Source organism: Anas platyrhynchos, chromosome 5 (assembly GCF_047663525.1).
Source record: "Anas platyrhynchos isolate ZD024472 breed Pekin duck chromosome 5, IASCAAS_PekinDuck_T2T, whole genome shotgun sequence".
NCBI classification, from domain to species: Eukaryota; Metazoa; Chordata; class Aves; order Anseriformes; family Anatidae; genus Anas; species Anas platyrhynchos.
Window position 1 is genome coordinate 20,567,005 of NC_092591.1, and position 576,716 is coordinate 21,143,720.

At 37.2% G+C, this 576,716-nt stretch overlaps 2 long non-coding RNA genes across 2 annotated transcripts; one reads left to right on the forward strand and one right to left on the reverse strand.

Moving 5' to 3' along the window:
• The first annotated feature begins 136,382 nt into the window (after positions 1-136,382).
• On the forward strand, positions 136,383-145,116 carry LOC140002550 (uncharacterized). The gene is made up of 3 exons (XR_011809362.1): positions 136,383-136,488; positions 142,911-143,025; positions 144,987-145,116. It is a non-coding gene; the product is annotated as an uncharacterized lncRNA (long non-coding RNA).
• Positions 145,117-206,179: 61,063 nt separating this feature from the next.
• Positions 206,180-212,572, reverse strand: LOC106015229 (uncharacterized). The gene is made up of 3 exons (XR_001187117.5): positions 212,404-212,572; positions 211,850-211,906; positions 206,180-207,015 (listed from the first exon to the last, which is right to left on the reverse strand). It is a non-coding gene; the product is annotated as an uncharacterized lncRNA (long non-coding RNA).
• Between the last annotated feature and the right edge of the window lie 364,144 nt (positions 212,573-576,716).

A 576,716-nucleotide genomic window follows, 5' to 3' on the forward strand; every position in this document is an offset into this window, starting at 1 on the left:
AAGTTGTGCTGCTCACAATGTGGTATGCTATTGTTTGCTAATAGAATGCAAGTACTTTAGATTTTATTTTTTTTTTTGAGATGTTATTCCTTTCTTCACAAACTTCTTTTAGCAATTTTTCTCCAATAGCTACTGTTCCTGAATATGCTCTTTAGTTTTTGGAATGTAATTTTCTTGACAAAAATATTGTAAATTTTCAACACAAGAAGGATGTATGCACTTAACATTCAAATAAATTGACTCGTGCTTGCTCAGGAGGACTAGTTTCTGTATTGAGATATCTCTTTTTTCTCTTGTTTTGTGCTTTAAATACTCAGTACAAAGGATCTTTGAAGGTTTCCTTATGGAAGAATAGTTTACCACAAAAATATATGTTTAGATATACATTCATACTTGTGCACATAAGAATAAAAAGCAAAACAGTGGAAGTTTCATGAACAAATTTTGCTTTGAAACTGCAAGTCAAACCATAAATGAACAGATGTTTCAAGATTTACATCTGAAAATCTTGAAAGATAAATGATTTATATATTTTCTTTTTATTACCCTCTTTATGATGGAAACAGAGTGGGGTGAATTGTTCTGAAAGTAATACATTAGGAGATGTTGAAACTTGAGTTCCGTACTTAGTCATTCTGACTTATTTTTTTACAGCTGGGCACACAAAACTTTTCTTTAATATATTTTGCATTATCAAATATTAATATTAGTCCCTTAAGAAGATGTTCAGAAGCAAAATGTACTCTCACAACTTTACAAAGACAGAAACAAAGCTGCATGGTATTGTTAGCTGTTTTTCAAGGAAATCTGCTGAATTAAGGAAATACTAATTGTTAGGGGCAAGAACCGGTTTAGAAGCTATCTCACAAAAGTATGTAGAAGTTCAGACACCTCCAAACTCTTTAGAGCTTAAAAACCTTCACAAGAACAGACTACATTACACATGATGCCAAGCCAGACAGTTATAGTGACAAAAGTTTCCTAGTCCTGTTAGAATAGTTTAATTTATTGGTAGACCAATACAACAAAGACAAAGGCAGTAAGACTTCAGACAGCAAAATTAGCAAACTTCTGCAATTAGTTTGATGAAAAAAAATAAATAATAATAAATAAAAAAATAAATAAATAATATAGCCTGTTTCATTACAGGAGTCCATCTATTTTTGTCTTCCGTTCCTGAACATGAACTTTTTTCTTTCCCTGCATATTTTTCTCCAAGTCATTTCTCCTTATTCTTTTCTTTGCCCTGTGAAACCACAAACTGCTTGAGAAATGAACTTTAGATATTTTCTCCTGGAAAGTTAGAATATGTGTTTGCAATTGTGTTTGCAATTAATTTTTTTTTTAAATCTTTTCCATTTTGTGTTAATATCACAGGTACAGTTCTCATAAATTAATGGAAACAACAATTCATCTTCTCCAAAAGATAAATACACACAATTACCCCAAATATAAGCAAACAAGAAATACATAAGCAACAGGATAATCACTCTTAAAAACCATGCCAGGACATCTGCTTGTAAAAATCCCATTTATTTCTGTTTACAACTTTAAAATCTGTATCAAGCAAATCATGTCAGCTTACTTTGGTGAGGAGTATTTTGTTTATCAACACAGAGAAGTGAGGTTTATTATCTCCTCACTGAACCCACACTGGATTCTGTATTATCAGCAAACCTCAAATTCTGTCACCATCTGAAACCAACCATGTCAATTCTTCATGAGTATTGTTACTAATTCTCAAGTACACTGAGGATTTTTTTCCATTTGTTTCCATATGGAGGTAAAGTTTTAGGAACAGAACAAGTAAAGTGTGACTGTGTTTTTTATAACAATATAGTTATAGAGAAGAGGAGAAGAGGAGGCTCAGGGGCGACCCTATCCCTCTCTTTAAGTACATTAAAGGAGGCTGTAGAGAGGTGGTTGGTCTATTCTCCCACGTGTCTGGTGACAGGACAAGAAGGAATGGGCTAAAGTTGTGCCGGGGTGTTTTAGGTTGGATATTAGGAAGAACTTCTTTGTTAGGCATTGGAATGGGCTGTCCAGGGAAGTGGAGTCACCATCCCTGGAGGTGAACTTAGTAATATGGTTTAGTGGAGGACTTGTTAGTGTTAGGTCAGAGGTTGGACTCGATGATCTTGAGGTCTCTTCCAACCTAGACAATTCTGTGATTCTGTGATAGTGTTTTACAGCTTTTAGTCCACACTGGAGAGGTGGGTCTTTTAGAAGGACTTCGCTATTTTAAAGAAAAATAAGATTAATGAAAGGTCTCAGGAATATAAAACATAGGTGGTCCACAGAGATCTTTGCATAAGTGGATTATGAACCAAGCACCACTTATGAATGCTGTGGGGAAGCTACGAAAAAATGGGACGGAGGCTGGAACAAAGGGTGATGGGTAATGTTAGCTGCGTATCGCATGCATTGGAGCTAGAATTTAATGTGGTAGAGATACAAAATTAGTAAAGAAATCTAATAAGGACAGTGATATGATCTGAACAATCAAAAAGGAAGATGATCTGACAGCAGCATCCCTTCACATTCTGAAGAAAAATGACTACAAGAAGTAGTTGTGAGAATGGATCTAGGGGAAGAAAAAAATGTTCTGGATATTCTGAGGAAGAGTGAACCATAGATATCAATATGGCTTCAGCAAAATGGTCAAAAAAGGGGAAGAAAAAGACTATGTTGAGGACAGAAACAATGACAAGAAAATTGTTATTAATTGCTTATCACATGTTAAAGTGTTTTTAGAATCAGGTTTGATGTGAGAGTTATAAATATGCTTAGATAAAAATGAATAAAAAGCTCTACAAAAGAAAAAGGAATTAAGTGATTCATTTGAACAGACAGCTTCAAGATTATGGGTTATTATTTTCCTCTTAGTGATGAAACAGCATAGCTAGATTCACAGCAATTTCTAATGCTAATTCCTCAGCTAGTCATAACATTTAAGCAAAAAGGCGAAAAAGGAACATTAGTGGACTCAATGTCTTAAAGTGTAAAAGAAAATGGATCCTTTTTCTTCGAGGAAAATCCCTGCAACAGTTTTAAAGAGTCTAAAATTAGACTGCATGCCCTATGTGGCAGAGACTTTTTTTTAATTTTGTACACTTTAAATCAAGGGCTAAAGTACTAAATATATTGACAGTGCTTCATGACTAAAATAATGTTAATAAAGTCATATTTACAATTCAAAATACATTTTCAGCACAGATACAATGACTTGATAGCTCTGTTCATTGTCAGTCTAATTTTGTTACTTTTTTTGGTTAGTGAAAGGATAACTAAGTTATATGATAGTGTACTTAAGTTACAACTCGGAAACAAAGCCAGAGACAATGAAGAAACTGTGCCATAATGGATTAGGTAATGAAGCTGAATACAGATGGCTCAAGGCTCTGTACTGAACATGTTTTATGAAATACATTTTAAACTTCTAAAACTGGTAAGATATATTTATCTTATGATTTTTTTTTTTATAGACATTTTTCTTTCTTGCTTAATATATAGTATAAAATTAAAAGATATTATAAATTAATTTTGTTTCTGTTTTTATTTCATTTCATTTTTGTAGCTCTTAAAACTTCGTGTCTTCTCAACCAGGAATGGAGTTGGCTGAAATTGCCACAGCTGTACAAAATGATAGTAATAGTAATAATAAATCTCACAGTAATAATAGATCTCAATAGATCTCAATAGACAGTAATAACAAATCTCACTCCAAAAGAGAATTTCCTGACTCTGATAAATAATTATGCTAACACTACTCTGGTACTCTGGTGTAGAGGTCAAAAATCTTAAAATTTTTATTATCCAAAATTTAGAGAAAGAATCAATTTGTGTCATTAAAAGTTATTCTTATTTATTTTTCTAAATTAGTTGATATTTTGAAAAAAAGTCATGTTGAATCAATTAATATACTTCATTTAAAAAATAAAAGCAATATGTTTTGACAATTTTTGATTGCTTCCAATTTTTAGAAGTGAAAACACTGTGTAAATCAACCCCTTCCCCAGAAAAGATTTGACTGAAAAGGAGATATATATATATATTACAAATCATGTGAGGAAAAATGCTTTGGGGTTTAATGCACGTCTTAAGCTAAATGCTTTCACTTCTCCTAGATCTCTTTTGTAATTGTAAATTAAGGCAGAAACTTCTTTTATACCAACAAATGTTCTGAGAAAATTTGTCGATTGAGCTATATGTTCACACAGAGTGCTATCATTACTCTCACAAAGACAAGACTGAATAAATTCTAACAAGCATTACACTTTTGCTTTCTGTATCTCTCTTTCCATGAGATAGAGTTCCACTATTTCTGCCACAAGAGCAAGGTATGTGAAAGCACCTTGTTCCAGGTTTGCAAACAAAGGATATTATTCCAATATCACCTAGTCAACATTAAACAATATATCTCTTGGAGGTTAAAAAGTGCCCTTGGTGATATTGGGAAATAATTGAAAAGATGTTCTAGCATTTTTTCATAATTAAAGCAACAGAAGCTCCCAGACTCAACTCTTAAAGAATTCAGAGGAAAAGGGAAAAGAGGTGTTTATTGTTTTTGTTTCTAAGCAAGCAACTCACTGTATGTGTTTATGTGTACATTAAGTATGTGCTTATGTCATCAAATCAGAAAATGTGAACTGTCTTTTTGGTACGAAATCCAAACCAGGAAATTAAAGAGGGAAGAAAAAAACTCCCAGCCTGCAGTCATTTTCACTCAAGTACTGTGCCCTGCCTTTTCTAATCCATCCCAAATCCATGATAAATTACTCCTTGAGTTAGATTTTCATTTTGTTTTGTTTCATTTAATAAAAGCAAAGGTCCCACTTTAACAGGAAAATGAGAGGAATTTTACTTAAGAAAACAGATAATTTGAGTAGCTTCGCAGTTGACAAGACACATATGAAGCTTGAGATACCCCCTCTTGCTAACTAAGAGCCTCTCATTCCATTTTATCATTTATTCATCTCATGATTAAACAAAATCTTTAAGGCATACCTGCTGGGTCTCACCAGTGAAAATCTATTTTAAATCCATAACAATACTACCTCAGACTCACCACTGCAGCTGAAAGTGTAAAGATCTTATTACTGTACTTAAGAATGGACTACTTTTGAGTTTAAAGGAGGTGATCCTTGAATATTAACTGGATTTCTTGTGCCCCTTGTGGGCCTTTTCCCACAGAACTCTACCAAGCTGATCTTTGAAGAGAAAAAATATGCTCTCTTGTTTCTCATAGACAAACTGATGAAATAGGTACTCAGTAAATGAGTACTGAGGTAGACAAAAAACTTCCAGTCACTTTAAGCTTCCAGGCTTAATGTCTTGTGACCAGTAACATTAATACCAGCTGGACTTCAGTCATAAGTGAAGTACCCCAGGGGATGATAATGGGGAAAATACTTTTCAACATCTTTTGTAGTGATCTGGATAATGGGACAGAGTAAACCCTCAACAAATTCACAGGTGATATAAAACTGAAAGAAGTAGCTGATAGACTATACAATTGTTCTGATATTCAAGGGGACCCAGACAGGCCAGAGGAATGTGCTGGCAAGAATCTCATGAAATTTGACAATGGGAAAGGCCAAGGTCCACACCTGGTGAAGAATAACTCCAGCCACCAGTACAGTCTGGAAGCTGACTGATTGAGAAACAGCTTGATAGAGAAAGACTCAGTCTTCCTAATGGACAAGCTGACCATGAGTCAACAATATGCCTTTACAGCAGTAAAGGCTAAGTGCATCCTGGTGTGTTTTAAGAAAAGCATTGACAGCAGTTTAGAAGCATAGAAGTCTAACTTCTGGTTCCAACAAAGAACAACCTTAAAATTAAACCATATGTCTGAGCATCGTCCAAATACTTCTTGAACTCCATCAGGCTTGGTGCCACTATCACTGTCCTGGGAAGCCTGTTCCAGTACCAACCACCCTCTCAGTGAAGAACATTTTCCTAATATACAATGTGAACTTCCTATGACACAGCTTCAAGCTGTATCCCTGTATCCTATTGCTGGTCACCAAGGAGTAAAGATCAGAATTTTTCCCTTCACTCCCTCTTGTGAGGAAGTTGTAGACCGTTTGAGGGAAGTCATAGTTCCTCTCTAATCAGTACTAATGAGCTGTGAATACCTGGAGTTATTTGTCCATTTTAAGACTTCCCAGTACAAGAAAGAGTTGGAGTTAATCCATTAAAGGGTCTTGAAGATGGTTAAGGGATTGAATTATCTCTCTTATGAGGAAAGGCTGGGAGAGCTGGTATTGTTTAGCTGGGAGGAGAGATGACTCATGGTGGATCTTATCAGTACAAATAACTGATGGATGGCATTAAGAAAGACAAGCTCAGACTTTTCAGTGGTGCCCAGAAAAACACCAGAAGACAACAGCCACAGCTTGAAATACACAGAATTCCATTTAGACATGAAAATACTTTTGTTTCAACAGGAGCGTGCTCAAACACTGGAACAGACTACCAAGAGAGGCTATAGTTTCCATCCTTGTAGATAAGCAAAACCCTATTGGATGTGGCCCTGAGCAACCTGATCTAGATGATCCCTCTGAGTAAAGGGTTGGAGTAGGTAATCTCCAGAGCTCCTTTCTGATCTCAAGCAATCTATGCTTGAGATCCTGTGTGTGCATTCTTCATAATGCACACACACACATTCCTTTCTTAGAACAAAATTCCTGTTATGCCTCCACTTGTGCTGGATATTCCTGAGTTTATCTTTAGTGACTGGAACACAAAACAGAGTATCCCCAGTACAGACACAGAGCATACCATGACTTGTAGGAACTGGTAAAGAATAGGAACCATAGACCATAGAAAACACTATGACATTCAGAAAAATAAACAAACAATCAAACTAACAAAAACACATAATAATTAGAATTCAGGGTTTATTGCAATATAGAGGCATCTTTTTAAAATAAATGTCATTGAAGCTCTGAATAATTTGTTTCTGATTTGTTTAGAATAGGAATGTAAGTTTACTTATTTTTATTTTGTTTGGTTCACATTTTTTTAATAAAAAATCCTCAGTGGCATTAAAATTTTCATCCACCACCTCAACCATCTCTGTATATTTCACCACAATTTGAGGATTTGCAATTCTCACATCATTTAGAATTTTGAATTTTATCTCTTATTTTGCAAATGTGCATGCATTTCTTAAAGCTTTCTCTTCATGGAATACTTTGTATCTGCAAAATTTCATCCTTGAAAATATGTTGACAGGAAACTAAATCTCAGATTCTAGGACCATTTAATGAGGTTGCAATCAGAGACAGAACTGCATAGGATCCTCTATTCAGAACAACCTTGGAGTAAAATATTATGTACTAGTAAAGCTGGGACAACAGATCTGAAGGTGGACCTGTGAGTGTGAGTGGGAAGTATACACTGGAGCTGGCTGCACTAAGACTGTCTTTAATAAGAACTATTATTTCCTCAAGTTTATAGTTGTTATATTCATCTGAGTGCACTTAGCACTAACAGCACTCATCTTCCTTTCAGGAAATGTGCATTCAGAAAGGTGTTTGCAATACATGCGTATGCTAATTATAACATGATAAAATAGTTTCTGCAGTCCATGCTTCTTGAGTCACTTAAAGATTTTATTAATCCTTAATGCTGAGACAAATGCAGGAAAATGAACATCAAAGCTTCAGCATTAACCTTATTTAAATATTGGATCTCTGCTCTTAGTTGTGTTGTGCATGATCACGGATCACATAAGCACTCCAAATACCACAGGATCATCCAAACAGCCTAGGAGATTGATGGGAATTGGTAATCACTGTAATATATCCTGGAAACTAAGTCTAAGAGTCAAGTGTAGGCTTTGTTCTATAATGTCTCTAAGTTCAATCCAAAACAGACACAAAAATTGAAAAGCTATAAATCCACGTAAATAACAAATTCTCTAAAATTTCAGAACTCCTTATAGACTCATTTGTGAAATAATTATATAATTATATTATATATATATTTCAGCAAGGTTGAAGTTTAATACTGCAAAATAATAACACCCATTTTATGTTTTAAACTTTTTGCTTCTTAGTTGAATCAGATGCCTCCACGAGAAAAAATAAAAAAATAAAAATAAAAATCAGAGTACCTAATTTGTTTGCTCTTTATTAAGCAATGTTTTAGTTGTTCCCTATGAGAAAAGGATTTATCCTAATTTGAGGAATTACTAATTATGTATTTTCAGTTTCTGTATGTAAATGCAGGAGTCTTAATTCTCTGCTGATACAATGAGATTAGTCTCTCCTAAGTGAAGCACATTTGGAGGGAAATTGTCATTTCAAAATAAGATGCAGATAAATGTTTCTTGTTAAATTTTGTGATTATAATCTCTATTATTTCTTTGCTCCTTTGATATTTTATCTCAAGAGTGAAAGGATAGGTTCACACTTCAGGCCTGTGGCAGAAGGGGATTTTTGGAAGCGTTCAATATCTCTTCTCAGCCATAAAATTATCTAAGGGAAACAATTTCCTTTTAGAGAGAGTGTTTGCTTATTTTCAGATACCCTTTCACCTTTGATCAGCAAGGCACTAATGGACCTTAGAGCATTCCCTGTTCACTGACACTGTTATTTTTGCATTAAGACTCATCTTATGATTGATGAGTTTGACATAACAAGAACAGCCTCTGGCCCAGGGAGAATGTAGTTCTACAGACAGAGCCAGTGGTGGGCACGGCTGATCAAACACTCCCCTGCTGAAATAGAAATGTTGGGAAGGATTTCAGGGTCTTGTTTTTTCAGGAGGATGGATGACATGTGCTTGAGGATTTGGGATTAGGGGAAAAAGGGAAACAGAGCAGCTCTTCTTAAGACTATCAGCAGGATATCTTACTCTATGCTTTGCTTTTCCTCACCTTCTGGCAGCTTATTTGCAGGGCAAAACGTCATCGCCAGAATATCCCCTTCTGATTTGTTAAATCTAATTCTGTTTGAGTGCCTGAAGAAATACTCTGGAAAAAAAAATAATAGTACTTGTTTGGAATAACTAAGACTTACTTATTTCTTATCCAAAGGGGCCTGTCTTAGTTACACTATAGTGGAAAACCATCTCTAACCCATTCACTAAAATTCACTAAGTTGTTCCGCAGATTTTTAGCTAATAGACAATATACTTTGTTTTTGTTGTTGTTTTTCCTATCTAGTTCCAATCATTAATAATTATTGGCTCAGGGGCTCATGCATGCCTTGAAGAAGCTGTGGCAGATGGGAGTCAGAGGAAGAGATACAAGCATCCATCATGTAAAAAGAGGAAGATTGTGTAAGTACAACACAAAGGTAACCAAGATATAAAACAGCACACATGTTCAGAGAGGAGTAACTCTGACACCCGACAAAGAAAGGAAGTAATACCATATCAGGTAGGGTGCTTAAAAAGGGTGAAGACATTTTGGCATCCAAAGAGAATCAAGATGAACTACCAGAAATGGGACCTAATAGACTAATGTGTGCTGTGTTAAATAAAGGTGTTAAGTGAAGAACCGTAACATCCATAACATCATATTATGGCTATGTTTCACAGTCACCATTTGTAGTCTGTAAGTGCCTTGGCTGGAGGAAAACTCTAGTTCAGAAGAATCTAGCAGTCATACTAATGGCTGTAGCTTCTGGTATCAGCTCAGTGACTAGGACCTATCTACATACATGTATGTACCAATGAGCATGTTTTAGGAACAGATTTAAACTCTCCAGAAGTTTACATTGGAGGGAACTAGCAATTGGCTCTTCCTTAACATTAGAAGCATCTGCAAAATTCAAACTCAGACACGTGCAGACTTTCTTCTAGTCTTCCCATATAATACAGCTGTACAAACACAGATTTGTATACAGAAATATTTGTCAGGCTCATCTCAGAGAAAAATGGTTTCAAATTTGCTTTATATCTGAAGGAATCTTTGAGATATTCTTTTATGAAGCTAACCTGCCCTAGCCATAATCTTATTGTCTGATGAGGAGCATCGCTGAAATCTAGTCTGAGGGGAGAGCTACTTTCCTTCAGGAAACAACGTTTATTTTTCTTCTTAGTACTGGACTGGATTGAGTCCAGAGACCTTTGGCTGCGGAAATTCAGCCTCAGTCTTACACACAAAAATTGTTTTGGCTAGCATTTTATTATGATTGATATTTACTTATGCAGCAGAAAAGCCAAAGGCTGAAGCTGGGCTTTCTCCTACTTGGGAGGAAGTATAGAGATATAAACACATTTAATTGTAATCCTACCAAAAACCCAGAGACTTCTTGCATGTGTACAGACGTCTTTCATAAAACATTTCTTTCTAAATCATTTGAACAAATCATGATGTCTTCCTCACTGTCTTTATTGAATCTCCAAAAAATTTATTCGGGTAAGTACGTTAATTTTTAGTGTTTATCAACAAAACCTTGGCTAAATTTTGTTCCTAAAAATACTGCTTTATGTATTATCAGCTTGAAAGAAGACTTCTTATTGATAACAAATATTCAAATATATATGTATATATAATATATATAAAAAGATAAAATATATAATTTATATAGTATATAGTATATAATATGTATTATATAATATTATTATAATATAATAATAATAATATAGATATGTAATATCATATATAATATTATGTATTATATATTATGTATAATATAATATAGTATATATTATATATTATGCATATTATACATATTATATATTATACATATTATATATATAATATATTATATATATTATATATATTATATATATAATAACACATATTTAAAGGTTAAACATTGTACATATTTATAAAAAGCAAGTGTGTATGCTATTTTGCTCTTCCAATCTCACAGTATTATCCATAACCTATTATTCATATCCATATAACCTATTATCCATAACAAACATTCATAACATTGAACTTGATTATATTTTACTTTTTCTTATTTGTACGAGGACAAGGAAGTCTAGAAAAGAAACTAAAATCAATATCTTGTTGCTAAAGAAAAGAAAAAAAAATCAAACTGAAGATAACCTGTAATAGAATCTTTTGTTGATTCAAAATAGAACAAACAGGGAAAGGTGTTTTCAAACCTTATTGCTTAAAAATTAGATTTCACGTTGTTATTTTCTATTTTTAAAAAAATGAAAAATAAATAGCATTTAAATGGTTGTCATTAGCAAAAATCAATTAACAGGAAGAGTTGCTCCATTTTTATTTTATTTTATTTTATTTTATTTTATTTTATTTTATTTTATTTTATTTTATTTTATTTTATTTTATTATTTTTCATATCTAAGATGGTGAATTTGAATAAATGTGGTTTCTGTGTTTATCAGTAGCTGATTTCTCAGTGGGGGTCAAATTATTTTACATAAAACAGAAAACAATCCAAGCAATCAGTAAAGACAATTATGTACTGTTGAACATCCTAACCTTGTGAGGCCAAGTCAAATCACTCACTGATTCTGATTTTGTCTTTATAATTTATTATAAAATGTTTTCTAGGTAAAATAAGCACCAGTCTCATAAAAATATGTAAAAATATTAGTCTCATAAAATATGTAAAAGGATTACCGTCGTTACCATCCAGATATCAAAAGAGGATGTCTTATAATTAGATTTATATAATAAAATAATATAATATATTTTCAATATGACTAAAAATGATTGTTATATAACAGATTATTTGAATATTAGCTAATTAGATTATTATTATTATTATTATTATTATTATTATTATTATTATTATTATTATTATTATTATTATTATTATTATTATTATTATTACTTTACTCCTCATTTGGAAAAGTTTCAGATTAAAAACAAAATGTGACATGCCTAAATAATAGACATTAAAAAGAATTCTTGACCTATAAAAAAGCTCAGTTTCTGATCACATAAAAATGTTGTCTTTGGTGATAAAACTATTCTTTAGAAAATAAAAATAAAAATAAAAAAAGGAGAAAATGTGTTGTTCTATAAATCTCCAGTTACAATCTCTTTTACTTTTTATAACTTTTTCTGTAATTTCTATCTTGACTTTGTAATGAAATTTATTGACTCAAAATATGAAAGTAACAAAGGTGTAGCACCATTTTGTGTATTTAAAAGCAATACAAACTTATGCATAAGTTTCATTTATCATACTTAACAAAAAATAGGTATTAAATTTCCACAGATTTATTTGAAAATGTTTTTGTTTTCCTCAGCAACAAAAATATTACTATACTTTTTGATAACTTTCACTTTGGATTTAAGCACAAAATGTGAACTTAACAATCTCAATTTGTGGAATTTTTAAATCCAAATATGGATTTTAACATAAAGAGGTACAGTAGGTCCTTTGGCTGAGAGAATACCTTAAACATGTGGTGTGGTATGAGGGACAAGTAAATACTTTAATGTGGACTGCTGCTGAGAGGAGGACAAGAAGGTCAATATTTGAAGAAAGAGGAAATCACATGGGGTGAAACAGGTGAATACAAACTCATTTTACTCATGAGCTGGGTAGTACCTACAGAGAAGTCAGTAATCTCCAGATCACATGAGACTTTGTTAAAACTTCCTCTTTTATGTGCTTTTCATCATTCTTCCAAATGGTGATGAACAAAATGTGCCACAGAGGGAAAAAGTAATTACTATGAAGAGTAATCAGCAAAACAGAAGCATAGCTTTTTGGTCAATTCTGTCATTATGTGACAGGCTGATTTTATAACTGATTTTATTTTTAAGCAGATCAAGAAGTACTCTCTCTCCTTCATTTAAGAATCATACCTTAATCACATGATGATCATATCATCAGATTTTAAAAAAGGCAATGGGGTCAAACATAATATGAATTCCATTAGAAAAGTAAATGTGAAATTTTACTCATATAAGAAGGCTGAGAACATTTGTGTTGCTCAGAAAGCCAATAATTTATATTCTATAATGTTATAATGAAAAACAAAAAAGTATTCAGGTACTGATGTCATTCCTACATGTGTTTAGAAGCCATAAAAGTACTGGTTAGAAGAAACCTTCTTTAGTTTTAATTCATTTCCATCCCATATCTCTACTGATAACTTCATTTCCAACACAAGTTGCTCTCTCATTTCCATTAAATATCTATATTATTGTGAATTGCAATCTGCCATTAAGTGCCTCTCCTTGAACTGGAATAATCTATTTTCACTAGATATTAATAATTGTCTGATTTATTGAAGATATTGAAAATAACTTATTATGATCTGCCAAATAATACTCTCAAGAGTATCCAGACAACCTTCAGATTTTGGTCTAATATCTACTTGTATTCTTAAGTCGTGTTTCTAAAAGAGAGCAGCTGATTTATTTATTTATTTATTTTCCAGCAGAAGTCTAGAAAACACTAGCATTAGATTTACCTTGTTCTTTCCTTATATATAAAAAGATCCGAGGAGAAAAAACCTTCTGTGCAAAATAAGCCTGAAGTGAAAGTTTAGACATACGGTAGATATTCACAAAGTGCAACAGCTGCAAATTTATACGAATGACTGTATGGATAAAGAGAAGTAACAGGCTGCCCAATATAGAGTGGAAACTGTTCAAATTCTTTCTGGGTTTTATATGAATCCTTTGAATGTGACCAGGTTACTTTAGGAACATAATTTCCTGCTGCCAAAGAAACTTGATTAAAGAGACAAAACACAAATAAGTAGTGATGTCTTGTGCACCTCCCCTAAAGGAGAGCTCCCAGGAGAAGGGAGCTCAGAATGTATGGAGCAGATGAGTGCATGGAACAGATGAGTCTGACTTTATGCTGGAATTTGCCAAGCACATTGACCACTCTACTGCACTGTTTCATAACGAATCTGTCTAATCTAAATGATGAAATTTCATTCAATTTTCCTAAAAATAAATAAATAAAAAGAACAGCTATTTTCTAACTCTGGAGCTACAAATTCATGCAAGCTAGGAACATTCTTACCATGGGTTGCAGGGCATCTTGAATCTGAAATGCAAAATATAAAATTCAAACTCTGATTCCATTTGTTGCCTGGAATATTCCTGTTATCATTTGAAACTCTACCAAGTGAGATCGAAAAGGAATATAACTTTTTAAACAGAAGAGTTATTGAGTCATTCACCAAAATGGCTCCTTTTTGATTGGAATCAAAACAAAATTAAGAAAAAAAAATCACTTTTCTCTGAGGGAGTTTCTCCTACATAACAACCCCATCACGCTTTATGAACATTAAGATTTACAACACCTTTTTCAAGCTACTAACTCTAATTACCTAATTTTTCATATGATAAATTTAGAAATTAGACAGATTCCAAAACACAAGAATATCAACTGAAGTGTTTCTATTGACAATTTAAGATAGGTAACACCAGAGTAATTTTAAGAGAGAAGAGGGGAAGAATTATCTCAGAGAAATTCAGGCAGAACAGGTTTCTACTGTTTTGTACAGAGAAACTTATTCTTCTAGGTCAATCCTTTCTGCAAGGCTCATGTAGATCTGTCTTCATTAGTTTTTTATGCAAGCTATACAATATATATTATCTAGGAATATTTATGCAAAAATATGGATATACACAATGTATACACAATGTAAATTTGTCAAGCTTATAGCTTACCAAATATATTTAGAATTAAGAATATGCAATTATACATTATCATAATCTTAAATAACCCCAAGACAACATAAACAACCTTACAGCTAAGGTTGTCAAAAAAATAAATAAATAAAAACAAAACAAAACATAAATAGTAAGTAAGTAAGGTAGACTTTTTATTTAGTTTTGTTGGGATTTTGTTTTGTTGATGTTGTTCTTTTTTTTTGTTTGTTTGTTTCATTTTATTTATTTATTGGTTGTTTTAAATACAAAACCAGGCTGAATTCCTTTGGTTAAATATTATATTTTTTGTTTATTTAATGAAAAAAATGCACAATCAGCATTCCTAAATGATTTAACACATTCTCTTGTTTTTTGTTTTTTGTTTTTCTGAATTTTCTCTGGAACGTCCAGGAGAAGGAAGACAACATGGACTAACTCTCAATTTTGGCAACAGCTGATTCTGAATCTGTTGTGGGATAGTTTTTCTCCAGTATTTTTCAGTTAACTATGACAGTAAGGAAACAAAGTTGCAGAGGCTGATTGCTTGACAGACACAGACGAACACTTCACATAAAATGAAAAAAAAAAAAAAGGAAAAAAATAAAGGTGTGGTATACCAGAGGTATACAAAAAGAAGCTGGAGGAGCATAAAATTTGATGACAAATCTAAATTCAATCTTAGAGGAAAGAAATATTACTTAATAGAAAGATAAAGAGAAGGGAGGGGAGGGAGGGAAGGGGAGGTAAATCTATGCATTATTTTTAATCTAAGGTGTAATTGCCAATGAGAGAAAAGAGTAATCATTGTTGGGTTGGGGTGCTTTTTTTGCTGGCTTTGATTTTATGTTCTATGTGTTTATTTGTTTGATTGATTGATGTTAAGAAACTATTAGCACTGTTTGTTAGAACAGGCTTTTTCAAGGATAGAAACCTGAGTCATATGAAAGCAGAAACAGTTGTATAGAATAACCTTAACTTGGAGAAAACAGAGAAAGACAAATTTTGTCAATATACCTGCAAATGCAACACTAATAAAAATGGTGTTGAAGAAAAAAATAAGTTAGTTTGGTTCTCATTTTTCCACCTTATTTAATCATCTGTAGGCATGTCTGAAATGGCAATAGTCTTGTTAAGTAAGCATTGACTTTAATTATTATTTTTTCTCTATTTTTGATAGCATAGTTATCTACAGATGGATTCTTTGTATTTTGCTAAATGTTTGCCATAAGATTTTTTGAGGAAACTGATTGCAAAATTCTTAAGAAAATGCTGATTCACTGAATTTCCCTGACAGTCTTCTGGATGAGGTTTATTGCTTACTGATATTATGAATTTTAAAAGGACACCTTTCAATAAAATGTACAGTATGAAATGTATCATAAGTAAGTATTGGAGTTAAAATTTTATGTTTAAATATTTTCAGATTGCATGTATGCAATATTTGAAGCATACATGATCTTTCTCAATGGGAATTGAAGAAATTCCTATAGGAACTTGTGTAATATTTTTGGGTGGCATTTGATCCAAAGCTATTCTGGAATTACAAAAGATCAGCCTAAGCATGGTACCCAGTTCTGAGGTTTAAAAGTTTGAGGGTTTATATTAAAAATACTGTGTTGGGTTGATCTTTCCATGCCACAGTACTGAGTCTGACTAAACAGTACTTAAAAATGCAGTGAGGTTGAAAGGAATGAAGCAGGCCTAAAACAAAATAGCTACAAATTTCCATTTAGACCCATTGTACTTCATGCCAAGGAAAGTGTAAGCAGAGGACTGAGTGTGTTTGTGAGTGGAGTGTACTTGACATATAACAGGAATCTAGTCTGACTAGCAGAAAGCTTGTTTGCTAAAGTCATTACCGCCTCCTTCTCTTATTCCTATATCCAAGCTTTCTACCATTCTTTCTATTAAACTTGGAACACGTGCTTTAACCCAGCATATTTCTTTCTCTTTCAAATCCCTCTAATTCTGATGTGGTCAATTAGACTGTAAATATTTTAAGGATGAAAAAACAATGTAATATCAAACTCATGGATATGTAAAAATTGTTTATTCATTTTCTCATCTGGTTACTCCAGTAAGTTTTTTTAAATGCTATAATTCAGTACATACAGTATTAACAATACAGCCTCCAACACACTGATTTTATTTCACAGTGAAAAGAACAATGAATTGGAAACAATAAAAAAAAAATTAAAATCTCCAAGTGTCTCTTTTCTGTACTTCCTGTACAAGTTTTAGTACATTAAAGGAGGCTGTAGCAAGGAGGAGGTTGGTCTATTCTCCCATGTGCCTGGTGACAGGATGAGGGGGAACGGGCTAAAGTTGTACCAGGGGAGTTTTAGATTGGAAGAACTTCTTTACTGAGAGCGTTGTGAGGCATTGGAATGGGCTGTCCAGGGAAGTGGTGGAGTCACCATCCCTGGAGGTCTTTAAAAGATGTTTAGATATTGAACTTAGTGATATGGTATAGTGAAGGACTTGTTAGTGATAGGTCAGAGGTTGGACTCGATGATCTTGAGGTCTCTTCCAACCTAGACAATTCTGTGATTCTGTGAAGTTTTGACCATGCTCTTTTATAGAAAAAAAGTAATTTGCCATTTCCTAACATGGATAATTTTTTGGGACTGTTTTTGGTTTGTTTGTTTGCTTGTTTGTTTGTTGTAGTTGTTTCAATTAAAAGCCCATTTTTGTTACAAATATTTTAACAAAAAAAAAAAAAAAAAAAAAAAAAGTTGAAGCTACAGGAAAACATTTCATCATTTTTGATGAAACATCAATTTGTCAAAATTACTCTTCTGACAATACATTAGTAGCAAAGCTTGAAAAGGCCTATTGTCCCACTAACTTCATTTCTCTTACATAATCAGATAATACTTAATTAGGAATTCTATGTAATTTTTGTCTTTGCCTTTACATTTAAATCTGACTCCATAATATATCATACCTATTCAATATGTAGATATGAAGAGCTTCAAAGAAACATTTAATTGCAGCTGAATTTGTGGAAAGAAAACTATACATCAAGTCCAACCAGTGGGGTTTTTACATTGGCCTTTCATCTGTAATGATAGATTTTATTTATTTATTTATTTATTTTTACCTTAGAAAGGCTATACTTTGCAGAAGAATCCCTTTAGATTTAGTAAATCTATTAAGTGCCATACAGTATACTTCCTATTCCTGATTATGGTATGCTTTAGAAGTTGCTCTAATTGGTAGCGAGGTTACTTCAGGCATTGCTGTCAACTTGTACGACTGAGTGAATACCACAGGCAGAAAACAAAAAAGCGGGTAAAGGAAAACTGGGCAGGTGCAATGGAAGCAATGGCAGTAATAGTTATGCACACTTCTGAAGCCATGGAATAATAAAGGGGGGGGGAGGGAAGACATTAGGTTGTTGGTTTTTTTTATTTGTTTTTTGTTTGTTTGTTTGTTTTGAGCAGTAGAAGGAAGTTGGGATCTTTATAATGCAGTATATTCTGCTTGGTATCACTATCTTAACTTTTTTTTTTCCTCCCCCCCTTCTCCTTTTGGTACTGAAAAACAAGAACAACAACAACAAAAAAAAAAACAACAGGACAATGCTTGATATTTTATTGACTAAACTTATAAGCCAAAAGACAGAAATATGGAATTAGCTATGCCATGATACATATACTTATGCATTCTGTTATACTGATGTGTCATTAGAAGAAAAAAATACACCCATGAAACCATGATCTTTGACAGTTTTCTGATAATGATAAAAAGAGCGGGTTTTTTTGTTTGTTTTTTTTTGTTTTTGTTTTGTTTTTAAAGGGCATATATATTTTCTGATAAGAAGAGAGGTTCATAGGAAAAATGATATTATATTTTTGTTGCTGAAACTGTTTTTGGAGGTAGATTGAGTAGAGGATCTAGATACGGCTCCCAGGACAAAGGTCTAGAGAAAAATACCATTTTTTTAATCATATTTACCTTAGGTCATAAACAAGACTGTATATTATGAAGGACATAAATGCAAAAACAAAGTTTTAAGTTGGTATTGACATTTCTAAGGCAATTATTTTGATATTTCCACATAAAATAATTTAGGAGCATGTCAACTTCACTTCCCTTCAGGTTGGGACATTTCAGGTCAATTCCCAGACTATTCCTCAGGAAAACTGACCCAAGAGAGGCTAATAACCGAATTGAGAAAGAGGAACAGTGCTACAAGCGTTCAGTCAAGTCACTGTTTTTAAGTTGCCCTGATGCCAAGTTTTCTTTGATGGAGGAGATTTTCTGTTGATACAAAGGAAAATGATGACTTGGAAGTATTATGAAAGCATTTTCATACAGAGAAGTGGTTCTTCTGTCTTTATCTGGTATTTGGTCATCCAGAAACATACAAAACAATAAATCCATATTGACACTAAAAAATCCATAGTGATCCATATTGACAGAGATGTCTAAGGTTATGTGTGTGGTGCGGAATAGCTGGCCTACAACACCTGATGATGAGTTGTTTGTCACCAGCTCACAGCTCTGCTCTGAAGCCTCAAGCTCGCTCAGCTTTCCAACCTTCCGTTGTGGTCTGGTCACCACTGTTTCTCCAGCTCAACTTAAGGGTGGGGACTTGTCCATGCAAGACTGAGGACAAAGGGCAGCAGAGACAAGTGGCAACTTCAGAACTTTCTCCTGCTTCCTCATCTGTTCAGATGGTTCCTCCTCCTCCTCTATTCCTCCTCCTCCATATTCACTTGCCTGCTTAGGCTTTATCCCAGTAGTCCCCAGATTGAGGGATATGGGGCTAAAGAGGAGCACTGATGGATTCTCCACAGTTCCTGGCACCAAATGGACAGCCACACAAGCAGAATAACCCTGCCTGCACTGTAGTGTACAACTGTGGATACCAGCACTATAGTAAATTCTCACATCGAATGTGTAATCTCTTCTGTAATCCTTTTTTTTTTTTTTTCTATTTTTTGGAAATCTCTCATGAAGCAAGCTCATGGGGTGATGGGGTGTAAAGTGAGAGGTAGTTTAATCTAAACCTAGAAATGTCTGCTTCTTCTGAGAACAGAAACACTGCTAGTACTGCCTTATATCCCATACTACAAGCTAAATTATAACCATTTCTGTTTAAATTGTTTGTGGTTATATGAAGGACAACCTATTCTCTTCTCATTCATTATATCCTTCATTATATACTTGGAGATTTAAAACCACATTACTTTTAAAAAATTACTCTGAAAATCTACATATAAAACCATTATATTTATAACAATACATTCTTATTAACTGTACCTGCATTTTAAATAACAAGGGAAAAGGAATGTATTTATCAAAATACTTGAGACATGGACAAAAAGTTCCTCTCCATGAAAAATTACTGATTCATTCATATTCAGCTTTCCCATTCATCTATTTTTGACATTGAAATCTCCCAGTGGCATTCGGCATAGCACCCCTCACTTTGCAGTGAAATTAAGTATCCACTCAACACTAAATTGCTTGGCTGTTATTCGACTGTGTTCACTCTTAATGCTTTTAAAATCCATTAGCTTTAATGCATCATATCTCAGACTGACAATGTTGTTGTACAGAATGAACAGTTACCATTAAGTCAACTGGAAAACAAAACAAAACGAAAATGTTAGCTGTGAAAATCTGAGAGTTTATAGGAATTGATTAGGAAATGCCTGCTATAAATGCTACGTGCTAAAACACATGAAAATATAGGAGCATCAATACATTTCCTGGGCTCAAATAGTGAAGATTTGTATCAAGGTTTTATGGGTTCCTCAGGATTACTTTTTCTGTTATCAAAGATACTTGAAATAAGAGAATGATATCATGATATCCAGGGTAATTGATTAGCTATTAACATTAGCTGCATATGACATGAGGAGACAATTATATATGTATGATTTATTATAGATATATATATATTGCATAATGTTATACCAACTAAAACGTTACTGGTTGTAGTAGTTCTCTGTATTGAAGCTGATCTCATGCTTGGAAATTTATTCCTCTTGCAAAAGCTCAGCCAACACACTAATCTATTTCATGCAACACAAAGATGTGTAGGTTCTATTAAAAAGCATAACATAATACAGAAGAAACTGCTGAATCATACCTACGGTATTAGTCTCTTTGGGTTGAGAGATGGGCAGCGGTTTTTCTTTTTTTTTAAAAAAAAAAAATTAGGATAAAATAATTACAAAGGTATGTTGTTTTCAAAAAAAAAAAAAAAAACAACCTTTTTTCTGAGAAGCCTTTTGTATTCTACAGAATCATAACGGTGCTACAAAGATAATAATAACAACAACAACAACAAAACTTTATGTACATATTTTAAGGTAATTGGATTTTGAATAAACCTGACTCCAAAATAAAATTGTAGTGCTGTTGTACAGGCTGATTTCATGGACACTTAAACATAGGCCATGCGCCTTCTCTTACCAGATGAGAGCAACAGAAGCCTTGGCTTGGCTGTGTCAAATTCAACAAATGTCATATACTGAATTCTTCTGAATTTTGAAATCATGAAGTTCAAATTTCAACCATGGCACCATTGTCTTAGACTCTTCCGTCTAAATATGTGATATTCTAAGGAAGATTATCATAACTGTGCATGCTAAGAAAAACCTAATTTAAGATTCCCCCTTGAAATTATTATTTTCTTTGTCTGTTGTCTAGTTTACTGTTGCTCTGATACACATAATGCCTTGCATGTTGTAACATTGTTTGTTGGCAAGAATTGTTGAGAATTCAGAATGCCCATTTAAAACAAATTGGCTGTAGACTGTTTTGTAGGTTTTGATCCCAAATTTCTGACTCTTCCAGCAACATACATATAGAATTCTTGATATTATCCCCTGAGAAAAATGGAGTGTTATTAGAAGGAAAGGAAAAGGAAAAGGAAAGGAAAAGGAAAGGAAAAGGAAAGGAAAAGGAAAGGAAAAGGAAAGGAAAAGGAAAGGAAAAGGAAAGGAAAAGGAAAGGAAAAGGAAAGGAAAAGGAAAGGAAAAGGAAAGGAAAAGGAAAGGAAAGATATGTGGTATAGCAAGAAAGTGGGACATGACTGAAGCCTTGATTGTGGGTTGGGCATGTTTATTGAAAAGATGCAGGACCCAAAGATTTTATGTTTCTATGTATGAAATAATACTAATGCTAGTGGCAACAAAAATAATCAAATATATGGTAATTGTAAACACGTCAACCATAAAAATCAATCCATTCTTTTTACACTCTCATTCATCACCTCTGCACATTACAATCCTGTTGCAGCTCTCCATGTGGAAGTGAGGAATTACTTTTTGATTGAGAAGTTTATATGTATAAAAAGTCTTAACATTATTTAGGCAAGATGTTGATAAAACTTAACAGGAACAGAGTGTTAAGCTCCCAAAGATAAATCGAGCAATGGATATTTAGAAGCAAAATTTGCTTTGTAGAGTAGACGACATTTATTTATTTTTTAAAATATGAGCATCAACTTTTTACTTAAAAAAAAAAAAGAAAAAAAAGCATTCATTTTTAATGTGAGTTCCATTCTTAATAAATAAGAAAGATAAAACACTTTAGTTAGCATAGGTCACACTTGCCCATCTCTACTTCTAATAAAATTAATTATAACCTTCCTTGTACATCCTTGTACAGATATCAAAGACAACAGTACGCATCTAAGCTCTAGCTCTTTCTCTTCTCTGTTAAACTGGATTGAGAACTGCTGAGCAAGAAAAAAAAAAAAAATAAGTGCACACTTCACCATTGCTATGATATGCAGATCTCAAGGCAAATTTGGCACTATACTAAATAATTGATTAATGAATATATCTTTATCCTTAGACAACACACAGGAGAGTTTTGAAAGATTTCCAGAAAAAGCTTACCTATAAGGTAAGAAGAATCCAAGTAATATCATCCCAGACTTCAGCTTTCCCTATCAACCAAAAGATATTTGCATTGATGTAAGTGTACTACTAACTAGCTCATTCTTTTAATAACCAGCACAAATCTCCTGCATATACGTTCCCTGTATAGATGAAGCTGCTTTCATAGCATTATTTTGTGATTGATAAGTTTTCCAGAGTCATCTTTTTTACCTTAACTTTCAGTCTTTTCACTGAGCATCTGTTTGCTAAAATGAAGCCTATAATAAACATTTATGCTCCTCTTTATGATGATTGTTGTTTACACCTATGTGGCAGGGCTGTAGGAATATATCGAATATTTATGTAACAAGAAATTGCACCTCCAGCCTATTAAACACTGAGTGGAGCAGCTGGGATTCTCTAAATGCATTCAGGCCACTAGCTGCATCCATTATTTATCTACATTACAAGCTGCATTTGCAAAGGTTGTTTACTCTTCCTCCTCTAACACCTGACAAGAGCTGAATGGGAGCACATCCTTTTTAACCCTCTCAACACTCGCATTCCTTTTGAATTGCTCTCTAGTTTGCATTCTCATTATCATGAAATATCAATTTGGTAAAGTCAAAAGTCACTGCATTTTTTATTTTTATTTTTTTACATGAACAATGATATTATGGAGCCGACTGGCTTAATAATTATCTACATTACTAAAGCACAAGTCTGGGACACTTTTGTTATGTACTGTTCTACCCATTCTATGATGTAGGTCTTGTCCCAAGAGAGCCACAACCTAAGACAGAGGTTAGAAGTATCAAATAAAAGAAGGAAAAGTGAAAAAGATCTGTTGGTTACATGTATTCACTATGAAATGAATCATGACTCCTTTGTCTGGTAGTTGTACGGAAATGACTGAAATTAAAAATGTTGCTTTTATTCCCTTCTTCTATCTGTAAAACTATTCAAACTAGTAACTTTTTTGTTTGTTTGTTTGTTTGTTTGTTTGTTTCCTGCACTTAAATTTAATTCTGTTAAGGTTATTTCCAAAGCTGAGTGAAAACACTGAGTATTGGGGAAAAAAAAAAAAAAAAAGAAGAGGGAAAAGAGTAAATTTTTGCAAGTCCATAAGATCAGTTGTGACATGAACAGTCAAAGCAGTCAAAGTCAGCTGCAGCTGCTTGATTCTGTCATTTTCCAGCTACATTGTTGGTAGCAGAAAATCTGAAAATACAGCTTATGCTTGCTAGGGAGAAATAAGATCAAGAAATCTGATTCCAGACTCTTATTGTTGTAGGGGATCAAGACAACTGTGAAGATTAAAGGCAATAACACTGGAAATCTCTGGTAGAGGACCTAGTTATATGCAAGTATAGCAAATGATAATAACCCATAACACATTTGATACCTCAAGTCAGTGCTTTATACACTTGTTTTTTTTTTTTGTTTGTTTGTTTGTTTTTGTTTTTTTTTGTTTTTTTTCCCCAATGGAACAAATCATTTCTGTTCCTTTCAGAGTAGGATACAATGTTTTATCAGATTGTTCCTCTCATCTTGAATGCTGATATACTCTCTTTTATAGCACTAATGTTAGGCTGTTATGTCTTGTTAGCTTCTACATGTATTTACATAATGCAAGAAAGACCTTACTAGGGTATGTGTATTGGCAATATAGTGAAAACATCCTTGTTCCATTCATTATGTACTTATTTTGTATAAAAAGTCTCATAACTAGAGCAGTTTCCTTTTAATGAGCTAAAAATACCCCTTACAAATATTACGTATAAGCCAGAGTCTCCAAAACTGAAAACTAGAGGTTTAAAAGTTTATGTAGCACTCAGGTGAGCAATGAGGGAGTATATTTATTTATTTATTTTATTTATTTATTTATGGTAAGAGTTAGTCTTTGTTAGCCTAAGACCTGCCATAAGGCTATGGAATTGTCATATCTATTTCAACAATACTTATATTTGGGATATCAGTATAACATTCTGCACTGACACCTTCACTTTTTGTTCCTTGTATCACAAGATGAGTTTCTGGGAAATAACAGCGCAATTGGTCTTTCTTCAAGAGATCCTCAAAAGCTTTACAGCTATTTAACATTTTTAACATTTAACATTTCAAATCCCAGCCACATGCTTCACTATGAAAATTACTTGAAAAGAACTCCACATTGAAAATTACTTTCTGCTATGGATTTAAACTGAAATCCCAATCAAGACAGACTCAGTTCTTCAGGTCATAAAAACAAGGAACATAAAAACAAAAGAAAACGCTGCAAACATAACTATAAAACACCTTTTCAAACTGTCTCTGACAAAGAGATACAACAGCACCCACTTTACACACACAAACACAGGGAGAGAGAGAGGGAAAGAAATAAATAAAACTAAGACAAAAAGTTTGAGAAGTTTGGCCAGGGCTACAGAATGCATCAGTGGCAGAAATAGGACAAGAAAATAGTCTCAGGAACATACCTAATTTTTCTGTTTTAATAATCAACTAATTCTTCCATAAGAAGGCTTCAAATTGTTTCGCACATACTGGACTTGAATAACACTGTCATTGATATTACTTAGCGTTACCCAGAACAGTCATTTCAACTGTTTCTACTAATATATTATTTTCTGCTTTTTGTTTTCCCACTTTTATAAAATCAATAATATATGTGTTTTCACTTTTTTTAATGAACACCGCCAGTTGAAATTTCAAAAAATATTTTTTTTTACGCAAGACACATAGTTTCTACAGTGGGTGGTTTGAAAGTATGTACCCACACTTATGTACAAAAATGTTCCATAATGTGATTAAATATTGTACATTATTATGGCCAGTTAATGAAATTTTATGATTGACTAAAGTAGGATAGTACCAGCTCTTTCTCCTGTGCATAGTTTAAAAAACATCACGAAACAAGAGCAAGAGAAAAATCTGCTCTGCAAATATCTCTTGAACTTTAAACTTGTTATTGGATCAAATTAGATCTTTAATAACATGGGTGATTTCATGAAATTTCCAAACACTTCACCTGAGTATTTTCTCTTTTGATTGTTTTCTTGCATCAAAGAGCCATTTGTAGATTCTAACTGATTACTTCATAGTCATCTGCATACACATAATCAAAAACATCAACAAAAGTCACTTCATTTTATCAGAAACAGTGATTAAAAAAATAATCAAGCACACAAGAAAAAATCTTGACAGTAGTTTGGCCACTGTCAATACTAGAGCTAAGATTTTGCTGTGATAGTCAACCTTCACTGATCAAAGGTTTGAAACTAAATCAAATCTGTTATTGGATATATAACAATTCTTCTCATATCTCAATTTGCATTCATTTTATAACAAACTAGATCTAGGAGGAAGTTTAATGTGTTATCTAGTCTATTTCCTTTCCTCAATTACATGTATGCCATTATTGATATACACACATTTTGATTATAATGTAATGTTTTGAGGAGTCCACAGTATGGTATACTATTCAGATGTGTTTATGCACTGCTTTCTTTCAAAGGTTTGAAATTTTAAATATATATTACAAACAAAGAAAATAATCAGTCATATACTCCATCATTGATGCACAGTAGAATATATTTTGTTTCCATTCAAACTTAATGGAAACTTCACCAGCTCACAGTATTTCCTGACAGAGTCAACGTTACCTTCAAATGTACGTGTGTATGTGTGTGTATATATATATACATGTATATATGGAGACTTTAAAACTAGATTGAGTTATCTTATGTAAGGCAAAAATATTCTATTGCATGAATTTAGGAGAATGAATGTATTTAAGATGTTTATCTCCTACTGTTTTTATATCTACAAATTATATTATTAAAAATTATATTAAATTTAGTCCATTTTTGTTTCATCCTTATAAATCTCCAATGATTCTAGAGACACATTAGCTTAATCATTTCTTTATCAGTTAAGTCCATAACTAGAGGTTTGATGGCCACATTTGCTTTTTACCTAGTTTCTTTCATTTCATGTTACCTAACTACAGCTAAAAATCCCAAAATATTATTTAAAATAATATACCCAATTTTTTCTAGTAAAACTTATTAATGAAATAACTTTGAAGATATGCTGATTCCTCACTTTTAATTTATTTATGGAATTCTAGGAAATGTGCTTTCCTTATTTCACTTCAAGCTTTAACAATGTGTCAGTTCAGGTTAACAAGGTATTGTCTGCATTTAGAATCCAGTATCTATTCTTTATTGTTCTTACTTTTTTTAGTTAGGAAAGTTTGAGCATGTCATTTTTGTGCAAGCTCAGTGCAAAAGCATGTGCCACTTCTCCATGCAGGTTCAAAATCATAGAATCATAGAATATCCTGAGTTGGAAGGGACCCTTAAGGATCATCAAGTCCAACTCTTGACACCGCACAGGTCTACCCAAAAGTTCAGACCATGTGACTAAGATGTTATGCTTTTATTGATTTTGTTAGGTATGTTTAGTTATGCATCATATGTTCTGTGTTTATTCCTTTTAGTCTTGATAGTACAGGAGGAAGAACAGATTTTTACCATAATATAGCATAGGAAACCTTTTTGAAGTGGCACACCAAGTTCTGCATAAACACCATCATATTGGAAAGAAATTTAAAAAAATGCTGTGTTAAATCATTGATTTTTTATTTTTTTTTACATAATGCAAACTGCAGACAAACAAAATACATGTCTTTCCAAAAGGTTCTCTTAAAGGACTTCTTAAAAGTCAGATTTTCTAGCAACATAAAAAAAGAACAAGTAATAACTAGTGGTAGAAACATGGACTACATAAAGTTAATAGAAGAAAACTTCCCAAATTTGATAAAATTGGGACTTTTCCACATGTCCAGCTTTTGAATTTTGTAGGAATTATCTCTCAAAGCTAGCCAACATGTCACAAGATCACACTAATGAGAGAAAATGTGACCCCAAACATTTATATTATGTGTAGTTCATTGCTGTTTACAGAAAATAAATGATCAGGAAGGATTAGTCTTCTCAATTCTAACATCATTCTTCAGATCTCAGGATGACACAACTGCAAAACAAAAACATACAACCAAATGAAAATATTTGGTGCATCTAAGCTTTCTTCTAGGTATACCAACACCAACTTCTGATGTTCAGTACATTGTAGTCTTCTGAGAAATAGTGTGTTGTAAGTGGTAAGCATGCTGAAAAGTTCCAGTAAGGAGGAATTTTTCAACACAGTAATGTTTTTCATTAGAAGTCTGCAATTCCTCAAAATCAAGAAAATTAATAGACAGGTAAGTTTCAAATATATATATATATATACATATATATAATTTATTTTTTACTAGAACAAAGCAGTTAGAGGTCACAATTATTTGGAGAATTAATTTTAAAATGTCAATATCTATTTTACCACATCAAAATGTAATTTCTTGCATTACAAACTTTTCTAGCTTCTTCTCAAAGAAAAAAAATAAAATGAAATGCTTACTTTATATTTAAGAGCAACCAGGTCTCATAATTTTGTCATAAATAGTGCATGTGTACCTAAAACTTGATTTGCTGAAATTATTTTGTTTCATGAGATTCATAGAATTAGCACTTTTAGGCTCTTTTCTACATACTTGAGCTTTAAAGACTGCTTAGGGATGGAATTAAGAATGTCATACGTTCTGTCATATGTCTGGCTTAGACACAGAGGTATATCTGAAGGTATGTGTTTGTGCCAAGCAGAACACAGCTCAATGGTTGCTGAAACCTCTGAATATAGGCTTCATAGCAACTTCAGTCCTGCCCTAAAACCACATAGAGACACCCACACAGTCCATGAATCTCATGAATGTCTATCTTTTTATCCCCTGGCAATAGGACAAAGAGTCTGGGAAATGGAGGGCTCCCCCCTGGTGGACGTGGTAGTGGTTCGGGAGCATCTGAGTGGGTTCAATGCACGCAAATCCATGGGTCCTGATGGGATGCATCCATGTGTGCTATGGGAGCTGGCAGATGTGATCACTGAACCGCTCTCTATCATCTTTGAAAGGTCCTGAAGAACAGGTGAGTTGCCTTAAGACTGGAGGATAGCTAATGTCACTCCGGTCTTCAAGAAGGGCAGGAAGGACAATCCGGGAAACTACAGGCCAGTCAGTCTCACCTCTGTCCCTGGAAAGGTATTGGAGCAGCTTGTTCTGGATGGCATCTCCAAGCAATTGGAAGAGAAGAAGGTTATGAGGAGTAGTCACCGTGGATTCACCAAGGGGAAGTCGTGCTCGACTAACCTCACTGAGCAGTGGATGTCATCTACATAGACTTTAGCAAGGCTTTTGATACTGTCTCCCATGACATCCTACTAGCAAAGCTGAGAAAGCGTGGGATAGGTGAGTGGACGGCAATGTGGGTTGAGAACTGGCTGACTGGCCAAGCTCAGAGGGTGGTGATCGGCGGAGCAGAGTCTGGCTGGAGACCTGTGACTAGCGGTGTTCCCCAGGGGTCAGCAATGGCTGCAAGTTAGAGCACAGGAAGTTCCGTACTGACATGGCGAAAGAACTTCTTCACAGTGAGGGTGACGGAGCACTGGAACAGGCTGCCTAGGGAGGTTGTGGAGTCTCCTTCTCTGGAGATATTCACAGCCTGTCTGGACGCCTACCTGGGCAGCCTGCTCTGAGGAACCTGCTTTGGCAGGGAGGTTGGACCCGATCATCTTTTGAAATCCCTTCCAGCCCCTACAGTTCTGTGATTCTGTGATTCTGTGATCTTTTTATCCTTAACTTCTTTAAGGAGAAATGTTCTTCACTCCCAGATTTTAAAAGTAGGAAAGAAAATACCAGAAAGAAATGTTTTTGGATGTTTTTGGTCATGATTTCACAATGCCTGTTTCAGAGGTCTGACTTAAGAGGTCTGTGTGCAGCCAGAAAGGCTGCACAGTACAGAAATCATTTTTTCTCTCTATGTTTTGATATTGCCCAGAATTCAATTAAAATCAGGATCAAATTAAATCCCATTATACTGAATACAATCAAAACTCTATATCAGTGGAAATTTTATACTATATGAATGAAAAAGTCATTAATTGTGTTTTTCAATGTTGTATATACAGTCTTGCAATCATTTCTGTTGAGATTATTTTTATTCATAAGTTGTCAGGCCAGTAACATTTTAAAATGGAAGGTTTTGTTATTGAAGAATAAATGCCATTCTCTGCTTAAAAAAAAAAAAAAAAAAAAAGCACAGAAAACCAGATCAGACAATGCCTGTTCTGAGAAATGTCATTCTAACACGATTACTTTGATTATCTGTAATCAAAAAAACAGCTTCAATTACCTGTAATCAGAGCTGTTTAAATGTTTGCAATAGAATCTTAAGCTTCACTGGACCTGGGAGCATTCTAGAACTTTTGAAAAATTTGGCATGTCATCTGTGTTAGTGACTTTGGGGACTTGATGATACAAATGATGCAGTAACCTAACTGGCATTATGTAACATATAATGTTACTTCGTTTACATAATTATTCCTGTCATTTTAATTAGTTCTCTGATATATACTTCTCCTAATTTAAAATCAGCTTTTTATCAGTCCCTGGTAAACCTCTTCCTTTTCTGCCTTCGCAGTCACTCTTGATTTTCCCTCCAACACTTCTGTTCTCTTTCACATTTTCTCCGTCTTCTAAATTATGTCTCTGTTCCTCACAGCCAGGGTTCAAATGTGCCTTCTACTTCACATGATCTAATTTCAATTTTCTTCTTGGTTTGTCTCTCATTATTTGTGGCTACTGAAGATGTGATAAAATCCAAAGTTTTTACATGGTAAAAATTTTAAACCAGGGGTCTGGAATTTTCATAATCAGAACAAACTGATTAAATGCTGAAATGCATAAAAATGCTCTAGATAAGCAGGAACTTACCAGATGAGTCTTTCACATACTGTCCATCTATGTAGACAGTAAACTCCTCAAATTAAGGAACAACATGTTTGCATGTGTCTGGAAGACACTGATGTCTTGTGGGAGTTTTATGGAGGAAAGAGTATTAGAAAGGCTCAAAATGAGGAAACTAGTCATGATGGAGTACACGGTTCATATTACATGATGAGAGAACCACTAAACACTTCCACCCTTTTATTGTCACCATCATACTTGTACCCAGTTCCACCTGACAGAATATTCTAGTTGGATATTGTTGGAGATGAAACACAATGCTCAAGTCTGCCAAGCACAAGGAAAGAAACAGGTGAATCTTAGAACACCTCTCTTTTCATGATTATGGTTACAATGAACAAAAAAAAAGCTTTCCTCAGAAAGTAAAATAAATAAATAAATTAGAAAATAAATAAATGCAGAAAGAAGTAGAAAACACTTTTTTTTTTTCCTGAAGGAAGACCAAATAATATCACTAAACGGTGTATCTTCTATATCTTCCTGATACATTTATGTTTTTTTATTTTTGTTTTTGTTTTCAGCTTTCAACATAGATCCACAAGGCACAAGAGCAACTCCTTCAAAAACGTATTTATCAGAAAGTTCTTCACGTAGTTGTACTAAAAATCATCACTTGGAAATCCATAACATTTTTTCACTGTGAAGGATCACACACTCCTCCCATGATCTCAGAAACTCAAATATTTTCAGTGTAGTTCATTCTTATTTTCTTTCTTCTGATCCTCAGTTCAAGCTATCTAAAATTAGTTACGTGCAGGATGATTTCTCAATCAGTCATTAAGAATTCTCATTATTTAAACCATCTCTGAAATTTTATTTAATAAAGACTTAAAGCAATGGTTACAACAGCCACCAGGGTGCTGATTCATTATGTATTTCACATGCAGAGAGAATTTTGTTTAATCACCACAATTTTTCTCTATCAATTCAATTTGTATATGGGCTGGGTGAGTGAGCAGGATGAAAAATTGAATCCAGCTAATGTTATTGATTAGGAAGATCTGACCTCCAAACTACACTTCATTAATTATCCTGGCTTCCACTTTAGAAACCAGAAATTTGGAAGTTTTCATTACATTACTTCATTGAATGAAACACCAATAGCATTTATGAAGTCCATATCATTATAGATTCATTAACTGCATGCAATTTTTAATATGACAGGTACCATGTGATTGGTTTATACATGATGATACAATCTGGGACTAAATAAAGGCCTGGAAGTGTCTAGGTTTTTGGACTATAAAAACTGTACAGTAATCTCTTCAATACTAATCCAAAGAAAGAAGAAAACTTGTCTAGGGCTTTGCTTTTGGACTGAGGTCTTTTCTTCAGGATTTACAAACTGATTTTCAGAATAACCTATCCTACTGATGTCATCTGAGACACAGGAATTTAGAGTACCAACACACTAGCTTCCAGTGGATTTTCTACACTGGATGAATAAGCTAGAAGATGTTTGTTGCAACATTTAAATTAAAAACATTTTATTTATTTTTATGTGAAAAAAGAAGATTGAATGTGTAACTCAAGTACACACAATTGAGAAATCTGAAGGTTAAAAAAAAAGGAACTCAAGTACTGTGATCTTTATATTTTAAATGTGCCTCAATTTTGAAATATATGCATTCCTTGTTAATTTAAGGTGATAAATGCCAACAGTAACAGTACTGGGGTAACAACTCCAGGTTTTCAAATACTGTTTTATTTTCCACTACCTTGAAGTATATTCAGAGTAAACTGCTTCTTTTCAGTAATTTTATTTCTTAGACATTTAAGATATAATTAGCTCTCAGGATGCCTTTTGTTGAAATGTCACATGGTCCCCAAATATGTTCTGGGCTTCTAACACAGACTTATGTGTCCGTTTCTGGTGTATGTTGACTTCACCACTTTAATTACCATTAACAAGAAGTTATATGGGATGATTATGTTATGTTCATCTTTGTTCATCTTTTTCAGAAATGTGCAGTTGTGCTTGCAAACCATGGCTGTGTGGCTTTTTCATTTTTTTTTCTTTTGTGGATTTCAAATGAGAAAGAGATGTATGGCAAACCAAATAGGGGCATTTAAATGTCAGAAACAAACATAAAATATTGAAAGCCTTTAAGGGAGCTGCATGTGATTTTACTGAGAAGAGACAGAAAATAGCCCTTAGGCACAAAACAACCCATGAACGTGTAAAAGGAACCTAAAATCAGTCCCTCTGCTTCTACCTCAAATCTTATTTTTCTATGGTGCACAGTCTCAGTGGATTTCACTGTTTTCTGTCTTAGACTCAAGAAAGCAGTACTGTTATATAGAAAGTTCAAAACCTTTACAACTTTGAGCTTCAAATAACTAACCATGCTTAAATACTAATTAAAAACTCACCATACTAACTCAACTAAGAGTTCATATTTCATACTATCTAAAAACATATCAAGGTCTCTGATCCAAAAATAAGCTGAATGATCTTTTGAGCTACACTTTTATTGAGCATCCTGATTGTAGCATTGACTAAACAGGGATTAGGAGCTATTAGCAGTATCGAGGCAAGAATATAAAGTCAGGAATTTATGGAATAACAACAGATCTTTTCAGTCTTGTGAATATTTTCCAGTCCTAACTGATATACTCATTCACCCATCAGGCCAAGTTATTGGTCTTTTTAAACCTCATTTCTCATAATGAATATAAAATAACAAACAATTTGATTAATAGAATTTTTGAACTCAAATACTATGTTTGCAAAAGGAAAATTTAGTGCTGAGATCATGTGACTTTATCAAGGAAAAAAAAAAAAGCAAACATTTTTTCTTGTTAGCTTTTTCCAACACTGTGCTGTCACACTAATGCAGAGGTTCATAAAGTGTAACATTTACTTCATTTCTAGAGACATTTTGATTCAATAAATTTTTGTTTGTTTGTTTGTTTTTGTTTTTCGTTTTTTGTTTTCCTTAAAACTTGGGCTTAAGTCCAGAATTTTAAAAATTCATTGAAATTTTCATTTTTTCCTTGAATTAACTTCACTGAATCTACAGGTGGGAAAGTGCCACGATATTCCAATGTCAGTTTGCTCAGTAAGAAGCATACTTCCCATTCCTCTTGCTTCTCTCCTCTTGCTTGATAGATAAATGACTTATTCTACTCTCCAACAGACAGTTACCTACATGTACATCAGAGCATCTACAGACAGAGCAGGAGACAGACAGTTCTTCACAGGTGATGTGGCTGGGAACTCAGTTTGGACAGATAGGGAATCACTGGAGCTGTTGATACAGACTTGCTGTGTTGGCAGAGCTCTAGAGGGATAAAGGGAACAGCCAGAAGTATTATATGGAGCACTGACAGATATTTGTGGGGTCTCAAATATAGGAAAAGCAGACTGTAATGTAACTCAAAAGTCAGGTGAATTTGAGCAAAGACAGTTGCTCACTAACATCCTCAATTACTTCCTTCAGAAGCAGAAGGTTAACATGTTTTATAATATAGAGGGGGAAATGTTTTAAACACATCCGTTAAACTCACAAACTTGAGCCTCAGGAGAAGTCAGAGGTTTTTGAAAGCTGAGAGAACATCTTTGTTTTCTTTATTCTTCCTCTGTCAGGAGTCAACAAAAGCTCAGCTAAAAAGAAACAGACAAAATGTCATTCCCTGCATGACTAAGAGAGGTGAGGAGATTTGCACTTTGAATAGCAATGAACTACAGACTCCATTCCTAATTGTAGGTTTCAGCCCCTCCCAAGATAGAGTGTTTTATTCATGAACAACAAAGGAACCAGCACTTTTATGGTGTTTCAGAAGATGGAGAAATCAGTAAAGACAAAAGGGATGTAAGATGTATATATATTTTCTTCCAAAGAACTTTTAAAGTCATACAAATATTTCCCGTTTAGTCTGTCTCCTGATGAATCTGAGATCATGTTACTCCCTATGAACTGACAGCATTGATGATTAAAGCAACAGGACTATTGATAAAAATATTTAACTACAGCAGAATTTGCAGATTCCAAAATTCCAGTCAGACCAGATGCCTAACTAAGTCAACCAAATTTTCAGGGCCAATTTTGAATTGGATGTCTTCAATTTCTCTCAGGTAGTATTTGCTTGTAAATAAATAGCAGTGTCAGATTTTGAATTTGGTCTGCAACAGATTAGCTATGGGTTCTAGGTCCCCTACTGAAAAACAAAGAAAAAGGTCATACCAGGTCAACTATTTCCTTTGATGGATGGATATCTGGGATGCACTTTGGCACACAGTCTAAGACCAACATTCTGCTTCTGCACAGAAATAGCTGTAATAAATTAAATTCATACTATATGCAGCCTCATGGAAATATTTACAGAAGGGACATTGCCTCTCTTATTAAATCCAACAATGATTAAAAACAGTGATTACAAAAAATTATGTTATACTTAAAAAGGCAGTCCGAAAAAATGGTTGGTCTGATCCCTTAGGAACATCCTTGATTCAAAAATGTTATATTAGGTCCCTCTGTGCAATATGTCCATTCAAGACACCTTCATGTCCAGATCTTGAAATTCATCTGTAAAATCAATTACCCAATCAACTCCTGGGAACTGATGGAAGATCTTTCATTCATTAACTTTAATAAACTATAGGGATCTGATAAAACAACTGAGAAATGACTTGTCAGGAGGGGTTTGCAAGACAAACTCATCTTCCTCTTGCCATGTCAATAAAATGGTTATTCTCTTTGATACTTCCACTAAGTAATCTGGGTCATCTCAGTCCGCATCTGCTGTGGTTTAGTCTTCTGTGATTGAATTCATTTTGAGACTAAAGCACATAAATTTATATGTTGGAATGTGAGTTTTTACACCTGTAGTAGGTATCTTGACACATTATTGTCAATCTATACCTACTCATATTCTATAGAGTCTAAACAGCAATTGTAGTGCCCTGAAGATGGCCATTTAGTTACTGGCTATATCATCCTCACCATTACACATATACATCTCCTTTGGATTTCTTGGTTTGGTCCATACTCTGGAGTTCAATGTGAATCCAAACTAACTGACTAACATTACAATGTTAACTAATGTTACAATAGAGTAAGCATCATTGGGTCTCTAAAAGGATAGGGAGAATGAATTCATATGCAAAATAAAACATTTTTAAGAGACATAAATTATCAAATTTGTACAGGCAATACTGTACCAGATTTGCTTGCCTGCATGCAGTCAAACTACTGTCCACATTGAATGTAGGATTGTGTATTCAAGCCTCACAATTACCTTCACAAAGCAAAGTTCCACAGTTTCTTCTGTAGATCTATTTAAAGAGTGTATTCATGCAAGCCTTTAGATTCCTTTATTTTACTTCCATTTTCATCCACATAATACAGCTACTTATAGCTACACTAATTGCATGCTTTATCATTCAAATACTTAAATATGACTTCAAAGTTATTTTTAGGAGTTTATTACAAATGTTTCTTACAGCCACAATGTTTGGTTTCTTGAGGCCAATTTTAAAATGTGTTTCCATAGATTCTGCCTTGTCTTATTTGTAGCTTTTATTGCTTAAGTTATAGGATTGCTTATATTGGGATTTTTATCATAGAATCATAGAATATTCCCAAGTTGGAAGGGACCCACAAGGCTCATCAAATCTAACTCTTGTGTCCCCAAGGAACCACCCAAAAATCAGATTATGTGTCTGAAATCATTGTCCAAACTCTTATTGAATTCAGACAGGCTCGGTGATGTGACCACTTCCCTGGGGAGCCTGTTCCAGTGCCCGACCATCCTCTTGGTGAAGAACCTTTTCCTGATATCCAGCCTGAACCACCTCTGTTGCAGCTTCAAGCCATCTCCTCTGGTCACCAGAGAGAAGAGATCAACATCTGCCACTCTGCTTCTTCTCTTGAAGAAGCTGTAGACTGTGATTAGGTCTCCCCTCAGTCTTCTCTTCTCCAAGCTGAACAAACTAAGTGACCTCAGCTGCTCCTCATATGTCTTGCCCTGTAGACCCTTCACCATGAAAACTTACAGCTTTATAACAAAGATCTAATGGATAAAAAACAGAGCTGAACTGCTTTAATTTCCAAATGTTTTCATTGATTTAATTTCTGCTCCAGTCACTTTTGAGGAAAAAGGGCACAGTAGAACACAGTTATTGCTGCATTCCCACTGCATTGAATGCAGAAGAAAATTGAACTGGAGAAATTTTTTGATAGTTTCTAATTTTCACTTTAGTTTTCAGTCACATAGTTTCAGCATTCCAGTCCCTCTTAGACACCTTATTGAAAGCCCACTGTAGTGAAATGTACCTGGAATTACTTCATCCATTAATGGGTAGTTTTCTTTCTTTCCTAAAGAGACACTGATCCATGTGAACATTTCTAAAGTGACCTCAGACTAGTTTCCAAATTTTGTGGTTATTTTACCTGTCAATGTATTTGGCTATTCAATTTGTGAATGTGACTAACTATAATTACACAATTGTGAGAGTACATTTATATTACTGCAGAATAAGGAACAGTTGGAGGAGAAAACAACTCAAATCATCTCATAAATCATTTTTATATAGTATATTTTTATTTAGAAATACCATTATTGTAAGAACAAGTAAATTTAGACCATATATAGAACTATTTACAACTAATTTGTTTGCCTTGGGGAAGATTTTCTTGAGGAATCTGCTCAGTCATGGTACTTGCAAGTAAGTAAATCTGAGTCTGTAAACACTGCCAAGACATAAGCTCCTGTACAGGCAACTTGAAAAGTTAAAAAGGCCACTTGTTATAAAAGGCCACATAAAAAAAAAAGAAAAAAAAAAAAAAGGCCTTTTTATATATATAAAAAAAAAAAAAAAAAAAGGCCACAAAGTTATAAAGGCCTCTTGCAAAGCTTTGAGTAGTCCCACTGTCTTTTGCCATACACAGCTATCAACACAAAGTCAAGAATCCATACATTTCTAACACTTACTAAACAGAAGTCATCAGAGATATACTGGGAACTGAGCTGGGAGCTGGACACAAGAATTGTAAATGACAGCACTAAAGATTGTGTGTTCAAATTTATTATCAACTTTTCTATAAAAGAGACAAAGTCACTCATTCTTTCACATACTTGAATACAAAATATTTTCCCACTAAACAAATTCCTATAAACTGAATCAATAGAGCCTGATTTTCCATGTATACACTGCAATGTAAATCAGAAATGATCATTTTCATCACTGGATCAAAACTGAGTAAAGCCCAGTTGGGACAGGGCACAGAAATATGAACAAACCAGACTTACATATTTCTGTCCACATCAATCTATTACCTGTGACTGGTAGATCCTGCACTTGGATAACTGAACAGCTAACACATAAGCTGTTGAGCATGTCAGACTACATTTTAGATGATGACAGGCTAGGATGAAGCAGAAACAGCAGAAACCCTAGCGTCAGAAATCTTAAAAATGTCTGGTAAATATCTGGCTCTTTTTAAGATCTCATTTAATCAAATGCTTCTAATAACAAAGATACAAAAGTTCTGTTCTCATTCTTACTCTTTTCATATACCTTTTAACATAAAGTTATTTTTTTTAAAGGCAGCACTCATATCTGCTGTACTTCCTTCCTGACCCCAGAGTTGGGGAGAGGGCATAGGTTTAAACACTGGGGTAATTTAAAACATAAATCTGAGAAACAGGTTTCAGTCATAAACAAAATTGATGTTGCAATAATATATATAGTCCCTGATGTGGGTACCCAGTGCAGAGGTTGGCATGATTAACCTGTTGGCACTATATGTTTTAATAGTGTCCAGGCTCCCTGCCCTGACCCAGCCCATAAAAACTAAAATAATATCTGCTCAAGGCAGATATTACATTATAATATACATTATATAGATATTCCTGGATAGAATCAGTGGGATGTAAATGTCATATGAGATATTAAAACAGATCACATCACATGTTCTTCAGAATAAAACACTGTCAGATGAGCTTCTGACTGAAACCTTTGGTGTTATTGACTTAATGGAAGGGAAAGGCCACTTTCCACTGTACAGGGTAGTCACTTTGGGCTTGGTGGTAGTTCTTATTATGCATTCAAAAAATATCATTCTGTATTGTCCCCATCAGACTTCAGAGCCTTATAGTCTATTATGGTTTCTCTTTGGCTTTAGGATGGTCCTTGTAACTGCATCTATACTTGAAAAAAGACACTTAATCCTCTCCCAAGACAGTAAGGTTGGCTAATAGTATTGTTAAAAATTCCACCTGTCCTGCTGGGACACATGTGAAATGCTGCTGAGAGACTGGCAGTTAGTTTTGCCCATGAAGACTTTCAGTTTTCTATTTCTATAGAGTATTTATTATTTTCTTTAATCTGAAAAATAAATAAATAAATAAATAATCCATTTGAATTTTCCTTGTTTGATATTTTGGGATAGAGTAAGTGGTGCTGGGATATGTGGTTGAGTAAAAATAATAGGGTAAGACAACCCTATTTACCTATTTAGTGAATGAAGGAAAGTCTGTGGATGTTGTTTACTTGTTCTTGGACTTGGGCTTTAAGAAGGCATTTGATTTATCCCACAATCTTCTCCTGAAGAAACTGTCTGCTCAACAGCTTTGACAGAATTTTGACTGAGTTAAAAGAACTGGATGGCTGGGCCCAAAGAGTCATTTTGAATGGAGTTAAAGCTGGTTGGCAACTAGTCAAAAGTGGTATTCCCCAGGTTCTCAGCACTGAAGCCAGTTTTGTTTAATATCTTTATCAGTGGTATTGATGAGGAGATCAAGTGCACTCTCAGTAAGTTTTCAGATGACAACAGTTTGGTTGGGAGTGTTGATCTGCTTGAGGATAAGAAAGTTTTGCAGACAGATCTGGATAGGCTAGATCAATCGGTCATATCCAGCCACATGACATGGCTAAATGCTGGGTCCTGCACTTGGGTCATAACTGCATGCGGCAGTCTAGGCTTGCAGAAGAGTGTCTAGAAAGCTGCCCAGCAGAAAAAGATCTGGGGGTGCTGGTCAACAGCCATCTGAACATGAACAGTGTGCCCAGGTGGTCAAGAAGATCAATGGGATCCTCAGTTGTATCAGAAGTAGTATGGCCAGCAGGACTAGGGAAGTGATTTTGCCTCTGTACTTAGCATGGATGAGTCTACACTTTGAGTACTGTGTTCAGGTTTTGGCCTGTCTCTAAAAAAAAAAGGATGTTGAGTTGCTCAAGTGTATCCACAAAAGATAAACTAAGCTGATGAAGAGTCTGGAAAACAAGACTTATGATGAGGCTGAAGGAACTGAGGCTGTTTAGTCTAGAGAAATGGAGGCTGAGGGGAGACCTCATCACTCTGTACAACTACCTGAAAAGAGGTTGCAGCAAGGAGGGTGTTGATCTGTTTTCTGTGGTGACAAGTGACAGGATTCAAGGCAACAACCTCAAGTTGCATGAGGGGAGGTTTAGATTGGATTTCAGAAAGAATTTCTTCATGAAACAGGTGGTTAGATGCTCAGGGTGTGGTTAACAGCATGCTCAGGGAAGTGGTGGAACTACCATCCCAGGAGGTATTTAAGAGAGGTTCTTAGCATTTAGCAGTGGACTTGTATTGTTAGATAGACAGTTGAACCTGATGATCTTAAAAGTCTTTTCCAGCCTAAATTATTCTGTGATTCAATGTGAGGAAAACGACAGTCAATAGAGAAGGAACAAGACAGGTTTAATATTGTACTATCAAAAAGGAGTGATATTTGGTAATTCTCTGTAAATTAAGACTATACATATGCTCTAGAGGGAACAATGCATGTAAGTTCTCATAAATTATGTTTTCATGTCTGTGTCTTTCATTTCTCCATGAAATAAGTATGGGTAGATATTTATTTCAAATGAGATCTGTAATTTCTGTAGAGTATTGTCATTATATAGATTTAATCAATCATGGCCTTGCAAGTATGCAAAATTTATAAAAACAAGAACAATTACACTTTGTATTTGGTCAGTTATGAGCATCTGCCTCTGAACTTTGTGAACACAAACTCACTGTTTGGTTTAGCAATTTTATTCTAATGAATGCTATATAGGTAATTTAAATGAATTTGAATACTAGTGACTTTTCAGAAGACAAAAACATAACATAAAGCATACCACCTTCAAAGTAAAATTGTTTTACGTTTTGAAAAACATTTGATCTATTTTTAAGATCATCAGCATATACCAAAAAAACTTTTTTAAGGTACACTGAAGACTTCAATGGTAATTTGCCACTGAAACTAAAGATATTCTCTTTCTGTCTGTGTGCATAAGGGTCACAGCATTGTTTTTTATGCCCTAATAAAATTGCAGCTTGAGAAGTTATACAACCCTTAATTTTCCACTATTGTTACAAAGTATATTTTCTGCTACTCTTGTTCTTACTTGCTAAAGACCTTTGCTGTTGACAGAAATTATTCTGAACTGCTTTGAAATCTTTCACAAGCAAATAGATGTAAATACAATATATAATTATTAAACCTGAGAGAATATCTTCTGTACCAACTGGTATAAAATTATTCAGTGTAAAAACAACAACAACAACCAAACAAACATAACATAGTAAGCAGGTAATTTTAAAACCAGTGGTTTCCAAATTAGCTTTTAGGTTAAGTTACATGAATAGAAAACAACTCCCAATATTGTATGTCAGTTGCTGTTTTGCCATGGATTTCTTGACAGTGGCAAAACACACAGCAGACAGATCAAGGGCTGTTGAGTAGTAACTGAAGCAAGACAAATGTATCAGTGAGTGAAATGGGCAAACAGCAGCTAACAATAAATTCAAACTCAATTCTGCAACCATCTGTATCTCATTTAAAGCAGATCAAACTGTTGTCTATGATTTTGACAACAGTAAATTAGAACAGGTTCCCAACTAATAGAATGCCTATTTCGTAAACTAGACATCAAAGACTTCTCTGCTTGCTAAATAAATAAATCCCACTGATTTCAAATCACTTTGTAATAACTCTGTATTTATAAGGATAATTTCTTAGACTGTGTCCCAGTGTGTCCCCAGTTGTATATCCTAATAAGTTTTGCATTATTTAATGAGTTAGTATTTACTCTTTTCTCCTTCAAAATACACCAAAAGAAGTGATAGTGCAAAGGTTCAGAGACAGCCAGACATAAAACACCCATTATTTTTAACATAAATGCAATATGTATGTTACATACATTTTGGACACCATTGGATTATATCTTCTTGGTCTTTTAAATATAATACTTGATAATGATCCTGAATTGCTACTCCTTAAGAGTGCAGTTGGGATTAGTATAATATGATCTGGATCTGGGTAGGCTGGACCGATGGGCTGAAGTCAACTGTATGAAGTTCAACAAGGCCAAGTGCCGGGTCCTGCACGTGGGGCACAATAACCCCAAGCAGAGCTACAGGCTGGGAGATGAGTGGTTGGAAAGCTGCCTGGCAGAGAAGGACCTGGGAGTATTGGTTGATAGTTGGCTGAATATGAGCCAGCAGTGTGCTCAGGTGGCCAAGAAGGCCAACGGTATCCTGGTTTGTATAAGAAGCAGTGAGGCCAGCAGGTCTAGGGAAGTGATTATCCCCCTGTACTCGGCTCTGGTGAGGCCCCACCTCGAGTACTGTGATTAGTTTTGGGCCCCTCGCTACATCAAGGTGCTCAAGCAAGTGCAGAGAAGGGCAACGATGCTGGTGAAGGTTCTGGAGAACAAGTCTTACGAGGAGCAGCTGAGGGAGCTGGGCTTGTTCAGCCTGGAGAAGAGGAGGTTCAGGGTGACCTTATCGCTCTCTATAAGTACATTAAAGGAGGCTGTAGAGAGGTGGGGGTTGGTTTATTCTCCCACATGCCTAGTGACAGAATGATGGGGAATGGGCTTAAGTTGTGCCAGGGGAGTTTTAGGTTGGATGTTAGGAAGAGCTTCTTTACCGAGAGGATTGTTAGGCATTGGAATGGGCTGCCCAGGGAAGTGGTGAAGTCACCATCCCTGGAAGTCTTTAAAAAATGTTTAGATGTAGAGCTTAGTGATATGGTTTAGTGGAGGACTTGTTAGTGTTAGGTCAGAGGTTGGACTCAATGATCTTGAGGTCTCTTCCAACCTAGACAATTCTGTGATTCTGTGATATGATTCACAGAGAAAGCCACGGGGAAGAATGTGAGCTCTGAAATCAGATGAAAGCTTTCTGTGGCACTGTTGTAGGAAGTCCAATATGCTGGACTCATCTCTTCAAGGCAACTTATCTTCTGCTAGTATCCCAAAAGAGCTGTTGCATTATATGCTAGCACTACATATGCATTAAATAGGCAACTTGTTTTCTTTCAGTCAGCCAATCTTTCTACAAGGGCTAAGAGGCACAAGACCAAGGGCTCAGAAGCAGCCCAGGTTCAAGTTTTCTCACTGAAACAGTTTGATTAAGAACAGATGTAGGATGAGGTTCTGGTTCTGCTTATAGAGGTCAGAAACACAACTCTCATCTGAAAGAGCAAAACAGAAAAAGGATGCTGGGAAACCACAGGGCCAAATTAATTTATTGTTATGAACAAAACCAGTTTGGTTTGGTTTTGGTAGGATCTGAATCTGCTCACATAAGGACTTTCTATTTCTAAAAAACAAAGGACAAACATCATCCATTAAAATATCATACATGAAAAGGTTCAAATACTGCAATAGAATGTTAGAAAATGTGAAAAAAACGCTTTTTAACCAGCCCGTGAAAAAATGTAATTTCTTATGAATGTCTATATGTTGATTTGAATCTTACACTTTATAGTTAAGATGCTTTCTGGGGAACTTTACTATCAACTACAAATCATTCTATAGGTTTGTTAAGCTCAGGTCAAGATAAGTCACACTGTGCGCACTGTAATTGCTGTGCAGATGAACACTGTTACCTGTCTTAAGTATGTGTCACTGACCATATCACACCCTAATTCTTCATTGCAACAGTTTGGAGTAAGGTCTGCAAGCTAGACAGCAGAGTGGTTCTCTTTTTCTTTCTCAATAAACCTTCTTTCACTGTAGGATTCTGCTAAAGTGCACATTTTCTTTGGGGAATGGAGAAGAAAATAAAATAAAAGTGTAGAAAAAGAACAGGAAGACTCATTCTGTCAATCTCATGGTCATTCTGATTATGTTCTGTGACTGAAAACTGATCATTGATTTAGATGTTCAGTACAGAAGATTGTGCTGCTGTATGTATGCAAACACATATAAACCAAATTATCCTGCTTTTCTGGGTTCCCTCATCTTCTTCATACAGATGGATATGCTTTCCTGTGATCATTGCTGTGTTTATACACATCCCAAATTATTACTCATATTCTAGCCACCTGTAGGTTTCACCTGTGTGATTTACAGGCTGTTGAAACCTGTAAGAATGACTATAGTTGATGAATCAAAGCAACAACTCTAATCACTTCTGGACTGAGTGTCTGTTACTGTTATGCTCTCATGTGATGAGGGACTGTCAAGAAGTCAGCGATGATTTAGCAAGATAGAATAGAGACATGTAAAGAAAGAAAAATGTTGCAGGAGCTGCCTGCATACAGCTCAAGCTTGGTGACAGACGGTTTTACTGCAAATTATAACAAACTGCTAATGATGAAGGCACATTTTCCACTAGCTGTGAACTGATGTAAGACCATATAGAAGTTATTTTATTCTCTCCCTGTCCCTTCTGAAGGATGGTATTGCAACACATTGGTATGGATATGTAACAGATTCCTTACAGTGAACAGGATGGGAGGACAAGAGAGTTTTAACACAGTTTTCTTTAACCGGAAAGGCTCATACATTTTTCTGTAACAATCTACAGCAACTGAAAAATTGTCCAATGCATACGATGTCATCCTACTGGAAATGGAAACGTATCACAAGATCTCTGCATCTCTCAAGTCATGACTAGCTAGTGAAATATCCTTCACATTGTAGAGGAAAGAAAATACTCTTCTATAATATTCAAAGGACTATATATGTATTTGAAGTGGAGTTTTTTGGATATACAGTTCTGATGTACTTTAGAATAATGATCTACCTGTTTTGACAGGAGACAGCAGTAATTCTATAAGCTTTGGGTTTGATTATAGTCCTTTTAATAAATAAACAAATAAATAAGTAAATAAAGATCACCTTAATTTCAGAAAAATATTTATTTGACTTGCCCTGAAACTTTGTGTCTGAGCTCTGAACCATCAGTTTTCTCAGTGGCAAAAATTATTTTAACAGCCAATAGATCAACAAAGCCGAGTACTTTCGTTTTTGTGAAGAGAAGCTAAACTTTCTGCTAGATGATAATACTGGCCTCCCTTACCCTTATTCATATACTTCAGATATTCATCTCAGGGATGAAGGATCACATTAAGATGCACTATCTCTCATAGTTTTCTAGGCTAGAACTGTGATGTAACTATCAGTTCCAATCACATAAAGCCAATGTTTTGATCAAAGCCAGTATCTCACATCTGTGAGATATTTCAACAGCTCACTAGCAATATTTCAGATTATCTACATTCCGGAAGCTCCAGAATTTCATACTGTAAAACTTAAATACAATGTGAAATTATTCAAGATCAAAGAATAGTGCTCTTATTCTGACTGTATTTTACAAAGCTATCTCTAGTGTTAATCATTTGTAGCAGATTACATTCTGTTTTAGGAGCTACTAAGATAAGAAGCCCATCCCCCTTTCAAGCAGGTGGTGAAATGAAGTAATGAATACAAAATAGACTTTGTAAAGCAGTGAGCACTAGAGGGAAAAAAAAAAAATCTGTGGTACAATAACATTGCTCATTTTAGGATCTCAAAGCATTTTAAGAGCACTGTAATTAAGCTCTCAATCTCTGCACTCCAAAAGACTTTTAATGCCTTTTAAGAAGAGAGAGAAAAAAAGGTGTGAAAATATGTATGTGTGAAAGCAGATGATAAGCCAGTATTTGCTCATTTAATTCACAATGGAAAAAGAAAAAAAAAAAAGTACAGTTTAATTATTATTTTTATTTAAAATTTTCAAAAAGAACATTCTTCCTCCTTCCCACCCTAACTATGGAACAGGAACACACCAAAGCTGTAGAGCTTAGGATCACCCACAGTATGGAAGGTTGATTACATAAGTGTTTCCATCCCTGCAGTTTTCAACATTCGATGTATGGTTCTTATGTTTTCATCCACTGTCATCTCCTGATTCAGTGCTTCTATTTACCTTCCTTGATGTACTTGCACTCTCTTTAGTGTGTGTTGATTACTTTTTTGTTATGATTGTGTGAACCAATCTCAACAGAGAGACGAGGTAAAAAGAGAGAGACAAGATGTGTTGTGTCAATTGAAGAGTAAGAAATTTAACAGGAGACACTCTTTATGCCAGACAAAATGTAATCAGTGAACTAGATGAAAGGAATTTGAGAAATAACAGCACTTCATATGGTTATGAAATTACTTGAAATTAAAACATAAACTGAAATGATTTTGTTGTCCTAAAGAATAGATTATCCTTTCCTCTCCTCTATTATCTCAATGGCCCACTATGAAATCCTCTCATCAGGGAAGATTTTCATGTCAGAATGCTGTATTTCAGTAAATTGATTGGTTCTTTACCAGGGCAGAGAGGTAGCTTCATTTCAAACTGGAAGAGACATTTATAACGAAGAGACTCTGTATTTATACTAAGGAAGAAAGAAATGACAATGTCTATTTTTGTGCTCCACAGGTTCAATGACTGTTAGCAGAGGTCAGGAAGTATTATCTCCCATAAAGCAGCATAAACAGTTCAGCTGAAAATTACCCTGCAGTTTTTCAAGGAAAGTGTGCAAAATCCCTACATTTCTCTGACTCTATGCCTGAAATACTCCAAGTCTCATTTGGCTGTTTCTGGGATTTTAAGGGTATGTCTGTACGTGCATGTGTGTTGACCATTTAAGACGCAATACTCTAGGACAGAAATCATACCTGTGGCACACTGGGCCCTCAGTGGACTCCTCCTACAACTGCAACATAAATAAACATTATTTTGAAATAATAAAGCAACAAGAACATAAAATTATCTTCATTCACTTCAGAAGTCTAAAACTGTCTCAGAAGTATGACTTGTCACTGTCATGTTACTGGCCTTTAGATGCAATACCAATCTTTGTAATCCTAATCAATAAATGGGGGTTCCCAATAGCTTAAAACAAAAATAAAATGCTGGGAACATCATTCTTCCTAGGCAGTACATTAGAACAGTCACTCCTGAGAAAAAATATATATATATATATTTATATGAGAAAATCAGTAAGACACCGTCATATGTTCTATATCTGTCTTATATCTTTTGAAATCATAATATTTTGAGAGAGAAGGTATGTATATATATATTTTCCCCATCTTCATTAACACTGATGCATCTTTTCACTGATCACTGCCCAAAATTAGTTTATTCTGATACCACCAGTGATAGTGGAGCAGCAGCAGCTGTAGCTGTGACTCAGTAGTGACAACAGCCTGGAACCATCTTCCAGATCTGTTGTAATGAATAGGGTCAAGCTCATTGAGCTTCTATTTCAAACTACTTGCACAAGGTTCACACAACACTGCTGGCATATGCCAACAGATCCTGATCACTTTTCTTCACTTGTTCCCTTTTGTAATTAAGTTAGCCATCACCCAACCTGAAACTCTAACCTTTAAGAATCTATCAAGGAGAACTGATACATAAAGGGACATTTAGATTGCATTTGGGCACAAGGACTTATATGTCCTTAAATTTAGAAGAATTCCATTTTTAGTATATGACAAGTACAACTCTTCTCAACAATCACTTATATAAAAATATATTTCATTCATTGCTTAGTATTTTGTATGTTATGTCAATGTTTTCACAGAAAAATCATTTGAGTGAGGTACAATTTTATTAAGTATATTTTATGTTTTACTTATTATGTAAAATAGAGATGCTTGGCAAGGGTCACTTAAAGACTGGGTGGCTTGACCAGCTTCACAACTTAACCCCTGTAAGTCTCAGTGCCTCTGAATGCAGAGAGTTGATGGTTACAGTTTTCTTTGCATTGAAGTTTGCAATTCATTTGCTATGTCAGTACTTCCTCACACTTATCTGAAGTCTGAGAGACAACCAGCAACAATTACTCACCAAGTTCAAGCAAAGGATCAGCTTTGTGAATGCCAGTTTCTCCTCAGAAAATCTATACCTCTAAATCTGTTGAATAAATCCAGAGCCTGTTCCTACTCTTACTCATTTCTCAGTAAGCCACGAGTCACCAGCAAAGTCTATTGGGCTAAAGCAGAAAGAGAAGAGTTGCCTAAACCCTCTGTTCTCATTTTGACAGATTTCACACCAGTGTGTGCAACTAACAAGACCAATGAACTTGCTCCCCATTTTCATGTATATAAGTAAGATTCCCATCTTGCCTTTGGAGTGATGTGTCAAAAGATAACCAAAACAACATATCACCCCTAGCTAACAGATATCCTTGCAGATAGTAAAAATAAAGTTGCTATACTGCTAAGCTATTTTGTCTCTGAGTCTCTTCTTTTCTTTTGTTGGGTTCATTCCTCATTTGTAACCTAGTCATGTGTTCAAAATCCTAGCATTTTCTCTGCAAATATATACAAAAAGTAGCATGTCAGTAATAGAGAAATTCTCATTTGCATGAAGAATGACAACCTTATCAAGCTCTTAAAAGCTCTATCTGATCCATTCAAACACAGTCACTGCATTTGAATTAGCATCCAGGTGCCTGAAGAAAAGAAGTCCTGAAACTGCCAAATCATTTACTGCAGTAAAAATAGGTGAAGAAGAAAACTAAAAACCCAGTTGCTTACTAAATTTAGCTGAGTCTAAATGCAGCTGTGTTGTGGATGAAGGACAGAAGTGTTTAAGAAAATGTGAGAAACTCTTTCACCCCCCCATTGAGAATGCAATTAACATGAGACCTAAAAACACAGATGAATTTAACTTGCTTCTAGTGTGACAGAACCGAAACAAACAGACAAACTAAACAACCAACAATGAAAAGCCCTCTCACTGAATTCAACTTTTTTTTTTTTTTTTGTTAATTTCCATGCTGTATATAATTACACATAGAAACAATAACTAAAATGATGCTGAAAGCTCAAGGTCTAAATGATGTTTCTTAAAAAATGTAACCATGTTCACTGCATACAAAATGTCATTTTAGGAAACAATACTTGCCAGGTCCATCTTCTGCTACATTCTTTTAGGCTCTTAGAACATACTAAGACTCAGAATGGAGAGCAAGTCTTTTCTTAAAGATAAGTAAAAAAAAAAAAAAAAAAAAAAAAAAAAAGCAGAAAAAGCAGTAGCAAATGTACCTCTCTTTCAAATGTACCTCTCTTTTAGCCTATAAAGCAAAACATAGTACTGATATATTACTTAATCAGTATTAACATGTGCATGACTAATTTAATTGTGTAAATTCAATGAAATAAATAATAGAGAACCAAAAGGCATAAAAGAGAAGAGAGAAAACATGCCTATACTCTGTTCCATTTAATTTTAAAATAACCACATAGGAGACACAGATTAAATTATTTAATTAAACATAACATTGAACGTATATATATGTGTGTGTTGAAAGACACAAATGTGCACATATATATGTGTGTATATGTATGCAGAAAGAAGAGAGCAAGAAAGAGAGAAAGAGAGGGAGGAAGCAAGGAAGGGGTGAGTAGTGGGGGGTGAGAGGTTTAAGTATTATTATCATTGGGGTGGCAAACCCAAAGTGTTTGACTGTCAGTCCTAAACCCAGTAACTTCAGCAGTGATGCTCCAGGTGGTCAGGCAGGCTCCTGTTGTGGGAAGATGTCATCCCTACGTTTTTGTTGGAGGTGATGTTGAAGAGCTGTGCCGTGCTGTGCAGCAGCAAGCAGAAACTCTGAGTCACAAACTGGAGATTCACTGAGGTGTCCTTACCCTAACTTCTTATTGAGTTAGACCATACAAAACAGAAAAGGGGAAAAAGATTAATCTGGAATCTGGAAAACAGGACAAAGCAGTGTTTTCCTCTCGTTCAAGTTTTTTGTTTATTTGTTTTTTTCATGTAGGTACAAATATTTCAAACATGCGAGAAAGGGATCTTCCTAGTCTATCAAAAGAAAAGGTGTAAGATAATGATAGTATGTATTATTATTGATACAGAAGACCTGCCATCTCTTGGGGGAATTATCCATAACATTATTTGTGTATGTCATTCAATGAATAAATACCTGAATAGTTGCAGTCTTGTTAGTCATATAATACTGCTTCACAGTCTTCTCCAGAAGTCCTACCACCTTTGCAGGCCATGATATACCCATCTGTCATCTTTTCTAGCCTACATTGCAGTGATTTTCCCTCCTACCTTCATCTTTCTTCTTCACCCTCACACCTCCCCTTCCCCTAAAGCCATTTCCATTTGGCTTTCATGGAAGTCACTCATTTTATCAGCAGCTCCTGTTTAATCAGAGCACTGCTTCCATTTCAACTAGCTGGTTAAATGACTGAGGGCCCATTAACTGAATTATTTCAAGCTCTCACCCCCCTTTCACAAATCTGCCCCTAAAGCAACACAGCAAGTAATAAATTTGAAGTGCCTCTCAGTAAAGCGAGGGATGCAGACTGCACTTTACAACTAGCAATTAGCCATAGGGCTGCAGGTATTTTTCTTTTCTTGCTGCAGCTGAACTTGCTTTTCTACAATTTAAATTAAAAATAAGTAAATAAAGCTTTGTCTAGAGGTCAGTGCCTGGCCCTGCTATCTTGTCTTCGTATTCTATTCCCTGGTTTATATCAGCTTAACATATGATGATACTCAGTAATAATTTCTATTGCCTCCAAGATGGAAAATTCTGGGAAATTATGATCCAACAAAAGCAAATATTTGATAGATTAATTGCCATCTACACTGGAGTTCACACTGCTATGGGAAATACAGAGGGTGCATAGGACAGGGATTTACAAGGTGTAGTTTGAGAACCAAATTACCCTGTAATTTTAATTAATCATAGGATGATCTGTGTTGTGGATATGTGGCATACTGATGGCAGTCAGAACAAATCCTAGAAATGAGTAAAAAAAAATCTTTTTTTTTTTTTTTTAGACGTATCATGGTACATGATAGAGTTAAGCATTATGGTCTCAAACTATAGGATACAAAAAAAATAACAGGGCAGTTTCTGTTTATATTCTGTTTATATCATATTGCATGTTATGAGCAAAATTTAGATGACTTCACTGGCTTCTTTCTCAGCATTCAAATTTGTCACTTTTTTCTCATTCTTCTCCTATTTTACCAGTATTTATTGTATAGTTTTTACTATCCAGTTCACTCTCCATCCTTCTATCAGCTTTTTTTCTTCCCTTTGCCCAACATTCTTTTTCTCTGCTAAGACTATTCAGGTGGGAAGAATTGTTTTATCTCTCCTTCAGCTACATGCTGTTGTACTTTGTTCTTCTCTGTTTCTTTTTCCAGCTCAATTCATATGCTTTGTGATACAGCTTTTATAAGTTTCACACTTACTGTTACTGTTGCTTGCTGCTGATCAACTGTTTATGCCATCAAGTACAGCATGTGCCCTTGGCAGAACATCTGCAGTTACGAGGTAGTTTCTCATCTAAAAGTTTAGGGTGTTAACAGTGATAGAATTGAGCTTAGCCATGTCTATGGACTGTGATTAGGTCTTTTCCCTTGACAGAAAGTCTAAGAAACAGGAAACATGGACCTGTGCAGTACTCTGAAAGGACAGGTGAAGGTTTTTTAGCAAGGTCCACCCATGTGTAGAGCAGGCATAATATGGTAGAGCCTTTTAATTTGGTTGTTGTTGGAGGAAAAGCTGTCCGTATAAATGAGACAGAGGGAAGTCTGAGTGAGCATCATTGTTTGTAGTCTACTGTGAAAGAAAGGCAACTTAAGAATAAGTGGCTGCTATTTCAGAGTGTATTCTCATATTTCTGTGATTTACTTCAAGAAATATTGCTCAAACTACTTTCAATCTCAAAACAAATTTTTGCAAAGGCAATATACAAATGATTCCTTCTACTCACACTGGAAGCTGGTAGTAATGGTCACTTCTATTTATAAATGGGACTGTTATTTATTGATAGCTGGTAATCTTACTGATTTGCCTTACTACAGAGTAGATGATAGAAATCAATAATTGGTGAATGCCTCTTAGCTGAGAGCTGTAGATAACGTATTGTTTTATACAAAAAAAAAAGTCAGAAATGCATAGCAGCTATGCAAAGACAAATCCAAAAGTGATCAGCACCAAAACAGTTTCAGATTTCAGAAAGAACATTCTCCCATTAAAAAATTTCAAGCAGGATTTTAAGATTTTAAGTGTTGATGCAACTGAAAGAGATGCGTACTTCAAAATGTGCCCAGAAATGTTAGGAAGTTTGAGGTGCTGTTGTCCAGTAGCACAAGTGAATTCAAATAGATCAAGGCTGCCATTATGAGTTTCAGTGCATCCAGTAATAGGTCATGCTTATTAGCTGTATATTTGTATACCTAAAATACATGAATTACTGCTTTGGCTAACTAAAATGACTGTGCACAAAGATGAGGTCCTTGCATTTACTTTACAGTAAAGCTCTTGTATATCATGTACTTTTAATTCTGATCATTTGTTTTCAGAACTGAAAAGAGTTATCTGACAGAAGTTGTAACTCTGAAGTAACTTTTCAGAAAAAGCTTTATATTTCTTTGCATTTGCTATGACTTAAAATGCTGCTGAACTAGCTTCCCCATCCTCTGTCCTATCATAGCTTTATTTAAATTGGGGGTATTCTTAAAGAATACCTGCTACATTGGTCACAGCTATTAGTTTCCTCTGGATTTCAACCTTCAAAAATACCAGACAAAGCTAAGCTATTCCAGAGACTTCATCATACATCACAATAGAGACTACATCTTCATATTACAGAGACTTTTTGACAGAGGAATTGTTCTGTGAGAAAAGAAACAAGGGTGGGAGATTGGGGGCTTGCAGAACTACAAAAAAGAGGTAAATTATTATTTTTTAAATTGTGTTTGGCCATCCCTCTGTGGGCACAGGAGTAGCAGCAGGGCACACAAATGCTTTTTTGGGTGTGTCATACCTCTAAGATATGCTAATCAACAGGTCAGCTGATCTGCAACAGACTTTTCAGCTCTTCTCAGTATTTATGATTTATCCTGATGCTGCCTATAGGTTGACAGCAAGTTTTCTTTCATTACTATCTAGATGGAAGTTCTTATTTTCTGATGCTTTCAACCCTGAGAGAGCTCCCACGTGGCTTTAAAGCTTTTATCTCCCTGTCATTAATTGTAATTGATTAGCTTTCTTCTTCTGGCACATTCCTGATCAGTTCCAGCACATCTTTTTTTCCTCGTATGCAAATATATATTTTTTCCCCTTATCTCTGTTAGAAATCACAAGTGGCAGGTGTGGGAGTAAAGAGTTTCCTCGGTTAACTCTTAAGATTTTCTATTAATAATTAAAGCTTCTGGCCTTTTAGAAACCTTCCTTTCTTTTTCTTTTCACCTCTTTTTTTTTTTTCTTTGTCTTTTTCACCAGTCTTCTGCTCCTTAAGATCCCAGAACAGTTCTATTATCTATGCTAGAGCTGGAAAAATGTAGTTCTAGTATTTATCAGACTTCCTTACAGTCTTCTTTTCACTATCTCCCTTTGTTTTCTTCAGTCATAGTGTTTGTGAGTTTGCCCTGTTTCATTGTAAAATTTCCATTCTCTGCCTTAAATTTCACTCTGCTTCAAGGTGCAGGAACACTTTTTAGTCTACCTCCACAGCTTTTAAGCAAACATTAATTTTTTGTTTCTCAACAGTTGTATTTTCTCATCTATTATTAATATTTCATTCTTGTTATTATTATTTTAATAACAATAATAACAATAATAACAACAATAATAATACTTCTATTCATTTCTGGCCTAGACAAAACATTTTATCAGCTCACATTTGTCCTTAGTCCTCTCCCTTTCCTTCTCCCATCTGATACTTCTCTCTCTTAACAGTTACAGAACTAATCAGACTCAAGTAATATTGAGTCACAGAAGACTGGAAGGCCTAAAGTTCAATGTTACCTACACAGACAAGGTTTATATATATTTTTATACATATGTATGTATGTGTGTGTGTGTGTGTGTAAATATATACACTTGGCTACCTCAGCATCAGCAACTGCCTTTCAGGGCAATGGTTTAGTAGTATTCCTGTCACTGAATGCATCATGGTCATGGTTAGACCTGCAGTTTTCCCTTCATTATTAGGAGGACATCTTTGTGTTCTATCACTCAAAATTCCAATTTCTAAATATCATAATAATAGAGAACCTGGTCTCTACTCAAGTTGGAGTAAAAAATTTCTGCTTAGTTAAAATTACTCATTTGACTTCCCAGTGGATAATGCAAATCTCCATACCTTGCTCTGAACAATGGGCTTAACATTTAACCTGTTTAAAACAGCTACTCACTTAGAACAGCCCTAAAAATCTGGAACATTTTATTATTTGCCTTGGTAATGGCTTATTTCAGGCCCAGCAAATGATATATTTCATAGGGAAATGGAGTGTTGCTCACAGTCTGCACACTATAGACCGGTTACATTGTAGTTGTCACTGCTCCAATGAGCATTCTCACAAGTGTTCATCACGTGCAGATAGGACAGCACAGTCTGTCCTTTTGTAAGGCTATAGAGATCTACCTAGTATAATTTCTCAAGATGAGAAGCTCTAGACAGATGTCAGTAATAACAATAATAACACCAATGACAGTTTAGCAGCTCATGCTAGCAATATGCTTAGTAGTGAATGGCAAATGTTACCAGCATTTAAAATAGCAGTGACAAAATCACAGAGGATATTTCCTTGTTCCCTGCTTATTTTCATATTTAATGCCATGCAAGTGGTGCAGAACTGGCTTTGTTAGAAAACTTTAGAGTGTACAAACTGGGTACAAGGAGCTCCTAGACTTGTTGTTTATTTGCTTTGTTCCGTACTTACTCAAGCAAAACACTTTAGCCAAAGAGAGTTTTGCCTTATGACTTCAGTTTGAAATGTCAGGGTCCCAAGTCTAATTATAGCCCCAGCCCACTGTACACCCAAGGTGGCATTCACTCTCTCAGAGCTCTCATTGGGTGTACCTTGCTCTACAGTAAGCTTTTTAACATCCATTGGGCACCTTCTGATTAAGCATCTTGTCTAAGTTAGAATCACAGTTCCTAGATTTTTAACTCCTGAAACCCATGCAAGCAGCGTGAATCTGAGAAAGCCTATTATCATACAGCCCCAAAGCCTAGAACTTCCCCTCTGCTTGGCCAGTTACAGTTTGGAAATACTAATATACCACAATGGATCATGTGCATGGTGAATTTTTCTCATTATGAATGTTAAAAGCAAGTAAGTTTAACTACAATAAAATTATTGCTTTCTTGAGCAATAAAAGCTCAAGATATAGTACAAGCTCAATAAAAGGCAGAAAAGGAGGTCGCTATACATGAACAAAATATTGTGATATGGGGAAAACCCCATCAAAATAAGTCCTTCACTTAGGAGTGCTTCTGATTTATGCCAGATCCTTTATCTCTAACTGTTATGGAAATTAAGGTCTTAATTCCTAATGCCACTCTACATCTATTTGCTCTCATTCAATGTACTTTTTATAGCAAACAGGTTTCCTCAGTCCTTTTCAAAATAGAAGAAGAAAGAGGAACATCCTTTGTGTTCCCCAAAGAATCACACTCCTCCAAAGAATCTTTATTTTTGTTCACACAGCCTTACTTTGTCACCCTGAATAATGTAAGATTTATTTTGCTGTGCCCTGCAGGGTTTTTCTGTCCCCAGAATCCTAAGGCAATGGCAGTGCCGAGCTGGCACAATGTAGCAGAAACGTCATTTTTTAATTATGTGGTTCTAAGGGGAATCTATTATCTACTGCTGAGATGCTGAAATCAGACTATTTATCTCCAAGGCAGCTTTGTCTGCAATCTAGAATATATATCTCTTGTCACTGTAGGAAACATAATGAAAGGATGTTTTTATTTCTGGTGACTTATGTTTATAAATTTATTCTTTTAAGTTTTACAAGTGGATTTCTGGGGGTGGGAAGCAGAGTGGCCGGGTGGAGAAAAGTCAAGTTCTGATGCTTCTCCATGTTCTCTTGATCTTCCTAGAAGATTGCTCAAAGTCACAAGGGACCTTGTCACCCTTCAGTCATGTACATCCTCAGGATCTCATGTGTAAACAGTAACTAGCTTAGGTACTAGTAGTTGTGCTGTGGACTCAAAGCACCAAAATGCCAAGAGCACTGTAAAAGTGAATAACATCTAGAAATTGGCCTGTCAACCCATTTACCTTAGTTAACATAAATACCTCAGTTTGACATTTCAGGCTAGATGTCTACAACAATTTGAAAGAATCTTTAATTCTCATATTCTAGGTATTTTCATTTAAATGTAAACTAATATACCTACAAGCTTATTCACAATGATTCTGAATTATTTCTCCTTTCCCCCTAAGGTGTTGAAGTAAATGAAAGAGGTTAGTCCATGCTCTTTTTTCATCTGAAAAACTAATTACACAATACACTCCATGAAGCAGGATAAGAGCTGCCACCAACTCATATCTACTAACATAAATACATTACAAGTACTTCTAAAACAATCCCACTCAGGTAAATTTACCAAAACCTTGCAGAGGAGGACAGAGAGAAAGAAATGTTGGAATATCACGGTATCACCTGTCAAAATTGTAATAGTTGCATTGCCCTCTAGTGCATACATGAACACATGACACTTTTTTTTTTTTCCTGAAAATTCTTCACTCTATAAATTATGTTAATGTAATTTGATGGTTTTCTGAATTTAATTCTGACAGAAATATTAGAGACAGTTTGTTAGCAATACATGACCAAATTCTTGCTTCTCTCAGTCCCTTCTGGCAAATCCGGGAAACATCAGTTTTTGTTTTGTGTTGATGACAGAACTTCATGTCATGTCTTTTCAAAACAAAATAAATAACATTAGAATAATCCAGTCCCAAAAACATCATTCCTTCAAACCCAGCTGAAGTACATCATGCATAAATCAGAGTGTACTTAAATTCTTTACTGTATGAGGGCAAAGAAAAGTCTTCAGGATTAAGTCATTAATCTTCATATACTTACTTTTAAGTCAGGTACCTCCTGTAGATAGAAAAGATCAGCACAGAAAAAATCAGGGACATGCAGAATAGAGTTCAAGTGGGCATAAAATTTACATACCAAAGTGACAGTTAAATATAAACCATTTTAGAAATAAACATTTGAGAGGCTGTGGATGTAAACAAAGCACTTACTTTTAAACTGCTTACCTGTAAGAGACCCTAAATTTCCAGCCAACCATTTGTAGCTTTATAAATAAAATTAGGGGCATATTGAACATAGTAGAACTAAATTAAGTAGCAGTTTCCTCTGGCATCAGATAAATTAACACGGAGAAAATACTTCCATTAGTTTTAACAAAAGAAAAGACAATCTGTTTCAGTGAAACAAACAAAGAAACAAACAAACAAATCCTACATGTTACAGTAAGCAATACTTTAGAAATACATTTGTACCTCTACCTGCAAAATATGTGGTTATTACCTTTTGTGTGTTAGCTTACAGACAATCTATTTGCATTTGAGAAGTCTGATGGTCTGACATTATCACCTGTTCTCTACAAAGTGCTTCAAAATATAACATTTTTAGAATTTATTATGTTCTATAAGATATCCATATGTATGTATCGATAAGATACCCTTAAGAAAGTGGTTATGGGGTGAAATTACTGCCACTCGCCTTGTCAGAATTTTGTAGATTTTGCTTTCAAAGCCAAAGCTATACAATAAACACTGTCAGATCTGTCATTAGTTTTTCAGGTGAGGGATTGCAGCTAACACTTGGATAAGTAAGACAGCCAGGTTCTTGAGCAGTTATGCTATTCTCTCATGCAACTCTAAAATGAACATGAGTGAATATAGGAGATGTACTTTCATCTGTACAAAAAACACTTGCAGAACACTAAGATCCTGGAAAGATGCAAGATTTGAATAGTAGAGGGAAAGAAAGATGATGATATAACTGTAACTGCATTGTGTAAATGTGAAAGAACCTACGATGTTCATAGTGTTAGAGAAAATACAGCTGCTGAAGGATCTCTTCATGTCAGTTTATGCCTGGTTTGTGTCCAGCATGATATGGAGTTTTTCCACAAGCAAAGGTGAGGAAAAAATGCTATCCCATTTTAATATTCCCAAGCTAAATCCTTGGAGTACTGTGTGAGTCTGTGTAATGCTCATGATCTTAGTTCTATATTTGTACAATAGGCCTTATTAATGACAACTTCTGCACAAATTTTAACAACTGATTTTGTTCATACATTTCCATGTAATTCAGTGATCCAGATGTCCCTGGATTTATCTCCATCTTTCTTATAAAGCCACACCTCCAGTGCAGTAATACCTCACCAGTCTTACCTGTCTTCTGATGCAGTAATTCCTAACTTTGGGAATCTGTTCTGGGCCCTCTGCATCAATAGATATGAAATAATCAGAGCAGGAAGTAGTAACAATTAATTTTTAACTTGATATTTTAAAATTTGGTGTCACACAGATGTTAGTAGGCCATGAAAAATAGCAAAGGTATTGATCAAATTTCCCTTTTATTGCTCTGGAACAACTCTAGCAAGAAGCCAGAATACACACACACACACCAACAATAACAACAACAAAGCCAACTTTGCTGCCTAGCCTATGGCTTTCACTCATAAAATTCTCACACAAATATTTTCATAGCACAAAATTGTCATCAAGCCAATACAGGACAGACAAGGCTATTTCTTTTATGTACACACATATTTATAAAAGCCTTGCCTGTGAACAATATTCTTTGATGTAGTTTCTTCTTGACTGTAATAGAATGACTTCCTCAGATTTACAGACAAGGTGAAGAACTTCTTGTGTTTGAAAATCCCATTATCTTTCTACTTGTAACCTTATGCTCAAAAATAGAGACTCTAATCACACTAGATTGCCAACACTAGATTGCCAATAGTCATGTGCCCCACACTTCTCAGTGTCATTCTTAATTTTGCCTCTCTCATTTCAGAAAAGTGGGTTAGGAATGGAGAGGCACTGTGGTCAGAAAATGGGCGTAATCATAAAGCCACTCCTCCTTGTGTGAGGGAGATGCTTAGTGTCATATCCCATTTATGTGGTTTCATCTCCTGTAATACAACAAGTAGCAGAAAGATTGTCACTGATGCAGGATCTAGCTACTGTTCTCATATTGAGCAGTAATTTTACTTCTCAGTTTGAAAAGGCAGTCAGTACATTGCTCCATCACTGAGGAGAATCCAGTCTTGATCTTTTTTTCCTGGATAATTACAAAACTTCAGTCTTCCAAATTCAGACTATCTACACCTTGTAGATCTCCTAAATTCCTTTAAAGCAGAGAGAGTGAAGTAGAAAAGTATCACTGAAGTAGAAAATCAGCACAAATAGGAAACATGATGAAAAGTTCTCTAAACTGATTAAAGTATAAATTTTCATAGTTTGATACTGTGAAATCAATACACATATTTCTTCAAAGCATCCTTATTTTTTTTGAGGCCTTATGTGATTGATTATGAATGTGTTCACAATTAAGCACTCACAAAATGCTTATGGATTTGTGTTATTCTTTTTGTATACAACGTCTTCCTCTCTTTCTCTCCTCCCTTCTTTCTTTTTTTATGCATTTTTTGCTACTACTCTTCAAAATGTTAAGGTTTCTTTCCCATCCATTCCAAACTGAGACAAACAGATACTTTTGTTTTGTTTTGCTTTCTTTGTTTTGTTTTTCCTTTGAATTAAAAAATCAACAGTATTCAACCAGTCTTAGGGAAACTTTTTTTTTTAATTCAAACTCTCAACTTTAACTTTTACCCAAAGTGGATTTCTGGCTAGCCATTTAAAAAAGATAAATACTTTCTGTGGGTAAGTCAAATCTTCCATATGCCGGAACACTGATTTCCCTCTACTGAATGAATTCTTTCCCTATTCCCAATTCCCTATTTTCTTTGCCTGCTTGATTTCAGCTGGGGTTATTCAAGGACCATAACAGTAACTTAATCTTTAAGTTACTTTCCAACCCAAAGCATTCTATGATAATACAGATCTACAGACTTTATGTGTGAGAAATTTTAAGACCATAACCTTATGATCTGTCATTGTTCTGAAATCACAGAATCATAGAATCGATCAATAAGATTGGAAAAGACCTTCAAGATCATCTTGTCCAACCATCATCCTACTACCAATGTCACCCACTAAGCCAGTGCCCTAAGCACCAGGTCCAATCTTTCCTTTAAATCCTTACATATATAATCCTTACATATAAAATCCTCCTGTGAATGTAAGATGTTGGCATAATAACAATGATAATGAAATTGATAATAGAAGTTGCTTTTGGTATCACTGTGTTTCCCACTGAAATGTTAGTTTTACTCTATGATACATTATTATTATTATTATTCCCTCCTCCCACTCCCTCCCCACCCCCCACCCCCCTGAAATAAACTCTTGGCAAACTCTGATTGCAGCATGCAATGATCATTATGAAGCATGCAATGCTTCTAGGGAAATTTGTTAATCCCATACAGATTTTTTCAATTCTTCCCCACTTTGACAAATTTCACCCTAAATTCTGTCTAATTGTCTCTACTCAGAAATTAGAAGGTAGACATCCCTATGTGCCAATATATAAGAGATATAAGAGAGAATGAAAAGAGTGTTTGCATCACTAAGGCAACATGAACAACTAGAAGTAAGGGGAAAAAAAAAGACACAGAACAAACATGATATACTTTGCCCATGATTCAGTGCTCTGTCTCTTCGTCCCTAAATGCTGATCTGTAGCAAATGTGCAGTCAAGTCAGTAGTAAATGGAACAACACAGAGAAGGAAAATGTAAACTGAAGGTTTTACTGTAGTGATTGATTCTAGGTTTGCTAACCAAAATCAAAAGGGCTTGGTATGAGATTGACCCTAGGCAAGTATTTCATTTTTATCTTGTTGAATAAATACCAATCTTGGAATAGATCAAAGATTCCTGAAATGCTCGGTTGGGCTTATGCAGCAAAACATGTTCCTGGTGAGATCATGCTTAACAAAAGCTAACAGAAAGATTAAAAATGTGAGAAATCTAGATACAGTGTACAACAGGTCATACAATTAAAAAAAACTATATATATATATATATATATGGTACAGGCATTAGATTTTTCTTATATCTTCTAAGTGCTGGTACTTGATTCTAAAACAGTAAGGAGAAAAGGTAACCATAAATGGATTAATATTCTGCAAGAAGGGCTGCTTGCTGTGTTTACAGTCAGAAGTCCTCACAAACATCAGGAGGAGCCATATGGGTTTGTACAAACAAACAAACAAACACCAGTTAGTCCATTTCTGTGAAATTGCTCTTGATTTGCGCTGGAGCAGGAAAGACAGGAAATTGTCACATAGTCTTTGATTACTATATATTTCAATTTTTTATTTTTTATTTTATTTTATTTTTTTCTGTGTCAAACTCCAGTTCCAATATCTCTTAGCCTGGAGAACTCACCTTCTCATGTAAGATATTTCATTTGCCAAAGTCCTGTACACTGCCACTGACAACTAATTATTCCAGTTTTGCAAGGATGATGGCAAAACAAAAGAGTTTGTGGGTCATTCAGAAAAGGATTTAATTGAGTTTGAGATCTTCTTTATTCTATTCTGTCATTCTAAGTACTTGACAATTACACGTTTATTAGTACATAGAGGTATCAGACAGTCCTAAGAGGATGTCCCTGACAGGTCAAGATTTTACAGTGGAACATTGTATAATTTACTAGACCTTAAAAAAGAGCAACAGTTTCTTCTTCTTTTTTTTTTTTTTTTTTCTTTTCTTTTTTTTTTTTTTTAATTATTATTTTTATGAGCTTTTTTCACACATGAGCAAAACATAGAATATTTCATAGATTATATGACAGAGACAGCTGGTCCAAGTTCCTCAGGGTCTCCAGAAAGTTAAAGATTACCTCATGGTTATCATTCACCTCTACAGAAACACAGCTGAAACTGACAGATTAAGAGATGTAGTAGAGAAACCTGAAAACCTCCTACCTGAGATAGCACAAGACAGATCCTGAGAAAATAATAAGAAACTGTGTGCTTCTGTTTGTTTGTTTTTTTTTGTTTGCTTTTTTAATCCTAGCTTTTCCTCTACATCATTTCTGAAACAGCTTACATAATGTGCATTTTGTAAGCACATTAGTACTAAAATTAAACCTAAATGTTTCCTCCACTCAATGGAGAAAAAAGTTTTGCTCCACTGACAAGGAATTTCTATAGAAGTTTGTTTTGCAAATGACTATGCAATGGTGTCTAATATCTTTTTAGTTTCAGCCTTCACTATTTGTATCAACAGGAATCAAAGTCTTAAGTTAACTGATGGTAGCGACAAAAAGTCAGAAATTTAGGTTAAAATGGAGGCAGCATTATTCTAACCTATGACAACTACACTCCTATATTAGATTAGTTGCCTAAAGTTTCATACATAGTGTAATTGCATAATTCCTACCCATAGTACTAACAATAAAAAAAAAAAAAAAAAAAAAAAAGATTTAATATGGTGAAGGAAGAAAGGATGATATGAAGATATTAATCCAGTGCTCTGTCTCTTTGTCCCTAAAGTTATTGTGTGTTAAAGAAAAAGTTCTCAGAAGAAAAAAAAAAAAAAAAAAAAAAAGTTATCCATAATAAGGGTAAATAGGCTTGACACTGGATAAAAAGCTAGCATCTGCTTGCTCAAGTGACATACAATAAATACATTGCCAGGAGATCAGTACATTTGAAACTCACAATCATGGGCAATTTGAGTACAATGTACTGTGCAAATACCACAAAACTGGAGGAAAACTTTGCTAAATTTAGATTTAATTTTACTCACTGTAAGAAACAAACAAATAAAAAACAGTTGTGTAGGTTTTTAGTAGTTCTTTGGGTGTTTGTTGGTGTTTATTTTTTTAACCCATAATATTATGTTATGTTTGTATTAAGAAAGTCGAGACTCTCAGCTCTCAGCTGTATCCCAAACACGTTTGTCCAAGCATTTTATAAAAGTCTCCAAGGGAGGTTACATGACTTCTACATGTTTAAGTGTTTCAAAATTTATACCATCCCTCTCTGATCTCCAAGATTCTTAGCATAAAAAACAAACAAACAAAAATTTATTATTTATTTTTCTCTTTTGCATTCATCCTTTGTAATTCCATATTTTTTTCTGTTTTCTCTGAGTCTTCTATTCTCAGGTCAAATAAGTCCAGATACTGCAATTTCCTGTGTACTGCATGCTTTCTAAACTTCTAGCTCTTCCAGGTTTTGCTCACAATTCTCTCCTCGTTCACAGTATGGTGTCCTGCACCACAACAGAGGACTGAAAAAATTCCAGCAGTGAATCATATATCCTACATGCAATAATAGCTTTTTTGCTTCCCAGATACATTTTCAGTCTACAAGTCTACATTGTCCATTTGTGTTCCTTGTTGCACTGTTCACTTGAGCAGCAATAATCTGTGAGTGACAAATCACTGCTGGATTCCTTCAAACTACAACAAATATGTATCCCTGACAGATATGGGGGTCTAGCTTGGCCACCAACCATCTCAAGGGATCTCTCCAGCATGCAGTATTGATTAGACTAATGATAGATTTTTCATTCTCCATCTGGTCCAGTACTCCAACTGTCACTCGTACTGTTCATCTGCATAGCACACAGATATGAGAATACAAAAATCACAGTCTGACATCCTTTGTTATAGTACTTTTCTCATATAAGGAATCCTTTATAAATTTGATTTACTTTATAAAGTATCAGTTTATCTAATAAAGATAAACTTGCCCAGACCCAGGGGGTTCATTATGACTTGGTTATGACTTGGCCATCTGTAAAGAGATGCCCATACTTTTTTCTTTTTTTTTTTTTTTTTTGTCACTTGGTGAATATAACACAATTTTATAAAGTGGAAATCATGGGCTTATCTCCCTTTCCAAGACATCATTTGAAGAATCTGAGAATTTAGCTCTGCATGTTCCTGCTTAGGAAAGGTATCCCATTCAACTATATGTACTTTACTACATATAGTACATACATTTATAACATTACTGAAATGTTATATCCTTTCTGACAGATGTTTTAAGACTAAAAACCCTTCTCTGGTATTTATATTTTACAGAAGGATGTTAAACATCCCCAAGAATATTCTTAGATAGATCTATTTTCCAATATTATCATCTTGATCAGTACTCCTTCTATATTGTACGAAAAGAACTTAATGTCTGCAGCAAAAATGAGCTATAATTTATCAATATACTCTTTTAGCTGTTTACTTTGCTTATTATAGTCACCACACAGAGAGACCATGTATGTGTGTTTGTTTTTTTTCTCTGTAAACATATTTGAGTTACTTTCGAATACGGGGAAAACCTGTATAAATTCAAGTTTTCAAACTTGACCAGTTATTCTTTTCTTAAGCTCTTAAGCTCTTTTTCTTAAGCTCTTTTTTTTTTTTTTTAATTGAATTTTTATTTTTTGTATTAATGTAACTGCAGACAACTCTACAATTACAAAAAACAACAACAACAACAACAAAAACTGAGAGGGAGTTCACTTAACTGGTAAAACAGTTAACACTGGCCACTGCGAGTAATTAATACTAAGGCTATCAATGCCTGGAATATTAGTTATTTAACAGATTGCAAAGTAGCATATAACGTGTTAAAGAAGTTTCCTTAGCCTATTCATATGTCAGACATTAAAAGGTGTTCAATTTACCAGAGATTTTTCCAATGTTTTCTGCTTAGCTGACCTAGTCTTAATATCTTCATCTATGCACAAACTATGTTTAGTTAGTTTGCTTTTTGCCAAAAATTAAAATAATCAAATGCAGATTTTTGTGTTTTATGTGGCCACATCTTTACCTGAATTGAAAAACATGTGAAACAGGTTTGATATGCATAACTATGAACTTAAAGTTTCTGTGAATTAAGAACAAAAACAATTTCTAAAATTTTCTGCTTATTTGAGTAATGTTGCAGATCTCAGACCAATTTGACTATTCCATGGCACTTTTATTAACCTATGGTGTCACAGTATTGAAGAAAAATAACTAGAAGAAATAAACTTCCTATTGAATTTCAGTATCTTACCTATGGTTTTGGATTTGAAGTTCATATGAAAGAAAATTCAGAACTTTGAGGTGTGAGGGGATGTTTGTTTGTTTGTTTGTTTCAAAATTGATTCAGTCACTGGGAATTCATTGAAAAAATACAGTAAATAATTACATGAAGCTTTTTGTAGTTTCAATGATCCACTCAAAGTTTGGCAACTCGATGTTTTTTACAGAAGTCATCCTGTCCCTGTTCAACCATCACAGCCAGGAACAGGGCAGCCAGAGACACTGAGGCAGCTGCCAGGCACCTCCTTGTGCCAATGCTGGGGCTCAAGGGTGTGCCCAGCTCAGCAAGACCCATGGCCAAGAAGGGCAGGGCAGTGGGGAGCTGGACACCAGCCCTGCCATGGCCACAATGGGGCCTGGGCTTATGGCCCCGGGGGCTGACATGGGGTCTTGGGCCTTGGGTTGCATTTGGAGAGTCCCAGAGGGTCAGGCAGAAGCACTCAGTCCTGGTGGTACCCTCAAGACCCTGGTAACAGGAACACAGTGACAAGGACTGAAAAACAAATCTCACATTTTTTCAAGTTTCCCAGTATTACTGAAGTTTCAACACAGATATAGTCTCACTCAGATACGCCTTAATCTTTTAGAATGAAACTATAAAATAGATATAATTCTACCCCAAAATTTCCTCATTAATCAAATGTGAGGTGTCCTAGCAGCTCCAGAGAGGACAAGATTTTTGATAAGGTCAGAAAATCTTATCACAACACAAAAGCAATTCAGCAGAAAAAATGGTCTGATGGTCCACCATTCTAATTTGCCATCAGGGAAGTCTTGACACCTATTTATTTGATGAAATCTCAAGACAGATTTTCTGCAGTTTTCATTCAATTTAATCCATTACATTCTATTCCAGGCACATTATTTGGTTCAGTATTAAAACTATAATAAAAGTTTCTTTAGGGCACAAGCTTCCTTCTCTGAAGAAAAATAAATAAATAAATAAAAAGAAAATTTACAGAGCCTTGGAGGGGGGTTCATGCAAGGAAAAATCATGAATTGATGTTCTCTTCATAGTGATTTTCACTCACAAGAATAAACAGGTCTTTACATGTTCATGCAAATTTATTCTGAAAAAAAAAATCTATTTTTATTTCTATTCTACTCCTCTAGAGAGGGAAAAACAAAATGGGCTGTAAACAATTGATTAGATGTTTATTACAACCCAATTTTTGGTGCTTTTCAGAATCTTTTATTTTTCCTGTTACCTATCAATTTATGGGCAAATTAAACAGATTGTTCTAGAATCAATGCTATCTTTAAACTTCTAAACACAACAGCAGCAGGAAGTAATTTATGCAGAGTCCCTGAACAACCACAGCAGATAACCAGTTGTTTATCCCTGAGCTCTTGTTCAACCATTGTAATCAGCTATGTCTTAGACTTGCACAGCCACCACCCCAGGGGTGACAATTTTTTCCTGTCAATGGCAGGTTCAGCAGGATGGTCAAAACTGCTCCAGCTAGGCTTACGTGGCACTCCTCAGCCTAGGAGATCACTTCCCATTACCTGAGGCCCAGATCTGTATATCACACCCATGTGTAATGCTGTTTTCCTGGGATAACCTTTGTTGATCTGTGAACAAGGAAAGTGCCTGGGTGGCTTTCTGCTACTTTTCAGAGTTTTTGCCAGTACATAGATTAACCTCCTTAACCCACTGTACTGCTGTCTCTGCAACCAATAGCAAGATAATTTTTAGAGGACTTTTCATAATCATTTTCATATGTCTTTTTCTCCATCGTTTCCAAAAGTCTATCTGAAGTACACCTTTATTCTTTGGCTTTTCTTTCATCTGTTGGCCCTCTTCTGCTGTCAGTCCCAACAGATGCATCTTTAAGTGTCTTTGTCACTTTGTTCTTGATCTTTTTTAAAAGAATTCTTTTCTCTCCAGATGGAGAAGCTTGTGCTCCATACTTGACTTTGGTTTTGTTCTCACAGGCAGTTTTTCCACCACCTGAAATATGTAACTGTAAGTAAACAAGCACAGATGCACTACTGTTTCATGTTTTATTTAGAATCATCTCTTTCTACTTTAAATCTCTGTTCTTGTATATAAAGTCATACATGTAACATAGTAGATATTTCTTTAAACAAAATGGAAAGGGTAATTTTGTTTTTACTTTTAAAGCTGTTTGCCTGGGGTAGACATTTGCTAAAAGCTGAAACTACAAAAACTGGCAGAAATAAATTCTTTGGCTGGGACATGAATAACTGAATAGAGCAGAAGGGGTAAACAAAGACATTAGTTGCAGCAATTCCTTGTACCAGAAGCAAGGGTGAAGTAAAACACCTTGCTACACTTCAATGCACTGGCTACTTATTCCCTGTTGTTGTACCTTTTATTTTACCCTTCAGACTTAGGCTTGATTCAAAGAAGGCTTTTTAGGCTTGAGTCTTTGGATCTCCACTCATATGCTGTGAAAACTCTCTCACACACACACAAAAGTGCTCCAGTTGTATCAGACCCATCACAAAAATTTTCTCAAGCTTCATTTGCATATTTTATAGCAACCTATTAATGCCACAGATTGCTTCATGATGTTTGAGATGTTTCCCTAAGAATTTGATTTCCTTAAATATTTAATTGCAGCTTCTGATAAATATAAATGGTTTATCTGAAATTCATTACCATGTAGTTCTTGGTCAACATATCTTTCACCATTGGGTAATTTGGATTAGCATGCAGATACAGTCACGGTTTCTAGAATTACAGTACTCTTTTTCTTCAATATTCACTTCTACTTAAGATATTTCTGGAAACGTTCCCTACCAGCTTACAGTCTAGCAAATTAATGGAAACAAAATGTAGGAAAAATAAAAAATAAAATATAAAATAAAATAAAATAAAATATAATAAAATAAAATAAAATAAAATAAAATAAAATAAAATAAAATAAAATAAAATAAAATAAAATAAAATAAAATAACAGTACTTAATGTAAACACCTAAGTGGTTATTTTTCAGTAATATTTTGCAGTAATCACTGCCTGTGAAAAAAAGAATCCAAGAAACATGAAATATGAGCAATTATTGTATCCTTAAATATTTATTTTACCCATCTCCATGCTTCAATTAAGAATATGAATTAAAGATGAACATTTTTTGCCTTCTTACTAAATTTTGTACAACAAGTCATATTGGTTCGGTGGTTCATCAGGAGAATATGGGAGGTTCTAAGGTGAATTATGGAGGTATAATTATTAGGATTCACTTTAAATTGGACTGTCTAGCATTTAGAGCAGAAAATTAAATGTTTTATCAGGTTTTGTGTATGTATCAATTGGCACAAATAGTATGGGAATAAAATAAAAGAATTGTTATAATTTCTTTTTTTTGTGTGTGTGTGTGTGTGTGTATGGCCTCAATTACAGAAGGATATAGGATTTTTTTTCCTCTCTTTCCAATTACATCCAACATTCTTATAGGGAGACTTATGAGTTCATCATTCCTGATTAGACTTCTGAAGTAGGAGAAATAAATACCTCAGTTAATAAGAATGTTATAAGAACTTCAGCTAATTTAATTCCAAACAATTTCCTTTATAAGTTGGCTTTTGCTGGTGGTGGAAGTCACTTTTTTGTTGTTGTTGTTTGTTTGTTTGTTTGTTTTTGTATTATTTTGTTTTGTTTTGTTTTGCTATCTTGTCTGATTTGTTTTTATTCATCTACAAAGTTACAACAATGCAGAGTGGTAGTCTATTTTTCACTTTGCTTTGTGTTTTTGTTGTTGTTGTTTGTTTGTTTTTCACTTTGTCTTGTGTGGAAAGATTAGCAGATTTTTTAAAAATTATTTATGTATTTTCCTTTAGAAGATATACAAAGGCCTCCACAAAGTAAAACGAAAATTAAGTAAACTTGCTATAAGGTTTCCACTCACCTGATTCAAAGCTTCTAAATTCAGTTACATGTTAGTTATAAGTTAGCTGATGCTTCTTGACCATCACTTTCTCCAGCAGTTACAGTGTGTACTGCCTGTTAAATGGAGCAATCTGCACCACACGGAGCAAATAGATGATTTCAGCTAAGCTACCAAGCTACCTATAATCAAGGATCACTTATGTGGGTTTCTCCTGGCAGGATAAGACCTGATACAGAAGCGTCTTTGTCTTGCTTTCCCAGTAAGAAAGCCAAAGTATACAGCTTAGAGATGCAAAAGCTTGCTTTATTGTGTACCTCATCTGAATAATTAGGATACCAAGACCCTGTGATGCATCACAGAAAACTCCAGCAGATAAGGAAGAACACAGCCTTGAAAAGACTTGTCCCTTGTAGCTTGATATTCACATTCATAATTTTGAAGGTAATTGCAACATGCTTAGAACAAACACAGGTGTTTCTTTATTGAGAAAGTGAAGAAACTAGCTTATATTATATAATAATATAACAATATATAATTATTTTCACTGTACAATAACAAACACTACCCAAAGTTTAACAGCATAGATCTAAATCAATTTGTAGATTACAAAGTCTGTGGCACAAGGCTGATTTCCTCCAAGTTAACTACTTGAGATATAGAAACGTACATATACAAATATTTATAGACAATCTTGTTGCTATATGAATTGCTTCATAGGCTTGAAGTAGGATTTTTTCCCCTTCAATTAAAATACAGTGTTTTGAGGAAATATGAATTTAGAAAATTATTACCATACTCTCATTTTCTTGTGATTCACAGCTGTGTATAAGGGTGAGATCTTCCCATGAAATTGATCCTAGTGACAAGATAAATTATCCTTGTTTTACTTCTTCCTTCAGTATTGTCATTTCATACTTGAAGAAACATTCTATCAATATGTGCACTTTCTTCTTAACAATACAATCTCATCTTTAAGAAAATTACCTGCAACTTCTTTTCGTATTTGTTCACTAAATATTATTCAAGACTGCAACCAAAATTTATCATTTATTTTTGGGTCATCCCTAAGAGGCAATGATCAGGATGGTTCTCTGTAAAGTTGTGTTTTGTTGTTGTTGTTCTTGTTGTTTTTTGTTTGTTTGTTTGTTTTGTTTTGTTTTATGTCAAAGACTAATGACTTTGACATATTTGATACAAGATTCACCGCCACACCCTAAGTTTCCACCATAAATACTTCTGTATAAACATTAAATACTGTCATTTTAATGAAAGAATTATGAGCATAGGTCAAGAAGCAATTACCAAGACATTGAAATATTGGCTAAGATTACTGTGTTTTTTTAGAAAAGATAAGAAATTAATAAATATATAAAAATTATAAATCTGTCTGTGCATGACCATAAAGTCATACTACACAATGACTATAAAGAATGAAAAATCATACCTATTACCTTCTTATCACAGTTCTTACAAACCCCAGAGATGTTCATAATAGTCCACTTTTTTCTTCAACAGTATTAGGGCCTTATTTCTAAACAACACTTGTTGGTTTTTTTTTTGTTTGTTTTCTTGATAAGAATTAAGAGGTTCTAAGGAGATTGCATCCAAAACCTATATTCAAATTTAGAAATATATTCAGCTGCAGCTTAGTCTTGGAGGGACATGCCTTGGTAGAATTATTTTTACTTGATTGACGTTATCTTTAAGAATCATACCAAAACAAACAAACAAACAAAGACATAAACAAACAAAAAAAACCCTTGTCATTAATTTTTCCTTGAACTGAAAAATAGAAGAGCTTTGGATTTGAACTCCAGAATCTCCAGATTTAGAAAGAGTAGAAATGTATTGCCTTAGTGGCATACTTTGACTAATAGAGCTTTAATAGATTCAAGGCTCTTTATTTAGTATTTTATTTAGCATTTAAGGAAGAAATAGTGCTACAAGTTGCTATATAGGGTACAGAAATGTACAGGCACTAGTCTGATTTCTTATGTCGTCAGATAAACTAAGAGAAATAATTTTACTCAAAAAATTATTTTCTGTCCAGTATCCAACATTATTTTGGCCTCTGAATAGGTATTATTTTCCATAAATAAATAAATAAACAGAAAATACAATCAATAAATTGTGAAATAAAAGAATAATATATAGGTTCACATTTTCCATATAATAAGCAGTTGATGTGGTTTGTCATTTACCCCTTATATTATAATTATATTATATTTCATAGTTTAGTCTGCAGTTTATTTTAAAGAATAATGCACTATGACAAAATTAAATACATTTCAATGTACATTGCAATGTATATGATAAACATTTTGGACATTCTGAAATGTAATTTTCTTTAATAGGTACACAAGGACTTTTACTCAGATCCTTACAGTGCTGTAATTTGCACAACTAGAGATCAGTGAATCACTAACAAATATCTTCTGCCATTCAGAACTGACATAATAGAGTCTAAGAATAAATATGAATTATTCAGAGGATATATCAGATGAATTTATTGAGAAATCTTATAATTTATTTATTTTATATATTTATATATTATATTTAATATTAATAATATTTATTATTATCCTTTGGGTAATTAAGGAAAAAAATAAAACATGAATTAGTGTTTAGAATGCACTTGGAGATTTTACAATTTCACCTCAATATATTCATGAAAACAGATGAACTGTTATAGGAATAAAAATCGTATTAATGATGTATTTCTAACTTGTTCACTTTTTTAAAAAGTAATATCATATTCCTTATGTTATCTACAAGGATTATTAATTAGACTAATTTGTTATTATTTATAAGAGTTTTGAAAACTTATAATTAATTACACTATATAATAGAACATCTTATTTTAATATAGTGCATTCTGATTACTGTATCATTCTAATGGTGATTTGTATTTAATTTGAGCTTTTTAATGGCCATCTACTTTCAACTCTGATAAGCAAGATCCATTTGCACAGACTCCTGTGCTTTTTAATGGGACTTTTGATGTCACACATGACATTGCTATAAACTTATATAAATATGTCATTATTTTATATAGATTAAATAAATATTAAATGAACCTGACCATGGGTCAGAGTTTCAGAACTGACTTATACCTATTCACTTTTTTAAACTAACAAGGATACTTGTACAGTAAGGACCTGCTCCCTTAGAAGTTGTTTAAAATTACAATGTGTACTCACTGAATGTGTTGTGATACAGACAGGCAGCTAAGAAGACATTTATCTGTAATACCGCTACAGTCATAAATGTTTCTAAGAAAAAATTAATTCCATATCCACCTGTCAATAATAATCAGATTTTCCTCTATTTTACTTAATATATATATGTATATATATGTTAAAACATACAATATGGAAAATCAACAGGCTACATATTTGTTCAGTTTATACATTCACACAAAAAGACAAAATGGATTAATTAATGTTTTCTCCATCCATCTTCCTTACTGTCTTCTAGTTTCACAGCCCTGGAGCATTCCAAATCTCAGTCCAGATCTGCAAACATCAGAAAAAAGTGTAGTAAGTGATAGAAGAGGTAGAGCTCTGGCTAAATGCCTTTACTTGCTGAGCTAAAACAGGTGGTATTAAATCTTATAACAAGGAAGAAGCAAAAGGGGAATTTCATGACAGGTATATCTAGATCAGAGTGACACACCAAGTCATGGCCTAGATGATTCTCTTTATCTGCCTGCTGTTATTCCACCTAAAACAAACTAAAACTTATTCTAATATCTGACCAATCTCTCCTACCTCTGACCAGAAAGAAGGGACTAGTGTTCTTCACTCTTGTGAGCGTTACCCACAGAGGACTATGTATCAAGTACCACAGGAACTAACCCTGATGTTGTATTAGAGTATGTTCTGCTTTTGTTGGGTAGCAGATTAAAAATGGCAGACTCAAAGTGTGATACCTAAAAAAGAACTCTTGTTAACCCTAGAACAAAAAATAAAAATAAAGTACCATCTCAGTTTGCCACATGAAAGTCCTTCCTGCTACAGTTTTGGAAGGTGCATTACAAGGTTAATGCAATCAGTATTCCCTCATATGTACCATCAGTGTTTATTTTTAATTTGGGACTGGTGAATAAAGCTTTAATGGGATCTTAATGGCATGTTGGACACACTTCAGTGTCCAGAGATGTGGCATCATATCCAGGAGTGTCATTATCTGGATTAATTATCAATAGTGAGCAGATATCATTAGGGAGATGTGAAATGAGAGAGGTAGTAAATGAAATTTACTGGGCAGAGATGCTGAAAAAATAAATAAATAACAACATCTGAGAAGCCACCAATGGGTACTTCAAAAACAGTTTCAGTTTCATGTTTTACATTACACCTGTCAATTCTTCCACTGCTCAAGAATCTGTCCAGACTGAAAGATTTCCCTTGCCAAATTCCTTCTTCAGAATGTAACGTGTTTTATCTACAGTACTGAGTACCTAATTTGCTTTTTTTAATGTGGATAATGGGTTAATCTGAAGCCTGAAGAACTCTGCAATACCTTTACCATCAAAGATATGCCTCCAATAAATGTCCTTTGCTGATAAGCAGTTTTTAAAGTATGATCATGAGTGATACAATGTATGAGTAGACTTAAAATGTTTAAAGACTAGTTGCAGTGAGATACATTATATGCACCTCAGTGCTTTGCATGTATTTGCAAACCATGCAAATTAAAACCATGCAAGTTAAAACTATTTTTTTTTCTGATCAATATAATAAACATGATTTTAAAGTGCAGAAGAATTTTTGTGTTCAAGACTTTTATATAATCCTAAATTTATCAAAAAATGCTTAAAGAGACTACATTTAAAAATATTTATTTTAATATAGGCAAAGACCTACTGAATGTAGACAAAAGGGGTAAGAGAAGGTACATTATCATTCCCCGTAAGAGGGGGAGATCTATTTTGAGAGAAAAAAAAAAGATCAGGAAGGGGTTAAGATTCATCTAGCTACTTGTCTCCATGTGAGCGTTCAGTTCAAGGCTATAATGAAAATAAAAGTCAAACACTACATTTCTGCACATACGGAGATTTACCAGCAAAGTTAATATAATCTTTAAAATATCTTTAAAAGACAACATTAGGTAAAATAAAACATTGATATCACATTTACACCCTTAAAAATACAGTCTCTGCTCTTAAGGGGTGTTTTTCTGTTCAGAACCTAAGAAATATATTATTTAATTTTAACATCATGTCTCTGCTCATTCTGCTGTCTGTCTAGAAATGTATTAAAGAACTACTTTTAAGACAGATGCTCAAAAGTTTCATTGATGGGTCTCTATAAAGTAGAATACAAATAATTCTCAGAGAGAAAATATCCTTTCCTTCTGTAATGTGTCTCCTACTCCGGAAGAAATGTGATAAATTGCTCTCTAAATGTACTGGAGAAGTTCAGTGCTGCAGATCACAGGAATTATGCCAAAAAAATTAAATGTCTGCCCAACCAGCAATATGCCCCACATTTGAGGAACTTTCCTAAGAACACATCAGTCATCACTTTGCTGCCAGCTTCCCACAACTTTCCAATTGTAGTTTTGTCTCTTTATCTAAAGGATAAAACTAGATAGTCATATGCCAAGGATGAAGCAAAGTTAATTAAATTGTTCTTGCCTCTGTGTAGTAAAGGTGAAGAGATATGCTAGAAAAACAAGAGGTGTTCTTGAGTGAAATAACAAAAAATTATGGTTATACAGCACTCTTCACTTAACAAGCTTAAAATGAAGTAATACCAGGCTAAATTCAAAGCAAAAACTTATTTCCATGTACAGATTAGTTTATCATGACTTATACACCTTTTAGATACTACAAGCTCTCAGATACAAAAATAAAAATTAAAAAAAAAAAAAAAAAAGACGAAAACACAAATACCTCAGAACAGAATAGAAAAGGGCTGGTTTAATCTTGCTATGAGCAGTTCCTATCTTTATAACAATCTGAAACAACATAGCAGATCTGCAGACTCTTAAAATGCTGTGTATTTGACATCTGTTCTTCTCTTTCATTACCAAATCTTTTTAAGAATCTGGCCCATTTACTGTTTAACAAAAGCAAAGAAAAAAAGGACTATAAATAAACTCTGTGACTTATTTCCCCTTTGTTGAGAGATGAAGATAGCTGACCTCCCAAGGATTCTATATAAATGCTGATTTTATCTAGCAGTAGGCCCTTGACCTTGGTGAGACTGACAATTACACCGATCAAATGGGCGAAAACAGCTCACAGATGAAAAGGGATTTCGTCCGTCAGAGATCAATTGGTCATAAAAAATGAGACACCAAAGCCAAAATGAACTATGGTAAGGAAGTTCTGAATTCAAGTGAAAAGGAGGTATAGAGCCAGAAATGAACAATTTGGATTAGTACAGTGAGGAACTCTACCCTTCTGCTTGTCCAGTTATATCTGAGTTCATTATCCTGCTTTTCAGTTTACCCTAGTTATAATTATAAATGAAATGATGTCATCAAGTGAAGATAATATTAACAGTAATTGTATACACCCATGACTGATCTTATTTGGGAATCTAAACCGTTTTTTTTTTTTTTTTACTTATATCATTTGTTTATTTTATTTTGTGGAAACTCTGTGATTCTTTATATCTATATATCTATATTTACATTAACAGTTTTAAGTATTCTTATTCAGTATCTAGTTCCCAGTAAGCTATAAGATAATTATGCATTGTCTGTGCTGTTGATACCTAAGAAATATTTGTAAATTAAAAAATCACCTTGGAAATGTAGAGAAACAATTCTAGATATACTGTAGTGAAGTTTAGCTTCCAATGAATCCCATTTTTATGCAGTTTAGATGTTAGTTATGTTAGCCAGTGTCCAGTAAAATTATTGTCTTCTACCTGCTAATATTGAATTTCCTTTATTTAAAGTGACTGAAGACTGATTGAACAATCAAGTGACAGAAGCAAAATTGATTTGCATTTTAGCCCATCAAGATCATCAAGGCTTTGAGCAACCTGGTCTAGTAGAATGTGTATCTGTCCATGGTGGGAACGGGTGGAATTAGATGATCTTTACGGTCCCTTCCAACCTAAACTGTGCTATGATTCTACAGTTCCTACATCTACAATAAAAGGGTAGGAGACAGTATTGTGGCATGACATGCAGGGTGATTTCAACCTCTCTAAATCCACTCCTTGCTGATTATTGTATTTATCAAACATCTATACTCAGAGTTCAAAGAAGGAGTCACTACACAGTTTTACAAAAAAGCACAGTAAAGACATACATAGTTGGAATGTGATTAGGTTTGTGAGCACACTACGCTTATTGCTCCTTCTGCAGCCTTCTATCAAATGTAATTAGAGATTTAGTTATAGTATGCACTTTTCTGACCAGATCTTCCAGCTGCAGGTAATTCATTTAACAGTACAGAAAGGTCTTTTGTAGGCTACACACTGCAAACAGAAGTTTCAGCAAGCTGCCCACATCCGTGCATGGTTGTTGTGTTAAAATCAGAAAGATTCAGTTACAGACAAACTAGAAAATACTCATCCCCTCATATCTTATTGATATTTTAGTGGCCATAAAAATATCTGTCCTATTTTGTTAAATATCTGTATACACATTCTCTGGTGACAAAGCTCACCATGGTTGCCTGTGTGAGAGAGAATTTGGTGACATAAGCAACAGCTTTTGATGAGTGACAGGAAAAATAAACTAAGGACTTAGGTAAACAGACACAAACATGGTTAAATAAATGCTGAACTCAAAACACAGGTAGTAAAATAAAGGGGAAGAGAAAATTATTGTAATTTCCCATATTTCATTAGGATATTAAAGTCCAATCCAGTAAGAACACACAGGTTGAAAAATACTTTGAAATAGCAGGATAGGGATAAGAATACAACTCTTTTCCAAGCAGTATAATATTTTTCAGCTAATTAACAAAGGGATGTGAAATCATAGTGGAGTAAATATATACATGCACCCACTGGGCAAAGCTTCACTTCTGAAATCTTTGCTTTATCCAGATGTTTGCAGAGACAAGTTAACTGTCCTCTATTTCTCCCACCCACACTCTAAGAATTACAGAGCTGAAGCATGAGTCACTGATAACAATTATAGCTTTTCTGACTTCAGTATCCTTCACTCATAAAGTCCATTGTGTGCATTCTTCATTCCCTAAACTTCAGTATATAAATGACAGATGTCTCCAACCCTGAGAAACATTCTAGTACCCAAGATTCTCTGGAGGTGTTGTAAAATGCACACAAACAACAAAAAATATGGTCCATTCTCACACCAGATATCCCAATTTTTTCTACATAATATCCTTCCACTTTTTTTTTTTTACCAACTCATTTTCAAAGTAAAATTTACATCAAAATGCAGTGTGTTTACATCATTCCTTTTTGATCCAGCAGCAAATGTCTGATTTAGATTAAGTAGAGTTTCAAGAAGAGCAGGTAATTTTCATTATCCATGAACGGTCTGAATCTATCAGTAATTCATGAGTAATGAGCTCACCTGCTCTTTACTGATCCAGAAGGCTACCTGATACAACTCCATCTAATATGGTAATATACATTGAAAAGAGAACTGTACAGAAATCTTCCCAGATTCCTCTCTCTATGGGATTTTGCTTTTTTGATTTATAATAGTCTTATCTAATATGTAATGAGACTGATGTTCATCTGCCTTAGTAAAAGGCTGTTTGAAAGACTATAAACTTAATTCTTTGAAAAGTTATTAGCACCACGATAAGTTTTTGCCATGCTTAGTGCTGTTATTGTTAATGCCACAAGTTTCATTTAAAACTAACAGAACAACATTGTCAGAAATCAATATACATTTGTCTAGTCTTTCCTTTCAAAGTAAATCACACTAGGTCCCAGAATGCTGAGAGAGAGCACTTACATATGTGAGAGCATTTATATACATGTGTGTGTCCCTGATCTTATTCAGTTCATTTACTTGGCAAAGGCTGACAATTTCAAGACCTGGAAGTTGAAGTCTTAAATAGAGAATGAATGCAGTGGGTACCACAGTGATTCAGGCACACCTCTCCAATCAGAGTCTCAGAGACTAACGAGAAGGATTGCTTTGTTAATTTAGATATTCCCTATTGACGTTCCAGAGAATCTCTAAATATTCCTATTAGTCTGTTTAGCTTCTCCCAGTGGAAATGGTGAAAAAGTTTCACCAGCTGAAACTTTTATACAAGCTGTTACATAAGTGTTTTGGTGATAATTTAACGATAAGATATCTTCTTTCTGTGATTCTGTGATTCTTATTTGTCTGCCTTTCTTGACATTTTTATCCTTTCATACTACCCAAAATCCAACAGAAAAGCCTTTTTTTTTTTTAACCACTTTCTGAATACTTCAAAGAAAGAACGATTTTTATTTATTTATTTATTTATTTATTTATTTATTTATTTTATTTCAGGGATGTATTTATTTCTGGAGTTTATTTAAAAAATAAATTTAAAAAAAAAAAAAAAAGATGGAAATAATTTTAATTTTATAGAATGGAACTAAGGTACAGAGACCCTAAGATCCAAACACCCAAAAAGTCTAGATGCTTAATCACTACAGTGGTATCATAGCTATTTGCTATGTTACAGATACTGCACCCAGAAAGGCCCTCATCAGTAATGTAGCTCTTGCATAGAAGAAACCACTAAAGTAAGAGACTGCAGCGGTGGTAATTTTGAAAATTAACTGTGATATGCTCTTCCCTACTGCATTTCTGACTTCCATCACTTTCACATGATTTGATTGCCATAATTTGCAAGAACCTTCTCCGTTACTGCTACTGACATCTGGAATTATGTTCTCTGCCTCAATCACTTCATCCATTTTACAAATTTCTCTATGTAATCTTCTCTCTGTTGCTTTTTCCCCACTCTGTTTCTCTTTTATTTTCTATCTTGTAGTTCTTATTTTATTTCATTCAGTGCCTACACAGCAACTTCTAGCTGCAAAAACATTATCACAAAGCACAAAGAAAGCAAATGTATCTTTCAACTTTTTCTCTGACTTCCACATGCGTGTGCACAAAGCTGCGTTCATTTACCTGTACTTGAAAACAAATCAACATCTGCAGAAAAAGAAACAAAACAACAAAACAAAACAAACAAACAAAAAACACAAGCAAACAAATAATAATAATAATAAACTAAGGAAGTTTCTGTACTCAGATCACAATTCTCACACATATGCTTTCTCACACTATTAAATACCTACATAAGTATCCACAAGTACATATGGACTAAGCAGCCAAAATTGGAAAAAGAAAAAAAAAATCAACCAAAACCAAATAAGAAAACAACAATAATTTGATAATAAAAATAATATTAATATAAAAACTTCTAGAATATTATGATCTACTAGAAAAAAAAGGAGAGGAAGAGAGAGAGAGAAAAAATTGAACTAACTGTATGTCAAATTCTTCGTTAAAGTGCAAGTGCAATTTCAGTTTCATCTAAATCAGTTAAGTCAAAAATATTTAACTGAATGTGAAAAAATTACCTGAAATTTATTCTTTTTCTTTGTCGCTAGTGTGAAATGAGTTGAAATAAGAAGTAAAGGCTGTTTTCAGTCACGCACTGTTTAAAGTGTGTGAGCAGGGGGGTTGGACTGGATGATCTCTGGAGGTCCCTTCCAACCTCAACCATTCTGTGATTCTGTGATTCTGTGATTCTGTAACTGCCTTAGAGGCAGGGACTGTGCCTCAGGAGCACAAGACCCATCATACTAAGTACTGTACTCAGACCTTACTTGTTCCCAAATATATATCATTAATGTATAAAACAAGCAACAACAGAATTAGGCATACAGATGAGTTCAAATTCAAGGTTCATCAGCCTCAACAGTTTCAGTGATAGTGACTATCAAATTTTTGGATACAGCTGTGAGGAGAGTTTGGAGTATTATCATACTGAAACACAGTTTTGGGACTGTCATTTTGTGTCAGTTAGCCCATTTGTTATGACAGGTGATGCCATGGTTAGCAAGCCCATGCCTGTCAGAAAGTGACAAAATACCAGCTTCCGTCAGACAATTTATATAGGTAATGTTTGTCTGTGAAGCTGAAAGAGAGAGCAGATCATGTGTAATGGTTTTCCAAATTGAAAAGGCCAACCAAAAGTTTTAAATTGAAAGGTCATTCCTGGTGGGACACAAAGACTGAGAGAAGGTCAGCCAGTTCTAATTAAAATATCTTCTTGTCTCCAAATTACCTGGGATTTTTGTGCTTCAATCAAATACTCAGAAATTGTTCCTACTTTGTGCAAAAGAAGAAGGACAAGGAATATTTATGTGAAAAATTGTATGAATGCAAACTGTTAGACTACTGCAGATAAAAATCTATGACATATGAACCTAGACATAGATCCAGGCATAAAAAATGATCATATAGCTGAGACAGAGGAGAAATTACATTCTAACCTGTAATAATAACTTAGAAGATTTAGATTTAGATAACTAGATTTTCTGCAGTTTGCTTCTTTCTCTGAATATGTGGCACTAGCTACTGTCAGAGATAAGACAAGCTTGTGCAGCCAGTTCTTTTGTCATAGCTTATACTGAAATATAACAAGTCAGCAGATAGTCTTGAAAATCTTCATCATCTTGCAAATGATAAGTCCCTAGACTTGCATTAATATATGATCGGTGTCACTCCATGAAAGTCAATGGACTTTTTTTTTTTTTTTTTCTGTTTGTTACAGTAATATAGCTCAATTAACTATGTTAATTGACTAACTATGTTAATTGTTAAGTATGTTAATATTAATTGCCTTACAAAACAAAATTACATTCTGGTATATGACTGTGAGCATGAAGACAAATTAACAAATAATTAAGTGTTTAAAAGCTAAGCTATAAGTGACTGATGTATTTCTGGTACCACTCTAAACCTCCTCAACCCTTTTTCTTTCCCCCTCCCAATTTTTCAACAGTGAATTGAGAAGAAAAAAAAATAAATAAGTATCCTCTACAGAGATGAATCAAACATCAGTATTAATACTGTTTTAAAGTGTTTTAAGTAAGTGTTTTAAGCTAAATAAAGGTGGTGGATTTGTTTGTTTGTTTCTTTTAATTTGGGATCCTTCACACAGTGAGGACATATATAAGGAAATTAATTTCTCCTTCCCATTGCTGGTAAGTAATGTTCTGGAAAATGAAGACCACAAGTTCTAGAAGCAATGAGTAAATTCAATTTGAAAAGAACATGAAAAAGAAAAAATAAAACAAACAAAAAAGATACCTAAACTCATGAAAGAAAATTTGAATTGTTTTCATCAGTCAAGAAGACAGCATTTCCCAGCTCCTTAAATAAAAGAATAGTAGAATAAGCTAAAGTTTTGAAATGCCCAAATATTTATAACTTTAGATTGTCTAACCATTATATTACACCAGATACCTGAAACAGCAGGGTAACACCTTCAGCCTTTTTCATCCTATTTTTCTCTACAGATCTCCCACCTATTGGTGAGGAAAAGTCTTCATACTTCTTTTAAAGCCTTCGGAGTAAATAGGTCAGTTGCTCATAATCAGATCATGCGTGTGTCTGAGCCCTGACTCAGAATTAACTCTTGAGGCAGCACATTGTTGCTTGGCTGAAAGTGACTCAACTGAGCTGATGCTGCTAAAAGAAAACCTGGAAAAAAAAAATCACCAGGAAATTGCTATTGGATTGGGGTTTACATAAAGCAGTCTTATAACTACAATGGTAGTTCTTAAGTGGTGTATAGGTGAAAGCCCCCAAGGTCAAGCCACAAATATCTGATAAAATATTGGGTTTTTAAATACAATCTTCACCTGGCAGAAGAAGAAAAAAAAAAAAAGTATTTACAGTATGGCCGTGGGACAGCCACTGGTCCTGATGAAGTGAGAAATAGCCATCAATCAAGATGTCACTTTCTCTGTGTCAGTTGTCTGCTCAGACCTCACTTGCTAGAAATCAAAGGAAGAGAAAAATCATTTTATTGGTACCTCTATTCAAGAAATAATACAAGCCAGTCTCATCCAATATTTGTAGTGTTATTCTCAATCCATGACACCTCCAGACTGACATAATTTATAGTGTTACAGCACTTACTATTGCTATTAATCTGCCCATAATGATAAGTCATGACATAATCAATACACACAAAAATTACATCACTTACTCAGTCTTTTGATATGAACTCTAAAAAAGTTAAATATATCTGCCTTTAGCTTTTGATTCATACCCTTTTCATTTATTATTAAGTTTTGACACAGTTTAAAACATTTTAAAATAGGAGGGACAAACTTTGTGATCTCTGTGATTATATAGATGGTCAGAATAACATGCTCTAGAGAGTTGGTAACAATTTTTATCAACTGCATCAATGAATTGAGATGCAAAGATACATTGGGACAGGCAGCATGGAAGGGGTGGCGGTGTGGCTCTCTATATTAGAGAGTCTTTCGATGTTGTAGAACTCGAGGCTAGGAATGACAAGATCGAGTCCCTTTGGGTTAGGATCGGCAGGGACAACAAGGCTAGTGTCCTGGTCGGGGTCTGCTATAGACCGCCGAACCAGGATGAGGAGACGGATGAGGAGTTCTACAGGCAGCTGACAGAAGTTGCGAAATCGTCGGCGCTTGTACTCGTGGGGGACTTCAACTTCCCAGACATATCCTGGAAGCACAACACAGCCCAGAGGAAGCAGTCTAGGAGGTTTCTGGAGAAAGTGGAAGATAGCTTCCTGACGCAGCTGATTAGTGAACCTACCAGGGGTGGTGCCCTGCTAGACCTTCTCTTCACAAACAGAGAAGGACTGGTGGAGGATGTGATTGTCGGGAACAGTCTTGGGCAGAGTGACCACGAAATGGTGGAGTTCTCTATTCTTGGCGGGGCCAGGAAGGGAACCAGTAAAACCACTGTATTGGACTTTCGGAGGGCTGACTTTAGGCTGCTCAGGACACTGGTTGGTGGAGTCCCATGGGAGGCGGTTCTGAAGGGCAGAGGGGTTCAGGAAGGCTGGGTGCTATTCAAGAGGCAAATCCTAATGGCACAGGAGCAGTCTATCCCCATGTGCCCAAAGATGAGCCACCGGGGAAGACGACCAGCCTGGCTCAACAGAGAATTGTGGCTTGAGCTTAGGAGGAAAAAGAGGGTTTATAATCTTTGGAAAATTGGGCAGGCCACTAGGGAGGACTATAAGGATGTAGCGAGGCTGTGCAGGGACAAAATTAGGAAGGCCAAAGCTCATCTGGAGCTCAAGCTGGCTACTGCCGTTAAAGATAACAAAAAACGCTTTTATAAATACATCAACACAAAAAGGAGGACTAAGGAGAATCTCCATCCTTTACTGGATGCGGGGGGAAACTTAGTTACAAGAGATGAGGAAAAGGCGGAGGTGCTCAATGCCTTCTTTGCCTCAGTCTTTAGTGGTAAAACCGGTTGCTCTCTGGATACCCAGTACCCAGAACTGGTGGAAGGGGACGGGGAGCAGGATGTGGCCCTCACCATCCACGAAGAACTGGTTGGTGACCTGCTACGGCACTTGGATGTGCACAAGTCGATGGGGCCGGATGGGATCCACCCAAGAGTACTGAGAGAACTGGCAGAGGAGCTGGCCAAGCCCCTATCCATCATTTATCAGCAGTCCTGGCTATCGGGGGAGGTCCCAGCTGACTGGCGGCTAGCAAATGTGACGCCCATCTACAAGAAGGGCCGGAGGGCAGACCCGGGGAACTACAGGCCGGTCAGTTTGACCTCAGTACCAGGGAAGCTTATGGAGCAGATCCTCTTGGGAGTCATCATGCGGCACTTGAAGGGCAAGCAGGCGATCAGGCCCAGTCAGCATGGGTTTATGGAAGGCAGATCCTGCTTGACGAACCTGATCTCCTTCTACGACAAAGTGACGCGCTGGGTGGACGAGGGAAAGGCTGTGGATGTGGTCTACCTTGACTTCAGCAAGGCTTTTGACACCGTTTCCCACAGCATTCTCCTCAAGAAACTGGCTGCTCTTGGCTTGGACTGGCGCACGCTTCGTTGGGTTAGAAACTGGCTGGATAGCCGGGCCCAGAGAGTTGTGGTAAATGGAGCCAAGTCCAGTTGGAGGCCAGTCACTAGTGGCGTCCCCCAGGGCTCGGTGCTGGGGCCGGTCCTCTTTAACATCTTCATCAATGATCTGGATGAGGGCATTGAGTGCACCCTCAGTAAGTTTGCAGATGACACCAAGCTAGGTGCGTGTGTCGATCTGCTTGAGGGTAGGAAGGCTCTGCAGGAGGATCTGGATAGGCTGCACCGATGGGCTGAGGTCAACTGTATGAAGTTTAACAAGGCCAAGTGCCGGGTCCTGCACCTGGGGCGCAATAACCCCAAGAAGAGCTACAGGCTGGGAGAGGAATGGCTGGAGAGCTGCCAGGCAGAGAAGGACCTGGGAGTGATGGTGGACAGTCGGCTGAATATGAGCCAGCAGTGTGCTCAGGTGGCCAAGAAGGCCAACGGCATCCTGGCTTGTATCAGAAACACTGTGACCAGCAGGGCTAGGGAGGTGATCGTCCCCCTGTACTCGGCTCTGGTGAGGCCGCACCTCGAGTACTGTGTTCAGTTCTGGGCCCCTCGCTACAAGAAGGACATCGAGGTGCTTGAGCGGGTCCAGAGAAGGGCGACGAAGCTGGTGAGGGGCCTGGAGAGCAAGTCCTATGAGGAGCGGCTGAAGGAGCTGGGCTTGTTCAGCCTAGAGAAAAGGAGGCTCAGGGGTGACCTTATCACTCTGTATAAGTATATTAAAGGAGGCTCTAGCGAGATGGGGGTTGGCCTGTTCTCCCATGTGCCTGGTGACAGGACGAGGGGGAATGGGCTAAAGTTGCGCCAGGGGAGTTTTAGGTTAGATGTTAGGAAGAATTTCTTTACTGAAAAGGTTGTTAGACATTGGAACAGGCTGCCCAGGGAGGTGGTGGAGTCACCATCCCTGGAAGTCTTCAAAAGACGTTTAGATGTAGAGCTTAGGGATATGGTTTAGTGGGGACTGTTAGTGTTAGGTCAGAGGTTGGACTCGATGATCTTGAGGTCTCTTCCAACCTAGAGATTCTGTGATTCTGTGATACCTACCATATATTGCTGAAGCACTAATAATTATTCAAGCAGATTTAGTGAAGTTTAAGGACCATGTAATAGTAGTGCCTGTATATTTTATATGCATCTGTTGTTACACCTCATTAAACAGACTGGTGGATGATTCCTTGCTATTTAATTAATATACAATGAATGTGGTATTAAATTTAACATGTAAATTAAAACTCAGCTTGAGTCACTTAAATTTGAAGCGAGCAGGAAAACTTCCTTGGGCCTGGATGGCTTTCTTTTACTTGGCTCCTTTCTGCTGTTCAACTGATGTTCAGCAGATTCTAGAGAGACAAAGGAGGAAAATTTTATGAAATTTCAGTACAGCAAATTAAAACCAGCCTTACCACTGGCATTAAGTGCTGGGCAGATATATGGCCAAATCCCAAACATCCTAATATTTCAGAGTGATCATGCTCATCATTCAAGCTCATCTCTAATTCAGAAAATATCAACAAGATAAACATATAATCAAATGTGACAGAACTTTGGAAATAAAATATCCAAATGCATCTGTCTTGGTCATTATCAGTTGTTTTCCCAAGTGACTCAAAACTTTAACCACAAGTATATAAATTAGATAAGATTAAAAACAAAAAAAAACAGAGTGGTTTAGAACTGTTCAAAGGGCAAAGAACTGTTCATCACTGAATGTTGAACCCATTATTCTTAACAATATATATTTTTTAATTATAACAAAATCAGAAGTAGTAATATTAAGGGATGCTATCAAAAGTAAATTATTTTAAACAACGTAAGTAAAGTGACATGAATCGTAAGGTCCACTTATGGTTATGGTTAAACATACTGAAAACTAGTGGATTAAATAAGAGAATGAATTACATTTGTTTTTAACTTTAGTTGTATCTATGTAGGTGTTGAACACACCCCAAAACACCTCTACACTAAATATCCTAAACTACATTCATAGGGATTAATTTGTGGAAAGATTGTGCATGAGCTAAGTGCTCTTACTGCATTTTAAAGAAGATTTCATGAGGTTACACAATAAAGTCCTTTAACCTGTATTGCTTATCCTTTTATCTTTGGTATTTTTTCTGTGGAAAAACAGATCTGCCATACACAGCCCCATAAAAAGCTATTGATGACAGTGATGATACAAGGTACTAGTTTTGATCTTAGTAGTATTAACAATCCAGATTAATTTACTAGAATTTAGCAGTGTATCCTATCATTTCTACTTCCTATTCCCAAGTAATAAGAATTTAGTGTTGTCAGAAAAACAACACCACAACTTTATTCAGCTTTAATAATTTTTACTGAATGTAATAATATATATTAACAATAACTGAGGTATCAGAATACAAGTCTTCTATGAAGAGTGTAATTTGGATCCAAATACCCATGCCCTGAGTAGAGTGTATGTTGACAAGGCAAAAACTATTACATATATTTGGGGCAGTTCTGTGATACAAGCTGCAAAAGTTATAGCACTGTTAATCAGAAGTCTTGTGTCCTTGCACACTGAAATGTGATTACATCCTAGAAAGATATCAGGGAAAGGGGAATCAGGAGGTGTCTTTTTCTGTTTGTTTGTTTGTATTTTATTGTGTTGTTTGTTTGTTTGTTCATTTTGTATTGTTTTAATTTTGTAGTAGATATCAGCTTTTCTAAAACCATAAGTTACTAAGCAAACTTGACACATTTGTTTAGAAGGAAACAGCTGCTTTCCGGAGTTAAAATCTAACCATTAAATTCTATTCACTAGAGCTAAATAATACAATTCTAAAATCCATTACAGAGAAGGAAAGGCTTGAAGCTGCAACAGGGAAGGTTCAGACTGGATATCAGGAAAAGTTTCTTCAATGAGAATGTGGCTGGGTACTGGAACAAGATCCACAGGGAAGTGGTCACAGCATCAAGTCTGCCAGAGTTCAAGAAGTATTTGGGTGATGCTCTCAGCCATGTGCTCTGATTTTTTGGGTGGTCCTTTGGGGACCCAGGAGTTTGACTCGGCAACCCTTGTAGGTCCCTCCAACTCAAATATTCTATGACTCTATGACATCTGAACTCGTTTCTCAAGCCAAAACAGTCTTTCAAAAATATTTGTCTAAACTGCTTAATAGAAGCATCCACTTTTACAATGCAGCTTTTTCTTTCTTCTACTTCACTTTGGCTCTGACCTTAGTCATCTTCATTACCTAAATAACTTGCAATTGTATCACATTTTGTTAGAAAAACATTTCCATGAAACAAAACCACCCACAATTCTCTGTTTATGGAGTGTGGTAGCTGATGGTCTGTCTGCAACCCTGAATCTCAAGGTCAAAAGAGAGAGACAGTAGCTTTTTGGTGGAATTAGTATCTTAAAACAACAAAATGGCAATATTATCTAGACAAAATAAAGTTGTTTTTTTTTTCTAATATATGAAAGACAATGATTATCATTGTTTTACATAAGATGAAGTTTAGGCACAGAGGGCTTTATGATGAAAGTCACACAGCAAGTAAGATGTGTGTCCCATAAAATGGGATCAAGATCTATATGTACTGTAAACATTGGATTGCACTGCTTAACCTATTAGACACTTTTCAACTTTCCAATAAGCCCATATGAAACAATTCCAGTAAGCATCTTAATTAAAGTGCTTGGCACCAGAAACACTATCCACCACCAGAAGCAGCATCTGTCCTGTGTCATCACTGGTGGCTGCAGGCAGAGATTCTCTGCCTGGGTTCAGCATGGCCAGACATGAACCATACCCAGCTGGACGCCATGCTAGATGCAGCAATGGATCAAACACTTATGCCTCTGCACATCAGTGGTAAGACAGGCTCCAATTGTCCCCCGTAGGAGATCCATCTGTCACTTCTGCATCAGTAATATTCAGAAAAGTATTGTTTCTCTACTGACATTCTAGTTTACATTTGCTTCTGACAGTAACAGGGTATCATGTTGTTAAACTTATTACCACCATGTATCTAAAATACTGATTAAACTCTTTAGTTTGTTCTATTGCTGATATCAGCTTGCAAAATTTTCTTTCTTCACCTGTCCTTCAGATCATTTGCAGCATTGTATTTCTGGCTTTGCTGACACTCAACTATTCCATGTCTTCCTTTGTCACATGCTGCTTCGTCATTCCTGTACAATATATCTGCTTCATATGGAAATGATTCAAAATAAAAGTAGGAACTACTCAAGAAAAAGTAAAATAAATAAATAAATAAATAAATAAATAAATAAATAATAAATAAATAAATCTGTCAGCCATTCCCTTCCTAGAGGTATTTTCTAAGGTCTAACTCCAACACTGTATTAAGAGACACCAATCTTGAGAGATGACAACTGTCTTCAATTTCTTTGAGCTTTAGTCAGATTTGCTGTCAGAAGAAAATGTTTACTAATTTGTTGAATTAAGTCAACTTTGCACATACATTACCTCATATTTAGTATGATTCAAGAAAACCTGCTTTTACTTATAGAATCCTTTCTACCTCTTTCTAGTTGCTTAATCCAGTTATCCTCCTGAATAACAAAAATGAGAGATTCTCAATGTACTTCTGTACACCTCAAAAGAAAGAGAGGAGGTAAAAAATATTTAATTAATCCATTCAATTGCACATGAAGAATAGTTAACCCAACTGCAACAATTTTCCACCTTCTGGAATACTATGTTTTACCCAATCAATCCATTACTGAAATTGACTAAAATATAATAATAATTCTTAAGGCATCATGGAATATAAAACTGTAACAAGCAGCAGTTCAAGAACAAGGAGACTAGCAATATGTTTCAAAAGTTCTTTTTGGAGCTGTTACCATTACCCAACTTACAGTCAAAATCATCACTCATTGGTTGATTTGTGGCTGCTGTCAGGATACAAAAGATCAGCAGTATCAAATGCTTAGGCATCTCAACACATAAATCAGAAATGGAATACATAAATCAGAACTTTAAATACTTGCCTGCCTGGTGAATTCAGTCCTTAAATAAATAAATAAATAAATAGATTAATTAATTAATTAAAAAAAAAAAAAAGTGAAATCTGGAGGGCCAAAATAAGCATAAGAAAGAATCATCATACACTCATAGCAGTATTGTGTGAGCCAGCCTCAGCCTATCTCTAAACCACATTTATGTCCCCTTTTCCAGTCCCTATTCCCTATATATGTGTGTAGCCTTGCACACAGAACCGCTTCTTTCCCAGTGCTCACAAGTATTAGCAGTCTCTGAAGGGCCACTAGGCTGGTTAAAGGACAGCATGGTTCATCTATACTCCTGACTTTCCTCACATGTCCCAAGTGTGTTTCTGGTGCACACAGGCAAAGGGAATCCCCATTTGCTGTTATACATTATTGTTTTTTCAGATGAGAATTTGGAAAAAAGTCCTATAAGCAATATTCCTAAATCGTATAATGCACATATCTCCTTAGTTATTGCTATTTGTAATACTATTGAAAACTCATTAAAGTCCAGTTATTTTATTAATATTTTAATTTCAGTGTGGCTAGATACTTCTAAAGTAATGAAATAGCATAGCCTATTGGTTTTGAATGATTAATTCTTCTTCTGTCCTGAAGCATAAAAAAAAAAATAAAAATCTTTTTTCACAGAAAAAAAAGAAAAATTATTTCCATTCCCCTTCTCCTTGTAAAACTGTTCTTTTTCCTTCTCCCTCCCCACACCCTCTCCACACAAACTTCCCAATACTTATGTCACCTACTATTAGTTATTTTGCAATGTGCAGATCAAAATCAAACTGTCTCTCAACTTTCATTTTGTGTTAAAACAGAAAATGAAAAATGTAGTGTACAAAAGTTAAAACAAGTGATTGAGATGCTGCTTGTAAAGTTGATGACAAATTATTTTTCAGAATGTAAATGAATTATTTAAATATAAGTATCTAACTGTTTCACTGCTTTTCACTATCAGCAGTCATTAACTGCATCTCAAAGTTAGAACAGAGCAATCAAATCAGATTTTGAACATTTTTGGTATCTTTAACACTCACTTTACACAGTATAAGTGATACCCTCTAGAAGAGTAGAAATCCAAATCTGCATAATACCTCAACGTAAACCATGTAAGTATCTTCCCAGTAGCTCCAGTTAGATTTACTAACTGTCTTTCAACACATTCACCTTATTATTTCTCTTTTACAAAAGATTTCTTTTAGCTATTTTAGTGACTTTTTTTCCTCCTTTCCCCTTTCTCAGACTTTCAACTCAGGGTTTCAAATCCTAGGCCTTGTGTAGTATAGAACTTATTAGTAAAAACATATAGACATTTTTTCTCTGCTTGAACATGCCTGTGCTGTCCCTAAATTAGAATAGCATTCTTAAAAGATGATAGAGACTTAAGGACTTGAAACATCTGAAATTAAGAAAAGCCCTGCAGATTCTGCTTAGTTCCTACCATAACAAGTTCACATTTTGTCAACTTTATATATGAAATAAATGCAACTTTGAAAGCAGTCAGTAGTTTTAGCAGTATTTTACTTTTTTGTTGTTGTAGAGCCTAGTAGATATTACCAAGATCTTGGGCCAGAAAATTAACTCACATGTTTATGCAATTGGGAAAAAATAATAAAATGTTAACCATCTACTCTTAAAGAAATTTATGCAAACTCTTATATCAGGAGTTACATTTTCCATTAAACAAGCAATTTCAAGACAATTATAAAAGTATAATTCCATAAATTAATGGAAATAGAGTAACAAAGAGCTGTATAAATTAATAGTGTCCTGAGCCATAAAGGGAAATTAAAGGTTATAAATCCAGACCAAGTGTGAAACATAATAGTGATTTTTAAAGGTAGTTACATATGGAATGGGACATATGTTTTGACTGATGACATTACCATAAAGTGAATGTTGTGCTTGTCTATTACTGATACCAGAAGCAATATGTATCAGCAAAGGATTGGAAAAATACACAAAACAGATGTGTGAGCACTACTTGTTTCGCTATTGTTATATATAGATACTTATAATCAATCATTGACCTGCTTCTCACAGAGGCTGGAGGAAAAAAAAAAAAAAAAGTTACTTTTATTTCCATGCTTAAATATGTAGCAAAACATTTCATGGTTAGGCTAACCTTTACATTCCAAATTATTTGCTCATATTATCACATATATAATTGTACACCTCATCTGAGGGTTGCAGATACTGTAGACCATTTTGAACATGCATCAGATGAGCTTCCATATTTTGTGTGTGCAGTTCAAAATAAATGAACTTCGATGTTGAGTTGTTCTACTTTTATTGAAGAGCGATATGGCTGGCATCTAGAAGGTAGATACTGACAGAGAGTTAAGAATTAATTGCTCCTTTCTGTGCACTGGTATATCCATTTGCAAAAGCGAGGGATGAGTTTCACCTTTGGAAAGAAATTTAAAAGCTATGGATGAGGAATTGTGCAGAAGTTCAATAAGAAATTAAATAAATAAGAAATAAAAAAAAACATTCAGAATTGCCATTCACTAATGGCGACTTAATCCACAGAATATGTACATATGAGGTACGTGAGGACAGTACATTTACATTCTGCTTTTGGAATGTTGATAAAATAATCGACACAATATGAAAGCCAATTAAAGGACTCTTCAATTAAATTCTCTGGTAAAGAACTGTCAGTTCTGAAAATAAGTGGGGGAATTCTTCAATGAAATGAATAATTGCTTCTTCAAGGTTTTATTCAGCTTAAATTTAAAGGTTCAATATTACTGAAAATCATTGCTACTACTCCAGAAATATAGGATATAATTTTCCAGAGACATGCTATGAGACCATCAATCCATCAATTTCATAAGGACAACTGAATGATGGAACATGATGTTTATTCTCATTCTTATTAGATGATCACCTCTGCTCATGCTGTACCTGCTTACTGGAAGAAAGTATGTGTTTTCTGAGTTCGGCAAATAGAGAGGAATTTCACTGACATTGCTTTAAATTCATACTGTTCAAGGAAATAAAGTCTTTCATTTTCACTATTCTAAAAGTGACTTTTTTAGACAACTGTGTAAACAGACAATATTTTTTTTTTTTTGCTTTTATGTTTGTCAAATTAGAAATTTCAGCTAGCTTGCTAAAGCTCAGAGAGATTTGTACATACAGAGATGTGTTTATAAATGCTTGAATCTTTAAGGCTAGCAGTATTGTGGCATCAGTAATTAAAGAACTGCAAAACTTATGCTTAGCATCGTTAATTTTGTTCCAAAGTTTAACTTTATCTCTGTGATCCCCTTTTGTTTAGTCAAAGGTAAATGACCATTCTTTAAGTGGGAACATTTCAATCAGTGTTCATTAGTTAATGAGAAGAAATCTCTTTTCTTCTGATTTTTCTAAAAAACAGGATGATGAATGCACACTTAAACCTACAAAACACACAGCTTAAGATGCTAGTTAGGAGTAAATGAGTTCATAATTTTCACATTGTTTGGACTGGTTTCTCATGGACATTGTAAGGCTTTCAAGAGCACCCAGACCAATGACAGTCCAGAAATTTCAGCCTTGTTGTAGCTTCAGTGATAAACGTTCTGTAATGATTTCAGTCTGTTTTTTTTCTGTTACGTGTACGAATTGGTCTGTCTCCTAATCATTAAGTAAAATTAAAATGAAATGAAATGAAATGAAATGAATAAATAAATAAATAATGAAATAAAATAAGATGAAATAAGGAAAGGAAAGGAAAGGAAAGGAAAGGAAAGGAAAGGAAAGGAAAGGAAAGGAAAGGAAAGGAAAGGAAAGGAAAGGAAAGGAAAGGAAAGGAAAGGAAAGGAAAGGAAAGGAAAGGAAAGGAAAGGAAAGGAAAGGAAAGGAAAGGAAAGGAAAGGAAAGGAAAGGAAAGGAAGCTTTGTTTAGTAGAGAAGAGCAAGATAATTTCCAGGTGAACGCAAAAGGAGACACATTGCCTAGATTAATGCACAAAGAAGAGGGAGTAAAGATAAAAACAGAGAAAGGCAGCAGATAGCACTCCATCAACCTCACAGGTAGATCCACAGAATGACTACATTCAGGAATGTTGGCAAAGTACACTAGATCTGATAATCACACCTCGTACTGACATTTTTTTTTTTTAATTTTTCCCAAGTTGCTGTTTTATTGTAATAAAAACATTATTTTTTTTGTTTTTTGTTTTTTTAATTTTACACTCATAGCTTACAAGTGGAGAAACACTGCTCACCAAGAACACCTGCAATAAATAATCTAATTAGACTGGGTTCTGCAATGTCTTGAGCCAATATACATTTTCCATTATGTACTCTTAGAAATTAAAACCTGTTTTTTTATGGTCATACAGTGTTGGGAAGAAATTTTACATATGTAAAAGAGCATCAAAAGGTGCAGAACATAACATGCTTGGATCCATAAAATAAGAGCTGATGACTGATAGTCACATTTTTCATTCATAATTACATTTCACATTTTTAACATGTCATTAACAAAAAGAGAAGTCATCCAAGTTATGTCTTTTTCATGTTGTTTCTAGAAAGCAGCTGCAGGAGTAGGTCAATGCAGACCTACAGAATACAGACCTACAGACAATACAGAAGGAACTTCAAACAGACTTTCCATTTCAGGAGAGCAAAGCAGCCACGCCTTAGCAAACTGTGCCTTACAGCAGCAAACCTGTACTGCCAAACGTTTCCACCTTTGGAAATCACAAAAGTAGTGTTTTGATTCTATGCACAACTCAAACAACCATGTGGGCTCAACTACTTGGTGTCTGTTTGAATTGCTAAGGGGGCTGTTCTGAGTTCTCCTTGCCTGAAGCAGGATAGCTGTATCAGTCTACATGTAAATTGAAAAAAGCTAATTAGGAAGAAAACTGTGACTATAGGGAAATGGATCCATTTGGGAAATGGATCTTTGCATCCATTTGGGAAATTGATGCAAAGAAACACACCTTGAAAAATACTGATGTACTAACATAGGCATACTTAAATATCTATAGACTACGAAAGGCTTTGCTATGGAATAGCATATTCCATATTTTCCATTCAGCTTCCCAACTGATTAAGTCTCCTTTAAATGTATCCTGTGCTTTCCAGTTCATTGACACCTTACACTTTTCATTTCCACTGCAGAAGATGTGGATGTTTTTCAGCAAATTGTAACAGGCTTTCTGTCTAAGTCATCCATTGTTTATGTAAAGCCTCTTGGTAATTTAGATCCAACATGTCCAAGCACCATGAAACAATGACTTCAACATTATCTGCTCAGTGACAAATACAAATGTGTTGAGCAATACCTTCACCACTGTGTGGATATTAGAATTTATTTCCCCAGGGAATAAATACTGGTACTGGTATGTATGTAGGAATTAATATCCATTCTTTATAAAAAGTTCCCCTAGATAGTTTTCTCTCTTCTATTTTAACAATTCCCGAGAGCAAATTCCGAACTTTGCTTTTCTTTACAACAATTTTAAATACATCAAAATAGAAATGATTGGGACACTGGGAAATGATTGGAAATTTTTTCTTCATAAAAAAAAAAAAAAAAAAAAAAAAAGATTCTTTGAAAATGAAACATTTTAAAAACAGAAAAATGGTTTAAAAATAATTGGAAAGGGACTTCAGACATGACATAGAATTGTTTTCTCAAACATGATAGGTGACCTAACTTGAAGTCAAATACCATTACCACTACCAACAACCAACATTACCACAAGTTTAGGTGTCTATAAACAGATTTGCATTAGAGAGTGAAATAAAGTTTGGACCAGTGAATGTTTGGTCTCTAAAAGAAGTAAAGTTGTTTCCATTGCACACCTGTCTTCAACATAGACAATGAATACTGCTGGAGAAGTTCCAGACTGAACCTCTTCCTTGGAGCCTGAAAAACAGGAATTTGATTTTTTTTTTTTATTTCTTTGGGTTGTCCTGGGTAATGTTGTACTCAACAATCTTCTTTTGTTACTCTGTAATGCCTATTTGTTTTGTGTTTCTTTGTTTTGGGTTTTCAGACTATATTGTTTTGATTTTAGCTTCTTCCCCACACCTCACCCCCTCCAGCCCTCCCCCCAAAGAAACATTAAAAGCAAGCAAATAAACAAACAAACAAACATTTTTTTTCTGAGGGGAATGAAAATCACCTCCTTTATGTGAAAGGAAGATTTTATTTTCTAGTGATTATTCCAGTGATTAGAACAATATGGAATGGCCTCAAGTTGTGTCAGGGGAGGTTTAGATTGGAAATTAGGAGAAATTTCTTCTCAGAAAGAGTAGTTAGGTATTGGAAATGGAATTCCTATGGAGGTCGTGGTATTCCTGAAGATGTTTAAGGAGAGGCTGGATGTGATACATGTGGGACATGGTTTAGTAGTTAATATTGGTGGTAGGGGTATGGTTGGACCATATGATCTTGCAGTTCTTTTCCAACTTTAGTGATTATATGATTCTTGAGTCTATATCTGAGATGCACCTTTTTGCACTTTTAATACATTCAGTGTCTTTTTAGCTGTCTTGTTTTTGTTTTGTTTTGTTTTTAACAGGAAGCTTAACTAATAAGAATACTCTTTATAAATATTAGTGACAGAGATTAATATGGAACTCTTGTCTTTGTACTAAATTTACTATGTCTAATTCAGACATGTTTAGCCTGCTAAGGGTTAGTCGATTTTCAGAAATGTATGCAGTTTTGCCAGCACCAACCCCAACATTTTCAGGTCAGAATGTGGTTTTGTTTGCTAAATTCCTTTTCATAAAACTTGTCCATACTCAAAAATGCAAATTAATCACCAGAAAGGATTTGATTGAGGGGAAGGGTTATTATATTTCTTGGAAAAACTGTATAAAACAATACCTTATCTGACCTATTAATGTGCCTGTTCCTTATTTTGTGGACACATGATCAAAATGCATTGAGTCCCTAATTTGATACAACCAAGAGTTGAAATTCAAAGGAAAACGCCTAATCTCTTAGGAGTGTTTTTTTTTTTTTTTGGAAATACAAACTCAAACGTTATTACATTTTTTTTTTTTCCCATGGTCCCCTATATACAGATTAGGACAATACCTAATATTGTATTTCTGTTTCTGGATTGTTGGATTCATGTACAAAGGAAATGTATGTTGAGCTTAGCCTAATGACATTTTCAGGTCACATGAGAAGCCCCAGGGTGACCTCCATATCAGGATGATATTTGGCGATGCATCAGACTTCCCTGCATTCTGGTATATCCATGAAGGCAATCTGGGAAGTACCTTAAAGAACAGCCATGGACTGCTTCAGGCAGTACCACGTTTGGACACCAGGTCTGTATGATGCACATTGTGCCTGGCTAGAGATGACTCATCATGACCTGGAATTGTCATCACACCATGCAGACTACAAATATAACTTGTTCCAGAATAAGAGGATAACCTCTTATTAAATGGATATCTCATGGTCACCACCTGAAAAAAAAATATGACTGGGGGGGAAATGGGATGCAGAAAAATGGTAAACCATTGATGCCAACCTAGGACAAGATCACTATGGAACAGTGATTAAAGGCCTATGTGTTTGGTAAAAAAAAAAAAAAAAAAAAAAAAGAAAAAAAAAACCACTATAGTTAACTCAACTGTTAGAAGAGTCCACAGATTTGGCAGATGGCACACAGGCACAAGAGAGCATCTTGATAAGATTACAGCTAAACAACCACCAAGCAACAGAGGAGGCTGGGCTGGAAATTTTTCATAGGATAAAGTAAGGTCACACGCTGATATGGATATAGATGAATGTTGGAAAATGCAGGCAAAATCCTTTGTTGCAAAGTCAAGGAGGTCTGAAAATCATTCTTAAGGTGAGGGCTTGCAACATTTTACCTATTGCTCTACACCTAGTGGTCTCTTCTTTTAAAGACTACTGAACTCATTCACAGGAGGAATATGAAAACAAAATCCATCTTCTGAGAATTTTTTATTTTATTGATAAAGCCTCATTGTCTAACCCTTATTTGGATTAGTGAGACACAAGGCCTGTCCATTGAACTCTGTTTGGAAGCAAATATCTCTCAGTCAAGCCAAGTGAGAGCATGTGATGGAACCTGCTATTCTTTTAGTTTTAATAAACCTTAAATTTTATTTAACCCACTTAAAGTTATTTTACAGCAGTTTCAAATTGGCAATGATTTATTTAAATGCCAGGGTTGCCTTTTTTCTCTGGATATAGCAGTTGTCAGGATCAAAGCCAGCTTTAAAGATTATTTAAATTAAAAAATATGTTGGTTTTTTTTTTTTTTTTTTGGTCTTTCATATGAATGTGTCATACAATGGTTTTACTCAGTTATGACTTTTCATTACTACAGAAGATATCTCAAGCTCTCTAATAATGAATTCAAGGAAAGGGGGAAAGTGTGAGTTTGAGATATCTTACAAAAGACAGGCAAAATAAAGTAAGTTTTTCCTTCAGCCACTATCCCACATTGTAAGTTAGGCTAAATTTAATTTGGGTTACTGACATGGTAATTCACACTGTTACCCATCATGCTTTTCTGCTTTTTATAAAGCATTTCCTTTTGAAATTGACATGACCTATATACATGTATCATTTTGTTCCTGTGGCTAGCATTTGGTTGAAGTAATAGATTCACTGTGAAATTCCTGTAATTATTATTTCATTCTCATCTATCTGATTACAGAAGCACTTTCAGGGCCTTTTTTAAAGTATGTCATTGACTCTATTAGTTTTGATGATATCTCAAGACTGCTTATCTATAATGACTTACAAATTGGCAACTTAAACCATACTTCCTTTATTCCTTGTTATATATCTTCAATGTCCAGTTAACTCCAATAGGTGAAAACAGAGCAGCTAAAGCAGAGACACTTGAAGAAGATAAAAGAACTGGGACAATACTGATTGGTCTAGATGAATGACCTAAAGGAGAAACTCTTATACTGCACATAGATTAGCAATGAAACATAATTTAGAATGAGATCTTTTAGGAAAGGATATAAAAATGTTTCAGGAAAAAAAAAAAAAAAAAAAAAAAAAGAAGAAGAAAAAAAAAACCTCAGATTTTTTATCAGCTAGATGGAGTCTGTTTCCTCATGCTAGGTTTAGTCATCTCTTGTGGAAAAGGTGAAAAGCCTTACTTATGTATATATGAGGGCTGTCCATGAAGGCTTGAGGTACAGTTTTGTGGAATTCATCATCTGAGCTAGCTGTTTAAATTATCTGGGGGAAAAAAAAAAATAATTAAAAATAACAATAAAAAATAAAATAAAATAAAATAAAATAAAATAAAATAAAATAACATAACATAACATAAAATAAAATAAAATACATAAAATAAATAAATAAAATAAAATAAAAATAACTTATTTTTATATTTATTGTTTTATATTATATTTTTATATTTATATTTATTATTTAAAATTAAAATTAAAATTAAAAAATAAAATTAAAATTAAAATAGAGAAAACTTGTCCAGGACAGAAGTTATGCATCTAGTTTACTATGGAATAATTCCTATCCTGAAAGTGCCTTTCATTGTCTATAAAGTGAGTCTAAAAGTTTGTTCAAATGTAGACATATATATTCTGTCAGATAAATTATAAATTTTTCATTTGCTCTTGAAAAGAAAGAACCAAAACTGATTGGTCAAGGAAAGAAGTCTTGACAAGGGCAATATGTTAGAGAAGAACAACTGTGCACATGGAGAAAGAAGCTCATATTAAGATTAGCTCATCAGTAATGTATGTTCTTTTGATAAACATATCAACATGTATACATATCAGCAGGTAGTGAGAATAATGCTACCCCCGCTCCTGAGATATCACTTTAGGCCCAATTCAATTTTGCAATCCAGTTCTTCTGTGAAAAATATTTCTCTATTTGTAGAATTACAACACTGAAGTCAGTCACTTACACCTGTATAACTAAGAAAACAAAATAAAGTCTGGATAGTATATATGCACAAATCTGGCACAAAAAATACATCCCTCAAAAACAATGTAAAGGATTATTGTCTTCATATTGTTCTTGAATTGATAATCAAAACAATTGTTACACGTTTTGAACTGCTTGACTGAAATGCAGTAAGATTTACAAATTAGACTCACTACATTTTGCAGAATGGAAAGATTTGTTTATCTGGTGTTCTCCATTATATTTAATTCCACCAATATGTTGATGTAGAACAGAAAACAAATTTAAATAAAGGGAGTGTAATAAAAGAATGCATGTGATGGAACAGCCCCATGACATACAGACTGGATCCTGACTGGTGAGGTAGAAACTCCATAGAAAAGGGCATAGGGTCCTGGTGCACAACAAGCTCAACATGAGTCATTGACATACTACTGGAGTGATTATGTCTCGTGCACAAGGACTATTTTAGTGGCAAACAGTGAAAGCATGAAACATCTGCATGTTGCAGCATGGGATATTCTAGGTGGACACCAGGAAGGGGAATTTTTGCTATAAGTGTGATCAAACACACTCCAGCCTCTAATGAGTTTCTGGAATCTCAGTTTTTGGAGTAGACTTGCTTGCACAATGCTCTGACAAAACCTCATAGATAGCCTTACATTCATACACAGCCATACATAATTCAACAGGATGTTGAATTAGATGACCTCTTGTATGTTATTTCCACACAGCATTTTTTATAATTCTATAACATCAAATTTGAACCCTAAAAAAATTAGAGATAAAATAATTATATATCTATTAACAATGTGATAACTGCTGCAGAAATAATTAAAATAATTATTATAAAAATGGATCCACTTAGCAAAATACAAAACTGCCTGCTGCAAATTATCAAACCTACTGTACTTAACTGTAAAGACAAATAAATACAAATTTAGAATCAATCATATATTTCTCTTGCCCATATCCTCTCTCCTTTTCCCTCAGTATGTAGCATAATTCAATACAGTTGCTTTTGACAGCAACCTTTAAGGTGGTGATTCTTTAGAGGAATTAACTTTGAGAAAATAATTTCATTCTCCAGATATCTTGGCTTCAGGCATTTGTCATCATTTAGAAAAGTAGTTGAAATGTTACCAGAGGATGGGAACCATAAGATGGTGAATGAATGCTAAATTTGCTCTGAGTCTGTGCTTTTCCCATCATATTGGGAACTGTAGATCTTTTTTTAGTCTCCACAGCTATATTCAACATTTATCCATTAATATAGGAACAACTCAATTAGTGGCTCTGTAGGTATCAGAGCATAGCCCTACTATCCACAATTTAATAGCTACCATACATCATCAAGATCTAATTCCCAGTTTGAGTAGGATGCAAATGGCAGTAGCCCACAGATACATTTTTTAAAAACTTGAAATTTTTGTGGCTTATTACTCTTCCCCAAGCTCACTTGTATTGTGACTGCAATTTTTCCTATATTTCACACCTGGCATCCTGCAGATGAATGCTGCTGACTGTTCTGTGTTTACATTATCTGATTTCTTGATATATTATTAATATGAAAGGGAATTATTTGCCAGCTAGAATTTGTTTGCATTATCACAGATTCATTATCCCAGAAAAGTAATGGTATCAGACTTGGAATGCCCTGTTTTGTGTTCTCAGTAATTTTCCACAGTATTATTTGCTCTTTGGTTCTATGCTCATTTCAGAACAAGTTGCTGGCAACAACTCACTGAAGTTCAGGATCAGTAATGTAACCTCTTGGATCCAGAGGAACTCTCTTATTTTTATTTATTTCTTTATTTATTTAAATTTATTTCAAGGTTAAAAATAGACTATGTGCCATTATGTAGTAGAAATGCAAGAATTTCTATATTTGTTCAAAAGCATAGTCCAACGATTGTAATCCTGATTATCCTGATTATCAATCATAATGATCAGCTCATGTGCAACTGAGTGATTTGGGAACGGGAGAATTAAGTCACACAACCAAACTGACGTCTATTCAATGTATCTTATCCATGTTTGGCCTCGGCAGGGAGGAAAAACAATAGTTTTAAACTTTGACACTGTTTGCTTTTCCAGAAACCTTGTAGAGGGCTAAAATTATTTGAGGATGATGTTGAAACATTAATAAGGAAGTGCAGATGAATTATATAAATTCTAACAGATTCTATAAACCCATTCTGACATTAAAAAAATAAATAATAAGTAATAAAAATATATACAAAATGGGATGGGAAACTTGTTGAGGAAAAAGGAAAGACACCAATAGACTAAATCTTTATGAAAGTCACAGCCCTCAGTACAGCTTCAGCATGCAAGGCAGGACGAGGCAGGACGAGGTGCAGCAAGGTGAGGCAAGGCAAGGCAAGGCAACACAAGGAAAGAAAGGAAAAGCAAGGGTCAGGGCAAGGCAAAGGAAAGAAAAGACAAGGAAAAGCAAGAAAGGCAAGGCAAGGCACCCCCTCAAGATATGTACATAAGGGACACATGCAATATTTCTCCTATTCTATTGCTCTTGACACTAAAAATATTAAGACTTTAACTCAAAAGCTATAGTTAATCTGAGACTTTGAATTTCCAAAAAATATAAATAAATAAATGAATGAACGAATGAACAAAAAGAATCTAATGGATTCTATGATTTTGTGTGTGTTCCCTTCTCATGGTTACAGTAGGAATCAGGAAAAGTCCAAACACAATTACATTTGAAGAATGATTGAACAAACTGAATAAAAAGAGGAAGATTGAAATAAAATACGTGTTTAAAAGTTAGAAGGTTGACATGAAAGCAAATGCATAATATTTCTTTTTCAAAATAGAAAGAAGAAAAAGTATCTGGGAAAATAGGTACTATCCGTTCCCTGGAATCACAGAATCACAGAATTTCTAGGTTGGAAGAGACCTCAAGATCATCAAGTCCACCTCTGACCTAACACTAACAGTCCTCCACTAAACCATATCCCTAAGCTCTACATCTGAACGTCTTTTAAAGACCTCCAGGGATGGTGACTCCACCACTTCCCTGGGCAGCCCATTCCAATGCCTAACAACCCTTTCGGTAAAGAAGTTCTTCCTAACATCCAAACTAAAACTCCCCTGGTGCAACTTTATCCCATTCCCCCTTGTCCTGTCACCAGGCACGTGGGAGAACAGACCAACCCCCATCTCGCTACAGCCTCCTTTAAGGAAGAATCCTGGGATAGTAACAATACAGATAGTTGATACTTGAGCATTAGACGGTTGCCATACAAGCTAAAAATAAAACATTGTTGGAGGCTTTTAATAAAAAATATCTCACTGGAATGGCTTAAATGTGGCTGAAACACTATTACTCTCCAGTCCAGAAATGCGCTTTCAATGTGAGATTTGGAACAGATACAGATTCTGATTTCTCCATCAAATCCCTTTGGCTAGACTATAACAATAAGGTTGGTTTATTTATTTATTTTCTTTCTTTCTTTTCCATTATTTTTTTCCCCTCTTAATTTTTCTTTCTGCTTCTTCACTGAAAACTTTGGTTTGGAGCAGAATCAGAAGTTCTAATAAATCCCAGGAAAGGTAGTTCTCCCTGTACTTACAGGTGACTTTATATAATATCAAACTTGACCAGAGTTGAAAGTATCTGAAAACTTAATAACAATAAAATATTATGTCCATCCTTCTTTTTACTTTCCTGTGTGTGTGTGTGTGTCTGTGTGTCTCAGCAGATTTTAATAAATCCAAGATAAACATATGATTGAACAGCTGAGTTCTTGGTTCTGAAGTTTACCTATCTTCAGTGATAAAGGTAATAGATTTTTATTTCTGTTTTATTCAGGCTGTACTTGGAATTCTTTGAATACCTTACTGATGCTCCAAGCACATTAGGAGGTGGATAGCCAGTGTTCTATAAATAAAAATAATATTAGTATTATTAGTTACAAGATTTTATTTTTTTTTACCACAGGGCTTTTTAAAATCTCCTGCTAATAACCACATCAAGTACAGTTCATTTACTGGCAAATAATATCCTGGAGATAGAAAAAGAAAAAAAAAAAAAAAAGCAGAAATTTGCAAAATACAGGAAGGCTGTTATATAAGACCCACTTGGAAACAAAAGGTAGGATCATGAAAGCCACTTTGTATCTCCACACTACCTGAGCTATTTCAAATCCCACCAATTACACTTCTCAGCAGTGCAACTTCCCAGCTGTGTGACTCCCCAGACTACACCTTTACAAATGCCACCTAAAAGACAAATTACGTCTGTCTACAAGTTACCTTTTGTGCATTTAATGGAGAACCTTTTTCTGCTAGTTTGTTCCTTATCTCTGTTGTTTTCCAAGACCTCAGGAAAACAGCAAGCTGCATTTGTCAAAATTTATTTTAGAGAAGAGTCATCTGCATTATCCCACTGGTATTTTGCCAGCTCTTAGAAAGCCTCATCATGGCTGCAACTTGGACACCAAAGGAAGAATGACTTCTTCAGGGTAACAAGTGTTTCAGATCTTGGCATTATTACATTTTGCTTTGTGTACTCCAATTTATGCTACCACCACATTCTGTGGTTCTCACCTAATGGAACAATTTTTAGGACTCCATCAGTTTCATTCCTGAAAATTCACAACTCCTTGTCCATCTTCTCATGGGAATCTTCACATACAAAGAAATCCGTAAGAAGAATAGACAATGAGAGGAAGCATACTGAAAACTTGTAGCTCTTCCAGACATTTTTAAGGCCTGTGGGAAATGAGCATGAGCAGAAAACAGCTGTAAATATTACTGTGGGAAATTGCTGCTTGATCACTGGAATACATGTATGTGGAACAAATATAACACTTCCACATACTGCTTGACCTGCTGCCTGTGTTCAGTTTGTGTACAACGAGACTTATTGTACTGAACATGCACAGTGAATCCAGTTGTGTGACAGAAGTTGGTGGTATCAGGACATCCCTCAACACAGAAAGAATAGATTATGCTTGAATGTCTAGTTAAGTTGCATGCCATCATCACAGACAATCATTAAAAAATATTAAGTGGATGCTTTGCTATACAAAGTCCCTAATTCTGTGGAAAATATTTACCTGCATATTCTTTTACCATTATCCTTTCCTATTGTGTTGTTGATTCAGAAGTTCACAGACCACCCCATCCGTTCATGACTATATTTCTCAATAGTCTCAATTTCTCAAACCATAAATAATGAATACTAACAAATGCCATTACAAGAGAGAATCTTATGCTACAACGCTATCGACATCTGAAACGCTATTGTACAAATATCAAATTTTATATCTGAAGTAGGGAAGCAAAATTGGGGCTGTATTTCATACAATACTCATCAGCAGAAGGGCTCCAATTCTTTAACTCAGTACAGAATGTGGAATCTTTTTTCTGTACATAATTTTTTGTTCCCTATTGGAACAAGGATCCATATGTTCATATCTCATATTTCAGACTCTAAATTCTACTTCAACATACATTACTCTGATATTTCCAGCTGGTTTGATTAGTAACCTACTAGAAGTTTCCTACTGAAAGAATCAAGTAATTAATGCTGTTGATTGGCACAAAGTAAGTTGCAAATTCTGCAATATTGTTTTCTACACATTGGCATTTCATATGACATAATCATATTTTTCTCCTTTTTATTATTTACTTTAAGTTGTAGCATACACTCTGGAAAATAATTTATAGCCAATTAGATCACAAAATCACATAGTCACAAAATGCTTGCGGTTGGAGGGGATGTCTGGAGGTCATCTTGTCCTAACACCCTACTCAAGCAGGGACACCTAGAGTAGGTTGCCCAGGACCATGTCCAGATGGCTTTTGGATATCTCCAAGGAGAGATACACCACAGCCCCTCTGAGCAATCTTTGCTAGGGCTCAGTCACCATATTTTAATCTAAAATAATTACATTAATTGCTTTGCATGTTTTAAAAATCAGAAATTTTATAAAGAAGCATAAGTAGCAAATTACCTTTATTCTCTAGTGTTAGCCAATATTTTTGTGTGCAGAATTCCCTCTCTGCACAACATTATCCAATTTTCATTCTTAGTGTCCTTGCATTATGTCTAAGGTTTCTGTTCACCAGAAAGGTCTGTGAAATGGTATATTACTGTTAGATGTGCAATGAATATCCGATGCTTGGAAACAGTGTTTTTTAAATACTTAATAAGTATTTAATAGTGCTACCAAATGGGTTCCAAAATACACCTTAAAAGAATTTCTCTGAATGGCATGAGGTATCACAGGACACTTAAAGTACACAAATTAAGGACTGAAGTATATGCATACTTGCAAGACAACAGAAAATACAGCAAATGCAAAGCAAGAAGTCAAACATTAAATCTTAGCCCCATTGAAGTAAACTGCAAATTTGCAATTAATTTTTTGGGGGTACCAGGCTTGTGCTGCAAGCACAGATGGGAAAAAAAGTGATTTCCAGATCCCCAAAGCCATTTGTGTAGGTGATGCCATTTGTGCACAATGCCAACTCATTTTTCCATATTAAAACTAATGATCTATAATTGTTTCTGGAGTAGCAGACCATAATATGTGTTGTAGTGAGCAAATCTGAAAATGTCTGGTTCCAAATTTCTCATATAATGTCCAAATTTCTCATATAATACTTCTCTGGAAACCACGAGGCTAGAAACACAAGTGCTAAAATGTATTTTTTTGTCCTTGTTATGTAAAATGTTTGAGTAGTTTATTTTGTGCTGCAAGGAGTTACTTATGACATGCAGCAGGATTTAAGAGCTCCTCCACTTTCCAGGAGCAAAGTGTGTTCCCTTGATGTGTCCTATTCCCATTCAAAGTAAAACCCCAACATTCATTATGCTTTCCTGATGCAAGATGGAGATCAAGAATGTGGATCAGAAACTATTGCACTTTCTGTCCAGGTTCCAGTCTGAATTCTTGAGAGATATTCTGAAGCTGAAATGTGACCACACAATTCAAATATACACAGAATCTGATATTTTCCTTTGGGACTTTTTTTTTCTTTTAGACATTCTTTTTCCAAGACTGGTGTATTAGAATTATCATAGTATGTCTCAAGAGAATTATCAAAAGGTTGTGGGGAAAAAAAAGAAAACAGAAAAAAAGAGAGAAGCACAATACATCCAATATATGATTATTCCATTTTACAAGAAACATATGTGTACTTTAAGGCCAGGGGTTCTATTCTAGGCAGACAAGTTACTACCTGGTTCAGTTTTCACCAGTACTATCTTATTTGGTATAACAACTGGAAAACCTTCCTTTGAGCTAAGAAATAACAATAATAACACTAATAATAATTGTAATAATATTGGTAGCAGTTCAAATCATATTGGTTTCAATGATACTCTTCTGATCTATTTAAATGAGCTTGACCAGGGACCGTGGGCAGCTTAGAGAGGTAAAATATGTCTATTTTAGCTGCTTTAATTATACTACTTTTATACATGAAATATATATTTACTTTTGTGATTACTTGTTCAAAATACACAAATGTAATTTTCCTATGAGAAAAGGCCCACAGAGCACTAAACTGCTCGAGTACCTTTGTTCTCAGCTTCATAATTGTTCTGAATTCAGGACACAGAAAACAAGCACTCGTTGCATTTTAAGCAATAATTGCTACCAAATAATTTATGGCTTCAAAATACAGATAGCGCAGAGACTACAGATACTTATAACCTAGTAAATTACAGCTAAATCTTATGTGTGCCAAGTATCTTGCATAAGATAAATTGCATAATATCAGACCACTCACATTATAAAGATCAAATGGAAGGAGAAAAGACATAAACTTTGCTTATGTATCAATGTATCCTCAACTCAGCAGCTGCTGATTATTTATCAGGCATGTAAACAGATGCACCTAATCCCATTATGAGAGCTGTTCAGGAAGATAGAAAGAAAGAAAAAGAAAAAAAAAAAAAAAAAAGAAGAAAGAAAAAAAAAAACACTGTCCACAGCAGAGAAAAAGATAAAGGGTATAATTTATAATCTGCTGACTAGTCGCAGCTCCTTTTGACTTCAGTGATTACACAGCACCAGGTAGGCAAGTACATGGGCACGAAATATTATTCTGCCAATTTCCCCACCCATTTTCTATAAAACGTGTATCGATATAGCAACTCAGAACATGGAATGTCACCAATTCCTTTAATTAAAATAAAATACAAAGGCTTTCCCATTGTTTTAGGTCCACATTGTTATAAATGAAGTCTCAACTCAATCTGAATTTAGTAATGTTTATAAAAGGAATATTTATAAAAGGTATAAAAGGCAAGTAAGCAGTGCTGGGTGTTCAGGGAGTCTACGCTCCACCAACACGCACACACGAACATCAAACATTCTAAATATATAGAACATTGCTTTACATACTAAACCCGAGGATGCCTATACATACATACAGTCATGAAAGGTAACAAACAATCCTTTAGGTTATACAATCAGAAAAAGTAACAAACAATCCTTTAAGTTCCATGACTTAACAGTCTCCATTTTCCTGATTACAAACAACAGTCTCCATTTTCCATAATTCCAGGGCTAGTCGTGTGAACAATATGTCTCGCTTTAAGTTGTCAAGCAACTCGGTCTTCGGGCCTTATGTATCCCGTTCTTCCCGGATTGAAGAAAAGCATATCCATCTCCTTTTCAAGGCCAGTAAGGCCTGGGTCAAAAGGCACGTCCACGTCAGCAGGGGGCGTAACAGCAAAAGCCTTCGATGGCTGTAGCAGCTGAGGGGCCCATGGCGTAGCAGTCGGATCAGTAAAGGAGCCCGCAGCTCCCTCACTGTCTGGCAAACCACACGTTTCTGACTGTGGTCCCACAGGGCTCTTTAAGGCCTCAGAGACTGCTCGCCAGGTGCCGAGCAATCCCACTGCAACCTTGTCGTTTTTAGTTGCAGAGTCCCACACCTTGACCTCAATTTGGTCCCATGTTTCAGGATCATAAACTGTCCAATTGTTAAGAAGGAGAATAAGCTGTAAGGTTACCAGGACAGTCTTTATTCCTGAGGACGTATGATAACCCATAATGTGCAACTGCTTACCAGCAAGGGGCAGTTGTGTGCGCGGGTCCACTTAGCTTCTTCGCAGCTCCAGTGCACCTGTTTCCAGCGACTTTCTGTAGGAGCTTCTTTGAGCGGTTTGCTGAGTTTGGCCGAACCCATCTTCATGAGGCAATCAATGTGCCTGTTCCCGTCCTGGTCTCCGTTCTGCTAGCCTGTTCCTTTTCATTCCTTCTTTCTGCTTCTCTATTGATGACATAAAGCTTCATCACATCGCGTTGCCTTTTTTTTTATCTTGAGGGCAGGCTCCCCTCTTATTCCCTTCTTTCCACAGCAGTTCTTTTCAAAACAACTTTTCATCGGTCAAACAGCTTTGCATATAACAACAACAGCAAACACACAGAAACTTCCATGCCTTAATGGCTGGAGAACAAGAAACCAGCTGGAGAACAAGAAACCGGAGACTGCATGGAGCCTCCTGAATCACCCTTCTTTGTTCCCTCTAAACTCTTCTATATTCCTGATGGCCTCATCGTTAAGAGTCTAATGTTATCTCAACCACGGGGCTTTCTTACCCCCATGGCCACGCTACCAAATCTCCCCCTTCTTTATTAATATCAATCATTTTCTCGACAGGAATTACCACTCCATATATAACATCGGCACTGACTCTAACTTCACAAGAATGAAAGAGAAAAGCAAATCTTTCTACCTTGTCAGCTACTGGCTGACCTAGAGAAAGAAAAAACAGAAGTTGTTAAAATTAAACAGTAATGTTTTTTAAAGACATTTCACCGAATATGTAATATTGAGTTATAACCAGACAACAAATGAAAGAGAAGAGCAAACAGTATAAGATATTTGCATGGCCTTAATTTACATGTCCCTTGACAAAACCACAATCTGCAATGATTTATAAGTGCCTTACACCATTCACACTTGAGACAGAAGATTCCCATATTATGTAAGGGGAGTGCAATCCCTCTCAAAATACGAGAGTCTGGGGTACATGACTGAGAACTGAAAATCTTCAGACTAGGCAGCAGCAAAGTCAACTGAGAAGGGAGGATGAGTCTCTCTGGATGTTCACGTAACAGAAAGGAAAGTCAGATTTTAGCCCTAAGCAACTATTGTCAGAGACAGGCTGGGAACTGGTTCTTTTCAAGCCAGGGACCATTTCAGCATCCTCAAAGCTAAAGAAACAGTTGACTGCTCTGTCAAACGTGTTTCTGGTGAAAAAAATCATACTAGCTACCAGGAGGAAAATTAACTATTCTAGCTGAAACCAGGACAGTAATATTGGTGGTTGGGGGACAGTTAGACCAGATGATCTTGGAGGTCTTTTCCAAACTTTATGATTCTATGATTCTATGTATGTATAGAATTACTCTTTGCATTATGTGAAATCAAGCTTACAAAATATTTGAATGAAGAAAAATGGTTGGATTGTGCATTATACAGAATGTTAATTTTAAGGAATTAGTCCTAGCAATGTACAACTAGTAGTCGTGGAAACTTAGTCTATCAGAGGAGAAAGCAAATTGCTTTTCTGTGCCCTGATAATTCATGGTTTCCTTGGACTTTTTAAAGTGTTGCTTGAACTAAGGAAATTTTAATTTGAGGTAATTGTACAGTGCTTCTAGAGATGGTTTATTTTAAGACTTAGCACTGTATAGATGCAAACTGTAAGAAAAGATTCTATGCCACTGAGTAAATATGTTCAGTTCAATGCTAAATGTAGACATTACATCTTTTTCCTCTCAGAAGCAGGACTTAGGTGATATAAAATGTCTGTGTATGGATCTGTATACCATGGCTAAATGTTTCCTCTTCACTGCTAGCCTGTATTGATGTTGCTGACCCCTCACCTACATTCACTTAGAACTTCAATAAGGCAAACCTGCAGCATTTATGAAACTAAATAAACGTAAGTTAAACCTCAAATCTACTTTACAATAATTACTGCTCTTAGCTTTGATGGGAATGTGTTTCTCTGAATGCTGTTTTACCAGGGAATGTGATAAGAAGCTAAATCTCTGTTTTGATTGCTTTACTCTGTCAAGTCCATTCATCATTTTGTTCTTTAATTACTACCCTTATAAATAGTATATTGTGCTCTGGCCAGGAGCCAGGTTGCTTTGCTCAATCAGCAGGTTGCCAGTATGACACTGGTATCTTTCCCTATACAGAGAAGAAGCTACAAAGTTAATTTAACCAATTCCACTTTAACAGTCATACTTTTTATGACTGGATTTACTAGCTACTCAGAGTTTTTTTCTTCTTCTCTGTTGTTTTTGTTTGTTTGTTTGTTTGTTTGTTTGTTTGTTTGTTTGTTTTTTAGCTGTGTCCAGAAAAACAATACAGTATTATGTCCCATCTTCAGGACTATAAGATAGAAATGTATGGAAAGTTTGGGGTAGTAACGTAACTCGGTGTCCAATGTGTTCACACAGTTGCTGTGGATATGGAATAGAAATGGTTTAGATGACCAAGGAATTTCTTGTACAATATAACATTTATATCACCTGAACCACAAGTCTTTCACAGAGTTGCTAGTCATTTTTTCACATTTATTTTGTCCAAGTGTCTAATGTAACTCTCTGCTTATGTCAACAGCTGCTCCAAAATTCAAATCCATAACAGTAAGATAAACTAGGTATTTGTAGTGGAATGGGTGGGAGTTTCTGTCTTCATATTGTTAATATACATATACATATTGTTAATGTACATATACATATATATGTATCCATGCATACAAAAAAAACTTATCTCAGTGAACTCCAAGGAAGCTGCTTTCAACAAATTATGATTAGTTGTAAATCTTGCAGGCCTAACAGTAGGCCTAAGAAATTTAGATCATGTCTTTACAATTCATATCCATCCCACACATTGATGGTCTCTGACAAAGTCTATTGATTTTTTATCAAAATAGTGCCTTAAGCATATAAATGCACAGAACTGTAAAATAATTGATCAACTTACTTCAGAATTACTCAAAGCACAACAGTAAAAAGCATTTAATATGCAAGCCTATTAAAAATTATTCAATGTCTACTTGTATAGCTTTTTTAATAAAAAAATTTGTAAAATAAATTTGAGCAAGATAGTATCTAAACCAGTTCTTGATACAAAATCAAAACAAACAAAATGCTCATGAAATTAGTTCCTGTCAAAGAGACAAATAGATCATTTTTTTTAAAGAATGTGACAGAAGAACAAATGGGAAAGAGAACTTCTGAATTTTTATATAAAGACACATGTATGAGCTTTCCCTGGAGGAAAACGTCATTCAAATTTGCAAAGGTTTCTGACATTACATTTACATGGTTAAAATAAATAAATAAATGAAACTTGCAGAATAAGCAGGTGTGACTGAAGTGTGAACTGAATGGAAACACAGCAACTCAAGTTTCTTTCATATAATTTGTTTGGGATTATTCTACATAACTCCAGACATCTGTAGTGTGGATATCCACATCCCAATTCCATTTCAGATTTCTTTTATATTCAGTGGGTAGAAGCATGCACTTTAAGGCATTCTAGGCACTTTAATAAAAATAACAATAACAATAACAATAATAATAATAATAAATCTCTATAAAGGTAAACAAAACCGCTAAAATCAGACCCCTACACATAAAGGGCAAAACATAAAGGGTATCCACTCTTCCAAAATGACTAGGGCTTTTTAACCTGACAAAGTTTATAATAAACTGTGCTGTCCAGTGATGGTCTAAACTTCCAAATGTCTATGAAATGCTTTCTGCTAATATCTGCAGAGTATTTAATTCTCAGTCACTATCACCACCTACACTCTCAGATTTCCTCCTGAACCTGGACTCAGTCTGCATATGAGACTGTCTCCCAGCTGCAAACTCATGAAATTTCTGTAATTTATATTTCTGGTAGGTTATTATGAGAATGGATATGCCAATGCAAATGACTCTTCAAATCTGCTTACAGTCCTATCTATAAACCAGGTGGGTTCTTCTCAATGCAAGTTAATTTGTTTTGGGAGGAAGAAGGATGGGTGAGTCATGGCAGTGGAATAAGACAGGGTTTTATATGTTTGTAGATTTCTGATTTTATAGTCCATTTCATCAGTCCAAGTTAAAGCAACAGGAGTTAAAGCAACAAAAGTGCTGCTCAAAATTCTATTTAAATGTGGCATCTAAAAAACTATTTTACAATAAAAGGCTGGGTGGCAGAACCAACTAAATCAGTAGGGTCTCTCATGTCTTTCCGATGCCTAATCTCTCATCAGGATGAGAACATCCATACAGGGTTTGGCTCTGCCATTTTAAGGCAGCAAAGTCTTTTCTTTTCTTTTCTTTTCTTTTCTTTTCTTTTCTTTTCTTTTCTTTTCTTTTCTTTTCTTTTCTTTTCTTTTCTTTTCTTTTCTTTTCTTTTCTTTTCTTTTCTTTTCTTTTCTTTTCTTTTCTTTTCTTTTCTTTTCTTTCCTTTCCTTTCCTTTCCTTTCCTTTCCTTTCCTTTCCTTTCCTTTCCTTTCCTTTCCTTTCCTTTCCTTTCCTTTCCTTTCCTTTCCTTTCCTTTCCTTTCCTTTCCTTTCCTTTCCTTTCCTTTCCTTTCCTTTCCTTTCCTTTCCTTTCCTTTCCTTTCCTTTCCTTTCCTTTCCTTTCCTTTCCTTTCCTTTCCTTTCCTTTCCTTTCCTTTCCTTTCCTTTCCTTTCCTTTCCTTTCCTTTCCTTTCCTTTCCTTTCCTTTCCTTTCCTTTCCTTTCCTTTCCTTTCCTTTCCTTTCCTTTCCTTTCCTTTCCTTTTCCTGGGGGAATAATTAGCTACCAAATTAAAGACAGAATATAGAAACCTGAAAGAGACAAAAGGCCAGACTTCACACAAGAATCTTTTACTATAAGCATGGAAACTGAAGTGAAAATGAGTAGCTATAAAAAGTGTATCCCAACTTTTCTAATTTTTGTTTTGGGCAAAAGTTGAGGTACTACAGTGCTTCAAAATAAAAAGGACATAACAAATTGACATTCTGGAGATCAAATTGAATGAAGAGTTTGGTGGGAACTGAAAAAATCTGCACGATGGATGTAATTAGAAGTTAAACTGAAAATGGAGTATCAGTAATGGAACTGGACTTTACACAGATACAAAAAACTCTTACCATTTGTCAGTGATGGAAACTCACACTAATTTCATTAAGGTAGTCATTACAAATAACATCTAACAAATCTTTTGATGGTTGACTTGTACATTCAATTGGTAGATGATTCAAGATAATGTGCAGTAGACAGACCAAACAAAATTAATCAAGGGAGATATTAAGACAAAATAAGTTCAGTTAGAAAGAAGTGCTTCTATAGATTTTATATTAACTATCTTGAAAGTGTACCACAAGGTTGTTACAAATCTTACCATGATCTAATTTCTATTTATGTAGGTTAACAGAATTTAGCTGTAGGACAAATATACTGAAGTAGAAATGAACTTCCTTATATATCTATAATGTGCTCTACAAAACTAAGGTATCTAACCATTAAATAAAGATGTATGTATTTTGAGTGGTCTTCTATATAGAGAATTATTATTTTTATTTGTCATTTTGTTATGAATAAACGAACACACCAAAGCAACATGAGTTTGTTTTACTTAAAAATTTACTCACAATCTCACAATACTTAACGATCTCATTTAACACTACCCTACCATATTTCTTATCATATTTCTGCAGTTTTATCCATCTCTCTTATTTCTTTCTCATAAGAAACAAATGTTCCTTGTAGCTGCAGTAGAGAACCAAACCTGAACAAGAGCAAGAAAGTCATGAGCCTTTCCAAAGAATGTGATCTTGGGAGAATGGACTACTCAGCCAAAATGTCAAGATTATTCTCTGTCTTTCAAAAAAAAAAAATACATAAGTCAATTTGTCCCAACATCTCACAAATTCTGCTCTGCTTCCACAAACATCATGGATTCTTGTTGGAATTCTGTAGCAATGTCAGGTCAGAAATTCAGTGCTCCTGATCCAGTAGTACATCACAGAGAAGTCAGATACACACCTTCACCATCACAAGGGCAGCTTGATCCTGCTCTGCATATTCACTTGCATAAGTTGCTACATTTGTAAAAAAGGAGTCAAAACCAGAGACTTCTAACTACTCTTCTATCTAACCCTCTCCTGGTTTTGGCTGGGATAGAGTTAATTTTCTTCCTAGTAGCTGATACGATGCTGTGTTCTGGATTTAGGATGAGAATAATGTTGATAACACACCAATGTTTTAGTTGTTTCAGAGCAGTTCTTACCCTAAGTCAAGGACTTAGTGACTTTCTTCTGTCTTTACAATTGCCTAGCACCAATATAATATTCTTCCAAATAAATTCCTGCTGGTAAATCTATTTAATGAATTCATCTTTAGTATACAAAAAATAAATAAATAGATAAATAAAAATAAAAATAAGGATTATCAATAATCTCATGCTAAAGTTCTGAGAATTTATCTAAAGAAAAATTATTAACAATGGAAATAAATTCAAAAGAGTTGTTGGATTATTACTCAGCTCTAGCTGAGATATACCCATATACCCAGGATGTGTGGGTTTTCAAAAGCCAAACCCATCAAGCCATGCTTTGCTGCTAATAGTAACAATTACATCACACATCTCCTTTCAAGCATTAGGCTTCTTTAATATACTAAGTAACAGATTTTATTCCAGGGTGAAATACTCAACCTATTAGTATTGCTTTAGATATACAGCTGCAATAGCAAATCAGGCATGAGTTTTATTATGTCTGGTGTATTTTCTGTCACTTCCTGGAGCTGTAGATTTATACCCAATCTTTGTATTCAGGCCCACTTAAAAGTGAAATATTATTTTAAAAACACATTATTCCTGAAATATGCAATTAATATATGAACCAACATACACTGATCTGGCAAGGATAGAAATGTTCTAAAAATCACTCAACAGCTAAAAGTAAATGTTAAATAAAGAGTCTGTCCTTACTGATTATGTCCCTGAGGTGGTTTGCTTTCAAAAATATTTAATACCTTACATATTATCAAAGCACAGAGAAATGCTTTCCTAATTTATAATCTTTGCTATCATTTTAATTAAAATGGTGTTTTTCTTTTCATTTAACTATTCAAACATAGAGTGGGTGCTGCTTGTGCATGGAAAGTGAGACGTTGGGCTAAAATGTAGTTTGATATTTCAGTGTGAACTAACTGATTTGATTAAAAAAAAATCAGAGATAATCAATCAGAGAAAATCGAAGCAGATAATAAAGGATTTGTAAAAAAGGAGAAACTAATCAAAGAATAAGGAATATGGTTTCCTTTTGGATAGACTAGAGTAACCCATGACATATCCTTTATCTTAACTTTTTAAGGTAAGACAATATCTTTTGACGTTTGTGAAGTATTTAAAGATTTTTTTAAAAAAATCAAAAAATAATCATGATTAAAATATAATTTAATCACAGTCTAAAGAATGACTACTGAATCTGGACCAAATTTGCCAAAATTCTGCAGACCTCCCAAAAAAAAAAAAAAAAAAAGATGTAAAACCCTTAAACATAACTAAACTCATGGTTACTTTTAAAATGTTCAGAACATAATAGTTCAATAATTAATTTTGAAATTATATTTGAAAGTTGATTTGTCAGTTTAGTTTAAAAGGACATAATAACTGAAAGTTAAAATAAATAAAACAAATTGTGAAACAAGGTTTGAGAGTTTTGTGAACACTGATGTTTTTACATTCAGCTAAAAAAAAAATGAAAGGGAGGGGAGGAGAGGGGAGGGGAGGAAAGGGGAAGGGAGGGGAGGGGAGGGGAGGGGAGGGGAGGGGAGGGGAGGGGAGGGGAGGTAGGAAAGAAATGTTAATTGGCTTATTGTACTGCTTTCATGAAAGGAATTGTCCCCTTTGATCTTCAGCATAATGAGATTTATTTTGAACATCAAAATAATCTATAAAAACTGAACAGAGAGATGAGCAGCTACTTTTTTTCATGTCCTCTGAGGAGCAGGGTACAAATCAACAATGCAAATGACATAGGATGAAGGGACAGTCTGAAAAAAAATATAAAAGAAACCTCAAAGAATGTAGCTGAACTTTGTATACTGTCACAATGTGCTGAAAGACCTTTCTTACTCTTATTCTCTTACATGGCTAAAAATATGATAGAAATCCACTGACTGCCCTGTGTTAGTTAGTTTGTTTGTTTTGTTTTGTTTTGTTTTGTTTTTTGTTTTGTTTTGTTTTGTTTTGTTTTGTTTTGTTTTGTTTTGGTGTGGCTATATAACAGACAATTTCAACAGATAGACCAAGAACAATACAAGAGACTCTTCCTGTCCTTATACGAAAGAAACCCAATAATAGGAAAGGAACTTCTGGCTCTCTTATAGCCCTGTCCAGCAGATTTCTGTAAGGGCCCAGTACAGTCTGCCCACACAGCTCTCTACACAACAATAGCATGAGTAGGTGCAGAAACCTACACGTTACTATCTTTTACAAAGGCTTACTACCTAAAAGTCTTTAAGTGTGAACCATTTCAGTCTAAAAATGGGTATCAAAGGTCCAAATGCTAACCTGAACTCTATCTCAGCTGCAGTGCCATTTGACTTTCAGGGCAAAATCATGGCATTTATTCCATCTCCCGGTGAAAGACAGTGTGAGAAAGGAATCATTGAAATTATAGGAATCCTAACACTGGAGAGATTTATTTTCTTTGAACACAGAAGAAAACAGTTTGATTATTTTAGATATCAGAATTTGGAGGTATTAAGATATATTTCAAATGTATGACATGGACTTTGGTTTCAAACAAAATAGCATAACTCAGCACCATTTCATCTAACAACTTCTAAAGGAAAGAATGCTTCTTCTTTTAGATTCAGATGTTCAAATTAACACTATTTAAACTAATATATGTGCCCTTCATTAAATTGCTTTTGTATGGAGAAAAGTGTTATGTAGCACAACAGACCTGACAAATTTGCAGAGAAGCTTATCACAAGGGCATGATGTTCACCTAGAAATATCCTGTTTTCTTCCTCTTAAGTATTACTTTTCAGCTGATCCTCTTGCAATTTCTAAAAAGCATCAAGTACCCGACAATTCCCACAGATAGATAATGCTGAATGTGCAGCACTTGTGCAAATCAGGCTATTCATGCGGATCTCCAAATATAAAATGTGACATGGTAGAAGTGTTTGGCTTTGTTCGTGTGTTTTTGTTGTTGTTGTTGTTGTTTTGTTTGTTTGTTTGTTTTGGCGGGGGGGAGGGGGAGGAGGAGGAAGTTATTTGATGTTTTAGTCTCTCTAAAAGTTCATAGTAAAATTTCTTTAAGGTAGAAATAGCCCAAAAGCTGATGACAAAGGTCACTCACAAGATTAACAGAAATATGTCAATTTTGAATAATTTTCTTGGGGGGAGAAGATACATGATAAGTTGCAGACATCATGCAGAAAAAAATCCATGTTAATGTTTTTAAGAAAAGAACTTTCTAACATTCATGGTGGTATGATGCTTTCAGTTTTATTATACCTTTTTAAACATCGATATCAACATTAATTACTTCTACTCTACTAAAATAAAACATTTGTAATTATCTGAAATTTTAAATACTTTTATTTCAAAGGAAACATCAGAGTGTTTGTTTTCTTTTCACTGCATAGGAAGAAGAAAACAAGTAAATTCAAGAAGTTTCCACAGAAAGAGAAAAACTGCTTCCCTTCCAGATTTGTTATGACTATATAAATTTTAAAATCAAAATTAAATAATATACATATGCAAACACAATGTAGAAGACAGAACCCTCTGTTTTGACAGCACTTTGCAAAAATGTATATTTTTTTTTTAATTCAAAGGGCAGAATCTGAGTATTCTTGTTTATCTTTTCATACACAATTTGTCATTAGCTCTCATTAACACACATTCAAAATTTATTAACTCAATAGAAAACTCTGTGTCTAATTAAACACTTTAAATTATTTGTATTGTAGAAATGTCTTTCAGAACTGTGCAATGTGGAAAGGAGGCAGCTCACAGGACTGTCTTACCTTCAACATAATTATACTTTATGTATTTCAGTTCTGGAACACCTTTTCTTGAATGAAATACTAGTGTAACCTTTTTTTTTTTTTTAAATTGGGGACTAAGAACAGCCTTTAGTTGTGCTCACTCTAGTGGAACTACTCAAAAAGACCCATATAAATACCTTAATCAATAAATATCTTAACACCAGCTCCTAAACTTAGTTCATGTCTCAATTGGAATTATAGATGGGTACATCAGAATTCATGTATGGAATTAATTTTGATGTTTATGCTAATGTTCATTAATATGAATGTATTGATCAATTAAAGGACAAATAGAGGTTACTGGTAAAACTGTCACTATAGGCCAACCAACAGGTCTTATACTAATTCTATACCTAGGATTGCTGCCTAGAAAGACTGTTTTCTGTTGTGTATTTTAACCTTTGAATCTGTCAATCTACTATACACTTCACCCACCTTGTGATTCAACAGATTTTATCAGAGAGGAGTTCTAGCTGAAAATATGTATTAAAAATAAGCAAAATTCAAAAAAGATTTTTTTTTATTGTTTCTCATTGGATGTAATGGTAGTTCCATCACCTACATTGTTGTGAGCCTTGGAGGTGTTATATTTGATGCAAGGGTAAAAGAATCTTCTACAAAGACAGCCTGAGGAGTTGGAGTTGTTCAGCATGGAGAAAAGAAGGCTCCAGGGAGACCTTACAGAAGCCTTCCAGTGATTAAAGGGGGTCTACATGAAATCTGGGGCTTCCCATACTATTTTTCGGGGAGTATAGTGATAGGACAAGGGTTAATGGCTTTAAACTAAAAGAGGGTAAGTTTAAATTAGATATTAGGAAGAAATTATTTACTCTGAGCTTGGTGAGGCACTGGAACAGGTTGCCTAGAGAAGCTGTGGATGCCCCATCCCTGGATGTGTTCAAAGCCAGGATCCTCAGTCAGCTGATTGCCTCATCTAGTGGGAGGTGTCCAAGACCATGGCAGGGGGGGTGGAATTAGATGATCTTTAAGGTCTCTTCCAAACCAAACCAGTCTATGATTCCACAAATCTGCAAGAAAAGTTGAGCAAGCCCCCATGTATGTAGAATTTTGCACTTCCCCCAGGTCATGTACTTCTGCTCACCTCACTTGGTGGCAGGTTGAACAGTGCATGTCAGGAACCTGGAGGCACCAATTTACTTTGATGTCCCAGCCATTTCCCCTGCTTCCACCACCACACCTGTCCCATGCCTCCATTTCAGCATGGTTCTGGCCTGAGCTATAACTTGGGACAATACAGGGTCACCATTAGTGCCAAATTAAAATCTGAGGTGAGTAGGTGTAAATTTTTAACCAGTGGATTCGGTTTATTTCGCCTTCAGTTTTCAGTTGCTGTTTTGGCAAATCTGAAAAGCTGAAAAAAGGAAAAGCAATTGATAAGTAAAGGCATGTTGACAGCAAGTGAGGAAAAGCAAATTCTTTACTTATGTGATTAATTGTGCCCTTGCTATTCACTGGGAATTTTGTGAAACGTTCAAAAAAAAATGTTCCCAGGTCATGTTAAATGCTTGCAAAGGATCTAGAGTCATGTAAAATAAGAAGTTTTTTGTATTTTTTTCTCTCATTATTAATACTAAGTACAAAAAGTCACATCATATGTCCCAAGATTTTTTTCCTCATGGAATAAATATTGCATCCCGTTAGAAAAGCATCTCTACTCAGAATGTCAAAATGGACATTTTAGATGTTTTCTAGCTGCCAAGATAAAGATGTCCTCATACGTATGGGCAAATGTCTGGGAATCACATTTGGCAAAGAGATGCTGTAATAGAAATAATTGAGACATTTAAGCTGCCCCAGTGCAAGAAAACCTCTCTGTACATCTCTGCTTCCTGGAACCTTAAACACCAGGGACTTCATTTGCTTAATACCATACTTCTGCCAGTAATGATGTCTAAGAATTACACTGTTAATCTTTCCAATGTCAATTTCACAGAGAGTGGTCATCACCAGTCTATTAAATTTTTCCAGGTAAATTCATTTTGCAGGAAAATCCTGCATTGAGTAGACATTACTGTGAACAGAAACTGCACATAGCTAATAAACTATTCTAGGGCAAGTGCCACAGCATCTCCCCTACAGGTGTGTTGCACTGTCACACAAGCATACATGAGTGAACCAAAGGACCTGAGTGATAACTCTGTTCACAGAATGGCTGTGGTTGAATGGGATCTCTGGAGGTCATCTTGTCCAATCACTTTGCTCAGGCATGTACACCTAGATCCAGTTGCCCATGACCATGTCCAGATGACAGTGTTTTGACAACAGTCAAAATTATCAGGAAAACCACTTACACAAAAACTGGAAATCCTGCAGTGATAGCATACTAGCTGGTATGAAGAAAAACTCTACATTTTTGCAGCAATAAAACAGGCACTTTGCCTTCTGGCTAACTACTGGAGTCCAACAGTACATGAGGTTCCTATATGATATGTGTTTTGCCATCAGCAGTAGAAGTGCTGTCCTGCCTCAGTTAAGACTCAGTGATCTGGGTCTGCAGACCTAATGGTGCAAATCATTTGGGTATACGCCCGATTTCAGATATGTTGAACTTAGCAGAATCTCTCATTCACCTAAAATCCCTTAGGGACAGATGATAACTAAATGGCATTATTGTTATTTTCTTCTTAAATACTAAAGTGACTAGGATTTTTTTTTTAATTTTATTGGGGAGGGGCATGAGCTGTTTGATTGGTTGGTTGGTTATTGTTGGTGGTGGTTTTTTTTAAAGTGTAGATATTCATTTCCAATTTTTTGGCTAGATTCCAACTTGTTTTATTAAAATTTCCCCTGTGATATCCTTGCATATAATACTTCCATTCATTTTTGCACTAAATTGTGGTATACTGCTGTGTCCCACTAAACCACTATTATTTTTCTACCCACGGACAACATATTTCTGGTGCAGGGTGGGATCACAAACACCACAATAGGTTTGCTTTGTCAGATAGAGTTCTTGGTCTATAAGGCTTTCTACGTAAGCGTGTATATGCATCATCAATTGTCATTATAACCCATTTTTAAGCATTCAGTGTTTTTGAAATTTAGTTTGCCCTTTAAAAATACTATAAGCAATTAAATTTATATATGTCTCACATAAATGTGACTGAGAAGATCACCCAGCATAAGTGTGCCAGTTTATTTTCTGTCTTTTATTTCAGTGACATCTTATAACAAAGCTCTCTTTGTCATATGGGAAAACTTTTGAGAAAAAGAAAATGGAAGTGTGTGGAAGAAATTAACTGCCTGTCACTAACCTGGCAACGAACAAGGACCAACTACATAGTTCCAACATGAGCACTTAGCCTGATAATATCTATTTCCTGTCAGTCACATAAATAAACTGAAATTTTCTTGCACTTTTATTTTCACAGATACCTTTTTATTAATGCTACTAACCATTCTTCTGCTTGGGGTGCAGAAGACAGAATGGTGCAGGGAGACATGATAACTCCATCTCACATGAACCAGTTGGCAGCAACCTCAGTCCCAGCTGCTACGGAAAACAGTATAGATGGATAGCTCATGAGGTCATATGAGGTCATGAGGTCATATGTTGCATTTTCTTGATTAAAGTAATGAATGAATGCCCAGATGCAGTCCTTTACTTGGGTATTTTTTAGCTTTGTCTACCCCAAATTATACTGTTTTTTTTGTTTTGTTTTTGTAAGATACAGTTTCTGTCAGTGCTGTTGATTTGGAATGCCTTCCACTTTCCTCACTAGAGGAACTAACATCCGTGAGGATTTCAGCTTTGTCTCCATTTAAATTGAAATAAGTCAGACATGTGGACACTAAGCAAGATGCTTTATTAAACTTTGGAAAACAAATTAAAAAAACTGTATAGGCACACATGTACCTGCATCACTGTCACCATCAAAATAAGTGTTCACTTTAGAATAGAATAAATCTTGTGGTTAAAAATTAATGAGGACAAAGTAAATGACATCTTGTTATCTGTTGTCCTTCTGTTATGTTGAAGCATCTTGTTATTTGAAAACATCCCAGTATCTGTTAACCCTCAGTCAGGCTGAGACTTGAGATAACTTGAGTCAACTGTCTGTTATGTCTTGTTAACTGAGACTTCCTGTTATCTGCCGACCCTCAGTTAGGCCGAAAGCCAACTCAGCATTTTTACAGCTTGGAAAACAACTGATTAAGCAAAAGGTGAAAAGTGCATCACGAGGAAGACCTATGGCCTTCCTCCCAAAGACCACTGCCCACATCCCGAAGACCCTGGCCCACAATTCTTGGAAGGCTTTGTGCAAGCGCAAGGACTGATAAGCTAATTAGCATATGAAGCGAGAGTAGGCCGGGGTAGGTAATGAATATGTATAGGCGCTAATAGAATATTCATTGTTTCGCTGTATAAATATGAGATAGTTTGTCACTTCGAACATGCACGGTAGGCAGAAAGATCCCCCGTGCATCTAGCATTGCAATAAAGAATATACCACTTAAGGAAATTTCGGTTTTGATCTTTAAATCAGTGTAAAAACTTATTGTAAATCATTTAGCAGTTTCATTTAAAGGTATTATGAGAATGCAAATACTGAATTAGTATAGACTCTGATAGGCAAATGAAGTTACTCAGCACCAAAATAAAATAAGCTCATACTTACTGTGTTAGAATCAATGAGAATGTGGCTAGATATCTGAAGTTTCTTCTTCATAGACATTCTTGCTGTGAATCAGCTTTGTTATAAACCACCTTCCCTGTCTGAAAACACTCAGGGCTAGACAGTAAAGTATATAGTTAGTTTCTACTGAGAATTTCCATATTTGCTTGTCATGAGGAAGGAAGTAGCTGAAGCAAGTCACTGCTCTGAGGATGTACAAATGCAACCAGGTTTTCCTACCAGGATCTTTTGTGTTTTGGAGAACATGTGACTTCATCACCATGCTTCAGGGCGCTAGTTACAAGACCTGCATGAAGTGATGATCTTCAATCCTCTACCTAAATAGAGCTTCATTGTCATGCAACAGGAAGAGAAATGCAAATTATCAGCTAATGACACTCTAATTATTTATTTTTATTTAAAACTTACTCCTTTTGTGTGTGTGTGTGTGTGTGTGTTTGTTCAGTTATTTGGTTGTGTTTTTTTAATCTGTAAGAAAACGCAAAAAAATATATATATTTTTTTGAGGTGGCTCAAAAAAATTAGTTGTAGTTGATGAAGACAGTACATAGAGTAATTCTGATTTTGCCTGTACAGACAACTGTACAGACGGCATATATTTTGATGAAGCAAATGTAAGGTAATGTGGAAATTAAGACCGTGAGCCAGGCACACAGGACAGAGAGCTCTATCCTCAGGAGCAATGAGCAAAATATTCTCAAATCTTGGTAGTTAATATTGTGATGAAATAAGATAAGGGTTTCTTTACCCGAAAAGCAGGAAGGCCAAAAATTAAATTAAAGGTAACTGATTACATAACACACATGTAAAATCTGTTGAGTTTTCTCCATTTCTTCAATCCTCCACCAAAAGTATTTTGACTATTTGTCATAGCTTCCCTTCTAGATTATATGAAAATCCTTTATATGTATTATTTCACATAAGAGAGATAGGAACATAAAATAAATAAATAAATAAATAAATAAATAAATAATACATCTTAAAATTAAAGATAACACTAATGATTTTATTTCTGAAAAGACTAAAACTTTAGTCAATAGTTAGGAAATTAATGTTGAAAACAGTGGTTTTTTTCAACCTAATATGCAAATGTAAAAAGATCCAAAAGGTAGAATTTACAGCTCGATAAAAGCAGATACATTAGATATACATGTAGGAAGAAAAAAAATTATTGCACTAAGTATGTTCTATAACTAATCCTGGATATTTCTTTAAAAAGAAAAATAGCTGTAGCTCAACTCCAACTATATTTGTAGCATGTAACAACCTTCTCATTAGGTGCCTAGCTTAAATTTCAAACTGAACAAATTATAATGAGTCTAGTCATCTCCTTTAATATTTGCAATTCTCTAGTATTGGATGGCCCCCTTGGCCCTGAAATGTCTCCAATTCTCCAAGCTATTTATTAAAATTAATATCAAAATTAATATCAACTATCTGGATAAATTCTTAGGAAATGTCTTTCTGTTAATAGCGGTGCAATTATTTTAAACTATCTAATCTCAATTAGATAGTTATTAATCAAGTTATCAATCCTGTGGCCCTGTTTTTGCACTACTTTTGCAAAGAATTCATAATCACTGTCATCGGTAATAAAGATACTGTGTCTCAATTCTGTTTGCATTCAAGATGGACACACACTATTAATTTTCACAATATTGTGGATACTCCACATCTTTCTAATTTTATTCCTGTAGGATATACATGACATTCTCTTATTATTCCCACGACAACTGCTCTATTATAATGAATAGTGATAATTATTATTTTTCAATTATTACAAATACAGTGCTGATACTCAGAAAAAAATATTGAGCATACATATATATATATTTATTATTACGGCAAGATGAAAGATACTTGAAGCATCTCATAGAAAAGGATATGGACAGCATATTGTTAATTCTCATCTGAGTGCATATCTGCTGCAAAATAAGATCAAATAGTTTGGTGCTAATAAAGTTTACTGTCATGCCCCTTTTAAAATTTTTAGGGAGTAAACATAAAAGCATTTGAGCAGAAACCAATGACTCATCTAGTGATTTTCACTTTGAACAGATCAACAATTCAAATCAAATGTCATAATTCCAGCTACAGCAACAGAAAAACTTAAAGCAGAACAGGTCATGAGTTATGCAGCAACAAAAGAACACAGAACTATTCTCTGACAGCACAATTAACATTAAGAAATCATATTTGGGACATAATAAAATACATTCATCTACAATGCATTTATCTCAGTGGAATCAGTTCAATAAACAGGGAATGAATCTGGTTCCAACTACACATCAAAATGCAGTGCATTTAGATTACTGAACAACTTTATTCCATAGAATTTTAATGTAAGTAAACCTAATATGTTCATGAATATATAAAGAAAAACAAACATACAAAATAAAGTATTTTCCATTATGTTACTGCCATTAGCTATGGTGAGATTCAGCCCAAAAGAATTCATTATTAATATTTGGGAATACATTTTTGTGCTGTTAGTTTAATTTGGCTTTGGAGTTCTGTTTTCTGCTTGGTTTTATCCTTGGTTCTGTGCACTTAATCAGCATTCCTCTAGCATTTGGGTAAGATGTTAGAAAGCTGGGAACTCAGATGTGCACTCTGGACACTATTTGTCCCAAGTTCAAGTACATTGTCCTTTCAAAGTACACATTCACAATTAACTCTTTTACTCTGGTAAAAGTTCTGTTACTCTGGTTCTGTACAAATAGAGTACGTACTCTCAGCTGCAGATCACAGAATCACAGAATGAACAAGGTTGGAAGAGACCTCTGAAGATCTTCTAGTCTAACCCCACTGCTGAGCAGGATCACTCAGAGCACATTGTGCAGAATGGTATCCAAACAGGTTCTGACTATCTCCAGAGAAGGAGACACCACAAGTTCTCTGGCCAACCTATTCCAGTGTTTTGTCACCCTCACAGGAAAGTGACCTCTCATATTCAGCTGGAACATTTTAGATGTTTGAAAAATCAATAATATCAAAAATACATGGCAAAGGAACAGTGATAGTTAACATTAATAATAAATTTCAATAAAAGTGGTTTGTGGTTGGTTTTTGTTTTTGTTTTTGTTTCTTGTGTGAATATATGTGATTGTAAAAGTGCACTGGTGTTATTGTGGGCAATGATATACATACCATTACCTGCACATGTACATGCTTAGATTGAGGAAATTACATATATCAAAAAAAGTTATTTGATTCTCACTGTTCAGACCATCTTGTGTAACTTCTTAGCAAGGGGCTGGCACCTGTCAGATCTTTCTCAATTACAGTATTGTTCTCAAGATCAGTATTGCCTTAGAGTCCAGCCTCTAAAAGTGTTCAGCCAACTAACCTTTTACATTTGTTTCTTAGCTGAGATTTATTAGCATGGTTTTCTTTAACATCTTTGGTCCACTCTGTCAAGGAAAATTTTTATTCTTCATTTGTATTTGGGTTTATTGTTTTCAATATTGCATTAAGTTTTAATCAAAGTATTTGGTTACTTCAATCTCCTAGCTCCTAAATATGAAGCAGAAGATAATGAATGGAAGAAGGGGTTGGAGAATTCAACTTCCAAAGTCTGACTCACTGTGAGATCATTATTTCAGGCAGTCAGATTAAAAGCCATCCACTCTTCTACAGAGTACTGGGAAAATTAGCAACGTAACAGGTCACTGAAACATACCTTACATATGTGTCTCCATGAGGTTTATAAGGCTAACTGTAACTCTGGTCTCAGCGGCAGGATTAAGACTATAGTATTTATCAGAAAAATGGCATTTAATTTCCTAAAAGCTGTAATTTCAGAAACACAAATGTCTTTGATTATTAGACACCCTTAGGTTAGGTAAGCAAAGATGTGAAGGATCTAAACTCTGGATTTAAGCAGCTAGGTATATTAATCTTGTTTACTTCTGGTGGAATCAATCCCTGTCTCTCTGTACCTCTTTGAAATTTTTAGAATTTTAATTCCAAGGAATGTTGCAATGGCAACTGCCTGGAAGTCAAAGGTTCTCTCACGTGTTCTTTTTAGTATAGTTAATTGACTAATTGAAGGATAAATACCTTTTGTCATTTGTATTTCCACAAATTTCCCAGTTCCTAAAAATTTTTAGTACTTTCCTTTCCATTCCTATCCCCCAAAAAACCTGAAGCCATTAAACACACACAAACACACACACAAGCCTGCTCTGTTCTCACTGCAATCTTGAATAGATGTGGCTTCTAAAAGATTGTTATTGCAGTTAAAAGGATTACAAATTTCATAAGTTCTGATTATGGACTTGTATTTCTTTTTATTGATCCTTTAGGGGAGACTAATTCAATAACCTAGATGAGGATGTATCCACATTTGTTTGGAAAATTTGTTCAGAGTTATGAAAATGACATTGTGAAATGGCTTGACTGGTTCTTTGCCAACATGCTTCCCACCAGGATGTAAGAAGTAGAATAAGAGAGACTTCAGAATTGTTGCACAAGGACAAAATAGCAGGTAACCATGTTGTATGGTTTTGCCCTTTAAAAGTCTGTCAATATGCTTTTTTTTTTTTTTTTCCTAATATTATCATACATTATAAGGCTAACTTTTCAGGACATTAATTTAAAGGGGATGTCAGCATCAAAGACTATTGAGTCTATAGTTTGTTTTCTCGCAGGTTGTTATATTGAGTTTAATGCAATACAGCATGTGAGAGGATACATTGTCAGAATATGAAAAACTCCTAGAACCAAATAGCTGTGAGTGTGCTCTGTTCAGGTCTGGCTTTTGTTCCTTGCTTTGCCGTTTGAGCTCTGTCTGACCTTTGGCACATCCCTTAATGCTGAGCCACAAATTACATAGCTGTTTAAATCCAAAACCAATATTCTCAAAGCCCTTAGCCATGGCTCACTGTAATGTTGAAATTTCCAAAGGTACCTCAAGATGGCCTCTGGACAGGCCTAGCATCACATCAGTTCTGTCCCAGTTGAGCAGCTACAGCCTATACAACCCCCTTCTCCAAACAAAGATAATACAACTAGCTCCCTTGAAAAGCAATCTGAAGCAATAGCAGGAAAGATCGAGACACTACTCTCTCTCTCCAGCATAAGTTGGTCTGGATGACATGATTTTGGAAAAAGGCAAAAGAGGGTAATGAATCAATTATTTGCATGAGCGATCTAACAATAAATTTACTGCACAAGAAGAAACTAAGCAACTGTCTCCTCTGGCTGTGCCTGCCGACTGTTTCTTACTGGAAAGACTTAGGAACTTGGTAAGGAAATGAAGCTGTCAATCCTATTCACAGAGCACTGGACTGTAAAGTCCACTATAAACTACAATGGACATAGGCCAGTTTCATACTTTCTTCCTCGATTATCTCGCCTATTAAAACAAACAGAAGAACACCCTCTAATTGTGAATTCATGTATGTGGCAAACAAAGTAATTTAAAGCATTCATCTTTCTTAGCAATAATAATTACAGAAACTGGAAGTTTTGTTTCAATTAAATGCACTTATCCTAGAGTATCCATAACTCACAGCCTCATGAGGTAATGCATTTCAGCTGTTCTCATTAATTAGTCCCACCAGGCACAAGTTGCTCTCACTGAGCTCTGCACTGTCTCTACTGCTCAGTGGGAACCTTACACCTTTCTTAGTTGACTGCTGGTTTAGACACATTGAGAATTTAAATCACTAAGATAAAACATTACATCCTTCAGTTCCACCAAACAACCTTAATATGGACTAGCTCTGAAGCCAAATCAAACTTTTGTGTTGTGAGTGGAAGCTTTTCATAAAGCTGTTCAAAAACATTTCTCTCCCTCATCTCTTCTCGCAAAGTATTTGTTTCTAACCATTTTTTTTTTCCTGTTTTGTTAAAGGTAACACAGTAGAGCCAAAAAAAAAAAAAGAAACTAAGTGGTCTAGGGAAGCTTTAGGAAGAACTGGGAAATTTACATGAAAAAGTTAACTGTATAAATACTAGCTGTAACTCAGTACTCATCTTGCTTCTAACTTTCATGTTCTAAAAGTCATTTTTGTGACTCCAAGGTCACAAATCTTTATGGACCCCCAAAATGTCCCATTTTAAAGATCTAATAAGTTCCTTACCTAATTCACATTGAAATCATTTCAGAATCACAGAATGGATGAGGGTGGAAGGGACCTCTGAGGATCATCTAGTCCAACCCTACTGCTGAGCAAGATCTCACAGATCACATTGTGCAGGATAGCATCCAGGCAGGGTTTGAATATCTCCAGAGGAGACTCCACAACCTCTCTGGCCAAACTGTTTCAGTGCTTTGTTACCCTCACAGGAAAGAAATGCCCTCTCATACACAAACAGAATCTCCTGTGCTTCAGTTTGTACCCGTTGCCTCTCATCCTGTCACTGGGCACAACTGAAAAGAGACTGGCTCCATCCTCTCAACACCCTCCCCTCATATATTTATACATGTTGATGAGTTCTCCCCTCAGACTTCTATTTTCCAGGCTAAACAGGCCTGTCCTCATGGTGTTCCAGTCCCCTAATCATCTTAGTAGCCCTCCTCTGGACTCACAGCTGTAGCTCTACATCCCTCTTGCAATGGGGAGCCCAGAACTGGACATAGTACTCCAGGTGAGGCCTCACCAGAGCTGAGCAGAGGGGGAGGATCTCCTGCTGACAACACTCTTCTGAATGTACCCCAGGATACCGCTGCCCTTCCTGGCCACATAGTCACATTGCTGACTCATGGTCAGCCTGCTGTCCACCAGGACTCCCAGGTCCCTCTCTGCAGAGCTGCTCTCCAGCAGGTTAGCCCCGAGCTTGTCCTGGTGCTTGGGGTTATTCCTCACTAGGTTCAGGACCCTGAACTTGCCTTTGTTGAACTTCACAAGGTTCCTCTTGGCCCAATCTTGCAGCCTGTCGAGGTCCCTCTGAATGGCAGCAGGGCTCCCTGAGGTATCAGTTACTCCTCCCAGCTTTGTGTAATCAGCAGACTTGCTGAGGGTGCACTCCGTTGCATTGTCCAGGTCATGATGAATAAGTTGAACAACACTGGACCCAGTACTGATGCCTGGGGGACACCGCTAGCTACAGGCCTCCAATTAGACTGCACCACTGAGCACAGTCCTCTGAGCTCTGCCATCCAGCTAATTATCAATCCACTTCACTGTCCACTCATCTAGGCTGTACTTCCTGAGCTTGTTTATGAGGATGTTATGGGTGGCAGTGTCAAAAGCCTTCCTGAAGTCAAGGTAGACCACATTCACTGTTCTCCCCTTTCATTTAGGCCTTGGAAGTTTTGCCTTTGGATTTCATAAGGGCATGGAACTGATCCCACAGAAGTCTGGGCGTTTTTCTAAGGATGCTTAGCACTCACATAAGGCTGAAGTGCCTTGACAGTTTGTTGGGAATACAGAAGCTTTTCAGGGATGATTCTGTTTTAAACCAGTAGCAATGGTGCTTCTTTTTCTATAAACTAGATTAGAGCTAGCATTTGCACCTGAGAGGGAGATTTATTCCCCTCTTTTTAAATTGAGCAGAGTGGTTCTAAACTTGTAATTCTCACTTCACGTGTATTCACAGATTTTATTTTTTTTTTTTTTTCCAGTGGAGCATTTCCAGAATTACTGAGTACTTTGAATTGGAATTTTAAGATGTAGTAAATTCTCAAGTCATTAAGTTATGCTTATTTTTCCAGATTCCTTTGTAGCTCTTTGCCACAGTAGCAAGCTGAAATGCAAAGCAATTCTGTTTCCTTGAACTTCTGATTTAGCAACCTTCCTATCTACCCCTGCCTTTTTAAGTATATTACATTCCCATTCCATTACTATACATATATATATATATATATTTAGGAACAAAAATATTTTTTCCTTTATCTTTATATTCTTCGTCCAATGTCCTCTTTCAGAGTTTTCTAAGAATTACAGCATTCGATACATACATGTAATATTGTGGGTATACATTTGATAAGAATTAAGATTATAAAGACCAATGCAGAGGAATTTCCTAGATGCTGTCCTGAGACATTTTATCTGCCTACCTAGCTCTGGTGATATTTACAGTGGCACAGCAGCTCAATAATTATATTCTGGGAGAAACATGTTCTATGTCTGCTACAGGAAGGTTTTGGTTTGATTCTAGCTGCTTTTCCTAGCTGTCAGCCAGCTTCTCTGCTTTTTTCCTTGCATGGATGCAGCAAATCCTTACAAATCTGATTAAAAATGAGTTGGTCACAGCTGTCAGACCTTTAAAAAGCCAGATAAGGGTGTACATTTAAAATCCGGTGGCTTAAGTGTAAGTGCACCTAGTGCTTGGACTGAATGAGATAACACGGGTAACACTATGTACAGGTTCCATCTTCTTTCCAGACGTGAATGAGATCTAACTATTTCTCATTGATATGAGACTATATATGTCTGTTGGTATTTCTAATGCTGAGAATCATTCCATTCCTCAAAACTTTATTAGGAGCAATGAAACCTTTACTGTGTCACAAATATTGGTGTGGTGTATCTACAAGATGTATCTTTCACAATATATTTTATTAGCATCATTATATCAAACTGATCAACTGGACAGGATGTATCACCAAAGGCGCGATATTGTATTTACACAGTTAATGGAGTAAAAATGAGCAAAGCATGGAGGTCATAAGCATACAAACAATTGATTTGGCCACTCTTATTAATAAAACTGTACACCACATCCCCACCAAAGCTAATGAAAACCCTAAACATTTGTATCCTTTCTAAAGTATGTTTTAAAATTCCCTAAGCCCTTACACATTTCAAAAATCTTTGCCCCTAAACTAAATAAAAGCAATATATTTTATAGGGTTTTCCACAACAGCCATCAGGAGATTAAAAGATAAAATAATAACAATTAAAAACTACTCTCTCATCTATAATTTGTATTACAATGTTATAGGTATGTATTACAGTAAATTCATAAACTAATAGATACCAGGATGCAAGTCCCTCGATGCATACAAATTATTCCAGTAACTGCTAATTAAAGCTGTTTCCTCTACCCAGAGATAAAAGAACAAAACACTCTCTTGGTTCTGACAGATCTTTGTCTTCTGTAAACCATGAGATATTTATATGCCCAAACAGGTTCAGGCTTCACTAGACAGCTGATCGTAGCACTTCTTAAACATGGTAGGCAAACAGTTTGTTGATGAAACCAGTTAGTTCTGTGATACTGGGCAATTTCAAAATATACATATGATTACTCAGCGCTTTATAACATTTGCAATAAGCAATCAGAGTGATTTATCTATATTTTTAATACCTCTCAACACATTATGAGGTCCCATATAATTTAATTTTTCTGAATGGATCATTTGTAATTTGAATACAACACGTTGTCTTTTTGTTCTTTATAAAAGTAATGCAATCAAACCAAATCACCATCTACAAGGAGTGATATTGATAATAATATTAGGTCTGTGTTTTTCTATTACAATTATTGCATTTAAGCTGAGATCAAGAGGTTAAGTCCCAGTATGTTCCACAGTTATTCACAAATTTTCACTATTGACTGAGCTACAGATCAAGGCAGCAGTTTCTCTCTGGCTAAAAAGAAGAGAGTCCTACTTATTTCCTCATCATTGATTAATCCCAAGTTTAAATTAATGTTCAATAGCTGCATTGTTCCAGTACATCTACATTTTGACCTCTCTGTAAAAATAAACATTTATTTCAATGCCATTATCAATATCACTTACTCGAAGAATCTTCCAGTATTTGGGGAGAAGAACTGTGTCTCTATTTGCTGACAATTTTTTTTTTTTTATCTTTACCAAAGTAGTTTTTGTGCCTCTGTAAGTACAGCTTTTTTATTTATTTAGCAGTTCCCATCAGTACATAAGGAGAAAGAACGGCCACTTCTACATACGAATGAGTAAGAAAAATAATAATGATGTTTGTGTAGTAGTAGAAATGTAAGTATTAATGCATACACAATCCAGAAGAAGGTACAAAATTCTTTAGCATTTCCAAGTCTCAAATAAAATGAAATAGGTGACCTTCAGCATGCTGAATGACATCAACATTTGGAATTAGTATTGCTCTTCAGCAGCTGGACCCATCACTTCTTCCAGGGTTTGATGAAAACAGGTGAAATCTCTCACAGACAGGACTGCAATGCTAATATCTAATGCTGCCAATAAGAGGCTGCCCTTGGCTGAGACTAAGTATGTGCAATGAGTTTAGAAGTTATCTAAAGACTTATAAAAGGATCTAAAGACTAATGTATGATCAGGATTTCAAAAAGTGACTTTAGACACAGAGCTAAAGGTGTCTGAGAAGACAAGGCAGCCAGTATTGTATCATTTATGATGAGAAGAATTTTTTTCTTAATCACAGATTGGACCAGTCTTACAGAAAGTACATCATACAGAGCAGAATGTAATGAAAGCTGTGGCAATGTAAACTAGGCTCCATCCATTTCTAAAATGATTATTCCAGCTAAGAAGAAACCTGTCTCCCTGTCTGTTCAACTAGCCCAATACCGCAAGCACAGGTGGCAGCTGGAACAGAAGCTAGGTAAAATGTAGTGATGAATCTGTTTCCTCCTGAAGCGCTGGACTAAGTTTACCAGCACACTTCGCATCTCTCCCTAATTGCCATTGCTTCCTCCACAAGCTTGGAAGCATTCACCTTGGGTGGTAATGAGAAGAACAGGGTCTGAAAAGCTCTTAGCCCTCCAGTTAGAGCAGGATGATGAAACATATTTCTAAGCTAGCACAAATGCAGGTCCATTACTGTAGGCATGAGTTTTGCTGTGCCTTCTGTCTTGTAGGAACAGGGCAAAAGCAAATAAAAACACCTTCAGAAAACAGTTGGAACAAGTGTTACCTCTGACTTTCTACCTGGATTTCTTTCTAAGGGTTCAGTCATAAAGGTTCGTTATCACCAAGATATTTTCCTTTTGTGAACTTTTTTGTTTTTTTTTGTGAACTTTTTATTTTGTTATAAATGAAGATACAACTCAATCTGAATTTAGTAATATTTATAAAAGGCAAGTAAACAGCGTTGAGTGCACGGGGAGTCTATGCTCTACCAACACACACACACTAACATTGAACTTTCTAAATATACAGAACATTGCTTTTACATCCTAAACCCAAGTACACCTATACATATGTACAATCAGAAAAAGTATTAATTGAAACCTAAACATGGCAAAGTTTTGCAAGTGTTTAACAATCCTTTAAGTCTATTACTATTAATGTCCATGACTGAGGGAGCATAGTTGGAGTTGGTAATACTGGTTGAAGTGCTCCCATATCTTCCATGATATCATGTTGCCTTTTTTTTTCATCTTGAGGACAGGCTCCCGTCTTTTACCTTCGCCCCACAGCGGTCTTTTTCAAAACAACTTTTCATTGATCAAACTACTTTGCCTGGCAACAGCAAACGCCCAGCAACTTCCATGCCTTAAAGGCTGGAGAACAAGCAACCCCAGATGGCATGGCGTCTCCTGAATCACCCTTCTTTGTTCCTTCTAAACTTTTTTACATTCCTGATGGCCTCATGTTAAGAGTCTGATATTAGCACCAGCCATGGGGCTTGTCGACCTCCATGGCCACATTCCCACATCTCCCCGCTTCTTTATTAATATCAACCATCTTCTTGACAAGAATTATTACTCCATATATCACATGAACTATACATGCTTTATAAATCTATTACTCCTGAAACACTACCACAATCTTAGGAGGCAATTGTGATTGTTCCCATACTACAGATGGAAAATGATGCATAGCTACTGTAATTGACTTTGTCCAGGTCAGGAAATGATTTAGTGGCAGACCTCAAAATAGCAAATTCCAAGTCCTCTGTTGTAACCACTAATCTCCATTTCCTCTGTTGTGCTATTGCCTCTGGGAGAAAAGAAGATTTGAGGATGTAGAGAAAGGATACTTATGAATTTTGTAGTCAATACTGATGAAATCATGTAAAATTCGTTACTCACAGTGCTCTATATGGGTTAGAAAACTTGCCGTGCTTCTCTAGCTGTAATCATCATCTGACATTTATTTCTGGCAATATCTTTTGTCACCTTTCTAGTGACAAAGCCTTTATTTCTTATTATTACATTACTTATAATGTGTGTTGCCATCCCATCCAGCATGCTTCTTAATTAATTACAAGTTGTAATATGTTTCTGGCAGCAGAGACAAAAAACTCTCCTGCTACCAGCAGGAGATTAGCAATCTCCTTCATTAGCAATTGTAAAGAATATTCTATTATTATTAATTTTATTTTTATTACTGTTGTTATTATTATTTAACAGCATGCTACACATATCAGCAAGTTTGCGGTGGAAGGACTAATGTTTTCATAGCCTGAGTCATGAAATAAGAGCATTTCAACAGTGGGAGAACATCCCTGTACTATCTATTCAGATACATAGCTGTACAGAGCTCTCTGAGCACTTAACAACTGCATACTCTGTAAAGAGCACTTTATCACATACCAATAGCACCTTTTATTTCCAGGAAGATTCTCTCACACCCAGACACACCCCTCTTTTATATATATTTTATATATATATATAATTTTGTTTGTTTGTTCCATTTGCAATCCACTTATTTGTAGAACCATAGAATCATAGAATTCTTTGCTCTTTGACAAATTCCAATGAAGACATGAGTTTGCACTTTTCTGTATTTTGTAACCTATGGGTGCTGCAAAAGAGGAGGATGGACTTCAAAAGAGCTTCTGGTGGAAAGATCAAGTTGTCTCCTATTGTTACTACACACCATTGTCACTGAGGGCAGAGTTGCAAAGGCTTTCTTTCTTTGTCAGAATAACAATTTGTAGTAGCTACCCACAGAGTCTGTATGCAATTGTAATTCACTCTCAGGGCTGATCACAGCCAATTCTGAACTGAGGACTGTCATCAAAAAAGTCCTGTGGAGAGAATTGCAACCTTGTATGCGTAGTTAGAGGCCACCGGTTATTTCAGTGTCGAAGGTTTCCTAGAGCTCTGCTTCAGCTGCAAAATTCCTTTACACTCCTCTAAAAAGATAGAACAAGGCATATTTGTTTAATATTATGACACTAGATCCTACAAATTTTCATCACAATTAGGCCCCATTTTCATAAATCGCTCTACTGAACCCTAAAGCAACATGGTTTATCAGAAGTAAGCAGCATATTTACAGAGCTGGATACAGACATAACTAGGGTCCTCTGCCTGTACAGTTTGCGTGTTGGACACAACACTTCTGATCTAGAAACTCTGTACACCCACCCACAGCAATAGAGATATTTATATCTACTACAGAAACATATGGAATGCCTATAGAAACATATGGAGTATACAGAAACATAATACAAAATGTTACAATTTAATAAAATAGGTTTGAAAACAATAAAAATTTAATTTATGAAGATGGAAATCATGATGTTTAATAGACACCGAAGATCCTTAAATGGCTATTAATGGGAGCTAGTTTATGATGATGGTGATTATGGTTCCAACAGTTGTGGTTGCAATGATTAGAATCTCTTTTCAAAGTGTGGGATCTGAGATAAAGATCACAAGCAGACACCCAGCAGCAGCAGTAGGAACAGTGTGATAGAAACAGCTGTAAGAGAAACAAAACACTGGATACATGAACTATACTGAATAACCATCTAATCCCAGAGCAACTGTCTTTGGAAAGGATTGTTCATTTGTTTATTTACAAGGTTTTGATTTGATCATCTATCTTCGGTTGATTTCATGGGAATAAGCACGAGAGCAATCCTGTGATAGAGAATACAATTATTTTCAATGCAGAAATCTGTATGCAGCTTATTAAGTTTTACTATATACAAAGCACTTTGGAAAAGATAGTTTGGATTTTTTGCAATAACAGCAAAGTCACGTCCAACCAGTCTCATTATTCCTCTTTGTTGAGGGTAACCCATGCAAAGTAAAGGGTCAGTCTAACACCCATAAGCCCCTTAGTGAGAATCTAGGCATCAGGGTTATCAAAAGACTTCAGGAAAATTCTGCTAGAAATGTTAGATTTTCAAAGCTTACCCACAGAAACTGAATTATCCAGTATTTTAAAGAAGTGAACATGCTCTGCTACTGAAAATAAATAAATAAATAAATAAATAAATGTGTCACTGCTGAAAGAAGTGAGAAGGTAAGAGGGAAAGAAAAGGTAGGACAACTTCTTTTATTAGCACTGGGGGCCCAAAACAACTTAAAGTGTTTATGGACAACCACTATCAAAACTTGTAGAGATGGAAAACCTTTCTTCCTAAAGAGTTCAGCATAATCCAGATCTGGTTGATCACTTTAAGGTGACCTCATATATGCAAGCAGAGCTAAAGGACAATGACCAGAATCTTGGGGTAAGATGGTGGACAAGCACCTCACCAGCTTCTGTGGGAGCACCAGTCACATCATGCAATCTTCAGGAACATCTCCAGTTTGCCAACAGACTGGTCTCAGGTAAGACAACAGTAAGTCTCTCCTCGGTTTCCCCATCAACTGCAAAAAGGGAATGGTAACACCTGCTCACCACATACTGGGTATTTGCTTCTCTTTAGGATTTCATTAATTAGTTAATGGCTACAATGCATACAGGAGATGTTAACGAATATTCACAACAATTCAGAGGTGTAAATTGGTGTTTTCTAATAGAATTTTCTCACTGTGCAACACTTTGCTTACTGAAGTCTATCACCTGATGCTATTACAGCTGATAATTGAGTCAGTCTCACCAGGAGTGCTTGAGTTTTTTGGACAGGCTTCCTTGGGAGTCTTTTCATGCTGATATGTTATTTGGAATGTTGCTGGTGAGGCATTTTTTAATCTTTGTATTTCCTAGGTAGCCCTTAAATCACTCAGCAACGTCTTTTTTCAGCTCAAAGGAGACACTAGCCTAGGCTTCAGATTTTCTGTTTTTAAGTTTTCATAATGCTAGAAACCTAAATCAGGACTATACTTTGTCACATACACAATTTCCTGCTCCTCGGACCTTATGAAATGATTGATGCAATTTATTTTGTTATTAAATTCTTCTGTATTTTGTGATGCATGCATTAGAACATGGCTATTCCCTCTTCTTGCTACAATGCTAACCAAATTGATTATTGAATCATCCTAACTTTCTCTGTTATGCTAGAAGAAAAAACATGTAATTAGTCCTTACAAGTAGCAGCAGAGTCATCAGGGCAAACTGAGTGAGCTCTTTTTAAAATTATACTAGAAAAATTGGCTTGAGTATCTAAAAATTTTGTGCTACAGAAGGTATTTGAACCTCAGTCTGATTGGAGGTTCAGAGGCTTTTTTTATTACTTCATTTTTGTTACTTGTACACTTAGAAAATATCTCCTAAATTAGGAATGCAGAGTTCATGAGTATTTTGAATGTTTATATGGTAAGCCATCAAGTTTTTGCCAAGACTCTATAGATAGAGAATCTCGTTAATGAAGAGAAGTACCTCATAGAATCATTAAGGTTTGGAAAAGGCCTCCAAGATCATCTGGTCCAACTGTCCCCCAACCACCAATATTATCCACTAAACCATGTCCCTAAGCACCACATCAACATTTCCTTAAACACCCCAGGGACAGTGACTCCACCACCTCCCTGGGCAACCCATTCCAATGCCTAACCACTCTTTCTGAGAAGACATTTCTCCCAATTTCCAACATGAACCTTCCCTGGTGCAATTTGAGGGCATTGCCTCTAGTTCTATGACTAGTTTTCTGTGAGAAGAGGCTGTCTGCCAGCTCTCCCCAACTTCATTTCTGAAAGTTGTAAAGAGCAATAAAGTTTCCCCTGAGCTTCCTCTTTTTCAGAGTAAAAGCACAAGTTGAAAAGGGTTTAAAAAACGTAAATTCGTGAAGTCATGTTCTTATAATGCAGACTATTTTGTGCCACTGCAACCTGAAGCTGCTACTGCTCTGATGTGAAAACTCACCTTCTTGTCAGCTGAATTGACACTTTTTTTTTTAAGAGACCTTATTGTAAATCAGAGAGAGGCTGGCTCATAAAAAAAAAAAAAAAAAAAAAAAAAAAAAAAAAAAAACGTAACAAAACCGTTTATATGTTTTCTGTAAGTCAGAGGACTTTTCCACTCTGGTTCATTACATTGCCATTCAGACTGTTGTTTTACTACATGTAGGATGCCCAGAATTAATAGACAACACTGCTGGAGAATACTTTGACATACTGAGGTATGGTCTAAATCTTCTTGGGAATACAGTTTAATAAAACTTGCCTAAGACATTTCACAGTATCTTTACAGGCTCCACAACATGGAACTGATTCTTACTGATTCAAATGTCAGACATTATTCTAATTATTGATCTAGCTTTCCTCTGCATAAAACCATTTATAATAATATCACCAAATATCACAATTTAATGCCATGTTATTAGTGGAATAAATTTCTATCTTATACCCCCAAGATACATTTTTAGTCCTCACTTTTGTGTAGAAATAAGAGTAATAGCAATAGTAATAGCAATAGCAATAGCAATAGTAATAGTAATAGTAATAGTAATACAGCTTGGAATGGAAAAAAGCAGAATGCACTTAGAAAGAGCCCAAATATGTATGCATATGCTATGGTCTGAAGAAGTTGAAATTTGGAGGGATAGGTGTTGTCCATGGTTTATAATAGATATATTCAAAATCTTGGAACATTTCAATGTTTGCAATGTTATGCTAGAGCCATTGAAGCTCATATTGGTTGGCAACAGCTCAGAACTTCACACAAGCTCAAAACATTTCTTTTTAGACTTTCTGCAATTATGCCTTCTGCAGCTCTGCAACACCCAGGGTCAATTCTAACCTTGATTTCACTCTTGTCTTCTCTCCCTATCCTGCCATAAAATATTTCATCCTATTCACAAAATATGTGTTGTTTGTTTTTTTTTTTTCTTTTTTCCTGTCTATATACAATGAATTATATGTGTCTTTCTGGCAGTAAAAATCCCTTTCCTCCAGCCATGTGACTGTGGCCATTAAAAATCATATGTTCCTAAGAAGATAATGTACTTACATTGTTTTAGCATGAAAATATCAATTGTACCTCAGGTACATAATACAATCTGCTCTATAGTTTGAAGCCAAAAGACCTTGTTTTCAGGTATTCAGTGTCCATTACACTGATTACCTTCTGCCTCTTTTGTTGTTTCCGTTGATTGTCCTCATCTGTCTAAATTACAAGTGTGGCTATGAAGTTCCTAGGAAATGCTATCTGGATCCTAGCACAGAATTTATTAACATACACTAAAAGGACTGCTCTGAAAAAATCTGATGATACAGGTATGGATTGAAATAGTATTGCATGAACACCCATCAACATGCTCAGTTTTCTAAACCACTCTAAATTTAGAGTCCCAATGCTTTGATTTAAAGAGTTGTCTGTAACTGGAGATACAAGTTTAACCAAAGGAGCTTTAGTTATTGTGCTGAGTCTGGCTGGGAAGGAGTTAATTATATTCATAGCTCCCTACCCAGCAAGTAGGCTAGGAGTGGGCAAGAACCTGGGAGAGGATATAGCTTGGACAACTGACCCAAAGAGATATTCCATACCAAATAATGTCATGCTCAGCGATAAAAATTGAGGCAGAAAAGCAGGTACGTTGGCAGGTAGCCATTGCTTGGAGACGGACGGGGCATCAGTCTGCTTGTGAGAATTGCTCTTTGGATCACTTTTTTTCTCTCCTCTTTCCTTCACTTATTAAACCATCTTTATCTGAGTTTTGCCTTTACTATTCTCTCCTGTATGTAGAGCTTAGCTGCTTGCCAGAGTCAACCCACCAAAGTTATATTTGAGAGGCCAGGAAAATAACAATAATAAGGAATTAAAGCCCTTTTCAATCTCCACAAAAATATCAAATTACTTTGTCCATATCTGGCATTGTTCATAGATGTCTGTATTATCTCTCTGTAGTGTCCATTGCTAAAATTACATATAACACAGCTCTGAAAACTAATTCTCCAAGACTGTACATCCCACACAATGCAGATAAAGTAAAGCAAATATTCATCTGAAAACAGAGAAAAAATTCCTCATGATATTCTATTAATCCTCCTTGGTTTTTAAACTATTCAGACACAATACTGAAGGTTAAAGGGTGCCATCACCCTTCAACCCTCCAGCTCACTCCATCCTCTTGTTGCCCAGATCCTCATAGGAAGTTTGTGTTCATCTGAGGAACTCTATCATGAATGAGTCTTCCCTGGTGGGCTAAAATCTGTTGCTATATTTTCTTGTCTTCCTTTATTTTACATGCTGTGACTGATCTACTTCAGCAGTATTCAGTTTCACACAGAATGAATAGCTTTTTATCCCTAAGATATTCCTTTTTATCCCTAAGATCTACTCTTTTATGTGGCTTTGGAAATCATTTACAACTCAGACGGGTAGTTTAATATTTCAACTGTCTATTCAGTTGCACCTGTAGGACTCACTGAAGCATCAAATATCTACAGGGAGAATCCAGAAGAGGTGAAGTGAGTCAGCACGAGATAAGCAGGTCCACAACCTTAAAGTCTTCTTTGTCTTCTTTTACAAATATAAATAAATAAATAAATAGATCTTCCTAGCATCACAAGGACTTAAATATATATATATATATATATTTCTTCCACAAATGGGATAATGCATAGTTATTAGTTACAAAAAACAGACTTAACATTCAAACCTCTCTTATCTCACAGACTTCCACACCAGTGTTTGAAGACGAACAGTAAAAGGCTACCCACCATGAACATGTAAATTAAAACAATGCAAGTTTTATTACTTATTTTATTAATTATTTTCATAATATGCTAATTCATTGTTATATAAATTATCTTTCCTAACAGCATATTCCACTGTTTTGTACAGCATAAACAGCCTCAGATTCTGATTTAATGGGAATAATAATAATTATAGATAAGAAAAACTGACAACATGGCCCATACATGCAAGTATGTATAAAGTTGGACTGAACAGTAATTGAGTTCTGACAGTTTGCTTATTTGCAGGCTTGTCTAAAAAAATTCTCAAATTCTGCCTAATAACCACAAGACTTATTTAGACCTGCTGCTCCACCATCAGCACATCACTCTTCCTTGACTTATAGCATCGCCTCACTCAGTATTGCATTCTGACATGCAGGATAAAATACGAAAACAATTATTCACGTGGCTCTCTGTAAATCTTCATATAAGCTAGAAGTTAACAGATAACAGAGCATTAGAGTATTGTGCCCTACGAGAACACAGAATCAGGTTTTACACTTCTGAATTTTATTCCCAAATTCCCTGGGAGTTTTCAGAAGCTTCATTCACCCAATGGAGTAAACAATCCAAAGACCTGAGGCCATATGTCAAGGCTAGACTCACAACAACATATCTACAATTTTCTGCTCCCAGAACTGGGTGGCTGTATCCAAACTGAACAGTAGGAGTAGTAATTGACACACACATCCTATGAAATAAACCTAGTCATTGTCTGTGAGGATAAGAATTTATACAAGCCAAAAATGTGTCATGGAATATGTGTAGGAAGTGATTAGGTCATGTGCACCACTGTGTATCAGGGCTTCAGTCTGATCACTGGCTCTTCTTATTTACTTGTAGGAAGAAGTTCATTATAAAACTTGAGGCAATTTGTGTCCTAAGTCCAAACATTCTGAAGTTAAAGGTACTTGGATACTCAGTACTTACTAGCTAGTGAGGTTCTGTTGTGTAATGTGGACATCAAGGCTTGCAACTAACTGTTGGGAGAACTGTACTCTGATGCTACATTCTCATCAACTCTATGGTGTCTTTGGCTATTATTGCCCTCTTTTCTTACTATTAGTCTTATTATGGGAACTGTTTTCAGAAGAAAAACTGAACTGAGTTTGAGCCAAAAAAAATTTACAACAGTGTAACTACTGATCTGCAGGGAGGTAGATACGAATCAAGCCCAGGAAGTTGGTTTATTGAAACCACACTGGTTGTGGTTATCTAAATCACCTTGCCTGTTATATTAGTGCCATTTTATTTTGCTTATTTATGTGATATTCTTTATCCTTCAAGAATGTTGAACAATTCATTGTTTGTGTGCAACTCACTATTGTATTATAATATTGTTTCCTAAAAAGTAAGTGTGTGACTAATCCATTGAGGATGTTGCAATACTGTGGAATTAGATTGGGTATTAGCACAAGGAAATAGCAAGGACAATTTAATGAAAGTGTCACAGACATAGAATGTCATATGCATGTAGCTATGGTCAAAGCAAAGAAGACATGGGAAAAATACAGCTCCCATAGTTAACCATTGAGATCACTCTGGGGACTAAACAGCCCCCTTCTAGAGGAAGGAGTGACAGGAATCTGAGGTTTTGTTGAATACTTTTGACATTCTTCATGGTATTTTCTGATTTGCTTTTTGAAAGAACTCTGTTGGTTTTTCTGATGCCAAAGGCATGTGATACAGTATAGTTGTTCAGTCTGAGGTTCTCATTCAGTAGTAATTACCTCTTTGTACATAATGTGTGCTCTTCTCTTGGACAAATTTATTCAGAATTTTTTCCCCAGGATTCACTCTCAATAACATATTATTATATATTTAATACACAGACAAGCAGAGTGCCTTTGGTCATTGCAAAGTATCACACTGAATTATATAACCAATTTTTTTTGTTGAGGATTCTCTTATCACTTTCACCATAGCTCTGCACAAATCTGTCGACTTTCTCCTCATGCTTTCTTATTATCTAAGCTTTTATTTCCTTTCTTACTTTCATCCTGAATTGCTGTTATTTTTCTAACTTGTTTATTTTACAAATGTTCCTTGTTCATTTGTTTGAAGAATGTCGACTGGTGATAACTGAGCTAAAGCTGGGGAAGTTACATTGTCAGATGCTTTTGATTCAGCCCAGGACTGAGCAAGAAGGTGCTTCATTTAATGAGAATGACTTCACTCAGAAAAAGACAGAAGAACAGATTGCAACACCAGGAGGGAAAAGAGCTGTCAGTTATAACACAGGAGGTAAATGAAATGTTTCCCTTGTCTACTGGTAAGACAGTCTGCACGTATGGTTCTGGGATGAATAGAGTGTAATTGCAGACATTTGTTCTTCCTATGCCCCTAAACTCATTCTGCTTTTGGAGAGTCTCTTCTGGTGAGATCTTATTCCCTAAAGAGCTTGAACAAGAGGGATGTGCATGTAGTTTACATGCACTACAGCACATGTAGTTTATATGATCCCCATTCACCCTAATGTTGTAAATATACATCTTGGTGTGTATGCGCATGTATTATATATGTACACGTGTTTGTGCATGCATGGATATTGTGGTGGGTTAGCTTTGGAAACTCCTGCCCAGGTACTCACTCACTCTGCCCTCAGTGGGGTGGGGGAGAAGGTAAGGAGAACAGGAGCAAGAAAACTTGTGGGTAGAGATAAAGACAGGGTGATTGTTTATCAGTTACTGTTGTAAGTGACAGACCCAACTTGGGGAAAATGAACTAAATAGACAATTAAACAGAAAAAGACAAATATGAAAACACCTTGCCTTCCTCTTTCCCAGACTCAATTTCACTTGTGTACTGCACAGTAGTTTCTCTTTGCAACCCCATCCTTCTCAAACTTCTTCTTCTCTGGTGCAGGCTCTATATGGTCCCAGTTCTTTCAGGACCTACTCCATCATGGGGTCTTCCACGGGCCACAGTAGATACCTGCTCTGCTGCAGAGCATCTCCTCCTCTTCTGAGGTTGGTGTTTCCTCTGATGTTCACCACTCTTTCTGTTCCCTCCTCTTTCTCTCCCTGTGGCATTTTCTGACCTTTCCTAAACATGTTTTCACAGAAGAGCCACAAGCTTCTCTGATGGGTTCGGCTGTGCCCTGCGGTGGGGCTGTTGGAACCAGCTAAAAATAGCTGGAACTGGCGGTGTCTGGCACAGCGCAGGCCCTGATGTCTTCCTTCCCACAGAGGTGGCCCCTGCACCTCCAGCCCTGTGGCCACCACCTGGACACATAAACCTAATACATATATATATGTGGTTTAAACACAAATATATGTGCATGACTATATCTAACATTTACCCATCCAAATGTTGTACCTCTGTTTCAGCTGCACATATGAACAGTAAAATCACACAGTCAAGCTGCAGGCAGAGCGGCCCACAGAGCACCTATAACACACAAAGGACCAGCATGCTGGGGAAACAAACACACTTTATATGCAAGCAAAGACCTGTTATTCTCACAAACTTCTGAAGGACTCATTCTCCTCAGTTCACAGCTCTGGTAAATGAGGTTACTGCCACCATACCTTAAAATCTATTTATTATCTTATGCACATACTTTTCTTTTAAAAGGTGCTGTGGAGATGAAGAGTATCTTTCATGTATCTTTCTCAGTTAATTCCTTTTTTTTTTTTTCAATTTTTTTTTCAATGCATTTTGATTGTTTGCTATTCCTCAAAGGCCAAAATTCAATATGTAAAAATGCTTTTTAAAAGATGAATCAACTTCTAATGTCAAATTCAATAAGCTCAGCTACCACATTCATATCCCATTACTATAAAAAGAGAAAAGGCAACGATGCCCCAAATTTCTACTATTTTCAGAGATGATCCAAGTTAAAAATTAAGGATAAGTTATTGAAGTGCTTAGAAACTAAATTGATATTCAGAAAATGGACCTCACATAATGATTTTTCCATCCAGTTTATTTATTCTGAACCCAATAGCCATTAATACACTCTAAACTCTGGGAAACTGAAGGCACAAATGTAGAGTTATTTTCCTTATCTTGTTTGCAGGGAACAGCTGAATTTCAAGTCATCAGAAAGTAGCATAATTAGTTATTGTAGAGCTGCTTCTTCCCATTGCTTCTTCCCATAGCCTAAGTACATTGTATATATATATGGCCTGGAGTCAGTGTCTGCTTGCAGGGGACATCTCTGGGAAGCACTGTCTCCATAATGCAAAGAGGTTTCTCTTCAGGTTCTTCATAACTCAGAAGATGGCTCCAACAACCCTGTCCCCATGAGGATTTCAGTGCTGCACAAGCAACCTGCTCTGTTGCTGGCAATGTTCCACCCCAGAGATGACCGGCTGTAATCCTTTACAGGTGAGAAGATCCACCCAGTCTCAATATTACATCCTTTTCAATAAACCAAGGCAAGCAATGAAATAAAAACTTCTGAGTAAACTGGAATGGATTGTTGGTGGAGAAATTGAGAGGAGTTTAGATAAAATGAAGACGGATTAATTTGAGGCTGTCATTCTGTTCTATTTTCAGAATTAATTCATTTAATTTAAGAAGGAGAATGTTTTTTAAACAAAACAAGATCTAATTTTGAAAAAAAAAAATCTACAGTTCTTTTTTTTCTCTGTGTTTCCAAAACAAAATTATTCAGGAAGGATTAAATTCTCTGTGCTTTAGACTTAAAAAGATAGATGTTAAATACTAAGCTTATAAATGTGTTCATTTTGGGACTAAGAGGATTTGTGAATAAAGTAAGTGCTATCTACAATAATAATAATAATAATAATAATAATAATAATAATAATAATAATAATAATAATTTTAAATGTCAAAGGGCAGGATTCATTCAAGTTAGTCTAGAGAAATAGCCACTTTAGACACCTAATTTAGAAGGTGATGGATTATTCTCTAGAGTTCTCTATTTCTTTCTTCAGTGTGTAAAAGCGGAGCCTAGAGTGCAGCCTACTCTTAAACATGTAGCTGTAAGACATATTTGTTAGGACAGGAGGTTTCCAGTCCTCAGGATTTCAATATTTTTTCCCCTTTTTTTCTAGCATACATTGTTTGCAGCATTTAAAGATTACTTTATTCCCCTCAATCCCATTTGTAATATATTCTTTAGTTGAAACATGAGTTCATTTTCTCATCTGATGCAGTGAAGCTGTAAGCATCTGTTAAAGTCAAATATTGTGAATATTTCTACTCAAGGCCAAGAACAACGACACATAAAGCTTATATTTGAAGTTCTTTCTGAATGATGGTTGTAGCATGGATCACATTGAGAAAATAGTCCACACAGTTCATGTTATGTATATTTTATTCAGCTGTTGCTCTCATATTCTTTATTAATTAACTAACTTGTAACTTTTGTACTGTTCTTTCCTGTAATGGATTTAGTGTCCCAAACCAGGATGAAGATTCAGGTTGAGAACAGATCATCTAGGCATGAGTTTTGTAAATAATGTCCTTATAACTTTAAAAATAGGTTTTATTTCACTTTCTCTTTATATAACAATTATTCCTAATTTGAGTGGTCTGAAGTTCTGACTTCATATGAACATGGAAAGTATGAAAAGAATAAAACATAACTATTGTATGCCAAAGCAAGAAAAGTTCAGACTAGCCAGCCAGACTAGCAACACTCCATGCATTTTCTCTGTGAGGAATAGTAGTTTTGTATTCATGTATTCATTTTTTCAGTTCTCCCATTGTTGGAGATTTTTAAATGGGACAGTGTCTACTTTATATTAGAAAGTCAGAGTTGTTTTTGTTCATTTGTTTGTTTGTTTTCTCTAATGTATAACATGATAATTGAACTAATAATGGTTTAGAATGAATCTCCACCAGTCACTTGAGCCTGTCCATTACATATCTTCCTTCATTAATTTTTCAGACTGTTTAAAGAAATAATCAATGTTACAGAACAATGTCCAATCCCTGGGAAATTGCTATTTCCATAACAGTATGTTTGAGTTCAGTGAAAGTCCCACCTCCCCTTTTACTTTTGATTTTAGTGTTTTAGTAACAGATGTCTTGATAGAGGTAAAGAATTATACAGAGGAAGATCAAATGCTGTAGACAATCAATACAATCCCAGTTTGATTGTTTAAAAGAACATAGACTAAGGCTGAATAATTATGCAAATGATAAATCATCTGGGCATGTAATTAAGTCAGAATTACAATGACAGTAAAGTACAGTTAAATTCTTATTGATACATTAAATTGGGACAAATGTTAATATATTTAATTGGCATTTAACAAGATAGCTGAAGCAAGTTAATTAGATATCAATTTACACAATTCATAAATGTCAGCATTTTTAAAACTAAGTCCACATTTAGAATACAGTTCAATCTTGGATATTCCTAAATACAACAGGTGTGACTGGTAGCAGTCACATTAACTATATTAAAGTTATTGTCACTTCTGCTTCTAAGACTTCCCTTGCAGATACTTGTATCATGGTCAGAATGAGATTAGTTAGAATGAAATTGCTTTTCTCCTTCCCTCCAATCCCCTTTCCTGTTCTGTCCTCTCCCTTGTTCCTCTTCCCCTGCCCTGTTCTCTCCTTCAGCTCCTTCCCCTTTACCCTTCTGTTTTCCTCTTCCTCTTTCCTTTCGTTCTCTTTCCACATTAAGTATCAATACTTAATAAATACCAAGTAACTGGTTCCCAAATCTGACACACTAATGTCTACTGGATGATTTTAATGTTAATATCCTTGTGCCCCACCTTCACATTTCTGTAATACAGATAACATTTATCTTGGTGGTTTACAAATGAAAAAGTTACATATTCACAATGATTATGACTTCATCTGGTAATTCTGTTAGCTCATGATGCTAGGATCAACCAGCGAAAATGACCAACCAGAGAAACTGAACCCAGAAAATGTGAGCCTTTAACCAAACACCATACATAAAAAAGTAAGAATTAAAAAATTTATGCATAGCAACTTAAAAGAGTTACTTTAAAAAGTCAGTTGCAAGCAGAAAATGTCAAAATAGTTTGCCAAGTAAGTTTTGTAACACTTCATTTTTAAAAGTTTCTTAACTATAAGGACGCATAAAAAAAATGGCTATGATGATAAGCGAAACTGACTTTTGTTTTTTTCTTTTCCCAGACACTAAGATAAAAGAGAAGGCTGACAAGGTTTTTCAATATGCATTAAATGAAGAATGGTGATGATTCTCTTAGATTTGCTTTGATTAGCGTGTTATATAACCTCTGGAATTACAGTGAGAAAGATAAAGACCCTCAGGCAGGAAGATTGGCAGATGGAATGGGAGACGAGGAACAGAGGAAGGCTGAGATGGGGGACAATTCTCAATCAGTCCCATATTTTTTCTTTTGATTTATTCTCATATGACCTCTTTGTCTTCCAGAGATTTTCAATTCTGGAAATCCTGGCAGGATTTGAGATTTTAGTGAAAAGATAGCTAAAGATTTTAAAATAGTATTGTGAAAATATACAAAGTAATTGTCTGCATGTTTCCAGTAAGAAAGCTCTTTCATTTATTCTGATATCTTTTTATCCGACCAATCAGAGCCTATTTTCATTATGCTTGCCTGGTCTGCTTCCGGGTAATATGTCTGCTTCTGGAAAGGATGTGCTCTACCACCCACAGCACTGTGCTCCTGTTGAGTTTCTAGAATGGGCTCTTGGAGTCATTGTCCTGCTTGGTAAGCAGTTAATGCTGATGAGCATTCAGGAATAGGGGAAAAAACTGATTTACTTTGGGATACAGGTGACTCACCAGAACTCTGAAACAAAGTGCAAACACTGTATCTTTTCCAGTAGGCATATTTCTAGTAGGCTTCCACTGGCTTTTGTACATAGACATCTTTTTGGCAACCTAAAGCCAAATTTACAGGATTTATGAGACTAGTAAGATAAAGCACCATGCATATAAATCATTCAGGACACCATATATAATAAAAAGTATTCATCCCAGTAGTACTTTCAAAAGCAAAGAAAATGAACATTTTACTGAAAGTTTCCTAAAGTTCTTTCAGTTTTCCAAGTGTTTCTAAAATCAGATAAACAAATTTCAACAACAGCATTTACTAACATTATGCCAACTACATTCTAATTTTCTGCTTTTGTTTGTTTTGTTTTAGTCCCTAGTGTCTCAATGGCTATTTCCCCACTTTCCCTTGGAATGTATTCTACACACAGGCAAATTTCAGCTTTAAGAAACTTCACCTGCTACTTGCATATTTTTTCCACTGTTAAGTTACTCAAATGAAAGTGATGGTTCAATTTCTGCTTGGAACATATACTACACTACACCCTTCCTATACTAAACATTTGGAGACTAAAAATGTTACCAAATAAGCATCATCCTTTCCTGCAGCTGTGTTGTAATAACACCGAGCATGTTGATTTCTGTTAATCTTTCTTTAATGGTTCCTTCAGGCTCATAATAATCTTTTATGTTCTTTTGCAAATTTCCTCAGTCTTTCAGTATCATTTACGTATCACAAAAATGACAGAAATTACTATTTGCATTTTAAAAAGTCAAACGAATTCTACTTTCATCTTGAAATCTATACATCTGAACAGAAAGTTTTTTACTTTTTGGATTTAGTCCAAATTAAAGCCAGTGTAATTGAGAACAGAATTGTCCCCTAAAACACAATAGAGATAAACAAGAAGTAAATGTACTATATTTCTGTTATTTTTATGCACGACAGTACCAGTTGCATTTTCTAAGACAAATTTTAAAACAGCAAAGTCACCAAAACTTTGGCATATTTTCTTTCATAAGAAACACCTAAAAATGCCCAGAATAACAAGAATTATTTATGGTTTCTAAATTTCACTAGTAAACATTCAGTGTAGACTAATTTATACCTGATTCAGAAGAGTGGCACATGTTATATATATACATAAACATATGTATTCTTATTTATCTATTTAACATTTCTAATCCATAAACACACTTTAAAGGATTTGTGATTGGTGAAGATACCAATTAGACATTAATCTGCATGAAGAATTGGCCCTACGTTTTTCCACCTGTTCAGGGAGGCATGCTGTGCTGTGACTACGGAACTTGAACAAGTCTAAAGTCTAATGTTTTAGTGAAAGTATGGGAACTTGAATACATAAGTGATTCCATGTAGTCTGACGCATCTTTAGAACACTCAAGAGATCATTTGCCATTGAAAAGTATATGCAACAAAAAGTTGTAATTTGATGCATGGAAAAAAAAAAAAAAAAAAAAAAAAAAAGTATCTGTAGACCAGTATGAATATTTGGCCTTAATTAAAAGCAATACCTCAGAAAATTATCTCTGGAGATTGTTTGTTTTAGCTATATTTTTCCCTGCACTTTGGAAACAATAGGTGCTTTCAATTACACAGTTTTTTGTAAATTCAGAGGACAACAAGAAAAAGAGAAACAAAAGGTAATTACAGAGGACAGTTTGTGAGTGAATTCTGAGCTTGTGTCTCATGAGAGCTAAAATATATTCTGGAACAAACTGTGGGATAATGGAAGTCTTTAAGAATCTTTCTATTTTTACACTGTAGCCGTCGTAGGTTGACCCAGCAATCTAATAACTAAGAGCTTTTAGAAATATACTGATTAGCTGCACAAGAAACAAAACTATTCTGTGGCTTGATCCTGTTTGAATTTGTGGGTGTCTAGTAATATTGCTAACAAGCTGCCTTCCCAAGGTGATTTTTGATTGTCCTGTACATTGACAGAATAGTTAATATAGCAGAAATTGTCCAATAGACTCAGAAGTTATTGGTCCAGAGAAGAATCTGTCAGATGGATACACAGCTTGGAGATAGGAAGAAACATTTCTGTTCCTGACTATGCATAAAAGACAAGAAAATATTTATAAAACAACAATACCTATTTACAGCATTAACTGAAACAAAATATTTCACAAGATCACACTGACTGAGGAGATAGCTCTTTATGATGAGGTGTTTATTTAGTTTTTCTTTTTCCTGTGTGTCAGAGAAATAAAATCTTGGGTGTAAACTTTCAGGCTAGTCAGTGAAGAGAGATCAGAGTCTTGGGAGAATGAGTAACATCTTAGGCAGAGTCATCAGATTCCCTCCGTTCCCTCCAGTACAGGGAGCCAACCAACATACTAAGTTTTTACAGCTAAGTGACTAAAGTGAAGAGGGATGAGGCTGGGCCAGTAGGCATGGAAACCACAAGACTGACAGCTTCTCGAGAGCTTTCTCTGCAAAAGTTCCTGGGTAATTTTCCAGGTTCACAGCCTGTAGGTGAGGCAAAAAGTACTTGTTCCACTTTTCAGAAATACATTTAGTTTTCTTACTAAAGTAAAATGGTTTAAAATGTTGTTCAACTATGTTGAATAATTATTTAATAACATTCAACTTATTCATCAATGACCTGGACAATGAAATGTGGTGCACCCTCAGCAAGCTTGCTGATGACACAAAGCTGGGAGGAGTGGCTGATACCCAAGGGGTCTCAGCTGTCATTCAGAGGGACCACAACAGGCTGCAGGGTTGGGCTTCTTTTGTTGTCAGAAAGAAGCATTCAAAATTATTGGAGTTTCCTGAGACTACTAGCCAAGACTCTGATGTGATAAGGTTATTATAAAAGCTTTCACTAGTACATTCTTCCTCTCAGATAGCAAGCATCTGTACAGAAATATTGAGAAATCTTCCTCTAAACAATTTAACCCTGAGGAGACCTGGAGACCTCTCATTTGTTATTAGGTGACTTATTTGGTGGAGAAACCTTTTTTTTCTCCTCCCTTCTTTCCCCACCCTCCTGAATCCTTAATCCCTTTTATTCAACCTCTGTTTTCAGAAAATTCACTTGTGGGAGGAAGAAAAATGCCCATTAGAACTGCTACTACTGTATGCTTCGAGTCACTTCTAATGTTCTGATTAAATTTATTATTTTTTCTAATTTGGTTCTAGATTTTTATTTACCATTATTCTATTCACATCATATTAGTAAGTTGAATGAATTATCCACTTTCCAACTCTAATTGGAGAGTGGATTAAGAGTTTTGATCTGGTGCCATCAGCATAATTTGAAACCAGGTGGTATTAAACCAATTAGATTTCTTTTAATTGATTTTTGCATTTTATGCAATAAGGGAAATTCATTGATGCTCATTTTTGGGAATGAGGTAACAATGACTTCTGAAACATTGCCAAAATTTTAAATAACTTTACAAAAATTTAAGTCAATATCAATTCTTTAGGAAATTAATGGGACCGATTTTATTGTAAATACCTAACAATTGTTCATCTGGCAGCCCTGAGTTAGTGACTGTTCAAAGAGCATCAGATTAAAGTTCTGAAAGTAATGGAAAAGTTCTGAAATAAATAGAATTTTTAATCCAGCGTTTTATACTGTCCTTGCAAGTAAAACGTTTTTCACCTTACATAGAAGTATGTTACAATGTTTTTATCACATAAGTGTGAAAGAGTTTATATTAGAGCTAGTCTACTCTTTAAATGCAGGCCTAAATACATTTGAATGAGTAACTCTATTTCGGATTGCTAAAAGAAAAATATTTCAGGTTGCTGTCAAAAACTCTTTCTTTCCATTTTTTTCACACTGGAATGAAGAGCTCTTGAAATTAAATGTTTGAATGAACAGTTTATTTCAAGCTGATAAATAATGCTTTAGTTTGAACTTTTTTATTTGTCTTTTGCAAACAAAGATTTTGTTCTCCTTATTAAACTGAGGTGCATTTTACATTAAAACATCATTTTGACATACCAAGTCAAAACTCCTAGTGTTTTTCTGGTTTTCCACCTTTTTTTTTTCTTTTTTTTTTTTTTTTTTTTAAGCTTAAATGCTGTGAGAAATTTAAAATGAAATTGTGATTTGTTTCCGGCAGAAGCATTTTTCACTAAGAAAAGCTTTTGCCTGGAGTTTCCTTCAGCTACAGTCCTGAATAATACATTGTAGGTAGCTTTGTGCATGAGAGCATAGAAACAATTGTATATTTCACAGTTGCTCCTCAGGATACAATCCTTCCAGAGCTCTCTCGAGAAGGAAATCCCACTTTGAGACTTTAGGAAACCTACCACATTCTGATTCATCACTGTGTCCAGCTGCTGCACTAAGGAATGACTGAAACCAAGGCTCTATCTATTCCCTAGTGATTCTTAAACTGTTGTCAACAGCATATATTAGCACGAACAAAATACAACAGAGCGATTCAGCCTCCAATTTTATACTAGATCTTTTATTTTCCATCCTGCACGGCATATTGTTATAAGAACCTGATTCTGCCTAAGTTCTCTCTTATAAGCATTGAAAAGTAGTTGTAAGGCAGAAAGATAACGTCAGGAATTTGAAGCAGAGCCCTTCTTACTGCATTTATTTTAATGCATTCATCTGTGGGGTCTCAAACCCTCCTTCCCACCCAAGCCTGGCCAACTCAAGTAGCATCCATTCCAGTGCTTTAATGAAGCTCTGCCATTATCTTTGAAATTTTGTTTGGGTTTGTTCCATGTGTAATCTGTATCTCATCTTTTTTTTTTTTTTTTTTTTTTTTCAGAGGATGTACACAAGTGAAGGCGTAAATTAGCTTTTTGATTTGCCTCACATTTCAAAAACTCTTCTGCAGCATGATTGTTATTCTAAAGCAAATGTTTACAAAACTATATAAAAAAATCCCATGCAAAGAAAAGAAAAGAAAACAAAAAAAAAAAAACAAAAAAAAAAACAAACACACACATACACAGAAACAGCCCTCCATGCATTGAAAAACACTTCTCAAATACTGTAGGGTTATTTGATTATTCCACTGTATGTCAGTAGAATTTCTTTAGTCAAATGTAACATTGAAATGCTTGCAGAAATAATATTTTTTGATCTATTAGGGTTTAGAAAAGGAAAAAGTTATCATTAATATTTTGAATTCTTCCATTTATCAGTTTTCAGTTCTTAAACATGAAAATGTATAATATTGCTAGATTTCTATTCAGTACCAAGTACCAAACCACCTTATATGTAGGACCTTTTAATTCTAGCACCATACATATTTTTTTCATGTGCCTAAATCTCATTTAGCATCCTCTAGACTGTTCATTAGGTCAGCTTAACCTTAAAACCAAACAGAATCCACATTCTTGGAAGCATTAGGTTTCTATCTCAGACCAGTGTTGAAATATTTTAAAGGCTTTGAGCCCCTACACTCAATATGTAGACTACTCCTCCTGAACAAAAGAGCATGTTTCACGTTCTACTTTATTTAGAAAGGGTGTCATGGAGCTGCATTGAAAGGGTTACTACAGAAAGCTGATGGGTGACACGAAATTCAAGATTTTCCAGCCACATCAAGAATATTGACTTTCTGAAGCTGACTAGATGATGTGAACTACTTCCAACAATTCAATCTACTCCATTCAGAGTACAGTTAGTTTATAAAGGCATGCAATCTGTAGAGGACTCTTTCAGGGTCACTGTGCTACAGCCCTCTTGACACAGCCAAAAGAAAGTCCTGAATAGAGGATGAGAAGTCTGATTACTGATTAGCTTCAGTAGCTTCAATGTTATTTCAATCAATTCCCAGAAGGAAGTTAGCAATCTGCCCAGCATCCAACTAAAGGTTCCTATTAAAGGGCTGTTATATACAGAAAGGTACGTTTTTTTGGTGGTGGTGGTGGGTTTTTTGTTTGTTGGTTAGTTGTGGGTTTTTTATTGTTATTACAATCTGGAGATCTACGTTTAGGATTGTAAAAATCATTTGTTGAATTTATGCCCAAAAAGCACCTTTGTTTCACTTGTAATTATCGTGTCCAAACTTTATACTCAAAATAATTGTCTCAGAGGCAACCCTCCTCCCACAGATCAGGTGATTCTAAATTCATTTAATTAGTGAACATTGGCGATTTCTTTTTAAGATGAAAGATCACTGGAGTATTTTATCTATTTTTATGGTAACACAAAGTATATTAAATTGGACATTTTCATAACAGTCCAGGTGTTCCTCACCATTTCAATACACAAAGAAACAAAACCTTCAAACTGAATATATATATATATTCCTGAAAAAAAAAGAATTACAAAAAGATGGACTAACAATTAGATTGTTAATATAGAACATAAAATATGAAGGAAATATTCTGCAATGCATTTCCTGTTTAACCTTAACGAAAATATTTAATATATCAGTCTTGTTGTTATTCTCCCAGAACAATGAAAAGATGTTATCTTCCTTCCCAGGAGTGTGATGAGGATTAACACACTAATACGTCAATAACTGAGGCACTCAGATGCTGTGCTAATATAAAAAATGTCTTCCATGATTAGAAAGATTTACAACTTCAAAAATATAACAGAACCTACTAAATATGTAAATGAATTCAGTGTGTGCATAGTCAAATGTGTTAATTTGTATGGTTTGTTATTCAGTTTCTCATAGTTACTTTTGGATCAATTTGCACTTTTCAAAAGTAAGAAGTTGACTTCCTAATTATCAGTGATGCAGACCTAGCCTAATGGCATCTGAATAGCTACCACACTGGTGATGACTCTGAAATCACTGTTAGTGTAAACTCTCCAATCGAAACACAGTAAATAATTTTGTCAGTGATGTCTATAGCTACCTTAACAGGTGTAAGGGCTCTGAGCAGCAAAAAGTTTCAATTTATTTTTTGCCAATACAGGAAGTAACTCTGACTTGAAAGCAGGGGAGCAAATTGCATTGAGTTAGAAAGTGCTCTCTTTCCATCACTTCTCTGTTTCAGTTTTTCAATTTTTACTGCTTTTAGCAAGAAAGAAGAATATATGGTCAAACGAGAAAAAAATGAGAGTACACTGCATGGAGAAAAAGGAGTTTAAGGGAAGCTGCAGTATGAATGCCAATGTATACAGATGAGTTACAGTCATAACTGAGTATCATTGGGTATACATTGCATCACTGAGCCTCAGTGTCTTTTCTACACATTAGTCAGATAAAAATGCTGTCCCAGGAGGGATGCCTGGCTGTAGGCTCTGTGGAGTCTTATCCACCTCTAAGCATAGTCAGAAGAGATATTTGAGTGCTTAATGAGTTTTAGTGGTGGGAAAGTGAGTACGATGAGATTTTAAGCACATCCAACACCAGGAAAGAGTTTTTAGTATCTGAATTATACACATAAGTGCCCAGAAGTGCTAGTAACCCATATGTGTATCCTTTCCTCCTGTTCAGGCTGTGCACGTGTTAATTTGCACCCAGGAAATCTATTCTATATAGAATGGACAGAGCTTTCTTGGCAGAAAACTAAGGTACAATTGCAACAATAGTTTTCACTGAGATCTGCACCCTATTGGCAATATAAACGTGACTTTGTCAGTCTAGCTCCAAAAACATTTGTTTCAGTCTTTTCATTTTTCATACAGAAATACTTATTTTTTACTTATAAGACCATAACAAAATTTTGTTCATTATTATCTGCAGTCTGGTTAGATACCAAGAGTAAAAGTACTAAAATGTCCCCAAATTTTTGAGCCCAAATAAAAAAAAATATTTCACTATAAATCATTTACAGTAAGTCTTCCATGTTGTTATGGTCAAGGATGGTAAGAGTATTTCTTAATATCCAAATTTAACAGCTAAATATCAGATAACAGAAAAATGTCCCCTTGACATTTGTCATACTGAGGTCTGTGACAAACCAACATAAAAAGCAGGTATCAAAGCTGTGGGATCTCTTGTAAATGCTGTGGGCATGTGTTTGGAGATAGTTATACATTCCAGAGATTTGTATTATTAATGCTTATTCATCAATAACTGCCAGAAATCTACTTGTTGGGAACATTATGAGCAAGCCAGTATTTGAAAAAAGAAAAGCTATCCTTTGTTAATAGTTCATATGAGTTATTCCACTGGACATAAAGGGTTTAGGAAGGTATTGAAGGTTAATTATAAATTATGCATAAAATTATGTAAAAATGAGTATAAAACTACAATTTAAATTACAATTGAGTAGTATGTTCAAATTGTTGGTTTGAACATCACACTTTTTATTTATTTAGTTACTCTCATTTATGTTCAAATGTAGGTTGTTTTATGAAGAAGGGAAAAATTACAGTGGCTTTGGACTATGTGTTTGGATCAAAAAGAACATCACAGTCAGTAGAGGAACGAAAGCTGCATCTTCTGTATCTTGCTGTTACTGATTACTCTGGCAATTATGCCACTGCCAAATTAAAATGCTCAGACTCTTCATTGTAATTAACACGTGTCTCTGGCATGTGATAAGTGCTTTGAGAGGAAGAACTTTTAAAACTGGGTAGTTTCACACTTAAGAAAGTGAACTATCATTCTGCTGTCTATAATTGAGTGCAGTGTAGCAGAGGAAATAATTCTGCCAGCGCCCCAGAAGATCTCAGTGTTACCTCTCGTTCAAGAGAGCAGCAGGTCAAATCTTTTGTAAAGGCACTCTCATTTATCTGGAGAAGAGCTTTAAAGATCAAGGTCACATTTGTTATCCAATCCTGGCAGCCTTCCAGTTAGCTTTTTCAACTCATCTCCATCCTGAATTACACCACAGCACATTTAGGATCTCCCTTACAGATTCCAACTGATCTCTGCACATATATTTTATAGTCTCACCATACTTTATAAATCTGAGATATCAGGAGATTGCACACCTAGACACTCACAAGGAAATAGAAATACTTAACAAAAATACTACTTGGGGCAAAACCATTTTATATTTCATTGAAGAAGTGGATAGCAATCCGTTATTTAGAACAACAACAACAACAAAGCAATTAGATGCTTTGGGGAAACTGTACTCAAAAACTAAGGTGTGCCTAAATCAGCTTTCAACATCAGTCAACACCAGTTTAGTCAGAAGTGTCACTTTATATAGGGAGAGGTCATCTTTTCAGAAATGTAATGGCATAACTCTCTAAGCAGTTCTATGCTGAAGACAGAAAGGTAATCAGAAAGGTAGTTTGACAGGGACTGAAAAGAAAAAGGTAAGAGAAAGCAAAGAATGAGACTTGCCTGGACTGACATCTGGAAGGAAAGAAGTATACAACTGTGGGAAAAGTAACTGCAGCCTGCTATTTTATTTCTTCCCTGTTTACAGAAACTATTTTATATCTTCTTTGAAAATAAATAGTATGATAACAGATAGATTCCTGCCTCTGTCATCACTTTATCCCCATGAAATAAACACCTTATATCATATTTTCTGTTGTTTAGCTATTACCATCAAAATGGTAAATGACACTAAATAAACCTCATGTCGAGTGTTTATCCATTGTAAATGCTTCATGTTCTAGTTTAATTCATGCAGATGACATTTTCCACACTTTAAATGGAATTTTTAAATATTAGCAATATCAATACAAATATTTCATTAATTAAAATGATCAAATCTTACTGTAAATGAAAGGATATATTGGACACTTCTCCACATTTAACTATTGAAACTTCAGTAATAAGGACAGTTTGTCTACAGTATACATTAAGAAATTATCCCATTTGAAAGAAAGTCAATATATAGATAACCAGATGGCTTTCTTTATCTAACACTTGACAACTATGTATGAACATGTGCAGTTAAGGGATAGCTTATGTGTTCAACAGTGTTTTCATAGTATTCTTATTGAGAAACCATTATGTGTGTCAATATTTTTCTTCAGTGCTAAACATGGAGACATGAGAATTGAGTTGCCTTCATTAATAAATCAATGTCTTTCTCAGTTCCTTTTTCTTTGTCTCTATATGTAGAGAATATATGGTCTAACTAGAAATCATCTACTCTCAATTGGATTTATCATTCTTGGCAATAGTAAAGCTGAGGAAAACACAGTTTTGCAAATTTGCTGAAGTCTAATGAGACAGTAACTTGGTTATTAAGGCCTTCTCATCCATGATATGACTGGAAAGTGATATACATTCTTACTAATTTAGAGAGATAGGACAAGTCATTAGAATAATTTATGGAAATCAAATTGTATACCTATATATATATTTGGTTTAACGCCAGTAATAAGGGAAAAAAAACATGTTTGTTTTTAACAGACACCCTTAGGGTTTTGTTATTTTAAAGTTTCATTTATTAATAACTGTTGAGATTAGTTATGAGGATCCAGAGCTTCATCAGATGTTTAACATGCCCTTCAGATGGTATTCAGTTAAATACAACTAATTGAGAATGTCAAATGTTATTCCTTAGTATAATTTGTTTTTCAGCCATTACAAAAATAATTCGATTAATCTTGCCAGAGAGCAAAGGCACATTCCATTTGATTTAAGTGACAAATTACATACTCTTACATACTGAATATCTGAAGTACATATTCAATGAATAAATGCCAATGCAATATCTTGGTGTATATTCGGAGTTAAAAATTCAGGAATAAAAAAAAAAAAAAAAAAGAAAGCAAAATGAAAAACAAATATGTTGATAGTTCAGACAGCCCAATCTGCTAAATAAAAAATAAAATAAAATAAAATAAAATAAAATAAAATAAAATAAAATAAAATAAAATAAAATAAAATAAAATAAAATAAACAGAGGGGAGGGAGGGGACTACCAGGAGACTATAATATGACTCAATATTACAAGGTTGCTTTAACACAAGTACTTTCATTTAGTGAGATTACACAGTGGGTAATGATGAAAGAGGGACAGATGATTTTACTGGATATTGATTTTACATTTCCTTTAAGTGAGGATATATGTTTTACATATATCAATACTACATTACATGTGCTTTTGGTCATGAACACCTGTATAAAGTGTTCCTTAGGTAAGGATATATTTGCAAGTAATTGTTCATAAAGCCTGATCAGAAGATGCATTACAATGCCATGGAAATACTGATTGTCTACAGATTGTGATGCCTCCCTCTTACAGAGAAAATTACAAAAAAAAATATGATACCTTATTACAGGGGAACAGAATTACTAATTCTGCCACCTACCATGCTAATAAAACCATAATTAATATTTTTATGAATATTTAAGTATTTAAAAGCTAACTGCTATAGCAGACTTGCCTATTTCCATGTGTATTTCTTCATTAAACTTTGACCCCCCAAAAAGCAGTTATAATCATTTTTCTCTCTCTGACATTTGAGTCCTCAAATTAAAGCAATTTACACAAAATCTTTTTTTTCTCTTTTGCCTGTGATGTATACTAAACCTATTCCAAGGGTTTGCTTTCAAGTTTTTGTTTTCCAAGGAACACCTGCCTCACTCAAAGCACAAAAAAAAAAGCTGTTATTCATATTTTGTGTGCAACCTTGTGCAACCTTAAGGTCAATATATAATGTGCTATTTACACCCTGCTCTGGTGAGAGAATTCTTAATCTCTTCGTGTCTTTCTTTGTAGTGCTTCCTAGAAACTTCATAAGTTTTAATTGATCTCCAGCAGCTCTGGTAGGTAGTAAGGCAGTTTGTGTACATTCATACTCTGCACAAAGCCTGGAGTTCTGTCCTGGCCTTTGTCTTAGCCAGTATAATGATTCGTTAACATTACAAGTAAAGAAATATTTATGCTGCATAGTGACAATCTCAGTTTGATGAATTTCTTCTACTTCTCTCTGTTCCCAGATCCTACATCAGCCAAAAAGAGGTCTGAAACCCAAGCTGGGATAATAAAGCTTACAGCTGATAACGAGAGATGAAGAACAGAGGGAAAGAGGAGGAAAAATATCTACTCTTGTCCCCATTCCTGCCCTTCTGCTCCATGTCCCAGGTGGAAACTCAGAAACAGCCTTCATTATCATATCATAATATGGGCTATCATAATATATCAATTTATGTAAAAAGTAATATTGGTTTTAGGATGTGTTTTTGACAGTTCAGCTTTACATCCCTACTTTGACTACTCCTGAAAATTTCATGATGTGCACTACGCAATCCTTGAATAAAAAATGTTTTGATTCATGCAACCTACAGTGACAAGACTGCTGCTTTCAATCTGGGATGCTCTTTGAAATTTCATCTCAGTGTCACCAAAGCAGATGATACCCAGTCTCAGACCATCTCTCTAATGTGCACTGAAGGTATGAGAAGTTCTGGGAAAAGCAAAGGGTTTGTTCTAAGGAAGTGATGATGTAAGCAAAGCTTGGACTTGACAGAGAAGCAATTTAGACATAATCTTTTTTAAAAGGAAAAAAAGGAAAAACAATTGTTTCTGGCATCAGACTGACACTTATAAAATCAGCAGTGTAGTGGAAACCAACAGTTTTAAGAGCCTTGGGAAGAAAAACAACATCTCAAAAGCACTGAGTAAAAGCAGTAGACATTATTTTGCCAGAGGTAATTAAAAGCTTGAATGAGATGCCCTTCTTTAAAGTTGTGGCTTGTAACATTATGAGTATCACACAGTTATAAACTCCGATTCAAAGTTGTCAGTGATAATCCCCAAAGAATACTACAGCCATCAGTCTGGAACCGTTAGTATTCAGGATGATACATAAGGCTGTTGATTTGCCTTAGTTATACATTTGACCTCATTCGTGTATATAAATATCTGAGGGAAGGGTGTCAAGAGGATGGAGCCAGTCTCTTCTCAGTTGTGCCCAGTAACAGGACAAGAGGCAACAGGCACAAACAGAAGCACAGCAAGTTATGGCTGAATATGAGAGGGAATTTCTTTACTGTGAGGGTGACAGAGCACTGGAACAGGTTGCCCAGAGAGGTTGTGAAGTCTCCTTCTCTGGAGATATTCCGTACCCACTTAGATGCAATCCTGCACAATGTGCTCTGCATGATCCTGTTCAGCAGAAGGGCTGGACTAGATGATCTTCAGAGGTCTCTTCCAACCTCGGCCACTCTGTGATTCTGCAATTCTTTGATTCATTCATAGGTCTGGCATCCTCTTAGTCTTTGTTCTGACCTTTCTTGTGTCTTACATCCTAATTACATTCTACTTCCACTGGAAGCCCAGTGAAGTTTTTCTTTCAAAGAAGAACAAACATCAGCAAAATGTAAAATCTTGATTCAATGTTTTGTTTTTCTGCCCACGGAACTGTGTGTTATAGGAAATTACAAACTGGCAGGTTACCCTGTTCAGAGGCACCATCCCCACTCTTGTGTTGGGTCTGTCTGAGCTGGAGTCACCTTTTCCCTGCAGCAGCCCGCACACTGCTGTACTCTGCACTCGTAGCTGGAACAGCACTGATATCACTCCAGTGTTGTGTCTCTTGCTGCATAGTGCTGGCACAGCATCAGGACTCCTTCCAAGCCCCCAAGAGCCAGCAGGCTGGGGGTGGGCAAGTGATGGGGAGGGGACAATGCCGGGGCAGCTGATAACACCTGATGTTACACTCAGCAATAAAAGGGGGGGCTCTCGTGGGGGAGGGGGCTGTTCCTCCTGAACAACCACTACGCGTTTTGAGGCCCTGCTTCCCAGGACGTGGCCGAACACCGCTCGTTGATGGGAAGTAGAGAATAATTTTTTTTCCCTCTCTCTGTGCTTCCACGTGGGCTGATTGTTTCTTTTGTTTCTTTTTTTCCTCCCCATTCCCTTTCTCTTTAATTAAACCTTTCTCATCTCAAACCTCAAGTTCTCTGTGTTGTATTCTCTCCCCCTTCCTCTTTGAGGAGAGGGGGAGTGAGAGAGTGGTTGTGGTGGGGCTCAGCTGCCCACCTGAGTAAAACAGTCCTTTTTGGCACCCAACGTGGGGCTCGAGGGTTGAGATAACAATAGCATTGGTTGAAGTATTTACAACTAACATATCAATAGTCATAATGTTCGGTTTTCTGGTAATACTTTTCTGTGTGGCTATGTTGTATGTAGTCCACTCTCTGTTTTCTTTTTTCCTTTACATCAGATCGGAGAAAGTGTTGAAATCTGTGCTTGTTTTTTTTTTTTTAATTACATTGTGCTGTAACATACTGGCCTTCAGTTTTCTTTGGTATTCAGGCCCAGAATTGTTATCCTCCTGGTCTCATGGACATTATCTTATTGAAAATATTAAGAATTACAGCGCCTTCTTTTTTGCCCCTAGCAGTCAATCAGTGAATAATATCGGGGGTGGTGCCTTCTACTTTTCTCCCTGTGGGCTAATTACAGCAGCCTTTCAGTATCTTGGATACCCTTGGTCAGATATTATCCTCCTATTACTAGGTCTAGTGTTTGTCTTCTTCCCCAAGGTAAAGCAATTTATTAAGAATATTATCCAAGGACCTGTCCCCAGACAAAGTAGTTGTGGGTGGCAAGGTGTGTGGGAGGATTTGGGCAGGTACCTATCATGGTTTTCTCCTTCAACGGTTCTAAATTTCACTCCTGAACAAGTACAAAATCCAAGAAAACTGGTAGAATGTCAATACTAGAGAACTCCACCAGCTTGCTGCACTCTTCTAGGGTCTGGCTTACGCCTATCAAATGTCAATTAACATTGCCCAGCATCCTGGGCAATAAAAAAGGGGGATAGGGAGGTTCCTGAATTTGATGATGAGACAGCACACACTGTGACCACCCCAGAGGACCGATCATCTGTGGTATCAGTCACCCCTACAGCAAAGACAAAACAGTGGAAATGGAGATCAAGTCATTTAGTAAGGGAAGAAGCTCCTCCTACGGATGAGGGAGAAGAGGAAAAGGCAGGCAGCTCTAAAGCAGCGTCATCACGGCAACATCACGGAGAAGAGACTGAAATCATAGATGAATCAGAAACTACTCGGTCTCTATCCTTGAGTGAGCTGCGAGAAATACAAAAAGACTTCAGTCGTCATCCAGGTGAGCACATCCTCACTTGGCTGCTTTGATGCTGGGATAGTGGGCCAATACCCAACAGCTAGAAGGCAATGAAGCCAAGCAGCTGGGATCCCTCTCTAGAGAAAGGCTCATTAATAGAGTAATTGGGAGAGAGGCACAAGTTCTCAGCCTCTGGAGGTGAATCCTAACAGCTGTGAAAGAAAGGTATCCCCACAAAGAAGATATTGTATACCAAGTAAGCAAATGGACCACTATGGATAAGGGCCTCCAGCAGCTGTGGGAATTAGCTGTGCTGGAGATGCTTTGTAGTGATTTAAACAATGCCCAGGCACCTAAAGATCCTGATGAAGTCCAATGCACAGCATCCATGTGGCAGAAGTTTGTACAGGCTGCACCCCCAACACATGCCAGCACACTGGCAGCAATGGATTGGGAGGAGGGGATGGGGCCAACTGTGGACAATGCATCCAACCAGCTTCATAAATATGAAGAAAATCTCTCTGCCCCAGTACAGGACTGCATTTCAGCTGTGGAGAGACTGTTCCAATGGTTAGATGAACACATAGCTTCATCCTCACCTAGACGGGAAAATCTTTCGGCCATCAAGCGCCAGCAGTCTCCAGCTCAAACAAGGGAGAATCCGGGACGCACACTGCGAGTTACCTTGTGCTTTTATTTACATGACCACGGGGAAGGTATGAGGAAGTGGGACAGTGAACCGACCTCAGCCCTAGCTGCTCGGGTACATGATCTACAGAAAGATACAGCAGCAGCAAAGAGGGCCCCTAGGAGGATTGCTTGCAGTTTCTGTTGGGCAGTCCCCCAGAGGCAGTAGAAGGGATAGTATTACTCCTGACCCTGACGAAGAGAGTTCTGCTTCACATTTGGAAGAATTGATTGATACTCTGACCAGGACTAGTGGGGCCCTGCCTCTGGCCAGGTAGAGGAGAGGGACAACTGGATTTACTGGACTGTGTGGATTCGATGGCCTGGCACACCAGAACCGCAAAAATATAAAGCTTTAGTGGACACAGGCACACAGTGTACCCTAATGCCGTCAGGCCACCAAGGGGCAGAACCCATCTCTATCTCTGGAGTGACGGGGGGATCCCAAGAGCTAACTGTATTGGAAGCGGAAGTGAGTCTAACTGGGAATGAGTGGCAAAAGCACCCCATCGTGACTGGCCCAGAGGCTCCACGCATCCTCGGCATAGACTACCTCAAGAAAGGGTACTTCAGGGATCCAAAAGGGTATCGGTGGGCTTTTGGCATAGCTGCCTTGAGCACAGAGAAGATTAAGCAGCTGTCTACCCTGCCTGGTCTCTCACAAGACCTTCCTGCTGTAGGATTGCTGAGGATTGAAGAACAGCAAGTGCCAATTGCGACTACAACTGTGCACCGGCAGCAATATCGCACCAACCAAGACTCCCTGATTCCTATCCATGAGTTACTTCACGATCTGGAGAGCCAAGGAGTGATCAGCAAGACTCATTCACCTTTTAACAGTCCTATATGGCCAGTACGAAAGTCCAATGGTGAGTGGAGGCTAACAGTGGACTATCGGGGCCTGAATGAAGTCACGCCACCACTGAGTGCTGCAGTGCCGGACATGCTAGAACTTCAGTACGAACTAGAGTCAAAGACAGCCAAGTTGTATGCTACAATCGATATTGCTAATGCATTTTTCTCTATCCCTCTAGCAGCAGCATGCAGGCCACAATTTGCTTTCACTTGGAGGGGCATTCAGTATACTTGGAATTGACTGCCCTGGGGTGGAAACACAGCCCTACCATTTGCCATGGACTGATCCAGATGACACTGGAACAGGGGAACGCTCCTGAACACCTGCAGTACATCGATGATATCATCGTATGGGGGTAACACAGCAGAAGAAGTTTTTGAGAAAGGGAAGAAAATAATCCAAATTCTCCTGAAAGCTGGTTTTGCCATTAAACAGAATAAGGTCAAGGGACCTGCACAGGAAATCCAGTTCTTGGGGGTAAGATGGCAGGATGGATGTCACCACATTCCAAAGGATGTGATCAACAAAATAACAGTTATGTCTCCGCCAACTAGCAAAAAAGAAACACAAGCTTTCCTAGGCCTTGTGGGATTTTGGAGAATGCATGTGCCAGGCTATAGTCAGCTTGTGAGTCCTCTATATCGAGAAACTCTTTCGAGTGGGGCCCCGAGCAACAACAGGCCTTTGAACAACTCAAACAAGAAATAGCTCATGCAGTAGCCCTTGGGCCTGTCCGTACCAGACCAGCTGTACAAAACATACTGTACACTGCAGCTGGGGAGCATGGGCTCACCTGGAGCCTCTTTTTCCTTCGCAACCCGACATGCTCAGCATCTGCTGCCCTCTTGTTTCTAGTATAATATGTTTTATGATAAAGCTTGTAGAATGCAGCCAGTTAAATGCTGCTCTTGGAAGCACATGTACAGGTAATCCTGTAGGTAGCAGAAGGTTTTCTTTAAAGATACTGCATGGTCCAATGGGTAGATGAAGAATATGTATAATTCAAATGCAAGGAACAACTTAGGTTAACTATATGATAACCTAAGAGTTAACCCATTACCTTTAAGGGAAATATCTTGGGATCTTCTAAAACCATACACTGGAACATCTTTTTTTCTTCTTAAGCTGTAAAGTCAACTCTGCATAGGCAGAGAAAACATGGAACTATGGAAAGTAAAATGAATCTCTTACATTAAAACAAAATGGAATAAACATAAGGAAATACTTTACCTAGGAACTCTTTTGCTCCTATTTCTGCTGTAATTTGCGATCTCATGCCATATTTAACATGGCTGTCTTTGTGTCAAAAAGACCAGCATCTTTGACAGGTTGGCAAACATTCAAAATTGAATAGAAGTTTTCTACTGGTTTAGCAAGCTCAGACTGTCTTTTCCATCATTAATCATTATAGTATTAAATTATACTTTGGAAATATTGGAGAATATTTAAGATTTCATCTAAGAAGTGTTTACACAGTTTTACTCAGGGACTCTGTCAAATGATCAGAAGCATTAAAAGGTTTCTGTTAGTATGACCTTTTCATATTCACAAACACGGATCCATTTTTTTGTGTAACACATGGCAACTCAGGTCAGCAGAAATGTATTTCACAGGACTTGCCGTCTTAAATGATGTCAGTCAGCACACTCTTTCCAGACAGCTAAAGGAATGGCTGGGCACTAACTTCAATGCAAATCGTCTGTATTATTTTAGTTCTCACCACAGCCTCAGTGAAGGGCAATCAGCAGGGATATAGAAAGCACAGAGTAGACCATCTTCCCCTGAACTGTGAAATTTTGTTTTAATACTTCAGATGCTTCTCCCAGCATTACTGTGATCTTTTAGGTAATCCTGTGAAGTCATAAGTTTGAATTAAACTATTCTTTTTCAGCCAAAGAAGTTTCAGAATGCAAACACTTTGATGCAAGGAAAAGAGTAATTACACCAACAGTGCTATCTCTGGAAGTTAAGAGTTAATTGCACACAGGAAGAATGAAGGGAGGAAATGCCCTCTCCATAAGGCTATCAAAACAATTCACTGTGTGAGTAATTAAAACTTCTGATAGTGCTCCTCTATTAAGACTGGTTCAGTGGAACATGCCAGAAGCACACCAAGGTAGATGGGATCTTTTTCTTCAGAGTTTCATCTGCAGAGCTTGGATAAGGTCACTGACTGCCTCAGTCATTCTTCATCTGTGTTCTAGAACCAGAAAAGTTGTTTAAAGCCTCTACAGAGTGCAAATTTACAGCAAAATCACTAGGATATGACACAGTTTGTTTTAAAAAGGTCAAAAGCAAGCAAACAAAAAGGAGTGACCGGACTACAGTTCCACCAGGAGTGTTATAGATAGCATCTATATTCTTCCAAGAGCTTACAGTCTGTTAAAAAATTTTGAGCATGCCTTGGTACATCAATATTTATTGTGACAAGCCAACAAAGAAGAAAACAGAGCTTAAATCACAGTTCCTCCCATATTTTTTCCTCTATCTGCCATATTTTGATTTTTATTGATTTAATCTCATAGACAGTCATGTAGACTCATTTCTTGAGTTAATCAGCAATTCTGGGAAATAAAGAAAACCATGTTTAGGGGCTGTTGTTTGGTTTTCAGAATTTTGAACAGGTCAGTACGTCAAAAGTAGTTTAATATATTATTGATATACAGGAAAAAAATGTTTATTGCTCAGTCTCATTTTGTGAAAGAAACAATTTGAAAAACATGCAATGAACTCAAAAAAACCTTTTCAGTTCTGAAAAGTGTCTAACAGCAAATATTTCGTGCATGTTTTCAGTTCTATTTTTCTTTACTCTGTATATATCCTCTGAAAAATCTAGCATTTCTTAGACATAGAATATGTCTATAAATAAGTATTGTCTTACAATATATTTGTAAGTCTATGTATCAGCATAGACTTACAATATATCTTAACCTTCTATTTGGCCACCAAACTGTATGTAAACAGGTCATTCTTCTTTCTTACCTGAAAGACTACTGAGTCTTTAAAAACCTTTTGTTAGTTACTGTGTCTAGCTGTGACTCCACACTGACATGATGAAACAAGATCACGTTTAGGGTCAAAATATAAGAACTGCCTTGAAAGAGTGATTTACTATCATGACATCACTTGGTGAGCAGTCAATTACTAGAATACTATTAACAGTTAGGAGATTTCTAGGGATGACTGCACTTGAGTAAGGCTTTGTGGTTACGTACAGGGAAAGATGTATAATTCTTGCCTCTATATTCAGTCTATTACCCCACAGAAACTTGAAGACTAGTTTCCTAAGGACTTAGTCTTCCTGTTTACCAACTGTACCAAACAACATTAAGAAACAATTTGTATTGTATATCTGGTAACATGTGAGAGAAACATGATTTTACTGCAGAAGGAGTTCGAACATTGACCTTATTATACACCAGAAAATTCCATAAAGGGGGAAAATGATCATGAAACGAACTCTGGCCAGCATTTATCCAACAGTTGAGGTATTTACAGCACTTTGTTCTTTTCCCCAGCCCTACATTGTTTTGCTGTTGCCCAATAAAGGCTGAGGTCATGCTGAAGTTTTTGTCTTACTGTAAGCACTAAGCTCTTTCTTCTGTATGGACACCTTTTTATGAGAGGTATAGCACAACAGTCTTCTGGGATTGACAGCCTGTGTCTGACTGAATTGAATAGATTCCAGATTTAACAGAGTAAGACTGAGAGTCACATGTACAAATACATAAATACATTCTTTCCAGGTGGTATCTTAAACTGTTTCCTTAAGAAGGAAGGTACAAGATACTGCAGAGACTGAATGAAGCAACTGAATGCATCAAAATGAACCAAATTAAGATGTGTAGAACAAGATAGATATTAATATAATATTTAGCTCATTGGATAGCTACTGACATCACAAGAAATGTGAAATCTTTTCGTTCTCATCAACATAAATGAAAACACAAACAATGATATATTGATTTCAATGCCTGGTTTAATGGCGTAAGAGAAGAACTACATAAAACTACACAACTAAAATTCAGGAGAAGGGTTGTTCCCCATATCATATAGACTAATAGGAATTTTACTAAGATACAATTATCTAGTTGCATTCACAGGAAGCACAAACTAGCATAGTTCCATGACTTAATGGAGCTGTACCACTTTGCACCTGGATCTGGCTCATGTTTTTAAATAATCTCTATATTTGCAGCACAAGACCCTCATGGAATAGAGTTTGCCTTTACAGCTCATAGCAAGTGAAACGTCATTAGTCCTATCATGTCACCAAGACTGATTACTACCTCAGAATATTCTCTGCACTGCACATGGAGAATTATACATATTCATCTTCTGGCAAATATTTACCAAACCCATACAACACACCTTCATAAACATTTGTCTGCTTCCCATTGCAAAGGTAACCCCTTGCATATGGTAATAGCATCTCTTGAATTAATCCTCCATAAACAAAATGATTTATAATTATGCAAAGCTATAATTATGCCATGCTCCTTGAAAATTTGCACGTGGGTGAAGAGTGGCTCAGGGGGTTCACTAGAGTGGAACCCCCCGTACCACTGTGGTATGCTAATTGGGCTCATGAAAAGTTCAGAGTAATGATTCTGTATGCCAGCATTCATCTGCCAACTAACAATTATGTGTCCCAGCAGGGTGCAAAAACGCTACCAAATGCAGCAAATACACATATACATTCACACACAGGAAAAGGATAAAGATCATGAGGAGGAAACAAAGCAAAGAATGCTAATGAATGAAATAAGAAAACCACTTGATATAGAGTTAAGGAAACAATGACACCAAGGAAAAATGCTGACAGATACCTCAGCTGACTCCAGCAACTGGCTACTAGATAAAGAGACTTTTGTATCCTGTATCACAGGGCCAATTATTTGGTTACAAATAAAAAATGTTTGTCTCTGCGTAATGAAGTTCTTGGGTGGGTAGTGATCTCCAGCCCCCAAATCTCTTGCATGACTGAAGCTTTCATCAAGATGAATCAGACTGCTAAGAGCAGCAGCTTTTTAACCCAAGATGAGATTTGATTTTCTGTAAAGCCATTTTTTATTTAGACTAATTATATGTATTTGGCTTTGAGTGACTTCTTTCACACACGCCTAAATGTAATCTTACCCCAATCTAATTCATTGTATACCAAGATATTTCATAATCTGCATGTCAGCATTTTTTTCCTGTTACTTTCATCACTTTTCCATTGTATTTGCATTACTTCTTAGTTCCCATTGGATCCTATTTCATACCTCATCTTCAAACTATCAAAGCACTTAAGCACAAGCACAAATGTAAGAACAAGAGCTGACCCATTCACTTTCATGGGATTACTCACCAGAAAACAGTTGTGCTGTCTGACTGGATGGATGAGACATTTCAGCACAGAACTTCAATGTGCCTTCAGCTGCTAGGCTAACAGTGTGTGGTTTAAGCTTTATTTACCCCACTTACACAATCTGACCTACCCAAGTAGTTATGATTAGAGCCAAATGGATACAAATGACCAAAATGTGCCATCATCTAAACCTTAGAAAAAATATTTGTTTCAGGAGTTGCTCTTTTATAGTCAATCTCTACTGGCTTGATTGCTTTTTCATTTCTGAGATTATATAAAAGAACACTTATTATTAATGCTTTGAAGGATTTTGCTGAGTGAGGTGCATATTGTCAGAAAGATCTGAGAGTGCTGAAGGCAGTAATGAAGCAGGCAAGGCTCTACTTGATCTGTTCTTTATTTCTCTGTTTATCATCAACATTATTGGCAGGCACCAGCACCAGCAGTACCATGGCCAGAAAGAATCAGGTCCCTTTTACCATCCATCTTTCCTTTATCCACTTTCTTATTTTCGTCCCAAAATCCCAGGTAAAGGAGAACACAACAGTTTCCACCTGTTGTATGTATATAAATATATTTAATATATTTTTTAAATTTATATATAAAAGAGTCAGAACTGGCTCTCAAATTAAATAAACACATACTTCGATTTCATCAGTGAAAGGACTGAAGTGGGTCATTGGCCAAATAATGAAAACAGATTATTACAGTGCAGCTTTGTGATTTGGCCAGGATAGACTTTGCAAAGTATCTTACACAATATATATATATATATATTCCCAATTACTAAGCATTGTGTTGTTGTTTTTTGTTTGGGGATTGTTTTGTCTTTTTTTTTTTTTCAGTCTCATCTGCTATTAATCTGACCGGTTCATCAAGTTGGACTGGTTCCAATGATAGAGACATAGTTGTAGTTCAGCTGTCTCCACACACCCACTGACAGAGAGTAAACTGTCCCATGCATGCCAATGACAAATGACGTTTTAGAATATTCTATTGTATTTAAAAATGTCATTCTACTGTAATTTGAACTCAGGACAGAGTTAACTGAGCTATCCAACACTGGAGACACAAACTAATCTTATTAAATCTAATAAGAAAGCGACTTATCAGGAAGTCTTTTTCACTGAGGACTGCTTTTGGATTACCACATCATCTTGTTTTCTCTGGCTTTCTTTTTTTGCCAAACCACCACAAACTTCATTGCATTGATAAAGTTAATTGCTAAAATGATAAATTTAATACGCATCCCTTTGCTATTCTCTGGATATAGTTCTGCCTAGGGTAAACAGTTGTAAACCAAAAACTAAATTCATCCTGAATATTGATACTTAGCATCTCTATCTTATTTTATAACCTATAAATCAACGGCAAATTTTAATGAAGTCTCAACCACTTTTGTAGGATCATCCATAATTTATGTAGATCCCTAAGCTAGGGGTACTTTCAATATTTGTTGTAGGAGTACCATAAGTACATAGCACTTCTTAAGCTTTATTTCTCCTTTTAGGTGACCCAAATTGCTAAGTACCCATGAAGAGAACCATGGACAAGTTGTTTCCACATGCCTGCAAAAGGTACTACATCAACAAATAGGTGAAGGCATATAGGGTTTTGTTTAACATCTTATTTACTCTGGAAGGTAACCTCTGTTTGCAGTTTTGCTGTCTGTGTGGAAGTCAAATATGATCATAAAGCACCTCAAAATTCAAAATAGATGGGATATAAGATCATCTATTGAAATTAAATCAGCCTATTTGTAGCCAAGATGAGAAAAGCAATTCCTGTGTCTGTATTTCTCTCATGCTAGATACCCCACGGCCTCTCATATTAGTAGTGTCACAGTTTCCCAGGGGTATTGGGCATTTTTGTTTGCTTATTTGTTTTTCCTTTGCAACTACTACTAGGCTTCACATCCTGTTATTTTCCAGACAGTTGGCAATGCTGATCTCCTTTACATCAACCAACATTGCATTGCCTCTGTCCCTGGTTTGCTTGCCACTGGCTTGTCTGAGAAATCTGGAGTGGCAAATTGTTTCTCATCCTTAAAGCCTATTGAGGACCACCTCCTTCTAACATTAGAACCTGAATAATATAAACGTTGTTCTGCTCTTCCCATGCTTTCAGTGTATTATTGTTAGCAGTCAAGGGAAAGCAGACAAGTTGAGAGATACCTAAAAAGCCTGCCCCGAGGAAGTGTAGTCATTTTCTCTTGAAAAAAATCTATTTCATTAACATTGCATTTAATCAGGGTGACATGCTATTAAACAAAGATGGTCCTCAAAAAAACCCCACGTGATTTAAGCTTCAAACACTGCCAAGCTGTTAAAATGTGTGCCCTAAAGCAACAGAAACTATTTATTGCCATATATATTTTTCCCATGTTTATATGCACATGTGTGTGCATATGTGCATACATGTGTGCCGTTTCCAAAAGTCTCACTTATTCTGATACTTTTTTCCTCAGGGCCTCATACTTTAGCTTTCTTCTCAGATGTACTTCAAGACACAAAGCCAGGCAACACAAAAATAAGGGAAACAAGAAGTACCTGTGCTTGCCAGTCACTTTGATTAATGAAGCTCAATATAATTATACAAACCAGGTGGTATATGGGAATCATTTACTACTTCATGGAGCAATTATGTGAAAAAAGAATATTTCTTTGTTCACTGATTTTGTTAGTAGCCTACTCAGAAGAACAAAGACTGGTTAGTTATTACTTGCCAGAGTAGAATAGTCTTGGATTGACTGAATGGAAATCCACAAGTCTCTGCAGCAAACTATAGTTCCTAGGCTGGTATGTCAGAAGAAAGCAGAACTCTGCCTATCCCCAATGAGAGAATTTGTTACCAGCACATGATATTGTATAAACTCACTTTAGGATAGAATAAAACTTGTGGTTAAAAGTTAGCAAGGACAAAGTAAATGACATCTTGTTATCTGTTGTCCTTCTGTTATGTTGAAGCATCTTGTTATTTGAAAACATCCCAGTATCTGTTAATCCTCAGTCAGGCTGAGACTTGAGATAACTTGAGTCAACTGTCTGTTATGTCTTGTTAACTGAGACTTCCTGTTATCTGCCGACCCTCGGTTAAACCGAAAGCCAACTCAGCATTTTTACAGCTTGGAAAACAACTGATTAAGCAAAGGTGAAAAGTGCATTACGAGGAAGACCTACGGCCTTCCTCCCAAAGACCACTGCCCACATCCCGAAGACCCTGGCCCACAATTCTTGGAAGGCTTTGTGCAAGCGCAAGGACTGATAAGCTAATTAGCATATGAAGCAAGAGTGGGCGGGGTTAGGTAATGAATATGTATAGGTGCTAATAGAATAATCATTGTTTCGCTGTATAAATATGAGATAGTTTGTCACTTCGAACATGCATGATAGGTGGAAAGATCCCCCGTGCATCCAGCGCTGCAATAAAGAATATACCACTTAAGGAAATTTGGCTTTGATCTTTAAATCACACACAAAAACCTTCATGTGTGAGAACACATGCAAGAAAGATCTGTCACAGAATAGGAAATATAGAAAACAAAAGTAAGACTACAATCTAAGGAACAAAGATAAAGAACAGAGAGTGGAGAAATTAAATAATGATGAGAACATACTAACCTAATATAGTTCAAAATTAGTAACCTAAAACTTTAACCTTCCCAGTGATTACATCCTACACACAGGGTAGTGCAGAAACTTTATTACCACTTGTTTTTCAGCTACCTCCCTGCTAGAAAAATATACAGGAATAATTCAGCTTTCCGCATTCTCTTTCCGTTCCTCCTCTCTTTTTTGCTATGTATTGCAACAAGCACAAGGTGTATGACATGCATTAGAAACTTCATAATGCCATTCTGAAGTCTTTAGGGTTACTTTAAAAATAATTAAATTGTAGTGAGACTCCCTTTCCCCTCCCCCCCCCCCCACACACACAGAGTACTGATAAGAAAAGGAAAAAAACTTCAGCATTTAAAATTGAATGTTTTCCTCTCTTTACCAATTCATGTATGCACAAACACTGTATATATGACACAGCATATACACAGTGAAGGAGGAACAATATAAAAACAGTATAAGAATACATCTCTTATAATTGGGTACATAAAGAAAATAGCTTACTTTCTACCCACTAATTTTCTTGCCTGAAAGCCTTCTTTCCACAAATGTTCCCTATTTTTTCCTACTAGTCTGATAAATAAACTAATTTCATAAAAATTTGATTTCACATATGTTAGGCCATTCTTCAGAATATGTCAGATCCCATAGAAGATATTTATATATATATATATATATATATATAAAGGAGGATAATGTACAAGAAAAATTCTGCTTTTTGTCATTTCTGTTCAGAAAGCAAGCTCTATGAGATAGGGTCTTCCTCCATCTATGAAACTTCTGAAGTCTAGAAGCACAAGATGGATTTAAGTTCTTACTGCTTATTTAAACATGAAAATCAAATTTTAAGGTGCCATTCACATTTTCAACAATCTGCCTATTGATCACCTTCCTGTGTAAAGTGGAAGTATCAATATAGAAAGAAATCAGTAGAATAGTGCAATATTCATCATTGTCACAAACTGGAGTCATAACAAGAGGTTTAACAAACAGGACAGTGAGTTCCAATAGGATTTGTACTCTGTAGGTTGTACCATAACATGGCCAATAACATTAAGAAGAAAACGTTTTGTGGACAAGTTTACTCTGATGTTCTCAACTGTCATCTTAGGAATGCAGCTATTAAATACCTAACATTGCAAACATGAAAAAGGTAGAAGAGTGATAACTGTCCGTGAAGATATGGCTTCACTATGTATGCTTTGTTTTGCCATGAGCAGGGATGTCACCCACTAGATCAGGTTGCCCATGGCCCCATCCAACCTGACCTTAAACACCTCCAGGGATGGGGCATCCACAACTTCTCTGGGCAACCTGTGCCAGTGCCTCACCACCCTCATAGTAAAGAATTCCCTCCTAACACCTGATCTCCCCTCTTTTAGTTTAAAAGAACTCCCCCTTCTCCCATCACCCATGTCAAAAGTTGCTCTCCAAGTGACTAAATACCCCATGGTTCCTACAAAGCTTTTGGCTATGAATGTCAAATTCTGCCTAGTTATAAATCTGAGATTAGTCATTCCACAACACAAAGAGCTGGTTGTATGAAGAGTGAATCAAAATAAGAGATTCTAAGACTTTCCACTACTTTGTAGCTAGCATTTGCCTTTCAGTGCCTTTCTAAAGATCAACAGTAACTAGCTGTTTCTATTGTAATCTACCATCTAAAACAAATGCTCAAGAGGAGTGATGATGAATCAGTAAGCAATATGAAAGAAACACAGTGTGCTTTTATGAAGAGGCCTGTTCTTTAACAAAGAAACAAGTTGCTATGTTATAGTTATTCAACTTCTTGCCTTTATAAACACTTCTACAAGTTAGATAAAATTGGAGTGAATGAATACAAAGACATAGACATAGAAAAAATGGATATGTCAAAAACCTGTAGGTTCTGTAGCATATTTTGAAAAAAACAGTTATACCAATTCAACAACTTTAAATCCACGTTGAAAAGCTATACAGGAAACTGCTAACATCACTTAGTAACATGCCATACATGTATTCTGTGTATGATTTTATGTATATGAGAATATATGTTCATAAGCATGGGTTTGTTCAGACCAAGGGTACATGTACAATTATTCTTGTTATGATATTAATTTATTTGAATTTGAGGTTTTGATATTTCACTTTAGTTAAGCACTTCATACAGTTAATTAAAATTTGATTTTTTTTTCCTGGCCAGTTTCAGTACCATGCTACACAATCTTCTTAAAGCCTAACCTAGAGTATTTAGTCTATCACCTCATCCATCCCTACACATCACCTGCATAATTGTGCAAACACAGTCTGTCCTGTTCTTAGTATAGATAGTATATCTAGCACTCTGCTTCAGGAAAAAAATTTGCTAATACTTTGAGCCACACTGTATCAGTGTAGTATTAGCTACAGCACAACAGGATCTATGATAAAGCCGCACATTCTCAACAGGCTACTGAATGTCACATTCATTCAAGGACATACTTCAAGGTAGTCCTGCAATATGTGAAAAAAGTAGCAGTGTAGAAAACTGTGGTATTATAAAATACTTTCAACTGAGATAATAGGCTGCCTCCAAATATAACCACAAGGCTGGTAGAGCACCTTTCTCTCCATCAAGAGCACAGCTCCATATTCCCCAAACAGGTTTAACAAAGCAGTGGTGGTAAGGGTAAACAGGTCAATTGATAGTCTAGAAATCACCACACATAAGTAAGGTGACAAGTCAGATCCAAGACTAGTTCAAGAACTTCTATCAAGTCAGACATAGCAAAGATCACTGAGACCAGGTCTACTTACAATAAAAATCAGACAGAGTGGGTGCCCAAACTGGAGTTTACATGAAGCTTGTGGGGTGGGGTCTCACATGAAACTGGTCAGGGCAATTAGATTTTTTTTCAACTTTATACTTTTTCATTGCCAAAGAACAGCAGACACCTAAACAGAATGAGTCCCTCCTAGGCACCGTATGGATACTTAGGTTTGTCCAGGCACTGTTTGATTGTTTTAATACTCTAAAACTAAGTAGCATCCTCTGGCATTTGAAGCCCTGATAAGACAGATTGCCACATGGTGCCGACACAGTCTTCTGCTGTCACAGCAATGTGGAGTGCTGCTTCCTGAAATTCATATTCACCCTCTTCCTCAGATTAGTCATATATTATTTGCTAGCATGCAGCCCCATCTCCCAAAACAGTGAGCTTAATTAAGCCTCATCCTTTCTTTCTTCTTCTGTCTCCAAACTACTACTTCAAGGAGAAGGCACAGTAGCTGCCTATAGATTCAGTTACCAAGGAATGACATTTGGAAGTGGTACAAAATGGTCAGATTTCTTCAATTTTTAATCCAACACATTCGGGCTGCATACGTTTATCTTCAAATTGTCTTCCATTATCAACCTGAAGGTTACTTTTTTAGTTTTGTATTCAAATTTTTCTTGCAGATCTGTCATAACAAGGGAGTGGAAAGATTGCATTATCACATAATCCTTTAAGCATTTATATTGTTTTTAATGCCAAAATGTCTACTTTCATGGATTTATAAAGTAAAATAAACCATACACAGTTTTAAAGCTTTCTCTTACATTTTTCCATTTGAAAATATCCCTTTGTGACATGGTGTTTGTTGTATAAATTTGAAACTTTTCTCCTGAAAGCTGATTAATAAAATGTTAACTCAGATTTGCACCAATGTTTAGCAAGCACTTTTTACCATAGCAAAAAAAAAAATCTTTATTCTGAATATTCACAAGACTTTTTTTTTTTTTAACTGAAACAACGTCGGAGGAAGAAATACTTAACTGTTCAAATATTTTATATTTGTCTATTTTTAATAAATAAAATCCATATTTAGAGATTAATAAAAAAATAAAAATAGTATTTCAGTTAAAAAACACATTAGAAAGTCTCCCACTTATTTCAGTTATTCAGCAAGAAGTGTCAAAGCAAAGAAACACTAAAGTTCTGAAATGCAGGAACACAACATTGTTGAAATAGTTTTATCTTGAAAGACTAACAGACAGTGGATAATGGTCACATGATAAAGCTGACACTGAAATTTAGGTCCTTCTCAGAACAGTATTTTGGCCATAAGAACAGTTTTAGCATGTTAGAACACTGGAGTCATTGAACCTAAAAAGACAGTAGAGTTTAAAATGCTTTAGCGCTGATCAAACTGTTTGGCACTATTTCTTTCAGTCCTAAAATAAGCTTCTAAGATCTCATGATCTGTAAGACTAAGCTGCTGCTTTTCATTAAGATACCCCTTGCAGTCACAACTGGTGGTGCTGTCACTTAGAAGCAAAGAGAGGGAGGGGCAGGTAGATACATAGTTGCTTTAGAAACTTTATGTAGGAGAGGAATAAAAAATCATTGTCTCATTTATAGAAAACATGAATCACCAGCAAAAGAAAGGACAGAATTGGTTATTTTGAAAAGACCATAAAGAAGAAAATTGTTTCTTAACAGTTCAAGACAACTGCTACATCTCCTAGGTTTACTATGGACAAAATCCTAAAGTTCTTGTTAAAGGCAATGGGCCTTTGCTGTCATGACTAAGTAAATCTGACAGCTAACTCACTCTGTGACAGCAGATTTATTACAAGGTTTAAAGAACCTATAGCAATTCCTCCTGTCCCACAGTTAGCACAACTAATGCATCAGATGTTCAGCAGCTGCTGTGTGAAACTAATGACATCCATCATGACAACACATAAGAGTTCATCTTTTCCCTTATTATGCTCACAAAAGATAATACAGATTCAGAGAAGGCAGCGTGCCACATCCTCAGTATAGGTAAAATGCCATATCTCCTCTGAAGTAAATGGAGTTACACTGAATTGCCTTTCTGAGAGCCATAAACTGACTTTGTTTAAAGTCAGATAATGCATTCTCAGGGGCATTTTTTATTTTCTGTGCTCCAGTGCGTTTTGTTGGTCTGGGGATTACAGAATCACAGAAACATCTAGGTTGGAAGAGACCTCCAAGATCACTGAGTCCAACCTCTGACTTAACACTAACAAGTCCTCCACTAACCATATCACTGAATTCTAAATCTAAGCATCTTTTAAAGACCTCCAGAGATGGTGACTTCACCACTTCCCTAGGCAGCCTATTCCAATGCCTATCAACAATTTCAGTAAAGAAGTTCTTCCTAATATCCAACCGAAACCTCCATGGCACAACTTTAGCCCATTCCCCCTTGTCCTGTCACTAGGCACGTGGGAGAATAGACCAACCCCCACCTTGCTACAGCCTCCTTTAAGGTACCTGTAGAGTGCAGTAAGGTCACCCCTGAGACTCCTCTTCTCCAGGCTGAACAATCCCAGCTCCCTCAGCTGCTCCTTGTAAGCCTTGTTCTCCAGACCCCTCATCAGCTTCATTGCCCTTCTCTGGACTCACTTGAGCACCTCAATGTCCTTCTTGTAGCAAGGGGCCCAAAGCTGAACACAGCACTCAAGGACTGTTTCTTTTTGGTTTTCGTTGGTTTATTGTTTTGTTGGTTTTTGGTGGTGGTATCAGGTCATTCACCTCCTTACAATTGTACTGGGGTCTTCAACCTCATTCTGAAATCCGCAAAAATCCATCCAATTGCTCCAGGTTTTGATCAACTTTCACTTGGCAATATACCAAGGAATAACCAAGCAGAAGGAAGCTTATCTATTTCATTGCATCTCCATTGATAAGCTTTCTACAAAGTTGTGACTGCTAAACTAATTTGTCCTTCTGGATCTCCATGTAGTTAGTCATTGTATTAGAGTTGCCACATGACTTTCAGGTTTATAACTTTATAAATTCAAAGTCAAACCCAAGATTCAAGCTTGTTGGTTAACAACAAGCTGTGCCTAAAGCTTTCTAAGCCATATGCTAAGCATTTACATTTTGAAGTGCACTTTGGTCTCACAAAAAAAAAAAAAAAAAAACACATTTTTTCAAGTTGTGTTTTTTTTTCCACATGGTTTTTTATTTGGCTGCATTCCTGTTTCATGGACATTAACACTGCAACTAGATGAATGAGCAGAGATCATATGTAATTTAGTAACATTTTGGAAGGCCATAGCTAGGGTGACTTACTCCAAAGCCATGAATGACCATCTCAGGCAACTAGATTAATCTATGGTCTGATGACAGTGTTCTGATTAACCCCTAAATAACTGCTTAAAACCTATCTCAAGTTAGAAGACAGTGATGTCTTAAGCTATTCAGTATGATGAATGAATCTCTGACCAGTAGACTGTGAACAGGTTTCTCTTGTAAGCCCACCCTAATTAATTACTACCTGTCATCTTTATACCTTCCCTACTCACTTCAGTCAGGTCTAGAAGAACAAAGACTCTGTAAGCAAAGAGTTATAACATAGCATTTGCAGCCTGGAAGCAAGCCTTCCAGATCAAACCATGAAATTCACTGGGAAGACCAGTGCAATAATATTGCATTAAGGATAGGATGTGGGCATATACACCAGGCAGTATAACATTTTAAGAATTCAATTCTTGTTCCCATGGCAGCCATTTCTTAACTTCTCAAAAGTAACACAGTCTTCAGAGCTCCATATCTTGTCAAATTCGGCCCTGTATGAAACTTTTAGAACCAGGCTATAAATATAATACAAGTACACTCAGTATTTCAAGATAATATGCATATCGCAAAGCTGTATAACTCTTTTTAGACCTTTTAAAGTACATTTCTTTTGGCATTTTAAGTTAACTTAAAGATGAAATTTCTTAACTTAAGATGAAATTTATTTCACCTACCAAGTGAAAAACTAATGGAATTACTCACCACCATCCCAAAATTAAGTTAAATGTTTATGCAGCAATCCCTAACCTGAACAAAACCATCCAATGACGACAGTTAAATTCTCCATAATCCCTGAAATGTAAAGCAGTAATCTTAGAAAATGTTTGCATCAGTCACAATTAGACATACAATAATGTTCTCAGTAGTCACATTTGATCCATGCATTTCAAAACAAACTAAAAAATACATTAGGATTCTTATGCTGCAGGTATAGGATAAAGAAAGACAATGTGACACACCAAAGAGCACTAACTGGTTATTTACGACGCAGGAAATAAAAACTTAGGTCATACAGAGAGTAGTCTGAAATGCTCATTTATTGGGCTATATCCTTCCTCTCTCCTCCATGAACATCTGTCAGTGTTAGTTGCAATGAAAGAAGTATGGTTTTCATAAAGTCCCTCCCTGCTTTGCTGCCATTGAGACCAATAATAATCATATTAGAAATCATAGAACTGTTGTGAAAACACATGAAATGAAGGGCACTGGAACAGTCTACTGTCTGTTACTATACAGAAACAGTAATAAAGGTAAGTAAGACAAGACAACTTTTACAGAAAACCCCACAGACTACTCTCAGGTAAAGACAGAATAAACCATGTGAGATCTGTTTGCAGACTGGATGTCTTCTACCAGGGTAAATTAACCCAGCTCCCAGATTTTGGACTGGAATCAGAAAACAAGGAAAGACAGAATGAAAATACTCTAAACAGTAAGTTTATGAAAGGGAATAATCTACCAAAGAAAAAAATTTTGTAGCAATTAGATGGAAAACCTTATGCTTGTGGTTTCTTCAGAACTAGATGCACTTCTTTGTGAACTTATTTTTCATTACATAATATATTACACTGCACAAAGCTGTACTTTTCTACAGTTTTTAAGAGTTGGAATTGATCTGATAATAATGTAAAATGCTCTTCAAATGCATATTTTCTGTTAATACATGAAAGTTTCTGCTATGGGGTTCTGAAGAAAAAACAAACACCTAACTTAGTAACTTGTATAGAGTAACTTGTATTTTTTAAAAAAGCATTTGAAAATATGTAGATCCTGGCATTCTATAATCAGGGTTCTGAAATGAGCTTACAAATAGTAATTTTCATGTGAACTGAATAAAATTTTCACATGAACTGAAGATCCACCTACTCCATTACCTTTAATTAGGAAGAAGAACCTGATCCTAATATTTGCTTCCTAGGCTGAAACACAGATAGTTCTGCCTCTTTCTTAAGTGGCTTTCTTGAATAGCATCTAAATTTAAGAACTTAGAAGAGAAACAGGATAGTCTATAACCCAAAGACAGAAAAGATATCTGACCCTACTGAATTTGAAGCACTAAAACAAACAAGACAGCTTGACCTAGGGCTGAAAATTGCGCTACTTTTTAGATGACATAGAGCTTTAGTCTCCGCCACTGTCCATTAAAGTGAACAAAAAGGAGTCTTTTTAATGTTTGACAGCAGAATGAAAATCCATGGGAAATAAACAAAAGGCTGCAACAAGGAATATCAGTTGTCAAAAACAATCTTTACAGGGCAGATGAATGGGATTTCACTGGAGACAAGATACCATATATTTCAGTGATGTTTAATCTCTTCATCCCTATATTGAGATTTTTATGTTTTCAAAAATAGCAGGATACGTTTTACAGGATATTCAGAACAGTGGACAAATAAAAGCAGTCCTGCCTACAGCAAAGGTTTACTTACAACCACTTAATTTTATCCTTGTCAGAGTTAATAAACAAGCATTCATTTTACTGCTTACAAGAAAACATTAATACATTATGAGATGAGTGTTGGTTTGAAAATTAAATAATTAAAGCAAAACTGCAGCTTTTCTGGAGAAAGGGCTATTACTATGTATCAATCAAATGAATTACACCAATGCACACTTGTTGGCAGTAAAACACACAACTATTTTACTGTTGGGTCATTTCTCACATATTGTTACTGCCTGGCTCCAAGGATCAGATGTCTGACAACACAGAGGAAGGCTGTGAAATAAACAGTTTATTTTGTTAAGGTTCAACATGAAGACGATTTTTTAAATTCTAATTCAGTTAGGTGTGCTTCTTCAGAAGTTTAACTACAATTAAAACCTGAAATGAAATTTAGCTAGTTGATTTACAGACTCACTGTCTGGAAAATGACTTCAGGAATAGAAATGGATTTCTATACCCTGAAAGCTATTTTCCCATTCTCCATCAGGAATCACCTGGAGTGGGTCAGCTCCTCATGTGAAAGACAAAAAAAAAAGAAAAAAGTTGCTGTTCCATTTACTACTCAGAAACTCTCCTGTATAAAACAGAAGAGCTCATATTTCTCAGACATCAGCTTTTTTTTTTTGTGATGAATAATGTTTCTTAGCCTCATCTTTACATATAGTTGGAGAAAAAAATAAAATAAAAACTCTTCAGAAAATTTCTATCTGTATTCAAAACTGTCTTCTGTCTTCAGACTTTTTTTGCTTGGTCTTTTAGACTGTGGCCTATACACAAACAGATTTGCTTGGAACTCACTCAAAAGCCATTCACTTCAAAAGACAGGCCTGATAGCTAACTAGAAGTCAGCTCCAGGCTGAGTGAAAATCCAAACTAAGTTTCTGAAAACTCCATTAAGATTCTAACAGTATAAGTTGCCATTTTTCTGTTTCTGATCAGATTTGACCTGATTATAGGTCAATCAATTCAACTGAGATCAAAGTATCTCAGTTGTGCCTTTAAAAGACTATCAGAAGGTATGTAGGAAGAAAAACCTACTGGTGCATCTCAGGTAGACACACAGACACATAACACTCCTCTCAGAGAGGATTTGAAAGAACCTGCTGCTTGTATGTTATGCAAATGTGATCTCACTGTTTAAATTACCTATGCCAAACTTCAGCCAACAATGAATAAAATCTGGTAATTATATCATGTTGATATACACACTCCAAGAGCAAGTGTTATTTTCAAAGGTTAATTATTTACTTAACCCTTCTCTCTTCATCTTTCATAGTCATACAAACTCAATCTCTGCAAAGACCACACAGTAAGGTTTTCTTTACTTAACTGCTAAAGTTACTCCATCCAAGAATACAAGGTGTTGCATTCCACAAAACAGGTACTATAAGTCTAAAGATGACTGTTGAACTTGCATGAAATATTTAAAATAATGCAGGCAAGAACAGTAGTCCAATCTGTACATAACCTAGATAACCATCATAACCAACATAACATTTTGAAATTAACTTATTTTTTTAAACTATCAATTAGTGCATCCGTGAATGTATATTGAATTTTTCATGCACTTTTCTGACACTGTTCTGAAATAGTATTTGGAAAAGGATGACAGGAAAATTTGGGAAAATTTGCTATTTGGGAATCTAGAATTCAGAATTCATTTAAGGAAGTCAAGTATTAAAACTTTTATTTCCACAAATGAAGGTTTGATATTTACTGATTTTTAATCAAGACTGCACTTTAAAGTCTAATTAATGTTCTTCTGAGAATTCAGTTTCTTAGTGTATATGATGACATATACATGGAAGAAGGCAAACAAAAGAAAATTTGAAAACAAAGAGGGAAGACTTAGGAAGGTTTGAAACATTTCAGACCTATTTCTTTGATATCCAGTGAATGGACATACATGAAATTTTTTTCTCATGGAAGAAACAAACAAGGAAAACGTACGTACCTTGCTCAAGTTTCAGAGAAGAAAAATATACTGTTTTCATTCCCAGAAACTAAGAAAAAACAGCATGAAACCATTCACAATGTTTTTACTTGCACTCCCAGGGGCTTACAAGAGAGAATTTGTCAGTAGTTTCAGGGGAAAGAAATCTTTTTTTCCTTGTTCTTTTGAGACCAGCAGATGGAAAGTCAGCATTTCTTTTCCATTGTCCTGTATCTTTTTCACTCTATTTAGGAAATGTCAAAAGAATAGCAGTTCAGGCCTTTTTCTCCTGGTTCAGCATGGTACCAATGTTTTTTAGTATCATTTTTTTTTTACAATTGCTATTCAAAGCAGAATAAAATTTAAAATTCCTTCACCTTATAAGTATGTTGACAAAACGAGCTCAGACATTCTGAAACTGAGCTACATGCTAGAAATGAAAAGTCAGATCTAGCATTTAGGCACTTGACTTTCACTGAAAGTCAGTAGGAGTTAGTTACCCGAGTGCCATTAGAATGTCTATCCTGAAATCTTAATAGAGAGAAACTATAGCATGTAAACTCTCCACTTTTTCTGATCACACAGATTTTTCTCCCAGGTCTTTAACTTTAAACCTTTGAAGTATTATTGATGTAATATATACATGTGGAAAAAATATGCCACCTTTTATAAATTTCAGGCTGGCTATTGTAATGTTTAATCATTTCTAAGCAAAACAAAAATAAGTGCATTGATATTTTATAAATGCTTCCTGAAGTACTATCCAAACTTCTGGGAAGAATCTCTTCTTCCTTCTGAATAAACTTTTTTCCCCAGTTATGGGCATGAAGGTCAGCAAGTAGTACCCTTAAGAAATTTCATTTGTTTTTCACTTTTTAAGGAGACTAGGCAGAAATTATGAAGAAAATCCATGATAACAAGACCTCACAACTCTCATATGACTAACACAAATTTTGACTCACTGCGATAGGCATCATACTAAAGTTTGTAAACTTCTGAACTTTGCTAAAGCAGATGAAATACATTGCAGAAACAGCGTTATATCTTCTAGAAACCTAATAAACTAAACTGCATTAATTCAACCAGATTTGTTAGAGAAGGAAACTTTCTGATGAGTGAAAAGCCTCCAGAATAAGTGACTCTAACTGTAACTAGTGATCTTTAGATTGTGTAACTGAGTTATATGGCAGAGTAGCTGTATAGGGAAGACCTCAAAGTGTAAACAAAGTGCACACTCCAGGCTAGGATTTAAAAAGCAATCTAGTCCAATACTTGTTCACCAAGACAGATCCTGGGGCCACAGTACTGAATGTGTAGCTGTCTCTGAACTTCAATGATTACGGTAAAAGCATACAAGGACTGTATTAAGAGATTTTTAGCCCAAAGAATTAAAGGAATATGGGGGGGGGGGGGGGAAGCTAGTATGCTGCTGTATTCTTAAAGTATTGCTACCTCTGAATTTGCAAATAAGAAAGCAGCTACCAGAATAATTTACCAATTATTAGATTTTACAGAATGGAATACAATTAATGAAGATCTATTTAACGTATCTTCTGCTCTCATGACCTCTAAAGTTCAAGGAGTCAAACTTCTCTTCTTATAAATAAATTTCTTTAGTTAAATGGAAGGTCAGTCAGTTAATCACATAAACCCTTTAATTTGAGCAATAAGGCTTTAAGAAGCCCTAGTGAAATATTAGATCAAGTTCATGTCTTCAAAAGCAAACCCAAACTTAAGATCCCAGGAATTAGTTTGCCTGGGGATCAAATACTGATGAGTGTAGTCAGAACACTAAAATATTCATACATGTATATTGAACCCGTTGACACCACAAGTGATACTCACTGTTTTAGTAACATGCTTTCCCTTCCATCACCCCTCACAGTAGTTTGCTGACAGATTTGTCTTTTGGGCTTTTAAAATATGACAAGTTGAATGTATTCAGTATACAATTGCTGTTTAAAAATAATCAAAAGCAACTCAGAGAAAGACTCACATTCTTGTTGGAGGAAAGGGGCATTAAAGAGTCACACCATAGAATCATAAGGGTTGGAAAAGACCTCCAAGATCATCTGGTCCAACCATCCCCCCACTACCAATGTCATCCATTAAACCATGTCCCTAAGCACCAAGTCCAATCTTTCTTTAAGCGCCCCCAGGGATGGTGACTCCATCACCTCCATAGGCAACCCATTCTAATGCCTGACTACTCTTTCTGAGATGTCTCAGAATTTCCAACCTAAACCTCTCCTGGCACAACTGAGGACATTCCCTCTTGCCCTATCACTAGTACAAACATAATCAGATAAACACAATCGGACACCACCTGTCCCAGGCCTATGGTTGCAAGCAACCAGGCATTTTCTTTGTTAGAAATCTGACTTTATATCAAAGGATGCTGGTATTTATGACAAGTTTTTTACTTCTGTATATTAACATGTGACTTGATGTGCAATATTTCAGATCTTACCCAGTCTGGACTAAAATTCCTGGAAGTACAATGCTCAAGAACAAGATGAACTAAAGTAGCTAAACAGGGTAGGAAAACATGAAGTATGACATGTAATTACATAAGACGTCTGTGGGATTATAAGGAGGAGCATAAAGAAAACAAAAACTGCTCTGAAAGCCATTTCACTTTAACCAAATAGAGTAGTATTCATGGCCACACTTGCATGTATGCCTGATTAAAGGATAAAGATAAAGAATGAGATGAAAACATCATTGCAGAAAGGTGATAGCCATGCGGAGAATGAATTACATAGTAGACATTCAGAAAATGAGCAACCACAATAAGGAGTAAGACTGCAGAACACATGTCGATTCTTAGGTAACTATTTCACTTGATCCCTATCTGAGGAACAAAACAAAAAAAAAGTGGTGGACAAATGCTGAATAAAATCAAGATAACATTTAGAAAGAATGAGTAAGTGTATTTCCTGAAAGCCATAAAAACTGTCTAGGGAGCATAAGGGTTATGAGTAACACAGAGACAAAGCCTACAGCTCTGGGTGGAATGGGTCCAAAAGAAGCCAAAAAAGAAATAACAGGCTACACCAAAACTTCTCTCAGCTGCTTCCTCACAAATATGAACAGGATCTCAGGCTAAATTTCAGCCTACCTTAACACTTAATTCTAACCCTAATCTTAATCTAAGACTAGGAGAGAGACAAAGCCAGGTACCGTGAGATGAGGTACAGAAACAGAAGAAAGATAGACTGTATCAAGAAGGCATTCTGATAACATCTTACTCTAGATAAGGGATTTGGACTTCAGACTAAGCCTCAGCTCATCCCAAGGGTTAGGGTTAGCATTAGCTGAGAGACAAACTGAGAGCTGCAAAGCAAATGCCAAAGGATAAATTGGACTACATCAAGAATGGTTCCAATCAACAGCTTCCAGGCTGTGGCTTAAGTCTCAACTCTTTCCTCCAGAAACACTTCCTCAGTTTCACTGCATGTGGAGATCCTAGCTTTGTCTCTTTCCCTCAAAATAAATCTAGATCTAAGCCTAGTTGTATGCAAAGCTTTATACTGAAACTACCGGGATAGAATTCTTGGGGCTGTCCACCTCTTCCTCTGGCACCCCTCTTCAACCACACTCCAGTTAGAGCTGTAGTCTTTGTCTCTCTACTTATCTCAAGACAGGATAAGCCTTAGATCAGCACTCTCCTCCACATCCTAGAAGAAGTTGTCCAAGCAGCATACATTGCTGTGTCCATGCCTTCCTTTTTAAGTCCTTTTGCAAACTCACTCCACCTGGAGCAGGAGGCTTTGTTTCTGTCTCCCCATATTGCTATCAGGTGTGCAGTTGAACTTCAGGTGTGAAGTTGGCTTCCTGTAACAGCTGTTGGACCACACCAACTGGGGACTAATTTGTCAGTGGGACCAAAAGACAGTTTTGAACACATTAATGTACTTTCTGGATCTTAAGAGCATGCTAAACAGTTCATTAAGACCCATCACAGACGTGGCTAAAAATACCTCTTGCAGAGGCACAGATAACAAACCAATCATTCAGACTTTTGAAGCATACTGAAGTGTTACTAGACTTACCAAAGCAAGGGCCTCCTTTGTGCTTTATTTTTCTTTATTTCTCATTAAGACCTAAGAAGCAAAATAATGAAGGAAGAGTCACACAGTGCACTCAACTAAGCTTAAACAAGGAATGGGGAAGAATGCAGGACAGGATGTCCCAGTGATTTGTGAGTTTCTCTGAGGTGCCCGGTGATAGATGGGAGGTTTATGGTTATCAGGGTAGGGCAGGCCTTGTTTCCTGAATATTGATTCCCACTTGCTGAAGAATGAAGTGTGCTATAAATCCCTAGCTTCTCTTCCTTCTGTGTGTTCAGCAAACATGCACTGAGGAGAGTAAGAATGAATAGGAGCAGTGGAGTTCTCATAAGACAACTTTCAAAGCTGTATTTATTTTACATCAAAGTCTTTACAGATGTTAGTTTTAGTCTCTACTTGCAAGTGAATTCAGTTAGAAGTTTTATTTATTGGAGACTTGCTGGTTCTTTTTGTTTTGTTTTGCTTTGTTTTGTTTGTGTTTTTTTTGTTTGTTTATTGGGTTGTTTTTGTTGTTTTTTTTTTTTGTATGCTTGTTTGTTTTGTAAGTTTGTGGGTTTTTGTTGTTGTTATTCTGTTTGTTTTTTCCTGAAGGAGAAAGTTAGTGAAAGAAGCAATATGTGTATGAAATAGACTTGTGAGCTGTCTAGAACATGTTATTGTCTGTGTTGCAGGCATACATGTCTTGCTTTTACGGTTGAGCTCTTTCAGTAAAATAGACAAATAAGAGATATCAGGATAGTAAAGTGTGTTCCCAGAAAAATAATTCACATTAAAGAGCTAAAAGGGAAAGATTTTATTTAAGTTGGGCAAGCAAAATGCTTAATCTTGGGGTCTGCACCCAAGCAGGAATTTATTTAATAGGCTAGTTCAGTTCTGCGACTGTGAGAAATTCACTTTGAATAGTGACTAAAAGATTTCACGGTAACCTATGATCTTTCAAAATGGAAGCAGAAACACACAATGTGACAGAACTGAACAGCTACCTGACTAGAGCAGCAAATGGAGAAAAACAAAGGTGCCACCTGTTATAAGCAACTTATTGGCAAGGTGCTGACATAAATAATCACTGAAGAACATCAACTGACTAAAAATATATAAAAAAAAAAATTGATCAGCTCAAAAAAATAATTGCAAATATATTATCACTGTTTGGGATGTAAACAGACTTAGAATCTTCAGGAAATGGAGGAGAGAACTGCCTAACACTTGTTTTCCCTCTGCCAGTCTAGGCCTGTGTATCTCACAATATTGCAAACAAGCAGCTGGTGGAAGCACTCCTTACCTTGCTTTCAGTCCCGCTATCCTGGATTGGCACAGCCTATTGCTTGAATAAAGCCAAACAATACAGAAACTTACTTGGTAGTGTTCACTGACAGGATCGTTTCTGGCACTGCAGCACCATGCCTCTGCAAAGATGGACAGATCTGTCAAGGTAGCAGTGCTGAGACATCAGATATGGTCCAAGGACAGTAACATCTTACAGTCTGCCTAAATCTTTTATAAAGCATAATTGCAGCTCTACACTTAATTTCATCCTAGACATAATTTCACCTACAGAATCTACATCACAACTCCTTCCCATGATTAAATTTTACTGGAAATCTTAGTCAGTCAGATTTAATTCACAAGCCACGGAGACCTACTTTTAAAGACAACAACAGACAGTTTCTCAGGAGATGTATAAGGATTTCTTTCTCATCATTTGTAAGCACCTGACTTTCAGGCAATAGTTATTCTGACACTTTCTAGAGAAAGCATTTTGATTTTAATGATTTCAATGAAAAACATAATGTTGAAAAAAATCATGAAGTACAGCTGCCAGTGGCATGGAGTTTACTCATGGAGTAAAGTTTTTAACATTATTTACAGGAACTTGAAGAATACAGAGAACTACCTCTGAAATTCCTTTATACTCCAGAATTAGTGGACAAGGCCTTAGAGACTTTCACAAGCCAGGCAGTGGAAATTTGCTATTTTTCAGAAGTATTTCCAAGCTCCTATTTATGTTTGATTCAAACAGTACTTCATATCAGTCAATATCACTAACTAATCAAAGCTTTTCTAATGCAGTACAAGTTGAGTTATTCTAGGAAAATATTTGGAGAGAACATAAAAGTGAAAATGCAGTAATTTTCATTTCTAAGGCACCAAAGACTGGCAAATATTTATTAATTTATTTATTTACTGTGACAACACTTAATATATTCATTGGTTAGTTGTATGAAAATCCTTCAGGTCCCTGTACTTTTAAAAGATATTTCTTCTTATTGATTTCCTGCAGTCATCTATAAGACAAACTCTGTGATTCCTAATAATATACACACTGAGGAAACTTGGACAATAAAAGTGTTTATTATGTCATAGCATGAGGAATGAGAGTAAAAGGATCTCAATTCAGTCATAAAGGTATTCCCAACACAACAGCTGTGGTAAATCCAGAGATGAAATGAAAGATTAATTCATGGAGAGTACAGTTTGGCAGCAGCATGTTAACGTCAGATTGTTAGTTTTTCTTTTGCACATTCTTTCATTTGCATTGGATTTCTGCATGGCAAACAGCCTCCCTGTTCTTCTACCTATGCATTTTCTACAGGCTTCCTCTCCTGCAAGATTAATACTGATAACATTTATGATAATAACAATAATAAAAATCCAATACGTTTATATTGCCCCCTTCATACAGAAAGTTACCAAGATACTTTTCACCAACAGTGTGGAATGGGAAATTAATATATCTTTCTGCAGAGAAACAGAGAATAATTTAGGTCAGATGAGACTTCTGGCTTCATTCTCAAAACACTTCTAATAAATTAGGACATCATAGAGGCAAAATCCATGCTTGCGATACCAGCCATGCAGCCAGGTGACCTTCTGCATAAGTCTACTTCTGCTGAAACATTACCTTCTTGCTGTAAGGACTGAGGAGACACCACCTTGCTTTCTCTGCTTGCCACCCTCACCTCACAGGATCAGGTTTCCCTAACACACCCAGGTTTCCAGTGGCAGTTGCCCTCTGCTGCCCATGTGACTACAGCCTCTAGTGTCCCTCCCTTATTTTGCATGGCTCTGCTTCTGTCTCTGCATATTTTCCACAAAGACCCTCTAAATATTCCCTTCTTTCTCCTCTCCCTGTGATTCAGGGCCTCGATGAGAACACCCACGGCAGGAGAGGCCCAGCCTAACCCATGGCCCCGGGGCCCAGGCAGCAGCATCCTCTCTGGAGCCCCCAGTGTGCAGACATCACTGTGCTTTGGGCACCAGCCCCAGTAACTGAAGTGCGCCTCGGAAAACAATGAAGGCACGATCCCCAAGCAGCCCTGTTCAGAAGAGCTGCCCTGCTGGAGTGCTAACTGCTGCGAGGCTTGCAGGGCCCTGCCTGCAGCCCCTCCTTGGAACCAGTACTGGATCCACCATTCAGAAGCAGCCAAGACTACAAACCCACCTCAACAGCCACTTGCTAAGGCCCTCTATACCCTCTGTGGACCCTGCTACCCTCACAAGAACTGGGAAGTCATGCCCAGTTTTTCCAGGCTGTCGACATCCTTACAGTAGTGTCCCTTTTCTGCTTCCCTGTGGTATCAAAAAGGTATACCGAGTCATTGTAGGCAAAGGGTGAGTGGCCTGTCTGGACTTGCCACCAGGAGCTCCAGTGGTTTGGATTAATGCTCCTGAGCACAGCTCTGCTTCCCAGCATCAGGTTCAAGCAGCTGCACACCCACCAGGCATGTTCCCACCACACCCTTCCTTCCACAGCACAACTTCCCGTGAGACAGTTCAGGCTGTGTGCATGCAGCAGGTTTCACAGCTGTGTGTGCATTCTCCAGACAATTTAGTAAAAAGCTAGTCTCTGTCAGCCTTAGCTTGTGGTGTTTTCAGCTTCACAGGGTTCTCATGTGCAGGGTAAGTCGAGCTCAAGCTTCCCAAATGCTTCTCCGTGGCACTGCTGAGCACTGCCAGTGAGCAAGGAGCTGGGAAGCAGACCAGGAGTTTAGGTGTGACAGCTTGAGCAGGTCAGGTGCTCATGACGTATTGCAGGGAGAGCAGAATATTATGTTAGGGTGTACTCCTGACCTTCAGTTTTTCCTATTCACTTCCATTCCTATTTCTTATCGAGATAACTAATGTCATAGCATTTCAGATAGCTGAAGTGGGCTTCCAAACAGTAGGAATCAATGGTGGAAATGAAAATGGGGCAGCAATTACCCAAATCTCAACATGCAATCAGGAGTACCACTCAGGTTTTGGGAGAAGAAGAGGGAGACATAGGGGAGCCTTCACTGCTTTCCACTTCACACACACAGCTGTGTGTATGTGAGCTACCAGGGAGCATTCTGAACCAAAAGAAAGGTTGCTCCTGCAAGCCTTACTGTCATGAATGAAGGATTAGATCTGGAGTTAGACACAGTAAATTATAAGCCATTAATCCTCTACATGGATGTCAAGACATTCTTGCACAGAGGTTATATATTCTGAGCTGGAATTTTTTCTGAGCTGGAATATTTCCATTGGAGTAGTCAGGAAACAAACCTTGGTCTGATGCAAGACTTGATACTCAACATGCTTGACAGAAGTGTCAGCAACTTTCTGGCTTCAGAACTTCTGTAGCGTTGTAAAGGTCTGGGGCTTTTTAGACAGAAGGCACAATATGACTCATCCTGTCTACAGCTTCTACAGATGCTTCTTTGGTTATTGTCAGAACTACTAAGCCAGCAAGAGAACTAGCAGAATTGGTTTGTGAAATAAACCAGCACAAATACACCTCTCTAACAGTCACAAAATATACTTCTCTTAAAATGGCCCTGGAAATATCTGGGAGTGTTAGCCCATGGTAAGGAATATGCAGATCTGATAAAAAGCTAGAGGTAAAAATGTAATTAGAAGATTCAAAGTTAAAGTTTACAGATATTCAGCCTTTGAGTTATTGCTGATTGACGAGATTATTGGTATCAAATATAACATTTCAGAAGTACTTCTGAGGTAGAAGATTAGTGGGGGTACTGAGTACTCCTTTTCTTTCTTTCAAATTCTTTAACTGCACAAAAAGAGCAAATCTGTTTCTTTAGGTGGTACTATAGTTGCTGTGGTCATGAACACCAGATTCAACAGCAACAGTAACCAGTCCTTGGGTTTTGTAATAAGGAACGTGTTTCATTGGTTTTGATCTTTAATCGATTTTGTCTTTCTTCATGATGACTCTGAGCTTGATTCAACAGTTCTTTTGAGCTTTTTCAGTTCCTGGAAGAAACATGGGGTGGGACTGTGTGCAAAGGTCTTTTTTCAGTTTGGAGCTTTTCCCTACGGTCTCTACAGATCTGACAAAGGTGACAGGTTAGCATAAGGTTTGAAAATGTCCCTCTGACTAAGTAAAAACTTAATTTTTCCTGACAAAGATAAACTAGTATACTGGATTTCAGCCTATTTGAATCTGTAACATTTTGTGAGATTTAAAATAGATACACTTTGGGAATTCAAGTGAAAGTTGAAAAAAATAAATAAATAAAATTACTTCCAAACATTATAAACCTCCCTAATTTTTATTTATTTTTTCCCTTTTTTGTTATACATTCAAAAGCATCATATGTCATGTTTATGTAGAAATACCTTTGCTCTCCATTACATGCCCATTGATTACACCTCAATTTTCTTCTCAAACAAGTACATTTTGCTGAGATAATATTTTGAAGAAGCCCAACATTTCTTTTTGTGTCCAGCGCTCATTGACAAAGCTGGTTAAAATACCAGGTACGTGAAACCTTGAGATAATCTTCCGAAGACATTATTGGTGGCAAGATGCTCACTAATAGCAAGTGCACTTTGTGTAACAAACTGATTTTAAACCAGTCTCTGCTAAAACAAATTCTATATAATTAGTTCTTTAGGTGGGTAGAAAGGACTGTATTTTTGGAAGAATATAGTCTTAGTTGTCAGTTATCTTGTTATTCTGAGGATGGGTGGGTAGTCCCTTTACCATTCCACAGGCATTTTTGAGATTTCAGAATTTCATGATGGCTTGTATATCAACGACCAATAAATACCAAATCTGTGTATCATCAGAAAAGATGATACCTGATCTTTTCAGGTATGTGAATCTTTTCACATATGTTTCTGGGTCAGGTGTAGGCAGACAACTGCAATTTTTTTTTCAAATTGGCCATGTTCTAGGGGTTGAATATTGGTTTTGTGATGGATACAGGAGGTCAGATGACGCTTTATATGGGTTCATTGTAATCTGGCACAAAGAATGTTAAAACCTGGATTTATTGTACCATTACAACCTAAGTTTGATGGGGAAAAGAAAAAAAAAAAAAAAAACTAAGATAGCCATGCTGCAGAATTGCTAATAGTGCTTATATTACTTAGTTTAGCTTAAATCTAGCTCTTTTATGCCTAGTGCTTGCTGAACAAGAATTTGATCCTCATTTCCACACAAACAAGATGAATACATTACCTTCAAACACATTCGTTATTATAAAATACAATTTTTCAAGCACCTCTGCTAAAGTTGTTCCATTTTGTATAAATTAGTTGAGCCCGAGTCAGAAAAGAAGGACATGAAATTGCCTATATATCTTAAAGATTATAGTACCAAGAATTGTGGAAAGTCATGGTTCAAGCCTTTGTTTCAGAAAACACTTAAGTATTCAATGGAAAATGAAAACATTTCAGTGCTTGCTGGAAATTTACAACAAGCCTAGATCACTATTTCTGTTTTCTATAATGTAACAATTTAACATTGCTCTGTTAAGATTAAAAAGCATTTATTTTTTAAAATAACACTCTTATCTACATAGCTTATCATAGTGTGGATTAGAAACACAAAACAAGTTGATAAAAATCTAATTTTATCTCATGTTATTACTGTTTATACTGCAAAGACATCTGTAAGGAGGAAGATGTCTGGTGTGTAAAGCTGCATAAGGATTTTGGAGATGCTCATTCATCCACTGGAACTGCCAAGACCCTATCTCAATCATGTATGCTCAAGATCTGGCCCTCAAAATTGGAATCTAATAATCTTATTGTTTACTTAGGCCATGTACAGATACGTCATGTTGGAATCCAGGAAAACAAGGACATTATGACAGCAATTGCAGGTTTTAAGCACTGTGAGATATAAATCCTAACCTCCCTCCCTAGCAGTAGGTTTCTATAATCATTCTTTCATTTAACAGGATTTTTCCTCTCAGCCCAGAGGGAGACTGGGTTCAGACTGAAAGATGTTAAGCCTACAGAAAAATCATGTTCAGTTATTCGTTATTATTTTATTCCTCAAAGAATATCCAACTGATGAGCTGGTGAAGAAAAGGTGTAGTTGCATGAATCCACTGAACTGTCCTACCTCTAACTGCTGTTCACAGAATGCCACCAGTCTGAGACATTCACCCACTTTCCAGGTAAGGTACTGTATATCACTCCCAATGTTTCCTCTCTTTCCAACCTATAATAGACACACTTTTTCATGAGCTGAGTAATGTCTACACTCACATACTTTACTCCTCCCTACTCCTGAAAAGAGCCAGCCTCCTACTGACTCAGAAATCCCAAACCGAACATACTCCCTGATCACAGAGTCAGAATGCTTCAGTTGCTCAGTGAATTGCTATAAGTCCAAAACTTCAATCTGTTTCTAATTGATATTCAAGTACAAATATCATCTTCCTTTCGTTGCAGCCAGGGGTCTATGTTTTGATTTTTTTCCACCCAGTAAAATGAAATAGAAGTCTTGTTTAGAACCCTGTATCATTTCCCATAGACTGGATTAGTATTATACAATGTATTTGTGAACTGCAGACACTTTGAGATCTTTTGGGGGGTTATTTTTAATGCATAAAATAGTTATACTTTTGATGGGATTTGTGTGACATGGAAACATTTTAAATTGTTCCAAGGTCTGTAAAAATGTGTTTATACAACATGCATGTTGCAGGCTAAATTCAGTCTTTTCACTGAAATCATTAGTTTTAATCCCTCAGCTTTGAATTCATTGTTGGTTTCCTTCCAGAACTGCATTCATCCATTGTAGAGTGGAAATAATAATGCTTGGTATTTATAGAGCACTTTATATTCTCAGATCTCTGTGTAAGCATTCATTATTTCATCACTATAGATTTAAAATAATTCAGTCCTATTTTAGAGGAGTGAAATGGAAAGCATGGAAACACTGAGGACTTCAGTCTTGAAGCAAGGCAGTGACAGAAATAGTGTAAAAATCATGAAGTTCTGACTTGTGGGATTGTGGAACATGCTAGTTCATAGCACTTATCAAATAGGTTAAAAAAAAAAAAAAAAGCAGAAGAAAGAAAACAGGCCATTTACAAAGACCAACATGTGTTACAGATTAAACCACATCATTATTATAGATATCTCAGCACAATAGTGGACTTGGAAAGTTTTTGACATTTATTTTGAATAAAGACAAAAACAGAAATTGTGATTCTGAAAGACATTGAGTCAATACTGGGGTATTGGGTCATACTGTTAAGAAATAATTTCATCAAATGATTTCATCACATTTTCTAGGACTAGGGACATTTTCTCAAATAAAACAATTTATTTAGTTATTCTTCCCCTCTTTTTTTTTTCCAGTAATAGCTGAAACATTCTTTCACATGGGATTAGACCTCTAGCAATTTTTTATCCAAACTGTAGCTTAAAGTTGTAATATTCAATGCAAGAAAAAATGGAAATATATAAAATATACCCAGCTAATTTTGAATTGTTTTCCAATAAAATTATATTCCCCATTTGTCCTGCAAAGGTAATTTCCAATAGTATATTTTCATGAAGTAAAATCAATCTGTTGACATTTTATTGTTTTGGAGAAGTGAGTTGAATCTGAGCATTACAAAACACTCAGAAAATTAGGAAATAAATCTAGAGAGTTTAATCCTATCCCCCTTCTCCCTGTATTCTTCATTAGAAAACAATGAGACACTAGAAGTTGGTTAACCCTCTGAAAGTCAAAAATCTTTAGGAAAGACACCAGTGATTACAAATAACCAAGTTACCATGTGTTAACAAATTACTTTTTCTGAGCTGACTTTTTTAATTGATTCCTTATACATCCCTACACTTCTGCAATTGCAAAGCAATTTATTTTCAGTGGGCTGGAAGTGGATAGATAAAACAGTTTGAAATGCTGAATCCTATACCACAGTAGCCTGTCTCTCTGAGCTACTGCTCTGTAAGGGCACTGAGCACATGCATCCTGGGGATTTGCCTGCTTGAGCTCAGGATGAACCAAGACACAGCATATCTAAAGGCTGTTCCTCTTCCTTCTGGTCACTGGGGAGGGGCCACCAGAAAAGTCTACATGGAGGCTTCAGGAAGGGCTGACCCATGGGAGCTAATTTCAAGCAGAAGCTCTTGCACTTGGCCAGTGTCTGGCCATGAACCCTCTGGTCTGGGCCCCAACCAGTAGCCAGACTTTCCAGATGGACTTCAGTTTTATTGATGCCCTGGGCTGTGGTGTCCTTTCCATTTGTGCAGTAAATAGTACAATAGAGCTCTAAACTTTTGGGTGCAGCATTTTATCATGTTTGGCAGTAAGATGTGATCCAGATGAAGCTCCAACTGATTCAACTTTGTACTACTGATCAACAAGGAAATACAAATGTTTTTTAACACTGCAACACAGAAATAACTAATTTAAAGTAACAAAATGGCAAATAATGAATATTTTTATTTCTGAATATGGAGTTAATGTCAACTTCCCATACATCAGAGTGAGGAAATATCCACTTGAATATTTCTAATCACCATCAGAAAAGGAATGGAAATACAGCTGAATTGAACAGTAGTTCAGATTGGAAAAGAGGTTTCAGTGGATTGTGAGGATAGTAGAGAACTTTGATTCTCCTTCTCAAAATGATCTCTCCAAAGTTTCTGGTGGTCTGCTCTAGAATCTGTGGAGGAAACCCTGCAATAGTATGGCATCTTATTGTTATTATCTGGAATTTTCAGGTTAGTTCTTCATCCACAGCATTCACCAGAATATCTGTCTCTCTCTCCTGTATTATCACATATCAAACTCTCTTAGGTATTTTAACTCTGAAGAAAAATCAAAGCAAAATTAGTAGCACAATAGCAGGGAAGCTAGATGGCTTCAAAGGTAAAGACTCTGTTTAGTGGTTTGAAGGCCTCTGTGGAGTTTCAGCTTGCAGACTGAGATCAGCTATTAGTCTCAGCTTAGCTTCTGATGGACTACAATGTACTGTACAAGATGGTTGATATGCTATTTGACATGCATCTGGGATTTTCTGCAAAAAGAAATAGATTGAACTCTGCAATTAGATTTCTACCCTGGATAAATTTGTCAGTATAGAAAATAGCCATCTCTATGTCTGTGCCCCCTGACTTTGTTGGAAGGCTCCCACGTCCTGTCACTACCATAAAAGCTTTCTGATTACTCTTTACTAATTACTGCTAACATTCATGTGTGTGGCTAAATGTTCACTATTGAAATCTCATGCCATGGAGGAAAATCTTACGGTCAAAGAGCTTTGGTTGGTGTTGCCTGCTCTCCTCTAGCTGAGACTAGTGCTTTCAGTGACTCAGATGTAATGAGTGCCTGTGTAAGTGTTCCTTGTCCTTCGTCCTTCATCTGTGGTTCTCGCTGGAGCAGGGCAGATGAGTTCTCCCAGAGGAATATCCTATCAGACACTCACCTCAGCAGTGATAACAAAGCATTACCTTGAACACTAGCACTGAATTTTACCACAATCAGGAGCAAAGGAATGAAATTCTTAGGAAAATCTTTCTTCTATTTTTTCCATCTGGAGGTGGAAGAACTCAGTATCTCATGATACAAATCTTCTTATGGGTATTCCAGACCAGGCTGTCTGACTGAAGAGACATGGGCAGTTACGCTGCAGTTCTGTGATTTATGAGGAAAACCTTTATACTAGCCCATGTTACAGGAATAAAGCTCTTAAAATAATTTTTTTTAGTGACTTTTATTTGAGGTTCTCATGGGGTATCAGGTAATGAATTAAGTCACAGTCCTACAAAGGTCTGATTTCACTTTACTGGTCCAGCTGATGCAAAATGATTTATCTAGATGAGCTTGATGCATCCCTAAATAGAGCTCTGAGCATTTCCTGTGAATGAGACAGTAACTTCAAATCATGCAGAGTTGTGGATGTTCAGATACCTTGCTGCATTAGACCTTTAGTGACACTGGTAATTATTACTGCTTACATTTTAATGATCTGTAATCTGAGATGTAAATGGCAAAGTGACTTCTCTGCAAACATCAGCCGCAGACACAAAAGTCCTGATACCTAGATTATTTAAACTTTACTTAGGTTTTTGCTTTGTGTAAATTGAGGTCAGAGTTGTAACACAGATGAAGCAACTACACTGTGTTTCCTCATACTGTGGTAAAGCTTATGATACTCAGTATTTGCAATTAAATTGCTCTTTTCATCTTTAATAACTATCCTTCCTCCTTAATTGTTTTTTGATCAACATGTTCTTCCCAAGCACATATGAGTCAATTCTGGTCCTTTCTGGCATCAACAAATTTGTGACTGGCATAAATGCTAATACAAAAACACATTTATAAAGAAAAAAAAAAAAAAAAAAAGAAAAAGCCTGCTGACTGTGAATGATTTGCTTTCTCATCCCAAGGTGATAGATGATAATTTTGATGAAGGATTCAGAGTCAGGGATCATCAAGTGAGTTCACTCCAGATTAATTTCTCTTTTAAAAAGCGCAAAATGGTTACTTACAGAGTATGGAGCTGCATTCTATTTGTCCCATTCAGGGTAGAATGAGTAGGCCATATCTTCGTTAGCCATTTAATTCAATCAATGCAATTTAATTATGTTTCCATACAAAACCACCTGTGACTTTCCATCTGCTAACAAAATTCACCCATCCCTGCACATACATGTACAGTCTTCAAAGAAAGGAAGAGTATGCTCCTGGAAGTGTATAAGAAACAAGGATTGTGACTCTTGTAGCCAGAAGCATCTGTTAATACTGCTTTTTTAGACAGCTGGTGGACAGGAGCTTGCCACCTGGGTTGCCTTTGAAGGAATGGAGTTGAAAACTATCCATTCAAAGAAAATTAGAATTACATAGATGAGCTGACAGAAACCAAAATGATATATTGCTCATGGTCCTGCACAGAAACAGAAACATATTAAATGTGGTTTTAGGAGTATAAATCACATTTTATACTTTTTAAAATTTGCAAAAAAATGCTAAGGAGTAAAGGGAAAAAAAAAGTTTTGTATGCTTTGCTTTGTTTTGTCTTTTATCTGGAAAAAAAAAAAAAAAAAAAAACAAAAAAACAAAAAACGATGAAAGGAATCAAGGTGTGTTAGATTTCTGGAGGGGAGAGGTTGGTACAAATTTCTACCTGTCTGATATAAGGCATGTGCTTTGTGCTATATGAAATGAATACCTCTTACTGTATGCCTTCCCCACCCGCTAACAGACAATTTCTTGACAAACCAAGAGATACAGTAGTTATCAGGCTGCACCAGGTAGGGAAAGCTTAGAACTAATTACCTGACCCCTCTAGCCCACAGTCAATCTTGATTCTCAAGTGTTTTCTCAGGTTCTCTTTTGCTATGAAAAAGCAGTTCTTAATGATAATAAAAATGGTAATTAGCTGTTTAAAATATAGATTTTAATTTCTTCAGAAAATAGCAAGGTTTCAAAGCCATTTCCTATTCCAATCCGAATAAGAGTCAAAATAAGGAGAATCTGGATGGGATGAAAAGTAATGCATATTTCATACTGGCAATCTCCAAAGAAAATATTGTTATTTTTAATCTCAGTGAAATGATTTGATAATTTTAGAAGACATTTCACATCTAAATCAACTAAGTTACAGGGTTCTTTCTAATCAATGTTTACATACAGTGTTTACATGCATAATATGTTTACATACTTGTTTTTATCAACAGGTAATCTAATAGTTTGGCATGTACCGTGTTGTCATTGTTAAGGAAGATTAAAATACAAGGATCTTTTGTAAGATCTCACAGAAAACTTGTGACCAAGTGAAGAAGAAAATCTGAGTTTCCTATGAGACAATCCTGGTACTTACAGCCAAAGATTCTAAATTTGGAACAGAAGCTAAAAAGAGGATTGAGATCTCAATTGATATTCCTTTGCCCAGTATTAAATAGGAAGGAAGTCCAGGTTCCTCTGGGTGCAGACTGAAGGGGCTTTTTTTTTTTTTTTTATTACTGAAACAGAATTGTACTAGACTGCAGTTTCTTTCCTGGAAAATTATTTTCAACAGGGTGAAAGAGTTCTGCCAATTAAAGAAAGTCTTTTCTTATTTCCAAGTTAGTGTTATAGCTCCTATTTTTTCTTCACCAAACAAGTGAAAATATTCCATAGCCAGTTCTTATTGTACATCTCCTCAGGCATATGACTGCCTCTTTCAACTAGAGAACCTGTAAAATCTTTCAAAGGTATGTGTAACTTACAAGCTGAAATAAAAAGGAAGAAAGAAATCTCCACACCTTTCAACACAAAGGTTTATAAATATCAGCTTCTCCTGATAAAAGAAATGAAACCTTGGAATTGAATGAGGCATTGAAACTGAATGATGGTTTGCTTCTCTCTCTCTTTCTCTCTCTCTCTCTCTCCTTTTTGTTATTTTTTAGTTCTTTTTCACATTTGAAGGAACCATTTAGTGATGAGACTAGCTAGATGAACGAGAATGGATAAAATAAAATGTTTAAAAGGCCTTTTGCCTTTAGTGGTAAAGTAAGAGACGAAGAGATCAACTTTGTGATCTTAGCAATAGTTTTTAATTCTATGTTCTGCATTAGAAAAAGAATAGGTTTCATGTTTGTGAGATAAATTTACAAATTCATCTGGTGCTGTTTTCCTTTGAAGCTTACGTATTTTCATATATTGGTGTAATCTGGAGCTATGGTCTAATCATAATTCAGTTTTTGTCTTTAGTAAAAGCATGTGCTTCTAATTTGCAATCAATTTCTGTGCTCAACACATGGAAATAATGAATGTCCTCGTCTACAGCTGTAGACAAAGGGAGAAATGAGTGTGCAGCATTTAGCAGGATGGACTATTCAGATACTTCATTTACCTAGATATTAGAACTTGGGCATCCAAATCATGTTAATGTCATGCTATAATCATTGGGTGAATAACAATTTTCTATTAACATTTTCCCTCCCCTCATTTTAATGTACAACTTGAGTAATAGCATAACATAAATTAGAATTTGATGGCACCACCTCGTGTTGTTGAATCTACCATAGTATAAAGCATATAATTTTTACCTCATTGTTTGTTTTTGATTTTTAATCAAATGTTGTCCAGTTTCCAAAAGCTGATATTTGTGGACATGTTCATATCTATGTGTATGTCATAGATACTATTATTCTTCCCTAATGACATGCTTACCTTTTTATGAACAAAAGATGGAAATACTTAATTTGCAACAGTAAATGTTTAGTTTAAAATCCCTCCCTTTCCAAGAAGTCTCCTGCACAATTTTCAGGTGTAGCTGTAAAACTAATTTTCCAATGTGTAGTGATTTTGTTGAAGATTTTCTGTTTTAAAACACCAAATTTGAGAAGAACATATGACACTGCATTATAAAGAAATTATCATTATAAAGAAATTATCTTATTGTTGCACTTTCCTATATTGGATAAAAAGAGACTTGCTCAAGTTCTGTCACAGCTTGCTTATTTATTTATTTATTTATTTTATTTTCATAGTGGCTGAGATCTTCAAACGTGATCAGAGTCTTGTTCTGCTAAGCAGTATGGAAATAAAGAATACAATGATAGGTCTTCCTTCAAAAAGCTTTTAGCCAAGGATGTCAGGAGAAAAAATAAGTGACATAGGAAACAGATGAAAAGAACACAGTGTAATAGTGACAATTCCATACCAGAAATCAGTACCAATAAAAAAAATTGCAATTCTGGGACAAGATAATCTGTTTTCTTACCTACAGTTGTGAATGTCTAAATGGCTACTGAAGAGATGAAAGACAAAGATGGTACTTATTGATTGTTTTATCTATCATTAATGAAATCACTGTTAGTTTGGAACATGGAACCTGCTTAATAGCAACACAGAATGATAGCAGTGAAAAACAGAAATGCTCCAAGATGCTGCTGCAAAGCACTGAAACTTCACATAAACTTTATTAGGACGATTGCATCCAGCTCCAGCATCCAGAACTGAAATTGCTATACTTGCAGTTTTAAGATTTCCTCTACTCACTATAATGATAATAACAAAATATTAATAACAAAATATTATGAATAAAGAATATTCTGTAGTCAAGCTATTGGTCAATAGCAAGGGTATTAAAAAATTTTCCACAGCTAGTACAATGTCATGACAATTTAGATTTTAACAAAGATGATTTAAAATGGTAATGAATATTCAAGAAGAGTTTAGCAAGAAGATTTCTTAGGCCTTTCTGGATCATTTTTCCTATTGTGATATAAATAATCTCCTATTTTTTCCCCCTATAAAATATGTATATGTTAATTAAGCAAAAGCTTGCAGCTCACTATATATGCAATTATTTCTTTTTTTTAATAAGCAAGGTTACTGGCTGGGGCTGAATTCAATGGGAAATAATTAATAGCCATACAATCCATTTCCAACAAAAACTAGTTGAGAGAAAGGGAGCCGAGTTAGTCATAAAGGTGATGTATTGTAACATTAATCAAGAAAATGGATGCTGTAGAAAATCAAAAGGCCAGCTATTGTGAAAAGTAGGGAAAAATAGTGAATATATGAGATTAACATTTCAGACAACATTTTGGCAGTCCACTGCCTTTCCAGCAAAAATTTCCTGAAAGACTACAAAAAGTATGTGAGTGAATGGTAACCAATTTAGTGAATTAGTCAGCTCTAGAATGATACAAGACAGACTTACTGTACTACCAATGAGTGCAGGTGGATCCCTTTTGTTAATCTCATGCTTGAAGAGGGAACTTTATTAGTAACAAGTACATATTTGTTCACAAGTACTTTCAGTATATGAGATTATTTTTTTTCCCCAAAGGGCAACAAATTCTGCTAGTAACAGCAACTCGAGATAGTATGAGTGACATAGCAAGGTCAAGAAGTATGAATCAAATAGAAGTTTGATGTGTGATCATATACTCACAGTCACTGATTTGTAGCCACTGCTTAGGAAGTGTTTATGTGATAAGAGGAATGCTGTAGGAAAATCTTATTCCTCTTGTTTTTCTCTTTAAGATTGCTTACCTTTGCTGGGATATCTTATTATATTTGAACACAATAGGGGGTAGATATGATATCTGCAACAATGATGATTATAGGCAACAGTTCAACATAAAAAATGTCAAATCCTGGTTATGTCAGCTAATTCTATGTTTCTCAGTCATTGCAATTTCCAAGTACTGTTTTTGTTTGTTTGTTTGTTTTGTTTTGTTTAGATAAACCCCGCAAAAATCAATTTCAGCACATCTTCAAGGATTGTCTCTTCTGTTCTCTGAGTTAGACTTTCCATTCCCTGCCTGCCTATTCTGATTCCTTCTCTCAGCTCCTGTCTCTAAATCTGCATTTATTTTGGTGTTTCCACACGCTTTTCTTCAGCCCACTGTGTTGTACTTCCTTGGACTAATCTTCTACTCACTACCTCTTGTCCTTTCACAACAAACCCAATTTCACTGCCAAGATACTTGTCTCTATGCTCTCCTTGGCATACCTCCTCCAAGCAGTTTCTACCTCATGCATTCTCTGTCAGGCATGACTTCTGAAGATGACAGTAATACTCCAAATGGCAACACCAGCCAGTGAGGAAATCTACTCCCCTTCACTAGAGACAATTGGTGAAAACCCTTTATTGTTCTTTATCATTAACTTTCTGTACACAAAATGCTTGAAATGGATTATTAGCAGTTCTTTCCTAGTTATTTATCTGCTAGGGTTTGGCTATTTATTTACTTATTTACTGCAAGGACAACACTTATTTACTGGCACCAAGTAATTCTACCTAACCTTTAGGGATTTTTGTTTGCTATCATTTCAGAGGGGAAGAAAGAGAGACAAGTTTAAAAATGCATATGTTGTCCTTACTGTGCTGTAACAAGATTGGCATGGTACCAGTGATGTTTGAATTTCTCTCTTAGGAAGACTAAGATAGTTCAACCAGCTGCACAGAAATTGCATTGAAAATGGATACTTTGCAAATTCACTCCGTAAATGAAAGTTTAAATTACAAAAAGCCGTCTGACCAGTTATCTCTTAGTAAAGTGCTTTACAATTTGCATATAAACTTCATTTCTTTTTCTAATTACACAGAGTAAAATGCATTCATTTTGCTTTTGATTACAAGCTGGTCTTGCCAAACACCTGTGACTGCCACAAATTCTAATTTGTTATTTATTTACTTCAAAGCAATCTTATTATCTAAATGATTCAAAGCATCAAAGACCTTAATTATTGATAGTCAATTCGATAGAGTTACAGTTACATATCCTTGGGCTGAAGTCACTTTTCTGCTTTCTTTTCCTCAAGTACACACTTGGCTGAGCAAGGCGACATATGATTCTGCTATTAAGTGTATTGGAAATCACATTCTTGCTTAATTGCAGCTAGATTTAGGCAATATCAAAAGAGCCAAGATTGACAGCTACAATGTGTTGGCTAATGGAACTTAAAATATAAAATAAAATAAAATAAAATAAAATAAAATAAAAAATAAAATAAAATAAAATAAAATAAAATAAAATAAAATAAAATAAAATAAAATAAAATAAAATAAAATAAAATAATAAATAAAATAAAATACCTTCCTTTCTACTTCAGTAGTCAAAACACTTGTTGCATGTGTAGCACAGTTATTCTGTAGGTTTGATACTTGTCTCCACAACACAAATGTTACACGAGTACCTTTCATTTATTCCAGGCAGCAATACTCCACATTTACACTGCTGCAATAAATGTGGACATGTGCACACATCCTGTGTGCATGTTGAAACCTTTATGCTTTCTGACAGCTTAATTAGAACATTATATGTGTATAAATGCCCTTACATGTGTCAGAAGTGAAAGGTTGAAGAAGGTCCTCGGTACAAATGAGACATAATATCTGTTAGGCATGTTTTAGTGTGCAGATGTGCATACTCATACAGAATGCCTGAACATGAATATCACAATGCAAACCACTGCACAAAGGCACAAAACCACTGCAAAAAGCTGCCTCTATGTGCAAATTGTATCTTTGTCTTGGACAATCAAAGCTACCATACTGTCATATTTCCTTGAAGGTATGTTGTATCACACTCAGTTCTAAAAGCTGAGATCACCCAGAGCTTCATTCAGGTATTTAGTCATAGTATTCTCCATTAGCCTCCATAACTTTCTGCCTCACCTTTAACATTTACGATCTGCAGATATAAGAAGAGTCATACTGAGTCTGTGGCTTTCATTAAAGTGATCTTGGAGCTTACAGTATGCATAGATCTTAGCCTAGCTTACTTCTCTGCATGCTTTTATTTTACTTTTTGACAAATAGACAAAAATATAATTACATTTCAAAAATGTTTTTTCAGGGATGGTAGATTTTTCCAGTTGCACTCTTCTAAATATATCCATAGGTTATCTTGTGATCTGACTTCTGATATCTTGTGATACTCCTAAAGTAAATAAGTAGTCAATATCTTAAATTGAATATTTAATACTGTTTGGATAGTTACAATTAATTTGTTTTCATTTTGTTTCCTAAAAAAAAAAACAAAAAACAAAAAAACAAAACTGTACTGTAATGCACTTCATTGTTCCACTAACTCTTGACCTCCTAAGCAGCACCATTTCTGAACAGTAACAGTTCAATGTTGTTGATGTCTTATAATGGCAAAGAGAATACGACAACCATAATCATATGATGACCCCAGAGAAGATATAGATCCCCTTATTACATCATGAATTTTAAGACAAAGATATCTCATAACCAATGGAACATAGCAGCATACAAATTTTGAGGTCAAACTACAAAATATAGAACAATGTTATGCCTGCTATTTTTAGGGCTTAATCAGAGGCAATATATGAAATAGTGGAGAGAATACTTCAATATTCAGGCTAAAAAAGATTGATCAGAGACAAATACAGAACAGGATAATGGACAAATTCCTTTAAGATCCTGAATGTAAATTTTAACGCAGCCACCAAAAAATTATTTTGCAATTGTATTTTTTTTTTTTTTAAGTTTGTCATTATGAAAAAAAAAAATCTAATTTATCTTTTACAAAGTAATCTCTTCAACATTTTGAAATAACTACAAATCTGCAAGCTTGATCTGAGGAAAGTAAAATGTACAGGTCAGGTTTTCCTGCTGAAGTTAACATGAACAATCAAACAGCATGGATAATGAAAAGCCTATTAGATTCTTAAATGATTTTCAACTTAACAACCTAATGTGTTATTGTTAACTAAATGAAATAAAATTATTTAACTCCAGTGCTTTCCACTTCTTTAAATCACTAGTTAATTGAATTTTCTAGGAAATTGGTAAAAGCATAGTTTCAGTCTCTCCCTTTCTCATTATCTTATCTATGGCTTTTCAAATACTGTAGCAGTACTGTTTTGACTAAGAAACAGTATACACCCAATGCAAAGCTCCCTGAAGTCAGAGTAAAGATTTCCACTAACTTTAGTAGAATTTGGATCAAGCCCTTAATAAACTGCATTAAATGTCTACCCTTATAACTGAGTACCCAAGCAAGAGAAATTACTGGATTGGCATTTCAGGATTTCCATCTAATCTGAAAATAGTTTTCTTTACTGACCTCAATAGTGTATCCTGGCCTACATCAAAAGAGGAGTGGGCAGCAGGTCGAGGGAAGTGATTGCCCCCCTCTGCTCTGCCCTTGTGAGGCCCCACTTGAGTACTACATCCAGGTCCGGGGCCCCAGCACACAAAGGATGTTGGTCTGTTGGAGTGGGTTCAGAGAAGGGTCACAAAGGTGATCAAGGGCACTTCTCCTACAAAGAAAGGCTGAGGGAGCTGGAGCTGTTCAGCCTACAAAAAAGAAGGCTTCAGGGTGATCAAATTGCAACCTTTCAGTACTTAAAGAGGACTTCTAACAAGGATGGAGAGTGACTCTTTACTCAATCCGATAATGACAGGACAAGGGGGCATGGTTTTAAACTAAAACAGGGGAGATTTAGATTAGGGATTAGGAGAAACTTCTTCACTCAGTGAGGCACTGGCACAGGTTGCCCAGAGAGGTTGGGGATGCCCCATCCCTGGAGGTGTTCAAGACCAGGTTAGATGAGCAACCTAATCAAGTGGGTGGCATCCCTGCCTACGGCAAGGGGGCTGGAACTAGATGAACCTTGAGTTTCCTTCCAACTGAAGCCATTATAAGGTTCCCCCAGGAATTGTAAGATGTGGTATGACTGCAAGCAGTCGAGGCACTAGAAGTGATTACCCACAGAGACCGGTTTTCTGGGGGAGCTCCTCAAGGACCGCTCAACCCACTGACCCTCTAAAGCTCTGAGTCATAAAGGAGTCATGAACTATAGTGACCAATGAGGAACATACACATTTTGATAGATTGCAAGTTGTCATAACTTTTGGTGAGCAGCATAATTTGTTTATTGCCGTGAGGCACTTTCTAATAACTATAAGCATGCTTGTTTGTACATCTCCAAAGCAAACAAAAGCAGAGCACCAGCAAAATAACCTGGCTGTTAAATGGATGCAGGCAATTGCCACTGAAAGAAATTAAACTTATTGTAGGTGTTATTTCCATGGCCCCAGGGTGGCACAAGGAAGCTTTCACTGGCAGCTTCCCTTGAACCTGGATGCAGAGCTACAAAACATACCAAGAGGTTTTTTTATGCCATTCAAACATTCCTCCTTTTAGGAGACAGGTCGCCCTAGCTTTACACAAATTCAAAGGCAAACACGCATTGGCACAGAAAAAGGTGAGGGACAAGATGTGCACAATTTCCTTAGTGTCCAGACCAATTACAATCTCACTAGAACTGATATTAATTTCAACCCAAAAGTTTTCATTAACAAAAACACTACATTATAAATCAAAATGGGCTGGTGTGGACAGAAAACAGAATGAATGGGGAATATTCTTGTACTCGCACAATATGTTGGGTTTTGAATAGAACAATAGCATACACATAGTAGCCATGATTTTGTGAAAGGGTACTTTTGGCTAGGTGGAAACAACGCTTCTGAAGCCCTGGATGCAGCTGTGAAGGTACATAAACACTGACGATGTTGTTCCTGAGACTCACACCACCACAACCTTCTCAGAAGAAATCCTCCAGCAGCATAAGCCACAGCCAAAAAGGCAAAGGCAAAACTATAGCAATAAGCCACTAGTGAAGCAACTGCCATTAAATTATCCAGAACCTCCCCGCCATGTCCAGGAAAAGCAGCACTATCGAAGGGTAGGTATTACCAGGCAGAGAGGTGCTTCAGTTTGAGAAAGTGTTTTAAACTACTGCCTTGAGGCTCCAGGAACCTTCAGGCTGGTGAAACGCACTGCTTCCTCGCCTTTACTGCCCTCTCCTGATAGCTACGAGTGGCCCTCCCCAGCCAGCAGGGCCTGGCCTACCCCAGCCTCCTGCCCAGGGCCTCCCTGCAGAGCCCCCAGCCCCTGGCCCTGCTGGGTGCCCCTCTCTGGTCCCGCATCTGTGCCCTCTGCCCAGGCTCTCTGATGCGCTCACTGGTGTCAAGAAGGCCAACAGCATCCTGGCATGCATTAAAAGAAGCATGGCCAGCAGGTCAAGGGAGGTGATCCTCCCCCTCTACTCTGCCCTGGTCAGGCCTCACCTGAAGTACTGTGTCCAGTTCTGGGCTCCCCTCTACAAAAAAGACAGGGATCTCCTCGAAGGAGTCCAGCGGAGGGCCACAAAGATGATACAGGGCCTGGAGCATCTTCCCTATGAAGAAAGGCTGAGAGACCTGGGTCTGTTCAGCCTTGAGAAAAGAACACTGAGAGGGGATCTTATTAATGTTTATAAATAGCTGAAGTGTGGGAGACAGAACGATTTGGCCAACCTCTTTTCAGTGGTTTGTAGAGACAGGACAAGGAGCAATGGCCACAAAATGGATCACAGGAAGTTCTGCACCAACATGTGAAAGAACTTCTTCACGGTGAGGGTGACAGAACACTGGGACAGGCTGGCCAGGGAGGTTGTGGAGTTTCCTTCTCTAGAGATATTCAAGGCCCATATGCACACCTACCTATGCAACTTGCTCTAGGGAACCTGCTTTGGCAGGGGAGTTGGGCCCTGATCTTCTGAGGTCCCTTCCAGCCTCTGCACTTCTGTCATTCTGTGATTCCGTAACTATGAAATTCTTTTCAGGTTATTAAGTGTTATGTGGGCAGCTGGGCACATAGTAATATCAAGATGTAACTCACAGGACATGATACAATTCAAACTCAGAAATGAGGTTTTAATTTGCTGCAGAATTTAACACTATTAAACAGGAATTGAGATTAATGAAATTAAAGTACATTTGGAAAAGCTTGAAAAGCTTCTGCTTACGGAGGTGGGAAAGGATCAATTACCTTTAAGCAAATACCAGAAAGCTTTGAGAGAATGAAAGAAAACAGTGGCACAGGAGAGAGCACACAATTTCAAAATCCCTTCCTGAATAGGTAAATTCTCTTGATTAATAGAAGCTTCAGGTAAATATTTTGGACATCAATCTGCACAAATAAAGCAATACTGAAATTCTGTTAGCCTCAAAGTCTAAAAGGGGCTGTTTTTGACATTCCTGATCAAGCTGGGTCTAGAGACATTATCCTCTTTCATCTGACAGACCATTTACAAACTGAACCAGAAAATGGCTTTTGAAGGTTTGGATTTTTGTCCAAAGGACTATTTTCATGAACCTACCAATTCATACCTTTATACATCTTTTATTATTCTTAAAGAAGTTATTGAAACAGTTTTGTTCAACTATCATTATTTTATACCTCTTCATATTGCAAAAGGTGGCTCTGTAATACCTGTCTTAACTTCTGGGTTTTCTTCCTTACTTTTCCTTACGCTTTTGGTTTTGTACTGTTTGTTAGCTTCCAGTGTTTCACCACTTCATTTTTTGCTTTTCACAATCCCTAGATTTTATTTTCTTTGCACTCTCTTCATTTATTTAACACTTTCAGATTTCTTAATTGGTTAAATCTAGCTGATGATTCTATACCAAAGCAACAGAAGGCTTTCTTTGACCTACTATTTCTTTATCAAAAATGTCAAAATATCAATTTTTATTTTTTTTTCCCCATGGAAGATCATTCCATTGTTGTTTATGGCAATGGTTTTAAATGTTCTTATGGATGATGAGGTCTATTCTTCTCTGCTAGCAAAATAATAGCTTTCATTTGCTATCCTGTTAGTAAGCAATCTCCAGGCAACTTTATTTGTACATCTGTGTGGAAGCAAAGATCCAGAGGAAAATCCTGCTGTAAGTATCTAAAGTAATAGAGAAGTTACCTCAGAATACTTCTGTAGCTGGGGAGAGACAGAACTCCAGAAGGCTTCATCAAAAATCTGAAATTAGACAGAGGGATTAAGGAGAAATGTTCCAAAATGCTCGTAGATTACTTAAATTTGCAGGAATTAAAACAAGTTTTAATCTTTCCAACAGTCAACATAACAACGTCCAAAAACTGGACCAGACACTCATAATTTTTATATTGTTTCTTTTCTATCCTTTTGTCCTAAAGATAATAAAGATATATCTGAAGTACATCTTCTTTATCTTGAGCAGTCTTACTGATTTCTATGTTAACATTAAAATACCCAATACCATGCTTTGCCATGTTAATTTACTTAGCAGATCTAGATCTTCTATAGTCATATATCCTACTGCATATAAACACACTAAGAAAGTGGCAAAGGATAATTCAAGGAAGAAAAGGGGATCTCACTGAAAAATGCAAAACAAAATATCCTAAAAGATTTAAGCACTTTTCAGAAGGAAAGAGTTATTGAAGGCCACTGAAAGAAGGACGGATAAGGAGGGAGATAAAGAGATCAAGACCCACAGGCTCTGCATTCTTGAAGGGATAGAGTTTCAGTGAAGGCATGAAAAGGACTGGGAACTGGAAGCCAGGATCAATTCTCCACTGAAAATGAAAACAGTGCAGAAGTAGCTTTCTTTGTGAGAAAGAAGTTTCAGGGCCAGGAGACCCTTTTCCCCCTCCTAGGTGTTCAGCTGCCTGAGCTCAAGGCCATCTCTTTGATTTGGCACAGCTGTCTTATCTGAGCTTAGACTGTCATGAGGAAGGCAGCCATATAGAAATGGTTTACTTTTAATTTGAGACTCCAGGCCTTGGTCCTTATCTCTTTGTATTCCAAACTGGTATTCTTACCAGACTCCAGGCTTTGTTTGTATCCTTTGCAGCTATCATGTGGCTCCATTTATTTGAAGAGGGAAATTGCTGTTAATCAATTAGTCTAATTCTACCAATTCTATAACATAAATTGAACCTTTTTTTTTTTTTTTCATTCTACATATGGTGAGAGTGCTAATTACAGGAGATAAGAAGTGTGCTAATGAAAATGGAATACAATTCAGACTTGCCTCTTCTCTAACACATAACAAACCATTGCTTTTCTATTCCTGTTGAAGCAATTCCCACGTTCTCTCTGTAAAATAAACTGAAATTCTGCAGCAAAACTTGAAATATAATAGGTTTCCTTTACAGAATGCTGGTCTTTCCCTGACTAAGAGGGTTTTCATATTAATAGGTGGAGAATGCATTTCTGAAGGTATCACTATAATAGCAGGCAGGTTCAATATAGCAGAGTTCACATAAAGGGACACTACAAAGGCCCCACTTGGTTTTGTTTTAATTTATGGAGTCTGCAGTGCTTTCCAGGAAATCACCTAGGAAACGATTTTTTTCCCTAAGATTTCACAAATTAAAAATACCTGAATAATATTTCATGATTACATTTTATAATTAAAATATATATCTTTTTTTCAAATAGTACAGTGAGCAGCATCACAGAAATCAGATCAGTCAACAGATGAACAGCTGCTCTCTATTTTCAGCCCTTCTCTCTGGGTAGCACTAGAGGCAGGAAAACCTGACTGAGTCCCAACTTAAATATAAAATTAACTCCCCTCAGTAACTTTGACAGGAACACCAAATGGAGTACACTTTCCATATGAAAACTCTAGAGATACATCATGAAAATTTTTTAAATGAAAAATAGAAATTTAAAAAATAAAAATAAAACAATACATCCTGATTGTTAGGGTTCTGTGACTTGCATGCCTTACAGTGACATTGTTCATGTGGAAACATATGGATTCATCCTGTAGAGAACATAAATACCACAGCCTGAGCCCATGGAACTTTGTTCAGAATCTACAGACCCTGTTATGAAATCATGATTTCAATTCCTTTCTGCAGTCTTTCAAGTCATGGAGATCTTGCATGGATAGGCTCCTGGATTCTTCTAAATGAAGTCTCCCAGGTGAGAACAGCACATACAGAGGTAGCCGGGAGAGGAGTTTCACAGGAAACATTTTCCATGACACCAAAGCATTTCAAAATATCAAAATATTCCCATCTCAAAATAGGATGAACACTAACAAATGAAAATGTTCAAGACTGAAAATATATATTTTAAGATGCTTTGGGACCATGTAAGAAAATTATTTCAACCATCCTAAAATGCTTCTTTTAATTACAAAAGTTTTAAAAGCTGTTAAAATTTTCTTCATTTTCTTAAGAAAAATATTTTTAATCTAGAAAACTGTTTAAAAAAATAAATCCAAATGAGACACTGAAATTAATTTTGAAGCACTTTTCAAAGCAGCTGCTGGGCTATAATTTCACTGATACCAGTCTTTTGCCCCAAGAAGTCTTGCTTCAATAAATCAACACTTTTAGTGGGAAAAGTGTCATTTCCCAAATCTGACCAGTGATATTTCCTATTACTGAATTCTGAAATATGCTTAGCTGCTATGTAATTTACTTTTTTATGTCCTGTTCTTAATATATTTGACTTGCCTTCAGTCCTAATAATTGATCTTTGTGTAGAAATAGTTCCCTTTTCCTTTAATTCTTTCTCTCAGATATATCCATCATGTTTTCTTGCATGCTAATTTTACACTGAAAAAGGCATCCGTATATACAAAGACGTGAATTCCCTAGCACTTCCTAAAAGGAAACTTTCTTCCTCTTTCTTTCCCATTATGCAGCAAGTATAAAAATTCAGAGCTCCAGTTGCTCTTTCCCCCGAGGATTTTCATCCTATATCATTTAACTTTTCCTGACATCTTTCTTCCCTCACTTTTATATTACAATTTTCCCCTAAGCAATGCAAACCTGTATTTGCATCTTTGACAGCAAAGGGGAGACTGATGGATGGAAGCAATGCTTTCTTTGAATAATGCAAGATGTTGTGACACTGACAGTAATAAGGAGTCCTACATAATAGGTCCTCCTTCATACAATTTAAAAATGTGCAGCCTATTGTCTCAGCCACCAGCAAACCATCTCATAACTAGTGCCTCTGTAGTAAGGCTGAGTTTCATCCACCTCAATGACAGCTGACAACAGGAGACAAATCTCTTTTAAAAATACTTCCCAACCACTTTTTGCTGTAATTAAACAACCAGAAAACAACACACACATACAAGAAAATGGTTCTCTGTTTTATGACATTTCAGAGCAAGCAATATGGCTGCCCTGGGGGAAGTGACTACCAATTAGAGTAGTCAGTGTCACCTAATCACAGTCAAGACTCTGTTCCCTTTTGTATTTTATTTTTTTCCCCAGCAGTGCCCACATATATTAACAAACAGGAATGAAAAGGTGATAGAATTGTAGAGCCTTACAGGCTTAAATCGTCCACAGGCATAAAAATTCCAGAACACTATCGTGCTGACACCACTGATACCACCAATCTAGTGCTGACACAGGTTCCTATTCTCAGGCTTTTATCTGTATCTTACTCAATGTCTGTCATTTTATTTGGTACATTATTTGCCACATTAAATGAAGTCAGAAGGGACTTGGAAGATGTTCAAAAGGTGAAAAATTGGTTAGTCTCAGTTGTACTTTTAATTATGCTTATAAATTGATACAACTTATGCCATTAGAGAGGTTTTATTAACTTGTGCAGATTTTGAACTACAGTTTCAGTGACAGAATTTGGTAATTAGTGAGTTACAGACTTTCATTAAGGTATTTCTGGAAAATGCTGTCAGAGTTCGGAAGAGGGAAGACACAAAGAGGGCAAACTGAGAATATGGTTAGTTTTATAGAGAGACTTAGGCCCTATGACAGTCAATAAAACTTGCATTTATGCTAATAGTTAGCTGTGTGCTGAAGTTCTGAGTTGTGTGAAAGATTGTTTGTGTAATAAATGTTTAAACCAGTAGCAAATAAACCTACAACTATCACAAGAAAAAAGGTAATCAAGAGTGAAATTCTCCAACCCACACAAGGTACTTTGCAGAATCACTGGCAGGGAAAATACACTGTATATTTTTATATCTTTGGCTGAGTGAGGTCTTGGATATCTGAGACAGCATGTCCAGTATGTCTACACAGCAGACTTAAGCACATTATAGCTAAGTGGTTGCAGTTACAGTGCAGCCATAGCAAAATGCAATTCGGCATGAGATTTGCTAAGTCCTATATTCACTAAGCTACTGACACCAGAGAGGCTTTTTAAATCCTGCTTTGGTATCTCTTTCTAACATTGACATTGACAGTGCAGTCAGACTTTAAGTTATAGCTACCTTTCTAATCCTGTCTTTGGCTACTGTTGCTCAAAATAACTGCATGCTACTTGCACTGAACAAACTCTTCCCCATCCACAGCCATGGATTCGATGGTTGTACCTTATCACATCAGCCTTATTAGCTGGAGTGTAGTGACCAACAGAGCAGCAGAGATGTCATCTTAAAATCAATTTCCATCACAAAAGTTCCAGTATTACCAATCACAAATTTCTGTACCATGGTTTCAAGAACTTTCTCTTTTGCAACAGATTTCTACTCTATCATTAACCAAATCAGAACAGATGTATTTCAGCTTAAACTAGATAGAGGTATGCAAAACAAATACAGACAGTTGGCTAAAGCTGTTTTGTACTTTCAAATGAATATGAAAAACATTCAATTTTCCTTTTACTTCTAAGGAAGTTGTATGAAGGAAGACACCAAGGTTATGTTTTTCCTTCTATGGGAAACTGAACACCTAGCTGGGAGGTTTAAGTGATCTTTTGTTGAGCTTATGATAGAAGTGGATATATGGATTAAGAGTTTGGCAAAACTGCTCTGAATTGAAGCATATTCACTTTGAAACCAGGATTGCACACATACTCAAAATAATCTGAACATATGTGGGAAAAATCCTTTGATTTTTAGAATCCTTAGAATAATAGGATAAAAAAGGCAAATTGAACTCATGGGTAAGATCTATGGGTGGTTCTGGAGTTTGCATGCCTTTGTCTGAAACTGTAGCAAAGAAAGATTCATAAATAACTTTACAGCCATCTTCTACCATCTCTGCAGTGCTTATGTGTTGGCAAAGATATGTTTTAATACGCAGTTGTTTGCTTAGAAGGCGTGTGGACTTCTGACTTCTGAGACATCTGTGAGTGCCTGGAGAAACCAATTCAGGCAAATTCTCCATGGGTCTTAAAAGATTTTTCAGCACTTAATGGAGATCAAAACTACTTCTGGTACTGTTTGAAAGCACCATTCCAAGGTCAAGGGAGAGCTGGCGGTACACCTCTTTCTATCATGACACGGTAGAGCACTGCCTCCTTCCTTCTCTTGCTTTTAAGCAGCAGTGGAGATAAGTAACCCTGTCTGTCACAGGTTATTTCAATTTTCCTTTATTCATACAATATATCAACAAAGTACAATTCTGCTACTCAAGACTAGCAGACATAAGAAAACAGCCTAAAGAAAAAAGATAAAGGAAGCTTCTTCTTATTGTACATATATACACACAGCTGGGCTGGTGAAAAAGGGTCTGCAGTTTCTTCTATTGATTCAAGCTATTCCATAAACATCTGGCATGCAGTGTCTCATTCCATCTGCCTGTTGAAGGGCAGAAAAATTGCTATTGAAAATAATAAGAAATAACAGAAAAACAAACAAAAAATATATATATATATAAAACAACTCTGACAAGATGAAAAGAAATATACCAGAGACTTTGTCATTTAAGTAAAATAGAAAACATTCTTTTCCATTTAAAACCAATGAAAAAAAAAGTTGTTTGCACATCTGTCACTGATTTCCCAACACTGATTTAATTCTAATAGTTGCATCGTACTCAAAGTGACCCTGACAGATGTTTGATAATCAATCTGCTTTGAAAGTCATCCAAAGAAGGAAAATCTGTTCAGGGAATCCAGAATCCAGTGCTCTAGCTCAAAGGGAATAACTTTAGATCTGCCTGGAGCCACTTAATACAATTACACTTGTACAGTTCTTTACTTTGAATGTTTACTTTGAATGTCACAGCGCAAAAAAATGAACAAGAATGGGCTAAGCATAACCTTAAATCCATTTCCCACCTGCCTGTGAGGTAAAGTATAACAAACTCTGCTGCCTCTGAGGAGAGTGGAGATTTGTGACTGTATATTTTTAATTTCAAAGGGATACTTGTTTGACCTAAAATTTCAGTTTAAAATTGTGACAGCTGCCTCTGACTGAGAACTTCTTTTAATTCATCCACTGAGACTGTATTCTTCCAATTCTGTATTAATTCCAACAAATATCTCCTAGTTATCTAGAAGGTTTTTTCATCCTCTCCACCAGTTAAGAATGCTACTGTGATTCCACTTGCTTTGTTGTCCACTGACGACTGCTAATGCAAATGTTACAGGGATTCAGAAGGCATTTTACTATCACTCAGCTGAGATGCCATGCTATCATCCTATTATGGAACTGCCTGAACAAGCAGAAAACAAGCAATCATACAAGAAAACAAAATAAAAATAAAAATAAAAATAATAAAATAATAAAAAATAAAAAGGGAAGGGAAGGGAAGGGAAGGGAAGGGAAGGGAAGGGAAGGGAAGGGAAGGGAAGGGAAGGGAAGGGAAGGGAAGGGAAGGGAAGGGAAGGGAAGGGAAGGGAAGGGAAGGGAAGGGAAGGGAAGGGAAGGGAAGGGAAGGGAAGGGAAGGGAAGGGAAGGGAAGGGAAGGGAAGGGAAGGGAAGGGAAGGGAAGGGAAGGGAAGGGAAGGGAAGGGAAGGGAAAGGAAGGGAAGGGAAGGGAAGGGAAGGGAAGGGAAGGGAAGGGAAGGGAAGAATACAGTCATGCTATTTTTTCAATATTTTTTAATTTTTTTTTTTCTATCAGAAGTCACATTCATATAATATAAACTTCCTGGTCTCTGCAGGACAGCAAGAGAGAACTGTGTTTTACCATTCTTAATTTTAGTGTTTTTATAACTCACTACTCTAAGTTTCTATCAGAACTGATAAGGCCTAACCAAAAGCATTTGTCCCCACACCACTGTTCTGGCTACTGAAATGTCCAGACAGTCTTTGCATGCAAACTTGCCCACCTTACTGAAATCCTGACAAGTGCAGCACAATTCTCCTCATCTGGTATGGCAGCCAAAGCCCATTGCTTGTCACTGCACATCAAAGAGAAAGCAATGCCGAATTAAATGTGGCTGCTGAGCTGGCTGGGCTCTACAAGAGCAGAAGCACTCTTCCTTTGAGAGCTCCAATGGAAAAGACAGTAGGAATTTAATCGACTTTTCAGCATATACTTTTGAAGTAATAGGACAGCTTTCTGACTAGGATAATTTTATTTATAAAGACAGTGCAGTTTACAGTGTTTGTTTAGAGTAAAACATTCCAACTCAGCCCTGGTAATGAGACTCCTCAGGGATTGTGCAAGCAGCATATACGGTACAGCAGGCAGGCAGGAACTGGAGTAAAGCTCGTTGGGGGGGGGGGGTTATCAGGCCTGCTTTGATAGCTAGTAAGTGCCTAGCGGCATGTTGTATGTTTTTCTGACTACGCGTTTTTGGAACTTGAAAGCCTGAGATTAACAAGCAGGTAGGGCAGTAGTTACCTACAAAATGGTTTGTAGAACAATTTGCACATTGGAAAATCAGTTTTTAACCAAATATACATAGTATTCTCCTTAAAAATTTTGTTTCTTGTATTATTTTGCTATCCATATTTCAACTTTGCAACAATTTTCTGGTGCCCTAGAACTTGAGATTTTCAGAGCAATGATGGCAATATGGAATGAAACTTACTTTTTTCTGCTTTTCCAAAACTCTGTTGTAAAACAGGCTAAAAACCACAGATGTGTGTTTTGAAGGTCAGAGTAGATAACCCTCTTCCAGTAGCGAATGAAGTTCTTATGAAGGAGATTCTAAACTGATAAATCTTGAGAGTGGGAAGATATATTGGTATGATGCTTTGGAGTTATTTCAAACAGTTTGTATTATCTAGTACCAGACCAGCAAAAATGATTCCACGAAAGCCTGGTTTTACCCGTCTATTAGGACTATTGATGAAGTTTTGATATTAAAGACAAGTATCATGAGAAAAATAAACATCATACCTGTTATCTAAAATCAACACTATAAAAATATAGTGCTTATAAAATATGAATAATTTCACATTATTCCCTAGTCCTCATGCATGAAAAAAAAATGTTTGTCATGCTTTTCATGTTTTCATTTCATAATATGTTTTGATTCAAGCTATGAGTTTGCCTACTGCCAAGTAATAAAGCCAAGGGGGTTGGACACAATGATCTCTTGAGGTACCTTCCAACCCCTACAATTCTGTGAAACTGTGCAAACTCTTAAAATAACAGACAACTCAGTTTCTACCTTCATTTCACAAGAGCTATGTGATTAATAAATTATTCCAATTAATAATTCCAATTTTGCAGATGACACCAAGTTAGGTGCGTGTGTCGATCTGCTTGAGGGTAGGAAGGCTCTGCAGGAGGATCTGGATAGGCTGCACCGATGGGCTGAGGTCAACTGCATGAAGTTCAACAAGGCCAAGTCCCGGGTCCTCCACCTGGGATGCAATAACCCTAAGCAGAGCTACGGGCTGGGAGATGAGTGGTTGGAGAGCTGCCTAGCAGAGAAGGACCTGGGAGTGTTGGTGGACAGTCGGCTGAATATGAGCCAGCAGTGTGCTCAGGTGGCCAAGAAGGCCAACAGCATCCTGGCTTGCATAAGAAACAGTGTGGCCAGCAGGGCTAGGGAGGTGATCGTCCCCCTGTACTCGGCTCTGGTGAGGCTGCACCTCGAGTACTGTGTTCAGTTTTGGGCCCCTCGCTACAAGAAGGACATGGAGGTGCTTGAGCGGGTCCAGAGAAGGGCGACGAAGCTGGTGAGGGGCATGGAGAACAAGTCCTATGAGGAGTGGCTGAGGGATCTGGGCTTGTTCAGCCTGGAGAAAAGGAGGCTCAGAGGCGACCTTATTGCTCTCTACAAGTACCTTAAAGGAGGCTGTAGAGAGGTGGGGGTTGGCCTGTTCTCCCACGTGCCTGGTGACAGGACGAGGGGGAATGGGCTTAAGTTGCGCCAGGGGAGTTTTAGGTTGGATCTTAGGAAGAACTTCTTTACCGAAAGGGTTTTTAGACATTGGAACAGGCTGCCCAGGGAAGTGGTGGAGTCACCATCCCTGGAAGTCTTTAAAAGACGTTTAGATGTAGAGCTTAGGGATATGGTTTAGTGAGGACTGTTAGTGTTAGGTCAGAGGTTGGACTCAATGACCTCTTCCAACCTAGAAATTCTGTGATTCTGTGATTCTGTGATAAGTTTCTAAAAATAAACAAATACATGAACTGAAATGGCATTATGGAAAAAAATGGTGAAACAAAGAATCAAAGTTTTTCTTTATACATCCAGTTAAATATTTAATTTATACAAAAAGAAAATACTACACTTGGACTTCAGGATTAAAGGATTGAAAATAAACATTAAGAAATTTGAGATTTAAAAAAATATATATATACGTATTTGTTCAAAATGTTTAAAAATGCTGAAACTGTCATAATTTCTTCTTCTGCTCTGATAAACTCAAAAACAGAAAAAAAAATCTCAAAACTTTATACATTCTAGAATCTTTACTTTTAGGGGTTTTTGTTTAAAGATGTTTCTTTTTCTGCTTTACATTATGTGGTTTAAGAGAAAAAATGCAGAAGGAACGGGGAAGGGAAGGGAAGGGAAGGGAAGGGAAGGGAAGGGAAGGGAAGGGAAGGGAAGGGAAGGGAAGGGAAGGGAAGGGAAGGGAAGGGAAGGGAAGGGAAGGGAAGGGAAGGGAAGGGAAGGGAAGGGAAGGGAAGGGAAGGGAAGGGAAGGGAAGGGAAAAATCAACTCTGACCTCATTAGGATCCCTCTTCTTTCTCTGTCTGTTCTTTAACATCCATAGAGAAAAATATCTTTCATTGATATTTAGAGGCAAGGCAAATTAATTTGCATTTCCAGACCAATGACAATAATACGCCCCGCCAATTATGAACAATAATAAAATCATTTATTTAAAAAAATGCCATAGAGGTGCAGTCATTCCATGCAGTACAAATATAGAAATCCTGCATCAATATCTTTTGTTTCACATTTGAAGCTACAGGAAAATATTGCTCATTGTCATGGGGCTAGTATCTTTGTTGAAATGTGATTGTAAATAATTGGTCTGGAAAAAGATATGACATCAATTTTAATGAACAATATTATGATTATTTTATGCAGCATTTTGAATATTTTTATGTGAAATCTAGTTTAAAAGGATCTTCATCAAAATTTTCAATGGAAAAGGAGTTGGTTTCCTCTGACAGATTAATTTTATTTGTTCTACTTTGCTTCCATACTACAAAATATATAATGCCAGGCCATTAGATCATTTACTTCAAGTTTATTTATTTATTTTCTAAAACAGAAGCCACATTTAAAGCTGCATTTATAGGGTCAGATTAACCTAACTGTTCAGCTCATCAGTCTTTTGTCCTAAAATGATGTACAGTTTCTGAAAGCACTATTACCAGACCATCTGAAAAATCACAATGCTCATTTACAGGGCATATCTATATGTTTTTCTGCTCAACATTTTTTTCACAGCCACATTAGTTCCTATATTTCATTATTAACATTTCTCATTGGTAACCATTTTGCTGCCATTTTGTGTTTGCAGTTCATTATTGATCAACACTCTCTACCATAACTCAGTCAAGTCACTGACTGGCCACCCATGTCCTTCAGCAACTTCAGGGAAGAACCAGTGTTCAGGACATCAACTCAGTCTTAAATCTTAGATTTAAAAATAAAAAAAATAAAATAAAAAAAAAAAAAAAACACAAAAAAACAACAAACTGTAAGTGTGTTGTATCTAATACACAAATAAGATTTGTCTGCTCAGCTTTTTTTTGTTTGTTTGTTTCCCATATGAGATGAAGATGACAAAAGATATTCAAAAGCTATGAAGCTGAAGTTCTCAAAGATTTATAGGCTGTTCTTTTCTTGTTCACAGACAGGTATTAAAATGATGCTCCATATCATCGAAAATTTCATTTATTTATCAGATAAAAGCAAATAAGAGAAATACAGAAGTAAGCAGTAAAGCTGGAATATAATCTTCACCTGCCACCAACTTCCTGGTTGACACTAGAAAAAAACAGTGCAGTGATATCCACTCCCCCACTTTTATTATTATTGTTGTTGTTTTGTTGTTGTTATATGTATGTACTAAAGATTTTTGGAACAGAATTGGCTATGTATATATCTGCAGCCTTTTCAGAACAAAAGCAAATTAACTTGTCCCAAATGTTTCCTCAGTCAAGTCCAGGTAGACTACCTACCAGAAGCCATATAATCATAGTATGTGTGATATTGTGCTTGAATATAAATGCTCAAATATAAAACCTGTCTTTGTGTCTCCTTTCTGAATGTAGTTTACAGCTAGTATATTGTCTGTATTAGAGTTAGCTTGCATGTTTTGGGGGTGCAGGCAAATGAGTAGGCCACAGACTGAATTTAAGCTAACTGAGCAGGACATGAAAAACTACCTTGACATAACATGAAAAATCACTTGACAGCTAAAAGGCTGACAAAAGTTGCAGAAAAAACCATGAGAAATGTTTTCAAGCCTGGCTAAATGTGAGTTACATGGGAAATAACCAAACTTCACAGGAATAGGAGGGGTGTGTTAGGGACTTTTATCAGAAGGTAATCTTGCAAGACCAGCAATACCTATATAACCCTATCAATAAAACTGTTACAGCGCTGACATTATCTACATGGGATATCAGTATGGTATGGATGTACCAAATCTGAGACCAATGGAGAAAAGGAAGTAGGGCCAGCTTGCATATCTGGGAGAAGACAAGTGAAAGAAGGTAGAACAGTGGCAAAAATTAGCAATGTAAATAAGAGAGGATAATGATTTATGCAAATTAAGTCAACAGTTCTGTCTGTAAAAGACAGGCAACCCTGTCTTTGATCACCGCAGACTAAATGACAATGAACCAAAGCTGTAGTCCTGACTGTGCCACAAGAATCAGACCTTCTTCCATGGACAGGAGGACCAGGGGGGGAGATGGGTGCTTTCTCTGGATAACAGGAGTTTATCTGAGATGTGTGAAGTGAGAATCCTGTTACCGCTGTATCCCTGCCTGTTCAAGGACTGACAGCATCAGCATCTCCTCACTCACACCCAAACAGTGTTTATCTTACTCTGAGCACCTGAAACACTTTTGTCTGCATAAGATTTGTAGACATTTCATAAGACTACATGACGATGTATTGTGCCTCATCCTATAATGGATCCACATTGTTTTTTGAGTCTATACATTTGCAAAAGCTCAGATAAAACAGATCAAAAAAAAAAAAAAATAAAGATGTGACTACTGCCAGAGAATAGTCAGCTTTGTCTAAGGAAAATCAAAATGTCAACACTGTGGGATAGCCAGGAGTATAAGCAGGTCGGGTGGCCCTCCTTCCTTTAAAAGTTTGTCTCCTATTTCTTTCATTAATTCTGTGTTTATATTTCTTTTTCCTATTTTAAGAGGCATCCATTGTTTCATTCACTGAATGAATAACAGGAAAGCTGAATCAATCAATCAAACAAGTAATGTAACTTCTGATTAAATCTTGTTCTGGATATATTTTTCAGACAAGAGATGTTGTTTCTTTATGTTAAGAAAGAAAAAAAAAAAACTCAAATAACAGTAGTTTACATCTATATAACAGCTTTAAAAACAAATAATTTTATAAACATCAGAAGATGTGACTTAAAGAACAAAGTGTAAAAAGAATCTTTCTAGGCATCCCAAAGGAACTGCTGCTAGAATTTACCATATATATGGTTGTTACCTATACAATGATTTTCTTAATGTCTAAAGAGGATTTCAATCCTCGTATTTATATGGAAATAAATATCAGCTGTATTGGCCATACTACTAGTATCTATTGGTCCCCTGAGAGCACAGAAAAGATGATCCTAGCCTAAGCTTGACTCTTGACTGATTAATTTTGAATTGGTTTAGATACATTCAAGATAGTGATTGGCCTTGCCTTGTGATAATCTATCAAAGTCAAGGCTCACTCCCTGAAACAAAGAAAGAACTTTTCAAAGGAGTTGGAAGAAAAAAAAAAAAAAAAAAAAAGAGAGAGAGAGAAAAAAAAAGTTAACTGATTCCTAAAGACAGCAACAGTTGCAAAAGATTTGATCTAATTTACATAGAGACAATTTATCTGTTTCTACTGGTAGATTGGCAAGGATAAGAAACACATGAAATAAGTCTAGTGTAAACAGTGAGAACACCAGTCTTGTAATTTGGTTTCTGTATAGATGGTGATTGCAGCTGAAAAAGCAAAAATGTGACAATCTCTATCTATAGTCATTCATACAAATCACTTTGCGGTAATAGAAGATGAAACAATGTTGTTTTTGTGATTTCACCATAGCCAAAATCATAGAAGGCAGGATAAAACTTTAGTGTTTTGTGGTCAATATATCAGCTTAATTTTTTAAGTCAGTAAATAATATAAAAGGAAATAAGCCTTTGCACATTCTCTCTGTCCATCCATCTCCGTTCTATAGAGCATGGCAAGCAATTTTGCTACAACTTTCAACATGATAGGAGAAGGTTTAGTGCTTCTGCTATAGAAAAAGCTGATGCATGAGTTTTAAAGTTCTACATTCTGTTGCCTATTTAGCTAAATAGGCAATATATGCACTGTAATGTATGCTAGGCCATCAGCATAAATGCTAGTCAAAAATCAGCTTTACCCTACTGCTTGTCACTATCTACAGTCCAAAAGCTATTCAGGAGATTTTGAAAGCATTGGGAAAAGGAAAGGGAAGAAACTGCGTGTTGCAGTGAGAGGCAGTGTAGGGACACAGAACACAAATCCTTCTGAATTTCAGTTTCATTAACACTGATAGAACACTATGAACATTGACTGTTCAAAGAACAACTTGTTCTCTGTAGCAACTAATACTCTAAGTCTATACAATTATCAACATTTTTGGTTACTGTCTGATTGAATTGAGCTGACTTCAGAGTGATTTTGTTAAAAAAAAAGCATATGAATGATCAGAAAGATCAAACACTTGATTTTGAAGGCTGTGAATTATTTTATTTTTTCTTCATTTGCTAAAATAACTTCAGAATCACAAGTATTGCATTATGTCAGCACTTAATTTATGAAAATGCTGATGCATATCCATACAGGATAATTATATTCTTGTCTTGATTTTAGAAAGTCTTGATATGTTCCTTAGCTAGTGGAAACTATTTTAATAATAAGTTTTAAGTTTGTTTTGTTTGTTTGTTTGTTGTTTTTAAGGATGAAAACTATGGGAATTGTAGACCTGCATTTTTAGTGTCTGAATACTATTTATATTTCTGTCACAACACAGTTTCTTTATTGAATCACTGTCAAAGCTATATAATCTGATCTTGACAAAGATTACAGAAGCCCTTGAAATATTGAGTGTCTTCAGACTAGGCATAAAATCATGATTAATTTGGAGTGTACACATAAAAGATTTGTGAACGGGTTAAAAAAGATGTAGTTGAAGTAGAATAAAATAATAATAGGGGATAATAGGGGACTTTTAAAACAGTGCATTGCAATTCATTATAACTGTCCATCTGAGAGGAAATGGAGAGAAAATAGATCCCATTCCAGGAATAGTGATTTTTCCTTAAAGATTATTTAGATAAAGTGTGTTGTTTTTTTATTCTGTTTGAGAGAGTTGTTCATTACATGGACAACTACAAGTAGAAGGGAGTTGCCTTCCTTTGTGTTAATGATACATGGTCTGCTCTCAGTTTTCATTTGTGTGGCCTTTTAGGGGGATATGGTTGTTTCTGCTGAACTCCCAAGAGAAAAAAATAAATAAAAAATCAGATTTCAACTGCCGGGTCCTAGTGCTTCCTAATCAGTAGTACAAGTGGTAGTAATAGTCCTAGTTTTGCTAATGGGATGCTAAACGGGGTTACTCAAAGTCACAGCAAGGGACATGTTTAGTAAGCAACATCAAATAAGACAAAGTTTATAGTTTTAAACATTGCCTTAGGTTGCTGAACCACTATCTCATCTGGTGTGTAAACTTTAAAATTTTAAAACAAGCATAAGATAATTAATCTTATATATTCTCTGTATAAAGAGGAACCAGGCATTTACATCTACTTCAGGGAGTTAAAAAGAAAAAAAAAAAAAAAAAAAAAAAAAGAGGAACAAGGGTAAGATCTCTTGCAGAAGCTGCAGCAAATCTAGACCATAGATAAATAGACCATAGATAATATATATTGTACACACAGTTTGGAAGCATGTTTTCCCCATTTCTATTGCACCCCTAATACTAATGAGATTTGATAATTATAATGCATCCTTTCCAATACTTTGAGCTGCTTAGTTAGCCCCCCCTAGATTATATCCTGATTCTGAATTTCTTCAAAACAATCAAAAACTAAAAACTTTGACAGTACTCAGCTAACACTATTTGCTGATGCTTTTTCTGGTGTACAGACTGTAAATATAGCAGGTAGGAAAATAGCCAACATTACTTTACTGGAGACCTGTCTCTCTACACATTTGATGCTCATCAGTGCCTTGTAAACAGAGATGAAAGAAAGGAAGCAGTTGCACAAACAACCCTTAATCTAAACACTTTGAAATTTTCTTCAAAAAGTTTCTTCACTGATGAAAGTTTTAGCTATTAATGATGTTTTAGTGTATGTTGTATGCGTTTGTGAGACATTGACACAAACCCCAGGAAGACAGCAAGTGGAATTTCCCTTTCCAGAAGTCTCAGATGTCTAGCAAGACTTGAACTAAGTCATTTCACTACTTTGTTCACTAGTTGCTCTCTTCTGGATATTCAGATTGTAAATTCTCTGGAGAGAAGGGACTTGGTATTATTCAGCACCCATAAAAGGGACCAATCAGATTATTAACAAACAGTAAAACGTATGATTTAAAAGGTTCAAAGGCACTGAAAGTTTCACTCAGCACCATTTGTCCATGCACCATCACCCTGAGTCTGATCTGCACTAGTCACTGTAGTTTTTCATCAAAACTACTAAGCGTAGAAAACATCAATAATGAAATTCCTTCATTACGCCTTTCTCATGACCTGCTATGCCATTTCTAAGATGCTAGTCTCTATGTAGTAATGACTGATGGAGGAAGACTGGATTTTGGAAATTCATCCCTTGCGATCAGATGTTCAGAGGTAGAAGTCCAGTGTATCTTCATTTTGCCTCTGTCACCTTACATGTTAAAAAGCTGCAGAATGTGTCCTATTTGCAAGCTGAAAACAGTGTCATGCATTAATGAACACTGAGGGGTGTGTGTAAAGCTGATGATTTAGCATTTTTAGAGGCTTTAATGCCACACTGAGAAGTCTAAAAGCTTCTTTCAGACTGAAAAGTCTGAAAGCTGCTGGCCTTCACTTATCACCTTCTACCATCTCTGAAATGTGTCCAGAAGCACTGCATCCCAGAACTGATGGATGCAAATTTTCTGATTTATGCAGACCATGATGATTTGCCTAAGACTGCCAGAGGCATCTCAGTTATTAACATTAAGCTCAATATTTCGTCTCGACAACAGATCTACCAGTATCATGGATCGTATCAGTGCTGAGAAGCTACCTTGATAACCAGCAGTAAACACTGTCAAAAAGTAGTTGGATTTATATTTAAGTTCCAGGATTGAGGAAGGTGTCCTGAGCAGATAATTCTTTAGAAAACCCACCTTTTCTTTTCAAGCAGATGAGTGAAATGATAGGAATAAATTCAGCAACTATGTTACTTACACAACTGTGAAAAAATATGCAAAGTGTAAAAAGAGAAAAAAAGGTTGGAAACAAAACACTGTATTTAAATAAAAAGTAGGTGTAATTGAAAAAAAAAAAAAAAGGAGCTGGTAGAGCCCAACACAGCCTGCATGTGGAAGCAGAAGGCACAGAGGGCAGAGGAGGGAGATTGAGTGGAAAAGAAAATCTTTGTGTATCAGTGTATCATATAAACACCTTCACATGGTCACATGCACTGTCTGAAGTTTTTGTTTTTTCTTGCACCACTGCACTGATGCATTTTGACAGGATATTTTGTTCTGCCTCCAGGGTTTTTAGGGAAAAGGTATTCATGGGTTATTACTGTTCCAGTGAAGAGTTTGACTGAAATGTTTTGGCTCATTTCCTTGAGCTATGCATTAACCAGATGGTTTGATGCATGTACCATGATACCCTGTTTGATCCTGCTGTTGGACTTCAGAGTCTATTCCACTGTCAAAGGGAAGGATTATTATAAATGTTCTCATTAATATTCACACTGAAGAGTGATCTGACTGCCACTTCACTCATACTGCAGGTTAAGTGAAGGTGTTCTGTCAAAACAGAGAAAGGTCTTTAGCTCTTCTAATACAAACCAGTCTGAGAGACAGTTTCAAGCAGAAAATTAGATTTCAGTACTCAGGATGTTCATCTTCTCTGACACTGATTTACTGTGTCAGAATCTCTTCTTCTTTAGTAAATTAGGAGAGGAATACCTGACTCTTTGAAAGAGAGGAAAAATATATTTTACATGATTTTATGATAAAAAATTATAAACAGTGAAATTATTTATAACACAAATAACTTTGCGGCAGTACTTTAAATGCTTCCTTGTGTACTGGACCTCACCATGCTATATATCACCTCCAACAGAACAGTAGTCACTTCAGATCCTACATACATATCTCAGTGTGAAAAAAATTTAGGGGTGTTAAGATTGCAGTTGAGTGTGATTTCTCTTGAAGTGCAGAAGCATGGTTCTGAAGACCTAAAATATTTTCCTATCCTTTCTATTTCATGTTGGCTGGTTTAGGAAGCCCTTTTATTAAGAAGGTCTCTTTGTTGTTTAGGATTTTTATTTTTTTTTTGGTGTATATTATTTTTGGGGGTGTATATTGTAAAAGGAACTTAAAGCTGTATGATCCATAAAGTCAAAATGTTGTGGTTCTGAACCCTGGATACTTAAGATTTTGAGTGTCCTGAGGAATGAATTTTCCTGAGTAATAAAAGTGCTTGTAAAAATAAGTTGTTCTGCCCTCAAAATATATAGAAATTTGAAACTTCAGAAGCATTTTAAGCAATCCTGAACTCTGACAGGGTTTAAATATATTTCTGTCTTTAATATGCAAAAATATAATACGTAGTGATTTTCATAATAAAATGAAAAGTAGACCTGTTTCTTTCTGTTTATGGGGATGGTTTTTTTTCTTACTTTTTTTTTTTTTTTTGGTGGGGGGGACATAGATCTGACAAAGTTGGATTGTAACTCTCTGTCTACTGAAAAGTAGTAGACAGAGAAGACAGAGAAGACTCCTCCTGGGCATAGTTACATTTCATACTATGCTACAGAAGTTTGTCTTTCTTCATATAGTTTATGGGAGTAAGCTTCACATCAGAAAGTTAAGCAATTGTTTTATTTGAAGCCTTCAGTATTTCGGGATATGTCTAGAGTTTGTCAGCCAGATTATGTAAAACACGGCTTGCTAAAAAGACAGCATATTTTTCTCAAAAAATTTTTCTTGACATTATGTCAAAATATTCCTGTAGTTCCTGACCATTATTCTTTAATGATTACCTCCTTCAAAAGTAACAACAACAAACTAGCTATAAAACGCAGAAAGTTTTAAAGCTATTTTTTAAACCACCAGGTTCCCAGAGCAAGAATAAAAGGCAGAAAGAGATTCTGCCATGTCTACTTGTACTGGACATACTGCCAGCACAAAACCAGCAGCAAAGAGCCTTGCTCAATGTGTAGCAAGGAGAGGTGAATTTAATGTCAATGGCTCATTCAGTCTTTATGCCTCTCTGCCAATGCTTCCAGCAAATGCCCAATTAGCAGTGACAGCAGTGGTGGTGTTTATGAGAAACTAGCCTGAGACTGTCATTTCTTTAAATTTGAAACTGCAGAGCAGACACAGGGTGGTAAAGCTTTTAAGTCCCTATTGACATGCACCAGAATTTGACCTTGAGCTGGTGACTTAGAGGTGAAAGTCTTTATTTGCTAAGTCAGTCTGTCTCCCATAGAATGAATCTGTAACACACATCTCATTCCAGCCTACTTTATTTTGTTTGAGACTAAGAAAGCCCTGCCCTGTGCAATATCAGGAGCAGTACCTCTTCCATGCCCTGCCACTCCGTCCTGCCCAAAAGACAATTGTTTTTTCATAGGCAGTTGGGTCTCTGGTGAACAAGTGAATTCGTGCATTCAGCACTGATAAGTGAACAGGAGGAGGGCTTCAATAAATACGAAAAGTGTAAAGTTTAAAACTTATAAACTTGATAGATTGTCACAGGAAAAATTTTCCAGAGGTGATAATGAACATGATATTTCAGAAAATTCACCCAGAAGTTACTAAAAGGAATCTGAATGAGAGAAGAGAAGGAGTAATATGTGAGGGAGCTTTTGGAAAGGCTGAAGCAAACAAAAAAACTGAAAATTACTGGAATGTCCCCCTAAGGGACAGTCTGTTAATTTGTTGTCATGTTTTGCCTGCTGTAAACTTCTGCTTACACTGATGAGCTATTCAGTAAATAATAGTACGCATTAATTTTAAGCACGTGGGCTAAACTGCAGCCAAAGTCTGTGGTTTTGAAAAATCTTACAAAGCTGCTGTGTCTATTTCAAAGTTTGAATCCCATTTCACTCGAGTTTTTAAAAAGATCTGACTCCTGTGTATGGTCTGAAAGCCCAGCACGGAGGTATTTGGTTTACTTTGGTATGAGAATTCAGGGCTTTTATTGATTTATTTATTCAGGGCAAATTATTGTTATTTGCATATCTTTTCTCTATTCTCTTTCTTAAAGCCTTCTGAATTAAAAAGAATCCAGGATTAGACTGTTTTTGATCTGACCTGGAGAAGTCCTTCTTCTCTGATGCATTGTAGAGGGCCATTCTCTGTTGATATTAAAGGAATACAGACTTCTGATCTGACATTATGGTTGCTTTACAAGCTCTTTCTACATGTGTAGAAGAAAAAGTGAGTTACAAAATACTGGGGAATAGGACTTTCACGGTGTGCCTGAATTGTGGACCCAAGGTTATTGTTTGTGTTGTTCTCCTTTACTGGCTTAGCTGTATGGCAGAAAGCCACTTAACCATCCACATGCTATTCTTTTCCAGCTCCTGATATCATGATAATAAAGGACATGTTGAGAGGTGATATGGCTGAGCTCCTGCCAGCCAAGGTTGGCATAACAGTGCCTTTGTGAGCTATCATGAATCGGAGCAACCCAAAAAGATAATCTAATATATTCTGGGATTAAAATAGTTTTGGAGATTAGATCATCACAAAGTTATTATATAAAACATTGTTGACAGCTCTCCCACAGTTCAAAATTCTGTGTTGAACTGAGGAAAGATTAGCAAGACTAAAGAATTGAATATTTCACTTTGACACCCATGAAAATTTAAATTGACATAAACTGACAATACTGTCCACATGTTTTTTAAGAATATGAAGAGCTGGAAAATAAAGGTAGAGTATAATAAATCAGCACTATAGAGGCAGAAGAGATGATGCATACTCAAATGTCTCACTCATCTGTACCTGGGTGGTCATATCTCCTATCCTTCAGACAGTAAGGCCTTGGTTCCCACCATATATTCTGTGATGTTTTACTGAGCTCAGTTGACAAGCTCTAGCTGAGTTTGTGTATTTTCAGAGATTCGTTTTACATCCCAACTGACCCAAATGCTAAAAAATGTTTTCTAATATTCACTTTCAGCTGTGTTATTCAACTAACTCATGGTCCTATATTTTTAACTACTACAAAATTGCTACAAAAACATCCCTCTTGTGTACAAACACCTTCCAGTATTACAAAATGTGAACTTATTGGCTTTCATGTGTCTTTACATGCACAATAAAAAAATTGTGGAAGGCAGGTCTCTCCTGTGTTTATTTCTGCTCTTCTCTACAATGAAAAAGTTTGTGTCTTTACATTTAACCACACTGGAGCAAAATGGGATGCTTCATATTATTGGGATGTTTCATATTATTGTCATAACAATTTGAAATCTAATAATCATTTTCAAAACAAAATTCTTCTTCTGGCTTCTAAGTATATATGCATTTTCAGTGATAGTCATCTAATTAATCGTGAATGTTTGAACAATCCCTTTGGTATCATTAGCTAAGCCCATCTTATCTCATTAAGCATAACTGAGGGAAAAAATAGACACCCACTATAGTATTGTGTACTGGTCTTAATTACAGTGATTTCATAAACTTAAAGCCCTGTTTTGATTATTTGGCTTTAGCATTTTCTTTGTTACTTAATAGCCTTTTAGGAGTATGAATGGTTGCTCTGTCCTTGCTGAAAATAATTATTTAAAATTGATTTGATTAAATATCTTTTTCCTCAGTACTCAGTCATGACAACAACTGTGCTAGGCTTTGGATTCTTGGTTACACTAGAAGTAGAAGCTGGAAGGCAAATGTGATTGAGTTTTCTGCTTAGTTTTGAGATGGGCAACATCTGAATAAACCAGTACAGGTTGCAGAAAAGGTCTTCAGAAGGTCTTTAAAAATAAAATTGTCTGTAAAGGAAACATCAAAGTTCTTACGCTTAGGGTTTTTTTAGAGCTGTACTCATTAGAAATAGTAAACAGATCCTACATAGAACTTCCTGCAACTGTATGTAAATATCCAAAGTGATGCAACGCAGATATCTGCAGTAGGTCAAATAAGCACCAAAATGTTTCTTTTTCTTTCCTCTGAAAATGGAATCTTAGGTGACTAATTCCACAGAGGACTATGGTAAAACGTACCTGAAATTAAGTGAGATAAACTGCTCCTAGAGTGTGAAGTTCATTCAGAGACTATAATTAAATTAACTAATTAATTCATTTCTAAAGTCATACCCAGATTATTTTATTTATTTATTTTTTTATTTTACCTTACCCCTGCAAGCAAGCTATCTTTTACTCTATATATTATACCCCAGTAGTAAACTGATACATTATCCTTTTAGGAGAACTGACAGATCAATGTTCTCTGCTTTCTAAGTTTAATGTTCTGGGCTCCTAACAGAAGCTTCCTTGCAGGTTCTTTTGTTCAGGGCTTGTTTGTTTATTTTTGTTTTGGTTTTGGTTTTCAGTTTAAGAATTTAGTTTACTCCAAGGTCTCTCTTCATGAGAGCTGGCAGCAGAAAAACAACAACCATAAATTCCCTTAGAGAATTTTATGTCACTGCTAGTTCCCTATGCAAGGAAAGGCTTTGCATACACCTTGTATGTATATCTGGCTGATGGTCTGCCTAGGCAGAAATCCATAGACATCCTGCAGCTAGAGAGACAGAACTTACTCATGTGGAGCCAGTTTTCACTAAACTCTTTCTTAGCGATCATCAATCCCATATGACACTGAAGTCTTCAAAAGAAGCCAGAGCTGTGCTTGCAGCTTCCCTCACTGAAAGGAAATGGAAACGAAAAACCTGTAGGGAGCTTCAGGACACCTTTCAACATATAATATGGAACTAAGCAGTAACGGCTTTGTGACAGTTGATTTTCACCTTCTGAGGTTCCAGTGCTGCTCTCTACAATCTTTTTAAACCACTAATTCAACAAACAAATAACTTGCCATCTAATTTTTCCACTTCCTCTCTTAATCTCAATCCCCCACCTCCGGAATCTTCAGATCATTGCTGTAGCACTGCTCTGCCTGTCAGGCTACACTACTGGTGGGAAAAAAAAGGCACAAATACCTGTACACTGGGATAGTTTGAAGCAGTTTCCAAGCCTTTACAGAAAATTCAAGAACTATTTACAAACCACAAACTTTAGTGCTGGATTAGAGCTTCCTAAATCCTTGTTTAGTACTGAATGTATTCTATAATTCATTATGAAGGCAAAAGAGACAGGTGCTAGAGATGTAAGCTTTTCCTTAAAAACTACCCTGCAGATCAAGAGAAGTTTCATATTTCCCCTTGAATGGATGGATAGAAAATACAGCAGTTCCAAAAAGAAGTAGTTGCCTGAGGCAATAGTAGGACTAATGGGAACTGGACATCTGTGAAGGAGATCCTCAGGACGTAGAGAAATGTGGGACATCCAGCTTTGGAATCATGAAAGGTTCATACAAACCTGTAGAGATACCCGCCCTCTCAAAAGCAAATTCTGCTTCTCAGAATTGCTGCTGAGTTTCCCAGGGTGCTTTTCTTGCCACCCAGGGCAAGAACATTGATGTACATTGAGGATAAATTCCCTTCTAGGAGCTGAAGCAAGCCTAAGCTCTTGGCTTGCAAGAGGTTTTGCTGTTCCAAGCAAAGTTTAAAAAACACAAAACATTTGCTTCTTGTATTATGCTCATAAGCAGCAAAAAGCAACAAGAGTTGCTTTTAATGTTAAAAATATGTTGTTGCTTGTAATGTTAAAAATAATAATAATAATTAAAAAAAAATAATCCATATCTTGTATCTAAGTAGAGCTTTGGGGAGATAGTAAATTAAACACACACTTTTTTTTTTTTTCAGATAAAAGCCTAGTAGTAATAATTGTATTTCATGTTCTTTTTTTTTTAACCTTTATTAATCTCATGTTTTATTTTTATCATAATTTTTATTTTAGTAAAAGTGTAAAAATAAAGCCCCCAAACATCAATTTGCATTTTATTTCTTTACATATCTTGTGTTGTCCTATATACCCTACAGAAAGCATTCTTGAGATGTGTGGGAAAATGTCCTGACATCTGTCTGCTTTCCTCAGCCAAACTCAGGTAGTCACCCTTTTTACAAGGCTCCTGGCTGCTGGCGGATTGAACTGAACTTTGCAATAGGCCACAGCTGTCATTGAAGAATCTCACCATCTATGAGACAATGTATTGCTACACTGCATCATGAAAGCTAGAGGAAATAGGCACTTGGGAGTCAAAAAATAAGCAAACACAGCAGAGCTCTATGGTTACTTGTCATTCTGTGTGGGTCCTTTTATCAAGAAAATATTTGACTGACAAAATATGCTCCACCCTCAGAAACATACAAAAATGGACTTGATTCATTTTTCCTACTTTCTCTCTCCCTCTTTCTCACACACACATGCACAACTTTTCAGTAGACATGGGGAAAACTAGGGTAAATGGAAAACATTCTCTGCTTATACAGTTTAATGCTATAAAAATAGCAGCTATAGAAGAACATAAGCAACACCTTACATCTTTCTATTTCCATGCAATGACATGAAGGAAAGGCCACACCTTATCTATTTTTCTTCAAGGTAAGGCAGCAATAGAAGAGATCCATCTCCCTCTTGCACCCACCACATCTAGTCAGATAAATATTTCCCCCAATGTTTTCTTCTCTATGTATGTCACTGCTAGAACCTGCACATGCTGGCTCTTTTTTTATAACTGAAGATGATATTGCACTCTGCCTAATCACTGGCATTTCCCAGACAATACAAAAATACATTTTGGAAATTATAGCAAGCAAAGACAATAAAAAGCTTTGTTCTCTGTAACCAGTCTGTTGAAGATAGTTTGATGTACAGAGTCCTCTGTCTCCATCCCGCCAGACATCAAAATTTCTTGTTCCTTGGTATACCTGGGGCTTCTCAAGGGCATGTGCAGATCATATGCAACAGTTTTAGATGAACAGTTCTAAGGATGATAGATCCTTAACTTCAACTGCTTATGGTTTTAGAACTGATTTATAGAAGTCAAAATGACTTACCCAAATGTCATACAAAGGGGCAATTGAATATAAAATGTGACTGCCTCAAAGGTGCCAGAGCCATTCTAATTGCCTTTCCAATGATTCCATCTCATCTCAAATAAAAGCACTTTAAAGACTCTGGTTATGGCAGCTGCTGCCTGATAGACCAGTGGGGCAGAAATAAATTTTAAAAATGTTATAAAAATAAACCAAGAGTATGATTCCATTAACTAAATGAGACTCAAGAAATGGCTACCATTACTCATTGTTACTGCCCTGTTGAAAGAGAGGAAGACTAATTATGAATGGATTTGTTTGTGTCTATAATCCTTTCATTTACAGACTTCTGTTTCTAAAAGAATAATTGCAAACTCAAAGTAGATCTTCCTGAAATTCATTACTCACAAGGACAAAATCAGTCCAGAATTCCAGCTAATGACAAAATGTTCCTCAGAATTAAAAATCAAGTTAATAGGCTCACAGTTATTTGTCTCAGATTATTGATTAATATTACTTTTGGTTTTACTTCCCTTGGTGAAATCAATCCCATTCTTCAAACCAGATGGCTTACACCTTGTCACTTAAATGTAATGAAATCAACTATTAGATTCTGCATGCTCAGTCCTGATAATGATTTATTGATGGCTCTATCAGTTGCCCTTTATCCAGACTCAAGACTTCAGAGGGCAGTGACACCTTGAGGAAAACAGTGGCCCTACATCTGGCTTTCTTCACTGAGTATCACTGAGCAAGGGATTCCTTATTAATATGAAGGACTTTACAAAAATACCAGTAGGAACACGATCTGTTGCTGGCTTCTAACCTGCAACCTATTCTGAGGCATATGAACACACTGCCATAGGCACTAATTTTGCTTTCCTGCATCTGAGCCACAAAGCCCCTCTTAGCTATTTTGAGATAGATGTTTGGGATTCACATTATTTTTTACTCCAATAGAGAGTGTGTCTTTTGCCAGAGTCATCAGTGAGAAAACAGGATGAGAAATGGAAAACATTAATAAAAGCCATGGAGGCAGCTGTGTGAAGTGCAGGGTGCAGTCGCCAGGAGTGGCTCCAGCTGCTACTGCATTGAGAAAACAGGAAATAATCCAAGTGGATACAAAAAAGGGGAATGTAATTCTGGGAGTTGTGCACATTTCAGTGATAGTTTCCCAAGCTACAGAGTGAAAATCCTGAGCCCAATTAAAACTTTCTCAGTTGAATATTCCGTTGAAAGGGATTAAATGTTTCATTACTGATGGCTGGGGGCTTTTAGATAAGGACACTGAGTGCAAGTCCATCTCATCAGGTGGAAAGAACAATGGCTAAGTATATTCAAGAGTATATCATGCACCATCACGCATGGTCCTTCAAAGGCATATGAAAATGGCATAAAATTTAGCCTGCATCCTGTATAGGATGTAGGTGGATTCCTGAACAAAATTCAGAATTTTCTGAGTCTCAATCTAATCTAAACTGTCTACAAATCCTATTACCATTTCCTATTATTATTACTTTATTATTACTGTTGTTATTTTCCCTATCATTACTTGTAAAAATGGACTTCATAAAATGGGATCATCAGACTCTGTGACTTCTGCCCACTTCAAGCTGTATGTGCTTTATCAAAGAGAAGTTGGTGGAGATACTTACAAGCATGAGATGCTACTCCTGATGGATGAATATGTCTTGACTAGTTTGACCTATAGATGAAGGCAGGATGAAGAGAGTTGCAATTGCCATTCAAAATAAATAAATAAATAAATAGATTTTATTCCAAAATAATTAATTCATTGCCTTCCCCTTTATCTTCCCATTATCCTTTTGCCACTTTCCACTAAGAAAAGAATGGGTGATCACTGACACCCTTACTGTGCAAGTACAGGCATTTGCACATTTTACAATATTTTAAGTATTTGTAACCTAAAATTCAGTTATGATTTTAGCTTTTTAACTCTTTCTACTCTGATATGGTAACCATAGTGTAGCTTCTACTCTCTATCTGCTAGATTCTCTCTTGCTGGTGGAAAATGTACCTCTGTGACTTTTTAGTTTTAGTGGCAGCTATTTTGCAGTACAGATAACAGACGTTCTGTGGACTGTTCTGGCCTTATGCGTAGGTCAGCTGTAAATTACTGATGACTGAACTTTTACATTTAGCTTCTTCTTTGTAGCTTTGGGTTCACATGCTCCTACAGTACTCCAAAAAGAAATAACTGCCTCAAAATCTGAAAGGAATGGAGAAAACAAAGTTGTTTAAAAGTTTGTGTATAGAAATTATTTTCAGTAGCACAAATTCAGTTATTCAGCTTTCTTCCATTTGTAACTTCATATTTACAGTAATGTGGTCAAGATTATAATTTGATTTCAAAACTTTAAGTTTCCTGCAGATACTTGTGTACACAAGAAGGTGCAGAGGACTTTCACAGACAACCAAGTAGTTGAAATAAAAATAAAATAAAATTAATAAGAGTTTCACTCAGAAGTCCTAGTAGGTGAGGTGTCTTAATGATCTGGACACCTAGAATAAAGCTGCAGCCAAACGTTTAGGGAAGTTAAAGGACTTTTCTCACTACAGAAAGCTGCAGAGCACTATTCACACTCACAGCTTGCCACTGATCATGGTGCCAAATCTTTCCCTGAGGTAACGAGCATTTCCAGGGGATTTACTCTCGGAATGAAATGGTACCCCAAACAAATAGAAACCTACTCACAGAGACAAGCAGAAAACTATAAGAAAGAAACATAAATCTTCAGCTACTGAACTATCATTGCATGGTTCCTAACAGGATTATTTTTCATGCAGAAGTTTTGCCCCTTGCAAATTGATCTTTCTCCTGCCTCCACACTGTTCCTATGTCACTCAGTGACATTCAGTACTCCTGCATGGGCAGTGCTGCCAGGAGCCCTTCAGGATCCTCCAGACCTAGTGGTCTGAGCAAGCTCGGGCAGCCTTTTTTTCAGCTGGGACCACGGAACAAAGAGAAACAGATAGCAGCCAGCTCTGGAAGCACTCCTGTCATTCTACACAGTCTTACACCTCTCCTAGTTAACCCACCAGAGAGCATCTGCTGCTCTGACGCATGGTGTGTTTTTTTTATGGGATGCCAGTCACCCTTCCCTCCCAGAGCCTGCAGGAGCTCCTGTGCAGATGTCTAAGGCATGGTCCTGTGCTGTGCAAGCAGCTCCTGAGGCAGGTTGCTTCATGTTTTTCCTGGGGTGGTATTCTGTAAGAACCACTGCCTGGCTTCCCAGGTGTTGTGAGGTTTGTGAATAGACATTTTCAAGGCTTTTTGGATGACAGGAAATATCCAATTTGATGTGATTTTTCAGCAGCCATCTTGAGCATATTTTTAAAACTCTGACTTATTGAAAACATACTTTACTACAAAATCTTACCATAAAGAAAGAAACCTAAAAAGAGGGCTCTTTTGAATTCAGGATAATTAGTTATAGTATTGCTACAAATAAATTTATCTGCTTGACTCATAAATTCAACTGATTTACAGAATTTATTCAGCCACATTTTTTAGATATTAGATGCATTTTATTGATTTTTGTTTTATATTATACTGAATTTGGCAATGAAACAGTCATTATATTTTAACATCTCAGCAGGATATGCTGCTACATGTAACACTGTTGTAGTAAATCAAGCTTAGTGTTGACAATTAGTTGTGATGCTTGTTTAGTTGTGCAAGAGCACATAGGGGGGTTCAAAAATTAGAGTATTTTGAAACTAATGGAACTGATCTCCTCCCAGCATCATACAAATTTACCACAACTTAAACTAGATGTCATCCTCCATTACTTTGTTTCCCCCACAAAGAAGCAACTAATGAGAACTACAGCCATCTAAACAAAGCTAATTTGTGGATACAACTATTTTACCAGTTGTTATGAAGTAAAATAAAAGGTGAAAGAGGAGAGAAATAAGTTGCTGATGTTTTTTTATTTATTTATTTATATTATTTTCCTTTGCTTTCCTACAAAGATTCTAGGGTCACTGCAAGCCAGATATTCATTATGTTGTTTCCCTAGGTAATTCTGAAAAGGGCACAGAATGTCAGTAATCATCCCTTTTATGTCTTACTGGCAAGTTTATGATTGAAGGATTACCTTGCTAATACATGTTTAAATGAGGTTCTTACAATGTTAGTGGTATTTAAAAGAGCTCTGGCATTTGAAACAGTCAACAACAAGAGATTGTGCTGATAAACAGAATTGTGTTAGTGTTTGGCTGGTTCTGAGAGTGAAGGCTTTGTTCTGACACTTTTCTTTTTTAATCCACTGCAGAACTGTTTCATACCAAATACTGAACGGAACATCACAAAAGCTGAAAGCAATAGAGAGATTCAAACTGTTGACATATGAAAAACAAACAAACAAACAAACAATAAAAATAACAAAAAAAAAAAATCATACTTAGCAGATGGCATTATTTCTTATTACTACGTATCAAAAATAAAAATTGACAATTTTTTGCTATAGTAATTCTTTGAAACTGGTAGGAAGAAATACAGAATGTAAACAGTGCACTATCTGGTCATTTTCATTTACATTTTTGACAGATCTTGGAACTATAAATAATATATAGCTCAATTAATAAGTTAAGGGCAGGTTAATATGTCATATCTACCTGTACTAGAAGGAACTTTCTAAACTCAATTAGCTACCTCTCTTCTTCCATTATTGCTGAAAATCCCACATCTCCCATGTTATGTGGGTTCACTTGTTAGTGTGACATTTGACACTTTTATGTTTTTCGTCCCTTCAACTAGATTATTAAATGATATGTAGTAACTGCAAAAAGCTGCATTTCTCTCTGTCACTACCAAAAAACTTTAAGATTTGATTACTTCAGAAACTCAAATCAGTCTCCATTCTGCCTTTCTCAATTCTCATATCCTCAGATGTGCATCAGCACTCCTCAATCTGTAGATGCCACCTTGATGAGAAGAAAAGTCAGGTCCAGTGCCAGCCATAAATTAACTGAACCATGAATTTGCTAGTCATAAGCAGCTCTTTCTTCAAAGCATCGACAAAGGTAGGCAAATTTTGTACCTCAGAAATGTTTGTTATATGTTGTATCCCTGTATCCCAGCTTGGTGTGTAGACAAAAAAAAAAAAAAAAAAAAAAAAAAAAAAAAAAAAAAAAGTCAGATCTGGAATCTTAAAGTCACTGGTTCTAGCACAAAAGAAGCATAATCAAGGCTAGTATAAAAATGAAGGTTCAATACATGATAATTTCTCATTTGTCTTTATCATTAAAATCAGTGAGAAATGCCTTTCTGTTCTGGGTGAAAATCCTGTAGCTAGACAAGTGATCAGAGATGAAAAAATGTTTGCATGACCAAATGCCATCATAATGTAGAGAAGGGGTTTCAGATTCCAAAATCTATCTAGACCCTTGAGGTTACTTGGAACAAAAGGGTACAGAGTTATACAGTATTTTCTATCAAATTGTCAATTAGTTTCCATTTGACAGACTTGACAGTAACCCCTGAAAAAAGTGCAACCTTGGCAGTGCAATAGGTGAGGTACCTATTTTTAATAGCTTTGGATTTTCAGGCAGAATGTCACTCAAAGACTGATTTGGCAAAGATCTTGCATGTCAGTAACTGCTTCTTAAAAGGGTTTAATATATTTAACACAGTCAAAACGTTCAATGCTTTTCATTTTAAGATATAGATGGAAAAAATCAGGCTGTTCCATTTACTACAACTTTTGAATTAAAAGAAAGATATTAAAAAATATGTATTTATTACCACTTAACAGCTCCCATTGAGGCATTCAAAATTTACTAGCAAAGGACATGTAACTAAATTTCCCTATGAACAAGTAAACTTCCCAAACCAAATCAGTAGGTTGTGTGGTTTTTGTTTGTTTGTTTGTTTGTTTTTTGGTTTGGTTTGGTTTGGCAGGGGGCAGGGGAGGTTCTTAAAGGAGCATTGAACGTAACGTTACATTTTTGTTAATGACATGAGTAAATCCATATACCTCTATCCTTTGTTTCCTATTCAACCTACTTAATATTTCCTGAACTATTTTCAGTTAGCAAGTGGCAAACACTTTACTTTCTTTTCCAAATTATAAAAGAAGAAGCAAAATGTCAATACTACAACTGACACATAATGATTTCACTGTAGACTGCTGAGGATAAGGAAATTATAGGGTTAGAATGCAAGAATAAAATAATTATATATTTTAAAATACTTTATGAACAAAATCATTTATTTAACTGGATTTTGTGCTGAGTTCAAGCGTTTCATGATAAATTCATTGTGAAATTAATTGTAGAATTATAAATTAATTTTTAAAGGAATAAGCAAGAATGTAAAAGTGGGATCTTTTCTTATAATGTCTTCTGCTTGTAAAAGTTGTATGCTTTCCAAATGAGTACTGCTTTAAACACCACATTTTTGAAAATGTCATTCTCTCCTGATGTAATATGAAGAGAAGAGTAGTTCAAGGAAACAAAATATATTAAAAAAAAAAAATCAGTCCTAAGAATGCAGACTACAGATATCTTTACCTGAAACCACCATTCCTTGCTGAATTAATCTTTACTGGTTCAGGCTAAGGAACTTGAGATAGCAAAAATTAAAAGCTGCTAACTCGTATATGGTTGACCTGTTCTTACATTCTCTGCAAGACACTAATTGAGATGGATCTTTAGGCTGACTCACAACAAGAATGAATATATGCTTAAGCTGCTATTTGCTTATGACTTAATCCCAATGCCATTTAAATTTAAGTGAAGATATTATTGATATTAAATATATCAGGAAGAAGCTTTGTGACAGCAAAGCAGTCAAAGTTATTGTTATAATTAAAAAAAAAAATCTTTTTTTTTTTTTTTTTTGTCTGAAAGACCCAAGTATAAATGATTTTTTAAATTCTTTTAAACTACACATTCAGTGTCTAATGTATAGGAGTTACCATGTTAGTACAAACACACTCTGAAAAAAATATCTAGTAAAGCACTCCAGAAGATCCAAAGAATGTGTGGTAGTGTTCTACCTTTAGTGCTTAAATGATACATGGAGAGGTTAACTGCTGTTCCCTGCATCTCTCTAATTCTCTTGGTTAACAAAGTTAACTTCAGGAGACCGTGATGAAAAGGAGAAAAAATAAGAAAAAATCCCAACTGAAAAATGGTATTTTGGTTAAGTTGATGAATATGTAAAACTGCTGGAAAAATCTGTTACACTGGTTTCACAGGTAATAAAAATTTCTTACTTGCCCTGAAATTAGCTACCGTGTTCATGGAAAAGTTATATATCATTACAAAGTCTAAATCTGAATTAACCACCGAACTTTAGCCAATTCATAATAGTAATTTTGCAAGGGGAGCCCTAATAGCATTTTTTTTTTTTTTTAATAAGGAGCTTTAGGACCCTCCAGGTGGAAGTTACTAAAAGTGAAAATACTGCAAAAATTTCTAACATATGAATTTCATGTTTAGCTCCTGGTTAACATTTCTTTAGCAATCAGAAAGAAAGTTTGTATATTTGTCTGTTGAATTAATTGTCTGAGTGTATTTGCCTTGTCCTAATGCCTACATTTTGCCATTAAAATATATATATATATCAGGTCAGCTGACTAGGCAAAATAAATGGGATAAATTCTGTCTTTTTCAAAGAATTAATCAAGACTTTAGACTGAAACAGTTCTGCTCCTTTAATCAGTATCTTTAGTTAGCTATGGCAGAATTGAATTTTTTTCTCTTTGTCTTTCTTTTTCTTTTTGGCTAATCACAATGTAGTATATTCATAGCAAAACATAACTCTTGTTTTCAAAAAGAATAGAAAGGAAAACTCAGGGAACTACAGACTGGTGAGCCTCACCTCTGTGCCTGGGAAGACCATGGAAAAAATCCTCTTAGAAGCAATGTTAAGGCACATGCAAGACACTCACCTCTGTGCCTGGGAAGACCATGGAAAAAATCCTCTTAGAAGCAATGTTAAGGCACACGCAAGACAAGGACGCAATCCAAGACATCCAACACTGCTTCATCACGTGCAAATCATGTCTGACTAATCTGATTGCCTTCTATGATGCAGTGACTGCATCAGTTGACAATGGAAGACCACCTTTGTTACTTACCTGGATTACTTCAAGGCCTTTGACACTCTCCTAACCTCTAACTTAGACAGATATGGACTTGAGTGGTGGACTATTCTGTGGATAAGGAATTGTCTTGATAGTCACAGCCAGAGTGTTGCTGTCAACAGTTTGATGTCTAGGCAGAGGCCAGTGATGAGTGCTGTCTCTCAGGAATCCATATCAGGACCGGTGCTGACTGGTGCATCTTTATCAATTATATTAACAGTGGGAATGAGTGCACCATCAGCGAGTTTACAGATGACTCCAAACTGAGTGGTGCAGTTGATACAACAGAAGGAAGGAATGTCATCCAAAGGCACCTGGACAAGCTTGAGAAGTGATCCCATATGAACTTAATGAGGTTCAACAAGTCCAAGCGCAAGGTGCTGCATCTAGGTCAGGGTAATCCCAGACATGAGTACAGACTGGGAGAAGAAATCATTGAGAACAGCCCTGCAGAGAAGGACTTGGTAGTGTTCATTGCTGAGAAGCTCAACATGAGCTGGCAACATGCACTTACAGCCCAGAAGACCAGCTGTACCCTGGACTGCATCAATAAAGGCATGGCCAGCAGCTTGAGGGAGGTGATTGTCCCCCTTTACTCTGTCCCAGACCTGGATTCTGAGGCCCCCAGCAAAAGACGGACATGGACCTGTTAAAGCAGGTCCATAGGAAGGCCACCAAGATGATCAGAAGGCTGGAGCACCTCTCCTATGAAGACAGGTTAAGCACGTTCAGCCTGGGGAAGTTTCTCAGGAGATCTCACTGAGGTCTTTCAGTACTTAAAGGAGGCTTATAAAAAAAGATGGACAGTGACTTTTTACATGGGCAGTGATAGGACAAGGGGGATGAGCTTTTAACTAAAAGAGGGGAGGATTTTGGTTAGATATAAGGAAGAAATTCTTTACTCAGAGGGTGGTGAGGCACTGGCAGAGGTTGCCCAAAGAAACTGTGCATGCCCCATCCCTGGAAGTTTTCAGTGTCAGGTTGGACGGGGCTTTGAACAATCTGTTCCGGTGGGACATATCCCTGCCCATGGCAGAGGAGTTGGAACTAGACAGTCTTAAAGGTCCCTTCCAACCCAAACCAATCTATAAGTCTATGATTCTATATTTGGGTCCAATTTTTGACCACCTTGAAACCACATACTCAGCCTTACCATTTTCTCATCTCACCTATTCAGCAACCTACCCACAAACTCGCTTCTTTCTGCTTGCCTGATATCTCTGTTAGAAATGTTGAGTCTGAAGTAACATAGTGCTGAAAATGTTGCTTAGAGAGAACACTTCTAAAGCTTGTTTGTAAGAAAAACAAGTAACCAAATTTCCCCTATCTGAAATGACTTTTTGAAAATTCAACTGTTGCTTTTTCATCTACAAGTAATTGAACTGAACATCTTTGCTGCCTGTAGTCTTTTCCTTTTTGCTTTAGTCTTTTCTTCTTTTTTTATATTCTAATTGTTTGTCACCATATTTTCCTTTTTAAACCTTTTACAGCCAGTGTCAGTTTAAGAGCATTAACAATGCTCGGACAGATGAGAACAGGAACAACTTGTTACTGCTGGTATGTATCATTTTAAACTCACCATGTACTTCAGCAGAGGTGAATATCTTCCATACCATTTCACCTTTCAATCTGGTGGTTAAAACAACATTTTAATGACTTATCTACAGTGTAAACAGAGGAGAACAGATTGGGGTATAGGTCAGTGATTATATTTTTTCAGCTCAGTGGAGAAAAAATGAATGTTTGATGCACATACAGGGCACTATTACTTATTTTCAGACTGTGATTCTTCGTTTCATTGTTGTTTCACAGCCAAACAAAGGTGGAAGAACAAGGGTAATCAGGTGAACGCAAGTTCTTACTTCTTTATCTGTCCTACCCTAAACCTTTTCCCTTTCCTTTTGTGTACAGAAAGAGGAAGTGAGTGGCCAGTAGCCATGTGTGGCAAATAACTATATGTAAACATATATTACATTGTTTTAGAGGGGATCATTTACCCTGTTCAGTATCTGCTCAGTTCCACTATTGTTGTTTTTCCCAATCAGTGGGAAGTGTACATATCTAGCATTGCGTTTTCAATGTCAATGGTATCCTGAAAATAGGGCAACCACCTAATTCTTACAGGCTTGAGGAGCGTAGGAAAGAGCCTGCCAGATGATTTCCTCAGTGAAATTCTGTTGCTCTCAGGTGCCAACAGGATTTTGCTGTGTTTCTCTGCCAGCATTGCCTCTAAAGTAACTGATGCAAACCATGCAATTACCCCTTCCCTTAGCTATTAGCTAAGTACCTCATCTGAAAGTCATTCTTCATAGCTTCTCATTCATCCATCTGAAAAAATGTTCTGTCTCTTTGCACAAGTGCATTGTTTCAAGGCAATCAGGGGAGATGGAGAGACAGAATAAATGGAAACACTTTGAAGTGCCATCTACATACACATGAAAGGCTAGGTCATGAAGAAGATTTGAACTTTTCTTGGAAGATGATGTTAACTAATTCATCTTTCCTGAAGTAGTCAATGCACCTTATGCTTTTATTTATTGCAGTGTATTACAAACACCTCCCTAGAAACCTTCTAATTCCCTTCCTGGAAACAGAGATTGGCACCAAAAGAAAATTCAAAGTGTATCAGAAGCATAAGATGTAAGAACTGAGAAAGACCTTTGGGACCAAACCATACATAGGCTGATTAAAGTTGCATTATCCACACCCTGGGGAGCTAAGATAGGCTTGTAAACCAGTCGTTGTTTTCAGCCTCAGGAAGAGATTGGATACAAGTGCTGTCACTTTTTTCAGTGGGCCTGCTTTTACAATTCAGTTCCTGTTTCCTGACAATGGAAAGGCAATGTCTTGTTCTTCATGTTTACATCTAGCTAGAAAGTTGCTTGTAAATAAATAAATCTACAGAACAACAATAGAAGGAGCAGTATGTACATTCCACTCCACCTTCCTCCTGTATTGCTTGCATTTAAACAGAATTACTCTTAGAGACAAATTTGTACTCTGTAATAAATTGTTGAGATCAAGCTGGTTATCATCAAGCTGGAGGATGGACACAACCATTTGGATTTGTTTTCTATATGAAAGCAGAAAGCCCCTCACTGCCTGATGCAATTATCTGGTCTGATTTGCTTTGTTTTCTGGTGCTGTCTTACACAAAAGACATATCTCTGGAAAAGGCCACATACGTATCTCCTCTGGTCACTGGCAGAGGAAGATGAATAGGATTTGATTGCAATCCTGTGTCAGGCTCTGGCTCCCTTACACTCGCAATGTATCATAATGGCATTCCTGACTGGAGGGGAAATTAAACTGAGCTCACCTCAGTCAGCATAGGTTGCTTACACAGGAGCTGTAGAAAGTGTTGTGTAGGATATCCTTTTATCCTAGGAACAACACAACTTTTATCCTAGGGAAAAAAAAAAAAAAAATAGGCTACATGTGAGCAACTTCATCTTCTGGTTTTGGTGAATGCTGGCTTCTCCTGTGAGGAGGGTATTTTGGGCTTTCATGGGGTATATATTTATTACATGGGTCAAGATGGGGTTAGTTGAACAGTGGTAAGTGGGTGTGAATGAGTCTGAGTGTGAAGGAGCCTGAAGTTGGCTGATCTTACTTGGCAAAGGTGCAGGTTAATATAGGAGACTTTAATTTACACCTTCACACTTTCTCACGTCCCCTTGTGTGCTGCAAAAGAGCAGCTTCTACAACTCTTTTAACTGACACCTTGCCTACAATTGTGTAATTCACACTGGTTCAGACACTGGCCTGGGCTATTGGGGTTATTGGGCCTGCAGTCACCAGGCAGAGCAAGGCCAGTCCACCACTCCCAGATCACTGATAACACACTCCCCATTCTCCATAGCCACAGTAATGGGAGATTGTTAAGAGAAGGTGTAATATTCATTTTTCTTATGCATTCCTTGTAAGCCACAGCACTGGTACTTGAATTGGAGCACAGCTTTGGATATGGTAGTCAGTAAAGCATCCCCCTGTGCCCACAGCAATGTGGAGGTGAAAGTAAATCTGAAATCATGGCAATCTACTCTTGTGTCAGGTGAAACTATGAGTAAATACATTTCTTCCTCCGCATCCCTTTTTCTATTTTTCATTCCTTCCACAGTAGCTGTATCAAAACCCCACCCTTGTAGTCACAGGCCAGTATTTTTGTCTTGTCTTTTTTCCATGACCATCAAAACAGGCACTGATTAAATAAGTTTTGGCAAACAGAACTTCTGCCAGTGTTACTAAAGGGAATAATATTAGGTTCAGGGATGACAGACTGCTTAGCAGAGGGGAAGGGTGGTTATTTTTTATTTATCTTTTTTCCTTTAAATGGACATTTTGCTTTGGACAGGTCCCCACAAGATGTAAAGAGGCACCAGCACAGAAAGTTTCTGCTTCACTTCACCAGGTACAAAAAAATAGAACTAGAGCACGTGAATTACAGAGACCATTGCAGTGAACTACAGTACCATTGTAGGGGAAGAAAAGGTAAAGGCAACATTAAACATTGCCCTGAAGGCAATTCTTTCATTTTGCAAAATGGTTGGTTTTTGTTTGTTTGTTTTCTGATACTATGGGAGTGTAATTACAGGTCCCACTTACTTTTAAAAATATATTCACTTCTCCTGGGACAATAATATTTTAAGCCTACTGTACCTTTCATACCAGAGTCTAAAGGCACTTTGTAATCACAAAATAAACATGCATATGCACTCTTTTGAGACAGTTAAGTTCTATTATCCTTCCTTGTAGATAAATTGAAGCACAAAATGTTTATAAAGTTTGCTGATCACAAATCAAGTGAGGCCCAGACTTCGGAATAGGACCCAGAGGCTTCTTATGCCAGTGTCTTGCCATTGTGCAACTATTAGATTTTGCTCATTTTAAAAAGCAAAAGAAAGGAAAGCACATACAGCATAATGAAATTCTGATTCATATTTCAGCAAATTCAGTAATAAAGGACTGCTGATGAATAACATCTTTTTCTCCTTGCTCTATTGAATTATTTTCAGTGTTTGCTCCATTTGTGCTTCTATAATTCTGACAGCAAGTCAGAATCACTCTTTAGAAAGTGATCACTCTAATCCAATTTACATCATTCATTCAATGTGCCTTTCTTTGTCCATCAAATCTGCGCCTTCTGATTCACTTCCTGACTCACTGTAGTTTTATGCTGGTGCCACTCAATTGAAATCAATTTTGTCTGGGTGGGATTTTACTGCCTTTCAATGAAAAGCTGCATTTACTTGCCCAAAATAGAGCCTAAGGAGGGTGGGGGCGTGGGTGAGGGGTGTACAGGAAAGAAGGGAAAGAAGAGAGAAAGGTCCTTGTATCAGATTCAGGCATTTTCAATAAATTCTTAACGTGGAAGTTATTTATAGACTAAGATTTTTTTGTTCTGAGGAGCTGGCTTTAAATTAAGGACAAGTTAAGGTCAAAAATGACTTGATGGACACCTTGAAAAATGATTATTTTTATGGTTTTGTGCAAGCACAGAATTTTCAAAAATCTGTGATTATTCCTAGCACATAGCAGACATCCCTTCTCTCCAGGAGTCTGATCCTATGAGTAGAACACAGAAGAAAGAGAAGATGCCTCTAGAGGTGTGAAGTTTCACACCTCCAGAGGGGTGAAGTTTGCATCCCAGTTTAGAAATCACTTACAGTTATCACAAGCAGATGAGGAATAAAACATGGAACAAAGGAAATATCACCCCTTCCTGAAGACTGAGAACTACAATTGGAAGATATTCTGCTCTGTCCAAAGGTTTCTCAAGAACACTTATTTCAAAACACACATCATCTGAAATCCAGCATGCTGACCTGACTCCAAGACTTCCCTAGATCTTTGTCCAGTTCCTACATCAAGTCTATTTATGACTCCCTTTTTATGTTCACATACATGTAAGAGTACACAGTGTGTAAGTGATGATGTCAAAACTAGTAAGAACAAAACTGGTTAAGTGCTGCCTGTGGGCTTATCCCCACTTTGTTTTCTTACATTACATTTAAATTCAGCTTCTGAAAATGAATAGTTCTACTCTAGCTTAGTCAAGAGCGATAACAAATTCAACTGGCGAGAAACAACACTTCCTTGTTCTCTTAATCTTCCCCGTTTTTCTTTGAACCATCAGCAGCTGCAGAAGTCCAGCCTTTCCACTTGCTGAAGATCCATTTGGAAGGAATGACCCTTAGCTTTGAATTGAGATCCTGCTGTTGCTCATAGTGAAGACGTAAAAGTAGAATGAACAACTGCTGGTAAGACCTTAACTCACTGGTCATTCCACTGATGAGAATCTGTACTCATATTAAAACTCCAGTTAGCCTGGCACTTTGCGGTGACAATTGGAAGGGGGTTCCCCATCTTCTGTCAGCTCAAATTTAAAATCTGAGCTCTTCTGCAGAATTGTGAATCCATTTGTGAATCCATTTCATGTCACCACTTGAAATAAAACTCTGGAACCAGACATCTCTGAACACTGTGTTCAGGTTCCCTTGAAGGTAGTCTTAGTAGGAATGTGTTGATTTTTAAACTGAATGAAGGCTGAAAAGTGAGGAAGAGGAGGAATGAGTAATCTGTAATGGGACAGGAGAACCAGTTTTATGAAGTATTTTCCAGTATATTTAGGTTTGGTGTATAGGGTTCTTCCTCTCTGTTTTGCAGGAAATTATTTCATTTGCTTGTTTAAACACATTTGAGGAGAGATTTGTAATTGATAGTTCCAGATATGGGGAAAACAGACATCAGCTTTCAGGTGCAGAAGCTGTAGAAGTCAAGTTCTACAACTTGCAGTCCAACCATATATACATGTACATGCCTTCATTTGTTCTTCAATAACTTTCCATCCTTTTTTATTATTATATTTTATTTTTAGCCTGAATCACCCACTTCTGAGTGCTCTTGAGGTAATACATGAAGACAGTTGGTGTCTATCTGACCTTATTCTAGAATAAGTTCAGATCCAGAAAATACAGCCAGACAGGAGGCAGGAATCATTGGTTCTGTATTTGGTCCTCATCAGCTGCTATGAAATGAACAACTAAAGCCTTAACAAAGAAAGTACTGAAGTAACTCTTGGTACTGTGATAAAGCAAAAATCTGAGAAAAAGAAAGAAATAAAAATAAAAAGGAAAAATGCTTCCTCAACTTAGCAAATGCTGCCATCTTTTGTGGCTGAAGCTTTAGGAGAAAGGATATTTTAGATTGGAATTGCACTATGGGGAGGAAAAGAACAGGTCTGATAGCCAAAGCAGCTGAATCCTAGATAAAACTAAGTAAAGTTTTGATTTCAGATGTCCTCAGGCTTATAGTTCTCTAGGAAAGGACTTAATTACTGTGTATAAAGGCCAGTAATAGGGTATAAAAAGGGTTATAATGTCATTACCACAAACTGTGACGATCAGCTTACGTTCCTTTGTTGTTTTTTGTTTTGTTGATGATATTGGGTTTTTTGTTTGTTTGTTCATTTTTGATTGCTTGCTTTTTTTGTTGTTGTTTGGGTGGGGGGAGGGTCTTGTTTAGTTTTTATTTTTCTGAGATTTCTCTTGGCCCTTGGAATGACTTGTTTCCTTTCAACATTAGTAGAGCCATACTAGTAGCTCGTACACAGATTTTGAAAAATGATATTAGTTGAAGTTTATTCTTCTCTACTAGATTTCAGGTACAATAGATTATTGCAACCATAGTAAAAATAAATAAATACTTACATACATACATAAATCTGTTCTACAAATGTAGAAATGAGGCATGAGGATTGCTTCTACACCATGCCTTTTCTCTACTACATTATTTGGCATCTCTGAAAATTGAGCTTGGTTCACTGTAGAGTGAGATAGTAATAAGGTATGAACAAGCAGGTAGTTTATATCACTGATTAGCACTGTGCTTTCTGTCTGTGTTATATTTCTTGATAGCTCTAAGTTCCATCTCCACTGCAGCCCTGAGGCTGATAACTGTGAGCTTCCCTCCCCTCCTCCTCCTCACCCCCCCCCTCCGACTTAAAACAAACAAAACACTACTTTCCATGCTCACTGATCAGGAATTCCATTTGCTTTCAGGGTGCATCAGAGCAGATTAGTCATCTACCACATCAAAAGAGTCAGTACTCAGATCATTACTCATTTTGTTCTGCCATTTCTTCCACTCCAGTCATCTAGTGTGAATAACGTGTGTATGTATAGGAGAAGGCACAACAAACAGGTAAGTGCCTATACCTGACATTCAGGCCATATCCAGCACCAGACAAGTCAACAAGCCATGTTTACTGTATACTCCTTAGCCAGACACATAAAGAAAGAAATGGCATCTAGATATTTTGAAAAAAAATAAAATAAATAAAGTCCCAGCAATAAAAATAAATAAATAAATAAAGACACACTGGCAAAAAGAAGTGGCAACTGGGCCATATTCTGAAGCGATTAACTGTTTTTCATTCAGCCTGTTTTACGGCTCCTCTCCCACTGAAATCAGGAAGTGTTACTGTGAAAGCATTAGTTGAATAAATAAGGCCCAGAGTTCTCAGCCTCTAAGGCTTCCTGGCTACCACCTCATCTTCTCCCCTCACCATCTGTCCACTTCAAGGGTACTGGCCTGATGAAAGAAATCAAATAGCTCACCAAGCCAGCCCAGGAAAGTTATCCTAGCAGTAAAGATCTTTCTTTTCCCTAGCCATGCTGAAAAGGATTTGAATCCCAGCTGCAAGCAGAAAATGAGTCTGTTTCCCTGAGAAGCATCAGACAACTTAGAAGGGCAAGTGACAGACCCAGAACACCCTGGGATGCTCTCAGGATGCTGTTAAAACCTGCTTACCTCAATGTGCACAGCCAGGTCTCCCAGCTTCAAATGGGTGTGCAGTCATCAGTTTTCAGGAGAGTGGGAAACAAGCTGGGACGCTGCAGTGGCAGCAACAAGGAAAGGAATTTAATGTAAATAGACTATAAAACCTAGGAGGGTTTGGGGAAGGTTTAGAGTCTCCCAGCATTTGTTTTTCTGTCACTTCTGAAGGGTTTTTAAGCATCCATGAAGAGAAATCTTTCCAGCGATGGCCCAGCCAGTCAATTAAAGTTATGATTCATTGCCATAGAGCTTATCTTGATGTTATCATCAAAAGTCTCTGGTATGTTCAATGACTGCCTCCAAAGGAAAAGGATACACTGATTGGACATAATTAGTACTGCACCATAAATTCACGTAGGGCTTTAAAAACATTAAGAAACAGTATGTCTCCTCCCCAGAGAGCAACTGCCTATAAATAAGTCATTTTCTCAGACACAGCACAAGCATGATTAATTTAGCTAATAGCCACCAAGGACATGTTAATTACTTCTCTCTGACTACCACTGACCCAACTCTCTGTGAGAAAACACAATGTCTGGATACACAATTTTGAGGGTAAGGCTTAAAGAAAGATGCAAGCTTGGAATCTGGAGGTCCAGCTGCAATTGCTAAAGAGAGTACATGTATCAGTGTCACCTACAGAGGAAACCAAATTAGCAATATTTAGTAATTTCCCATTAGACATCTAAATGCCTCGGACAGAAAAAGAGTTGGTCAGCTCTAGATTTGATGCTTATAAGATAAAACAGTAAATTACGTTAAGTTACAGGGGAGTAGGGGAAGAGAAAAAAATAATGACTGTCACTATCTTTCTCTAGAAACATACTCTATATGCAACTACATCATTTTTAAAAAGCACAAAGTAGTACTACTTTGCTAGAATATAATCTAGACAGCCCTCAGCAACTTCAGTTTTTTATCAACCCTTTGCTATTAATATTTTTTTTAACTCTATATTAGCACACCACAGGCTTTGTAATCTAACAGTCTTTATTTTATTTCCTGATCCCATATGGCTTCCTGGCAAAGATGTTGATCTTACCCTTTCATCCCAATTACTGTTATTACAACAGCTGATCCTGCCACTCATTAATTTACACATCATTGCTTGGCTGAATTCCAGCTCTACCTTACCCATTGCAAGACATTAAGTCAAATTAAATTTTGCTTCAGAAAACATAGAACTAGTACCTATGTTCAGAGCCTCAGAATTCCTAGAGCACAGCTCTTGAGAAGCAAGCAGAAGAAAAACCCCTCACTTTTAAAGATGTTTCTGTATTCCTCAGTTCCCTGCTTTCCTTCAAAGGCAATTCTCTTTTAGCTTAGTAAGAAGGCTCTTGCAGTTTAAAGTGAAGTGTAAGGATCAGTTCAATTTCTTAGATATATTCTTAAGCCTCATGGCTGCCTGAGGTATTGCGTGGTGAAAGCAACCTACCAAGAGTTGCAACCTACAAACTACAACATGTGGTTTATCAGCATTCTGTACCACTTCTTTCTGAAATGGGGCCAATCAGGAGAGCCCACACATAACTACTGCTCTGATACAACAGCTGAAGAAGAGCTGCCTTTTATCTGCAATTAGAGACAAGCATTGAACACCAGAAAGCTTGTACAAATTGGAATCTGGCTGGAAAAATTTGTGTCTCTGTCAACATAATAGAGGCTCAGCAGTCTTCCGATTATTAATGCGCCTCAGAAATCTGTGGGGGCTGATTATACATAACCAATGTCTTACTTGGCTTTCACTTTCTTGGGAGACTGGACACACCTTACCTCTGGAGCCATCCAGCTTTCAGCACTTAGTGTAAGCAAAACAAATGTAGTATGCACATAACCGTAACTTCATGGCAAGATTATGCCTCTGCAAACTATCCCATCAGATATCAGAAGTCACCAATTCTCATGTTTACTGAAGGCAGAAGGACTGCATTTTGCAAGCTTTGTTGAATGCTAAGGTTACCAGACTGTGAGAATTTTCCTGCCAGGAGTTTTTTATGAAATCATGTTGACTTCTTATGGTTTTTGTTTGTTTGGTTTGCTTTTGATTTTTTTTTTGTTATTATTTTTCATTTTTGTTTTGTTTTTAAAGCAAGAATTGTTAATTGTTATATATATATATATATATAGAGAGAGAGAGAGAGAGAGAGAGAGAGTATACATATATATATCCTCTTAAACTGCCTGTGGCTGCCTCATCCTCCTTCGTTTCAGAGCTCAAAAGTCTGGGTCTTTCTCCTCTAACCACAAAAGACGAATTCTAGAGCAGATTTGAGAGACCTCTCAGGGTTTTCCCTTTGCTAGTTTATTCTAACTTTATTTGATAACAGCAAGGCTCCACTGGTAGAAAACTGTTTCTTGATTTTCACTTACTCCAGTTCTGGAGCTTGTTTGGTCCCATAGAATCCATGCACCACAAAGCCAATAGATAGAACAGTACTCTACTTAACCCCATAATAGTGAGTCCTCAAGAGTGCTTGACCCTTTGTAGTTTGAAGCCCTTCTGGCTGATGGACATCTGCTTTCTCTAAGTTACTCTAAGGTACTTTGCAGGGTGGTCAACTTCAGTTTGAGCCGCCTCACTGTTTAACGTGCTAAACTTTCTACGGCAGGGACTGTCTGCTTATATGTTTGCCCATATTAATCCACAGCTAGATCCTCTAAGGTGATGGCATAAAACTTTAGCTAAATTTTCATGTGGTTTCTCTAGTTTCTCATTTACATATTTTAGGAATAAATGCCTCTGATACAGTATCCAGAACCACTGGGTAGTCTCACCTCCCAGTAAAAACAGGAAGAAGAAATATGAAGTATCACTGTTGAAGTGGATGCAGATGATTCAGAGGTAATGACTAATGCCCCACCATGAGTAATAACAACCAAGGTTGATCTCTCACCTGATTCTCTTTTCAATTACAATGATCATTAATCAGTGAACAAATTACTTACAATCAATAACATGCGTGGAAATGGTAAACCAACAGGGAAAAAAAATAATATATATATATATATATATATAATTACATTATTCCACTATTTCCCTTCATTCCCTTTGAAGCCTGCTGTGACCGGACAGAATGGACATTATTTTAATAGCAGTGGACTGAAAACATATTGAAAAAAACAGGGAACCCTTACATATTGATGTAAAGGAAATTAGCTTTTAAGTATTAGACTTAAAGGTTATGTAACACAACTCCACAATTCTTGCTTTTTTCTGTAGAGACCAGTGGCAATCAAAAACATAGCTTTTTTTTTTTTTTTTAAACATATTAATTTAACACAGTGATTTATCTGCAATAATTAAGGATTGTGGTGAGCAGAGAAGAAATAGAGAAGAGGAATAAGTAATTCTTCACCATGGGATAATTAAAGTTAATTTTCTCAATGGGATTTCCATTTCAAAGACCATCCCAAGGAGACAACATATATTTGTCAGACTGAATTATTTTAATGATATAGAATCAAAGAAAATAAAACTAAATCCTCTATGCAATCCTTTTCTAGATTCTTTAGAGGATACACTTGTGTTTTCAGTTTCATTTTTTTTTTTGTTTGTTTGTTTCCAAAGACCCCAACCAATTTGAAAAAAGATTGGATAGAACTATCTACTTCTCAGCTAAATCTCAGCTGAAAGCCCAGTGGGCCAGCCAGAAGTAAACAGCCAGCCAACATCAACATATTGCAGTCAGATTATGACATCACAAGACAGAAGAAGAACACAAGGAGAGGTTGTTTTTTGGGAGGGGAGCACTTTGAATTGGAGGGGAAAATTATTCTCTAAGTAACTTTTGTTAGAAGTCAAATGCAAAGTATATTTCCAACTAGAACTATGCAAAACTTCATTGACTGAACCAGTTGCCTGATGCAGAAGGTTAATTATTACTAGTATGGGCTAAAGATACTAGACCAAGTCTAAGTTATAAATTAATGTAGCTCTGCTAATGGTGAAAGTATTGGATTGACTACTGGAAGTATTAATTGCAAAGCTGAGGAAAATCACGGCAAATAATCTGCATCAAGACAGCATAGCTTAGGATAAAATCAAAGAGGCAGAGGTTGTTTTTGGCACTCTTTACACTTATGTTATTGGCAATCTTTACACTTATCTTACTAATTGATTGAAGAGTAATTCAAATCTAAATTAAAGCATCAGTCAAGCAAGACTGGATTAAAAAAGGATCCTGTAGCAATGTATTCACAAAACAGCTTGTTTCCAAGTCTGTGACTTTACTGTAGCTATGTACTGAACATTAAAGCCTATCTGGGAATTATTTTCCCATGTTAAAAAAAAAAAAAAAAAAAAAAAAAAAAAAAGGAAAAAAAATATAGCATGCTTTTAACACTATCACTTTAAAAATTCCAAGATTAAAAAACTACAGATAGTGCTTCCAGAGGCTACTGCCACAATGGTGTTGCATGGGCTGGATGTCTCACCCACACTGCTCTTAAAGCCTATTTGTTTGCAAAATATTAGGAGGAGACCTTTCTGTTTTACATGCAACAGATGGGAAGAAAAGAGATACTACAGAATGGAAAGTCAACTACACATTCCCAGAAAACTGTCTTGGTAAGGGATGGGTTTTCATTGTGGGTTTGCATATTCCTGTAACATTCCTCCAAAACATCAGGTTAAATTTATTTCTCTCTGCTGATTTTTTCCTTCTCCTTTTCCTTCTACCTCATCTTTTATCTGAAAATTCCACTCTTGTGATTTTTTATTTTTTTTCTGAAGAGGAGTAAATGAAAGGTCATCACTTCCCTTCCATCAAAGCTTCCCTCTCACAGTGATATTCTGCCACATCACATTCTAATAAGCATAATTATGCAGCCATTGTGAGGAGGGAGAACAAGGAGATGGAAGAAAGCAAAAAGCCCTCAGTGATGAGATTAAAATAACACAAGGAAATGAATTTTATTCTGAATCCTGCATCTGCTTTAGTGGAAGGTCCTCCAGTACATGACTTGTTTCCGCACTGCATTTAGACTGGTCATAATCCATGCAGAACTGGTACCTGATTAAAAGGGAAGAGTGAATTTTTTGTACGCCTATATTGAAGTTGTAGGGTACAAGTCACATTAAGACTCAAATAAACTGTATTACTGTCCTAAGACAGATCAGGGTAGAAAAGCTAGGGAGGATCTGTGTGTTTCATCAGTAGAAGTAAATACTGGGATGAAGTCATAGGAGAAGTACACTTGGGACAGCTCAGATATCCCTTAACTCCTTCTGAATTGGGAAGGACATAATCTAGGAACTGTATGGGAATAGCTGGGATTCACTTGTGGTCAGGAATCAGAACTTCACCAATCTTATCTCCAACAGAGAATATGGGATAGTGCCTTCATAGTACTTCTGCTAGAGGAAAATGAAAACTCTCACTAGCTGTTGCTACTAGCATGAAAAATAGCAGCTAAATTGCAAGGCCTTGATAAGGATCTGGAGAAAGACGTAAGGGACAGTACTAGGAGAAATACTAATATTATTGGACTTAAAGGTTGTTCTGAGGAGTTCATTTAATAAGTACCTCTGTTTCATGAAGGCATAGGCAAAAACAGCCAATTGATAGCTACTTTGTATGGAGGGAAGGCAATACCCAGAGACTGATTACAAATAAATCACTCTTGGAGATGGAAATTCTGAGAATCCCTTGTTAAAATACATGCTGTTCTTCCCTGTGAAAAGCCATGCCTTTCATTTGAAAGAAGGATCAGCACATAATAATGGAAGAAGGAGCTAATGTTTTTCTAACAGGTCTGACCTTACACCTTTACTTATATTAAATCTGAGCAGCAGTGATGGAACCTGCTGCATTGCGCTAATACACTGCTGTATTTTGTTTATTTGGATAGAGGCAGTAGAGCCATGAAGACTGTTATACACCTGTGGGGGGGTTGTTCCTCTTGTCTTCATTTTCTCTTTTTAATTCAATATGTAGTGAAGGAATTAATATATCAAAGCAATGGCTTAAATTCAGGCATATCAGATATATGAAGCAAGTGACTGCGAACTGATCTGCCACTTCACTTCAGCCTTACCTTTTGGTGCCCACTCTCCTGCCATTCTGCATGTCTCCTACCTCCTATTTCCACAGACGTCTGACTGCACACCATGTGCTGCTTCCTCACCGCCCCCTCAAAACTCCAGCTGTCATCTAAATCCTCCCTTCTCCCTTTGATTCTCATACTGATTATTTCTGGCTGGCATACCACCCTTTCTTACACTGATTTCTCATCCCTCCCCCCTTCCTTCATGTTAAAGCTATATTTTAATAGAAGTCAGTGAAATCAATAATGAAACACAAAGGCCTGGTTCAAAATTTTCCATTACAAGATTAAATAGCAAAGATGAACATTTGGGAAATGCAGACAACATTTTTGTAAAGCATAATTTTGGACTTAAAATACATGAGATAAAAAATATTTAGGAATGTGGCATTAATTAAAGGCAAAATGAGATAAGTGCAGAAGAGTGTTCATTTCTATTAAAAAAAATGAAAAAGATAAAAGGTTATTATTAAAGTCAAAATCTCACAATGTAATTCTTGGATATTGAACCAGAATAAGCCGTGAAGTTACAGAGAAGGTCACCAAGAGTTTAGAGACAAAAATCTGACCAGTAGCTCTTCAGATTATTGTTTTTATGACCAGGAAAGTCTTTTTGACTTATTTCCCACTCAAAATAAAATAAAGTAAAATAAAAAATTAGACACATTTTCTTATTTGTCCTTGCAGAACCTCCTAGATGAGAGTTTCAAAAATTACTAATGCTTTGATTCAGAGATGAGCAACAGAGACATTTTAGTGTACAAAGATTACAGAAGTGGATCATTTTACTTAATGTTACATATATACAAGGTCTCAAAGTGTGCCAAAAGTATATTCTAGCAACTTAAAATTGCTATCTTGCCTTTAACATTCTTGGTTTTCTTTCTAAGTTTAGGGTAATGTCTTAAAGTCTTGGCTTGTTCCAGATCAGTCCCTTAGCTATTTAGATTCACACCATCTCTATACACATTCTGTAGGAAAGATTTGCTCATTGAAATTCAAACAGTTTGTAGCATGAATCTTTTTTAGGGAAGGCATCGCAATAAAGCACTTTCTTCATGTTATTGATAAAGTGCAGTCTACAAAATCCAAGCAAATTATGAGACAACAATAATTTTACCATTTTTTCCTTTCTTTGGCTCACTGATTTCAACCACCTTACATCACTTGCCCCTCTAAAGCAGACTCAGTACCTGAAAATTATTTTCAACTTCTGTTCCTGTCAGCTAAGGAAACCAAATTCAGTAACAAATGTGAAATCAATTGCACTAAGGACATATTTAGCACAGATTAGCAAACAGAGAAGCATACAGTCATATCTGGTTATACAAAGAGAAATACATGAGGAAAGTATGAGCTGGAGCTCGTTCACTCTGATGTAAAGCAGGCGAGCGGAGGTTTTAAGAAAGCAAGATCTGAATCTGCCTCTGCACCTGAGGAAGGTAGGCATTTAAGGTGCTTGTGACTGATGGAATAGTTACCAGGCGTTCAGTTATGATAAAGGTGAGTAATGATTTGTATGTCATTCTTCATGGACTGTCTTCCTATCTTCCTTCATCCTGTCCAAACAAGAGATCTGCTATTCCACATAGCACCCTAATGTCTCAGTGATTCAGTAATAAAGTGATATGAACTCATGCTACTCCTGTCAGCCTGTGAAAGGCTGGCTCCAGAGCATGTGTGGGTTTCTCTGACAGAGATCTTGGCCACTGTTAATAACAGCAGCAGGAAACCCTGAATGGCATGTTCTGTCAACAGCAGGCCCCTTACTAACCTCAAAGGGTTTTTACTGCTCCCTCTGTAGCTGTATTTTACATGTATGTGGACTGACAGGAAAAAATCACCTCTTTAACCTTCTCTCCCTGTCTAAATAGAAATGAGTGATAAAATATTCATTAAATGGGAGGGTAAAAAAAAAAAAGAAAAAAAAAGAGAGAGAGAGAGAAAATCTCAAGTTATAATAATGTTAATAAAACAGTCAAAAGAACACAATTCAGGGAAGGCAGAGATAACGGCGTGTAGCTTATCTCAGCTGCCTCCTGGTCTGGCTTGTCCCTATGAATGTACAGAGTGATGGAGACTGAAAGAATAATGCTAAGTACAGTCAAGCTCTGTGCCAATGGGTATTAAACAGGAGCAAAACGCTGGGTTGGTAACCATGCCTCTGAAGATGTCTCAGCCCATACCTGTACCACTTACAGAGGAGATGCCCTTTGACCATTTGCTAAATGATGAAATATTGCATTTACTCATTTTGTAAACCTTCCAGTTCCTAAAGCTGCTGTGTATGGAAAAGTGCACACCTATAGTGACAATATGATGTAATCATTCAGTTTACAGGAGGATTTTGGATGAAAATTTGTTTAAAAAGTCCCCCCTGTAAGGTACACCTATGATAAATGTAGTAAGGTAAATCTCTTATTTCTCAGCCAGTAAATTGGTGTTAACATCAGTGCTATCTTGAAGTTACTAAATATACTGAAATATTAGGCGTCCTGTATGTGTTATGCAAGTTGATTTAAGTTCATTCATATTCATTCGTGAATGAATAGAATTTGCAGATTAATATATTTGTTTTTCATAAATCAACTGCATAACACTTTAGTTTACTTATAGTCTGTCTACAAATAATTGCTCCTTTTAGTCTGACATAAAATTATAAAAGGAACCCTGTCTTTCTGAAAAGACATGAAACTTGGCTTTGAAATGTCAACAGAGGTGCTGACATGACTGTGGTACAGATTTTGCCAAGAAACCTACCATAACCATACAACAGTGGTGTCCCTGGTTCAAAATGCATTTGTTAAAATTTCAGTGGCTAAATCTTTTACATTTTCCTCTGTGCTGAGCATGCTCTGTCATCTCACAAATCCTCTATATCACTACAGACAGTAGAGAAAAGTGCACATTTTCAGAGTAGCTGGACCTGTTTCAGAGGTGAGCAGAACTTCCCCTCTAATTGTGCTTCTGCATTGTTAGAAGCAGTTACGATGTAAGGGTGCCAGATTTGAAAGTAAGAAAGCTGCTTCCCCTTATTCTCACTATTTCTTCCCTTGAGACATATGTCTTCATAGAGGGGAAAAAAAAAAAAAAAAAAAAAAAAAAAAAAGGAACAATGCAATTAGAGATCTGTAATATCTTACATAGACTGGATGGGGGAGAAAAGGTGAAGGAAATGTGGTTGCTGGAGGAGTCAGGGATAGAAAGGAAAGGAAAGACTATTCAACCCATCGGCAGTGCTCTGCTCTCAGCAACAGCTTTTAAAGCCACACTCAGAATGGGTCTCAGAGATGAGAAAGCCATGTAGCAGACAATAGTGAATGCCAGCAGATACAGAAGAGGTCCAAGTTATGAATGTGAAATATCTAGTTGGGCATTTCTGGTTGGTTTTGTTTTCCTGACAAAGGCCAATTTGTTGAATAGAATATCTTTCACAGGAACAAGACTGGCCTTCAGAGGATTCCTACAAAGCAAAAAGTTTGGGGAAAAAAGCTTAAGAATGATAAATGCCCATAGTGACATTTTCAAAATTGAAAATCTTGGTTTTACAGCATGTAACAAGCTTTCATTTGAAAATGCAAGCTAACTATGATTAAAAGGAGACTAAAATGATCAGAAATAAAATGAAACAGAAAATTATATAGAAGACCTACTTCAATCGAATAAGAATCATGCATTTAACTTTCAGACTATGAAAAATGTGACATTTTAACTTCTAAGCCTTATTTGTGGTGAATATTTTCTTTTAATTGGGACAATTTTCCTAAGAGGGAAAAAACATCTGCTTCCCCCTCCTTCCAGCTGCAGCTTTGCTCTTTTACGTTTCTGTGTCTCAGATCTTTACACACTGGGTAGCATTTCAATGGGAAATAAGGGAGGATGGAATTCAAAGGCTTCATTTTCTTTTTAACAGGAAAATCCTTCTAAAAATCTATTAAATGCTATAGTCATAAAATCAGAACTCATAATACATGAAATGCCAGAATTTGAAAGCCCTTTCAACCTTAGCTCAGTCATCTTCTGTTATAGACTACAATATAGTTTTTCATTTTATGATAACCTCACTATTTCCCTAGGGACTCATGCCACATAAATAGGTATTTTCTGAGTGAATAGTGGTTTTTTTGTTGTTTGTTTTTGTTGTTGTTGTTTTTTGCTATTGTGCACTACCACCATCATTTAACATGTTTGCTTTGACACTTTGTCTGGACTGATGCCCCAAGGCCCTATTTATGCAGTCTTTCCTTTGAAAGATGGCTGTTTGCTATTTGTTGTTTGTATACTTTTTAGTACTCCAAAATCAAAAGGTCATATTCTGAAAGAATAACATTTCCTTAAAAATTTGCAATCTACGGTCATCATATGAATAATGATGATTGAATTCTGACATTTGAATTGTAGACACTATTCCAACTATTTAAGTTTGCATCTCATGCAATTAAACATACAGCCAAGAAATTAAGTAATTCTGTAAATAAATAGATAGATAAATAAATAAATAAATAAATAAATAATAAGGTTTGTTTCTGCCTGCTAAAGAAGGCAACTACAACATTTTGGTTTTGATGGTGGTGGTGCTGAACCCTCATTATGGTATCTGGAATCAGCATCAAAATAGTTTTCTTTTGAACTTCTGTTTTTCCTTTTCTTGGCCAATAGTGTCAGGAAATTTTACCTTCCTTTTATTCCTTCCAGAGGAATGAAATATCCAAGAAGAATTCTATAAATGTACATCCAAGAGAAGCAAACAGACTTTTCAAGTAAAAACAAAGCAGAAAATTCCAAACAAAAGAAAGAAAATAGACAAAAATCTGTGTTCTGATAGTGGGAAAGATTTTACATAGCATTCTCACAACATGTATATACGCCCACCTCCTCCTTCACTGTTTCCTTTTTCCAAAACTAAGCTGTATTTCATTCAGGTTGTTTTAGAGGTTTCCAGATAATGTTGCCCACAAATCCACTGCATTTGGAATGCAGTGGTTCATGAATGACCTTTTCCTTATGTTCACTAAGCAGCATCTTGATCCAAGCATAGTTTTTGGTTTTGGCTCAATACACCTTCCCCTGTGCCTTAAACAAACCACTTCCCCAGGCTCAGAAGGCCATAAATTTAGCTGTTTGAAAAATTCATTTAACACAATTGATTGTAACATTCTCCCTCTCTTTTTCCCCAGTCATAACTTCCTGATTGCTGTTCATCTGTACCAGATGTGTGCTTTACATTTCCAAATTATATAAATATATTTCCCCAAATGGTTCTCCTCTCTTCCTGTCTGCTATATATTTATATTTACAGTAGCAAGCTAACTTGTACACTGCAGCATATATTTAATTTCAGGCCTAGAAAAGAAATGTGGAAGTCCCCTTGAGAGGTACAGCTCTTGTTGCTGGTAGCCATATTGATCTTGTCTTCAAAAATATCTGAGTACGTAAACTACCTGAAGATGAGTTAGAGCAATCTCCAAGGAAAAAATGAGGTACTGCAGAGAGTAATAGTACCGACTAAGCAGATGTCACCATTTGCTCTGAATCGGTACTAAAGCCATACCATGATTCAAAGGTGAGCTGTGTCAACCTGGGTGTCATTCTTCTAATGAGATAAACAGCAGTGACAGTTGAAAACTATCAATGCAATCTGGTGCTCATTCTAGAACTAAGAGTATAAATGGGTTTGTGTGTGTACACATCTACTTTCTATAGCATTTATCCTGAGAAATGTTAACTGGAAGCAAAAAATGTTTGGTAATTTAACCAAAATAAGGATACATTCTGCAAAATCCACCCCCTGTGTGATTCTGTGTGTGTGATTCCTTCACGTTCCTGTCTAGTAAAAAAAGGAAAGGTGACTATTTTTCCTATCAAGAGACACAATTTAATGTATTTGCATGTGCCGAAAAATGATGTACTTGTCAGTGAAGAAGCTGCCTGTGCATGCACTAAGATCCTGTGTAAGTACAAGGACAGTTTGTCCATTATGTAGTCTTTAGAACTTATCCCTACATTCATTATGATGTTTTTTATAAGTGCAAGGGAAAATACCAATCAAATGCACAATTCAGAACTGCTTAAGAAACTAAGAAGCTTTAAGAACTATTTCCAACAAAATTGTCTCCAAAAGTATTTAATACATTTGTTCTGAAAACAAAGAAAGAAACAAACAAAAAATGCCTTTCAATTTCTAGTTAAAACTACACTTTTTATGGTTCTTTTTCTCTTGTACAACTTAATACATTACCAGTCTTGGCACTAGTGCTGTTTTTGTTTTAGGATTAGGCATACTGAGGTATCATCTCAAACCCAAGGCTTAAACACGATACAATAACAGGGCTATGATAACACTTTTGACTTTTTAGGTGCATTTATTCCATTAAAAGTCAAATGGTATTGTGTGTACCTCTGTGTGTGGCTGTACTCTGAGCTTATATCCCTTGTTCTGGGCTTATGTCCCTTGAATCCATTAAGCTGCTTTGATCTGGAATTGCAATGTGGCAGCTACAGGGAAGGGTAGATTGTGTAGAAGAGAAATGCCTGTAGGAAAAAAAAAAAAAAAAAAAAAAAAAAAAAAAAAAAAAAAAACATAGCAAAAGACCAAATCTTAGGAAAGTCATATTAGCTCACAAGCATTTTGCTGTTTTGACTGGGTTCCTGTCACCTCCTGTCCCTGATTGCCATAGAGTTTTACAAGCCATTTTTAAGTAGATGTCCTATTTCTTTACAGATAATGTATTTTAATAATCTATATCCTTTAGTAGGTAAAGAGACTACGACAGAAATCAAATAATTGATTGCAAATTTACTGTAATCCTTATCCATAGGTAAAGTGAGGGGATTTATGTTTTTTATTGTTGTTATTGCAGTGGGCTGTTCATTTGTTTTGTTGTTTGCTTGTTTTTGTTGTGTCTTTTTTTTTTTTTTTGGTAGTTTATTCATTTTGTAGAAATATTTGTAAAAAAATAAATAAATACAAACAGAAAATAGAAAGTGAAGAAAATGAGGAAAAGAAACACTTGGCTAGCTTAACAGAGAATTTGCTGCCAAGGAATTGCATCATATACTACATATCAAGGGTTATTTGCTGAAGCCATCTGAATGTGAGATAATTATGAACTTTTCACACTATCCCAAAAGAAAAAAAAAAAAAAAAAAAAAAAAAAAAAAAAAAGTGGAATTTGCTGAGATCCATACTGAATTACAGCAGAGAAAAAGTTTTCAACCAGTTAGAATGCCTGGTAAGAACTGGAGATGTTCAGCACTAATAAAGCCCTGACTGTATACTCTTTAAAGCCACCTTTTATACATATCTTCACTCTTCTTTGTAAGCCTTCTCTTAGAACATCTTCAGGAATGCCGAAAGAGAGCTCAGAGAGAGTGGCTTTTTATAGCTTGTATTTGTCACATTTCTGGCTAGCTGAATTTGTTGGCGCTTTTGTTGGTAAAGAAAATCTTTCATTTATATATAGCTTTATTCTATTTAGATCACAATAGAGACTTCATCACCATAAGGCTAAGCACTATAATGACTATAACTATAAACAAACTCAGATTTTTCTCTTCCCCCAGAGGATTTGTTTTGTGAAACCACAGTACAAAAAGGATGTGAAACTATCGAAGAGTGTCTAGAAAAGGGCTACAAAGATGGTGAAGGGCCTAGAGGGGAAGACACATGAGGAGTGGCTGAAGTCACTTGGTCTGTTCAGTCTGGAAAAAAGAAGGCTGAGGGGAGACCTCATTGCAGTCTGCAGCTTTCTCATGAGGGAGAGTGGAGGGGCAGGCACCATGATCACCATTCTCTCTGGTGATCAGCAGTAAGACCTGAGGGAATGGAGTCAAGCTACGGCTTGGAGGAGAGGTTCAGGCTGGATATAAAGAAAAGGTTCTTCACCGAGAGGGTTGTCACTCACTGGAACACGTTCCCCAGGGATGTAGTCTCTCAAGCCTATTGGAGTTTAAGAAGCATTTTGACTGTGCTCTCAGTCATATATATGGTCTGAATTCTTATTTTTGGGTAGACCTGTGTGGAGCCAGGAGTTGGACTCAATGATCCTTTTGGGTCCCTTCCAACTTGGTATATTCTATGATTTATTCTTGTGTTACATATCAAAGGGTAACTATATGAACATATAAATCAAATCATCTTACATGGCTTAAAATTTAAATCAAAACAGAAATTTGCTGTTCTGGATGATTTCTATATTCTGTAAGTTGTACTGCATTTGGAAATCAGGTCTCCCGCCCGGTTCAGGAAATGGATGTTTTAGTTCTCATTTTGTACAGAAAAAAGCAAGACTCAAAGCAGTGACTCGAGCCACATTATGAAGTACTTCTTTTGTAATAGGACAGTAAAGAATGTGCAAACCCACTGTACAAAAAAAAAAAAAAAAAAAAAAAAAAAAAAAAAAGTTCTCTATCTTCTCCCCAAAGATTTTTTTTGTTTCTTTACTCCTGCAAGTCCGCTCTTGCATACCATAGTACCATAGTATTTCTACAATGAGATGTTCAAATAGTATTATATTGAAACATATATGGCAATATCAAATTTAAACCTTAAGATTAGCCTGAGAGACTAGTCATTTTCTACTGCCCATAGAAAGCTGCTTCGCACCAGCTTGGCTTACTTTATCAGTTACCCTCTTGTCAAACTTCTCTCTCTCCCCACCACCACTGACCTGCTGGTCATTGAGTCCTAAAAAGACTTGGGATTTAGGCCTATTACCAAGGCTATGCCCACAATATGGAGGGTGTGTCTGACTGGGGCAATGGAAGATGATTTAACTGTTATTTTCCCTGCCCCTTCATCCACATCTGTGCACCTCTGAAGGTCAGAACACAGCTCCACTGAATAACTGGATTTTCCCTATTTCTTGAAGAAAGAATAGAATCATTTTTATTTTCAATGTTAGTGTTAAATTTTTTCTCATAGCCCAGGATTCCATGGTACTGACGAAAGGCAAAAGCTGAGTTCTGTCCTCTGCCTTTCTTTTTATACATTAATTCTTCAGCAGTATAAAACATCTGCATACTTTGTATGCAGAGATGAGCAATAATTTATTCTAAGTACTTCACCTCCTCTTCTATTTCTGAACTAACTGTGGGTAAGTTAGCATTCAAGTGGATTTGGCAAATAAATCTGGCAATTGTTTCATGGAGAAATTGGAGCAAGTGTGGAATATTTGAAAAGGGAAATTGTTAATATTGTGCCAGTGTCTTGAAAATGCACATGATTTAGGTCACTTCATTTTAGTTATTCTGGTATCGTTCATGAGCAAAAATATGAAGGAAAAAGAGAGAGAGAAAGAGAAGGGTAGAGATGGACTTTAATTAGCAAAGAATTACAGATTGTTAAAATATTTAGTTTTTCAATTATTTTTCCTGAAAACTTGTGGAAAAGGGAGAACTTTGTGGGGAGATGGATTACTTCTTTGGCTAATCAACCTAATGCAGAGATATATGTTATATAATTCTGTAAGGGGGTTGACTTTCTACAGCATGGACTTCTGATTTAAAAACTCACAATATCCAGTTATCGTCAGAGCACACAGCAGATTAATAATTAGCTAAGTGACATACCAAAACTTGACTAGTTAATATAGAATTCTCATCAAAGGCAGTATCCCCAGTGGGTTTCTGTATGGCCTTTTTTCTAGGGGGAAACATGAAGCTCATGATGGCTAAATTTTTAGATGACACAATGAGAGGCAAAGCAAGAAGTAATGAGAAGCAATTTGTATCATACAGTAAATTGGACACAGTCTGTTAAAATGGACTGTAGAAAGACTGAATGCTGTATATGGCAGAATGTGCTTGTCTCTGATATTTACTGGGGAAAGTAACCTCAAAGTTGGACACCACCACACTCACACTAGAGGACACCAACTCTAGTATTTGTTCTTTAAATGTTTCATTTTGTAAAGGATCTAAATTAGTTCTAAAGGATCTAAATTAGTTCTTTCTACCCAGAGAAGGATAGATTCACATAATCTACTTTTTTTTTTTTTTTTTTTTTTTTCAAGGAAGGCCCTAAAATGCAAGAACGGTAAAATCAATTAAAGCAATGTTTACTTTCTACTTATACCACAACATAATTGTCTAATTACCTTTTCAAGCTGAGCTTACTACTGATGTTGAATGGCATCAGTTTTTAAAACTAAATTCTCTGTCCAAACACCCACCACCTCAAATTTAGTTTGTCCTTCTTGAATAAAATAAAGTTTTAGAAAAGGGCATTTTTCAAATCTGAATTTTTGTTAAAGGTCAAACAGCTATTTAAACATTTTAGTGATCTATTCACAACTCCTATGGTCCTTTAAAATTATTTTATATATATATATATTTTATTTTTTTTTTCCACCAAAAATAAGTCACTTAGAAAAAAACGGGTAAAAACATGTTTGTTTTTTTTTTTTTGGTTGGTTGTTTTGGTGTTTTTTTTGGGGGGGGAATAATGACTGTAAAATGATCACAATTAAAAGGAATTTTTAAAAAACCTGCAGAGAACATTGCTACTTTATTAAAGAAAATTATTAATATATCTCTGTAACTATTGTTCAAGCACTCTGATACAATATTACATTGGTTATATACAATTGGGAAATGAAATGCTTCTGCGTCATTTCTTTTAGTGCTCTCAAGTGGTCCTTCAGTATTTATTGCAATTTACTAGTCTTTCAAGGACTGTAATGGAATTTAAAGCTTATTGGCATGGTTCAAATAAGCTGTTTGCTCTTCTTCCATAACCTGGAGACTTCCTGCTACTGGCTACATATTGCAGAAATAAATGTTACTTTAGTAACATTTAATAGTAATAAATTATTATTATTCATAGGGTCATTACTATTATTCATAGGGTCATAACACTCAAGGTTAATGTGTGCTGTGATGGCTTATTCATGAAACACGCTCACAAAACCTGAAAGTTTCATAAATTTTAACACATGTAATCTGTCCAAAAATTCCTACCAGAAAGCATGGTTGGTCTTTATTCATTCTTCATCTTTTGTTTCTCTTTTAAAATCTTTCATTCTGCCAATGTGGAAACAAACAATACAGCATTTGCCAAAGTGACCAGTCACATGTTTATGACTACTTAGAAAGTTCAATTGTTTTATAACCCTATCAACTAATATTTTCTATACACTATAAAATAAGATTAATATTTACAAATTAGTAATTACCAACACAGCTCACTTTGAAAATTATTCTACAAGAAATAGAAAATGCTAATTGTACCATACTATTTCTTCCAAGCAAATAATTCATATGATTCTAGTTAACATATCCCAAGAAGTAAAATGTGGATAAGTGAAAATATGCATTAAATTTCTTGTCATGGGAACTCTAACTTTTATATAGCACAGCTACTTATTTTTTGTAATATGGAAGGACCTGACAGACTTCATAGTCATACAAATTTGCTGTATAAATCTATACACCCCAAATATACTTTCCTTCTTAATCATCACAGCCAATGGTGTGATGGTCTTAGTGGAGATACTCAGTTACTATCACCATTGTTGAAAAGGACTAATTTCTAAACTGTCTTTTCTGTTTCCTGAAATGAAATGTTCACATACAGGTGTTGAAGGTTTTTTGCTTTGTCTTTAAGTTTTGTTTAGGAACTTAAAGTGGAAGCTAAGGATTTCTAATCTATTCTTCAAAGTGAGACAATCTCAGATTCTCACCTACATGCTTTTGTAACTCTTCCTTTTTTTCCTATATATTTTCTCTTTGAAAGCTGCTGTAAGACCATAAGTTATTCTTCATTTGCCTATGGAAATGCTGTGCTACTAGAATCTGTTTTTTTTTTTTCAAGAAATTAGAGGCACCTTTATTTTGAGCAGTAGCAGCCAGACTGTATTCAGTATGCCCAGACAGTGCAGAACTTCTGCAACAGCTAAACACTTAATGTATATCTGCTATTTATTCAGATTCATTTAAAGTACTACTGAGATATTATTTCTTCTTTTTACTTAGTTGGTGTCCATCATGCCAGACTCTTGCACACACAAGCAGTAGTGCATATGCAAGAGTACATTTGCAAAGACCTTATACTTAAAGGTTATATTTGCAAAGACTTTATACTTAAAATGGCTCAGCATTTATCTGCTTCCTCTCCCATTAAAGTCAATGATGAATGCTTTGGAGAATATCCACCCAACAATTCAGTTTGGTGTGTTTTCCATTCTTCTAATTGGCAAGTCATCAACAGAGAAAAACAATCTTCTGCTGCATCCACCTAATGCAGCCTAGCACTCTTTCAAACCAAATGGCAGAAGCCTCTGCTCTGTTTTTCAAGGTCCCAGGTTCAGTTGCCTGCAAATTGCTTATTATGAGGCTCATTAGTTTCAAGATTATTTTTCTGAGATGAATACAAAATAAAATATATCTGTTCAAACTCATTAACTCAATTATTTTCTTAGAGAATTGTACTTTGGCAGCTGAACTGTGGAAAAAAAAAAAAAAGTTAAAAAAAAAAGTAAAAAAAAAAAGTAGGGCTTTCAGATGCTAGGCCCCTTGTTTTTAAATGAGTCAGAGACCTCTGAAAATGCCACAGCAGAATGCTCTGGAGGGAAGGAGACACAGCCAGTGCAGAAAACCATGGGCAGGCTCATTGTCTTCAAGATTCAAGAGACCAGCCCAATAGCACCTTCTTTTCCAACAGGCAGCAAGTAAAAAAAATGTATATTACTACCAGCTGCAGTGGTAGGTTTCTCACTGTTATAGAATTCCACCTAAATTTCTGAATAACATACCACATCTGTTGATTAAGAACACTTTTTTTTTTTTTTTTAAGAATAACCTTATTGCAAAAATGTTTGTGCAAAACCAGATCAACTACTGAGAGAACTTTATCATGGACTAGTTTTAATTATCCCCTTCCCAATATTCTTCTGCCTTTCATCCTTCACTGTTTGTTTCACTCTAGTTGCTTATGTGCAATGTTTTGTTTAGTCTGGATACTGTCAGGCCAACCTGGTTTCCCTGTGGGAGGTCATTGAAGTATCTAAGTTGGTGCCTATTGCTATGATTTTGAATTCTATCTCTGTTATAGACTGACTATGGTATACAGTACTAGAGCTCTGTACTCAAGAGATGATTGCTGAAATTGTAGTAATAACATTTTTAATAGGAGCTGTTTTATTTCAGAGCCTTAGAAAATGGTCCACGTAATAAGAGACACTGTAGGAATATGTCATAGAATATTTCATTTCTAACATAGCTCTACAAATTTTTTCTGCTATGTCACTTTTATATAATGAATGTTTATCTTTACTGATGGTATCTCAAGGGATACTTTCATCAAAGGACAGTTATAAATAAAGTTATATTCCAATTGTATTCTAAAAGGCTAAAGTATAAAAGCACCTATATATTATAGGCAATGACGTGATGTAATGATATACATTTTCTATCTTGTTTACAGCTGAAGAATGTTTACCTTATAGATATATGAAGGCAGAAGTTCTCATTTCTATAAGGAGACTTACGCATAGAATATATATTACGCAAATGGATATATTAATACCATTACAGGGTACTGAAAAGTATTAAAGGAGATGCATTTTTAAGAATAGGTTGCCACAGAAGGGGAAATATTAAGCAGTTATTTTTCCTGCAACTCTTGGTTACTCTTGACATATATGTTTTGCAACATGTTTTTCACTTCCTCTATAATTGTTGTGCAATATAAACATGCCAAGGTGTGAGCCCATATGATTGTCATTTTTGACTGTTTCCTCCTCCCTCTTCCCATTTTTCTTTCTCCTAATATCATCTGTATACAAGGAAATGAAGCAGAAACTCATAGTCTAAAAATCCATGTATTCACATCTTGGAAGGCACATCTGCCTTCCCCAGCACTAGCAGATGGATTCATTTACCAAAATCATAGTTGGTTTCAGTTCTCAGCCTGTCTGTCAAAACATGTTCAGCTTTGCAGAAAGGGAAGCCTGCATAATGTATTTTGTTCATGTAACCTGAATGAAAGGGTACTTAGCATTCTGCCACTAAAATCCAACAATTTTTCTCTACTGATGACCACAAGGGTGTGGAATATTATATAGCTCCACCCCTTGTCCTGTTTATTTGTGGATTAGGAGTCAGAGAGCAGTATATACTACAGTTATTCCCCCAAAATCACAATTAACCATTACACAAATTTTAATATGAAAGAGTGGCACGCAGTCTGCAGACTCTCTGGGAAGCATCAGGGCAAGGAGGCATCAAAAGCAAGGTTACAAGTCTATTGACAGCAGTGGATTTAGGTAGAAGAAAATAAAATATTTGCAGGTTTTGTTTAGATTACGAGGGAAGAACTGACGGAAAATAACATTGCTAGAGGGCAGCTCAGAGTAGCAATGAAATTACAATACTTGTGATTTTTTAAAAGAAGAATAAAAAAAAAATAATGTCATGTCATGACCTTCAGGAAAATAGACTTTACTGAACGACATGACCGATAGATAAGCTTCCATAAAGAGTTTGGTCTTTTTGGTCTTAAAAACAAAAACAAAAACAAAACAAAAACAAAGTTAAGGAGAACTGGACATTCAGTAAAGAAAAAATATTGGAGCCACAAGTACACTATAAATTTGTCTCATCTCAAGTGAGAAACTGGAATCATAACACAACCATCTGGAAAAATTAGAAGTTTTTCATTAACCTGACTGCAAGAGACACACACACACTGAAAATAATTAGATGAGGTTAGAAAGGAAGAGTACAAAATTGCAGCATAAACATATATGGGAAAATTCAGAAAGATCACAACAGAAGATGAAAGCACTACAAAGAACACTAAAAGCAACAAGAAATCATTCTAAGTATTTATTAGTATTAAGAGGAAGGCCCAGGAAGGGATTACTCTCTTATTCTCCAAAGAATATTTTGCTCTCATGTATGGTCACAATCAGGTGATTATCACTATATCAATGATAAAAGGATAGTATCTCAAACTTAAATATTCAAAGGAACAATTTAGATAGCTATTACATATGTGAGAACTTTTATATCAATTGGGATTGAAAAAATTGACAGAAAGATATACTACCGAGATCTCTAAAACATTATCATTTACCTGGGGAAAGTTTTGAAGGTTGGGGAAATTTTTGAAGGATTGGTGAGCTGTGAAAACCCTGGCAAATGGTAAAGTCTGTTGAGCCGGTCTTTTTAAACCAACAATCCAAAAAAGAAAAAGTAGGTGGAGATTTATAGATTAGTCAGCTTAATTTTGATTCACAGGAAATTTATCTGAGCAAAGCTAAATACTCCTGAGCATGTAGATGTTAATAAGCAAAGGTTTAATGGTCAATGTGGATTTGTCAAGAGCAAATCACATGCAGGGAATTTAATTTTCTTTTCAAAACAAAATAAAACAAATGAGATAGCAGGGTGTTCCTTTCTATCATAAGGTGCTGTTTAACACAGCAGGCAGCTAAGCACCACACAGTTCACACACTTCTCACACACACACCCCACACCCTCCACACATACAGTGAGATGGAAACAAACAAATAAACAAAAAGTTTTTTAAAAAATAAAAAGAATAAAGAATTCAGTGGTTGAGATAAAGACAGTTTAATAGGACTGAAGAGGAAGGGAAAATACTAATAACAATAATGATGATCACAGAATCACTTTTATCACGATACAAGTGAAGAATATACAAATCCAGTGATGCACAATGCAACTGCTTCTCACCTACTAACCAATGCCCAGCAAGTCCCCAAGCAGCAGCAACATTCTTCCGCCCAACCCTCTCCCCAGCCAACTCTCCCAGTTTATTGTTCATCACAATGCCATATGGTATGGGATATCCCAGTCTGGGTCAGCTGTCCTGATTCTGTCCCCTCCCAGTTCCTTGTGCACCCCCAGCCTCCTCACTGGCAGGGCAGCATAAGTATGAAAGTCCTTGGCTTACTCACTGCTCTGCAACACCTAAACATCTTTGTGTTATCAATACTATTCTCATCCTAAAACCAAAACACAGCACCATACCAGCTACTGGAAAGAAAATGAACAATAGCCCAGCAGAAACCAGGACTTAAGGTTACTTCTATAAAAATAAGTGGCATCTTTAACGAGGACCGAGTCACTAAACAAATATAGACCAATGAGAGCTGCAGCAATGTGGTAGGATCTGAACGCCAGAGGGTGTGTTTAGCCAACTGGCAATTTTAGCATCTACTCCAACCATAAGTATGAATAGACAAATGAAGAGAGTTTAAATGTATCTTCTCTCCACAAAAGGCAAACCCAACCGTAACAGATCTGCCAATGTAAACTGAAACACTTCTAAACTAAAAGCATGGTTTAATTCTATAGTTAAAAGATCTGAGCCATGGAAAAATCACATGTAACCAAACTCAGCAGAGGTATACTGGTATGAAAAAAAAAAAAAAAAAAAAAAAAAAAGAATGTCCAAAGAAAACCAAGTCTAAGCTGTACTGTAACCAAAACAGAGATATGCACACCTGTGAATTCAAAATGTATTAATCAGGATTTAATTAATATTTAATCACTTTGAACCCAAATATAAATGATGTAAATCGTGTAACTATCAATAGTATGCAAGTATTTTATAACACTGTGATGACAATATCAGACATAATAAATAAGCTTTTTACATAAGCATGCAAGCAATGGGATCACCAAAGGGACGAAGAAACAAAAAGTTGCCAGACAGGATAAGGTAAATATAAAAGACTGCAAATCCTCCAGATTTGCACAAGAAGGATGACAGGCAGGACCAAAGAAAACAATATTACCAGTAACAAGAGCAGAAGAGAACCCTTTATTTGGGAGGGGACAATAACATTAAAACATCAAGCAAGGAAAAAAGAAGGAGATAAAAGAAGACAAGTCCACTTGAGTTTCAACTTGACCTGTAGACAGTCACACTGAGCTGATCACCTTCCTCTGCAGCTAGGAGCCACCAAGGACCACAGCTGTCAATGGTAACTGTACAGCATCAGCGCCATGGCATTGTGTAGTTACAGCTAATTTGGAAGATCATTGTTAACAGTTTTGTATACATAGGATGATCAATATTGTGTGAGATTTAACTATTAGCACAGTGTGGTTTTAGTGATAAAATTTAGGAAATTTCATTTTTAACCTTTATAATCGGCCAGATTTGTCAGTCCTCCAAATATTGCCATCACAGTAACCTCTTATTATCTGACTGTAGGTATATATACATATATATACATATATGTATGTATGCATTTTTAATAAGATCTAGCTTCTTCTACAAGCAGGCTTCTTCCAAATCATTATTCAGCTGCATTATTAGGGAAAGAGTGCAATGTTTGTTAATGTCTATGATAACAGAATATGTTTCAATATTGAGTTTTCTCCATTTATATTGGTGGCTTTGCATCTGAATTTCTGCACATCCCTCACCGCCTTTTTTGCTGTGTCCCACAGTGTAGAACAAAGTTTTGTGCCACTTTGCAAATACACAAGAAAGCATCAAATTTGCCTCCATCTCCAGCTGAACTATCAGTTCCAGTCTGTGCTCATCATTACCCTCAGAAGCTGTGACTGACAGGCTGGGCTGACGTTTGGCAGAGAAGTTACAATGAAACTAGGCAGCTTGATGTACAGGGTGGGAACTCTCCATGTGGCAATTTCTCAGATGGTCAGGTCTGCATATTCTCCCTAAAGATAGCTAGCGGAGCTAAAAAATAAATAAATAAATCCAAGAAGCCACTTCATATAAAATCAAAAGCAATACCTCCTGTCAGACTATCACACTTTCTCTCATTAGCTTGCCACTGACAGAGGATCTCAGCAGCAATATACAATCTGTACCTACTGCTTGTGTTTATTTTCCTTTTGTTTGAACAATGAGAGGATATACATTATACCAAGTCTTGACTTTGTAGTGCTGCTAAATCACACATGAGGGAACAATGAAAACAGTGCCTGTTTAATAAATATATGTTGATATTTCATATCTAATTGCTTCCAATGGGATCCTAAATGCATCCCATGGAGGAAAGGGAGTACATAAGTCACAAAAGGTAGTCACATCTGAGTGATGCATATATTTCTCCTGAGTCATGGATAAAGCTCTGGAGCAACAATTTTTCTTGTCACTTTGCTACCTACTGTTGCTGCCAGCTGGATGAGAGAACGAGAGGAATGAAGGACAAGCCCAAGGAGCAGCTGGCAAAAGAAAAATCAGTAGGAATTAAAATGCTACAAATTAAAGCATAAAGGTGTTTTAAATTTCCAAACCACTTGATAAATAACTCATTTACATAGATATATATGGACAAAAAGGGTTATAGTTCCCAGATTTCTTACCGGAACACATTTACTCATTCTAGATCCATTCAGCTTTTTATTTAGTTAGATAGTTATTTACACACACACACCAAAATAAATACATAACTAAGAAAATAAATACATTATAAATTATCAGATTCTATACCTACAAATGACAGGTAATGCCATGTCACAGGCTTCTGTAAATGCACCAGGTCCCAGGAGTCTGGTCTTATTACAAGGCTAATGCATTCAGTTTTTTGACTGCTTAATGACATTTGTGTTTCTCTCTATTGTAACATGTGAAACCTCTGCTATATTCCCAAGTTAACTGATATAGCCTGAGACTTTCACAGTTCTTCACAGAATTGATAAATATAAGCCCCTCACAGCTTCCTGACTCCAGTAGCTCTACAAAATAGGCTTGTAGTGGGAGCTGAATCATGGAGATAGACTTGGTATTTTAAAGAGAAAGAGACTGACATCCATTTTGAATACTTCCAGGAATGTCACAGTTAAGCCATATGAAGACAAGCCACAGTTCAGTCTCCCATCAGTAGCAAGTCTTTTTCCTCCAAGGGAGAGTATCAAAGACAGTTATGGGAAATGAGGTCAACTGCCAGAGAGCTTATGCTGTACAGGGCTTAGGTATTTACCATAATAGGGTTCACCTGGGCAATAAGGCCAGAAACAAAGCTGATGCATGCCTGGCATCTGCATGGTCCTCTGTAAGTATGCTGGATCCTGGGAAAGACATTTTAAAGTTTGGAAGTCATAGTTCTGGAAAGTCATATTTCTTTGTTGCAGTTGGAAATGTTCAGGCTCTGTGAATGTGAGGCTTACCCTAATTCTGAGATCCTCCATGAAAGAAGCTGAATGCTAAAGACTTGTAACTTTTTCATACCAATTTGCTATCTTTCCAAAGAAAGTTTAGAAAGAATTTCTAAGGGAGACAGAAAACTATGAAACCAGTACTTCCAGTCTTGAGGATTCCTTTTTCCTTATCTTATAAGAGGGACTTAAGACCCTCTTAGAGCTATAAAAAGTAGTCAGTCCTAAATCATTATTTCTTTCTGTTATTGTTCTCATTCCCCTTCTCACTTACCGCATGCCATTTGCCAGCTTGAATTAATGAACACAAAGCCAGCAACTGAACTTCTTCACCAGGAGGTTTTGTCGTCAAGACCTCTCAAATCATGTAGCACAGGCTTGTTTTTAGTTGAGCAAATATATAGTTTGGTACCCCATTTATCTTCATTTGACAACATTCAAATTCTACCAAAGGAATACAGTATTACACTGATCAGTAAGAATGATGCTATCATTATGTTGTTCCAGTGGCTACAAGATAATTAATGTTTAGTCATAGACACATTCAAAATAACATTAATTAAGTTATTAATGATTTTAATTAACTTCAAATGCTTCTATGTTTTCCAATAAGTTCTCCACATCTAGCAATAAAGCTGCACACACTTTTCAGCTCTCAGCTTCTTCCTGCTGTTTGTTTACCTTAAAGATTTAGCCTGAGCTGTGAAAATGCACCTCTGGAAGTTCATTTGAGTTCTGTTTTATTAATTATCTAGTTCTTTTCATTTTAGCTTTTTTGTTTCTTTCTTTTAACTGTATAACTGTAAAAGTTAATAACAAAATAATTATATTAATTTGTTTCAATATGTTTCACCATATGCCTTGTCTCCTGCATCAAATCAGCCTTGAACTGAGTTTTCACCATGAGCAGAGAATGAAGCTAAATGATGCCTCTCTAATAGCTTTAAAAAGTCATTTAATGATCTTGAGGAATTTTGTTTTTGGTATTTTTTTCTTTCTTTTTTTATCTTTTTTTCCTGTTGTTGCAAGAATCAGGCTGAAATTGCAGTAGTCTTACCATATTATCTGCCTTTTGGGAAAGAAACTAGAGATGATTTTTCTTTTTGTCTTCCCATCACTTCTCATTTAGAAGTATACTTTTCTTTTTAAACAAAAATTTGTGTTGATTAAAATGGCTCTACTGACAGCACTGTGGTGGCTCTTTATTGATACACAAAGGAGAACAGAGCTCATAAGTAGTCCAAGCTCCTTTAAAACATGCTTCAAACATGAGAGGAAAATTCTGTTTCTGCATCTTCTGATTATGGTTTCTCTAGCTATTAAGGCAATATTTAAGTCACTGTGGTATTGGTGAGTGAGTCAGTGTTTTAGCAGCATTACAGACAGACTTGTAAAAATATACAAACAGCTGAATTTCATGTTCCTTTGGACCATCTCTGAACTGAACTGAATTTAGTTACCTGAATTAGAAAGACTTCCTCTTCTACTGCTGTTCATCCTTCTATTTTATCTAGTTAGATAAAAAGATAACTAGATATTTTATCTAGTTAGATAAAAGATTAAGTCTGATGTTTTACATGGCATCACAACTCAATGAAGATGGACTTACCCTGTTTGAAATTGATAAGGTATGGAGATCAGCTGCAAGATGGTGCTGGCTTCATTAAAGATCCTGTGCACCACAATTTCAGTTCTGCACAGTAAAAAGGAAGAGCTAAATATCTAAGAATAAAGATTCAGCATCATAACCAAAAGTAATCTCAATTTAATATACAAGAGAGCAGAGAGGGAACCACAAATTTTGCCCTTCTTGCTCTCACTCAAATGATTTTTCAAGATGTTAGAAAAGTGTTTATCCACACACAGAATGCAACATCTAGAACTTTATTCCATCTTTATTCCAATTATTTTTTTGGAACTTTATTCCAATTATTCAGATGTATTAAGATAACATCAGTAGCAAAGATAAAGTATACATGCATCCAAAGCCCTCTAAAGCTGATGGTGAGAGATGTCAGAGACATGTTTGCTGTAGTAAGAAACAATGCTCTGAAAGGGCCCTGGACAAGATCCCACAGTTATTCAAAGTGTGCACAGTGTGCTTAGCACAAAAAGTGAACAGCAAACTGAGATCAACCAGACAAACCAGAAAAGATCTGAAATCTAGATGAAAGCTAGAACTGTGGCTTGTTTCTCAATTCTAGTTAGGCTTAGGCATGTACTATATATCACAGGCTTCTTGGTTTGTCAAATTGAAGAGGTTTTGTACAAAAAAAAGAAGCAAGATTTTCAAGTGCCATAAAACTACTGTCTGTAGTATTTATAAAATATAAGAATATCCCAGGGGCAACAGAACTGAATAAGCCCAAATTTGAAACAGTATACCTAAAGCTGTCTTTACAGGGTAAGTGCAGTGCCCATGTCCTTCATGGAATCCCCTGAAAGGACAGATGTTAGGTTCATTTATTTGCCCAATATATATTTGCCCACTGCGTTGGCAGGGACCTGAACTATTGTACATGTTTCTTTGAGATGTTTGTTAAATCACAATGTATAGAGAAAAGTTCATCACAGAGGATGTCACACACCAAGAGAAGTTTCCTTCTTCAGAGATTTTGCTCTAACTGCAAAGCCTCACCTAAGCTCAGGGTCTGCTGTCTCTTTTGGAAAATGGAAGTTCTTGACATAAGGAGCTGCTTCCATTTTTTGTAAATGATCAGAGTATGAGGCAGGAAGAATATAAAGGAAAACTAAACTGCTGACACCCAACTACACCAGTAGTTCAGTTATCACAAGCTCAAAGACACTAGAAATGCCACTGCCTCCTTGTTATCTGTAACTCCCAAAACTCAAGCAGGGTACCACTTTCCTCTTCTGTCTAACTAAATACAAAAATATTGTAAGCAGAGCTGCCTCACACCACCTTGATCGTTTTGGATGCAAGTTACATGTAAGTGCTCTTCAACACCTAGTCCAGGGCCAAACCGATGCTCTAGGGATACCTCTCCTTTTCCAGCAGAACAATTCAAAAAGCCTTAGAATGAAGTACTTGAGTTATTAATTTAGTGATCTTAGATGTGTAGGAGAGAACTACAGGTAAAATCCCAAAAGGAAAGTATAAATCATGAAAGCTATCTTTTTTTTTTCTTTTTTCTTTTTTTTCCTGTAATAATATTTTGTGCTCCAGCAGAACCTACGGTTTTCCAGTGTGTACAGCTAAGTAGAGCAAGAGTGTACATAGCCACTCCCCATGTTTTTTCTTAAATCAGGTCCTGATTCTTCAGATTTTCCCCCGTAAATGTACTTTTGCGTGGAACTCCACTGAAACTGAATTTGTTTATATAAAATGAAGAGGCAACATCTATGATCTTTAACTGTTGGGAGGCAAAGTCTTCATTTTCAGATAGATCTGTACAAGGCCACACAGAGAAATTCGGGACATGAATTTTAAAATAACATAACTAATGAATAACAAAAAAAAAAAAAAAGTTTGAAAACTTGTTTAACAATGTTGGCCAGGTATTTATATTTTTTAGGTTAGCCATGAAAACAGATGAAATCAGTGCTTGTTTTTCTCTCTAATAGATTTATTCCCAGTTTTTTATTTATTTGGTTACCCTTGTATTTTGGCACACAGAATAGAATCAAAAGAGTTTGTAATTCCATCTTGATGCATTTTCAATGTTATTTTAATGTGTCTATTTCAGTGCTATCAACCTCAATATGTTCAGATTTCAGAAACTGTAGTTTTGCTTCAGCGTTACAAAAGAAACATTTTGATGCTTTTGTCTGAAAAACTTACTCCACTGTTTTAGTTCAACAGTGTATGGTTACGTGAGATTGAAATCATGAGTCATTTCCTGGTTTCAGCAAACATAGGTTTTTCTCTAATGTAAGCAGACCCTGTACATTTCCCATAGACTTAACAGTGCCCTTCAGTGTTCTACAGATTTGCTGGCTGCACAAAACCTGGAATTCTTAACCACTCTATCAATTATAACCTGCACCCACAAATACTGGGTTTGCAATGCAACTTCCTCTGGTTCCTCTTAAACTACTCCTCTGCTAATGTCTACACAACTTAACTTTCATGTCAGAATCCATTGCTGTTCTAACGTTGGGGCTCTGCAAAAGATTATTTCTTGAATATGGCAATTACCATTTTTCAACTATCTTTTTTACAACCATCTTTTTTATCTTTTATACAACCAAAAGCTAAACGTGGATCCTTGCTGAGTAACTAGGCCAATCCTGTTACCTTTGGTTCCTCTAAGACTTTCTTTCCCTTCCAGGCTCCAGGGTCTTTCTTCACCGTTCTCTGATTAAGGTCCATGTCAGGCTGCATTGTTAAACTGAGTGCATGAATTCATTTAAGGTGTCCCATTTCATTACACACAACACTGTTTGAATAATATTCATTGCATCTTTCAAGGTATCCATGTCTCCAGTGCTTGTCTATCACTACGAAGTTTATCACTCCCAATTAGAAGTCTTGTTGTTTCTTCAGCACAATATGTTTTGAAAATAGCATTCATCACAGCACATCCCCCCTCTCTTTTCTCCCCTCCCCTTCCCCCTCTCAGCTTTTGGCTGACAAACAATGGGGAGAAAAAATTGACAGATAATAAAAGTTTAATTATTATAAGCAATGATGATATTTAATAATTGTGATCTCATTTGGAACAATATCCAAAAAATTCATTTTTGCTTCATTACAATGTGTGAGTGATGATACTAATAAAGGTTCACATGAGGAATTTCACAGTTCTCAGCCTGGTTCCCCCAACAAACATTAATTATTGTTCCACACAACACACTAGGAAGCCAGTGAGCAAGGATTTCAGTTGGAGCAACCATGACCTGTAATATAGTAGATAATGAAGAAAAACAGATGCCAGTACCTACAGGATGAGTGAAAGAGATGGCTCATGCTTTCTTAAGTTTCTTAGGAAAAAAAAAAAAAAAGCAACCTAAACAAACTTGTTTTCTGGAGGTGAAGAAAGTAGCAAATTTGGGAAATCCATTGCCTTTTCAAAGAACAATTTCAGACTTCCTATAAGTCTTTCATTTTCTTCTTTTCCAGCTGAGCAGACATGTGACTAACATTGCTTTCTCTCCAATCAAATGGGAGAATAAACATATGAGTCTATTCAGTATGAGATGTAATCTGGAAAGTAAAGCCTCCTGTTGTGAGTCCTGAAGGCTGGGAAAGGAGCCAAATGGGAACAGATCAGACCTAAACTTATATCAGGGACTGATTCAGATGTCCTGTTCAGTGAAGTGGAAGCTACCTGTTTTATTTTCTTGATTGTATGTAAATTTGCCTTTCTGGATAGGTAGCAGTATGAAGATGCTGTTATTGGTCTTTAAGAAATATAGGCATGGTGCCTTAAAAATATGTAGCAGGGACACATCTTAATGCACTAATGCTTTTGTTTTTTTGAAATGTTTGGCTGCTTCTCTGCATATTTTTGAACTCCTTTGTGGAAAAAGACTGATGTGAAATCCTCTGCCAAACCATTTTAAATGAGAACAAAATATGTTAATCAACATCTAGCCTGTAGGATTTCGGCTCAAAGAGAAAAAGTGAAAGACTGCTGTTGACCTGACTGTATAAAACTTTTCCATGGCTTTTACGCTTTTATGGGAAGAGGCTGGTTTAGGCTCGTACAATTGAAAAAAAAAAAAAAATATATATATATATATATATATATATATATATAATATACATATATATATATTTAAGAATGAACAGGGCCTGAAAGAAGAAAAAAAAAAAAAAAAAAAAAAACAACAACAACAACAAAAAAAAAAAAAAAAAACAGACAAATGAAAGAAAAAAAAAAAAGAAAAAAAGAGCTTTAATATTGGTGTCAAATTTATATTCACAGCCAAATTTTGTTGCTAATTGAACCTGGTCTTTTTGTTCAGTCTATTGTAAAAGTAGACATTACTATCACTAGAAGAAGACCTGATCTGAAGGAAGGTCTGCTTCAGAGATTAACTGAGCGGGAAGAAGAGGAGACTGAATGCTTTTCTTCAGAGAATGAAAGTTGGAGGAACTGAGCAATGGTAAATCTACTCTGAATAAAAATCAACTTGTGGCCTACATGCCACAAGTTGATTGAATCAAAATCTATGAGATCCAGTATCAGAAAAGCACATTTTTAATCCAGGACACAAGCCTACAGCATAGGAAATTGCATTTACAAGCAGAAGAGTTTTTTAAGTTCCTATTACATAGATGCTTGTTGCAGAAATAAGTCATTTCACAAATTCTGAGCACATGCTGCATGTTGACCATTTTAAAATCAGCCATCTTAATGTAAGCTGTGAAGGAGAGCCATGTAGGAACTGGCCAGGCACACACGGAGACAAAAAGCTGGCAACAGGACTATCCAGAGACTGTTTATACCTATACCCAACTTTCTAAAAAGAACAAAAAATAAAGCAAATTACACATATTAAACCATGTGGAGACATTTAAGCTTTTTGCTAAGAAATATGAAAGAAAGTGAAATAGTAAATGAGGGTGAACTCACTGGCTCAAAAGCATTCTCAAAAAGAGATTTGTGATGTGTTTTTGTTTATGTTTTTGTTTATGGTTTTGTTTGTTTTCCCAAGGATAAGGAATAACTATGATAATTTTCTGCAACAGGAAAAGCACTTTCAGTGAGTACTGCAGCTTTTACTGTTCTTTAAGACAAAACAAAGCAAAAAAAAAATTATTCAATGGATGGATTTTCTTCTGAGTTGGAAAAACAATGAAAAGAAATAAAACCAGTTTTCCAAGAGTGAACATAAAACGTGTGAGACAGAAAGTTGTTCATGGAGAAAGTTGCCCAAAGAGGCAGTTCATAAATGCCAAAAAATAAAATAAAATAAAATAAAATAAAATAAAATAAAATAAAATAAAATAAAATAAAATAAAATAAAATAAAATAAAATAAAATAAAATAAAATAAAATAAAATAAAATAAAATAATGTGACAATGAGAAAAAACCATGTGTGGGGCCTAAATTTTGTAGACCACATGGACTTGTGTGAATGAATTTTCTGAGCGGAGTAAACCTTTCCTACTTCTCTTCCTACTACTCTTAATTAGCTTTTTCATTAATTCCCACATTAACAACTATGATGTACTTCAGAAACACTTCCAGGTCATTTTTCAGTTCTTGTTTTCTTTATCAGATTAAAGATGAACTAAATGACTAGATCTCAATTTTCTTGTTGGTTGGGTTTTGTTTTTTTGCTTTGACATCTGTTTTCACGGGTAAAATGCATACAAGTATATATATATATACATGAATTAAAAACGTTTATTTGTCTGAGTCACAGCATTGCAAAAATGTAATGGATCTGACCCCATAAAACTGTGCTCTGTGTAGATATTTACATTTTTTAAATCACAACACATGAAGTAGACAGTTATCTAAATTAGCTGAAATTAACAGATGAGAGGAATGTAACAGATATATTGCAATATATTCTCAAGATAATAAAAGGCCAGCTTTTGTTTCAGTGGCTCATGAAATCTTGCAAGAAAGATTAATTTCAATTGCTCTGGATTAGAAGCACTTCCATATGTACTAGAAACTGGCAGAAAGGCCATAAACAAAGATCAGTGATAATTCAGAGCAGTACATCACAATGAGCAGGATGGGTCTAGCAATTACTTCATTGATCACTATTAGTCCTTTTCTCATTTAGCAACTTCATCACCACAGGGAAAACAAGGCCAGGAATTTTCTGTATTTGTTTTCATTCTTAAGTAAACTTGTCTGGACACTTTTCATGACCCTGTTACATTTGCCTCCCGCAAACATTATAGGAAATGAGTTTACTGGAAGAAATATTCATGTAAATAGATAATTTTAAATGGAGATAAATGTTTACAGAATGCAAATCAGAATAAAAAATTCTGAGTGCTTGCACCAGCAAACAATTTCTAAAATCATTAATACCACGGACAAAATAAAAAATAATCTGACCTCTGAAAACAGCTTGCCAAATAATTCACCAAACATTTAAATGGAAAGAACCTGATCTTCGAGCAGTTTAGCTCTCCTCAAAGACCTTAAGAACAATACATTACTAGAAATCTATGTCTGAGAATATATTGTTCTGCTGGTTCCAAGCACTGGATTTTGTAATTCTGCTAGGTCATTCCTATTCACACGAAAAAACAGAAGACGGTCAAAATATTGTTTAGTACAGACCTGTTACTTTACAACATTCTTACACTTCCAAACTAAAGGTAAAAAGAAAGAGCACAGTTTTATTTATCACAACTTCAAAGTCTACCAACTAATAAATTGGGCAGAAATTGCTTCTATTCCTTCACAAGGGTTCACTCTCCTTTGCCTTTAACTTCTAGTACATTCATTTCTTACTATATTTTTTTTCTATAGTATTTGTCAAATATTACGTACTGCCCAAGTTTGGATATTTGCTTGTTACTTTGGATGGTGACTTCCAGAGTCTACTCTATCTCTACTTAAACAGTTTAATTGATCCTCCAACTATCCTGAAAGAAAGCTGCCTAGCACATTTTTCAGCTTTAACTAGGTCTGTAACTGTGAATAAATCAAAGGCCCATACTATGACAGTCATTACCATCTTCCAGAACAATGTTGTGTTCATGGATAATTCAGAGCAGAAAAAAAGACAAAAATCATCCAATAAATTATTCACTTCAAATTATTCTCTCCAATGTTTCCACCAGTGACTAAATAGATCTGTCTATATAAGTCTTTTTTCTAAACCTGTTGCTGTAGTACTTAAGAACTACAACAAACGATGATAGTTTAGCAAATTAAAGAACAAATTATGCCACCTGTGGTCACATTGAATTCTATCTGGCTGAACATAATGGCTTGGATTCATCCCATTTCACTTCCTTTTCTTATCTGAAATACTCACATCAGAAGCTCAGCCACTCTCTATAATCAATGGGGGGTGCAATAGCAGTTCCAGATTATTCCACCTACCGAGTCTCACAAAAAATGCTCCCTAAAGCCTCCTTCTCAGACTAAAATCACCACATTGCCTGCATTGTGAGGGCTCCCCATTCCTCAATAACATTTTCAACTAATCTTTCTGATAGATTTGTGAAAGGAGATGTTAAATCAACAGTTTTCACTATCTGCTCAGGTAGGCCGGATCCTTTGAACCACTATATTTTTTCCTAAGAAAGATTACACTGAGATCATTATTTGCATCTAGTCAAGACCAGAAAGTGCCTTAGATTTTCTTTCTCAGGCATGGACTTTCATAGACTTGATCCTGTCCACTGAGGTCAATGGTGACTTCTTGTTGCAAGCTTTAGCTACAGTATCCTCCATTAAAATGAGCACTGAGGCAGGTAACATGATAGTATCTCTTCCTCTGAATATCACAGTTTGGCTCCATTACATTAGCCTGTAAACCTTATGACTTTCAATCTTTACTAAATACAGTAGGAATTTATCTTCAGACATGTTTTGGAAACACCATGTTAGCTGTTAATCACCCATAGTAAGGAACAATATAGTTTTGGTCCATTCCAGCAGGAATTTTGAATGGACATTCAGCAGCCAGCATTAATGCTGTGGTATTCACTTACTGTATTGAGGCAGAAGCATCTGACTTTTGGTTTGCCATTCATAGTTTAAGTATGTGAGAATTCAGATAGAGCCAAGCCAGATACTTCCTTCTGGTAATTCAATATCAGCTTCCATTTGGAATCAAACGCATTTGCCAATAAAATTTTATTTTAAAAATTTATCTGCTAATAAGTCTGTTCTCAAGACAAAATCTGCATTGAATTCTTTTGCAGCTGTAATATTTCCCTTTTCCTTCCAACAGTTTTATGTCTTTGTTTTTAAACAGAGACAGGTTTTTCCGTAGTTAAGGTTAAATCTGTTTGAGCAATTTACTCTCAGACTTTTACCTACCACTTTAAGTGTTTTATAGAATTTGCAAAAGAATCTATGAAGAGAAGAATGTTTTTTACTAACAATTGTTAGTAAAAACTGTTCAACAAATAGTTTCTATTTTCACTTCTAAGGTAAAATATGACCCCTACCAACTATTCCATGAGCTGCTTGAAAGCTGGAATTCATATTTTTTACTTGTGGTAGGCCCCATATTTCTTTTCAGCTTTACCCTGAATTCAGAAAACATAATCTTCTACTATCATCCCTCTATATAAAATAGGAAGTACTAAAATAATCTTCAAGTTTCAACACACAAAGAACACATTGTTTTAACTATACCAGTCAGTTAAATGGCAACATTCTCACTCCCAGCATGGGTACAGCTGTAATGGTGCAAAGATGGGTAGCCCATCATAACACTTTCCCCATGGTAAGCAGAATATATTGCAGCAGCAAAAGAAACCTTTCTACTGTGGTACATTCACAGTAAGATTTGTAGTGATCTAGTTACTTTAGCAGTCAACACAAAAAATTGAAATACCCCTCACTTAACAACCAGTGAAGACTGACTGTTCATGAATATTAGGTCCTTCATGTTTAAATGTCTGTAAAAGAAATCAGAAGATCATTCAAAATAGAACTGGATGTTCAGGGAGGGAGGGAAACTGGAAGGATATTTTGCCTCTGTCCTTTGAAGGCTCAACCATCCCCAAACCATTCCCAATACAAGTTAGTTCAACAAGTTCCTAATGATGTCCAACGTTCAATTATGCTGTCTCTTTAAGAAATCCATTCTGATTTTAATCCTTGCAGATAGAGAAGTCTTATCTAAACCAGTATTTAAACCTCATCTCAAGACATGGTAGACATTTCTTTGTAACATCTTGCTAGACGCTTGAAGAATACATATTCTCAAGTATATGAAAGTTGAAACATTTTTATCACTTTTTCTTCTGGTCTTTACTCCTCCAGTTTACACAGACCCAATACTGTCTCATTCCTTGACCTGCGCCTCACTGTTCTCTGGACTCTGACAGTTGGTCTATCATCTAGAGATTAAGACCGCTAAAAGTAGGCATTGTTTTGTATTTTACAGTGTTATAAATTCAGTCATAATTCTGTTAGGTGATACTCTTTAGGTAAACATATAGCATCCATATGTACAGTTTCCTTGCATATATGTTAATTTAAGCAGTACTAATATAAACATCTTTTACAGATTAGTGAGAATGAATTTCTATATTGTCGACAAGCTTTCAAGTACAGCAGTATGAGGGCAAAGGAAGAATCTGGCAAACAACATGGGTCTATAAAAAGTGACTTATGGTCTGGAAAGTATGCTTCTGAAAATGCTGCAGAAGTCCTCCAGAATCAATTGAGAAGGTTGTTGTGGTTTGAAGCTAAATAATTTCCTTGTGTAATCAGGGCCCTACAAATTCAATAATACTTAAAGATATTATTTGCTTTTTCTGTCTTTACTATTAAGAGACTGTGGAGAAAGCTCCAGTGTCTTTTAAATGCTATGAAATAATCATGTAAGAAAATGGTTGGAGTTGCTTTACTTAAGTTATTTAGAACAAAATATTGGTCTCAATACAATATAGAAGAATTGGCAGATAGACATATTTTATGTCCTAACTGACTGTTTCTACCTCTTGGATACATGAGTAAACATTAATAATAATTCAAGCATGAAAAATCTAATGCCAGCTAACAGTTGTGTTAAAGGGAGGCAGTACAGTTTAGTCTATGTATGGCTTTAAATAGTAGTTGCCGTCTTAGAAAAATGTTTCCCAACATGTTGCCTGCATGTAAGGTTTTTTCCATAGCCTGATACTTAAGACATTTGGGTCTAGAACCTGAAAGCTGTTTTGGGGGATCCAGATCACTGGTCATTTGACAAAGATTTGGAGCTATCAGTTTGCTGAAGAAGCTGCCAAACAAGTAAGTCTAATTTTGAGATGTCATCCTGCCTAAGTAAGATTGATAGTATCATCAATAAGTCTGTAAGGTAAAAGCAGAAATATGCCAATCGGTAGTTCCTGTGACAAAAAGACAGAATTGAGAGCTGCAGGCAAGAGCCACTAAGGCATCTTATGAATGACATTGCTGATAACTGTTATCTCTGGCACTAAAATAGAACAAACTATGCACAAATCGACAATTCCCTTCCTTAATAAATAAATAAATAAATAAATAAATAATAAAAATTGGATATCAATGACAGTTCTTCTTGAGAAGACTTTAAATGGTGTGAGGGGTATGTTACTTCGTATGTGTTAAAATGAAAATTTTAAAATTACAACAAGAGAACTGGTAACTCCCTTTCATACGAAATGCAACAGAATCCTCAGCAGATCATCAGTAAAGACCAGATATGCCTACAAATTTAAAGAGTGTTCCCACACAGTAAGTAAATATTAAGTAATATCTGTACGAGTCCGAGACCTATAGGTCCTGTTTCACATTGAAACATGTGAAACTGTCATTGAGTTAACTAGATTTGCTGACAGCCTCATCTTGCTGAAACATAAGGAGGTTTCACTAACATGGCTGACTTTGAGCACAAAAAATGTTCTGTTGCAAAGGATGTGGATGTTCCAGACTTTTTAAAATGGATCACTGCACCAAGTTCCAGGTGAAGCATGTAGGCATGCCCACAAATTAGAGCAGCTTTAGTCCCATCCAGAAGAATGACAGGTTGTAAAGTCTCTATCCTTGGAGATCATCAAAAAACATCTGGACATGGTCCTATGCAACCTGTTCTGGATGTCCCTGCTTGAGCAGGGGGGTTGGACCGGATGGCCTCCAGAGGTCAACCTCAACCATTCTGTAATTCCAGTGTGATTTTGTCACATCCCTATTAAATTTAAACTCCAAACTGCATACAGCATGTCAAAAACATCCTTATTCTTACACACAATACATGGCTTGGCGTAGGTGTAAGTTTCAGTATTGTACAGTGCTAGAAGAAGACAATAAGGAATCAAGTTGCCTATTCTCTTGGTTAGGCTGCCTGAGTTCCAAGTAATGACAATATGAGATTCACATGATTTCTACACATCATACGTCAAAGCAGGAAAATGAAAAGCAATCCCTGCAGTTTGAGGCCAATAAAGTTCTTCTAACAAGGTCACTGGCTGATTACACAAGCAGCACACTACCTCTGAGACCCCTTCCACAGTAAGGTGGTCAGCACCTAACACTGCAGAACACACTGTCCAGAACAACAATACAGAGAACTGGCTGTTTTAATCCTTTCAACCTGAAATGTTGGGTGATTTCACTTAGGCCAGAATGCTCTGCTCAATGTACAGATGCCCTCTCTGCCCATTTAACTCCTTGTTGCCTCTCTTACCTAGTTGTGATACGCATATATAAAACAAAAATATTCACCTCTTAATGTTCTAAATCATCTACAGTTAAAATAAAGCACAACAAAATAGTGGGATCACACCAACTGCTTCACTGTGTACAGGGGTAAGGCTACAATATCTTTGTTTCTCTCTCCTCTGCTTTGGATACCTTTTTTTGTCATGTTGTGAGAAGAGAGATAAAAATCACTGGTATCCTGGAGAAATTCCAGATCAGAAAACTACAGTCTGACTACCTATATTCCCCAGGCGGCTTAAACTGGACAAGCTATTTTTTACCCACTGTGAAGAAATTTTGCTGTATTGCTCACTGAGGGAGGACCTTCAGGAAGAATGCATGAGGGACAGTATCAGAAAAGCTAGCAGAACATTATACTGAGGAAGGAGAAATAAGAAGGTAATTCTTAATTAATTCTTAATGTCAATTTATTTGAAAAATGTGGATCTTTTTCTTTCCCAGTTTTCCCAGGAACAGCTGATGATTTTTTCAAGTGTATCTGTTGTGTAGGTTTATTCACTGCAGACTTAATATGACTATTTCTTGTACTTTAGCTCATTTGTAAGTACTCAAGTTTACAAAGTTGTAGAAGCGTTGGCTGATTTAGACTAAGCCTACAATTACTGTTTTTTTCTGTTCCCTCATTATAGAGGAGTTTTAAAATCTGGTTTCTAGGGCTAATGTTCATATTCACAATGACATCATTTGCCTTTTGTGTTTTACCTTCAGTTTTTCCACCAGGAAAATAATAGGTTCCTATACATCCCTGTTTGCAAGCTCATTTACAAGAATATCTAAAAGAAACAAATGTTTCAAGCATGCCTTGGGCTGTGTTTGTTCCTGTGGTCTACACCTAGCTCTGAGAAAGCAAACAGAAAGAAAGATTCTGTACAATGGAAAAAAAAAAAAAAAAAAAAAAGAAAAGAAAGAGAGAAAGAGTAGGAGGGCAAGCATGGCAGGCTGGGATGTTACCTTAAAAGTTCCATGTCAATAGTTTCATTTTTTGACTACATAGTTTAAGAGAAGAGACTGAATGGAACTCGATATTATAAGCTATTTGATATTTAGTCTGATTCTGCAAAAGACAGAAAATACCACATGGTTTTGTCTGCACCTAAAGACATAAATAAACCACTTCACTGCTCATTACAGATGCTTTCTATCTCTGTTACCACGTAGGGGTGGTCCAGGTTCCTACTCTAAAGATTGTGATTACATTTGGATAACCTGGGGATTTAACGCAGAGAACTGTAGGACACTGATTGATATGAGATTGGCCAAGGTTTCTTGAAAACACTGGTCTGTGGATGAGAGTCACAAAGTCAGAGGTCACAAAAGTTAATTGTGATTAGCAAATTGTTTTAGTTGGGAAAGGATCCACCATTCAGAAGGTACTGTTAATACAGAAAGCAGCAGCCCAAGCCATACTAGACATCAACATGTCACCTGCATCTGACCACCAAAATTTTGGCTCCACTTTCCAAAACTCTCCATAATAATCTTGGACAACCTAAAAGACCAGCTTTACCAGGGCTCCTTACACAAACTGCACTTCCTTAAATAGTGGCTCTATAATTAGAAAAGCATCTCTATTCCTTTATAATTTAGAAATAAAACAAGTTGTGAGATGTGGAAGGCATTTATGATTGAGAGCATTTTGCTTACCCACTTTATAGCATGTTTTGCCAACATTGGTGTCAGCCTAGCTGAAAGGGCACCAAACTGAGTGCAGAGCAGCTAGCAGAAGGGAAGGGATGAAACCTCTCAATCTAGCTTTGCTGATGAAGAAAGGACAGAAAATGTAAAGTGAGGCCAGCCCCAACTGATCAGATTAGTACTGCTCCTGTGTCACTACTAGTACCTTGCCACCTGTTTTTTCACTGAACACTATTTCAGAAGTCAGCTAGAAGCGACCACACTTGCAAGAGCCCTGTCTGTACCAGGATTTTAACCCAGGTTAATGTTAGTTAATCTTTGCTATTTTTTTTCCCAGAAAAAGGGTCATATTGCAATTTACATGAATAGCAGACAAACAAAATCTGCCTTCCAAGCTTTGGTGGTGCAAAACATAAAACTGCTCTCAGAGGAATAACTGTGCTATTTTGAGGAAAATGAAACCTGCCTGCAGCGCTCCAGACCTAAGTCACCATTTTGCAAAGCAGAAAGGTTTATCATGTCAGCTGAAAACAAGGGTAGAAGCTCACTCTAACTAACACCTTCTTTCTCCAGTACACCTGTGCCTACATGTAGTCAGTCATGTTTATTTTCAGAGTTGTTGACTACATATATAGTCCTGACTACTACATATATAGTCCTAAAGAGAAGACTGTGTGTAATTGGTATACCAGGCCATGTAAATTGCTTCTCCCAAGCTTGGAATGCAGCTACTGAGATGCAGAAAGACAGCAGCTCTCTGTCAGCAACCTGGAGCACTACACAAAAGTTTGGGAAAGGAAAAAGCAAACAAACAAACAAATAGAAATATGCCATATCTCTCACCAGATGTACAGGGAATCTGAAAGACAGGTTTTTGGCAACTCCACTGAGAATTTAGCCTGGCACATGAGGTCAAATGATCTTGCAAAATCAGAGCCAAAACTAGTTTTTACATATCATCTAAAATATAAAGATCTAAATTTATCCATTCCTGGATATGAGCTTGGCATTTTGACTGAGGAGTGACTGATGTAGGTTTTCTGGAGAGATAACACAGCCTCTAGCTCCTCTTACAGCTGTCTGCTTATATTTTTGATCTAATGGATACATTATTGTATATACTGAGCCAAGCAGCAAGCTGAGAAATAGAGAGACCTTGTCTGGTCCATTACACTTCCTGAAATCCCTTCTGTCTCACAGACAGCTGCTTGTGCTAGACAGAGGATTTTGTGATCACATTACATCAATTCTGCTGACAAACTGACTGCATTGTGCTTTGAATTCTTCCAAATATCACCACAAATGAGTGGTCTGTGCAGTCCTGGATGTTTTTCATTCCTCTGTTTTCCTATGGCAGTCAAAGGGCCTTACATTTGGAGTATGAAAAATATTAGAATCTCTGCTCTGCATGTCCTATGTCTGTGCAACATCATTAAATGTATAAACTATCTTTCTTTCTGAGTGATTTTATCACAGTAGCTTGGTGCTAACCAGTCTTACGGCTTCTACCAGCCAGATCATACCTACAACCTCATTTCAGCAAGGCACTGAGATATTACACAAGGTTTATGAGTAATGATTTATACTGAGAATTGAATCCAGCAAAAGGGATATTTAAGAAGGGAAATGAAGCTGTCAAATAGTCTTCCAGTGCTCAATGAAAAATGAAATGGTAACATTATAGTCTCATGACCTGTCTTCTGAGGGTGAAAAAAGGACTGCCGTTGACATCAGCGTGTCTTCTCTGAAATTCTGAGTCAAATGAAAAATACGTGACAGATTAATTTGATATTACAACAGAAATAAAGTTAAATACACTCCTGGCCTTTTGAAATCTGAACATGTCAGTTTGTAAACCATATTGGCTTTGTCTTATTTAGGAAAGAATTTTTTGTTCCAAGGATCCATCTTGTGCTACCTACAAGATTTTTCTATTAATCAGATTTAATAATAATAATAATAATAATAATAATAATAATAAATCTTACATTTAATTTTGTCAGAAATATCCTTATAAATAGAGATATACATGAAAAACATACATAGTGATAAAGAGACATGCATGCCTAAATTTGCTTTCCTAATCTAGATTATCAGTGAAAAATCTTTGGCACATCAGGAGAGAAGAAATGGGTAAAATCATTTAAATTATTAATATTTCATGTCACCTTTATTCTTTTTTTCTTTAAAAATATGAAAGGCAAAGTAATAAGATCACTCTCTGCAGCAAAACCAGGATCACAGTTTCAGGCAGCACATGCTGTCATTTAGCTTAACCCACAGTATTAAATGTGAGATTGCTCCTATCTTTAGCATTGCAACATAACAGCTCCTCATTAGACCCTTAAAATACACAGCCACAGTCTGAGTCAAGGTAGGTCATACAGTTCATAAGAGATTTTGACAGTCATGTCAGTCACTGAAATTGAAAGAATGGCCACTTCAAATTCCTATATCTAACACCAGATTCTCTTTCAGGGGTGGGGGATTAGAGAGAGAGGGAGGGGGGAGAGAGAGATCTGAGACCTCTAAAACTATGACCAGGAGGAGACTAGGAGAGGGTAGCCTCAGGCTGAACTAAGGACATGCAGGACTGTTCTGAGCCTCTGGGAAACTCCAGTCAGGTGGTGGTAGTGTTTGCTAGACAGCCCACAGACAACTTCAGATCCCTAACTGACTCCGGACTGCACATGTACCAGCCCCTCATGTGCTCCTTTCTGCCTCTGGCAAGGCTCGTGTGAGACTTATGCTGAAATGGTAAGAGCTAGCAGCTCTGTGAGTCCCTGTTCAGGGAAAACAGTAACACACAGTTATCCTCTATCTCACTCACACAAGACAGGTACAGCAGATATACTCAATGGCTAATACCATCTTCTTCGTTGTTCTCTTGTTTTTCTAGGGGTGATCTTTCCAGCTTTATGAGCATACAAATTGTGTGAGTTTTGCACACAAATTGATGAAAGTTACCGTGTTGTTCTATTTACAGTAGCTTAGGACAGCTTACATCCCATGCTGACTTGAATCTAACAAACAAAGCACTTGGATGATAAAGAAAAGGTACTGAGTCAGGCCCTGGCACAAAGAACTTCTCTGTTTTTCAATATTAGCTTATTTGGATAAACATAAACAGATACAGATAAAGCAAGACATCTTAAAATGAAAGGCAACTGTTCCTTCTCATCCTGATAGGACCCCTTTGTAATCTAACAATTGCTTTCACGTTTGAAAACACCTGGAAATACCTGCACCCGACACTGATGATATTTAGGTTCTTGAAAGAGTAGTAGGAGTGTGATTTACAGAGACATGTAGAAGTTCACCATCTGTAAATGATCTGTGTATAGTTCTGCTACCTCTGTAGTGGGATGGGGACCCAGTGATCTGTGTCGTTCAAGAAAATTAGTGGGAAATAACCCTATGGCATGCTTAGTTCACTCACATGTAACTAAGTTATAGGTGTCTCAATGACCCCCCAGAAAGTAGGAAGACCCCAGATCATCTGTGGTAATTGATGTTACCTGGCTCTCTCCATCTCCACATTTAACAGATCAGAAATCGGAATATTTAATTACTTAAGGATAAAGACACTCAGAATCCAAACAATTGCTTAGACTACGTAGGAGGAAAAAAAAAAAAAAAAAGAGAGAGAGAATATGGACACTGCTGGTCAAAGAAAGGTTTCTTACAGTACTTGGACTGTTTTTCTGTAGTTAAACAAGCTTAAACCTGTGAATGTCTAATATAAGCAAAATCCATAGGAAAAACAGAATAAGGGCCACTAATATCGCCAGGATCCCAGTGCCTAAAGTGCTCCAAAATGTGTGTATGTGTTCAAATGCAGGCACCTCCAACACCCCCAAGAAGGTACACCGAAAACCAAAGTTTAAGGGCATTAGACTATTGAGCAAATCTCTAGCATTTAGAGATCTGAGTTCCTATAGTGTCAGACATACTGGCTACACGTAAAGCATTTGGGAATATTCCCAGGCACTGGAACTCAACCATCCACACTAGAAAACTATTAAAACATTCCCTGTTACAATTCTGGCAGGTCATAACTAACTGTCTCCCAAGGATAGCTCATTCCAGGGACATTTCCCAATAGGCAGTTTGCATGCAGCCAGCCTGTTTTGGAGTTTACAGGAGTTTGTTAGCATGGTCAATGGGCCATTGTGTGCCAGTTGGCCTAATTGTCTGGGAATGTTCCTGGGAATGTTTAATATAATGGTTTATTTGTACCCATTATTTCTGAGCCAACGTAGCAGTTCAGCACTGTCAAAAAGGGGAGTACCTGTTCCTTCTCTTAACTACACAATTCAATCCCCCCCTTTATACCAGTTCTGGACCTTTTCAAGGCTTTTTTTGAGGCAATTAAACTCTGTAACCTGCAGAGAAATTTCTTTTTATGTTTATTTATTTATTTATTTATTTTGTGCGTGTGTCCAGGTGACTGTTGGTTTAGGAATTCAAATCAGCTCACTGCTGAGTCTGGCAAGAACCAAAGCCAGCTCAAGAAAGTGGCATGGCTGGACCTGGGAGGAAGAAAAGGGTGAAGCAGCAGGGTGGAGTAGGATCCCTCCCTAGCAATGCCAATGATGCATTAGGTTGTGCCTTATAACTGTGCTTCAAGTGATTTACTGAAATTAATTTAGACTGTAGTTCCAAGAGTTTGAGCTGATATTTGCCATCACTGCTGCTGTAAGAGAAGGGTCTTTCTGGCTGCCTTTCTTCCAATTGTTCATTCCCATATCTTCTCCTTCTCTTGTGCCAGCACAGCAGTGTATATAGCAGTGAGTGAGCTGGACCGAGGAAATAAGCCTCAGGAAAAAAAGTTAATCATAACTTGCTCTAGTTCACTGCATGGCCACAAATGCAAATGCCAGAATGGGATCACAAGAGAGTGAGGGGGGAAGGATGCAGAAATAAGACAAAATACCCAGGATGAAGTAAAATGTAGGACAGCAGTTCCAGAGTATATTATCTCAATCTGCTTATGGAACAGCAGTGTTGATTAGCTAGAGGCAAATGCATGTCCAACAACTTAAAGGTATTCAGACTATACAGTAGCAGAGGCATTTAGAGGGGAAAGGGTCTTACTGGTACCATAAATAAAGATAAGGGTTCAAATACCATTGCAAAACCGAAGACATCTTGTACAGATTTTTTTCTGTTTATTTTTTTCTGTCATAATAGTTGTTATCCCAACAGTGTTAGCTGTCAGCTCTTTTTTTTTTTTTTTTTTTACCTATACCTGAATTAAAATTATAGGGGGAAAAAAAAGCAAAAAAAAAAAGCTTAAAGGTTGTTTTGATCATTATGACAATTGAGAAATGCTGAATCCAAACAGCTTTGTACTGCAATAACTGAATTCAGCCTCATGTGTTATTATAACCTTTTTATTGTCAGTATGCCTTTTTTCAAAGTCTATTCCGAAAACACAAGTGGCAAGAGGCAGTGGAGGAGAAGCATTAACTTTCTGTTGCTGTCAGAGTGATCTAATTTGTAGTATCCCTTACCACTAATTGCTTAAATAAATTGCATTTTGCAGCACAGACAGGAACCATATTAGATTTTTGGAATTCTGATCCAACTCCAGAATGTCTCATGGAGCAGTTTTTATTACACTCTTGTGTAGGCTTTTTAATGGCTCTAAACAGTTAATTAAGTTATTCTAAGAGGCATAACATCTTCCACAGAAAAAGCTTTCTAGTGCTTTTTCTTGCTCTTAAGTCTCCCATGTAGCTTTTCCACTGGGAGTTTTAAAACTTGGGAAAATTATGATATCGCTATTTGATGACTTAACTCTTCCATCTTTTCCCCAGTCCCTTCCCTCTCAAAGAACTTACCAGGCCATTTAAAATATTAGTGCAAATCGTTATAGCTCTGTTGATCTAACTATCACTGTGATGATTTACACCACTTGGGAAACATGAAGGACAATCTTCCAGTGCTTGCCACCCAGTGGTGTGCCATCAGTTGTGTCATTCACCACAACTGCAACTGCAACTGTGATGCTTCAGAAATGGAGCTCAGCTCAGAGCTTGAACACTGACAAACATGTACATCAATTACCTTTACCAGTTATAAGTGATCTGAGCAAGGCAGGATCTGTAGGCAGAGGCAATATCTTTTATTAATCCTCCCAATAAACTCTGGGAAATGTGGAAAAGGGAAACAAAAGTTTTCAGGCACTCAAGCCTTCTTCAAGCTGATCTTTTACATGGTTTAGATATGTGACTAGATTTGAATGAGATTTCTCCTCGTAATAAATGGCTCAGTTTTCAAAATAGGACTATAATCAAAGTTTACAATTTATTAAAGGAATAGAGGTAAGCAAACAGCGCTGGGTGCGCCGGGAGTCTCTGCTCCACCAAGACGCACACCAGTTTCATCAAACAGCTGATTTTTATGCTCCTAGGCTGATACATATTCATTACTACTTCTAAAAAAAACAGGGTTATTATAATTGGTTTCCGGAATCCAAACCCTCCTACTGGAGCATGCGTGTCAGTCTCCGGTGGTACCTCTGGGAGTCTCTCATGCTGAAGGCTCATAGTCTTCCTCCCTCTTGTCCTTCTCCTTTGTCCAACTTGGCTGTATGTCAGAGACTTCTGCAACATCCCCTGCAAGCTTTGTTTTTTAGTTGTTTTTCAGCTCTCCCCATCTCCTTAATCTCCTGGCCAGATAGCAGAGACTTGCATAGTGTCCCATGCAATAGTCATAATAGTTAGCAGTTATTCTGAACCCCCACAGGTATCAGAGACTCCAAGGAAAAGTCTACAAACACATTTCCCTTCAAGCTCTCTATTGACACAAATTGCTAAAACATTCCTTTGCAAGATACAAGAACTATATACATTAACCATTCTGTTTTTCTTAGACTTGTGGTTATACAAGGGTATGTAAGACAGAAGGTCACATTCATCAAACCATGCGGCCCTAGCATTGTTCCATACTGACTCGAATCAGATGAACATATCTCACATCCATACTAAGCCTTCTCTACCAGAGCATAAATGAGTTGAGATACAGATTTCCCATTGAACAATTGCATTTATGGATTTGAGACTGCATACCAATACGGAGGGTAATTCTACTGTAAACACAATCAAAATTATAGAATCAGTGTTTGTTTTTATACTTTTGGTATCAGAAACTAACACAATTCCTTTTCTATGTTTATTTTTCTTCCCTTCCTCCTTCCGTTCCCTTCCGTTCCCTTCCCGTTTCTGAAGTTCCCTAATTTCCCTCCATTTCAGAGATTATTTGTCAACACCTATCTTCCTCTTTGGGCATCTACATGCACCAGTCCAGCTGAGTGTACACCCAGTGCACTCCTGTACATAGCATAAGAGAGAGTGGTCCAGCAAACAGATCCGAAGATGGCCTCAGCAGCCATGCTCAGTTTTGTCATTGTGCACACGTTGTGCCCTCCTGCTGAAATAATTTCTCTTCATTATTTATTCAGATAAAAATAACCTGTGCAAGTACCTCTAACAGTTCCCCCAGAAAGCACCACTTGGAAGCCTGTCTCAACACGGCTCACCAGATGCTCAATAGCAGCACCTGCTGAGCCCTTCATTCGCTGTCTGCACTCCTGCTGCTGTGAAGGTTCATACGAGGAGGAAGGATAACATCATATCAATTCACTTGCTTTGATCCAAGAGAATGGCAAGGCAAGCCATATCAGATTTACAGACTTTAGGTGAGAACTGGTTTATCTGTTGCTAAAACGTAGTCATATCTGGGTTGGCACGGAAGCAACTCTTTAACCACAAACAACATAAGTACAGATTAAGAAAGGAAGATAAATAATATGATAGATGCCTTAAATGAATAGGAGAATTTCACTTGGTGCAGATCAGCTCCCCAAGCTGGAAGTGACCCAGGACACAGGATTTAACGTCTGTGTTTTAAGAAGAAAGAAAAAAAAAAGAAAAAAAAAAAAAAGTCAAAAAATTCAACCGGTCCTTACTTGCTGGTTTTATATAACTATCATTATTTTATCTTGCTATCCAGCACATCATTTGATGTCAATGCATAAAAACATTTGCTAAGTGTTATAATGAAGCCTCATCTCAATCTGAATTTAGTAATATTTATAAAAGAAATATTCATAAAAAGTATAAAAGCTATAAAAGGTATAAAAGGCAAGTAAACAGTGCTGGGTGTGCGGGGAGTCTACGCTCCACCAACATGCACACACGATCAAACATTCTAAATATATAGAACATTGCTTTACATACTAAACCCGAGTATGCCTATATATACGTACAATCAGGAAAGGTAACAAACAATCCTTTAAGTTCCATGACTTAACAGTCTCCATTTTCCATTCCTTTTGATCGATATGGCTCGCTTTAAGTTGTCAAGCAACTCGGTCTTCAGGCCTTTTGTATCCCATACTTCCCGGATCGAAGAAAAGCATATCCATCTCCTTTTCAAGGCCAGTAAGGCCTGGGTCAAAAGGCACGCCCAGGTCAGCAGGGGGCGTAACAGCAAAAGCCTCCGATGGCTGTAGCAGCAGAGGGGCCCATGGCGTAGCAGTCGGATCAGTAAAGGAGCCCGCAGCTCCCTCACTGTCTGGCAAACCACACGTTTCTGACTGTGGTCCCACAGGGCTCTTTAAGGCCTCAGAGACTGCTCGCCAGGTGCCGAGCAATCCCACTGCAACCTTGTCGTTTTTAGTTGCAGAGTCCCACACCTTGACCTCAATTTGGTCCCATATTTCAGTATCATAAACTGTCCGATTGTTAATGAGGAGAATAAGCTGTAAGGTTACCAGGACAGTCTTTGTTCCTAAGGACGTATGATAACCCATAATGCACAACTGCTTACCAGTGAGAGGCAGTTGTGTGCACAGGTCCGCTTCTCTCAGCTCAAGCTTCTCTGCAGCTCCAGTGTGCCTGTTTCCAGCGACTTTCTGTACGAGCTTTTCTGAGCGGTTTGCTGAGTTTGGCCGAACCCATCTTCATGAGGCAATCAAAGTGCCTGTTCCCGTCCTGGTCTCCATTCTGCCAGCCTGTTCCTCTTCTTTTTCCTGCTTCTTTATTGATGACGTAACTTCATCGCGTTGCCTTTTTCTTTTATTTTTTTTTTTTTTCCTTCTTCTTTCTTGAGGGCAGGCTCCCCTCTTATACCCTTCTCTCCACAGCAGTTCTTTTCAAAACAACTTTTCATTGGTCAAACAACTTTGAATGGAACAACAACAGCAAACACCCAGAAACTTCCATGCCTTAACGGATGGAGAACAAGAGACCAGCTGGAGAACAAGAAACCGGAGACTGCATAGAGTCTCCTGAATCACCCTTCGTTCCCTCTAAACTCTTTTACACTCATCGTTAAGAGTCTAATGTTATCTGAACCACGAGGCTTTCCAACCCCCATGGCCACACTCCCAAATCTCCCCCTTCTTTATTAATATCAACCATTTTCTCGACACGAATTACCACTCCATATATAACATAAGCATACATAGTTAGAGAGCACACAAAATGTAACTGCAGTGATAATCATACAATTTTGTGACAATCAAAAATAAATTAAAAAAAAATAGAATACAAAATCATTCTACATTTCTGTATTATTAAAAACGTTGCAGTAAATTTAAACTTAATTAAAATATCTGGTCTATCAAGCAAAACAGTTCCAGGTTGAATCCAATGCAAATTCACACATTCATTCACCCCTTCAAGCAAATTTGAATTCAGAGCCTTGCTGCTGTCCTTGAAAGGGAAAAGGCCATGCCTTTTTCCCTTCTGAGGCCAATAAATGCTGCCTTGTCAGTATTAGCAGCAAAGCAAGATGCACACAAAACGAGAGGGGAAAAAAAAAAAAAAAAAAAAGTGTTCCAACTTCTGCAGAACCCAAACTAAATTCAATTCAGCAGTTGAGAATGGCAGAGAAAGTAAAATCTGCATCTGTTACAGTTGCTACAGTTGGAGGTGTGAGTTACAAAGGAGATTTGCCAGACTCCTAGGCCTATGAGCAAACCAGAAGGGAGCAAGATGAACTGATGCCAAAGCATGAGCTTTTTCCAAATGCAGCAACCTGTGCAGCACCAGAAGGTCACAGACTGCAGCTGGCCCAACTGCAAGCGAGGCAGAGGGAACAGTCTTAACAAGCACCAACATGCCAGACAGGAAAAAGAGGTTTGGGTGCTAACCTGTTCAAAATGAGGAGCTGGCCTGGGATAAATGGAGGGAAAGGGTGACGAACATGTGGGAACTGTTTTTGTCCCTCTGCCTGATAGACACCCTTCTTCAGCATTCTAGTAGACTATTTAGTCTGCTCTATACAACTGGGATAGATTCATCCCACACTTCTCTAACCAGGGGTGGGGGCAAGGCATGAGATGATGAGCATGGACATGGTCTTGTTTCCCAGAATGCCTTCCTCTGTTTTTTCCAGCATGATCCATCTGCTCCTTGTCTGAGGTTTTGGCCCCAGTCTGACTTTAGCATCGCACAAACTGCCACTTGCATCACTGCCTAGCAAACTATGGTCTCCATGAATTTCCCAGGGCACTGCCTCTATTTGTCTATTATTTCTGTAAAACACTTTGAAATTATACTCAAATTTTAGTAAACTAGAAACTGTCTTCTAATTCCAGAGTTTGGAATAGGAGTGTCTCCTCTAAATATTTGCCAGAAGTAGAAGCTACAATTCCTAGTGAATTGGATGTTTTGCAAATTTCCCTCTAGTGATTCATCTTTAGAATTAGACTATACTTGTTTTTCAAAGATAGCTGAAGTTCAAGAAAATAGATTTTACTCTCTCAAGACCCTTGCTAAAACGTTAGTAACAGATCATTTAACTCACAGGAACTAGGATTTTTAAAAAGACAGAAAAAATCTTTTAAGGAAACTGTTTTTCATCCTCTTTAGGGAAGTTGTATACTGAATCCCAAGCACTCTTCAAAAGACTAGTAACAATGTCAGGTTTTAAAAATCTATGTAATATATCCCACTCTCGGGTAAGTCTCAGTCCTGAAGGATAGTTATACCTTGCTTCTTTTCAAACTTAGTTCTGTGCCACACTTTCAGGTTGATCAGACCTACATTCTTTGTGTTTATAATCACCCTCTGTTGATCTGAAAAGTTAAGTGATATCTTTGGGTAACAATTCTGCCTCACTAAAACTAGTGTGAGTTTGGCTGATTACCTGTGGGAACAGAACCATATGCTCAAGAAATATCCTGAGATCCATTTAGTAGCTGGTAAGTAAATACCACACAATCCTTTTGCCTGTGAGGACACCAGGAATGTAAATGAATCAAGGGTCAATTGTTGTAAGAAACAAGCTGTTGGTTTGAGGAACAGTAAGATTAAATTACAGCAACAAATAAGGATTGAAGAAGTAAAGGAAGAGACAATGGATTTATGAATAAAGGCACATGTCTAAATGAACTACATAATAATGATTGAACATTCTTTCAAGTATCAATTAGACCTTGTTCTTTAATTATAAAATACAAGCAAAATTCATAGACACAAGAAGAAAAGGAGAGGCAAAGCTGAATCCCACCAAATGCCCCAGTGAATGGAATGCAGAATTCTCCACCAAGACTCTCCTTTGGGACCTTCACTGTGGGAAAAAACTCACATTGAGCCAGTCCTTTTTTGTCTATCCTATTTTGAAAGGTAGAGGTCTAACATTTGACAGCCTTAGTCTTCTGGATACAGTATGATTTCTTGGCCCTATCAATGGAAGCTATTGAAGCAATTAAAGCTATAGGATTAAAGGACTAGGTTTCACCAGCAAAGCCTAAGTGTCCAATTTTTCCCACTAAGTCTATCTATTACAAACAATATTTTGGCTGGAGCAGTCCCCTCTGTCTGCACAAGACTTTCCACAAAGGCTGTTAGAGAGACAGATGGCAGAGTGCAATATCACTATGAGCCTGGAGTGGGATGGAACTCTTCTGTCTACTGCTGAAATCTTATGACTGCCAATGGGCACATTTCCCCTGACCAATTTACTGACATTCAGTGAAAACATCCAGGGCATTATAATAAGGTTTATTTGGTTTTCCTGCCTCAACTGCCAGACTTTGGAATATCTCTTAATTTTCTCTTTTACCCTAACCCCATCTGCAACCAGTGGTTGGTGCAGGGATTTTAATCATAGGCTCACTGCTTGTGTGAGGTGCCGAGGCATGTATATGTCAGAGTTCTTCCCTAAGAGTGGAGAGGTTGCCCATAGATTCAGGGTTTGATAATTAGAGATTTCTGAGAATGGCTCAGATTGCAAACACATGTTATTTTTCAGAAAATACATCACATCTACATGTTGAGAAAAGATACCTCTGCAGCAGCAACAAGCAATCAGTTCAAATCAAAAGCAAAGAGTGTATGTAATCCTCAATTACACACAGTCAAGCTCAGTTCTTTTGTTATACCAGATGTGTGCTATTGCACCTCTACTTAACATGGCAGAATCATTTCTATAATAATGTAGAGAACTAAAGCCAAACTCCAAGTAAAATAACTCAATAATAGTTTGAGTGACCAGATAAACATCTCCCTCTCTCCAACCTCTGATAGAAGATGAGATATCACTAATATCTAATGATATTAGTGACTGAGCTCAGCATGATCAGAAGAAGGCGGTAGATCTCTTATCCAATCACTTCTCACTTTCTTGCACCTGCCCCAGCAGCAACATGTTCTCACTGCAATTCGTTACAAACCTGTTATTTTTCACTTGAAAACTTAAACAATTTGTGAGTTCTCATTTTCTTACTGAGATGCAAGCTCTACATTTTAATAAGTAGGATGTGTCCTAAGCAATGCCCTTCACTTGTTTGCTGTAGTTCCCTATGAATATGAATCAGGTTTACCAAGCCTTGTATTGGGCTACCTTGCTGGAGTTCTGTTTTTCTAATCAGTTCTACGTCTTTTATCCATGTCTCCTTTTTTTTTTTTTTTTCTTTGAAATCCTACTCCGCTTTTTTGTCCATTGGTCTAGTTGATACACCTAAAACATCCTGCCTTTTAGCCAGTTTTCTGGAATAGAAGTTTTGTTACTTAACCATAAAATTCCTGACACAACAGAGTGCCAATCCTTGACTGATTTCTGAAGTATCACCATAATGTCAGTAGCACAACCTATAAATGAATGACACCATATGAAATATTAACAAAATGCTACCTGACTATTGTTTATGTAATGCTCTAGTTAATAAATAAATAAATAAATAAAAACACCCTAAATGTAGCCCGTATTTCGTTTCCTTTCTGATTAAAAAGAAAGCAGATTGCTCACTGTTTCTTCTGTTGCTAGCTGATTTGCAAGCATCACCACCTTCCCAAACACTCACAGCTTCTAAGGGTGATGGACCTCGTCAGGAAAGCGGAATCTGATATTGAGCTGCATAAATTGTTTTTTTGCTTCCCCTCCCCTGAATGTGTACAAGTTACAGAAGGAAAAAAAAAAAATGATGAGAAAATGCTAAAAAGTGTGCCTTTGCTGGGCACCCTCCATAGCACATTTCCGCTGTGCAGGCTTCTTTCACTCAGACAAACTCTTCATTTTCCCCGTTTCCTTGGTATATCATTATTTTTCTCCCTACCCATTTTAATTCCTTTTTCTTCCTAAAGAGCTGTTTTTAACAGCTGCATCTCCAGCTGTCAAGTGAATAATTCAAGGGAAATTTCTCACCATTGCAAGAATTGTACTACAAAATACTTTAAGCAGTCTTCAAGATTGTTAGAAAAAGCTTCACAGGACAGCCACATGCATGGAGTGCTTTATTAGAGGACAATACAGCTCTTTACAATGTGCACTTAACCTAGAAGTACTTTGAGCAAGCAGTTTATTGTGGACACATTTACCCTTGCTGACAAAGGTCCTGTCCTTGAAGGCTTTGGTTTTCAAAGCCTTCTTTCCAAAGGCTATTTGCCACTAGTCTGATTCAGGTTAAAATTTTCAAAATAAACCAGCCAGCACTATACACAGTGTTGCAATATAAATAAATCTCAGCACTCTCTTAGCAAGGTATTATGGCTGACCATAGCTGTCTAATCATGGGGAATCTGCTCTCAGAATTCAGTAGCTAGAAGGCTACTTCCAGTACCCTGTGAGCTTGTTTAGAGCTTGCATGGTTATGTGGCAGTACTCTGAGCAGCAGACATGCATGCTAGATGTTTCCCATGCATATTATATGGTTTAAAAAATAACTTATTTTAACAGTTGAAATATTCCAGAGATATCCAAACCCAAGATACTCAGATAGATAGAAATGCATCAAAAAGAAGCTCTCATCACTTAGCAGAGAAGCATGGTGCATACTACGTAAACAGCGTAGGTAAGAGATACCATGTAAAATGAACATTTTTGAATGATTGGAATATGGTGTGAGAGTCAAATATGACATATTTGACATCTGTGAAACTTTGTCTTTCAGTCTTCTTCCCAGCCACATCAAATGCTGGTTCTGTATCAAACAGGTCAAAATTCAGGATCTCAGGATCTATAATGACTGATGCCTTTTTCCTGAAATCAAATGCAAATAAAACTTAGTAAAAACAAAATTCAAACTGATCTTAGGTCAATTCCATCAACCATTAAATATGATATGCTAGCCAGAACATGAAGGGCTCTATTTAGTGATCCTCTCTAGGCTTCATTTTTTGAAATAGTGATGTGACAGTTGTTAGCTAAAACTTTTAAATACATAAAGTTCTTTTGCTAGATCTCTTTCTCTTATTGATGCTTAGCCTGACCTTTATGTTTGAATATGAGTTCCTTCAGTGACAGCTTGTTCATCTTGGGCTAGATATTCCAGAAGATCTATTCAGTCAGTGATGGCACAGACTCCTATTTCAGCAGTTGTTTTAAAGCTTCACTGTTATCAAAGGCTCCTAAAGAAGCACAGAGACATATAGTCCTTTTTTGTGCTTAAATATTTTCTGTACCTATCATATAACACTGATCTGTGAAGCTGACAGTGATATGTCATCTTACTGCAGGTGATAAAGTATGCCTTGGAAGAGGGACTTTCAGCCACTTCTCAAAAAACAGTGAGCAATAGGTACTCTAAGAAAACATTCTGCAGCATCTAAGGCCAACTTTAACAGTCCTCAGTTACAACATGGATGGTGACCAACGGGAAAAGCTATAAATATCTTCTTTTCTGCCCCTCTTCTCCAACCCCACATTGAGGCAAAAGCTGATCATTATTGTATTGATTTTGGCCAGCGATGGTGTAGAGTAAATCACAAAATCAGATAACCTTGTTTCCCAGCCTTTGTAAACTAATTATGTCTATTAATCACAGAAACCTCAGAACTTGTCCCTCACACTAAAAGAATTCCTGCAACAAAAACATCTTCCATTTTCTTTACACATTACTATTTCCTTGATAAAGCAAAAGATACTTCATTATGCTTTCTCAGCGAGCTAATGAGACTAGCCAATCTGCTGCTCAGATTAATTAAGAAACTCATGAAAAAGTTTTAAAGAAATCAAAAATCACAGTAGAGTCACCCTTTTTTGACAAAGTAAATTCACAAGAATCCGCTGAAAATCAGAAGTAAAGTTCTAGGTAATACAGAGAAGGGGAAACAATTGCAAAGTCGCAACTTTTGAGGGGAAGGGAGGGGAGGGGAGGGGAGGGGAGGGGAGGGGAGGGGAGGGGAGGGGAGGGGAGGGGAGGGGAGGGAAGAACACTTTCCATAGTTTTGTTTGTTTGTTTTGTTTTGTTTTTCTATTTTTGCTGCTGCTGGTGATGGTGTGTTTGTTGTTGTTGTTGTTTTGTTTTAATTATTATTTTATAGATTTCTTCACTTATATAAAAGTCTCATTACATAAGCCACCTATAATGAGGCACCTATTAATATAACACATAAGTTCCTGTCTTTCTCAGTTGGACCCTTAACATAGATAAGATTATAATACACTATCAGACGTATCAGAGATTTCTTGTGTTTAGATTATGTGCTTTATTCAGTCTGTGATATTTAGCATGTAATGTGTCTAAGAACAAAGCAGACATTACTTGGCTTCCTTTCACTAAAAGCCTTTTTTTCTCTTTTAAATATCAGTGAAGTATATCTCAGTGTTCAGCATCCAGAACTATTTCAATTCAAGTGATATATGATAATTTTTTTCCAGAAGCTGCTAAAGCTATTACCAAAGTAAAACAGGGCATCCTGCAATATAAATCCAGTTACTTTACAACCATAAAGCAAGTGAAGTTTATTGTGATTTTTTGAATACATGCAGAAGTATAATTTAAATAAAATAAAATAAAATAAAATAAAATAAAATAAAATAAAATAAAATAAAATAAATAAAACTAAACCAGACCTTTTAAAACAATGATGCAAGTTTTTTGCCTTGCAGTATAATTTGCAGGAATATAAATAAAATCTTGGAAATAAGTCAGTACACCACATGCAGTATAAAGGCATTCAGATAAAATCTGAGTTGTGTACTTTATATACATTCCTATTTTAGTAGTAATGGCTGTAATGTGGTAAAGGAAACAGACTACAGAAATGTCTTTCTATGTAGTGATTGATTACAAGTCCAAATAAGCAAGAATTGTTGATAATTTGGAATTTGTTTGGCCATTCACCCTAATATATGGTAAAGATTTGCATTAACTATGAGCCTTATATTAAATTGTTATAATTTATTTAAGTCAGTAGGTTTTGTGTGTGTGTGTGTGTGTGTGTGTGGTGTGTGTCTGTGTGTCTGTGTGTCTGTGTGTCTGTGTGTCTGTGTGTGTGTGGGTGGGTGGGTGTGGGTGTGGGTGTGTGTGTCTGTGTGTGTGTCTGTGTCTGTGTGTGTGTGTGTGTGTCTGTGTCTGTGTGTCTGTGTGTGTGTGTGTGTGGGTGGGTGGGGGTGTGTGTGTGTGTGTAAAACTGGTATCAGTGAACTCTATATGTCTGTCCTTAGTACTATGTAGACTAAGTCCACAATTCTCTTGGACCTCATAGAAGTCCAAAGAAATAATATTAATAATTCACATCAGGTCTTTTACACAGCACCTTTGAATGACAGTCACTCCTAGGCCATCCACAGGTTCTTGAAGTCTTCCATAAATAAAAAAGGAGTGATTATATTTGTTTTCCTTCTGGTTTAGAACAACACCAGGATCTTTCAGGTGTTTTCATGACAAGAACAAAGAACAAACACAGAAAGACAAAAATAGACATGAAAGGTTGGAAAACATGAACCTGCTTTGCTTATCCTGATGACAAAGCTAGGTGACCAAAAGATGCAAATATGTTGAAAAGAGCTGGTTCTTGGAGAGGGAACAAGAAGGTCACTGCAAGCTGTCACACGCTTACTGAGAGGCAGAGTCTGCAATCAACAGGCTGTAATTAATTCTCAAGAGAATCAAGCTACTTTGGAGAAATCATATCAAATTAGAGCCTTGAGGTGAACACCAGGTGTACCTGTAGGTCTCTTTGGTATTTCACTGCAGGTGTGTAGCACATAAATAATCATACTAACTTTAAAGTAGCTTTTAAATCTGTTTTTCCAAAGGATATGAACTCTTCAGGGAAAATTATTTTGAAAATCATATTCTCTGCAAAGCCTGTCCCAAGGCTGTTGAGGGAAAATCTCAGAAAGTACAAAGCTTTCTGGGTTTGCCTGTTTGCTTGTATTAACAGCCAATTACATCCTATATTTTTAATGCCTTTACCTCAGTTGTAGGAGTGCAAAATATCTGTATGCCTCCATGCAGATCTAAGCATATTATGTTTTTACTGAAGTTCACTATGATGTGATAACACACTTGGACTAAAGCTTTCTTGCACTTTCTTGTACTGCATGTGCAACCTTAGCATTCATCTGCATAAGGCTGAGGCTTTAGGGAAGAATTAGTTTTAGATGAGAGTGAAAAATATATGTGAAATATATTACTTCTTATTAGAAAAAGTATAGTTTAATTAAAAAAAAAAAAATCCTGAATGGACTAATGACTGTAGTAGCTATTTTTTTACAATTGGCTTATGAGGCTTTGTTGGGTTGGGGAGAGGTTGGTATACTATTGAATAGCAGAAAGCACATCTTTCGACTGTTTATTCTCCTAAATACAAGAAAATGTCAGATTTACAAGATTCCGGGGCAGGAAAGTATGTTTTGTCTTTCCTCACCCTTTATTTCACAGCTCCATTATATAAATACTGTGTCTGGATGTAGCCTCACAAACAGGTGTGATGTTCTTGCTGTTTGTTAAAATGATTTAAGCATGCTGAGGGAAGGCATTGAAGGACAGGTGGTCAGAGCTGAGTCATGTATGCAAAGAACAATTTAGACGTAATGTCTTCCATAAATAGTCTCCCTCATTACAGTGAAAATGTATGCCTTTGAAGAACTTGACTGGATTTGGAACTACTGTGCAGACCAAGCACAAATCTAGTTATTTCCCCTCCTGCACCCACACACAACATGTAAGAAATCTGTATCATTCCCAGCTCCCTACATCTCACTTCTTCATAGGCAAGATATTGGACCATTTTACATTCTTTTTGTCCAACTGGAGTGTAAGGAATATTATTAATCTACAGGGGACACTGTGTTGCCTGGTTTGGCTATTAGCCAGAAAAGCAATCCAAAATTTTCACAGTGTGGTAAAAGGAAGGGTTTTGTGAGAGAAGACAAGGCCAAGCTCAGGAAAAATAAATAAATTAAGACAGATAAGAAGCAAGAATCACAGTCTGAAAGCAAAAGTCAGACAGTAAAGAAAAAGGCAAGGCAGTCAACAGTCAAAAGGCATGGGATGCAAAATCCAGGATCCAGGCAGAACAGTATGCACAAGCCAGAAGGCCAAGAATAGGCCAAGAAATGATATCTAGCATTTACTAGAGATGCTCATTAGCTAAAGCTATACTGGAAAAATTTATTGCTTGGCATTAAAAGCCTAATTCTAGTGTAACAAATGCCTGGCAAGGAATTGATCTACACAAGTCTACAAAAATAAGTTGGTAGCAGAGCAATTGTCAACTTATTGTCAACTAGTTTATGGAAATTACTTTTACCCAGCTTCCTGAATCTGAAGTTTCCTAAATTAACAGTTAATTTAGGAAAACAAAATATCTATTAAAAAAAAAAAAAAAAGGGAGGGGGGAGGGGGGAGAAAGAAAAAAAGAAAAAGGACAGATCATAATGATATTGCCTGTTTCCAAGGAGGGCCCTTCACCCCAGCATAATAGCATATTCATAGGCTGTGATCCAAGTAAATGTTATTCAAATAGGTTTTAGCAGCTCAGATAACTTTTGTTCAACTAAATATCCACAGCACTTTTGAAAAGAACGAGGATATTAATTCACCTTCTTGGTATATGACCAGCCAAGGTAGTTATATTGTACTCTTGGCCCAAATTGCTCCTATGGTTTAAACCACTATTTTTCATTCTGTCATGAACAGTTGTGCACAGTTATACTCTTATGAATTGCTACAGCGGTAGCTAAGTTTCAATAATACAAAAGAAGCACGCAAATTTTGCATGGTTGTTATCAGAATGCATGTGAGTGCTGTGCGGTTTGTATGTCCAGTTGACATTGTCCTGGTAGATACAGCCATTGCCTCCTTGGCACATGACTGTGTGTGCACGAGTGTAGGAAGTATACCAGATCCCAGCCCGGTTCTTGCTGCAAGCCACACCCTTACCAGTGCTGTTCAGGAAAGGTTGCAATTTGCTTTTAGGATAGATTTAGCCTACCATTTTGGAATGTAATTATCTACTACAGTTGTATTAAATTTGTTTTGAAACACACAAAAATACTAATTTTTCATGCAAGAATCAAGACCACCAAATGTTGGATTAGAGAGGCTTGGTAGATGAAATTTTTTCAACTGCTGTTTCTTCCCATGTTATAGAACCACAGCAGAAGGTATACAAGGAAAGCTACCTGAAATTTCTTTGCATTTACTGTACACAGAAGCTTGTTATTCTTACCACTCAAATGCACCCTCTTGCTGTAATACAAGGTGATTTATAGAGTCATGCCCTGCAGTGAAAGGCCATCCACCTGCTGCTGACAGCATGTTTGTGCCCCAGAATAAGTCTATAAGTCTGGGATATTTTCAAGTTGTTTACTCCTGGATGAGAACCTAAGATTTAAAATCTATTAAGGACAGAGTAGAGGGAATGATTTTAGACAATGGGAAATATGGTGTAGGTCAGCTAACAGTCTCACACTGAATTTTGTCACATTAAAAAAAAAAAAAAAAAAAAAAAAAAAAAGAGATGTGAGTTTGTTCATTTATAGCTGACAAAGCCTCCTACAGAAAACAGAATCCTACAGACAGAAGGAACTTTAAAGAGGAAGATAGTACTCAATAATTTAATTTTAGCCTAACATCATACCACTTTGGTTACTGGCTTAGACAGATCTGTATGTCAGCAGACAGTGAATCCCAGACAACCTAGCCTCAGGGGAAACCTATGGACTCGTACCAGTTCTGGATACTCCACATTCAGTGGATCCCCAAAGGACTTCTAAGACATCTGCAGCTCAAGTGAAAAATTAGGCTATAGTGAAATACAGTGATGCAAGAATCAAATTTAAATAATTAATCTGTTGAATTCTGCTTCTTTTTCATCGTGTAGATTCACATCGTTGCTCATTCTTCAGAATTCATGGTGAACAATTTCTTATAAAGCTACTTTTAATGTACGTGAATATTAGCTAACTTTAATGTCTGCATTCTGCTGCATTTCACTAGTGTTTGTTTTCACTTCCAGAATATGAACAAAGTTCTCTTCTTTCCTCTTGTACCAGAAGGCAGGCAGGGGGACACCTGATACTAAATCAGATACACAGCTGAACAGTAGGTTCACCAAAAGGATCTGCTAAAATACTGTTGTTTATATTTTTATTTCAGTTATTTATATTGTTATGACTCTCAGCTGAAACAGTTTATCAGAAACTCTTCGAACTCCTTGGCTTTTCTTATTCCTTGCTGGAATCTGAAACTTGCCTTTTAACTAAGTTCATTATATCAAAATAGAGTGTGTTTGGCCTCTACTCCACGCCCAGCCATGGCTAGTGGTTTAGTACATCCCTAGCAGTAGAGGCATAATGTCAGACACAGCTCCAGCACAGGAAGGCAAAATTGTATTTGCCTGCATGTGAGTAATGGTAGTTGTTTCCACACCTTTCAGGTGATATCTCAAGGAGCTTCAGTATAATTCATACAGGCATGGAACTCCTTCTGTTCTCACTTGTCAGGTTTCAGATGGTACTTTTGCCTATGTGGTGCCAGCAGTTTGACTACTGAGCACTTACTGAATTCTGCACGCCATGTCTCCAGCTGGAATTAAGGGTCGTTGGCAGACAAGATCACAGAAGAAATCTGGTTCTCTATACCTACTCTTGCAGTTGATGAGTGCTTTCATGTCAACACTAATCTCACTTCACTAAATGTGTTTACTTAGTAATGCCAGTTTCTTTTTACAAATTTCCTTAACTATTTATTGTGTCCGCTTTATGACTGTGATGCACACTGTGATGAAGGATAGAATATCACTGCTGCATGGAAAAAGGATAATTACTGCTTTAATCTAAAACAAGCAGACTGGGGTCATTTGGATATTTCAGATTTAAAGATTAAAACTGTCTCATGTTGTGAAATGTAATGTAAAAATAGCTGTCTCTGTCTTCCAGAGCTCATTTCCAAGAGATCTCATGACACTTGCCCAATACAGGCAAAGTCCCTCTTTCCAACTTATAATCATAGTAAGAAGATATGTGTTCATGCAGTTTCCACAGTGACAGTTACTGAAAATTAAGTATATAATATGTCTGTCAAATATAAAATCAAATATGTAAGTAAATGTATATGTATTAAATATATAGTTCATGTATGCAAATACATATGAAAAGCAGCTGAGAATCTTTATTTGGTGTCTAATACATGCTCACTAAGGAAGTATGTGGGGAAGACAGGGTAAAACTAAAAGAGAGGGAACTGTGAGCTATAAGAGAATGTTTATATATTTTGGCACCCTGAGGTCATTAGAATAACTGCAAAGTAGGAACATCTCAAATAATTGCCAGCAGTACCACCAAAATCTAACTAAATGTAGTCTAAGCCTGAAAGTAGTTTATACATTTCAATAGGCTTTTGATATTTCCAGCAATCATCAACAAGGAATAGCTAGTGACTGGTCCCAGTTGTGGTTTAAAAGGAGAGAACATTCAACAGATTTTTCTTCCAGTTTTTCTCACCATTGTGTGTGAAGGACAGTTACAGACATAGCCTTTAAACGCTTTGGGCTATGGGAAGATTTTCAGCTGAACTAACTTGTGCCAGTGACTTTAATGAAGCTATTCTGATTTCTACCAGATGACAATTTGGCTCAGAAAAATCAAAGTCAGTGAAAGTCCTAGCACTTTCATAAGGAGGTGAGAAATCATGACTGGCAGGTTCAAGCTGGCGTAGTGAGGACTGCATGCATGCTGTACTCCTTTGATGGATGATTTCAGTATCACTCTGAGTGACACCTATCCAAATTATTTGGTGAGCAGAGGCAGTTCTGCCTAAATACTCAGATGATCACCCTGACTCACATCCAGTTTATTGGGATAGGAGGGAGATCTGTCTAAATTCTAAAATGATGATGATGCCTCCCAAACTGCTTTTCTTTGCATCCCCGTGCTTCCCAAAAATCTATCACTGAGCTTCAAATAGAAGTGTTCTTACCAGTCACTTGGAATTGCTCTGTGTAAGTACAAGTATCTCATAACTATTATTTGCTGAGGAGGAGGAAGGTCATTTCCATTGTCCTTTGCACTGAATTTGCTGTAGGAAGGTAGCCAAAGTCAAGAAAGCCATATGCAAAAGACCCCTATGTCTTTCTCTGTGCTTGAAGGACTTGGCTTTTGTTTTACTTTTCTAAAGGATGAAGCTCATTGCTACCTGTGGTGAATATAGCAGGAACTCTACTCATACCAAGTGCATTTTGCTTAAACACATAATCTTCTTAAGCATAGTAGTTTCACATCTTGACTCTGTCCAATCAAATGCATGTGCTATTACAGGAATAAGCTTTGTATCAGTCGGTTGCATAATTCAGTGATTAGACCAGACTGAGGTTCAAAGGCAGTTTTATTTCATAATCAAAAACAGTAAATGAGAGAGTTTTGCCTATCCACAAATTCTTTTAAAAGCAGTAATAATCTGCTAATACAAGCAGTAAAACATGAGAACAAAAATGTTGCTTGAAAAGGATGTTGAGAGTTGGAAACAGTTGTTGGGTGTACTTGGAAAGCTTCCTGACAAACACACATTCCATTGAAAAATCAAAGCATGTGTGTGCACTACAGGCTGGATCCTTGTGCCACCATCAGCCAGCCTAGCTCTGGAACTGAGTTACATCAGAGAGCCCAGAGGAGGTGGTGCCATCTGACTTTGGCACGGTAAAGCAACTAACTCTTCTGCTGACAGGACTCAGTCTCTCTGCAAATTTGTACATGTTCCAGCTTACTCAGATCTGGCTGGGTTACTGCAAATAGTGAAGTGTATTAGTCTATAGCAACATACGAACAAGATTCATGTCTCTAGTCACTTAAGGTCAGGGTCTGATTTTTCATGCCCCTGAAGTTATTAATTCCAATTGAAATAAAAACAAGTTATGTTTTGAATATTTTAAAATATGTGATTCTTCTTCCAATAAAAAATCTTATTTATAATGTTTTGTAATATTATTTGTAATTCAACGAATAATATTTCAAATAATATGATTCTGCAGCCTAAAAGAAAATATAAATACTAAAGCAACAGACTCAGAAAAGATCACAGAAGTGCATTTGTCAAGTCTTGAGGACAGCCCTTACAAGTCCTAGTGTTGAAAACGGGAAAATTGAGTGTTTCTGTTATATGAACAGGTCTCATAGCATTTGTTGTTGAAGTATGCATCAGACTGATGTCTGGAGAACACAATGGACAGCTGAAGGTCTGCAACCCTTTGAATTCAACCTCTCCCAAAGCTTGATGAAAGTTAGGAAGATCTTCATCCACATAAGATACATTAATTGCCAATCACTAAAGAATGTGTTGAACAAGTATGTAAGGAAGTCAGACAGGAACTATTGAAGCAAAAAAATCATCAAAAAAAAAAAGTCTTGAAGGTTTTGAAGGTCTACAAATATCTGCTGTCCATAAACCCAGAATGCATTTCCACCCTTCCTCTAACAAAATCTAGAATTATAGGAAAAATTTAAAAGGTATAACCAAGCCATGAAGAGAAAACATAAGAATCTCGTCTCCTGTATCCATATACTACAAGAGACAGTCAATTTCCCAGCTGGCTTCAAAAAACATCAACACTATAGGGGAAAGCAAAACAAAATTACCTGAATTATGCCAGCCAGCCTGACCTTGGAGAAAGTGGTGTGTTAACCCTCAACACACAAATGAAAAATATTATCCAGACAACCAAGATATAATAATACAAAAAGAGTAAGTGTTTCTCACTTTAGCTTATCTCTAATTGTGTTCAATTTCTAGTGCCTTAAAACAAGTCCAGAGCTGAGTTAGACATGTAGCAAAGAACTCCTACCTTGCTTCTGGCAGGCACTCTAAGCCTACACTACCATTTTAGTCTTTTTGCATTCCTTATTTATGCACACCAAAGCCATCACCAGCTGTGGTTCATTTTCTTACTGTAAAGTGGACTTCAGCTGTAATAACTTGAATTGCAGACTGCAGAAAAAAAGTAATTGAAGACTGCACTTTATTCTCTTTCCTTCAATATTTTTAAACTGTAGTGATTTGTCCCAATTGTGTTTACTGCAAATTGAACTCCACTCAGGTTAATTTTTTTTTCTCTGTGGTTTTTTATTACTATGTTTGGTCTAGACACAATATGGATCTTTGGCAATAAACTTTCTAAGCCCTTCTTCTTTATGTCATTGGGAAGTTTACATCATTTACAAACCCTTGATAATACCTCCATCATAATAAAATCAAAGAAAATGTATGACCCTCATGCCACTCTAGCACTAACATCATAAAAAGATTAACATTAAAGAACACATAAGATCATATAAATAAAGTAGTTTCTCCTGACCAAAAAAATTATCAGTTGCTAATGAGGTTTGCTATATATTAATCCTAAATATCCATACTGAGATTAAAACATAATTGTCAAAAAATATTAATTTTGGAACTCGACCTAAGAAGTAATTACTAGCTGTGTTGAAGAGTATTATCTGTTTCACTCTTTTGTTCCCAGAATACCCTCTCGTTACTGAGAGTTTTTTTTGGGAGGTTGAAGAGAAGAGAAAGACATTGAGTCAGGGATATCCTCAGGTTGCTCCACCAAAGGACCAGGTGAGGTTTCTGGACAGAGTAGAAAAAGAAGACATACATGTAGCAGGTTCAATGGGACTAGGGGTCTCCTAAGACTGGGAAGAATATAAATTTGGGATGTCACCTGGAAAAGGAACTTCAGGACCCAGAGTGGCCTCATGAACATTATCACAATGGAAAACTCCTGAAAGCAAGTGAAGTGTGTGGCTGAAAAAAATAGGTCCGAATAACAAGGACACAGACAAAAGGGGAAACACTGATTCTCAGATCCTCTAGTTATGCCTGTCTCATCCCCTCAAACCTGAAAACTTGATTTCTTCTTCCAAGAATTTCTGTGCTTTAGCTCATTGGTTTGTATTCTACTAAAACTAATGTTTAGAGATTGAAACACCATCTTTTATTTCTGGTTGTCCCATTTTAAGAAAAACATTCACTTCAGAACTCTTGCTGACTTGTGGTATTAACACACAACTCAAAATTTATTTTGACAAGGAGGCCGGGAAAAATGAAGTAAAATTTTCAGACAAGTGACCTCATTAAAACACTGATCAGTGTACACTCTAAAACAAACCACTTTGCATGTCTAGGGTGTTCTTGCTATAACCAAATCCCAAGTATTTTGCAAATTTTACATTAGACAGACACTTCACCTACTAAATAAAAATGCCAGATGCATGACACTTGGAGAAGGAACACAGAGCTTAGTAACACTGAATATAGACAAAGTCAGCTGAACCTAGGTGTTACTTATCTTTATCCGTCCAGAAAACAATAGATAGAACGTCTTTGCCACTTTCTTGCTCCCATCACTGTTTCTCCATACAAACCCAGCTTTATTGTCAGCCACAGGCTCTTACAAAGAAAGATTCCAAAGTTGTGAATTGCAGTTTCCTTTCAGGCTTCACATTTCTCTTGCACAAAAGACTCTATTATTTTAAATATCAATATTTGCATTTTAAAAGGCTTGTTTATTCGCTTGACTGGGAGGGTGGAGAAGAAAGAAGACAGGGAGAAATGAGATGTAAACACAGGGACTATAATGTGTCAGGAAAACTCAAGTAATAATATATTTTCACATGTATCTGGTTAAAAGCCCTGGAAGGATAACATAAAGAAGATTGACTCTAATAAGAATATCTACTCACAAAAACATGAAGTGCACAATATATAAATAAGCTTTCAGGAAATGCTAAGAAATGAGCTGCTTTTCTCTAATAAACTTAATGTCATACTTGCTATCATGACCACCCTGTGACCAACTAACCATAAAAAGTCCCAAACTCATCAAACATATAGTTTTAATAAATACTGTATCAAAATCAGAAGTGGAACATAAGCTGTGTGTGGGTTGATATTTAACTAAATAAGTCACAAATGAAGTAGAAGGCATAGGTGATACATTTGAAGGGATGAACTAGAAATCTTGCAAAAATCATATAATTATATCTTTCCTTTAAGAGCGTTGTTTAGATACAGCTAGGAGTTGCAATGGAGACATGGGTTCACATTCTCATTTTTTATATTTTATTTATATTCAGATTCTTTGCTACTAATTATTTCTAAAGAAGTGAAAATAGTGACTTATTTTGTATACTTGGTGGCTATTTCTTAGGCAGTCATGAAGTTGTTTTAATAAGAAAGGAAACTGAAATATTTTGCCTTTTAGGAGAGACAGATGAACTTTTTTGAATAGTACTGATCCTTAAATTATGAATGACTTTCTTCTTCACATTTTGCTAAGTTAATTCAATACTATAACTACTTAATCACAAAAACTAACCTTCTGAAATGTCCAGGGTAGAGATCTCCAATTAATTAGTATAAAGTAAATGGAACTCATAAAAAATAAAATAGATATATTTTAGACAGGAAAAATAGTTTAGTGGGTAATACAGACACAGAAACTTTGCTGCCAGTATTCACAGATTCTGTGTTTAGCTTTATTAAAGATTAACAATATAACTCACATCACCTAATTTTTCCTATCCAAAAGTATACACCTCTTCTAACCTAGCTGCCAAACGTCTCAGTACTTATTAGAAGTAAGAAGGTACTTGTATCAGCCATAGAAGGATGGCTGACTCATTCCATCCTAAAATAGAATGCCCTCGGGAGATGGCTACTGGCTATAGCGGACGTTTAGGTGATTATTGATAGCAGTTGTGAATTTCATATGCATGGTATAACCATTGAAGTGACTCACCTCCTCTGTGCTTCAGTTTTCCATCATTAGAAGGGAGTAATAGTATTCATTACTTTACAAGCATGAGATTTAGTCAGTGTTTTTTTTTTGTTTGTTTGTTTGTTTGTTTTTCCTATTTGTTGTTCCAAAGCCTTGTAATAAAACAGCTCTTCAAGCATGAGGTTTCATTTTCCTTTATTTCATTCCTTTATTAAATTCAGTTGACATATCTCACATAGTCCTATGTCTACTTCTGCAATGATAGACTTTCATTTTCACACGGTCTTTAGCCTTGTTAACAGGTGTGTGAATGTGTATTCCAACAGAAACTAGAAAAAAGTAATCTGATAATATTATCATAATAGATATAATATGCTGTAAAATGCCAAAGAGGTACAGAATTATTCCAGGTCCCATCAAAAACAATGGCTGTCTTTTCATTATCTTCCACAGGTACTGACTCAAATTTGTGAGAATGCTTTGTAAATTAACTTTTAATTTCCACTGCCAAAAACAACAACAACAACAACAACTTAGTAAGTTCTTGCTCAGGCAAAAGACAAAATGAACAAGAATAAACAAGTAAAAAAAAAAATACCTGCAATGATTTGTTTTACCATTTTTACTCAGTGAAACTTAATTTACTGGCAACATCTTGCATTTAAAATACAGTACAAATAATAAAATATCTTTTCCTAGAATGTGTAGAATCTACCAGGAGATTGGAAGGGAAGAGGCTGTTGTTGCTCTCCCTCTTTCTCTGTCTAAAGGAGGAGCTACTGTCACTTCCTTCAGCTATAAGTAATTATATGTGAATAAGTAGGAATTAATTGTTGTGTTTTAGACTTTTACTCATTCAGAGTGTGAAAACAGTCATAAAGCTAAAAAAGGTGTAAAATCCAAAGAACAGTCAAAGAAAATTTATATGCATTTCTAGGACTAGAGTATTTAGAAAGTGTAAAACAATATTCTATTTTCCCTAAGGAGGAGCTCAGTAAAAGGACTTGATTATTCCCTCAGTTCTGAGATCAGTACAGACTAACAAGATGGTATTCAGGCCTGTGGCCTCAAGTTAAAATTAAAAATTAAAATTTTAAATTAATTCTAAATTAAAAAATAATAACAATAATTATAATACTCTGATTTGACAGCAGCAATAGAAGCCTATCCAAACTCTGCATTGGTCCAGATTGATTTGGTAACTTAGCTTGGAAAGCAGAATGCTCAGAATACACTATTTTAATGCTTCAATACATCTCCAAAGGTAAAGAAGATGATGATGCTTTTCTCCTAAGTATTTTCCAGTCTACTAAAAGCATGCGGCCCACTTGCTCTTGTACTCCACCAGCTTTAGAAGATGCCTGATTTCAAGCTCTTAGTTGCCTAATCAGCAGAGCAAGATTTCACAGTCAAGAAACAAAAAAAAATATATTCACATATGGAGCCTGCAAATGTCTTGGCCACTTGTGATTTGATTCTGTGCCCTTTGGTACACAAAATATATTTCCCATATATATATTCCCATTATTCCCCATTGCTAAGGTCTCAGGATTCATATCATCCTTGACTAAGATTGATTATATAGCTTTTGCTTTGTACTTCACACTGATATCGTTAGTGCTCCGTACTACTTGTTAGTCTGTCATAATTATAAATTAAAAAAAAAAAAAAGGAAGAAATGAAACCAAAGTAACTTTTATCCCTGTGCTGAACCAACACCTTCCCCTCCATACACACCCAACAAAACAAAATTAAACAAAACAAAATCAAACAAAAACAACAACAGCAAATACTTATTCTGCAGCAAGATAGCTGGTCTAATCTTTGGAACATCACAGAGATAAATGTACTTCTTGTTCTTGATATTGCTACAAAAAGTATGCATTAAAATGCAATTGTACAGAAGTGCTGAAAGGAAGAGTAGTATCTTGCTGTTGGTCAGCCCTGAAATATAAAGACCAGAGGTGAAGTAGCAATTCATGCCGACAACTGAAAATTCATCCCACCTGTATGGACTTTGGTTGTGATGATATTATGGTACATGTGTAAAATGGAAGAACTCTGTGTGATGTTTAACAGCTTTATCACTTTCAAAACAGCAGAGATCTAAAGATCAACAACTTGCTCTCTCCTCTGTTGCTCTCCCTATCAAAATAAATGAACAGTTTCTTACTGCACACAAGGCCAACCCAACACTGAAAAAGAAAACTAGTAAAACTACTGTATGACAAATAACCACATTTCAGCAGACATTTTTTGTGTGCATGGGCGTATATGGACATCCCAGAGTATGGGTGCATATTTGCAGCCTTATTTGCTTGGATCCATTTAAAATAAATAAACATTATTGGAGATGACAATAGTAATCTGAAGTGATTTGACCAAAACAGAAAGGGGGATATGTGAGAATGTGAGACAACAGCAAAAAATAGAGGAAGTTTGGGTTTATATCCCTGAATAGCAATGCTTCTTATGCTATTCAACATTTTTTTTTTTCTGTGCTAAAAGGCCACCCTAGATGCATAGCATATAAGGGTGTTTATAGCACACACTGTAAACTGCTCTCAGAAACATTCACCACAAATGTATTTCCAAAAATGAAAAATGGCTTAGGACCAAAAAGAAATTTAGGGATTTGAGATCATTGTTTTTACATACCTCATAATATCCTTGGCATTATCTAAGCATGGGCTTGTGAGAAAACACTGAGGAAAAGCATATCAAATTTTAACTCTAAAAAATGATTTCTATCAGCTCATTCTTCACTCTTCTTCAGTTCTATTTCTTTCTAGAAAGAAAAATAAAAACTCTGTACAATTCTATCTTCTATTTTTAGCCCCTGTAAATCAGAGACCATAGAGGCTCAAGGAATGAACAGAGGAACTTCCCACGCTTGTTCTGGGAACAATTAAGCATCAAATATTGAAATAACACTGTTCAATTTAATCACAGAACCATTCAACTGAAGAGTTTTTCAAAGATTGGTAAATGATAGCTCCATTAGGTCTAGAACTTGTGGCAAACCCAGAGTGAGATGTATTCTGGGTGGGGGCAGAGTCATGCAGTCTGAAATGAAAAACTGGACTGTATTTGTGCTGGTGTGACACTTGTGAAGAGCTGTGCTTTTAGCACTGACTCCTTTTCATAAGTTTCTGTACTTGTATGACTTGCCTAGTCATATAAAGGCAAATAATGTGTACCATTGGGATAGCCATAAAAAACTTCTAAGAACTTTTCATTCCAGAATTCCTGAAAGCTCTCAATGACTTTGAAGACTGATGATCATCAGATGCCTTCCACAGACCATAGCCTCATGGATAAAATTCAGCAAGCACTTAGCAGACCCAGGAGTTTGGAACAGGAGATAAAATGCACAAACTAGAGGGCCAGGGCAGATGGCTGCTTCTCTGTGACTTTATTCAGAACCTAAGATTTGACCCCCAGCTGTTGCTGAAATGCCATGGGCTTCCATCAAAGAAACTCAGTGCCTTTCTTCCTGTTAAGAACAGCTCAGGATCATGCCACTAAGAAAAGCAGATTCTTTTATGTCTATACATCATCCATGTGTTTTGTATTTCACTTTAGAGTACTGTGACTAGACTGCTTTTCTTACTAATATATATATATATATTTTAATAAAATTAAAAAAAATAGATAAAATAACAGCGAAGTCTTTGGAAGTTCCTTGTATGAGGCTTCAACAACCACTGTTTTGTTAAATTCTAGTGGATACCAGATTATCCCACAGTCCCAACTTGGTGACTCACTTCATCATCGTTGCACATCAAAGTGCACCCTTGTTAATCAGGCTAACCAAATTAATGCAGTTGTGTTATGACTTGCCAAGTCTGGAATGTTTTTTATTTTTAATATATAGTGTTGTATTTATTGTGATTGAGTCTGTAGAATGCTTTTATTGTCCAAATACACAGTGTATTCATGAAATATGAAGAAAGAACCTACATGAATATTAAAATTTATGATATTAAGAAGGAGAAGAGAATTAACATAGCAAAATCACTGTAGTAAAATTTTTATGGACCATTTAAAAACTGCATGTTACTTCATATTTAGAGTTGTCCAGAAATGTACATGAAATGCCAAGCTCCTAGATATTAATATTCTTCTTAACAGTCAAGATTTTCATTTCTCAGAGCTGCTGTGTTGGTATAAAGAAATAAAGAAATGGTACTGTTGACATAATTTGTGGGTAATGTTATATCTAAAGATTCTAAAACTTCATAAGGCTGATCTCAGGACAGGCAGATATAGATCCGCTAAGGAGCCTAGGCAGTTTCTGTTCCCCTCCATATGATTATAAAAAGGATCTCTCTGCAAACTTACCCTTTTGACATTTTTACTCTTTGGGGGAGTTGTGGATCTGACAGAGGGTCACACGGTAACCTGTACACCAGATGATCCAATTAATGCTGCCCCTAATGTTGCCTGTTTACCCCTGTTTGCATGATATAAGTATCTGAGTACACCATAGCCACACAACCCTAAATACATAACCAATCTTGGTGCAGGCCAGAGCTCACTCCACATTATGTGAGTGTGAGCGGGTTATGTTTCCTAAAGAACTACAACCCAACCCTGATTTCTCCAAAGACAGCTTTCTTCTCTACCAGCATGATGGCTTTCAGCTTCAGGACCAGAAGCGCATTGGAGAAGCTGCATTATAATTGTTGATAAATGTATGTTGCTGTCACTGAGTTGTGAATCAGAAGCTATCAAATGAAACACTTTGAAGGAAATTAGGTTCCCAAGCATAAACTCAAAAGTAATTCACATAACCACCTGATTAATCAAAAGTTTTTCCATCTCACTGTTTCAGACTGAATTTAATCTCTCCAGGTTTTCTCAAGACCAGTGTTTGTTCAAGCCACATACAGTGATACTTTCTCAGTAACTTTCATTTTATCCTGGATCCTACTTACAGGCAAATGAAACCTGTCTAAACAGTAGGTACTGGAAAGCTGTCTGACCTTGCCCAGGTGGCATACTTCATTTTCAGCAGAGAGATGCTTTAGCTGAGAGAGGAGTTTGTGTATTTCTTAGGATGATAAGAAGAGTAGGTTTAAGACCCAGTTTACCAGAAAGTCAGTTTCATTTAGTGCCATCCTTGCCAATAATAAAACCATTATTTTTCAAACAGCAATGTGATATTTACAAGTACTTAATTCTCTTCTTTTTGAAGATATCTCTTTAGCTGCCAGTCAACATCAGTAAGAATGCTAAGGCAGTAGGACATCTCACCCTGAAAAATGTTACAGAAGAGTTTTTAAACTCCTAGACATGCAAATTTGAATTCTGGAATACTTCACGTAATAGTTCAGGGGAAAGCATTGTGCTAATCCCTAGTGAAATGAAAACCCCATATGAGAAAAAAAAAAAAAAAAAAAAAAAAAAACAGGAAAAATCCTTTTGTTTTCTAAATTTATTATGAAAATCTTAATTCAATGATATTTGACTAGGCATATTTTGTCTCCATTTCTGCTGAATATAGTCTCAGTAGACTCCACATAGTTTCACAATAACTCCATGATGATTTCTCTGCTCTGGTTTAATATTTTATCCAGATTATTAAATACAGTATTAACTTCTGCTCATGCAAAATCTTATGCACAGTCTCTGCTTTTGTCTGTCTGCTTGCACAGGAACACTGATGCAATTTGACGGTGTAGTAATCACTATTTTGTTTTTTCATATACCTGTAAAAGCTCAGACTTCAGTTTAAACCAAGATGGTAGATGGCTGGAATCAGAGGACAGGAGGAGAAAGGAAGAATTCTATATTTGAAATCAGAACTAGATTAAATACATAAAAGGTATTTTCATTTATTTATTACAGCCAACGGTTATTCTTGATGCTGATCACACACAAACTGCACTATGCAAAAAAACACAGCCAGGCCAGAATTTGATCTGGCACTAGTACAGCACTTACAAATAATTGAATAATCATTGTCATATAATACACTGTATTATTACCATTCATTAAGGGTGGATTCCAATTCAAGTTTTTGATATAGTTAATTCTAGTGCTAGAACACAATGCTTCATTTTAAAGGCATTTCAGGTGGAGTTATTTGTGTACTATTTTTGTTCTTTTACCCCAGTTATATACCCCACAAACCACCAACCCAATTTGACAGGCTGAAATGTGCAATTCCCTGTGTTATTTTATTCTGACAAAGGTAGTCAAAATGCATTTCAATTTTTAGAAACAATCTGCCAGTGTCTAATTGTGGAGGTAAATTTTTCAAGTTATGGAAACTGGGAAAGACCAATACATGTCTTAATGCATTCACACAGGACTCTGGAGACTTGGTGTTTGGAAGATGAACATAGCAGATGTCAAACGTAAATTTTTAAATTATGCTTCCTAATTTGTAAATATAATTTTTCCCTTGGTCTTCAGTATATGAAACAAAACATTTATGAAGCTGGAATAAGAAAAAAAAATAAAAATCTGAGCTGCATAGTTTCTACTTTGCTGTTATTTAATTACATGATCTCATTGAGCTTAAAATTATGGTTGCTGGATTTTGACCAAGATCACATAAAGGTCATTACGTTTTAAGCTTTTAGACATCTATAAATTGTACTAAAATACACACTTTAAAGATTGTCTTCCAAAAACTTTAAACCAAACAAGACAAAATAGGAAGCAGGTACCTGATCTAAATCTACCTTATATCCCCACCATCCCAAGATCATCAGCACCAGGCTCAGGGCTGTCAGGATAAACCCTTGTCTTTTCCAGAGTGTAAAATTTGTTTTGCAACTGGGCAATGTGTATTTTCAGACAACAGGGGAGATGGACTTGCACAAGACATTCAATGGGGCCACAGTTTTAGTCAAGTGCTGAAAAGCGTTAAGACAAAAAAGCCTCATTAGACAACTCAGGTTCCTTTTTCAGGAGTGCAGTCAGCTCCTCGCATGAGACACAGGGTACAAGTTTTTCTGACAGAGGTTAAATTTTTCTGTGTAACTGTATCACTTGTGGATTCAAATGGAAAAAGGAAAGGTATGTGAAATGCTGTGACAGAAGCAGAGATTTCCCAGGCCACTAACTATTCCTCAGTAATAGCAACAGTTTATGTTTTCAACTGGAGCTGTTCTAGTAAGATTCATTCCCATTTTTCTTTCACACAGGGAATTATTTTTTCTAAATACTTGAAGATATAACATAAAATGTTAACAGCTCCAGTTTTAGTGTCCTCCAATTTGTTCTCCCAATGAAATTGTAACCCAGATAATAAAATATCATGACTTTTCCCAAAAGGAAGAATTTTGAATGAGTCAAAGTATTATCCATCTCTAAGAAAGAAAAATGGCTGAGCAGCATTCAGAAATGGACAATAGGTTATTGTCTTATGTTTTTCTTGAGTACACTGTTTTGTTCCTAATATTTGATGCCTGCCAAAAGGAAATGGGAGGGCTGGTTTAGATAAAACAAAAATAAGTCTAAGTTTTTCCTCGCTGTTGAACGTAAAATAAGATGAAATTTTTAAGGCTTAGAAAATGTTGGAATTATGTTAAAAAAATAAATTAAAATGTTTTAGTAATGTGCTCCATTTTGGAAAGGAAAACAATGTTTTGTTTTGTTTTGTTTTGTTTTTCATTACTACAGCACAGTCCACTATTTAGTATGGATGGGAAGGGTTCAAAAAGCCCGAAATACACTAAATAATGTTTTAAAGCAATCCAAAGTATGTTTAAAGAGTGGGGTGGCACTGAAAAACAAGAGTAAAAAATTGATAAATCAGAAATTAGACTAAAATGGGGACTGAAAGGGTAAGAGGCGGACCACTGGGAAACTGGGAAAAGTGATCAGAACCAAAAGCAATTCTTGGAGGATCCTGTAGTGATGACACAACTGGTTTATCACTTTTCTCAATACTACATGTACTCAAAAGCCTTAAGAAACAAAATTTAAACCACTAAGATACTGAAGACCCCTGATAACCTTCATCAAAGAACAAGGATGAAATACATCCTAATTTGTCTTCCTTTCTATTTCTTTCTTTGTTCTTCTCTATGTATCTTCTTCATATCCTCTTTATTATTTTATCCAAATTTTTCCTCTTTTTCTTTCTTTCTTTTTTTTTCCTTTTTTTTTTTTTATTAATTTTTTACACTGTTTTGAGAACAATTGCAAGGTATAAAACAAGTCTTCTTGAATGGGAATGTTCACTTCAGCCTAAAAATGCTCTCTAAAGGACAAGCATCCCAGTCAGCTAGGATGTCCTACAATGGGAAGTTTTGGACCTACTGGGCTTGTTCTATTTTGATCTCTACTTGTCCAGTAAATTCAATGTTTTGGGGGAAATATTAAAGTTGTTTTCTATTTTACACTTGCCTCACACCATTAAACTGATGTATGTGTGATCAATGCAGGCATCTGAGACCTTCAGATGGGCTAGAACTATTTTGCAGTAATTATACATCTAGAAATCCTGGATAATAAATAAATAAATAAATAAATAAATAAATAAGGTCAAATTCCTTCAGACAGCATTTCTCACCAGGGAATGAGAACATGTCCAGTGCTATTGCACTTGCTTCTCTCCCTGGTTTGTCAGAAGCTGGAAAGTATTCTTACACTCGGCTGCAATAGAAATAATCCTCTGGTTTCCACAGAGAAAGATTCCTAGTTAAACAGGGAACTATTTTTGCACACTCTCTCTCACACACACAGAAAAAAAAAAAAAAAAAAATCTCAAAGATGTTTTGATAAAATTTCTCTTAGAGAAACTGTGTGTCTGTTATGTTCTTAAGACAGAGAATTTGTGGCATTACATCTTTTTTTTGTGTGTGTGATACAGAAACAGCAATTACCACATAAAATTGAACTTTCTCTAACATTTTTCCAATGAGTTTTTCTGTTGCTAAGACCCAGAATTAGCTTTTTATTTATTTTTTTTTCTACAAAAAACAAATGTCAACATCATTTCAGGCAGCTCAACAGAACTGTTCCTTATCCTTCATTTTTCCTCTTTTTTTTTTTTTTAACTGCTAAAATACATATCAGCCAGAATTTTAAAAATAATATGGTTTCTCCTACTCTTAATATTATTTAATATTTTTGCTTTGTTCAGACAAGCACATGTGAAATTTTCTATAAAATTCTGAAAATAGGCTTACTGGCTAAAAGTAACTGTGAATTTGACTCTTCACATTTACAAAATGCTTGACATAAAGCACAGAAGGCTGTACCCTGATGTGGTTTTTAGAATGAAGAAAGCAGCTGCAGGGGCTGCAGCTCTGGTTTGGAGTTTTTTTTCCAGCAAGGAAACCTGTATCACTGAGAATCTATAGGACAGTACCAGTTTCCTACTTGACTTGAATGAGTTCAGCTTCTTCTTCTAAACTTTTACTCCCTATAAAGGGATTTTAGTAATGGTCTCACTTACTAAAACCTGACCAATCCTGTTCTTTTTCAGTGTAGTGTATCGTTGTGAAACCGTAAAAACAAACTGACAGACACATGAGAAAAAAAAAACACTTTAAAAGAACAGATTCATAATGCTTATAATGCCTGAGGTTTGGGGAGTTGTTCTGTTCTCCTTCCAAGGCTTTAAATGACATTTTCAGGCCAGAAGGGTTATTAACAACTTAGTTCCAAAGCTCTTAAAAATCCAAACACTGACTGGATTAACTACAAGGGTGCAAAGGACACGTTTCTGTTTCTGACTCCAGCCCCTCCCATGTCTGTCAGCATGTCTGAATAGAGCTGAATCTGATTATTGTGTTAAAATGTAGAGTACCAATAGAAGCAGATGAACTGCTGGCTCCAGGTAGTCTCTGGAGTTACGTATATATCCACAGTCCTGCCATTGCATCTCTGTTTTTACAAAGCTCTGGCGATGTGAAAGAATCAAAAGTTCTGGGCCTACAACAATAGTAGTGTCTTGTTTATGCTGACGCTCTCCTCTGACAGCTAGGTAAATCACATATATCAGCAGCACTACTATTTGTCCAGTGATGGGATCAGATAGAAAAAAGGCACCCTCCCTACCACCAGCTTTTAGCAAATTGTGTGCAGTGTCTCACAGAGTTATTAAATTATAAGCCAGTATGATGGGTTTGTTGGTTGTTTTTTTTTTCAGGAGGTTTTAACACTTCATAACTTGTCTTTCTAAGTATACTGTAAGAGTACATTTACACTGAAAAGAAAAAAATAGCAGGATTTTGAAGTTTTTAGTGCATGCTAAAATCAGCACAGACTGGAATGTAAGACATAACCCTGTACTCCATTCCTGCAGTGGAGAAGTAAATTTAGATTAGAAATTAGCAAGGAAGGACAGCTAAAGAAAAAACAAACAAACAAACAAACAAAACATTCTGGCAAATGTGATAAACCACAGGTAAGCTTTTCTTTTTTTTTCTTTTTAAGTATTGAACTGTGCCTATGTACACGTAAGCAAGATAAGGTTTTGTAGGGTGAAGTGATATTAGATCAGCAAAATGCAGGAAGGACAGATATTTTCAGGTACACAAAACCCTCTTTTCAGGTTTGAAACAGCAAAGAGTTGAGGACTGTGAAGATATAATATATGTGAAGATATACAATTGGGAACAACTAATGTGGTTATATTACTTAATGAGGCAGGCTGACACAAAAAGATGTCTGGCACCTAGGGAGAAGAGGGTGGTGTTATTTAGAGAAGAAATGATAGGGTAGGAATCTACTGTATAAGAGTTAGGTTGTGCACAGATATTAAAAACAAAACACTTTAATAGGCAAAAACTTTAAGTGGTTAGAAACTCAGAATTTGATTCGGTTGCTTGACTGGACCTAGTCATTTAGAAAATGGGCTGTAACCAAAATTCCTATACAAATACCCTTTTAGTTTATTTAAGGTCCTGGACATATACACATATTTGGTGACTTACAATGCCTCTGTTGAAAATGGAAGAAGGAAGATAAGCATCTAAACGACAGTTAAAATTAACATTGGTGTCTTAACGTCAAGCATGGGATTAATTGCAAACTGAACACTGTGGGTTAGATTTAGTTAGATAAGATTAATTCTTTGGATTTGAAACATCAGTGAGGTCTCCTCACTGCTGGTTTCTTTGTGATCTAAGAGAGAGGAACAAATCTGTGCAGGAAGCTTTGGGGATAAACTGCACCTAAACTAGACTTTGAAAAATATGCTTGTTTCCCCTTGTTCCCACCCCCTCTGACAATTTGTGACAAGATGATGTAAAGCAGCATTTACCAACAACTTGTAAGAGATTAGGCAGTTGTCAAAAGAGATGTCAATACAGGCTTCAATGATTGCTTCCTGAGAGATTTCAGAGAACCACTAAGCTGCAGTTGGGTTTTGATAGCTCTCTACAGCTGTGCACAGCTGGTCAGATGCTATGTTTACCTGAATCTTTAGTGCTGGCTTGGTAAGTGATGGCTGGGGTGACAGTGAGGTATAATAACCATTCTTTATCTCTGTATATTATGAATTAGATGTCATCCATTATGAACCATCTCATCCCTCTCTCTAATTTTTCTTCACAACCGTATGTCGTGATTCCCACAAATAAAACCGTAATTACTGCTGCTTTTGTTTAACATGATTTATAATTGCCATAATGGTAAGGTCTCCCCTGGTAACAGTCAGTGCTCGCTGCTGACTTGCAGTACAGCTTTTCTGCAGCAAGCTTTCCCTGCTTGAGACTCATTGTCTCTAAAACAGACCTTTTTCTATTGTATGACAACACCAAAAAAAAGTAGATGACCAATGCAGTTTAATTTTTACAGATGATGACAATAGTCTCATAAATACTTTGGTTTAAGCAATTAGTCTTAACATGGGATTGTTTGAAGTGAATGATACAAGATACTCTTTGAGAGAAGGACAGTTATTTACAAGGGAAGCACACCAGGTTCAATTTCCCCCAAAACAGTAGTAAAGAAGGACAGCATGGGGCTTACTTTCTGATTTTTATTTTTTTATTTTTGTCTTGCTTATGATTTCCAGCTCTGCACAAGCTTGTACCTAAGGAGGTCTGGACACAGATAGGATCACGTGTGCATCTGTAACTCCAAATTGCCTTCTACTTTTCTTTCCAGTTTCCTAGTTCCTAGTATTCACAGCTCACCAAGGACACCCCAAATTCTGGGATTCTCAGCCAGTCCCAGGAAAAAAAAAAAGAAAAAAGGCATCTAGAAAACACAGCTAGGCTGATATAACTAACAGTTAGCAGCCATCTAAAGGAGGTCCTATTTCCCTCACTCCCAGCTTCCAGCTGTCTGTTCTCATCCATCCTTTACAATCAATCACTCATCCAACCACACTGTGAGACAGTTCAAGGAGTCAAACCAGTAGAAAACTCTATTTACTTTCCTCTTCTACTTTTCTGCCATTTTGGATTCCTGAATCAGTTTACAGCATGGCTAGATAACTGTCAAAGGTGGCAAAAGGGAATCCATGGGAACACATGGTTACAGTTTGAGGTTAGACAGGCTCAAAGTTAACATAAGTAGTATTGCCTCCCCGGGCAATAGACATTTTGTAGCTTTCCCATTCCAAAACACCCATTTCATTTAACAGAAAGAATATTTACCACTATTCCCAGTTTCTGAAAAAGCACTGAGCATTGGAGGTCAGTTGGTTTTGCTGTTGCTGCATTATTTTTTGGCCAGCTCAGTTGTCAGCCTAGTTCACCACTACTCCACACCAATATGCTGGTCCTGGGACAACAGAGAAGGTGAAGCAATAGAGGTAGTCAGTGGGAAGGAGAACAGAGGGAAGGGACTTATCTTTTCATGAGCGCAGTCCAGGAGAATTAAAGGTGAAGTATTATACCCAACAAGGCAAGTGATAATATGAAAAGAAAATTTAAGAAATAGTTTGGAAAGTTCACTGTAATCCAAAATTTTTGGTGTTGAGTATAGGTAGGACCAGACAAAATCACCACATTTGCAGGAAGAAAAGTAAATTTTATGATTCACGCATGGATTCAAAGACTTTTTTTCTTTTTTAGCCTGTTTTTATTACATACCCAACCAATATCCTCAAATTTCTCATTCTTCATGTACAGAGGCTTGAAAAGTCTACCAATGAGCAAAGAGACACAGAAAGGGAACACCAAAGATTTTTCAAAACAAAACAAAACAAAACAAAACAAAACAAAACAAAACAAACAAACAAAAACGGGTGGAGGGAAGGTGTAAGATTCTTTGTCACAATACTAATCATCAATACTATTGCATCATCATATGATGCAATTCCATAAATTTATTTGGAAGTATGGCTATGGATAATCTAAACGGGAAACTGACACTTGCTGAGGCTTTGTCATTGCTGTACCTCAGGCAATTATTTTCAGTAATTCTTGACTTGAGTAAGATTTCAAAGAATTAATTAGATCCCACCTTCTCAGAGGATGTATTAGTGGTATTTAAATTGTAGGACATTAGAACTTTTTAGCATGTAGCCCTAGTTTTATTCCTTCACATTTTTAGTTTTCCCCTTATTTTACCACCCTACTTGGAGGAGATAATGATGAAATTAATCCTGTTATTGAGTTGTCACTCTCTGGAAAGATCATTTCACATTTGTGGAGGAGTGGGAACAAATCAATCTGCTTATCGATTGATCAAAGGTGGGTTTTTGTAAGCAGCATTTTTAGAGGGCAGAGAAGATCAGAAGGACTTTGGGGAAGTCAGCATCTTCATCGCTGTCAAAGTGTCTACTCTTGTACTCTGATAGAGCTGAATTGTTAAGGAGCCAGTGCTCCTGTTTGTTTATATTTTTAAAAAATGTCAGGGTTTCCTATTCTTTTATTAAAGTTGTGGGTTAATACATTAAAATTAAATGTATCTTATTTTTTTTCCCAGAAAAGACAAATTTTCTACTGAACAGACTTACAAAGTATTTTTTTATATTTCAGCAGAAATTCATCATTTAAAGAGAAACTGAATTTTAAACACCTAGGCTCTGTCTACAGTCATAGAAAGAGACAAACTGTCTATAAGTTATCTAAGACCTTCAGTGAAATGTATTAATCTTTGGAAGGGCATTATTAATTTTTTTCCTTTCAAAATGTGAAAGAAAGCTAACTCGGATTAGCATGGCTCTTATAAATGCTCCAGTAAAATATTTAATTCTGATGAATTGGTACTTCATGATTTGGCATCACCTCTTCCTTTTCTCCTCATTAGTAAATCATTTTCTATTTCTAAAATGTGATTGCTACATGATGTCTGAGCATGTGTATCATTTTAAAGGACTCCACCGCAGTCATTTTGATGCCATGCTGTACCTGTTATTGACCACAATTTTTTGTCTGGGGAATTTTAATTAACTTCTCAGAAAACTGAACAGTATTTTTATTCTCAAAGAACTAAATTTACAAAATATTTAACATCAAGTTTTATAACTAAGTTTAACAACTGGAAAAAAAAAAAAGGTTTTGGATTGTTCTATAATGATCCTCAACTGATACTATGGTGATACTACATTTTTGTCTCAGACTTGTACAGATTGTTAATATGCGTTGAAAATGAATGATTTGGTGAACAACCAAGATGAAGAATTGCTTGCTGAGTAAGGAATTGAGTAGAATTGTTTTGGTCTGTGAAACCAAGATAAATTTCAAGGATAATATTATTTTCAACAGAGGACAGTCTATGTTGCACATAATCAATGCTCACAGGAAAACTTTGGATAAAATACTTACCTTGTTGCAGCCAGTGAGACGTTTTCTACAAAGTTCTGAGATGCATTCATTCCCTGAATCTACCACAGACTTCTAAGGCAATTCTTCAATAAGTCACTGAAGCTCATTCAGCATAAAGCAGACGTTTAGCTGCAACAACACAAAACTTTCATCATCTTCCTCCAGTATTGTTGTTTGTTTATGTTGCTCTTACCTGTACATGATGACACAGATTAGAATACTGATCAAAGAGAAAAATAATATCCCTCCTCAAAAAAAAATAAAATAAAATAAAATAAATCCATATGTGTGAAAACACAGAACTGATTCATGACATGGGTGCAAAAATTACTGTGCCAGCACAGTGAAGACTTTGATGTCAAGGGAGAAGGGGAGTGCTTATTCTAGGAATGTTATCTTCAAAAGCAGGTAAAACTATAATCTAATTTTCTCAAGAATAGCTTTGTTCTTGTCCTGATTTGAGGTCATCTCTCAATAGGAGCTTCATTTTTTACCCATTCTGGATGGCATTTGAGCTCACACTTATCTTTCAATATGTGGCTAAATACTATTATATTCAAATCCTGAGCCTGACTCCTCAACAAATCTTAAGTATGTGCTTTAAATATTGTCATATTTACAAATACTGTCTTGTGGGGAAAGTTTTTTTCTTAACTGTCAGTTGTAAGAGAAAAGATTTTTTTCCCTGTCATCTTTGTAGAATGCTTTGTAAAAGGCAAGTGATAACTGTATTTGGACTTTGGACATCTACACAGTGCAGACTGAAATATGAGTAACACCACCATTTACAATCAGCAACAACAATAAACTGTAAAAAAAAAACATACAATTAGTATTACAGCTTAATATAAAGTACTGTAATCTTCACAACTACACCTTTCTTCCTAAAATGCACAGCAAATATTCTGTCAAGAAAATATATTACAGAAGACATAAAGGGAATATGCAGAGAAAGAACTGAGAATTACTGATCAAAGCAAAAGGCTTTACCTGGAAGTTGATGAATGGTAGGGAAATCTGAATGCTGGAATCTTTGCCCCAGGCCAGCAACCTCCTCCAAGCATTATTTCCCTCAGGAAAGGTCCTGTTCCAGAGGATGTCATTCCTAGAGTGCACTTGGGCTTGCTTTTTTGATCTAGGATAAAACATTTATATGAATGTCTTTGAGTTGGTAATGGCAGTGACACAAGGTCACCCACTCATGACATGAAGTTTCTGGGGAAAAAAATTATCTGATAACACATCACTTCTCTTTATAATAAAATTAGCAAAATTGATTGTTTCAAAGAGAATGAAATAAAAGAAAACTAAACATTTATCAATGTCTAAGCACTATCAGAATCCTTCTGGTGACAGAAGGGGATGTGTGGTTGATTTTACTTTGAAGTAAATGCAATCAGAATTTCTAACTTCTGTGCAACAAATCTGGAATCGTGCTTTTACCAACTGAGGCTTTGAAAATATGTGTGTACATATACATGTATAAAGGTTCCGTTTTACAGAATAAAGTGCACAGTTCTGAACTAATTCCACTATGTAATAACAGGTCAAACATCCCTGATCATTTCAATAAACGATCAGTTGGCTGCAAAGGGCTTTTTCTCCTTTTATCTTTCACAGCTTCCCCACTAATGACTCTGAAAGTGCCTTTTCTTGGAAGAATGTTGCAATATGATGGGTAACAGCAAACTTAGATTACTCCTGCAGAAATATGCTGCTTGGGAACAAAACTGAATTATGGTTTTGGATTGTGATCAGATTTGCCAGTGGAAATACATTTTATATAAAAACACTACTTTTTGACACGGAGTTTTCATATGTCTCTATTAAAAAAAATAAAACAAAACTGTAGTTAATCTCAGTACATTACTTCAAAATGAATGGCCAAAAGATTTTGCCTTGAAAATGTAAATTCATTATCCAACCCTTTTTTAGCCAAGTTTTAGTAACTGATTCAATGAATTGCTAATGCCATAAGTTCCACGCATTAACTATAAATCATGAAATGACCAGGCTAACAATGTTTTGAACCTGAGTTTCAAATGTATTTATAGCATTTCAACAACTATAACTTTCAGTTGCTATTGAGAAGGGGAAAAGTTGTGGTGGGCAGGCAAGACAGAACAACAAAGATCTTTTCATCTCATTTTCAGATTTCTCTCTTCTTTTCTTTTTTTTATTTTTTAAAGTGTTTGGTTTTTTTTTCTCATTAGAAAAAAATAAAGCAAAATTTACTACCTAAAAAAATAAACTGACAAGCACAAAGTTGTTTGAAAACACTGTAAAAAAAATGCTGAGAAAAGATAAAAATAAAAGGATATAAAAGCCGTAGGTACCTCATGTAAATACTGTTAGCAAGAACTGCTAAAAGTGCATAGGTAATGTTAGCCAAAAATGTATTATGTCTAAATTATGTTATTAAGATATGAAATACATACTAAAACTCACTGTATTTTTTTGTAACGCATTAAGAATCATTATATAAATGTAAGTTATTGTTTACTGTAGCAACATAATCTCTTTTAAAGCTCACTTTTAAAAATATTTCCTATTTTAAATAGAAAAATCATTCCAGAAAAATTTTAGTGGTTAATATTAAGTAGAAAACCATCTCCCCACACTGGCTATTACATAGAATTAACTTTGGATACTATTGTGTTTAAATAGCTTTTTCCTAGGATTTTATGTTTCTTTTGCCCCACTGAACCTGAACCATACGCTGGATGCAATTAAAATTGGGGTGTCCTGAGGGGGGTGTCCTGGTCACAGGAGACGCTGAGAAGGCAGAGATACTGAATGCTTTCTTTGCTTCAGTCTTTGCTTCACTGGACACTCCCCCGGGACTCCTTGCCCCTGGCAATAAGACAAAGGGTCTGGGAAATGGAGGGCTCCCCCCTGGTGGATGTGAGAGAGGTTCAGGAGCGTCTGAGTGGGCTCAACGCACACAAATTCATGGGTCCTGATGGGATGCGTCCACGTGTGCTATGGGAGCTGGTGGATGTGATCTCTGAACTGCTCTCTATCATCTTTGAAAGGTCCTGGAGAACGGGTGAGGTGCCTGAAGACTGGAGGATAGCCAATGTCACTCCGGTCTTCAAGAAGGGCAGGAAGGACAATCCGAGAAACTACAGGCCAGTCAGTCTCACCTCTGTTCCTGGAAAGGTGTTGTAATAGTTTGTTCTGTATGCCATCTCCAAGCAATTGGAAGAGAAGAAGGTTATGAGGAGTAGTCATCGTGGATTCACCAAGGGGAAGTTGTGCTCGACCAACCATATTGCCTTCTATGATGGCATCACCAGCTCGGTAGATGGAGGGAGAGTGGTGGATGTCATCTACCTTGACTTTAGCAAGGCTTTTGATACTGTCTCCTATGACATCCTACTAGCAAAGCTGAGAAAGTGTGGGATAGATGAGTGGACGGCAAGGTAGGTTGAGAACTGGCTGACTGGCTGAGCTCAGAGGGTGGTGATCGGCAGCACAGAGTCTGGCTGGAGGCCTGTGACTAGCGGTGTTCCCCAGGGGTTGGTGCTGAGTCCGATCTTGTTCAACATCTTCATTGATGACCTTGATGAGGGAATAGTGTCTGCCCTCAGCAAGTACGCCAATGACACAAATCTGGGAGGAGTGGCTGACATGCCAGAAGGCTGTGCTGCCATTCAGCAAGACCTGGACAGGCTAGAGAGCTGGGCGGGAAGTAACCAAATGAGGTTTAATAAGAGCAAGTGTAGAGTCCTGCACCTGGGAAGGAACAACCACATGTATCAGTATAGGCTGGGGGACAACCTGCTGGAGAGGAGCTCTGACGAAAAGGACCTAGGGGTCCTGGTGGACGACAGGTTGACCATGAGCCAGCAGTGTGCCCTTGTGGCCAAGAGGGCTAATGGGATCCTGGCGTGCATTAAGAGGAACGTGGCCAGCAGGCCAAGGGAGGTGATCCTCCCCCTCTAGTCTGCCCTGGTCAGGCCTCACCTGAAGTATTGTGTCCAGTTCTGGGTTCCCCTCTACAAAAAAGACAGGAATCTCCTGGAAGGAGTCCAGCGGAGGGCCACAAAAATAATACGGGGCCTGGAGCATCTTCCCTATGAAGAAAGGCTGAGAGACCTGGGTCTGTTCAGCCTGGAGAAGAGAAGGCTGAGAGGGGATCTCCACAGTGTATATAAATATCTCAGGAGTGGGGGACAGAAGGACGCAGCCAACCTCTTCTCAGTGGTTTGTGGGGATAGGACAAGGGGCAATGGCTGCAAGTTAGAGCACAGGAAGTTCCTCACTGACATGCGAAAGAACTTCTTCACAGTGAGGGTGAGGGAGCATTGGAACAGGCTGCCTAGGGAGGTTGTGGAGTCTCCTTCTCTGGAGATATTCAAGGCCTGTCTGGACGCCTACCTGGGCAGCCTGCTCTGAGGAACCTGCTTTGGCATGGGGGTTGGACCTGATGATTTTTTGAGATCCCTTCCAACCCCTACAGTTCTGTGATTCTGTGAAAATACAATGCACTTCAAACTGAGATGTAACAACCAGAATTTAGTCACTGGCAATAAGGGATGGTGTTACTTCTATTTGATGAGGCATTTTGTTTTAATTTCAAGTCACCTGTATACAGGTGAAACATTTTTATGGGTAGTCCTTGAGAGGCAAAGCTTCTCTCTTTTGCCAGAACAGACACAATGTACGAAGTGCAGTATAAATATTGTCCACATCATCATGTTTCCCTTCAGGACCACTTCTGAGTTGAGAAATTTTATCTTTTGGGCTTGATCTTGATTTTTATGCCAGAATTTCCTGAAAAAAGCATTTCCTGCTGGATGCTGGCAATGGTGGGGTCCCTTCTTTTCAAGTATGGATCAAGAGTAACAGTTCCTAGTTCTTCTCAAATTAACATGCCTCAGACTACACCTCCCTCTTCTTTCAAATCCATCCCAAGGAGAGCACTGAAAGAAAAGAAGACCCTCACTATTGAGAATATGGAACATACTTTGTTCCTGCCTCATTTAGATAGTAAATGTTTTTAGAAAGGACTATCTTTAAATGTCTTGTTTACTGTTTAGCATGCAAGCAGAGCTTAAACCCATGTATTTATCCTATATCAATTACCCACCAGGTAATCGTGAATGTGGAATAGTGGACTTGATTTCTTGTCCACTAGACAGGACAGATTTAGCCATGCTGTTTTAGGACTCTGCTGTCTTCCTCTTCTGGAGGCCACCGGGTCACTTTCTGATCTGTATGAGAATATTTCATCAGGTCTCTGTCAGATTATCTTTATATTTCTTCCTGTGTAAATCTTGAATATCACCAGCTGCATATGGCGAAAGATCATTTATAGCATTAGGCATCAACAGTGTGATACCAACATGAATTTTCTTCTGTCAGAGACTGATGATCTCAAAGCCACACAAAGCATGGTGCCTAGCATCTAAATGAAGACACCATACCTCAAAAATATCAGAACTACATGGAGATATCAAATATTTTCAAAAGAAAATATCTTTCCTGTTTAGACTGCTCAGGTAACTATCTAGGGATGGATCCCTGGATTAGTTGTAATATCTATGTAGAAACTGTGAAAGGATAAGTGCTGACTTAGAAGAAATACATTAGGCACTTGAGAAATTTAGACAAAGCTTCCTAGGGAGAAGATTTCAGCTGCTGCTCTTCTTGGCCTCCATTTTACATTAATAAATAAATAAAAAAATCCTCCTAAGTATGTTTGTAAATTGAACAGTTACCAAACTATTTTCACATCAGATTATATCTGAATCATCTACCACAGTTTTCTAATACCAGCATATAAAAAAAGTTATACCTGCCAAGTCCAAGACTATGCTTTTATATTCCCAGGTCAAAGGTGAGGTTTGGAAATTGCACCTTCTATGTAGAAACAACATTGAAACACTCATCCTACACAACAGGCAATAAACTAGTTCATGCAGAAGACATGTTCCACAGCCAATACCACTGTATTTTGCAATCTTTTTACCAGGAGTGTAAAGATTTCCCCCGGTGTACACTGCAGACAAAATTCTTTGCAAGAATATATTGATGTTAAATGAATTCCATTCACATCTTTGTCACCACTTACAAACATCAAGTTAGTTTTAAGTGTTCTTACTGCAATTATTATTTTAGTATCTCCCATATTTCATGTATGAAATAGTTGTACGCTCTTTCATATCACTTACTGACTTTTTAATAATAATCTTTGCAGCACTCTGTAGTTTTTATTTTCCTGGAATGATGATCTGCTGCATCTGTCAAATTAACAGGCAAATACAGGAAATAAATTTGAATAATTATAAAAAAATGAAGTATTATTTGTAAAAATAAGCCATATCATGAAAGAGAAAGGATCAATTTGAAAAATGCAAATACTAACAAAGAATCTGAGTGACATGCAACACTAATGATTTTGGCCATTCAGTGAGTTCAGTGAATGTTTTCCGGTAGTCTCAAGAGACCTAAATTAGGACACAAGAGATCTATTTTTTTTTTTTTTTCAGTCACTCAGTGGCTACACAGTCAAGATAGTCTGAAACTGGTGAAACACTGGTGAGCCATGAATACAGTGGTTTCTCAGTAACCCAGATGCCTTCACAACCCAGTCAGCTGCACAGCCTTAGTGCAATGCTGTGATGTGCATGTAGACGGGAGCTGACAATCACAGTTCAAGGGACACCTGACAGAGGGAATCCTTACTCCAAGGACTATTCATGCAGTGTTGCATAACACATGAATATTTTTGGACCGGGGTAAATATGCACAACAACTCTACAATTAGTCTGCACAGTATTTCTCCTCTTGTCTCACTGAGCCTCAAATACCTCATGAACAGCTTCCCACGGCACCACACAGAGTGTTCTCCAACTAGAATACAGCCTGGGAATTAAGGCACCGCCGAGTAGATGGAGGTTTAATGTGAATAGGAACCCTCACATTGAAAAATAGCTGAGCCTGAATGTCTCACATCCTTTGCAAAAACACCCTGAGCATGCAAGTCATGAGCATCAAAGTCTGAAAACGACATTTGCAAACTCAAAGCATGCTGCTTCATATCTATTGAATGAGGTCAATCTGTTGATGTAATAAAGACTTTTTTTTTTTTTTTTCATGCCACTATCATCAGTTGCACAAGAAAAACTCTCCATGTAATTTTGCTGTGAATACAAACCTCCTCTGACTTACGTTACTGACTTACGTACTGACTTACGTTACGTTTAAGAAAAAAGAATCCCCAGTTCTTTGGGACTACAAATGCCCACGCTGCAGTGGAAAGGGAGGTAAACTTCCTCAGGAAAACTTCATCAGTATTTTCAAGGATTAGGTTTTAAACTTTGTTGCCTAAATCAGATATAAATTTCACATGAATGTTCTTGCAAATCCATGTCAGAGTCCACCAATGTTACCCAGGGACTCTACTGCACAGCCAGTAACTAAATCCTAAGCTTCTAAAAAATGTATGAAGATATTGGATATAGTAGCTGGAAAACTTAACATATTTTTCAGTTTATCCTGATAGTAAAAATAGTTATTAAAGACTTCCTGGGACACAGAGGGGTGTGCAGCATGTATGTTGAGATGGAGCATGTCCTTCATTGACCTAAACCTTTCTCTCAATGGAAGACAAATTTTTCTGCCAAAGAAAGATCTATTTACCATGTTTTATGACTTCAGCTAATTTTAAAAGTCAAAACAAAAATATCATTCTAAAATGCCAAAAAATTTTGTTTGAAAATTGTCAGAATTAAATATTTTACTTTTTTTTTTTTTTTAATTTTGTGAAAACCTATTAAAACAGGAAGCTGGACCCACAAACACTCTCATTTCCTAAAACTGATTAATCATTAATTTGGTATTCTCTAAAGAAAATTCACTGTTCTGTGAGTCCAAAGACAGCTTCCTACTCATTGAAGCATTCTTTGCCTCTAACAAGTTGTTGATATTACAGTTATCCTCCCCTCAAAAAAGTTCAGCTGTGCTTCCATCGCTAATATTGGTCTTCAAGGTCTTTTAACTTTTAAATTAAAGAGAAGCTTTTTGAAATGAAAAAGAAAATCACTCCTTAATGCATTTGAAATTTTCTCGAGGAAGCCTTATATTAATTAAGAGGAAAGAGATTTTTTTTTTTTTTTTTTTTTTTTTAATTAAACCTAATTATAGTATCTGAAAGTATAGCTTCTTTGAACTCTGATTTCATACAGGAAGGGAGGAGGAGATCCTTATTATTTTTTTTCATGTGAAAACAAGTCTTGATCTACACACGTTTGGTTAACCAATTTTAATGGAGTTTGTGTTTCTTGTGTGTTCCTAAAGAGGCTCACAAGAAAAATACTTGCGTAGCACAAATGCCATCGATGTGTATTATCCTAAAGGGGTAGAAATGCAGTATCTATGAACTTTAAAGACTCAAATACTGTATTCAAACAAGTACTCTAAAGTTTTAGCAGACTTCTTTGGCTGGATATCAAGGGGATTATCTCAAAGAAAAATGGTTACTCTTTTCTGAAACTTCCAGATCTAGTCAGAATTCAAAGGTGATTGGAGACTTCTTCTGCTGATACTGTGCTGTGTTTACAATGGACATTATCTTGGCTTGCAGCTCCCCACACCACACAATGTGAGTTTTCATTGTTCCAATGAAAAGATAAATTTTAGGAGCAATGGTGCTGTGCAGTTTGCCCACCTCTGTAGAAAATGTACTGCACTCAGAGCTCCACTGCAGCACCAGGCAGCAGTGAGGAGAAAGTGTTTTATGATAATCTACAAAACTTCTTCCAATCTACAAGATTTCTTACATTCAGCGCCAGAGCAACACCCCTGTCTGCACAGTTCTTTGACTCTGCTAAATAGCCTATCTTACCACTTCCTACCCCAGTGCAGTGATGCCTGTCTCTCTCCCAGGCAGGAATGTTCTAAAACCACCAAAGCAAAGAGCTTCACACTGATGTCTTAGAAACCACCATGTGTTCATAATAACATCTACATTTCTTATCTGTTAACATTGTGGGTGAAAGCTATTACTGAAAGCCAAAGACTTCCACAGAAAGGAGCTCTGTGTTGAAACCCAAAAGGTGCTGAATGAAATGAACAACTAAGTCTGAAATGCTCTGCTGAGCAGGAGGTGCGCTTGGTGGCAGAGGAGACCCTGCATTGCTGGTGGAGTCCTTTGGCTCCTGTGCCTGACACATTCAAAAGTCACCTTGGATCAAGGCAGCAGTCTGTGTTCCTAGAGTGCCAACAGCTATAGCCCAGACAAGAATTTAAAAGAGAAAACGCAGGGCAATCTGTATAAGAATTTATAAGCTAGGAGGTAGCAAAGTGTGCTCAAGAAGTAGACTGTGTGTAATTCTCAATGTGTCAACATGTCATTACCTCAACAGGCCAATACAACTGTGCCATAGTTCTGCTCCTGCTCTGGGTGAGGGCTGGAAAACCTAGGTACCATTAGCAAAACCATTGCAGGCAGTGGGGTTTTGGGGGTGGCTACACACCTGTGCTGTCAGTGATGTTTCTGTGGGTGTCCCCAGCTCCTCTTCCACAACCAGCCAGGTCTGCAACAGGGACAAGTCTGCATCCACCAACAGTGAGGATCCTCCTGTGAACTGCAGATAGGAGTTCAGTGAGAAACAGAGAGACATGCTGGAATAGCCTTCAAATTATAGACTTATGTTGTTAATGAACTTGAAAGGTAATTAACTTGTTTCAAGCATGGAAAAAATATTACATTTGAGTTGGGAAATCCCCAGATGAATTCTTTCAGTGACTTTTTCTGCTGTAAGTGTGCTGTTAATTCACATATGCCTGAGCTTACTCATCTCTGTCATGAGGTTGATGGTACTTAGAAATATATCCCCCAACAGCTTGGCAAGGGTCTTTTAAAATGGCACAATGCTGAAAAATGCTAATTATAATCATCCCCATCACTGTGCCCACCCCAAGTAATTATTACATTGCAGAAACAAAGTAATTCTACTGGAATAATGGCACAATCTATTTACATAGGGATTGTTTTCTACATATGTCTCAATATTCGCCACATATAAAAGCAATGTGAGCTGAAATTATTCCTTATTTATCCAGTTTTGAATTTTAATGAACAAGAATGCCACAAGTTTATGAAATTTTTAAAACCAAAAGATGAATTAGATTAATAGGCTTCATAACCCTCCATATTCTGGCAAAAGGTACTGTGGAAACTTTTAGGTAAATAGCATTTAATTTAATTTAATTATTTAACAGTATAGTGCATCCATTCCAGCTCAAAAGGGATAGTGGTTAAAATACAGAGGCTGGGAATTCTAATATCCCCATGCAAATTTTCAGTATATTCTTAAGCAATTCAATTTTTAAAAGGGTATAAACCAACATAATTTTGCTGCAAAGCCTGATTTTATTCCAATTCATAGATGCAGAAGCTGGTCTTGCAACACATACATAGTTCTTTCTTCTTTAGTGTTGTCCTGGAGAGACATGAAACTAAACCAATATTGTAGCTTTCGTAAGTTCATCATTTAGAAGAATTGTGAGCAGATTCAGTTGCTGATAAAAGTAATAAAGCTGCAGATAAGGGGACAAATTCACTGCCTGAACTGTGTGCAGACCCTACGGCTGGAATAGCAGAGGATACTGAAGGTTAGAAGCACTCTACTCCATTAAATGTGTCTGGAGCATGAAGGTCAAAATATCCTGTGCTTTCAACTAGTACCAAATGTGGGTTTACTGGGAGAAGCGTGATGGGACTGCAACTACCACTGGCACTGCCCAGTGTGGTGAAGATGCTGTCCAGGGTGCAGCTGCTCACTGCCTGCCCACTGCTGATGTACATATATCATGGGCACGAATGGCAGGCAGGCTGCCACACTCATTGCCTTGTGCACCAGTGCGAAAAGCAAGTGGGAGCATTTAGCATGAAGCTGCTGTAGAAAAGCTGTTTCAGGGAAAGGGGTTGTAAAATGCTTGGGGTCTTGTGCAGGAGGTCTGAGCTGCTGGGGAAGGTGGATAAACAAAACTTTCCACTTTTTGTCTTCTGTCACTGTAACTGCCTCAGCCTAGTCCTTTGCTTCCATAAGCATAATGCCAACTCATTAAGTTCTAATTAGAATTAAATGCTTTAACTCCTTCCTCACCACTCTGACCCTCCAGCTGTCTGTTTCTCATGTTGTTTTCAGCCCTTCTTGGCTCCTCCCTAGATTCTCATCTTCTTCTCAGCAAGGTGAGAGGCCAGCAGGCTTTGCTGTTGAAAGCCCTCTTTACCAGAACACTTCTAATAATCTTCCCATGTGCTGGTATTTTTAGCTGCCAAGCCAGAAGTTTCACTGCACAAGAAAAGAAAGCAATTTACAGCTTCATGTAGAAACACAGCCACTTCCAGTTCATTTGTTTTTCATCTTGATTATCAATACGTTTGTCATATCTCTGTAATTTATTCATTATCTTTAGTCAAGGAATGTGAAAGGGAGGGGTAGGAGCAAAGGAGGAGATAAGTGCACTTGTCAAAATTTGAAACAGATGCTCTAACAATGATTGGAGACAATTAATGTTCTCAGTGAGCATCAACAGCCAAAGTCCATGGATTGCCTCAAATTTCTGCAGCAAACAGCCTTTTGGAAAATGCAAATACGGAGCCTTTATTTTTCCAGGCACGTGAGAGGATGTCTTGCTGGTAATGAGCTGTCCCAAGGAACTTCTTCACATTGCTGCTTGACAGTGCAGCTGTTCTGATCACTGCTGGCCTGGATATGAGCACAGCACCAGGAGGGGGCTGTAGGGCTGGTATCAGAACTAACGAACCTGTAACCACTCCCTCCCTCTGGTTCAGGCACAGCATGTAAAGCAAAGCACTTAGCACGTGTTTAACCTTGGGTTACTCAAGGTCAATAGCACATAAGAAGCAGGTAAAGCCGGGTACATGCACTGTGATTGCTAGGCTAGCTAGGATAGCCAGGATAGCAGGCAGCTAGCAAACGTCTTTGTTGTGGTCAGGTCTTCAGTTACTCGCTGGGGAATGACCCCATTTTTAGAGAGCTCTAAAGGGAAGGTCGCTCATTTGGTCTTGCATACAGCACCAGAGAAAAATTGGTATAGCCAAGGAGTCAGAGTCAGATTTCAGCCTATATCACTTTGGGGAATTGACAATGAATTCCAATCACAATAAATAACTATAACAAGAAAGGGGAAAAAATCAATAACAAATAGATGTGATCTAATTACTAACATTTGTAGTAATAGTTTATTGTTCTACACCACATGTAACTTTCATCTTCCCTCTCTGCACTCTGTCAATTTAATTTTCCCTTCTGCTGTTCTGCTATCTAAAATGATCAAACACCTACCATGCCCTGGAAAGTATACCAATTAAGAGCTGCATTTAAATCTGCCTGAATGTGGCTGTCATAAAGTTAATTGGAATAAACACATATTTGATATGATATTGTTTGAATTCTGCTCCAAGCCAGAGTATCGCCCATCACAAACTTTCTTTTTATTGGTTTATATTCTTATTCTTCTCAGTTTTTCTCATTTTATTTCATTCTTCCTATTCACAAGATTTTTTTTTTCATCATTCCACAGCCCATAGACAACATCTGCATTTTGAAGGATCTTTTAAAAGGAAGCTTTTAAAACCTGAATAATGGTTTATTTATAATACATTCAGTTACTTCTCTGCTAAATTTATTTGTAGTTGGGTCAGTAGCAAATGGATGTGTTGTTTTTTTTTTTTTTTTTTCCATAGGAGAATAGTGCAAATGTAAGGTAGCTCAGACAGGGACCAAGAGTGAGAGGCACTTTAACAGCATCTCCCTAGGGACTGAAGGGAGAACCCTTGGTCATGCTTCTTCTGCCTACTCCTCCACAGCATAGGAGCATTCACTGAGCTACTCATGCCATCATCCTGTGTCCTCTCAAGTTCCCACATTGCTTAGGGAATGAAAGGGGTTTCTTCACCAAGGACCACACTCAGCCAGCACATAACAGCCAGCAAGGGACCAGTCCTCCAATGGCCTGTTACACACAGTATTGGCAATGGCTTCTGGATCATACATAAATCAGCATATTTTTACATGCTGTGTAAAAGAACACTATTTTTGTTTGCCTCAAGCCTCCTACCATGTCTATTATAAGAGGGGAAAAAAGAAAAAAAAAGCATACATAAGCCAGCTAAAACTATAACCAGAGTTTACTTAATGGCTGTCATTCGTAATTTTCTTTTCAATGTTCAATGACTTCAGTCCAGCTAAGTACCAACATTACAGGAATTTAAGGCAGTGTGTATGTTAGCCTATGGCCACCATTGCATAAACTCTGGATAGATGCACAGCCAACTGATAAAACAAATTGATGCCTGCAGCAATGGGAGCACACAGATTTGATCAGCAAGTAAATCAATCATTGCATGAGAAAAAAATGTCAAAAAGAAATCCTCATCCCTCTGCTGCTACTGGGTTTTGAGTCTTGGCTGTTTCATAAACTTACATGATTCAACCAATTTAAAAGGAGACAACACACTAATTTTTCTCTTCAGCACCTTATCTTCTGGAATGAATCAGCTACCCAAATGCATGGATTAAGCTGCATTGCCATCACTGGACCTATATTAGGAACAAAGTTGATTCAGGGATGTATCATTCATGTAAATGCTTTGGTATGACATTTTTAACCATGCAGATGTGACTTTAAAATATTTATAGGGAACCTATCTAGGAAAGAGTAGAGGTTTCCCCAGTCATCAGGTGTATGTAGCAACCAGGCATGACATGCAGCATGAATTCAGTGTGAAAAAAAACACCTCATCATTTGCAAAGGGCATGGCAGTTCCACTGCATGCATGAAATGTATATTTCTTCTCTAGCAGTAGCTCACGTTGAGGTAATCTATTTATCCTTTCCAGCACAGGCACATTTATTAGCAGAGTTAATAAGACAGTCTTTGTCAGAACATATTGTCTGTTGTCAAAAAATCTAAGGATTAACACTGTATTGCATGTCTGAATAGAATTGCTTTCCCATAAGATTTGTTATACCAAGGTAGTTACATGGTCCAGCAGGTCCGGTGCCCTGCCAGATGGCAATAAATAAATGGCAAACAAATAAAATTTCACAGAAAAGTTTAATTCTGGGATGCCATCTCACTCCAACATGTATTACTGATAACTATTGCAGCACAGCACGTGGGAGGAAACATTTCCTTCTGACCTCCACAGGCAATTAGTTTAAGCCCTGAAACCTGGCTTTTGATTACCCTTATCATAGCTACAAGGACCATTATCAGAGATTCTTCCAGGATTTCCACAGCCTTATCACATCTCCGATTATGATAAGGCAACAGTAAAGCATTCAGAAGCCTCTGTAGTAAGATGAATTAGATGAAGTAGATTTCAGTACTAAGAGCTTGATAACGGAATATGTTCTCCTTTGCCTGATCATTTGTAAATATGTAGACTCTAATAACTAATTATATTTGATTTTCAGGAGATTATTTTTCTGGGATTGTGTCAACAAAGATTTTCTTTGAGATGTGCTCCTAAGTTCTTGGAAACATTCAGTTCATGGTTTCCAGACATTCGGTAAATGCCCAGAGGAAGGTCTTTTTTATGTGATGTGTCCTCCCACAGTCTGAACTAATTAACTGATACAAATGTGGAAAATATCCATTTTGCCATGGTGTTGAACTTTTCAAATCTTTCCATTTAGAAGATCAGAAACAATCCAATCAAACTGCTTGCCACCTGGCTTCTCCACATCACTTTTGCAGTGGAATTAAATAAAATTATAATTTCCAATTTGAAAATAGAAATGGAAACTAATTATTCAACAGTGACCTGTATGGCCCTTTAATTAATGCTCTATGTTCACCCAAAACACAACTGGTTTGAATTTTATGCCGGGTTTCTACTCCTAAAAGTAGCAAGTGCTTTGTGCTCTCATGCAGAGGCCAGGAGGGAGCCGGTGGGGGGGGGCGGGGGAAGCAGGGAGGATTGTTTTTTTACCCCACAGCATCCCCTACTGTTGCTTTTAGGAATGGTATTGATTCATTTAAAAGGCAATTTCACGCGGTTCTCATCCAGGAGGAAGGCAGCCCAGACCGGTCACAGGCTTTTCAGCAGAACTGCAGGAGCGGGAGTGGAAAAATAGAAACACTTAATATCCCCAGGAGACTCACAGGTGGTGCTTCAAGGGAAAACTACCGCCCCAAAAAATTATGTTTCACTAACAGAAAATCTCAGTGGCTAACTGGAGCAGCAATTTCCTAAGGGACATTGACCATGACAAGGGACAATTTTTTGTTTTGTTTTGTAAGTACCTCTACAGCTATTCAAAAATTTGGAACATTCCTGAGTGTCTTAAAACTGAAATGTACTCTCAGTAAATCCTTTTCTCCCAAAGGAACCAGTAAATACAACTTTTAATTTTAATTTCTATGGTGTTTTTTTTTTCTTTATGTATGAACAAAAATTTGCAAAAATATACATGCAGGTGGAGGCAGGGGTCTGAATATGCAACTGCTGATTTCTCTGCATCTTTCTTTCCTTATCTATTAAATTGGGTTAACAGTACTTCTGCACCTCCCAGGAGTGTTGTGAAGCCCTACTCATTAAAGTTTGTAAAGTATTTTGAGATCCTTGATTGCTGATGTTACACAAGTGCAGAAATACATCACTTGATAGATATGAATGGCAATTCACCCTCAGATTCAACAGTGTTCAGTAAGGGAGCAACTGAAGAATATCAAATGCTGCAGGCTCAGATGAAAGGGAGCTCATCAAAATAAACGTTTTACCAGAGGCTTCCAAGCACCTTGCTTCCTACAGATAAGATGAAGAGTTCATCCCCTTCTCTGCTTGACAACAGAGAATAAGCCATAGCACTGCACATTGCAAACAGTAGCTGTAGCATTCTTCCCTGCTGGAGAGTTTTGCTTTATTGTAGAGCCCCATTAACTGATGAATTGAGGTCAGAATGGTTCATGTTATTACTGTGAGTATAGAAAAGAGATAGGCCCAAACATGGAAACAAAATAGACTTTCATCACAAAAAAGGAATCAGGTATAGTGATATCTATGAATATTGCCTTACAAGAGGGTCCTTTTTCCCCATTTGCTATTCTAATTAAAAGAAGAAGCTTGTGAAGAAAACACTTTTGAATTTGGTTGGAGAGCTCACATACATTTCTATCTGATCTACAGAAGAGAGATTTCTGCATCTGCAGTTCCAGGAAAAGCAACACAAATCCATGAACTCTTCTCTAATTTTAGGATTTTATATTGACACAGTAACCTGTGTCCCTTCTGGAGATACTCTAGATCTCTGGAACAGCAAAGTGCATTCATGAGTCCCCAGTAATCCTCAGTCTCTGGAATAAAAGGTGTTCATGAGATAGGACTTCTTGTTTTTGACTAACCTATTCAGATTTCCTGTACCTGCAAACTTGAAACCTAGATCACACAAACTGACCCAATTTGGTTTTGGTCAAAAGAAGTCTGATGATGAAATGTCTTGCACATACTTCAGCTGGACAAGAACTAGTTCAATCATAGCCCATTTCAAGACAAGTCAGCTATCTTATATTTGAGCTCAAGGAAGCCTAAAGGAAGCAGAAGCAGTTAGTCCAGTTCCAGATGAGCCCTGACTTTCTCCTCATACTGAACACTACTGCACCCATCTAAGAGGGAAAATACCATTCAATATCTTAAATAAAGATGCTGTGCCCAAAGCCTGATCCAAGCTACTTTTACAATCTGAAGCAACATTTCAAACACTTTTGAATCAGCACTGTAGCTTGTAACAAGTTTGCTAAGTCTATGGAGGTTTAGAAGCCAAACTGACAGATGAGAAACACAACTTACCTCCTAAGCACCTTCTACTCCATTGATTTACCAGGCCAGACTGAATGAATGCTTTTAGCTTGATTCTTACTCAAAATGAAAGTTGCCTGAATGATGGTTTAACTAGCAAGTTGATCGAAACGATTTGTAAACAAAAGAAAGTAATCTTGAAAACTGAGGAGGAAGATAGTATTTCCTAGCTTTATTTTTGAGCCTGTTATTTATTTATTTATTTGTATTTATTATTTGAACAATACATGAGCAATCAAACTATTCCTTTCTAGTCCTTTCTTTAAAAGAGATTAATTATTTCCATTGTTAACTAAAAGGCTTTCTTCTAATTAAACGAAATTATAAGGCATTCACCAGTGGCATTACAGTAGTCAATAAACTAATTAGGGTTGTGGCAAATTAGGGAAAAGCCATCAACTGATCTTAGGACCATGATTTAGAAAACTTTAAGAATGTGATTTTCTCATTCTTTGAGAAAGCAAGGAAGAGCTTACACATACTTTTAGTTACTGGTTAGAATGCACAGAAAAAAAATATTTGTCCTTTGAAATGAGCATAGTGGCTCCAGAAATTTCTAGCTGTGTTACCTACATTCACTTGGTGTATCTTCATTATGTCATTTGTTGTTTTCACAGTAGAAGAAAAAGAAAGGGTTGAATTTCCTTTTTCTTTTCTTTTTTTTTCTTTTTTTTAATTGCACTATTGCTTCTCTAAAATTCTATTTCAATTGAATCAAAATCATTTTAAATAATAAAAGTAGTATTTTTTTCCTTTCATAATAGCAAAAAATAAATTTCAAGTGCTGTGAAGAGTTCCATGATTTCTCCCTTAGAAACAATATCATTATCATCATCATCTTTACAGCAATGAAACAGAGTCTTCACAATTCAGTGATGAGCTAAGAAAGTTGCATTAACTCTACTTTGCAAATTTTGCATTTTGACAACTAGCACTGTGTGGTTTCTTGCTGGAGATGGGATGTAAAGTCACTAGCCAAGTTAGGCTTGAATTCAAAGGCAAAGACTTAACCTGCTACTTGCCTTTTCTCTTGTTTTTGTCCATCTTCAAGACATTTTTGTCACAAGATGAATGAATGAGAACAGATTACATTATACAAAAACTTTGGATTCAACTCAACAGAGATGCATCAATTGCTCAGACATAGGTTTGTAGTCCACTGCCATGCATAGCAGAACTGGCTAACTGCTGGGCTGTGCAAATGCATTATTTTCCTGTACTGTAGTGCACATGCCAGCCTAGTCTATTACTGTCTCTCATTTGTGGTGGTACTTCCTGTTTAAAGTCATTTTGATAGGGTTACAAATGCTGACCAGATCATACTGTCAACCCTGGGGAAAGAAATAACTTTAAAACAAGATGTGATGGAATAATAGAGTGGAAAATATCTAGTCTGCATTTTCAAGACAGACACTACAACCCAAATTATTGCTCATAATCCAAAGTATTTCAGCTATGCCACTAATACTCTTTTTGATAGCTTACCTTCTCCATGACCTCATGAAAAAATAAACTGCTTTGAAAGGTATTTTAAGTTCATTTAAATTTTTGTCAGAAAACAGTAATAATATTTGAAATCATCGATAACATTTAATTTCTATTTGGTAATTTACACCATCAAAGCAACTTTCACATGTATCATTGGGGTTTTCTGCTGAAGTTTTAGCATTTCATTTTGAGACAACTAGATATTAAGAATAAGGTGCTAAGGTTGTTAAAGCATTTCTGAAAATCTGTCAGGATATCTAGAACAATCTTTGACCCACTGATTCTTCATTCCTATGAAAATGCATGGATTTTTTTTTTTTCTGCAGTCATTATCTAAATTCTACAGTCTCACTCACCTCAGCTCTTGTGTTTGTGAGTAGAGAGGGAGATTTGCTGCTGGTTGGCAGTGGACAGCTGGGCTGGACAGCTAGGGAGATCCTGGCAAATGTAAAAGACACAGTCCTGAACTTGTGGAGTCACAGATTTCTCTTCCTCCTTCTCCTCCAACTCCTCATATAGCCACCCCTCCCTGATTGAACCAGTGTCTTCCAAGTCTCTCTGGGGCAGTGATAAGGAGGAAAAGATGGAATGGGAGATGAAGAGAAGAAAAAAAGGCTGTTACATTGGGGTAACAGTGAAGGGATAGAAAAGGAAAGTGAAAGAGGTTACAGAACTCTTGCTGGACTAATGCAAAATAGAGAGTGGAGTAGAGAGGAAACCCAAACAGTTACTAGCTGAAGAGGGTATTTGTAATACCAACATTTACATTTTCCTGAATTTTCCAGAAAATTGAAAGGAACAGAATTTTCCTTCAGCCCCCTCAGTTTTTCACTGCATTTGTCTTTCATTTTGTGTGGATTAATCCTTTCAATATTTATCTTATGCACATCAAACTTGAAGCAATATTACAGTGTCTTTTCTGAAGCTGTTCATGTTGCTCTCAAGTTTATCTTTTCTTAAGTGAACCAGGGCCGGTCATTTCAGTCTGGATTACCGGCCTTATTTATGGGGCAATGCCACACAACGTGGCCTTTGATATTAAGTAACCCCTTTGGAATGCTGTCAGTGAAAGTCTTTCTCTATACTTATTGGCTTTCCTTGTTTTCCTTCTATCTTTAAGTCAGAACTCAGTTCTGACCTTTACGGTACCTCCACTCTCATCTATGTTTTTCTACTCCTTCCTACTGTTTGCTTACTTATTGTTAATCCTTAGTCTCTTCTTATTCACAGTCTCTCACATCTTACTTTTATACAGTCTCTCTGACCCTTTGACAAAAACCCGTCAACTCTGTCCTCAGGAGTTACAACTTTAAATCCTATCTAATCTAGTTCCCACTGACATATCAGATCTCACCCCTGTTCTGACACAGTCACAATTCCTCTCCCTGTTGTGTCTTGATTATTTCATTCTAGACTTCAGGGGGGAAGTGCAAGGACCTCACATGCAGGGAAAGAAGATTAGTGGGGATTTACATGTTTAAGTTCAGACATGCTTCCCAAAATACCCAGTCAGTTTGGACAGAACTTTGGAAGAACACAGTCTCCTTTGGTGCCTCTGAATTAAATTGTGGAGATTCCCAATAATTTCAAGCTGCATGCTACTCAGCTGAGTGGACTTGTCAAAAACTCTCAGGTAAGTTTAGGAAGATTCACATACCGGATTTTTTTGTCTTACCTTTCTTCCTCAAGCAATTCTGATCTACTTGAATTTCTGAGTGTCTACTGACCAGATAACAAATTCCAGGTTGCAATACTTTATCTTAAATAAGGAAATTCTGACTTCTCCTAGCTTTTACATAATACCAACAGGTGGAAGAAGTAAATTTAGCTTTGTACTCCATCTCAAGGAATCCAAAGCTACAACTCCCAACCCTCAGAGACTGCCCTTACAGAGCTTAGCATATTCAGAGATTAAGAGAAATTCATTCCTGCCATTGTGTCAATCTGTTATACAATTTAAGAGATTATTCAAAACTTTTCCAAACAAAGCCTGAAAAGGCAAAGATGGGGGTTGTTTTGAATACTGGTCCTATTTGCAATGCAGCCTCATTGCAGTGCACCCTCTTAGAGTATCCAACTGAGCAAGACAGACTGAAGAAACGAAAAGGAAATGGTGGAGAAGTAAGAAACTCCTGAAGCCCTGACACCCCAGAGCTATGGTTTCAGTTATACTTGCACAATGCCAGGTATCCTTTAAGATCATTTATGTATATATTGACCAGTTAATTTGATTTTCCAACCTCTGACTAGGCAGTTCCCTGCCCGCATTTGTGTATGAGATTTCTGGTAGGCATCAGAGTGAGTATGGAAGTGAAAGAAGGCTGTAACAGCAAAGGATCTGCTGACTGCTTGAATTGTTCAGTGGATGAGTAGGAGAGTAAATGAAAGCACAGATGATTTTTTGTGGTTAAAAATCAGACAATCAAATCAGTATTAAGGAGCTATGCAAACTAGTAAGAGGTAAGATGGGTGACAAGGCAAAAGCAAGATGGGTTTCAAAGGTTAGGACAAGAGGCTTAAAATCACACTGGAATATGGCCAGTCAGTGAAGGGTGTGAAGAAATTACATGATCTGAAAGACAGCACAGTCAAAATGTCCTGGCATCTCAGAAACATTATTATTTGTATCATACTCCCACCCAGAGGCTCCATGTAAGTATCAGGGCCCCATTGTGCTACATATTGCACAAACACAGCAAACGGCAATCAAAGCCAAAATCACAGGAACAGCAGAGAAAAAGCATTAGCACTGCAGCATATAGGAGGCAGAGCTCTGGTTGAGTGGGGAGCAAAGTGAAAAGGTTTCATGCCAGAACGACTCTGGGTTTGCTCCAAAGGATCATGAACCTCTCAATGAACTTGCAGCCCGGTGAGTTCTGTGTAGTTCCAGGTGCTGTAATGAATGTTTCACAGAGAGATAATTAACCCCCCTCACCCCAAAGCTCCACAGAGCTGATGCTTTCCAGCACAATCTGTCCGTGACACCATAGTAGAGTGCAGAGCCAGCTTTATTATTTCAGTTTGTTCTGTTCCTTTTTACTGCTACTGCTCTCTAAGGTTAATTGTATTCCCTGTGCTGATGCACAGTGGTATCTATACATAGACCTTGCTCTATGGATTCTTCTTTTTTTTTCTTTTTTTTTTTTTTTTTCTCCCTGATTTCTAATCAATAAGAAGTTCAAACACTATGCAGCTTTCTCAATAAAATGCCAGGAGTCAACCAGTGAAGTGGGAGAGGGCAAAAGTAAAGGAACAAACCATTGACCCATTCTCACTTAGCCCACTCTTTTCTTGGTTTAGAAAAGGACTCAAAGGAGAGGAAAAGAAAACAAACAAACAAACAAACAAACAAACAAAACAGAGAATCACCCAAATGCAAACTTTTTCCTTCTGAAAGATAGGAAGTAGTAAATTGTAGCATGCATCATTGCCTTTGTTCCTGTATCTCAGTCTGTTTCCAGACTGCAATCTGAGGAACAGATTACCCAGAGAAGCTGTGGGTGCCCCATCCCTGGAAATGTTTAAGGCTAGGCTACATGGGGCTTTGAGCAACTTGTCTAGTGGAATGTGTCCCTGCCCATGGCAAGGGGGTTGGAACTTGACAATCTTTGAAAGTCGTTTCCAACCCAAACCATTCTATGATTCTATGATCCAGCTGAGTAGTTAGGCTATTCCTTCCTTCTTCAGACTCCTAAGTTCATATCCACTTCAGAGCTATTTTGGGAGACCAGACCAGTGGAAGCCTAGAAGAGTGACTAGGCAATATATTGTTTCTGGGATGGACTGTGACTACATCCATACCAGCAGTAACACACAGACAAGATCTTCCTCTGCCCTAACTAATCCTGCAACCACAAGTATGGATAAGCACAAAGGATAAACCAGGTCCCTTACAAATGTGTTTCTGTTACATTATCTCAGTGAAATTCCAGCCCTGTGTCTTGGGTAGAAGTTAACGTTCATCACATGCTAACGTAACTAACCCAGTTGAGTCTCTGCTGGCTCAGCTATCTTCTTGCAGTGATCTCATGAATGTGCATACATGATCATAGTATACAAAATGAAAGAGAATGAATAGTATCTCAAGATCATAGGCATGAAAAACACAGAAAGACAAACAAGTTCACATGCCAGCGTGCAATGTTATTTGAAAGTCCAAAAATGTAAAGATTATGGCAGATTTTCAGTACAGTGACTACTGGAGTACTTTTATGTGTCCTGTTTGGTCAGGAAAAAATATCTTCCTCTTACTGTTATAGCTCAAGAAGGTGCATTGTGAGAAATTTGCTCCGGTCTCTAATAAAACTATCACTAGGGTCTGATGGAGGCTAAATGGAGCATTACACTGTCCTATTCTGATAACTGTTACAGTATATTTCCAACATAATTATTTAACACTGTTCACCATTAGAAAGAACCTTTGATTTATATTTTAATTTCCTTTTTGTGGGGGAGAAGATGATTGTAATTTAACAGAGATCCATAACGTATTCATGGTGTTAAGTGGGGAAGAGATAAATCAGATGATTCATTTCATACTGAAATCAACCCAAACTGAAAGTAAATAACCACCCTTGCCCCCTTCTGGATGATCAAGCTCCCTTGTTTTGGAATAGTTAATACTGAACTTGAACAAATCTCTCCTTGTTTAAAAGTTTAGATTTGAGGAACAGACCAAGATAGATGGTTTCTTTCTCTGTAAGGTATTGATTAATGGATTGTACTAAATGGTGTGACATGCCCTTTAAATGGAATTTACAAGTAATATATTGTATGGCAACTGCATTATTAATGATTTTGATACCCAGTATTTGTGTCTTCCTACTCTGAGCTCTTCTTATTTATACTGGCAAAGGTGGAGGGCAAAAGCTGGCTCTCCAAGTTTTCTGGGCTTTGTTCTCACAATCATATATATTCGTAGGCTCATTCTCATTATTCACATTACTTCTAGCCTGACAGCTTTACTGACTATATGCCAGCACTAGAAGGAGGGGAAACAAAAAGAAACAAACCAAAATAAAATTCTTTTTCAAGAGAATCACCAAACCCTTTAGATAAATATACATGTATATATCAGTAAGAATTAAAGATGGCAGTAGGACTCATACCCCTCATTATTAAAAGATGTTTTCAGTCACAAATAAAGGAATCAGAGAGAATCAAATTTTACTTTTTTTTTTTTTTTTTTTTTTTTTAGTTTATGAATTTCTCTGCTTATTTTTCCTGCACTTTGAGAGGCAGCCTGTACTGCATATGTACTGATGTGTTTACCAAGAGGTAGACTTGTGCATGAAAAACTGAAATGAAGAGCAAAGGCAAATTAAAAAGCAATTATACAAGAAAGCAAAGTCAAACAACAGTATTGTTCAGTTTGTATTATTCAGTCTATCAAGAAGCAGAGAATCATGAACTCCCAGAAATAGAAGGATAATTTACAGAAAATCAAGACATTGCAGGATATTTTTTTTTTAGTCCTTGCCAGAGAAGGCATCAGGGAGATGTTTCTGTCAGACCTTTTCCTTTCATAACAGTGAAAGATGTTGTTAGCAGCTGAGATTTCAGAAGAGAAAATATACTATCAAACTGAAAAATTAAACAACAACGAATCATCACAACATAGTAGAACAGAGCTGCTGAGGAAACTGGCAAAAACTGACTGAAGTATCTGGCAAAAATATCAGGGGCATAACCTTCTCATTAAGAGATTTTATCGTCACCCCATTAAAATCAAGAACCTGGCTTGCAACCAGTTGGCAGTTTTACTGAATACTGACTGATATCAGATATTGAAATCTGTCTTTGATGCTAGGACTGACTGATTAGAGTTGCCACCTGCTCAAAGCATCCTAAGTTCAGCATAGGTATCAAGAGGAACAGGATGTTATAAGAATTAGAGGTAACTGAAAATCACTTTTCCATTTTTGGAAAGCTGTGGACTTGTAAAAATACCTTATCTAACTTCAGAATGAATGTTATAGCTTTCAGAATGAGAGAAATGGAAGTGAAGTCCACAACCAATGGTTTGAAATAATCAAACCACTCTGTGATGCAGTTTTCCAGAGGGACCCAGATTCGTACTTGGGCACCCTCAGTTCACTGCCATTTCCCAGATTCAGCCCCATTGGACCTAGGGGACAGACTGGGACCCAGGTGTACACAGACTCAGAGAGCCATATCCAGAGATGGATACCACAGTCAGGAAGTCAGAGCTCAGCTCTGAAACAGGGAGCCAAAAAACCCTAGGTCTTGAGCCAGTTTGGCAGTGACTCTGCCTCAGAATGGAAGGTTCTTGAGGCTCCAGGTAAAGCAGCCAGACAAACTACTTTTTTTTTTTAATGAAAACAATTTTTCAAAAAAAAATCAACAAATTATTTTAGATGGAAATAGCAAGTGTTATTGAACAACATGGCATTTTTTCACCTTTGCCAACCTCCCTGCAGTGCTTCTTTTGTTTTTCCAATAGAGAAAGGGATAATGAGGAGAGAAATAATTACCATTTCTGACCAGCTAGTGTGAAAGTATGAGTGTGCTTTCTGCTGAGCACGTCAGTATACAAACTTACATCCTATGTAATAATTACATTGTTCTATCTTTTGACATGGTGTGACATAAAAAATCTCAGGATGTCAAAAGACCACTAGAAGAAGAATAAATATTGAACAGGGCTGAAAAAGCTTTGAACAAGGCAGTAAAAATAGGTACAATTCAACATTCATCTAAGTAATTTCAGGAACAATTGGTGCATTCCAAGAATAAATATTACTTACAAGCATTTAATTTGTCTAGTGAGAATTTTTAAACATTTTATGTCTTAGCAAAACTCATTGAAATTAAATCATTTAAAAATTAATCCAGAGAAGCTAGATTTTTCTCAACCAGTTTTCTGCCTCCAAGAGTTTGAACAGTCTACTGAGTACATTGAAAATGTTTCCATGAAATACAATGTGCTTCTTTACCATCTATGTGTCACTGTAAACAAAGAAAGTTTGATAGCTAAACTAGTGGAAGATGTCTTTTTAAATCTAATTGGCTTCCCATGTACACTCATGCAAATTTGAATTTTCTTGAATCCATTTATTGAGTGATATGTATTGAATTTTCTTAAATTTGAGATTATTTTGGTCTTTGTTTTTGCATCATTAAGAGGTTTTTTGTTGTTGTTCTTTTTTTTTTTTTTCTGTTTAACATAGATTTTATGTCACTTTCAACAGCATTTTAAATGTCCTCTTTGTTCTGGTGCAACATCAAACTGCCTGAGACATTAACTTTGTTTAGGTTCACAAAATTTGATCTTTAAGAGATATACACACCATCAGTCAAAATGAAGTGTTATCACCAAAGCCACAGTGTACATGTGGTTGTAGAGAAAAAAAAATATCACATTTGAAAGAAAGTTACTGTTCTTGTAGTCTCTGTAAGCACTGAGTAAAATAAGAAATTATCTCATATTTATGCCCAGGCTGTTCAGAAACTGACTCAAACACTTCTTTGAGTTTTGAAAAATTGGTTAATATCTATCTGCAAATTATTTTAATTGGTCGTTTGTTTACTTATCTATAAAGAAAGAAATTCTTAGGATAATTTCGTTCTGCTTGGAGACAGCAGGTATGAGAAGTCTTATAAAAATAAATCACAGGATTGAGAGGGGAGGACTTGTAAAACATCCTATGAATGTCGTAGCACCTAAATGTCTAAACTTCTTGACAAGCATGTGAGTTTTTTAGTGTTTATCTACTTATTTGCATTTTTTATAGTAACTCGTTATTTTGAATAGATTTCATTGATCTTTGAATAAAGATAAATGGTGGAGTTGGAAACCTTTTCCCTTCTTACACTAAGGTAATAATACTAATTGAGGAACATGATCATTTTCCAAAAGTGTGCTATTTCTTTTTTATTCAAAAGAATGGTATAATAGTAACTAAGCTGACAAAGAAAAACATTGCAAAGCAATAAAGTTAAATTGCCAATGGAATCACTTTCTGAAAGAAGCATAAACAGTCAGGTGTTTCTAATTGCTTTTTTCAAAGTCAGGTAACAGAATAAATAATTTCTTTCATTAACCTAGCCAGTCCTACACTGCAGATTACACCTAACCAGAGGCTACTGTAAATATATGTGTATGTTGATTTTATAGCTTACAAATGGCTGCACAGAAAGACAAGAAATAGTCTCCTCTACCCAAAGTTTTCTCATTTGCTTATCAAAACAATATGTGAAAAGTCAAACAATTGTCTTTAATGAGTTACTGGTTTAAAATTATTTCTAATGCTCCTGATATAGCAGCAAGTTAAACATGCATGCAAATAAAACAAAATGAAGTTTACTATAGATCTTGCTGAGATCACATTTCCATTCACCTATAATCCACTCCTTTGACCCAAATGGCCTCTTTCTAAACTGATTTTCTACAAACTATCTAAATACTTCTTTTTGAAGGAACTGTACCTGTAAGAAAATGAAGTTTCAGAGGCAAAGATTACACAGCACAGTAATATAAATTCTACACACACACACACACACATATATATACACACAAAACCACATATATATACAGTCCTTCTGTGGACAACCCCAATGGCTGTGAAAATAGAAACCCCACTGTCATCACACCACTGGTAAATGTGCCACAGAGTAACCACAAGTCTCACCCCCTGATAATTTTTGGTGGAATATATGAAATGTGTACATAGTACTATTATAGTACTATCATGGTATATTCAGGTATATATCATAGTAAAGCATGACCATTTGTCAGCACCCTGGTGACAAGCCATTCTACACTGTTAAATGGCTGTCACAACTGGACTATCTTTCCAATTCTTCCTTTTACCTTGCCACAAAATTCTCATCAAAGCATTTAGCAGAAAATGCTGTTCTGTGATTCTTTTTTCTTGGTAAAAAATGTTGATTTAAACAGGATTCCATTTTGAAAGGAAAAGAACCAACACAGTTTGATATGAGAATACCCCATTTCTTTCAGCATCTCCAGAGGGAAAAAGTTCATAATTAATATATTTTTGTGTACATTTAAAAATTAAAAACAAAACAAAACAAAAACTACTAAAATTAACCTGAGAAAGTCAGCTTCTCTCTCGTGGAACAAATAAAAACAATATACATTTTATTCCCTTTGGGAATGAGAGAAAATTATGAAATACAATCAATGCATAGCTAGCCATGATAACTCCTACAAAGCAATAATTCACATAGATCCAAACATGATAATGCCAAATATGTGAAATAGGTGGTAAGAATTCACCACAAGAGCCAATGGAGAAGATAGATCTAGAGATCCCATGCAGTGCTGTCTGTGGAGCACAAAGGTACAGCTCTGACAGGACTGGCAATCCTCCCCATAGCAGCACTGTTCAAAGGCAGCTTTAGAGATTCCTGACCTTAGCTGGCTCCTGTGGAGGTGACACAGAGAAATCAGCATCCATCATATCATTCACACCTAGGCTAGATTATGAGCCCACCTGTAGAGAAGAGAGGATGAAGTACAGCAGAATCTCTGACAACATGGAAATCCTTCTTTGCTTTTCACTTGTCTGCTGCAAGCGATTAGTTTCTACATTAGGTCTCAGAAAAGTTGTAGGTAGAGGTAGATTAAATTCTGTATGTTATCAAGCCATGATATACCAATATCTATATGTAACAAATACTATTCTTCAATGCATTTCAATTGGATTTAAAATATAAATTCAGTTCCAGCTATTTCAAGGCCTGAGGCAAAAGACATTTGGCCTTTCCTCTGTTCCACTGCAATGCACTCATGCTGACCATTCAGCCACTGGCTTGTATAAACTGTCAGAAAGATATCCAGCAAATTACTGAAATACCATCACAATCAACATTGCATTAACAGTGATGTGCCTACAATTGCTAATTAAAGCTAGGAATTGTGCTCTGCCCAGCTTGCCCTCAGCACTGTCCAGCCTTGTCAAAGTATTTGCTCTTTTCGGGGGAACATGACACGGCATGGTAGGGTGAAAATGGCCTGCCACATGGTGCTCTGTGCACAAGGACAGACTTTCTCCTTCCTTTGACTTTTATAAGAAGGAGTTATCTCCCTTTCCACAGGAAGCAGAAGGTCAGGGAACATCTGCATCTAAATGGAAAAGAGTGCTAACACCAGGAGCAGCTCATAATTAGGGATTATTAGCCCAGCAATATGGAATGATTGATACAGAGTTAAAACTAATGACTTTAAAATGATTAGACCATTTTGTCATTTGTTGTTTACTCTGTCTATAGACAAAAAAATCTGTTTACTTTAACCACTTAAGAGCTCTATATGATGCCATATGGGGTAGGAAGAGAGTACAAGCTGTGAATCTGTAATACAGTCTATGATATATGGTAAGCACGTAGGATATGTATGTTGAAACTGAAGAGAAAGCTTAGCATTTATTTAGGCAAGCAAGCTGCAGCACAACTGAGGATTGTTTTGACTGTTTATTTTAGAAATTCCTAAAACAGGAATTTCTACAGCAGACTTGAGTGCCACATCTGAAACCTGTAAGAGGTTTGAGATGAATTTACAATTTTCAATGGTTGCACGAACTTTTTTTTATTCCATATTTGTTTTTGAAACAAAGTTCAGAAAATACTTAGAGACAAAGATATGAAATTAAAAAGATAAAAATCTTTTCTGGGTAAAACTATCTGAATGTGCATAAATGAGGTGATGCAAGGCTATCACCTCTATTGGGAATCAAGAACCTAATTCACTACAGAACCTGATTCACTACAGAACAAGAGCACCCACTTGTAGCTTCACAGGCAGCAGGCCTTAATCACTTGCTTGAGATAAGTATGCTCTTAATATGCTTCACTGAATAGAGAGGGAAAAAAATGTACTTCTTCAAGTGCCATTCTAAATTAAATTTTCAGTAGAGACCTTTCGGCAATTGCAAGCAGCTCCTGAGTGAATGCAGAGTCAGAAGAACTGCTGGGAATCCCAGACCTGATGGCAGCATCCCACAGGAAGGGGTCTCCAGCCCAGCAGCAGGAGAACAGTCAGAGGGAGATGGTCCACCCAGGGCAGCCCTAGGGGAAGAAGGGAAGAGGCAGGGAGGGAACACAGAGCCATGCCATAAGCCATTCGTCATTGCTGCAGCCGCCTTGCAGGAGACAACCCTGTAATAGTAGCTGGCTAATTTCTTTAGAAATATCTCATTAGTCCCTCCCTTCCTGAGCTGCCTCTCTATTAAAATGTGATAAATGAATTCTGCCATTCCCAATTCCAGCCTGTCCCCTTGGTGAAATGAAGATGTGTCACACTGGCCAGGGCTCAAGACAGAGATAATTATACAGGGACCCGAGGAAGTATCTCAGTTGCAGACTGCAGCGTTGCTGTATCAGCTGTAGAGAGGGACTCCTCCATCCTTCCGAATGCTTGAGGAGACTCTGAGAAAGAGTAAGGGGGTGGAAAATACATGTTGCCTAGAGAAAACATCCTATATACGTTCCCCGTGCAACACTTCATTGTAACCTACATGTGACTGATTGGGAGAAATGGGTTCTGATCTTAGTGCTGAGTAGACCTTCCCATTTCAATTCCATGCTGTGTGCAGGGCTGTGCCTACTAAAGCTACCCAAAGGTGTATGCACTGGCAAGGACTCATGAGGGTTCCTGGCCACTCCAGCTGTGCAGAAGAGACGTGCTGAAGGTTTGCCACCAAGGCTTGGATCACCCAAGCAACTTCTGAGAGGACAACTTACCTGTGCACTGTGCAGGAGGCTTGATGAGGCAGTTGGCACAAAAGGAGATGGCTTCTGCATTTCTGAAGAAATAAAAGAGGATAGGTATTAAAACCTTCAGGCTAAGTTGCCTAAAACACTGAGATACAATAAGAAAAACACCATTCAAGATTAAAGATAACAGATTCTACCCTGTGTATAGAATTGTCCTTTCTGCCTCTCACCTGGCAACATGTAATCTCTCTTAAACGTTAAAAGACGTTTAGATGTAGAGCTTAGGGATATGGTTTAGTGGGGACTGTTAGTGTTAGGTTAGAGGTTGGACTCGATGATCTTGAGGTCTCTTCCAACCTAGAAATTCTGTGATTCTGTGATTTCTGGTAATAGACGGGAAGTCATGACTGAAATTTCATCTTCTACTTTCCTTCCCCCAGTTGTATACACAGAAATGTACTTCTGACTCCCATCACACACACACACACACACACACACACACACACACACACACACTGCTGACTTCTACCGGGTGTTTCATTTCTGGCAGGCAGCTTATGGGTCATAATGAATCTGAAAATTTGACTGATTTTTCTTTTAGCACTTTGCCCTCTTAAACACAGAGAGCATTTCAGAGCCTCTGCTACTTTTCACAGACAGATAAGTAATGCACTGATATCTCACCAGCTGCATTTGAATTCCGTTTTGTGCAAGACAAAAGCATTTTCTACATGTTCTGGATTTTAATTTGGTAAAGAAAGAAAAACAGAAAGTTATGAAATGAGTGATTTGAGAAACAAATTGCCATATTTTATCCACCTTAACCTAAGTCAGTGACAGCATAAGTAAATCAACCATGCTCTTTCCCCTAATCATAGAATCATAGAATATCCTGAGTTGGAAGGGACCCTTAAGGATCATCAAGTCCAACTCTTGAATCTTTATACTCACTTCTTTTCTCAGAACAAGTACTACCTGAGATTAAAATTAAAAGATACATACTTTTATTTTTATTGCTTAAATGTATATGCTATGTTTCATCTCTATCAGAGAGGCAGGCACCTCAGGGAAGGTTTTGATATTTTCCATTGTTCCACAATGTAATAGGTGAGAAAAAATTAAAATAACACCAAATAAAATGCAAAATGCCATATGCGCTTGAATAATTCCAATTCCCCACACTTCCCACTCCCCAAACTTTGCCCTTAAGCAGAAGCAGAGTGTCATTCTGTGCATGTACACCATGACTAGTAGGCAGAGACATACCGTGTGTGTGAAACAGCATACACTGGCAGAATATCCCAAAGCAGAGTCTGCCCAGGAAACCTGGGCTTGTTGGACTCTGGTAGAATTAACAAGCAGCTTTCAAGCATCTGCTAAGAGAAACCAAACCAAACCAAACCAACAGGAAAAAAAAAAAAAAAAAAAAAGCACAAGCAAACAAAACAAACAAAAGCAAGCAAAACAAACAAACAAAAAACAATAGCACTGGTATCCCTCCTCCTTTCTGACCTCCTCTGTTGTTATTATTATTTTGTTATATTGCATATATTCTTCCATAGAGAAAGAGTATTTTCACACTAACAAAGTTGCTGCAATAGAAAAAAAGGTCAGCACATGAAAAGCAGAAGTGAGGTCTCTGTGAGGGAGCTCAGGTGGGTGATTCATAGAAAGAAAGAAGAAAAACTTGTAAAGGTAAATGTCTCTCATCATCTCTCTGATACTCTCAAAGACATCTCTCCACCTGTCTGTTAGTCCTACTCATCGCATTTACCATCCAGACAGCTGCTTCAGAGAGCAAAGAGTAATTGTGCAGCTTGCAAAGAGTAACTGTACAGCTTGTCCAAGAATATACAAAGGTCAAACTCTCCCAAATATCCCCAAACTGGCTGGTTACTGCCTGACTGACCTGGGGTGACAGCAGACAGATCTCATTGCTGCAATCTGTAGAAGAGAAGACCTGGTCCGCAAGTCCCAGGGAAGGGAGGCAGAGGAAACAATGATATCATTTGTGAGCAAATATAAAACGTAAAACTGCATAAATGATATCCAACACTGAGAACAGGAAGGACACAACACAGTTAGAGGAAGAGTAGAAAAGAAGTATCAGACAAAAAGAAGTCAGTACCATGAAGATGACTCATCTTGCTTAGATCTTGCTCTCAAGATAACCCTTGAAATATGCACAGCCCAAACAAATAGTTCCAGTGGCTGAGAAATTATTGACCCATGGTACTCAGATGCAAAGTTGAAGCAATGCTCTGCTGGTTTCAATTAAAGACTTGAAGATAGCTTCCATGCCCTTCAAAGTTAATAAAACGCTGGATTCTAGAAGAGCTCAACCTCATCTCTGAATCTGTTCTAGACTGGATGAAATAGCCACTGTGGCCTGGAAATGAAATCTCCTTGTTTCAGTTTGCTAATTCCCAAGCTGCAGAGCTATTCACACTCCTTTCTGGCTTTCCTTTGATATTCTCTTTACAAAGTGCTACACAATATGGCTTCTCTATGGATATCTGAAGGACTTGTTATCTTTTTGAACATGCTCCAAACTGAGACCCATGTATTCACATTTACAAGAGAATGAAGTGTAAAGTGATGCATTACTGCAAAGGGTTCTCTAACTTGCATGTACATTCAGCTTGGAAGGGGCTGTGTTCAGAGGTGTTCAAATGTAGCTGGCTTCTGAGTGCAGTTGGGAAGTTTGCAACAGACAGTTACTGTTTGATCTCTCCTTAACATGTCTTTTCTGTACTTAATAAAAGCAAAGCTATGTTAAGAATCTAGGTAGGTGATTTTTCAGTATACTGCTGCCTCTGTCAAAACTCTACAAGATCTGTACTTCTAGGTTCTCTTCTTGTATTAACATTCCTGGGTATACAGCATGACCCACAACTCAGTTTTAATTTAATGGTTTCACTCAATCACAGAATCAGAGAATCACAGAATAGCTTGGGTTGGAAGGGACCTTAAAAATCATCTAGTTCCATTTAGTTCATCTATATCCCTGTTTAAAAGGTTTCACCTAAAAGACATGCATACACAGAAAACTGCACAGAGATTCATTTATCTGTCTCAGGAGGATGAAAAGCCAAGAAAATGATGACAGAATATGAATCAGTACTTCTGGAGTGGCTGAATATTTCAAATCTGATTGCTGAAATGGCTGCAGGTGCCAATACCTTTATTCAAAAGAGAATCTGCACATTGCATTTGGGTTGTACATTTTGCTTTTATCCTCAGCTGCACAGAAAATATAATTGGAGAGGTGTGGAACTGAACACTTTTGATTCAAGCTTTTATAAGAATTCTCTATAAGAATTTGAGAGTTGTTTTTCCCATGTAGTGCAGTGGTCAAGAACATCCAAGTCATGCAACTCTCTTATCCTCCATTCCTGTGCAAGAGACCTGTGACACTGAGGAAGCATAAAGGAAAATGCTTATGACCAGAAAGCTCTCCCAGTGTTATGAACCCCCCTTTAAGTCACTATCATCACAAGCTGACTCTTGCTCTGGGCCTCGGGAAGTGATATTTCAGGGCTAGAGGTCATGACATAGAGGAGTTATGATGCACATTTTTCATTGTCACAGAGTCTATTAAGGTTTTTCAGCTAAGTAGTGGAATTAGCACAGCCCATGTGACTGACACCTGAATTTAGGCTGGTACTCTTTACCAAGTAAATGCAAGGTGGTTTATCAACATTGCAGTAAGATTACAGAGGGTGCGTGACATGAGCATACCTTGACATGTCAAAGGAAATCCCTTGATTTCCATTTTTTTGCCCAGAAATTGCATCAATATTTATAAGCAGTTCCATTTTTTATTATCCTAAAATATTGTGACTAATATGGTCATGTTGATTTTGTTCTACCTCCATGCCTCCCTATGCTCTCATGGAATAAAATTTAATCCTCAAGTGGGCATGAGAACAGAGAACGGGCAGTGAATTAGAGGAGAATTTCAAAACAAACAAACAAACAAACTGATGTTCTGCTACATTTGTCATTCTTACTCTTCAAATATATGCATATGCAAGTACTAGAAATGATAAGTAGATCCTGAATAGAAAGAAACCTTACATATGTATATGTATGTATGTGTACATTTATATTATAAGCAAAGCTGCCATCATTTGCACTCCCTCCTGGGTGGAGGTCTAAGTTGTGGCCAATCCCACTCCAGGACAGGCTGCAGCTATTACCACCTTGAGAAATTACCATTTCCACAACCACTAACACATTTTTCCAATTAGTTTGAGGGAGGAAATGAGACATTTTTCTTCTTTAATGCCTCTCTCTTTTCCTCTCCTTGCCCATCCATTTTATGCTTCCTGATGGTGCTCAGGAGGCCGTCCGGTTCCCTCCAGCACACTTCCTGCTTCCACCCAGCAGGAATAAACTGTTACTGCTTTGTTTGAAATGATTCCTGAGAAGTCTGATTCCTCTCACCAAAATGTGAATAATTGTAGCATTTGACTCTTGGCTTCCTCCTCAGGGATCCTTCTGAGTTAAACAGTTATTGAATTTATCCTGACAAGGATTGCCAAAGAAAACTTTATTTGAAGGACAGAGGGGGGAAAAAACTGTTTGCTGTGCTGAAAAAAAAAAAAAAAAAAAAAAAAAAAAAAAGTCTGAAATACTATAAAGGGAGAGAAAAAGTCCTGTAATGGAAGGTGGAAATCTGGGACAGACAAATCAGGCCATAAAGTGTAAGATAAACACAGCAGTGGGAAGCAGGAAAGCATACCCTGGGCCAAACATACCAAGGGAGACTGTTACACACACTGACCTCAGATGTCATATACAACATGTATCTGCAAACCACCTCATACTTCAAAGTCCCACATTACCCTAAGCTCAACAAGTCCATGCTGGAAGGGAAGAGGGCCTGAGAAACCCTGTTAAATGTTCAGTGTATGAATCTAAGACATAGGTATCTTCAAGCCTATGTCTTTCATTTCTGAACTAAGGCCACTGCCTTTTCCATTTTAAACACAAAGAACATGGTTCTAAATCATAAAAACGGGGGTCATTTTGTTCAGCACATCTGTTCAAGGGCATGCCTTTTAACCACACCATGCCTTTTTACCTCCAGACTGATGAAGATGAAAAAAAAAAATAAAAACAAAACAAAAAAAAAATCAAAGAAGCAACAAAGCTCTGAGAAAGGGAGCTTGACTCTCTTTTGGCCCATGCACCATGAAGTAACTAACAAGATTCCTTGAATAACAGCTAAAGTGCTAGTGAGTTCCATCAAGACACGTGACTTTAAATTTCACCTTCACATACAAGTACAGAGTTCAGATGTGATTTTCATCCCTTCTTGCTTCCAGTTGAACAAGACAAGCAAAAGTACATGAGAGAAAGTTGCTCTTCAGGTGTTCCAGCAACACTTGTCTGTACAAGGTGTCAGAGATTTTACTACAAAGTCTGCTTTCCATTAGATTTTTGGCTTGGTTGTGAAATTGGTAGGTGGTCTCCTACACTGAGTAACGTCACACTTTGGCTTGCACATAAGCTGAGTGACACCTGCCAACAGTAATGACGCAGTAGCACAAGCCTGCTAGAGGATCCCTTTTTCAGGTGAGATGGTCAAACAGTAGCAGGTAACATACAATCTTCTTGTTACAAGTGACTGGGAAGTGCAAGGCTTTCACCTGTATCTCAGTAGCCCATCTTTCTGGGTGTTTGCTATTAAATCAGTTACAAAATGTGCATATATACAACACAGAATCACAGAATCACACAGAATCACAGAATTTCTAGGTTGGAAGAGATCATTGAGTCCAACCTCTGACCTAACACTAACAAGTCCTTCACTAAACCATATCATTAAGCTCTACATCTAAAAGTCTTTTAAAGACCTCCAGGGATGGTGACTCCACCACTTCCATGGGCAGCCCGTTCCAATGCCTCACAACCATTTCGGTAAAGAAGTTCTTCCTAACATCCAACCTAAAATTCCCCTGGTGCAACTTAAGCCCATTCCCCCTCATCCTGTCACCAGGCAAGTGGGAGAACAGACCAACCCCCACCTCGCTACAGCCTCCTTTAAGGTACCTGTAGAGAGCAATAAGGTCGCCCCTGAGCCTCTTCTTCTCCAGGCTGAACAAGCCCAGCTCCCTCAGCCACTCCTTGTAAGACTTGTTCTCCAGACCCCTCACCAGCTTTGGCAACACCTCTCAGCTTTTGCAGGAATACTGTGATTCTTATATACATTCATACAGTAGCCATGAATGGGAGGTACCCTACTGAGATACTTCAGACCCAAATCACCACAAGATGTGAATGGCTCACAAACTGATTGCAGTATGCATCTTCACAATTCTCTAGTAACAGGAAGAAACACCACTGCCACCCTGGAACTTAGTCTAATGAGAGAGCAACAAATCAAGCATGGGCACAATCATCTGCCCCTTTCTATGTACTAGAATATCAGATCTCTCCCCATACCCTGTTTGCAAGCATGCACAAGAACCCTGACCAATAACACCTGGGTCTCTGCTGGCAGTCAGATATGTTGTGTGATAAGAACCAAACCAACCTGGTGTACTCATTACCAGGAGAGCTGCCAAGTTCACCATTGCCCTGCTCTGTTCTCATGGCTTTCCAGAGACCCGACCTGGGCCACTATCTTCAAATCAATGTCCTTCCCCCTGCACTCACAAGTGAGCCACTATGAAGAGTTATATTTGTGCATCAGGAACACTGGCGATGGTGGTCAGAAAATGGAGGCCTTTGGGCTACTAAGAGAAAGAAGGGAGGTAGGAAGATGGTGAACCAGATTTTGGCAGTCTGGTGGTAGGAGTCATATGAAATCAAGATCAAACCTTTTCAAAAAATCATTTTGTTATGTACAAGGGCTATACTCTGCTGATAATCAGGTGATTTCCACAGAATAATCTTCCAGAACATCCTTTATAATTTGGAGTTTCGTTTCCATGTTCACCTGTGAGAATGAGTTAGAGTGCCAAAGTGGGCAAGGGATTAGGTCTCATCTATGTCCCTGGTGAGTTTAGAGAATTCATGTTAGGAACACCCTCTTACCTCCCAGATATCCATGAATGAGAAGCACCTCTTTTACCAAATATGTGTGTTAAATGTTACTGTAAACTCTACTAACCAGGGTTGGCAGACGTCACCCTGGCAGCTGCAGGTGCATATTCTGTCTTTTTCCATGCTAGAGGTTGCCTTTGGAAGTGTCGTCCCTTCCTACTGCATCAGAAGAGAACAACTGATCATTGTCTGCAGATTAATCCAATGTATGTAATTATGCACAGCATCAGTTGATATATGCAGTATCTCATGAAACCTCCCAGCTGCCCACTTCTGTTAGGTTTGGCAGACTGTGCACAAACACTGATTTGATAAAATACAGAACTGCCATAATACATGGATCCTGGCACTTGTGGGCCACCTCTGCTGTAACCTACTCCCTATGTAGCCTTCTTCCTGTATGGCTCAGCTCTGTGTTCCAAGGATTCAAGGCCCAACTCTGATCTGACATGTCTGTGTCACCTTGGCTTGGACTTCTCAGCAACGTCTGGAAACAGCCATGAGAATGGCTGTAAAACAGAGCCCTGCAGAATAAGAAAGCTAGAATTACAGACAGAAGTGGGATTGTTGAGACATGGACTGCAGGTAGTTCAGAAATTTAAGAAAAACACCAACATGAAAAGTTATAAAATCCTTAGGGGAAAAAAAAGAGGGAAATGGCATCTCATCAACACATAGGACTGGCTTCAGGGAGCCACAGGAGCTGACCCTTCTCCTGCAGACTGATGTCTGCTTAGACAGGAAAAATGCTTTTGCTCCTTTCTCAGGGTGGAGAGCATGCTGACATTTAGCCTAGTACCTCTGTAAACCCTATCTATCTCTTATGTGTGTTATCCATAAATATTTCTGTATATCTTGCTTGTAGAGTATTTTTGATCTCAAGTAAGGTGCCAAAAAAAAGTGTCTCAAAGAGGGAAGGTTGCATTGTTCGGGGTATCAGTAAGGCACTCAGAGATACATGCCACACATTGGCAGATATACATGGAAGTAAACCAAGCATTAGCACTTTGAACTTTTTAAGTGGTTGGTAAAATCTTCCTAACCCAGGATTTTTACCCAGTATCTCTTTGTTATTTTTATGTACAGCCACAGTGCACAAATCGCATATTTACTCTTGGGCCACTATCAAGACTGAGAACAGAGATGCACAATACATTCAGAATTTAAGGTCAAAATCTGTTTGCAGTGAACCAATACTGTTATGTAAGCAAATACAGTATTTTTGAGAATGAACACTACTTTCTTAAGGAAGAAAAAAAGAGGTAAGACACAGGGCAACTGTCACTCTAATGTACCCACATTCATCAGATGGAATTATCTCAGTCATTTGGGATAACATCATAATACAGCACTGTCAGAGGATCAGTGTCTGCTGTTCTGACAATAAATGCTTTGGCTGTTATGTAGCAGCAGGAGATGATCATCTGCCTCAGATACGTTAATGCCTTAGTCCATTCTCATTATCCCTCAACTCATAAAAACATTAGAGCTCTCCTCACGGCAACACTCATGGTGAAGTATCTGTGGGAGACAGAGGTGCACATGGGGCATGGTGGCAGAGAGAGGCAGGCACTGTTTCGTATGTCAGTAGGGAAACTACTTAGTCACATATGCCTAACGCATGTGGTAAATGTTGCTATAAATGTATTTCAGTAAGTAATTTTCCAAATATCTGCATGTTTTCTTCTTGTAAGATAAATGACAGTGTGCTTCCTGGAAAGCTCAAGCCTACTCAAAGCTTCCCCTTTATCATTCTTGTACATCTTCTCCATTGGAAATTTCTTGTACCAGCAGCCTTCAAGCAAATATCCCTGTGCTGCAGTTGTCTGTATGTACACGGAGGATCACAACCAGCTGTTAGCTGTGGAGGGCACATGTGATGTAGGGTAGGCATATAAACACTTGCCAATTCATTATGGTACCTGCCAGCTTGCTTTCATGTAATTCTCCAAAAACGATACTTCAAGATGTCCCTGGATAATCACTGTATATATTCAACAGAAACCCACAGAAACATTAAATGTTAGCCTCTGTACAGGCTTGGAAATGTTGTTACTGTCAGTACATACTGTTGGTAATTCCAGCAATAAAAGAAATAAAATCAACATGGTATTTAATGAGCTTTTGCCTTGTACAAACATATTGGAATGCAGATAGTGGACATGGAGAAGTATGTGAGACAAGCCACAAGCCTGCAAGCCCGTGGCAACCCACTTGGGGTTTCTGACTTTGATGGAATGTAATGAGAGCTTGGCAGCTTTGGCCAAGTGTCCAAGTGCTCTTGTAATTGCTTCACAACCCCCCAGTCAATCTGCCACAAATGTGTGTCTGGAGCAGCAGAGTCCCAAAGCTAAAGCAACAGGGTTGATGTTAAGTCAAAATTGATTTTCACAGCTTCTGGCTATGCTGACCCTCTTTCTTGCAGCCAAGACTCAATGCCCTACCAATAAAAAGTACTAAAATTCATCTTCAAAGTGATAATACAAACTGAAGGAAAAATGCCAGCACAGTAGACCCTCAGCATCTTTAAAGAACACAACTTGCTTGACAGACTCCATGTTACTCAGCTAATGGTCTCTTAATAGTCATTCTCCTGTATTTATGTTATGGAATACAGAGTCCAATTATAAGTTGTCAAACATCATGACAGTCATCTTGAGTTCAACAGTTTCATTTACAGATTTGATTCACCTTACGTGAAGCATCTGGGTATCCTCTGGATCATGTAGTCTGAAGCAATGTTGAATCTAGGCTTCTTATTATTGGTCCATCCCTCCTCCCAGAATGATAAAATGGAGATTGTCCAGGCCTCTTCCTTTAAAAGACAGACAGAGATTATGCAATATGAGAAGAGATGAGGGAGAACTGGTATAGGATGGGGCGGGCTAGAAGAGCAAGGCTTGCTGGTCCCCCAAGAGCATGGTGGTTATCTCTGTGAAAAGTCACCAGCCTACCAGGGGCCATTTAGTCCCTCTCAGCAGGGACATTTTCAGGCATCAAGCACAGGCAACACAAGAAGCTGGATTATGTTGTTGTCAACAAGTGTTGCATTAGCAATTGCCAGTTTTTTATGTTCCTTCTTTTGATCCCGAATGGATGTGTTTCTAACTCATCTGGAAGCACTGTTGAGAAGTAGCTGAGTATTATTTCAAGTCCATGTAATATCATTGACCAATGAATTTTTGTTGCCATATGAGGACGCTTAAGTTAGTGACATAAACACAGGCTGACTAAGGTGCAGATATAAGCAGAAGACCTGACAGACAACTAAGCTTGCTTATTTGGGTCCATAGAGTTCACAATTCACAAGTCATCCTCATTTGAAAATTAATTTTATTTTCTACTGTTAATTTTCAGTCAGAACACTTCTATTTTCCTGCTGTGGCCACAGTAAAACTATATGCCAGCAGAGGAGAAAAGGCAGGAACACATGTCATAAGGGTACTAGGAACTGCAGCAGCACTGACTTGTTTCTGCTTAAGCTGCCATAGACATACATATGGTTACATACACAGCTTCACCTAATCGCTGTACTACAGTCTTAGATCAAATTTTAAAACATTCCCCACTGAAGTGGAAATCCCCCTTCTGCTCACCAGCACCAACAGGCCTCAGACTGCCTGACAGAGAACACATACTTTAGAGAAATGAAAATGTTTGTACACTTGAACATTTGATGAAACTATGCAAATATAGACCTTTAACTCTTGCGATCATTTCCATTTCAGAGCTTTATTAAGGGAAAAATTTATTCTTAAAAATAAATACAGAATGCAATGTAGCATATTGGGTTGATAGATGAAGGTATCTGAGCCTGTCATAGGTGTTCAGTCTGTGCTCTGCTCCTGGTGCATTTTGTACCTAAATAATTGGGAGGGGGGGGAAATCACAGATTTTTCATGGTAGGAGAATGTGAGACTGCTTAACTCTAGAATGTGAGACAGCTTAACTCTTCCTTTTTCAGAGGAAGAATACTGAGAGAAAGAAATAAGACTGAACTGCAGAAATAAGATTGAAAAGCAGAAGAAGCTGCTTTTTATCAATAGAAAACCAGTATATACGGTTTGTAAAGCCTCTGTGTACTTAATAATTAAAGACACCATTCTCTGTACAAATCACTATGCTATCTTTCTTTCTGCTAATATGACCTCTTTCCACATACAATATGTTTATTAAAGTAACATAATTGACCTGAATACATTAACTGGCCAAGGTAGGAACTTCTTTCTTTTTAAACTGATCTCAATTTCCACAGATAAATCTGCACCTGAGTTGTACATAAGTTTCTCTTGATGCTTGTCATTCACAAGATGTGGTGGGTTACTTGAATCTCATGGCATTCTTTCTGATCCCTGACTGAGTGAAATTGTTTAAATACAAGATAAAGGAATATAGAAAAATTGCTATGCACACACATGCTCTTACACACAACCACATCAATGACACTACCAATAATCATTGTAAGAGCAGCCTTTCTTCAGACATCCAGCTGCCTGAAAATTCATGAAAAGCGAGAAGTGATGCGAGTGAGCTAACCTGCCGTTGAGTTTGAACACTTGTGACCCATCTGCCTTGAGTGGCATTGCATTTAACAGTCTCTCAATCTCATCATTTTCTAACATGCTTATCACTGTGATATGCAAACCATTTTGGCATACTGCATTGCTGTGGAGTGAGTACATTCCTTGTTATGAAAGCCTTGCTGACATTTACATTTTTGCACTGAGTGGAATAAGCAGGAACATTAATAGCCAGATCCTAGCCAGGACATAACAGGAGAGGAAATCCCTCTTCTTACTAGGTTCAGCTCTCTGGGAATTCATTAATTTCTTCCAAACCTAACCTGAAGCACAAGCAGCTACTTGAGGCTTGTAACAAAAATGGTTTGCAAATAATGACCCAGTTCTCCCTTTTCAACTTCTGGACCAAGTATAAGTGTGAGTGAATGTTGTTTCCTACCTCTTTTGGCATAGCATGGCACTACAAATCATAACTTTCCTACTCCCTGTCTAAACCCTCTTGTAGGCTGCTGGCAACAGGAATAAGAATCCTAGGACTCTTTACATAATTTCTCATAATGTCAAAGGAGCATTAACAGAGACAGAAATTGTAATGGACTATTCTTTTCCAGCTGTGACGGAAGCCTATATATCCTCTTGATGCATTAACTGTGGAGCAAGAGGATACTAAAGAAATCCATGGATTACAACTGTCAGAATGAAGCTGCTTTTCGGAAATGAAATGGCACATCACTAAAAGTGGCCAGACTAGTTAGGCCAGAAAAATAAATTACTCAAACCTTCTTCACAAACCAACTGGGCTATGTACAGGGCTTTAGCAGGTTGGGAGACACTAAAAATAGGGAATGTGCATTAGGGCTGCTGGTGCATCACAGCTTCTATGCTCCATCAGGATTGGTCCCTGCACAAGACTCCCTACTGTATTGGGAAGTCCAGTTTTAAATAGGCCAAGTGATGGGGCTGCTGGTGAATCATTTGGGGAAATGATTTTACAGTCCTAGTAAATCTTACCATTAAGAGTTATTTCTAAACTTCATACTGAATTTTCACAGGCCTTCACCTTCATACACGAAAGTAAGTGAACTTGCTTTTTTTCTTTTCTTTCTTCTGCAAATAGCAGTCCAAACAAGGAGTAGAGATTGTAAAATCTTTATACGAAGGCTTTGGGGATTCTTTTTTTTTTTTTTTTTAATCTCTAAACCAACAGAAATGGAGGAATTGTGTCTGACCATCTCCACTCTGTCATTTCTGCCTTCAAAGTTTAGCAAAGCTATCGCACATTTTATCCCCATTTTCTAAATGATGCTGCTGTCAGCAGCCCCTTACTTCTTTAACCCACTGTTATCAACACAGCTTGGCTTTAATATCCAAATAATTATTTATTCCCAAAGCTCTGGGCCTTCATCAAATACCATTCAAATCCTTCTTAAAGACTTATTTTCTTGTAAGACCATAAACCATTATCTTCATCATCATATGGCATGTATGTAATTGGATATGACACACAGATCTATAGCATCCCAAGTAAACACCTCCCCAGGGACCTTCCCATGCAGTTTTCCTGTTTGTATGCACTGATTTTAAATTCTCCTATGTGCAGCTTCTCGTTATGTGCTACTTGCAGGGGCCCAATAGGAACAGACTTTTACTACAAATGGATGCATCCAACTTGTTGTATAAGCAACCAGTATTTGTCATGGGTGTCATGTTTGTCTCATTTCTTCTGTCTTCTAGAAGGGTAAAAGTCACAAGCGACAATAAACCAGATATTTCAGTTGTAACTGGCAGAAGAGTCTTTGCATTTCATGATCAGAATCTCTCTTCCCTTCCTGTTATTAAGAATACAAAAGATGATGATCTGCCTGTTGGGGAATATTAAACTGTTGTCACCCAAAAGTATCTGGTCTTACATGTGTGCTATACTCTCCATCTTTCTGTATCTTCTCTCTCTGCGCCCAAGGAATGTGTTTTGTGACTCCAGTGAAGTGAAACCCAAAGTGTCAGATGGAGGGGGAAGCAACACTGCCACCTACTCAGAAAGGTATATCTGAGCCTTCATTTAAAATTTGTCAGCAAACATGAAAGCTTCTCCATCATTTTGCAACTTTTCCTCCTGTACCTTTCTCAGTTGTTCTGTTCTGCTCATTTTCATGCACTTCTTTCAGTGAAATTGGCAATGACTTTAAAATAATATATCTATTTGATGTTTTGTGCTGTTGTAACACAAGAACAGATGGTAGCAGAGACTAACACAAGACCTTTGAAGTCAGTTCTGTAAAAGAAAAAAAAAGGGGGGGGGGTAAAAATCCTGTTAAAATCACCAGGGAGAAGAGAGGAAGGGAGGGGAGCGGAGGGGATCCTATAATCTGCCTCTAAAATAGATTGTTCACTGTAGTAGCACGTTTGCATTGTATTACCAATAGTTTCATGGTGGGCAAAGCTAAATGATCTCTGATTTGACACAGACTAAAAGCAAGAGTTACCATGGCTCAGATAATTTGTAGGAGCTTGTTCAGCTGCACTAAGTCATGAGTTTAAATTCCAACACAGATTAGCTAATTCAATTCAACATTTTAATGCACACAATTGTGTTGGACTAGAACAGAACAGAGGGAAAGGAGTTCTGTTGACCTCTATGACTTATCATAGATTGTTGATCTATGATAAATACCTTTAAAATTGGCTGCTTAATTTCTTATACTGTGCACTACAGCTCAGAAACCGTTGATCGTAAGACAGATTCCCATTTTATTATCTGAATCTAGCAAGAATATTATCACTACAGAAAAACAAAACAAAACAAAACAAAAAAAAAACCACAACACTATCTAACAAAAAAATTACATTTGCGCTACATATATTCTGATTATTCTTCCTGTATACCCATGCTCATTTCTGCCATATTATTCTGAAGTGACTTCTTCTCAACCATATTTCTAGTTATAAGTATCATTTTAGACCTGGGAAGCTTCCCATTCCAAATTTCAATGAATCAAATAACTTTCTACGAGAACTTATATCTAAAAGGAGAAGCATTTTCTGATCAATGGAAGATTTGTATTGGATCAGCTGTGTATCGGTGTCATAACTTCTCAGCCCTAAACTGTGATGAGGTGACATATCAGACCTTACTCTGTGGATAACCATAAGGCTGCTAGGCATAACAGGTACACTAAAAAAGAAACCTCAGAAACTGACAGTCTGGGAGTAGCTCTCTGAGAGAGAGACCAAAAAGTGTATAAAGTATCATGCCATAAAGACCTTTTCTTTCCATCTTTGGAATGACCTAAAAGAACATAACCTTCATAGATAATTTGATTGTATTACTATTGTTTTGATTTCCCCAAAATAAATTATTTTGCAGAAGATATTTAATCACACACAGTGACCCAAGATGCTCTACTTTCACTCCCTGTCAACTAATCTGCACTCGTATTACCAGCAAATACAACTATTTGCACCTGACCAGAAGAGAAAAATGATGCTTGAGATCCTCAGAGGTCACTTTCTTTGAACTTTACCAACAGAGATCTAGGGAAACAAATGTAAAGCAACAAATAACGTCCAAATTCCACAGAAAAACTCATGAATAGGTAACCTCCAGGTAACTAATGACTTCCAGGTGCACATCTCCAACTAGCTCATCCTTAATTAATTAGCCAGCTGGCCTGGTTTGTCAGCAGCAGTAGAATGTTACAAGCACAACTTCAAGTTGGGTTGTTTGGTTGATCTTTCAGCTCTCAGATCAGAGAAAGCAGGCAAACTCCGGCTATGGAAAGTGCATGTCCTGCAAATTCAGTCATGTTAAAATCCAGTTACATAATAAATTGAGCATTATACTTTAAAAGTACAGCAATATTTTTGGTCAAAGAAAAATGCACTACTTTCATCTTTTTGTCTCAGTAATCAGAACAAGGAATACAGAAATTACAATAAAAGTAATGGAATATCTTTCAATAAAAATAAAATCTCCCTGCAGACAACTCAGTTTTGTTTAGAATGTGATTAATGAGAACATTTGTTGAGTATCTTCCTTGCATAGTTTTTTTTCTTTCGTTTTAAATGTTTACATTGTGATACAAGCTGAAACTAGAATGAAGTGATTACCACATTCACTAACATTAGCAATGATCCACTAAGAACAGAAAAATATTACAGATCTTGCAAGTAAATGTTTTCTAGGATCCACTGCAACACAACCATCTGAAATCAGAACAGAGAAGAAGCAGAAGTGCAATCAACGTTTTTGGAGCATCCATGCTCATTACTGAAAAGGGAGCATGTTGTTTAGAATTATCAGTCACTGGACATCAGTGATTTACCTCCAGCCACAAATCAGAAACAAAGCAGGACCAGTCAGTTAGTAAAATGAGTTTGCTTAAGTATGAAGGATGCAGCTGGGTAGCATTAGAAACAAGAGAATGCAAAAGACTCATGTTTCAGCTTGTTTGAGACAACTAGAGCACTTTAAATATGGGAGATGGAAACATTTTTAGATTATTTAACCCTTCAGGGTTTCATTCCTTTCAGTAAATAGCTAAGAGGAAAGAAAAAGCGGACTTTGAGCTAAACAGTATATATGACAGTTGTTTTGTGTTTTTAGCAAAACTTCCCATCAAAACAGAGACCTGGTTGTTCTATTTCTCCCAAGGTTTCTGGTAAAGCAAATACCCTTTACTACTTATGGTTTTATTTTGGTCTGAAATAAATTTCAACAGCTTCTCTTAAATAAAGCATATTTTTGTTAAAGATTCATTCCAGAAAGGAATATAGTAGTGCTTTTCAGAAATAAAATTTAAAAAATAATAATAAAATCCACCACTGTCCTTAGTTATTTTTTACAGGAGTTATTTTTTCCTATTGCTCAATTTTTTTTTACTTTTTTTTTTCCTTTTTCTTTTTCTGGCTTCACTTAATGCTTTCTGACTCTCATTATGTTTTTTTTCCACTAGATTAAAGAACCCTTTACCAACAGGCATTTTCTTCTCATGAAGGTACTTGCAAGCTGCAATCAAGTCAGTCGTTTAGGAAAAAGTAAAGAGAATGAGCTCTTAAGTCTCTTGATATAAGGTTTTTCTCCAGCACTTTAGTTATTTTTCAATGTTCTCTTTAAAACATAGACACTCTGGCTAGACTCAATACTCAGGTGTTGGCTCTTACTACACTGTGTACAGAGTAAATCCTTCCCTAATCCTACTTGCTACACCTTCTCACATTTCCAGGGTCTGAGCTTCTACCCCCAGAGCATTCTGGGAGTCTCATGTCACATTACTTTTCAACTCTTAAGCCATGTGTCTTTGCCTGTGTCACTACTTTCCTGGGAACAGGTCCTGATTCTGTAACCTTCGCATGTATTCAGTTTCCTAGAGACAGAGCACTGACTTAGCTGATTTGAATTTTTGTCTCTTGGGAATGATACTGACCAGATAATCCAGACCACTTCTCATGACTGTCCTCTTCTTTCTGGTGTTTACCATCAATCAGTCAGCATTTGTGTCATCTTTAAATTTGAAATCATCGAGGATTTAATATTTACTGCTGGAAGATTGAAAAAAAATGCAGTTGGCTTATATCTAGTGCTGATCATCACACAAGTCTAACAGATATCATCTAAATACAGATATAAGCTATAGGTGGGATAGTGACAAGATAAAGTGTCCTACTATTCCCTTAAGAATGGAGTGGAGGCAAGGGAGAAGGAGTTTATTTTAATCCATAGGAATCATGTCTTAAATGTGTTTTGATTTCAAAGCCTAAGTAAGCCAAAAGGAAAAAAAAATAAAAAAGGAAAAAAAGTAACTAATTTTTTTCTTGTGTATCTCATTACCTCATGAAATTTCTCATGAAGTTTCCTCTCTATCAATGATTCTGAGTTCCTGGAGGGTTTGAAAAATTCTTTCAGTCAATATTTTACCTCTTGCATGTTTTCCACGAACATCTGAATCAGAATCCCAATTGTTCTCTCTCTCTCCTCTTCAGGCATCAAAAATCCGAATACATGTTCTGTACCCTGTTGCACAGTGATGCTTTGTATAACAGAGCAATGTGTCATATGAATTAGAGACAGTAATTGGAGGATGTACCAACTCGTTAGAATGAGAAACTGTGTATCTTCCGTTAATCTTGAGAGTCTACAACTCAGTGGTTATTCTTATTGGAGGTAGCTTGAAAGCAAAGGTAATTATGTATGGAAATTGTAATGTTTTTGGAATAAAATGTCTCAATTCATAGTGAAGATTTTGTAACTCCTCATAATTCGGGGGGGGGGGGGGGGGGGGCAGGGAGAAGGAAAAAGGATTTAATATAGAAGCAACCAAAACAGAATCTTGTGGCCTGCCTGCTGCTTATCTAGGAGGAATTTCCAATATTATTATGCTTCCAAAAGAGAGAAAATAAAACTGGCTCTTGCCTTTTAGCTCTGCTGCTGGAAATGTGGGGTCCTTCATTCTTCTTCTTCAAAGATGCAGATTCATGTCAGCTCCACTTGACCTGACCATGGGCTTTCTGTCTCATCAGCAGGTGCCTTGTGCAGTACTTTGACTAAAAAGAAAACCAAGACTCCCATTTTAAGCATTCAGGTTACACATACAAGTAAATTGAGTATATCTCAGCCTCTCCCCCTCTCCCTCATCATCCAGCAGAACTTCTTCAAGAGTTATCAAATCCTGCAGTAGAATTTTTAGCTCTTTCATCAGGTTTGGGACTCAGCCTGCAGTGAATCAGAAAGCATTTTTCATATCTTTTTGCAATATGCCTTTTTGTCATTACAGCCTAGCAAGTCCCTAGCTTAGCCAGTAGAAGAAATCTCCCTCATGGTATCTTCATGGTGTAATACTAAAACCCTTTCTGAAGCTTGAGATTTGGATGAAGCTACGTTCAACTGGCAGCAAGGGACCCTGCAAAAGTTTTAAAAGAATTGCCCCCAAAACACTTCTGGGGGCTATGTGTCCGAGCGCCTGTTTGTGAAGCTCTCTCAGCCCTAGGGAACAGAAGGAATTATACACTGATATCAAACAGGGTAAAAATACATGTCAGATTTCAGGCAGACTGTGCTTTCCTGTCTTGTTTAATCTCTGTTGGGGGAGAGAATGGAGATTTGTGCCTGAATTATTTGCTTTTCTCCTTGTCATTATCCATATAACATCTTAAACTCTCCCCTTCCTAATCTGAGGTGACTCACAGAGGTTCCCTATCAAACACAGACACGATACCACACTGTATTAGATTACACACTTTGTCAGAAAATTGGCACTTTAGATACTAAACGATAGCCTGTGCTCTGCAACCATGCTATCATTCTTGCTCAAAGATCTTGTCAGAGCCTATAAATTAAGCAGGATTTGGGCCTAGAGTTACATGAAAGAGACGGCTGTAGGAAACAGGGATGCTGTCTCAACTCTCTGCACTTAAATTTAAGGGAAAGTTCTCTTCCATTTGACCCAGGATGTGACTTTTATCCCAGCATAGGCTGTCTATTTTAACCCATGTATTACTGACTGAGTAGCATATGCTCAGGCATTGGGGTGTCAAGATGTCAAATAAATGACCACTTCTACCTTCTACAACCTGAAAGACACTACATAATGCTTGTTTCCATCCATATGAGCTGCATCCCCTACTGCGGTGTTACTGTACCCAAGCTATTAGAGATGCTGCCTGAATGTGTACTGACTCTAAAACAATAGCTCTGACAACAGCTCATCTCCACAGGGCAGAAGGTCACTGCTTTGAGAAGCTGAGCCAGCATTGCTCAGACACAGCACTTGAGTTACTGCAGAAAAAGGAGGATATAATGAGCCAGCTCACCCCTCTGCTTTATTTCCATGTACACTTTAAACCCAGGGATGAGAACCAAGGAATCCTTTTACTCCAATCCCTTGCTACCCTGCCACTGAGGAGATGGAAGAAGCCCTCTGACACTGCCTGTAACAGTAAGAAATAGTCAAAAACTTGCAGAGAGAACAACAACATTCTGGTGCAGTGTTTCTGGGATCTCCTTTCATGTCGTGATGAATAGCCCACAATTATTATGCATAAAACCAAGCATTAATTTCTGTTGGTGTTGTAGCCTTTCAAGAAGGAAATACCTCAAGGCTGTCTCCACATCTGCGGATATGTCATTTCTCGGCCAGGTACATGTACCATCAGCAAAGGTCTCTGCCATCCCTAAAAAGGGAGATGTCCAATCTCAAAGTAATTATTAAGCCTGTATAGTGCAATGGTTTCAGTCAGGCAAAACGTGTACAAACCACAGAAGGCCAGCAGTGCTGTGCTCCTTATATATGCCAGGACTCAAAGCAATGGAAGCTTTGCTGCAGCCATGCTGCTTGAAGGATGTAAGTGAAGCTATATTTGTGTTGGAATAAAAGTAGAAGAAACACTCAAGTCCTTCAGGTCTGAAACAGAAGTAGTAAGATTTCAAGTTAATGACAAATAGAGACCATTTGTTTTAAGTTTAAACAAGGTTGTTTTGAATAAAAAACAGACAAACCTTTTGTAGAAGAGGAGAGGGAGCAAAGTGAACTGGCTTTAGGGTAGCTGCTACATTGCCCTTTCTTCTTGTGTTTGAGCAACAGCAAGGGATAGCAAGGGATAGCAAGGGATAGCAAGGGATAGCGGGATAGCATACAATAGAATAACAGCAGTGTCTTTTTTTTTTTTTTTTTTTTTTTTTTTTTCCAGCCTGCAGACAGATGCATTCAGGCTGTACACCCAGCTTAACACAAGGGGCTGTGCAAGTGGTCAACTGCCCTTTGACAAGGTGGAGTCCTTTCTTGCCTAGCGCTTGGGTGGGTGGTGACTCAACCCTGTCTGTGTGGACTCACAAAGTAAAAGTGGAGGTAAAGCAGCATGGAAAAGCACAGGGCTGTCCTACGCGGGGTTTCCTTTAAGAACCTTTTTGCTCTAAGGGAAAGCTGACGAAAGAAACAGGCAGCATCAGGTAGAACCTGACCTGGAAATTGGGCCGGCTGGCTGGAGCGTATAGTTACAGTGCTCTCTGGTGGCAGACGAAATCCTCACCGACCTTCCCAGCCACAGTAATCCTGCAAAGAAAAGGATGTGCTGAGCTTCGAGCCTCTTTTCCTGGAGCCATGTGAGTACTAGGTGATAAAGTCTAAGGACATAAACACATAAACAGACAAGCAAAGATAAGCATTTTAAAATCTGTGGAAGAACTGTGCAGATCCAACTCCAATTAAAATTCTCAGCACAGCAAAAGGATTTATTTTTAATAGCTTTGTGAATAGCAAAGGTTTTTCAGCTCTGTCACATGCACATTTTTTTGTATGGAAGTGGATGCCACAAGCAAAAAATAAATACCCTTCTGTCTCTAAGTGAATGCCCACACACCAGTTACACCAACATGAAAACCCCATGGCAATACATAATACAGACCAATCGTTCCCATAGTGCCTGTAATCTGCAGATCTCTCAACACATCACACAGATCTCTGATGAAGTTCAGAGCATCACTGTTAAGAAAATATTCCTATACCTGGGGCACAGAGGTACAGAGGCAAATATATTTGCGAGCTGAAATACAACTGCAAATGCAGTTTTTTGGTCCCTGCCTCCAACCAGTGATGGCGGACTTCCAAGCATAAGAACCACATGCCAGACTCAGATTTTCTTCTAAATGAGTCACCTGCTAGGGGCCATGATGGGTTTATCAGCAGAGAATCACAGACTGGCTGAGCTTGGAAAGGACCTCTGGAGATACCCTGAACATCTGTTCTGCTCAAGCAGAGCCACCTAGAAAAGGTTACTCAGGACCATGTCCAGATTGGTTTTGGAGATCTCCAAGGAGGAAGACTCCACAGCCTCTCTGGACAACTTTGCTAGTCATCCTCATGGTAAAGAAATGTTTCCTGATGTTCAGAAAGATATTTCTGTATTTCAGTTTATGCCCATTATTTCTTACCCTGTCAATGATGTCCTTCCACTTTGCACATGTACACCAACATTTCATAGCATACAAGTCTTTCCCACATCCAAAACCATCTGTACTGGCTACTGGAATGTTTGAAAGAAGTTACAGAAGCAGTTGACCAACAGCCCATTGGAGTGAGTACCTGTCTGTCATCAGGGGTGTAACATGCTTTGCTTCCTTTACACAGAATACAGACAGAAAGGAATATGTTACAACAACTGAATGCAAGTTGTACTTGCCACAATGCAATGAGGGAAGATTTCTAATATACCAATAATCATGAGTAAGCATTTTCATTTCTCAGCACCCACTCTGGCACTTCTGCCAGGGCATTGTTAGCAGACCTGAGTCTATACCTACAACAGATTGAATCAAGCAAAGGCATGTGGAGCCACAAGCAGAGGTTGCATATAAATGCTTAGCAGAACACTAAACCTCAGCAAGTAGGACATTGCCACAGGAATGTGTCTATATATGTTTTTACCTGTTTGGAGGGTAGGCAGGTAGCACCTGCCCCAAGACTTCAGTCTGTACAGAATGCAGAATTAGACATTTTAAAATGAAGAAATTTCTATTAGGACACAACCAACTAAACAATTTCTGAATTCAATTATGTAAATGTTACACCTGAGAAACTCTGCTAAAGCTGTAAATCTAACAACAGACATAATCTGGATTCACAAATGTGGAACAATGCAAAACTTGCTCTCTTTACCTGTGAGGGTGAATGAAGCAGGCTGTCTGGGGAGAGAAAATAACCATAATAAAATATCTAAGTTACTTTCCCACTCTAGTACCCAGTCCAGCTCCCATTTTAAAAGTCCTGGGAGTTGAATCTAAAGACCTAGGCACAGAGTCAGTTCAGACTTAAGCTGCCACAAAGCACCTGAGTCCCAGTGGCTGTTCAGATACAGGCTCTCAGCTCAAGGCAAATGAAACAGAGATCAACTTACCTCATAGACAGGAACATTTCAGCTACTCTGAAACATTTTGTGTTTGCTGTAGGCTAAAAGAATATCTAGCCCAGCTGATCTTTGGTAACCTTAGCATACATGTGATTTTTTCCCCTCACCAGGTCAATCACATTTCCACTGAAACTCCCTAAAGATGATTGAATTAAGCCAGGCAAATCATTCCATTTAAGCTGTATGTCCCATTTTGCTCCCTGCAAAACACACACTTCTTCAAGCATTTGTGAGGTTTGCTCTGAATACCCAATATTAAAAATTAAATATTTCATACTGATTTCATTTAAATAAGTCATAGAAAAAATCCACAATCAATGCAAGAACAATCTGATAAAAAGAAAACAGAAGAATATTGCAGTACAAACTATTTGTCTGAAACTGTTCACTTGTTTTTATGTTCATCTCTCCAGTACTAACCTGGGAGTGATGGTACAGGGGGGAACAACAACACAGAAGCGATACCCTTCACTAACTCCTTGATCCCCAGAGGTAGATATCTGCAACACTTCATGCTGTAAGTTTCACAGCAGGTTTTACTGTTGCTATGGTTATTCAAAATCTTCTATTCAGTAAGAGAGAAAGAAATTCTCCAGGTCTCTACAATACATAGTAACACAAGCATCTCAGTGCCAAGCTCTCCACATGGGGTTAGGCTTCAACAGCATTGCCCTAAATCTAAACACACAACATCAAATTAAGGGTACTTAAATATTTAAAAAGAATTAAAAGTGACACTTATTTAATTTAGAAGATGAAGTTAGTGTGAGAAGAAAATAAAGAAAAGGAGAGGGAGAAGGAAGGAAGGAGGAAAGTAGGGAAGGAAGAAGGGAGGGAGAGACATAAAGATAGAGGGAGGGAAGAATCCCATATCTTTAGAAAGTGTCCTTTTCTCAGTTTTGCAGATATGGTTCCAAAACACTGAGTAGGGTACAGAGTTCAGGAAATACAGAAATACATTTGAGTTCTGCCACTATCTGTAGTGTTTTCTTCAATATCTAATTTGTAAACTCAATAAAAATGCTAGCATCTAAATGAAAGTGTTGACCAGTAAAGTCAGTACTGAGCAGGAAAAAGGCTCTCAATACATTTGTTACCCCCTCAGGTAGCTGATTAGCAAGGTAACATGATGAATTATTTAGCCAATGCATGGTTTTATTCCCCATCCACTTTTTGATCTTCCCCACTCCTTGAAATAGGCCATGGTCTTGAGGTTTCTGAAATATGAATCAAGTCACATTTCAGCACTTTCATAATTAAGCAGCGTTCTATTCAGTGCTGGACAGTTTTTGCTCCTCTCTAGCTGGGACTGATACATAAGAGCAAAAACATGAAACAACTTCGATGCTACCATTTAAACAGTTTATGCCGTGTCAAGAAAGCTTGCAACTCAAACAGATCTATGGGTGGCAGAGAACATCCTTTGGTGTCTTCACTTCACCATGTGATATTTAGAGGGCTGTGCTGTGCAGTGTTTTCACCTCCTACAGGATAGGCTCAACTTCCAGCTCAGGGATGCACATAATGGTCTCAGTCAAGACTCTGTAAGAGCACATCACTATGTAGAGCCATAGTATCTGTCTTCCTGCTCCTATTCAATAATTTTCTGCTTATTCATTTGAGGATCACATTAGTTTTCAGTCACAGCATTACACTGAGATGTTCAGCCAATTAGCTGACTTCTAACTCCTTTCAGGGTCACTGTTTCCCTGGAAGCAAGTACCCTGCTCTGTGTGTGTGCACTATCGTCTTTGTTCCCAAACACGACCTTGCATCTGGCTACATTAACATTTATGCTGGTTAAACAAGCCCCACTTCCCAAATGAACTAGATTGATCTGTCAAACTGATCCAACTTCATCCCTATTTACTCTTAGTAGTAATGTATCCTCTGCAAATTTTACAGGCACCAATTTCCTCGTTTTTGAACCATTAATAATAATACCACTGATTTGTATTAGGCTAGAAAAGATCCCCATGGAACTCTGCTAGAAATACCCTCTATGGATGATTCCTCATTTACAATTCCTTTTTTTTTTTTTTTTGAAACTCATGAGCCAATTTTAATCTATTTATTATGTGCTACATTAATTTTGCATAGTTCTAATTTTTTAATTGGAATGTCATGTGGTACTAAGTCAAATGCTTTTGAGAAGTGCAGGTAGATGTCAGCACAGCTCCTCTTATCACCCAACCTTGTCAAAAATAAGGTTGGGTTGTGTTTGCTTAAGCAGATCTGTTCTCCACAAAGTGAGATATGCAACAGTGACTGCTCAAGACCATAGGTTGAAAAAAAATGCAGCATCTAGAGTCTTAATGAGCAATGAGGAACTGCAGCAGCCAGAAGGTTTTAACTGGGGAGCCAATCAGTTGCATTTTCTTACTGACAAGCCCAAAGGTTTTCAATCACTGTCTATTCCATTTATTTACAATATACAGTATGCTAAAATTCAACACATATGTGGAGAAAGGACTCATTGAGGATCTCTGAGCATTTTGAGTCACAAACACTTACCTGCCTTTGTGCTACAGGATGAACGGAATGGCATGTTTTCTGATTTCCTCCTCATTCTGGTTCACTGGCTCCTGGTCTGCTTTCCTATTGAAACCTTGTGGAAGAGTCAATGTCAGCTTTTATCTCTGTGGTGAACACATCCTGGAAGGTACAAAGAAAGCATCATATCTTGATGAGGCTTGGTGAGAAATCTAGAAGGTGCTTTTCAGCTTTGAATTACTGTGTGAGAAACACAAAGGCAGGAACTTAGCTGGTCAGTTTCCTGGAGCTCTAATGGTCTGTCTCACCTTCTGTTCTTCTAGAAGGTGATGTAGAAATAGACTAGTGCTGTCTATTTCTATTACTGGTGTAGAAATAGACTAGACTGTGCAGAGGCAGTTGTACAGTCTGAACCTCTCACAGAAGTCAGTTAGCATCTCAAAGAATGGTTATGTAAGATGGGGTGACAGAACACCCCATGTTGAAAGGATGGGCTCCCTCTCTTCCTCCTCACTCTACTCCACCCATCCACACACCCAAGAGCAGTGGTTGTTGGATTTGCAACAAGATGATTCAGATTTCAAAATTGCAAGGTTTCTGTAGCTCTCAATTTCTGTGCGTTATAATTGAATAATAATTTTCTCTTACTTCTCCAGTATCAGTAAATAATAAAATTGGGTATAGAATCATAGAATCATAGAATATCCTGAGTTGGAAGGGACCCTTAAGGATCATCAAGTCCAACTCTTGACACTGCACAGGTCTACCCAAAAGTTCAGACCACGTGACTAAGTGCACAGTCCAATCTCTTCTTAAATTCCGACAGGCTCGGTGCAGTGACCACTTCCCTGGGGAGCCTGTTCCAGTGTGCAACCACCCTCTCTGTGAAGAACCCCCTCCTGATGTCAAGCCTAAATTTCCCCTGCCTCAGCTTAACCCCGTTCCCGCGGGTCCTGTCACTGGTGTTAATGAAGAAAAGGTCTCCTGCCTCTCGACACCCCCTTACGAGGAAGTTGTAGACTGCGATGAGGTCTCCCCTCAGCCTCCTCTTCTCCAGGCTGAACAGGCCCAGTGCCCTCAGCCGTTCCTCATACGTCTTCCCCTCCAGGCCTTTCACCATCTTCGTAGCCCTCCTCTGGACACTCTCCAACAGTTTCATGTCCTTTTTATACTGTGGTGCCCAGAACTGCACACAGTACTCGAGGTGAGGCCTCACCAGCACAGAGTAGAGCGGGACAATCACCTCCCTTGACCTACTAGCGATGCCGTGCTTGATGCACCCCAGGACACGGTTGGCCCTCCTGGCTAGTTTAGAAGCTTCTGAATATATACTTTTTTCTTTTTTTTTTAATATATATATAACAAGAGACTGCTCTTCAACAGTAAATTAATCTCTATAAGCATGCATATACTTCCATATACCAGTCATACATCAGTCAGATCCTCTTTCAATTCACAGATGCTGGGCTATAGATTGCAATATAATTTGGAATTCTTTCTCTGAAATTGCTAGGCAATCTATGAAGTAGCAAGGAGCAATAATGATAATAAATCAGCACCTACAAATTTAGGTAAAATTAATGTTTTCAGTGATAATTTAAAAATGCCAGTTTTAAATACCAAAATTTAATAATAATTTAATAATTTAAATTTAATAATTTAAAATAATTTCAATTATTTACCATAATTACAAAATGCACATTTCTTGGTCCCAAAGTCAACATAAAACAAACTAACCAAAACCAGTGTAAATTATCTAAACAAAAGAGTGAATTTGTTGCTAGAGTCCAATTTTGAACCCTCAACTCATCATACTTAAAACATCAGCTTCAATATCACATGGTTCTAAATCCTAACAAAGGACCTCCATAAGAAATACAGTACCTCTTGATGAATAAGATTGTACCAGTTAGTTTGAATCCTTCTGTCTGATTTGCTATGTACAATTACATTCATACCTATGAAATCCCATTGAAATCAGTAATAGTAACACTCACCCTATAAAAGATATTACTCGCAGGTACTGTATATAAACTCGAAATAGATAGCTGTAACACAGGGCAGATTGATATAGCCCTGCAAGGAACCCCTTCTAAATTTTAACACCAGATCTGACTTTGATTTGCTTTAGTTCTGTTGGATATAATAGCAGCCTTGTGATCTCAAGCTCATGATGCTATTAACTCACTTAATACAGATTTACTCACTTTTAAGGATTCATAATAGCTCCCTGTGGTCATTTCGGTCACCTCTTAAAATCAAGGTCTCTCTGGACATTCCTTCAAGTGATTTATGAATGGGTCAATGAAACTGTTAATAATTCCAGCTGTCTTCTCTCACTCTCCTCATGTTTCAAGGCAGTAAGTTTTACTCCCTTCTTATGTGGATAGCAACACTTCTTGCTTGGCTTAGGAGGAATGATTGCTATTGTTTCTGAATTAATGCACAGATGAGATATGGATTTGGAACAGACTTTTCTAACACGTCCTATAGAACACTATGTAAGAGGACAGAAATTGAAGATACACTTAATGAGGCATAATTCACTGAGATGCAATCCTGTACCTTGTGCATGCCTGCATAAACTGTGAGCTTTAGAAGTAAAAGATTTTAACTCTCTGATAACACAGCTACTGCCACTATGTGTCAAATACTGGTTCTCTAGTTTCAGCTACCTTTGTAAATTATAGGCTCACAAAATACTGTGTTTGCTAATCCTTAGTAGAACCTACAAACTACTAGATGTGTACTGCTATAAAGAAACTGGTGTCTTATCTCTGACATAGTGCTTCATTAACCCAGTTCAGAAAGAAATGTTTCATATCATTTCAGTGACAGTGAGCAGTCAGGTTGACAGAGCTAACAAGGAAACATGCCCCTTTTGCTTGATTTGCCAATTAAGAACTTGTGGATGTGATGATGAGCACCTACAAGAATGGAAACTGCATTGTCTGAAGAATGTATGCACAGAAGCGGAAAACAGCAGAAAACAAGCTTTAACAATCTGAGAATGAAGGTACTCGTCCAAGCTAGTCCACTTAACTGTGTAGTGATCTGGTTAGCTTGGCCTAGTTTCTTGCTGCTTTTTTGTTGACCTTGTAAGAGCAATAGATTTGAAACGGGTTCATGGTTCACAGTTGGAACATTAAACTGTTTCAAGGTGAGTTAGGATTTAAACCATAGTTTCCCACTCAGACAATAAACAGATATGCATGTCCATGGCCATGCTACTTGCTATTCTGCTCAGGTTTACTTACGCTAAATCTAAACTGCCCTGATGAATGTATAGAGACTTCTAATAGAAATATAGAGACTTGTAATGGAAATATCCGTACAAATTAAGCATGAATTAAATTGAGTGTGTGTGTAAGCAACTGAAGAAACAGTAAAACAAGTGTTAAAATAATGGTTTGCATTGACAACAAAGGACACTGTTCCCAGCAATAAAAATGAGAAGTGTGTTGTTCATGTCAAGACCAGAAAGCCTGCACTCTGGTAAAATCATAGCACAGATGAATCATCAGGGGGAGATCCTACACTGACAGCAGGAGGATGGTGTCAAGGTCATAGCCCATCACAGGCCGTTCCTTTTCTTGTTAGCTCACAAGCAAAACAGGCCATAGCTACACAGTTTTGCATATATTCCAAACATATATTACAAGCAAAGAAAAAAAAAAAAAAAAAGGATATAATCAGTAGTCTTGCCTAAGATTCATGGACAATGATGTGAGATTCTGAATCAAAGGACAACATCATAATAACTGTTGGCTCCTAACAGGTATAAAAGATCAGTCCCAGACCAATTCAGCATCATCAAACAAGAACTCTTGAATGTGATGAGCACACAACAGCTGGCACATTCTCCATGTAGCACAAGAGACCATAGCCAGAACACTTGGGCACACCCATTCTAGAGTTTGTGTGTGGTTCTGAGAGTGTCAGTGGAAAAAATGAACTTACTTAGAGCTCCTGATAATAAGTACCTACTTCCCCTTCCGTAAGTTCTTTCACTGAGTTTTGTTACAGAAGCTTCCTTCAAGTGCATGTAGACTGTTTTTAGTAACAGCTATACAGTTTTTTAGGTATCTCTTCATGACACAACACTCCACTTTGAACTGGTGCAGCCTCACTTCAAGTATTATGTATAATACTGTGTTTGTGGTGCCATGATATAAGGACATAAAACTATTAGAGTGTCCAAAGGAGGAAAACAAAGATGGTGAAAGGATGTAGAGGGCAAGAAGTATGAGGAGTGGCTAAAGTCACTTGCTTTGTACACCTCAGAGAAGATAAGACTGCAGGACAAACCTCATGGGCAGCCTACTGCTTCCTCAAGAGGGCAAGCAGAGGGGGAGACGCTGATCTCTTCTGTCTGTTGACCAACAATAGGATTCAAGAGAATGGCATGAAGCTGCATCAGGGGAGGTTCAGGTTGCATATTGAGAAAAGGCTCTTCACTGAGAGGGTGGTTGGGCACTGAAACAGGCTCCCCAGGGAAGTGGTCACAGCACCAAGCCTCCTGGAGTTCAGAAAATGCTCTCTGATTTTTTGGTGGTCCTATGTGGAGCCAGGAGTTGGACTTGATGATCCTTGTGGGTCCCTTCCAAATTGGGATATTCTGATTCTATAACATTGGACTATACCATATGGATATGTCCTGCAGACCACCTGCTCCTGATGATTTAAATAGGAAATAAAGATAACATTTAGCAAATGAGTAAGAACTCAGAGAAGACTAATTTTTCTGGGTTAATCCTAGGCATCCTGAGTTTGGTTCTGGCCTTCTTACAGAGAAAGGGAAAACAAAGCTGAGTGGATATGGGCAAAAACAGATGTACAAGCACATCTGAGACTGTACCCCAGCTAATCTTTCAGTCCCTGATTATGGTTTCAGATGTCCTCTAGCCCTTTAGGTAACCATGTTCTTACATTGCATAGATATTTGGCAACTATCACTGCAGCTGGTTATTAAAAAAAAAAAAAAAAAAAAAGTAGATAAATAAGGCCTGGGATAAAGAAATACATCATCCACCCATTATCCCTTCAATGTATGTAGCCTGCTGGCATGGTTCAGAGTTAATTTACATGATAGATGCTTCTACTTCAGCCTAAAACAAGGCTGGTCTGCATGTCATTTCCTGTCAGGAGTTGCTGAACCTCAATTACTTATTTGAGATAAATGATGTAATAAAAACACACTTTACAGTCCAAAAGCCACCTCCATCTACAGTATAATGCCTGTTTCTTTGTTTGATTTTTTATCCCTAAGACACTAGCCACAGTACAAAAATTCTTCTGGTATTAAGCAATACAATATCCCTATATTTTGCTCCTTGTAAATGACCTTGCTGTCTCAGTCATGACAGCTGTTCTGTTGTCTCCCAACTGTCCTAACAAAATGTGAAGTAAAGAAGAAGAGGAGGGTAACCTGTTAAGTCTGTGTTGAATGCAGTAGCTACAGCAGCTAAAACTCCTTAGGCCTTATTTAACTGTCCCATGTTGCGCATACTCTGCTGCTATGCTGATCAGAGAAGAAAGAGGGACTAAAAAAGAGTTATTTCATGATAATACCAACTTCTTCATTACCTTTTCTACTTTACTACTTTATCCAACCTGCATATGAAAAAATTAAGGGCTCCCAGAGCTGGCTGATTTCAGTAAGAAATTAAAATCACCAGAAAGATTTTATTCCTTTCATAGAGCAATGCTCAGTGTGATCAAGAGCTGTTATAACAACAAATTAAATTAGAGTCTGTCTCCTCTGTATGCAGTTTCTCAGTTTACGTATATAAAAAATGCAAAGGAAAATACCCCATGGGGCGTGGCAAAGATCAATCTATTAATGTGTTGTATTTGAAAATGTAAAGTGCTATTAAGTGCTAGACTGATTATTTTAATCAGCACTATTTTCACACCATCTGTAATTCTATGTCTACAAATGTGGCTGTGGAATTATATCCCAGGTATACAGAATCTCTCTACCTCTCTGTTCATACTTCATCACTAGCACAGCATTCAGATGCTTCAGATGCGATCACATTCAACTGCAGAATGAAACATGAAAGAATAAGCAGTGTTATCACAGTTCTACTGAAGGGCCCAGACCAGCACTGTCAGATAGTCAATTGAACATGAGACACTTTTGATTTACTTAGTCTTGATATTCTCATGTAAGAACCAGATTTGGAGGGAGTGGAGGGGGATAAATGCAGGATTTTTAATTTTCATTTTCCTCAGAAAGATATGGTAACTGATATAGAGAGAGTGATAAAGCAAGCTTTAGATGGAAGACTTTCAGCTCTGAAAGTTACATACTTTATCTTTTTTACTTACACATTAACAGTTTAAAAATAAAGAGCATGAAACGTTTTATTAATCACACACACTAAATACCTTTTGCAACCTTAAAAAGAAGAGCAAGCAGTATAGCAATCAGTGGAGAGAGGGTTTAGCAAGAAATCTGATTGTGCTTTCTCAAGAAACAGCACTGAGGTGTTAAGAAATTCTGCAATATTCTTCATTACACCCTGATATTTATTTTCTGGTGTTGTCCTGCACTGCTAAATAGCTTTGGAATATGCTCCTGCTGTCTTGTTATTGCTGTGGTTAAGATTAGCTCTTGACCTTGATACTAGAGGGTTATATTACTTTTTACAAAGCAATCTCCTGACCAAAAGTCAGGCCCCTCTCTTTCTGTTACTTTATACTGGAGGGCCAGAGTTCACTCCTTACTGAGTTCATCTCTGATTCATCTGCCAGCAGGCAAGAATGTCACCTGCCATGAAGGACACCGTGGCACTTGCACCATCCCCTTCCATACAGGTCTGTGGCCTTGGTGGAGAATTACAGAGGTCAGAGTCAGACACAAACAACCAAAGTATTTATGAAAACTGCCACACTGAGAGACACAGAGAGCCGCAGTTACAAAGAAGGTAAAAAAAAGGTAAAGAAGGTAAAAAAAAAAAAATAAATCAGCTTCCCAGCCTCAGAGTAGGCAAATAAAAGATGGACCAGGGTGTCAAAAAGAGACAAGGATTTTCTTCTTCCCTTCCATTCCTTTCTAATCTTCTGCCATAAGACATGCTCATCAAAGTCTCTAGAGTCTGAGTCATTTTTCTCCATGGACATCCATATCATTAAAGCTGAAGATTTCTGGCCAAAAAATGTAAAGTTAATTTGGTCCTGAATTTACATTTGCAGTCTTCATGGGAAGCAGCCTGTGTAACCTCCATGAATTAAACACACCACAGTCAAAAGCCTTTGGCACCAGCGGGGGATTAATGACCAACTGAAAAGATGATGGTTTGAAGAAAGCTGAGCCATCATTAAGCTTGTGTTCTGCGCCAAGGTTATTGTCATTATGAACCTTTTTAAAAGCAAAGAGGAAAATAAACATTACGGAACAAATCATTGCTTGTATTGAGCCAATGCTCCTCCTAAAAGGTTTCTGCAGTTTTGAGGGATGCTGCTTTTACTTTGGAAATACTCTTTTTCCAAGAATATGAGTTTCCAAAAGTTTTAGGAATCAATGCCTAGATTGCCTCATATTTTATGTAATTTGGGACACAGCCATGAACTTGGCAGCTCCTCCAAAAATGCTGGAGGAAATACCCCAGAAGTCAGCCAGCATTAGTTTTGGTTGAGGTGGTCGACTCTAGGTTATGGCCAATAGGTAACATCTGGAAAAGTACCACCTCTACACCCACTTTTTATAACCAAGCACATTATTACAGCCTAGAATGTCTGTTTCTTGTTTGGAATGATTGCTATGAAGACCTGTTAGTCTGTAAAATTTACTAAGGCTGTATATGCTAATAGGCCTAGCCTTTGTAAATGGTCCAATTTTGGCTGTATGGACGAGAGCTGGAAGGAAAATACTTACTGATTTCATCTTGCAAAAGACATGATCCTAATGTTACATCAAATTTCTGTTGGCATAAATTTAAGGTAATTATTGTTTTTTCAGACCAATATAAACGAGAAAAACAGACATTCTTGTATATTCAGATTATTCTTTGTGTAGCTGAACTGGTTGTAACTCTTTATATACTCATTTTATGTGTCTTCTTTCCCCACTCTGACATCTTGCATGAAGTAGAAAGGAACAACATAAGGTGCAAGAACAGAGCCTAAGGAAGTGCTGGAGAAGACAGTGGTACGTGACCAGAACGCCTGTTGTGAAGAGTTCTCTTATTAAAACAACACGTTAGCTCTAAAATAATGGAATCCACTCTTACTGAACTAGCATGTTACAAATACCTCACTATGTCATGTTCTCTCTCTTGCTCATTCTTGAACCAATTATTTTAGCCTATTGCTTTGCTGCTCCATTCTAACTTTTCTCTCCATATCTTAGCAAAACCAAGATTATACGAGAGGATTCTAATGGTATTTGTACAGCTTTGAATCCCAATCATAAAATTGGGTTCTAAATATAATAAATCAAGTAATTCAAATACATAGATAAAAAAAATAAAATGATCAGGTAGAGATAAAAACCAAAATCCTTACAGCAGTCCAAAAGCTTGAGCTTGAAGGAAAAATATGTAGCAATTTTAACATGCAGGCTTGCGGGCTTGCGTGTTTCCCTGCAGCAGATATAGAAATAGCTTGCTTTTTTTTTTTTTTTACACTCACAGCAATTTAGTAAACTCACAGGATTACACTGAATCTTCAAGGATTTTTCTTTTTACTTTTTGCACATGCAGTCTTCTCCCCAAGCTCCTTATAGTTTTTTTCCTATATTATTAGTCTCCCAGACCTAGTCAATGAAGAAGAAATCATGCTTCAATAATGGGCAATAAGGCAAGACACAAAACAAAGCAATAGTTAATATATTCTAGTCTTTCCTGAGCAGTTACAGCCATAGCAGAATATTATATCTCGAGACAGCTTTATTATCCATGCTCAAATCAACTTAATCAAATAATTGAAGAACACAACTTAGGCCTTTGATGTGGGAGAGGAAAAAAAAATGACATGAAGCCTCATCAGACTGAAAAACGTATTTTTTTCTTCTTCTTTTGGGCCCACTGGCAGTTGTTTAATCAGCACCTCAGGTGCTGGCCAATACAAGGCTCCCTAACAATATTCACATAAAGGATAAAAACGATAGTTTTATTTCAAGTAGAGCCAATGCCAAAGGTTCCACCCTTTTTCCCACCAATTCTTTGGCTATATTTGGTCCCACTTTTTTATCATAAAAATTTCCAGTGTCCACTGAGGACAAGAGTGGATAAAGAAACAAGTTAGTCTTCACCAGAGAGCTTTTAAGCTTTCCCCACATTTTTTTTAATATATTGTAAGTCTTGACATGGGCAGGGCTAGGAGATGAGTCAGGTGGAGTTTCTTCTGTCTGGAATACCATCAGGAGAAGAGTTTCTGGAGGAATGTAAGTAAAAGATTAATCTGACAGAAGGTGAGCATAATTTAAGCACCGTTTGTGTTTCTAGAGGGAATCTATATTTTTGTGATATTTCATATTTTTTCAAAGCCCTTATTTAGACTTGTTAGCTGGCATATTCTTCCATAATATTCTATACTGCAGTCTTCTTCATTTTGCTTCACAAAAATGAAGAAAAAATGGTACTTCTTTAATCAGCCTCAGTACTGTAACCAATAAAGCAAGAATTTCACTGACTTGATTGTATCATATCAGCTGGGGGAAAAAAGAAGACCCAAAAATGAAAGGGTGTTAAACCACATGATGTATAATTCCTCCCAATACGGGTAACGTATTTAATCATTATTAATTATTATAAATATTTTGGTCTTGTTTTCCTTGTATATTACCACTCATTTTCAGTCTTGCAGAATTTGCATACAACTGAGTACGAACAACCATGTTAATCCCAGCTTCCCTATAAAACCATGTATTTCTTACACCGTTTTCTGTTCCCTGTCCATCTTTTGAAAACAAAAGGAATTTTACATTCAATCAAGGTATGCTTACATTAAAAATCATAGTCAGAAATTTTGTACCAGTGACAGAAAGTAAAGGGAAGAAAAAAATCAAGAATCGCAAATTTTAGATGGCAGTTGAAACGCAAAGGTCCGCACTAACAAAGTGACAGATATAATCCACTACCACTTGTTTACTTTGCTTAAATCGGCTGTTGGAAGAAATCAGTGAGAGTTCATACTGGTAAATAAGAAAATGTCTATAATGGCCAGTTTCTGAAAAACAGTCACAACTATCACAATAGTCACAGAAATCATCAATATAAGCTCTTTCCCCCTCCCCCCTCCCAAACAAAACAAAACAAAACAAAACAAAAAAAACACCTTTTTGTGTATATTTTTTCTTCATCTAGATTAAATATGGTTGTTGAAACACAGCAGCTTGAAACTGGGCAATTTCATGAATTCACTACAACCCTATGAAGTAGATAAGTATCATCAACACCAGATTCCAGACAGGGAAAATAAGGCACAGAGATGAGATGGTATATGAAAGTCTGTACCTAATCTGGATGAACCACCAAGCAATTCCTAGTCTTCTGCTTCAGCCACTAGGAAAATATGCCTTATTGATTAAAGACATGCCCTGGCTTCAGCCTCCAGGAGAAATGTGAAAGGGTAACTGTTACGAGGCAGGTTGAACAGCACAAGTACACAGTAAATACTATAACAGTTACTTCACAGTCTCTGTCCGCAAGTTCCATTCTGTAAAGCCCCCACTTCCCCCTGTCCCCCCTCCCATTCCTTTTTCTCAGCATTCATTAAGATTCAGTGGAAATTTACAAAAATCAATTTATCTTACTTCTCATTTCTAATATTCTATTAGGAAGACTTGATAGCTAACACTGGCAAGAGCTCTCAATGTAAACTGCTGTTATAATAGAATAATAATACCATCATTACACAATAGAAAAAAAAAAAAAAAACAAAAAAACAAAAAAAAAACAAAAAAAAAAAAAAACACTGATAATACAGGACTATAGTCCTTTTCATTATTTTTCCTCAATTTCACATTCCTATTTTTTTCTTTCCTGTGCTGCACCCACTATGAATCCCATCTAGTTCTGTCTTGAACACATCACTGATTCCAGTTCCAGTCACCTCTCCTGTTAACTTTTTTTCATGTTTACTCCTCTTTTACATGAAATTGCATTCTTTGAAACTCTGTTCCCAAGTTGTTTATTTTCAGGTGATTTTTTTTCATGCTTTCTGTCAGTAACAGAAAATTGTCTTCCTTAAATTATGTACTGGAGTGTGCACTCAATTATTTAAATTAGTGCAAGTGAGGGTCACCTTAAAATTCTCATTGTTCCAATTGGAAAAGAGACTAGATCTGATCACACCTCCTCTGTATTAGTCATGTCTTTGTGATTTGGTGTCATGCCCAAACCCTCATACTGTAAATTGTCTGCTACAGCAATTTCTTCTTGCTGTAGCTGTGCAATCTTATGCCATCCTGTAGTAAGTAATATTGATAACACTATTCACCCAGGGAAAAACTTGAGCTTTCCTATCTGGGGGAAAAACTCTCTCAGAAACAAAGAGATAAATCCATTTGACTACAAAGCACTTATATAAAGTCATCTAAAACATACATCAGATAAACAAAGGAAAGCAGAGAAGAGTTCTCCTTTACTATTCCAGAAGTCAGACTGAATGGCTATCATGGAACTTTCTAGCCCTTATGAAATGGAAAGTGAAAATATTGTGTTGTGGGGGGCAGAGGGGAAGAATATGTGGGTTTTCAGTGGGCTAATTATAGGATAAATTTGGTGTAGACGTGAAAAAGTTTGCTATTTTACTTCTAGTTCACTAATTCTGAAAGTCTCTTCCACCTGAAGGCCCATTGGAGACCTCCATGAATAGCGTTCCTGATGGACAAGCATTACAGCGAGCATCACTGGAGGTGAGAACATAAGCAAAACCATTAGATAGGAAAGCTTCACACGTGGAACTGCCATTGGTCTGTTACTTCAAAATATACAACATCTTTGTACTCTTGTTAATAAGAATCTTCTCTATTATAGCCATTTGTTCCAAGAACAAACAATCCATAGGGCAGAAAGGTAGGTTATCAGTGCATTACAGTTTCCAAGAACAAAGTGAGGCATCTATTATACAGAAATACACACATATACATATGTATAATATAGTATTACAGCATTTTATATTATAGACAAATGTTGAAGATATTCTTACAGGCTGTAGCATCTCAAATTTTATCACAAGAAAATTCACAAAAATGTCTGAGCTGCTCTGGTCTGTATCCAATTGCCAATTTTGGATACTTCTGCAACTAGCATGAAAACTGGTCTTATTAACTAATGGAGAAGCATTGTGGAAATTCTGCAGAGCAGTAAAACATGATTCAGCTGAAGAAGAACCTTGACAATAGAAGAATCATTTCTTAGTCATTCACATTCCAATATAAACTACACACAAGTAATGTACCATATTCAGATTATATTCCAGAGCTGGACAAAGGGAAGTTGAAATACCTCCCTTTATGGAAGAAATGGAGCCAGTGTATACAACATATTCAAGCAATAGTATCCTGTTGATTAGTTTATAGAGACTTGTCACTTACTTACACAAGGTGGAGGTCCCAAGGAAGAGCTGTTCTTTACAGGAAATTGTCACATTTGAATGCAAAATAAAGGTCATAAGATTGCTTTAGTATCTGTTGGATTTTAACTCATTTGCACTACCATTCAACTGAGCCACATTGTGTAAGACATAGAACAGAAGAAATAATCGATTATAAAGAGTATGAACTTTCTGATTATTTAATTTCTAACATTTATTCTAATAAATAAAGTGATAAAACACTGCAAGGGGACAGTGAGGTACACAAAACTTTACAGTTTATACATAGTAAATAATGTCTGGCATTCATCTCCACCAGACAGGAAATAATAACTGATGATAGCTCATCATTTCAAAAGAAAAACATCGTATCAAATTTGAGGCTATTTTATATATTTCCTAATAGATAATAAGGAGGAAAGAGAGATCACAAGGAGAAATCTTCTGCAAGTGAAGGTTAAATCTCAAAACTGACTAATTAAAATATGTCTAAATTAGGGTGAGACTTGTTTTTATCTCAGGAGACCAGAGGAAGTTGGAAAAAGAAAAAAAAAAAAAAGGAATGATGATTGTCTCCTTATCTTAGAGCTATAAAAATTTCCTCTTGTGCTTTTCTTGTTTTTATGTTGAAGAGTATCTGTGAAATACACTGAACAAAAATAGCGACAGAGCCACTTCCTTTGCTAAAAGCACTTTACAAAGAAACTTTGCCAGCACAGCTGAATCAGTAGAATGAAGTGGGGCAATTATTTGTGCAAAACATTAAATCTGACCTTTATCCTTTTCACAAATTGCTCTTGACCCATCAGTTCTCTCTCTTACCTGAATAAATGTGTGGGCTGACATAACTATATTATCATCAGAAAAAACAGTGAGGTTCTAGAACAATATTAGAGACAGAAGTACCAGATGCAAGAATAAATAAATAAACAAGTAAAGCCTACTTCTAAGAAGCAGTTGATAAACACTTGAAATGGCAGAGGACTGCATTAGGTGTCCTCTACCCACAGTGTACCTTCCAAGTCTATTATTCACTCTATTGTTCATCTCCAGCATGTTTACCAGACATCAGTTGTCTTTTAGTCCAGGACAGAAGTCTAGATAACATGTAGTTCCTACTTACCAAAGAGAACATCAGAATAAATCTTGCGTAGAATATCAGTATTTATAGTTGTTGATTTCTTTAATAAATGTTATCCACTTAAAAAGACTATTATTCTACAAATGAGTCCAAAAGATACTCATAAAGAAGAAATATGTCCACAGACCACCTAGAATTTTTGTGTCGTACGCTGCATTTTCCCCCATAAATTTACTGAAAATAATGTAAGTTCTAGGGGAAAAATACAAAATATTTCATAATGCAGATAATTAACCCCCACACTTCTAAGCAATCTTATTAATTCTGGAAATCTCTGATCATGACTCTAAGACCGAAATATTTTTTGCTTCTGTTTTATGATGGTCTTCTGAACTTTGACACTTCATTTACATGACAACTTCTAATTCAGATGTTGAACTGGGAACCCCCAGTTTTCATGAAACATTCCTTAATTATCTTAGTCAAAGCACGCAAATTTTAGAAGTTAATTTGATTTAACAGATTAGTATGTCTTTGATACCTACTAGTCTTTGATCAATATAAATGACAATAATGTCTTAAATTATTTTTTCTTCTTCATGTGTTGATTTAAGAGATTAATGAGGTGATTCTAAATTGACTTTGAGAGCCTGCCAAAAATCAGAGAGCCTAGAAAAAGGACAAGACATAAGCTACTGAGTGAACTAGCCAGTCAGCCAGAAGCCAGGCAAATAATCTAAGTACAATACAGTTTTAAAAAGCTCAGACATTATTCTTTCTTTTCAGTACTTGGTGGTATCAAGTAACAGATATATATCAGAAGGAGATGCACTTGTCTCCAATTTTCTTCAGTCATGATTATATTAGCTTCCAGGTGTTATTGTCTGGCCTTCCTGGTGTATGATATTGATAAAATTGTTCATGGTAACTGAATGGCCTTTAAGCTCTAAAGTGTTTTTTTGTGTTTTTTTTTGTTTTTTTTCCCAACCCGAGTCCACATAAGTAACAACCTTTCCTATCAAAAGGTCTGACAGCTATCTGGTGGACCCATACAAGTGAAGAAAATTCTGCATTGACTGTCACTCATTATTACTTTGTTGAGAGAGTAACATGTTAACTGAATTAATGGGTCAAACAACAATTCTCTCATTTGTGGAAGCACTACCTTTCACTGAAAGGAATAACATCTTAACACCTTTACAAAGACTGTATATTTTGTCAGTTATTTTGAATACACTAGTAAGGCAGTTTGAGGAAGCTGTTTCCATTGCTATATTGCAGATACAAGCTACTAGTCTCTGGCTCTAAAATTTCAAACTATAAGGCATTTGGAGAAAACATCTGAACTGTTCGTACTCCCAACATGGCACTCAAATATGAAAACTGAAAGAGGAAGTGAGAATAATTAGCAGTGAAAACTTTAGAGTAATTTAGAAGTGTAGAGAAATATACAAGTTTAAAGAAATAATCCTGAGCCTTATTATTGAGCAAAACAGTCTTTTAAGCCAAAGGCTTCATGAATAAAATGAAAGTGCTGAAGGAAGATGCAGTTCATGGTAAAGTACCTGATAGAAACAGTGCTCTCTTCACATCCACATACTAAAATCCTTTGATGAAAATGCTTTTCTCACATTCAGGACACTGAAAACAGATCTTCTTGAGTGAGTATTTCCATATGTACACCATCATCTCTAATACTACAGGCTTGGATGTCACAAGGGCATGCTTCCAAGTCAGGATCAGAAGCAATTAGTTTAGATCTGCCTTGGTTCTTATTTTACCTTCAAACACTCATGACTGACTTCCAGGATGGGCAAGATAAGCAATAGGCACTAGTAAGCCATTCTGCAGGAACGTGCCAAGAACAAGAGAGGAAACAACTCATGCCTTAATGCATTTTCCTGACAGCAGAAAATCCAAAAGGGAAAGAACTGAACACAAATCAACTAGGCCAGCTATCCTCTAACAGGTGATCTGTATATCATAAGATTTCAAGCTTTATAACAAAGTTCACTTTGTGGATATAATTAAACAAACAAACAAAATCTCAAAGTAAAAACATAGTTTCAAAAATAATAAAAGCATAGAACTAAAAATACCCCAAATACATTGAAAATGCTGCTGTAATGCCTCAGGAAGTCTTACTGTTTTTCATTCCACAGATTTCTAAGGCTGAAGATTTTTCACAATGTACTACAACCTCAAATTTTCAAGAGGAAAAAGAGCCTCATGGGAGAAAACAGTCATGGGAAATATAGTCTAGGAGTCAAGTTTTGAATAAAAAACATACACGTTCTACATGTAAAAGAAGTTCAGTTACATTCAATTTTATTGCTAAGGAATTTTAGAAGAAAAAATATAAGCTCATCATCAACTTTGATGTCAATTAAAGCAACAGGGGTCCTAAGCCAAGCCTATGAGCAATCAGGAAATCCTAGGTTGTTGATAGAATGTTGATATCATAATTACTGGAATTTTTCACCATTTTGATCCCACTTTTCAGAACAGGAGGTACTGGAGTCTTTCACAGATACAGCCACACCTAAATAAATTTATTCAGAATACAGAGGAACTGCCGTCTTGCAACATGTGTGCTCATGCTGGTCCATTTCTAAATATTGTCTCATTCTGAACAAATTTTTGAATCACGCTGAATGAAAAGAAAAGACTTATTTCAAAATCTTTTTAAGTCAACTGGTTTGTGCTGGGAAAAGCATTGCAACTATCAGCGTAGCTCTACCTTGATGTACTGTATAATTACTGTCTGTTCTCCTCCCTGTACAATTAATATAATCAGCATCTGGATATTTTCTTGTTGCTTTTATTAGCATTATTAAACAAAATAATCCTCAAGCTGGTATTCCAGAACTGATTTAAGAACATTAAACAGCTCTTGTGACCATTAAGGACTGATCTGGATGATATTACAGCGCTCATATTTGTTATCACTATATGAAAGTTATTGTAGTAATAAACCCACATAGTTTTCCAAGTGATTCCATTTAATCTCACAGCAAAAACAAATAACTTGTCTTGTAGAGTACTTTACATTATTAATCCACTGCCGATGGAAAGCCAGAAAAGCCATAAGAGCCGTCCCTCATTTACTTCTTCATGCAGACAGATCAGGCTGCACTCCTTGGAAAAGCAGCAGCCAGTGAGCCCCAGCAGGCCTGGAGGACCACTTGGAAAGTTCAGAGCACTGGAGAGCATTCTTCTAAAAAGAGATGTTTGTAAACATGCAATGAGAACTGGGACAGAGTTCAGAGACTGGATGCAAGCGTTAGCAAGGATAAACAAGGTGGTGGAATGATTTTACAAATACCACTACTCTCAGTTTAGAGACAGAGACATTAAGCCACAGCTTCTTACACAATTTCTCTTGTATTTTGTGGCAAGTCTAAACGATATGAGGTTTCTTCACTCAAAAAATTAAGTTGTGTCTTCAGCACAGTGATACATGGATTTGACACCAAGATATTATTGCAGTGTAAATTTATCATTATCATTAGCTTGTCCCAAACTGTATACTTTTTTCTGCTCCTTGCTCCTTCAAAGCAGAAACTTGCTAGAAATTCTTCTAAGCCCCAGAATACTTCATGTTTACAAATCCATGTGCCTTTCTTGTTCTATACCATGTTGTTTATAACTCAGGATTCACTGTCTAGTGCAATGTTGATCACCTGTCTGATAAACATACTTACGGTACAATCAGGAGAATTGTATCATAGAAATAAATGTAAGTCTTCCTGGATTATTAGTATCTATGCTTAATACATGATGATGTTTTGGTATTATTGTGCTTGGGAGGAACAGCCTTTAAAAGACTCCTCAGCTATTATATGGTGAAAAAGTTTGATAAGAAAAACTTTTTTCATTTCTGAGCCAAAGCTTATGGATAGCTATCACTTGATTTGAGCAGGAGAACATATTTGAACTGCACGATCTTGCATTTAAGATAATAAACTATGCCCTTCACATTTCATGAAAGTGTGACTTTGATTTTTCAGTCACCCATACCATTCATTATGTAGACGGACAGAGAGAAATTCTCTTAGAAGGCTGACCCTGAGGAACCTCTGAAGAAAGTGAGTTTTTGTGAAGCAGCACCATTTCTGGGGAGCAGTGATTTGCTTTAAGGTCATGTGTCATCTCAATGGCACAGACAACACAGGAGCATTAAGACTTTCTGTCCAGTCCCTTATTCTAACTAGTGGACCATAGTCCCAAATTTCTAGAAGTCAGTTGGTTCCTGTTTTTCACAAATACTTTCATTCTTTTATGAACTGTCTCTGTCTTAAACTAATAAGCATGGTTGGAGCAGTTAGTAATTGAAATTTATGACTTGTGTACCCTATTTTAACACTTTTCCAAAGACTCATTAAATCTCTTTTATGTCTATTTTCCCTGCCTCACACTTACATTAGCTAGAAAAGAGAGAATAAAGTACAGTTTACAACACTACTGCAGCCATGCAGGGTCCTTGCTTGACTGATGTTCTTCTAATGAATTATATGTATTGTAAACAAGTACTGCAAACCAGCCCAAGGTCTTCTCCATTAATTTTTCATTAATGAAATGCACCACTTAGCTTGTTTGACACTTAAGTGATTCCTGTAAGTTTAAAATAGAGGTCACCATAATGAAAGCATTTGAAAGTGTCATTGAGGGAACAAGCTAATGAACTATTCACCCCTCCCCAAACGCTTTTAAATTCACAAGCTAGTCAGTTGTAAAATTTGAAAACCAGTAATATTTTAGTTCTTAAAGTAGCTGCCAAGATTTAATGAAAAAATAAATACTCTAATAAGTGAGATTTTTTCTTGGGGGCATTTTCTTCTCTTCTGCTTCTCTCTTTTTACATACTTTGGCAGGTAAGCTTTAATGCCTTATTTAACTTAGTATATCATTAAATATATATATATATACACATATAAGATAGAAGCAAAGGAAAGAGTGGAGTTAACCCCTGATATACTGTTTCAATTGACTGCAACTGATTGTGAGGAATGTCAGGACATGTTAGTACACAATCACTCTTCCATGTTCCAGAAAGAGGAAAGCTCAGTCATGAATCTTTGATGCTACCTTCAGCCAGGAAAACTCTGCAATATAAGCCTTGATCCAGCCATCATTTTCTGCTAGTCAGCAACCGAACTGCTGAACAATAGTTTGTCCTAGCTATATCAGGCAGGACACTTTGTGATTTAGTTGTAACTCTGCAACAATCAGGCAAGAGAGCTGAATTGCAACCCTGGGCTTGAAAATGAAGTTGGGACATTAATATTTCTCTCCAGATCAAAATCAAATCTGTCTACACAGCCGAAAAATAAAAGGGGGGGTGGGGAGGGCAAAGCAAGAAAGGGAGGAGAGCAACACAGCAACGCAAGTAACCAAAAACCCTCTTAAACCCTCTTGACTGCTTGGTAAGGCTCTTGATGACTTTATTTGCTGAGAAGTTTGGCTTGTGAGACAGTGCACAGCCAGCCAACAGGCAGTCTGAAACCACCCCTCAGGCAAGCTCTGTGCACCAAAGGCTGCAAACACACTACACCCCCAGTAGCTCCATGCTGCAGTGGCTGTGCAGAGATTTCTCCCCAGGAGGCATAGCAAAGAGGAGAATTTCACTGAGCTGTTTCCCATTTCCAGTCAGGATTTGGCTTTGGCATAAAGTATGTGTGATGGATGAAGCCAAAAATACTGTGGTCCTCCCTTTGGGTTTTCTAAAGAACAAAATAAAGAAACATAACTAGTCTAAATAAACCAGGTAAGCTGAATTAATGTATTAAACCTATCTCTAATAGTGGCCAACACTAAAAGTTGCTGAAGGAAGTGTAAAATGTATATATTGTAATAATAGCACTTACAAAGTGGACATTTTTCTTCTGAAACTTTGGCAATATTAAATTTACACTATAAATACAGAGATCTGTAGTGTCCTTTGTCTTGCCTGGCGTAGCTACTGGATTTAAGAGACACTGAATTGCTCGAAGCATTCTTTGTCAAGAGTTGTGAAATCAAGATCTTAAAGCATATGAGAGATACTATAGTGTGGATCATATCCTTATCTGTGTGAAGAAAGTGTTACTTTAAGCATCCCAGTAACATACAGCCTACACAAAACCCCTTGACTTCTTTTTTTCATTTTCCTTACAGTTTTCAAATTGTTCAGTCTCTATGCAGAGCCTATATTTTATTTTGCTGCTGAGTGTTGTTCAGTTTTTTTCATCTTCGACCTGCGAGATACCCATATTGTTTCAGCATTCAATTAACAGTAGTAAGATTTAATGGTAATAAGATTTAAGAACCCTGAAATTAGTTTATATACTGTATCAGACACAATATAACCTATAAAGGATGAAGAAGTTGGATGAAATCTTATCCAAATCTAATTCCGTTCACATGGTTTACTTAACTATTTTCTCTTTTCTTTCTTAGGTTCATTTACAAGAATTGCAGTTCAAATACGGTTAACATATTTTCCCCTACAAAAAGGAACTGCTCCCCTCTTTGTAGATGTGTGAAATATTGAGAGAGAAAGTTCAAAAGCAAATCTGTGCTTGCTCATACTTAAGTTTTCAACTCTTATTATTAACTTTCATAAAATAGAACTATCTTTGGAACTATCCAAAGGCAGATATCATTGGTAACCAAAAAGCAATATCTTAAGAAGATTGTGCACACAAGAAGGGTCACAGGCACAAAAAGTGATGACATTGCTTTTGCCACAAGACTAAGATAGTAGAAGTGCAGTCAGCTCTCAGGAGAGGCATAAATTCTGTCTAACAGTGAAGTATGAAATATGAGGGCAAACTAATATAAAAAGAAATATAGTAGGAATGACTGCCTCTCACATTTATTGGTCATATTAGAATCTATCTTAGGTTATTTGTAAAAAATAATTGAAATGCAGTAAAATCATGAATAATTTCAGTGGCTCTCACAAAAGCTACATTTTGGTCCCAACTTGTTTTCTTTAGACAGGTGTCCACCTGCTCAGAAATACCATGGCTGTAACTGCTAACTCAGTCTAGTATCAAAGGTCTAGAAGGTAAAGAAATAAATGCATCAGAAAATGAAAGAGTTCTCTAATCATAGCCTTCTCATCTTCAACCCTTTAGTGTAGGACGGAGGCTTACCGATGACATGGATGGTGGTAACGTGGTCTTTACTTGTGCTTTTTTTCTTCTAGGGTTAGTAAAGGAAAGTGTTCGTAGCCCCAAGGGGGACTTTTGTACCACCAAGAAATTCTGAAAACTGTGTAGAAATTGTAATGAATATTATGCTTTCCATTCTTACCTTAGATGCAGAGCAGGACAATGGAGGCTAATCGTCATCACCATCATCATATGCTAGTAGTCCAACGCCATGTGTGAAACGAGGAGGTAGGTCTTCACCTTCCTGAGGGCTAAACAGGTGCCTCCATAAAAACACATCACAGCCACAGGCAACACTAATTGGCTCCTTGGTTGGCACTTTTAGTAAAGAGACCAACTCATGAGCAGCAACGAATGCTCGAATCCTTAAAAACAGATGCCTGCTAAGACCTAGGCATGAACAACAGATATGGAGCATATAGAAAAAACTTGCCTTGTTAATTTCTGTACTCCGATTACAGAGTACAGACTCTGATTTCCCTTTTGGGCTCCTTTCATTGACATGAAAGGATTTCAAACAAACCACTCAGTAAGAAGTTCAGAGGACAGACATGTGTCCCTTATATTTGCATCCAGGTTGCTGCATGTAGACACTATGAAAGTTTAGAAATACCAATGTTCATTTAGGTGATGTCCCACTTGATATTTATGTCAGCAGAGAGGGAAACTATCGGTGGGCATTCCAATGCACTCATAATTTTTCTGTCTCTGGAGATCAGTTGGTATGGTAATGCTGCTTGTATGAGCGCAACAAAGAAGGAAAAGCTCGTTTTAAGTTACATCTTAATACCTCTGGGAAATAAACAAGTAATACTAAATATTTTAAGTACATACTCTGTCCCTATCCATTTACCTCTGAGTTTTATAATACATCTTTCATCACTGCATGAATGTCTATTTACATTATTCTAAATATACAGCACTTAAAAGCAACATTACCTTGGGAAAACATGGTACAAATCATAGTATTCCCTCTCACAGCTCACTGCACAGACTTAAGGAGAGACATCACTTGATGAATGCCTCATATTACTTCATTTAAAGATAATGAGATTCAGTCTGCATATCTGACAGAAGACTACAGTGCAACAGATGACTTAGGCAAATGCTATTGGCATGCGAAACCTTACATATTAGGTCTAACAAAGTGTGCACAGCCAGCTGGAAGAAGGCTGCCATACTATGTAAGTTGGGTAATGTTCATACTGAATGGTAATATCTTCAGGCAGATTAACTGATTCAGTAAAAAACAGCAACGAAGTTTTTGGTAAACAAGTCTTCCTTCTGTAGCATTGCAATTACTATGTATTAAATTGGTACAGTGGGGTTTCTGCTTTCATCTCCCCTAAAACACACCAACTCAAGACATATGACAAAAGAAAACCAGTGGTTTATCCTCTGCTCCCCTCCCCTCCCAAATGTACATGTATATTAACAGTGATGAGTTATGCTGCTAAAGCAGGAAAGCAGTTTAAAGGTCACATGCTCAAAAGTTCCTTTTAAAGCAGGTCTTAAGTAAGACTTAAGTAGCTTCTTTGCACAAAAGTGAATTTGCTCTGAGAAGTAGCTTGTGGAGATTGTATACTGTCCCAGCTATTCTTTGCTTGTGAAGAATGAATATTCCTCTTCAAGGCATTCAATTCAACATCTCTCTGCCAATTTCAAACTCACTAATACACACACACACACAAAAAAAAAACAAACCTCTGTATTAAAAAAAAAAAAAAAAAAAGAAAGAAAAAACAAACGACACTGTAGACTTGGGAACAATGTGGAGGAGCTGAAAGGTAGTGCATCACACAGCACCACCTTGAAGATAAAGAATAAGGTGTATACTGTGAAACTTCTCACAGTGGAATGAGCACATGTTTGCATGTTACAGTGGATCATGCATCAAAGCAGCTGACAATGCCTGTGAAAGCTACAGGGATTACTCTTAGTACTTGAAAGCAATACAACTAGGCTGACTACAAAGAGGAAAAAAGCACTGACAGAGTTGAGAAGTAAGATCTGGGTCTAAATACACAATGCTTTAGCCTGCAGATCTCCTTGAAGCAAGCCTCTCCTTCTCTAAGGTATAAAAGGCAGCTAACAATAAGCACTTTACTGGAAGGAGAGCCAACGTTTTACATTTTAATGAATTCAATTCATTCTGTAATTGGGTCACATCAGTAAAAATGTATGCAAATTTATGGGCTTTCAATGAGTTTGGCAGTAACGAATGCCTAATAAATCATTTGTGAAAAACAGTGGTTTTGTATTCTCACCCCAAACCCCCGACCTGTCATTACACAGCCCTACAAATGCCCTGCTGAGGTCTGATATCAAGTATGCACAGTATGCATGCAGGTTGTAGCTCGAGATTGTTTTTCTTGGAGCTGCCTGCATTGATGGGAGGAGGTGAGGACATAAACTCTTAATTAAAAATCTAACAAAATAAGTACTTGAGAAATTAGCGCTTTGGTGGGTTGATGGCATACAGTTTAAAACTCCACTGAAAAGCAAGGGGCAACGTGGGTTTTGCTTCAAGAAACACAGCACTCTAAAAAGATGTCCAAGTCCAACCAGCATTTCACAAAGTGGAAGAAATTACTTAAGGCCCTTTCAAAATGATTTATTTTTTTTCATCCAGAAAGGAAGCCATTTTCTCCAAAGACTTTGGAATGGAAGTCTCAATGAAGCAGAAAGTGTTTTCTGAGATGACTCAATTACTTACAAAAATGTTGTGTTAATTTAACAGGAATTAAAAGCACTTAGTGTGGAAGTCTCCTGTTCTGCCATGCATTTAAATAGAAACTGAACCCTGTGTTTGAATTTATACCACCAGAGACTAGTACTTCTTGGAAGGTTCCAGTGTTTTCATTAACACCATGCATTTGTATCAGTCTAAGTATTTCTAATAAGAGTACAGTGTCTGGGTCAAACATCTGGGTAAGGGTAACTCTCCCTGCTGATGAACTTGCAGCAGTAGCAAGCTGCCACACTCTGTATGAGGATGACCTTTGCCAGCCTCCTCTCTGTTGATGGTGTCATCAACATGTCCCAGGAAAGTCAGATCAAAACATTGTGGACTCTGTGCAGGTGCCCTTTACCAGCATAAGTTATTTCCATTCCCACACAAATAATCACACTTACCCTGGAGGTGTGACACTTCAGTGACATTTGGTTCATGTCGTTACAAACACAGTGATGCTGTTAACATCCTTCCTAAAAACACTCCAAAGAACTACTTATGAAATGCACTCTAAGACGTAAATACTACCATATTTGAAAACAAAACTCATACTGAAAGACAAGCAAGAAGTTTCCAGTTCAGTATAAGCTCTATTAATGATGATATAAATGCTACGTATCTGGGGATTGCACTACTTCCATTACCCTGTCAGTTAACATCAGGCAACCTTCAGGTATAAACAAAGTTATGGTATAATGAATGACAGGAAGTGATTAAATCCATTTAAAGAAATTGATACATATATATATAACTTTATTCATTTAAGAGCAAAACTAGCTATAGTCTTGATGATGCATGTGCATTCACGCAATTCTATGCTCCCAACTCCATTTCACTGAGTTTTCCTGAGAAATTCCAAGGCATTCTTAACATGAGGGGGTGAGGTGAGGGGACAAGTCAAGCAAAAAAAACCTGTATTTCCACAATTATAGTATCCCTTCACCATATTATTTGTAATATATTCATATGTAAACTTCCAGCTCTCATCAATTATAATTTGTTTGTTCAAGGTATAATTGAAAATTACCTATGCATAACAGTTGTTACCAACTTTCTCTTGAAACATATGTCTGTTGTTTTGGTAAACTTTCTCACAAGATCCATGAAGAGGCTCTCAGGAAGCACCATGTAATCAGTCTCAGTGTCTTTAAGCAAGGAATCAAAGTCCTGTTATATGAATTTTGCTCAGCTAAATCTCCTTGCCACCAAGAGACACCTTTTATGCCTAATTTAGGCATTCAGGATGAACTTATGTAGAGAAGAAGCATAACAATTCAAATTCACACTGATAAGGCAAATACATTAAAGAAGGGAGGTTTAAAGAGTTGATAATATTTAATGTCACTTTAGAAGACAGTCAAGAACTAAGAAGGAGAAACAGAAGAACGGGCATAAAGATTTTACTGCTGCTATACAGAATTTGGAAACAGTCCACACAGTCTATAATTCTGACAGTTCTCTAAAGCTGTGAGTTATATCTGTATACACATTTTAATATATGTACATATATATTTTTATAAAAAAACATCCATTGAGCTGAAGCTGAACAAATTCAATGGGGAAAGATAAGCAAGTCCCATTTGAGAGCACTTAAAATTTGATGATCAGGCTATTTAGGAGGAAACCAAAGATAGTGTCAGTTCTGTACTTTAGAGCAGAAAAAGAATGGACTGATCTTGAATGTCACATAGCTCAGAAAACTTTCCCAAGCATGGTTCTGCTGAGTATTGAGTGGCTATGGCACGCATATTGACCCAGACTTCATGGTGAAGTCTGGGAAAATCTGCTGCCTAAGATTCTAAGATGATCATTCAAGGTATGACACTGTCTGGATTATTGCATGTGAACTTACACCAACATGTTTATTTCATCATTTGGAAAACTCTGCAACTCATGCTGGGAGAACAGACTGATTCCACTAACTTGAAGGTAGTAGCCAATTAATTTTAGAAAGCAATGAAGTCTGTTAGAAAAAAGAAAAAAAAAAAAAAAAAAGGAGAAAAAAAGCCAGAATTACAGTACAGAGGAAGCAATGCAAATTCATTATGCACCTTTCCATTTAGAAATGCCAGAAATTTCAAAGGCTTACAGTGTATTTCAAACTAACAGATTTGGTAGCCCATGCAGAGTCTACAACACTAGGCACAGTTTGAATTAAACCAGTCATTTAATTTTTGGTTATTGAGTTTTCTTATTTCTTCTTTTCTGTATTCATACTTGTGTCTGTCCAACTTCCCAACATGACTAGGCTGAAAACCATCAGAATTTAACAAGAAAAGGTGTATCTTAACAATTTGTTTTATAAAGAAAAAAAATCTCCTGGGTATTTCCTGTAAATTTCAGACTGAAGAGCAATTAAAACTCCTAATATTGTTAGGGTCCACACAACACACTTCAAGGCACTTACAGTGGTTCTGGGGGGAAAAAAGGGCTTAATCACAACCACTGTTCTTTTGGGAGTTTCACCTCAAGAGACTCAAGTTGAGAAAATCAAATACTGGAAACTTAAAAAGAGCATAGAGAGCCAGATCCTCAAGCAACTTTTATTACTACCATTTCTTGGACTTCAGAGGTGCCAGTTCCCTCCAGCTGAAGTCATTCTGAAAGCAAGATTAGTCCTGCTGCTGGATCCGCAACAAATCTGCAGAAGCGGAAAGAGAAGAGGACTGGTAACATCCTTCTCTACTGCTAATGTGAAATGAGTTCTGTGACACATTACTCTGCATTTATTCCTCAATCTGTACAATATGAACTTCACTAAATCACAGTAATGTTTTGCTATCCCAAACTTCCTGTGCAAATAAATATTTACATAGTTTATTTACTTGGCTATGAGCTGTATGACTGCAATACATATTTTCCACTGTTCCAGCAGAGTGACATTCAAGTAGGGCCTTGGGGTTGTGTTCCTTGATCTAAATCTGACTTGCTGTGTCACTGGGGACTAGTCATCTAACTTTTTTCTGCCTGTGTTTAATGTAAATGCAAAATGGAACAATATTATAAACCTGCCTGAAGTGTTTCCATCCCAGGTGTGTTGTAAGGCTTAATCAGTGTCTGTGAAGAACTTCAAGCTCTTCATGTGAAAGACAGTATATGCTGAGGTGCTATGATTTCATACTGTGTTTACTAATGCTTTACAGTGCCAGAAGCCAGTTAAAAATATATGTATTTTCCATGTGTTTTAATATCTTATTAGGGAGAATTTCTATAGGGAAATTGGTATACACAAGGCTAATTCACACTCTTCCTTTCAAACCTCTGTCTCAGCACTTGAAGGTTTCCTTTCGGCACAGGCTCCTCAGCCACTTTCCTGGATCCAGTGTGCCCCTAAAAAACATTAGTACTTGAGTCTGAATTGAATCAAGGGGCTGCCTATGGCCAGATCTCAAAGTATTTTCACAGGAAAATGTTTAGATAACCTAGAAATGTGCTAAACCCCAGGGCTTCTATATTATTTAAGGGCATCTTTTCCAGGAAGAAAGATGGTTTGAATTCACAGACTTGCATGTCAGGGTAAGGACATTGGACTCCTACAGTATGTACCATTCAAATATCCTAAGGGATAAAATAAATAAATAATAATTAGAGAAAATCTTTCATGGAATTCTTTGCTTCATTAATGCAGTGGAATTCACTGGTCTGCACCCTAAAGTAGTTGCATTCAGGGCAGTCAAAAAATGCAATAGATTGCCCAGAAAAGTTTGCCAGTGTTCATCTACAGGTGTTTGCTAGACCAGATTGGAAAAAAAACCCTGAATAACATGGCCTGACTTCTTGTCCAAGATTCATGTCCATGCTGACATGTACTCTTACATAAGTCCTGGTAATTACCTATCTACCTCACAGGGTACCTGAAACTTCTCCAGTACATTTACTGTTCAGTCACTGCAGTTAAAATGACTTTTTGGTTCTGAAGTGGCAGAGATGTCCTGGATTCCCCACTGGAGGATAATTTCACATCCTCACAGAAGTACTCCATGGTACTTTTTTATAAACAACTACACAAAATCTACCAGAATTTACAGGAAGTGCATAGGCTTCCTCATATCATCTCAGCCATATTATAATTTTTTCAGATACCAGATAAATGAAACTTCCATTATTAGGCTTTTTGTTCCCTAATCTGTTCTGTGGATCGTATAATTTTACTCAGTGCAGTAAACAAACTTAGAAGAATAAAGAATATTAAAGTACATAAAATTAGGTCATAAACTAAGGATTACCACAATGTCAGGCTGCATTTCTATCCACTGACAAATCAGAGATTTAAACAAGTAATAATTCTGGTATGCAGTATATATAGATTTTAAAAAATGTTTTGTGCAGATGAATTGTCTGCAGTCATTAAATATTTACCAGATACCGGTAGATATATTCTAGAACTACAAAAAAAAAAAACCTTTAAGGACTCTATGAATTTGTACAAAAACAAAACAAAACAAAAACATAATAAACACAATGCTACTTTTTATTTAGACAAGATCAAAGTGGGAAGACATGGCAGCTATTTAAGAAAAAGACAACAGAGCCTAAGAAAAGCCTATGCTGAAATTTCAGTCATTGCTACTAAGCAAGATGGCCTGATCTTGGAAATATGAAGGCACAGAGCATCTCAATGACTTCATTCTTTTATTTTGGAGTAAATGAGAATTCAAATGTATGTGTTTATTGTGATTTATTCTAATTAATCATGTCAGTGTAGGTTTGAAAAAAGTGAACAGCCACTTGGAACTGCCTTTCATCACTTTGTGTATTTCATCTAAAATTGACATGACATTGGTTCCAACAAGTTAATGAGTATTTTGCCTATTTGTTTCAGCAGGAACAAACTCAGTTTCTTCAATGATATCTTATTAGAATAAAGCCTCTCCCAAACTGTCTATAATTATTAGTAAATTAATACAACAAATACTTTCAAAATATTTTAGTTAAGCTAAAACTATTGTTTTCATCTAGTTTTTTGATAAGATTTTAATTCTTTTCTTTTAGTTTTCTTCAAAACCTCGATTAAGTTAAATGCTTGCTGTGTTAAAAGGACATTTATATGTCTGCAGCCATTTAACAAACAGTAGCAGCAATTCAGCCCCTGCAGATTATATGTATGTATGCGTGCATGTGCAGAAATATACTGTCCATGTAAATGGACACAGTCACAAGTTGACATGCCTGAGCCTTGAAAGAACTCAAGAATCCTGAACTGCAATTTGAACTCCAGGCACAAAAAAAACTAATCCCAGGAAATCATTAAACAACTTTTGAAGGTCACTGCTTTAAATGTCATCCAATTATTGTATAAATATGGGTTTACTTATATGACTACTTGCTTTGTGATATTCAGAACTAGCCTGAATAAAACACTAACAAACACAGAGTAGGTGACAGTAGTATTACCATTGAATGACCTATGAACACAACTGCTATGTTTATGTAACTAATTCTGAAAATACAATCAAATTTCAGAGCTGCCAGAAATGCTACAGTAGCTCATGCAGAAAAGGAAAAGCACTGTTTATTTATTTTTGTTTGTTTGTTTGTTTTTGTTTGTTGTGTTTGGTTTTTTTTTTCTGTTCTGAAAAATCTGTATAATGAAAGGCTTTTCTCTTACATGGAATATCAGTCTGACTTCTTATAATCACCTGAACTCCTGTTTTGTACTGTAATGGAATCTCCCATCAGATAAAGGTACTGAAGACCTTCTGTTCCTGCAACAAATCAGGATTCCTGCATTAAATTCTGTGTTTCTGTTCTTTAGGGTAAGCCACTTGATTCTCATGCTTCAACTGTAGGAAAAAAAAAAAAAAAAAAAAAAAGCTCAAAAGTCAAGATGAGAATCAACATTAATAGAAAAGATATTTTGCCACGAAAGTAGACAGACTGAATCAGCTAATATTCCTTAAGTGCTTTCAGATGTTCACATAAAAGTTGCCAGCACAGCCAAATATGAGTTGTATTATTATTAATATCATCTAATGAAGACTGGTGTTTTAAGAAATAGGTTTTGCTATTCCTTACAGTTAAGCTACCAGCAGGATTGTCTAAGAGTAACAAAGCTAAGGGAATACAGCCTCAGAGCTGGCTAGTGTACATAGCATAACAAATGACTCAAAGAATTACTAGAAAACAATTCCACTGAGAGATTTTGGTGAAATCTTTAACCATATACAGATCTACTTACACACAGTTTCTAAATATTTATAACAACCCAAGGAGATTAATGTTATGCAAATCTCTGCAGAGTATTTATTTTGCTGGAAATTATTATATTGGAATAAGAAATTCTAATTTTGTAATATGTATGTATGAAAATGAAAGCATTAATTATTCACACAAATAAAATGACAAAATTTATGTAGGACATATACTTCAGTTCCAGTATGATATAACCCAATCCACTCTTCCACGGACACAGAGCTTGCTGTTTTTGCAGCTAAGTGTGCAAAATAGCCACACAAAAGGTCAAATATTTTCAAGCTGTGAAAATTTTCTCAACAATCCAGGACGTGGATATAAGGGCTTCATGAGTGCAAACCTGTTCTGTTCATTTTTTTGCATAGTAATGTACAAGTCTGAGCCGCTACTATTCTTCCTGGTCCTCATCTTATCCCACTAGAGGTTTATTTGAAAAACCTGACCCCAGCCATAACATTTCACAAGAAAACACGATTTGCAATATTACCAAAGATTGCAGTTTTAACACAGTCTCCAGCAGCATTCTCTTTAAGCTGAAGCATCTGGAAAGTATGTAATTACATGAGAATTTTCAAGTTTAAAATTAAAAAAAAAAAAAAAAAAGAACTAAAAGAATAAGTTTCTATTCTTAATAGAGAATAAAATTAAATACCTCTCATGCAGCTAAAAGCAAGAACAATGCACATAAAAGCATCTTCGTTTCCCTGCCCAATGAGATTTGATTTCAACAATTTTAAACCTGTCTTATTAATTTAAGAGATCTGATTGTTTGCAATTAGCAATACCAGATTAATTCCTGTAAAATTAAAAATGAGTTTAAGCATGCTATTAATTGGATTTTTCTGAATTAAACAGTTATGTAATGTAATCTGCATGATCTAAAACATCATTTTCACCTTGAAGGACAAAAAGCCAAGAATGTTTAAGGCCAGGCTTGATGGGGCTTTGAGCAATCTGATGTACTGGGAGGTGTCCCTGCCCATGGCAGAGGGATTGGAATTAGATTATCTTTAAGGTCCCTTCCAACCCAAACCATTCTATGATTCTGCGAAGAGTGGTCTTTAGTCCTAGCTCCAATTCTGAATGTCTTATACCTCTGTCTACTGCAGTGAGGCAAGCAGCTCAGATAATTGCCTTAGATCCCATGGTAGCTTCATTAGACAGCACTGCAAATCATTAATGAATATGTAGACGGAGGACGGACCCCCAACATAGGATTTTATCATCATGTTGACTGCTTTCTCATGGCCCTGCAAGGGTTAGATGCAATGCTCCAGAAAACATTTTCTCCTGCGTTTATTGTTTTGATCCCTGAGCAGATTCAGAACAAAATTGCTAATGCTGGCATAATAACAGAGTCATTTGCTAAATGGTAGCTGAGGCTCACGCCCCTGAGGTATCGGCTGTGTTTTAAGCAACTGACTCCTGTGGCAAGCTGTGCAGTTAGCCTGTATGAAAGAACAAAATTCCAGAGCAATGGGTCACTCCTACTCACCCAGGTGGAAGGGGAGAAGTACTGGATCAGTGATCCTGGCATGCTCTGTCTGAAGATGACCACATCCCATGCAGCTTTGCATCAGTCACAACTGACTGATCATTCACTACTGTCACATCCATACATTATTTCTAATACATCTACCTTTGCTCCAGCAGAGTGTCATTTCATAGGGCACCAGCAAAGTTCAGGAAGTCCTAGAAGCAATTCCAGTGGCACCCTCAGCACTGAAAGCTGTTACTGTCTTAAATGGGTTGTGGTTAAGACCTGTCTAGTTCTCTTACAGCAGGTCCCCTCAGTCTGAAAGGATGCCAAATTTGCTAAAAGCAAGGACTGAGGTGACAGGATACAGCTGTAAGGGGAACAGAGCTGACCCTCTGCTTTTGAATCTAAAATGTCAGTCAACACTTCTGCCATGAGCAGTGGTCCATCACAACTTCACTACCACCAATCTGTTTGGAACATTTCATAGCAGTATCATCGTGAACTTTCTTCAGCAATCAGTGAAAAGCTTTCCAGTCATTCTGACTGGATCATAAATGTTTTCCAGTAGACAGAACTATACCTCCACAAAGAATTAATAGTAGCAGTAGGTCTCCTTTCCTAGAACATGATCTGCCATGCAAATAGCATTTCTTAAACTGGTTTTAGTACCCTCTGCTTTTTCCCATGTCCCTGAATCATTCTCTATATAATGCAAAAACATTTATGTGATCAAGTTGCAAATCAGAGTGAGAACCTGATCCAGCTGATTATGTTCAATTAGGCTGGAAACAACTATTATTGCTTTTATTGCTGTACTATTATTGCTGTTATGACTGTTCTTTCTTAAATGGATCAGTTTTCCAATCCAGTTCACAGAATGGCTGCACAATCATACATGAGAGCCAGCACAGTGCCCAGAAAGCACAACAGAGTGACAACTACCCAGGAGAGAACTGTGGCTAAAAAGCAGTTCATTGGACTGCCCTCTTGCTTGATGGGTTGCAGTCTGAAAGCCACAGCACACACATGAATACAATGCTTTCTAACACAGCACAGCCAAAATCTCATGGGAAAAAAAGACCAACCAGCTGAACTTGTTGACTCTCATGCCATGTGCATCCATTAACTTTAAGCTTGAGATAACAGAGAAAACAATATGCATGATTTAAACACTTCTTGTTATCCACTACATGCCCCCTGTTTAGTAAGAAAAAAGAAATAAGGAGGGGGGAGAAAGAGAGAGAGAGGAATGATCTCTAACTTCTGTTCTGTTTTGTTTACAGGGGATTATAATTATTTTACCCTATGCACATGGCTGGGAATTTTAACTCAGGGAGCTTTACATTTTGCACTGCTCTGACATTAATGTGTTCTCAACAACTCAAGACCAGTATTGTATTGTGGGCCCTCAGTAAATGGAGGGAATTAAAGTCTTCTACTGTGTTGCTGCATGCTGAGTAAGCCTCCAATTAGTTGAGCTGTTAATTTTTTAGTTTTGTATATCTTGCCTCTACTAAACTGATTTGTTCAATCATGCTGAATGGTCACCTGCCGCCTCTGCTCTAAAGTGTCATGCTTGCCTTGGACGTTGATCTCTTTGGCACGTTCTGCTCACAGCACTTCTAACAGTGGGGTACATTTCCCTTTGTGATATTTTTTACATGCTTCTAGAAATACATCTGAAATTTTTGGATTAACAGTTTCCAGTTTTCTGCCAGATTCCTTCCAACCTTCTTGTGCTCCTCCCAAATGAAAAGGATCCTATTGGAAAAGCACTGGAAAAAAAAAATGAATAGAAATTGAAACTCTTCCTCTGAAGTAAGCTGTGAATTTTAATAGACATACTGGCTATCTGCTGTGGACACTCCCTTTCCAACAGGCTTTGAATCAGGCCATGAAAAGAGATACCTCTCTGTATCAGTGTATTTGAGATGGTTACCTCTTTGGTGCCAGAACTATTCCAGTGTAAGTAAACAGAGCTACTTTAGATTAAAACTAGTCTATCAGAGAGATAGTCTCCTGAGCAAAATATTTGGAAAAAAAAAAAAAAAGTGAAGGGCACATATTTGCTTATTTTTTAACAGCTTATAGAGCTCCATACATCATAAAAGACTTTAGCAAAATGTCATGGAGACAAGAAGGAAAAACAAACAGGGTAATTTTCACCTCAGTTCTTGAAACTCCAGTACTCATGCTGATAGGTGAGCATTATTAAAGAAAAACATGAAACGCAAAGTATAGTGTTGTGGAAGTGACCAGCCTCCACTAAAACTGTTGGTATCCCTCATGAGTTATCTACTTTGACAAAAGTCACCGTATTCCCACAGAAAATACTCAAGCCCTATAACCAATGTACGAGTAACAAAACCAGCATTATTTTTATCACTGTAAGAGCACAAGTTTGATATAAGGGGACATAAGTCTTCATAAAGGAGACATAAGCAAGTCTCACCTTCTTTAAAAAGATTTTAATCTTTTACCCTGTAGGTTAAGGTTTGATTTTAAACACATAAACCTATCTATGCACTAAGCATGTGCTTACTCACTTATTTCCTGGTATTACACATACACATCAGTTCATATTTAACTATGTGCTTGACTCACACCCAGAAATTCAGTCCTAACACAAACCAGTGCTACACTTGTGGTGATCTCCACAGCCTTTGCTTTCTCACACTAGCTCTTTGTGACTCATGACTACAAACCCTCTAGTTCCCTAGCGTAATTGCCTACTGTGTACTGTTAGACTTTTTCATAGAGTTCATCCTGTAATGTGTGAACATTACTAAAGTCATTACTAAGTCAAACATTACAAAGTCGAGCTCAGGAATAGCTGATCTGCCAGTGACATTGCTGCTGTTCTCCCATCCCATATGTACCCTCTGCAAGGCTACAACTTGCGACAACTTCAGCCTGACCTATCTTTTATTTCCCAGTGCCATAATGCCATGTCATTCCTCTCCCTTACGTACCCTTGGACAACTTTGAACAATTCCTTTCGCTACCTGACTTGTCCACCTGCCAAGTTCTCACATTCGCTCGATAATGTATATGAAAGTGCAGAGTCTTCTGATAATGGTTTACCACATTTAATTTCTAGGGAATGTCAGCTTCCATCAAGTGATGCACAAACTGCACATTAATCAATAAATTCCATGTCTATAGGGGCCTGAATGTATCTACCTCATGAATATGCAAGCAGCCCTGTATCTTTGAGTAAGACGCAAACATATTTCTTGTCAGATGGGAAGTACTGTTATGTGTATATATTTTATTCCTTCTTGTTCTTTTTGCATAAAGCAGGTGAGACTCAGTGTTTGTAATAGCAGATGTTTTTTTTCCAGGGTACAACAGCAGCCTAGTGCTGGACGATAAATGCTTCTCTGCCATCTATATAATGCAATTGCTGTTTGACTGTTCAGGTCCCTGTATTTCTGTGTTGCACTTCACAAGCATTCTGCCGAAGTCACAGACAGGGTGATAAATGTTAACAATTTATTCAGCATTTGAGAAGACTGAGAACAAGCTATCTCCCTTGGTCTGCTTTTGCTCAGATGTTTAAGGCCAGAAAGAGCTATCAGACCACCTTGTCCGACCTTGTGTGTAATACATGCCCACAAATTTTATCACCACCTGTTTACTGAGTTCAGTGATTTTTTTTCTTTTTAACAAAATATATATTTAAATATATTCTTTTCAGTGCTCTGTCTGAAGTAAAGTCTCCCTGTGATCCCTTAATAATCTCACTCTTAGAAATGAGGCACCAATTCTTAATTTGAAATTGTCTAGTTGAAACATTCAGTTATTTTTTTCTCCCTTTCCCTGCTAGATTAAACAGGCCTTTATTAGTTGGTAGTTTCAACTTTGGAAAGTGCTGATATCGTAATCAAGTCTTTTCTGAGGGCTAAATAGACCTAGCTTTTCAAGCTCTTTCTGCAATGAATTTGTCATCCCTTGAACCTTATTGTGGTAAAGATTCTTCTTCTACAGTCTCTAAACCAGGGAATTTATATTTTAAAAACAGTTGTATTGTTACATGCCAATATAATGTCCTCTTATCTCAGATACACATCTATTTTGAATTAATGCCTCTACAGATGCCTTACTTACATACAATTACGTCAGTTGTATGCACTTCCATAAGAGCAGAGCTTTCCATTTTAGGAATAATTTACTTGTAAACACTGGTAATACATTCATATTGTATCATGCATTCATTATATAAATCAAGGCTGACTGTACACTGAAAGTTAGGATAAAAGAATTCAGGATCTTTCCTAAGCTGAGAATTAGAGCTAGGTAGACATAGGCTTTGAACACTATACTCAAAGCTACATGCCGTTCCCAAACCTCTTCTATATTTCAAAAAAATCTTTTATATGCATTTAGTGATACGAAAGATTCTGGAATCTGGAGTGTCCTGGTATTTGGCATCCACAGACCTTGCACAAAATGGGCCAAAATACAGTACATTTCTGTAATTTTTCTGCAATCATCTCCTAGTGTCCAGTGCCAAAATAAAGAATTTCCTAAAAGAGTTAGAAGATGTTATTCCCCTTAGACTGTTCAGTCCTTACCTTCTTTAACCGCAACTGCCAAAGCAGCATTTAATGTCATTTCTAATAACAAATGATATATTGCTAACACTATTGCTATTAACTAGAATTCACTTCGTCTGTTCGTGAGAGGCCAAATGGCACAGTATTTTTACTGCTTTATTCCTTCTACCTAAGACCAACCCCTCTTCATTGTGAACAGTGGTGTTCTCAGAGGAAGGCAGCACTGAGGCATGGTACCATGAGCAGATGCCATTTACCCAGCTGCAGGTGCTGCAGAGCTGGATGCAGTCCACACCTTTTCCTGGAAGGAAGCAAGGCCAAGAACTTCCATGAATAAGCAGCAGCAAGAAACCATCAGCTCCTCATCACCTACAGAAAGTGAGCAGGAGCTAAGAAGCTGTATCCCACCTCACTGTGTGGGCATGATGTGCAGCTCCCACCCACTGCCCTCTTCCAAGCACAGTAAAAATTCCTGGCTCTGCCTAACTCCTGGGTCAACGAGAGCTCCTGCCTCCACTGGAGACCCAGATGGTCAGAGACAGTGTTTTGCTGACGTGGAAAGAAAGGGTCCTCTTTTTCACACTCCCATTTATTTACCTACCTCAAAGTGGTCTTGTGAGGATTATCACATTCCCTCGCAATCTGCTAGGTATAAATTAGATATTTGGCAAGAATATTTTTTTAATCTCTGTTTCTGTTGAAGAAAACAGGTGTGGGAAGGGAACCTGCCTGTAACAGAATGTCTGAATGAAACTCCATAACTTTGGTTCTTTTCTTTCTGAAAACAGAAAGACTTAGCTGGTCCATAAGCTTTAAAAACAGCAATAAATCATTCTATCTGCTGTGTCCAGTTCTGTTCTTTAAGTAGTAAACTGACTGTCCCATAACTAGTGAAAGGTGATACTCACACACATGTATTTGCTATTTGCATGGCAGATGACGTACCTCTCAGAAAATGCATTTGGCTAATACTCAGCATAGAAATGCTCCTTACTGTATACATATTTTTCTATCAGAAAATAAAACACTAAGTTAAAAGAGAAATAATATTTTTAATTTGTTAATTTTGTGGGTTAAAGCCCAATTCTGCTGCTAGGAGAGCTCAAAATGAAATTCTTATGCAGAGCTAGGCAAATAAAGAGGGTTATATTTGATCTGACCCAGCCCAAAGACATTCCATAATGGATAACCAATGAAACATTTCTGACAGCAAATCTGACCTCAGGTCTATTCTCTGCATACCAGGTTTTGCTAAGCAGGCTGGGAAACAGCTTTGCTTATTTGTCATTTTCTTTATTCATGGGCCTTGATCCTTGACAGAGAGTGATCAAATGAACTCTAATGTTACAGTGGAGCTCCTACAAGATAGTTTTTTAGCTTGTGGGACTTGAAGATTGTCCTTTGGCAAATTCAGAGCCCAAACTGGTTATACGATAAAATTCACCTTTCCTCTGTGCTAAATTTGGACAGCTGAATATCTTGTTCTTTCCACAGCAATCAGTATTTTTTCCCCTTTTTCATACTTCATACTATGTTGGCATGTCTAGTTTCACTGCCTCTGCACTACACAGTGCCACTATCATCAAAAGAAAGAGCTGTAAAATAAGTCTTCATCTCACTAGGTGAATTTATTGCTGTCATAAAAATAAAGGCCCCCAAGGTTCACTGAGTCCACTATACTGAAGACACAGAGTGCAAGCTTGGGGAATTTACTATAGTATACCACTGGGTCATTGTACCTATCTGAAAACTTGGCTCAGCTGACATCTGGAAGCATTAATAAAGAAAATGCAACCTAAGGGGAAAGAACCTGGGGTGTTTGATTTGTCAAAAGAAAAATGTGCATTATTATGGAGTTGGAAAGCAAGTTATGAGCTAGAGTTTGTATTTTACATAGTGAAGATGTTAGCTGGATTTTATTAATGTTTGCATAAATTATTTGCTGAAACAGGATCTCCTACACCAACTGCATACTTATTTATCTGGCTTGGGAGTTTGCCCCTTACAATAAACACTGCCATTTAAGCAGGAATTTGCAAACAGTTGCACTGCTTGTTCTTTAAAGGTTGTTTGACTGAAAGCGTCAGCTTTATCCTCTGATTTCATGGGAGGCAGAGACAGGAATCCCAGAGTGCCCATAGAAAGAGAACAGGATGGAGGGCAGCATGCGTCAGTTGACGTGGTGAACAGCTTTAGCACCTACAACAAATACATGTAGTCTTGGTCAGAAATGTTACAAGACTAGAGGTGCTTGCTTAAGAAAATGAGTTCACAAGGAACACTCTGCCCAGATTGCTCTGTAGGTGATGTAAGTAATTGGAGGGCCCAACAAATGATAAGACCTAACTCTGCAAATTGCTGAAAGATCCCAGAAATAATCCCAGCCCTGAAGAAACTGAATAGCCTAAAGAAATAAGAAAGGAATTTTAGGCAAACAGGAGTAAACAAGAAAAAATGAATCTCCCAAATTTGTACAAGAGGTCAGTTCTGCAGCTGGAAAGACAGCCAAATGAAAGACAAATCAAGTCCACTCCCTGTACCATACATGCTGTTCTCTTGATCAACAACAGCCTCCCTTGGAGGATTAATCCTTACCTTGAGAATTGACCTCATCTAATTTAAAAACGTATTTCTGAAGCAGTTGGTTAGATGGCCTTCATAATCAATGGGGAAATATCAACTTAATCACCCCTCATTTTTATGTGTGTGTCTTTGGCTAGGAGGAATCACAACATGGAATTCCCCAGAGTTTTCTAAATGCAGTGAGAAGAAACCACTCAACACAATTAGGAAAATCACCACTGGAATTCTTTTTTCATGTTGTGGTTGAACATGAAAACAAACAATCAAACTAAACCAAAAAACAGTTGATTCTAGAAAAAAAAAAAAAAAAAAAGGCAAATAGGAAATGCTTTACAGTAAAATACTCTATTTTCTGTTGACAGTAACTGAAATTGTGCATGCTGTCCAGAGAAAAGTTTTAATTCCTGATGGTTTCACATAATTATATGTACTATCAACAAATAAAAATTAAGGGCTCTCAGTGAAGTTGCTGGAAAACTTCTGTGGTGATTCTAATGTAAATACAGTCCTACTGTATGTACTCAAAATAAACCTACAATTGACAGATATACCATGTGAGAACAGAGCTTTTAAAGGTCTAACAGTTCCAGGCATTCCTTGCATGAGAGATTTCTGGGGTGCGAATGGGGAAACAGCTTTGCTATTGTTCTGAATTTGTTGTAGAAATGTAGTCCAGCCAGTGAGAGGATTGTACAATATCCTGTATGGAGAATAGGTAAGAGATGAGAGGATTGTACAATATCCTGTATGGAGAATAGGTAGGAGAGAATATTTTCCATTTTTCAATATATCACCTTTCATTGTGGCAGAATGAGTATTAAGCATTTAAATCACTTTGTAAAAGTTAAACAATTTCCAAATCTGAACATACACTGATGAGGTCATTCTCAAGACATCTTTCTCCTTTTTTTCCCCCCTGCTTGTCCGCCTTTAGAAAAGGAAGCCTTCTACATTCTTCCACGTCTAAAACACCTACCCTGAAATCTTCAAATAAAATGAACAGAAATGTGCAGAGACTGAGATCCATAGATCCCTTGTGCCTGCCAATGTATGCAACACATAGATAGAGCCAAACCACAGAGGTGAACATCTGCAGAAAGCATGCATATGAGTGATATTACCTAATGGAAATGTCTGCATTATGCTTCTTCATCATCCCCTAGCTGTAAATGGTGACCCTAGCTGTCATGTGAAAATCTCACAGACAAAGCTGGTCAGCTTTGCAAACCAGCTGCAGAAAGCCTATGGGTTTCCAAAGAAAAAGGGGCATTGTACAACACCTCACTGAAGCTAGGGAATGGGCCAGAAGCATAAGGAAAGCCTCATTTGAGTTGTGATGGGTCTAGACACTTCACCATCTCTTTACATAGCAGAAAGGAAGTAGAATGACTGATTACAAGGTGTACAAAAATGGCAAACCACTTCAAAAGCTTCAGACATTATATCTAAATCTTCATTAGGGTAGTTCAAGTTGGAATGAAAGTAACTTCTGGAGAAGAAGCCTGGTAAAAACAGAGAGAAATTCAAAGTATGTGTTTTCAGATGAATTTTCATTTCCCATTTGGGGATAAATTAGGGTAAGCCTGTATCAGTTCAGGTGCATATGCCACAAACCAGCAGAACTGAGATTACCATTGTGCTCTCACATGACAGAGCAGACATCAAGTTTTGTGCTTCCCCTTGCCTGTAGGACAGAGAAGTCTCAGGCTGGGGTCTAACATTTGAGGTGCTATAAATACAGGTTATAACGAATACTGCAGAATATGGGAGAAGGCAAAGACCCACTTTTTTCAGCACTAACTAGTAAAAAGTACTTCAGAACTTAGTGTCTAGAAAGGTCATACCAGAGCACCTGTTATAAGTTGTGAAGCTTTTCTCTATTAAAAATATATTTTCAAAGTGCTCCAAAATTTGCATGCTTTCTTGAAATGCCCCTACACTAGTGCTTTGATTTCAGTTAAGGCATAGTTTTTATTCAGCTCTACCACCTTCCTGCCAACTGCCTCCATTTGTTTGTCATTGATCTCAGTTTGAGTAGTTTTGGTGCTTACAAGCTAAATTCCAATCAGAAGGAACTTAATGCTCAGCTCTACATGGTGGTGGTTTTATCCAGCTGGGCAGCTGAGCTCCACCACAACCACTCTCTCACTCCCTCTCCCCAGGCAAAGAGGGTGAAAATACAATGGAAAGGGCTCAAGGGTTGAGATAAGAACAGAGAGATCACTCAACAGTTATCGTCACCAGCAAACCACACTCAGCATAGGGAGATTAGAGAAATTTATTCCCTATTACTAACAAGTGAGAAACAAAGAAAACAAACTAAAAACACCTTCCCGCCATCTAACCTTTTCCATCTCCTCCCCCTGAGTGGCGCAGGAGAATGGGGGCTGCAGTCAGTGCTTGGCGTTTCATCTCCGCCACTCCTTCACAGTCACTCTCTGCCCCTTCTCCATGTGCAGTCCTTCCCACAGGATGCTGTCTTTCCTGAACTGGTCCTGCGTGGGCTTTCCACAGGCAGCAGCTCTTCAAGACCTGCTCCCACATGGCTCCATACCACGGAGTCAATCCCCCAGGAACAAACTGCTCCAGCACGGGTCCCCCACAGGCAGCAGCTCCCCCCCAGACTCCCTGCTCCTGCATGGGCTCCTCTCCATGGGCTGCAGCTCTGGCATAAGAGCTCCTGTAGGGGCTCTCCATGGGCCACAGCCTCCTCCAGGCCACATCCACCTGCTCCAGCAGGGGCTCCTCCACGGGCTGCAGCATGGAGATCTGCTCCATGTGGGACCCATGGGCTGCAGGGGGCAGTTAGAATAACAGCATTGTGCTCAAAAATGCAATGAAGAGCTATTTATCAGCATGCAGACTGACGGCATGGGCTATCAGCATTCTAAAAGCTACTACCTATGTCAGAAACTACCCACCCACCCACTCTCCATCTTCTTCAAATGCAAAGATCAGTCTCAACATCAAAATAAGCCACACATGTGGCATGCTATGATAAAACAGCCCTGCTAGACTTCCACAGTGACCTCACACATTGAATGCCCTGTCCCTCACGGATAGCAGTGGTGAGAATACTGGTAAGAGCACAGTTTAACCCTCAGTTATGGCTTGTTCTGACCCCAAAAAGCAGCAGGATTAGGCAAGAACTTTAAGGAGGTTTAAGAGAATGTGGATGTGCTGCTGTGCTTGAATGTCTGCTGTATGTGTTCACCTCTTATCTGAGAGTGACCTGCAATCACTGGGAGTTTTGCCAAGCACATTCAGTTGTTTTCCTTTCCTTTTTATTTCTTCTAAAGGGCAAATACTTTTTTTTTTTTTTTTTTTTTTTTTTGTAACTGCAGCCCTGATAGTTTTTCCAGTCAATGGAAATGGGATGATTTATTTATCTGAAAATAGTTCGAGTTCCACACAGTCTTTGAAAAAACATATGAGAATGACCTATCAGATCATGGGACATAACAGTGGAAATTATAGGAGCCCACAATATCTCTCCAAACTCCAGCCCCCATGTTCTTAGGCATCTGCAATGGCAGGGCATGGTGCCATTTTCCTATTTAGAGGTCTATCAGACCACAGTGCCAATGCTGCCTAAGTGGTTTGCACTATCTGGAACACAGCTATGGTAATGTGAATGTGTGTCCATGAACGAGGCATATATGTATCACCTCGTACCACAGCCACAGCTTTGACAGCCTCCTCCCATTAAAATCTGCATCCTTCATTATGTTGAGACATCATCCAGGTACGTCCTAGTAAGTATTTCCAGCTCCAGGAATGAAGTTAAGATTCAATATGAATACTTCAACTGTATCTCCTGGTTGTCAAGAGATGGTGTAGAAAGTAACTTAACTTTCATTTGTTTCCTGATTTTCACAGGTGTACATTTTGCTGAATCTGATATTTTAGAAGAAAGGGCATACCACTTGGTAACTATAACCTTATACTGATGACTTTTTTCAGCAACATTTAAGCAGAGGCAGATATTGCAAAAGAGAAGCTCATAACAAGCAATAAGTTCATTGAGCTTAGTGCACTTGGTCATTATCAGTATTATTAATGATTTGGGCTGATAAGAATGAAAAGAGTTTTATGCTATAGCCTACACTCTTAGCACAACATTTTTCTAAGAAACAGAGGTAGACCACAGGTCTAGATATCTAAATGCAGCAGTGATAAATGCTCCTAAAAATGTGGGTCTAGGTAGCTAAATGCAGCAGTCATAAATGCTTCTAAACCTGTGGAAGGAAAAAGAATAGAGGAGATATTCAGTCCTAGTAAATACTCCAAATGATACCATATGACAATAGGTTTTAAGGAAGTATAAAATGACATACACACCAAAAAAAAAAATAAATAAACTGCAGAAGTACAAAGAACTTTGGCATCTGGAGCTTGGTTAAGATTTTAAGAGAAGTGAAAGCAAAACAGAAATGATGAAAAAACAAATTAAGATGGAGCTGCTCAGATTTTTCCAAGGAGCACTGAATGTTTTGAAGTACATGTATATCCATTCAGCATACCTTGCAGGATCCTCTCCAGGATGAGAGTGCAGAAAAGAAGAGGGATAAAATGCAATGAAATGAAGGTACTGTGGAGAGATTACCTTATAAATGAAGAAAGGGAAGAGAGATTTGTTATAACCAAAAGTCAGGTGCCTGCAAGCAGCAGGGGGAAACAATGATATGAATGAGAACTCTCTGATCATTTCTGAACAAGCAGAAAGGACTTTCAATTTAATAAAGACAGCAGCACCAAGAGAGCATGCCAAGACATTCTGCAGCCCTAGAAAGCATCTGTCAGGCAATTCCATTGCATTAGAGACAGAAACCAAAGACATTACAATACTAATAACAGGTGTAGCATACATTAGGAGACAAGGGGCTAACAGAGGCTCACATCACATGGAGAAATGTTGACAATGATTGAATTTAAGTAATCAAACCACTCTATATAAAAATAAAGAACCTAGGCAGTTTAATATCCCAGGCAGAGGATTGGTGTCAAACCCAGCATCACCAGTTTTTAAGGAAGAAATACAGCATCTGTGGTAGCATGTGAAGAAAATAGGGCATTGAAAACAGAACCAGTCACCTGAGGTCCATAATAGGAGGCAGTGTAGTAAAACATCTTTCCTCTCTTTCATTCCCATCCTGCAAGCTCCATCTAACCCTGACTTCAATGACAACAGAGTCTACCTTAAAGGAAGGTAGCAGGAAACTAGCAGGAAAGTCCAGAGGATTTGAACTACTCAGAATGCAAGATCTGCTTCTTAAGAAATAGCTCCCGCCTGTGAGCTCTAATGAATGATTACAGCATTTAAGAACAACTTAGGAGAGACAAAGTATATTTTTAGTGTTAATGTATAACGAGTATAAGATACATGCCATTGATAAGCAAGACAGGAAGGCTGTACAAAAGCTGCAGTACTGCTGATGTAGTCTTTGCCTAGCTACACTTCCCTTGTTCTTTTTATTTTTTTTTCCCCCTACTGTCACTGATTCAATTGTGTTATCTATTCAGTATAAGCAGTTCATATTGGAAGTATATATTTTCATCCACTGCATGTTCTATTTGTACATGTACAGGTTGTGATCAAAAGCAGCAGGGCTGAAGACAGCATTCAAAATCCTTAGAAAAGTAAGTTAGCACTGGCTTTCGAGAATGGAGCTGGTTAGTAATGTGTTCCTACATGTGTTTTAGCAATGAGGAAACATTGTCTTCCTAAAATCCAACTTATTTTCTTTTTCCCATATTCGAGGCCATTCTTATGATGGAAACAAGGAATTTCAGCAACAAGCATGTGGCTGGCTCATGTGCTATTTCAGTCTGTAATACTAAATAGGTCGAACAAGTCTTCCAGAACCCATTCCCAACATTTTGCCATGTGTGCTAGTTAAGTTGACAGATCTTTTCTTCATGTAGCCTGGGGTTCCTGCTTCTGTGCTTCAAAACCCTGGAACATTTGATTGCCCTTTTCTTTCTAGAATTTGTGTATATTCCTCAAACCACCATAGAATTGTTTGTACTTAGTTCAGGATGATCTAGTTCTATATTTCTTTGCCGGTGTCTTTGAGTAGTGAGCCCAAGATTACTGAAGGGAAGAACTCAAGAAAATTCTGTATTTAAGCTGGAGAAAACTACTGGTGGTTTAGTCAACAATATGACTCTCCACATCAAAAGTTTTCCACACATGACCAGAAATATCTCAGGAAGTGGTGACTTTGCACAAGAAGTTTCCTTGCATTTATCTGTTCATTATAAACTGGAAGTATGAATCATCTTTAAGGTCTGACTTTGACTTTTCATTTACAAATGGAATAAGAATTCTTCAAAATTTTCTAGTGAATTTCCACTTTCATTTTTATATACTTCTAACAGCTATTTGGTATTATTTATTATCAGTCTCCCTTGACAACTCTTAGTAGTGTTTAAAGCTTATTAAATTAAGTTTGCTTATTATGCTAAACAAGAAAGTTAACAAAAGCTATCATATAAACCAGGGCAAAGGGAATAGTCACCTTGCACTGAACACAGCCTTCATTAGGAATTATCAGCCATTAATTTTTAAGCTTTTATGACAGGAAAAGGAAATTTGCCCATGAAGTATTGAACAGAGTTTGAGAAACTTCTCACATACCCCTTTTGTTGATACAATGATGCTCTCATTCTTTTCTTTTTCTGAAACAGACAACCTCCTCCCTCGTCATGTATTTAAGCATCAGTAACCCAAAGGTTCCTCTCCCTGGAACACCGCAGTCATGCCAGCCTTGACCCAACAGCAGATTATATCACTCTCTTTGAAGACACTCCTTCAATCCCCATGCCATCTTCAGTTACAGATTTAAGTAGCTGAAGGCTTCAGAAGCTGTTAGCACCTCTTTACAGATCCTAATTTGGCAGTACATCCAAGCAAATCCAAACTGTTTTTTAAGCCTTCCTTGACTGATAAAAAGCCAATGAAATATGCCTGATTAGTAGCCCCTCTTACTACAAAGAAAAACCAGACTAGGCATGGCTCTGCAACATCTCACTGCAATGAGCATTTCGCTTATAAAGCGTATCCTATAAAAAGTGAAGTAGAGATTGTCCTTTTTGATTGGCACCAAGTTATCCTCTGGTCTTCCTGGTAAATGACATTTTTAATGTTTTTTTGTTGTTGTTGTTTGTTTGTTTTTTTGTGATGCTGACATCAGACTACTTATTCTGGTTCTGACAAAAGCCTCCTCTTTCACACAGGTCACTGGAAGTTATGCTACCTTTCATGTAGCAACATTTGGTCACATAACCAGATTTATATAAATGATGTAAAATTCCATTCCCAAAATAGTGGGCTCATTGGGCATGATATATGTCACATATGGATATGGCCAAAAGCAAAAAAGCTCAGAAAGCGATGAATCTTAGAGGGGGGAAAAAAAATCACAAAAATGTCATTTCTGATAAACTTGACTATTTTAACAACACTGAAAATTGGAAAGAAACTGTCCACATTAAATTTAATGAGACCACACTGCAGTCCTTAAAATCTGTCTCACTCAGATCATTTTACAGACTACTTTGTCTTTGCACCCTGATGACTGTTTGCAAAATACGGCTGAAGACATGAGTGAAAAGGAATTTTGTGATTTTATTTCTAATAGAATGTATCACCTGAACATATTACTGACCAGCTTTGTTTAGCATTTGAAAGGCAGACTGCATATAGAAGAGCTCACCTAAGCCAATATGCTACTAAGGACATTGGGAAAAATGCTGCTTACTATCAGGATTCTAACATTAAGACACATCAACAAACTTAAGTACAGCAACATAGATTGGTGTATGACAACATTAAACCTGCTTATTTAGGGTCTGTTAAGCCATCAGCCTATTTTACACAATGTAAGTTAATACTTATTAAAGATAAGCCAGTGTAAAAGTGATAGGACAAACTCCATGTTCTTGAACCTCCGGAAAAGCTAACATCAAATGAGAAATGCTGGTGAGGTTCTGGCTTTGTAGGTCTCATTACGTAACATTAAATAAAATGTTCGGTCCTGGAGCAGTCTATAGATAGCTGGAGTCTATGTTTTTGCATTAAAATAGTAGTTTGATGAATTCTTCCTCCTCTTTCCATATACTAGCACCTTTGAACCTGAATAAGCCTGAAGATGGCTAGTAGAGCTGCAATTTAGAGAAAACTAACACAGCAGAAGGAAGAGAATAATACATTTTTCTTGGGCAAGTCTCTCTTCCTGTTGTCATTCAGGTTTGCTTTTGTTTTCACATTTTTCAAGAATAGCCTTGAAAGATTTCTCAAGTGTCTCTGAGGCAAAATGACATATTTGTCTGAAATTCCTTAAACTCAAATTTGAAGAGCTGACTGCTCCTTTGGGACAACCAGAATCATTCTGCATTTCACTGCATGAGCTGATTATTGTTACAAATGTCAGTACACACTGAAAGAAGACAGCAGAGGGAATGCTTGAATACAACACAATGGGAAGCAGCAGGATGCACAAAGGTGATTCAGGACTTGGTGTGAGTCAGCAATTGAAAAATAGAGACAACATGTTATTTGAAAATCCATCCTGAAAAAGATACGTCAGAACCTGGATTTCAGCTTTCTTATCTTGTCATGGCTCCTTCTCACTACTTGAGCTACTTTGACTTCAGTATGAAGTGATACTAGTCAAAACCAAGTTGAAAAATAGTAGGTGTTTCCTCAAAGGAAAAAAAAAAAAAAAAAAAAAAAAAAAAGAGCTCTTACTTAGTTCTGTATGAGCATCCCTCAAACTTAGAGGAGTTTGTCCACATAATACTCTCATAAAGCTGATTTTGTAAATGGATTATCTCTCTTCTCCCACAAAAGAGAGTTGAAACTGGGTGCTGTATAGTGAAAAGTCATCTTAAACAACAGACGTTCTCAGAGAACGTGACACTATGGAGCCTTTCAGAATGGCACTGTGCAACTAAATCACACAAAAATTCAGATTTGATCATTGCAACATCTAGTTTGTCTGTGGATCTCCTCCATAGATCTTCACATCTTAATAAGTATTGCCAGTTTCTCCATGGGTACATGATTTGATTAACTGCCTCAAAGATTCTGTCTACTTATCAGTACAATTAGTAGCACTTTTCATTTTTTACCTGAAATTGAAATACATGTAAATGTTCTATTTTAGGGTAGAAAGTTTCAAGTAGAAAATTTCATTACTGATTTTTTTTGTTTCTTCACTGTGAAATTTCAAACACTGAAACATGTTGATAAATTGGCATTTGCCAGAGAAAATGCATTCAGTTGTGTAGAACTAAGGTCAATTTAACACAGGCATACCTCAAGATAGCTATCATATTTCCTCTTCCTAATCTGTCACATAACAAACACTTATTCAAGAAAAAAAAAAAAAATTCCTTGGCCTATGGCCCTCATCACTGAGTGAGAAGTAACAGACATTATGTTATCGCCTGGTGAGCTGATCAAAATTAGAGCAAGTGTTGTCACTGCACCCGAAATCTGAAAAAATAGAGTGAAGGCAGCAAGTGCCCTTTCAGCCAAGGACAACACAATTGAGACATTGTGATATATATGGATAAAATAATGGATAACTGTACAATAATATGTTTTTCCCTTAGTTTCATTCAGTCAGTTTTTTGTTTATTTTCTTTTTGTTGTTGACTGGAACAATAAAGAAGATGGAACATATAATACAAGCCTGAGGGGTATAGTAATAAACCAATAGTTATTAATGGTCTGTCCTGGTTCTAGCAATGAGATCCTGACAGCTGTCAGGTTTCAGGCACATCAGACACCTATTGTGAAATGTAGTGAGAATATCTGAGGCCTGTTATGATTCTCAGTGTTGCATATGCCTGGCCTTGGGAAGTCTGACTGGCCCTTTGGAATCAAGGATCATGCTTTAATATGACAGAGTTTTTATAGAGAGGGAAAGACCATCTTAACGTGGTATTTGTGTTCTTCCTTCGTTTGCAGCCTTCAGCTTTACAGTGATCATGTGTTTGCACATTCTTCCAATGGGGCACTGGGGCTACCTCCAGGATCCAAATTTAGGGTATTTATGATCCATTTAGTCCAAACTGTAGGAACATTACCCACCCATCTGCCTGGAACACAGTGTTGTTAATGCAACAGTGAACCAATATTGACAACAAAAAAGGACATACCTCAAAATTAGTATCTAGTCTAGAGAGGCACTTTAAGGACTTGCTGCAAAACTGCTTGTTCCTCTGCTGGAACAAGCTATTAGTTGGGCAGAACTCCCTGCATAGTCACGTATCTACTTCAGTTCATAGTGGAGGCCACTCTCAATGCTTGTTGCATACACCTCATGCTTATTAGAGTTGCCAGGAAAACAAGTATAGTTCACTCAAAATGCTTCTTTCCATTGTGAAGCTGTCCATTATGAAAAAAATAACTGCAAGATTTGTCAAAACCTCAACTCAATACAGGTATTTTTAAATAATCCATTGGAACAGATAGTGTTTTTCTCCTCACTGTGCTTTCAGCTGAAATGTTGAAACTGTAAGTTGAAAACTGAAGTCTTAAAAGTGGCAGTAAAAAAATCTAAATGCAATTTCATCCTGTGTACAGTACCTAATGTAATGTAATTTTGGTCAGTGTCTCCAGTTTATCATAGGCCCAAGCTTAATACTGACAGCAAACTGTAACAGAAGTATAGGCAACCCTTAAGAAAAGTAGAACTTCTGATTCAGCTGATCAAATAGTAGTCTGAAAAAATTAAAAGGACTATTTTTATTGGCAAAGAAAAAATAGACTATTAAAACCTGAAAATAATAATCTAAGGAACTGTAAGTAGCCTAAGGAAAGAAATTTCAGATGTTTATGATTTGTAACTTCATGACTAACTTGGGCTATAGCAAATCACTTCTGTTCATGTGGGAAATAGCAGGGTATGCAATAGGATTATTAATGCACTTGTTTACTATGTATATGTGAATGATGAGTTATGCAAACCAGTTTGTATGAAAAAATAACATATCTGTGATAGAATAAATGGTGTAAGTTACAAGGTGCCTTAGCAAATTTATTTACAGAGGTGCCTTTAAGTATAAATAGATTAACTAACACACTTCAAAGATTAACAGAATTACAGTAAAGATGTACGTTGAGGATCTTTTCAAAAAGCATTGGGAAATGGGAGTTCCAGATGTTACTGTTACTGTTCCCCCTGGATACATGAAAGACTAGATTCCTTGGTAGTAAAACCAAAGCTGTCTTGTGCATACACAGCACATAATAAAATTTGTGTTCTCTTACTCGTGAATGGGTAGAATATTATTTAGTGTCAAAATGTCAAGACAAAGTCTTTTTATCCAGAATTTCAATGGGCATTTTGCCCAGTGTGGTGGAATAGGATTTCTCCTTTCTAATTCTTCTGCAGTCACAATGGCCAAAAGCACTTATCTCAGAGAAGCAGACAGAGTGGAACAGCCTTTTCTGAAATTAAAGAAGAGGAATATATTGAATTTTGTGTGGAAAATGACAACACAAAATAGAAGTCCATATACCAGTAGAAAATCAAATATGTCTCAGTGAATTGTCAAAACAAAAAGACCAGCCTAAAGCAGGAAGTGTTTATGTTAGCCTGGGAATGTACTTGAAATAGGAAAAAATTAGGATGAGGACAAAAGTGCGCTGGATAAGAATGTGCAAGTAAAGCTAAGAATGTGAAAGTAAAGCAGAAGGATGGAAGACTGAAAGAAGAGCCTGAATATCTCCTGAAACAATGGCCAAAACAGAAGAATCCTAATCACCTAATTTTAGAACTCACTTGTAGAAAAATTCTGTCACCAGTATTTGGACTAGGTCACACAAGGCTGATCCCTTCCTCTCCACAAGAGAAGCATGTTAAATGAAATTGATGTCTGCTTGTCCTACACACAATATAGCTGCAAAATTCATCCTTCCCTTGCAATTGCAGCAACTATAGACCTGCATCTACTTAGGAGTATCATACTTATGGTGAACTCAGGTTCACCTTCTCTACTCATTTTCTTACTTCATTCACAAAGAAATAGCTTGAAATGAAAGAGAATAAGAATACATTATTTCTACCACTTGGGATCCCTTACAGCTAGTGCATTAAATGTTTGCCTTAGGGATGGGAAAGATAAGTTCAAGTCTCATCAGGTGGAAGAGAAGCAAAGATAAATTCCTCTGTGCTGGACAAGTGCCTTTGCCACAGAGCTGCTGGATAAACATTCTCCTCAAGTGCCCTGTGTGGAGTCCAGTACTTGAGCTTAGACATGCTCCAGATAAGCAGTGCAGTGAGACAAGAGAAGGACTCCTATCTGAAGAACCCAAAGAAAGAACAGGTATAAAGAAAACTGTATGGTCTTGCCATGACTGGGAAACTTCATGAAACTAATTCTGTTAAAGCACAACAGACTTAGACATACTCAAGGTCAGGTAGAAAGTCACTGATATCCCTGGTGACTTAAATTTTGCACTATTAACCAACAACGCCAGGCAAATTCTTCCTGAATCAACTCCATGGTGATCATTCACCAGGTATTATAGAGAGCAAGTCTAACAGACTGAAATGGCAGTTAGGAAGCTAATTCTCATGACCATTTCTGAAAATCATTCTACCAGTTTTGTAAGCTCTGGCCTTAATTTTCTGCTGCAGTTTTATTACTAGCTAATGATGGATCACAGTTTCTTTATCCATCAAATCAAGAGCACCTATATATGAGTACTCTCTCCACTTCTGCTTCCACATACCTACACAAAAGCAGCGACCTTAATTAGTTAAATTAAAACAGCAAGACATACACGATCATTCCTCTTTAGACCAGACCAGCTCCTAAAATGACAACTGATGCAAAAATAATTAAACCTAGACAGATGTGGGGGAGGAAAAGGAGAAATAATGCATTTAGAATTTGAAGAGAAGTAATTAGTTTTGGCAGGTTATTTATTTATGTAAATTGAAATATTAGCTGTACTAGGCACAGGCAGCATACAGTGTCTGCTTTCCTGCCTACTCACTAAAAAGAAAGAGAAGTTATGGCAAAATAGCCCACTGTGTTTCAAAGTTTGCTATACTTCCTCAGACAATATTTAAGAGTGTTTTCCATAATGAAACATCCCAAGCTAACTACAGACAGAAGACAGTATGCCAAGAGGCAAACCTACTAATCTTAAAGTTTGGTATTTTTGTTTGTATTTGGATTGGTTTGTTTTTTTGACTACAGACACCTCCCTGGCTTTCATTCATTGTAGCAATTTTTTCAGTTCCTGAATTACTGCTGCAGGAGACATTGTCTCAAAATTTCCTACAGTTTAGAAAATAAATCGCAGTGTGACTCAGTAATATAGCTCAGCAACTGGATTACTACTGCTATCTGGAGCAAAATAGATGGTTGTAAAGCATTTTGTTTTAAAGTTTAATGATACTATCATCTTATTCTTACACCTCGCAACCCTTTTGTTTGATGTGTCCTCTGGAGACATCATTGATGCCAATATTAGAAAATTATTCAACTTTATGAAATCAGGTGCTACTCTTTGTATGCTTACAGAGGCACAGTATCATTTAGTAAGCAAAGCTTGAAAGGCTGTTGTTATATCAATACAATCATTTTGTGGTTTGTAACACACCATTCACTGGCTTCCTTCAGTCATTCTTCACAGCTTCCACAAATATTCTTCAAGCCACCTACTTACTTACAAAGTAAGTTTGGCTATTTTTTTATTTTTATTTTTAATTTTGTGTTTTGAACCCATCCCCACCATCATCTCATTGTCTTCCCATTCTTATTCTAGTAGCTGCATCTTAACTTTTACCTGAGTGTTTCATCTGCTTATGAAAAGGAGAAAGAAGAAATAACAAAAGAAATCAAAATATAACTGAAAACTACAACCCTAGTCCTGGCAGAATGACTAGCAGAATGAATATCCACTGAAGCTAAATGGGAATGTAGATCCTCTTAACAGCCCTACAGTTTGAGGACCTGTGGAAAGGAGAAGCTTACAGTATTTCAACTGGATTACAGAGACAATCAAAGCAAAAGAAAAGAGTTGTGCGGAGGAGTCAGAGTCCCAGCTATGACTTTGCCTTCAGTAGCATTTCCCACTCTGAAATGGCTCATCATCAACGGTGGCATGGATAAGTAAGACCCCATAGGGTAACAGCCACTCTTAAATACTGTTTTTCAAGGCATTTTGTTAAGGTGGAAAAAGCAGATCATCAGTTCTTGTCAAGAGAGCCTTGAAAGTTTCCTCTCCATATACAGAAGTTGAATGTCCATTTCTGGTCACCCTACAACGATGGAATAACATTTCTCTATCAATTTTCTCCTAAACTTACAGGACAGATAATATTAAGAAGCCCCAAAACCAATTCTGATAATTCTTTTTACCACAAATAGAGGTTCAGGATGGTCATCAGTCTACACAAAGCATCCTGCCCCTATTGCAGCTTTATATCTAAGCCCATTCATTAGCACTATGCCATGTTTGCAGGACATGGGAAACAAGTCATCCAGCAGCTACCAAACTTGCAGAACCTAAAATCAGGAGAGGTTTCTTCCAAATACAAACTCAAATAACTGCTGATGCCATGGCTATGGACATGTTTACATGACTAGCCTGAGGCAGCAAAAGAATAGCCTGGTGCTTAAAGTATTCCATCAGAGTTAAAACAGAGGCTTATGTGATAATTTCTATTAAATAAATTTAAATCCATCCATACAATAAAGGTGTGCAACCACTTCAGATTTAATATTGAAGTAAATACCCCACCCCAAAAAACTGCAGTAATACAAGGGACCTCAGCAGTAACTGCTTTGAACCACTTACCAAAGGGAGTGCTAGAATAGATACAGAGCATCAATATGACTAAATTCCTGAGATTAGACACCCCTATCATATCTTTAAAACAAGTTTGATTCTCACTCTTCTGTTTGTGTTTACCACATTGCTTCCCTTGTGTTCTGTTGGGTAGTTCAGGATATCTGATTATTTCACAGAATACATCCTAGCATTCTCAGGAAATAAATAAATAATGTATGGCATTCTGCAAAGGTGATGCATTTTTCATTTGAGAAGTGTGAATGGTTTAACAGCAAAACCAGTGATATTTTTGATACCTAGCATTAAAACAGAGAAAACCTAAAAACCATGCAGCTTACTTGACAAGATACGTAAACAATTAACCTCAATCAGCCTCAAATTTATTAATCCAGCTCCATAGATATAACCAATGGATGAGAAGTACAGGCCTTCAAGTGCTATCCTAGAGCTGTCTAGAGCACACAAGAACTAAATCGCTCTGCTGCCTGGGCATTAGATTCAAATCTGAAGAGAAATACATCTTGAATAGGTACAAAGATTCATTTTCCCCAAAACTGGGAAGCTCTGTGTATTTAGATGTTTTAGGGAGTCGGTATCACTCTTCTCACCTTTTAGAGAAACACACTACTATTAAATGTTAGGTTAGCTTCAGTGTCCAGGGAGATTCAAGTATAGATTTCAGCTATACTTGAAAGGCTGAAGATACCAACAGCTAAAATACTTTGTAATCCAGAGGCTGTGCACTTACTTTGGCGGTAAGTCTTGAGTTCATATCCAGTTACATATCTGGAATAGGAGGTCAGTTTGTTTCAAATCATTCAAGAACACCTACCATAAACTGGCAGCAATCTTTACAAAAGGAAAGAAACCAACATTTCCCCGTTAAATAAATCACTAAGTTCCAAAGTTATTTTGAGTAAAAGTCATCTAATACTTCCAGATTTACAAAGACTAGAACAAATTATTTGAGTAGCATCTTCAGACAGATCCAAGGAATTCAGTTCTGCTTAGTTCTGCTTTTGGCACCACAGTCTTGTAGGGGACACAGTCTGCCACCACAGCATCTCCATTGCTTGATTTACAGACCTACCAAACGTGCATGCTGCAAGTCATACTTAACATCTGCAGTCCCCAAGGAAATCAGCAGTCCAAAGGCAAAGTTTGAGGTACATGGTAACAAAGAAGTGTAGTTACTTCTGCTATTCACATTTGTTCTCTTTGACCCAGAAAGCCTTTGAACTTCTGAAGCACCCATGAGTTGCATTTTAAGTCATTGCAGTCCACTTTTCTGCTCAGAAGCACAAAATAACAGGCAGCAGAAGGACTATAAATTGCTTTATAGATGCTATAAATACAAATAACCCTCACCCATAAACTTGCATTGGCATTAGAAAGATCTAGTCATTTATTTAATGCATGGCATAACCACTCTGCGGCACTCAAAGGAGGTGGATGATCGTGCTGTCAGATGGATTCTGCCTTTAGCATATGAAATGTTCCTTTTACTCTAGTAATGCAGGTAAGAGGAAAAAAATTCAACTGATCATACCTGTGTGTTGACATCACTGCAAAGCAGAAACTGCCACATCCAAAGATTACACACAAACAAAAAATATCTAAAACACCTCAGAAAATCTTCCATAAGCACAAAGACAGAAATGGTAAAATGAAATTGAATACACCTGCATGTGTATTCACTCAGAAAAACAGAGATGGATTTTAAACTAAATTGTACTGTTAAGACCCTTCTGTTTTAGAATAAATCTCTGATTTGTTACTCCGTGGTTATATTAAGACAATTCAAGACTTCTTGGTACACCACAGAATGAGATTCCTCTTCTACATGAAGAAAAGCAGCACAATACACTCTTCCCTCGAACATTAGATATAGCCTATGCCTTCCTGGGAGCAGCAGGGAGGTATCATAAATCATACATGTCTATATACATTTTGAGAGTAAGAATATCTCTGATGCTAGTTCATCTGGATGCATATTCAACTCCCAGTAGTATAGTCTCCATCTGACCTTTCCAGTCGACATTCTTTCCTGATTGCTTTATTTATGCATTCAGATTAGCATATTCACCACAACTTTTCCCCAGATATCAGCACAGGATATAAAATCTTCACGTGCAACTAATATGATGGCAAAATGAATATAACTTTAATGAACAACACAATTCTTGGCCTGCAAGAATCAAGTTTATAACAGGGAGGAATTACCTTACTTACTCTTAGTTCTTATTTTCCTTTAAAAAGCCAGATATCTCACTCTTCTTTTCAATTCAGATGAAGGTCTTTAACAACCTTTTAAAACAGTAGCATCTTTCTTCTGGACAGTTAGATAAGGTCATGGTTTAAGAGTTAGTACTAGAAATGGCATTACCCTAGGAGACTGAGTAATAAGAGCTGTCACAAGTGAATGCTATCATTTTTTCTGTCTCAAATTAATGTTTTTCGCAACGTGGGTGGCATAACATCATGACTTTAGGAGGAGACTGACAGCCAGGATATGTGGTCCCCGCATGTGATAACACATCACTTTCAGGTGGCCACAAGGAAGTCATTCTTTAAAGAAAAGACACTCTTTTGGTTTTCCCACTGTAAAATAGTTATTACAAGGTTTAACTATTTTGCAGTTGAAAGTTGTCGTTCAAAGAAACTCCAAGCCAAGAAATTCTGGCTCAGATTAGGAATTAGAAACTTAACTGCTATTTAGATGCTTAGGCACATACCAGTTCTGGCTCCATACTGATGTCTTGTGTTTATACTGGATGAAGTGTTCTTTAATGCTTTTAATTAATTTTATCAACCAAAAAAAAAAAAAAAAAAAGTTTATGGTCCAAGAATAAAGACTTAAAATCCGTATTTTACTGCCTGTATTCCACTATTTTGCCTGGATCTTTACTGCAATCTACATAGCGTGTAATCAGATAAAAGACAAGACTTGAGGGGGAAAAAAAAAAGGCAATCTGTAGAATTCAAATATTGTGTTAATAACCCAAAATTATTCCTGTGGAAAGTAAGTTCAATTATCATTCAGGTTTTTGGCTAAATTGTATCAATACTGTCACAAAGAGCTACACATACACACACACAGCAACTCTCCTAGGAGTCATCACTGACATATTGTTATTGTTTCTACAGTGCACTCATTTGTTTGGTTTCTTGATAAATTAAACAATCCTGAAAGACATTGATGCCTATAAGGACACAAAGGCATGTAAAAGGACACATTGATCCTGTAACATTGTCTTCACAGCCCTAGTGTTGCCCACAGCTAGCAGTATGCTTGAGAAGACAAGGAGGTGCTAAGAAATCATGAGGAATGCAGGGGCAAGCATGCTGCTTTGCCTCCAAACCTCCCTGAGGCGAGCCAAGTCAATCTACAAGCAACATCACAGGTGTTGGTAGAGACCATTAACTCCTATAATGCTGCTGGTTTCACTGGAGCTTCCTCAGTTGTCCTAGTGACAGCTGCAGCCTGTGACCATTAAGCATCTTCACTGCTTTCTTTTATGAATAACCAAGTTGCTCAAAGATGGAGGCCCAAAAAGAGAATGCAATATTCCCACTGAAACTCGACCTGAAAGTCTTTGATGAGCCTGTTAGACTCAGTAATATTCTATTAAGAGATCTTCATACAATTTTTTTGTTCATTTTTTGGTTGTTGTTGGGTTTTTTTGTTGTTGTTGTTGTTGATTTTGTTTTGTTTTGTTTGTTTGTTGTTGTTGTTTTTTAATATTTGAATTTGTCTTCAGCCTCCAGTGAACCTAGTTTAGGCAAGGATTTTATTTTAAAAGGAGAAAAACAGACTCTGAAAAGAGTCATTTTATAATAGCTACACAATGAGACAAGTGCCCAGCACAATTCAGAGTGAATAATTTAACTGGGCTCTCAGGATAAAGAACCGCCTAATTAACCACCTAAGCACACTTGTGAATGAACAAACACCTTAATCATTTAAAGAGAAAGAACAAGGAATACAGACTGAGATACAATATGTTCTAAAATCCTGTGACTAGAAAATTCCTGTGGCTGCTGAAGTTAGTAACTAAAAGGTGAGACTGGATAGTAAAGTGGCACCCAGGAATTTGATGTGTTTTGTAGTTCAAGCTTCAGTATTCAATATTCTGAATGTTAGAACCGCTTTCTTGGATAGAATTCAGCTACCATAATCAAGACACCATGCTTTTTTTTTTTCCTGCTGTACCCAATCTCATTTGCCAACCATCACCCGGTATCTTTGGTGTTTTACAAAGAAAAACAAAAACACTGTTGTACAACATTGTGTTGTAAATGCAATATTACTACTACAAAAAAAAAAATAAAAATCACAATGTTTAAGATCATGTCTCTGGAATTGAAATGCATCTAATCAAGGGGAATGAATTGCACAGGCAACTTAAATTGCTTCACTCCCCTGTTGCTTAGTGATTGCCAGGCTTACCCAAGTGTTTGCATGTAGACCACGCATCGCTTGCAGCATTTCAAAGTTTAAATCGTAGACGAGGTCCTGATTGTCTCTCATATGGGTATTCTTACTGTGGACGCAGAAGTTAGCGGCAAATTTCTAGCCAAAGCCTGGATAAAATGTGTAAAAACTTCACTGTGCAGCCAAATATTAATTTCTTCCTCTGAAGCAGCATAGTGTTTAAAGTATCTAGCCAACTATATTTTCCCTATTTTCATTGTCAAAAATATTGAGACATTTAGGACAATGTATTCAAAAACAATATCTGCACTAAGCTGACATTCAGCATTGGAATTTCTGGGGCAAAGTGGTTAATTCTGGCAACTGAAAAAAACAGATCTTTTAAAAGAATTGACCTTTAAATAATATATGGTTCTCAACCTTAACTATCATGGAGCTGTTATAATTGGCAGTCTAATCATGCCCTCCTACAATAAGGGCGAATGTTTAATGTAAATTGGTAACAGTTAATTCTCTCCCTTGCTTTCTGTGTCATTATGCTTTAAACTGTTATCACCAAATATAAAGAAATAAGCAAACTTGAATATTAAGCATCAGGAAGAAAGTGAGTAGCAGTCGGAGTCATGAAGCCTGCATTTCTAATGTATACTACTGAAAAAGGTCAATTTTTCTCTAAGCTACCTGTACCAACCTATGCAGAGCTTTACATAAGAAATGATCTGATGAGTGCTAACATGCTGATGACTACAAAGTATTCCTACTCCAAAAGATGATGGCATAATTTGTTATCCCCCATTTTAGCGATTACACAGGGAGAGATAGAGAGAAGGAGAGGGGAATAAAAAAAAAGGGCAGAGAAAGAAAGAAACATTGCTTTCCTGGAATGGCTTCCACCACGTTGGGATCATTTCTGAGTTTCAAACCAATTTTTAAAATGCTATCTTTCCATCTCTAGGGAATATTGCCTTAATATTCCATTCTAGAGAGATCATTTGGATAAAGGAAAAAACTGAGACACCAAGGTAGTTAGAAAAGGTTTTAAAAGGGCTGAAAGTTAAAGCCAGTACTTATATCTGGGCCCTGCCAGGATCCATATCTCTGCCTGAATGTTGCTCAGTCAAACATGTATACAGCAGTTCCTGCAACAAAAGGCCAGCCTTTATCAACTGTGGACACTGCTCACCTGCAGAGGGAGGAAGACATTTGCTGAGAAGCAAAATAAGGCTGTAAGGCATAATGGAAGAGGAAGAGTTGGTCAGAAAGATGTATCACTTTCCCTGGTATGGGGTTTACTGAGCATTTAGCAAGCGAGCTAAGCTCTAGATACAAACTGAAATCCTCAACTCAGATCTGATGGTTTTTATCTATTAAAAGGTTCAGCACAGTGCCAGTTCCAATCAGAGAAGGATTTCTACACAACAGCTGCTTAGTACCCTATTAAAACACTGTAGCAGATCATGTTAGGGCTTAGAAAAGAAGGTTGTTTCCTAGGCAGAAACTCCATGCTCACAAAACAGTGTTAGCAAGCTCGCAGAGAATTAAGCTGTTCTTCAGGAAGTACCTTTGGCCTCTTCAAAACTGAGAAGGTAGAATTAAAAAGGGGCTAGGGAGCGTGAATAGCCCCACAGTGTTTGCCTGAGATCTGTCAGCATGCATCAAATTTGCAAGCAGAAGTCACCACACTGTCAGAAGCCTTTCTACAGGACTACCATGGCTGCAGTGCCAGGGTCTGCTGTGAGTCAGGGCCAAGCTGGGCATCCTCCTACCTGAAACACCAGGTCGCACATGGGATGCCTGAACCTAGGCCTGTTGGGAGGCAGTGCCACACATTCCAGCCTCACAGTCATTTATCTTCCTCCATGCCTCTAGCCCAGGAAGAAGTCCTTCCCCCATTAATATCTTCCCACCATAACAACTTATATCACCAAGAGATGAAGCTCAGCAAACACCAGAATACTATTATGAGGCAATTGCAATGCATTGAACGTAGCTCAGGAGTGTGAGGCTCTTAAAAGATAGTAGCATTTGTTTTGGGACATTTGCCTGAAAATGTTAGAAGATCTCTTAATAAATGTACTGAATAAGATGCATAATTTAGCTCCTTCTCAGCAGAATGCTGGCTAGCTGCCAGCTCCACTCTCAGGCTTGACTCCACGTCAGGGCTACCCGCTGGCCCAGTACAAATAGACTCATTAAAAAATGGTTGCTGCTGTGTGCTCAGGCTTTATTTCTCCCACTAATGGCTCAGTTTATGCCTCCCCCTCTTGAACAAATAGAGGAGCAGCCTCCAGAGAGGACAATATCCTCTCTTACACACATTCCACACATACGAATGAAGGCAACATGCTGTGAGGTGAAGGAAAGCAGAGGAGAAACAGCTTCCCCCATGCAGGAAAGGAAAGACATTCAAGCTTGTATCACATTCAAGTTGTATCACATAACATGGATGCTGAGTGAGTGCACTATTTATTAATTGGAACAGAGAAAAATCGCAGCCTTGATTATGTCTTCTTTCTGGTAGACATACTCAGAGGCAGATCCACAGGCAGAGCCTGACATCTAAACAGTAACACAGCCAAAGCTGGGAGGCAACAAAGACACTGAAGGATGCAGTTACCTGGGGACAACATGGCTATTTTCAAGTCCCATTAAGCCTCAGTTCTTTTCTGGATTCAACATAGGTTATGACTATTGCTGAGCATAACAGAGCTTCTTAGCAGTCAGTTGTTTTCACATTTGCTTTACAAAGTTTCCTTTCAAATTTGCTTTCTGGTTGTTAGTGAAAGTAGCGGTATAGGTAAAGCTGTATCTTTGAATCATTTGTATCAGGAGAGCAAGGGAATCTTACTTTATGCTTTACCTGGACCTCTTGCAATGTCTAATAACATGACTGTGTTTCTTTGACTTAAAGCTTTTGGTTTCTTTGACTTAAAGCTTTGTTCTGTTCTAAGGGCTGACAAAAGGCTGATCCTTGCACTGGAGAGCACAACATCAAAGAACATTAGCAGTATATGTTATCAGAGGTGGCATAAAACACATAGTTTGAAAGGGAATATAAAGTCATAGGCCTAAACAAGTCTTAAAACACTTCTGTCTCCTCACCAAAACTAAACACCCATCACAGTCCAGAATGATGGTTAACTCTAAAAGCTTTGATAACTCCTGAAATGGCTTTAAAACAAGCAAATTAAGAGTCAGGCAAGGAGAAATTAAAGGCAGTCTCCAAGCTTACGTGCCTAGCATCACTGTTTATTATTTGTTGGATTCATGTTCAGGTACCAGACAGATTGGGGCACTGCATGCCCACAGAACTAAGAGGCCCTATGAAATAAAGTACTGTTCCCACATTTAACTCAGTGGCTGTATTTCACAAAACTTGATCAGGCCTCTAACTGTGAAGCTAGAGAAGACTGCTATTCCACCCACCTCTGGTTCAGTGAATTGTGTCTTCTTTCTTCCATAATGTCTCACCAACATCCAGAAGAACCTACTGTCTCTCCCCACGTTGCTGCCTCCTGATGTAGTCTGTATCCAAATACTCCTTCCACTGCAATGCTTACATCTAAAGCAGCTTCTACTCAAGCATTTCTTGCAACATAGTGGTCTGATAAGTTGAAGTCTAACAAACATCTCTTTTTCAATGCACGTGAGTGCTCTAACCAGCTGTTTGCAGTATAATACAACAATATTGCAAGAGCCCAAGTTTCACTGTCCTTTCAATAACACAATGATGTAATTATCAAGACATTCACATGTGGTAGCCCCTCCAGCCAGCACTTCCTGTGGTTTTAAATCCAGTGATCACATAGCGTGTACTAGCACACCATGAGAAACAGGAACTAGATCCACAAACTCCTCTCCCTTACTACCAGTGATCTAGGCTCCCTCCAGTGCATGTTTTCTCTCTCTCAAGTCTTCAATTTTTGGCATAGTGCAACAACTTCAGTAAACTAAGTAACCCATTCCTTCCCAAGGTCTACTGATTGTTAAATCCCCATTTAAATCACCTCAGGTTAACTCAGGCCTAAAATTCAAATCTCATACCACCACTAGGTTAACTGAAAAAAAAAAAAAAAGCAGGCAGGCACGTGAAATAAAAATTACATTTACTCTTGTAAAGGAAGAGCATAATAGGCACCTCTTTTCAAGAAATAATTCTGGAGCAGAAATCAAGATACTCAGCCCTCAAATTTTGGGGACACCCTTGTACTTAGTGTTTCCTACCTACTTGTTCTGGACTGTGATCTGTAATCTAGATCATATCCCAAGATGCCTAACTTTCATAGAGACACCTGTAAAGAATCTAGGAACCCAAACCAAGCTTCAGCCAGAATCCACAATAACTCTAGTTTTGGATGTTATGTACCAAGATATACACGTAAATCAGAAATAAAACAAAGATACTTCACAAATGCTCTCTTGCTCTTAACAAGTCTGTAGTGATATTCTGCTATGCTGTATTTTAAAAATGTAGTCTTTGAATTTATCTTACAAAATTTACATATAGCTTTCAAAATCCATACAGCCTACTGCCTGAATCACAACCATATTAATTCTTCTCCAAGAGCATTACAACCCTGCTGAACCAAGTTAACTCTGGACTGAATGAGCCCCTAGAGTTTTAGATTATTTCTTCTCTGACTATACACATCCCAAGTGTATGCTGTTTATTTACAGTCAAACCTGAGGTCTCTAGATAGCCCATTAGCAATCACTTTTCATTCCTTTTCCCAGGCCTCCCTTTCCTCTCTCAGAGTTTAACCTCTACTGAAAACACTCCTTAAAACTCCTTCTATATTTACTTAACATTAATAAATAAATAAATAAATAAAAAGCCCCATTTTAGCTTTCAAAAGAAGCTGAAGTAGCACACGTGGTAATCATTAGTATTTTTCAATTATTCCTGACCTTCTCTTTCCCTTAAAAGGCCTCATCTTAGCCATATCTATTTAGGGTAAATGAATAAATAACAATATGTTATTAACATAGTTACAGACAATGGCCATGAAGGACATATCAGAGTTAAGTATTGGGGGGGCAATATTGATTTAGACCATGTAATGATAGCAAGTATAGCTATGAAGGCTTATAAATGTATATGGGATGAAAAATAGGTGAATACATAACAGGAAATACATGTTCTGCAGCTTTTTCACTACATATTGAAATATCTTTGTCAATTCTACAAAGCTAAAAAAAAGATAAATTCAAAACTGCACAAGCAGTTTATTAGAACTGGTTAGCTATCTGAGTAAATTGAATAAATATAGACAAAGTATAGGTTAAGGATTCTGACTCCTGAAGTACACTGTTATCAGTTCTTTGGACAGATAATGTGCTTCACTGCTATAGGACAAGCTTGCTCACATCCTAGTCTTCCTATAATGGTGTGAACTAATTTATCTAAATTTCTTTACATAAGCAAAATTGTCCAAAACTGTAAGCAATTTTGTGCATGTACAGTATTTGATTCATATATATCTCAGAAAAGACTTTAAATTCTGTGGTGACTGGAGTTCTGACATCACAAAAGTTTGCATGTGTACTGTCAGGTACCAGTTCTTCATTTTAAGACTACATAGTACATTGTTTCCCAATTAGATACTACAACAAAATCAATGTATTCCTCCTTTGCAGCAAGATAACAAAGCAATGTTCCAAAGCCTTATTGATTTTAAGAGGGCTTTGCTAAGACAGAAAGACCTACTGTGTGAAATGTTTGTTGGAGTGGAGGCTAGAGTTCTGAAAAAGTCTCAAAGGAAATGGCATTATTCTGAGGGTTATATGCATTTGTGAGGTCTAAGAAGGATGGTTTATGGTTCAAGTATTACTGCTGCAGCTTTCTATTCTGCTTGTCAGTGAGAATTAAAGGCCTTATTGACAGAAATGTACAGTGTTCCATAACTGGGATTTTAAAGATGAGCATAAAAAAAGAAAGGCTTATCTGATGTGTGCCCAAATGCCCACAACTCTCAATATGCTAAACCTGCTTCCCTCAGTCTCTCTCCTCCAAAGGTTGTAATTTCTGAGTCAAATTGTAGAAAATTCCCTCACATCCAAGATGCATCAAATTATCCATCATGATTCTGAGGGGAAAATATGATGCTTCTGCTGTGCCAACATCTGCAAAGCAGGCTGACTGGCAAGACTGAGAAGCAGTCTTTCTAACTGCGTGTTCAAATATTTTAACTCTACCTTTCTGTATGGATTAATCATTCCATTAAGAATTAAGAATTAAGAATTAAGCTAAAGTTCCCCACGACAGAGGTGTTGGAAAGATCATCTTTCACCAGTGTTAGGATATCTGAGTTAAAAATGCCATAGGTTTGAAAGCCTCTAGTGTTACAAAGCTTTCAGATCCAGACAGGTTGAGTTCAACCAAGAAAAAGGTACATTGCAAAACTGAACAAATGATTTAATAAGCTATATGTGCTTGTGCTGATTAGCTGAATAGACCGAGCAGTTCCAGTGCACATAATGTTATGTTCTCAAGTATTCACAGAAATAATACACAGCCACAAAACTTATTCTTTTTAATTACAAGGGCATCCTGGGACAACTCCTAAGATGAGAACAACAGCAAGGCACTTTACTTTGCCAAATACTATAGAATAGTCACAGGAAATCTGGAGTTGTATAGCATAAATATCCCTCAGCATACCCGGTACTCTGATTAGTAGGAAATGAATGACAGCAGTGGAGCTACTCAGTCTAATTATCAGTTTTTCTGCATTTCTAATAAGCTCTTAAAATCTAATTTTGGAAGCAGGAGTTTGGTCTCCTGCAGGGAAAGGTGATAGAAATGAACAAAATTCCAGTTTGTCAAGCCTGGTCATTTCTCTAGAAGTTTAGAGTAAATCAATAGGTGAGGGGCAGAGGAGCATTTGTGTAAACTCTAATGCACTTTACCACCGATATTCTACACTTTTCTAGTGATGCAAACCATTTCCACATTTAGTCACGGCTCTGCTAATTCAAAGCTCCCCTGCTAAGGTTGAGGTATTAATGAGAATGACTGTATGATTTCATGGCTGTCAGTTAGGAAGCAGACTGACCATCAATTAATTTCTGACAGCCACTGTGCAGTAACAGTTTTCAGCCAATGACTGTGTTGTAAAGATCAGAGCTTGTGACTTAGCTACCAAATCAATGCTTCATTAAGCTACAGGAATCATTCAGTCACTATTTTAAGTACGCATACATAATTACACTTGCTGTAGCAACAGAAATTAGGCTTTTGTCTGCTGTCAGCTCCCAGCTCTAGGTCCCCTTCCCTCAGGCTCAATTTTATCACTCAGATAGAAAGAAAAGGCATTAAGCCCTTTCCTCTGGCCAGCTAGAGATCTTGGGAAGATGTGTCTGGGGATACAGACCAGTTAATGACCCCTGATGTGGACTAATTTCTGAAGGACATTTGCAAAAGTAATTCCCTATTAAAAATGGTAATTTATTACATAGAAAGCTGGGATTCCAAGACCAAAGAGGAGGTCAGGTGGCTGACTTTTCCAGCACATATGTATTTTCTTTGTCTTATTAGACCAAAGGAGATCAAATAGCTGTTGGATTAAAGCTCAGTGTTTGTTATTCAAATCCAAATGCAAGCAAGGTATGGGAGGGAAAGGAGGAGAGTAAGCAAGCCTTCAAAATCTCCCTTTTCTTTTTCCTGCTCGCTCTCATCTTTCATAAAACTCTACAGTCCACAAGATATGTATGGTTCTGGGATGGCGGAGAATGGGTGAAAAGGAGGAAGGAGATATGGGTCAAACACACCATTTATCAGTTTTAATTTGCAGCCCATGAGAAGGTCTGAATTGGTAACTATCAATGGAGAAAGAGTGGAGAATAAGTAAATAAATAAATAAAACCCTCTATGCAGTAGGTGCTGTTTATGTTGCTGAAGGCACTTCTCAAAATGAATTGCATTATAGCAATAAGAAAATAAAGCTGACTAGAATAGGTAAAACCAATGCATCACTTTCAATGATGAATATTTTCATTATCACTTGCTTATGTTGCCTCCTTTCAGGAAAGAATGTTACTCAGAGCTTCACTGTGTGCAAGAGAAGCCCCAGCAGATCATCTACGATGTCTTTAAGTAAGGGGCCTTTTTGGATGAAGGACTTATACAGGCTACAGAACTCTGGCAGAAACAGGGCTTATGTGTAAATTAGACTAAATATACTTTCCCCATTGATGAGAGTAATTTCCTCTCACATATAATTAGAACTGAGTAGAGAGAGGGACTGCAACCCAGAAAAAAATGCTGAGATTACAAAATATTTTCTGTTCCAAAATATTTCAATTTGGTAACTTCAAATGATCTTTCTTTAGTACTTTACAATAATTATAATTTGAATTTACAAATGGAATAAGCATTTAAAAAGTAAAATAGAAACCTTTCCATCTGAAAACACTGAATGGTGTACTTGGAGTTTTTCATTTCTATTTTTAGAAACAAAAGAACAGAACTGACAATTTTGTCCTTTTCAATCTCAAGGAATTGCCATTTTAAGAATGTCTCTGTTCTTAACGAGCTAGGGCAGACACAAGGACAGACAGCTGAAGACTTCAAACCATCCCAAGAAAACATTTTCAAAACTCGTTTTGATAGATATGAAACATCCCACATGCCTTCCCACTGGAAGGCAGGTTGGTGATGCCCCATCCCTGGAGGTGTTCAAGACCAAGTCAGATAAGGCCCTGAGCAACCTGATCTAGTGGGTGGTGTCCCTTCCTATGGCAGGGGGGTTGGAACTAGATGATTTTTGAGGTCCCTTCCAACCTGAGCCATTCTATGATTCTATGATAATTCCATGAATCTCTTTCCTTCCCCTAGCTCACTGCCACTTTGAGGTCAATGTCAGATACTGGGAGTTGCTATGGGGTCATTCTACCTAGTCTGTAACCTGTGGGACTCACAAACTAATTACTTTTTTTAGCCTCTCACTTTATTTTTGTAGCCTTGGAGAGCTATGTGATTATTTTTCTTTGTTCTTCTCTTCCATGTGGAGTAAACTACAGGGATGCATCTGATTCTGCCTCCTGGTGAGACTCAGGAGTCTGACATCTCCAGTTACCCTTTTTCCTTTACTACAGGCCCAGTCTTTCTCCATCTTCCTTACAAACCCTCTTTATATATCAAAAAGCTACAAATAAGATCCCCAGAGCCTTCTCTACTGGCTAAACAACTCCAGCTTTCATTTGCAGTGCTCCACTTTTTTTTATTTTTGTGACCTTCCTCTGGACCCACTCTAACAGTCCATGGCTTTCTTGTGCTGAGGATCTCAGAGCTGGATGCAGAAGGCTAAAGGGGTCTGATGAGAGTGAAGTAGAGGTGGAGAATCACCTCACTCGAGCTGCTGCCCATGATTCTGTTTATGCAGCCCATTACTATCATACCTTGGGAATGAATCACTTAAAAATCTAAACTGGGCTTCAAAATAACAATTGAGAGCAGCACTAGAAAAACAAAGTGGCCAAATAACTTGGGACTCAAAAATCAAAGAGAAGTCTGATGAAATGTGAGGATGTAACACCCATATTTACCCTGTACCTTTTGCGTTGATTTGTTCTAGAAAATATTGGCTAGTAGTTCAGATACTTGCTTTTCTGAATACCTGGGCCTGATCATTCTGAATGATCCAAAAAGGGAACAGTGGCATTCAAGTCATTCCAGTTATTCATTTTTAGAAACCTGGTTCCCATGTGGAATCCAGAAGTTCTCTCTAAACATTACATTCAAGGCCCTGTGTACTTAGTGCAGTGAAGCTCAAACCAAATAGGGCAGCCATTCAAAAACCAGTTCTTACCCCATTTGCCATGAAAACACTTCGTAACTTTGAGGATTCCTGTTCTCTTTCTTTATGTTAAGCACATCTGAGAACGTCCACCAAAGTCAAAGACTAAAGTGACACCTACTTCCTAAAGCCTCATTACACTTAGTATTAATCTGTTCATTACACTCACGACCATAGCACTCTTACGCATGAATAGGACAATGTCAGATGCCTGGAGAACTGATAAGCAGAATATTTGGGGAATTTAAAGCATTCTGAAATTAAATGGCAGTGGAATAGGATTTTCAGGATTGCAAGCTTGATCTTAAATTTCATTTTCATGCCTCAAGCCTGTTCTGGACATTGATACTCGAAAATACAAATTTCTATCTACAAAACAGTGGGTAGCAAAGAGATTTTCTAAGGATGACAGCATGATATTTTAGTAAATAGCAGAAGGACTAAAAGTAGCTATGACATCGTTGTTTAAGAACTTCTGTCTGTACAGAATAGCTGATTAATGTACTTCTCAGGTGAGCTGGAAGCAATAAATGCAGGCACCTAAACTGCAAATTAATCAGCACTGCACCAGGGTTCTCTATGCCATATTGATTAATTATACTACATAATTGATGCAGATTTAATCACTCTATCTGATGGATTTTGGTAGGACAACCGTACTGAAAAGGTGTTTTTACAAAATTTAGGAATGTTCTGCAGTCACTTAAACTGTCAAATATTCCACAGCATGCTTTCCCTGACAGATCTCAATGAAATTCTTCACCAATAATTAGCAAGTCTGTGCATCTTGATTGAGGTATTTTTATGCAGTATTTTTGGTGGTCATAGTTAGGAGTTCTTAGTATTACAAAGGATAAATACAAAAATACTATGAAATACATCTCTTAAGAAAGGAAGAAATCTTTGCCTAGATCTGTCAGACTCTTTACTTTAACCCACTATAAAATTGATTTTATTTCATACCGACACATTTTTTTTTCAACAAAATCTACATGAAAATCTTCAGATATTCTTTTGATTCTTATGAACATGCAGGCTTCTTTACAAGGTCATAGAGTCATAGACTGGTTTGGGTTGGAAGGGACTGTAAAGATCATGTAGTTCCAATCCTCCTGCCATTGGCAGAGACACCTTCCACCAGACCAGGTTGCTCAAGGCCCCATCCAGCCTGGCCTTGAAGACCAGGGACATCCACAGCTTCTCTGGGCAACCTGTTCCAGTGCCTTACCAACCTCAGAGTAAATAATTTCTTCCTTATATCTAATCTAAATCTGCCATATTTTAGTTTAAAGCTTTTACTCCTTGTCCTATCACTACACTCCCTGATAAAGGTCCCTCCCCAGCTTTCCTGTAGGCCCCCTTTAGGTACTGGAGTGCTGCTGTAAGGTCTCCCTGGAGCCTTCTCTTCTCCAGGCTGAACAACCCCAACTCCCTCAGCCTGTCTTCATAGGAGAGGTGCTCCAGCCCTTGATCATCCTCGTGTCCCTCCTCTGGACTTGTTCTAATACTTCTGTGTCCTTCTTGTGCTGGGGCCCCAGAGCTGAACAGACTACTCCAGGTGGGGTCTCATGAGAGCAGAGCTGAGGGGGAGGATCACCTCCCTCACCCTGCTGGCCATGCTGCTTTTGATGCAGCCCAGGATATGGTGGGCTTTCTGGGCTGCAAGCACATGTTGCCAGCTCATGTTAAGCTTCTTGTCAACCAACAACCCAGGTCCTCCTCCTCAGGCCTGCTCTCAACCTATTCTCCTCCCAGCCTGTATTTGTGCTTGGGATTGCTCCAGCCCAGATGCAGTACCCTGCACCTGGCCTTGTTGAACTTCATGAGGTTCACTCAGGCCCACCTCTCAAGGTGGTCTTACCTTAGGAACACCAGAACAGTGGTCCATAAAATGAATGGTCACTTGAAAGTGAATTTTAGTTTCTCTTGCCATGCAATTAGTGCTTTTTCAGACAGTACATAAAAAACACAATGCTCAGGTATTTTATTAGGGATTCTCCACTTGGCCAGTCAGCAGTCTGTAGTTAGCTCATTAACAAAATATAAGAAGAGCTAAGATGAAAGGAAGGAAATGAAAATTGTGTCACAGTTTGGTTGTTTTTTAAAAGATTTGTAACTATTATTTCTGATAAATATAAGTAAAAGTATTATATCAAATAAAAAAGCACAGACAGTTACAACCAGGAAAATAATGACCAAAATCTAAACTCCATAGAATTCTAAGTATCCCCACCTGTGAAAAATGCTACAAACTGAACAGAGTACAGCAAAATCCTTTCCTAGATCTGCACGGTAGCTCTCATTTCTTTTACCTTGTTCTCCTTCCAATTTAATTCCCTACTCTGTACCTCATGTTTGATAGAAGAACAGGTTCTCTACTACTGTTCTTGGTTAACAGTCAGTAACTTATCACTTTTACCAACCACTGCATTTTTTTTTCTCTTATATGCAACAAATCTATGACTACCTGGTTCATACTGAGTAGCCCAGTAGTCATTTGTGGCTTCACAATGACATCTCTTATTCAGTTTCTCCTGCTTCAGGAAACCAATTCCCTGTCACTTTAACTCAAATTCTGCTTCCTATCTAACAGGGATTTAAGAAACACACAGCTTTTTTGATCAAATAAAACCAGCTATAGTGATGTGCTTGCATTTAATTGTACATATTCTCTCCAACTGTGCCTTTAGAAAATATCCTTTGTAGACAAGGGAAGTTTAGAATATCAGACACATTCAAGAGCAATGAAAAATTCTAGCTTGTTTGTTCAAACCTCTTTTTCTGGTCTCTGACTGGCTGAGAGAGCTTCTCATTATACCACTGAGTGATGAGAGAATCTTCATAACAGTTCCTAAACTACATTCTGAAGGTGGCAAGCTGCAATAAATTTCACTGAATAGCTGAAAATGAGCCCCTAATGATTTAGAAATGCATTTTCCCAGCGTAGGCTCTGTCTCTATTTTCTATCATTGGATAGGATCTGCAGTTGTGGCAGCTGAAATGAAAAACGGGAATGCAGGAAAGGAGAGGAAGCATATGCAGAAGTTTTGTATTATAAAGCAAAGAGTTAATAGCTTCTTTCTCTGTTGTTTCAGTTAAACCACATTGAGAGTACCAGATTTAGTTCTGGAGTGCTTAGTAACAAAAAAGACCTGGAAGAACAAAGGGAACCTAGGAAAAGATGAAAACTAAACAGATGGAGAGACTAATTTAAAGACAAAGATTCGATGAATGGACTAATATCGGTGCTAGAATTCTTGGAACTACTTAATTATGTATCAGTCACAGGCAAAAATGCTCCAAAGAATACGCTGACAAGTATTCTTTTTCCCCATTTCTGACTTGACAAGCAGATCATGATTCTGTTGAATTAATTTGCTATTCATACTTATTTCCCAGATAAATTTAGTGGCTCATCCACAAGTACTTAGCTGTAAGGATTTGCTATTTGAAATTCCAGCTGTGCTGTTCAGATTTGATAGGCTACAGCAAACACATGGTGTGTATTTGTTCCCGGGAGGATGCATGTAACATCTCCACTGGCAAGCTTGCCTCCTAGAATATTTTTGGAAGACAGGCACAAAAGGGGCAATAACAGTCACAGAACATCGTGTTCAGAAATGCAAGGGATGTTTTCAGGGGATGGTTCTATTTCAGGACCCCATTTTCAAGAAGAAAACATCTTTTAGGTCAGGGGGTGTCAGCCAACCAGCACACTGAGCAGAAGGATCTGAATTCTCACCTGCTAACAGTAGAAAGGTCCATATGGCCAGGATGCAAAGTGTAACAGGTACCGGTTACAGAGCTATCAGCCATATGGCAACTGAAGTTAAAGGAAGACAGCACATGAAAACCAATAATGAGCACTAAATGTATTGGGATAAAGACTCATTTGCAGAATAGAAATAAAAAGTGAAACTAAGCAAAGGAAAACTAATGAGACAGCAGGAATAATGTACAAATATGCTGTGTGTTGGACCATGGAATTAGTATTTTCAGGGGAAAAGAAAAGGCTTAAATGCCATCACTTCAGAAAATAAGACTGGATATACATACTACAAAGAAATAGTCATGTTTTTATCACTGTGAGAGGGATGGGCAAGAGATAATGAAATACCTTTGCACCAGATTTGCATTCAAGTATACAAAGTAATCAATATTTACAGGTTTTGTTTTCAGGCTCCATCTCCACACTTTTACTGAGAGGGTAGAATCTGCATGCAGAGAGCACATATAAATGACTTGCAGCTCATTTCCATTTAAAATGTCTTTTTAAATACTGATTTGACCTCTGGCTGTATTTTGTGTTGGGTAATACATGTAAAATTGTCACCCAGATTGTGTGTGAAACAGAAGTTGAAAGGAACATATTATACCCTCTTGCCTTTTTTGCCTGCTTGTTTTTTGTTTTTTTTTTTTCTCTTTCAGAATGCCAAAGGAAGAGGGGATATCAGGAAAAAAAAAAAAAAGGCAAAGAAGAATTGGGATATTACAGTAGAACATGAGGGAAAAGAAAACTGTGCACTTCTCATTACATCATATTAAAAACATGGGTTTTGATCACCATACTGGAAGCTAGAACAGTATTTGCTGTTGAGGTATCATGCTGATGAGCTGCTTTAAATACTTTGCTTAACAAAATAAATAGACTCTTGAAGAGGTCAGATATAAATTAAATTTTGTTGAAAAACTGAAGATTTGTTACAACCAGATGTGATGTGCTTTTTTGTTATTTTTAATAAAGCTTTAAGAAAATCTTGCTTTTGTTAATGTTGACTTCCCCTGTAATACTGGACGCCAGAACATCACAAGAGGGAATGAGAAGTGATTATGTCTATGTATAACAAGTGGAACTTTTTGAGACAATTACCTCTTGCAAAATAAATAACTTTTTAGTTTTGTATTTTTTTAAAAGTCTTTACTTTAAATTCCTTCATTTAAAAATTTTATATGAGCCATATAACAAGGTAAGATGCATTTGTAACTATCTTGCTGTAGCATGGCAAATATATGACAATGTCTCTCTGCTGTCCAGTACTACATGTAAATACAGTATTGTGTAATATAGCAAAAAGGAGATTCTCACTTGTGTTTAGGTTCAGAATTAATCAAGGAATTTCTACTTCTGATTTTGCAGTATAATTGAATTGCATGGCCAAAAAAAAAAAGTGAACATTCAAGAAAAAATGATATTGCTTCCTCCTTAGGCCCACACTTTCCAGAAATTGTTTATGTAAAGGACCATAAATAATAAATAGGGGGTTTGATGAATGGCTGCCCAAATGGAAAGGAGCTCAGCATATTATTCTATGCTCCCCTTCTATATCTTTAGCAGATTGCCTGACAAACTGTGATCTACTTGTGTTTGTAATATTTTTATAGGGCAAATGCCCCCACCTGTAACACAAGTGGCATAAATCACCATTGGGTACCCTAGTTTCCTCTGATAGTGAAGTGAAGCTGAATTTAGTAATGTTTGCTGCATACTGCTCAGATCTGTTTTCTGTGAAAGCTGGTGCAGCAGAGTAATGGACTGTTACATATAAAAGTTGTCACAGTTCTTATGCAAGTTAAATATTTACATCTTCTAGTCAAAAATAAATGTATATAGACCTATTCTTCTGTGTGTATACAATAGAAAATACATTAAGGGTGTGTATTCAAAATATTCCAAAAGAGTGCAGGTGTCTCAGTCTTTAAATTATTCCATTTAAAGTTTAGTTGAGCCAAAAAGGTTCTTTGCCCATAGGAATCAACACTTTCATTTAGAGGTAGAACTCAACTGCAGTTTTTCCTATATGAGGCAAGTCATTAACCTTTGCCAAATCATTACCTCCAGAGATAATTAACAGTGATCTCACAGAAAACCTACCTAATAAAGTAAGCACTTGAAAAATAATATGAAGAGAAAATGTGGTCTACCTCCTAGCTATGGGACACATGTCCATGGAGAAAGCAAGTTTCTGTGGAATTAAAAGAAGAGTAGGTGAAGGAAGAGAGGATTATTTTAATCTAATAAACCCCCAAGCAAAGGTGATTTTAAAATCAGCTATGATATTATAGTGGACATTTTATCTCAATATCAAATATACCTCAGGTTATTTTAATTAAATATAATAGGGATTCAGTTCCATTAGACAATAATTCAATTAAACAATAATAAAACTTTTCAGCAATGTTAGTTTCAGTAACTTACCTGTCCTGAACCTGATGAAATATGAATTTGCCTAGTTACAGAAGAAAGTTAAAGCCTTAACCTAGGAAGCCAATGTTCCCGTCATGTCTATTGACTTCAGCGCTCACTTCATCTCTTTTCTTCCCTTACTTCTCTCTAAAATACACATAAAAATACTAAACTAGTTTACAGGAGCATTGTGAAGATAAATACACAAAAGAGTACAGCAGGTTTAGCATGCCTTAAATTCTCTCTGAGCTCCTTGTAGTTGCATGTAGCTGCAGAAAATAAATCACTATAATTTTATCACTCTGTGTAATCCTCTTGTACATTATTTATAAGAACCCAGCAATATGTCATATTGATTCATGCTGTAAGCCTATAAATAATAAAATAAAATATAAAACTCTATATGAATCAGAATCAAGCAAATTAAAATGAATATTTACTACTGTCACAAAGGCTTAGGCATCTGATTTCTGACAGTAGATTGGAAGACCTGGTTTCAGAACCGTTTCACAGCAGCCTTTTCCTTCTAATGAATTAACTCAAATGATGGGAGCTATGCTACAAAGAAAGACCAACAGCCTACCCCATTTACTGTGGTTTCTTCTGTTACCACACCTGTCAGTTCCTGAGGGGAAAAATAAGTAGAAATTAGGCTATTCATATAAGATAGGTAAATATTTCTTTTTAATTCCTCATTCTGTTATATTCAAAATGCTGCCATTGGGCAGCAATTTGAAACTTCTGCCTTAGTTCATCTACTTGATTAATCATTGTCCTTCCTGTATTTGGAGCCAGTTACTTTTTGAGTGTAGGGCTGTATTAACAGGTATTAACAGGGCTAGGGAGGCAACAGTCACCCTCCATCTATGCTCATGCTTCAATGAACCCCACATCAACAGATAACAGCAACAGCCAGCAGTAAGATATGCATTTATAGGAAACCAAGATTTGTACCTACAACCATTTAAAATAAAAATAGGTGCTGAGGCTTCTGCAACTTCTGTTTTAAGCAGACCATCTTCAGTAGATAGGACCAAGTCCATCTCTTGCAGAATCAGAAATAGCAAACTTCATTTATAAAACTAGCACAACACAAAATAAGCTCTGCTCATGACCCAAGCCTAAGAAACATCTGTTCTCCAACTTTTCTGTCATTGACTTTTCTGTCTAGAGTAAGATACTGGGGTATTTCCTTTCCCCTTTCTGTGCATGCCTGCCTCAGTGAGTACTTTACTTGATTTGGGCCTTTTTCCTCTTTGCATTACAATAAAAGTGAAACAGTTTTCTTTATGCTGCCCTTTGTATTGTCTGCCTTTAGAAGAGTTGGACATGTCCAAAGTCTAAAAGATAAACGGAAACGAGTAATATCAGACATCTCTTACTAGTGGAACAGCAGTGACCACAATGGCAGAGCTCTCCTGAATCTGCTAAAACAAAAAAAAATTGTGTAATCAATAACTGCAGAACTTTCAAGCTCCTTAAACTGGGCTGAGTAGTTTTCTGTGAGCGTTTTGGTATTTGTTATAGTTCCAAATCAGGAAAGTACCAAAGATGGAGCTTGATAGATTTTTGTGCTCAGGGTTATTCACACGTGCAAGTTCTTTAAGAAGGCTTACTGAACTGTTGACTAGCTAATCGTTCCGATAAGCTACATGAGATCTTTATTCCCAGTCTGGATAAATGTTTACATACTTCTGGATTAAAGACTTGTATTGCCAAATTTAATTTTCATTTTCTTTTAAAGCTTATGCATATAATACCATACATAGTACCTTCATGCTAGTCAGCTGAATCTCTAGGACATTCACAGAAAACTATGCAAGATGTGAGCACGTGAAAGGTGTGAGCACGTGAAAAGTGAGTGTGTTTGAAATATGAGCAAATATTGGCAGAAGTATCTTGTGATATTTTATTCTTATATATATATGGCAGAAAAATACATAGTCAAGGAGAAATTGTTGTCTGAGGCGACACAAGCAAAAAGAAGATGCCAAGTGCAGGAGAGCCACATTGATGGGCAGAAACAGGATAACCTTAAGAAATAAGCTTAATGGTCAGAAGGAAGATGCACATGTATATTAAATGCTTACAGCTAGACCAGAACAGATGTAGGAAATCTAAAAATCCAGGAGACCAATTGTGAAAATTTTCCACTGATTGTAATCTGTAGAGGTGGCCTCAAAACACCCTGAATATGCAATTGGCCTGAATAATGTTCCATGTCTAGCTTCTCACAGTTTAAAGTGTCCCTTTCCTATTTACCTGGAAATTTATCTTATTAGCATCCCAGAATTTAATTCAGTGTTATATCAACAGGTAGTATATAAGTAGGAGTTTAATCAGTGTCAATATTAAGACATATAAACTCATTGTTAAAAATCAGCTAATTATATGAATATGGGATTAGGAAGGAAATTAATACATTTGGTAGGACTTAAGAGAGAATAACAGAAAAACAAGGCTGTGAGGAAGCTCAAGGAGCCAGCTATTCCATCCATGGTAAGAAGAATCATGTCATGGTCACTGTTCAGCCTCCAATGAAAGGAAACTGTGTTTCCCACTCACAAATTTTGGTAAGATATTTTTGAGTAAACTTCAAGTTGGATGTTCTGATGACATCAGGATCCTCAAAATTCTCTCCAGAAAGAAAAGCCTGATGCAGTCCAACATCTGCTGATCTAAGAAAGACACATTTTCAGACATTTATCCACATTCTGATTAATTACTTATTTGGAACAAACCTCCTTAAAGTTGTCCTGTTTAAGCCTCACTAATTCCCTCATTCCTAAGCCACGATACTGAAGATGTCCATCTCTCCTTTTTGTATTTTTTTCACGGTGTAGAACTACTCCAGCATAATAATTTGTTTGAACTTCAGCATAAAATAAACAGATGTTTTCAGAAGTCACTACAGTGAATAAAGTCACTTAGTACTGAATAAGTTTATTTGTCCAAAACCAATAGTAGAGATGAGACTTCAATATCATTTTCTTTTTGCACTATCCCACAAAAAAATCATCCTATACTCTGTAACACTTCTTCTAATCTAACTTATACCCAGCCACTTAAGATTCTAAGTGAAAATGAATGTTTTGACTAGCAAATATTTTTCTGATGACAGTGTTTCATGAAAAGTATCTTGAACTCCGTTACATCTATGTATTACGAGCAGTTTTTAGACTTGAAATATATCTTCCCCAAATGATCAGAACTGCTCTCATCCCAGTGAAAGAACATTCCTGAATTATTTAAATCAGCACTTTTTTGTGGTACTTTTCTATGTCATCTGCACAAGTATATATTTTGCTGTTGTATGGTGTTTTTTTCTTTCTAAAAAAATGTCACTGAGTAAAGTAAAGGAATAACACAGATTTCATGGCAGGACTAACACACAGTGATGAACATAACTAATAGACTCGCTGCAAATTTGGTATCCAATCTGGGCACATAGAACTATCTATCTGTTCTAATCAAAACAGCTCTGGGCTGGTATTCTCAGGAATAAAGAGTCAAAATAAGGTGAAAGTTATTCTCTCTATGCAGAAAAAGATGGCATGTTCATGAAATGACCAATGTGAACATAAAAGAGGGTAAAGAAGAAATAGGACACCTGAGAGGTCTATATTGGAAGTAAATCACTTCAGTAGAACCATCTGTAAAAATCCCAGATGACTTCCAGAGCAGCTTCTAATAGAATCTGTCAGTAGGAACAGTATCTCTGCTCCACTTATTGACTGAGAGCGAAGCTCCTTCTTCTATTCCCTCAGTCTGCTCAGACTATGAACAAGAGAAAAAGCAGTGCCCAATTGTGTTCTCCTTTCTCTTTCTGGCTGCAGTTCTGGATATCAGTGGCATGCATGACAACATTCACCTGGCAATATAGGCAGAGACCTAAGAAAGGCTTAAGGTTTATTAGGTGACAACTTCTTTCCTGGAGAAATGAATTCAAACCACTCATTCATATAGAATACAGTAGTTCCTACCTGGAAAACTACATCATCAGTAGAAAATATAATTGCCTTCAGATACACCAAGGGATATAGAGATAGTCAGCAACTTTTGACAGCTATTGCATTCAGTCATGGGGTTCCAAGTAGTTTGGTTTAAAGCAGAAAACTAAGCAAGCTTTGGTGACTCTTTTTTAACTTCCCAGACATCTCATGATTTTGGACATCGTGGAAAATTCTTTGAAACTCCTGTATTCGCAAGTGTAGAAGGTGAAGACCTGTGAAATAAGAACAGAAACACACCAAAAAGGACACGCAGAAAGAACCATTGTCTTGAAAATAGTCTGTAAGATACAGGCACATTTTTTTAAAAGACCAAATGTGCTGGGACATTTGGCAGCAGTGGTAAAGAATGTGACAAGAAAAGCAGTATGCAGTGGAAAATGGGAAACCAGTAAGTAGATTGCACAAATGGATCAAGTCCATCAACTCCATCAACTTTCCATATGTTTAATTCAGCATTTAACTTTTTGTCATTTGGGCCCAAATTCTTAAATTCTGGTATAGATCCAGCTGAGTAAATTTAGTTGGATATCGAATCTGACTTGATGAAATGAAGTAAGCCAAGTTTTTTTCCAGTTCCTGAATATTCAAGAGGAAAAACATGGAAGACTTAAAAGGGACTGTACACTTTGCGCTTTGCATTGTCAGACAACCACAGGATAACACCACTTCCCCTCCCTCCTGCCCCCCCCCAGCTGTTACTAGGATGCAAAAAGCTAAAATACAGGTTAATTCATCATCATCATCAGTATCCCAGAGCTAACAGTCATCACAAAAACGGTGTCATAAAAAATACACAAACCAATGCCTCCACAAAAAAACTAGCTCATCCTAAATATTGCAGACAGCAGTGCACTTGTTGGGAGAAGTGTACAACACAGACAAACAACCTAAAGATAACTCCTACCCACCAAGACCATTCATCTAACAAACAGATTACTTCTTTGAGTAAAGTTCTCCTTAGTGCACATAATCATATTATAAGCAAAAGACCTTACCACATACTGCCCTAGCCAGGTACTTGTACAGCAAGTCAGTCCTCAGAGTATAAATTGTTCTGGAAGAAGACCTTAACTTGAACCTGTCTTTCAAATTCTCTTCAAATAAAGCTCCTCTTTTTCAAACTGCTCAGAAACAAATTTCTGTACACACACTCATACTGAATTGAATCAGACCATGCCTAAACAACAATTGCAACACCTTCCAATGCATTTCTCATACCCACCTCACCCCCATCTCAAAGCTCTTCCACAGTGTAACATGCTTTATTCAGCACATTATATGCCATCACAGAAGCTCTGTGATGATAACAACTGCTTATATAGCAGAGTAAACTTTTGTCAGAGTAATCACTAAGTCAGAAATACCCATTTACCATGTGGATAATGGTCTTTCCAAACTATTCATTTTGTTTTACCTTTCAGTCCAGATCTACCACAGAAACCTAAAAAACACCCTCTAAAAACAAAACAAAAAATCATGCTTACTGGTACTTGTAGCCATGGTTTCAAATCATGGTTTTTAACCTCCTACCTGGATCCATTTCCAAATGCAGCTGATGGTGGATATAGCGATGTGATAGTTCATCCCTCATATTAGAGATGTCAGAGCTTCGTGTTTATCATCTACAACAAAGTCACCATCAGCTCAAACAACAAAGGCATCATTGGCTCAGACTTCCAAACTGACTGACTTTGATAGCTTGTACTCGATGGTTTTCAGGAACAGTGAGGGCTGGCTGCTCTGCATGGGAAGATGAATTATGAGCTGAACATGACCGTGGTTCCAGTGAAATCAGTGAGCCCACTGACCAAGAAGCAGGATGCAAAGCAAGTCTGGGTAAGGATCGAGTCCAGAGACTGGTCAGGGTCAGACAGCACAGTTCTTACCCAGACATCCAGGAGCGGGGAGGCAGATCCAAGGCCAACCTGGAAGCAAAAACAGCAGGTCTGGGTCAGAATCACAGAGATATCAGGCACAAACATAGCTGCTGCACAGTTGTGGAGTTGCATGGGTGGGGAGAGCAGTTAAGTCTCTACTAAAAGCAGCTCCCAAGGGAAAGGAGGGGCAGGGTCTCACTTATAGCTTTATTGACAACAGCTCTTATCAGCAAAGGAGCTGATCTTGGACTCAGCCAGCTGAACTCCTAGAAGGGAGATGCACTCGAGGACCTAACAACAGTCTCACCAGAATCAGCGTAAGTGCTTTCTAAGCTGTAAATGCCAATTAGTAATCATCTCTGAAAGCCAAAGAAATATCAAAGGATAAAGAATTGCAACTAAATTGCAACTAAAATCTCAATAATCACAATGAGAAATCTTGACAAGGTGGCCTCAGACATCCTCAGCAAAACACTAGAATGCTATGATGTAAGAATATCTCAACAGAAATGAAAAATGGGTTTCAGGGAAGGCAGACAGAACTTGTCAGATAAAACTTCCATTTCCTGTAACTTTTACTAGGTTGCTTGTTTAAAGGCAAATGAATTTATTGATTTGGATTTTTCCACAGTACTTATATAGCATTGTAATAAATTCTAATGTAACATTTTATTTTATAAGCATCATTTTCAGAAGTAAACTGAACATTGTGAAGTTCAGTGTACTTAAATAATCTTAAAGAAACAAATCTAAGTAAAAAATCTTACCCCAAGAAAGTTGGGTTTGCCTTTGATATCTTTGAGAAAAAAATAAATGCAAAAATTTGTGGAGAAGACATACAGACAGACATGAAGAACCTCAGCTAAAGCTCCCTGATTAAGAAAATATTTTTTTTTCCTCCTTCTTTCTGTTAGATGATACAATTTCCTTTTTCACTTTCATTTCTTTCACAGTTTTTCAGATGGACATATGATATAGTCACCTCAGTGTTATTCTCTTTTTTTAAATTGAAGTACAGGATGGCATATGCTCATCACAAGCATGCAATTGAGACATTTGTTTCAGTGCACTCCTTTGAGACATTCAGACTCCAGCTCTGTACAACACAGGATCATAATATATTCTTTGCACATCATATAATTCATGCAGGCTCAAACACAGGCTAATAAGACTAGTTGCAGTAACTGTTTTGTAGTTAGAGATCTAGAGTAGGAAATGGATAGCACTGTTAGGTGAGATAGAGATGAATAAAAAAAAAAAAAAACAAACACATTCTTTCCATCAATAAATAAAGTCATGCAGGGGAACTAAGCTGTGTCTCACCAGCAGTTTACCTACTTCAATATTCTGATTCTGAAAAAAGCCCACACTTAGTACTTCAAGAGAATGGAAAGCTATTGAACAAGTCCATCACTGTATGACAGATTATTCTCTTCTGATTTGTATAAACAACATACTTGCAGATGCATGCTGACCTCAGCATGACTAAAGGGCAAAGTTCAAAATGTTTCAGGTGTTAACTCATTCCAACTTCATGACCTAGTTCTACTGTATGCTTTCTCTTCCTACATTTTTTAAATACCCATAAACTCATTACGTAAGTCATTACAGCAAATTATTACAGCTCCTAGTGGGGAGAAAAAAAAAAAAAAAAAAGCAGGAAGTGTTAGCAATCAGAAACTCTTAAAGGCTAGACCCTTTTCTCTGCTTTTAGCCATATTGCTCTTGGCATGCAAGTTAGCATACTCCAAACTGCAAGCTTGCTCTTGTCAACATATCAAACTTGAGTGCTAATCATTAATAACTCATTCTGAGATAATATTGACAGCTGCTTTGCTTTATTATCAATGCCATCTGTGCCCAGCTCCCCATCTTCTCCTTTCTAATCCTCCTAAGCTTGCTCTCTAAATATTTTTCAGGCTGCAACAAGCAGAATAGAAATAACAGCTTGAGCTTCTTGAGAAATATTACCAGCCAACTAAGGGAGAGCAGAAAAGAAGGAATAATATGATTGTAGAGTCCTGCTGAGTTTTCAGCATAAGTCAGCTTTATGAATAACATGCTGCCAGATGACATTTCCTCACAGTGATCTCCTCCACTGGTTTGAAAAAACAATGTCATACATGTAACATGATCAACTGATCTTATTCTATCTGTAGCAGCACAAAAGCCTCAAAAGACTGATTGGCAGATAACACCACCTGTAGCATTTCTGAGTGTGCTTAATAATATCATATTTGATTTGATCACAAACCTCACAATCACCTAAGGCTGAAGTCAACAAACGTTTATAAAAAAAAAAAAAAGGTAGCTCTCAGTCTTCTGCTGTGACACTTAAAGATTTTTCACTTGTGAGTTTTCAAGGTTTTTGCATTTCAGTACAGCAATGATAATGAGGAAAAAAAATGTCCTTGTTAACTAAACTGTATTCCTGTGAACAAATGAAAAACTTCAGTCTTCAAAAATAAATTTAGCATAACTCATCAAGGACAAGTCAATTTTAAACAGATACTTAACTTGCAAAATTAATATATATTAAAACAATCCTAAAGAAAAAGAACTGAGTGTGTTAATTCAAGCTTCACTTCTGGATCAGCTCAATTCTGATGAAAATGCAGAGATAAACAGTATAAATAGACATGAGATTTGATTGCTCTCTGCTAACATTTCTGGAAGAAGAAGGGAAAAACAGGAAGATTTTCAAAAGAACCATTAAAACCTTTTAAATGTGGATTTTTTTAAAAAAGTAGATGTATTTCAGATCATTCAGTAATTCTATTTTGAGCAGAGGTAGAAGAAGCCTGGAGGTCTAATGCTTCCCTTGAAAGAAGGAGAAAAAAAAAAAAAAAGAACAAAAAAAAGAACTGAAAAAGAACTGTCTTTTTTCTAAGTGAATTTGATCACTTGCAATTTTTAATTCAGGGGAAGGAAAATGATAAACCGTGCTTTCTTCATCTGAGCTTATTCTGAATGCAAAAATTCAAATGCAAATTCTGTCCAAAGCAGAAAGGTCTGGAACAGATGGCAGAAAGTCTTCTGAATGTCAGTTGAAAAGAAGCTGTCAGCAGGAGACAATGATACCTTCAGCAAATAATAAAGAAAAAACTGTACAATAAAGGAGAAGTTAGGTAGCTTTCTAAGAGTACTTGCCAGGAAAAGGAGGGGGTGCTTCCTAGCTGAAGAAGATACAGTTCTAATGACCCAAGGAAGAGACTAGAAGCTCAGCAAGCTTGTCTGTTTTTCCCAGCCACATCGCTGATCTAGTAAAAGACACTATCACCACAAAACTTGCCTCTGTTATGTTCTTAGGAAATGTAGGTTCAGGAAATTCACTACTACCATGCACAAGATACAATTCTGCATAAGGAGAGAGGCTTCAGAAGGATGATTAGAGGCTGTCACTTCAAGGCAAGAATTTGGCAGATCAGTGGTGGCCAGACTACAAAGGATGATGAAGGACGGGAATTATTGCAAGTTCAGCTTTTGTAATTGTCTCACATGGATAACTGACTGGGGCTGATAACATACTGGCAAACCCAACATGGCATTTATTTTATTTTATTTTTTAGCTCAAGTAGTGAAAGTTTGCATCTGTGGAATTCGGTTCTCAATGAATGACCACGATTTCTGTTTTAGTGTATTGTTCATTGTGCTTCCACAGCACATTTCACCCTTGACTGTATCCATTAGTAGTCAGCAGCAAGCAAGCTGATCAGAGTAACCCTGACTCCTGTGGTATCACAGACCCAATCTCAAAAGAAACAAGACCTGTCAGAGAGATATAATGCTTTGGAAACTAGATTTTGTGTCTCCACCCATCTGTAACAAGTCTGAATCCTGAAAAATCAATGTCTGCTTCATGTTATCCAGGCTCTATGGTCCACAATGGGTGACATAAGGAAGAAAGAACACACAAGGAGAAACCAGGCTGATGAGAGCTAACAGTTTAACAGGGCACAAAGTGTGCCCAGGAGCTACTTCTCTCTGCCCCTGATTTAGGACTCTGCATGAGACTGCAGCTGCCTGTGAACAGTGTGAGACCTGACAGGTCTGCTTTGAAAAAGAAAGAAAACTCTTTTTTGTTTGGTTTTTACACTGTCTAGCTGTAAAACACGGCTCCCCTGGGTCATGTTTTCAATACCACACACAAAGTCATCGATATTCCTTGTTAGTTTTTATAGGTTAAGCACTGGGAACATTTGATCTTATCTCTCAGTTCTCCATCCCTTCTTGCTATTCAGAGAATAAAAAAAATAAAAAAATAAAATAAAATAAAAAAATTAAAGCCAGCTCAGTCTTTCCAACAACTAAAAGCAGGAAAAGAAATCTAATTGATGATTTTCAATAATACTGCAAACAGGAAAAAGGACTAAAAAACAGTTTATTGAATGGAATTCTAATTAAGATACTGATTTACATGTTAATGACCAGGTGGAAATCTTTAGTTTGGTCTTTTTTATTGTTATCATTGCTCTAGTCTATTTTAAATAAAAGCAGCTTTATTTATAAATTCTAGTAGCCTCTGACATGCATCATTTACTTACACTTCCACTAAGCTATCCCTTTATTTCATGGCACTTTCAGTCTCAGGTATAACTATTATTCCCTCCCTTTTGTCAAAACAAAAGGCTTAAGTAATTGTTTTCAGATTTTTAAACATGGAACTAGGCTTCTGAAATCATACTGGATGACATATATGGAAAAGACAATGCTAACTCTGTCTGTATCTCAGCTGGCCCAAATGGCTTGTTAATGATGTGGTTATTGCACTTGGAATTTGCAAAGCACAGAGACTGACAACAAGGTTCAACACCAGGTGTCAAATAGAACTACAGGCTGAACTACAAAGATGCAGAAATTATATTTTTTTCTTCTCATTTTAAAACAAACAAACGAAGCTTTTTGACCTGAATGAACATATACTTCAAAAACAGCAACTGAAAGAATTGCTGGATTTTGCTGGAGGATGTCTGAAAAGGTCAGTGAAAGTCAGACCAGCAAAACACAGATCAGTCACTGCAAGGAATCTCTTCCCTGTGTAAGCTCTTTAATGTAAAGGAAAGTTGAACATAGGCAAATCAACCTTGTATCAATATATGGTAGAACTGACTTGCGTTAGACCTGACCTGCCCCAGAGAACTCCCCAAACCTGACATTTTGCATTTACACTTTGTTAGAGGCAACTGAAACTTGGCCTGTGTTCAGAGAGCTTAGAAACTCCTCCTCTTGTTGCAGCTGATGCTGGGACTCTTCTAGGGAAGTACTCGGTACCATCTGGCCCGCTGGCTATCAGCCACGCAATACCTCTGTGAGAGCAGATGGACTAGATGGGAGGTGCTCATCTGGGCAGAGTCCTGGAGCTTATGTGTACAACAGCCAAGTGCACCCTTGAGTGGCATGCCCTCCGAGTTTGTTCTGGCTTGCTCCAGAGACAGCCCTGACAGCACACCCAGCAACAAATTCAGTAACAAATTACATGCATGGTTGATTGATATGAGTGTGTGTTGGGCTTTGGGGACAGGAAAGCATAGATGCAGAAACTCAGACTACAAATAAAGCACCCAGGAGTTTTGGGCTTGCAGGAATCTTCTGGCTGTTTCTGTGGGTGAAATGATGGTAATGGCAGAAAATAGGTCTGGAAGGAAAACCCAGAAGAGATCCAAAGCAGGATCAACTCATGTTTCCAGTTATAAAGATTTCACAATTATTTTTCCAGAGCTTCGTTTTCCTTTCCTTTTACTAAGTAGGAAGGCTCTACAACTGACTCATTTCTTTGTCCCTTCTCACCATAACTGTCACTAGTCATCAGTTGACTGGTTCTTTGTTGTTTTCTTTTTTTTTAATTCTAAGTATCTTTCATTTTCTCAAGTGGATTTTGTCTTTGACTAGAACCTTTTGGTTAAGTGACTCAACAGACTAGGAAAGAGTAAATCTACTAGGCTGGCGGGCAGTCACCAGTGGGGTCCCTCAAGGCTCCATTTTAGGGCCGGTACTTTTCAATATTTTTCTAAACGATCTGGATGTAGGAATAGAAGGCATTTTGAACAAGTTTGCTGATGACACCAAACTTGGAGGAGTTGTGGACTCGAATGAGGGTGGAAAGGCCTTGCAGAGGGATCTGGATAGGTTGGAGAGCTGGGCGATCGCCAACCGCATGAAGTTCAATAAGAGCAAGTGCCGGGTCCTGCACCTGGGACAGGGAAACCCTGGCTGCACGTACAGACTGGGCGATGAGACGCTGGAGAGCAGCCTAGAAGAGAGGGATCTGGGGGTCGTGGTAGACAGCAAGTTGAATATGAGCCAGCAGTGTGCCCTGGCAGCCAGGAGGGCCAACTGTGTCCTGGGGTACATCAAGCACGGCATCGCTAGTAGGTCAAGGGAGGTGATTGTCCCGCTCTACTCTGCGCTGGTGCGGCCTCACTTCGAGTACTGTGTGCAGTTCTGGGCACCACAGTATAAAAAGGACATGAAACTGTTGGAGAGTGTCCAGAGGAGGGCTACGAAGATGGTGAAAGGCCTGGAGGGGAAGACGTACGAGGAACGGCTGAGGGCACTGGGCCTGTTCAGCCTGGAGAAGAGGAGGCTGAGGGGAGACCTCATCGCAGTCTACAACTTCCTCGTAAGGGGGTGTTGAGAGGCAGGAGACCTTTTCTCCATTAACACCAGTGACAGGACCCATGGGAACGGGGTTAAGCTGAGGCAGGGGAAATTTAGGCTTGACATCAGGAGGGGGTTCTTCACAGAGAGGGTGGTTGCACACTGGAACAGGCTCCCCAGGGAAGTGGTCACTGCACCGAGCCTGTCTGAATTTAAGAAGAGATTGGACTGTGCACTTAGTCACATGGTATGAACTTTTGGGTAGACCTGTGCGGTGTCAAGAGTTGGACTTGATGATCCTTAAGGGTCCCTTCCAACTCAGGATATTCTATGATTCTATGATTCTACTCCATATTTAAGAAGACTAGATGGATCTCATGAGGGAAAAGGCGAATAACCGAAGGGAAGCCACCACATTTTTTGTACCTGAGTTTTGATAAAGTTTTCTCTGGAAACCTGCTGATTACAACCATGCATAACAGCCCGTACTACACTGTGCACAGCACTGCTACATGAAACAGTGCTAATTGCTTGCTGTTTGTCTTTGTTATCCAGAACACCTCTGATTCTCTGATTTGTAACTCATCTTATAAAGATGTTGAAATCCCCTGTCTACAAAAGGTTTTAAGACTATCTTTCCCATAGGCTATGGTAATAGGTATCTATCACTAAACTGCAATTTTTTTTTTAAAAAAAAAAAAAGCCTATCATAAATGCTCATATTTTGCATTATATTTTAAAAATCTGAATCTGTGTTGGAAAAAAATAATAATAATAATTTTTGCTACCATTTGATTAGTGCTCGGTAGTGAACTACTGCTAAGGCTGAATACATTTAAGCAGGAAAGTAAGGAATATGTAACCCCACATATCAAGCGTTTGGGCTATCAAGTATATATTCACCTACAGAGGTTGATCAATTCTCTGTGCTAAGACTTCAGTCCAAAGAAAATCTATGCTCTTCAGGAAAGTAAATCAGCCCCAAGCAAAAAAATAAATAAATAAATAAAAAATAAAAAGTATATATATAAATAAATAAATAACATTTTAAAATGGAACTGGTGTTGAATGAATGGAAATATACAAACTCTTTTATTTAGGAACAGAAACTGTACACAAAAAGCTGAAAAAATGACTGCATAGAACTGGTTCCATGCCAAGATCTTCTGCTTACTTCCATTGGCATAATGGCCTTTTTGGTCAGGATGCCAAGTCTGCTATAATCAGCGGAGTTAAGGGCTCTCAACACTTCACAAGATTGGGCCCTAATTGCTGCAAATCTAGTTAATGCCAAGGGGGAGACACAGGCATCAGGATTTGGGCCTTTGCCCCAAAAGAGCAGCACAAATAACATCCATATTCATTAGGCAGTTGACAAGAGAATGCTGAGCGCTGGACTGTACAGCAGTCTGCCTGCAAATTTGATGAATTAAAAAAAAATAATGAGCTGAGGGTTCAAAAGGTTTCCTTTCATGTGCATCAGGCATTTTCATGAAACACAAGTAACTACACAAATTTGCTATTTAGTAATAATGGGTCATGTCAGAGCTGGGTATCTCTTGATCTCCTGTTGAGATGACAGCATGCACCACAAACCAGTTTTCTGCCAGCATGAAATGAGTGTTAGCAGATTTACTCTTAATGAGCTCATCACACTGAAGTACCAGTTAAAGGGAGCAGGTCACAGATTATGTTTGTTTAGTTGCCCTGACGTGTCTTGTTTGTTAATTCAACACACAATTGTGGTGGTGTTGGTAGGAAGCACCCCCAATCTACTGTGCCTGACCAACCTCTGCAGTGACATTTACAAACTTTCTCTTTGCCAGAACCTGGGGTAAATCAATACTACTCCAAGTTATGCAGTTGAACAAATTTGATCTGTGCCAACTTTGGATATGGCCATATATATTTTCTACTCTCACCGTCTTTTCCGATCTTATTCTCTATTGAAAACTGTTAAACAGAGCTTGGGGTATGAAAACAGTTTCCAGTTTCCAGCCCTATTATACACATACTTTCAGATTGTGTTACTGGTTATGTTTACCATTCTCTTGCACGTTGTATGTGGCAGAACCCTCATTTGTACAAGCCCTTTAGATCCAAGGATGATTAAAGCATAAGAGGAAGATTAGAAATGAGAGGGGACAGACCTATCATGCAATACCACTAAATCTGCTGAAAGAGACCCACATTATGTAGTCTTGAAGGTACGTAAGAAAAGTGGGATGAGCCAGTGGGGTATTACCAGATCACATAATAGCATGCACAGCAACATTAGCAGATATTTATGTATAGAGAACACCTCAGTCCTTCAATTCCTCCCACACACAATGAATCCATGCCCACCTTTTGCTGTAATGCCTTCTGCACTGCAGAACACCCTCTACGTGAAAGGAGGTGACTTCTTAGAGGAAGATCTTCAAGACTCATCCAGCTCACTTTTAAATATTTCGTCTTGGATTTCATAGATGAAGCAGAATGCTATATAGCTGTATGAGCATTTAACAGCAAATGCAATTTTCACTGAAATCCATTTGGGGTTACAGCCCATTTGGTATTTCAAGGCAATGCACCATTTGAAACTGCCAAAGCTTTAGTAGGGCATATAGATCACACAGTAGCATCTCCTCTGTGTCAAGATAAGCTTAAGCTGTAACTTTGATGGTGAAGATAGTTAAAAGGTCTCCTATTTCCCCCTTTGCTTCAGTTTTGTTCATAGAACTATTTGGGAAATCACATTACAAACTGACTCTGAAACAATTCAGCTTGAAGATAACCGTTTCCCTTTTCAGGTGAAGAGGAGCTGAATCCAGAACACAGAGTGTGCAACTGCACTAACAGTTGGGCTGGCACAGAGGAGGGGCAATATGGTGTTGCAAGACAACTCTAGCAAGCAACGGAGATCGAGAGCTTCTTAAGCAATATTTAGTGTTTTTAGTCAGTATCTTGTACAACTCTACACTTCCTTGAAAACTATTTCTATTGATGACTAGTTCTTGTGATTCAAAGTATATTATCACCAATGATCTGGTCCTTCACAGTTTGTCCCTTGAGATTCTAAAAGGATAAAGGGATTTTTCATTGCCTTCAGACTAAATTATACTCCACAAGAGGCAATCATTTGTAAATCAGGTAAACACAAGAAAAACATAAATAGTAATGGTGTCAGAGCTGGCTTCCCTCTGAAAGCAAGGAAGTGAAGACAAGAATGAAATGTCATTACTGGTAAATGATAAACTCCACCCCAACAGAAAAAGCATTTAACTGATAGAAAGAAGGCAATACCCATATAAAACACCTGTAGAGCAGGTTTTGTTGGGTATACAGGTAGCTGCAAGATAGAGTTCAGTAATGCTGAGAGTAGACCAATGAGAATGCCAGTATGTAAACTCTCACCTGGAAGTACAGGTTGTACAGAAAACCTGTTTTGAGCAGCTTTTGTTGTTGTTTTGTTTGCTTGTTTGCATGTGTGATAAGAAAGCTGTACTGTCAATATTACTTACCAAGTGTTGCCTCTGCTTCAAATAAGATGGCTGGGTCCATCTTCACTTTAGACAGCATGAAACTTCACACTTCATCTCCATAATCTTCATCCTGGTTATCCCTTCATATATTTTCCTTCTCTCTTGCCCCAGAGTTGATTGGTTTGGCTCTTAAAGGACCTCTCTTTTGCAGCTCTTAGCTTGCTCTTACCAATAATCCCCTGCATTGCTGCTTCAGACACCACAGAACATGTCCAGTCATTACCTCACCTCTTTCCAGATGTCTTAGATCTTCTGTGTTTAGTTTTTGCTTAATTGCAGGGACTGAATAAAAACAAGCATCCACCACTTTCTTCCTCTCTTTGTAGTTAACAGAAATTTAAGCATCACTGCAGTACAAACATGGAGGTTAAGTCTGTATTTAACAAATAGTACTGCCAAAACTTTAGGGCTTTGTTCTGTCCTTACTCTTGCACAAATGAAAAGGAATTTGGCTAGTGTATAAGTAAAAACTGAGGATTAAATAATGTTTCATTCACTGAGTTCCAATGGTTCTATTTATTTCAAGCTACTATTTAAGAATACAAGAATACAGGACTGTGGATGCAAGCAAAAATGGCAAATCTGTTTTTCACCACAGGAAGTTTTGTTGAGACCTGTAAGAAATAAAGATTGTGGGAAAATACTGGGTATTATCTTGTCATCTATTTCATGATTTTAGCAACCCCCAATTGCCTCAGATTACATAGTTTTTGATGTATTTCTTTAAGGCAACAACCCTTAGAAGTATTTTTTCAAATACATCCTCCTTGGCTTTTGCATACTTGTTACCTAAATCAATATCCAAGTAATTAATCCTACAATCAAAGCCTTAGGCCTTCTTACTGTCTTTTATCTGTAAATAAATTTCCCAATCCTCTCCTTTCTCTAATTGCTCCAGAGGTCTCCAGGGAAACATCATCCAGCTCCTTTCAATGCCCTTAACTTCTTCTCAAACTGTGTTATTTGACAAAGTTATGCTGTTTCTCCTTACAGATTCAGTAATCAGCCCTCTCCAGGATACGCCATCCTTTCTTCTGCTTTATTTGGTTTCTTGTTTTTGGCAACTCCTGTATTCTGCTTAGTCCCTTGATGTTTTCCAGGCTTGTCTATGATGCTATATGAATACTGCACATGTACATGCCTTAGCAACAAGTAACTCCTTAATTCTGTAGTTTTGAGCTATGCACTTTAAGAACTTGCTTGGAATGTATTTACCTTGTACTTTGAAATTTAACAGGCTTGTAAGACACAGACTTGAACACTGACTAAAAGAACCTAAAAACAAGAAAAACTTTCTATAAAAGAAAAGATCAGGACTCTGGACTAGCACTTAGAAGATCTGAGATTACTTCTTGATTCATAAATTCTGTATGTGATCATCAGTTACAGCTACATTATAAAACAGAAGTCTCTAAAGGCATAATGAAGTTCAGCGTCAGACCATTCCCTCTTCAAATCATTGCCTTGGAGATGAATTGGAGAGATGCCGTATGTCCTAGGGTGTTCATGTACTAGCAGTATATTTGACGACATTAGTCCTCGTGTGCTTCAGAAAATATAGCCTAGATCCATATATAGTCTTCATTTGCCCATTTACAATCTGCACTTGCAGCCTCTTAGAACTTCCCTTACCTAGCAGTGTAGACAGAACATTATTGACTTTTAGCTCTATTTCTTGCCTTCAGCAACTCTTTTTCTCCTGTTCTTAACTATTGAGATTGTAACTTACTATAGGCATAAAATGCTTAATGAGCAAACTGTTAGGGTATACACACGAGTAACAGTAATTAGGACTACGCAAACTGTTCAAACAAGTGTCTTATAATCTGAATAAAATCAACAAAGTTTCAGCAGAAAAAAATCTGATGACCTTTACCTTTTAATATTTTCTGTACAAATTTGGAGCCCTTTATATTAAGAAACCATTTTATTATGAAGATTCCTCACCTGTGTGTCAACAGAATTATCAAGAAAACTTTTTCTAAGAAAAATTCTGTGGGATTGCCAGGGATGATGCAATTCCAAAATGCTTTCAATCCACCTTACAAGTTAAACGATTTTATAAAATATGCTCCTTTTGTTATGTTATTATTTGGTGTCAGTCAACCGCTTGGATTTTTAGCAGCCACTCTATGGCATATCTTAGAGTTTTCCTTACATTTGTACTGCTAATTATTTGAATTTATTAAATATTCTTAGAGTTGTGCTGATGCCAAAAGAACCACTTACAGTCTAAACAGAAACTCAGTTAAAAATGCAAGCTGCTCTGATTAGGTCCCAGAGATCTTACCAGGACGTCAACACAACAAGAGATACTAACAATCTCTTGGTGATAACCATCAGTCCTCAAAAAAAATAAAACCAGAGCCTCTTTAACCATTCCTAAATCTGATAAATGGGGAACAGGGTAGAGAAGTAGAAACTAAACAAATCACTTGTCAAATCACTTGTTTAGTAGAAACTAAACAAATCACACATCAGAGGTTCTTGAGGCTTCTGCAGCCCTCTGGCGATTAATGCAGTAGATCTGTGCCTTAGGAGACTTCCTCTTGGTGCCCACCAGGCAGTCACCACAACGTGCCCCAGCACCAAGGACACAAAGGTAAAGCAGGCAGTGGGATCTGAGCTACGGGAATTAATTTCACCAATCATCTTAATTAATTTTAATTGATTAATTTAATTAATTGATTGATTTAATTAATTTAAATGTCATTAATCACTTCATTTCTCCAATGACAGAATCGTGGTGGGAGCCAAAACAGCACAAAGCAAACAGGCAATCTGGAGATTAAAGTTAAATGCAAAGCAGTTAAAGCTAAATTAATGGTGCAAACATGGCACATCACTATATTACAAGGTCATGGCTGCTCTGTCAGACCAGGACTGCAGCCACCTTCATTGTTCTCACAGCCAAGGACTGTATCCACCTCCCATTCCCTTCACTAGGCTTGATCCCAATTTGCATTTCCAGCTTGACCTTGGATCTGTCTCCTAGTCATGGACTTCCTGATGGTCTGGACTGCTCCCTGATGCCTTGTGTGGTGCTGAAGCTGAATCAGAGGAGCAAAGGAGGTTGTCTCAGAGCTACAGTCTCTCCCAGTGGCTGACAAGGACAGTTCCAGTTTGCCAGTTTGTTTCCTTCTTTGTTTTCTGTAATAGGATGCCATTCCCATCAAGACTTGCTAAAGCCTCATCTTCATCTGAATAACATTGTTGTGATCCCATGGTTATGATCGAGGTGCTCCTGTTGCTTTGTCACCTTCTGAGGATCACAGGCGACTGAGGAGAAGTTGGCAGAATGCTCTATGCCAAATGTGTTAAAATGGATTCAAACTCATCTTTCTTCAGGTTCCATAAAAGCTGCACACTCACATTGTCTGTTTCAGCTTACTTCTGTGACTTGATCTTTGTTCTTCTGTTATTCCCACTACCCTGTAAATCAAGCTGTTCATTTAAATCTGCCATAATCTCCTTCATATGTTCTACTTCAGAGTCTCCAGTCTATAGAATAAACTGCCTGAGTTGATTTTCAGGACACCAGTATGCCCATTTAAGTCTTTTTAAATGATGTACAGACTGTACCTGCCAAAGCAGCTTGGTAATTGTGTTGATTTAAAGTTCAAGTCTCAGCAAAGAGTTGTTCCACCTCTCCCCCCCGGAAAGTAATCCTCAAATAAAATACAGCTGTATTTCTAATACACAAGACTCTTTTCTCCTACTCTTCCCATTCTTTGCCTTTCAATTGCCATCACTAAATGAACCATATAATCTTAATTCCTTGTGCATACCATCAAAGCGCATTAATGAGTCATCTCAGAAGCCAGGTAAACTGATTTTGAGTACACTGAGAGGAGATCTCTTAGGGCGATGCCATCATTATTCAGAGTAATTTCACACTTCAAATCTTTGGACAGAAATACAGGGATATATTTTTCTGTAGTGGATAGCCACAAATGTCATACTAAATACTAACACAGAATTGCATTTTAATACATAATTTATCATTCATTTGGACTGAATTCCATTTCTGCCTTGTGGATCAAAAATAGTCAAGGAGTTAACAATATGTTGAACAGTTAAGTACCTGGTTCTTGTGTGACCTGTAGCCTACACCCTTATTCCAACTTTAATCATGCAGACAAGTACATGGTAGTTTTCTGCACATCAGTGAAGGATACAGAGCAGAACCTTATTACTTGGTAATTTAATGTGACATTTTCAAGGAAAATAAAAGATATAGCCTTTTTCTCTCCTCCTGCATCCCACCCCGCTTTTATTTTTGTCGAAACTACACTATGTGGGTTGACTTGAAATTTAACCAGGGGACAGCCAACAGGAAATAGGTGTTTTGGATTCTCTGTAACTAAACCTGGAAACAGTGTTGAGCCTCACGTCTCAAAAGTGGAAATATATCCTAATTACTGAAAAGTTCAAAGAAAGTTCAAGTTTCGATATGAACACAAGCAACAATTTCAGCAACTAGGTAAGTCTCAGGCTTGGTTAATCAACACTTCCATACGTAGCTTTAGTGATCTTAATAGCACTGTCTTACAATTCATTAAAAGGACAGTGAAATTGCATTTGACAAAGTACATAGGTAGTGGTAGTCTCAAGTTAAAGTTTTTATAGCAAAACTGAGATACAAGGACTGAGATACATAACTTTGAGGATACCAAATTCTCTGTTCAGACACAATACTGAAGACTGCATGTTCCAGGGGTTAGAGTCAACTGTATGAAGGAAACAAGAGCTTAAATTCCCCAGAACTTCAGAAAACTGCAAAATACCCAAATAGTTGTGTGGTTGTGTGTGCTATACTGGCAAGCAATACAAAAAAAATAAAAATAAATAATAAATCAACATATCTTGTGCCTGACAATGAGTGATCCTTGAATCATTTGATATGTCTTAGCAGCTTCAGTTATCTCAAGCACAGGAGGCCATTTATGAAATTCTAATACAGAAACATGAATTCAAGGCAAAATGAAACATAGAGGCTACAAAAAGAGCACGAGCGTACAGGAGATTTTGCAACTCATAGGAAGCTCAAGAACTGATCTTGTTATTTGGGGGGATTCAGCACAAGGAAAGATGAGCTCATAATAGAGATCAAACAGACAGAATCCTGAATTGGAATTTATCCAGCACAGACAGCCTCCTGGTCCATAATAAAGTGTTTTAAGGTACAGTACCATTTTGGCAACATAGGCACAGGAAGAACTTTGCAACAGAGACCAAGTGGGAAATCAAGGAAGCACAGCACAATAAGCTGCACACGTTACTTGGAAAAGAAAACCTTGGTCATCAGAGAAAAGAACTCCCTTTTAGGACTGAATGTCTGTTAAATCTCCTGTCTCACTGGAAAAATGAGAAATTTGAAGTAATTACCAAAAAGTCTCAGGACGCTCCCATGAAACATAAAGTAGTGTTATCAAATCCAACCTTTGTTAATAAATTAATAATTTTTCATGTGCGTAAAAATCAAGTGCTTTTTAAAAACCTCTAGAAATTCTCTAAGGCTTTAAAGAATGATATTTAGGAGGCAAGTACAGGTGCATAATGATAAAAAATTCTTGATTATATCCTGAAACATTACATCCACACCATCATAATGAATAAAATAACTTAAGTGAACAGCATACCAGTAGCATCTTTAAGGAATCAGGTGAAGAATCTACAAACACAGCTGAAAGATTGTGTTGCATGTTTCATCAGGATTGTTCATGAATATTTATGTCACATATTTAGTCTAACATAAAAGGATACTGTCAAGTAGAAATCATGAGTCAGATCCCAAGAGCCCATTCAAAGTTCCAGGCTGCTTTTTCATCTTTTATACTGTTTACTTTGCACCCTTCAGTCATTTTGAAATACAACAGTAGGCTGATCTTGCTCTGCCCACAGCACAGATGGCAAGAATCAGCACCTAAAATTCAAATTATACTTTGTAGACATGGGATGGATTAGAGGTGATTAGGACATCCTTTTGACACAGTAATTATAATTCTGATATGTTATAGAAGTCTTATCACTTTTAAAGTCATTTTTATTCCAAAGGCAAAATTATTCCCAAACAATGATTTACTGATTTTTCTTTACACCTGGACTTATCCTGTTTTCTAGCATTCACCAATAAAGCCTATCACTGTATATTCAGTATGGCATTGATCATGAGTACTGAAGAGTTCAGAACTTGTGTCATTGCCCAAAAGATACTTGATAGGAAAGATACTTGTGCAGTGAAACAGAGTTGTACAGAATCAAGCTGGGTAGGTAGCAAGCCTGGTAATAACCTCACTGAACAAACAAAACATTTCCCCTACCTGAGTAAAGATAATTCTGGATCAGAGAAGATGAAAAGTTGGAGGACAGACCGAGGACAAGAAACAAACCTTACTACTTTAGAGGCAGCAACCTAAACACACTCCTATATGAGTATGGGGAATCACTGGCAGAGCTTCTATTACTACCTTGTTCAAAACCCTGTTTATGACAAAAGATCACCAGCTGGTCCTCTTCATCTGATGAATAATGCAGTGGCTAGCAGCAAGAATATCTGATCAGATGATTATGTGGAAACTGTTTTGATCAGGACAGGGAACACACACCAGCCAGTCTCAGTGGAGGAACTCCCTGACAGTGTTGTTTCATAGGTTAATAACTGCTGGTTGCCTTTCCATCCTCTTCTTTACCCTCCACTATTGTCTTTAAGAAAGGAAGGTTAGATCCTCTCTTCCCTTCTCCTTTTTATTACAATGCTAGAGGTTAAGTAAAGATAAGAAAGGCAATTAAAATGGATCTGTCACAAGTTTGCTATTCTGATGTGTCATGCTGTATCCCTTCTCTGCAGTAAGCTGACACTCTAAGACAGTAATTGAAATTCTTCGCTCAAGACAGCTCATAACTAATATGGTGATTTTCATTACCTGTTCCTCTGAATATAGCAAAGATGAATGTGTATTAAACTAGAAAAACTGGCAGCTGCTTGGTCCTGGAGAAAATCACTGCTTTCTTCATTGAGCACCATCAAAGCCACATGGCAACAATGTTCAGTAGTATTGGGAAAAAAAAAATGTTGCGGCTCAAATCCATTCAAAGTAGCTGCCACCTCTCCCAGACACTTGGAAGTACCTCTGAACAATCCCTCTCTTTTAATCATAGCACTTACTTTACGTCTCCCTGACAAAAAAAAAAAAAAAAATGCTACTCAGCTTCTCCACAAGATGAGCCAGTAAACAAGTTCAAATGAAACCTAAATCTGCTCCAATTGTTCCACACAGTTTGGAAAGCCATGGAGTATCCTATCGGGTGGAGACCAGGATTTACGGGGGTAAAGATTGTGCTCCAACCACTACCCAAGCCCTGCTGTACAGAGAGCAGAAGTCTAGTCAGGCATTCAGAAAATAAATCATCATGAATAAAAATGTGATAAAGAAATGAGAGGGCAGGAACATCTACCTTGGATGCTGCATCCCATCTAAGTATTTCACGTACACACAACGTAAATTCTAGTGTTGTTTGTGCTGCCTATTTGTTTCCCTGACAGATGTACAAAGAGGAGAGATGGTATTTATGGTGGTAGTTGTTCCAGTGTGAGAGATTATGAAAAAATGCAACATCCCAGTCAATTTGCAGTCTCCTGGCTCTTCAGGATAGCAGAGTCTCTACTGTCATTTTCATGTGCCAGGAATGATCATCCATGTGGCTTTTCTGGAAATCTCTAAAATACATTATGTTGGCTGAACCCTAGTAGAATCACGGATGGACCAAAAGGGAAAAAATGCAGAGTTATGTGTTTAGAATTCAGCATTGCCATAAATCCTCTTAACTTAAATAGCCTTTCTGAGAAACTTGGAAAATTCAACATCCAAAATCTGAATGCTGAAGTTCTACTTCATTTCTCGCACTTCTTTTCTCCTAATAATGACATTGAAGGAAAGCACTACCCTGTGAATCAGCTGCAGTGCCAAGAAAATAGGGAAAAACTGTTGGCATTTTCATATTTCATTGATGTATAATTATGTGAACTGAAATGACAAATGCTTTCATGCAAAACTCCACAAGGGAGAGATTGTGTATAGATATATCCAAGAGCTGTCTTCTAAGTTATTGAATGGACTCATTGGTTTGAAGAACAGACTTCTTTATTATCTGATTTTGACTCATAAACAGAAATGCAAAGAAACCGGTTTTGTTTGTTGTTTTTTGTTTGATATGTGTTTTTTACTGTATGTTAACTTGATACAATTTCTTTGCCAAAACTCCATTATGAAGAAAGGCAGCTGCTGAACAAGCAGTGCAGAAGAATTTACAGTGTAGGAAAAGCTTGAAGAGAGGCACAAATATGAGCCAGGTACATTATCTATTTTTATTATCTATTTATGTATTTAACTATTTTTCACAGTTTTGTAAAAATATATCGGACAACAGTGAGTTCAAGTTTCATTCTCCAGGTGAAGTGTAGGCAACTGAAAAGACAATGTGAAAGGTATAATTTTCAATCTTTCAATCTTGTGAATAATTTAGTTCCTTGGTTTCACAACCAGAGAAAGCAACAGCTTCTATGTACTATAGAACAAGCAATACCAGCCAAATGTAACATAGGGGAATCTCTTTCCTGGCCTGTGCACATGCACAGATTCCTACTCAGAGATACCATTTCAAGCCAACAAACAGAATAATCTCTTAGAGTCAATCTAAACATTTCCTTGACAATACTCAAATGGAAATGATCCGTTTGATCCATCCAAACATTACATCGATCTAAACAGATAACCCAAAGTGAAACAGCTACCTAAGTCTCAGATATCGACCTGTCTATTTTTCAGTCAAAAGCACTCTGACTTACAGGTTTGGAGTGATTTTCGGTATTTCAAACATGTTGTGCTTCTCTTGGCAAATGATGGCTTCTACCCATCTGGCAGAACATGAATCACAGTCAATCAGAAGCATAGCCCAACTCTTGTTATGAATTTGAGACAGTCAAAGCTATAGAACTAAACAAGGCTTTCATATTTCCAGGCAGATCTGGTCTCCCAGAGTGTAATTTCAAGCCCATGTTTACTGCAGGTGGTCATAAACACTGCTAGCAAACATTGTGGCCCCCCTGAAGTCTTAAGTAGTTAGTAGAGATGAGTGACTACAGGAAGCGGAATGTAAAATTGAATCTATGCAGTAATTGGAAGCCTCCATTTGTATCCTTAAAACTAAAACTGGCCCTAGATTAACAGAAAAATGTTTCCATGTTATCTATGGGTTTTATGGACTGCAGTTAGATCCAAATGTGAAAAACTGTTCAAATGGAGAGAAACTATACAATTTACTACAGGCTTTTTGATAAGGCTTTAACCAGAAGGAGTTGGCTACCACAAGTATCTGAGACAAGTAGCTGCTGCCAGTAAATTGTTCAACTATTTCAAACACAAAATGGGTTCATGACATGCTTTTAAAGACTTTAAATTCCATTAAAACAGATATTTTTTCCACCTCCACACTATTTCCTTGGTTATTTCCATAAAAGATGGTATAGTAAAACTTGCTTTTATTTGCCACTAGAGGTGGCAGGCTGATTTATACCAGAGAAAGATCTGTCTTTTTCCACCAAATTCATCCCCTGAGTAACATCACAGACTTTGTAAATGCTGTATTAAGGGGGAAAAAATGGCCCATCACCATAATCTATCATTTGCTTGGTGTTTTAAATATTAATTTAATTTCAGTCCAGTTGGAAAGCTATAATATTGTTGCAAAAGTTAATAGACTATTATTGGCCCATATATCTGCTTTGGCACTTGTTTTTAAATTAATAAAAAGTACTCCTAATTCAATAAGAAGTACAAGGAAATACAGATTTTCAAAATTAAATACCATGTCTGAATGACATATATTAGTACCATTCAACAATGACAAAGTCAAACTGCACTTATTACACAGTAATTACACATCAATAAATGTTTTCATAGTGTTTTGGAGAGGATGTCTTGCTCCCGTTTAGGGCAGACTTTGGAAAACAGGAGGGGATGCAAAAAAACAAAAACAAACAAACAAAAACATGGAATTGGAGAATGCTAGTCAAGTTCTGAACTTCCTTGACTGGAAGATTCAGAATGAAGCTATATCCTCCACCCTTATCCCTATACATACGGAACTATTGAATACACAGTTTGACTGCCTGTAATATTTTAAAGAAATAAGAGTCAAGTCTAAAATGAAAGAAATATGCAGGCAATTTACTTTTATATATTTAACAGGATGTGTCCTCAAACTTAATGTAAGCCTTAACAGCATTAAGCCAATTTCAAAAGGATCAGAATGGAGTCTTCAAAAACTAATATCAATGGTTTGGAAGACCAAAATAGTTCTGTGTATCACAACAGAGAGACAATATGGGGTAGCCAGGACTCAGAGACATGTACTGTTCAGAAGCTAACTAGTGAAAAATAAACGTGAATCGTTAATTATCTAGGTTGAAATAAATTCCAAGGCTAAAACTCAGGAGAAAAACATTCATAGCCTTGAACAAAAAGTAAATTTTTAATCCATGGGACTTTACCATTGGGACTTATACACCCAGATGGACTGTAATCTCTAGGTCTTGAAATGTTAAGTTGCTTCTTTACGTAATCAACTGGTTCCTTCTGTCTTATTAAGGATTTATTTCCTTTTTCCCCCTACAACAGGATTAAGTTCATAATTTCATAATTTTATGTAAATTCATACAGTCTAAACAAATTTCTTTTTTTCCCTTTTTTTTTTTTTTTTAAGCCTGAAAAGAGGTGAATTTATATGTGGATTTTCAATAAACAGTGCTTTCATTTTACCTTTTTCAATTAAATGGCTTATGCTTAATTTGAATGCATCATTGCCATTGTTCCTACCAACGTTTAATTTGCTTTGTGATTCTGCTTTAATTCTAAACTAATGCATTTTCTAGGATTTTCTGAACAATCTTATTCTCCATGCTCAGGGGCTGCATTTTTAAGAGTTTCAAAAGTCTATCAAAAATAATAATAATTGGTTATATTTAATATTGGAGCGTGCATGTAGGTATAAATAAGGTCTAAACATCTAGGAACGATACGCAGAAAAAAATGCACAGACTTCTAAAATTCTTTGAGCCCCTTTGCAGTTTATCAAAGAAACCTTTACAACAACACTGTAGTATATGCAACAACTACATGGACTTTCTTAATGTCTTGTTGGGAGATTAGGAAAAAAAAAAAAAAAGCTACAATTTTGCTTTATTGGGTACCTTTTCCATCTGCAGGCAGGTGAAGGGCAGCAAAGCTACCCAGGGCAGTAAGGAAGGGCTCACTGAATGGAGTCATAACAAAACTGAATCCTTTCAAAGGACTTGTCTTCAGCAAAGAAGCCTAAAAGATAGATGGGAGCAAACAAAGCTGTTTCAATATAAAGAGCTCCATTAAATGCTTGAATGGCCCTTACTAATGCATAAAGCTCTCCACGATGGAGCAGTGCGTGTGTAAAGCAGGTGCTAGGCTGAGGGGCAGACACTGGAATGCAATTGCCAGTTAGCGTTCCTTTTTCTGCCTGTTCAAGATAATCACTTCAGTGCCCATAATGCATCTTGGTGAGAGTTATTGCTGCAAATCAAGAGTTTTAAACCCTTTAGCAACAGCTAAAATTGCTCCATTTGGAGACAAGATGGAGAACACTGAGGAAATACAAATAGCAGAACAGAGAAAATTCAGTTCAGTTGCAGTCTTTGTGAGAAACAAATGGGCTGACCTGGATTAACGAGGCTAATAATATTACACAGTGCTTTGCCCTTCTCTAGTAGTTTCCACCTGAGCCTCTCAGCTTTTGCTTGAGGGAAGGAAGCATTTATTTCCCTCCTGTGTTTGGGGAGTTGAAGAGCAAGAAATGAAAGTGATTTGTCCAAGCCTGTGCAACAAGCTTCAAAATGAGCTGAATGTATACCCCCAAAACCTGACTTTCCCTTCTCCAAGATCACTGGCACTTTCAGAAAAGTAGCATAAGATGCAGAAGGGTTTTCGTGCCACAAAGACTGTTCAATTCAGAAAAAAAAAAAAAAAAAAAAAAAAAAAGTGCTTCATTGTTTTAAAGAAAAAAAAAAAAAACACCATGGAAATTTGTGAGAAAGGGAGTGTCAAAGAATTTGCATGTGCTTGATAAAACTAAATGAAACTTTTAACTTCCTATAGACATTTGTATGTAGAAGATAGATTTATTTGAGCACTTTTGTTGTTGGTTTGTGAGGTTTTTAATTGTTTAAACAAAAGAAATGAAGCAGCTGTTTCCACTGAAACAAGAGGACAAGTACTTTTTAATTAAAATTCTATTTGGTGCATAAAACTTCATTTTATATTTCTTGACATAAAAAAAAACAACTCAGTATCTCACAGAAAATGACGCTTTTGTCTGAAAAGCTTGATTCAATTACTTTTTTTTCTTTTTTTTTAAATAGGAAGATTTGCAGCCTGAAAACTACCAATGACTTGTACCGTTTGCTCGTTTGGATCCATGCTATAAGTAACTTAATTACCTACTAAAAGCACTGTGATAATCAAGTCCAGCAAATAGTCTCATTGTATCTTTGAATATTAGAGAGCACTATATAGGGAAATTAAGACAGAGAGTCCTTGCATATACATAGAGATTTCCAGAAAGAATTCACCTACCAAAAACCTCTCCAGATCAAGGTTCCCATTGAAACAAAGTGTCCCCAATCTGTCACAGTACCAAGCCTATCCACAAAGCCATAGGAGCAACAACAGTGAACTCAAAGCCACAGCACTTGTCTGGTTTTAAATGTATAAATTAAGAATGTGTTTCCACAGGGCTTTCTAAAGTCCTTAAAACTTCTGCCCGTTTAAATTTTCTGATAAATACCTTAAAGTTAGTTAGAATAATTTGAATTCATGCAGTTTAGAATGAAAGACAGAAGTCTCTGGTAATTCCTGGTAACCACATCAAGCAGGATTTCAATTCCATCTGCAGGTTAATCAGCGAACAATACATTTGACTACATACCTTGCACAGATTTGTCAGTTTATAGAATGCTTTGGGGAATCTTATAGCCAGAAACTATTGTTACAATACACTTCACTACACTAAAACCTGTTGAGCACGTATTTTATAATTGCAGAAGGCTCATATTCATTGGTATCAATTCTGTGACATGTGAACATCCCTGCTGTGTCTGATTAGATCACTCTACCTATATGCTATCATCATAGTATCAACAATTCAGTTAATCTGGATAGTTTCTTAAATCACTGTTTTCTCATCGGCTGCTATTCCTCTCTTATCTGGCTCCCTGCTGCATGCATAAACACTAATTACTGGTCTTCTGACTTGCCGTCTCAGTGCCTTTAAGACATGATGGAACATCAGCTGTCCCAGGTTTCTTTTCAAAGCACAAGGTGGCTATTTCATCACAGCTGAAATCTTTGAATGTTCTTAAAAATAAATAATATCCTTCACCCTTGGAAATGGAGAAAGTATGGCAATGATCAGTGATTCACAGTGTGGGATTTTTAAACACCTCATTTTCATCTTACTTGAAGTATTTTATGCCTTTGAAATAAAGAAGCTAACATGATATGAACTGCCTTTCTGTCTAACAGCAGTGTGTCTTGCATTAATGATCAATTACACCTACATCCAAGAACAGACTCATACTAAGAAAAGTAATAAGGTTTAAACTTGAAATTACAATGAATAGAATTGTGGCAATTTTGCACCTTTTCTCACTTATACGAGAAGATCTCACAACTGATGTGATAATTCTACATTTAACACAAAGTAACAATTTTCGAAGAAAAAAAATGCCAGGTGGCATTTGTCAAATGTATGACAGGTTAATTCATAGTGGGCATCAACTAGGGAACCCAAGAAGCTGCATTTGGAGGCTTCGGGGTTCAGTTTTTCCTCTGACTGATGCCAACTTCCTAATGTCACTTTGTCTTTGCCTCTTTTCTCCTCTGCAGAAAGAGGACACTACTTTATCTTTTGCAACACAATGCTGCAAAGCTTGCCCAATAGTATCTCTACATCACATTTGCTACATTCAAGTGCAAGACACTCACAATGCTTTGGCCAGTAGATTGCTACTATACAGAAGAAATGTATGCTCCACCCACCGCTATTCCTTAAAATGTACAGATTACAGTTATTTTCTTTTTTTTCCCCACTGAAACACTAAGTATAATTCAGGCTTAAACATTCTGCTATAGTGTCCTTCTTTGTCTAAACAAAGTTGTCATCTTTATTTCTTATTTAATGCAACAATACTTCTCCCTTGTCTCACAATAATTTGAACAGAAGCTGAAGATGGACTTCCCTTAGCAGGTAAGAACACAGAGAAGAATTACAAAAATGAGTACAGAACCAGGAAAAAAGTGTTTTCGGCAATATTTTTAATGAAACTAAACATATTAACCTATTTAATCACTGGAATAATATGAATAATTTGATTGTTTCACAGAGATTCCTTTTAGGAAGACAGTATGTTCCAATAAGATTCTTTCGGTCTGATCAAAAAAAAAAAAAAAAAAAAGCAATTGCTGGAAATTAAAAAATTAAAATCAAACTAAAATTAACAAAATAGGGAGCAATTTTAAACAGTGTGGATGGAAAAAAAAAAATACTACCCAAAGAAATATTGCCAATTTCTTGATGAACTATTTTTTGAGAAGATATGTTTCAGTCAAAGTGCAAGAAAAACTGCGTGAATCTAACTGGCCCATGGTATACAAAAAGCTGGACTGAATGATCCTTCCTGGCCAAAGAAATCTGTGAGTACTCCTTATCTCCAGCATTATGGGTGGATTCAAGGCAACATCCTTCCTAAAAGCTCACCCAAGACATGACTCCTTTGTCTTTTAATGAAATTCTTAATTTGAAGAAAATTTAATGCAGAGTTTCACAAAGACAGAACACTTAAATTACTGGACTGTGATTCCACAGCTTCTGGAGCTTCCCTTGAAAAAGGCCACCCTCCTATTTCTATTCTATGCTGTCAATTTAATAATGCAATCCTTACCCAGGCAAAACTCCAGCTGTTCTCACGGAATAGGGAAAATGACGTATGGCCCTTCTGTGAACAAATGAACATCTACATTTTTTCCTGAAATAGCAGGCTTCACTGTATAAACCGGATTAATTACAGACCAAGTTGACAGTGCTGCCTGTCATTATAATGAAAATTCTTTGGCAATCTTAGAGGCTACAATGCCACAGCACTTACACAGTCTGAATTTAAGTTTCTGTGCCAGGTATCTGCCAGGCTGATCACTGTTACTACTGTTTAACAAAGAAAAAGAAGTTGACTGAAACCATTCAGCTGTTTCTGAGAATATATCCACAGGAAAATATTTGGTTGTATTAAAATATTATTGAGGCATTCTTTTCTCTGAAATGTATTATTACCTTCCTGCTTTGAATCAGGCACTGCAGTTTGGCAGGGAAGCCAGGGGGTTTCTTTTGCAATCAGAGAGGTGGTCTTTATGAACCTTGTGAAAACTTCTCCTCATTTAGCCAATAAGCGTTTGAAAAAACCACAGCTTTCATGCTCAGCAGGGACTTATTTTAGCAACTTGAAAGTTCTAATGATAATTTTCCAGGCACTTGGAGGCTCTTGGGCTTAGAGTCTCCGCACTGTTCACACACACCAACAGTGGTTCATAGTAAGCGGGGTTTCAAGAAGGAATGTTTAGACTACACATGCACTTTATATACCTGATGGTGGTTCAGTATGTTCATTCTTCACTACCTTTGTAATCTTTCAGTGATTTCCTTTGACATACTTAGCTTCTGCTCCTTTTTTCTCTAGTCACATGGTAAAGTAAGATGATACCCAATGCCAGAAATGTCCAGGGTTCCTGAAAGGTAAAAAAATAATAATAATAATAATAATTTAGAAAAATGTTAGCAAATCAAACTGCTTAAAACCTCGATGCTCCCTCAGTTAGTTACCACTACAATAAAGAACGAGGAGAGGAGTTCAGGGACACCTGAGGAACCACAGAAGACCTGAAAAGACAAATACATTAATATATATCTTCTTAGAAAATGAACCATTCTAGTAGGTATAGATTTTATCTGAGAAAGTTTGTTTTTTTTTCCAGTATTTTCCTTTTTTCCCCCCTTCTCTTCTGCTTCTAGGTCCATGCCTTTAAATGGCCAAACCAGAACAGCATCGGTCCTGAGATCTGATTCTGAGTTTCATCAGCATAAGTAAAATGATTTAGGCAATCATAAAATGATTCCATTGCACTCAAAACAGTGTCACAGATTCACTGCAGAAACATTCCAGATTTCTGGTGCAGAGAGACAAAGTAATTGTATGTCAGTCCTGGGAAAGAGCTACAAAATAATTAGTTCCTTTGGTAATCATTTTGGTGGTTAGTCAAAGCAACAGCAGATTCATCTCAGTACTCTTAGCTTCACAAGTGGCACTATCTGTATAGGGACAACATATTCTGCATTTAAATCCAGTTCCTAACTCATGCTTAGATTTGAAACAACCCTCAGGACACAGGTCTAGATTTCATTTTTATCAACTTTTTGTCCTGTCAGAGCCTCGAAGCATGATGTACTTAGGAATATATGTGAATACTTACATGTATATAGGAACCAGACTGCTTCTCTGTAATAGGAACTCTGCATTCCTTCTAAGGTTAGCATGTCTAATGCTCTCATTTCTCATCAGTCTCTATAACTACCTGAAAGGAGACTACAGCCCTTTCTATGAGAAAGGGGCAACAGTCCCTTTTCTCAGGTGACAAGTGATAGGACACACAGAAATGGCCTCAAGATGCACCAAGGAAGGTTTAGATTGGATATTAGGAAGAGTTTCTTCAGAGAGACAGTGGCCAAGCACTGCAACAGGCTGTCCGAGGAAGCGGTAAAGTTCCCATCCCTGGAAGTATTTAAGAGACATGTGGGCATGACACTAAGGGACTTGGGACTTGGTGACTTGGAACTTGTAACCCTAACATGATGAGTGTTTCAAATATTCATCCAAAAGAGCCTTCAGGTTTAGAGGTAATGATAGTGGTTGAGACTGACAAGTGACTTTAGCTGAGGGAAGGGTATATATGCTACTGGCTGATACTTTGAATGTGGTGAAAGTTCACCCAAAAAATCCTGACAATGAGCACAATAGGGAGTTTACACAAACTCAGATTGATTAACTTGGTATAGCCATGGCCTTATAAGCTCTTAAAGGTCAGCTATTGTACCTTGAGCTTAATTTAATGGGCTGTAAATGTAATTGAATAAATATAGCATGGAGGGTGAACAGACAGGTGACTGGAAAATTATGTGGGCAGTACAATTCTGAAACAGCCTACAGAGATCAGAGAGGAGGAAGATGACCAGGAGGAGGAAAGGGAAGAAAAAAGAATTGATAGATTAATATTCAACTTTATTGCAAGCATCAAATGGAAGATAATGAATTCTAAACCTTACTGAAATTCACACTACCTTGTTTTAGGCAATGAAGAAATCAATAATTCATAAGACACTTCAAAGTTCAAAACTGCCACCTCTTCCCAGAGGTAGTCATTGAAGAGGTAATAGTGAGCTAACAAGAGGACAAGTGATCACAGTGCCTTATGCAATTCAAAACTTCATTCTCACAGCTTCAAGGTTTTCCTAGCTGCACAGTCAGGAGACTTGACACGTGGCTGCAGTTGTCATCCCCCCCAAAAAACACACACATATGGCAGCTCTGCTTTCATTCAGGTATGTCAGTCAACTATGCCATTGAACTCAGGTAGCAACAATACAGTGCTGTTCTGAAAATATTTGGGAGACTTTATGGAAGATAGCAAGGTGAACTAGGTTAGATTCAGACAGGGGGACATCCAGACTAGGGATTTTGACCCTACAAGCCAGCATGTTAACCTTAGAATCACCCTATGCAAACAAATGTCAGCACAGAACACTGAGTTCTCCAGAAAAGGCACTAGCTTGGCCGCAAAAACAATAAATGAATGAATTGTTTTAGAAGCAAGAGCCTCACTTCCTGGAAGCTCTTTATCCACAAAAGAGAAAACATAACCTCGAAGGCTTTATAAGGTTCCACAATTGTTGGGGGATTTATCTAAGATCAGAATTAAAGTGCCATGATACTCCAGAGAAAAATGATATTAGTAATATTTTAGGATAGACTTAATAGAAGAGGCCACTGGATAAAATGAGGTTTCCAGCAAAACCCTTTGACAGGTCAGACATAGGGAAGTTCTGATATGATCTAGCAGCCAATGAGCCAAATTATTTTCATGAAGAAGGAAGGATACAGAGCTAGGTAGAAGCAGGTGGGATCGTAGATTAAATAATTGATCAATTTCTCTTCTACAAGAATGTCTGCGTTCATATTTCTTCTCCTCACATTTCTTTCCTTTCCTACCGTGATGTTCTAACTGCTCAGCCTTATTAATACCTACAGAAAAACATATTCAGGTCTTTTCAATTTTTCCAAAAGGTAAACAGATCATTCATGTCTGAATTTATTCCTACTTATTTGTAGGATAACCATCCTTTCCTTGCTTACTTATTAGCAGAATTTTCAAAGACAAATTCAGCCCCAACATAAACAGCGACAGCACTTACTGAGCTGTGCCCAGCTGTTATATTTTGTCTGTATAAATATGGTTTCCTAAATCTGGCTATGTCTGTCTCCAATTAATCCTAGAACACGAATGCCGGAAAGGCCACAGGGAGAAATGTTAATGCTAAGAGGAATACATTTTGATGCTTCTACCCTCAGTTATTTAGTAGCTGCTAACCTCTTACAATGTAGATTCTGCAAAAGTCACAAGAAAGCGAGAAAGAACAGCATCAACAACAAAAAAACATAAGGAGCCAGTGGAATGAACCTGAACGTCAATACAAAAGCAAAGCCAAAACAATAAGAAATTCATTAAAAAGCACTTCCGTGGGGTCTGGTTCTAGCAGTGATCCATCTCACGTAGACCTGCTGGTTCTTTAGCCAGGGTAAATGAATATCAGAGGTTTTCACTATGATATACACTTACATTTTGGAGAGATTATTTGGACATGTTTTTTATTTATAAAAAAAAAAAAAAGAGGTCCTGTCGTTTTCACCAAATGCTAATTTGCACCCTCCTGTGACTTACTGTTAATAAATTTTCTGCTACTGACACGAGGAGTTATGACATGAAGTATCAATGAAACAAAAACACGTGCTGGGTTCTTCATTTGTCCATACGCAATTTAGCCAGTGCTTTGAGAAAAGCTCTTGCCTCCAAGTAGGAGGCACACCAAACATATTACCACTGTTAAGATTAAGAAGTGTAGTTTGATCATGAAAGTAGATTTTTAAAATATAATTTTTCTAAACCAAGCCAGTTGCTTGTGGGAGCAGATGGAATGTGCACTCACTTTAATTCCATCAGTGATCTCATTTTAAAGCAATTAAATATTCCTGCATGGTACATGCAATGCAAGCAGTGGAGCTACATGCAAGGGAACAGAAACTGGAAATTAAAACCTGTGATTAATTGACAAGCTGACTACTTCCATTGCCCAAACTGAGGAATATAGAAGAAGAAAATAATTACTAGAGAAAAGGATTTTTTAGCCCATTCCCATTACAAAAAGATACGTTATAAATTCCTAAAAACTAAATATGACCATATAAGCAGGGAGGAATCAATATGAAACTTATAGAAATGTTTCTTGTAGCCTAACTGTCCCAACATCACATGCAGAAATCTGAGCCTCAGTGGCACCTGAGCGGTATTATAAAACTCCAGTCCTCAGGGAAGGCACTACACAGCCACAGTGCTCGTTCCTTTTCTCAAGAAGGATTACCTATTCTCCATTCAAGTGCTCAGGATCCTGGCACAGTGAGATCTCAGGATTACGTAACTCTATAAAACAGAAGTGCTGCCTGTCCACCAATAACTGACTAAACAAAGTTTGTGGGTGTAAGGTGAAATTTTATTCTCTGTGACAGTGAGTGTTTAGAAAGCAGCTAATGACAGTGCCAAAAAGATAGACTGTCTAGAAAGAGAGAACCATGCAAGCAAGCATTATCTTACACCCCTGGTTTTGCCTTTAGTTATGCTTTCCTGGACCATTTTCCCACAATTAACGCCACACAGCATCACGGATTAACAATTCTTCTTCTCTTGTTCTTATAACAACCTTTATCTCTAAGACTAAAGAGGTATTTAGTCAAGTTTTCGATATATTTAGTGGAACACAGTCCACTTCTTGAGATAATTAATAGTGCCAGAAGAGATCCTTGCAAAAAACACGTGCCTGCTTCTCATGCTGAATATACTTTTCCCTCAGCATACTTTTGCAAAGAGTATGCTGAGCATTAAATGAGTTTCTGATCACCCAGGGCAAGGTCAGTGAGACCATCGCTGCTGTCCCAAGCAGAATAATGGAGCTATCAATAACAGTTAGATCAGGGTTAATAAGAGGAATATAATGAGGGGGAATGGGAGGTCACATTGTAACACACTGAAAACTCCTTGGCTTACAAGAATGTTCTGCAGCAGGGCTGGCGCTTATTTCCACCTTGTCCACAGAAAGAACCTATTTTTCACTATGCATTTACACTGATTCAGACTTCATCAGATGTTCATTTTCCTGTCAGCTTCAGGCAAATGAGGGCCAAATCCTGCTGTGTAATTGAGCTCCAGCAGTTCAGGGGAAAAAAAAAGAGGGGGTGGGGGAAAAAAAAAGGAAGAAAGAAGAAAAGAAATGAGGTTAGAACTGACTGAAGAGTATTGTAGTGCAGAGATAGCTAGCTTTGTCCCAAATTTCACAGGTTAAGAACAATGAGATAAAAAAAATACCTAGATTTTGTTTCTTGGTGCATTGCAAAACACACTTAGTTCATCCTCACAGCTTTGCAAAGATTCAGTTTCATGGAGATTAGCTTGTCTTGCAGGGCATGCTAGACAAGATCACGGCAGAGCCATCACCCTAGGGTCCACTCATTTGTATAGCTCAACACCTACCACATTTTCTTCCTCCCTGAATACACAGATGAATAAAACATCACACTGTGCTTAACCTCTGTACACTCCAAAAAGCTACCTCCTCTGAGCAAGAAACAAGTAAATTCCCGAGTCTGATGTTCAAGAGCCTGGAGCATTTTCACCTTTCCAAGCCCAGCAGCCTGATCCACCTTGCCCCAGTAGAGCCCACTAACAGCAGGAGGACAGCACCACTGCCCTACAGTGACCGACACTCAGGGAATACATGTGCTGCCCTGCGACAGCACTGGAGAAGGGACAAGCCTCTCACCCTTCAGGTCAGGTCCAGCCCTGCTGGCAAGCCCACTGGCTGCAACCTGAGCTGTAACTAAAATATTCACCACCTTTAGATGGACTGACATGTTGTAATACCCTACAGACTCTGCTTGCAGGAAAACTTGCAGTAATGTGTTTCTTTTCCAAGAGTTACAACTGTTTAGTCTCTGAATGCTGAAATGCTTAGTCTAGCACAAACTACTGGGCTGACTTGGGTGAGTTTTGCTGGGTTAATTCAACACTCCTAGCAAATTATCCGCAGACTTTCTCTGGTCTCTACCCTAGACCTTTCTGTGATATGAGCCGTACTTTACTCTGCCAGTATGTGACAAGAAAGACTGACTAGCTTACCCGGCGGCAGCCCCACTTCATGAGCGTGAGAGCTATGATGCAGTGAGAGTGATGAGCATGATGCATGAGCAGTGGGATGCATCAACAAAGCCCTGTCGAGCTCCCAGTCAGACCCAGGCTGATGTGACAACTTCCTTTCCACAAGTACTGGATAACAAGACTCCAAAAGCACCTTAGGGCCTGTAGGGTAGGTCACAACAGTACAGAAAAGACAGAACTGTTATGGTGGGCTTTCCCATCTCTAATTTCAGAGAGCATTTGACTTCTCAAACTACACACATCTTGTTAACGTGGTATAGACTTAGAAACAAAACAGAACACACACACAGAAAAAAAGAAACAAAAAAGAAAAAAAAAGAAAAAAAAAACATACTTTAAACCTATCAGCACTCAGCAATAATGTGCTTTAGTATCAACATCATACATCTGGACAGTATTCAAAAGTTTTTCCCTGTTCCACATGCTGTTCCCTGGTTTAGTTTAATTTTGTTGCTGGGTACAGCTATCTGCACCTCTTCATTCCGAACAACATGGTTGTGCTGAGGTCTGGAACTACTGCTGAGGTTGAATCACAGATATATGTTTGGAAAAGGCTTCACTAAAAAGAGATGCTGGCCATAAAGATGCTAAGTGAAACAAATTGTTAAAAGGCTGTTTTTCACCTAGAGGTTAAAAGAGTCTTATGAAAAATGGTCAATCATGTCTCCTCTCACTAAGCTCATGTGAATTAATATATTTCCATGCTTGACCACTACTGAACAATTCTAATTTTTTACATCATCATGCACTGCAGCTTCAGCTAAACAGGCTGGGACAAGGGCTTCTTCCCCTAGCTTCCCCCACTCCCACCTTTTTATTCTACCAGTGTCTGTGCCAGTACTGGGATTCTCTAAGAGCTGCGCTTTGAAGTCACATTTATCAGAGTCAATCAGTTATCAAAAAGCAGTTCTGTTTTTCAGCTTCCTCACTGTTCTGCACTTGCATTAAAACAGCAAGAGCTTCAACAAGAAGTTATTTAGGTAGGACAAGCTCAGCATTTTATACTCTGAGATCTCCCACAGACATGTGCATGCTAGCCATTGCAGAGGCAACAGGGACCCAGCAATGAAAGCAAGGGCTGGCAGCTGATTTACGGGTGTGGAGGATGAAACAAAAGCTAACAAAGCGATAAATGTGAAGAAAATAGCACTCCCTTTCACTTACATATTCACACGTACATCCACAGTTAACACATTGCTGCTCTTCACATGAGTGCAAATCAGCAGTATCTTTGTGGAAGTGTTTTAATGAACATAGGTACAATTTAGCTGTGTAGAATTATCTGTAGTTTTGATAAATATAGATTTCCTGATATGTCTTCAATTTGAACCAAATCTGTTTGGTGAAGAGGCAGCCAATTGTTCTGCTCACTTGAGTGCTTGCTAGCTAGCCTTCCCAATTCTCTTGCATCATGATAATCATTGATAAATGTGACTTACTGCATCTGTCTGCCAATTAAAACCCTAGCCTCTCCTGTTTTTATATTACATGACACACCATGCTGGTTTCTTTGTGGGGGGTACAGGTTTAGAAGCACCAGCTGCATTTTGGGGGATCTATGTTGGGTAAAATTCCTATTCCCAGGAAAGATGTAGCTGGCTAACTAACTCTCTCAATAGCTACCAAAGGAAAACAACAAGTATTTCACAACTAAACAAACCAGGGAGAGATTTCTACATTATAACAAGGTCAGTCTCAGCACAGCAATGTGACTGGCAACAAGAACTCAGGTCTAAATCTGCATAGAGCTGGCAACTAATTAGTGCGTTCATGGGCAGTCTCTTCAAAACAGAAACTATAAAGCCCCCCTTGCGGTCTTCATCTTTGATGATAACATACAATGAAACACAGCAGAGAAGACTATACTATCTGCTTCCCAGAAGATTTGCAGTCTGGATACTGATGTCGAAGACACATTGGATAGCCCAAATTAGACAAGTAATTGAGCAGACTTCATTTCTTATCAGCATATAATGTTTTTGTACAAGCAAGTTTTGGCTTTACTTAATGTCTAAAGAAATTTCTCATAACAGCATAATGGCATGTGTGGTCACATTGCATTTCCTCCTTTCTTGAAAATACACTGTCAACACTGCTTCACACACTTCGTTATAGCACACTTGTATTTCAAAAATGAAGTACACATAAGTAGATGTTTGCACATACAGTCAAACATGCAGTCACCAGAAGATACTCCCACACTTAATATCATATATGTTTGTTTGCATGTTCTGGTTCATGTGTTTGGGTTGTTTTTTGGAGTTTTGCTTGTTGCTTTTTTTTTGTGTGTGTTTTTGTTTGTTTGGCTGGTTGGTTGGTTGGTTTGGTATGGTATGGTTGGTTTTTTTTGGTAACACACTGGTACTTTAGCATTGCAAGAGCATTATGACATCCCCACCTCAACATCATCCAATTCTGGGTTTCTCTTCCAGTCCAAGAAAAGGTCTCTCTGAAACACGCTTCCATTTCATTCTGAAAGTGGTTTTCCCTCAAAAGAGATTACCCAAACACATGCTCACTTGCCTCAGTTTGCATGGTTCTTGCACTGCATCATCTTTGGCCTTACACCAGGCTTATTCAGATAATCAATGGACCTTTCAATCAGTCACCTCCTTCCTCTTTCCCACGCTAGTCTGGCTGAATTAGAGTGACAGTTTGCCTGCCCCCCGGGAAATTAAACCGTCGATCCTAATCCTGTAGAGCTGTAAGAGGCCACTTCTCCACCAGCTCTCTCCCTGGTGCTGTCTACACAGTTGGAATCTCTGCTCAGAAGAGAGAGAAGAGCAATCAATAGTGTCTCTGAAGAAGATGCCATCAGCAGCACGGTAGCACTTAACCACTGCAGTGAACCACACGCTTCTGATTAAGATGCCTGGGCAGGGGCCGATTGATTTGTCTGTCTGCACAGCATACTAACCACAAGCCTTCAACTCAGCAGCTTCCCTGTCCCGTCCCTCCCTCCTTCCTCACATTTCTGCTCCTCAGAAAAGAGGGAGCAGGACGGTGAACAGAGTGCTTAAACCCACAGATTGGCAGGAGAAATGCTGATTGCTGATAGCACTCTGTGAACTCAGCTAGCGAAGTAATGAAGCGCATGGCTAGAGCTGCTAGAGACACATAAGGAAGAGATAAAAATGGCCTGTTAGATTACACTTAGCCTGTCTCCCTGGAGACGAGTACAAAACAGTATATTCTTTAGGGCTGTGTTCAGTACACTTTAAAGTGACTGGAGCAGTTCCTCAGGAGACAATTCCAGAACCTAGCAGACTTCACTGCTCCTAACAGTGGGTTTTTTTCCTCTCAGTGCTATTCAGTCTAACCTTTTCTGAGTTTTATTCACAATTATTGCACGTAAGATCCACTTCATCAGATAATTCAAAGTCATCCCTCTCCTACACTCCTTGCTGGTGTTTGCAGTTTCACATTTGCCACAGGAATGATTCTCATTGCCGTTAGCTATTTTTGAAACACTGCTGCTGTATCATGAATGCTACACAAATATAATCTCTAAGGATGTTCTCTAACCCAGCAATTTCAAGAAGAAATAGAAATGGAAAGGAAGGGGAGGTTAGGAAAAGTAACACAGAAGGGATGGAGACTGAATTTATTACACACAGTACTAAAGAACAAAGCCTGTTAAGGAATCTGATATGGGGACGATTCTGTTAAGTTCTGTGAGGATATTTTGTGTCTACTGCTGGCAAGGAAGAAGCTCCAGAAGGGCTATCATTTATTATATGGAGTAAGTTTCTGTCATGGCCTTGCATCAAGACTCTAATCCTTCTTAAAAAATCAGTGCATATAATTTAATTACAATCTTCTGTAAGAACTAAGCAAAGTAAACTATTACCCAGAGTAGTCAGGAAGCAGCCAAAGATCAAATAGCCACTCTGCTTATTCTACCCAGGCCGGCTGCTGCTGCTGCCACCACCAATTGCAAAAAATTAAGGATATATGAACAGAAGTTTTGGAGTAGCAGTCAATACAAGATAGATCCCCACCATCAATCACTCACCAGAACAGCAAACCTGACCCTTCACAGCTGTCTTCCCAGCACAGCACAGCAGTTTTATTTTTCCTCCATCTCCCTAGTTTCCTGATGATAGGAGCAGCTCAGCCGTAACCTTCTCCCAGCCTCTCATCCTTCTGAGGATCACGTCTTCCTGACCACAAAAAGGAAACATCATACTTCATTGCAGTCCCCATATACACCATGATCCATCTCCATGCAAACAGCCGTTGCATCAACCTAAAACCAGTGGAAGTTCTCAGAGCAGTGCTTAAACAAAAATCAGGTTACAGATGTCTGGCCTGTTACCCTCTCTGTTCTGTGACAAGATGATTCAGCATGAACATTTCCACATCCTGCCATATCATACGCAGATGCAATTTCAGATGCACCTTACTACTAGACATACCTTTTCGCATTGCACCTTCCCAGGGATTTGAATCTCTAAGATAATGTGCTTGATTCTTTCCTACTATGTGCATCAGATTCTTTTTCCTCTTACATGATAACTCCATGCATTTTTCCACTCATGCTGTCAAGATATGTATCTATGAAAGTGATGGCCTCTCTTGAGGTGCCTTTTAAATGGACCTACTGTTTCATGCCTAGTAATTGACTTCATGCCTAATCATCTTACCAGCCTTGCAAATTTTACTCTACTAGTTCAACAAAGACAACTGAAGGTGTTGTTCCACCTCTTTCTCATTTTTCCTTCAACACTTAAGATTTTATCTTTCTTGCCCTAGTAGTCTATCAAAAAATAAAGAGGGATGGGCTTTTTGACTGTCAAATACCTGGGTTTATTTTAATACTATGTGTTGGCAGCACCCACAGATTTCAATAAAAACCTGTTATTCAGCTTGTGTGTCTTGTGTAAAACCAAGTTAGTGCAACACTTCATTTGACACTAGCTGTTTCCAACTTCATATGTTACTGTTCATTACTACCCTCTGTTCTCTGCTTCTTCAACCACACTTCAATTCAGAGCTCCATAGCCCAGAGCTCATACATACATTTAATTCACGTTTGAAATAGACTTTTCAGGCCAACAGTTATGGAAAATGTACAGCAAAATAATGCCACTGATTTTTGCAAGCCATAATATTAACTAAATTCAGAGTCAGGAATACATCTTTATATAACCAATACCATTGGAATATTAAAAACCAGCCTATATAATTATACCCTTGGGAACCATCCCATGTCTCAACCACCAGGTGGCAATTTCAACCCATTATATGTTCCATTAAGTAGGCAATGGCCTAAATGGTGTGGAAAGATGAATGTATTTGCAGTTGATGTAGTCTCTAAGACTGAAGAGATTCCAGTAGCAGGCAGGAAAAATGTCTTTTCATCAGAGAGGAGAGCTGATCTCTTCACATAAGTGGGATAGTTTTCCTTCTTTTATTTGTGGCTATTCTGGTGTACACTCACAATTAGAGAAAATTTCTAGCTTTTGTGCCTGAGAACTATAATTTACATAAAACTTGGCAATCATAAGGGAAGTCCTGATCTCACTGAAGCTAAAAGGAATTTAACTTCCATTCAATCAAGATTTTTGATCAAGAATGGGAAATGAAGAGAAAACAACTCTCAAGAAGCTGAACTAAGGCCCTTATCAGCCCCTTACCAAATGAAAGCATACATTACTTTTTGGTATCATAATGGTTTTGAAATGAATACATAAATGCCCCCTGAACTTCTACCCTTTCTTTGCAAATACCATATACCCTGAAGACTCTGACATCCCTCTTCAGTCCTAGTGATGCTTGTCTTCATCCCTGCTCCACGGTAAATCTCCTAGATCTGGCACTGAGTAAGAGAGAATATATCTCCTTTGAAAAGCCACATCAAGGAGTGATTCTTTCTTCCTCTAAACCATTAATTATTGAACTTCGCATACAATAATAAAACATAACTAAAGACAAATTTCTTAGGTAAGCTCATAAGGCAGCACTCAACTGTTCTATATTGCAATGCCTCATGTCTGGCTCTACTTTGAGCCCATTTCCAATGACAAATGAATATATAAACTCAGAGTCCAAGTAATCTTTGCTCTAAATTCATTAATTTTGATGAGTTGATGATGATTATTAAAGGTCTCTTCCAACCCAACACATTCTATGATTCTATGAGTAAAGATGCTTACGATTACTAAAAAGTTCTTATTTCTCACTTTATTTATAAAGGGTACTGACAAGCAATCTACTTCTGAATTCTGAGTGTTTCATATTCAAGCTGCATGGTTTTGATACCACAAAGAGGGAGGAGTTTAGTTTTTAAAATACACAGTAGAGCTACTGTTTCCAAATATTCTAAATCATTGATTCTTAAGTTAAAGCCTTTACTTGATCTGACTGCGTTCAACTTCCAGTTTTGAGCTCTCCAACTGCCTGGAAAGGCATAGTTAATGTATCTATTTCACATCAGTATTTTTATTCAGTATTACAAAAGTGACATGAGTGTAAGACCAATAAGAGAAATCCCATTCCTGGACTTCCCAGCCTGATGCCATCCCTTACTGTACAGATTATAGTAATGTATATCCCCTACTGCCTGCACAGCACTTTTGTTAGTTCAGAAGAAGCCTTCAGACTGGAAGAAAGGTGTGGCATATTACCCATCCCATACTACACCCCACCTATCCTAAAACTGATGTAACATATAAACATACTGAAGTCCTCTTGACAGAAGACAAACTAGTTAAGGGTCTTTCATGGTTTGCTTAACTTATCAACCGAAAAAAAACATCTCAGAGATGACACTTCAAAATGCAGCTGCAAAAAAATCCCATTGCTCTTTTGTTGTAAGACTTTCATGATGTGATTTCCCTCTACAGTTAAATCTTTGGCAATCCAAAGTCCTGAAGAAAGTTTTGATAGAAATATCCCACACCTACAGATGAAAGGGTATAAGTAAACTAATTTCTTTTCAAATCTCTTTTTCGAACAGGAAAAAGAATATATTCATGTGATGAGGCTATTTTCAACCCTTCAGCAATTACAGATGAATCACTCTACATTTCCTGAAGTGTTCCTGATAAAGTTTGTCAAGCAGAAAAGTTGCCTGGGAACTGTCTTCTGGTAGTGATTATCATTTTCCTCTGATACCAAAATATCAGGGACCTGTGCTTGTGCAGTTTGTTCCCAAAGAACAAAAGCCTGTGGCAGTGACCCACTGGAGCAGGTCATGAAGGACTATATCCCATGGGAGGGACCCTACGCTGGAGCAGAGGAAGAGCATAAGGAGGAAAGAGCAGCAGAGATGAAGTGTTATGGACTGACTGCAACCCCCATTACCCACCCCTCTGTGCTGCTTGGGCCGAAGGAGGAAGAGGAGTTGGAATGGAGTGAAGTTAGTTGAGTCTGGGAAGAAAGGCATTTGGAAGTTTTTAGTTTTGTCTCTGCTTCTCACCATTTCACTTTAATTGGCATTAAATTAAATTAATCTTCCCCACATGCTTTCCAGCCAGCAGGATATCAACTGCCATTTCAGAAGCTCCAGTCACCTGTCAGCAGGCCCACAGAGCCTCTGTAGAAGCTGCTGCTTAATTATAGCCGTTACACCCTGGTCACCCAACTTCTGACTAGCCTCCTTGTAAATGGTTGACAACCCCCTGAAGGATGGGCAGAAGCAAGGTTCTAGAGGAACATGCCAACCTGACAGCCCAGACACAGCAGGAAGACAGGGAAAAGCGAACTACCCCACATTAAAACACCTACTTTATAAAGGAGTGACCTTGCAGCTAGTCCGTGTCAACTGCAACAATACCCACCTCCCTCTCTTCAAAAAACATGAAGAAGGTACAGGTGCTGCTTAAATAGCTATCTCATGGATGAAGAATGATGAAACCATTTGGCAAGTATGTCATGTCAGTAATTGGGAAAACTTACTCTCGGGACAGTTGCTTAAAAGAGTTTTTCCTAGATTCACAGAGAATTATTGCTTTAGAACAAACTCTGTTATAAATCCATTCAACTTCTGACAGATGCTATTATATTCTTCACATCAGTGACAGATTTGGTCACATTGGTGGAGAACAACCACTTCAGCGCTTCCACAGACTGAGACTGATGGCAGTCCTACAAGATACAGGCAACTGGCATGTGGCATTTATACATATAAATAACTGCAAGATCTGACTGTGCTCACTGACTGGCAAGAGTCTGCCAAACGACATATCATATCTGTCTTGCCTGCCCATCAGCAGTGTGCCATATTCACTTATTAAAAAGTGGAAGTTTAGAGCAGAAACACACTTCTTAAGAACTTCATCAATCTCTGCTTTATGTTGTCATGTATGAAGTTTCTAATAATGGTATAAAGAAGAAAATGCCTTTTGATGACATGTGAAAATGGGTTCCACCTAATTCAAACTTCACAGGCAAATTCTAATACGAAAGTCATTATTTCAAAATGTTTTTGACTCATAGTAGCAACTTCCTTTGCCCCCAACCCTGTTCTCAGTGTTCTGCTTTCTAGAAAGATTATGAAATGCTTACACAGGAATACTGGGAGTTCCATATTTCAGCCTAGATTACAAAATGTGTATTTTTACCTGCATATTTTTCCTACCACAAGAAAATACAGTTATCTTCTAAACACATTTCAATGCAAATCTGACCATTATTATAAAAAAATAATGATGCTACTCATATATATACATATATATACATATACTATGGAGATAGAAAATCTATCTGCAGTAAATGCTTCTATTATGTACACTTCATATGCTATATATACACTATGTACTACAGAGAGTGAGTTTTTGACAGTCATTTCAAAATACATTTCAACAAATCCAGTCATGCCTTTGCAAGGTTATGATTATCACACTCCTTAATGAAGAATCACTGCTGCTTAGGAAAACAGTTTTGTATTTAGATGCTCACAGAAATCCTCTGTAACAGAGAACATGTTAAGGAAAAGTGGAAAGGTTTATGTAAATACAAACATCATTATAAAATAAAAAAAGAACAACAAAAGACAATTATTTTAACCAATTTTCACCTTTGAAGTTGCTATATCAGAGAATTTTAGTATGCAGTTGACATTCCAGGTGTTCCAATATGACCCTCTCAGCACTGCTGCTTGTGGCAGAAGATGAGTTCCTCAGCCAGAGCACTGCTTTCATGCCAATACCCACATGCTTCATAAAAGCCTCACCAGAATTAGGTAGGTTTTAATGGCACAGACTCAAGTCTGCAGGGCACAACAAACTAAATTGTGCATATTATAACCATTAACAAGAGAACCCTTTATTATGCAGAGATAAAACGCATCTGCCAGGGCATCTTCCTGAATAGACATTTTTTCCTTTTTTTTTTTTTTTCTTTAAAAAATACAAGGCTTTCTGACTTACAAGGTAGATACTGAAGCTGTATGGATGCCTACTTTATGCCTGTTTTAGAGGAAACATATTGAACTTTCTTTTATCCATATAATCCTAATTCAAACATCAGATATCTCTGAAGCATAAAGAAGGAAGGTGTTGCTTTATCAAATTCACTTAAACCTAGTCCTTAGAAAACAGCCTGCACCTCCACAGCCAGGACCTGAGCTGCTGTAGTTCTATTTTCTCTCTTTGCAAAAAAATCCCTTCTTTGATCTCTCTGAACTCCAGATCTGTTTTGTTCTCTGTACTCATTTTACTGTCTCAGATTAAAACCAATAAGCAGAAAATACAACAAAATTTAGTAACAGTCTGTTTTAAATTTCCCCCCAGCTGTTTCACCAGCCATTGCTTCTTTCAAGAGAGAGCTTTCTATTCTTCAGCTTTTTTGTATCGTTTTCACCCTTTTTTAAGGACCCCCAATTTTGTGTCCCATCAAAAGAATGTTTCTTGTTAAGATATTACAGGACCTTTCTGAAATGGTTGCTATTCAATCATCTGAGAGCAAACTGTGTTTAGCTTTCTCTTTGGGGAAGAAAAGACTGGATGAGTTGTTTTAAGGGAGGTATATTCCTCTTGACACAGCTGGACATGTTTTCCTTCAGCAGACTCAGGCTTTAAAAGATTCTATTCCCACACGTTCATTTTATACCCAGCAGTAGTTCTTTTCAATATACAGACCACTGGCCAATCTGAAGGAAGAGCTCTGTTCTTATTCTATGAGCTTCTGGTACAAGGGCATCTATATCCAGAAGCAATTAACCACAATGTTTAATGTTTCGGTGAGCATTTTTTAAATCTTCAAAAAAGAACTAAATGCTACCAGCATACTTCAATTTGCTTGAAACTGTTATTTGCACCTCACCCCGGGAATTTTTAAAGATAAATATATAGCTTGTGTTCAAGTTAATGCTGAAAACTTTATCTCTTTTTTTTTTCTCCCAGGGACAATGTTCTTGCCTACCCACCTGCTATTCAGTTTCCTGTGGTGTACATACTTGATAAAGATATTCTTCATTTCATTACTTTCACAAGCAGACTACAGCAAATCATCTACAGTAACTCATATTTATTTCATGGCTGAAGAACAACTGACTAATCAGAACAAAAGATAAGTCCACTATAGTATTAATAAAAGGATATTTATAAAGCAAGTCTTTATACAGAGGTCGCCAACTGTTACAATATTCTATTCTATTTTATTCTATTCTCAGTCCTAGCAATGTTCTCTTGGCATTATTCCATACTTTTTTTTTTTTAATAAAATATCTTTTACCAAAGTTGGTGGTCCCTGACAATTTCCAGAAGAGGGGTATTTCCAATGTTTGCCAACTTCCAAAAGCCATCAGACTATGATTTATCTTTTTGGTTTTAAGCCTCCTATGAAGACTGCTGAACTAAGGATTTTTCTTAAGGTGTTTTTGTTTCTATTGCCTGGTAGTGCTCTTCTTAACATTGGACACCTGCAGAGTCTCTAGCATTTTTAAAGTTGTTTCCCTTAACAGCTGCACCATAACCTGAGACTGAACCATCCAAAAGTGCTGAAATTGATCTTTCTTCATTCAGAGAAACCCCTCTGTCTTTTACACAGGCCTTTCTACCTGACATTTACCCATACTTTTTTGGTCTTTGACACATGCTGCATGATGTGTTGATTTTCTGGGATCTCATTTATGAGTTCCCTTATAATAATCACCCACTGGATGGTTCCAGTCTCCCTTGTGATTCATGAATGTCAAATCATCTGTCAAGGTACTGGCAATGATCTTGCTTTTATATAAAAAAAGTGCTAAGTGATTGTAAGCAGGGGTGAAATGGGCTATGAAAATGTTTTTATTACTAATGTGTAACTGTCTTTGGCATGCTTCAAAGACAGGCAAACCATTTCATCATATCTACAGTGGCATAATGAACCCTGGTAATTACTGGGAGGAAGAACAGTAAAAGCATTTACTGGGATCAATGACAGTTCTGAAAAAGAAAAGGCTTATGCTTATACTATACGAAGAATTTTAGAACAATTTAGTAATCTGGCATTTAGTGGGGCTCACTGATTAAGTTTTTTGATTAAATTCATCTGCCATTCTCATCATGCAAGTGGAAAGAGATGCTTCACATTTTAATGCTGTTGATTCCCAAAATAACAGAGGAAAGGGAAAATGTCATTAAAAGTTTGGAGATGTCCAATATAATATTGCTTGATTTTGCTTACAGAAAAAAATGGAGGACCAAAACAATTACGAATAGAAGACATCACCAGGCTTATCTCTGTAGCACAGAAAGATATAATTATTCCTTTCTGCAGACAGTACATACCTGGGCACTAAGGTACCTGTGACAAGGAAGTGTCTTTTCAAGAAATCCCCCATCTACAAGCCCAGTTCCAGCCATGCTTGTGCTGTTCTTCTGCACATTCTCATCTTTTGATTCTTGTCTTTTTCTGTATCTTGTAATAAAAAAGGGCATTATCTCACCTCCCTTATAAGTTTTCACTCTGTTTTCAAGTAATAGGAGACACAGCCTTGGAAAATAAGCAATATTAAATGGAATGCTCTGTATCTCCAGTCTACTTACAGCATAACCGTCTAAAAATACTCACTTTCAATCACTCACCCTGACACCCATATCTTAATATTTTCTTTGTCTTCAACACACAGTGACCAGTGAATAGATGGCAATGAATACCTTGTCTGATATTCCTGCTTTGAGGAAGAAGCACTATGTTGCTCCATGACCAAACTCTAAGTAGCCATAAAGACAAACTGAAAAGGATTATTATATCATCTTACCAGTGTAAATTTCTAGCTCCTTTTTACAAAGAACTTACATACTATAAGGCCAGTTCATTATGCAAGCCAGAAGTCTTATTCCAACACATTCAAGAAATCCACTTTTCCTCTCCACCACGTTGATGCCAATTCTACGGTAGCTCAGAATCATTCCAAACACACTGACAGCAGCTCCACCATACCTCAGACAGGGTAAAGAACCAACCTACCACTGGCTTACTTTACTATCAGTCATTCCTACACAGTAACAACCCATTTACCTCTGAAATCCCAGAAGTAGGGGAGTCTGCACAGTTTCACAGGTGGAATTCAGAGTTTCTAAACAGAGCACTGAGAAGCTGTACTTCTGTGTATGCCAGATCTTCTGACAGGTGAAATTCTTCAGCAGCTTTCCAGCAGTGAAGGAGCCAGGTGAGCCTCTAACATATGCACTATGACAGTGGGCATCTCTGGAGCTCCAGATCCATGAAGATCTTCAGAAAGGCTAAAACATGTTGCCTGTCTTCTGTCCATAATCAAGCCATCAAAAATATTCCTTTCCACTGAACTATGTCAAAGAATCCACTCATGTGAATTGTAACTGCTCATAATGCTTCCCTTGGCAGTTATGGCTGCTTGCTCCATAAGGGAAAAAACAAAAACTTTTACTCTGGTTATCAGATACTTAAACTCACATGTATAACCTAACGAACTACCAACAGAGCATGCTGAAGCAGATCTATGGTGCTTGCATGTGCTGTGCTCAAACAGATGGCACTGTAATCTGCACATGTAGTTATGGCTACACAGTCTTGTGTGGTTGGCATGACTCTCAAACACATTTTACTCCAAACAACTTTATTCCCATCCAGACATCTATAATTATGATTGTCGTGTACAGAACTGGAACAAGTCTTAGGGTGTAAAAAATCCCCCTTTTACAGAACCACCACAGTGTTGAATCTGTTAATATTTTCCAAATGCAGCCACACTGCTGATTGCTAGCCTTTTTAGTCTGACTGTTCCAGTGTCCTGACTACTCCTGAAGCTTTTTTGCCACCACTATTTTGCTGCTATTTCTGCATCCATTGGGACACCAACAGAAAGAGACAGGACAGCACAAAAGTCACAGGTCACTAAGAAAGTTATTTAGATCTGCTATATGCTACCTCCTTTTGTGGATGAATGTGCTAGAGGGAACACGATTTACAACTCTGCAACCTCAACTACAAGCAGATGTAATTTCAGACTGAGTTGAATTCCTCTATTCTACTAAAGCAGTTTACTGGTCCAGCTGAAGAAATCAATGTCAGAAAATCCCCCTTCATTTATTTTCAATGAAAAGATCAAACTATCAAATGGTAAATAAAATGGTCGAAAATAACCTTGCAATCATTCAATAACAAATTGTTATATCACCTTGTCTAGGGCTTCAAAAAGGAGTTGGTTCGGTATATGCCTCACACCGACAAAGCCATATTCTTCATATTATATCCAACCTCTTGCCCCAAGTCACAATATGCTACTCCAGGTGAGGCCCCACCAGGCCCAGTAGAGGGACAGGATCACCTCCCTTGACCTGCTGGCAACACTCTTCTGAGTGCAGCCCAGGATACCTTTGGCGTTCTTGGCCACAAGGGCACATTGGTGGCTCATGGTCAGCCTGCTGTCCACCAGGACTCCCAGGTCCCTCTCTGCAGCACTGCCCTCCAGCAGGTCAGCCCCCAGCCTGTCCTGGTGCTTGGGGTTATTCCTCACTAGGTTCAGGACCCTGCACTTGCCTTTGTTGAACTCCACAAGGTTCCTCTTGGCCCAATCCTGCAGCCTGTTGAAGTCCCTCTGAATGGCAGCAGGGCCCTCTGGTTATCAGCCACTCCTCCCAGCTTTGTGTCATCAGCAAACTTGCTGAGAGTGCGCTTTGATCCATCATCCAGGTCATGATGAATAAGTTGAACAACACTGGACCCCGTACTGACCCCTGGGGGACACCGCTAGCTACAGGCCTCCAAGTAGACCGCACCTCTAAGCACAGCCCTCTGAGCTCTGCCATCCAGACAAACCTTCACCAACTTTGTCAAAACTTTTCTGTCTCCATGAGGAACTGGATCTCACCTGGGGAAAAAAACCTCCTCTCCCCTCTTCATCAGGCTCTCTGCCATTATTACCAACTAGGGAGACATTTTGAGGGATTTTCAGAACATCCCCTCCTCAGCTTCCCCCCCGGATATGTTATTCTAACATGTCATCTGAGCCTTCCCTGTTTGTTTGTTTGGTTTTGGTTTTTTTGGTTGTTTTGGTTTGTTTGTTTTTTGTGCATTTGTTTGTTTGCTCTGGTCAGCAAATACTCCTTAGCTTTACTGTCCCTCATGGCCAAGCTCCTGCTCTTTTATTTTTTCTAGAAAAGTGTTTGCCTCCTGAGGCTATCACCAAAGCATTTACTCTGCTTAAAAGATGAATTGTGTGTCAATTTGAATCTTCTAGACTTCGTTCTGCTTAACAGGTAGGATGCCTCCATTTATTTATACCTCCTCAAAGTTAATATTTTGTCAAAAAAAACATCCATTTTCATTTCTCATCCTTCACCCTTTACTTAGCATATCTCATATCTTTTGCACAAAGCACAAGCTGTACCGTCTGGCTTGCTGACGCTTTACTGCTACTATGAATAAGGTTTGATGACCCTGATCATCTTTTTCTTTTTTTCCAAATGCTTATCAGGATATATCTCAAGTATTACAGCAAATACCATGCTGTATATAACCTTCTATTTTGCAGTAGCTGCTAAGCTGGGAGTCATGGGAATCTTATCCTCAGCCCTTAAATGTATGCACAGAAACTGGAAATCCTGAAAAACTTAACGCACACGTGCAAAAATATCTATTGCTTGTTATCAAGTCCTGAAATATCTTAAAATGAAAGCTCAAAATCAAGTATATCTAAAATATATTCACTTCATGTCTTTTCAATGTTTGTCCACAAAACTTGAGACTTCTCCCTTTTTGATGTCTTATTCTATTTCTTCTGAGCTTATCAGCACCCTGAGGGTGTTCTGTTTTTGCCAGAACTGTTACTATTACACTTTTATTACACAACTAAAATAGACTTGTAAACTGTAAGATGTACAATATGGTTAGAATTTGTCTTGAATATTTATTGATTTTTATAATATTCAGAGCTAACTGAGATAAAATAGCAGAGAAAACAAACAAACAAAAAATGCAGCGTTAGCACAAGGGCTACAAACACACAACCTCTAAAGATTCTTCTGCAAGTTTTTCGCAATTTTTCTTCCTACTCCAGTCTTAGTCACAGGTGGTCCTTGGCATTCCAGAAAAGAAACTCTGTGTTTTTTGATTAATGAGCAAATAAAATGCTAGTATGGTGTCACATATGAGAAATGCAATAAATGACACTGATACTTCCAAGCTGCATACTTTTCCAGAGAAAAGTATTACAAAATATTAACTGTAGCATTGCTAAAGGCAATTTTACCTTGCCTCATGAATTACTTAAGGATTCCTTTCTTCCACCACTAGAGAGAAAAGCCTTAAAGCAAGATATAAACAATGATTAGTGAGGGTAGGTATATACAATTTTTCTATCTGAACACATATAACTGTAATTGTAAAAGCAGTTATAACCAGTACTCCAGTACTGCAGCAGCCATTTGGGGAGATTTGCAGGCAGGAGAAAGTAGGTAAATTTAAAGGAGGCATTTTCTTATTCTAAAGTAAATCAAGTCATACTGCAAACAGAGTGAAAATGTGAAAAGTCCCAGAAATGTTCTCTGATCTGATGGTAGATCTGACTAATACCTCCCATCACCCCTGTAAGTGTATTTTGCTATGAAATTGCAGGTTTTTTCCTTCTTTGAAGTAGCATACACATTCCTCAAAATATATATCTTTATACTTAAAGGGTGTTGTCTTAAATATAGAAAAATAACTCAGGCTTTTCTCTCCTAGACAATGAAGTGTACTGTTTTCAAAAGAGAACAGAGACTCATAAAACCACAAGCTTCCAGAACAGAAGAAAAAACTTTGTCTTTATCTGTGGCATATTTGTGGCAGAAGTAGTAATAGCTGAATATTCCCTGATAATTACTATTCCTAGCTAGAGGTAGCTGTTTTCTCATCATTCTCAATGATGTGCTCCAAATTCGCATCAGATGTTGTTTATTTCCTCCTCATGATGTATTAGAGATTTGGTTGGGTTTTTTTGGAGGCTATGTTTTTAGTGAAACAAGAATCCCTTCAGGGTTCTGTTACCTCACCTGGGCCAACAGACTTCATTTTATGAACCCTTATCAAGCATAGCACTGGAGGGCTGTTCAATTTCTAATGCACCTACTATCACTGCAAATGTTATCTGTGTTTCACAGGTAGGTCAGGTGCATTTTGCTCTAGCAATTTGCTCTAGAAAGCTGCTAAGCAGACACTTGAAACCAGATCTCTTAAGTGATAGCCTTTATCTGACTTCTCTCTCACTGTTATGGTACGTTTTATAACTTCACCGTCACACTGAAACCAACATGCACCTCTGGCATATGAAAACATCAGTAATTGTACTCGTTCTGATAATCCGGATGTCCTCAGGGAAATATTTGGTACCTGTCTGTATCACTAGCACTTGCAATTTTGTCTATCCATGTAGCATTCTCCCTGTACATGCAATGTGGAAAACTTCCCCATCTTTCCTCTCCTTCCTCTGCTTTTGGTTAGCAAAATAATCACTGCAGGTAACCTGACAGCAGATGATTAATGAAGGCAAGGGCAGCTTGTCTTTCACAGATCTGTAGCTAATAAATCCACTTATGCTTTTCCCTTTGCTTCAACCAATCAGTTTAAAATTCAGAAGCACGAGCCATACCACTTATGAGGGCAGCCCCAGACAAAATTAAATAGCCATCCATCCTCAGCTAAAAAGAGAAAGCCCACTCCATGCTCAATGTCACACTCTCCACCATGATCAAAGAACAGGGTTGTCTTCTTACACCAACAGCACAAGAGGAGTTGACAGGGCCCAAACACAAATCATACTGTCCTAACAGCCCTGCCACCATGAGCTTTAATGTAAGCCCCCTTGCAAGCTTCAGTGGTAGGAGACATTTAGCATGAACTACTAACATTTATAAAGTTCTCTGAGACTGTTAAAACCAAACCCTGCATTTCTTTCCATGACAGGTAAGGGTCTCAGACCTTAAGACAGCAGGTGGGATAAGCACAGCAGAGTTGTTATGACTGCAAGCGTTGCTGAGTCTGCTGCAGCTTTTCTTTCCCCAGATCCCATTTAATTGAGACAAAGGTCATCCTCTCATGCCAAATTAATAAAAGATAATGCAAAAATATAAGCTAGTTCTCCTTAGAGAGTTGTCGCTTCTGAGCAGAAACTTGCAGTGGAACAACAGCTTGCAAGCTCATGAGGATACAGTTCTCATCTTGTGCCTTTTAACTGTCAGTCACACCTATGGCACTCTTGAAACAATAATATGGTTGGAGAGTTCACCTGGGTGAGCTGTTCACTCAAAAATGGCATCAAAAAGAGACAGATTCATCCCAAAGACTCACAAAGGTCACAGATCTGATTCTGACTACTGTCTGTCTTTCCATTTCATTCTTCAAACTAGTAATACTCATGCCACAAAGCAGCTAATGAATAAAAGTCCATGGTTACTGTCTTAGACCTCTCTTTATCTCACAAAAACAAACAAGGGGCCTCAGGGATTTCAGCTTTCCACGTCTAAGTGGACACGATCAAGTCATGAGCTACAAAGAGAAGTCAGCTCAGTATCGACTCCTAGCTCCTGCTGGACTTGTCCCTGGGATACATAACCAATGCAGAAGTAATAGGAGGAAAATTCACGTGGAATGAAAGGTGACATAAGAACTTTGGGTTCAATGCCTTGACAAAGCTGGGCTTACCCCATGTCCTGCCTGTCTGACAATGCAGCTGCTTTTCACTCGTGAAGTAAGCTACCCTGGCAGCAGTACCTGACAGGATGGCCACATAGGAGTTTGTTGCAAAGTGCTGCTGTCCCTTTATCCCTTGCTTCCAGTCACAGGTCCTAATTCTTGCACCTGATTTCACTTCCCACTGCGGGTGTTGTGCCTTCTCACATGCTGCTTTACATTTAAAACATTTTTCTGGAGCTTATCTGCCAACCTGCCTCTCTCCATCCTCCTCCAGACACTTTCTGAACTGATCTGTTGTCAAGTGTCTTGTTTTATATTTGTCTTCCCTTATCTTAAAATATAAGCTCCTTGGGGCAGGTAACATGTCTCTTTCTATGTGTCTAAAATGTGTGTGATTTGATTCCACTCTATAAATGTTTTAGAATAACAATAGTACCAGAGGATGTTTGCATATCTCAAGTGTCAGGCCAAATAAAAGACGAACATTTCACATTCTAAATATTAGCTACCGGAGTCTTCTATTTGTAACATAATTGAAAGACATTATTGTAATTGGTTAGCAAAGCCACCAAAGTTTCAGCACGGGCCTTTGTAAAATGAAAATGAATGAAGCAGCTATGGAAATGACATCTTAATAAGAATAATGAAATTCAAACCCCTAGTGCAAGTACAGTGTATAATCCATTACATGGAGATTAGATGAGATATAAATACCTCAAGGATACAAGATTATTGATCTGACATGTCGTCTGTTTTTACAGCCACAGAATGGCAAACAAGCACCTAGACAATGCACAGCACCTAGCTACAGGTTTTTTGCAGAGAGTGAGATGAGAATGTAACCTGCACTGTCAGGCAAGATCTCACTCTACTTTGGGTGCAGTTTTGTTTCGTTTCTTGTTTTGTTTTGTTTTCTTCCTGTCAAGATAGAAAGTACTGTCAAGGCCTGAATCACTTTTTAATTAATTCACTGGATTTGAAACTCAGTGGATGGAGCCTCAATTCCCAGTCCAGCCATAGTGTTAACCTCTTTAAAACGTAGTTGCTTACTTATGAGATGAAGTTATAGAGCTTCCCTTCACCACAGACACACTGAGGAGACATTTGTTAATCTTCATGACATGCTAAAACGCTGCATGAATGCTGGGTACTGAGGTACTCAGACAGCTACAAAACCTCAAAGGCATAGGAAAAGGAAGTATCAAGGCTGTATTCCAGGGGATGGGAGATGAGGAAAGGTTGAATCCTGGAGAAGGTTGCTCCTTCCAGGGAATTCAGCTGAAAAGGGAGAGAGTTTTCAGTAGATCTCCTCTTACTTGCAGAGAAATTTCACATCTCTCATTGATTTTGAAGTGAAAACTGCAAGGTTTAACAAGTCTCCTGATCCTTCCCTGTTCAGCTAGGGAGAAATCCTCAGCAAAGTGAAAGTTTCCAGGGAAATTATCTATCATGAAGCCTGCATCATCCCTGTTTCTGCAGTGTTACAAGACCTTATGAACCACTATGAAGCGGGAAGGCAACACAACACAAAGGCAGCACAGGGAGCTGAGAATTCAAAGTGGGGCAGAAGTCAGAGATTGTTTATTTCCCTTTACAGCAACTCCAGTGTTTCCCTAATGCACCAGAAAACATGCAACATCACAGGACTTTGAACCCAGGTGTCACACTGGACAGATCTTCCTGGTTTCACCCAAATAATCTAGCAGCCTAATAACGGACAGTAATGAGGGCACTTTGCAGCAAAACATGTTTCAGTTATGGATACTATATGCTCATGATTTAATGACACGGTGAGTGTAACTAAGTTAAAGGGCAGCAAAAAAGACGATGCTCTTACTGCACTTTTACCACAGCCAGCTTTTTGCCTGTAGCAGGCATGCTAGTGGTACCTGTGCAACCATAGGGTATTCTGAGTGCAGACCCTGCCTTTCCAAACAGTAAATGCAGCCAGGAAAAAAAAAAAAAAAAAAAAAAAAAAAAAAAAAAAAAAAAAAAAAAAAAACATGCATGGCTTCATTACAGAGGGCACAGGGCACATGGCTGTACATCCTCAGTCTGAGCATGCAATCAACCATCTCATAACATTTTGGCAGATTTGTCTTGTCTGGCCTTCATAACAAGTCAGTCAAAGGTTTCTCATCTGCAAGACTACAGGATGGCTAGGATAATTACCTGAACATGCGTAACACACGATACCCTTCAAAAATTATTTTAGCTGAAAATAATGTCATAATCAACAATAATCAGTAATGTAAATCAGTAATGTAAATTTGTTCAGTAGTTAATGGGAAATGTTAAGTGGACTGAAATAAGTAAGGCTAAGTGGAAGAGGCCTTAACTTTTGGCTTTAAGCAACCTCTCTTGTCCCACCACTGCCCCTCACTTTTCAGATGTCTTCAGGTATTGCAGACAACGAGCAGAAGAGAAAGAAGGCTTGAACGGGAAGACCCTTGTAAGGGACACAACTCCAGGGCAGCAACATGCTTCCTGAGCTGCCACAGTCAGCAGCAGCCATGGCAGTGGGCATTTCCAGCCTCGCAGTGGGACAAGACTGACCCCAAAGCAGCCTGCAGGCCAAACACCACAAACACACACACACACACACACACACACACACACACACACACACAAAAATCTCCTTTTGTATTTTAGAGATTAAGAAGTTGGAAAATGTGGGTTACATTTTTTAGCTTAATCACTGATTTTTTTCTGTGACCTTAAGGATTTATATTTTTTTACTTTTAATCCCTCCACTCCTTTTTCTGCCTTCTTCACTTAGACTGCTGCTACCCAAGTCAGAATCTATACCTTCTACATATTTGCAAGCTTCCTGACATAATGAGGATCCTTTTGGATAAAGTTAAGTATCATGAGGCATGAAATCGGAATATTCCTGTTTTTTAATGTCTTTCAGGTATAACCTGACTGAACACCATGCACCAGGTGCAGTCTCAGTAGAGCTACTTGCCAGCTCCACTCTTGTCTGCTCCAAAATTTACTTTGCTGCTATATTACCCTGCAAGCTCATATCTAATTAAGATAATCTCAAGGAAGTGAGGCACTGAGAGGAATGAAGACTTCACAAAATATAATTGCCTTCAGGAGAAAAAGATTCCCTTGTGAATTCAACTTTTTCTGTCTGTTTTAAATGTCACAGCATTTTCCTCTCATGCCCCCTACTGCCACCTCTGCTTCCAAGGTCTGGAAACTGCCCAGCACATGTTGACACTGAACCCTCCCCTCTTCGATCTGGTTTTATACCTTTGCCTTATTTCCATGTTGTTGTTATATTTTTCTGTTGTTTTACTATTTGATACTTCTAAATATCAAGTGCAAGCAGTGGGCTCAATCAAAACATGCAGAATCACTTGAAGGACAGACCAGAGAAGCTGGCATGACCCATTTGAATGCCAGTTTTTTGCCTCTCAATATTATAGATAATGAAAAGCATCATAACCCATTTGTGGTTTTGGTTGGTTGGTTGGTTGGTTGGTTGGTCTTTGTTTGTTTGTTTGTTGTCCAGTGTTCTTGATGCAGATCAGCACCAGAATATCCATGTAGTTGCTCAAGTGTGAGTGCTTTCAGAATTACTGCTGTATTTCTACTATTAAGCAAATATGATTCATAACAAGCCATTTTCTGGGCTATGTAGGCCTACCTTGCATACAAGCAGATTGTTGTATGCACACATTCACCAGTACCATGATTCTGGTACCAGTCCCTTGAACCAACAATTTCTGCAGAACATGTTACATGTCGGAACACACCACTACTCAGTAATGTCTCCAGGAAAAACCTTTTTTCCTATTACACTATTATTACTAGCCAGCTTGACAGAGAGAGAATTGATACTGCTTTTAAATATCTTAACTAAAGATGAACAGGCATTCTGTAAGATTTTTCTCCTAGGAGCCCCAACCACTGCATTTCCCCTCTAAGAACTTAAATGGCTCCTTCAGCATCTGCTTTCTAGCATCAGTGTTATTCTCCCTATTTTTCATTTCCTTTGTTTTAACTGTAACAGCTTGCTCAATCCTTGTTCCAGTTTATATAATCTTGTAGGAGGGAGCCAGAAACTTACACAACCATCTCCATACAAATTCTTATCAGTAACTTTTCCAATGGCAGTAATGCTTTCCGTCTTCTTTTGGAAATGGGTTGAGCAATATCACTAGCTTAACTGATCCTCACATTTGACCATGAGTTTATTTCCATGTTTCTTCCTGCTTCTAGTCATGTGCTCATTTTGGGGATGTTCTGACCAAAAATGTTACTCTAATATATTCCTACAAGCATCGTTTCATCAGAAAAATTCTTGTATTTTTCTTGCAGCTATTAAATAGATATCAAAGAAGATTAGCTGTAAGACCAATCTTTGAGGAAGTCTGCTAAGTATCTATATCCAACATGTTGTTTCTTCTTCAGTTGAAACTGCTGCCATCATAAAGCAAAAATCCCAAATCCGCTGTTGCCAAAAAGAAAAAGAAGGAAAGAAAAAGAAATCTAGCTTAGAACAGCATGAGATAGATGTGATAAAAATCATCTCTCATTTTTATCTCATCTCACACTTGCCTACATGCATTTAATTATGGTTTTGGATAATATTTTTACTAACAGGCTGTATATATTGCTCATACAGCATTCTTACCCCCACCCCCACCCCCCACCCCTTTTAATTGTACCTTTTCTGATCCTGGACTTGAAACATAGTCTTCAGAATATATGAGTACAATACCTCAACTAAACCATATAATGCTCCTGAGTTTTGCTTTTAAATCACTACAATCTTCTCCACTTTCATTTATTCACCTATACTAGTCTTTGTCTGTACCCTTAATATTGACATCACCATCATTATCAAAAAATACTGCAAAGAATTTTGTTTAGAGATTTAGCTATATTATTAGTTTAGTCTCATCCTCAGTGAAGAATGATTTGAGTTCTGTCTTCTCATTTTCTTTAAAAAATATTTGAAGAACACATTGCTGCCCTGTGCAAGACCTAGCTCAGTTTGATTTCAATTCCTGTTTTTTCCTGCACTTACCAGCTTGTTTTGCCAATAAATGCTTTTTTCACTCACTTCCAGAAACTCAAATACACATTTACCTATATTCTCCCCATGTCTTCTCATCCTAACCCACTCTCTCTTCGTTGACACAAAATATTCAGAATTTTAAAATACACCCCAGAATACTCATGTTGACCACAGTTTTAGCCAACATCTACATCTAAGTCCTATTTTTCATGTCTAAAAAATAGAACTGCTATTGCTATTGAAAGGGACAGATTCTCTAGTTATCTAAAGAGATCTTTACTTTGTGTAAAGGAAGAGATTATCTAAGAGAAGCAAACTATTTTTTTATTTTTGCAGTGAATGTAGCTGAGCCACTCCTGTGCAGATTTAAAGATTTCTTCAATGCAGTTTTTGTCACCTAAGGAGACTCTATCTTCCATTTTCCTTCCAGATTCAACTATCTCTTTGTCACTCTCATTTATGCTTGTTTGTGTTTATCATTTTCTAAAATTCCTTCCCAGGACAGCACAATATAGTTAACATTATACATCTGTGAACCAACTTCAGATATACCAAGGAAAGTTCCAGACTTTTTGTGTATTTTAAAACACTTCTTAACCCTTTTTTTTCCAAATTGCTATGCAGCAAGAAAACTCAATACTAGGGGCTGCTATCCTTTTAATTATGTAAATGAAGAATTCTGTGGATGAATTATCTGGAGTAATGTCTTAGGATGGAAATTGCCATTGCTGGAAGGCTAATTTTGTTCTTTACACTCAAGCTGGCCAGTAGAACCTTCACAGATATTACTATTGCTTCTCACAAACTTCTTCAAAGTGGGTTTTAATAGACCTTTTCACCTGTAAGAGACAGTCACGATAATGAAGATGTGTGGCCAGTAATGATGGCTGTCCAGCCACCATTCTTAGGACAATGCTGTGGGATATGCTGATTATTCTGCCTTAAGGAATACTTTAGACTCCTTTTAATGTTTAATGTTACTTTCAAATCCCCTTCAAAGTTGTTCCTAATAATCCTTCTGGAAACTTTTACTGTAACTGAAATGCTTTACCACCTGGCAGTAGACAATAGATAAGTGTCTCCAACTGCTAACTTGCTGCGAACAGTGTTAGAAACTTACACCAAGCTGTGTGTCTTCATTCATCACAGTAAGTTTGTGAGGACCATAATTTCTACTGAGTACAGAACTGGTGTTAATGTTCAGAAACTGAACAACTCCAGGTTCCTGCCAACCTTTGGAACCATCAAATGCAATCCTGAGTTACTCTCATCACTTCTATTGCCATCCATACATCAGGTATACATTTCTTTTCAAGTCAAGAGAAATGATCTCAAAACAAAAAAATGAAAGCCTGGACACTAATTTCCTCAGTTCTGGATCCCAGTCAAATCAAACTGTAAAAGGAAAATGCTGCCTTTCAGAAGTAAGCCATGAAGTCAGACTTCCAACATCCAAGGTGGCAGATGTCTTACCAAACAATTAATGCCATTTTAAACTACATGTAGTGTTTAGACTATAAGTTATGAAAATAGTCTAAAACCAAGGGGTTTGCTTTAGCTCTTTTTTACTATGTAACTCAATGAAAACTCAAGCCATCAACTCCTGTTGTCACCTAACAGTTCCTTATAATCTCCTAGATTATTATCCAGTTCTTGGAAACACTTCTAATCTTGCATACAACATAAGTCACAAAAATGGCAAAACATACTCAGCTTGCTCTTTCTCTTCTATATCACAGCTCAGCATTCAAATATGCCTCCTAAGGGCAGCATGTAATTATCCTCCAGAGCCAAAAACAGTGTGTTTTTTTTTTTCTAATCATAAACACGGGGAAGGGACATACCAGTTACAACAACATATACATTATCATTTGATTATCATTTGAATAGTTCTTCGAGTGATGTTTGCATTTATCCCTGCTGCCTGCCCCAGGTGTAAGATAGCCTGTGACAAGTGGTGAAAACAACAGGAGAATACAGAGCTTGAAAGGTAATGATATGTCAGGTAGAGCCACAGGAAATATGTTTATGCCATTTATGATTTCTATACGAAATAATGAACTCTCTTTCTGTATCCTCAAAAACCTGCAGACTCCATTTTGCATATGCAGTGCTGTCTCACTGCTTCTCCCTGAAACAAACATTTCTAAAGCTTAACAAGCAAGTGTCAGTAATTTGTGCAGCTCTCTTTTTAAGCATACAAGCCCTAGTGAGCAGGCTGGATCTCACCCAAAAGAGTAATTTGTGAGGGAGGGGTCATTTTTGACAAAGTCAGCAGCAAAGGTCTATGATTGTATGAGGCAAGTGATGCAAGAGCCGCTGCCTGGAGGACAGGAACTATCCTGTTCTAAGGAGTTATTTTCACAAGCTCGATGCTGTGCAGATGCTAGTGGCAAGAGAATTAGTTTGATGAAGCAGGGATAACCCTGCCCTCATGGACTCAGACAGCACTCGGAATCCATCAGGAGTGAAGGGGATTGCAGTTACTTTGCTCTTTGTTAAATGCTCTCTCTATTTGGTTTTGTTTGGTAGGCTAAATGCTGTTACTTTCTAGACTTCTGATCCTATCTACTGTGTCTCTGACAGTCTGGTTGTAGCTGTTGCGTATGTCTGACTTGTGAAGCTGTTAATCTACAGGCTGCTTTTTGGAAGGAGGTGTTTGATGTGACAGAGGAGTGTGAAGAAATTACCATTACTGCTGGGAAAAAAGGGCACTGTGAGCTCCATGCTCATGGGCTTGCACCTCAGGCAGTTCCCTACAGGCCTGAAGCCTGAAGCAATGCTGGAACTTACTTCTGGAGGAAATATCCTCTCAGCAGGTTGTACGGTTGAATCCCTGCCCACTGAGGTCACTCACAAGGGCAAACCCACCACACTTAAATAAATATAAAACCTTATATTAGCATGTAAGATTAGAAGAAGGCCATCATTTTGTCCTGTGGGACCCTACTTCCTGGCATAATGAAAAAAAAATACTTTTTCCCTTCATTATAAGACATGCTACTGAGGTAGCAATTAAAACTAGAGTGTTCAGAAGGAAGAAAGCAGTTTCAGCAGGCTTCTGTGCTGCAGTACACAATGGCAGTTTCAGAGGCACAAGGATCCAAATAAGTCATTTAGAAGCACCTTGTTTTGTAAGCAAGGATGTGGGGAGTGAAGCGTTAGGAAAACCAAGAATAAATCTGAGTGCTGCATTTTGCAGAGAAATCATCTGAGCCTCCCAAATTCGTTTCTTGCTTATGTTTTGAGGGGTATGCGGCCAAGGCTTCTATCGATCACCCATGTGTGGAAGTGTAACAGCAAATAAAATGAAAAGCCCTTCTGGATAATTGTTATAGAACACGTAGGCGATCTGGGGGAAAAATCAGAACCAGAGATATGCCAGGGGAAAAAAAAAAAAAAAAAAAATATGCTATTTAACACGCCAGCCTTCTGTGATCCCCTCTGCTTCCCATCACTTTTTTGCCACTCAGGGCTCCCATCGTGGACTGCTGCTGCCACCTACTGTCACCTGCACTGCCAGGAGCTGAGCTCCCCTCCTGGGTCCTGGCAAAGCGACTGGGGGTGGGAGGGGATGTCAGGACATGAAATATTTTTGGACAGTGAAGGAAAAATAGCTCCAAGGAGAGAAAGGGATGGGAGAAAGCGTCACAGACAAGATTATAACCCAAGTACAGATTTATCTATTGAAGATATACTAAAAAAAAAAAAAAAAAAGCCACACTCTGAGGAGGGAGGCCTAAATGAAAATGGTCTTTCTTTCAAAGGAAAAGGGAAACCCACGCCTAGATCCAGTTTTCTATCATGCAGTGACCTAACCCTATTCCCAGGGCCTTTAAGGCCTTTAAGGTTATTAGTTTAAGTGACATGACTGACAGCTGTGGTCAGCTCCCATTACACGGTGAAATGACCTGCACAGCAGGAAACTTAAGGAATTAAAAGAATCCTGGGGTAAGACCAAGCTGCCTAATTCATTCACCTCTATTACAGCTGTTTTAGGAGCAGATAGCTTCAGATGCTGATGATGGAAATCCTGCACCTGATCCCATTCATGTGGAGGAAGACTTGGATAATAGAGAAGCCTTCAGTTATTGCAGGTATTTCCAAAGAAAATCAGAAGGAAACCATGTTTTCAGAATGTGTTTTGAAAGGTTGACTTTGGAAAGAAAAGGACAAGTGTTGGCAGTGGAACGATAGCATGTCTGTTACAACCCAGCATGAGATGTGCTGGATTTCATAACCTCTGAATTTCACACTCCTCATTGCAGGTGGCAGCAAAAGTCAGACCCAGATTTCCTGATCAGTTTGTATTTCTTCCCTATTAATGCTATATAGCAGTCTTTATTAGCACTACCAATCTACACAGTAGTTGCAAGGGGCTGAGAAACAAAATAAATTACCCTTTCCCCTTCTCTGTGCAGCTCCTGTTAGACTGTTCTCAGTGTTTAAGCCAGCGTAGTTTAGCAGTCTCTAACTTGTCTTTACTACCTGTCCTGTAATGCATGGTTAAATAATTTTCAGCTGATTTAACTAAGCACAGTGCTAAGATAATTTTTTTGTTCATTTTACCATTTATCTTTGATAGCTATGCTACACTATGTGGGCACTTTTCTACATCATTTCAAATACAATTAAATCCTGTCTTCGGTATGACTAACATACATTTCTGGTACTATGACTCCATCAGAATGTCATATCTAGGAATGTGATCATCTTTATTCTACACAAAAATCTATTATGTAAAGAAATACTTCAAGATAATTTATAGTAACGCTGACACTATGCCCTGACACTATAACTATTGCCACTATAAATATGACACTATAATAATTCATAATAGCAATGTGATTGAAGTCAAAATGCTTTCCACATTGGCAGAGCATTCCCAGGATGTCATTCTCTCTTCTTTCATCTCCTCCAGGAGATACCAGATTTGCCTCTCCACCTAACACGGTTGGCAAAACTATTGCCACCCGTGGTTACAGGGATGATATACAAGGATGATTTAACAAAATGACCGTGGAACCTTCCCTTCCCAAGGGGGATATACCCAATGTGAGATATGATTTTGTTATCATTTATACTGCTATAAGCCTTGAATAATTGCAGTGGTGTTTCTCAAGATGAGCAGTCTTCCAGCTAAAGCACAGGTTTTGATACTAAACTCAGTTTTGTTCCAAATGGTTGTGGTCTTCTAGATGAACTATGGCATTTTTTTTCCATTAATTCTTTTTGTAGAGAAAACATATTAATGAAAGATGGTGGGCCAAATGCAGCCACAATAGTGAAGCACTCAGAATCTGAAGTCCAAGTCAATGCTTCCCTGCAGCAGGCAGAATAAATCCAGTGTAAGAGAGGCTAAGTCCCAAAAGATGTGAAATTTGAATTAAGATGGGCAAAGTACTGTTAGTCCCATTTTACAGGTAAGAAAGGAACACAATTTGGTCCTCTGTCATTCCTTAGTAACACCTGCAATGCCTGACAGATCATAATACATGCAATCCCAAAGAATTAATGCAGATACTTAATAATGAAAAAAATACTGTGTAGCAATGAGCTACCACACAGAAATGAACCATCTACACAAATAAAATTGCCAACAGAATTAACCAGCTACTATAAAGTATCCCTTCTTGCACTGATGACTATTCACAGTGTATATCTGTACAGTATGTGTCATAGAAAGCCTTTTGGACAGTTCACTAGATGTTTTACATCACCATGGAAGTATCTCTGTGGATTTCCTTTTCTGCACAGTTTGAGTTTTTGTATTTGCTTGCATCTGAGATCTGAAATAAGTGTTCATCACTTATTTCAGATAATTAAAAAAAAAAAAAAAGGTAAAAAAAGCCTTTTTTTTCCCCTTTTAAAATCCGACAGTTACAGTTGCAGGAAAAAATGTGTTTTATGCTTACATGCTGTATACTGTTACCCCATGCACAACCACTAGACCATCACATCTGCCATGAGGAATGAAACAAATCAAGGACCATTGAACACTGTGAATTGTAACAAAAAATCAGCAAAGAGGGATTCTTGCAGGTGTTTCTGGAACTATGACACACAGGGCAATTCAGGGTGATCAAAAACCCTTGGCGATCCACTTCAAGCTGTGGTGAAAGAAAATGTTACTGTGCTGGACTATAATCAAGATATTTAGGGCATTCCGAATTTTGAAGTGATTTTTTTGCTCTGCCTCTGCTGTTTCATTTATCAGCTTATGTTTGTGTGTGTACTGGGTATTTTTATTTATTTTCCCCACCGCATTTACATAAAAGTGAATGCACTTATAAAAGAATACAGAAAAAAAGAGGAAGGCCGATGTCATATAGCCATGTACTTCTGCCTCTCTCCTGGTATTCAATTTTGACATTTTCAAAGCTACCTCTAATATGAATTGGTTTCAGGTTCAATGAATTTATGAATTCATAAATTCAACAAAGGTCACACTCTTCCAAGTTACTAACAGTTTGATTGTAAGGTGCACTCTGCTGATATATTCTGAGCACTTACGGTGTCTCACAATGATGCTTTTCTTAGAAATAAAGGGCTATCCCCAATTGTTAATTCTTTCTTACTACCATTCTTTCTGTTGCTCTTCTACAATATGACAGGCTCTTGATCTTATCTGATGCTATTGCTTAGAATTGCTGTGTTCAGAGAAGCACCTGCTGTGTTTATCTCCAGAAATGGATGCAATTCATTGATGACTAAAATGATCCTTTTACACATACTATAAATCAATGTTTCTGCCTTTCCAATGGTTAACAAAGACTGCCAAAACTTTAAACACTTTCAGTGAAGGGTGTACAGTGAGTTCAAATGAACACCAAAAAAAAATAGAAACAAAAATGAAATTACCTGCTCTCTCTCCCCCAAAAATGTTGCTTCCTCAGACCTGAAAATGGCCATTGGACCTCTGTGATTATTTTGCTCTGCTGCAAATGCAGCTGTGCTGTAGCCTGTTTACCTCTCAGCACCTATCTGAGCTTCACTTTATTCTAAATATCATTCCACAGTTTTCCACTTCTGAGAAGCATTGGTAGCTTTGTTCCTAAACTTTCCTATTTATAAAAATTACTTCTATTTTATCAGTTAAAGGTTTCCTCTAAGCTGTCACAGACCTGAAAGAGTGGGAAGTCAGAGAGGCAAGAAAACAAAGAGAAATGCATTGCAAAAGGCAGTCTGACAATTCTGCATCTCACAGAAAAACAGATCTATGCCTTTTAAAGGGCTAGGCTTTCACCTTGCTCTCAGGGCTGTCTGTTCCCCAACAGGTGAGCTGCACTCTAGATAGAACACTATTGTCACCTTAAGCTAAGAGGTACAACAGCCCAGCACCATTATACCTTCTTAGACTTCTTTAGAGACTTGCAATTCCACTACTGACCAAATCCTATTCATCCTGGGAGTTGGATCTGTACTTAAATATAAGTACTGAAGAAAAAAAAAAAGTCTAGGCTGTTATATATCATGAATCTGTGGACCAAACATCATATAAGCCTCACAGAAATGTAGGACCAAAAAGAAGAATCTCAGAGGTTCTCAGGCATGTATCCGCTTGGGTTTACAGTTGCTCCTGGTTCATTGATTTTAAATGGACCCTCCCACTGATGGAGATAAACACACATACTGGGAGTTTGTGGGCACAGATCCTTATTGATCATCTCTTTTCTGTTGGCAATTAACATTGCTCAGACCTCTTGTCATGCTAGGCTGAAAGCAGGTCATAGCTCTAAAGTTAAATATATAAAACTGTCAACGTCTGAAACACAACCATGAAAAATGTCAGTGACCTCTTTTTGGCAGAGTTTTCCCTCACCTGTAGATAGCTCCCAAGAGTTGGCTGCAACTGAATAAACATTCTCATTTAGGCATTTTTCTCAAGGTGTTTGTTGTGGTTGTCCCTGGTATCTTGTTATCAGTCTGTGTAGCAGACATTGGGAGGTTATCTTATTTGCCCAATTCTGCAGACAACAAAAATATTGATGTGACTACATTTAACAGAGTTATCCAATTTAATTTGTATTTGATGCAACCGCTCTCAAATTCAGCGTGAACTGTACACAGTTCTGAGTTTTAAAGGAAGTTTTGAATGCTGAAAAAATCCCACTGTCATCTTACTTAGGTTAAGCTCTCTTATTCTGTTATCATCTCAAGAAGCCTTTTAGAAATCATTAGAGTTAGCCCAAAATTGCTATGGAGTGATGGTGAACAGAATGCATTGCCTTGCTGTGGAATCTGTAAATGCAACTTTTTATGCTCAGGTAAATGAAGATAGATACTGTATTCTATTCTCCATCATAGCATCCCTCACAAAAGCAGACAAATAAATGGAAACAGGATATCACAACATAAATAATATTCTATCTCCACTTGTCAGCTTTCTCCTGCTGACAAATCAATAACAATACTAAAGTTAGTTTTAAAACAGTGGCATTGTCATGCTGAAGCCTTACAAATACCTGCTGTGTGCATCAAGCCCTGCGTTTACTTAAGTGGGATGGGAAAATATTGTTAATACATGTAAAGAAGAGACTGCTGCCTCACCACAGAGGGTGTCTTATGGTGTAGCCCCCCAAAGGCTCTCTCCCAAAAAGACCAATAAAGGCTTCAGTTCTTACCACTGTTGTGTCTACAATAAAAAGAATTAACTCAAATACCAGTAATGTAACACAACCTACCTGAGGAACAGGCAGGGAAACAGGAGGGAGCAGCTACTGCCAACTCAGTGTCAAATCCAAACATCCTTCTCATGAACAAAGTAGCCACTGCAGTCCAAGTGAGGCCAGAGTAACCCATGCATCCTTCTTTGCACAGCCATCCCCAGAACTTCAAAGGCTCTCAAAAACTAGTTCAGAAGCTTTAAGATACAGCTTGAGATAATACATTCTTTAAATGAAGTGTTTGAATGGCTATGCTACGCTAAATTCATACAAACGAGGGAAATACTCATTTCCATCTCAGTGTTGTTTTATAGCCTATTTAGTTGGATGTGATATTCATGAGACAGTAGCTGAAAAACGTTAAAACTAGTTTTATCACAAACCTTTTCAAAAGGTTTTCCCATTCTCTGGAGCATGTCACTGCTTTCCCTCAGACCTTTCTCATGTCAATGGGAAAAAAGCTATATGGCACATGAACTGCTTTAAATTAGTTTGTAGTATGATAGCTTCTAGCATAGAAAACGCCTATTGAATACACTATTCACAGTCGTTAATCACAAGCTGGGTGAGTCTATGCACTGGAAAATGGGAAGGGAGACAGCAGGATGGTGGTTTGGTAGCACCAAATCTCTAACCTTTTCCTCATTTATTTAACGGAAAAGTCACTTAAAAGAATCAAATCCCTCATTAATCCTGACTTGTTAAGAGACCTCTATTCAATGCATACTATCCCCCCTACTACCTCTCCTAGCCCTATGCTGCCCAAAATATGGAATTAACCCCTACTCTAATTAGGGGCAAAAATATCCACTTCTTAGGTGAGAAAGGAAGATAATGGCTTATACTTATGATCTGAGTGCCAAAGACCAATTTAACCTTCATTTTATATTTAATGAAGTTAACAATCAGTACTCATTGGGTGGTGGAGGGGAATCTGATATTCTGAAGACTATGCAAGACAGCCACCTTTCTGCAGTACATCTAACAACCACTTTTGGGGTGGCGTGATACTGTGTTAATTCAACCATTTTTATTTCATTTACAATTCAGCACTTTTTCTTCTATGTTACAGTACATAAAATAGAAATTATATATTTAATATTGTCCCTCTTCCATAATACAGCTTCTAATCAGGCAGCCACAGTTATATGTAGGTATAAAAAGCACACTACACATTATGAAAACAACAGCATTTTTCACAGGGAAGTATTATGGCTTTACAGCAAGATCCTCTCTACAGAGCACAAAAGATATTAAAGAAGTACAGAAAAGAAAACACACATTAAAACTTTATTTATAAAATGTAAAGATGATGGCTTTTTTAAAGCTTTCCAGCTAAGAGAAACATGAAAATCACCAAAACCTTACCCAGCTAGCGTCCTGTCTCTGCCACGGATTATTGGCATCAGATGCTCCAAATGAAGCCTTGCACAAGATATTTGTCTCAAGCCCAAAGGTTGTGGTGAAAGGCTGAACTCTCAGATTGTTCCAGGCTCTGAAAAGGCTTGCATAGCATGTCACAGCAGGACAGAGTGGAGTTACACGCTTCTTGACTAAGAATCAAAGAATAATCTAGGTTGGAAGAGACCTCCAAGATCACCTAGTCCAACCTCTGACCTAACACTAACAAGTCCTCCACTAAACCATATTGCTAAGTTCAACATCCAAATGTCTTTTAAAGACCTCCAGGGATGGTGACTCCACCACTATCCTGGGCAGCCCATTCCAACGCCTCACAACCCTCTCAGTAAAGAAGTTCTCCCTAATATCCAACCTAAAACACCCCTGGTGCAACTTAAGCCCATTCCCCCTCATCCTGTCACTAGGCATGTGGGAGAATAGACCAACCCCCACCTCTCTACAGCCTCCTTTAATGTACTTATAAAGAGCGATAAGGTCGCCCCTGAGCCTCCTCTTCTCCAGGCTGAACAAGCCCAGCTCCCTCAGCTGCTCCTCGTAAGACTTGTTCTCCAGACCCCTCACCAGCTTTGTAGCCCTTCTCTGGACTCTTTTGAGCACCTCCATGTCCTTCTTGTAGTGAGGGGCCCAAAACTCAACACAGTACTTGAGGTGCGGCTTCACCAGAGCCGAGTACAGGGGGACAATCGCTTCCCTAGACCTGCTGGCCTTACTGCTTCTTATACAAGCCAGGATGCCGTTGGCCTTCTTGGCCACCTGAGCACACTGCTGGCTCATATTCAGCTGACTATTCACCAATACTCCCAGGTCCTTCTCTGCCTGGCAGCTCTCCAACCACTCATCTCCCAGCCTGTAGTGCTGCTTGGGCTTGTTGTGCCCCAGGTGCAGGACCCGGCACTTGGCCGTGTTGAACCTTATACAGTTGGCCTCAGCCCATCGGTCCAGCCTATCCAGATCCTTCTGCAGAGCCTTCCTACCCTGAAGCAGATCGACACATGCACCTAACTTGGTATGGTCTGCAAATGTACTAAGGGTACACTTGATACTCTAATTCAGATGATTGATAAAGATATTGAAGAGAACTGGCCCTAATACTGAGCCCTGGGGGACTCCACTAGTGACTGGCCTCCAACTGGATTTAATTCCATTCACCACAACTCTTTGGGCCTAGCTACCCAGCCAGTTTTTAACCCAACGAAGCATACACCAGTACAAGCCATGAGCAGCCAGTTTTTTCAGGAGGATGCTGTGAGAAACGGTGTCAAAAGCCTTACTGAAGTCAAGGTAGACCACATCCACAGCCTTTCCCTCATCCACTAAGCACATCACTTTGTCATAGAATGCAATCAGGTTTGTCAAGCAGGACCTGCCTTTCATAAACCCATGCTGACTGAGCCTGATCGGCTCGTTGCCCTGCAAGTGCTGCATGATGACACTCAAGATCTGCTCCATAAGCTTCCCCAGCACCGAAGTCAGACTGACAGGCCTATAGCTTCCTCGGTCCACCCTCTGGCCCCTCTTGCAAATGTGCGTCACCTTCTTTGCTAGCTGCCAGTCAACTCCTCCCCCTTCATCTCAGCCTCCACTTTTAACCTTAGTTGTTGGCTTCAGGGCTCAAGGAAGAAGTTTCAGGAACCTTCCCCCCTAAAAAAAAATGTGAGACTGGTAGTACTTATGAAAATTTCAGGTTGTTTTGTTACCTGGTTGAATATTCTTTTCTCATATATTGAGAAGCTATTGCCTTCAGTGATGACCTGCCAGAGTCATTTTCATGGTCTGATCACTTGTGTGAAAAACAATCATCTCTGCTTTGAATTTCTTAGCATATTTCCCTATAAACTTTCAGATACATTCTTCTATAAAAATGTGCTAATATTACTAAAATTGCAAGCAAATGATGAAGATACTAGGGAAAAAATGTGCATCAGAGCACTAAAGAGGAATGTTTCAGCTGGATATGTGCATTTCCCAGAAAGACTGTTCAACAGCCTTGAATTCGAACAGGGATACACAGATTCATCAGCTCTCCACCTGCTCATCTCTTATTTTATCTCTTGTTTTTATCCACTCTACCTGCTTTGATCTCTGTCCATTGGTGCAAATAGTAAGATAGCCTTTATTTCTTGGAGATATATTTAGATGGGCTTTACCCTTCTTTCTGGTGAACATGGAAGGCAATTCAGATTGTGCAGGGCACTGATACTTGTGCTCTCTCCCTGCAGAAATAAAAACCCAGATAAGTAATGATTAATGTTTTGTTGGAGGGTTGTGTGTGTGTGTGTGGTGGTTTTTTGTTTGTGTTTGTTGTGTTTTTTTTTAATTAGCTGAAAGTTTATCCTGATTTGAGGACAAATTTATTATTTCCCCTTTTTCTAATTCTTCATAGCCAACTGCAGCATTTTGCAATCCAGTTGGTATTTGTTGTTCCTCACCTCTACACCCCAAAAAGTATCTGAAATAAAATTTGATCATTGAACTGATCTCTATGAGGCAGAAAGGTTTCTGCTCTCTGCTGTAGTTATGTTTAGGCTACAAGGAAAATAGAAGAAAAAAACTTCATTTTATTCAGCAGCTACAATCTGAAGGAACTAAAATAGCAGATAAGTTGTAGAGGAAGTTGCAGCTTTATAGTCCCTTTTATGATTATTACGGTACTTAAACTCTATCTATAGTGTTTTGATCCTTAATGCTAAAAATTACCATGAGAATCCTGTTTCACTGCAAGTTAAGGGACAGTAAGGTTTACATCAAGAGTGAATAGGCAAATTGCAGCAGGTAATGGACCTAGCAGATGATTCAAATGTGTTTAAGCTGATAAATAAGAACACTGAAATTTACAACAGAGCTGATTTTTTTTTACTTGCTTTTTTTTGTCTTACTGCACACACATGCATTTGCACATGCACACGTGTATATTTTGCACAGGAACACACAGACAAGGTCACAACTAATTTTCCAAACTTTGAGACAAATGCATGGGCAGAATTTCCTCTCTCTAAACAGAAGGCCACTTTTCTTCTCATGTAAATTCACTGAAGAAAGGGGTATTACACCAGGGAAAGGTTTGACCCAGAATGTCAACAGTTTTGAAAAAGAAGAGCTTTTATTTATTATGCAATTATTCACACAGAGGGATTTGCTTTTCTCTTTTAAGAGGATGTGTCATGCAGTTTGACATCTGCTGCTTCTTTTGCAGAAGCTGCTATCCCAATTCGGGTGATGGCAGAACAAGCAGTGTCAGGGACATACATATTTGATTTGCCTGTGTTTGCAGCAGGAAAATAAAGTTTGCAAGCCAGCCATATCAAGATATGTTGCATGTCCTAGAACAACTGAGAAGATGGTATTCCTCCTGGATGGCTGGAAAAAGACTGAGATGAATTGCTCTTTCAAAGAATACAGTTACTTAAGAAACAGGAAAATGCAGGACACAAGCAGGCCACAGACATACCAAGAAGAGATTCACCGTGTTGATACCTCTTACTGTGCCTCTCATAAATAGTCACTAAGCAAAGCAAAACTAATTTAGACTACAGTGATTTCTGGTCTTAAGAGTTGGTATGGGGATCACCCAAAAATGAAACCGTGAAGACAGCCACTGAAGTCCTAGGGATAACGTTGCTGAGTTCTTCATCAGGACTCAAGAAAAGGCAATACAGGATAATCCCTGTAAAGATCTAATCTAACTTTCACAGTAAAATTATGTCTGCTTGGAGTTTAATCAGTATCTTAGAAATTAAATCAAACCGACTGACTGCTAAATTCATAGCTGTGTAAGTGTTATGAGACTTTGTCTTCACCTTGTAAGCTGAGAAACAACAAGATGATGATTTACAAACTGGGCAGTCAGTATATCAGCATATAGAGTATGCAAGAGAGGTCACTGGTTTTGTGGATACATATGAGCTTCCTCCTATACTTGTGTCTATTGCTTGTGCCTGGCTATGTGAAAAAAGGAAAAAAAAAAAGCTTTTATCTTTATGCGAGTCCGCAAGCTCAGGGACTACATGGTGACTACATGGTGACTACTACTTAAGCTCAGGGACTACATAGCCAGCTAGGCAGCTGAGCTTCACCACAACCGCTCTCTCAAACCCTCTCCTCAAAGGCAAAGGGGAAGAAAATAAACAAGAGTTGAAATAAGGACGGGGAGATCACTCAACAATTATCGTCACGGGCAAACCACACTCAGCATAGGGAGACTAGAGAAATTTATTCCCTATTACTAACAAGCTAGAGAAGTGAGAAACAAAGAAAAACTAAAAACACCTTCCCGTCACCCACCCTTTTCCACCTCCTCCCCGAGAGGCGCAGGGGAATGGGGGCTGCAGTCAGTTCCTAATGCTTCGTCTCCGACGGTCCTTCATGGTCACTCTCTGCCCCTGCTCCATGTGGGGTCCCTCCCATGGGATGCCGTCCTTCCCAAACTGATGCTGTGTGGGCTTCCTACAGGCAGCAGCTCTTCACGAACTGCTCCCACATGGCTCCATACCATAGAGTCCATCCCCCAGGAGCAAACTGCTCCAGCACAGGTCCCCCACAGGTGGCAGCTCCCCCCAGATCCCCTGCTCCTATGTGGGCTCCTCTCCACGGGCTGCAGCTCTGGCCCATGGCCTGCTCCTGCGGGGGCTCTCCTCCAGGCCACATCCACCTGCTCCAGCGGGGGCTCCTCCACAGGCTGCAGCGTGGAGATCTGCTCCATGTGGGACCCATGGGCTGCAAGGGGACAGCCTGATCCCCCAGGGGCCTCTCCACAGGCTGCAGGAGAACTCTGGCTCCGTGCCTGAAGCACCTCCTGCAGTCCTTCTGCACTGACCTTGGTGTCTGCAGGGCTGTTCCTCACTCCTCACACTCCCAGCTGCTGTTGTGCAGCATTTTTTTTCCATTTCTTAAATCTGCTCTCACAGAGGCACAAACAACATCACTTCTTGGCTTGGCTCTGGCCAGCGGTGGGCCCCTTTAGAGCCAGCTGAAACTGGCCCTTATCTAACATGTGGCAGCTTCTGGGCTCTTCTCACAGAGGCCACACCTGCAGTGCCCTGCTACCAAAACCTTGCCACGTAAACCCACTACATGGTGCAAATCACCAATCACAATTTCTGTAAAAGAAATTGCCTACAGAAGTGTTGTGATGAACTGATTTATTTTCCTGCAGTGTCCATGGAACATATACCACACAAATTATTTGTCTGTATTGTCAGTTCCAAGCTTCCAACACAGTATCTTATATAGTCCTTCAAAATGTCTGGGACAGAAATCAATCTGACCACAGCAACACATATCAATCACTGTGGTCACTGAAAAAGCCAAGACAACAAAAATAACCGAATCAAAAATAAAGTTATCATTGTGTAGTGACTGGATCCATACAATAGATGGATTAAATAAACTGTCCATATGGAGTATTTCATGTCTGACACCAGAGCATTTGTGTGTATTGATCTTTAAAAAAAAAGGGGGGAAGGGGGGAAGGGGGATGGAAGAAGCCTGGAACATGTAGATATTCACCCTGATCAAACTCATTTAAAATGCATCTCATAATTAAGGATTTTAAAAGAAAAAGAGAGATTTTGTCAAATGTATTATTAAAGCATAGTGGGTCCCCTAGGTCCCAATTAGGAATCTGATTAGAAGATGTTTGAGTTTAAAAAGCTGCAGGTAGGGAGTTCTGCTCTCTGCTGCCTTGAATTAACATATTGATGGTATCCCAGCTCTAGCTGGAAGGAGAGGCAGAGATGCAGCACATAGTTTGATGTGCCAGCACAGTGCTTTCTGAGCACTAGAGCCTCAGTCTGAAGAAAGAATTATTTATACAGCCAGGTATGACCAGCAACAACAAAAAAGAAGTCACAATACAGAAATGCACTGGGCAAAGTATTTGTTGGTAATGGTACTGGAGAAAAAGGTATTGTGATTGGAGCAATGTGATAAAGAACAAATGCCAAAACTAAACAAAGCCCAGTAGGTTACTGGCTTGGATGTGACAGGACTTTCACCCATGGCCTTGATCCATAACAGAGCTATAGCCTCGGTTTCAGCATATGGCAAAGTTTAGACACAGTCTCAAAGCTGTATTAGAATGGCCCTTGAAATGTGTCACTTTCTATCCTGTTGAAAAATTAGGACTGTTGGTTGCAGGTGATTTCAAAATGGAGCCCACAACAAGATGGTTTGGGTTGGATATTCTGCTCAGAGATCTTAAACATTAAGCTGATGCTGGTACAGTGCCTAAACGTGCTTTGATATTGGAAATAATTTATCAGACCAGTCAGGCACATACTGCACAATGAAAGTATTTGGCACTGCTGTGGAACTTGCCACCAGGCTTAACAGACATTGACACTGCCCCTATTACAGACACTGTACTTGCTACACCTGCCTCTGCTCGCTGCTGTCTACACACATGGACTCTGCCCTCCCACCTTTTCGGCTGTCACCTCCCTATCTAACACAGTGCCCTTCAGCCAGGGCCAACCTGCAAGGTGACTCTGGAGCAGCTGTGAGGGAAATGGCTTAAATAAGGTGCTCAGGAGATGCTGCATGAAGTACTAGCTTGGAGAGCTAAGGGGAAGCATCGGGAGGGATGGTTCTGATGGGTTGTGAGAAGAGCACAGAGCTGGTAAGTTACACACTGATGAATATTACATGAAAATGAAAGGGATTCATGTTTTGGTGTAAATGGGGTATTTTGTGTAAAGAATACCTCTATTACTATTGTTCAAGCAGATCATTTGGCAAGAGACACTGGAGGGTTTGCACATCATCAGGGATTATTCTGGTGGATAAGGTTTAAGTGGTCACACAACTGTGCTGAGACCTCTGATGACTGAGGTAAGAGGAAAATAATTGCTTTCTATGGCTTTTTTAGTATCTTGCTCCATTGCTAATAAATACAATAGTACTGAAGTACTACCCAGGCATTTTTTCATTCTAGAGAACTAAGGAGTCTTGAGACTCATAATGGCAGCCCACTGCAGAAATGCATACCAAGATGCGGATGAAATCTTCCCTGTTTTTGAGTTTAAGTATTACCTTGTCCCTGTAGTTTCTCAGGTTATAACAGCTCCCTTTCACTGATACGGTTTTCTTGCAAAAAGACTTTTTTCAGGTTCTGAAACGGCTCTTCTCCCAAAATGCATGCATGAAGAAGAAGCATGAAAATGCAAAAAAGCCAAGAAAGTCACTGTTATAGCTCCCACAACACCCATAACTCAGCTCTCCTGAGCCTGTACAGTGTCTTGTAATACTAAATTTGCTGCTAGACTTGTGCTTTGACTGCACTGTTCATACAATACATTATGGTGCTTTTGACAAGTCAGCTTGCTGTAGTCTGTAGGGGGCAGTTTTACATCTGCTGCTTATCACACTCTGTTAGGCTCCTGACCGCATTCTGGACTCTATCATGACCTCTGTCAGAGGTCCTGGACTATCCTCTTACAGAAAAGAGGATTTTGATGATGGAAGGATGGAAGAATGCACTAATGCTTTCCCTGCATTTTCCTGTACAACCCTGTATGGAACCACGCCACAGAATGGCTGTGGGAAAGGGGATGCGTGCTCAGGAAAGAAGATGTAATATGTCACTCAGCTCTGAATACACTGAACACACACTGTGTAGCTGGTAGTACTGCCTGTTTTGGTGCAGCATGGTCATAGGAAGATCTTCTGTCTCATTAGTTCCAATCCTCAGTGAAGGTTTTGAAGTTTTGCTTTTCTATGAGCTGCCTTTAGTTCCTCTCCTGAGGAACTAACCAACAATACAGCTACGTCAGTACTTCTCACCTGCCTCTTCTTTTGAAAAGTGTTCTTCCCATTTCCTAGAGCAGGATATGCCTCTGCCTGGGAACAACACTGTGTCTTTGTGAAAAATCTTGCTAAGTCTGTACAACTACTAAACCCCACACTGCACGTGGGCTAAAACAAAGCTGTTTTCTAGAGAACTATAATTATAAATCCCTAGGCTTGTAGATGCCTACTTAACACTATTCAGAGACTACTAAGGCTAATTCACATCATCACTTTCTACGGAAATGCCACCTAAAAATGTCAGGTGATGCCTGCAACTTATATCTAAACTCTGAAAGACTGTGTGTCATCTGGCCATCATGCACGCAGGAGAAATGAGTGCCTGAGTTGTCCTTCCACATCTTGTTCTCCAAGGGCAACTGAAGACCTCACGCCTTGCATATCTGAGTGCAAGATACGAAGAAATAGTGTTAGTGTTACCTACTACACCAAAGACAGCAAATGTAACACACAGAATTGAATGTTCAGGAAGATGCCCTGCTAAGAAAAACAACTCTTTGTGGAAATCTCTGGAGTACTGCTACCTTCTAAATTCAGATATACATTAAATGAAGGTACATGCAGCTATAACAATCATCCTGGTCAGACAAAAGGTTTCTAACTCAATATTCTCTCTCCTGGGATATAGTAAATGCACAGGGAGAAGTATAAAAGTAGGGCAAGCATATAGCAATACTTTACTAAATACTCTCTCATGCTCCAGATATTGTATCTTTAAAACTATGCCTTTAAAATATGCAATCCATCCCTCAGGGGGAACTCAGATCATGAAAGGAGAATGAAAAGAAAGCAGTTGCTAAGAGTAGATGCACATATTGCCACAGCACCATCAGTGGAGATCTTGAATCTATGCACAGGAGAGTTGCTATTCAGAGGAGAGAACATGCTCTCACACTAAACTTGCAGAGACCCTCATGGTTAGAGAGGCCAACAGCAGTTCTTGCCTCCTTTAGACCTATGAACTCGCCTAAATTCATCAACTTTTATTTTGTGGATCAACCAACAGCGAGGCAAAGAAGAGTTTTCTTCTCAAATGGCCTATATTCACCTACAGATTTTTATTTTAGATAAAATGAATTAATGTCTTAAGTGTTTAATGTTTGCTGCATTATAAACTAAGACTCTGCTGACTTCTTAAAATCCCCACTATCACCAAAGTTGGTAAGAAAACAAACTATGACAAAAATGTTGCTGTTAAAATAGGATTTTAATCTAAAATTTCTATAGCTTTTTCTTTTTTTCCTCAGGGTTTCAAAACTTTTTGTTTAGCATTGCATCTTTTTTTCCAGCTATAATTTTGTAATCAAACTTTTGACTCTAATCCAAACAGAAAACAGTCTGGACATTAAAACTGTTTGCATTTACGATGCAAATCAAGCAGTCTCTTCTCAAATATTTCAGTGAAAATATATGTATTTGTGGAATGGGAAAACAAAATGATGATTTGTTGGTCTCTGCTGTCAGTTATTCTGACATTCGTAAATTGCAAGAATTCAGTGACAACAACTGTCTTTCCATACAGAAAGCAGAGGAAAACGTATGGTTATGCAATTAAATAAGCACGCAGATCAATGCCCATTTATTTTAGCAACTTTTTGTAAAATCCAAAAGGGAAAATAAATGCAGTCAATGGGGAGCAGAAGAAATCAGGGTTTATTCAATCAGCTCTCCATAGCTGCTTAAAAACAGTTCTAGGGAAAAAAAAAAAAAAAAAAAAAAAAAAAAAAAAAAAACTTGGGGAAGAAAAGCTCACATTTTGCAATGTTACCTCACTCAGATTTATACTTCAAGATAAACAAAAAGGGTAACACGATTAAGTTATGTCGTCAATAACGAAGTAGAAAGAAGGAATGAAAAGGAACAGGCTAGCAGAACGGAGACCAGGACGGGAACAGGCACTTTGATTGCCTCATGAAGATGGGTTCGGCCAAACTCAGCAAACCGCTCAGAGAAGCTCGTACAGAAATTCGCTGGAAATAGGCGCACTGGAGCTGCAGAGAAGCTCGAGCGGAGAGAAGCGGACCTGGGCACACAACTGCCTCTCACTGGTAAGCAGTTGTGCATTATGGGTTATCATATGTCCTTAGGAACAAAGACTGTCCTGGTAACCTTACAGCTTATTCTCCTTATTAACAATTGGACAGTTTATGAGCCTGAAATATGGGACCAAATTGAGGTCAAGGTGTGGGACTCTGCAACTAAAAACGACAAGGTTGCAGTGGGATTGCTCGGCACCTGGCGAGCAGTCTCTGAGGCCTTAAAGAGCCCTGTGGGACCACAGTCAGAAACGTGTGGTTTGCCAGACAGTGAGGGAGCTGCGGGCTCCTTTACTGATCTGACTGCTACGCCATGGGCCCCTCTGCTGCTACAGCCATCGAAGGCTTTTGCTGTTACGCCCCCTGCTGACCTGGACGTGCCTTTTGACCCAGGCCTTACTGGCCTTGAAAAGGAGGTGGATATGCTTTTCTTCGATCTGGGAAGAACAGGATACATAAGGCCTGAAGGCCGAGTTGCTTGACAACTTAAAGCGAGACATATTGTTCAAAAGGAATGGAAAATGGAGACTTGTTTGTAATCAAGAAAAGGAATGGAAAAATGGAGACTGTTAAGTTATGGAACTTAAAGGACTGTTTGTTACCTTTTCTGATTGTACAAATGTATAGGCATACTCGGGTTTAGTATGTAAAAGCAATGTTCTATATATTTAGAATTTTTGATGTTTGTGTGTGCATGTTGGTGGAGCATGCACACCCAGCGCTGCTTACTTGCCTTTTATACCTTTTGTGAATATTTCTTTTATAAATATTACTAAATTCAGATTGAGTTGAGACTTCATTTATAACACAAGGGATATTATTACTGATCTATCATCACAAAGATGCTAGTGCATCTAAAATCACTTGTGAAGGCATACAGAAATCCATGACCCCTGCAGCACTATGCCTGACTCACAGGGAAGACCACCACACACGCTGCTGAAATCCAATGCTAAACCACGTAGCACCCTACGGGAAGGCCTGCACACATAACTGGAAGCGAAATTAGTGTGCAAGTCCCCCCGTTGCTCTATATAAGGTAAAATGTTTGAGAATATTGGAAACTGAAGAACTACATCAAGTGAATTTCCTGGGCTGATTTCTAAACAGCCTTATGACAAGCCCTACAGGGCCCTGTGAAATGCACTGAGGAGAGCTTCAGAGCAGTCAATTGCTCTGTCTGAAAGGGGACACAGAGGAAGAATAAGCAAAAGCATGGCTATCAGCTTATTCTTATGCGAAGCAAAGTGGGGCTGCTAAAAAGCCCTTTCTTGGAAGTGGTCTATTTGTATCAATCTGCTATCACAGTTTATTTCCTTTGCATAAGCAGTGTTTATCTTGTAAGACTACCTGGGGAGGAGCAAACTCTGGTCACAGACCTGTATTTTAATGAGGTTTCTGAAGACTAAAGCCAGAGGAGCACATTTCAGGCAATTAATGGTATTCAGCTGGGCTCATCTCGGTGCAGATTTGCCCTCTGTTACATGCAAAGACAGAGAGAGCCTAGAGAATCAACATCTCACTGTACTGTTTCTCCCTTACCCCTCACAGCTTTTTTTTTTTTTTTTTTTTTTTTTTTTACCAGATCCATTACTTATCCTGTCACACATTACAATCTAGAAAACTACAAACTCCAAACAATGGGGAGGAGGAGCTACACCGGTTCTGTGTTTGCATGTAACAATGCATTACTAGTTCTCTGCACTTCAGATTAGTGTCTTTGTTTCTCAGGGCACTGCTTCAAGCTGTGGTAACATCAGTATTGCCAGCCACTTCTGTTGCCCTCCGTATCTACTTAAGATGCATATTTCCTCAGAGTCAAATCACCTGATATGGGAAGAACCTAGTCCCTGCCCTGCAATGAACTGACTGCTACTGTCAAGTTATTCAAAATTTTGCAATGGCAGCACTGCTCCTAGCAGCTTGTTTTATTAGTTCCTAATTTATATTAATTCCATATGCTGCAGTGTATTAATATCTCTCTTCCCTCTTGCCTTTAGAAATAAAAAACGTGATTTATCAGCGGCCTTTTTATACTGCCAGTATGTAATTGCACGTGGGTGAATTGTTAAGTTCTGAGGGAGCTTTATGAAGGGATCAATCCTTTTATTGCTGTAGTAATGAGCTTCTAATGGTTGGCTGGATAGACCTCCTGGCCTTCTCATGGAGGCAAGTTTTAGCCATCCGCTTCCTATCTGCCCATTAATCATTGGTCTCCCATGACCAAGGGCAATAGAACTGCACTATTGAAAATAGGGAGCAAAAATTGAGAATCATTGCTTCTCATTAGCTCCACTAATATATAAATAGAACAACAGTGCAAATTATTTCCTTACATAGCTTTAGAAGAAGGCCTGAACGGCTCAGGGCCATGGTAAAGACACTTCAAGCTTTTCTTCTCTAGGTCACTGGTTCACAGCTAGGCCAGAATAATAGCGACCTACAGTCATTATCAACTGACAGCATGTTTAAAACCTCACTCTGGGGAACCAGCACAACACCGCTGTTAGTTGTAACTCTCAGAGTTGGTCACTGGAGAGCAATAGCAGGTTCTTTCTGCAAGCCAGAGAGCAAACCTGCTGATGCAACTGCACTCCCAAGCCTAGTGAAAAATAAATAAATAAATAAATGAGCTAACACAATGAAATCTGGTGCCAAAGGAATGCTTCATGTGTGAAGAAAAGTGTCAAGACAAGAGGGGAGGAGTAGAGATGGGTCTGCTCAGGAAAAAGAGCTTCGGGCTCATTATGGGCATTACTTGTAACACAAAAAAGATTGGTTTGTTGTCTGATATGGGTCTGTCCTGTCCTACATTACAAAACTGGTGACTTGAGAGGTCAGCTGCGGATATCTCTTTAGGACTTCATTTAGCACTACTAGTAAGACATTGGGCTATCTTAAATGTCTTTCCATACCTACCACGCATCCTGCTGAAGAGGTAACAGATATGGCTCCACTGACTTCAACGGGCACAAATTGCTACCAGTGTGTTTTCTCATCAGAGTATAAGGTCTTTTATGCTTAGCATCAAGGAAGCCACCTATATCCAGGTAGATACTCAGCCCCAAGGCAGCTGAGAAGCCATCTTCCCTCCCTACTGTAATCCAATGGCTCATGAAGAAAAATGAATCCAACATTAGACATACAAGCAGAGTGCCTGGCCATGTTTGGTAAATATGTCATCTTTTGTAAGACCAGAAAGGTGTTTTTTTTCTTGGCATTTTTAGACCTCATCCTCATGACAGTACCTTTTCTAAGTTCCTGCCAGAAGGACAGTGCAAGAGGCTTCACATACTGCCACAAGATTGATTTGTGGAGTCAGTAAAAAAACAGCAATCAAGTGAGCTCCATAAGCCTCTGGAGAGGGCAGGAGATGAAGCAGATGGACATACACTGCTGTGGAATCACCAGCCACACAGCACAGTTGCACAGTGTGTCCCAAGGAAAGTGCACTGTGCAGTCCAGCCAGAACATTATCTAACAATTGCATGTGCCTGCTTTCTCACTGAGCTAACAACCACGAGCCGAGCAGTCTGTGATTCAGCTCCTGTTCAGGCAATATGTATCCTTTCCATTTGAAGGAACCGATACACCATCTTGTAAGCAACGGCAACACTGGACTAGTAGGAGTTTCCACACGAGTCCTTTATGTTGTCAAAAAAAAAAAAAAAAAAAAAAAAAAACAAGCCAAGATAGGTAACAGCAGGGGCTTACTGCATGTACAGTGAATTATACCATCACACATTATTTCAACTAACGTGCAAAGATTTGTATGACAATAACTAAGAAGTGCAGTGTATTGAGGGAAGCAAGCAGCAGCAAGCTGGCTGTTCAAAAAGCAGAAGCAACATCTCATTTCCTGGCAATTCCCTTGCAATCTAACACACAATACATGTAGCATTCCCCCAATGAGGAGGACTCCAAAAGATTTTTACAGCCTACTTTTTTAGAATATCTCATCACCAAAGGAAAGATTGTTCTAACTACTGCAAAGCAGGAAAGAATCTGGAAAAATAATTAAAAAAAAAAAAAAAAAGATCGAATTGTTCCTTATCAAAAGGTCTAAATTTTGAGAAACTAAAATTTGAGTTACATTTCTTGTCTTATGTGTTTACATTGACTTCTTGATGACACCTCCACACATTTGTTTTTGCACACCTTCCTTCCCCAGTCCCTAAATTCTCAACAGTTACCAACAGCTAAATAACTAACACAGGAGAAGGCAGATCACACTTGGGATAACTTTTCTGAACACTGCATCTTGCATATCCCTCGTTGCCCATGGAATCTCAGACAGATGTTTTCATCCCGGTCCCTGGAGTTCTTCTTCAGACATTAGAGGGGTAAAAAGGGTCCTGAAGTCACTAAAAATGTACAGACAGCTGTCATCAGAACAGTGCTGGCACTGCAGTCCAGTTTGCCAGCTTCAGTGGCTCTACTTCAGATGGGAAAGTAGAAGAGAAACCCTTAACTTGAGGAACCTCATGATCAGTATCTCCATGAAATGAAGAGAGAAATGTTCTGAAACTATACATTTACCTTTAATTTCTGCATCAGAGTTTAAATTTATTTAATGATGTAAAAATTTCCTTTCATTTCGATGTGCACAGAAAAGTAAATGATACAGAGAAGTACACAAGAAAATGCAGTATTTGATTTTGCTTTCATTCACTTATCTGGGAGCAGCAGTAGGCAAGCACATCTGACAGTGATACTGCTTTAGACATTGGACTAGTGTTTTTAGCTGTAACTCACCGTTTACCTATTTTTGCAGCAATCTGCTGGCTTTTCTGAGAAATGGTTGTGGTGTAGACAACACTAGACTCTGGATTTACTGTTCCTGTAATGAAGAGCCAGTCTATGTAGGAGATAAATGGCCTGCCTGCCAGTGCTGACTCCAGGATGTCTGGCAAACGTGAGGCTGACAGAATACACAGACCAGAGCTCCTACACACACAGCCTGCCTTCCTCAGTGGAAATACGGACAGTGCTGAGCAGTGGACACAGATTCTGAAAAATGTATATTTGACTTCTTGCACAGATGATGTGGTGGGGCTGCTATGCATTCACTTGCACTTGTAGAAGAAGCCATGCTCCTGATCACCTCATCACCTCAGGACTGCCTGTATAGTGAGGTTTTTAAATAGATAACCAATAACCAGCCATTCAGGGGTTTCACTAAGTGGTGTGTAGGGTTTCTATTGATTACCTGTTACTTTCTTTTTTTTTTTTCATTATCCAGTCACAAACAGAAAAACAAAAATGCTTGTTTGAACAGAAAGTAAGACTGGCTCTGTGGTAGACAAAATTAATGAAATAAAAAAATAAAAATGCTTTACTCTTTCCATATGTTTTATCATTCAAATTAGGAGAACATTTAATGCAAAATTTTCCTCTTTATACTTTGATGAGTAGCAAGAGATCTCTTTGGAATGGCAAATCAAGTAGATTTAATATTTTAAGAACGATACAGACAGAAACATCTGAAAGGTTTCTTCATATAAAGATTCTTCTGTTCTTATTTATATGCTCTCTTAATTTGTATATAGTTGAACTATTGGGTTCCTATCTTCTGTGGTAGGACAGGCACAGAAGCCGCCACCACCCCCAGTAGTGGGACGCATAGAGCTCACGAAACCCTCTGCTAATGAACCATACTTTGGAAATGGGCACAAAGCGAATCTAGTCAGAATTATCCATGACCCAATTTTCTAAAATGTTCTGCCATTGTCATTTACACCAATTTAAAAAAAAAAAAAAAAAAGCTCCAAAAGACAACTTTTACCAAACTGGAAATGATGCACATTTTGTATTTATTATTGCTGGCACAGATATGACAGAGAACTATGCTCTAATTTTCCAATTTGGTGGTATGTTACGGCCAGTTTGCCTGAGTTTAGACAACTACAGAAAAGGCAGGAGGCAATCAAAGCCCTGCCATCTAGAGGGCAATCTGTCTTTGGCTGTCAGCCATACAAATGTACTGACCAGCTCAAATATTTCTTGAAGGAGCCTGAGCAATAGCACATTAAGGAGCCCGGGTGCTTTAAGGAGCCCAGGTGCTCTGCCTGGAGAGGCAAGGGCAGTGATGTGAGCCCTGCCAGCCCAGAGCTCTGGAGAGCAGAGCCACTTTAAAGGCAATGAAGTGCACTGTCAGCGGCAGCTGAGAGTTGAATAAACAAGTCCTGTTCCATCAGGCTTTGCTTCTTAAGCCTTTTACTTATCGTCTAGTAAATTGGAAGGCATCAAGATTAACAAGCTTTCAGTCAGGCTATGGGAACAGCTGGACACTGAGTGAAAAATGCTGCAGTTTAGAAAGCAACATCCAAGCCCTCATTGCACGGAGTACATTAAAGACCCACACTCACCTTCATAGCACTCACTACCTGCCACTTTAGGACAACCCTATGCCTGCCCCAACTTCAAACACATAATAGTGTACCTTAAAACAATTAGCAATTAATACAGTAGGCATGCAGTGGAAGTGCCAGAAAATTAGTGTCATCAATCACCTTGTAATACCCACTGCAATCTCAAACAGAAATCTCATCTCCATATTACGATGCAGCTCAGAAACTGAGCTAGTATTGCCATTAACTGAGATAAAATGCAATCTACAGGATTTCAACCCTTATTTGAGATTCAATTTAATAAACTCTTCTCCCGTTAAGCCAGTTTCATTATTTAAACAACAACATGCAGTAAAAATACCTCAAGATTAAGCTCACAATTTAAGTGATTTAGCTGTAAGTCACAAGCAAAATGGTCTAGCATCTCTCTTCCAAACACAGATTAAAATACTGTTCCACAACCTGGCATGATTTACTCTATTGAAAAGAATCTGGTCCTCATATATTAGGGACACATTTCTAATGAGCAATTCTCACTGAGCATTCTCCATGTTAACATGGGCTCTTCTTTTACGTATAGGCAAAGCTCTGTTGCAGCTGCCCTCATGAAGGATGAGAACCTGGCACAGGCAGCACAGCATCATGGCCATCCAGAGATGATGACAATGCAGAACAGCACTGAACAGCTCTCAGTTCATGGGGCATTTTTACTCTCTAACACAATGGTACAAAACTGTTTACTGCCACCTTTACATTCCGCTGCCAAATTAATTTCATTCTGTGTCTCAGTTGTAGCCCCATCTTTTCTAGAAAAGACATCCACTGTCCCTTACAGACTAACATACTTGCTGGTGTACAATTTGCAAGAGCTTACCTTCAGCACTGAGTCCAGAGTCTAGGGCATTACACCACCACTGATCACTAACTGTGAACTTCTGCTCCTCTCCTGCTCTGTGGCATCACACAACCTCTAGCTCCTTCCCAGCAGGCTGTAGGTTGACGGCTTCTCTTGGAAGAAAGCATGAGGTCAGAATTTCAGAAATGTGAGGTCAGAATAGTGCCCACAGGCAGGGCACTAAGAAATTAAAGCAACAGATACCAAAAGGCAGATAATGGTAACATGCACAACAAAGGCACTAAGTTTTGAAATATTTGACAAAATACCATATTATGGGGGCAAAGCAGTTACAGAGTTCACAGTCTTCCCTACCAAGAGAAATGGGTCAGTTTTCATTTCCCCAACCCCTGTTTCAGACTTCTGGCAGAATCAAACAGGATAAATTTTATTTCCACTTCACTCATTTGTAGATGTCTAATTAATAATAGAAATATAACTGCATTAAGAAAACCTGATACTAAAAAGCGTGGATGTGTGACAAAATTAAAATCTGTGGTTAGAGAACACAGGGCCATTATGGTAAATTAATTTACTCTTTAAGCAACCATGTGACAGGTCCTGCTTTTTCAGATGGAAAATTAGATTACAGAGTGCTTAAAGAACAAAGCTCCACCTTTTCCCCTATGAGGTCTCCACTTTTTTTTTCTTTTTTCTTTTTTTTTTTTTTTTAACTTTTAGTCTCATTTTTCTCTCTGTTAGAGTGGCCCACACCACAGCCCTTCAGGGCAGCGCAGGCTAGGTTCAGGTCTGCTTCCAGTCTCGGAGTCTTTTAAAGATAACCAGATAAAGCTGAGCAGGTCAGCAGAGCAGACTGGCAAGGAACAGCAGGCACTGTTATCCATGTCAAACAGCAACTTAATACCACTGATAGATTAGTCTAGCAGAAATCCTCCATGTTGGGGGAAAGTACAGAGGGCAGGAGCATCACTGCCACCATGAGGTTTGGTCCTGCACTCATGTCTCACCATAGCACATAGTCATACATGAAGGGAGAACTGCAGATGCAACTTATCTTGATTTCCTCACTGACAGTGAATATATGATTAAAATACTGGGAGGAGACAGAGAAACATAATATCTGTGAACAATATCAAGGGATCCTCTACAGGAAATAAAAGCTACATCTGTATTTTTGAATATGAAACATTTGTTCCTTTACAATTCATTCAGTAGAAAATATCCCAGCCATTTTACATCAACAACTGTATTTTATATCTGAGCTCTAGAAGAGCTACTTAGCAAGGAAAGTCATTAATCAATTTCCAAACCAGTATTAACAATTAGCTCTTAACAAGCTTTTTCTGTCTTTGCTTTTGAAAAACAATTGGTTCAAGCTAAGCTGATTTCTGTACCTACTCCAGCACAAGGCCTGTGGTGCAGTATCAGCAAAATATGTCAAGTGCTAAGGGAAAGGCTTGTTTGTGAACTACAGCAGGGACACAGATAAATAACATATTTCAGAGGTCGGCCATTGATGGCATTACCTCCTATTCTTACTTCGCCAGTGTGCTTCATCAAAAGGCCTGCAACAAGAAAGCACCCACTCGTAACCCAGAAAGAAAACTGTCATTTTTCAGCCTAAGATCTTTCAGCACTTGACGAACGTGAAGAGCTTGACCACTGCAGTGTGCTGACGATGCACTGAAAGAGAAGGACTTTCAGGAGCAACCTGAGAACATAACTTGAGTGCCTCCCTGCAGCTGTCACCATAAATGCATGCAGCACAGGCTACTTCTAGTTGGGCATGAAAAAAGGTGGAGGCATAGACCTAGGCTGTGTATGGCCACAAAGATAGACACGACAAGCACACATATGACCTTCATACCTATACAGAACAACAGAGAAAGGAAACTGAGCTACAGAGTCATGCTAAAGAGAAGCCAGAAGCAAGGGATTTTAACTACTCCTCCACATGCACTTGCTTTCACACCTCCATGAATGTTCCCCTTTCAGCATCCCTGAAGTTCACGACTGTGTCCAGGTCATTTAGTGCTGCTTCAACATAAACAATTAGCATAGGGCACCCTATTATCACAGTACTGCTTTAGAATGAAGTACTTAATGGTTCAATTAACAACTTTTAACAATTGCTCTTCTAATTTCCTCTTTTCACTGGTGTTTATTTATTTTATTCCACCCTTCCTCCCTCCTCTTGTCAAGTAAATGTAACTGGGAAAGATCTAATTAGCTGAGGATACTGCTTCGCAAAAACTTTCATAATGACTTATTCTTGCCTAAAAACCCTGGGGTGTCAGCTTCTCATGTGTCAACAGCTTCCTATGAAGCCTCATTGTTTTATATGTGAACTTTGATCCATAACAGAAAAATTAATGACTAGCTCATATAGCTTAGTGTATTAAAAGGAGGCAATTCAGAACTAGCTGAAGAAATCTGTTCATTTGTCTGTGTCTCTGCTTGTGCATTTATCAGAAACATGCTGCATGACTTTATTGTGTGATAAACTTTCAAGTGAAGTCTCTGCCTTTAAACAAGGCCTTTTTTTGCCAAGTTTAGCTGCTCCTTAGTCTATGCTGCCTTTCTCTCTTAGCCTTAGGGCAGCCTGTCCAATATAGTGGACCTTGAACAGCAGCAAATGTTCTCGGCTATGCTACATGAAATCCTGTCTGAAGTGGACAACAGGGCTTACGCCAAGGTCTAGGTTTCCCACCTAGGAAATCCACTCTTGTGATGTATGTTTGTCCTACAGTCCCTAAATCAGCTCTAAAACAATGCTGCATCCTCACATCTTTTCTCAGACCTCAACTAAGGTCTACCTCAGCCCTAGAGCACAAATCCAGTCCGATTATGCATTCTCTAATGGCAGTTTCTCCTTGCTGTTTGTTTGGAAGTCAATGCTTTGGTAGTCAAGGAAATAAGACAAAACCCACTCCACCAGTTCCTCTGTTGTATGCACCATCACCATGCTACTATGAAACAGAGGACTTGGCATTGTTGGAATTGCATCTTTCCATTCCATTTCCTCTACCATCTCCTCAAAACTTTCCCACTTATTTGCTCAATTTGTGTCCCCTGTAGCCCCTCCCAAATCTCTACAGTCTATAAGGACTAAATTAGCTACCTCCCACTGTTATTGATAGAAAATGACCTGGATCACACATCTCTTCAGTATCTCAAAGATCACATCCTTCATCCAAGCACTTACAGACAATCACATTTATCTACACTGGTGCCTTCAGTAACTGTATAATATTTCTCTCTGTGAACCACACACTTTCTATGTACCTTCAAACCCCACAATTCACCTCTAACACTCACATCCTTTTCAGAATTTTACATACAAAGGCCTCAAAGCTCTTCACAGATGTCAATAAACCTCCCAAAATCTAGTGAGGGAGAAAAGCATCACTATCCTTATTTTACAGATGGAAAACATAAAACATTAAGAGGTCAAGGGACTTGCCTGCATAAGTGAAAAAGCTCAAAAGAAAGCCAGGACTAACCAGTTCCAAATTTACAGCTGTGCAAACACATGAAACCTGGGGTGTGGTAGGCGTAAATTAGAAATTATATTCTGCTTGATCAAGATACAGAAATTACAAGCCTCAAAATTTACCATATCTTTTGAAAGAGGATCACTGAAAACCAGCTAATTCATGATTTAACTCACAACCCCTAAGAGATGATTTTCTGTAATTGTACTAAATTGTGCCATTGCCATTTAGCAGGTTTCATCAGAACAAGATAAGATTCTGCTGACAGGGACAAGTGGGTGAGTTTCTGGGCAACAACTCTTCCTGGGAAAGTTCCTCTGAAGTCATATGAAAGAGAACCAATGGAAGATACCAAAGAACACAAAATATTGCCTCTAAAAAACACTGTGCTCCTCAGAAATCAAAATATGAAATAATCAAAATAGTAATAAACAAATACTATCCACAATATTTACAAGTGATATGACATCCACACTCAATTCCTCCAGTGTGCTCTGCTTGTTAGAAGAAGACAGGACTGACCAAGCATTCACGACCACAGAAAGCTGCTATTACACAGATAAAAATCTTCTCAGGAGATAGGAGCCCAGTCAGAACCAGAACATTGGCATTTTCAACCAGCCTGTGGTTTCACTTTGTGGGGGATTATTATCCTGTGTATATAGCACCAGAATACCACATGGAAAGCTGCTGCTGCAGATGGAAGAGATCACGAAAGGGCTCTTGTAAGATTTCAGTAATTATGGGATACATTAAGAACCATCATCTCCAATCCCTGCATATGGTTTTACCTCCAACACTACATGAAACCTTAGTAAAAATCATAATAATGTCACCTTTCAGCTTATCTTTGATTAAAGGATGGCAAGAAGGAACTCCGGTTCAATATTCTTCTTTCAGGGTATCTATTTTTTCCCACTGTATCATTAATCTTTGCACTTTTCACAAAAAAATCATACTTTTTTTCCTGATAGCCAGATAAAATGCAAGAATCTAAAACTACTTTTCCTTCTTTGTGAGGAGCTGAAGCCTCACCAGTAACCAAGATAAAGCAGCTGTCTCCTTAACAAGGACTACAGGCACGAAATCTGACATGCAAATTTTACTACAATTTATGTATTTATAAACTGGATTGACAGAAGCACATTAAGACAAAGGGAATGATGTGCTCTAACTTAAATAATAAAAAAAAGCTTGTCAAAGTTTTATCACCTCAGACAATGGCTCAGCTGAGTTTTAGGGATGGCACAAATGGGAACTCTTAAAGATATAAGATACACTGGTGACATTTAAAAAGACAAACACTAAGTACTAACCAAAGGGAGCTAATTTAATAAAATAAGGGTTTGGCAGTGAGTGTTTATTTGTCTTGGAGGACTTTTTTTTTTTAAGAGCATCATTCACATTACTCATTTTCAAGCTTGGTTACATCCCTAATGGATAATTTTCCAGTTACTATCCTTATTAAAAAATACTAAGACTATTTCACAGCAGTAGTCCCAATCACTGTAGTAATACAATGCTATGGATTATGCTATTCATCTACAAAATGCTCCATAAATATTAAAGAATAGAACACAATACTGCAATCTACCTCAAATAAAGGTAGACTGTAACTATGCTAGCCTAAGAACTTCATTCTGTATTCCCAATCACTGCAGTTTCCTGGTTGCATCCTTCTTGCTCTAAGGGGTTCAAGAAAAGTAGAAGAGCGGTATTCCCTGAACTCTTATTACTTAGTTGTCATCTAAATGAGAAGTAAGGCTTGTTTAAAAATCTAAGCATGACAGTAAATACCATGCCCATGAAAACTGGCCTTTTACTTTCCAAGGTGCCTTTGATATTCAGTGAAGGATTGAACAGCCAAAGTAGAATCTTCTCCTAGAAGTGCGAATATTGAAATGGTTTTCCTAAACTCAAACAGAACTGCATTGCACTACACTAAAAGCTTTAAAAATGACACTGTGCAAAAACCATTGCAACTTATGACCTTTAAAAAGCTTTTTTAAATCATTCTCTAAGATGCTAGGTGCATTTATTAGCTTCAGAGGAGACTGGAGAGGAAACAGAGAGAGGATAAGAAATGAAAATTTTCCAGTTTAATGATTGTTTCTAACACTACTATTTCAGGCCAACAATGCTATTAAGAGGTCATTTCTCATAAAGACCACTTTGTATAAACTCCAATGCATTTCAGCTTGGACATCAGCAGATGCTGTTCCAATGCCTAGAGGAGTGGCTGGTTCATACAAACTTTCTCTCTGCACTAGGATGCAAGTACACCAGATTTTCAGGCAGAGAAATTTTCATGTTGCTCTGATACTGTGCTGGGACTATAAAAACACATTGTACACATCATGTACCAAACATGAAAATGCCATGTTGCTAATTCATCATCATGACAGATCTATCATGTATCATTTAGGTCTCTATTATAACTTTAAAAAAAAAAAAAAGATAGAAGAAAGATACAACTTCACTAATACACTGTTTATTTTAATGCAGAAGCATCTACAATTATGTAAATGTTAAGTAACCATAGCTGATTAGCTCTGTTAAGGTTAATTGCAATTGAATATAATTCAAAGAATCATTTGAAGCAAATTATGTGTTTTTAATAACCAACATTTTCACATTGCATAAAAACAACTGGAAGGAAAATGTTTTTATGACTAGTAAGTCTCTGTTAAAGTCTAAGAGATATCAGGGAGGTTTCTTTTTATGATTTTGCATACACCTACTTCCCCTCTCAGCTTTCGACACTGGAATAAGACCTTACAATCACAAAACATTGAACAATTTTTGTATGGAATTCAGTCCTCCTTGGGTAATTCAAACTGGTACCACAAAACAAGAGCAATATATATTCAAACTCAGCCAGGATATTCTTAACCACAAGAGGCTTTTATCACAATGGACTGACAATCATTTCTGTACTAGGTACTTACAAAATTCATCAGTGATCCAACTGATCACTGATGATGTCTTTTAAAAGACGTTACTTACATGATGGGAGAGTAAATATTCCATCTTACAGAATGAAATGTTTTCAATAAATTAGCAGTTGGTTTTCAATAAATTAGCAGTTTACTCAAGATTTGTGTACTGATACTGATATACCCTGGTCATTTTACTACAGAGTACATTTTCATTATTTTTTCCAATCCAAATCACTGTCAAAAGCACCTGGGCTTACAGAGAGGTGTGGCCTAACAGTACAATAGAGGAGCAAACGCAAATGTTCGAAGTTATCATTTTATGTTTTTCCACCATGTTGCTTTATGGAAGCACTTTCAATTACCTGCCTGATCTCTGAAAGGTTAAATGAAAGTTCTTATCTCTTCCAGAGGTGCTATTTAGAAGAGTTCATATACTTCTTGCAAAATACCTAAAGATACTATGCTAGAAGCACTGAATAAAGCCATAGTGACATTTACACAAATTAAATCTTTCACCTGCATTTTTGCTCATGGCTCTAGAACCATAATTGTGGTAGGCATCTGTGAGAGTTAGGAAAAATCTACCTTGGATTAGAAAGTATAGCCAAATTCTGTTATGCGAAGTGAGGCCCTCAGCTCCTAGCAATCTGGCAAGCACAGCGTAAACAACTACAAAAACATCTGGAAGAAGCAGAAAAGAAAAGGGATGTTGACAGCAACATTTGTGAATTACAAGCAGGGAATTCTAAAAGAACCATGACTGGAAGTGAAAAACCCTTCTTCATTCCACAAACTATAAACAACACGTTGAGCTATTAACCCACTTCCCATTGACTTGACTTGAAATCAGGTTGGGTCTGTGTTCAGTATAAACCTGAACACCTTGTTGTAATTACAGAACTGTGCCTCTTCTGGGCCACTAGGGAATAAAAATAGAGGTATACTGCATTCTGGTTATTGCTGGACATCTGGACCTTGTCACTGAAACTGTGTTAAGTTATAGAAATTCTACGTCTGAGACAGTGTACTAATCCTATGAGAAGGAGCATTTCCACTACTTAATGCAATGATGTTATACACAAAAGAGATTAGTAAAGCTCAACAGAAGAATGAGATGAAACATTTGCCAAAACTTGGTCTTAAATTTGTTCCTTCTCTGCATTTCTGTTCAGCCAGCTGAGCATGTTTTGCACATTGTTTAATTCTAACTATATTAACAAAGGTATTGTTAATCATTTTTAACCTGAAATTTAAAAGAAAATAGTGAAGTTACACAGATTACTGTGGTGGGAGGAGAACATTTGCGTTGAAATTAATGCATTTCCACATCTCTGATAAAACTACAGATGTCCAGATGCCATCCTTTTTAGTGGAAAGGACCTTCTACATTTGAGGAATATAAATGTTTATTTAAATAATTTGGTACTATATATATATATATACATACATATATATGTATATTTTTACAGAATCTTTGTAATGAAGAGAACTGGAGATGAATCACAACACTAGCAGAAGTTTTCTAATATCCTAGTCCTAAATCCCAGTCATTAGACCTGTTTTATATCTCCCTTAATACCATAAATACTGAAATTTTATCCTGTACATCTCAAAGCATTAATAAAGATGGACCATCTTAATAACATTATAAGAATTCCAAGTTAGCTTTATGCTGTCATGAAGAAATCTTACAAGAAATATTATCATGGACTTTTAAAAAATCTATATAAATTATATATTTATTTTGGACAGTCACATAATTTTCTGATATGGGAATTATTAAAATACTTGGTGCAGAATGAACCTATTTTTGAGTGACTTTTTACCCTACTGTCTCCTTTCTGTAAGTCATAAGCCTCTGTTATTAAATCCAGAGCTATGCTGGTTTAAGAGCTAGGTGGTTGATGCTGTAACTCTTACACTGCAGGTCATCTCCCTGTGTCAAGTTTGGGCACGTCATTATTTCCTCAATTCTTCTGAAGAAAGCTGCCAAGTGAAAAAAATTAGTGCACGTGACCTTTGGTCAATTTATTCTGACTTCAAGAATCCCATGAAAGTACTATCAATACCAGCTAATTAGTTTTATTCATTGTTTTCTCTTCATGGTGTCATCCTTGCAGTTCATAAAACTGTTTGGTGTTCTTTCTTCACAGAACATACCTTTGATGTCATGATGCCTGGTTGTGTCAATGGGAAACAAATATACTGATCTTACATTGTATCCCTTTACTTCTGTGACTTTCAAAGGCAAAGGCAATGGGTAATGTACTATCACACACCATAAATCCATTTTTCATGTAACACCTTATCATCTTCCCCCCACCATACACAGTTTAGATATGAGACATCCTTTCTCTGACCACCTCAACACCTGCAAGAATCAAAAAGGTCATGTAATGATATTTCAGTTGGTCCGAGATATATTGGAAGACTTCTCTCAAGTTCAGACAGTTCCCAGGTTAAACTCCTTTGTTTTTTTCCATAAGTAACACTGACAGTACATCTACTTTACTAAGGACTGAGCACCAAAAATTTCTTTACAACATTTACAACATTACTTTATGGGTAACCCCCAGTCTCAAGGTCTAGTGCCTTCTGTTGTTCACAAGTTTTGTGCCATGTTAAGGAATACAGGAAGGAACAAATAGACACAGAACCAGGAGAGTCATTCGCAAGACTCTCCCCCAGTAAATCTATGCCTCCAGTAATTACTTGAAACAATAAAGAATAAAGCAGCAAGATGACTCAGCTGACTGCCATATTACAGAGAACTACTTGCGTCGGAGTGCTGGAGCATTGCATTGTTGGCTTGGAGAAAACAAATGTTTATTTATGACAGAAAAAAAAAAAAAGAAAAAAGAAAAAAAAAACAACCTGCTAATGCCATCTTGATTTCCATAATATATTATCAAGATGATCTCCCCGAAAAGAAAAGTTAGCAAGACACCTATATTTACAACCCTTTATTGTGAAAGCTGTACATTTTCCTTGTAGAGCACTCTCTAATCTTGTCTCCTCCCTCCCCTACTGTCTTTGACTGTACGCAGAATTCTTGCTTCCTCCTCCCCCTGTTCCCCTACCCTGGTGAACTGGAGACCTTCTGTTGCCATCATTTCTGTGCATCCTATTGCCTGAAGACTATTCTATTTTCCTACCTTTAAAATGTTTTAGTCTGGGGATAGGAGTAGGGATTTTTTTTTCCTTTTTAAGCAGATTTGAAAACCCAAGCTCTTAACCAAGCCTCCAGAGTCATTCTCCCTTAGAAGATAACGCTTTTAATTTGACTGTTCTAAGATCAGAAACAAAGAACAGTTCTTATGGGACCTGTAGTAAAAATGACTACATGACATTAAACAGTCCCCTGGTTTCTGCTGTTTGAGCTCTTCAGCCCAGAAATTTAACTGTGCAGGAGGATATTTCAGTTATGGGAACTGCCAGGGGATCCAGCAGAGTGAGGCCTAGTGCTTGGAATCAGGCTGTAGATGTCAACAAAGCATTCAAACAAGGTCAGAAACAGAAGAAACAAGGTCAGGAACAGAGAAACTAAGGTGGATATCAAGTTGAAAGGCAAGGTAAAAGCATTTACAAAGGTCAGAAAAATAGAGATTCAAATATGGCCACAAAGGCTGTTTTGCAGAACAGGAAAGTTAGTCAGGAGTCAAGCTCCAAAAGAGAAGGGAAAGAGCAACAGCAGAGAATAAAAAATCCAAATGGACACTAGAACAAAGGAGCAAGGAAGTCCTGGTCAGAACCAGGAATCAGAGATAATTGCCCAGCTCACACATACAAACAATAGTCAGTCCAAAGCAGCTGATGGATTAAGCCTTACATTCCTGTGGATGGAGCAGATCACCCAGCATGCCAGCTCGCAAGTGGTTGGGCTTGTCAGGCTCTTTCATGTCCAAGCTGGAGCCCAGCTGATGACAGAGGAGTTTGGTTGTCCAGCTGAAATGCAACAGACGAGTAACAACCTTTAAATAAATCACATGCTTTCAGAACAGCTGGGCAAACACTGGTTCTTGTGACTACGTTTTTAGTCAAGCATGTAACACAAATTTCTTTCACCTCCCGATGGAGATCTTACAAAGTCAAGCTACAGACCAAAGAGCTGAAAGTTGAAAAAGGAGTTGATCTGGGACATAAAATCCAATCAACTGTAACCAATGTTTGGGACCTCTCTGTAAGTAGTGCATGAATTGCTCATTTCACAGCCATGAACAAATATAATTGACAACAATTTTTTAATACTCTATCAACAAGTGACATTTATTTACAGCAGCCCATACAGCAAGCTTCAAACTCTTAGTGCATGACATTTGTAGCTTCAGTAATTGCAGGGCAATGAAAAGCCACATTAAAATGTGCATAACAGAAGTTTGCTGCCTTTGATTATAGTGGGCAAAAAGAGATTTCAGCACTGCAACTGCCCTAGGGGTTTACGAAGTGCTGGGAAGAACAGTGTCTGACAGGGCGAGACGAGATGCAGTTCTGCTCTCTGGACCTCAGATAACCATTTGTCCTGTCCATGGTATTGCCACAGCTCATAAACTGCCTGCCCAATGAGGCCGGAATCTTTGCAGAAAGCAAAAGCACATCTCTCAGGGCTGTTATCGAGACTGCCTCGATGAAATTATTCCACTGAGAGTCTCTGGTCCTCCTGAAAACGAATGCTGTGAGCACGAACTGCATGTAGGTGTGTTTTACACCTACACTGGTACTCATCATAAATTAGGCCAGGCAGATGAAACATAGCAAGTCAGGACCTTCTATAAACACCAATACCTAATGCATAGGTAGTTGCTAGAGTAATTGATGATAATCTCTGTTAGTTTGATGTAGTAACTTAAGGCTTTTCTTTAGGATCAAGGCACAAATACAGGGTAGCCTCAGACTTATTTAGCCAATTTCTTAGCCTAAAGCAGAAAAAGCAGGTCCACAATAATTTGTCTGATAGCTCAGTACTACAACACAAAGGACAGAGAACAACCTCTGTATCAGACTGACAAAGGCTAACACCGAGATGGAGTAAGGAGACCACAACACCCTCCAAAGATGTATCTGAGTTTGAAAAAAAAATAAATCTTTTCAGTGATGTTTTCAGATTGCGTCCCCAGCTTCAATCAAGTGCATCTTGATGTAACAGGAATACAGCTCAGAGGAACTTGAGCGACAAAGTGCTAAAGAATGTTTTACACAGAGTCACAGCATGAGGAGACTTGCTAAGAACTGTGCTGGCAGGACTCAAGAAAAAGCTGAGCAACTTTAATATCAGGGTAAATGAAAGCAAATTTTTTTTCAAAAAAAGGAAAGAAGAAAAGGAAGGGCAATGTAATGGAAATCTTGTCTGACTACAAAGGCTGATGAGATGAAAGGCAAAAGGAATTTCGTGTGTTTTCTACCTTCTTGTTTTTGGTCTCAGATGCACTGGCATATCTCTGCAAATGTCAGCGAGTCAGAAACCAAATCAAAAGAAACAGCTCTGATCTAGGGAGTGTGCTTTTGAAAAGGAATAGATCTACCAAGGGTGTAATGTGGCACATCAGGCCACCTGGATAATGAGGGGCAGCAGATGAGAAGGAGGATGAATTATGTCAGCTCCCATATGAGAAGGCTGATGGAAGAGATGAGGCTGCTTTTCTGGAGCTTTCATTAGGAATCATTTATGTAGCAGCACTCTGGGTCTCAGCTTTGGGTCCCTCTTTGCCATACGGAACGAGTGCTGTTGGCCGTGAGATTTCAAGGAGCTAATCTCATGATTGGAGCCATGGATGAACAAGCTCTCTCCTCAAACTGTTTCCAGAAAACATGCAAAACACCGAACTAAATACTATTTTCCTAGAGATTCAGAGAGTGTTGTGTAGTTAGAAGAAATTGTCTAAGTGCTGGAACTTGTGAGCTGCATCTAAAAGTATTGATTTATCTTTTAAGATTATTAACTTGTTCAAGAACTTCTTCTGATGTCCAAACAATCTTATCTTAAAATTGTAACAAGTAAGCAAGTTATATCCATTCATAGATGTAACAATAAAGTTGTTGTTGTTATTTTGTGAGGTTAAAAACAGGGAAATGAGTACACAAATTGACAGAACTATAAATAAGCTTTTGAGATTTGTCAAAAATCTGTGGACAGCAAGTTTTTAATGGAAGCTTTGGAGCAATGTGAAGTTGTTTAATTACTCTGGTGCATAAATAAAGGGCTCAAAAGAGCAAGCTGAAAAAAAAAAAAAAAAAAAGCATTCAGAGGAGTAGCCATGATCTCTTTCATTTATGTTTGAGCAACATACTTATTTGAAGTCTTTACTTTTAGCGTGAAATAAAAATTTGGATGTGTAAGCAAGAAAAACTTGTTAACGTGTGAGAAAGACCAAATTAATCCTGGAACACTGTTGCTTTTCCTCCTTGGATTTTGTGTTTTACTTCCACAAATATTCAGGTAATTTCATTTATTGTGCAAAGTGGATTTCATAGCTGTGTGCTGGTATTCTGGAAGCAAATTTTACATTTACGCATGCGAACACTTAAACTATTCAAAATCCTGAATGAATTGGAAAAGCATCATCTGACTTATTTTTGCTAATGAATGAAACTCAACTGAAGAGCAAAAGCAGAATAACATTAAATCTTTTTGATTACAAATTGATTTGGTGCATTAATTTAGAAGCTGGACATTGTTTTGTTTGTTATTAAAACAAGTTCTCCGATAGCTAATCATCGCTTATGAACACCATGACAACAGGACACGAAAAAGGATGGGTCCAGTTAGATAACAATTAAGCATCAACATTAAGTTTCATCCAGTCCTTTGGCTAGCTACATTGCTTGATTTTCCTCAGAAAATCATGTTCTTTTTTTCTTCACATTTTACATTATTCTGTTACCCGCTTTCACTCACAGCCACAAATAGAAGTACCAGAAAACAAAACTTACTGGAAAACAATGCCATGAATGAGGCTATTTATATTCTGTTTCAAAGCCATCCAGAGATGTCAAAAAGCTCAAACAAAAGTCTGTTCTAATGAGATTTCTTCTCCAAAGATTTTTGGATGCACTTGGATAGGCACTTGAACCCTTCAGGGTTTATCTAATCAGAAATGAATTGCTGGGCAATCCTCATTCTCATGGGTCCAAGTCATGACCTGGAACATCTTTCTGGGCTAGAATTGGTAAAGCAACTAAACTAATAGCTTTCTCACATTATAAGGTTGAAACCGACTCAAGAGAAATTCAAGGTAATTAATTGGAGCACAGTAAATTTTTCAGGGTGCTTGATATCAGACCTCAAGTGCTTTTGCAATGCATTTCCACTATAGAAAAAGGTACAACTTTCACGTGTAATAAATGAAGGTGCAATCTCTCTTAATCTGGACAAGTCCACATCAATGCTGATTTTCATTTGAGGATACAAAATTGAGATGTCAACAGAATGACAGAGTGACCTTCATTTGAGTGGTCCAGAGGCAGAGTAATTGATGGAAACACACAACAGTTTTGCAGAAAGCAAAGAGGATTTGCTGGCTGACAGCTTTTAAGCAGAGCTGCTTTCTGGGCACTAGGGAATCATACACTTTGCTGTTGCTTTGGTACGTTGCCATTTTAGTCATTTCAATCTGTCCAAGACTGGAAACATTTATGAATGAAACACTCTAGGAATATACAGCCTGAACACACATTTCCCTGCTAAGACAAGGAATAAGCCACAACACGAGCTCAACCTGTTAATCAATTTAAAGTCCCTGTAATATCATAGAGATATGAGTCTTACACACAGCTCAAAAGTCTGCCCTCATTCTGACCCGAAAGCTCAGGCTGAAAAGAACTGTGGGAAACTCTGACAATTACAGGTGGTGATTTAGAGAACTAATGCAGGTTGGCAAGTTGAGATGGAAAGTTTGAAGGGAATTGTGCACACCACTTTGGTTTTACAGGTTAACCAACATGCAAGTGCAAGTGTGGCCAATTAATAAGGGTTGCTAAGAGTGAGGGAGGTTTCTCCATCACCTTTTTTCTTTTCCATTCTGAGTAACACTGGGGAATAGCACATAGCAGCATGGAAACAAACAGCAGCATCCTTAAACTGTAGGGCTGGCTCTGCAGTTCCCATGGCGACAAGTATGGCTACTTCGTCATTGAAAGAGAAGAATCCTTTCCCCCATCACATTTTCTTAAAAATTCATTGCATTGTCATCCTTCTTATTTTTTAAGCAGGTAACAGTTCAAATCATTGCAGTTTTGATCCTTAGAATTCCTAATCTCAGAATGAAATACAACAATGCCAAGAGCTGGGAAGACATTCATGAGGGCAATTAAATAGGTGGTTTAAGAGCATCCTGGGGTGCAGGCAGCATTGCCCAATGCTGCGGTGCATGCTGAGCAGCAGGTCGGGCCCGCCTGCTGCCTGGCTGCTCTTCAGGTGAAGTGGTTGTAAGACTTAATTCCATCACTGCTCTCGTTGAAATGAAAGGAGAGATGCAATTAAGGGCAGAACTTGCTTCACTGTTTGCAAAGCCCAAGGGCTTTCTGCAAAGGAATGCAGTGTTGTGTCAGGCATAAAAAATGAAAGACCCAGTACTGTTTGTCTCTTCTATGTACTTGCAACATCCTTGCTATGTACGTGTACTCCCTCTCCCCTCTACAACTCTTTCTATTGTATCAGCTTTGTCTTACTGAGCAGCACCATGTGTTTTCTAAGCCAAAGACAGGGGTTTTGTCAGAAGTTTTGTATTTCTGGAGTGGATGGGGATTTGTAGCATTTGTGTAGATTTGTTTGGCCAAAGATCATTGTATGTTACTTCAAGGAAATATAAGTTCTACACACACACACACACACACACACACACACACACCAATGTTACTTACCAGAAGTTTTTGAAGGTCTACAGCATAAGCCAAGAATAGATTTTAGTGGGTTCTCAGCACCAATCCCTTATCTTCATTAATTAGACTTGGAAGGAGAGCAAGGAGAGCAAATCCAGACATACTATTTAGATTTCTACATCAATTCCATTCCCCTGTGCCTACCATTTTGACATATTGCCATGAATAAGCTTCCTGATAGATTTAGTCATGAAAACAGCTATTTCTAGACAATATCATAAACTTCCTCCAACTAAAATTATAATTTAGTGTCACTATTATTTGCACTGAAACTTAGTTTCAGCTACCAAAATAAAGGATAAAAACACAGTCACCCACATCTCAGATGAATCAGCTGGGATTCTGAATACAACACACATGAACCAACTGACTGTGAATAAGCTTCAGAACAAGAATTACTCACAGAAATGAGCCATGAAGGAATCAGAAAAACCAATCTACTTCAGAAACTTTTAAACATAAGGGGTGAGAGATTCTTACTCATTTTAACTGACCATGCAGAGAAGAAAGGCTTTGCAGAGAATCAGTTGAAGCTCCACATCCTTAATTGGCTCAATGGATTTTTGCAGAGAGATGAGCAAGGGCCAGAAGGATGCCAGATGGGAGCAGTAGTCAGGCCAGTAACACAATCAGTATCGCAGATGAACACAGAACAGTCAAACAGCTGTTAGATTTATTGCAAAGAAAGGCAACAACTGGAAGGAAGAACTGCAAGCCCTGATCCAGAGCATGAAATTGGATTACTGTAAACATAAAGACATAGTAAGTATGACTTACTATGGATGTTGTGCTGAATAAAATGGGCTGTTCAGAAAAGATGTATATGGCACTAAAGCAAGAGAAAGCAATATGCATAAACAAATTCAGTTTGTGTCAAATCAGAAGCAGAAACATGCAAGTCAGGAAGCAGAAATGTGCTATTATTTAAAAGAGGCAACTACAAGGCCTGATATCAATTAGGAAAAATATGAAGGAATGAGCACTGGTAAACATGAAGCATAATGAAGAACAATGTGGTATTATTTATTAGGGCAACAGATCTCCTGGGGAAATTAGGGAAGATCTAATCCATTGGACTTAGGGAAAGCATTCAGTATGGTCTTGGATGGAAAACTGGTATCTACCATGAAGAAGGTATGGTGTAGCTCTGAATAAGTAACAAACTAACTAGCATGATGAGAGAGTTGTTGGTGGTTACAGCTCTGTGGGAGTCTTTTGTAAAATTTTAATTACCAAGACACAAAGTGGAAATGCTAGTGATATTTTATAGTGACAAAAACATGGAGAAGCATTGTCAACATAAATAAAAGGGTGGTTTTGTTTCTTTGGGGTAGTTTTTTTTTGTTTTTTTTTTAGGAGGGAGGTTTTTTGTTTTTGTGTTTTATTTGTTTGGTTTTGGGAGATCTTGCTGCTGCTAAGTTTCAAAAGCATTGAAAAAAAATGGAGTTTCACAGCACAAAGCTGTGCCTGTAGGCTTTTTACCAGAGCTGGAATTCTATGATTAAGTGGGAAAAATCATCACATAAAAACAACCAAGCAACAGTCTGGGAGTATCAGCTTATCACTTTATCAAGAAATGTGTCTTTGAGCACGACAAACTCAATTTCAAGATATGTACAAGGCACATTATTTCCAGAAGGGTATTGCAATCCCATTGTACAAGACAATAGCAGATACTGTGATTCTATTCATTCTTGTTCAAGAAAAATTCATTTAAATCAGAACAGAGACATGGTATTCCTGCAGGGAAAAGAGCAATTGTTTTAAGAAATATCAATTGCTTGTCCAAGCAAAAAAGCTGTTGGGCATCTGTAAATATAAAGAGGAGGAAAACTAATTATTTAAGCTAAAAAAAAAAGAAAAACCAAAAACAAAACACCTATCTGTACAAACCAGAAGAAGAGACAGATGGCTCCCAGAAATAAGAAAATGAATTCTACCCATTAAGGCAGTGAGGTTCTGGAACAATTCTCGCCAATCAGAAATTGGTAGGAGTGACAGAAAAATGCCTAGGTTTAACATGGGACTAGTATATGACAAATAATACATAGAATCATCTAGGTTGGAAAAGATGCCCTGATAAGACTTCAAAGACTCAAATACTTGCTCTTTGACCTTGCTTGGGTGTGTCACACCTCTCCCTCATTACTCCAACCTCTCCACAGTTTACCAGTTTTATATACTATCATCTCTAGGTAGGTGCTCTTCTCACATCCACCCTGTGCCCAATGCAGCAACTGCTATTTTCAGTCCTGTTATCCAGATACTTGCATCATGCAAACAACTGTTAATACATTTAAATGTAGTTAAATATATATGTAAGTACATACATATATAATAGGTTAATAAATAGTTGTTGTATAGAAATAATTTTATGAAGAAAAATCTTTTTTTCTATTTTAAAGACTCTGTGTTTCTCTTATTAGAAGATGTTTGAGTGTAAGTAGAGAAAGGACTAAATTGGAATCAAGTTGTTTTCCATGTTCTTCGTTAGAGTCACCAGAACCCTCCATCAACCACCACAATAACATGAACCTTGAATGTTAGGCAGAATAAATTCATCCATTCTCAAATAAGAGTTTCTGATTTATAAGTGAAAGGCCATTTCTGCAGCTGACGTCTACGAGACCTATGGTCATCTGCTAAGTCCAATGACTTGATGACAGTGCTCTTGAAATCTTTATTATTTGTTTTCTGGCACATTAACTGGACAGCATTACACCCTGAACTGCCATAACAGCCAGAGTAGTCCCTCTGATCACTGTTATAAACAGTTGAACTGAATTCTTGTTCATTATTCCTTGTGAAAGAAAACCATTACATCTAGATTACTGCAAATCCTTTTCTGTTAAAGCAGCTCTGCATGACTCATTGTCTGTGACAGGGGAAATGCCGTAGCTCCCTGAGAAGTTCTTTAAAAAAATAAAAAATCCTCCTTGGAGATAAGGCTCCTGAGTACTAAGAGACCTGCAGAGCTCTGTCCCACATTCTCTGTGAACCAAAGGTGCACAGGACAGGTAACCTCAGCCAACAGTGCAGAAGCTCCAGTAAGTGTCAGTAACAAATTCACCTCAGTGTTGAAGTCTACAGCAACTCCATATTCAGCAGATGATGTCATCTGCAGGGAAGAAACGGAGATTGCAAAGCCCAAAAGAAAAACAAATCAATTAAATGTAGACAGCATGAAAATCCAGTCAGTATCACAAGTGCCTCCAAGAGTTCCCTTAGTCAGGCTTAATTTCTTTTGGCAGCTGTCACTGGTAAATCTAAATACAGCACTGACTCATGTGTACACTACTTTGCCACTGTGTTGTGTACCAACTCAGATGTGAGATGTCAAAGTAATTTTTGTAGAAGCTGCATTAGAGTTTTTGATTCCTGATGCCTTGGCCAGATAAATCAACAGCTTCAGCACTTCATTTCCTCTCTGTTCAATGCATTAATCCCATTTACAATAAGACATCAAGTTTAGAGAATACACGCATCAAGTTACTGAGTCTCATTCGGAAGTGATCAAAGAGTGCTGTGTGTCAACATTTTCTCTGATGAGGATGTGACATTAGAAAGGACTTCCAGATCTCTTTTAGAGTCAAAAGTTCCACAAAGTAGAAAAAACTTTTGTAAACCATAATATAAATACACATTTTGTCTTCAGTTGTTTTTCTGGGAAGTAAGAGGTTCACTGTAATGATTGCTGGAAATTGCTAAAAACCCAAATTCAAAAAGGCACATTGTTCCAGAGAGTTCAAAAATGGGAGTATTCCCCTCAAAAGAATGAAGTGCATTTAAAATGATCTGTGTTCTAAATAGACTGACTGGCAACACAGCTAGAATAAAAGTTATTCTGTACTTTGCATTTTTTACTGTCTTATGATTTTATGATACATATATCGATATTTGATTCTTTTCTTAAATCTTCAGTTTCTGGAGGCCTTAATTCCAACCCAGAGGCTCCAAACTTAAAGGATAAAAGTCATTATGTTTTCTTAGATGTATATCTCCCTTCACTGAAATAATGCTGCTTCCTATCTCCTCCATCCTACCATAGTTAAACTGCTACACTGCATGATGCTTCTGACTGCTTCATGACGCTGTAAGAAAGGGCATTCAACCTCCATCATCATTTCAAAGAGGGAAAGTTTTGGGTTTTTTTTTGTTTTTTTTTTTTTTAGCAAGGAGAAAATAGGGATGTATAGAGACAAATGCAGAAGTTCTACAGAAGAATCACAACTAGAGAGAGTTTTCAAGCTATCATGGTGCACAAATATGTTTCCTTCTACTACATTTAGTTTGATGATTGTTAATTAAATCCCTCTGAAGACATCATATGACTGAGGGCTCAACAGCTCCTTAAAGGAGGTTATTTCTCATCCCATTTGGGAACCACACAAGAAATAGGCACCTATTTATATAAAATATAAATCATATCCCTGTCAGTGTTAGATCATCTCTGAATTCCTTACAACACAACGTCTGTGCTGATGCACAAAAACAGTAGCACACCTGAAAGTTATCAGAGATCTTACATATTAGAGTGGATGCAAATTCAACAGCTCTACTGTTCAACAGTAATATACAGAATAACAGAAGACATACCAAAAGACTCTTAGAAGGACCGGATCAGAGAAGAAGCATGACAGGAGGGTGCTCCAGTTCTGAATGTTGACCAAGTAAAGAATACTGCTGAATAATTCATTGGTCACATAATATGCTGTTAGGCTTAACAAAAAGACCACAGGGCCAACTCCTACAATAGCTGAGTTGGATGAAATTTGTTCTAATACCAACTGCAACTTCTGCAACTTAACTGTGCTTAGGGACACTGAAATGTGTGTAGATGACAGAACAGTCCAAGAAACATGCAAAATCAAAGTCCTTAAGTCCCTGAAAATACTTCCAAATATTAATTTGTTTTCCACTGTCATCTCAACTTCTAAGCAATTTCATTCAGCATCAGTTGCAGCTGTGACCCACCTAAGACTTGAAAAACTGCCCATGTGTTTTCAAATTCCACACCTAGTAAGTACAGCAGAAACACCATTTAATAACATCATTAAACACAGTAAAATTCTTGTCTAGTTTAATGATTAATATAATTAGATTGAAAGTTAATACAAAAAATCTTTGCTGGAAAATAAGCTGTGATGAATCATGTGATGGTTCCTGATTCCACAATTTCCATCACACACCAATTTTTCCTGATCAAGATCCTTTCCAACATAATTGGAGGGTGAAGAAACATATTAAAATTGTATTAACCAAAAGGCATTTTCAAAGGCAGTTGGTGTTAATGAGTCCAAGCAAGAAAACTACAGCCAGCTATGGAAGTAAAATAGCATGACACTTAACCCTTTGCTAAGTATGGTAATTAGCAGGAGGGTCAGGCTTAGTAATTAATGAGGTGGCATTTTTATTTCATTGAGATTAAGTTTAACAAGGCAATTGGTCTAGGCTAGCGAGGAATAGTTAGTTGCTAAGTACCATCCAAACCAACAAGAAGCAGATGCGAAATACTTCACTCAGGAAATACTAAAGAAAACACCATTACTTATGGAAACTTACAGAATGGGGTTACCTCTGGGAGTTTGAAAGACATATGAATGATTCAGGAGGCCAAATTTTGAGCTTGTTATCTAAAGTCACTTGGGCACTCTTAAAATTCCCAGCCTAAAATCTATTCTCTGTCAGAAGTGTAGAAATGGGCAATGTGAATGTAAAATGTAAGGAGTCCTTCCCCTCACCCAGCATAGCCAGTAGACCAAAACCTTGCCACAGCACTTGAGCAATTCAAATTGCATAGTACAATTTGTTGCAAATTTGCAACAGTCTGATGTCCTCCATCCCAGACTACTGCCCTTGGCTTCACAAGGTCCACTCAGCAACTTCATTTAGGCAGTGACTTTATATTCATGAGAATATTTTCTAAACTATCTGCATAATCACTTGACTCTGTGACAGACTCAAAAAAATCCTTTGGAGAGTGGAGAAATATTATTCAAATGAGGCCTACAGATCATCTCCTCCTCCTATTACTGTATCTCACTTCACTAACTAGGTGGGAATGGGTTTGAAGTTTCTTTCTGGAGCGCTGAGAAAGAGGTTATATACATATTGCTTAGCACCTCCACAAAAGCAACTGTGTGGCTCTAGCTGGCTTTGAGTATTAATTTGCACAACCTATGCCATATTCACAGTCTCTCTTCTCATTACATCTTGAAGTGTATGCCTTGGCTTTCCCTACTAGGCATTCTTATGGCTAGGTGATGGTTAGGGCAACAGAAAGCACAGACTTCACTTCTCCTCTCATACAGTAACTTTTTTCTCTGTTCTTGCATATGGGCTCCTACAGAGCACATACTGACTGATACTTCTCACAATCAGGTCTATGAAAATCCTCCCCATTCTTTCATTCAAAAAAAATTATACATGTCATTGCATAGACTGATTAATGAAATCACTATAGAGCTTGAGGAATTGGTTATCTCCAGTAGTTAACAGACACGACTTTCTATTAATGCAGGTTAATGTGCTAGTAAACCATTTGTTAACAGCAGTAATTGACCAATTCAGAGAAAATATACTGTATTTAATGAATAATGCCAGGAAGACAGAGTATGCAGAAACCTGATTGCATTGCTATTCATATTTTTGCTATCTGTGGTAGTAGATATGGGTAAGTGGTTGCTTCTAATGGTGAATCACTGTCGTAGTGCATTACCCATGCTCCCCATGGGTTAAAACTTAATATATGCTCTCCCCTGCCCAGGAGATTTCCTAGCTTGATAGAAGAGCTAGCATTTCACACACATCAGCAATTCCTATATAACAACTGAGAGTAGAAATGAAGCCTTTGGGGTTCTATTCTCTGTTTTACTGAACCTCTAGAAAGGCTAAAACATAATATGGAGTCCTAATTTATAATGAGAGAGAAGGGGCAGGTCAGTGGGAATAAGTATTTGTGTTAAGAATTCCTCAGTCATAACCTTAAAAGACAAACTCCCTGCCCAGCTTGCCATCAGAAACTAACAAAATACGCTTCAACAGAATTTCATGGTCTGCAGCTTCTAGCCCCTTCTCGCATTTTTCTTGTACTCCTATTTGCAATTGAATGCAATAGATTAAATAACGATCAGATTTACTTTCATTGCTTTATCACTTTTCTATACTCCTTTTTGACAGCATGGCATTTCAGAGGTTGAAGTCTTGAAACTCCACTGAGAAGGGAAAAAAAGAAAGAATAAACAAAAAGGAAACCATTTGGTTGTTTGCTTCTGCTAGCAAAAAAGTAGGAGAAAGAGATGATAGGGAGGAAGATGAAATAGCTGGATGTCACTAATTCAACATCTCTAGTTTTAAAACCTAAATGGAAGGAATGGATGGGAAAGGCAAGATAAATGTTTGAGGAAAGTTTTGTGCAAATATCCATCAAAGACTAGCCTTAACAGCTGATATTACAGAGACAAAAGGGGTGCTGGCTACTGTGGAATACAAGGTAGAACTCAAAAAGGTATAATAAAGTAGCACTGGCCATAGCAAATCTAGGTAAAGGCCTTCATAATTCAAAAGACTTATGGTATTTACCTAAGAACAAATTCATCCTTTGGGATATTCCCAACAAAACAAGATTATTGTGATTCCCACTGTTACAGCGGAAATTAATTTCACTATAGCACAGAATGAGTTATCATCATTCCATATTTTTAATGAAATTTGATTATAAAAATCAATTTGAGCTCCCTTTTACTTTCTTGTTTGCAACCATTCTGGAAATATAATTCATCTTTCACAGACATTCATTTGATTCCAGGAAAGAACATGGGATTTCTTTGAGAGTATTCTTATCAATAAATGTATAACGGTATGTAATGAAAATATGTTTCTGAATAAGACAGTGTAATTCAAGTACAAAACCTACTCAACAAAATTATACCCTAAAAATAAACAAAACAAAGTTTCCAGTTTAATTCTGAAAAGTATCAATTTTAAACTAATTAATTTTAGAGACATTGCTAATAAATCTTAATATATCTCCAGAAAGAATGAGTAGCTTGTAATTTAGTTTTTATTAAGCTGTTACCAAGTCCTGTGCTAATTAAATCCAGGCATCGATAGTAATTCCTCCAAAGATCTGAAAATGTAAATAATGCAATAAAATAACTTTGTGTTACCATGAAACAAGATGAGCCAGAAGCAAGGAGAAAGAAGTAAGGAATTGAGAAATAGAGGGAAATTCTCTGTGCCTGTCTCTCATGCAGATTTGTTCAATATTTTATAATGCCTGCTGCATTTTGCATGTATTTCACACCAACAAATCTCCTCTTGGTGTGAGCATTAAGGGCTGGCAGCTGAGGTACTTTCTGTGAACAAATGGCTTGTGAAAGAAGCTCTCCCTTGAGAGGAGATAAAAGACAGGGAGGGATGAGAGGGGATCACCAGAGAGAGCAGATGCCCTTAGGGGCTTACAGGAACAGACTCTTCCCTTACACAAGACACTGGTTGGTTCCACAGCTCCTCTCCATGGAGGAGAAACCTTTCTCCTGCTGTGCCAGGAGTCAGTCAGAAAACTGACTCTGCAACAGCAAAGTGGCAGAACTCAGAGAGCAGAGTTTTAGATGCGTGCATGTCAGATTTTTGGTGTGTGCATGGGAAAATTTAATAGACAGATCACATTATAAACAAACACGGAGAGAAAAACATTCAAATCTTCCTCCTCTTTCCCTGCAATACATTAGTGTGTCTTGTTCTATGTAGGTCATTAAACATTTCTGAGAATCCTAGAAGATCTCATAGTTTAAAAATACAAGTTAGGCCAAAAGTGAAGAAAAAACATTTAGCATCAGATTTTGGAGCTCAGTTAATACCACAAGATTCCCAACAGCATCACTGGTATTCACTTGACAAACTTCTAGCATACAAAGTTAGCCATGCTGATTTTATATATGGAAAGTGAAGTGTGAAGAGGCTGAGTAACTCATCTGAACTCACAACAGAAGTCACAAGGGTAGCAGTAAATAAATCCCGCTTTAATAAGACAAATTCCTTATGGAGTCTGAGAAACACCTCCCTCTCAGGAATTGTTGAGCTTTCGCATTTATTGGAGTATGCCAGAAAGACTTTGTAAGGACCAAAACACTGAACCTGAACCCTGGTCAAGTAT